Here is a 569,823-nt window from a genome sequence, read left to right as displayed (position 1 = left end):
TTTGGTTTTTTGCTTAGTCAAGACTGGTTATAGGTCTGAATTATTTTGACAGAGTATCTGACTTCCTCCTTTTCCTCATCATCACAACCTGGCATAGGTAGATGGCTTGGTAGGAGGACACTTGCCCTCTTGTATATGCCTTGGCTTTTCCACGGATACACAGTGATGAGATCTTTGTGTACTGAATGTTGACGTCTGCACACGCACCCTCGAGTATAGTGTCTAGCACTTCCCTGTGCCTGCTGTCTGCTAAGCATTGTCCTGAGTGCCTTATCTTTATTGCTTCTAATTTTCATCATTAGAACCCTGCAAAGGAGTGACTGTATTTATTTCCATTTTACAGATGAGAAAATTGAGGCCCAAATCAATCTCCCTGCACATGCCAGGCATAATGCTTGCCTGCAGCAGACTATCAAGCATTTTTTTGCATCTCAAAGTTTGGTTTCACACTTAAAAGTAAGATAGATAAACTGTAGGGAGAGGTTTTCTGCAGCTTTAGTTCTGTTCATTTCTATTTTGCTTCAAGCTTTACTCACTTGACCTTGATGGATGTGAAATTGAAATGTTCTTCTACGAAACAAAACTTTCTGGGGGCCCATTTGCCTTGCCTCTTCCAGCACCGTTGAGCTTTAATTGGGGCCTCTTCTTCAGTTCTGGGGGCATCTCTAGTTCTTTCCCTGTCTTTAATTGGCTCCCAGGGACAGAGTTTGGACAGTGGGGACCAGCTGAAGGCTGCTCTGGGCAGCCAGGCAGGGCTTTCTTTGTGGGGGTCTAGAGGCCGGAGGTGAGGACGAAGTGCCCCTGGAGATCGCCTTGGCTGCAGTCCTGTGGGGCTCGCAGTGTACATCACTTGGTGTGTGTATGTGGGGGGGCTTGGTTGGGTTTGTAGAGATGTAGCTATGCCAGGAGATCCTTGGTTACTGACACCACTGGCGCAATTGTGCATTCTCAGAAATGACCTCACCCCACATCCGTTCCTTCTGCTACCTTTAAACATTAACTGTCGGGAGGGCTTGTTGGGTTGTGTTTGCTGCTGAGCAGAACCTTTCTTCTCTGGCTGGCATTTGGCCTTTATCAGTCTGGCACCAACAGCTGCCTGCTCCCACTCCAAGCCAACAGCTCCAGCTCTCCAGCTCCTCTTCGGGGAGCCTTATGGGTAGGCCCCTTGCTGGGTTGCGTACATCTGCCAGGCTGCTCTGGAGCTGCACTTGCGTCCCCAAGGGCTTCTCCTGCAGCGCTCCTGAGAGAGGAAGCTGGCCTGGCTGGCCTACTCAGTGCTCAGCCTCCCCAAACTCTCAGGGCTGGTTTGTTGCAAGGTCTGGGCGTCAACACAACACTCCTGTTCTCCTTCTCTGAAGGGCCTTTATGCTGGCATGAATTCCTTTTCTCATGGAGATCTGAAAGCTCTTTTGACTAAATGGGTCACCTTTCTGGGTATTTTCTTAAGGCTGGTCAGCTTTTGCCATGCCAGACAACTTCTCTGGAATTTCCGTTTAGATATAACGAGAATACAGTGTGGAATTTTGGCTTTTGAGCTATAGGGAAGTGGGTGGGGATTTGTGGCAGGGATATGTAAATTTGCTGCGGCCCATAAATTCGGGTTTTAAGATTAAAAAAGGCAAGCAGCAGTTGGCTTTCCTTCTGCAAACAAGAATGGTGTTGCTTTCGGCCTCATGCTGCTAGTGACCGAGGCAGAGGCAGGCCTCCCGTGGAGGCTGGGGTCTGAAAAGATTCTCGGTGGCTAAAATCAGATTCCTCCATCTCTCCTGCTGTCCCCAAGAAAATAATCAAGTTCTTATCATGCTGGTACTGCGCTGCTTGTGTGAATCACCCTGATTTTCCCTCTACCTCCCTGAAGTAATTTATCAGATATTCCAGGGAAACAAGAATTATTTGGCATTCTCTAGTCTGTTGGGAGCATGGCTGGGCCTGGGGCTTCTTCTCAAGAACAAAATAATTTGTTCCCTCAGTGGGGTAAAAGCAGGCCAGAGGTGGGGGGCTGAGGCACCGTCTTCCAGGGGACCAAAGGCACTGAGGTCTTCGGGCTCAGGCCTAAAAGGCCTTTGTGACTTGGTGGTTCTATTAATCGAGCAGAGTTCTGGGTTCCATTTTTAAGGTTCCTTGTCAGAAGAGGCAGGAGCTGGAAGACCAAGGGCTTGCTACTGGTGGGACAGGGGGCCTCTCACTGGAGCTTCCAGCCACCCAGGGGCAGAACCCAGAAAGTTCCAAGAGGAGGAGCCTTAGGGATCTTGGCTGGCAAGCACCTGGGCAGTGGCTTGTCACATTCCTTATCTGCACTAAAGGAGGCAAGCTAACACCTGGGGAATGCCTCTCCTGTCTGGGAGTCCCTTACAGGAAATGATCCAGGTGTCACATTACGCTTCCTGTTGGGCATGCATTTCTGACCATAATTATCTCTCCTGTCCCTTTTTCTTGACACTCTTGTTTGACACCCATGGGAAGTCACACCTGAGAATGGAGGGCATGAGGCCCTCTTGGACACCCACGGCTCCCCTCCCATCCCGTGCCGTTTCATTTCACAGCTTCCTGAGCTCTAGCGGTCTCTTGACTTGCCTGTTTTGTTCTCCCACTGGATCACGACTGCTCTCGGGGCAGGTGTTGAATCTCTTGTTCACCTCTGTGGCTCTGAGCTTGGCACCTGGTAGGAATATAATGAAGTATTGAATAAATATACATCCTCTAGCATAAATGGGTTGAATAATGAGTCTGATACATTAATTTGCAATATATCTGCTTTTAGAAAATGCAAAATTAGGGTCCTTTGTAGCTAGTAGAGAAAAAGGGAATTGTGTGTAGTGGACCTCTGGGTCTGGGGTCCCAGTAGGACACCTCATTTTGGGGATAGTGATGCTGAATGTAAAGAATTCAGCACTTCCTTGTCATTCTCTGAATGTCTATGATTTGCTTCAACTGTGAGAAAATAAGGTCTTTTCCAAGTGACCATGTGGGGCTCAGAAAATGAATATAAATGGAAGCTACTGAGAGTCACTATAATCATAGTACTAGTTCCATTAATAATAGTGAATATTATATTGAGCACCTACCAGTACCAGAAATTGGGATAGATGCTTTTCACTAACAGCTAAATGAGGACTAATTGCAACCTTGGGATGTAGTTATTGTTGTAATCCCCATTATACAGGTGAGGAAACTGAGGCACATCTCAGCCACAGAGTATGTGGCCGACTATGAGTCAAACCCTTGTCTGAGAAATTTTAACTGTCAAAGGAAAGCCATCAGCATGGTCTTCAAAATTCATCTCTAAGTATTTTTTGCATATTAAAAATTTGTGTTTGTAATTAATGTAGGACAATTGCCAGAACACAGAGAAATACAAAGAAAAAAACCACATCACCTGGGGAGAATCTTAACAAATCTTTTTCTACTTTTGGGGAGTTCTGTGCAACAGCTGCCTTTTGATCAGAATGGGCAAAGGGGATTGCATTTAGTTAGGAAGAAGAGACTGGACTGGAAAAGTTTTGTGAAATCATTTTGATCCTACTGATGGTTGTAACAAGATGCATCCTTCAGTTACTGCAGAGCAGTGGCCAGCATTAGAATTGGAGGGTCTTGGTTGAGGCTCATGGTTTGCAAGTCTCCCTTGGTCTACAAATATGTTTGGTCAACCACAGAGTGGGGGTGCTCCGGCTACTTTCTGTCTCTTAAAAGTTTTTAGGACCAGCTTTTATTGGGTCTGCCAGGGTCTCTTAATAATAGTTATTATGTTTGGTAACTATTATGCCCTTGTCTCACGGTTAGCCCAGTGTGGAAATTCACTTACTTTTCAGTTGCTCAGCACCATTGGCCATTTAAATGTCTCCAATATGAGCCTAACAGAATGTAGTTGGCAGCTTGGTTCACCCTTGCCCATCTGGGAACTTTTAGAAGTCTGAATATTCTATGCAGCCCTGAGGGCTTCCTGGTATTGGTGTTTTTGTAACATTTTCTCAACAACCCTCAGGACACCAGGTCTATGGAATCATAGGAGGTGGAATGAAACCACTTCCAGATACAGATTGAACTATTGTCCAGAGTGTGCTGGAGAGTATGGGTCAATTAGACCTGGCCACCTACTGGCTGGAAGACCTGAAGCAAGTTGCTTTACCTCTCTGAGGTTCGGTGTCCTAGGCTATCACGGTGCCCCAGCTGTTGCTGTTGTTGATTAAATGACACGGTCCTTGCAAAGCACGTGGCAGATAATGAGCGTCCCATGAGTGGTGGTCTTCCTTCTTCCTCCTCCTCCTTTCTCCTCCTTCCTTGACCTGAGACGGCCTCCTCAGACCGGAGGAAGAAGTGACCTAATTATCTTGGAGGGCAGAGGTGGGTGGAATACTCCCAGAAATCGGTCCAGGGTGCCTCATACCTTGTGAGCTGCTTTTAGAAGAGGTGACCTGGGTTTTTGAGTAGTAGCTGGGCAGGAACCATGGGCCGGAGGCACTTCCTGATCTTCTGGCCAAGCTTCCTTTAAGGAGAGAAAACAGGTGCCAACTATTCTTGACGTCTTCCCCCACTTTCCCTTTTGTCCTGTTTGGCTAGTGGATCTGTTGTTTTAACCAGCTTTTTATTTTTTTTCCCCTTCCTTCCCTTCTTTAATTCTTTTTGTCCCTTCGATTCACTCTCATTTCTTTCCTGGTTTTGCTTTTATGGAAGCAGCTGTTACACCATCCGGGTGATGTACTTGCTGGTGGCTCTGAGCCTTGGCTCTGACCCTTGAGAGCTGGCTGACCCCAGCACGCTGTTTTGCCTCTAGGAGCCTGTCTTCCATATGCAGAATATGATTATAAAATGCTCTGACTTATTGAGCTCTAAGGTATAAAGTGAATGTGTACCTAAAGTCCTTAGTCCCGCCCCTGCTCATGGGCAATGGTCAGTAATTGGCAGCTGCTGCTCATGTGATGCTGGCATCAGATTCTTACTGTAAAGCCCCACTCCTCCCACTCACCCTCTTCAGGGCTCAATCAGGGAGGATGAAGAGGGAGCAGCCATGCTGGAGAGGAGCCTGTGCCCACTGCCTTGTGTACTTTCAATATGGAACAGGGGAGTGGACCAGCTGCCCTCCTTGAGCCAGGCTTGGCTCTGCCTTGGCCCTGGGCACTGTTTTCTCTCCCTTCTAGTCCTGGCCCTTTGATACCTGGGATTATGGTGGGGCTTCCTGCCAAGATTTTTGCTGCCCTGGGTGTGGTCTTAAACCCAGCACTGCCCAAACTCCTGCCACGGAGCTAGTGACAATATTTTTACAGTAGTGCTTGGAAACTGGAATCCTGGGGTCACACCCTGTACAAACAGTGTCAGGGTTGTTGGGTGACTGGAGGAGATTGACAACAGTTTCTGTGGCTTCTAAGTCCAGAAGGATGTGGGAGGTTGTATGTATGTTTGATGGGGTGGGGGGCGGGCATCATTCCCAGTTCTTTTCAGGGGCTCACTAGTCTCAGCCTGGCCAGGCCAGGGAATCTGTGTGTCTTGTGTATCTACCTGCTTCCTTCAGTTCCTTCTTGTTCCCTGGTTGGGCCAGATTTCTACTACTGTGTCCTTTTAGGGGAGTGTCATTTTTAGGTTTGTCTCTTGTAGGGGCAGGGAACACCCAATACCTTTCCCAGAGGTAGAATTTGGGGGGGTTATCTTCAAATGATGACTCATGCAGATCTTTGCATTTTAATGATGGGAAGAAATTAGTCAGCCTGGGCACTGTTTCCCTGTGACAGGGCAAAAATTTAAACACTTGCACAATGGCTTTTGTTTTGCCAGCTATTGAAGTTGACCGTCAGGCGTTATCAATAAGATCAGCAGGTGTTCACCGCTCTGCTTCCCGAGACCAGTTTCTGGTCCTGGGAAAGGCCCAGAGCAAGCTGGATTTGGCGAGCTTGTGGCACCCAGGCAGACCTGGGCCTATTTCCATCATCACTGGGGCTGTGGAGAGGCCCTGCCTCCCTCTCTCAGCGTATTTCCCCATCTGTAAAAGGGGAGAACTGGACCAGGTCTGTGTTTCCTGAACTTCAGGCATTCGTAAAGGGATCACTTTTATTATTTTTGCTGCATTCCCCCAGCTGCCTCTATTTCGTTTTTGCTTAACATTTCTCCCCCGTGTAGTTGACTCAGTTTTAAAACAAATGCCTTTGAGGGACGCGGGGTGGCTCAGTGGTTGAGCACCTTCCCGCTCAGGGCATGAGCCCTAGGTCCTGGGGTAGAATCCTGAGTTGGGCTCCCCATGGGGAGCCTGCTTCTCCCTCTGTATGTGTTTCTGCCTCTCTCTGTGTGTCTCTCATGAATAAAATAAATAAAATCTTAAAAAAAATAAAAATAAGACAAATGCCTTTGAAAAGGAGACTTGTGTCACACTCATAACAAAAAAAGCAAGGTCTATAGGTAAATCAGAGTAATCATAAATAAACCCAAAACAGTGTTATTAAATTCTAGCTAGCACCGTTGCCTGTTCTCAGCAGAAGACCTACTCTTTTGGTTAAAAAGGTAAATTAGGGCAGCCCAGGTGGCTCAACGGTTTAGTGCCACCTTCAGCCCAGGGCGTGATCCTGGAGACTCAGGATCGAGTCCCACGTTGGGCTCCCTGCATGGAATGGAGCCTGCTTCTCCCTCTGTCTGTCTCTCTGCCTCTCTCTCCCTCTCTGTGTCTCTCATGAATAAATAAATAAAACCTTTAAAAAAAAAAAAAGGAAAATTAGCCAGTGATAGGTGCTCAGAGTAATCTAGCACCACACTGAGCCTTTCTCCCTGACCTGCCCAGAAGGACTGAGAAAGAATTGGCAAGAGAGTAATGTCTCAGTGATGCAAAGGCATTGATAGTGTCACCAAAGTTCAGAGTAGTACCGTATAGATGCTTTGTTCTATAAATACTTGTAAAATGTTCATCATGTGCCAGGAGCTGTGCCAGGAGCTGGGTTAGTGGTCAGGAGGACAGAGGGGATTGGGGCTCAGTCACCCGTCTCAGGGAGCTCACAGTCTAATGGGAGTCATAGGAGTAGGTTAACATAAATGAAGAGCAGAGCAAAGCCATAGAAGCTGCGGCAAGAAAATTGCAGAACTAAGTTCTGTCCTGCCTGTAGGGGTCCTTTACAAACAAAAGTTTAGAAAATGATTTTGAAGAAGAAAATGATTCTTTTACTTTGAATTGTTTTGAATGAACAATAAACCTATTTCAGTTCAGAATGATTCTAGAGAAACATATTAAAATTTTACATAGTTGTTCTTATGGTGTTAAAAGAATGATCCATCTTTTTTTTTTTTTTTTAAGCTTTTGTTTATTAGAGAGCAAGAGAAGGGAGTATGAGCATCAAGGCGGGGAGGGGCAGAAGGAGAGGTAGCAGCAAACTCTCTGCTGAGCAGGGAGTCCTATGCGGGGCTCAGGCCCTGGACCCCGGGATCATGACCTGAACTGAAGGCAAATGCTTAACCAACTAAGCTACCCAGGCCCCCCGAAGAGAGTGATCCATCTTAACCCTTTATGTGGTGATATCCAACCTTAGTTCCCTAAAGCCTGATTTGAGATTGAGCTCCTTTTGGTCCATGTCCACTGTAAATAGCTAAAAACAAGATGTCCTGATATGCTCTTGATGGCATGATTTCCTCCCCCTCAGATTAGCATGTCCTGTAGTTTCTGCAAGCAAGATATACCCCAAGATTGAACCTTTGAAATGCCTCCAGCTAGTGTCTAGGAATGAATGGCATTTTTCGAGGTAGTGAAGTTGAGGCTGAGGCTGATTTTTCTGTCCATCTGCCAACCAAGGGCAACATCTGCTTCTCTTGGGTTTCTGGGAGGATGGAAGTTGTGGTTAAAAATGAGGACTGGGGTGTCAGGCAACTTTGGAGTTGAGTCTGGAATTCACTGTGACTAGGATTGAGTTATAGAATTTCTCTGGAGCCTTAGTGTTCAGTGTTCTCACCTGTAAACTGGGGATAATCATAGTTTCTACCTGAAAGAGTGGGTGTCAGGATTTAATGAGCTAAATTTTGTAAAGTACATGCCATACGGGAAGCATTTAGAAAGCACCAACAGGTAATCCCACACTTCTCTGATTCAAGGGCTCAGGTGTTTACAAACTCTAGGCTGGTGGTAAGTGAGGTGAAGGGGGATGTCAGATGTGGGGTTTGGTTAGATCATGCTGATTGGCATTAGGACATTTGGAAGGAATTCAAGGCTTGGGACAAATGATGCCGTGGCCCCAAGACATGGTGTAAGGGTTAAATCAGGATGAAATGGACAAGAAGAGCCTTCCAGGGGGCTGGTGGGGTAATTTAGAATTCTTTCAGCAGCAGGAATGGGACCCAAAACTGGCTCACAGACCAGGAAATTGATTGGCTCCTGTCAGCAAGCAGAGAGTGGGTTATGGGTTCGTGGGACCCAGCGACTCTGTCATCAAGGATCCAGGTTCTTAAAGTCTCTGCTCTCTTGGTTTCAGTAGTCCTGAGGCCAATTCCCCTGTGGTTTCCCATGGCAGAGAGTTTCTGCAACGTTGCAAGAGAGTTCTGCGGGGTTCCCTATGAGCCAAAAACAGCTTTTCCAGAAGCTGGCAAGAGACCTCTTCTTATATCTCATTTGCCAAAATTGGACTACATGGTGATTTCTGAACCAGTACCTGGCAAGGGGGATGGATTACCCTCAGACCAGTGAGGCCTTCACCAAAGCTTCCTTGGAGGCCTAGGAGTCCTGTTGGGAGAGAGGGATCTGGACTCCTATCAGGACTCTTCTAGGAAGGGCAAAAGGGGGCTGGATGCGGTGGTCCTGTTGTAGCAGGTGGTATCAGAAAAGGGGATGGATGTGCCTGGGTGGGGGGCAGTGTATTGGGGAAAGGAAGGTGTGTGTCTTATTCTACTGGCCTCTTTGTCCATCTCTCTACCTCCCTAGCCCCTCTGTTTTATACCCAGGGGCCATGCTCACACCCTCTTCTTGCCCCTGGATCCCTCCTGCCTCTTTCTGCCATGAGACCTCCTCCAGGCTGAGTCATTGTAGGAATCCTACTGATGTCAACGGTGTATCATTTATATAGCCTTTATTGTTTTTTCCTCATTCAGAGTGATTCATGTTTTTGCATTGAAATGGGAAAATTGTATAAAAATAGTAAAAGAGGAAACATTGCTTCTAATCTCACCGTCCAGAGAAAACAAAGGAATTGTTAGTCTCCCCTTTTCAGTTTTCCCTACACGTGTGTATACAACATGTTATAAATAGCTCAGGAGCCAGATTGTATGCCGTTTGGTATTCCATCATTCGATGACAATTTCTGTCATCAAGTGTCACTTAGAAACTTGATTTCTTGTAACATCCATCATAGAGGGGATATTCTTTTAAAATAAATTGTGCCAGTAAAAATGGGATATACAGAGCAATAATAAATAAACTGGAGCTCTGCTTAATTTGGATTCTTTGGATTCTTCTGAGAGTGGGCTGGACACAAGGACCGTCCCCCATGTGGGTTTGCCTTTTTCAGGGGAGGTGATCCCAGGAAGCAGGAAAGAGGAATTAGTGAATGAGACAGGGAAGGGGGAGAAGCCAGCAGCAGGGTGAGTTATCAAGGTCAGTGCAGTGGGGCCTCCTGAGAAATGGACAGAATGCCTCTAGAACCGTCTGCCCAGAGAAGGACAGGAGCTGGAGATCCACTAGCTCCTGCTCCCCAGTGCTGGAAGCATTCATTCTTCAAACTTCCCAGGCAGGATGTGTGCTGGCTTTGCTGGGGCAAAAGGGAAAAGAGAAGGTGTGTGCTGGGTGGTAGGTGGTCCCCAGAGAGTGATTTGAGCTGGCACAGAACTGCTGACCATAACTGAGGCTGGAACCAGAAGTGGGCCTGGAAAGAGGATGGACGTAGCAACAGTGGCATTACCAGATATACCACCCTGCATCAGTTTTGCAAACAATATTGAACAGAGAGCAAATTGCAGAAAGATACCTATGCTGTGTTACTGTTTATATAAAGTTTTACATATGTAATAGAAATACAGATATGTTCATTGGAATGACCGTCACCAAACTTCGGGTAATGGTTGCCTATATGGGGGGAGGGGTGTGTGTGCAGGGGCTCTTAACTCTTTGAAACATTTTATGTCTTTACTTGTGTGGTGCTTATATTGTACTATTCTTTCTGTCTCCCCTTTTTCGTGTGTATTTGTCGGAAATATTTCCCTTACAAAGAGCGTATCATTTGAATGCTGGTACAGTGCATTAATGAGCTTGACCAAAGGAAGGCGAAGAATGTATCTTACTTTTATTATCTTGTATATTTGTTAGAAAGACAAGCTTGGGCCCAGTTTGTAAGAAAGAAAACAGATGGTCCTCAAGATGTCAGGATGATATTAAGACAAAGACATTCACACTTAGCAGGATTTTTCCCTCCTACTCCCCAAGTATGTGTTGAAACTCCTGAGCTAATGACCTTAGAATGTAAGGCCCCTCCCATTGCTTGTGAACATGGCAGGCTTGGGTTTCTCAAAGGCAGAGCTTCAGACATCTGCCTCTGGAAGCTGTAGTCAATGGCTTTTTGTCTAAGTGAAGGAGGTATTTCTCAAGGAGATATTTTGAGGGACTGCTGAAATATTTGCATTGTCCTTAAAAGCAGGTAAAAGTCCCAGATAAGTGATGCTTAGCAGTGGAATGAATGTTAAGGGAGTTGCATTCTAAGAACACCTTTGCATTATGGCCAAAATCAAGTCCGTCTGTATTGTGGTATAGTGGTTCCTATCTCGGTTTCCCCAGTGCTTGAGCATACAAGCTCAGAAGCGCTTAATTAAAAAAAAAAAAAAACAAAAAAAAAAAAACAAAACCTCTATTGGGGTATAATTGACATACAAAAAAGGACACATTTAAAAGTATGCAGTTGAGGGATGCCTGGATGGCTCAGCAGTTGAGTGTCTGCCTTCAGCTCAGGGTGTGATCCGGGATCTGGGATTGAGTCCCACATCGGACTCCTTGCAGGGAGCCTACTCCCTCTGCCTGTATCTCTGCCCCCCCCTTCTCTCTTTCTTTCTTTCTTTCTCTCTCTCTCTCTCTCTCTCTCTCTCTCTGTGTGTTTCTCATGAATAAATAAATCTTAAAAAAAAATCAAAATAATGGATACAGATAATAGATTGATGGTCACCAGAAGTAGGGATTGGGAGATGGGCAAAATGGGAGAAGAGGATCAAAAGGTACAAAATTCCAGGTATAAATAAGTAGTCCTGGGGACTTAATGTATAGCATGGTGACTATCGTTAATGATTCTCTGTTACGTATTTGAAAGTTGCTAAGAGAATAGATCTTAAAAGTTATCAGATGAAAATATTTGTCATCATGTATGGTAACAGATGTTAACTTACTCTGGTGATCATCTCACAATGTATACAAGTATTTGAGAGAAGACAGAAGGGATTCATCTGCTGAACTGAGGGCAGAAGCTCAAGTTCTAAACATCAGTCATATGCCGTGTTTCGTTTTGCTCTGAAGGAAGAGTCTTACTGAGTCTCTATCAGGAATGACTTTTTAAAAAAAGGTGTACAGTTTGGGATACCTGGGTGGCTCAGTTGGTTAAGCGTCTGCCTTTGGGTCAGGTCAGGATCCAGGGTCCTGGGATGGAGCCCTAAATAGGGGCTTTCTGCTCAGTGGGGAGCCTGTTTCTCCTTCTTCTTCTGCCTGCCCCTCCCCCTGCTTATGCTTCCTCTCTCTGTCAAATGAATAAATAAAATAGAAAAGTGTATAGTTTGCTAAGTTTTGAGATATATACACATAAATACCTACATACAAACACACATTGGGAAACCATTATCATAACCAAGAGAGTGAACATATCTGTTCAGCCCCCAAAATTTCCTGGAGCCTCTCTGCGATTCCTCCCTCCCATTCTTTCCTCCCCCCATTCCCATCAGCAAGTAATCACTGATCTGCTTTCTGCCACTGTTGTTCAGTTTGCATGTATTAGAATTTTCTGTAAATGGAATTGTACAGTATATACTCTTCCTTGTCTGTTTCCTTATTTGTTTTGCCTGTCATTCTTGTTGTTGCATGTATCAATAGTTTGTTCCTTCTGATTACTGAGCAGCATTTCATTGTAGGGATATACCATAATTTGTTTATACATTGTACTGTCCATACATTTGGGTTGTTTCTAAGTAAAGCTATTGTGAACATTGTAAAAGTCTGTGTAGACATACATATTTATTCCTGAGTGAATGTCTGGACCATATAGTAGGGATGTATTTAACTTTTCTATTAAATTTTTAAAAGATTTTTAATTTATCTATTTGAGAGAGAGAGTGAGCATGAGCAGGGGGCAGGGGGAAAGCGAGAAGCACACTCTGTGATGAGCAAGGAGTCCGACGTGGGGCTTAATCCCAGGACTCTAAGACCATGACCTGAACCGAAAGCAGATGCTCAATCTATTGAGCCACTCAGGCGCCCCTAACTTTTTTTTAAAGATTTATTTATTTATTTTAGAGGGGGGTGGGTGGGGCAGAGAGAGAGAGAAAGAAACAGACCCCCATTGAGCACAGTGCCCAACATGGGGCTTATCTCATGACCCTGAGATCATAACCTGAGCCGAAATCAAGAATCAGACACTTAGCCAACTGAGTCACCCAGGTGCCCTATATTTAACTTTTTAAGAAACCGCTAAAGTTTTCCATTTTCCATTTCCACCAACAGGGTATTTGAATTCCAATTCTTGCACATCCTATCCGTAAGAAGTGTTGTTTTCTTAAAGATAGAATTCTTTAAGCCAGTTGGTAAAAGCAGCTGTGGCTTTGGTCAGTTTGTATTTCTCTGTCCTCTACCACAAGTTTTATTCTTGCCGTCATCAGATTCTGGAACTAGTTTACTTAGAGAAAAAAGCCCTGTAGAGTCCTAATACCATGGCTAACTAGTAGAGTGGTGGGTGCTTCTTGGAAACAGAGTCTCTTACAATAGGTCATTCAGGGATGGGTGGGTGAGCTGACATCTGCCGTGTGCCCAGTGACTGGGCCACGTTGGTGCTTTACATCAAGTATCTCACTTAATTCTAACAGCCCTATGAAGTAGGTTTTACTTCTGTGTTGCAGATGGGGAGACTGAGGCCCTGAGAAGTTTAGTGACTTGCTGCATAGCCAGGAAGCAGAAGAGACAGATTTGGAAAGTAAACGTATCAGGCTGCGTATAGTTGCATATCATAGGAAACCCAACCAATCCTGGATCCTCCAAAAAATGGAGTTCATTGGCTCCTACGGCTAAAAAGGCCAGGGATAGGGCAGGCTACAGGTACATTTTGACCTAGAGGTTTTGAGGTTGTCAGAGCCCTGGATCTGTTTCTCTCAGATTCTGTTTTCTGTTATCTCTGCTCATGGACAGGCTGGCATAGCGGTTCCAGGCCACACAGCCATGTCCACACCCGCACCCAACCGAGGAAGAAGGTGGGCCCTAAGTTCACTGTGATTGGACTAGCCTGTGTCACCTGCTCTCTTCTCAACCAGTTACTGGTCAGGATGCTTGACTGTTGGGATTGGCTTCACCTTGATCACCTGTCCTATCTCCCTTCTCTCCTCCTCAATCTGGGACATTGAAGAGGATGGAAGAATGGATTCCAAGGAGGCTTCTCACACTGGACCACTGTTGTACTAGGTTGCTATTTGTTTTTTAGAAACCCCCTTCATTTTATGGAAGTCTGGTGTCACTGGCTGTAGTATTACATAGCCTGTGACTTAGATTATCACCTCTTTCCCCACCTTGAAGTGGAATTACCTCTTCCCATGACAGACAGATCAAACAGAAAACAAAACAAAACAAAATCAACTGTAAATTGTAGCATGCTTGAGGGTTCTTAAAAGCTGACTATATAATTAGGAGGTGTGAGCTAAACTTGGTTATAAAATAAAATCTGACTTCAGATTCAAGTGGTGAAATTTCCATGGTAAAATACCAGGTAACTTCACTTGTGATCTCTAGTTTTGCGGACTTGTTGGATCCCCATCTAAAGAGGATGCAAAATGGCAGCTTAGTGAAAGCAACAGGCACCTCTTCCCCCCTTTCTAGGAGGAAGAATTGAAAGAAAGAATGAATGTGTGCAGAATAGGGGGTTTGATTGCCTTCCACGGTCCATGTTAAAGGAGAGGAAAATGTAGCTCAGCCACAGTGACTCTACCCAATTAAAAACTAAAAAAAGATCGTGGTTATGGGGCTTGGACTTCTGACAAACCAGCAGCCTCAGTCATTTTGAGTGTTATTCCAGATTGGAAGATTCTGTTAGGAGGAAAGTGGAAGCTTCAAGAATTCCTCATTGGACGTTGTGGCTCTTCATCACAGCCTCAACTAGAGGAGACCACCCTATTTAGTGGAGAGATGAGTTGACCACGTGTGAAATCTGGCCCAGCACAACATACTCAGCCTGGGGCAGCAACATGGGAAAGATTTTTATTGGGATTAACTTTCTATAAGGATGCATTTTCAAATGAGACCATCCTTTCTCACTGGTGATCTCACCAGCACCCTTACTCCACAAAGCTTAATTGTTTTGGACTCATAAATTTAAGCCTCTTAATGAATTGACTCAAGACTTAGAGCAAACTTGCTTTTCTTTATAATGAATCCATGGCCTTAAATGCTCTGACTCAGGTGAAAGGAGATCATAGAGCACAGAATGGGAAGAATGTGGAGTCCTCCTGCCTGGTTCTTATTCTGACTGTGCTCATCTTAGCTCTGTCTATGGGTCTCATTGTTCTGGTCTATAAACTTGGAGCATTGATCGAGAATCAGGGTCCACAGATAGCTGGCACCCATGCTATACTTTTCTGTCTCCATGGCCAACATCACTGAGGGGTCATGAGGTTTTTTCCCCATTGACCCCAGAATGGACATTGGAATCCTTTTCACTATGGTGCTCCAGGCAGCCACTTGATCCTTGAGATGAAACTCATTTATTGTCATGATGAAACTACATGAACTTGAATTTCCCTTTTATCTATAGTGGGTTCAATCCTGCCCTTCAAAGAGTTTTCACACGAACTGTACTGACCCCCTTGTGTTGACGGTACTGTTCTCCTTTATACCCCTATACCTCGGCCCTTGGTCTTCCTTCTGCTAAACCCCTCTTTTTTTCCTTGCAGTTCAAGAATCAATTCATATGCATCTCCTGTGTAGAAGTCCTTCAAGGGGCACTGGGTGGCTTAGTTGGTTGAGCGGCCGGCTGGCTCTTGATTTCAGCTCAGGAGTGTGGGATCCAGCCCTGAGTCGGGCTCCTTGCCCAGGAGTTTCTGGTTGAGGATCTTCTCTTTCTCCTTCTCCCTTTGCCCCACCACCCACACTTTCTCTCTCTCTCAAACAAATCAAGAAATCTTAAAAAACAGAAAAAAGTCCTCTTCAAATCCCCCATGTAGAATTAGTCATTTCTTCTCGTGTTCCCACAGCAGTGTACATACAAATTATAATCCTTATAAAATGGCTATGATCCTATTTATGACCATTGTGTTCTATCAGACCAGACTCTAAGCTCTTTGGCTTTCTTGCATTACCATCATGAATTTTCTTTTCTTTTCTTTTCTTTTCTTTTCTTTTCTTTTCTTTTCTTTTCTTTTCTTTTCTTTTCTTTTCTTTTCTTCTTTTCTCTTTTCTTCTCTTCTCTTTTCTTTCCTCTTTTCTTTTCTTTTCTTTTCTTTTCTTTTATTTTTTTTCTTTTCTTTCTTCTTTTTTAACCATCATGATTTCTGCCAGACTTATTTTCGGAATATTTTTTCTTTATGCATTTTTTATATTCCTTTATTTCAAAAGGAAACTAGAACACAACTGTCAACAGAAAACCACTATCACTGGTCGTAAGGGATAGGTAACTATTAAAGTAAAATCAATGAAAATAGCAGTTTTACTGAATTCTGGAAAAGCTTGTTTTTTTTTTTTTTTAAGTTTTATTTGCTTATTTGAGAGAGAGAGAAAGAGAGCACAAGCAGGGAGAGCAGGAGAGGGAGAAGTAGGCTCCCTGCTAAGTGACACGGGGCTCGATCCCAGGACCCCAGGATCACGACCTGAGATAGAGGCAGACACTCAACCACTGAGCCACTCAGGCATCCCTGGAAAAGCTTGTTGAAGTTTCTGACCTGGAGGTCTGCTTTGAATCACAAAGTGATTCAGTGTGAACCATGCAGCTCTAGTGGTTACCACCTAACTCATCTGCTTTGTCTGTCTGGCTCCTTCTTGGGAAAGGCTGTGTTGACTCTCAACAGGGGCCCAGTGCCTAGAAGGGACAGCCCTCTGTAGACTGGAATCCCAGCTTGCATGTAGCACCTTTGTGTACTGTCAAAAGTAAGAATTGTGTGAGGATCATCACAACCATTGAGTGGAAAATCAGACACATATGGCTTTGGTTTGTTCCCTGCCTCTGGTAAGAAGGACTCCTTGCTTTGCTGGATTAGTATTTGACAGATAAAAAAGAATCTTGTAGAAAAGTAAGTCCACCCTTGAGCAAATTCTTAGGGAAAATGATGCCTGGGGTGTCTGTTCTTTAGGAACATCTAAGGAAAGCTTGGTGGTGCAGGCATCCCATCTCACAGATGGGAACACTGATGCCCAGAGGTTAACAACTAATCTGGAAGCAAGTCTGACTGGAATGAAACTAGGTTACCTCCCTGTGCCTCATTTTTGCATCTGCTAAACCTTTGTTCTGCTGTAGTTCAGGTTGCCAAGTGACAAAAGAAACACAGTGACCAGACTGAGCAGAACTAACCTTTTCTTGGGCTCTGATAAGAGGAATTTATCGGAGCTTTTTTTCCTAACGAAGGATTCAGAAGTGCTCTGGTTCGTGCTTGGAAGAATGCCAATCACTTGGTTGCCTGTACTTTCTGCCTAGAATGGTACCATGTTTTATTGGTGGGCGGGAAGCTTTAGGATTCACCTGCAATGGTTGAACTCTGGTACTTGCTCCCTGCAGGGAGGTGAGAACCCACACTGTGAAAAGCTGTACAGAAGCAGCCGGGGTGCTGCTCCAGCAACTCCCTGGGCCCTGGGCTGCAGCATCGAATCTCCATAGCTCTCCTGCAGGATTCATGTTTGTTGAATAATAGTACACCCGGACCCAGGGAGCAAAAGCAAATATGCCCGATGCTGAAACCGCAGGGGGAGTGTGAGTAAACAGTCCAGGCGGCCCTGTGGAGCTGGCCTTTGGCCAGCAACCTGATGGCTGTTTACGTTCCACTCTCAGGGAGCCGTTGGCCTTCTCGTTTAGGGGCATAGGCAGTGTCCTGGCCTGTGCTTGCAAGCCCTGATAGGGTGGGTGTGAGATCTGAGGACCTAGTTTCTTTAAATAATATTCCCTTTGCATCCTGTTTTTATGTGGATGTTGAGTGTATCTGATATTTTTGTCTTCTTTTTTCTCTCTACATTTTTGTTGATTTTTAGATCACAAAACAGATATATGCTTGTTAACAAAAAAAGTTTGATCATTACAGAAACTTAATTAAGATATTGCATGCTAACCATAATGATCAAGTTCCTACTATGTACTAGGTGGCTTTATATATTTATTTATTTTTGGCCTCATCTCCATTAATCTTCACACTAGATCTGAGGAATGGTGTTAATCCCCATTATACAGGTGAGGAAACTGAGGCTTTGTTTAAAGTCACCTAGCCGGTAAAGAAAGGATTTCACCTGGACTAGCAGGTCTAGATGACTCTGGAAACCAGAACTCTGAGGGACAGTCTCTCTGGAAAGAAAGATTTAACTTGGTTCAGTATCATTTTACTTGTAAGTAGAATGAGCATGGATTATTTTCAGAAGAAAAGCCATCCAGGTTATTATCATAAGATAAAAAGACATGTGAACAGGGGTCTCGAAAGACGAACTATCAGGTGTGTGCCTCCATCTCAGGCAGCTGAATGCCCCTGCTGTGCTGGGTTAGTCTCTGAGCCAGAGGATATGTTGTCAGGCTAGGGTGCCAGCCCACCTCAGTGCGGGTGGTGGCTTGGCCGGGAGGGCTCCTTGCTTCTCCTGATCAACCCTCCCACCACCCACCCCATGCCTCCAATGGGGCAAGCCTATGAGCTCTATGGCAGCCTTTTCATTCCTAACTTAGTTTCCAAATAATGAGTAACTTACCTACTCCTGTTGCTTTGGTATCTTAGGCAGTCGTTGTCTGATTAATGTGCTTGCCTCGAATCTGTACTTAGAGCCAAAGGGCCTTGGCCTGCGCTGTAGCCGAGGGATCCACAGACCCTTGTTCTAGCAAACTGAGGCTATAGAGCAGTTGTGTGATTGTGCTGGGTCAGCAGGCTGTGTTTTTCAAACCTACCCGTGGATTTTTGCTTGGCTTGCCTCTGCCACCTTCCTTCTGGAGGCCTTACAGCCTATCCTGACTGTGGCCTGTGGGTGGTCCCAGCCACACAGCTCCACTGTCAAGCAGCCCCAGAAGGGGCTCCTCCAGCTGGGTTGCCCTGAGTGCCCTCATGGCTTGCTTTTTAGAGAGCTCTGAGATTCATTAGAGGTGGGAGATTTTTGCATTCTTGACATTCTTTCTGTGGCCAGTTTGGTAAACTGTTTCATCTCTTCGATTTCCCAATTGAGCCCATTCTCCCTCTCGCTCTTTAAGGGACTGTCCTGGGTGCAGGCCCGTGCTGTATTCTCTGCAGAGCCGCTGGTGTTTGGTTTGTGTGGGTTTTCTGCAGCCTGGGTTGAATAAATCTTCTAGACTCCTAAATAGCCCGTGATTCATACCAGCTTGCTTTCCCCACTTGGCTGGGGCTCCTCCTTCATGCTGGGTAAACCTCCGACTTGCATGTGCCCTGCTGATGGGGGGGAGCTCTTTAGATGGTATTTGTTCACCTTTTAGGAACGCTACTGTATGTAGGGTGTTTTTTTTTTTAATTTTATTTATTCATCAGAGAGAGGCAGAAAGGCAGAAGCAAGCGCCGTGCAGGGAGCCCAACGTGGGACTCGATCCCAGGCCTCCAGGATCACACCCTGGGCTGAAAGCAGCACTAAACCACTGAGCCACCTGAGCTGCCCTAGTGTGTGTAGGTTTATCTTCCCTTCTATCTCATGGCACAGAGGAGATCTCAGATTCTCACCCTGCTGGTGATGTGATGCTGAAAATGCTTATGGCGGCTTGCATGGTGCTGGGAGGGAATTGATCCCAGGAGGCCCACCATTGGACTGCGTTGTGCTGTTGACCAAGGTCAGTAGGCTTCTCGTCAGTTCTTCTGATGGGCCAGAAAGGAATTGTGAAATTTCATGGATTTTTCTCTGCAGCATTGGGTAATTTGAGACAATATGCCTTAAACCTCTAGCCATGTAGATTGGATAAATTGTTTTGGTGATTTATGAGGCCTCGTTCTTTCAAGGGCAAGTGAGAGAAACTCGCTTGAGCTAGCTTAAGTGCAAAAAATTGGTTTTTGTTAGGGAGGGTCTGTCAAGATTGATTGATTGATTGATTTAGTGGCAGGTTCTAGAAACCCATTTGAAACTAATTAAAGACAAAAGAAGGGAGCCAGTTGGCCCAGTAACTGAGAAATCTTGCAGTAGAGCAATCTGCAAGAATGGCTGGGTCTTGAGGCTCAAATAGGTCATCAGAGTTTGATCCCTCTCCTCATCTCTAGCAGTGTCTGCTAGGGGTCCCCATCAAGGCAGAATGGCTGTTGCATCTCTGGGCCTTTAGGCCTCCCAGAACTAAGCCTAGCCAGGTGAGAGAGAGAATGAGGTTGGTGAGCACAGACCTGTTTCCTGGAGCTCCCATAAGAGTCCCAGGATTGGCTGATCAGGCCCCTTGAATCATATGCCTAGCTCTGAACTGACTGCTGTGCTTTGTGGGGCGTGTCACATGTACCTGTCCCCATACCTGGCATCAGAAACAACCAGTGATCCCAGTGAACAATTGTGGTTTTGCAGATATAGGGTGGTCTGGCAGGGGGCCTCAGGAGGGCTTGGAGCCAGGAATCAGAAAGCCATGGAGATTGCCTTGTTTCCCTGGTGTCTGTTTTGTTCCCCCTCTCTGTAGATGGGCCCTGTTAGCACCCCATACAGCATGGCTGCCCCACTGTTCCTGGTTGCTTACATTTCACTCAGTCTAGCCATATGCAGAAAGCTCGAGGGAGAATGAGATTCAACTCACATTGGAGGTTCCACCCCAACCCATTTAGCTGTGGAGGCTGAGACTTGGCTGTTTAATTTGGATGGGCGGAGCCTCTTCTTGGAGAAGATGTGGTGCAGGGGCCGATGGTCCAGAAGGGATAGATGAGCGCTTCTCCCTATCTTGTTGAGAAGCCTTCTCTGAGTCCAAGTTGATGGTAAATATCATCAAGAGCCTCTGTCCCAAGCTAGGAGAATGTTGCATAAAGTTCAGCCCAGCGACAGGGACGCCCGCTTCCTGCCTGGAAGAGATGCCCAGGATCAGCACCTTGGGACCTCTCTGAGCTCTGCTTTCTGCTCCAGCATGGGCCCTTCCTTCCTGCAGAGGAGACGGTACTGTCTGAGAGGCATGAATGGGAATTTCCTCCTTCCAGGCCCAAGTCAGCATGACTCGGGATGGCTTTGACTGGAAAATCTGAATCAAAGAGTACACTTAGGCCAAGGATTTCCCCAAACACTAATCAGTCCTGATTACTTCCAGCGTGTTGCCTTTGGCTCTGCAGAGGGTTTTGTCCATTGTGGCTGCAGTGTCTGACTTCTGCTGCCCAGAAGATGAGAAATGAGTTTATTGGGATGAGCCCCAGTGGTGGGCTGAGTCCCTTTGCCATCCTGACCTTTACTAGGTGTGAGAAACCCTAATTACCAGATTCATAGGTCATTGGCTGGCCTTTACTTAGGCATTAGCACTTGGGGGTGGAGTTTTGCTTAAATGAAATCCTGAAAGTGTGTCGAGGAAAAAATTCTATAAAAATCCTTGCTCAGTGGTGAAAATGACTTCTCTCACCCAAGTTTATGTCTTCTGAACACAGTTGAAATGCTAAGTATGAGTACAGATGCCATGTTATTGAACCCCAAGATCATCTAAAGGAAATAACGCAATTCACATCTTGGATGAACTGAATGAAGTTTTATTATTAAGTTCCCGGAAGTTCAATAACTGTGCTGTTTAAAATAGCAGCAGAGGACTTGTATTTGGCTTTCAGAATATCTTGGAGAACCTTAAAATGCTTTCAGGTCCAGCCCTGAATTTGCAGTCTGGAAGTTACCCACTCAGAGAGGGACAGGATGTGCTTAAGGTCACAGAGGGAGTTGTGGTGGCTGGACTAGAACCCCGGTCTCCTGGGTCCCAGGTCGCAGAGATTTGCCTTGTCTTAGTCCTGTAACTGCCTTCTGCTAGAAAGAAGAAGACAGATCTTGTAGCCTGGAGGAATATATAGGATTTGAGGGGAAAAAAAAAAAAAAAACAAAAAACAACCCAGCTCTACTGAGATATATATAATTCACACACCATAAAATTCACCCCTTTGAGCTGTACAGTTTTCAGTATATTCACAGTTGTACAGCCATCACCACTACATCATTTTAGAACATTTTATCCCCTGGCCCCCACAAACCCTATACCCATTAGCACTTACTCCCCGTCCTCCCCTCACCCAGGCCCTGGCAGCCACTGGTTTACTTCTCTATGGATTTGCTGATTCTGAACATTCATATAGTGGGAACCCTGCAACATGTGGTCTTTTGTGACTGGCTTCTTTCACTTAGCAAAATGTTTTCAAGGTTCATCCATGTTGTATTCATACTTCATTCTTTTTTATGGCCAAATGTGGGAATCGAGCCTATACAGGGCTCGAATTTTAAAATAAAGCTGTAAAATTTTCAGGTTTATATTTTCCTTTGCCTGGTAAGCTTTCTCCTGAGGAGTCAGTTTCTACATTTGGAGGTGAAATGAGAGACTCTCTCAGCCTCCCTGTACCTAAGTAGTTACTACTTTCCTTAAATGTTTTGACACCTGGGAGAAAAGTTGGTTTGTAGAAGAATGTATGTGCTTTCTTGTATTGCCAAGAATATTAATACATGCTGATTAATACAGATGCTTAAGAACCAGAGTTGTAATGAATTTTTACCTTATATTTATTTTCCAGGTATTTGACTTGTTTAAAAAAATTTAAATTCTTGCAATAATGTAAATTTCCCTCCCTTCCCCAAATTCATTGGAAGCTTTCAATCCTCCAATATGAAATAACAGTGTAGCAAACTCCCATATAACCTTCCCCTAAAATCTCCAATTGTTTTTGGTTTTTAAAAAAGATTTTATTTATTTATTGAGACGCTTGGGTAGGTCAGCAGTTGAGCCTCTGCCTTCAGCTCAGGGCATGATCGTGGGTCCAGGGATCAAGTCCTGTATTGGGCTCCCCGGGCTGGAGGGGAGCCTGCCTCCCTCTGCCTGTGTCTTTGCCTCTCAATCTGTGTCTCTCATGAATAAATAAGTACAATATTTTTTTTAAGACTTTTAAAAACCTTTTTTTTATTTGAGAGAGAGAGAGAGAGAGAGCATGCATGAGAGAGAGAGAGCACAAGCAGGGGCGAGGGGTAGAGGGAGAAGCAGACTCCCTGCTGAGCCGAGAGCCTGATGCAGGGATTCGGGGGTCCATCCCAGGACCCTGGGATTATGACCTGTGCCAAAGGCAGACATTTAAGACTGAGCCATCAAGATGCCCTAGAATCTCCAGTTGTTAACATCTGGCCACATTCGTTGACTTTGTCACTCTCTAAGGATACACATCACATCTATCTCTTATTGAATCATTTGAAAGTCTCTAGCACATGGCATGACCATTCACCACCACCCAGCCCCCACCCAGTACTTCAGCAGGTTCTCTAAGAAAAAGGACACTTCCATAACCACAGTGTCACTGTATGCCCAAGAGGTTAACACTTTATATCTCATATAAAATTTACCCCAATGCTCTCAAGTGTCTCTTTTATGGTCATTTTTTTAAATCTGGGAAACAATTAAAGATTACTTAATTGAATTTGGTTTCAAAGTTACTTCATCCTAACCTTTAATCTAGAACAGCTTCCCATCTTTAACATTTCTTGGTTTTGGTCACTTCTGACATTGACAGTTTTGAAAAAGCTAAGGCCAGTGCCTTCTCAAATGTTATGTGCACAAGACTTCCAGGGTGAGGAGTGGTGGGGGCATGCAGGATGGTGGGGAGGGTCTTTAATAAAATGTACATTCTGATTTTGGAAGTCACTGTTGGGCCTGAGTCTGCATTTCTAGCAGGCTTCCAGCTGATGTCAATGCTTCTAACCTGCAGGCCACACTTGGAGTAGCAAGGCTGTAGAATATCTATATTTTAGATTTGTTTGTTTCCTCATGATTAAATTCAAGTTAAACATTTTTGACAAGTGCACTTCCAAAGAAAGCCATGAGTGTATTCCGTTGAATCACATCAGGAGGCACATCATGTCAATTTGTTCTGTTATTAGGGATGCTAAGTGCCATCTCTTGATTTGAACAGTGTTTGCCAGCACTTCACTGAGATGGTACCTTTCTCCTTGTAACTTTTTAAAAAAGTTTTATTTTTAAGTGATCTCTACACCTGATGTGGAGCTCTAACTTACAACCATGAGATCAAGATCAGTGCATGCTCTATTGACTGAGCCAGCCGGGTGCCTTTCTCTTACTGTAATTTAAAGTAACCATTGAGATTGTTTTAATATCCTGGATCCCAACAATTTTCGCTCATTAATCAACTTTTTTTTTGGGAAAAGCATTTGAGTTATAATCTCTTGCTGGCAATACATGCCTCTTCTGTAATTTGCGATTGTGTGTAATTTTTATTTTTTAAATGTAGCTAGTGGCAGATTGACTCCCATATGTATTGTAAACATTGCCCTTTACATGTTCCCAAATTTGGAAGCTTTACAATCCTGTTTTGTATGATTTCCATGAGAGGTATTTACATCCCACAGACAGGGGTGGCATGGCGTCTTAAAAAAAAATTAATTAGATTTTTGAGTACCTCCTGAAGCTGCTTACCAAGACCACAATTGGGATTCTTAAGTATCTCACAGATTTCAGAAAATTGCTCTTCTTCTTCTTCTTCTTCTTTTTTTTTTTTTTGAAAATCATTTTTCTAAACTGGGCAGGCAATTCTTACATGTTATAAGCTATTCATTTTGATTCTTAATTTTTTAAAAAGATTTTATTTATTCATTTAATCATGAGACACACACACACACACACACACACACACACACACACACAGAGATAGAGACATAGGCAGAGGGAGAAGCAGACTCCCTGCAGGGAGCCTGATGTGGAACTCGATCCCAAGACCCTGAATCACGACCTAAGCCAAAGGTAGGTCCTCAACCACTGAACCACCCAGGTGTTCCTTGGGCCCACCTTTCACCAGCACTGTGGCCTTGGGCAAGTGTCTGAGCCCTAGTTTCCCTATGAAATGGGAACGATAATAATGGGTCTTGGCCTTGTAGGTTTGTTGGAAGGCTGAAAGGAGATGATCACAGTAGTGCTTAACACAGAGCCTGGTACACACTGAATGCATGACACATGTTGATCGAATCTTTTTTTTTTTTTTTAAAGATTTATTTATTTATTTATGATAGAGAGAGAGAGAGAGAGAGAGAGAGAGAGAGAGGCAGAGACACAGGGGGAGGGAGAAGCAGTCTCCATGCCGGGAGCCCGACATGGGACTCGATCCCAGGACTCCAGGATCGCACCTTGGGCCAAAGGCAGGCACTAAACCGCTGAGCCACCCAGGGATCCCCTGATCGAATCTATTTTAATTTAAAACCTATAACAATGCATTTACTTGTTGATTATTTTTGAAACACCCATGTTCTCATTTTATCACTGTTTATTCAATAAATATTAGCCCATATTATCAGAGATTCTTTGTATAAAGTTTTGGTTTACTGCATTAATTTAAGAAATGACAGCACTAAATTATAGACATTTATTCTGTTCTGTGCTTGATATACATAATCAGACTGGGTGGTAGTGAATGGATTACCACTGGCCACTTTCAGCATCGTCATTATTCTAGAAATGAAGTCCTAACCAGGGAGAGCCATTTCACAAAAGTCACCCAAGTTTCTACTCTGTGCCACGCACTGCTCCTCCAATGCCAGGTATGTCTTTGCCCCGTGGAGCTCAGGTATGGATGGTAGCTGAAGATCATCTATCTTTTCATGTAGGACTAAGGTTTTTTTGTTTTTTTTGTTTTTTCTGGCAGTGCATTGGCTGGAGGTGCATGGATTTTCTTGTATAAACCATGTTCAAAATGCCTCATCTAATTTCTAGCTTTGACATCTTTAAGGTAGAGGAAGGACTCTTGCAGAAGCAGTGTGAGGGGGTTCTGTAGAAACTCTCCTCCCTCATTTCTTTTTCTTTCTTTCTTTTTTTTTTTTTTTAAAGATTTTATTTATTCATTCATGATAGACACACACACACAGAGGCAGAGGAAGAAGCAGGCTCCACGCAGGGAGCCCAATGTGGGACTCGATCCCAGGACTCCAGGACCATGCCTGGACCGAAGGCAGGCGCCCAACTGCTGAGCCACTCAGGGATCCCCCGCTGAGCCACCCAGGGATCCCTCTTTTTTTTTTTTTTTTAAAGGATTTTATTTATTTATTCATGAAAGACACACAGAGAGAGGCAGAGACATAGGCAGAGGGAGAAGCAGGCTCCATGCAGGAGCCTGATGGATGTGGGACTCCAGGATCTCGCCCTGGGTCAAGGGCAGATGCTCAACGGCTGAGCCACCCAGGCGTCCTATCCTCCCTCATTTCTTGAGGTGATTTTTTTCTACATGTATTTCAACAGTCCCCAAAATGAAAGAGTTGCCAATAAGTCACCTGTGGTTGCCAGAGAAAGCAGTTAAATTTGAATTTCAGAGAAACAATGAATTACTCAGTATTCCAAATGTGGCAAGCAATTATCTCCTGTTATATGTCATTGAATGGGATATACACTAAGCAATTATTTACTTATCTAAATTCATATTTAACTCGGTATCCTGTATTTTATTTGCAAAATCTGGCAGTTCGTGATCCCACTGCCTGTTGGGGGTTTTCATGTTTGCTGCAGGGTAGTATTTGCTGTTTCGGGAGTGCCCTAAGAGAGAACCCCAGTGGCATCTCATCATGCTGGGGCTTTGGGCACTAGGGTAGGGGCCAGATTAGTAATTAGCTAAGCATGACCTCACCCGTGAGGAATGTGCTCTTGCTAGGTATTAGCGAGAGGTTTAGGCTCTCGGGAGCCATTGTCAGAATCCTGTCAGTGACATCACCAGCTGGAAAAGCCAGCTTCCAGGCCTCAGGAAAAAGCTCGAAAGACAGGGCTCCAGTTTTGGTAATAAATGGAAATGGATTTTCACAGGTGGGGTGTGGAGGAATTTGTTACAACAGGAAGCCTGATGGAGCCTCCAGCCGTGTGCAGCCCCCAGCCAAGTTTCTGGGTTCTGATGAACAACCAGAAGCTTCTAACGCGGCATGTGATTATACTGTTGGCCCAATGCCCTGGAAAAATTGGCTTGTTCTCGGTGAACACTCCAGGAGCTGTAAAAGGGGGTGTCAGGACTGCTTTGTAGCTCTGAGTGGGACTCTTATGGTGGGGAGGAGGGGAGGCTAATGTAGTAAGTGTTCATTATGCTGCTCAGAGTAGTTCTAGAAAATGTATACTTGGAACCATCTGGTCCCTCCACTTGGGGATGGAGGGCTTTGGGCTAAGGGGTCAAGTTGTCTGGATATAGACACTCAGAAAAACCCTCTTTTACCTTGTTAGCTGGAAGAATTAGAGCAAGCTTTGAAATTTTCTTATTTTTAAAGGCTAATTTATTGTGGATGACCAGGCTGTCAGACTAGAAGGGGACCTGACTTAAATCAAGTGCTGAGTGTGGTAAATAACACCATTTAATTTTACTTGGAATTTCCCATAAAACATTTTGGGAAAAGATGGGTGCCAGGGTGGGGGCTCTGATCTCAAGGTTGGGTTTTGCAGTTCTGGTTTCTCTGGCCTGTTAGAGGCTCCGCTCAAGCAGTTGCCCATGGCAGTTCTGCCCAGCTCAAGTGCTAACGGCAGGCACACTTTACCAGGTGTGAAGACTTCCGCTGAGCAGGTGGGGGGCGCGGAACTCTGCTTCCGAAGGTCTGGCCTCCATCCCATCTGGCTTTATTGTCTAGTTAGAATTCAGAAGCGTTGCCCCTGAGTTTCCAGGTTGGCTCTCATAATAGCAAGGCTGGGACAGATCCTCCTGAGTCTCCTTTTCTTCCACATCTTCCCCTGGGGCTCTACCACCCACTGGTCCAGTGGCCCTGGGCAGACAGCACAGCCTCGTGAAGCCTCTGTTTGGGCAGCTGTAAAGTGGCATGCCATTTGTGCCTGTCGCATGTGAAGTGCTGCAGCCAAGGTGCTCAGGTCCTGAGCTGTTACTCAGGAGGTGGCAGATATTGATTGGGCATTTTATTTTATTTGAAGATTTTATTTATTTATTCATGAGAGACAGAGAGAGAGAGAGAGAGAGAGAGAGAGAAGAGAGAGGGAGGGAGGCAGAGACGTAGGCAGAGGGAGAAGCAGGCTCCATGCAAGGGAGCCCGATGTGGGACCCGATCTCTGGTCTCCAGGATCATGCCCTGGGCTGAAGGCAGGTGCTCAACCGCTGAGCCACCCAGGGATCCCCTTGACTGGGCATTTTAGAGGAAGTCATTAAAAGGGTTGAGCTTGGGGGCACCTGGGTGGCTCAGTCGTTGAGCATCCGCCTTTGGCTCTGGTCATGACCCCAGGATCCTGGGATCAAGCCATGTCGGGGTCCCCATTGAGCAGGGAGTCTGCTTCTCCCTCTCCCTCTGCTGTTCTCTCTGCTTGTGGTCTCTGGCACGCGCCTGTGTGTGCACTCCGTCTCTGTGTTAAATAAATAAAATCTTAAAAAATAAAAAGAGGGTTGAGCGTGAACCACTTTTGGGTATGCCTGGCCATTCATCATTCAGGACCTTCTGCGTCTCTCTAATCCCCCTGTAGAATGGGCATTCCTGGAGTCACTCCAGGAACCAAGGGCAAAATCTCTCCAATGGGCGACTAGATCCTCTTCGTTAGCTTCCATTACTAGTGGATATTCTTTAAAAAAAGGAAAAGTCAAAAATACAGTTCTCAAGAGGACCTTTCTGGTCCTCTGTTCACCATTGCAACCCATTAATTCCAAGGCACTGTCAGAATCCTTGTCTTTGTTAGAATGTGGCTTCATTGCTTTGAGACAAGTGGCTCATGATGTCTGTGAGCAAGACGTCGTTGACGCAATAGCTTTGGGCTTTGAGTTCCTGGCTTCCTGGGTGCACTCACTTTCCTTTCTCCTTCCTGGGTCACCTCTCTTGGGGTCTGTCTGCCTCAGGCCCATTCCCAGTCAAGGAAAAGGTTGGCCTCTTGGGTGAGGGCTTTGGGGTGATGGGATTCAAATGGGGTCTGGTTGTTGATAGTGATTCTGAACCCTTAGAACCAGCTCAGAAGCTTTAAAAATTACTGATACCTGGCCCTACCTGAAGAAATCCTTACTTTGTTTTCTTTTGGGGAGAGCCACTGCTTTTTTTTTTTTTTTTTTTTTTAGCTTTTCAGATGATTCCACTGGGTAGCCAGAGTTGAAGCTCAAGTGGTTGGTTTCTTTCTTTCTTTCTCTCTTTAAGATTTTATTTATTTATTCATGAGAGGCACAGAGAGAGAGGGAGAGGCAGGCCTCCTACAAGGAGCCTAATATGGGACTCGATCCCGGATTCTGGGATCACGCCCTGAGCTGAAGGCAGACTGCTCAACTGCTGAGCCACCCAGGCGTCCCTCAAGTGGTTTCTATAAGCAACAGAGGTGTTGAGGCTTGAGAAGAAAGTTGGATATGCCAAGCGTGGGACCAAGGTCATGACCACCATTAATGGCAGAGCAACCCTCACCTGTCAGTGGGGAGAGATTCAGTTTACATTATATCTGTTTTATGTATAATTTGAATTGATTGTAATGGCATATTTTATAACTCAGGAAAATAGATAATAATCAGGAAAGCACATTCCATATATATCAGTATCAACAGGAGAGGTGACTGAGATGCCCGCAAAGAAGAACTTCTTCCAACAGGGCTGCTGGAGTTCAAAGCCATTTTTTGTAACTAGGTTTAAAACAGCCATAGTCCACTCTTTTGAATTTCCTCAGTCGCTGCTCCCCCTCCTCCTCTCTGAGGGTGGGTTTGATTGCTAACAAAGGCCCAATCATTTGGCACCCAGCCTGGTGAGTAAGGCAGCTGAGTAAGAGGGGGAACAGGGCCTTGGGTCAGAAAAACTAGGATAATGAGTGGCCTGGCTGGATTTTTTATCTGTTCAGAGAAGCCCTAGAAGCTGCAAAAATTACAGCGTTGTGCGTGGAGTGGCTGTGACATTTATGGGGACGGCGGGTTGTTATCTGAGCAGCCAGGGCAGCACACATTTTAGAGCTCTTGGGCTGGCAGATGCCTGAAGTGTGCACTGACCCACCCCAAGTGGTTTCAGTGGTGGTGTGATCTGTGTGCTCAGAGGATGTTAGGGAGCACAGCTGTGGTATAAAAGCCATGTATCCTTCCTGCCCAGAGATAGACCTATACTGGTGTAGGAATCCAAGGGTCATCCTGGTATTTCTGTCCTGCTAAGTCTGATTTGTGTGCCTCCTCCACACCCTGTGTTCAGGAGGAGATTTGTATCCACCCAGAAGCTGCCATTTATGTCTCTTAGTACTGTGCTAAGCATTCTCTATCCCTGCTAGGTGTAGACATTGTCAACCCATTTTACAGATGAGGAAAACTGAGGTTTCAGAAGGGTGAGATCTTGTGGTGGTAGAGTGGGATGTTAACTGAGTGGTCACATCCCTCTGTACTGCAGATTGGAAATCCATCTGGGCCTTTTTACTTTCATCTAGATTCCAGCCCTCAAAAAAATGTGATAAACAGGTTTTAGTTAAATCTATTAATTTTAACAAGAATTTTTTTTTTTTTTTTAGAGATCGTTTGTATTCAGTACTTAGCTATAATTAAAGTGTGTTCATTTCACAGACTTAGGGAATGCTTATCATAGAGGTGTTGTGCTGGGGTGCCTGGGTGGCACAGAGGGTTAAGCATCTGACTCTTGGTTTCAACTCAGGTCATGATCTCAGGGTTGTGAGATCAAGCCCCATATCAGGCTTCGTGCTCAGAGTGGAGTCTGCTTAAGATTCTCTCTCCCTCTCCCTCTGCTCCTCCCGATTGTGCATGCACTCTCTCTCTCTCTCAAATAAATAAATAAATCTTAAAAAATAATAAAGGTACTGTGTGTGGTAGGGACATGGTTTTATCTTCAAATATCTTAAAGTGAAGGTAAAGAAACAGAATTACTGCACAAGTCACCGTGGCATGCTTTGTTAGGAGAAGGTTCTTACAGTGCCTCCCAGAGACACATAAAGAGCAACAGTTTTCACCTGGGGTGTAAGGGAAGGCCTGTGGCAAGGGTGAGGTTGGTGAACAATGGAGTTTAAAGGAGCAGAGTCAGGAGACAGGATGTTTTGGGCTGCAGAACTGCTTGGGCCCAGGAGTGGGAAGTGAATGCAGGGTGAGAGCACTTGATATTACCCACTGTTTGGCCTCAGTGCTTAGTACTTACTGAGGTTGGGACCATCGGTTGTGATGTTGGCCAGAACCTCAGAAGGGATGAAGAAAGGCCTGAGGGGTACCTGGGTGGCTCAGTTTATATCTGCCTTCAGCTCAAGTTGTGATGTCCTGGAATCAAGCCCCATGTTGGGCTCCCTGCTCAGCAAGGAATCTGCTTCTTCCTCTTCCTCTGCCCTTCTCTCCCTGCTCGTTCTCTCTCTCTTCTCTCTCAACTAAATAAAAATCTTAAAAAAAAAAAAAAAAAAAGGCTTGGGTTTGACTGTGTAAACCTATCCTTCAGCAACCTGTGACTGGTTAAATTAGTTAGAAAATTAAATGTACAATTTAGCATCTTAGTCACACTAACCACATTCCAAGTGCTCAGTAGTATGGCTTGTGGTACCAAATTGGACAGTGAAGATCTAAAACATTTCCATCATCATAGATAGTTATGTTAGACAGTGGTGCCTAATCTGACGCTCTGCCTGTTTTTGTAAATAAAGTGTTATTGAGACACAGGCTACACCCACTATTTTATGTATTACCTATAGTCACTTTCTCATTACAACAATAGATTTGAATAGTTGCTACAGGGACTGTATGACCTGTAAACCCAAAAATATTTGCTATATGCTCCTTTACAGAAAATGTTTGCTGGCCCCTGCCATAGACCATAGGGAGCAATGGAAGGTGTTCATGCTGAGAATAACATGATTGTAGTTCTGGCCTGAGAGGATAACTCAGTGATGATAGATAGGCCATATTGGTTGGGAGACCCATTTGCAGTGACCTCCTAGGGTCACTCATGGGAATGAGAGTTGACCAAGGCCATGCCCTGACAGGTGCAGTTTCACTAGGCTATGGCCCATTTCACCAATCTGTTATTGAAGTCCTTTCATTTCTTGGTTCTAAAAATTTATTAATTGGATCCAGGAATTTTTTTATTTAAGATTTTATTTTTTAAGTAATCTCTATACTTAATATGGGGTTCAAACTCACAACCCCGAGATCAAGAGTTACATGCTTTACTGACTGAGCCAGCCAGGCAGCTGGGAGCTAGGATTCTTAACTTAGTGTGTCTTGGACCCCATTGGCTCCCTGAAGACTGTACTCTTAACCTTTATGCATAAAATCATGTACATGGGGTTACAAAGGAAACTAGTTATATTGAAATACATTTATCAGAAATAAATTTTTGGATATAGTAATACATGTACATATGTATTTAGATGTTTAATAAGATCTAGAAATGAGTCTAATAACTGCCATGATTTTGATATAGTGATGAGCATACAGGATTATTTTGAGATATTGCCAACACTATGATGGGAAAAGATCTGATTTTGCAGGTGACAGAAATCACAGGTGCTGCTAATACACCTGTATTTTATGGTGTACGTTCATAATCGAACAATAGGCTACATATTAGTTAGAGGGTACCAAAGGCAAAAATTTCACTGTTTTTCCTATTCAAGCTCATAGACCCTCCCCATGACACACCTTCTGCAAGAGTCCCTGACTTAGTCCCTTATAGGAAGCTGTGACATAATTGAGGATTGTGGCTTGTCTTGCTCATTGTCCCAGACATTTGGCTTCCTAGTAGATTATGTAGGAAGTTCCACTTCTGTCTACTTTGTGAGACATTCTTTAGATATCAGAGAGCATGGGGCAGCCTGGGTGGCTCAGCAGTTTAGCACCGCCTTCAGCTCAGAGTGTGATCCTGGAGACCTGGGATGGAGTCCCACGTTGGGATCCCTGCATGGAGCCTGCTTCTCCCTCTGCCTGTGTCTCTGCCCCTCTCTCTCTCTCTCTCTCTCTCTCTTTCTGTCTCTCATGAGTAAATAAATGGGGTCTTTAAAAAAAAAAAAAAAGATACCAGAAAGCATGATGCCAAGGAGAAAGGAAATGTATCCAAGCAGGCTGAATCTTCTTTTTTCTTTAAGGATTTTATTTATTTATTCATGAAAGACACAGAGAGAGGCAGAGTCAAAGACAGAGGGAGAAGCAGGGTCCTCGCAGGGAGCCTTATGTGGGACTCGATCCAATCCCCGGACAGGATCACGTCCTGAGCCAAAGGCAGACGCTCAATCAATCGCTAGCCACCCAGGCATACCAAGAAGGCTAAATCTTGAAGGGTGGCTAAGAAAACCACTCAGTGAAAGGTGGGAGAGGAGGGCATTCCGAATAGAGGGAGCAGCCCTGGGTTCTACCAACAGTGGGACCACGGACCAGGGCATGTGGGGCCAGCCAGCTGGGGACACCAGCAGAGGCCAGCTGGGGGAGCCTTGGGTCACTGTTAGGGAGTTCAGACTTCATAAGGCGTGCTGGGATGCTTTATGACCTTAGGCCCTGAGCCCATCCTATCAAATACAATAAAACACACCCTCTCTCACACTAAAAAAAAAAAAAAAAGATGCGTTTTGTGCATGTGTTGTAAAATAATAATTTGAAAGATTTAAAAAAAAAAGAACTTTTGTGTTTATTTATTTGTTTGCATTTGCTGTATTATTTAGCCATGACTCACTCCTTTTACAATTGACTGATTTCTTAGCAATTTTAATGTATACTTTGGAATTCTTGGGATGTGAGAAAATGAACCTATAACTCATTTTCAAATGTACTGAAATTTCTGTAGATATCAACCATAGATCACAATTAGTGAGGAAGATAATGCTAATCCAGGCATTTAATAAAACATTTATTAATTTCAGTTTCTTTTATTTTTTTTTTTATGTTTTGGAACCAATTCCTCCCCCCTAACCCTCCAACTTTCAGATTGTTTTGCATGTCACTGAGAAGGAGCTGTGTGTGCCTAAGGGCTGTGAGGCTCCTGCTGGAGCTTGTGGAAAAATTTTGGGAAGAGTTAAGAGTTCCTGATCTGTAGATTGAGACAGGGTGGCTAGTAAAGGGGGGCCTTCCATTAGCTGAGGGCTGCTGTGCTAGGGATCAATTTAGAAGTAGCCAGGGAGACTGAGGGAGGGAAAGGTTTTGGTGGGAGATGGTGGTCAAGGATGAGTCCACTCGGGTTTGGTAGTTGGTTGACTAAGTTGGTGGTGGTCTGGTAGGTCTGTGAACCACTGGTTTCTGATCAGTTTGTCTGGTTGATTGTTGGTTGCTAGGTGCATTGATGAGTGGGTGGTTGTTGATTGGGTAGTAGGTGGCAGTGGTCCCTGCCCCCACCCCCCCACCGCCACCTTTTGCTTTTCTTTCCTATATGATCAGCATCATGCTAGGTACTAGAATCACAATGATGCTAGAGACAGCTTGCTCCCTGTCTGTAGAATGCTTGGATTACAGTTGGCTAAGTCTCAGATTCAGATCCAGCACTTACACAGAAGCTTAGAGAGTGGATTTAATTAGCACACAAGCTGTGTGGCTCGTTGCTATATTGGTATGTTTATGAGTATGTCATCCTTAAGTAGCACTAGGAATGCTACTTGGATGTGTTTCAATTATTATATAAATAATTTTTACTAGCTTTTACTAAATCCCCTGCCCCCATCATCTCCCTCCCTCCCCCCCATTACAGGAAGTTTAGAGCTAAGTGGCCATGGGGTGGGGCTTCTGGAAAGTTTCCCCTGTTCACATAATTTGATACTGCAATTGGTCCCATCAGGGCAACTCCCCTTTTCTGCTGCATTAAGCACTGGTCCAAATTACCAGGTTTCATCTCTGACTCTTCCCACTTGGTGTAATACATTGTCTGCGGATAAAAATTTTGACATTAGAAGCTCTAAAGCAAACCCAGAAAAGAGGAGGCTGCTTTTGGCCTGGATCCCTCTAAATCATTACCTGTGTTTAAGAATTACAGTTTGCACCAGAACAGTAAGATGTTTCTAGTGTAGTTTTTTTTAAAAATATTTTATTTATTTATTCATGAGAGGCACAGACAGAGAGAGAGAGAGAGGCAGAGACACAGGCAGAGGGAGAAGCAGGCTCCATGCAGGGAGCTTGACATGGGACTCGATCCCGGGTCTCCGGGATCACGCCCTGGACCGAAGGCAAGCGCTAAACCGCTGAGCCACCCAGGGATCCCTCTAGTGTAGTTTTTAAGTGAGTTAGGGTATCACCAGAATTTCATAAACATCGTAGTTAAGGGATATACTTCCCTTAACCCCCCCCCTTTAGCCCCCTTTGTTAGGAGCGATGTTTTGAGAACCCAATTCTATTACCCTTTATCTGCAAAATTCATTAGTTACAAGGTTTTATTTATTTATTTATTTATTTTTTTATTTTTAAAGATTTATTTATTTATTTATTCATGATAGACACAGAGATTGAGAGAGAGGCAGAGACACAGGAGGAGGGAGAAGCGGGCTCCATGCTGGGAGCCCAACGTGGGACTCGATCCCGGGACTCCAGGATCGCGCCCTGGGCCAATGGCAGGCGCTAAACTGCTGAGCCACCCAGGGATCCCGCCAAGTTATAAGGTTTTAGATTCATAATCACTACCATCAAAATAGTTGTAGATCAGAGAAAGTCTCAATAACTTATTTCCTGTCATCTTCCTTTTGCACCCCTTGCCTGTCTCCTTCACTCCACATCTACCAGTTTTATAAAACATAATCTCCAGGCCTATGAGTGTTCAGGAAAAGTTTGTAGATGTGAAGGGCAGTTTGAGGCAATATTTCCTGAAGTATCTTCTGGACACTATTAAAGTCCTTTGGGAGTGTATTAAAAACAGTTCCCTAATTCAGAAAGTTGGGAAATGCTGTGTAGCACCCTAGTGCTCTTAGAGATCCTCAGTGTGCATTTGCATTGTATACATAGACCACATCTTCTTTATCCATTCATGTTTCAATGGACACCAAGGCTCCTTCCACAGTTTAGCTATAAAATTTTTCAATTCCATTTATCCCCAGCTTATTTGATCACAGGAGCTGTTGTCTTAGAAAACCAGCTAATGTCTTTTTGAAGATATGTTACACAAGATGACAGTAGGTGTTACACAAACTTCATTTAAAAATTGTAACTGTAAAAAAAATTGTAACTTATGTATTTTCACATGTAGTGTAAAAATAACATGACTAGGGTATGTTTTTTATATATATACACGTATACATGTATATATAAACACATACATATATATGTAAATTTTGTGTGTGTGTGTGTGTGTGTGTACATAAATAAACTCGGCTGAGGGAAAAAAAAATGTGAATTGATTTAAGGGAAACAACTCCTGGTAAATGGTCCAAGTGGTAAAAGGATAGGACCAAATTTATGAGTGTGGCCAGAGGGACAAATCTTCTTCAAGGCCAAGTTTAACAGAGTTGGTGTTTTGCTAAGCCAGGAGGTGGCTTCTAACTCAAGTGCAAGACTTTTTAGATAAAGAACTGGTACTGAGGACCCTTGGCCATGGGGCATCAGGTCTTCAGTAACTGCCAGCTGTGGCGAGGGTGATGCCTTTGATATTCAGTATGTGTCACTCGCTTGCCCTGCACTTGGACAGTATATCTCAGGGATATACATCTCAGGGATGTTGGAACTTGTTCCCATTTTAGCAGAAAAGCTGACCTGCTATGTGCCTGGTCTGTTTATTTTACTGCCATGGCCGTTTATTGTGGGACAGAGTTCAGGGGCACTGTGATAAATCTCTTTCAGGATGATGTAACCCATTTATTTCCTATTCAGCTTTTGCCAGTTTAGAAGGCCTTTGTAATATTATGTCTGTGTAGGAGCCTTTTCCTTTGCAGCCCCATCCTGCCCTCCAGGTGGAATGGTCAGCAGCAGATTCTGGAGCTGGGTGACCTAGATTCAAATCCCATTCCACTACTTATGAGCTGCATAACTCATCTTTATAAGCTTATCATTTTTTAAATCTGGAAAATGGGACTAACAGGGGTACCTCCTAAAGCAGCCACGAGAATTCAGTGGACCAGGCCCTCACATATAACTGAGTGGATGGGCCTCTGCATCATGGGAAGGACATTCTTAGGGAGGGTGCCAAGGAGGGAGTAGGAAGGGATCAGGAAGGTGGATAGTTGATTTGTTTGTTTGTTTGTTTGTTTGGCTTGCTAAGCATGTCCAAAGGCAACCAGGTGACTCCCATCTTCTCATAGGGTAACCATCAACATCTTCCACTCTTCTAGCAAGCTGTTTGGAAATGGCAGAGGCCATCTCCTGAGGCAGGGAGACTGCTTGTCCAGTAGAGTATGTGTGGCTGAGGACCGGGAAGGCATTTGGATGGCCACTGTGTGACAACTGAGCAGAAGTGGTCACCAGAAGGACAGCCACCCGGTCCTGCAAAGCCTCCACGTATTCATTTGTTACTTGTTGATAAGCGACCTCAAACATGGTGAAAATCATACACAGTCTAAAAGGATAAGACTGGCTCCCTCGCACTCCTCCTCACCCCCATTCCCTGTTCCTTCTACCCAGAAGCAAATGCAGTTGGTGAACAGTTTCTTGCCTTTTCAAGAGGTTTTCTGTGCATCTGTGAACCCAATTATGTCATTGCCTGGCCACCCCTTTACTCATAGGCGAACCTACTGTACAGATTGCTTTCATCATTTGATACACCCTGTCAGTTTTCCCACATCAGTGCCTTCTACCCACAAGCAGTTCTGTTAAATGAAGAATTCCTTCATGTGTACATTATGTGTTTCTTTTGGGAGGTGTCACAATTTATTATAAAAGTTACGCATGTAATTTAAACTGGGAAAAGAAACTCAGACAACACAGGAGCGTGTCACAAGAAAAAAGAGAAAGCTCGTCTTTTGCAATCACCCCAAGTCTTCTTCCCAGAGAGAGCTAGTGAACACAGTTGGATGTACATGCTTCCAGATTTTTCTGTTCAGATGCAGAGGCATGCCTTTTCCAAAACAGAATTATACATTCTATGCTTTTCTACAAATGGTCCTGTTCCCTTAATACATCACAAAGGCCTGTCCCTATTGGAACAAACATATCTTTCTCATTCTTTTCACTGCCTCCTGTTACTCTCTTATTTGAATGTTCTGTAAAGTTTATTTGACCATTCATTTGTGGGGAGGCATTTTTATACCTTGTTTTTGGTTTTATTCCCTCATGATATTATGGTAATGAGCTGCTTTCATGGTTAAAGAGCACTTCAGTATCCAAATATCTCCCTCCCCCCCATTAGAGAAAGGAATCCCGTTAGGGAACTTTCTTGAATACTTTGTGCTTCATATTGAATTTATTGACCTTGCATTTAATTTTCTGTCAACAGTGGCCCAGGCAGGCTGGCCCCTGCAGACTGCTCAGGAATCTGCTGGAGGAGTTGGGGTGGCCTGCAGATTTTAGCAAACCGCCAGTTCATTCAGGCAGCTCACTGAGCAGAGAACATCTTGATTCTATCAGCCTTAATCCTGGGTCCCTGATGGGGGCTGGCTCTTGTGGTCGTTAGCAGATGGAATGCTCGTCTGTGTTGGAAGGCATAGTTCTGGGGTATTTGGCTCTGAGCGATCTTGAACCAGAGTTGAATGGCATTGAATCTTAGACGATATTATAAAGGGGCACTGTTAGTCCTCGAACTTATGTGTGTTTATAATGTTACAGTAATAATAACAGTAGCTGTACTAGTCTCTGCTGATACGGTGGGTCCCTCATCGGGCAAAACGTGACCTGATTTACTATATTATCTGACAAGCCCTTGACCTGGTGAGTTCAGGTCTGACTCTCAGCTTACAGGTGACCCACCAGAGTTGGGTGGCCAGTGAGTAGCTGTGCTGGGAGGGAAACCTCAACCCTGCCTGCCCCATCGCCGACGCCCTCAGTGTCCCTGGCCCTTGGGTTACTTGGCTAGCGATTATTTCAACAAGTGAGCTCCCCTCTGTCTGGGTGGGTAAGTCCTGCCCCCACGTCCATGCTTTTCCCCCGGGGATGCTGGTGGCATGGAATTCTGGCCCCAAGGAGGAGCCTGGTGTCTGGGCTGAGCAGGCTCCGTTGTGGTGGGTGGCTTGTGTGTCCGGAGGCCGCCTTGTGTAATTTTGGGTTGGAGATTCAAATTCGGGGGTACAGATCCGACAGTGGGGAGAACTGTCTGAAAAGCATCAATACAGGTAAAGCAGGGAATGTGCCCCTCCCTGGATCTGTCCTTTGAGAATTTCTTTTCTTCAAACTTTATCCTTTTTCTGTTGGTAATGATGGGAGCCAGCAGTTATAAATTATTTGGAATTTCCCTTAGCTTGGTCCCTATTCAAGACTTTAAATTGGGAGTTTTGTTCTTTTTATGACTTCACAATCTTTGGGCAGGCTGCCATTTCTGTAACAGGCTTATATGAGTTGTAACATGAGGTGAGCTACGGGGGTGGGGGGATACAAACTGATTTCTCCCCTTTCAAACCAAGGACACCACCTTGATCTTTTTTGTAACAAGGCTCAACTTTTATGTGTCCACAATGGAAAGATGAATACCTGTCCTAGTCATCAGCATTATCATCTTTTACTTTTTACTCTTAATTATAAAAGGAAAAAAAACAAAAACAAAAACAAAACTAACCTCAGGAAACATAGCTTAGAGCCTGAGAGACAAAAGACAAAAAAGGAAAGTTTTTTTTCTTTTTTCTCTGAAAAGATCTTCAATGTTTTGCCCTGGGGCAGGGTTGCAGGGGTGGGGGGGGTGGTTGCGGGTGGGGTGGCAAATGATTTTCATTATAATTTGTTGTCATCTCTTTGTGGAGTGTTGTAGAGCCAATTTAACTTATTATCTTACATAAAAATATCATTTGCATCCAGCTATGGGCCTGGCATTCAGTAGGCAGGAGGTATTTGTTGAGTACAATAACAGATGAATAGAACAACTTGAGCTTCATGTACGTAAGTGACCCTAATTTCTATTCTCCAGGGAAAATATGGAATAATAGGTTTGGGAAATGAAGGCAGAGCTGTATCATCTGCCATCTTCCCTGACTTCCCATGCTGAGCAGTAGGGCATGCATGACGGACCTCCCAGATGCTGGGACACTCGAATCCCCAGTTCCTAGGGTGTAGTAGAGGCTGAGTCATGACTGAGACACGGGGACTAAAATAATCCATGTCTGACTTCTGCTTGCACCACCCAGGCCTTGTGCTGTCACTTTCTGTGCCTTCTATCCACATTTTTCAGCCAGAAACCTTTTGACTGTGGGAATGATTAGAGTAGTTATAGAGACCCTGCCTGTGTTCCCTTCTGAAGCAGACTACTAACTGGCTCTGGGTCCTGGGGCTGAGACCCTTCCTGGGGCTCAGTCTCCTCATCTGTGAAATGTGTGTTCTCTTGCGCCCACTGAATACAGCTGTCTGGCATAATGTGCATGCCAAGTAGGGAGGCTTGGGCTTAAGACAACAGAGAGAATGGGGTTGAAATCTAGGTTCTCCCCTCTGTTACTTGTGGCAAACGCCTCTGTGGACCTCTGTCTTCTCATCTGTAAAATCAGATTATCAGATTAACCATAAAAACGACTCTTCTAGGGTTGTGGTGAGTGATGTGAGGTGATGCACGTGGCACAGGGCCTGGCCCCGGGGGAGCGGTTGGAGGTCTGGTAGAGAGGGAGCTGTTCTAGTAGGGTTGCTCTTGATGTAAGGAGGGGAGGGGCTTAGGAGTCTTTCCAGTTGGCTCCTCCTGCCCTCACGCTTTTTCTCAGGTGGGTCAACCGATGGGCTTCGCTTGTGTGCACAGGGTGAGCCACGAGCTGTGTTTCAGGTGAGGTGGTCTTGCCACATGACAGATCCCTGAGCTGGAGTACTGTGTTCCAGGTGAGCCTGAGCTGGAGTCAGAAGGTGACCAAGACCTCCGTTCACAGCCAGCGTTTATTATTTCAGCTGGACACGTTCTCAGAGTCATCCTGGCTGGAAGCTTGCAGAGAACTTCTGAGCTCACAGTGGGGTTTCCCAGCGCCTCCCAGTGGCTGGACTCTGGGCTCCTCCACTCCCTGCTGAGGCCCAGGGGTCCCTGGGGCGCTTATCGTACCACTCATTCAGGAGGCCTGTGGCTTTGAGATCAAAAACCTCGTGTAAAATACATTGCTTTGACCGTGTAAAATACATTACATTTTTGGAATGTCTTTCCTTTTTTCCTTCTTTCTTTAATCCTTACAACAAGGCTAGAATCCCTGTTCTAACTTTTTAAGGCTATCCCAGGAATACTAGTTGGAAAGGATTTAGTAAACTCTAGGCTTGTTAATATACCTATCTTATGTAGTCCAGTGTGACTTTGTTGCTGTATATAAAGTAATTCTCAGAAGTGATAAAAACTTTTCAAAAGTGGCATTTGGTTGGAAGTCTACTTGGTGATACAAATGCAGCTTTTTTTTTTTTTTTAAGATTTTATTTATTTATTCATGAGAGGCACAGAGAGAGGCAGAGACATAGGCAGAGGGAGAAGCAGGCTCCATGCAGGGAGCCCCATATGGAACTCGATCCTGGGGCTCCAGAATCATGTCCTGGGCCGAAGGCAGCCGCTCAACTTCTGAGCCACCCAGGTGTCCCGCAAAGGCACCTTTTAAATAAAGGATGCCTCTTAACCAGAAAATCTGGTGCTTGGGATATTTTAGGAAGCAGGGTGCTGACCAGAGTATCTGTGATCTGAATGTTCACCCAAAACTCCGTACCAAAATAAAAATAGGGGCACCTGCGTGACTCAGTGGTTAAGTGTCTGGCTTTGGCTCAGGGCGTGTTCCTGGGGTCCTGGGATTGAGCCTGCTTCTCCCTCTGCCTATGTCTCTGCCTCTCTCTCTGTGTCTCTCATGAATAAATAAATAAAATCTTAAAAATAAAAATAAGGTATTTATGAAATAATTTGTTCCAATTATTCCAGGCAAAAGTTGTCCAACAAGTGAGAGAAAACAGAAGGAATAGTTGGCAAAGTAGGAAATTTGAAGTCTGAGGTTATGCATGAAGAATGTGTTATGGGCCTATAGTAGAAATCTCAAATCAGGGATCTGGCAATGTTTACTCAGTTCTGCTACAGAAGAATCCCAGCCACTGCTCCCCGTGCTGTGCCCAGGGCAGGCACGGCCAATCTGAGTGATTCTACCTCACTGAGTGAGCCTCCATTCCCTGCGCCTGTTCATGGCAGATCTTGATAATAGATTTTCTTGCCTGCTGACCCCAGATAGGGCCTCATAATCTTTCTCAACACACTGAAAGAGTTTTTACCTCACATGCCAATGCCATTTGCCACCCCTGGTCTATTATGCCATCTCTTGAAAAATTACTGATATAAAAAGGCCTTCCACATGGTCTCTTGATTAGCTGAACCTTAACATTGTAAGGTATAAAAGTTGTTAACTTAGGCAGCTCCTTTGTCATCCTTGAGAGTTCCTGAGGATGACAAAGGATCGGAAATCCAGCTGACCTGAGTGCCTCCATCCACCCTTACTTTATTGTGGTCTGTATTTCATCTTACCGATAGAAATAGGCCCATGTGACTCCAGGACTGCAAGGCCCAGAACATGCTCTTGTTATAATTAAACTGCTGTAACAAAGAGTTTTTTTTTTTTTTTTTTTTTAACCCAAATACAGTGACTTTTTTCAGCATTCAGGTTGGCAGGGCACCATATTCTGGGATCCAGGTTCCTTCTGTCACCTTGCCTGGCCTCCCCTAGGGCAGGTCAAAGCTAAGTGACTGTCATGTCAGGGGCTCTGGCTGGCAGTAGCAGGGAGTGCTTGGAGGAGGCGTGTTCCTGCCCAGGGCCCTGAAGTGATGTCACACTTCCTTCTGCTCACTGCCCACTGGCAAAGCAGCCATGCTGCTGAGCTGCAAGGGATGCTAGGAAAGGCCATCCAGCTGAAAGCCATATGCCTGGGAGAAGGGGAGGAAGGGATTTAGTGGCCTTCATGCAGTACCCCTCAATCATCAGCAGTGTGAGTCACCAAGTTGTAAGTCTGGCTTGCCTTTTGATGGTTTCAGGCCCTATAGGAGGCCCTAGCAGGAGAGAAACCAGCCAGGCCCCTTCATCCTGCCCAGACACCTCTGGGCAAATCCAGACACCTCTGGGCAGGTACACTGTCCTGCCAAGGTACATAGTCCATCATCTGTAGTATGAATGGAAGGACTGTTACACCCCCAGAAATGCACCCCAATTCTGGACAGCAGGCTGAGATGGTCCTTCCTCCTCATGGTATCTGAGAAGCTGAAGACAGTGATGAACTGCCTTCTTTTAGGTGAGGGTGCCCTCTTGTTTGGATGACCGAGGCCAGCAGTTCAGCTACAGTCTGTGGAGGCTGGGAAAGAAGGCTGGATGGGGAGAAACCAGATGCCAGTGAGCTCCAGTTCTGCTGCCTGGATCCTGGACCCAGGTGATCTGAGCATTGCAGTGTGGGGTTACCTCAGGGCAGCCCTTCACAGGATGCTGCTGTGGTTGGCTCCCCCAAGCAGTCAAGGCTGACAGGAAACCCCAGTGCCAACATGGAGGTCATCCACCTTTAACTACTAAGCTTTCACTTTTCCCTTCTGCCTTTGTCCTCCTTGTCTCAAGTTTGATAAAAGCATGTTGAAGCCAGTGGTGGTAAAGAATAATAGTAATAATGCTAACATTTAATTATGACTGAGTGTGTGGGGGGGGGTTCTGAGTGCTGGGCATGTGTTACCACGTGCAGGTTTCCCGCAGCTCTGTGCTCCCATTCCAGCATGATCCCCAGTTTCCAGGGAAAGTGACTGAGGCACACTAGGACCGGATCACTTGGCCAGGGTTCTATAGCCGGTGGTGCTGCTGAGCCCACACTCATGGAGCCTTAGTGACCTCTCCAGCCGACATCCTGTGCCATGTGCTCTGTTTCCTGCCGGGGGTGCGAGGTGGCCACAGTCTGGAGCAGGTTAGAATTCTGTCTGAAAGTCTGTGCGTGGATTTTTGCATCTGCTCAGCAAGAGGCAGCTCTGTCTCATAGAGCACCAGAGAAGAGAGGGCAGGGAGCCGTGCATATGGCGGCCGTCCCCCAAACAGCCAAGTGTCCATGCTTAGGGGAGCAAATTGACCTCTTCCTGCCTTTGTGGAGCTGACGCTTTGAGCAGGGGAGGCAGACATGGCAGGTGGTTATTTCAGTACAGCTGTCATTTCACTAGAAGAGAAGGGCACATTTATCCAGGGACCTAGTCTAGTTTTGCAGAGTTGGATATAGACGAGGCATTAACCAGGTCAGAAGAGTTGGGGAGAGAGTTCCAGGCTAAGCCAGCTGAGGCCAGACATCCAGGTTAACCCTGGGCAATGTGAAGTTGAGAAGTCAGGAAGGGGCCAGACTCTTTTGGGCTCCTTTTTGTACCATATTCTCTTTCAGGGACGTCTGGCAAATTATCAGTAGTTGGGTTCCTGGATGGTTCTTGGTGTCTATCTGGGGAATCTCAGGCCATATTGGTCTCCCTAAAGCACTAAGCGCTGAAGTGTCCCCGTGGTACTTACCCCATGTCCTAGGTTTACTGCACTGTGCGGGTCAGCCTCCTCCAACAGGAGAGCAGGGACCTCAGAGACTCACTACCCTTCTAATGAATTGCTTGGCTCAGAGAAGTGACACACTGAACATATCCTCCTCCTCCTAATTCATAAGGTACTATCTTTCCTTTTGTTTCCGTCTTGCCTGCAAACCTGGGATTATAGGGCCTGGGCTTCTGGTTCTGGGGAGGTGTGCTGGGCACATGGCAGGTATTCAGCTGTGAGGTGAATGAGTAAGAAAGCAGAGGGAGGTAATATTAAGCACCTACCCCATACGTGGCATTGTACTCAACTCTTGGCATTCTAGAACCCACCTGCTCCTTCCTAACAGCCCTGCAAAGGTGTTGACTGTGATCATTTCCATTTGGTAAATGAGGAAATGTAAAGCCCAGAAAGGATGGACGGATTGTTCAAAGTGGCATAGCTAGTTGAACCGCGGGTTCCAGAGCCTTGCAACCATTGTTGCCACAACTGCCTCTCAGAGGGTAACAGAGATGAGATGGTGAAGAGCAGAGTATGTGGCCAACTCTTCTTCTCTAGGAGGCCAAATCATGGAGTATGGCCTGGGTGCTTTACCCCAAGCATCCTAGAAGGAGCTTTTCTGAAATGTCTACATCTCCTTGATTCCTGTAGTCCTGTGTTAGCTGTTTCTGACCTAGCAGCAAGCTGCTGCATTGTGGCTAATGGATGACCTGTTGTTCTTAGGAGAGCAGAAATGTGGGATGGTGTTCACTCAGGCCTCTTCCTCCCAGCCTCCCACCATGCTGCTCTCAGTAATGGGAGAGGAGGTGGGCACAGTGAATGTGGCAGGCACACGCCACTGGTTGCATGGATCCTGCCCTCCTGATATGAGAGAGGGAAAGAGCACCATCTCCCTTCCTCAGAGGAACTTGTCTACATAGTAGATGTTTCCATGATGCTTCCAAAGATTACCTAAAAATAGCTGGTTCCCCCCACCACCACCCCGTAAATGTGCCCGTTCCTGACTACTGCTCAGAGAGGACTTGGGAACCGGTGTACAAAAGTGACGTGAAGACATTCCATCCTAGAATTTGCAGTAGCTCAAATTAACTTTCTAGCTATTAAAAAAAAAAAAAAGAAAAAGAAAAAAAGCTGCTGCCCTCACTTAGAAGCAATGCTGGATCATTTTAAGTAGTTCCAGAGGGTGTGTGTGGTTTGAGGGTCAGTGTTGTCCAGAGCCAGGACCAGTTACATGGGAGCTGTGATTGGTTGGATCTGGGGAGGAGAAACCTGTGGCCAGGTTCCAACCCACCGACAATCTAAGCAGATTCTAGGAGGTCCGGCAGGCGTGGCGGGTGTTGGCTTATTTTATTCTAGAAAGAGGCTCTCAATGAGGTGGAATCCTGCCAGAGAGTCTTCCAGTTGACTTGGCCTTTCCTCCTTTTACATTTCTGTTCCGTGTTTATATTCGACATAAACATCACAGAGTACACTCACATTTGAAAATCCTGTAGTCTGCTGCGATGGTCCGACATTGACACTGTAATGCTGTGTAGCATTTCATTTTTAAGGCATTGGGAGTCTCCTGTTTCATGTGGGTGGGAAAGAGGGAGACCTTTTGGGCAAGTTGCCATCTTTTTATTGTTCCAAGAGTTCGGTAAAGCATTTGAACCTTCACCTGTCAAAATCACTTTTGGAACAAGGACTGTTCTTTCTCCAGCTTCTTAGAATAGCAGAACCAAAGTATCATTTATCCCAATGAGACCTTAATGGGGGCTTTCCCGTTTGGACACCCACTTTGAATTCATTGGAAACAGAAGTTCTGGGCATTGTATTTTTCATAAATTTGGCCCAGACTTTTACTGGGTCATATTTCCCCCAAAATCTTTTTCAAAAAAGACTCATGTCTCATTCCTTTAGACCAACATGTGTAAGCTGGGTAAAAATAGAGCAAACTGGTTTCATGTTTTGATTTATGGATAAGATCTGCAAGTTTGCATTTGAAAAGCGTTTAACACATAATTCAGGAAAGTTAAATTTTGCAGTCTGATGCTTGTGGCTGTATGAGACTTTTTGGCTTGTTCAGATCCTGCCTGGTGTAAGACCAGACCCTACCTGGTCCACCATGGGTAACCTAACGTAATCGTTAGGTCACACTCAAACTTTACTCTCCTCGTGTTCCTACCCGCCACCTTCTGAGGACTGCCCTTTTCCCTTTAGTTTGAATAAAGGAAACTGGCATGGAAAATCATATGACCTGGAATTTCTTATGAGTGGTAGGTAGTAATTCCGTAATCAATAGCACTTCAAAGACAACCTTATAACAGGACATCTAATAAAAAAAAATTCTGTCACAGTCAAGGACTGTCACTTGGAGAAACATATGGTCTGGTGGGATGAATTCCTTGACTGTCCAAGTTCTGTGCACGGTCAAGTGTTTTATGCAGATGCTTGCTTTTTTATTGACCATAGGACCTCAGAAGTAGAGGTGGCTTCATGGTCATGCGGTACAGGACCCTTCCCTGAGAAGGGTTCTGTGCTTGAAATGCTGAATACTTTTTTGGACAAGGAGCCTTGTATTTTCATTTGTGGCGGGGCCTCGAGTGTTACATGGACTGTCCTGCTTAAAAGTTATTATTTATACAGTTCACTCCAGAGAAAATCTCTGGGCACCTTAACTTTGAGTGGAGTGCTCGAATATAGATTGTCTTACCAGCTGTTCCTGATAATCTTTACTCTGTACAGTTTGACATGATCAACTTTTTTTATGACTGAATCTGCAACCATAAAACTACCTTTGGTTTTTGTGGGTTTGGGTGTGCCCTTTTAAGAGGATCTTTTCTTGTAAGAGGACTGACAATAAACAGGTTCATTAAAAAAAAAGCCTCCACCCTTTTGATTTTAAGTGGCATGCCCTTTACTCCTTATCAGCATGTGTGTCTATTTCTCATGTGGTTGGAGTTGGGTTTCATTAAGTGCAAGCTGGCGTGTGTTTAACCGACATTCAGGTGGTTTGTGGTGGGTGGGTGGGTGGGACAGGGTAAAAAGAGCTCTGAGATGACAAAGGCTCAGTTACTCCCTAGCAGGTGCTCATAGTCCTGGAATGGGGGCTCAAGAGGCTTGGTTTTTGTCTTGAGGGGGCTGTGGCACAGTCACACATGTGCTGGTGGGAGTGAAGCACCACCAACTGTTGGATCTGGCCCTTGAATGATGAGCTAGGGATTGTCCCACAGGAGGATGGGGTGAAGGGTCTTCCCCCTCAAAAAGAATACAGATCACAGGAAGAGGTCCAAGGGGTTCGAAGCAGGATGTGGTCCAGGAATGAGGGGTCTCTGAGTCTGGAGTGTGAACTATGGTGGGAGGGGGTGACAGGGGTGAAAAAGCAGGTTAAGTTTGGGGGTTCTGAGAGTGCTGTGTGTTTAAGGAGTTTGAATGTGGGGCAGTCCGGACCATTGGTGAATTTGAAAGCACAGAACTACCTGATTAGAAAGATAGTCCTGAGGATATGTGAACATAGTTCAGCTTTATGGCTGTTGAGGACTCTGAGAGAGGGGAGGAGGAGCCACATATTTACTGGGAAGGTGGAGGAAAGGATTTGCCAATAGATGTAGGTAGAAATGTTGCAGAAACGACAACCTTGGGTTGAGGGAGAAATCCCTCAAAGATGGCTCTAACATTTTCAGCTTGGGGTCTAGAATGGGGAGGGGGAGAGGTAGCAGAAAGCACGAGAGGGGGGGAGAGAGGGAGGGAGGGGGAGATGGGGTGTAGATAGGAAGGGAAGTGTGTGGGGAGGGGGAGACAGATGGGGAGATAGTTGAGAGGGGAAGTATGGGCAGGATGCAGAGGGAGAAAGTTAGATATGGGGGAATAGATGGGGAAGTGTGAGGGGGGAGGTAGAGGAGGAGAGAATGAAAGAGAGAGGAGATTTTGTTGATAACATTTGGATTTTGATGACATAGGTAGAGTTTGGAAAGAGGACCCAGGACAGAGGGCCGCAGAGAAGCCAAGAGAGTAGAAGATAAAAACCAGCAGCAGTGAGATTCCTAGAGGATTCCTAGAAGGGGCCTGGGTTTGGCGTGTTCTGTTTAGCTGGGAGTGGACTAGAAAGGAGACATGACCTTGGGCCAGACACTTAGCCTCTTGGCAACAGAGACTTTGCCTGGTTGGATTAGTTTAACTATTAAGGACTTTATCTTATAAATGACTAACTTGTGAGAAGAGCAGAGATGGAAATGGTAACACCCAGTGATGGTGAGATTTGAGGAGAAACTGGCCTCTTAAACCTATAGTTGGGAGTGTCAGCAGAAACAACTTTTTATAGGGAAAAAACCATAACGATTAGTGGAAAAAAAATTTCAAGACACATTGTATAGTATAATACAAATTTAGGGCAGCAAACACGCATATATATATATATATATATACATATATATACACACACACACACACACATATATATACACACACACACATATATATATATACGCACATATAATCTGATAGATCACATTCTTTGAGTTAACAGATGGTTGTCTCTGGAATTCAACCACCGTTTTTTTTATTGTCTGTATTTCTGAAATTATTTCTTTAAAATTGAAAAGCTCTTTTTATTATGGGAAATTTCAAACATATGCAAAAGTAGGGATACTAGTCTTATGCGTTCTCATGTATACCCATGATCGAATGGCACTGGTAAGCATATTGGAACTCTTCCCGTCAAGTATTCTGAAGCATATTCTAATATTGCATACTTTCACTCTGGAGTAGTTCTGTGTGGATCTTTAACAGATGAGGATTTAATTTAGAGCCCAGAGGAATATGCCAACCCAAGCCTGTACCTCTCTCCTCAGATAGCAAAGCCATCGTGGATGGGAACCTGAAGCTCATCTTGGGCCTGGTGTGGACACTGATCCTCCACTACTCGATCTCCATGCCCGTGTGGGAGGATGAAGGGGATGACGATGCCAAGAAGCAGACACCAAAGCAGAGGCTGCTGGGATGGATTCAGAACAAGATCCCCTACTTGCCCATCACCAACTTTAACCAGAACTGGCAAGATGGCAAGGCTCTGGGAGCCTTAGTAGACAGCTGTGCTCCAGGTGAGTGTCTGGGGCTGCCTGAGCCATCTCCTTACGATGGGGTTTTATGAGCCCTAAGCCTCTTGGGCTTTCCACTAGGAAAGCTGGGTTTGCTGGAATTGGTGTCTTCTCCTGGTTTTAGCCCATTGTAAGAACAGAGGGAACTTAGAATAGCTCTGTTTACCTTCTAGGTGTATCCATTGACTTTTCGAGCATTGAACTCAGTTGTTTACCCAAATTCCCAATGAAGCCCATAGCTCTTGGAGCAGGCTTTGGTTTAGCTTTCAGACTCGAAAGTCCTGCTTCTTCCCACAGTTGGTGCCTGGTTTCCCATTGACTTCAGCAGAAACACGTGACCCTGTTCTTTGACTTGGCATGAAAATCTAAAAACTTCCATTGAGCGGAAAGTACCCATTTTTATCAACCACTGGGTAGACTGTATATGGCTTCCTCCACCCTTTTTTTTCCTGCACTGCTATGAAATAGTGTTTGGTCAGGATCCAGTTGGAGGTTTTTCCACCCTTTTGTGAGTGGTTGAGTGTACATCAAGGTAGTAATTATCCTCACTGGAGGGTTTAGATTGATGGGTAGAGTTTGCTGGTACATGCTCAGTAGAAAAACCAGAGCCTGTATTTATATGCACCCCCAAAATAGTTTCTAATAAAAAATTGACTCTAATAATCATATTTTCCATTTATAGATATTCTGTATAGCTGGTCACGTTAGTTTTTAGTAAACTAATGGTTCTCAACATGCTGCAAGCAGAACTGGCTTGTCTGATTGGATAGGAAGGAGGATAGGAGGACTGACTTCAGGCCTCATTCTTCCCTGAGAGCCTATAAGCTGATGTTAGCCAGAACTAACTCAGAGTTCAGCATTAGTTAATTTCCTGACATTTTCTTCCTTGCTTCCACGCACAGACACATTTTAAGATATCTCTTTACCAGTTTAAACTTGTGGATATGTACTTCAGTCTTATACTTCTTCTGCTGATGAAGTTTTATTTATTTATTTGTTTTTAAAGATTTATTTATTTATTCATGAGAGACACAAACTGAGAGAGAGGCAGAGACATAGGCAAAGAGAGAAGCAGGCTCCTTACAGGGAGCCCAATGTGGGACTCGATCCCGGATCTCAGGATCATGATCCCAGGTGCCCAACTGCTATGCCACGCAGGTGTCCCTGCTGATGAAGGTTTTAAAGATGATTCTAGGTTTGGGCTCTGGGGCATGTGGACTTTTTTTTTTTTAAGATTATTTTATTTATTCATGAGAGAGAGGCAGAGACATAGGCAGAGGGAGAAGCAAGCTCCATGCAGGGAACCCAATGTGGGACTTGATCCTGGCAGTCTGGGTCACACCCTGAGCCAAAGGCAGGTGCCCAACCACTGATCCACCCAGGTATCCCCGCACGTGGATTTTTGAATTCTGCAGATGCTAGCATATTCTTTTTAGATGTATCTAGGAGTGAGATTGTGATATTGTGACTTATAAGGAGAAATATATATTTCGGTTTTTGTCCCTTTCCTGGCGCAGAGCTCCAAAAACCCTTGGAATTTTGTGAATGATAAGGGCCATGATAATGATTCCTTTCAACCAGACCTGAGTTTTTGTTAATAAGATAACTTTTGGACCACCCCTCAGCATGGAGGTGGGGCCAGGGGAACCAACCAAGTGCTTAGAGAGTTGGAACCTTTAGCCCCACCTCTTGACCTTCAGGGAGGGGGCAGGGGCTAGAGGTTGAGTTAATCACTCATGGCCAGTGATTTAACCAGTCATGCCTCCCTCACATAACGAAGCCTCTGTAAAATTTCTTGAACTACAAATTTTGGGGAGTTTTTGGATTAGTAAACATGTGGAGGTACAAGGAGGGTAGCACGTCTGGAAAGGGGATAGAGGCTCCATACCCCTTCTCTTATACTTTGCCCTGTGCATCTCTTTCAGCTTGTTGTTCTTGAATTGTATCCTTTTATAATAAATCAGTAATCTAGCAATTAAACTGTTTTCCTGAGTTCTGTGAGCCACTCTAGTAAGTGAATTGAGGAAAAGTTTGGGAACCTCCAACTTATAGCAGTCGGCATCTGAAGTGGAGCAAGGGGGCAGGCAGTCTTACAGGATTTAACCCTTCATCTGTGGGATCTGACACTATCTCCACATAGGTAATGTTAGATTTGAGTTAAATTGTAGGATATGCAGCTGGTGTGGCTCCTATACATTTGGTGACCAAAGCAGAAGTATGAAGGTGGTAGGAGGAAAAAAAATCTGCAAAAAGGCACTAGGCCCAAATAGTTTTACAGGCTTTATTTATTTATACCACACCTTCAAGGAATGGATAATCTCTATGTTAATGCAAGAGAATGACAGCCTGAAGAAGTCTCAGCTTAGTCTCAGAATACTGGCATACTCATATCTGTGTTACTTTTTGCCCTTAAGATATATAATTGACTATGATTTTTGGAAGAAATTGTTTTCTGAATTAAGATACCAAAGGGGTTTAATTTAAGCACATGACTTCCTTTAATCTCTTCAGTCAGCTAATACTTACAGAATCTTTTGTGTTATATTAACAGGTCTGTGCCCAGACTGGGAATCATGGGATCCACGAAAGCCTGTAGGACAATGCACGGGAGGCTATGCAGCAAGCAGATGACTGGCTGGGTGTTCCACAGGTATATATATGAGCAATACAATGAGTCTATTTCCATCTTCCAGCTTGTTCTGGCACCCTGTGGGTACCCTTTGGGTCTGGCAGGCAGTCTGACCTCCTCAGCATCCGCCTTCAAAGAGTATTGCCTCTGGCATGCTCCCATCTTCCTCAGTTTACCCATAATAATAGGTTCTTATTTCTTAGGGGCTTGCAGATCATTCAAAAATCTTCACATCGCTCTTTGTCACATGTGGCAAAATTTTCTATTGTTTTTGCTCCAAAAATTTTAAAGACTATCTTGGGACACCAAACTGCAAATGTAGATCTTAATGACTAGGTTGAACTGTAAGAAATAGCCAATATTTGGCCACTTTTTACATATTTTAAAAGTCTTTTAAAAATCCAATATCTTACGGAAAGTCCCTTAGAACTTCTTAAAAAATTTTAAACCAGGATAACCTACCATTTTGGAAATTGTGGAAGAATTTGTATTGCCCATAATCCTATCACAGGAATATAACAAGGGAACTTGGAAATTGGGTAACCTTTGGATACCATCAGCTGTAGCCACATTGCATAGCTGAGATCCTGTCTTCTAAGGTTTTCCAGGGATGCTAAAGAACTCCCTCAGACCCTGTGCCTGAAGCCCCGGTCAAGAGCAGTTGTAGGTAGCCAGTGCCATGGATGGATGGCCTTACCACAGGTTACATTATGGTCTAAGTTGGTGTTCAGAGCTGAGTTCAGTTTATTTTGTAATAGGATCCCTTGGGAGGTAGAAAAGCTCAACTGTGGGCAGCCTGGGTGGCTCAGTGGTTTAGCGCCGCCTGCAGTCCAGGGTGTGATCCCGGAGACCTGGGATCAAGTCCCACGTTGGGCTCCCTGCATGGAGCTTGCTTTTCCCTTTAAAAAAACAAAAAACAAAACAAAAAAAAAACAAAAAAAAAACTCACCTGTGTTTCTTTGGTTTGGTTTTAACATCATGTCTCTGCTTCATGACCTATTTCTTCGCTCTTCCACCCTCAGTAAGTGGTGTGGTATGTTTTTCTTCTCCTCTTAAACTGAAAACCATCTCCTTTGCATGTTCATGTGATGTTGGCACTGTATAGTTGTTGAAGGAGCTGCCTGGAAGAAATATCAAATCAACTCACATCCTACATTTTATGGAATGAATGAAGGCAACTATTCAAACCCAAGTAGCTATTTTGTTGCTGCAGGCTCATTATCAGAATGTTTTCTGGTGTGTAGGTGTTTGTGTGTGTGTGTGTGTGTGTGTGTGTGTGTGTGTGTGTGTGTGTGTCTAACTGAGGGGTGAGGGAAGCTGGGTATATATGTTGTTCATCTGCATTTGGCTAACCTGGTTCATGAGACCGAGCCTTCTGTTGGGTCTGAGGAGTAGCACCTTAGCAGCTCAGCACCCTTGTTGGGGGCAGAGGGATTTTTTGTACTGTTTAGGACTGGGTCAAGTAGTGGACTGGAGGCTCTGATGACTTCAAGGGGGGCACCTGTCTGGTAGGGGCATAATCTTGCTCCTAGGCTACATATCAGGAGACCTTTATTTCTTCCCTATTTTTTAAACAGTTCATAATATATTAAAACCCATTTTAGTCAGCTTAGGCTACTATATAACAAAGTACCATAGACTGGCTGGTGTAAACAACAGAAGTTATTTCTTTTTTTTTTTTTTTTTTAAGATTTTATTTATTCATTCATGAGAGACACACAGAGAGAGAGAGAGAGAGAGAGAGAGAGAGAGAGAGAGAGGGGCAGAGACACAGGCAGAGGGAGAAGCAGGCTCCATGCAGGGAACCTGACGTGGGACTCGATCCTGGGTCCCCAGGATCATGCCCTGGGCTGAAGGCAGCACTAAACCGCTGAGCCACCCAGGCTGCCCCCCAGAAGTTATTTATTATATCTAGAAGCTGGAAGTCAAAGAGCAAGGTGTCAGTGGATTCAGTGCTTGGCGGGGGCCCTCTCTGTGACTCACAGACAACTGGCTTCTTGCTGTGTCCTCACATGGCAGACAGAGAAGACAGAGAAGTCTCGTCTTTCCTCCCCGTCTTATGAGGGCACTAATCCTATCCTCATACCCTCATCTCAACCTACTTACCTCTCAAAGTCCACACCTGCTAACACCATCACACTGGCTCTTAGGCTTTAGCATATGAATTTTGGGAGGATACAAACATTCATGCTGTATTAAGACCGCATATCTAATATGTCGCTGTGTTGTCTCTTTGTTTTTATTACTATTTTTTATTAGTAGCAGAGTCAATAGAGATGCAGGCAATTTATATGCTTCTTGGTAATATGCTCCAATCCCATGTATACTTATTTTTTCTTCCTCCTCAGTTGATGTAGCTTACCCCTTCTGGAAAGTTTCCCTTGGTGGGGGTGGGCAGGTGGGGTGGTAGGTGGGCCTCTTTTTCAAGAGTGGATATGTACCTCTGGAAATCACATATAGAATTGTCGGGGGTGGGGGTCCTCAGCTTGCAAAAGGAAGAGTGACACCTCTAAAAGATAAAAACACTGATGTTGACATGTTATTTTAATTTAATGTAATGAGTTTGGCTCAATTTCTTTAATTTGTAGTGTTTGGCTTAAGAGACATTTGGAAATCTTTAGCAATTACAAGTGATATGTTCTGGATATTCACCTACCATGCTGTTATTCTAGGTCATCACTCCCGAAGAAATTATTCATCCAGATGTGGACGAGCACTCGGTGATGACTTACCTGTCCCAGTTCCCCAAAGCCAAGCTCAAGCCTGGGGCTCCTCTCAAACCCAAACTCAACCCAAAGAAAGCCAGGGCCTATGGCCGAGGTAAGCACTGGTCTTGCTGTGTCAGGCTTGTTCTCAGTTCTTAGACATGATTATGTGGCTCCACGAAAAAGGTTCTTAGCATCAAGAATTATAGGCTTGATCCTTTCAGGCACTCCAGGCCTCCTTTGTAAGATGTTTTTACCTAAAGGTCCATTTGTTTGTGACCAACATTTCTGCTCCATGAATCTAGGCTGTAGGAGATGCTGCTGCTTTAACGTGATGGAGAACGATGAGTTTGTTGCATTGTGATTTTAGTGCAGTAACCCTGGGATGAAGAGAAGACTATTGTTCCCATTTTTCAGATGAAGAATCAGAAGCCTGATTCACTAGAGGTGGGGGTGTCCACCCCAAATCACCAGTCAGCGATGGGGGTAGAACAGGAGCCTGGGTCATCTGGCTGGTGATTCATTTCTCCTTTGGTCCTGCTCATACTGCTTCAGATTTCCAGATGAGGAGGGAGCTATTGTGACCCCTAGATACTTCCTCACTGAGACATCCTGTTTATGATCACCAAGGCAGCTGCAGGACAGTGTTCTGCTCAGAATGTTATGGTGGGTTGAAGGCATTTTGAGGCATTTGATGTTATGATTGGCACCTAACTTCAAGCACACCAGCTTTTTAAGAACAATTGCATTTCAGCCCAGTGTGGTTTCTGGTAAAGATTAGGACAGTGAGATACAATTTATTCCCTTTTTTATGAAGAAGGGAAAGTGCATTATATTTCTTAATTTTTATAATTACAGTTGGGATAACATTTAGACACAAAATATCTTGTATATCCTCTGTTAGAATCTACAGTTCTAACCATTCTAACATAATAGTTTTTTCTAGCCCTTCTTATGTATTATGTGTATGTGTGTGTGAGGTTGTTGAATTCTTTGAAAATCAACTGCAGGCATTGTGATAGTTCACTCAATACATCAGTAGGCCTCTCTTGAAAACCGCATCATTCTCTTGTATAACAACGATATTCATGATCACACATAAAAAGATTAACAATATCATATCAGCTAGTATTCAGTTTACATGAAAATTTCCCTATTCTAAAAAAAAAAGAAAATTTCCCTATTCTAAAATTATCTTTCATATTTTTTGTTGTTTTATAAACCAAGATCTGACCAAGATTGCCTTACTACAGGGGCACCTGGGTAGCTCAGTTGGTTAAGCATCTGATTCTTGGTTTCAGCCCAGGTCATGATCTTGAAGTTGTGGGATTGAGCCCCACACTGGACTGTGTTCAGTGCGGAGTCTGCATCATATTCTCTCTCCCTTTCACTCTGTCTCTTAAATAAATAAAATCTTAAAAAAAAAAAAAAAGATTCACTTATGGTATTTGGTGTTTCTTTAGACTCTTTTCATCTAGAATAATTTCTGTGAAAAAATTTTTTTTCCTTAAAGATTAATTTATGTATTTTTAGAGGAGGTGGGGAGGGGCAGAAGGAGAGGATGAGAGAGAGTCTGAAGCAGACTCCACATTGAGCATAGAGCCCGATATGGGGCCCAATCCCGTGACCCTGAGATTATGACCTGAGCCGAAACTGAGAGTCGGATCCTTAACCACCTGCACTACCCAGGTGACACCCCCCCCTCCATTTTTTAAAAATAATATTGACTTTCTGAAGAGTTCAGAGCACTTGTCTTGTAACAGGATATCCTATACACTCATTCCCTTTGAAGGTAGCGCTTCCCTACATGGTGTTAGCTTAGTCTTAAGATGACACAGAACTAGAGCAGTGGTGTTGGGTGTGGTTCTCAATCTTAATAGTCAGGTTCTTCTCATCTGTCTTTTCAGCATGATTTAGAACAGCAAAGAGGGCCTGCCTAATAGATCTGGAACAAAGCCACTTGCCATTTGAGGTTCCTTTTGGCATCGAGGTTGGGTCCATGCAATCATTTGTATGTATAGGGACTGGGGACTTTGTTTCAAGCCCTCCCCAGATGTGCACTCACTCATAAGTTGGCATGTCCATGCTTGCTTTGAAGGTGCCTTCTCTACGCTATAAACCAAATTTTAAGCAATGATGGCTAGAATAAGGAATCTTTGGTGTTTCAAGGTTATGCTTCCTTAATGGCAAAAAAGCTTCAAACAGCCAAATAAGTCTCTGGTTGACAAAATTGGTCAAGTGGATTCAATCTAATCAGAGCATAAAATGCTTGTTTGCAGTCACCTTATCACTGGCTGTCCAGCTTCCCCATTGTTAATGTGAAACGGTTTCCTTTCACGCTGCTGTTTTCTAGAAAGTGACTATTTGCTACGGTCAGGAATGTGGCTAGTCATTGCCATTTCCTTCATCTGCTTTTTTTTTTTTTTTTTTTAAGATTTTATTTTTAAGTAATCTCTACACCGCAAAATGGGGCCTGAACTGAAAACCCCGAGATCAAGAGTCACATATCCTGCTGATTGAGCCAGCTAGGTGCCCCTCATCTGCTTTTTATTAAGTGTTGTGTCCTTGTGGAGAAAACACACCTTAAAAATATATATACATGTTATATGTATGTACATATACTTTTTTTTTGTTGTGGTAAAATATGCATAACACAACATTCCCTATTGTAACCATTTTAAAATGGACCATTTAATGGTATTAAGTACATTCACGTGGCATACAGCCATCACCACTGTCCATCTCCAGAACATTTTTATCTTCCCAAACTGAAACTATAATCCCATTAAACTATAGCTCCCCTCCCCACCCCCCAGCCCTTGGCAACCACCTTTCTATTCTCTCTCTATGAATTTGCCTATTCTAGGTACCTCATGTAAGTGGAATCATACAATATTTGTACTTCTGTGTCTGACCAGCTTCACTTAGTATAATGTTTTCAGCATTCATCCATGTTCTGGCATGTGTCAGAATTTTGTTCCTTTTTAAAGCTGAATAATACTTCACCCTATGTATATACTACATTTTGCTCATCCATTCTTCCCATCAATGGGTATTTGAATTGCTTCCATCTTTTAGCTCCTGTGAATAATGCTGCTGTGAACATATGAGTATGCAAGTATCTGAGTTTCTGTTTTGAATATTTTGCTAGAAGTGAAATTGCTGGGTCATACAATAATTCTGTATCTGTTTCTCTCTCTCTCTCTTTGGAGACAGTGAGGTGAGGGGGAATAGTGTGGGGGAAGAAGGGGAACGGCAAAGGGAGAGAGAGAATCTTAAGCAGGCTCCATGTCCAGCTTAGAACCTGATGTGGGGCCTGATCTCACGACCCTAAGATCATCACCTAAGCCAAAATCAAGAGTCGGATGCTTAACTACCTGAACCATCCAGGCACCTCTTTTTTCTTTTTAAGTAGGAGGACCAAGTGTCATTTTAGGCAACAGGGCCACACGTGAGGCCACATGGGTAAAGGGCCTCTTAAGATACTATCTTTGTCCTGTGATGAACCCAAGGGCTGGGGGCAGTTTTCTCTCTCTCTCTTTTGTGGCCACATTGCTTCATTTTTGCCAACTGAACCAAAGGATAGAGAACATCCCATCCTCTAGTTTTACAAGGGTTGAGAGGTTTCTTTAATTTTATCTTTTGGACGTTGGCCAGAATTCAGTTAGCAGCTGGGTGGCACTTGCAGATCCACTCACTGAGACCCATTCACTGAAAGGATAGAGGGCTGGAGTGAGGTAAACTCACAGCTACAAGTAGATCTTTGTGGTGGGCTTGCTTGCAGGGCTGGGTATGTTGAAAGCATGCATCCATGAGCTAAGCAGAAACCTTTCCTAAAACCTATGTTCTGTGTGAAGCATTCACTGCAGAGCAAGCCGTAAGCACCCTTCATTGTGAGGAGTTGTGAGGAATAGGACTTCACAGGGTGGGCTCTGGTCTCTCTCTCTCCCAGCCAACCGTGGTGAGCCCAGGTGGACAAGCCCAGCCCAACCCTGGATAAGCTGCAGAGTCAATTATTTCTCAGGCTGTTGGAGTCAGGTGGAGTGGGTGTTTGTGAATATTTTAAGTGCATGTTTAAATCTATTTGTTACATGACCTGATCATTGCATAAATTTTAAGCAGAAGGAAAATATGATACATAAAAATAGAAAACCCTGTTTTCCAACTGCCAATCCCATTCCCTCTTTCAAAGTCCAAGGTACTTTTTGCCAGCTTTTTTTCTGTGCTGACAGGAGTTCCCAGCTATGTAGTTTTTTCAATTTGCAATTCTTACTTGGCAATGTGTGAATGTTATCTTATTATATAGCAATCTACCACCAATTCTTCTAATGTTAAATTATTTATTAGAAAACAAATACAAATACAGAGTACAGTAACAAGTGACCCAGTGTCTTCAGCAGTCTAATGGCAAGGGAAAAACAAGATAGAGAGAAATCTAGAAATTGAGACTTACAAGACTTAGTAACCAGTTGTAATATGGGAACCTTATTGGATCCTATTAAACTGACTTAAAAAGTATGATGCTCATGAGATAGTTGGAAATTTGAACACTGAATATTTTTTTGATGTGGATATTCTAGAAATATCTCTTAAAGATACATAGTGAATGTTTGTGGATTAAAGATATGAGGTCCAGGAGCACCTGCGTGGCTCAGTTGGTTGACCGACCAACTCTTGGTTATGGCTCAGGTCATGTTCTCAGGGTCATGAGATCAAGCCCTAGGTCAGGCTCCATGCTCAGCAGGGAATCTGCTTGAGATTCTCTCCCTTTTCCCCTGCCCCTCTGTGAGGTCTAGGATTTATATCAAAGTAATATAGGAGGAGGGGAGAGGTAGGAATGAAGATGTAAAACAAAACTGGCTGTGAGTTGTTGCATTGAGGTAATAGGTATCTAGGGATTCAGTAGACAGCTCTCTGTGTCTGTATAAATTTGTAATTCTCCATCATAAACTTTGTATTAAAAAGATTTTATTTATTAGAGAGAGAGAGCAGAAATGAGAGTGAGAGAGAGAGAGAGAGCATCAAGTGAGAAATGATACCTTACCCATAAGGAAGAAATAGGATGGCAGATTTCTCTTCAAAAACCATGGAGGCAGACGTGGCACTTTTTCGAGTGCTGAAAGAAAAGAAAAAAAAAAAAAGAATTGTCAGCTCAGATTCTTGTATCCAGGGATAGTATACTCCCTTTAGGAATGAAGAAAAAAGACATTCTTGGATGAAAAAACTAAAAGAATTTGTGGCCACATTTACCCTAAAAGGATGACTAAAAGAAATTCTCTAGACAGAAGGGGAACAAAGAAAGAAGGAATCTTTCAATTATAGGGAGAAAGAACATGCTATAAAAAAAAAAAATATATATATATATGTGTGTGTGTGTGTGTGTGTGTGTGTGTGTGTGTAACAATAGACTTTTCACAAAAAACACAAACTACCAAAACTCAACTAAGATGAAATAGATAACCCAAGTGGCCCTGTAACCATTAAAGAAATCAGTTATAACTTAAAGCTCTTGGAAAAGAAATCTCCAGGCCCAGATGGTTTTACTGGGGAATTTTACCAAACATTTAGAGAAGAATTATTACCAATTCTACACAGTCTCTTCCAGAAAATATGAAGAAGGAACACTTTCCAATTCATTTTATTTTATTTTTTAAATTTTTTCCAGTTCATTTTATGAAGCTATTGTTGCTCTAATAACAAAATCAGACAAAGATAATACCAAAAAAGAAAGTAAAGATCAATATCCCTCGTGAATATAGATATGAAAGTGTAGGGGCACCTGGCTGGCTCAGTCATTAGAGCATGCTACTCTTGATCTCAGGGTTGTAAGTTTGAGCCCCATGTTGGGTGTAGAGATTATTTTAAAATAAAATCTTTAAGGGGTGCCTGGGTGGCTCAGTTGGTTAAGCATCTGCCGTTGGCTCAGGTCATGCTCTCAGGGTCCTGGAATCAAGCCCTGCACCAGACTTTGCTCAGTGGGAAGCCTGCTTTTCTTCCCTCTGCAGCTCCCCCTTCTTGTTCTCTCTCTCTCTGTCAAATAAATAAATAAAATCTTTTAAAACATTGGTGAAAACAATCTACTGCCTTAACAGGCTAAAGAAGGAAAATCACATAATCACATCCATTGATACAGAAAAGGCATTTGACAAAATTCAACCATATTAAGAACTCAGAAAAAGGGGACTAGAGGAGAACTTCTTCAGTTTGATAAAGGGTACCATCCACAACAAGTTTACCTAACATGATTATTTTTTAAAAATATTTTATTTATTTATTCATGATAGAGAAAGAGAGAGGCAGAGACACAGACAGGGAGAAGCAGGCTCCATGCAGGGAGCCCGATGTGGGACTCGATCCCCGGACTTCAGGATCATATCCTGGGCCGAAGGCAAGTGCTAAACCGCTGAGCCACCCAGGGATTCCCTACCTAACATAATTAATGGTGAAAGACTGGATGTGCCCCCTAAGATTGGGAATAAGACAAGGATATCCACTCTCACTACCATTTCATTCAACATCACGATGCAAGTTTTAACAAGTATGGTGAGGCAAGAGAAGAAAATAAAAGATACATATTGAAAAGTAAGAAATAAATCTGTCCCTCTTTGCAGATGACTTGATTGTCTGTGTAGGAATTCCTGAAAATCTGCAACAAAAGAAAACAAAAAGCCCAAAACTCTTCTTGAATAAGTGAATTCAACAAGGTCTCAGGATATAAGATCAGCATGCCAAAATCAGTTGTACTTATGTTAAAATGTATGTCATCTAGGTTTCATACAATGGACATAAGGACGTTAAAATAAAAAAAAATCATACTGTTTAAATATCATACCATTTATAGTTACTCAAAAATTTGAGAAATAGATGTAAATGTAATAAAACGTGTTAAGATTTTTATGCTGGAAACTACAAAAAAAACACACTAATGAAGAAATCAAAGATCTACATAAATGGAGAGACATACTGTTTTTATGAATTGAAAAAGTCAAAGAGTAAAAATGTCAGTTCTCCCCAAATTGTTATATAGGTTTAACACAATTTCTATCAAAATCCCAGCAAGATTCTTTATAGATACAGAAAAGATTATTATTTTAAGTGTATATGGCAAGGCAAAGGAACTATAGTAGGGAAGTGATTGTGAAAAGGAAGAAAAATGTGGGATGAGTCAATGTACTTGATTTCAGGACTTATGAAGGTATAGAAATGAATATACCACCATGTGATATTGGTGGAAGGAAAGACACATGAATCAATGGAACAGAATCCAGATCCCAGAAAGAGATTTACATAAATATGCAAACTGATTATTGACATAGGTACAAAAGCAATTCAATGGGGGAAAGAGCCTTTTCTACACATGGTTCCAGAGCAATTGGGCATCCATAGGCCAAGAAAAAAAGAACCTCAGCCTGAGTTTCACACCTTATAGAAAAACTAACTCAAAGTGAACCATATCTAACTATGAAACTTCCAGATAATCAACAGCAACATAGAAGAGAATCTTTGGGATCTAGGATGAGGCCAGGAGTTGTTAGATTTGACCCCAAAAGCATGATCTGTGAAAGGAAAAATATAATAAGTTGGACTTCACCAAAATTAAGAACATAAAAAATTTCACGAAACATGGTCTGTGCCTTGGCATGGCACACAAGGATTGGACTGTGCTGTTGAGGGCTTTCTCACAGTGAAGGCACACTCCTGGATCACCCTGCTCTCCTGCAAGACAAGTGCCCTTAACCTCCACCCTGTAAGCCACCTGGATACCATCTCAAACAAAATTCAGAATGCTGCTGAGACAATGGTTGGATTTTACTCTTAAGAACTTTTTAAAGCAATTTAAAACTTTTCTCAGTTAAGAGGATGAAAAGACAAGCTTAAGACTGGGAGAAAATATTTGAGAGCCACATATCCAACAAAGAACTAGTATCTAGAATATATAAGGAACACTCAAAACTCAGTAGGTAAAAAATATCCAATTAGAAAATAGGCAGTAGGGATCCCTGGGTGGCTCAGCAGTTTGGCGCCTGCCTTTGGCCCAGGGTGCGATCCTGGGGTTCCGGAATCAAATTCCGCTTCAGGCTCCTGGCATGGAGCCTGCTTCTCCCTCTGCCTGTGTCTCTGCCTCTCTCTCCCTTTCTCTGTGTCTATCATAAATGAATAAATCTTAAAAAAAAAAAAAAAGAAAATAGGCAATAGATGTGAACAGACATTTCACTGAAGAGGGTATATAAATGGTAAAGAAGCACATGAAAAGATATTCAGTATCTTTGGCCATATGAGAAATGCAAATTAAAATCACTACATATCTATCAGAATGGCTAAAATAGAAAATAGTGGTAATGCCAGATGCTGGCAAAGATGCAGAGAAAGCAGATCCAGATCACTCATCCATTGCTGGTGGGGATGTAAAATGGTACAGCTACTCTAGAACACAGTTGGACAGTTTCTTAAAAAGAACTAAGTGTGCAGCTACCATACAACCCAGCAATTGCACTCCTTGGCATTTATCCCAGAGGAATGAAATCTTACGTTCATACATAACCCTGTACACTAATGTTCATAGCAGCTTTATCAGTAATAGACAACTGGAAACCATCCAGATGTCCTTCAGTGGGTGAATGGTTAAACACGTGGTAGTACATTCATATCCTGGAATATGCAATAAAAGAACAAGTATTGATAGAGTCATCAACCTGGTTGGGTCTATAGAAGATCATGCTTAGCCATGCAACCTCAAAAGATTGTGTAATGTGTGATTTCATTTATAGAACATTCTAGAAATGATAAAATTACAGAGATAGAGAACAGATTAGGGGTTGTTGGGGTAAGAGGAGGGTGGGGCAGGGAGGGAGTGCATATGGTTATAAGAGGGCAGCAGGAGTGATTCCCATGGGGATGGAAATGTCCTGGATCTTGACTGTGTCAAGCCCAGGATCCTTGTGATACTATACTAGGGTTTTGTAAAATGTAACCATTTGGGGACCTGGATAAAGGGTATTATTTCTTTTACCTGCATGTGACTATCTCAAATTAATTTGCTCAGTCATCTCAAAGTAAATAGTTTAATTTAAAAGTATTGATCAAATGCCATTTTTAAACATTTCAAGTAATACAAAATGGCCTTTAATGAAAAATGAGCTGTTTCCCACACCTCATTCCTCCTCCTCCCATGTCCCCTCCCTCAGGGCAAATCCCACTGGTACTTACTAAATCATTTTCCATAGTTGTATAGACTTCTCACTGAACTGCTCTGAATATTTCAGAATCAGGTATCGCTTAAATAACAAGGACAGAAGTACTTGGGTGGCTCAGTCCGTTAAGCGTCTGACTCTTGATCTCAGCTCAGGTCTTGTGAATTGGAGACTTGTATTGAGCTCCATCCTGGCTATGGAGCCTACTTAAAAAAATAAAATAGAATAGAATAGAAAATATAAATAAAATATAAAATAATAAAATATAATATAAAATAAACAAGGACAAATTCAGGGGTTTTGACCTGTTTGATAATCTTTGTCACAGGCATCCCTGTCTCCCACATGGCAGCTGCAGGGCTGAGTCCCATCTCTCAGTTCCCTAAAGGAAAATGGTGGGTGATGGCTTGTGTCAAGGCCCTGCCTTTTGTAATGTGCTTGTGTAAACCTGACAGGAATCGAGCCTACTGGAAACATGGTGAAGCAGCCGGCCAAGTTCACTGTGGACACCATCAGTGCCGGGCAAGGAGATGTGATGGTGTTTGTTGAGGACCCAGAAGGGAACAAAGAAGAGGTAGGTTGGAAGAGTTTGGGGGGCTTGTGACAGGGCTAAGGACTATATTTCCATTTTCCTCATTAAAGCTCACAAGAAGGGGCACCTGGGTGGCTTAGTGGTTGAGCGTCTGCCTTTGGCTTAGTTCATGATCCCGGGTTCCTGGGATCAAGTCCCACATTGGGAGCCTGCTTCTACCTCTGCCTATGACTCTGCTTCTCTGTGTCTCTCATGAATAAATAAATAAAACCTTTAAAATTAAAAAAAAAATCAGCAAATAAAGCTCACAATCCTCCAAAAGGATCCTGATGCTTAGAGCAGTCAAAGTAATTGCCCAAGGGCTGTGCCTTGAAATGTAATAGAAATTGATACCCAAGGACACAATGTTTAATAAAATAAGGAATACTTTATTTAGCAAGGGCCTTGTGACTTGACATTGTAGATGCTGATGGTCAGAATAACAATGACAATACTGATAGAATACAGCAACAGTACTGAAGCTTTCCTCTCTTCCCAGGCGGGCCATTCTTGGTTCCTCCCTCAGGACCTTTGCCCATGCTGTTCCTTCTACTTATCTTCTTAAGACTGTTTTATTTCTAGTGCTCAGCACCATCCAAAATTCTAAGTTTACTGGCATATTGTCTGTTTCTCCCACTGGGGCAAGGATTGTGCCTGACTTGTTTTATTTTTGGCACCTGACACTGGGCCTGGCATTTCATAAACTCTTAATAATTACTGAGCCAATAAAGTTTTAAATTACTGGCTTTGTGGTCCCTCTCATCTACCGAGTTCCAGCCCTGGGAAGGTGGAGTTATGACTTGGTTATACATTTGTGCTATATGACTTTGTTTCTCTGACTTTAGGCTGCTGCTTTTCTTGGGCATCCTTCAGGAGTGGTGGGGCAGGAAATAGCCAGGACAGGTTCCTGACCTGGCAGCTTGCTGCAGAGCCTTGGCTGGCATGGCATGCTTTTACTCAAACCCAGCACCTTCTCTAACTATTGTTCATTTTCTGTCCTAGGCACAAGTGACCCCTGATAGCGACAAGAACAAGACATACTCTGTGGAGTATCTGCCCAAGGTCACCGGGTTGCACAAAGTAAGATGAAGTGTCATGGCTGTTGCTTGAACTGCTCTTCTGGGCTTGCTTTGATATGTGTGTAAGAGGGTATCTTAGGAAGGCTGAATTCTACTAAGTTCTTTGCAATTTAAGATTGTTTTTAACTCTACTTGGGTAACAAATGATTGTAGCTAACATGCCTAGAGCATAGATGCTAAGCTATGGGTTCTTTGTCTTCCATGCTTCCTTAAGTATTCCCCCTTGGGGTGCTCTGGAGGGTCTGTCTGTATTGAAGCATGAGTGTGGAGGGGGCCAGTTGATATAGTTGAGGACAGTGACCCAGTCATGCACCTGTAGAAATGATGGGGGTCTAGTCCCCCCAGGTCCTTTGTCTCAACATCATTTTGAATTCTGTTTGAATGGGTGTCTAGTTGGCCTATATGACAGGGGCCTGAGGAGTCTGAAAGATCCGTAAAAAGTGTGTTTTTCCTTAAAATAGGGCCTTCAACAGCATGTACAGGTCAGTCCCTGTGTACCATGCCAATATTTCGAGACATAGACCATATTTACTACCTTGACCTTTAGTGAATTCACCTGGAATCATGGCTATTGATTTTTCTTATACCGTTAGGACATCCTGAATTTTGGGAAAAAAATCTTGAAGGAAGCATTTATGATGGAATTAATTTATTCTATTCATAGGAAATCCAGCTCTATATTCCTTAAAATTTAAAAGATGAGAACCTACTCAAATTTTAGATGAAAATCAATACTGTATCTCAAATTCATGTATGTGAGAATGATCTTGGTCCTTTGAAAAACATTTTGACTCTAGGTTTGAAATCCTGGAACTGTGCCTTATTTTCTGGGGGTACGGTGGCCCCTTCTACAGATTCAAGTAGAAGCACTGGTTTGCATCCTGTTATAGACGCTACCCATATCTGATCTAAAGCATTTTTAGTTCACTAAAGGCATGATATGTCCCAGGCCCAGTGTGGGATGGAGCCAGGAGGGAGTCCCACTCAGGCACTTAACCAGGGCTTTTGGTTCCAGCCACCTTTGTGTGTATAGTTAGGAGAATGGAAGAGAAGATTGTCATTGCATATGGCTCAATAAAAGGTCTCACTGGTCAGGGAGAAGTGATTATATCACATCTGTTTGTCACTCGTAGGTTACAGTCCTCTTTGCAGGACAGCACATCTCCAAGAGCCCATTTGAAGTGAATGTCGACAAGGCACAGGGAGATGCCAGTAAAGTCACTGCAAAAGGCCCAGGCTTGGAAGCTTCCGGGAACATCGCCAATAAACCCACGTACTTTGACATCTATACAGCAGGTATTGTGGATCAGGCTTTCTTCCAGAGCCTGAGATAATCCTCAGGAGACCCAAGGCTTGGGATGCCTGACGTTTTGTCTTTTATGTCAAACCACCACCAATGCCCTTTTTCAAGTGTGTTGGTTATATTTACAGATTTTTCAAAACTAGCTTTTCTTTAAGATCTTACACTCAAATAATCTTCAATTATTTATAATCATGTATATGATTGAAGCTTGGCTTCAATAGTAAATAATCAATTTCTTTAAGCTTTTCTTTAAGATCTTACACTCAAATAATCCTAAATTATTTATAATCATGTATATGATTGAAGCTTGGCTTCAATTGTAAATAATTTCTGTACACATTTCTACCTTGGTTAAAAATTGTTCCAAAGAAACTAAGTTTTAAGAATCATCTACTAGATCAAATTCTATGCCAGGTGCAGGGGTCGGGGAGGAATGATCAGGCTCAATTTTTAAAAAAAAATGTTTTTTATGATACAACTCTTGAAATATCACCTTTCTATTCCATGTAGAAAATTTTAAAAATAGAGAATGGGAGAAAAAGAAAAGTTTATGACCCTCCTCCCCCAAACAGAAAACGGTTTTAGCATCTTGGTATGGACCTTCTGAGTGCCTGTCTTCTTCCATCTGCATTTGCACCTACACTCATCTGCAGTAAGTGTTCTGAGAAGGTGACCTGGGCTCATTGAGTGCTTGTTGTCTTCTAGGTGCTGGTGTGGGTGACATTGGTGTTGAGGTAGAGGACCCCCAGGGGAAGAACACGGTGGAATTGCTGGTGGAAGACAAAGGAAACCAGGTGTACCGATGTGTGTACAAACCACTGCAGCCTGGACCTCACGTGGTGAAGGTCTCCTTTGCTGGGGACACCATTCCCAAGAGTCCCTTCGTTGTGCAGGTTGGGGAAGGTGAGTGCTGGGATGGCCAAGTAGATCTGCCTCTGATGTTGAGGCTGATGGTGCACACCAGCCAGGAGAATAGTGGGGACCATGCTGGACCCACTCCCGTTCCCTTTCTGCCAGGGTCCCTTTGGTGGGAAGCAGCTTGCTTTGTCCTCAAGAGAGGACTACTGTCTTTCTGTGAGATGTGCAATGACCTCAGTGCTTCACTTGTATGAACTCATTTCATCCTTCCTGGAACACTCATATGGCAGAGTCATTGTACTCCCTGAGGGATGCCAGATGGAGGCTGTTCACACCGTTGATGTCCGAGGCCGAGGTTAGCAGCTATAGTACTGCCGTGGCCTTCACTGCTTGGCCTTTACTGGCTGCCATGCGCACTTCAGCATGAATGCAGCCAATCATCATGCTGGCCAGCATGTTCCAGGTGCTGGCGTTATCCCTAGTTTGCTGGTGGAGACACCAAGGCTTAGACAACATAGTTTATCGGTGAACACAGACTAGTCATCAGTAGAAGGAGAACCCATGTCTCTGTCCACCTGTTAACCATGCTGCTAAACCCCTCCTGCAGCCAGAGCTTGCATTTTCCTCTAATGTTAGACTCCTTTTCCTTCTGACTTGGTGGTTCTTTTTGTTTTGTTCTCCAACTCTGCTGCCTTTTCTAACCAATACTTGCTTTTCCCTGTTCTATCCTCTGCATCTGCATCTGTAGACCTGAGCTTCCTCTTCTGAATCCTGCCTCTGGGTCAGCCTGGACCCCGAAACTGTTGGCTTCCTAACTGAGAGCAGTGGGCCAAAGGCATCTCACTGGGTAAGGGTTGGTTGAATGGAATTTGTGCCAGTTCTCCTTGCTGCCCACACACAGGTCAGCTGAGCCTATGCTGTTTGTGACCTCAGGACATGACAGTAGGGGTTTCACTATTACTTGTCTCACTAGGCCCCAAACCCACTCTCCACTTATGTTGAGACATGTCTAAAACATTTCAAAATGGTGGAGAATCTGGTGGTTTCCTTCAAACTCTTTAGTTCCATTTAGTGTTTATATGAACTGAGCAGTTGCCCTTTTAATGTTGAACTATTACCCATGTTCAGAATTTCCATGAGTGTTTGGTTGGTTTTTTTTTTTTTAAGGCACATTAAAACCCTCTGAGGGAAGTCCTGTCATCCTGTTGTGACTTATTTCTGGTATGACCAACTTTTCTCCTTTTGACAAAGAAAAGAAAATAAAACCAACATATTCATAAACAAAACTCTCTTTGACATAATGCAAGAAAGAATTTCTAACAGCTTTCCTGTTCTAAAACTGTCCTCTGACTTCCTCTCACTCATGAACTATGCTTTTCATCTCTTGTGTATCCATCCATCACTTATACTATTTAGTATGTATTTGATAGAGTTTTTCTTTTGACGTACTAATTCCTCCACTACTTAACTGATTTTATATTAAAAAGAATCTTCATTTCACTTTAACAATGGAAAACCAATGTCACTTGTGACAAAATGTGGCCATAAACATGTTCATCCATGAACCACCTAAAATTAACTCCTCGAGTGTGGGTCTCTCTCTTCCAAAGCAGTTGTTTGCCAAATAGCCAGCTGAGGACACTGCAGTGAGGAGGAACCAGAGGAGGCATTATTTTCTTTCTGTGGAGTAAAGAGTTTTATCCTCTGGAGTCTGTGATCGCACTCCGGCACACAGAGACTTGTTAAATGTGCAATGTTAGATTTGGAAAGGAAAAGCTACTTAATAAACGACATGATATTTTACCCATTGCTCTCTCATTTCTGTACTTAGAAAGGGTTGCCTGTGTTGGCAAAAAATTCCTAGGGTGTGAGAATGCGTGTTTATCAACCGTCTGATGACCCTTATAGAACAGTAGTTTTGTGGACTTCTCATGTAAGAAATTACTAGAAGCTACTTGTATTTAATTTTTAGTCTTCTGACTTTAGGTTTTTAAACTGGATCCAGAAATCAAATGGAGAGGGGTGTTTATTGCTAATTGTTGCATTGATAGCCACCCACATTCTGATTACCTGGTGACAGCACTAAAATGTTTGTCTGCCTTGGCCAAGGTGGGGTTGAGCTGCTTTCTTTCTGAGCTGTCCTCTGGTTTTCATGCGGAAGACGATCACATTTCGACTTTTAGAGATGGCCAATCCAGAGTTTGGAACACAGTCAGATATTTTCAAGTGCTATGTTTTCCAAGTAGACTTGAGAAAGTTCCGTCTTCTCAATTACTGGGCCCTTGAGTGTGGCAATGAGACTTAACTCTCCTTTACCACTGAGAGGATAAATGCCAGGGTTCAGCGGGTTCCAGGAGCACAGCAAATGCAGGCTGTGCTTCTCCTTCTTTCTTTGCCAAAGTAACTCCCCCACCCCCCCACCCCCATCCCAGGCCCTCTGTGGTGTGGCTGGACAAAGTTATGTTGTATCCTTATTTGCTAGCCTGGTGTGCTCCCTGAGCAGGACCCCTGGCCTTGGGCAAGTGCTGCAAACTCTCTGTGCAGAGCAAACATTTTCTTGGCAGGTGGCTCCCAGTTACCTTGGCTTGCTTGACTCTAACGAATGAAAGGTTGAATTGATGTCAAAACTGTGTTTGCAGCCTGTAGTCCAAATGCCTGCCGGGCCAGTGGCCGGGGCCTGCAGCCCAAAGGCGTCCGCATCCGGGAGACTGCAGACTTCAAGGTTGATACCAAAGCTGCTGGAAGCGGGGAGCTCAGTGTCACCGTGAAGGGTCCTAGTAAGTGCTCCTTTGTTTCCTCATCTCAGGGGTGACTTCAGCTGGCTTTGCATCCATGGCATATGGATTTCATCCCACAGCCAGTTTTGATGGATCCCAGAGAGCTGTGTCAAAGAGTCGAGGCTGTCTGGGCTCCATGAGGAAAGAGGCCGTGATCAATTAGTTAACGTCTGCCCTGGGTGCAATGGGAACAGTGGTGGTTTGACAGCCTCCTGTATTAAGGCTTCTGGGAATAGAAGAAGCACTGATGTAATGGAGTTTGGGAAGTGCTATCCTTGGAACGACAACCTGAAGTGACTTATTTTTTATTTGAGGAAACGTAGGCTCTAGAGGAAGGGTCTTGCCCAAGGTCACACAGCTTGTAAGCATCTGAGCTGGAATTCAAGCAGTCTCGAAAGCCAGTAATTTTCCCACTACAGGTTACATTTTATAGACTATGAAATTATGCCAAGTACCTAATTACTATGATCAGTGCTTATAGAAGGAAAATAAAATTCCCTAAGATTACGTTTTCTTTGTAGATAAAAGCTGTTTGTGGAGGGGTGGGTTGTACTCTGTGACTCTTTCTTCCCCTTTTTGGGAAAGGAGACCGCAGACGCAGGGATGAGCGTCTGCTCTGTCCGTGTTCTCCGCTGCCACAGAGAAGCAGCCCTGCATCTCTGGCTGCCGAGGCTTGGTGGGAATGTGTGCTTCCTCTGCCGGGATTGCTCTCACCCTCTGTATTCTCAACAGGTTGGGGCAGGAGTGTTCAGAGCTCCAGAAAGTTAATATTTGATCCCAGAGCACTGAGCTGTGGGGAGGGCTGGGTTTGAAGGGTGGCTGAGGTTCTAGACTGCCCTGACCTGGAGCCAAGCTGCTCTGGGGCTGCCATAACTGCTGGCTTGTTGCTTTAGAAGCCAAGGAGAAGTTTTTTCTGACCTTTGGATTCTCGCTTGACTAAGTGGCTTTCCCAGCCAAACCTCAGGGCTCAACATAAAACAAGTTCCTACCTGATGGCTCAGTTTGGAGTTTGTGGTACAGCATTTAAAACCTGTCTTCTTGTAGATAGTACTCAGGAGTTTTCTCCCTTTGGTTGTCCAGCTTTAAAAGAGATGTGCCAAGACAGTAACCTGAAACGCATGCCAAATACTCATAAGGGTTCAGTCCCTCCTCAGTTTTGTGAGAGGCTAAGACAGCGATCGTTAAGAAAAATTGAGGTATGACTAGATTTGTTTTTACACAGACCCAGGAGGTCAAGGACTCCTCCATCCCCAATAGCTCAGAGAGCCTTCTAAAGCCGGTTTGCTGGAAAGTCTTCATTTCCCCACACTTTGAGGCAGAGATGGGTCTATTTTTAGGCTTGGATGAATCTCAGTTTTTGAGGGTGTCACACTCTGAGGCAGCCCACTTTGGTTCCCTGTGTGGCTTATGTCTTGTGGATATTGCTCTTTCTGTTCTTGTCCTTTGGATTCTTGTTCTCAGCTTGGGATTGCTTTGGAAGGAAGGTGTGCTTTCTTCCCACAGAGGGTCTGGAGGAGCTGGTGAAACAGAAAGGCTTTCTGGATGGAGTCTATGCATTTGAGTATTACCCCAGCACCCCAGGGAAATACAGCATCGCCATCACGTGGGGGGGACACCACATTCCAAAGAGGTGAGTCTCCAGCAAGAGTTGCGTCTTCTCTGGAGGCGTGTTCAGCCTGGGGCAGGCTCACGGTGGTTGCTTCCTGGGCTGTAGGAGGGAAAGAAATCTACTTTGTTGAAAATGTTTTTTTTTTTTTTTTTTTTTTTTTTTTTTTTTCCAGAGCAGCACAGACATTTGGCTTGTTCTCAAAAACAGCAGAAAGTCACTGTGGTTTCAGTTGCCTTGCTTTAAATCAAATGCTGGCGGTTTGGGGCTGACGGGAGGCAGGGAAGCCAGAAGGAGCAGTAATAGAGAGCAAATGGGCTGTGTATCTATACACCCTTATGTAAACTAGGATTCTCTTTCTTTCAATGTGTGCCTCTGTTCAGGAATGCCATGGGGGTAAAATCTGCCATGGTTTACATTAAAATTCTCTACGTGAGCGCAGTCAGGAGCCAAGGGACGCAGTCTACAGCTTTGCCTTGTGGGGATCACAGTTACCCTTCCCTGTTCACATGTTTTCCAGCTCTCCTGGGGGCAACTTTAAATTCTGAATAAATTACATTTACCTTGAGAAATATCTGGGCATTATAGGGTTCTGAGAATCTAAGCAAACTTTTTTTCTTAAATATACTTATTTAAACAATCTGCACACCCAGCATGGGCCTCAAACTCACAGCCCCCAAGATCAAGAGCCACATGCTTTACTGACTGAGCCAGCCAGGTGACCCCTCTAAGCAAATTTTTAAAAATTCTTCTATACTAAAGTTAAAGCGCATTCGTTCATATATGAAATAAAGCCTATTCAACCTAGTTTTCTTCTTATAATATGTTTTTTAAAGATTTTATTTATTTATTTTAGAGAGAGAGAGCACAAGTGGGAAGGGCAGAGGGGAATGGAGAGAGAGTTTCAAGCAGACTCGACACTGAATGTAAAGCCTGATGTGAGGCTCTGTCCTGGGACCCTGAGATCATAACCTGAGATGAAACCAAGAGTTAGATGCCCAACTGACTGTACCACCCAGGTGCCCCTTGTTCATATAATATAAGCAGGATATAGGAAAGAATGCTCTCTCTTACCTTCCAGAGCTCACAGTCTGGTGAGCCCTACACTCAAAAGGTGAATGATCAAAAGGATGAGTTAGTGTGTTTTGTGTGCCAGTGGTTACCTGAGTGTCCCGTGGCAGCCATAGTACATTATATTGTTGACATAACAATGGCTGTGGGGCCACCTGTGTGGAGGAAGGGCTTGGCTGAACATTAGGACGCCAGGTAGAAGGAGTGGAAAAATATGTGTAAACAGCTTATGGCTATAATTAGTCCCTTCTTTGCTTTTCTTTAATGCTTTTTGTTCTTTTTCTCCTAGCCCCTTTGAGGTTCAAGTTGGCCCTGAAGCAGGCATGCAGAAAGTTCGTGCATGGGGCCCTGGCCTTCATGGTGGGATTGTCGGGCGGTCAGCAGACTTCGTGGTAGAGTCCATTGGCTCTGAAGTGGGGTCTCTGGGTAGGTGGAAACAGCTGGCCAACAGCTTCTGGAGGGCTGAGATTATACAAGGCTTGGTCCCAGGGTCAGACTGAGAATTGGGGCTTCCTCCAAACCTCACTACCCTTAGCCTCCTGGCCTCCTGACCACCCAAATCCAACTCTTAATACTGCTATGGGATTGCAATTTTCATTTTCCTCATGCCTTTCAAGGTCCCCTCTGCCTCTTCATTCATTCATCTGCTAAACCTCAAGGGCAGAGGTTTCCTATGGGTGTTGTGCTTGAAATAGTGCTGAGAACATACAAGATGCTCAGCAAATATTGTTGACTGATTATTTATTTATTTAAATATTTTACTTATTTATTCATGAGAGACATACAGAGAGAGGCAGAGACACAGATGGAGGGAGAAGCAGGCTCCCTACTGGGAGCCTGATACAGGACTTGATCCTAGGACTCCAGGATCACGACCTGAGTCAAAGGCAGACACTCAACCATGGAGGCACCCAGGTGCCCCTAATTCTTAGTTTAGATGGATGAATGAATTTTGTTGAAACTAGAAATTTGAAGAATAAATATTCTTTGGAGCCTAACAAGATGTTTTAGGAGCCTAACAGGATATTTTAAGTACACATCTGATGTATATAGGATTCATTTAGAACAATGGTCAGCAAGCCTGCTCTAGAAAAGACAAGAGAGCAAATATTTTAGTATTGTGGGCCATATTTGCCCTGCTGCAACTGTTGTGAGTCTGCCATTGTAGTATGAAAGCAGCCATAGAAAGGACAGAAGTAAAGGAGTGTTGCTGTGTCCCAGCAAAGCCTTATGTACAAAAACAGGTAGCAGATCAGTTTGGCCCACTGGCCATAGTTTGGTGACTACTTGTTTTAGGTAGTGAAAATAAGCAAACTGGGAAAAAGAAGAAATCACCTTTAGTGTTTAAATCAATGTTTTGGGGATCCCTGGGTGGCGCAGCGGTTTGGCGCCTGCCTTTGGCCCAGGGCGCGATCCTGGAGACCCGGGATCGAATCCCACGTCGGGCTCCCTGCATGGAGCCTGCTTCTCCCTCTGCCTGTGTCTCTGCCTCTCTCTCTCTCTGTGACTATCATAAATAAATAAATTTAAAAAAATAAAATAAAATTCTAAAAAATAAATAAATAAATAAATAAATAAATAAATAAATAAATAAATAAATGTTTTGGTATGATATTAAACCTTTGGCATATCCTTCTAGACTTTAAAAAAAAATACATTCATCTGCCACAAAAAAATATCTGGGGGGAATCTATTTTTCTGCCTCAGATAAATAGAGGCTATGTCTTGATTTTCCATGGTTTCTTTGGAATTCCATTGTATGGATGTCTAATGTTAGGCTCTCTAGCTATTTCCACAGTTTTCCTGTAGAAACAGTGCTGAATCCATGTACTTTGTATCTGTTTATGAATATCCTTGATTATTTCCTTCAGACAAAAGCCCAGAAGTGGATTTGATGGGGCAAAGGGTGGGCATCGGTTTAAGATTTTGCTTGACCTTCCTTGTTAGATGAAGTTTAAAAAAACAAAACCAAAAAACATAGTAGAAGATCCAACCCTTCCATGTCTAGTAGAGACTCAAGAGGCTTGGTTTTGTGGGAAGGAGACACAAACAGATTTCAAGCTTCTGGCTGATACTTGGCTTTGAGGGTTTGAGCTGCTGGTAACACAAGATAGGTTCTTTCCACCATGCAAATAGGGGTCCCTCTCACCCTGTCCCCCAGGGTTTGCCATTGAAGGCCCTTCCCAGGCAAAGATTGAGTATGACGACCAGAATGATGGGTCATGTGATGTCAAGTACTGGCCCAGGGAGCCCGGCGAATATGCCGTTCACATCATGTGTGATGATGAAGACATCAAGGAGAGCCCATACATGGCCTTCATCCATCCAGCTGCGGGAGACTACAACCCAGATCTGGTGAGTCTGTTTGTCATATTTCTGTGCTCTCTTGCTGGCTCCTGGCCCTCCCTGTGGTACCCAGAGAGTGACCTTAAACAGCGTGTTGAGGGAGAGCAGCGGGGAGCCATGTGGAGTTTGGTCTGAGTTAGAACCCTGGTAGTACCATGTAGAGCTTCTCTAATGCTGGCCAAGTCACGTACCTCTCTGACTCTTGATTCTTTCTCCATAAAAGGGGAATGATAGGGTCTGCTTCCTAGTGTATCTGGGACGATTTGGGGAGCTAACGTGCACAAAGACAGCCCTTAGCTCAGGGCCTGGCCCATGCAGGGGGCTGCAGAAGCCGCTCTTCATAAATGAAAGATATTTTTTTTCTCCCTAGCTCCCTTCTCTTAAATTGGAGCAGTGTTTCTAAGAGCTTCTGTCACACTCTTAGGAGGCTGATAAGCATCGAGTCTGGGGCAGCCTACCTGCTAGAAGGAAGCCTCCACAACCCCACGTGTGCTGCTGTGGCCCACCTGGGCCGCTGTTTATATAGGCTGATGTCATTCTGGGCTGGTTGGTTTCCCTCTTTGGCCAACTGCTTGTCCTTTGCTCTCTGGAAGCTGCTAACTTTTGGAATGTGTGTGGTAAAGGTTCTGAGCCCCCTTAAAGTGGGAATATTGAAAGGACATGGCTAGAGGTCCCTGCCCTGGTTATTGGAAGTTATCTATATCAACTCAGAATAAGGCAAGGAGCCCCAGGTTGGATTGGAGCTTGGTTTTTGAGAGTTTCCTTCCTCGTGGGAGGTTAATGATCCTGTTTTTATTTTTGAGTTGCAACCTACTTGAGCATGATGTTAGGTACTATAAAGTGAGACCCCAAAACAAGTGGTTTTGTTCTCATCTCATTCTCTGGTTACTTGGTCGTTATGTTGGGGTTTCATTGGGGCCTTGCACAGAAAGAATCATTATTGGCCCTTTGCCCCAGGTTCAAGCATATGGGCCAGGTTTGGAGAAATCTGGGTGCATTGTCAACAACCTGGCTGAGTTCACTGTGGATCCTAAGGATGCTGGAAAAGCTCCCTTGAAGATATTTGCTCAGGTAAGTTTCCAGGGGCTAATGATCAGGGGACACATTTCTGTCATTGCAATGACAAGTTGCTCAGTTCATCTGACCCTCAGTTCATTCATCCACATATTGAGAATAATAAGAATATTTATCTCATGGGGTTATGTGAGGATTAAATGGGATTCTAATGTATAAAGCAGGGTGCTTTTCTCATCTTTATGATTTATATTTTTTGGAAACAGGGTTGATTTCAGATTTCCCTGTCCACATCCTTCAGTGTGGCCAAAGCTACCTAGGTAGCTTGGCAGGAGGTTTGTAAATAAGAATCTATTAAAGATGTTTATCTAATTTAATTGAATTTGGCCCAATGATTTAAGTGCAGGAGTTAAAATTAAGAAGTACTTTTTTAAAGATTTATTTATTTATTTTAGAGAGAGAGAGTGTGTGTGTATGTGTGCATGCACGAGAACCTGAGTGAGGGGAGGGGCAGAGGAAGGACAGCATCTCAAGCAGACTCCTGCTGAGCATGGAGCCTGATGCAGTGCGTGGTCTCTAGACCCTGAGATCATGGCCTGAGCTGAAATCAAGAGTTGGACACTTAACTGACTGAACTACCCAGGTGCTCCCAAATTAAGAAGTACTGAGTAGCCATGGCTTTCTTTTGGGGTTGTATGTCTCTTATTAAAAAGAAGTAAATACAGGCAGTATTTTATCACCTATAATGATGGCATGCATTGTGAGAGTGGGGAATAGCATAGTTCTTCTGTGAAGTTTTGTTGGATGAGTGGTGACTTGATTGTATCGGGAAGCTGTGGTGGCCCTGTTTGATGAAGAATGTGTGAGGGCCAGTTTCTTTTCTTAGCCCCTGTTCTTTTGTAGGATGGGGAAGGCCAGCCCATTGACATCCAGATGAAGAGCCGGATGGATGGGACATATGCCTGCTCGTACACCCCGGTTAAGGCCATCAAGCACACCATTGCTGTGGTCTGGGGAGGTGTGAACATCCCACACAGTCCCTACAGGGTAGGTTGTGAAGCATGATCCTGCTGTTATATGAAAAAACTAAGTCTTGTGGCAAGCCTGTGCTCCATGCCTGATGACCAAGGCAGATCCATCCATCCCTGGTCAGCTATGACAGATGGAGTGGTTTGAAAGACAGAGTGCTCTAGATTGCTCCCCAAAACTATTATTTCTAACAATATTAACTAACAATTTTTCACTGGGTCCAGGTGGAGGAAGAGTTGGTTATAACTTTCTCCTATGTTCTCTTCAGGTCAATATCGGGCAGGGTAGCCATCCCCAGAAGGTCAAGGTATTTGGGCCAGGTGTGGAGCGAAGTGGACTGAAGGCAAATGAGCCTACTCATTTCACAGTGGACTGTACTGAGGCTGGGGAAGGTAAGATGGGGCTTCCCCAGCGTGGTGACTGTTGCTCCTTGAGGAGGAACATTCTTTTCCTAACGTTTGAAGGGCAGTGAACTTTGAGCCAGAAAATAGTGCGCCTGAATAGGTCATTGTTCATCTAATGAGCGTCTGTGTCAATTCCTTGGTGATCTTTGCTAATCCTTCATCCCTTCTCCAAAGCCCTGACTTAGCACCATCCCTTTGTCAGGTTTGTTACTGGAAACTTCCCAATTGCTTTTTTGGGGTGTTAGCTGAGCTGAGCTGGAAGTGATTGCATGGGACGTGCTGTTTCTTGTACACTGGTGCGCTCATAAGCTGGTCTGTTCCAGGTGATGTCAGCGTTGGCATTAAATGTGATGCTCGGGTATTAAGTGAGGATGAGGAAGACGTGGACTTTGACATTATTCACAACGCCAACGACACGTTTACGGTCAAATACGTGCCTCCTGCCGCCGGGCGATACACTATCAAAGTTCTCTTTGCATCTCAGGTGTGTTTTTGGGCCTGGGTTCTTTCTGGCCACCTGTGTGCATATTTCCTTTTTATTTTTGTTTTTGTTTTTAGCAGTAGGGCAGTGTCTTGAGAATTCTGCTCAGCAGTTTTCCTTTCTGGTTTCCGAAAACCATGAAGGAAAAACAAGACAAAACAAAACAAAACACTCAGAACTAAAATTTTACCACTTTCTAGCAAAAGTGAGGCAGACTGTATTCAATGGTTATAGCAGGGCTCTGGAAGGAGACTGGTTTGTTAGAGACACTCATCAAGTTTCTGATTGAAACACAATGAGCTTCTAGATGTGTTCTACTTTGACCACTTTGAAGCAATGGCTTTGGCCTTGACCCTTAAACTTTTATAGTAACAGGCGCTTTGACCTTTCAAATTGAGTTCATATTTATGTGTGATAGGTGAGGATAAGTCGAGTGGTACTTAAAACAGGGAACAGTGGGATCCTGGTGATTCAAATTAATCTCACATAAGGATAGGAGTCTCAGGAGAAAGTTCTGTGCCTGACAGTGTTGGTCTTGAATTGATTTCATCCAGTTAACCTGTTTTGCCTTTATTCCAATAATCTGCAACTTTCTTTATGAAGAATTATAATCATTCTATTTCTGATCAGCTCTGAGCTGTACCTGAGGACATATCCTCCCCCCCCCCCCCCCCCCCAATCCTACATGTTCTTGTCATCTTCGGTTTTATTCTTGCTGGGTTTTTTGCATCCTAAGTACTCAACCTTTGGTGTTAAAGGCTCAGAATTTTCAGATGCATTTGTAGGAGACTTTCCTTTAGCTGTGCAGTGAGCAGGTCAAAGCCTGCGATGTTAGAAGTCCAGGCATTTGTTAGTGACCCCCAATGGCCTCTACCTGAGGCTAAAGTACAAAGGCTTGACGTGTGGTGACGGAAGTTTGCCTGCCACCTGCCAGAGTCACAGAGGTCTCCTCCTTCGTGTCATTAGAAGGCTAAACTCTGGCAGATGCTTCAGGGGCTTTCCTACTGAGACAGTGTCTTCCCTACAGGAAATCCCTGCCAGCCCTTTCAGAGTGAAAGTTGACCCTTCCCATGATGCCAGCAAAGTGAAGGCGGAAGGCCCTGGGCTCAGCAAAGCAGGTAGGATGGCACGCTGGTGAGGCTGTCCTGGGGGACTACTGCAGGCCAGTGGCCATGGACGTGTTTGGTCCAGGGACCTTGAGAGACTTGTCTCTGTCCAAGGCAGGTGGTCTGTGGGGGCCCCGTTCAGCAGGGAGCTGTTGGCAGTGGCTGAGGACCAGCCCCTGTCACTGACTGCCTTGGTAGAGCTGGTGCTGATGAACCCGTCTGACTGGTTGTAAAAGTGAAACCGCTCCAGCTAGGCCTGTCTCCTCACTTCACGGTATATCTTTCCAGGTGTGGAAAATGGGAAACCGACCCACTTCACGGTCTATACCAAAGGAGCCGGAAAAGCCCCACTGAACGTGCAGTTCAGCAGCCCCGTTCCTGGAGACGCCGTGAGGGATTTGGACATTATCGACAATTATGACTACTCCCACACCGTTAAATACACACCCACCCAGCAGGTAGGGTCCTTCCCATTCCCCTGTCCTCTGCCTCCCCGTCACCCAGGCCCCTTCCCCCTCAGTGCCGCGCTGGGCCCTTTGGACATCAAGGCTGTGATCTGCGCTCTGTTGAAGTGCTCCTCTGCAGGTGGCGGCTCTCCATGCCTGTCCTCCTGAGCCTCCCAGGAGGTGGTTGGTCCTGTGAGGAGAGCCTGAAGGTTTCCCTAAGAACAAGCAGGAAGCTACCCCCTCTCTCCGTGTCCCCATCTCCTACCTCCATTTTGGGTTTTAGCAGAAACAGTGAGCTCTTGAAATTCGGGGCCTGGTATCTACCTCTTATTCCACACACAAGCCCTTCCTTGCCATCTGGCCTTTGTTTAGTCTTTGCTGAATTCCTCATGGGGAGGAGCGGCAATACCAACACCTTTATATTCCCCTGCTGGCCCTTTTACAAGGTGGTGTTGTGGGTCTCCCTCAAAGAGCCAGTCAGCCTTTAGTCCCCCTGAAATACTATCTAGGGCCCCAGAATATCCCCTTGTACAAAATTCAGGAACACAGACAGGATCCTATGATCCAGGCCACTTTGCTTTGATTGTTTTAAGCAAGAAGCACCTAAACTGCTGCTCTGTATGAATTCATGTTAATTTGTTCAAAATTGGGTTTTGCTTCATGGCCACACCTTTGGGGTCTGAGGAACAGATAACCCAGAAGAAAAGCCTGGTTTTTACTATTTTTCTGTGTAGTGTTCTACACAGCCATTGCAAACCACTCGGGTTTCTTCTTTCCTGAGGAAAACAGTCTCCCTTGTGTGAGGTACCCTCTGTGGGAGGACAGGGGTGATGTGTTCTGTAGAAACAACACCCGAGAAGCATTGCTCTCTCCTGGCAGTCAGTGAGGAGCTGCCCAGAGTCTAGTGGGAAGGAATGAGAAGTACGGTGAGGATGAGGGGGTGGTGTAGGAGGGGGTGGTGTAGGTATCCCCTCGTTAGGGGGCTACATATCCTCGGAGATGGAATCTTTACTGTGAGAACATCTGTGGCAGTGGGAGGGGTTCTCCAGGGTGAATTCTTGTGTACTGTAGTACAGATGTGGCCTCTTACATCCAGATGTGCTTCTTCCTATGGTTTTGTTCTTTGTTTTTACCTTCATGAGGGGTTCATTGCTAGCAGTGGTAATAATACTTTTGTAGGTAAAATACTCTTCCCATCCAGGCTGCTCAATGCTGAATGGGTAATTCTTTTCCTCCTCATGGTGAGGGCCAGAGGGAGACTCACCACTGGGAGCATGAGCCTGACATCATCCTTGTTGCCTGTTCTCTACATTCCTTAGGAGAAGGTACCAGAAAGCACAGCCATGCACACTGGTCAAGGTCATAAGGTCTTATTAGACTCTACTAAAAACATTTTGAGACTCTTGCTTTATCCTTTATCTATCAGCTTTTTGGGGTTTTGGCTGAGCCATTAGAAAGGAAGTTGCACACATTAAGACAGAGTCAGGTTTTAGCCTGTACTCCCAGAAAGGGCTTCAGAACCTCTTGCCCTGGATGCACCAGCTGCCAGTTGGGGCAGAGGTAGAGGCTAAAGTGGGAGGCTTCTTAGTTCAAAGTCATCCCAAGGTCAAGTTCATCCATTTCTTTGATAATAGCAGGTTTGTTGGCAGGCTCTATGGCTACTTGGGGCTTTGTTCAGATGCTGCCTGTCATATGTCCAAGGAGCCCGGCAGAGTCTCGGTGTTAGTCACTGCCTCCAGTGTGGATGGCTCACATGATGCCTCTCTGATCTTGTTTGGAGTTTAGAGCAAAGTTTATGGTTTCATTTTTGGGGCAACTTGCAGTTCTGTATATTTCTCTATGGCAAATAAAACAAATTGAATTTCTTCTCTTTGATTGTGAGTTCCCTGACAATGGGACATCATGTCCTGTATATATGTCATATATATTTTTCCATCCCCAGTGTTGAGAACAGGGTTCTTTGCTTGAATTGACAGCTTAAAGGGGGAAATACACAAAGTTGAGGCTCTACTCTCAAGCAGAGACCACTCAGGAACTTTGTAGGGAGAGTGGGGCCAACACACTCTTTGATCTGTCTTTTCTGAAGAGCAGCATACAGCTCAGGATTGGTTGAACTAGCTTGTCTTCTGAGCTGTGCCCTTGGATATGGTTAAGAGGTCAGCCCAGAAGGCTGTGCCCAACATGGCTGATGCCCACAGGTGTACCTTCTCATGGTTATTCCCTTTGGGGAATAACAGGCTGGAACTTTCCAGAAATGTAGTTGTTTGGTGTGTGTGTGTGGAGAGACAGCGGTGGGTCTTGGCCCAGGTGAGCATGTCGCCCTCAGAATACAGGCTGTGCTGCGTGAGGATCTGGAGCCCTGCCTAATTGCTGACTCTTCACTCCCTGGCACCTGCCGGGTGCTGCTGTCCCCTGCAGGGTCTCTGAGTGACAGCTTGCAGATGCCCACCTACCTGTAGTGGGCCAGTCGCAGTCTTATTGCAGGACAGTGGTCAGAGTTCTTTTTGCTTTGGTGGCAGTACAGTAGAGTGTCACTTGTTGGGTTGGGGCTTCAGGATCCTACCAGAGGTTGGACAACGGCTTGATTTTTATGGAAGGAAGATCACACAATGCCATATTCTCCCGAGGATTTTGCCTTCTATGCTTTTGGTTGTCTGTGCCCTCAGGGGACTTCCAGTTTCTCAAGCCCATGTTCCTTCATGTAGAGTGAGCTCTTTGAGAAGCTGGTGGCAACAGCTCCATGACCCACCAGGTCAGAAGCCACTGGAAGTTGAAACCCCCACATACTTTCTGGAAGTTCCTTGAGGAGACCCTGTAGCTTCACTGAGCCTCCCTGCCTGTCCTGGAGGTCTCTGAGGAAGGGGCTGTGAGTAGCTCACTTGATCCAGTCCTTACCTGAGCTCTAGGGTCAGAGTCTTACATTCGTGTGCTGCTCAGGGTAGGATTAAGGTCTCAGAGGCACAGAGGGGAAAGAATAAAACTGTTCTGCCGTCAGCAAGGTCTTTGTGAAACGCACCAGTGGTCATTGCTCAGACATTCCTCATGTCACCACCCTCCAGGGAAAAGCACAGTCCGTTCCTTAGCTGGGCTTCAGAGGAGACCTTAAAATGCTACAAGCCATTGCAGGTGTAAGTCTCCTAAGATTTCTTCCTCCCCCCTGTTAGGTTATTTGAGGTAGAGTTAATTTCCTATCTGAGGTTTTTTTTTTTTATGACTGGTAATGAGAACACTTGTTCTTTTATGAGATGCGTAGGCTTAACTGAAGGGATTTTTCCCTCTCCTGTGGCACTCCAGAGATGCAATCAGAAGACTGAGAAGGGCTGGTGGAGAAGCTTTTTCCATGATAGCTGTGAGGCCTATCCCTCAAGGAGTTAGGGGCTTGTGGGCAAATTGAACCTTGGGAAGAGCTAGCATGATGGGAGTGCCATGGCGGCTGAAGTCACAAGTCACCCCCTGACGTCCTTATTACAAAGAGAAGACCATTCCTGTCCCCGGCTGGCTCTCAACTCTGTAGGATCTGACCTGTGTACCTTCTATCATGAAATATTACACCCTTGAGGCAGGGGGCCAGTTGGTTTGTGCTCATTGCCAATAAATCCTGGAGAATCAATCCTCCCTCCTTCATTGATGCAACCAAATTTTTTCTTGGCTTTCTCCCCCTTTTTTATTATTGAAAGCAATGTGAGAAAATATATAAGAGCCAAAAGCTACACCCTTTTAACACTTGATTACTGACAGCTTTCAGCAGAGCCTGAATTCTGGTGAGCCCCCCAGATTCTTGAGGGGGCATAGTCTCTCCCTCCACATCCCCTTACATTATGCCTGGGGTGTTTGAGGTGAGGGAGATCCTAATCTACTGAGACAGGCCTGGGCTTTCATGGAGCCTTGGTTTGGCAGGGGGTGGGGAGGCCAGCAGTGAGTGGGCCAGGACTGGCTGGAGGAGAGCAGCCGTGGCACATACTGCACTCCTGTGCCCCCTAGGTAGCTAACAAGGGATCTGCCAAGCCTGTGGACATGATTCCCTTCACACTTGCAACTTTTCTTTCCTTGACATAGATGTGGGAGTTTAGAGACTGCTCTAGTGTGCAAATCCCTTTCAGTCTAGTGGCCTGAAATTGATTTCCAAGACGTAGAGAAAGCTGGTTTTGTTTAGTTAGAGGCTCCCATACCCAGCAGCTCTACCCATGGCTGGGGTCAGCTGTGGCTGCGTAGGAGGTAGTGGGGCAGAGCAGCTGGGACACCGATCTGGGTGCCATGGGTATGAACTCTCAGACTTACCAGGCATGTGATGTGGGGCAAGTGACTACTTCCCTGAGCTATAGTTTCCTTTACTGGAAAAATGGGGACATCGATAGGAACCACTGTTTGGAGATTGAGTCCAGACAGTGCTTAAAAGCACTGAGTATGTGTGCTTATTGTTATTTGTTGCTCTGATTTTATCTGACTTCTCAGTAGTTTTTGCCATGGGGCCAGAAGCTTAGAGAAATATGTTTGTGGTGTTCTAAATCCGTGGAGGCAAGTGCCCTGTGTCTCTGGAGGAATGAAAGATCTGGAAGGCAGGTTTAAACAACACATTAGATGTTGGTGCCCAAAGGTGCACTCTGTTTCCTCTCGTTCCAGGGCAGCATGCAGGTTCTGGTTACGTATGGTGGCGACCCCATCCCTAAAAGCCCTTTCACTGTGGGCGTGGCTGCTCCGCTGGATCTGAGCAAGATAAAAATTAATGGGCTGGAAAACAGTAAGTGTGTGGATGGAGGGGAGACAGGTCACCGAAGACCACCAACCAGGGCTGCCAGTTAGATTCCCTTCAAAAGACAGTTTGCAGAGAAGCAAATTGTGCCTTAAGAGACTTTGAAGTGGGACAGATGTGGGTGAGAACTGGGGCCATGCACTGGGTAGCTCTGTGACCCTACCTGTGCTTAACCTCACCAAGCCTCGGTCTCCTCATTTTTACTGTGGAGGAGGGGTGGTCAAGAACACTTAACATTCACAGGAATATTTTGAAAGTTAAATGAGCTCATAATTCAGGGGCTGGCACATAGCCCTTGGTAACTGCCGGCATCGCGGTGGGACGTTTTTATTACAAAGAGAAGTTGGGACACATTGCCTTCTGGTGACTTTCTACTGTGTTTAGCTGTCCTTGGCCACGGAATTCATATGCGGGTGGACACTCAAGCATAAAAGCCAACTCTCTGGCACTCAGAAACCACAACCCCCACCCCACCCCAATATTCCTTTGGCTTGGTAGGTATCTTATTAGTATTAGCTCATTTCATTATTTTAAAATGTTTTAATTTGTTTTATTAGGGAAAATTCCAAACATACAAAAGGAAAGACAGTCGTGTAATATGAACACTGAAGTATTTACCACTTGGCTTCAAAAGTTCACCACATGATCATAAAATTCTTTTTTTATGCAAGTAATGCATAAATCCATTTTTCACCCAAAAAAAGTCACAGTTGAGAGTAAACTCTAGTCTAACCATCACCTCTTACTCTTCCTAGGGTTAACCAAAGTGAGCCGTTCAGTTTCTGTTCTTCCAGACCTTCTCTCTACATGTATACGTGCATATATGCCAGCAGAAAACATTTGGCAATGTTCATTTTGCATTAAAGTTATCCTGCTCTATGCATATGTCTTCAGCCTGCCTTTTGACATCAGCAGTGCATCTTGGAGAACATTCACATCTGTGTCCCCTTGTTGGCATGAGCTGCCATGTGGCCGTAGCCTGACCACACCACAATGGCACACATTCACCTGATTGCCTGGTCACGTGGGGCTCAGCGCACCCCCCCCGCCCCCCCGCCCCGGGCAGGCCTATTTGGTCTTGGTGGACCATGGTTGAGCACATTCACTGACCTGTGACTCAAAAGCATGATTTGTGAAGAAGGCCACCTCCGAGCTCTGAGCTCTCTGAAGCAAGAGCCAGATGCCAGCTTTGTCACTGGAGGGCTGAGCATATGAAAGTCATTATTCCAAGCCTTTCATATATCTCTTCATTGCTGCTTTCTATAAGATAGCTAGGGCTTCAATTCCAGACCAGGAAGGTGCCATGCAGATTAGGGCAAGCCTTTGGGCCATGGCGCTCTACGGCCTCCTTGCTTGTGATTAGGCAGTGCATATCTTGGGAGGCCCCCTGCTACCCTAGAGTCAGGATTTCCTTGGCTTGTAGGTGGGGGCCCTATGCTCTCAGTGCTTTCATTTTGGTTCAAAGTCCTTTCCCCCATTCTTTTTTTAAAACTTTATTTATTTATTTGAGAGAGAGCAAGAGCACAAGCAGGAAGAGTGGCAGAGGGAGAGGGAAAAGCAAGTTCCCCATTGAGCAGGAAGCCCCACATGGGGCTCGATCCCAGGACCCCCAGATCACAATCCAAGCCGAAGGCAGCTGCTTAATGGACTGAGCCAGCCAGGTGCCCTAGTCCTTTCCCCCTTTTTGGCAAGTATAACACATGAGTTTTCCATGGCCCTGCTTTGCAGAGACCTTTCAAATACCAGCACAGCCCAGAGAGTCCGTTTTTCAGACTCTCTTTGGTGCCCCTGCATTGGCCAGCTTGGTGACTTTTGCTTTGTTGGCTATGGGATTAAATTTGCTGCCAAGGATTATTAAATAAAACATTGGCTTATGGGGATGTTTTGATACAAAGTCAACACCAAAAGTAAGTAAAAGGAGAGAGAATGGTGTCAGATTATAAGTTGGCAGAGCAGAATGTGGGGTCAAGTAAATTTACGTGTGAGTCCCACCTTTGTGGTCTGCTGCATATGGCACCCTGCACACATTCCTTACCCTCTGAGCCTCAGTTTGTTAAAGCCATTGGTAACTAATAATACCCTAGAGGGTTGTGGTAAAAATGAAAGGAGATGATGTGCTGTCCTGAGCCTGGGGATAAAGTGCAGGCAGTAAGTAACCAATCATTATTGTATCCGTACGTGTCAGCTATCGTTGTCATCTGTATCATTATTAGCGAGTAGCTGTACTGGTCGTTATCCAGGTAAATGCTGATTATCCCAACTTGGTCTTTCTTCTTGTCCTTGGTACCCTTGCTTGTTGGACATGCCAAGATAAGGCCTCATGTCCAGGGAACCATCACTGTTCTGCTTTCAGCCGTTTTTGCTGCTGCAAAGGGTCAGCTCATCACTAGGGTGTATTCCTCTCTTCCAGGAGTTGAAGTAGGGCAGGGGCAGGAGTTTGCCATCGACACCAAGGGGGCAGGCGGCCAGGGAAAGCTGGATGTGACGATCTCGAGCCCCTCAAGGAAGATTGTGCCATGTCTGGTGGCACCCGTGGCAGGCCGGGAGAGCAGCACGGCCAAGTTCATCCCTCGGGAGGAAGGACTATACGCTGTAGATGTCACCTACGACGGACACCCTGTGCCTGGAAGCCCCTACACAGTGGAGGCCTCACTGCCACCGGATCCCACCAAGGTCAGCTTTGGTTTCTGTACCAGGACTTTGTCTCCTGTTGTCCAATATACCACTGTAGTCCTTCACTGATCCTGCGTGACAGTGGTCTTTGGAAAGTTATTTTCCAAGGAAAGTCCATTCTTAACAGCTGCACTTTATCCCCAGCTGACAGTAGTTTTCTGTTCTACATCTCAGCCTGAGGATTCCTTGGGCAGCTGGGTGTACTCCCCACTGCTCCTCCTCTTGCTCGCTGGTGGTGAGGCTTTGGTGAGGTACTCCTCATCCCTAAGTCCTGTTCCTCCCATTTGTTAGCATGATAGCAGCACTTGCTTCACAATGAGCCTGTGAGGGCAAAGTGAGAGCCCAGTGGCCGGCATGACAGGTGAGCTCACCCTGCAGAAATTATTTAACTCAATAGAAAAATAGATTAGGCTCATTATCATTTCTTCCTAGTAGCCCGGAATCCAGGGCTTTAGAGTATTTTCAGTGGTCTCAATAGCATGAGTCCTATAAAACTCTCTTATTTGTTGAATCAGAGATGAAAGCCCTGGCCCCACCCGCTTAGAAAAGTAGTTTAGTCTGTTTGGTTTTAAATTTTTGTATTAGACTATAGTGTTTGGAGTTTTAGGTTTTTAGAAAATTGAGAGGCAGGTACAGAGATTTCCCTCCTACCTGCTGTGCCTGCACGTGCTCAACCTCCCCCAGCAGAGGAGTACATGTATTACTATGGATGAACCTGCCTTGACATCCTGTTCACCCCAGATACAGAGTTTACAGGAGGGTTCACCCTGGGTGCTATGCATCCTGCAGGTTTAGACAAATGTATAATGACACATATCCACCACTCCAGTGTCATGTTTTATTATATGGAATTTGTTGAGAGGTGTAGCTGTCAAAGCAACAGAAAGGTCCATAAAACCATCCTATAAACGTTCAGACCCGCGTGTGTTTGTTAGACCAGACGTTAGGTCTCCACCTGCGGCCCTGTGGTTCAGAAATGCTGGGTGCAGCAGGAGGGGAAGTCATGCCCCGTGCTTCGGAGGGCTACGCCTCTGGGCTGTGGCTTTCAGGCGTTGTCTCCCTCTCATAGCTGTTCACAGCCTGGATGGCACTATGGCTCTCTGTGGTCTGTCTGACTCAGAGACCCCAGGGAGGAGGGCCACTCAACTAAGATGCAGCTCAGTGCTGATTGCAGGCTTAGGGGTTAAGCAGTGCTGGCTAAGCATCAGGCAGACTTTGACTTTTATTCTCTGTTCAAATAGGTGAAGGCCCATGGTCCTGGCCTTGAAGGTGGTCTCGTGGGCAAGCCTGCCGAGTTCACTATCGACACCAAAGGAGCAGGCACTGGAGGTTTGGGCCTCACCGTGGAAGGTCCATGTGAGGCCAAAATTGAATGTTCTGACAATGGTGATGGCACCTGCTCCGTCTCTTACCTGCCCACAAAGCCTGGGGAATACTTCGTCAACATTCTCTTTGAAGAAGTCCACATACCTGGTTCTCCCTTCAAAGCTGACATTGAAATGCCTTTTGACCCCTCTAAAGTCGTGGCTTCAGGACCAGGTCTCCAGCATGGGAAAGTGGGTGAAGCTGGGCTGCTGAGTGTTGACTGTTCAGAAGCAGGGCCCGGGGCCCTGGGCCTGGAAGCCGTCTCAGACTCGGGAACGAAAGCTGAAGTCTGTATTGAAAACAACAAAGACGGTACCTACGCGGTGACCTATGTGCCCCTGACAGCCGGCATGTACACGCTGACCATGAAGTATGGTGGCGAGCTCGTGCCCCACTTCCCTGCCAGGGTCAAGGTGGAGCCCGCCGTGGACACCAGCAGGGTCAAAGTCTTTGGGCCAGGCATAGAAGGAAAAGGTGGGTTTCATAAAAAAAGAGGGAGACTGCAAAATAACTTGGGACTTAGGGGTCACCAGAAATGCAGAGCAGAGCTGCAAACTAATATGCCCACTGGGGCCAGGTGGGGTATAAGAAAACACTCACCTGTGGTTTCTACAGCAGGAAGAGATGGACCACAGCAAAGGGGTGAGCATGTGGCATTTCTGCTGCCCGCCCCTCACTTTGTTTCTCTAGGGGGCATGGGGCTTATCACTGCCAGCAGATTTTCCTATTTCTCTGGCAAAGCCAGAAATCTTGTTTTTTTATGTGGAAATTCAAGATCTTTCATTTTTTGGCACTTAACTGACAAGGTTTAAAATGTGATACTAATACCATACTTGCTATAGAGCAAATCTGTCTTTTCAACTGTCGTAGCACTAACCCCACCTTTGTCCAAAAAGTATGCAAGGAGTTCACCCAAGATACAGAGTTTACAGGAGGGTTCACCCTGGGTGCTATGCATCCTACATCCTACAGGTGGAAAGGGCTGGGAGGAGGAGCTTCGACAGGCTACCTGGGAAGAAGGAGCTTTTACAGGGTGGTGGTGGTGGGTGGGGGGAGGTGGTCATTAATACTCTTGATTTGGAGAGTCAGAGAAAACAGTTGTCTATTGTCATTGAAATTAGACATAATATACCTAAAGTGCCAAGAACCCTAGTTCTTGGATTTGGTCCAAGGTCCTGGGTGTTGGTGATGTTCTTATCTGTGTGATTGCTCTGCAGATGTGTTTCGCGAAGCCACCACCGACTTCACAGTTGATTCACGGCCCCTGACACAAGTTGGGGGTGACCACATCAAGGCCCACATTGCCAACCCCTCAGGGGCCTCTACCGAGTGCTTTGTCACGGACAATGCTGATGGGACCTACCAGGTGGAGTACACACCCTTTGAGAAAGGTGAGATGACTTCTGCTTGGACACGACTGTCATTCAGAGCCATGCTGGGCCATTTCCTTTGGTGACTGGTACTGACTCCTACCCCGTGTTGTCTGGCCTGTCTCAGCAGAGGCATGGACAAAGTGACAGGGACACGTAGAAACCTTCTTCCCCAACAGAGCCAGTGCTTGCTCAGTGCCCGACATGTTGGGCCTGCTGTGTGACAGTTGGGCCAGGTTTAGTCTCAGGCTCCTCGAGCAGCTTGATGTCATGGCATATTGCCCATTTGTATAATTTTTTTTGCATAATCTCTTTCCTGAATATTAGAAATTTTTGAAATGTTTGATAAATCAGGAAAGGATAAAGAAAAAAATGAAAGTACCATATATTCTCATTACCTGAATATATAATTCCTATAAATATTCTGGTATAGATACTTTCAATCTTTTTATGTAGATGCATGTATATTCTATTTCATGGATTTCCCTTTGTCTCTTGGCTAACGACCAGATGGAGTTTTTCCAAATCAGGATAGTACATTTAAGATGACTAACTTGAATACAGACTTAGTGATATTTGCTTAAGGGAGAGGCCTGGTGTGTATGGGTACTGGGGAGGGAGGGTTATGTGGCTGCCAAGTGAACAGGAAGCATAAATAAATAGCTATATTTTTTTAAAAAATCAGATCAAACCGATACCTTTCTCTAACCTGCTTGTTTCAAATAATGTGGGGTAGCAGGTAGATGAGGAATGCTAGATGAAACTCTACAGTAGAGTGTTATTTCCCAGAAATAGATGACTCCTGTGCAATTATGTTTCTGTTTGTCGTTTTGAACAGGTCTCCATGTAGTGGAGGTGACATACGATGATGTGCCCATCCCAAATAGTCCCTTCAAAGTGGCTGTAACCGAAGGCTGCCAGCCATCTCGAGTCCAGGCTCAAGGACCAGGATTGAAAGAGGCCTTTACCAACAAACCCAATGTCTTTACTGTTGTTACCAGGTGAGGAAGGTCCTGGGATCTATGTGTTGACTCTCTAAAAGGAGTAGCCTTAGGTAGTTTAACTGCTCGGAAGGAGTTGTATGGGTATATTCTGCATAGGTGTTATGGTCTCCCAACTTTTGAGAGGCTTTTTTTTTTTTTTTTTTCATGGCATATAAGGCATGTTCTTTTTTTTTTTTTAAGATTTTATTTATTTATTCATGATAGACATAGAGAGAGAAGGGGGACAGAGACACAGGCAGAGGGAGAAGCAAGCTCCATGCCAGGAGCCTGACGCGGGACTTGATCCCGGGACTCCAGGATTACGCCCTGGGCCAAAGACAGGCGCTAAACCGTTGAGCCACCCAGGGATCCCCAGGCATGTTCTTTTGTCAAGCCTTATGCTATACAGAAAGGCCAGTATACCTCAAAAAGTACCAGAAAGCCCTCACTTAAAGTCTTAAAATTGCTGAGTAAACCAGAACTAGATGGAAACTCCTTAACGTGATAATGTAGAAACATATAGCCAATTTCATAGTTAAGTATTAGAAGCATTCCTTCTAAAATTCATCACATGTCACATACCTGATTGTACTGGTAGTCTTAGCCAATACAATTAGATAGGAAAAAAAAAATGAAGGATAAGCATCGGAGGAGGGGTCAGAGCTGCCTTTATATTACACCGTTGAGGAATTTTCTGTGCGGAAGTGTCACAGTAGTTGAGCCAGGTTGGCTAAATGGGATTGCATATGGAGGGATTTTAAAATAATTTTGGCAATAAACAGACCAGCATGAACCACTAGAACTACTTTGCTTTCTTTTCCACACTTTCCAGAGGGGCAGGAATTGGTGGGCTTGGCATAACTGTTGAGGGACCTTCAGAGTCAAAGATCAACTGCAGAGACAACAAAGATGGAAGCTGTAGTGCTGAGTACATCCCCTTTGCTCCAGGGGATTACGATGTTAACATTACATACGGAGGAGCCCACATCCCTGGTAAGCTATCCCTCAGAAAGGTACCCAAAGAATAATTGATGTGGCATGAAAGCAGGTTTTGTTTTGCTTATCTTTGAATGGGAAAAAGAGTCTAATATTTGCAGTAGCTGCAAAGGGAGAATTTTCCTTATGGCTGTGTCTCCATGAATATCCCAACTCCCAATAGGACCAGTAACCTGGCGAAATGTGTTGGCTTGGCATTTTGACTGGAAGTGGTTGTTCACGTGTTGGAGGACCTCATGAGGTGTTGCTATGAAACATTCAACAACCTTCTGGCTTCTTATTTGCTTTCATGGAATTCTTGTTGGTTAAGCATTAGCCCAGTGTTTACTGGCCTGGTATAAACCCCTAGTGGGGTTATTTTTGATGGGATATGCTGTCTTGCCCGCTGTGGCATATTGGATTCCTCTGGTGGGCCAGCTGTGGTTGGTTGGTGGTGGCTTTTGGGTCAACTAGATCACGTGGGATAAGCACATCAGGAAGAAAAGCTGCCGTGATTGGTTTTAGATGTCTGCCTGGGGAATGCTTGGTATCTGCCACCTAAAGTTCTAAAGTTCTCCTATTACTTCTTGGCTGCTCTCATGCTAAGTTCAGACACCTTCCAGGGGAAGCTCTGACTTGGAGATTAGCCTCAGAGGTAGTCTATTGTCATCAGCTGCTGACACTGAAATTCTCAACTGTTTTTCTGTGAAATGAAGGTCCCTTTTATTCCCCTAAACCCCCGCCTGGAAGGTGATGTTTGTCTTTGCCAGGGTCAGCCATTTATTTCAGTTAGCTGAAAAATTTGATGCCATTGAAACCCAGCTATTGTTAAAAAGGCAAGACCTCTACTCTTTTGTGATCTCTTGATCTACCACTCTATTTTACAATAGATTTTGAGGCAGGCCAAGCAGGGACATCTGAGTTTGTGTGGCAGTTACAAGTTATTAATTTTGCCAGCCTTCTTGGAGAGCACAAAGACTCCTCACATAGCAAGAGGCGCATGTCACCCCTTGGTGATGGACTTGGTAGCCTGAGGAGGCATGATGTCAGGGACACTGGGGCTCCTATTTCTGGCTCACCTCTGGGGGGTTCTTACTTGGTCCATGTTGGTGGGGGAATCCCATGAGGATCTCTGGCCCAGCCCTAGTTTTTCTGTTTAGTACTTCTCTTGCAAATCCTGATCACACAACATTTTCTGTTTCCTTGCTCTTTTTTTTTTTTTTTTTAATGATATTTATTTCGGAGAGAGAGAGCAAGAGAGCACACACACAAAGGGAGAAGCAGACTCCCTGCTGAGCAGGGAGTCCAGTGCAGGGCTCAGTCCCAGGACCCCAAGACCATGACCTGAGCCGAAGGCATACACTTAACTGACTGAGCCAGCCAGGCACTCCTGTTTCCTTGGTCTTTAAAACCAATACCTTCAAAGAGTAGGAGGCCCCCAGTGTCCCTTTGGGGTCAGCCGTGCAGGAGGAGGACCACAGCTGACAGGGAGAAAGAGCAAGGCTTCACCCAATGGCCAGGGAACCAAGCAGGCCATTCGTGGCAGGAAGCTGTGGGCTGTGTTGTAAGGCAAGGATTCCAGGAAGCCCTCAGGAGCTGTTTGGGGAGAGGATATAAGATGTGGGCCACAAGGCCCCAGCCACCTCTGCAGCAGTCTGCACTCCTTCCTTCCACCACTCAGCGTCCTCCTTCCACTTCATTGACAGCCTGCCTTCTCCCTCACCTCCAGGGCTCTGCATGTGCCTATCACTGTGCTCAAAACCCCCTCCATCTGTTTCCTGGGTGCTATCTGCTCTCTCTCATCTCAACTTAGATATCACTGGAAAGCTTCCTCTGGCCTCCTGAAGACCAGATTTGTTGCCTCTTAAGTGCTCCACCAATGTTTATACATGCCTCCAACATCTGTTTCGTGTGATGTTCTACTTCTAGTTTTCCTCGCCCTTCTCCCGCATTGTGGGTTCCGGCGGGGGGGGAGGCATTAACCACTCTGGGCCCAGCACATGGCTTGATGCCTGTGGAGGATGCCCATGGGTGCACACAAGGCAGGCCTCCTGGCACTACGTGAGCTGTGCTTAGAACCCTGGGACCTCTTTTCCAGGCAGTCCCTTCAGAGTTCCTGTGAAGGATGTGGTGGACCCTAGCAAGGTCAAGATCGCTGGCCCTGGGCTGGGCTCCGGTGTCCGAGCCCACATCTTACAGTCCTTCACGGTGGACAGCAGCAAGGCTGGCCTGGCCCCACTGGAAGTGAGGGTCCTGGGCCCCCGAGGTGAGTATACATCCTGCCTTCCTGCCAGAAGCTCTGCCCCAGTGGGGGGCAACTGTGACCCAGCGCAGGCACTTTATTTTTGAGTTTGGTCATGAACTGCAAATTTCTTAAGTTACTTTATTGCTCCATATCCTACCTAAACAGGAGAGGCTCCTGCTTTTATTTATTGATTTTTAAAACTTTTACTTCTATATTTTGAGAGAGAGAAAGAGTAGGGGGAGCCGCAGAGGCAGAGGGAGAGACGAATCTTGATCAGTCTGCCTGCTGAGAACGGAACCTGATGCAGGGCTTGATCTCACAACCCTGAGATCATGACCTGAGCCGAAATCAAGAGTTGGATGCTTAACCAACAGAGCTACCTAGGCTTAGCCCCGAAGCTCCTGCTTTTAAAAGCAGGCAGACCTCTTATTTCTCTAGTGGTCTTTCCATTTAATAACATGTCTCTCAATGTCTTTGTAAATTTTCATTTTTCTTAAGCAGTGAGATGAAGCCAGTAGGATTTGGGCTCTCACATGTATGTTTCTGCATTTGTGCAGTGACTGGGTTTGGCCTAGAATTTGGGTGCGCAGTAGGTTCGGAAGTAATGCGAACTTTTTTTTGAGATGCCTTATAGCACCTTGTTCCACATTGGTGCCCATGTGAAACACACCCCAAATTTCTAGAAATGACAGCTACGCAGCCCATGGGACGCATGCCTTTGTCATTGTCCCAACTTCCTTGAGGGAGAGGATCTCTTAGGGAAATGGCCTTTGTTGACAATTTGGCCTGCCTTGTTGGCAGCCTGGAACTGGGGTTTGGTATGACCAGCAGGCCATTTTGGGACAGAGCCCTGAAGTGCATTGAAATTTACCTTATTTGGTAGGCCATCACATTTCCTCTTCCGGTATTTAAAATGTGCCATTCTCTCCCTAATTTCTTAAATTATCTGGATTTTTCCCTAGTGATGTGTTAGCTTTACAGAAGTGGCAAACGAGGGTTTCCTTCTTTGAAGAGGAACTTTCTACTTAATGGGGTTCAGCAGGAGGTTATGCCCTTTGAAGCTCAGGGCAGATGTGGTTTGAGGGAAATGAGGTCATGGGGCTGGAATCTGATTCTGCATAGTTACTGAGCTTTAAGACCTGTGTGTGTGTGTGTGTGTGTGTGTGTGTGTGTGTGTGAGAGAGAGAGTGTGTGTGTGTGTATGAGAGAGGGGGAGGCTTTACTTAGATATCTATCTCTATTATATTATTATGGAAGCCTCAGAAGTAACAGCCTTTTAATTTTAGCTGATGAGATGGATTCCCAGTCATGGCGCAGCCCCTTGAAAGCCATTTCAGAGTTCTTTAAAGGTGACCCGAAGGGTGACTTTACGGAGACAGGTTTGCATATTCCTATTGGCTGCTGCTCTAATATATGTGATCTGAATGCCTCTTGCTAGTCTTACCCCTAAAATTGCCTTATTCTTGCCTCATCTGCTTTGCTTAATGAGTGTGCCATGCTTTGCTTAACCTACCTTGCAATCGACCCATTCTTGATGCTCATGTTCAGAACTGGGATCTGGAATCTACCAACCCAATGCCTGCCTTGATTATGCTTTAACATAGTCTCTAACCATCCCCCGCAGGCATCACTTTGAAGATCCCCTCACCCCATGAGATTGGCATCCTCTCCTGCCCTGCACCTACACCCAGCCTGCTGGCACCATAATGGTCTGTGCTCAAAGGTGACCATAAGTTTGACTGGCCAGCCCATTAGTTAACTTTTGCTGTTCAGAGTTGTGGACTCTTTGGCTGTACCTCAGCTATAGAGTAAAATTGCCACATCCCAAGCATGCCTCACCAGCTTGAAAGGGGATAGCATGCCTACAACACGTGTCTTCGCACAAGCACAGGCAGTCTCCGTAATTATATTCAAGGGCTCAGTGAGTGTACTTTAGCCAACAGAAAGCTAAAGGTGTCTCTTGGGGTCATTTCTGCAACCATGAATTGGGGATCCTGTCTCCTGTGATTTCTTGGGCCTCTGATTATGGCCTGCTTGCCTTTATGTTACTCATAAGTGAAAACCAATAGCTCTTGGGGATGAATGTGATTCTGTTCAAGCTAAGCTGAAGGTGGAGTGAAGGAGAGTCTAAGCAGTTCCTCAAGACCTTTCATTTCTTTTCTCAGGCCTGGTGGAGCCAGTGAACATAGTGGACAATGGGGATGGCACACATACAGTGACCTACACCCCGTCCCAGGAGGGGCCTTACATGGTCTCAGTTAAATATGCTGATGAGGAGATCCCTCGTAGGTAAGCTCCTGACACTTATAGAAGGGGGTCCAAACCAACCTGAAGCCCACCCCTCTGTAAGATTGGCCAGCACTGTCCTGGTGACCACTCATCCATTCATTTATCCATCTGTCCATCTGCCTAACCTAACCATCCACCCATCTATCTACCCATCCATCCACCCATCTGTCATCCACTCACCCACCCACCCATCTGTCTACCCATCCAACCATCTGATCAGCAGGTATCAGCGAGAACCTGCATTCTATGCACAGGTGTTACAACACACTAGCCTTGATATCTGTGGCAAATCCTCTCTTGGTATCCTGTACCCTCCTATTTTGTTCCTTCTGGCCATCTTTAATTTAAAGATGAGCTGAAATTAAGGAGTTGAGAATCTTTGAAGAAACAAGGAATGTGTTAATTCATCAAAGTTCTTTCCAGTGACCTTGCAGGTAGTTCTCTGATTAGAGCAAAGATTTTTTACTTTTTCACTTCTTTACTTGAGGATTTGGTTGACAGTAGTATTCCCAGAGGGTATTGGATAGAAACCTTGTTCCTCATTCAAACGAATATGAAATGTTGCATATGCTCTTCCTCTCTCAGAACAACCTCCAAAGGATTCTTTTTATACCCCTTGGGATGAAAAAATTTTACCCATACCCCCAATATACACATTTTTATATAGAGATACACATATAGCTCTAAGTATGTAGCAGTATGTAATTTATAAATTACATTTATGTATTACTTTGCTAATAGGTAGTTTGCCATCTGAAGCATATTAAAAATAGAAGAAGATGAGATAAAATGATAATTTTATCATTCCAGCATTGTTTCCTAATTCCACTATTCCCTTCCCATTTTGGTGAACATTTTCTTAGCATAACAAAAATGAGTTAACCGTGTCTCCCAAACTGAGTTGGGGATTAGTGTGTATCCCGTGGAATGCACTCACAGAAAGCATATGACGGTCACATGGTTTTAAATTTTTGCTGGATTTAAAGTACATAAGGCACTCGCTGTCTTACCTGCTATAGAAATCCACCCCCCTCAAGCCCAGTCTTTTTGTGTACGGAAGATCAAATGTAGCTGAGATGACGGTGTCCACACTGACTGGGATATGTATGTGTCTTTCAAGTCCCTTTAAGGTCAAGGTTCTTCCCACATATGATGCCAGCAAAGTGACTGCCAGTGGCCCTGGCCTCAGTTCCTATGGTGTGCCTGCCAGCCTGCCTGTGGAATTTGCGATTGATGCCCGAGATGCTGGGGAAGGCCTGCTTGCTGTTCAGATCACGGTAACTTTGAGTTATTTTCTAGAGTCAAACTTGATTAATAAAGACCTTAATTCTGGGCCAAGGATAAAAACAAGATTTTTAATAACCAATTTCTGCCCTGATACAAATGTTTGATGGATTTTGTTCCCATCAGAGAGTCAGTAATTGTGCAAGAACAAATATGCTTGCCTGAGTGAGATGTCTGAAGGTGTGGCTCCAAGGACCATGTTTGAATGAATCTCATGTATTTTGATCTCTAGTATTTGATCTAGTATTCCTCTGCTTTGGTTATAAAATGCTTGAAATGACTCATCAGATTAATTAGGACTAAGGCGCTATGTATATAAGAGTTCCTTCACACAGGGGACAATTCTCTCTTGTTAAAGAAGCTCGGTGGCAAGTCGCTTGGGTGCCATGTGGCTTCTGTCCTGAGGTCTCTTCATGGACCATGAGCTGGTACACATGGCAGGCTGCCAGGAGGAGAAAAGGCAGAAGGGGAAAGGGGGATTTTCAACTCAATCAGCAATCTTGAGCAACTCTGTATGACTTCTGCTTCCCTCTCATTTACTGGAACTTTGTCACAAGTCATATGGCCGTAACCTAGTGGCAGAGTTTGCTAAGAAGTGGAAGCAGTGCACCCAGCCAAGAATTGGCAGCCTTTTTTTTACTATAGAAAAGAGGGACAGTAGATGTGGTGGTGCAAGAGCAGGAATCTCTGCCCACTTGTCTTTCTACCTTTCAGTTGATCCGGAGCTAAATCACTACTTGTTCATGTGACAGTAAAATTCCTAAAAATTGACCATGTCCATATGGTGTTAAAAAGATCCGTGAGCCTCTCCTCTCCCTACACAACCCCCCCAAAAGAAAAGATTGTATTAAACCATTAATTCTATCTCCTCCTGAATAAGACATAAATTAATAAGCAAAATGTGCCTCAGTTTCCCATGAGTGGTTTTTACGTCTTGATGACAACATCCTAAGTAGCATTTCTCTGTGATCCACAGGACCAAGAGGGAAAACCCAAAAGAGCCATTGTCCACGACAATAAAGATGGCACGTATGCCGTCACCTACATCCCTGACAAGACCGGACGCTATATGATTGGGGTCACCTATGGGGGGGACGACATCCCACTGTCTCCCTATCGCATCCGGGCCACACAGACTGGAGATGCTAGCAAGTGCCTGGCCACAGGTGAGTGTGGGTTTTGGAGTCAGAAAGCCAGGGGCTAGCCCTTCTCTGCCACTTAATGGCTGTGTGATTAGGACAAGCTGCTCAACCACTCTGAGCTTCAGTCAGACTTAGATGGAAGATCTTTCTGAGAACTTTTGAATTCAAGAAACTCTTCTCAGGATCAGAGACTGTTTCACAGGGTCATTGCAAAGATTAGATGAGGTCAGGCATAAAAAATGCTTAGCACAGTGCCAGGCACATGGAAGCTATTATTATGTTACTTTTGAAGTGGGTGCGTTTGTTGAGATCTCAGCTGTGGCAGCAGCTCCCATGAGAAGCTGCAAATGTGTGCCTTTCCTTTCATGAGTAAATGGTTTAATTATTCAAGATTTATTCAGGAGCAATTCAGGTCAGCATTAGAGAAACGCATTCAAGGATCTAGGTTTTTCCTTAGCACTCGAGACTATGCCCATGCTCTCAGAATATCTCCAGAAATATTTGAACATCACACTCCTTTTAGCTTCTGAGACACGACTGTCTAAGACAACCACGGACCCTTTTGTTCCTGAGAATAGCTCTTGCTACTCTCATACTATTCCAGCAGATTCCAAAACATGAATCCCCATCTCTGAAATGAAACAGATTTGCATCTCTTTAAATTAAACATAGGTCTACCCTGGATGTGTTCTCTCTCATATCTTATCTTGCTCTAAATGGAGAAAAGCTTTTGGATTTTAGAGTAAGCTATAAACTGCTCAAGATGGTGATTTGGGGCTGAAAAATTGAGAACTTTCGAACCACTGGCCAAACCAATCCACCCTAACCCTAGGTCTATGCTCTGCCAGGAATGATTAGATTGCCTTTACTAGCCTGTAGGAATGATAATATTGGGCAGGGACTTATTCCTTGCACTCTGGACCCTATTCCCTCCCTTGCTGGGGCAGATCCTGAGCAGAATCATCTCTCAGCCAGGGGGCTACTGGAGGCTACGTTTCTCGGTCTGTCATTCAAGGCCTTCCACAGACTGGCCCCAGATTCCCTGCTACTTACCATTCCCAGTAGTGGAATGTGAACAACATGCTCTTAGCATTCCCTGTTGCTTCTACACACTTTCTGCCTTTTTTTTTTTTCTTTTTGCCAATAGGCTTTTAGTTCACTTGTCTGCATTCCCTGCTGTGTGGTTCCCACGTGAAAGGGTGCCACCAGTCAGAGAGAGACTGGTCATGGTTTAGGGACAGGGGTGATAGGTCTCCCCTAGCCAAGAGTACCTGTCCTTCAGAACTCAGTTGCTACCCGTTTTCTCAAAAAGCCCTCTGTCGGTGTGGCAACCGTGGGATACAGACTCCTGGAACTTTATTTATAGAGATGTGCTACAGGACACTCCTGAAGCACGACAGATCATTTTTTCTGTAACTTAGCTCCCCCTCTGTGTGAACACAGCACATCAAGCTGTGTGGTCCTTGGTGCCAGGCCTGCAAAGTCTGTGAGATGAGGAACATCTTGAGAGCAGAGACTGTGTTTGGTTCCCTTTTGTGTGTACCTGGCCCTTAAGAAAATGCCCCGTAGATGTCTGCTTCGGGAAGCTGACTGTCTTCCCCAGACCCCTGAATGCCGGCAAGCCGGGTCCAACGTGTGGTTGACACTCAGAGCTTGTTTAGTGAGTAACGGATGGAACGGTCCCGTGAGCAGCGCCTTCCCCGGGTGATCTGTGGGACAGCCCCTTGTGGCCGCCGTCGAGGGGCGAGCATTGACGACACAGACCACACGAAGGCGTGGTTTGTTCTCGGGCCTCCAGGGCAACTGTCCGCGGCTGGAGCTTCCATTCCCTTCTCCTGAACTTTTCTCCAGGCCCTGGAATCGCTTCCACTGTGAAAACCGGCGAGGAAGTGGGCTTTGTGGTTGATGCCAAGACCGCCGGGAAGGGGAAGGTGACCTGCACGGTTCTGACCCCCGACGGCACCGAGGCCGAGGCCGATGTCATCGAGAATGAGGATGGCACATACGACATCTTCTACACGGCCGCCAAGCCGGGCACCTATGTCATCTACGTGCGCTTTGGCGGAGTTGACATTCCCAATAGCCCCTTCACCGTCATGGTAAGGACGATTCCTTCCCTAGAGCACTCTGGTACGACAGGCAGCGATGATAACAGCTGCCATCTGTTAAATCCTGGCTACAACATCCCCTTCCGCTTTTTTTTTCGTTTTCTTTAAAAAAATTTTTCTTAAGCAGTCATGACCTCGTACAGTCCCAGAGTAAATCTCTTGAAATCCGGAGACCCTTGGCTCTAAGAATTTTTAAGGAATCTTATTAGCCATCGAAGTATCCATCATGTGAAGGATCTTAGGCAAGGTCCTGGCATAAGCCCAGTTCAGAAGGATACACTCTGACCAAAAAAATGTGTATAAGTAAGACACCACAATTTTTCATCCTGCTAGTTCTTCCTCCTTCCTCCTTCCTCATCTCCACGGCCTGGAGGAGAGAGGTTCCTGATGCCGTTATGTCTGGAGACTTGACTCCTACCCCAGGACACAGAGTGCTTCCAGCTCTGTTTTAGAAAAGATTCAGATGTTGTAGAGATGCGGGAAGCAGCATGTCTCTTGAATAGGAACACCTGGAATGAAGGGTTCCAGAGAGGGTGGGACTCCTTCATATTCAACGAGTGACTTTTGGACTCTCCACTGATTATGAAGGTTCTTTAATCAGGAAAAGATTAGAAACCTCATTTGACCCGTAAAACCATTGTCGGCCCTTTTGCAGGTGAGGTATAGGAACAAGGCTCAGAGTCAAGTTCACTGAGCCCAGTGTGCCTGCTCTGGATGGCCACCGACTGCCCCTCACGTGGTGTCCTCTGATGTCACGACAGCTAGCCACGCCTGACCACAAAGTCCTCAGGCCTCAGTGACCTGGCTCCACACACAGCCCACGAAGCCCCTTCTAATGATTTCACTTTATGCAGCAGCAGAGAAGGGACTTGTTCCAAACAGAAGCCCGTGCCTTCCAAACATCTATAATCTGTTGTAGCTTTTTTTCCCCTTTCTGTAGATGTTTGTTTATCTGTAAACATTCTGCCAGAGATCTGGAGCCTTTTTTTTTTTTTTGGTCTCAAGGATGTAAGCACTTGTCAACTTTGACACTGTTCGTGTGGGAGTGTTTTTCTCCTTCAGGGCAGAGAGAAATGCAGCTAGAGAGTTTATATTGTTCTTATTTACAGAGACGGGTCCCAGTTGTAGTTTCAAGAATTTGTTTTAGTCTGTAGTGGGTTTTATCTGGTTGATTAGAATAGCAGCATGGAAGAGCAGCCCCTGGGTAGAGGCCATAGCCTTGCTGGTGCCAAGAGCTAGGGATGGGTTGGGAGGGTCCGAGTGAAAAAGTCAGTGTGAAAAAAATCTTGAGCCATTTTAGCTGCTGCAACAGGGGCTCAAAGTAGGGGCCACCAAACTCATTGGGAATGAATGTCCCCTCAGCTCTGGATTACAAGGATATTTTGTGCAGACACACTGCCCCCTAGCCACTACTGAAGGCAGGAAAGGGGCCTGGGGTGGGGGTAGGTCACCCACAGTACGGGTTTAGGTCTGTATTCTCCCAGAAAGTTCCAGACTTTCTCCAGCCTTACCTAGATGGACTTTCTTTGCATGTGGATTCCCTGCCTCCCTCTATAGACTTGTGGCCAGAAGGACGGGTGCACCCAGTACTGTGTTCAGAGCTCACGTCTCAAGGAGCCCCAGCAGGGCTGGTTCAGTTAAATACATCATGAAGTCACAGGTCTAGCGGCTTATCTGCTCATCAGCATTGAGAAGTCCTAGGTCCCAGTTCATAGTGTGGTCAGTGAAAGATCTTGCTCCCGACCACTTTGTCCGCACATAGCGCCACTGTGGGAGAGCCCCAGGAGGCAGGGATAGGGCTGTTCCCCATGTGGAAGCTTACAAAGCTGCCTTTCTAAGTGAAGTCCCCTTTCTGCAGATGCTAAAATACACAGAAAGGAGTAAAGCAGGGATGTAAGCCTTCCTCCAGGGGGTGGCCTTCCAATTCTTGTTGATGATGGTAGAAGAGGGGGACCCTCTCTTATCAGGTTGATCGGAGCAGGAGCATAACGTCTATGGTTTAAAAAAATGAATTTATAGACTTCTATTTTATTTTTTTAAAAGACTTCTGTTTATTATTTTTTTAAGATTTTATTTATTTATTCATGACAGAGAGAGAGAGAGAGAGAGAGACCCAGGCAGAGGGAGAAGCAGGCTCCATGCAGGGAGACCGACGTGGGACTTGATCCCGGGTCTCCAGGATCACACCCCAGGCTGAAGGCAGTGCTAAACCGCTGGGCCACTGGGGCTACCCGAATTTATAGACTTTTTTTTTTTTTTAATTTATAGACTTTTAAAACATTAATACCACAGACCTTTATCAAACAAGAGGAAACCACTTTCCTAGTTCCATGCTGCAGAAGTGACTAGTCCCTATTTGCACAACACACCCATCAGCTTGGTGCAAGGGATCGTGTCATCCACATACACTTGTTTTCGTCTCATAGGCATAGGCACCCTTCCACATTTCATTCATCAGGCTTGGTTGCTTCTTCTAGTGTACAGGTTTGCATAATTTGCTAAACTGAGTCTCTGGCGGATGGACATTTTAGGTTACATCAAGTTCTCTTGACCACAGACAGCTCTAGTAAAATCCATGGCACATATCAATTACCTATGGACTTTCGGGTTACCATTGTTATAGGCTTGCTTCCTAGAAGTGGCATCTCGGGTTCAAAGGGCTTGGGTGTTTGACATTTGGAGAAAGGGTGCCAACTTGTTCTCCATGAGGGGAGGAAGAATGCAGGATCCTGCCAGAGCGAGTGGCTCCCTGCTGTACCAGAGGGAGCAGAGACAGGGAGGAGGCAGCCCTCAGACCTTAGAACCTACTAAGTAGCAGTGTCCCTTCAATGTGATTCCCAACTAATCTCCATTTGCCACCGACCAGGCCACGGATGGGGAAGTCGAGGCTGTGGAGGAGGCTCCGGTAAATGCATGTTCCCCTGGATTCAGGCCCTGGGTACACTTTTTTTTTTTTTTTTCCTATTTGCGTTTCTGTGTTTACTCAGCCTTCATTTCAGAAAAGCTACAGCCTGCTTCTGGGGATTGCTTAAGCCCTCTGGGTGTCCTGGTCATTGGTTTGTCCCCCACTGATTGGTCCATCACAATGATCCCCGCTTCCTCTGTAATGAGACCCACCTGTGTCATCGTATGCGCTCCACGAATCTCCAGCCGTCATATCTGTGATCACGCTCAGTGTAGTTTGTCACCGCGGTTCAGAGGAACCTGGACTGTCTTCAGCCCTCCTGCTGACTCTCAAGGCCGCCCCTTGCACATTTGGTTTCTGTTCAGGGGGAAAACCACCTGCTGCTACTTTCTGCCACTTAAAACGCACCTTCTTTTCCAGGCCACAAGCAACTAAACCTTTCCAGGTGGAGCCTCTTGGGACTCACAGACATTGCTGTCTCTCACTTTTTCACTTTCCCATGAGCACTGCTGGGAATTTTACAAGCAAAATGCCTAGTGACTTTTTAGCAATTGGTCAGCATGACTTCTCCAATCCTTCAGGCTCTGCTCTGGCCCTGGGGCCAGTTAGACAAAGCCCATCCTCCATGGATGGACAGCCACATTCCCAAATCCTGGCTGCACTGACTTGCAAAATTCCCAGTTGCTCTGCCCTCTGTTGCTTCACTGGCCCACACTGTTGTCCACTTTCCCCAGTGACAACTGCTTCCTGTTTTTAGGTAACCGAAGAGGCTTATGTCCCAGTGAGTGACATGAACGGCCTGGGGTTCAAGCCTTTCGACTTGGTCATTCCGTTTGCGGTCAGGAAAGGAGAAATCACTGGTAAGCACTGTCATGAAAGCCACCTTGTTCTCCCTGGATTGTACCAGCTTTCCAGAACAGTGCCTGGGAGGTGGTTCCACTTGTCCCTAATACTTGGGGTCCTGAACCCAGCATCCCTTGTTCTTGCTGTAGGAGATTGGTCCAAGAGCCCCTGAGATTGCAGAATGTTCTCTGTACATTATGTGGTGTCTCTGAAGGGGGTGATTGATTTATAACTTGTTTACATCCTGGAGAAGGCCGGGGCTTCTCTCCAGGTTAAGAACGGCTGTATTAGATCCCTCTTGACTGTCAGGTTCCTGTCCTGCCTTTCTTCCTGCCTTGTCTTATTCTTGCACCTTTCCAGATGTGACATTGACACTAAAGTCTATATTGTGCAAGACTTTCTTTCTCTCCGAGCCTCCTTTTAATGTCTGTTTCTCTTTGAGTTGACATTCTGCTAATGCTACTGGCCTTGTGGTCTTTTCTAGTCAGTACAAAAGTAGATAACTTTTGACTTGAGTTGCCTGCTGCATTTTGTGGAGGAAAAGGAAACAGAACAAAGGCAAACATGTCTCTTTTCCTGTTGTGGATCGTGGATGCTTTAGGCAGCCATGAGTGCTCTTGCATCTGAAGGCCACCTGCGCCTTGGCACTCAGCTTCTCCAGGGCAAGTCGCTGGGGGGCTCATTGCCCTGTCTCCCTGTGCTCTAACAGGAGAGGTCCATATGCCTTCTGGGAAGACAGCTACACCTGAGATTGTGGACAACAAGGACGGCACGGTCACTGTCAGATACGCCCCCACTGAGGTTGGGCTGCATGAGATGCACATCAGATACATGGGCGGCCACATCCCTGGTGAGTCAGGCTTGGCACCTGGGGCAGTGTGCCCTGCAAGATGACGGGACGTGGGGCCTGAACATCTGGGAGGTTTGCAGAGACGTTCAGCTAGCTGACGTGCAGGAAACAGTTCTTGGTGGCAGGATTGGGAATGCTGTGTGTCCCTCTGAAACCAAAAAGCCTGTGACCCCAGCAGAACCAGCTACTTTCCAGAAGGGATGGTACGGCTGAGCATCCTGGGTCACAGTTCAGCCCTTAGGTCCATGATTATTTATCTTTGTCACTATGCCTAGTGTGGCCAAAGGGTGAACTGGGAGAAAATGTGAGGCACATCGAGGGACTTTCCAGCCTGGCCTGCAGAGCCCTGTGTGGCGTGGGGTTTTGGGGTGGGAGGAGGAAAGGACAAGCTGCCTTATGTTCACACTGCCCTTGACAAGGAAATCCAGCTCAGATTTCATGTCCATCAACCAGCACAGTGTTATACTTGTTCTTAAAAAAAAAAAATGTTCAAATAGTTCTCTGTTTTTTAATTTAATATTTTGAGTGAACAACATACCCACATAGTGTAAAAAATGATATGGGGAAAGGTTTCCTTCCTGTCTATATCACCCACCTGACCTCTCCTTGAACTTGACTGCTGTTAATTTTTTATGTTGGATTTCAGAATATTTTTAAGACCCTACAAACAAAGGGGAAATACAGAGTCTTAAGCCCTTTCCCATTTGTACATTAATAGTAGCATACTCTACACATCATTCTGAGGTTGTCCTTTGCAGTCTAATGGTGTATCCAGGTGGGCTTTGCATGTCCAAATGATAGAGCATGTTTGTGGTGTCCCGCTGTTTGGATGAACTGTGATATATTCCCCCATTTCCCTGATTGGAGGACATTTAGGCTCTCCCCTACCTTTTGCTGCAGTGAACAGCCTTTATATACATCATCTCACACTCATGAAGGTATAGCTGTGAGATTTAGTTCCCAGGGCAGGAATTGTAGGCCACAGGTAGAGACATCTGTCATTCCAATAGGTCTTGCCAAATTGCCTTTCAGTGGGGCACCCCCAGTTCATACAACCACCATCAGGAAAGACAAGCACCCGCTTTTCCACCAGTTTTGGATCTTTGCAAGACTGACATTTCAAAAAAAAAAAAAAAACAAACCAAAACTGTATCTTACTGTGGCTTTGTTTGTATTTCTCTTATGAATGAGATTATGCAACTTTCTATATGTTTAAGTACTATTTGATTTCTGTGAACTGAGCGCTTGTTTCCTTGGCCAGGTTTTTCTATTGGGTTATTACCCTTTGTTCATATCAGTTTCTGAGAGCAAATTAACTATTGGAGAGATTAGCTCTTTGTGATAAAAGTTGCAAATATTTCTCCCAGTTCAGTATTTGCTGTAGTTTATGCACTTCTGCGTGTATAATATTTGTTTAAAGTGAAAATACATTATCTGCTTTTATCTAAATATTGTAAAGATGCAGATACAGAGAAAGTAAAAAATGTCTTTCTCCTCTTTCCCTTTTACTTCCACTCCTTGGGTGTGTGTCTTTCCAGATGTTTCTCTCTGTGCCTGAAAAACATGAATATAATTTTGTTCTGTTTTTTCTTCAAAGAAATGAGATAATGCAATTAATGTTATATAGCAGCTTGTCTTTTTCTGTGGCACATTATGAATAATCTCTGAAGTTAATACAGATCTCCCTCATTGCGTTTTTTTTTTTTTTTTTTTTTTGAGAGAGAGAGAGAGAGAGAGAGAGCACAAGTAAGGGAGGAGGGGCAGAGGGAGAGGGAGAGAGAATCTCAAACAGGCTCCATGCTCAGTGTGGCGCTGGACGCAGGGTTTTGATCTCACCACTCTGGGATCATGACCTGAGCTGAAATCAAAAGTCGGACACTTAACTGAGCCACCCAGGTGCCCCCCCCCATCATTGTTTTTGTTTTTTTGGTTTTTTGGTTTTTTGGGTTTTTTTAAGATTTTACCTATTTATTCATGAGAGACACACAGAGGCAGAGACACAGGCAGAGGGAGGAGCAGGCCCCAGGCAGGGAGCCCAGTGTGGGACTTGATCTCAGATCCTGGGATCAGCCCTGAGCCAAAGGCAGACGCTCAACTGCTGAGCCACTCAGGCATCCCTCCATCATTGTTTTTAATGACCTGCGAGTAGACCATTGTTTACTTAACTGGCTCCCTATTGTTGGACACTGGAGTCTTTTTCTAATTTGGATCTGCATGCTATGGAAATAGAAGACCTTGCACAGGGCTGAGAGCAGGGTGGGGAGAAAGGACCACTGTGGGATAGATTACGAGGGGCCTCATAGAGCCTTACATTTTGAAAGGCACAGCAAATGGCCTTCACAAAAGACCTTTCCAGTTGTGTTCCCTCCAGTAGTGGGTCATGTCTCCACATGGTCAGATGTTTCCTCCTTATTGGTCAAGTGGAGCAGCACTGTCCTACCTGAGCCCCCTTCTATTCTGGAGCAACCCTTGGGATTGTTTTTCTTGTGCAGTACGAGTAGACCCCTTGGATATCGCAGCATGGTGAGCTCTACAGGAGTCTCCTTCTGATTTCTGCCCCTGCATAGGAGACACCACGCCTACCTGCTGTTAGGTGACTATTAAGACACTGGTTGTTCAAGGGATGCATTCCCCCGTCAGTGAGTCCCCCTCGATTTTGTGTTCTTTGCCAACACAGAAAGCCCACTCCAGTTCTACGTGAACTACCCGAACAGTGGGAGCGTTTCTGCATATGGTCCAGGCCTGGTATATGGAGTGGCCAACAAAACTGCCACCTTCACCATCGTCACTGAGGATGCAGGAGAAGGTACCGTGTGTTTTATGTGATTTTATGCTTCTGGCCTTAAGTTTGGAGAGTTAAGTAGATACAGTTCCAGAGCAGCTTTTAAAAATAAGACAGCTGAATGATAGCATTTGTCTTTTCTTTTCTCATAAATCTCTTAGGTAGAGCTGCTCTGTCTTTACCCAAAACAGAATTTTTGAAGTCCTTTGTATTCTGATGAAAATCAGATCAATGCTATGAAATATTTTATGAGACTTGCTTGAAATTCAAACATGTTTTTAGTAGATGATGCTTTTTCTTTTCTTTTTTTGCATATGTACGTATATCTAGAGGACTACATAAGCTACTGCCCATTCCAGATAAAGCTCTATACCTATGCCCATAGTTGTCCTGGAGACTTCTATATTTGTGATTCTTTTTTTTTTTAAGATTTTATTTTTAAGTAATCACACCTAATGCAGGCTCAAACTCACAACCCCAAGATCGATAGTTGCATGCTCCACTGACTAAACCAGCCAGGCACCCCTAAATTTGTGGTTCTTATGGGACTTTCATGATGGCAGTCAGTGCCCCACCAGCAGGGACAGTCTTTATGTGACCCTCCCATATGTGTGATTGATGTGCCATCCCTTTCATGTCCCATGTATCCCGAAGAATAGAGAAAAGTTCAGGGTCACTCCTAGTGAAGAATTCAGATGGTGGAAAGTCTTTCCACTGGGCAGGTTTACCATGTAAATTGCTTTGTTCTGACATGCTCCTTGCCTGAGCTTATGTGGCATGTAATAGTCTATTGTTCCTGGCATTGGGACCGCCCTAGATGAGGTGTTATCCCTGTTGAAACAAGAAAACACTCTCTCACTAAAGGCTCTCCCTTTTCCCTCCCGTCCCCAGGTGGCCTAGACTTGGCTATTGAGGGACCCTCAAAGGCCGAAATCAGCTGCATCGACAACAAAGATGGAACATGCACAGTGACCTATCTCCCCACCCTGCCAGGCGACTACAGCATTCTGGTCAAGTACAATGACAAGCACATCCCCGGCAGCCCCTTCACAGCCAAGATCACAGGTAGGGTTACCTGGCTTGTGGGGGGTGCTTCCTAGGGGAAGGTATGGCTCCCCCAACAGCCCCTCTCCCCATCAGACCAGTGGCAGCAGGCTCTGCATCTAAGTGTAGGTTTCATGCAGACTCCTTGGGGGAGTCTGTGGGGTGCAAAGTCAACTTTGGGCTGGCCTAATTCTTCCCTTAGCTGGTAATCCAAGGAAAAGGAAGCAACAACCATTCAGAGGGTACCTTTTTGTGTGCCAATCTGACTCCAGCAGCCAATAGTAGGCCCTCAGGTAGCGGCATTCAGATACCTTTTACAGGAGTACATGAACTCAAAGATGCCCTTCAGCATCACTACTAGATAGATTTCCTTGCTATTTATGGTTGGAAAACCTGACGGTGGGAGAGGTAGTGGCTTGGCCAAGTTCATGGGTAGGTATTCTGGGACTCCTATCCAGGTTATCTGATTCAAAGCCCACACTCCTAATGTCTCTGGTGCTTGCTGTGTTCATATTACACTGTCAATAGATTATATGGGAATTTGAAAGGCAAGGTTTTTGTCCTGGACTGTGAAGCAGTCAGCAGTCCCATGTGGAGCAGGAGGTGTATGCGCTTGAGGAACACCCCAGGTGATGGCAGGCAGGTGACAGGTGCCTCCCGCTGGCAAAGTCTCCTTTGAAAAGTGATCCGAGAGAAGACCCCAGTCTCCTGCCAGTTCCCAGTCTTCCCTTTAACCAGACAGAAATAGCCAGCACTCATTGTTAGTTAGTCCTGCTCATTGTCCCAGATGGGTTTTTTTTCTCTTAACTTTGAGTCATTCATCCTTATGTGCTCCTCTGTGACTGGCATGTGGTGTGAGGGCTCCTGGGAGCTGAGGAGACCACATGTAATAGGAGCTGCCCGGGGGGGATGTTTCCCAGACGATAGCAGACGGTGCTCTCAGGTCAAGCTAGGCTCTGCCGCCGACTTCCTGCTCGACATCAGCGAGACGGACCTGAGCACCCTGACAGCCAGCATCAAGGCACCATCCGGCCGCGACGAACCCTGTCTCCTCAAGAGGCTGCCCAACAACCACATCGGTGAGCCTGGGCTGCCTTCCTAGCCGGAGCTGGGTGGGAGATGGGCCTTCCTCCTGTCCTGAGGACCTGTAGCACCTCAGAGAGCCCGAGTTTCTCCATTGCAGTGTTGGCCCCCCAGCTTGGACACTCTGGGCTGCTGGAAAGTTTCTGTCCTTGGGTGTGTGTCTCCCTCCTGTTTCCTCTCCTTCATCCTGTCCCCCCTCCCCCCACCCCTCCTTACAAACCCCAATCTGTGCTCTGATGCAGGCATCTCCTTCATCCCCCGGGAGGTGGGTGAACACCTGGTCAGCATCAAGAAGAATGGCAACCACGTGGCCAACAGCCCCGTGTCCATCATGGTGGTCCAGTCTGAGATTGGCGATGCACGCAGAGCCAAAGTCTATGGCCGTGGCCTCTCAGAGGGCAGGACTTTCGAGATGTCTGAGTTCATCGTGGACACCAGGGATGCAGGTCTGTGGGGGAAGGCTCACAGGAATGGTCTTCTTGTTGCTTGGGCTGCTTTGTCTTTTCATCCTACCACCTCCCGTTACTTTCTGAGCATCCTTCAAGCTGTAGGTCCTTGAACCTGCATTAGCATTTAGACCCCATGACCCTTAGTGAAGTAGGTATTATCTGCATTTCAAGATGAAGAAACTGAGGCTTACAGGAGTAAACAGCCTATCTGCTCCTGGCATTTGAATCCAGAGCCAAAACAAATCACAGATCTCTCTGTCATCATGTATGGTACACCACCGTCTGCAGCTTTCCAGGATCTCCTGGGCCTATCCCAAGCATAGGAGGTTGGGCCAGCTGGCCAAGGTCATGTCAGCTGAGTGGTGCTTTTGTGGAAATATGGAATCTCTCCCTGTTTCCTCTTTAAAATGGTTTGAATTGGATTGGGCCTCTTCAAGCTATGCCACATTGTTAGTATCTTCATCTTCTGCCTTCTTGAGTCATGGCCACAGTGGTGGCTTCCAGACAAAGTCTCAGTCCCAGGGCAGAAGGCTAGAAAATTTCTCATCTTGGTGGGCCGATGCTCCCTGTTGATTCTTTAGGTCATTAAACTTTAGAATTTTCTATCTTAATGATTCACTGGCTGGACATCTGAGGCATTTGGGGATAGTTTAAAAGTTCAAGTTCTCAGACCTGTAGCTGGTGATTAATACATGCCGTTCTTGGAGGCGTATGGCCAAGGTGTCTTCCTCAGTGGGTTCTGTAGGAGATAGGTGCTCCATGGGATGTTGATAGATATCTTTGAGAAAAGAATTCTGTGATCAAAGCCATACTTACCAGATTTTTTCACTACGGGATTTCTCAGAGCCTTTTAAACTGTTTCTCTGCCTGGGCCTCTTTAATAGGGGGCTGCCTATCGCTTCTGTCTTTGTGCCATCTGGAAATAGCAGTTTGAATTTCCAGAGCCAAACATCCTTTCTGCATGCATTGAGTTCCCCCTCTCCAGTGAGTTGCGGTCCCATCAGCCCCGGGCTACCATGTTGCAGGTTATGGTGGCATATCCTTGGCAGTGGAAGGCCCCAGCAAAGTGGACATCCAGACAGAGGACTTGGAAGATGGTACCTGCAAGGTCTCCTACTTCCCCACTGTGCCTGGGGTTTACATTGTCTCCACCAAGTTCGCTGATGAGCATGTACCTGGTGCGTCTGATCCCCTCCGCCCTCCCCATTTGATGCTTGGGTTTTCTATAAATGCTGTGCCCCTCAGCCTCTGGGCTGCTTATGAGGGCCTTCTCGGTTCTTGCAGGGAGCCCGTTTACTGTGAAGATCAGCGGGGAGGGAAGAGTCAAGGAGAGCATCACCCGCACCAGCCGGGCCCCATCTGTGGCCACTGTCGGGAGCATCTGTGACCTGAACCTGAAAATCCCAGGTGAGCCTGAGGAGCTTAGGGGTCAGGGCAGTGAGCACCACTGGAAACCAGGTCTGGGCATGACCTAGAACATACTAAGTGCTCTATGGGTAACTATTTTAAAGTAAGTAAGTAATTAATTATTTATTTATATTTTTAGTACTCTTCTCACACAGCCCCATCCCAGAAAAACTACCTGCTACTTTTTTCCTCTTCCAAATGAAAATGGCTTTATTTTGTCACAAGGTGGGGAAGATAAGCTTTTAGATTTGAATTTACTATCTGTCAAATAGAGTCGTGTCAGTGAGAGAATGGCCCTGCTGATGCCTATTTGGAGGTATTTCAGAGATGTCAGCCCGATGGCATTGTTCCTTTTTTTTTATTTTTAAGATTTTATTTATTTATTTGAGAGAGCAACAGAGATAGAGATAGCGAGAGAGAGCACAGGCAGGAGAAGACAGAGCAGCAGGTTCCCCACTGAGCAGGGAGCCCAACCCTGGGATCATGACCTAAGCCAAAATCAAGTCAGATACCTACCTGACTGAGCCCCCCAGGTGCCCCTCCACATCATATCTTTAATGACTACCTGAGATTCTGGTCCATGTCCTGATGCACCGTGCTTCATCGCATAGTCTCCATCCACGTAAGCTCACTTCCATCCCTGGGCTCTGGCAGCCGGTGCTCTGTAACATTCACCGCCGTGTCTGCAGGCTGGCTTCATGTCAGGATGGATGCTGCAGGCTGGGATGGCAGGGCTGACGTGGTTCAAATGCTCCCCCACCTTGGCAGACCACCCTCGTGATAAAGGATCAGTGCCCATTTCTCCATTTCCCCACCAGCACTGGGCACTAGGTTTCGTTCTCACTTTGACCAATATGATGGAAAAATACGGTGTCCCGTTTTCAGGTTTCGTTTCTCAGGTCACTGGTGACAGACTTTTTTCCTTTGCTTTACATTCCTCCTTTTGCGAATTATCTGTTTGTTTCCTGAGGAACTAGCGGGTCAGTTACTCTTCCTCCGAAGTCTCTCTAGCTCTTGGCTCCTCTTTGTTCTGATCAGATCCTTGGTGCCAGCTCACTCTGGGTGAGACTCACTTTTCCCCTCGTTACCTAAATGAGCCTCTGTCGTCAGTTAGAGTGGAGGACAGGCTCATCAGCTTCCGGATGTTCCTTTGGACCCAGGCCGTGTGGGGCGACCCTCTCCTCAACTCCCCTTCCTTTCTCTGTCCTCAGGGCTCAAAGTCACGGCTGCTCAGCCCAGGTCGTGTAGGGCTGGCGAGTGCAGCTTCATGTGGCTCTAGGTGATGGCATTACTTGGTCACCCAGCATGCAGTGTGCCTGTCTCCACCACGTCAGTGTGGGCATGGTCACTGGCATGGCATGAGCACCTCAGGTGCAGCAGACGTGGTCTGCTTCCCGCTGTCGGTGACCTGAGGCATCACTCTTCTGAAAGCATGGCCTCTGGTATTTGACTTGCTCAAAGCTTTGCTCACGCATGGTTTCCCTTTGCAGTTGTGACCAACATGTGTTCACTTTTTTCTCTAAATGCATTTTGTCTTGTTGCCTAAAAGAAATGCCAGGGCTTGTCGAAAGTACAGGGTGACGTTTCTTAAATTCTCTGCCCTTACCTACCTATGGAAAAGAGCTCCTATAAGCATGATAGATGGGCACATGTCACCTTTGGCTTAGAAACATCTGGGCTATTGTAGTTTTTATTTACCTGCTGTCACTCTCAGTGACAGGCTCTGGTTTGAAACTGCTGTGTGGAATTAGCTCCAGCCAGGAAGATGGTAAAAGTACTCGGTGGGGCAGAAAGTGTCACTGTCCCTAGAATGTTCTCTCCACTGGGTGGCTGGAGGGGCCCTGCTGTATCTACGGTGGCCACAGCCACCCAGTGTTTGGGGGAGACAGGAAGGTCTCCCCTGAATGGGAGGAAGCCTGAGCACCCCATACCCGCTGGGCTGCACCTGCCTTACCCTCTGCTGCTTGTCCTGCATGGCCTTCTCTGCCTTGGTCCCTCACCCTAACCCTGCTCTCTTTCCCCCCAAAATCTCCCCCCCCCCCTTTCAGAAATCGACAGCAGTGACATGTCGGCCCATGTCACCAGCCCTTCTGGCCGCGTGACCGAGGCAGAGATCGTGTCCATGGGGAAGAACTCTCACTGTGTCCGGTTTGTGCCCCAGGAGATGGGTGTTCACACGGTCAGCGTCAAGTACCGTGGCCAGCATGTCACCGGCAGCCCCTTCCAGTTCACTGTGGGGCCTCTGGGTGAGGGGGGTGCCCACAAGGTCCGCGCAGGAGGCCCCGGCCTGGAGAGAGGAGAAGCAGGGGTCCCAGGTGAGTGTTCAGGCAGGCGTTTTACTTGAGAAGAACACGAGGAGCCTGGTGGTGTGAGCACCCGGTGTTCTTCACCCTGTTCCAGAAACAGACTCTCTGGGTGGATGGTTCTGATGGTGGTATTAAGGGGCATCCTTTTCTTTTCTTTTCTTTTCTTTTTTCTTTTCTTTTCTTTTCTTTTCTTTTCTTTTCTTTTCTTTTCTTTTCTTTTCTTTTCTTTTCTTTTCTTTTCTTTTCTTTTCTTTTCTTTCTTTTCTTTTCTTTTTTCTTTTCTTTTCTTTTCTTTCTTTTCTTTCTTTCTTTTCTTTCTTTCTATTTAAATTTAATTTAATGTTTTTTATAAATTTATTTTTTATTGGTGTTCAATTTGCCAACATATAGAATAACACCCAGTGCTCAGCCCATCAAGTGCCCCCCTCAGTGCCCATCACCCAGTCACCCCCACCTCCCACCCACCTCCCTTTCCACCACCCCTAGTTCGTTTCCCAGAGTTAGGAGTCTCTCATGTTCTGTCTCCCTTTCTGATATTTCCCACTCATTTTTTCTCCTTTCAAGGGGCATTCTTTAAAACAAGGCTTCTGTGGCTCCACATGTTTGGGAGTTGCTCACTTACCCAAAGCTAAACAAGTTTCTCACTGAGGGGCCCCTTGAAGCCTATAATGACTCTGTGAGCATCTAAGAGGGGAGCAGACTAATAAAGCTCCTCAGAGCATCCTGCAATGCTAACATTCGGTGGAACACACTAGAATTCTACAAAACCAATTGTAGGGTGGTTGCTGGTGGGGACAAAACAAAGCATTCTCATCTTTTTCTGCCTTGGTTGGATATATTCAGAGATGCCCGGTTTTGCATGAATTTCATGTTCTCATGGCTGATGCTTCCAAAACACTGATGATGCCTTCCCCTGGGCCTCTGCTTGGAGTTAAAGAGAGAAAAGGGAGCAACCATAACCCAGCATTGTGGGTGTGAGCAAGAAGAGAGCCTGTCCCAGGCTCAGTCACAAACCAGGTGTTTCTTTGCTTCAGCCGAATTCAGCATCTGGACCCGGGAGGCAGGCGCTGGCGGCTTGTCCATTGCTGTCGAGGGCCCCAGTAAGGCCGAGATTACGTTCGATGACCATAAAAATGGATCATGTGGAGTGTCTTACATTGCCCAGGAGCCTGGTATGTAACCACAGGCCAACTGAGGACATGTTCCTTGTTGGGGGTGCTTAGGTTATAAGGAACAGAACCCTGGCAAGCTAGCTAGCTCTTGTAGAAAAGGAGTTTATCTGTAGGGGTGCATGGGAGTGCCTCCTAGAACTGCCACGGTAGGAAATCCAGTCAGGCCTCCAGGGGGCAGGAAGTCCTATTCTTTGGTCCTTCTCTCTTGGCCTCTCTGCTTCATGCTTTCATTCAGCCATGGTGTTCTTGCCACTAACCAGCCTTTCTGCCCATCCTTGGCCACTGGTTGTTGTGGCTGCTCTAGAAGAGTGGCCTCAGCATCTGTGCTCGCTCAAGCAGCAGCTCCTGACCTTCTGTGAGCCATGGACCCTTTTTGTCAGGATAATGTTTTGAAACATATATAATGCATTGGAGTATAAAGGAAATCAGTTATAATTAAATGTAGTTATCAAAATCTTCAGGGGAATGTGTAGCATAGTAACATATACACGTCTCCCTTAACATAAGAAGTCATAGCATTTGGTGATGGTCTGTTAACTACCTGTATTTCAAAATAGTGGCGAGTGTAAATCATGTGTCAAGGCATATCTAAAACTGTAAAGTGACATGAAAATATCTGTGATCTTTGTTGGTGACAAAGTTACAAGGACTTCTAATGTGTACTTCTAGTGTTTCTTGTTGGCATTTCTAAAGAAAGGAAATGCTAAATTTCAACCTGAGGTTAGTGAAAGTGAGGATGTAATATTTTTTTCCAATTCAGCTTTCCTGGGTCTCCCGAATTCTGTACACAGGCCCTTGGGGAGGCCCTGTGGACCCAGATTAAGAATCTTGGCCTTTGGGCAGCCCGGGTGGCTCATCGGTTTAGCACTGCCTTCAGTCCAGGACATGATCCTGGAGACCCAGAATCGAGTCCCACATCGGGCTCTCTGCATGGAGCCTGCTTCTCCCTCTACCTGTGTCTCTGTCTCTGTCTCTCTCTCTCTCTCTCTCTCTCTCTGTCTCTTGTGAATAAATAAATAAAATCTTAAAAAAAAAAAAAAAGAATCTTGGCCCTTGCCCAACTAAGGGAATCATATTGGCTCAACCTAGACTAAGTGACCTACCCTCAACCAACTGGCCTTTGCCACTGGGGAGGCAGGGTCTCTTGGAAGGCATTTCAGTCCTAGGAAAGAAGCAAGAGGCCGCTCTGGAACCACCTTCCCAGAATATCTGAAATGATGGGACTTTCCTGCCTCCACAGGTAACTACGAGGTGTCTATCAAGTTCAACGATGAGCACATCCCCGAAAGTCCTTACCTGGTACCCGTCATCGCGCCCTCTGACGACGCCCGCCGCCTCACTGTTATGAGCCTTCAGGTGAGACGCAAGGAAACATCCATCTCCTTGGCCACAGGCCAACCAGTGAGACCCTGGACTCTTGAGGCCGCTTCAATCCTCCCTGCAGTGCCAAGGGCCCTATCCCAGTGTGACCACAGATGCTGCTAACTGTAGAGGAGCTTTCCCATGGCAGAGTCAAACACCACCCCCCCACACACACACCCCCGCCCCACGTTTAGGACAGGAGACACTTGAGGCAAGTGAAAACAGAGCCACAGTCAACAAAACACCTTAACGTTTGAGAACAAGGTTGTCTTTTAAATATTTATTCAAAAGGAACAAAGGAGGCCTGTTAATAATTGGTTAAGGGATAAGGAGGGCTTTCAAACAGAATGAACACAAGACCAACAGTCTGGTTACATTTTGCCTGCTATTGCAGGGTTTCTTTTCCTCAAGCTCCTTGACGATTAATTTTGTGATGAGGACTTATTTAATAAGTGTGCAAGGCATTATGTAAGAACTTTATCAGTATTGCCTCATTAAATCCTTGCAAGAGGCTAGTGGGTAGGTTTCTCCTGACTTCATTTTAAAGATGGAAAAGCTGAGATACAGAGAGGTTATGGCTACCAGAAACCAGCTAATATGAGGCAGAGTGAGGGTCTCTATGGCCCCAGAACCCATGGTCTTAACTGTGGCCTCCTTAATCCCCACCCTGGCACTGTGGCAAGTGGTCACATCCCAACCTGTTGGGATGCCAGGAAATGCCACTTTTCTCCTAGCATAAATCAACTTTTGAGTTCAAGGTTACATTAGAGCTTACAGCCGAACTAAGAACCACTAGGGATACCTTTGGATCTCTGCTCAGGACACTGAAAAGTAATTAGGTGTCTGAATCCTTTGCAGCCTAACACCAGAATCCCCAAATCTGATTTCTGATTAATGGAATTTCTCAGTAGCCTTCAGCTGCCCCCCAGTTCTTGAAAATACTGGATATAAACCCAATCCTGTATCTCAGGTTGGTCATCTCCTTGGCTCTAATTCCATGCCCTTGGTTTACACTGGAGATTCTAACCTTGCCTAAGGAGAATTGGTATTGCTGGAATAGTTGGTTGTTCCAGACATTAGGGAACCCAGACAGAACCCAAAGCAGAATCACAGTCAGCAGATTGAAGAGGCCTCATCTGGAGAGTACCAAGGGTGCTAACTGGTCGCTGTGGTGTTGATGTTTTTCTTGTGTTTCATTTAAAGGCTTCTTAACAGAAGTTCCTTTTGTGGCCAACTTAACTAAAACCTATGGAGGGAGATAAACCAGCATTTGTTGAGGGCAAAGAGCTGCCCTCATGCATCTCAAAGATTTCTTTCAGATCTTCTGAGGTGTTTATCTCCCTCTTGAGGATTTAGCGGCAAGCGGATTCAGGTAATGTAAATGGTTTTGTCCCCCAAAAACCTGGTTTGGGGAAATCCTCTCCAGAAGACTTTTCTGTAGAGTCCTCTCATTGCAGTTGGGTTGTAAATATTTGAATAAGCATGCGGCAGGCTGTGTATCTGTCACACTTTTGTAACCCGCTGCCACAGTTGGAGGGACGAGTGTCAGCTTCGTCCTGTTTTTCCCCCGGATCACTTGGTGCTGAGTGATATGTAAATTATTTATCGGAGATTTGCTGGAGGCCTGCACGCCAACATCTGGTGCTGATTAGGAAAAGAGAGGCGTGTATTGTTTTGTCTTGCTTTTAAGACTTTTTAGAAAATTGAAGTCGGCTGGTATTTGGTGGAGGAGGGGATGGTGGGATGGGGGGGGGCCATCTGGTAATCAGAGGTTCCTTAATTTTGTGCATAGTCCTCACCTCCCAGTCTGTAACCTCTAGTGCAGCACAGTGTAATAGGATGTTCTACAACAAGGGAAATGTCTCACATCTCCTCTGTGTGATATGATAGCCCCTGGCCACATGTGGCTATTGAGCACTTGAAATGTTGCTAGTGTAACTGAGGAACCAAAGCTTTAACTTTAATTGATTTAAATATAAAAAAATATATAGTCTCCTATGGCTAGTTACTACCAAATTAGGCAGTGCAGCTTTAGTGCCTTGCTAGGACTAGCAGCCTCGGCATCGCCTGGCAACTTATTAGAATCCTAGAATCCCAGGCTCCTCGCCCCCTGCCGTCAGACCCACTGGATCAGAATCTGCATTTTAACGAGACCCCCCACGTCCTTCAATCGCACATTGAGGTACCATTTGAGGAATGGTCGTCCAATCAAGTTTACCGCAAAACTGCTAACTTGTAAAATTTTGTGGCTCAGGACTGGCCAATTTTAAAATATCTTAAGCATCTAAACCTCTAATCCCCTTCTCCTGGAAGAGGCTGTAGTTTCCAGGGCAGAGCATGGAGGGTGAAACTGATCCAGTGAAGAGTGAAAGCTAATCTTCCTCCTGTTGTGTTCTTTTTGGGGGGAGGGGATGCAGATAACTTCTAAATGTGTGTTAATATTTAATGATAAGCTGGCCTTTGCGAGTCTTTCTGTGTATGGACCAGGCCCTGTGCTCAGTGCTTAGAATGCATCACTCATTTCATCCTCACACAGCAGCTGTCTGGTATAGATTCCATTATTGTGCCCATTTTACAGATGAGGAGACTGGGACTTGAAGGTTGAAACTTATTTGCATAGCTAGGAAATGATAGTCACCCCAAGTCCTGCTGACCCTTAACCATGTATGGTCCTTTATGAGTTTATTAATTGTCTCCATTCCTAGTCTCAAGATAAAAAATAGCAATGATAGAAAACTTTGTTCATGTTGGTGAGTACATGGTTTTGTCGGTCGCCAGGCTCTTCTTAAAAGGGGGCCCTTCCTTTTTTTGGCTGGGAAAACAATGGGTTTCCTGGCTGTCCAGGTCTTGTTTGGGACATGGAAAGTATAGTTCCGTTGACCAGGATGTCTGTAAGTCTCCAAATCCAGTAACCATCTCTTCCAGCCGGAACCAAGTGCTAGACTACGCCGATGTGTGTCTCCACCACCATATATACAAAGCTAGAAGTGTGAAACAAGGCACCTGCTCTTCTGTTGTCAGATGTTATATGGATAAACATTCTGGGCCTTTTTTGCATGAGAACTGTCCCCTGGAGTCCTGGGGTCAGGTCAGTGTGTGCCACTGAGCAGTAATACCATGGGCCGTAACCTGTCCTAATGTATTAAATTCCCAGGAATCGGGATTAAAAGTTAACCAGCCAGCCTCCTTTGCTATAAGGTTGAATGGGGCAAAAGGCAAGATTGATGCAAAGGTGCACAGCCCCTCTGGAGCCGTGGAGGAGTGCCACGTGTCTGAGCTGGAGCCAGGTAAGCCAGAGGCCGGTGTGCAGGCCCCAGCATCTGCACCTCCCCAAGGAGCGTTTCTGCAAACGTGCACCTCCGTGGAGGGCTAGTCAGCCTCATCAAGGCCAGTGAGCCTTCAGATTCCCTTCTGCTGTTGTTGCCAGGCACTGTTTACAAATTAGGGTATAAACATCTGCTGGGGACAAGGAGACACTTTGGGATATAGCCTTCTTTTTTTTTTTTCTTTTTCTTTTTTTTTTTTTTTTAAGTAAATACTGCTTTATTTTCAGATTCCATTCATATTACATTCATTGTGATTTTTTTCTCATAGTTTAACAAAATCTTACAGATTTTTAGTATGTTGTTGACCTTATGGCATGAGTAAGTACTCTTTGACTTCACTTTACTCTGAGGGAAAAGTTAATTGATGATCATTCATAAATTTCAAAGAATCTGGGTCTCCAGGATGCTTAGTAGCCTAAGATTTTCCTGCCTGCTCCCTTGACATAAGGAATCCTCTGACATCTATCAACTTTAAGGAGCCATTTGGCCAGTGAACCTTAAGTGTGAGACACTTGGGAGGACACGATGCCTGCCCTCAGAGAAGCTCAGAGTGGGGTGGGGACCTGGTCAAAAGCCTGCAGTCCCCTGGGGAGGACCCCAGATGGTCACCAAGACCCCAGGGGAACAGAGAACCAAACGATAAAGGAACAGGAGAAAAAAATAGTTTCTGCCTTGATGAGGCCTGGACATTGAACGTGGGCCCCGATGTATGAGGAAGGGTCCTGTGATCACTGCCCTTATCGGGCATTTACTACGTGTCCTGTGATGTGTTCAGTGAAGGTGGACATCTGGAGAGGTACAACAGGCAGTCTGCATCCCAGGTGGGAGGGCTTCAAGGAGGAAGAGATAGTTGGGTGGTACATGACGGATGGCTATGGTTGGCGTCTGTTTCAGTGCACAGATTATCTTGGCACATGCCATGACCCACACACACTGTGAAAAACCTGGCTGTTGCCCTGGGGGGCTGTCACTAGCTTAGAGCTTTATTCAGAACCATTTCTTTTCCCTTCAAGTTGCCAAATAGGGAAACTGTGAGAAGTGAGCTTTTCACAAAGGAAATATTCTCCCGAGGCAGATATCACAGAAGATGAAACCTAGAATTTGAGATTTGGATGCATTTCCCAAAGGGTTGACAAAGGACACACAAATAGGCTCGTCTGGTTTTGAAATCCAACATATTGGGTGCCAGGCATCCAGTAGAGCTGTTGTCTTATTAATGATTTAAAATTCACCATCTCAGGCCGGCCTTCCATCCTTTGTCCTCACCTCACTTGGTGGTGTCCACGTACTCAGCTTTACCCTGTATTTTACTCACTCTCCTAGACAAGTACGCCGTTCGCTTCATCCCCCATGAGAACGGCATCCACACGATCGACGTCAAGTTCAACGGGAGCCACGTGGTTGGAAGCCCCTTCAAAGTGCGCGTCGGGGAGCCAGGACAAGCGGGGAACCCTGCCCTGGTGTCCGCCTATGGTGCCGGGCTTGAGGGGGGCACCACAGGTAACACTCTACCTCTGCCTCTCATCTTTAACTGAGGCGGCTCCAGGGGCAGAGCCAGCTGGAGCTCTTCAGGCTTCAGAAGCTCTTTCCACACTCCCCCAGGGAAGCTGTAATGATGTATACTCTCGAGCTCTTGATCTCCAGAGTTGTTTTGGGACATGTGGTTTGACCCGCGAGCAAGGGCTTGATGACCGTGTTATCACACCTCATTACTGTGTGCTGTGTGTCGCCTGTCTTCCTTGGCCAAGTGCCTTGACACTGATTGTGAGGAAATACAGCGCCCTGTCTTTGCTTTTGAGGGTTTCTTTGCCTGCAGAGGATTCAGTGCGTGTAACGGGCCTCCAGGGGAGTTTCCTTAGTTCCTTCAGCGGTCCCCAGGCTCACAGAAACAGCCTTCAGTCGGCAGTAGGACCCATCACGGCCTGCCTCCTCCTTATAGTTTCTGGTCCTCAGGGAAGAGGAAAAAGGACTGTGGCAAAGAATTCTAGAGCTTTTTGGACTTGTTACAATGTCTTTAGTCTTTGCCATGGATGGGACACATGGGATTGTGAAAGAGGTGGCAGGGATGGATATAAATGAAACTGGCTCCATCTCTTTGCTTCTCCCTCCCTCCATCTAGACCCAGAAGGAAACACCACTGATGGTTCAGGGGAGGACCTTCCAACTGCCTGTGTCTGCATCCTTATGCTTGGTTGCTTAGCTAGTTGCTTTGTTAAAAAGATTGATGTACAGTTTTGCTTTTATTTTACAGAAATAATCTTGGTGCACGTATTGTCGTACAACATTTTTCACTTAACATCTTAAAGAACTTTCTGTGATGGCTGTAGTTAGTATTTGTACCGTGATCCAAAGGTGGGCATCGGGTGGGTCACTGGTACGGAGTGCCAGCTTGTCCACTCATACTTCTCTGCAGGGCATGTCCATAGCCACGGACTCACTGGGATACGGTTTGCACTGGGTGTTACGTTGGGCCTTTGGAAGGCAGCCCGGTCCCGGCTTGAGTCCCTTGCATGTGCACATTCTGCTCTAGTCTCCCCCTGATCCAGTGCGTTGGACAGAGCAGACCCGCCTCGCCACGGGCAAGGAGATGAGTGGTTGCGATTACATGGCATCCAGCCCTAGGGAGCCAGTGTCCTAAGTGGCCAAGGGGCCCTGCCCAGGTGCAGGGGTAGCGGACAGGCTGGCGTGCCACCCCAAGCTCTGGTCAAAGCAGTGGCCTTGGCAGAACCACCCACAGGGGTGGCCTGAGTGCTTCTAGACTCCCAAGGCCCATCCAGTCTTGCTCCACGCTGAACTGTGGGCCTGCAGCTTGCCCTTAGAAGAGGCATGGTAACACTTCACCCTATGCCATTCCATTTTATAGGTGAAGAAAGTGAGGCTCAGAAAGGCTGAGTCCCTCCCTAAGCTTACTGGGCTGGGAGGGGGCAAACCAGGAATCAGCCCAGGTCCGTGACCTCAAAGCCTGTGCCCTTAACCCTGGAGGTTTGCTGCCTTTCTAAGTGGCTGACTCACCCAGAAGTAGTAACTGCACCCCTGGCCCACTTTGTGGGGTGTCCTAAACCAGGACCCCTGTTCTCCCAGCTGCCTGGAATGGTTCCCAGGCAGTAGTACAGGCATGTGGTCCCTGGCAAGCTACCCACCATTAAAGACCATGCGGGGGCCTCCTGGCATTTGGAACCACACACACCTTGGTCCAGGTCCCACAGCAGCCACTGAGGTCTCCTGCAGCTGCCAGCAGCCACCTTACCCTCCTGCTGGGTCACACCTGCTGCCTTCGGGGCCTCTCGTGCTTCCACTTGGCTGTTTGCATGCCTTCTCGGGAGCTTGGGTTTGAAGCTGTGCTTTGCAAGAACTGGATGTCACAGAGAGAAGGAGCCAGTCTTACAGGGCGACTCACAGGCAGGAGGGAGAGGTACAGAGCATGCCTGTTTCAAACCCTGTGTAAATATTGCTCTTGTCAAGGGGAAGGCGTCTTGTTTTTCTAGCCCTCCTGCTCCCAAGTCTTTTCCCAAATATCCATCCCAAGATTACACAGCTGCAGTGTGCATGGAATGAAAAGGTATCTGTGCTTGGCTGCTGGAGGGCCTGGCACCCTGACCTCCAGAATAAAGAAAACTTCCCTGTGTTTTTATGGGTGGGCTTGTTGTATCTCTTGGCTTGAGCTTTAAATAGTCCATTTTGCAGGTTTTGGAGCAGGGGAATGTGGAGAATTTGGGGTGGAACTGTCTGCTGCAGAGGAGTTCAGAGGTCAGGCATTAGACCAGGGAGTTCTAGACGCTCTGGATTGGAAGAGCAGCCTTCCTGATAAAATGCTCCAGGAACCCCAGTGTGCACAGGGTGGAAGAGAAGAGCCTCCTTCCCTCCCCCGCCCCCTCGCCCACCTTCACGATGCAGTAGGGCTGCAGTAAACTTGCATTAACCCCCCAGGGACTCGGCTGTGCGTACACAGAGTTGGGGCGGGGGGCGCGGAGACTGCCAGGCCCAGAGATGTTTGGGGTATCGTATTGGTTCTAGCTGGAAGCAGCGGTCAGAGGGACTCCTGCACGTGGATTTTCTTTCTCCTCACGTCCCTCAGGTAAGTGCCTTAGCTCCAGATTGAGCAGATCTTATGTTTAAATCCCAGTTCTGCCATTGCCTAGCTGTGTGGTCTGGAGCAAAGGATCTGACCTCACCGAGCCTCCACTTCCTTCCTGTAAAATGGGAAGAGTAAGGGAGCCCTCCCGATAGGTTGTTCAAGGTGGCTCTTGCCCTGTAAGTCCTCATTTCCCTTTACCCACCTCATCTCCCCTGCCTCTCCAGGCCCTCACGGCCAGGATTCACGGATCATGATCTTTCTCAAGAAGGGTGCAACTTGTTAAAATGGATTGGGCTTCTTTCCACTACAGCCGGGTCGGTCTTTTCATCTTCACTTTAAAAATATCTTTCCTTATCATCGCCTTGCAGCTACTTCCTGGAAATGCCGTCCCTTGTCGTGCGCCACCCCTCCCTTCCCTGCACAGCCTCGCTCGGCAGCTGCTGCATGAGGGGCTTCTTGGCTGCACGGTTTAGAAACAAGGTTGAGATAGTCGGGTGGGGGCTGGTGCCTGGGACAGGAGCCTCAGGAGCTTCCAGAAGCAGCTGGGTTGTGTTTGAGGGCTGCACGATAGCAGCGCCTTTGTCTTATTGATAGCCAGAACAATAATTCTTTCTCTGGCCTAGGAGCTATAATTAAACCCAAATAGTTCCCAGCTGGGGCGGCATCCAGGGCTCTGAAGGAAGCACTGCCCTGCACAAGGATACTGTGCCAGGGATGGCCCATAGAGGGCAGTTCTCTGAGACCACCTCACCCGCCTCTGGACTGGAAATGGGCCTGAAAGAGTGGAGGCTTTTGCAGGGCATTGAGCTCCGGCAGGAAGGCACCACGGTCATTGGTCATTGGTCAGCCCAGCTTTTCTTTTGTCAGAAGGCAGGATGTCCATGCAGGAGGCCTCCACAGGCCAGGCAGGTGGCTCCAGAACCACACAGACTTGTTCACATCCCAGTTCTAGCAATTTCCTAGTTTGTAACGCTGACTGGCAAGTGCCCGAACCTCCCTGAGCCTCTGTCATTTGTTAAACGGGTAATCACTGGGCACATAGCATGATGCTAACCGTGGGATCTGGAGCCTGAGTGGTGCAAGTATTGCTCAGTTAGCAGGAACTGTTGTTTTGGCCCTGTTCTTATTGCTAGTGTCCATGGCAAAGTGAGGGGTTGGCCCATTGTAGCTGCTGCCCTGGTCTTTAGCATGGTGTCGGGGCCAAAGAGCCTGTGGGGGAAGATGCTGGGCCTGCTCAGCTTCTCCAAGTCCACTCAGAGGAAAAGGGAAAGGTCAGAGGGGCCCACGCACCCCCCACCTCCCGGAGGCAGGGCTGGGCCCTGGCAGCTGAAGCAGCGCTTCAGGCTCACAATGAAGACTTGGGCTTCTTGCTCTCAGCCACTGCTCCTGCCCAGAGAAGAGAACAGAGTGTCCTGGCGGGTTGGTGCTGGTGGGCGAAATGTCAGCCGCACTCCTGCCTCTGTCTTGGAAAGGGAGTTACTGCCCCCAGGGCCTGTGAGGAGCAGGAGCTAGCACCAGTGGGTTTGCCCACTACCAAGGCCACCCCTCTGTGAAGGAACCTGTGTGCACCCCCGTCACTTCAGTGCCCCTGGGAAAGTTCCTTGAGCTGCACCCCCTCATCCCTCCAAACCAATACGACATTGCCTCTTCCTTTCTCCCAGGTATCCAGTCTGAATTTTTCATCAACACCACCCGAGCAGGGCCAGGGACATTATCTGTCACCATTGAAGGCCCGTCCAAGGTTAAAATGGATTGCCAGGAAACCCCAGAAGGGTACAAAGTCATGTACACTCCCATGGCTCCTGGAAACTACCTGATTGGCGTCAAATATGGCGGGCCCAACCACATTGTGGGCAGTCCTTTCAAGGCCAAGGTGACAGGTAACAGCCAAACAGCTTTGATATGACTCTTTTTCTCAGTGGAGCATATCTTGCCAGATTATCAACGGAGTTCCTTGTTACTAGAAACTGGGTAATTTTATCTGTATTGAATTTACTTTGAATCTTGAATATAAAGAAAGGGTATGACATGTCAGGGGAATAAACATCTTTAGAATCCCAAGGATATATGCTAGCATCCTCCCCCTACAGGATAATAAGGAGGAGGGTAGAAATTGAAAAATCATGTTTTCTGTTTTTAACAGAAAAGAAAAAATATTTACATATTTTAAATCTTACATATTTGTTTAGAACAGGACCTGAAAAATCTCATTTCTAACCTTCACTTCTAAAATAATCAAAAGGTTTTATTAAATTTATAAAAATGTGCCTCCTTCAGAACACTAGAAAAAATACCAGTCAAAAGCACCTCACAGCCCCTGGCCCAAGGTTATCACCATACATACTGTGGTAGATCCCTTCTACATGTCCCTACATTGGTCTACACTGTTGGAGGAGTAGTATAGCTTCATTGCAGAAACATTAGAAGATTCAGATAGAAAAATCATCCTTTCACATGCAGAGAACCATTCTTATTATTTTGTTATATGTTCTCCCCAACATGTAACACTACTTTTACACTATTTATACATAGGGTATTTTATATCAGTGAAGATATGAAATGACTTCTACAGAGTGGCATGGTGTTATGTGGGAGGGATTTCCAGGCTTTGTCATTTGCCTCATTGTGTGGGGTGGTACCCCTGGAGTTTGGAAGACATTATGGGGTTAAGATGGGGAAATGGTAATGTTTAGATCCAGGTGCATGGACTGGATCCAATGTTTAGGGTGCATGGACTTTCCTGCGGCTTCTGCCTGGGGCTCTCTCCTTTCTAGCTGAGAGGACCCACTTGCTCTGGCCATTCACTCCTGCCTCCTCTCCCTTCCATGTTCTAGGCCAGCGTCTGGTCAGCCCTGGCTCAGCCAATGAGACCTCATCCATTCTGGTGGAGTCAGTGACCAGGTCATCCATAGAGACCTGTTACAGTGCCATCCCCAAGGCATCCTCAGACGCCAGCAAGGTGACCTCCAAGGGGGCAGGGCTCTCAAAGGCGTTTGTGGGTCAGAAGAGCTCCTTCTTGGTGGACTGCAGCAAAGCTGGTAGGTATCCTGGTCCTGCCCAGGGGTCAGGGTGGAGGCAGGCTAAGCACCCTCTGCTAACTTTCGACTTCCCTGCAGGGCCCACCTACCCATGCAACCCAAACATTTACAAGTAACCTTGTTCATTACCCCATTCCTGCATTTTTTTTTAAAGATTTTATTTATTCATGAGAGATACACAGAGAGAGAAGCAGAGACACAGGCAGAGAGAGAAGCAGGCTCCATGCAGGGAGCCCAATGTGGGAGTCGATCCCAGGGCTCCAGGATCACACTCTGGGCCAAAGGCAGACGCTCAACTGCTGAACCACCCAGGAGTCCCCCATTCCTGCACTTAATATTTTAAAATGATTTTCCTTTCTTTTGCCCCTTGATTCTTTCAAATGCCCTCAAAGTAGACAGGAAAGATGGCATTTATCCCCATTACAGATGGGCAGACTAAGTCAGGAACCTGGCCCCTTCTCTGCCAATAATTGCTTTAATTGCAGTTTAAACTTGGGTATTTATTTGAGTGTCAGTGGTTGGTTGCCTGGGTTCTGGCATCTGGCACATCGGAGCTGGAAACCTGGCTCTCCTTCCCTTCCCTCCCCGCCTTCCTTCCCCAAATTTAGCTGCGTGATCTTGGGAAAGTTACTAAATCTTTTTCTAAAAGTCAGTTTCTTCTTGTCTAAAATGTGAATAATAAAGTCACCTTAAGTTTCTTATGAGAATAAATGAGATCAGAGTAGCCATCACTTACGTAGCCCTTACTACAAGCTAAGGGCTTCACATATAACTTCTGTAAACCTCTGAGCAATCCCATGGAGTAGATCTAGTGTCAACTCCTGTTTACAGATGGGCAAGCTAAGGCAGAGAGAGGCAAAGTCCCACATCCAAGGCCACCCAGCTAGGAAGTGGCAGGCAGGGATTTGAACCCACGCCACTGGGCTCTGAGTCTACATTAGTAATTGCCATGCCGTCCCACCTCTTAGAGGTCCCAGCATCATTATAGAATCTCAACAGATAACAGCTGGTATATTTTCTTTGTCTCCCATATCCCCTCCCTTTCTTCTGCCTTGCATGATGCATCCTGACAGAGTAAACCACCTTTTTTTTTTTTTTTTGCCTCCCAGGTTCCAACATGCTGTTGATTGGTGTCCATGGGCCAACCACCCCCTGCGAAGAGGTCTCCATGAAGCACGTGGGCAACCAACAATACAATGTCACATATGTCGTCAAGGAGAAGGGAGATTACATTCTGGCCGTGAAGTGGGGAGAAGAACACATCCCTGGCAGCCCCTTCCACGTCACGGTGCCTTAAAACGGTTCTCGTCAAACCCTGGGAGGAGTTCTGGTGGTTGCTTTTGTTGCTTGTTTGTAACTTGTTTTATACAAAGTTTTCCTCCAGCCTGTTTGTGGGTCTGAAAACCCATCCCGAAAACATTGCCGTTCTAAAGTGCCTTGAGAAATAAGTCCTAGACTTGGCTCTTTGGGGACGTGTTGGGGACTCTTAAGAAATGCAAACTCATGCCGTGGGCTGAGAAGATTTCCATGCACACTTGGTTCAAATCCGATCTCTTGTTGGCACAGATCACCCCCTGCAGACAGACCAAGTTCACCCACAAGATTGACGTTTTTAAAAAATGATATTGGTAACCCATATCTGAAACAAGACTGGCAGGGAAGGGACAGGGCAAAGAGGCGACCTAGTTTAGGCTATGATTTAGGAAAGAAGATGACTTAAAACCAGCTTCATCTCTCCAGCGCCCTATAACATAAAAGGCTCTGAGGCAGATGCCATTGTTTTGACATTACTCATCTCCACACCCCCACCTGTCTGTGGCCTTGTTACACGTCTCAAAGGGCAGTGGGCACCTGGTGGCAGAGTGACCTCAATGCTCTCTGATGCATCTCCCCTCATTCTGCTATCTCCCTGCAAAGTTGTAACATGTGCCCATTTCGGCAGCCACATTTTTGCTTTTGTCTTTAAAGGCCATTGAAGTCTCTGGGTCTGAGGAAATTCTACTGTGGCAAGCAGCCCCCTCCTGCCAAAGACCTTTTTTTAAACAGCACGAGCCTTTGTTCTTAACACACACTCCAGCCATCTGTCAGACCAATGAGTCTTGCCAACACGTTCGAAGTGACCGCAGGTGGGTCCCTATGTCAGCGTCCCTGTCTGCGGAAGGCCTGTCACGGGACAGAACACTCCAACCCACCTCCAGTCAGCTGTGGGATTGCTTCTTGGAAAAGGATTATAGACAGGAAAGAATGGAAGTCCTGCTGACCTTTGGCCTCAAAGTCAGGACATTTGGGGGGGGGGGGTCTTCTGTCATTGGGCAGAAATAGTGGAAGCCACATAGCTAATGGTGGCTATGTATTCATTTGGCTCTGACCACAGTACCTGAAGCTGTTTGGAAAGCAATGTGCAGGTGCAAAATTCCAAAAACGGAGTATAAGGCATTTTGCATCCCTTTCTGCAGACCTGAGCTGGCTTTGGAATAAAGTTAAAGCATTCGGGGACACTGCCTGACTGTAGGGCCCGGGTGTGTGGCATTGTCTCGGCAGGCAGAGCTTTTTGATTTGCTGCTCCATCTCAAGGAAGTGGCTGCTCTTGTCATGAGCACCTCCGTGGATGGGACAGGGAGGGAGCAAGGTAAGGGACCGTCACCAAGATGTAGCAGCTGGGGGCAGGTGTTGGCAGTAGCCCACCTCTTAGAAACCGGAGCAGCCTGAAGCCTAATGTGAAAGGGCCACAGGTTTTATAAATGGGGACATGGAAGCAGAAACTGGAATCAAATGCCGACTGTAAATTGTATCTTATAACTTATTAAATGTTTGCTCTGTCAAGCTCCCTTGGTGTCCTTAGAAGGTGTTGTTTCTGAATAAACCGTTTGAGTCTCTGACCAGCTCTCCCTACCCCTGGCCGAAAGGACGCAGATTAGCAACTTGTTCTGACAGCGAGCCTTGCCTCTGTTTGCGGGGGCGGGGGGGGGGGGCTGGCTTTCCTGCGAGCCCCCCCACTGCGCGTGTATCATCAGGGGAGTCCAGGCAGTCCAGCAGCTGGGGCCTGGCGGAGAGGGCACTGGGCGAAGGGGCACATGGGCCGCGACACCTAACACCTCCTCTGGGAGAGAAAGCCTTTTTCCCAGTGACATGAGAAATGGTCATTTTAGGGAGTTGACTCAAACAAGAAGCTCTGTCACCTGTCGCCCCCACTGCCATTGGACAACAAAGTGGAAGCTCTGCCTCCCTGGTTATACCTCGATGAGAGCAGGAACACAGAGGGAAGGGCACCGGGAGCCCCCATATAAGCCCCTGGAGGTCCCTCCTGGGCTCCTAGCCCTCCTCCACGGGCGGTGAGGGGTAGAGGGAAAGTCAAGGAAGGAAGACTGGATTCTTTTTGGGTGTTTCTTCCCTGCTCCGATTGTTGATCAGGATGGAGGCTTGTTTACCTCTGAGGTGGTAGGAAAGGAGGTTTTCCCTTGCCCTTCCTTCTGGTGGGAGCACCCTTATTTATGGGTCTGGGCTGAGAATGACTGTCCCTGGACTCCCAAGGGGTCTCTGGACTTGGAGGGAGGGGGGCACAGGCTCTGCCTAGCGATGCTGACCTTGCTCACGGGGGAGCACCGGGCCACAGCCACTGGTTTCAATACCCTGATGTCTGGCTGGCTTTTGTCGGGGAGGCAGCACTTCTGTGTTCACAGCTGGACTTGGGCATCTGGTAGAGTATGGACATTGGCTCTGCCCCTTGGTGGCATATGGCCTTGGGGAGGCTGCTTCACCTCTCAGCCCACGCTCCCCAGTGGTTGTGAGGATCTCATGCAGTCTCACTGGGAGCTGGGAGCCTTGGCTGCTGCTCTCCATGACCAACATCCACCAGAGATGACATTAGCCATCCAGGGCTGCCCCAGAGGGTGGGCCCCTGCCTGTCACATCACAAAAAACCCAGGTGAACCTGGACACCCCTCTGCCGGTCAGTGGCTAGACCGTCTGGGCCGCTCTTACCTGCCCGTTCCTGTGGGCTCCCTGCCGTTGGCACAGGCTGTTGTCTGTGCAAGCACGTCGGTGACTTTAAAACTAGGCACCAGGCCCTTTCTGGCTTTTCCCTGTTGACTTTGCCCCTTTCCTACCAGGAGCTCATGGGGCATCCCTGGTTAGGGGCCAACAGAGGTTCGAGCAGATGGCACAGACCTGCAGGGACCCTCCACCCAGAGAAGGCCTCGTTCCCTTCCAGGCCCCGAGGCCTGCCTCTCCCTCAGCCAGCTTCCCCCCGCCGCCCCGAAGCCCTCCTCCCCGGCAGCGCCGCCAAGAAGGAAACATGTATTACCATGTCTGCTTCCAGTGCACTTAGAGGCATGTGGGCCCTTGACCACACGTCTAGTCTTGAGACTTCAAAGCGGCCTCGAAAGCCACATCTTGATGAGCCTGGTGTAAAATGAGTCAGGCACTAGGGATTTAATTTCCCCTAAAAGTTGCACAGCCTTAAAAATTAGCAGAATAAACGGAAATGGCAAAATGAATGGTTGACTCTTGTTGCCACGCACCCCCTCCCCCAAGTTTGTATGTTAAAATGGGGAACAAGCTCATTCATTAATTTAAGCGCTCTTTGGGCTTAATTCTCCATCTGATGGAAACAAGGTCTAGGAAAGGAATGGAATCTTTTCAAATCCCCACTAACTTGGAAGGGGAAGGGGCTTTGCAATCAGGATATTCCACTAATGAAAACTCTCTCCCAGAAACACATCTTGTTTAGCTAATTTTTTTTCTCCTCACAATGGCAAATCATAAGGGAGTCAAACTGTTCCGTGGCTCAAGGCAAGCCTGAATTCGATTTTTTCCCCCTCTGGCTTTGTCCTAAGGATGCTGACCAAACACACGGTGGGAGGAATCTGTGAAACAAAGGGATCCTTTTTGCTTTGTGATAAGGCTTTTGTCTGGGTCCCTGAGCCCACAGGAGACCAACTCATATGCCAGGAATTTAGGGTGGCCCACCCCACACCCTTTCTCTCCTCAAGAGTTCTCCAAAGCAGGCAGGCAGGAGATGGGGAATGTATGAGCCTGATGGCTTGCATCCAAGGGTGTTTCGTGTTTTGGACTTGCTTATCTCCCCAGGACAAAGTTCAAAGATGAAAGAGTACTGGAGCCTTTTATAGCCACCGTCTTCCCAAAGGCATCAGAATGCCTCTCCCGGGCGTTCTTAGTGCAAAGCTCATGCTGAACCCTGGTGGGTGGGGGGGTCTTCAAGAAAGGAAATCTTGGCAGAGGGCCACGCCCCGGAAATGCCAGCCTCGGGCCCAGCTCCAAGCAGCTGGCAGCGGTAGCAGCCAGAAAAGCCTGATGTATGAGAAACACTCAGAAAGCAGCAGGTCAGGTACTGCGGTTCAAGGCTGGATTCCAATCCCAGCTCTGTGGCTTACCGGCTCAGACACCGGCTGGCCCTTAATCTCCCCACATATCCCAAACTTCTTCATGGCGCTCATTTTACAGGTGGGAAGACTAAGGCACAGAAGGCAGTCTAGACAGCCTTACCCTGTGTTGTCTTACAGACTGGGAGTCCCAGTCTGGAACATTCTTCCTCTACGCTTTGGCCAACTCATGTTCATAGTTCAGGTTTCAAAGGGCACCTCCTCCACGAAGCCATCCCGGAGTCTCAGTGCCCTGATCCATAAAATGAGAAAGTGGGAATCTTCCATTCTAAGATTAGAATGATCCTCCCACACATCCATCCTCCAACTGGCTGGCCAAATCCTTCCCCACCCAGAGCTGCTGGAATAGGGGCTGCCTGAATCTTGGCAAGGAAGGGGCACCCCAGTTAGGGGAAGGGAGCTTGTGGGGCCTCTATTAAGCATGGTGGTTCAAAGCATGGGCCAGAGGGTTCAAATCCTACCCTGCCATGACTTCCAGCAGATCACTTACTCTCACAGAAAACTCACAGCCTCTGTTTCCTCTCCAATGAAATGGGATACTAGACCCTACCCCATACGGTGTTCTGAGGGTTAACTGACAAAATGCATGTAAAGAACATATCACAGGATCTAATACATGATAAGCCTTCAGAGAATTATGATTACTGCTGAAAGGTGCTTAAGAGGATTCTTCTGTACAGAGATCTTAAATCCAGGAAGGGGCTACTTTCAGGGCACAAATAGAAGAGGCACTTACCTGGAGACAGAGCCCAGGATTGAAAACTGGGTTGGGAGTCACAGTGGTAGTGGATGGGGTGGCCAATGGCAGTTCTAGTGGCAGTTCCTTGGTGGCTTGGAGGAGTGGCCAGAAAGGTGGGGGGAGAGCTAGGTGAGTCAGGGGCATGGGGGAGGGCCCCAGCTCACCTACCAGCCTCCCCTGGTGTGCAGGCTTCAATGACAGCTTTCCCTTAGTAGAGATCTAGGCCAGAGACAGGCCTGGGGCTGCCTGCACACCTCCCCAGGGGTTGATCGAGATGAGTGTTAAATCAATAATCTGTAGTAAACAAAATATAAATTATTTAACTTTATAACTAATGTTAGGCACTGGTCTTAGGATTATCCCCATTTTTCACAGGGGCATTTCCCAGGGCTCAAAGAGGTTAAGTGACCTGTGCAACGTCACACAGTAATGGTCAAGGCTCTGTTAAAAGCCAGAAAGCCTGGAGATCCCTGGGTGGCTCAGCGATTGAGCATCTGACTTTGGCCCATGGTGTGATCCTGGAGTCCCGGGATCAAGTCCCACATCAGGCTCCCTGCATGGGACCTGCTTCTCCATCTGTGTCTCTGCCCCTCTGTGTGCGTGTGTGTCTCTCATGAATAAATAAATAAAATCTTTAATTTAAAAAAAAAAAAAAAAAAGCCAGAAAGCCTGAGTATGGGAAGGAGGCCATGAAGCCGAGCCTTGTGCACTTGGAATCTGAAGGCGACTCTCCTTGTGAGCCGACCTCTGTCCCTAGTCCTTTGGATGGCAGTATTTTGGGGGTGCCTTTCTGCACCCTTCCACCCCACACCCCTCTTAGGGGAGCCTGTCCACCCCTCAGCACAGCCCAGGTTCTGGCCAAGCTGAGGAGCCTGCGGCTTGGAGGACCGCCGCTGCGACTGTCGTTACCGTCGTGACCGCCAGGGGTCGCCTTGGGCGCGCGAACTGCTGCGCCGAAGAGAATCCCGCGGTCAGGGAGGCACCCGGCCTCCGAAGCCCTGGAGCAGCGCGCCCACCTCTGCCCTCGCGCCCGGGGCCCCTGCCCCTCCTGCCTGGGGCTGAGGCCGGTCTGGGGCAGGGAGGCTTTCTTGGGTTCTGGGATCGGAGGCCGCCCCACAAGCCCCACCAGCCGCAGCCGCACAGCTCCCCTTTCCTCCCTGCCTCCTTGGCGCACACGCCCCGAGGCAGCAGGGGGCCTGTTGGCCCTTTCCTCGAGCACCACCTGGATGCCAGACAACACCCCCTCTGGACATAGAGATGCTGCGTGAAGAGGACAGGACGCAGGTGCACAAGCTCGGTGAGGGAGGCACCTTATGTCCGTGCTGTTCCCTTGCAGCGCCAGGTGCACAGAAGCCTGGATCACATGGGTGATGGCACAGGTAATGGATGACCATGGTGAGGGCGCCAGGGTCCATATGCCAGGCCCGGGCTGTTTTACTTAACCAGCTGGTTCTGAATCTTCCCAGATGTCCCAAACCTCATAGCCCTCATTTTACAGCTGGGAACACTGAGGCACAGAGGGCAGTCCAGGCAGCCCTGCCCTTTCTTGCCTTGAGAGTCCCAGTCTACAACATTCTTCCCCTACTCTGCTTGGCTAATTCTTGTTCATAGTTCAGGGCTCACTCCAACGGCACCTCCCCCAGGAAGCCTTCCCTGATCATCTCCCTAACTCCCTGCTCCCCATCCACCTGATTATGAGTCTGTCTCCCCTTCTGGAGTATGAAACCCTGAGGGCAGGAAGCATCAGTACCTGGCTCAGTGTCTAGCAACAGGGTCAAGAGCAAATGAGTCTATTTTGAATGACTAAGCGACAGCGCGCTGAGCGGGGACCAGAAAGGTGAGGGGCGCCCCAGCATGATGGGTGACCTCCTTCTCCCCGGGACCCACACTGCTCACCGCTGCAGGGCCCTGGTGGGAGAGCAGAGGGTGTGAGGATCCTGGAGGCTGACTTTGTGGTGCAACTGGGTGACCGGTGCGTCCTCCTCTGCCCCCCCCCCAGCCACTGTGCCTCTCACACGATGCTGTCCCATTCTCCGGGAGAGCTGGGTGTCTGTAACACAGAGGTGCAGGGGTTGACGTCCGCCCCAGGGTGGCCAAATGAACGTTGCTGAGCCTCGGCCTCCTCCTCAAGGAGGGAAGAGAGCCTGTCAGTGAGTCACCCGAGGAGTCCGCTGGGTGGGATGGCTCACAAGGCCTCCCGCCCGGGCCGGGCAGGGGGAGCCCCGCCACACACCAGCGTCCTGCCTGCCTGGGGCCGGCCTGGCCCGGAGTTCCCGCAGGCCTCCCGTCCCCCTTCTGGAAAGGAGGTTAGTGGGAGCCCCAGCAACGGAAGAGGCCGACGGAACCGGGCACGGCAGCAGGCGCCTAGCAGCTGACATCTACGGAGGGCCTCCCCGACGCCAGGCACTGTCCCCGGTGCTCTCTCTATACGGCAAGTCCCTCCGGGCGCTGTCCCCTCTCTGTCACTCTCTCTATACCACAAGTAACTCCCGCGGGCACTCTGATAATCAAGGGATGCCAGGGAGCTGGCAAGGGTCGGAGCCGGGGCTGAGGGGCTGAGTCCAGAGTTTCCCTGGCAACTGCCCCAGCCATGCGTCCAGGGCCTCCTGATGGTGGACACCGGGCCTCCCCTTGGACCCCCTTGGTGCCTGGTGCACAGGAGGTGCCTGTTAGGGTTTGCCCACGCACCGCCCTGGGACCCTCCGGCTGTGAGGGGGAAAGGCTCGGGCCCTGAGTCCCTCTGGGGCAGACTACAGCCTCCTGCCAGGCCCCCTGGGTGGGCTGTGGGCAGCCTCTGCTCCCTTTCCCGGCCTCTGGTCCCAGGGGCTGCAAGCACTTCAGGGTGCCCCGGAGCGCCCCTCCTCCGCAGCTCGGCCTCGGCCTCGGCAACCGTATCCTGGGAGACGGCCCGGGGCTGCGGGCAGAACAGTCCCCGCCAGCGCCATGAGGGACCCGAGCGCCGGTCAGCGCCGCGGCAAACCGCAGAGCCAGGCCTGCTGGCAAGAGCGCGTCCGGAGGGAGACCGCAGCCCGGGTCGCCTGGACCGTCACCCACGGCCACGAGTACCCGAAGGAGGGGCCCGTGCCCAGGAAGCGGCTGCAGCGGGCCCCACTCCGGCCAGCCCCCAGCTCCCCTGAGACCGAGGAAGGCAGAGCCTGGGAGGCCCAAAGAGCCGCGCGGGGCCCGGCGGCCCAGACCAAGCCGGAGGGCCTGGAGATGAGGCGGGCGCCCCCCGGCACCCTGAAGCTGCTTTTCCAGGGCATCTCCCACGACGGCCAAGGCCGGGCCTTGTACCTCCGGGAGCGGCACCGGCAGAAGCCGGAGGAGAAGTTTCTGTACCCAGTCCTGTCATCCTGGGAGTACGGCTGGAACATCGGTAAGGGCCACCACCCTGTGGCCACTCCGGACCCCCGCGGGCAGGCCCGGCCTTCCTCCCCAGCCCTGTCCTGTCACCCGCGGGCACCGGCCCATCCCTCAGGCTCACCTTGCCGCGAGCAGGGGCCACGCACCTTCACACCTTCAGGCCTTTGCCCATTTTCATGTCTCCACCCGTAAGGTACCGCCTGCCTCTTCCTCCGCTGGCTAATACTCACATGTCACCACCTCTGGGAAGTCCTCCGAAAGTCCTCCCGGTGGATGTGAGTCCACCCTTGTGGTTATACAGCTTTTTGAGTCTACAAACGCACTGGCCCCACCATGTCCCCATTCCTTGAGTGTCTGCCTGGCCTAGGGAGCCCTTTGGGCTCCAGAATTTAGTTGATTTTACTAATGCCCTCCCAGCTCCCAGCTTAGGGCTACTACTCAGTGACCATGGAATGAATGAACAAATGAGTGAATGTGGACTAGGGAATGAGGCCTGAGTTTGGAATCAGGAAGTGCAAGTTCAAATCCTGGCTCCTCCACTTGGGAGCTGGGTTCAAGCAAGAACCTTAACTTCTCTTGGCCTCAGTTTCCACATCTGAAAAATGGGATTATAGTAGTACCTGCCTTCTAATGTCACAGAGTTTTGGGGAAATCAAATGGGAAAGTACCCTGAACAGAAATTTTTCTCACAAAGCCCCATGAGGTGGGTAGGACAGATATTCACTCATTCAACATGTGATGCTTTCATTCGGGACAGCCCGGAGAGGGAGATCCAGAGTCCCTGAAGCCCAGCTCTGCCCCAACATGAGTTAGCAAATGAACAAGCATGGAAGAGTGGCTCAGTTTGAAATTAGGGGGCCTGGGTTTGGATTCTTGTCCATTCATTCATTCATTCATTCAAGAAAGGTTAAGTGAGCACCTAATATACGTCAGGCACCTTGTGTCCCTGGGGATATGACAGAGAATGTGAGTGCTGTGATTGTAGAAAGAGATCAGTCAGGAAAAGGAGAGGAAGCCTGAGGGGGCTCTTGTGGTAGACAGGTGGTCAGGGAAGGGAGGAATGGTAGCCCCAGCCCAACCAGGCCTTTGCCCTGTTCCAGGGGACGTCATGAAGGATGCCAGGGCTCCCACGTATGCCAGGTGCCAGCCCATCATGAAGGTCTTTTACATCAAAAGTAGCGTCTTTCACTTTCCACGGCGAACAGACCAGCTAATCTGAGCTCATGGGGGTTCGGGAGCGGCTCCTGCCTTTTCCTACAGCCTGTCAGGACCCTGCTGAGCAGAGATGCCCCCTACTCCAGCCAACCCCTCATCCGTTCTGTCCAGCCCTGTCTCCTCTGCTGAGCAAGGTGGGGATGTGAGTGTTTTTCTGTACCTCTGGGATTCAGGGTGGCCTACCTGCTGCCTCTTGGATGTCCTCAGGGACCTCAGCTCCCTTGCAGAGCTCGGGCCCCACCATCAAGAGGTGGGGTGCTAGGTACTCTCCCGGGGGAAACAGCGGAGTCTCCACGTGCTCCAGCAGCAGAGTTAGGTGGGGAGGGGCTTGCTAGGATCTTCCGGAGCTGCGTACAGGAGGGAATATCTCCATCTTTACTCTCTCTGGCCCCAGTGTATCCCACAGTTTAAGAAAAGTAGTTTCCATGGTTACTTGCTGTTTCTCTCACTGGCCCCCTGCCTGCCTGGGTCAGGCTTGCCTCAGTGTTATAACAAACAGCCGCTGCATCCCACTTGCTTTAACCAATAAAGGTGTATTTCTCACTGCACAGTGCACTCTGATGTTCAGTGGGCCACCTGCCACACGCTGATCTGGGGATCCAGGCCTCTCCCATCTGGTGGCTTTGCCATCTCCTAGGGTCTCAGGGTTCTTTCCCAAGTCCTTCTGAATCCAACTAGGGGCAAGGGAAGAGACAGAGTCGGCTGAGAACACACCCATCCTACCCTGCCTTAGCCTGAAACTGCCAAATGTCACTTCCTGTCACATTCTGCTGGGGAAAACACATCACATGACTTCTGGATATGTGAAGGCTGGGAGAGTTGTGTCGCTCCTGGTCTGCCTCTTAGCCTGCCACTTTGCAGAAGAGCTAGGCCACCTACAACTTTGGGGAAGTTCTTGAGTAGGAAAGAGCAAGAGGCAGAGAGTAAGCGAGGGCCAATGTGTGTGTGTGACTGCTGGAAATTGCACTGTGGCCTTGCACAACAGAGGCCTTGGCAAGGACCTGCTGAATTCACTAATCAAATACCAAATAATGCCCTGGGTTCCTCTAGGGCCATTTGATTGTCTGTAGCAACCGAAGGTCTAACAGTTCCTGTGGGTCAGGCTTGGCCTGGGCGCCTGAGGAATAAGGAGCCACATCTTCTTAGATCTCATAGTACAGATTGAGAAGGGCTGGGATGGGGGAAGATGGGCACTTTGAGAGCACAGAGGAGACACTGAAGCCAGCATGGGGTCTCAGGGCAGCTTCTCTGGGAGGTCACTGCTGTTTCTGTCATTAAATGAAATAACGCTCAGAAAATGCCTAGCGGGTACCTGACTATACATGTGAATTGTATTACTTGTGATGACAGTGATCTCTGTCAGCAGCAAATCTGCAAGCTGCTCAGAAGAGGACAGGTTGCCACCAGGGCAGGCTCTCAGTTGGGATTTTGGAAATTGATCAAGCCCTACCAAAAATGATTTAAGTGACTACTTTCTCAATTCTCTCAAGGATGGCACTATATAGCTAGCATCGTTCTAGAGACCTAGGAAAGAGATTCATTACCAACAGTGGGTGTCCCAGGAGGCTGGGGCTTACTTCTTCTGGGGGGGATTTATTTTTGTATGTATTTAATAAACACCAATGTGATATTTGCTTCGTGCAGATGTTTTTCTAAGGCTGCACTGAGGCATTTGGTAGTCATAAGCCACACATATCCATTGAGCACTTGAAATGTGTTGTACGTATAAAAGACACACGAAATTTTGAAGATTTAACACGATAAAAAATGTAAAATATCTCATTAGTAATTTTTATACTGAGTTACATGTTAAAATCACTAACTTTGCACTTGCTAGGTTAAACCAGGGTTTGACAGACTTTCTCTAAAAGGACTAGTTGTATTTTCCACTTGTGGGCCATCCAGTCTCAACTCCACAGCCATTCAACTCTGCAGCTGGAGTGTAAAAGCAGCCATAAATAATACAGAAACAATGGGCGTGGCCGTGTGCCCATAAAACTTTATTTAAAAAAATAGGCAGTGGGCTAGATTCGACCTACAGGCTGTCATTTGCTGAGCCCTGGGTTAAATAAAATCTATTATTAAAATGAAATTTACTTTTTTTTTTTTGCTTTTTTTATGTAGCTAGTAGAATATTTCAAATTACATTTAGTTCACATGATATTCTTACTGGACAGGGCTCATCTAAGCACTTTATGGATATTAACTCTGAGGAATAACTATTAACCTGAGGGTGGGGAAATGTGTGAATTCTGCTGAAAACCTAAAGAAAGCGCATACATTGATGTTCCTTGGCCTGGCTCCCCCACTGCTGAGTGTGGAGCCCAAGGACCCACTGGCTTGTGGCTGCTTTCAGGGCAGACGCCTGAGTCTGTAACCTCGTGCTAGGCTCCTTCTTTGTTTGTTTTGTTTTTTTTTATAAATTTATTTTTTATTGGTGTTCAATTTGCCAACATATAGAATAACACCCAGTGCTCATCCCATCAAGTGCCCCCCTCAGTGCCCGTCACCCAGTCACCCCCACCCCCCGCCCTCCTCCCCTTCCACCACCCCTAGTTCGTTTCCCAGAGTTAGGAGTCTCTCATGTTCTGTCTCCCTCTCTGACATTTCCCACTCATTTTCTCTCCTTTCCCCTTTATTCCCTTTCACTATTTTTTATATTCCCCAAATGAATGAGACCATATAATGTTTGTCCTTCTCCGATTGACTTATTTCACTCAGCATAATACCCTCCAGTTCCATCCATGTCGAAGCAAATGGTGGGTATTTGTTGCTTCTAATGGCTGAGTAATATTCCATTGTATACATAAACCACATCTTTATCCATTCATCTTTCGATGGACACCGAGGCTCCTTCCACAGTTTGGCTATCGTGGCCATTGCTGCTACAAACATCGGGTGCAGGTGTCCCGGCGTTTCATTGCATCTGTATCTTTGGGGTAAATCCCCAGCAGTGCAATTGCTGGGTCGTAGGACAGATCTATGTTTAACTCTTTGAGGAGCGTCCACACAGTTTTCCAGAGTGGCTGCACTGGTTCACATTCCCACATTCCCAGTGTAAGAGGGTTCCCTTTTCTCCGCATCCTCTCCAACACTTGTGGTTTCCTGCCTTGTTAATTTTCCCCATTCTCACTGGGGTGAGGTGGTATCTCATTGTGGTTTTGATTTGTATTTCCCTGATGGCAAGTGATGCAGAGCATTTTCTCATGTGCATGTTGGCCATGTCTATGTCTTCCTCTGTGAGATTTCTCTTCATGTCTTTTGCCCATTTCATGATTGGATTGTTTGTTTCTTTGCTGTTGAGTTTAGTAAGTTCTTTATAGATCTTGGAAACTTAGGCTCCTCCTTTGACTGCAGGGAAGTCCCCAGCAAGAGCACCAGGTGGTGCTGTGGGACCACAGAGCAGGTGGTTGGCTTGCTGGAAACGTGCGTTCCAGGCTGGGGGCTGCCATTCATTTACTGCCTGGCCTTGGACCTCGATTTCCTCGCCTGTAAATTGGGGTCAGACTGGCCTAGTGAAAACATGAACTTTTAAGACAGACTGACCTGATTTGAGTTTTGACCCCACCAGAGCCACATGATGATTTTCACGGTCCTCAGGCACTTTGCCTTCATGCATCCTTTCTTCCATAAAGAAATAGCAGAAGTTATGTTTTACAACTATGTTGGTATAAATATAAATATATTAATATTACGTATTAAAATTTTTCTTTGACCCAAAATTTAATCTTATTCCTTCTTATTCTGAAAGAAAGTATTTCTGTGGCCTTAAAAGTATCATGAGCCCCGGGCCCTGTGCCAACTGTGCCTCATGAAGAATCATGCTGGGCTCCACTACTCACCAGCTGTGTGACCGTGGGTAAGTTGTTCAACCTCTCTGGGCCTCAGTTTCCTCATTTATAAAATGGAGATGACAACAGACCCCACCTTTTTAGTGACATAGTTGGAATTCAGTGAGAGAGTGTATGCCATGAATCTTTAGAGCAAGCCCTACAAATGGAACTATTATTTCTTTTTATTATTATTATTTATCATCTTTGAGGGTATTTTCAGCTCTAATCTCTCTGAAACTATTAAAATATTTCAAACAAGAATCTCAAAATACATTAAAAAAAAAAAAAAAAAAGAAATGAAACTTCCAGGCTATTTGATGGGGGAAGTAGAAGAGTTTCCCAGAGAAGAGTGTATCAGCAGAAGGAGTTTTTACAGATGACAAATGCAGATTTTCTCCTGCCATTGAGGAGCTCATGAGGAAGGAACATGGGCTTGCACCAGTCAGCTGGAATCTGGACCAGCTGGAGAATATGTGCCAGGTGGGCAGATACTTGGGAAAGGTGTGTGTGTGTGTCTGTTGCATTCATCTTAGAGAAAAGGAGATTTGCATAGAGTTTGAAGGCTATGAAAGCCTCAGGCCTATGGAGACAGGGACATCGTATTTGTAGGGAAGAGGGGCAAAGAGGGGAGGAGCACTTTAAGCTGAGGGAACAGTATATCCAAAAGTCTGGGGCAGGAGGCAAGTTCAAGCTGAGATTTATCTTTTTTTAAAAAAAGATTTTATTTATTCATGAGAGACAGAGAGAGGCAGAGGGAGAAGCAGACTCCCTCTGGGGAGCCCAACGTGGGATTCAGTCCGAGGACCCCAGGATCATGAGCTGAGCCTAAGGCAGACATTCAACCACTGAGCCAGCCAGGCGTCCTGAGGTTTACCTTTTCTTAGCTGAATTGTAGTTCTTGTATCCCTGGGGCATCCCAGGTTATATCTTTTGAATATTCCTTGACGAACTTGAATACCCTAGAAAGCACTGTCCATTTTTTTTTTTTTTAAGTAGGCTCCACACCCAGCTGTGTGGAGCCCAGTGTGGGGCTTGAACTCATGACCCTGAGATCAAGACATGCACGGAAATCAAGAGTCACATGCTTAACTAGCTGAGCCCCCAGGGGGCCCCAGCACTGTTTTGTAATCCCCAATTTGAACCACTCCCTAATTTTGTAAGTTAGGTGTTTCCATTGGGAAGCTTTTCTAAAATAAAAATTACGACAATTCTACTACCCAATGTCTACTACTTTTAGCTCCAAAAAAATTTTTTTTGAGGGGATAACTATGTAAAGACTATTGCCTTCTTCTCCAAGACGGCACAGTAGAGCCCCCTGAGTTTAATTAATTCCACAAAAACTTTGTGAACAGTGACTTAGGAAGACACAGCTTTGTCCTCATAGAGGCTGTAGGTTGGGGGCGGGGGCAGACATTGAACGACTAGCTACACAGGTGATGGAGGTTAGGAAAGAGACATGGAGAGCACCATGGGCAGGTGTGGTGGAGGGTCCTAGAAAAACTGGGGGAACCTAGTAAAAAAAAAGCCTCCCTGATTGAGCAAGATTTCAGCTGAGTTTTGAGGAATAAGAAGTTAGCTAAGTGAATGGGGGGAAAAGAGTGATGGGAGTGGAGGAGACAGCCTGTGCAAAAGCCCAGAAGCTGGGGAGAGCATGAAGAATTGAGGAACTAGACGTGGCAAGAATGTACAGATGGTTGAAAATGGAGAGGTAAGTGAAGGCCAAAATATACAAGGCTTTTTGTAAGATATGATAAGGATTGGGGTCTCTACCCAAAGAGAAATGGGGAGCCACTGAGGATTTTAGTGAGGGGGGCAATAGCATGAGATTTCCATTTTAGGAAGTCTATCCTGGTTATTGGGAGGCGAACAGATCGTAGGGAGGTAGGATTGGAGCTCGGAGCCATGGACAAGTTCACTTAGTGTCTGGTCCACTTTCCCTGCCTCCTCCACTGAGCACAGGGCTCTTGTCCCAGCCATCCTGCTGGCCTTTAGGGCAAAAGGATGATCCTTTCCTCCAGAATAAGCTCATGTGGGAATTGCCTACTTGACCATTTTGGACCTTGGAAACTGGGAGTTTTCCTGGGACAGCGAGCCCTGCTCAGAAGAGGGGAGGTGACAAAGGCTTTATAGCCTCACCACCTCCCCCACCAATTCCAACAAGACCTCTGAGGTTCATTGGATATTTGAAGGAAAATGGTTTTCCCATTTAAGCAGGGCCCTTTTGATTTTATTCCCTTGGTTAGATGCAACCAAATTTCAAAAATCAGCCGTATGCTTGCTTGCTTGCTTGCTTTCCTTCTTTCTTTTTAAAGATTTTATTTATTTATTCATGAGAGACATACAGAGAGAGGCAGAGACATCGGCAGAGGGAGAAGCAGGCTCCCTGTGGGGAGTCCAATACGGGACTCGATCCCAGGACCCTGGGATCTGGACCTGAGCCAAAGGCAGATGCTCCACCACTGAGCCACCCAGGCATCCCTGGTCTCTTTCTTATGTCAAAAGTCACATCATCCCTCATATATTAAGGAAGATAAGAAGTGAGTCTATGGATATAGCGTGCTGAAACTCTCTTTTTCAGGGTTACATATGGTGCATTAAGTGCTCCCATCACTTGGGAGTCTATTTATCATAGACTCTTGGAAGAATGCATAGGCTGGTAAGAGAGGCTGCTTCTGACACAGGAAACTAGGGGGTGGGGTCCCGGAGCAGCTCACTTTTTCACTGCTTAGGCTGGTATTCTTGCATATCTAGCCATGCACGAGTACTATTTAAACAAAAGATATAATCTAAAAGAAGGCAAAGCAAAACAAACAAAAATGACCACCATGGACCCAGGTAAAATGGTGCTCTCTACTCCTCTGCAACTCTTTGGTTGTAGAATGATGATAAAATCCTTGAATCTCTGCCAGCCATTGGCCTCCTCAAAGCCTAGGAGAAGGGAGGCTTAGGGAGTGTTGGGAAGGGACAGTCCTGTGGAGTACAAGGTGGGATAAAAAGGAGGCTAATATGGTGCACCAGAAAATACAGCCCCCTGTGGGCATCCAAAACTTCTGGGCTCTCCCCAGGTGGGTGATGGGAGGCCCTGAAGGATTTAGAAGCAGGGATGGGAATGCAGGTGGGCTGTGGTCAGAATGGGATTTCAAAGGATGGCCCTGGTAGGTACTGGGCTGGCTGAGTTGGAGGACAATTTGAGGCAGGGAGACCAGCGGGGAGAGCCTTTATTCTTCATCCCGGTGAGACATAATTACCACCCTGAGCTCAGACAAGATGGAGTAGATTCCTCAGAGAATTAAGTGCCCAAATCATGGGGTGCAGTTGAGGCCTTGTCCTTTCTGGTCATTTCCTGTGGACTGAGATCCCCTCGAGCTGAAAGCCAACATTCTTCCTCTTCCTGCAGCCTCTTTCATGGCAGGGCTGAGCCCAGGCAGTGACGACTGATGGGGCTCTAGCTTGGGACGTGAAGACTTATCTTTTAGGACTATAAAAGCCCCCAGTTTCCTATTAGGGAATTCAGGGGAGGTACCAGCCCAAGAAGGATAATAGGAGACTCTCCTTCCAATGTGACTCAAGACATTTCTTTTTAAGATTTTATTTATTTATTTATTTATTGGAGAGAAAGAGAGTGAACAAAAGAGGGAGAAGCAGACTCTCCACTGAACAGGAAGCCCAACGACTGACCGCGTGGGGCTTGATCCCAGGACGCTGGGATCATGACCTGAGCTGAAGGCAGACAATTAACTGACTGAGCCACCTAGGTGCTCTGACTCAAGACAGATTACATTCAAGTTGAAAATGAAAGTAGTTGGACCAGTCTTGTTTCCTGAATGCAGGCAGCAGCTCATACCACCTGTTAGAACTGTTTTATTTAGAGGCAAGAAATGGTTATTATAATGGTACCCTTGTATCTAGGGGTGACGGACCTTTTTCTTCTTTGGAGAGATAGATTTTTTGCTATTGGTGAAGGCTCTTGAAGATTGTAGTTTAAATTCAACTGGAAAGTGGTCGCTGACATTCAAGGCCTATGAAGAGAAAAGGGACATAAATTTGGGAATTAGGAGACTGTCATTTTAGTGATGAACAAATTCGAGGCTTGAGGTGGGAAGATAAAACACCTCAAGTCATTGAACAGAACACACACTAGTGAGCATCATCCTTGGACCAGCCCAATCAGAAATTTAGACAGGTCTTCAAGCCCCAGAATCATAGACTTTGAGACCCAAGGTCCAATGGCCCAATGTTGTGTCTCTAGCGGTGGCCTCAAAGGGTAACACCAACCCATCTTCTCAGGACAGTGGCAAAGAAAGACAAAGTGGCAGCTGTACCTCCTCTTCAGTCAACAGAAAAGCTTTCTGGAAGTCAAAGGTGCTGTTTGATCTGGGAACAACAGACCTGATGATCTCTGGTCCTCTAAGCACAATCCTAGAGAAAGGGATGGAAGACAGTCACATTAATCCACCTTGTTGATTTTGAGACAAACCAAGTTTCCTGTTTGACATCTGGAATTGGTTGAGCAGCCTGGACTTTTTGTGTGATATTCAAAGTCCAGGCCTGGTTTTCTGACCCTTTGGACAGTGCCTAAAACTGGGAAATCAGATCATCTCCTGCTTGGGGCCCTGTGGGCAGTAGCCCTGAAGGTGGAAGAAAAGATATTATATGAAACATGGATACCAGGTGGCCCCGGTGGCGCAGCGGCTTAGTGCCGCCTGCAACCTGAGGTGTGATCCTGGAGACCCAGGATCGAGTCTCATGTCGAGCTCCCTGCATGGAGCCTGCTTCTCCCTCTGCCTGTGTCTCTGCCTCTCTTTCTCTCTGTGTCTCTCATGAATAAATAAATAAATAAAATCTTAAAAAAAAAAAAAAAAAGAAACATGAACACCACACCATGGAACAGTGATGTACAGACTGAGAATATTATTCCCTTGACAATTATTTTTCACTTTTCCTGATTCAATTATGGAGAAAGGTACTGGCTTATCTTTTTTTTTTTTTTAAGATTTTATTTATTCATTTGAGAGAGAGGAAGCTAGCACTAGTGAGAGATGGGGGGGCAGAGGGAGAGGGAGAAGCAGACCCCCTTTGAGCTGGGAGCTCAATGTGGACCTTGATCCCAGGACCCGGGATCATGGCCTGAGTTGAAGGCAGATGCTCAACGAACTGAGCCACCCAGGCGCCCCTGGCTGATCTTTAATAACCCCCTAAGCTCCCATTTTGACCAAGATGGAGCAGGCTACAATCACCAAGCACTCTGCAAGCCAGATAATTAAAGCAGAATTTAACATTGCTCAGTTTTCACTGGGCTTACTTTTTTAGTTATTTTTGATTTATGACAAATGCTATTTTCTTACCTTAGTATGAGATCTCCTTTAAAAATTAATTTATTTCATTAGAAATTAATGGATTTAAAGACAAATACAGGGGAAAACCATAGTATAGTTGCTTTGTAGCGATAACAAAAACTGGGAACATGGTAGTTAAATGAGTTTTGGAAACATGGACTCTAATGTATCTCAAGTGGAGTGATGCAGTCAGGGTCTACGTGGCCCCACCCGACCAACGGAAGAAGGACAAGGTGAGTCAAACTTCCAGTTCATGACTATGCATTGAGCTTTCCCTGATTCCGAGTAGCTGATTTGGTTTCCTGCGTTTGCTACCACTGTGGTTAAATTTGAACTCAGTCCACAAGTAAACTCTTCACATTTGGTTGGAGTTTTTTTTTAAAGCCATCCTTCAGACCCAGAGAGTCAAGAGCAACATAATTAAGGCTCCCCCATTTCTGACTTCCAGGTACATGTGTGGGCAGGTCAGCTGCTCATTGAAGGCTTTCCTGAGGTTGCTCTGTGCACAGGCCAGTTCTTGGCATCTTTCATGTCCAACAGAGCATAGCTTGTAGGAGGTGTTCAATAAATACTTGAACACAGAACAAACACTGGAATTGAGACCATTTCATCTTACTCCCCTTACTAGAAAGTTATATCTCTTTAATTTAAAAAAATTTTTAATTTTTAAGTAGGCTCCATGCCCAACATGGGGCTCAAACTCACACCCAGAGATCAAGAGTCACATGTTCTACTGACTGAAACATCCAGGTGCCCCAGAAATTGATATCCCCTTTAAAAAAAGACATAAAAATAAATAAAAATAAAAAAAGACATCAAAGAAATATGCTGGTGTGGAAAACATAGAAACTTTAGAGCAACAAAATGAGAAATTAATCTTTAAAAAAAAAAGTCACATGTAATCCTGCCATCCTTTGGCATATATTGTATAAAACCGAAGTTCTTTCAGTAAACACCTTTTTAACCTGTTCCCCCACCCCACCTAAGCTATTGTGAGCTTCTTTTCCTGTGATTCACTGTTCTGCTTCCTTATTCTTGGTCACCTCCCCTTTGTTGGCCAGGGGAAAAGAATGGGACCGCAGAAGGGACTAGATCTGCTCAAGGCCACACCACACAGCTGGCACGTGTGAGCAGGCAAGTAGGCGAGCAGGCTAGTGGGCGAGTGGCCATCTCCAACGCGCTTTGCTGGCAAGCCCTCAAAGTGAGAGGGAGGCAGCAGGCACTGAGCGCTCGTCTCCTGTAACTTCCTGCCTCAATTCCACTTTCCCCAATGCTAGGGCTGCTTCTACTCTTGAGAACTGGAGCAATGACTTCTGCAAAGGGCACACCAAGCCTGAAAGCTCCAAGAGGAATAAAAGAGGTTGTGGGATGGAAATGAAATTCTGACCTCAAAACTAGAGAAGTGAGAACAATTGTCTCTGGCAGAAGCCACCTCGTGCTTCCTTGGAGGCAGGCTGAGTCTGGAAACCACGGCCACCATAGGTTCTACTATGGATGGGAAGATCAGGAACATTCACAGGCTTCAAGTGCCTCCCCCACCTCCCAGTTTAAGGAGCAAAAATGAAAGCTGACTGAAAATTCCCAGGGAGACTTCACAAATACAATACTAGGGTTTTTTAGGTTTTGTTTTGTAACATAAGCTCTACAGCCCCAACATGGGGCTGGAACTCATCCCATAAGATCCAGAGCTGCACGTTCCACTGACTAAAGCTAGCCAGGTGCTCCAAGAATGCTATTATTTAAAGGTATGTATTTGCATTTGGGAATGTGTAGCAAAAGCTTTAAAAGTGTAAACACCCTTCTAATAACTGGTCTCAGATGGGAGGTCCATTTGGGCAGTGCTTATACTAGCCAACTCTTGGCAATAACCTAAGCTTAATGACAGGGGATTTGAATGACTAAATTCTGGTATGTCTTTGTGATGAAATAATTAACAGCCAGTGAATGTGTGGAACACTTAACCGTATGCCAGGCATTGTGTGAGAAGACCTATACTATTCATTTACTCCTCGTCATGGCCTCATGAATGAGGCATTACTACAGTCTCTGTTTTACAGGCAAGGAAGCAAAGACACACAGTAAGTCCTGAGGTGGTGGTAGAGGCAGGATTTGAACCCAGGCTCATCTGACACAAAAACCTTGAACTAGCCACTGCTAAGCTACAATGCTCAGGGCTCCCAGGTATGGCCATGCAGCATGCACCCTGCACAAGTACCCCATGCATGGGCCTGAAGTCTGATTGACTCAGCTCTGTAAGATGTGTTCTTCCTCCGCCCTGAGGGGGGCGCCTTCTCTGATGCGTATTAAGCACTGCATGAGCCAGCCTGAGTGAGGCAGATGCCTTCTACCTGTCATAGGCACAGTGGGTGCTGTTCTTGACCGTGGTGTCCTCTTGGTCCCCTATCAGCCAGACAAACCCGGGGTCAGTCCTCAAGCGAATGATCTTCCAGGCCTTCTTGGGGACGTAGCTACAGCCGGCGTTGAAGTCACCCATGAAAATGAAATTCTGAAAGACATTGTTTGGAACTGTCACCTTTTGGGTATTATTGCCAAATACTTTTGCTCAGAACCGGTGGCAATGGCTCCACCTCCCAAGCCCAGTAAACAATGGGTTCTGTTATGGGCTAAATTGTGTCCTTCTCCCCTGCCCCTGCCCCCACTCCCACAAATTGATATCCTGAAGTCCCAACACATGGTACTTATGTGACTATGTTTGGAGAGAGGGCCTTTAAGAGGTAACTATGTAAACTGAGTTACCAAATGGATGGCCCCTAATCCAATATATATGCCTGGTGTCCTCAAAGAAAGAGATCAGGACACAGAGAGAAGACCAAGGACAGAGACCTTCAGGAAACCAACCCTGCTGACACCTTGACCTTGGACATCCAGCTTTTAGAGCTGTGAGGAATAGGTTTCTGTTGTTTAAGTGACCCAATCTTTGGCAGCCCTGGCAAACCAATACAGGGTCTTTTTTCTTTTGGTTTTTAAAAGTTAAAAATGAAGCTACAGTTTTGATAAGTATATGACAGGCGAGACTGTACAAGGAAAGGTGTTCTCACTGGAAAGTGGATGTTTGGTGTAGCCCTTCCCTCCTGTTCTTAGTCACCACGTCCCTGTCATTCAGCATGCTGAATTAGGTGGGGATAAAAGAATCCAGCTCATTTATTCCTTCAAATCTTTCTGGCTCAAACTACTGTAGGGTATAAATATTTGAATGAATTGACGCCTTTTGTTTCCAAGCAGGAAAAATGAATTTGGGTGGTTTATTTGACAACCTTGGCATCATGCTTTCTCTTCTATTGTTTGGAAGTCAGGAGCTTATTCCTGTGGAAATTCTGTCTACTGAGGAAGTGGGAAGAGCCTGAAAGGGAGGGGATGATAGAGTGAGTTGTCCACCCCTGCCCCGAGGCCACCAACAGAACCTTCTATTTCAGAAGTGTTTTTCCCCACAGAGCTTTGGAACAAAATTTTAAGATTCCTCAATTCAGAGGAAGTGTCATATTTCCTTGTCGGTGCTATTGTTTGTGGCTGTTGCTGACTTTAGAGTTTTCTTCAAAACATTTTATTTTGACCTCAGAGATCACGGTTTTTCCTGACATTGATGGGTGTGGTTGAGGACAGAATGTCATTCTTAACCCAAGTGACCACCAGTTCCTATTGTTATAGGCACAATTTACTGAACATGCACTGTATGTCAGACCAAGCATGAAATGTTTCATAAAGTTGGGGCGCCTCGGTGGCTCAGTCAGTTAAGCGTCCAATACTTGATTTCAGCTCAGGTCATGATTTCAGGGTCCTGGGATTGAGCCCCACATCTGGTTCTGCATTCAGTGTGGAGTCTCTTTTCCCTCTCCCTCTGCTCCTCCCCCTACTCATGCTCTCTCTCTCTCAAATAAATAAATGAATCCTAAAAAAAAGTTTCATAAAGTTTAAAATATATCTCATGATAAACATTAGGAGGTAGAAGAGATCCTTAATCTTTGTGGAAACAGGATAGAGGAATACAATGACCGGCTCTAGACCACTCAACTCATTGACTCAAGTGGTTACGTCAAGAATTAAATCCTGGTCTGCCATCAATGCCAGCCTAGTGCCTGAGATGTTCAATAAATTCTTGTTGAATGACTGGAAGAATTCAAAATTTTAGGAATGAATGAGCCTTTCTCTTGCCCTGCTTTTTACAAATAAGCAATGAATTACGCACCTTGTGCTCTCCATGTCCTAGCTCCGTGTCCCCACTTTACTTGATTCATGTTGCACTTTGAATGGTGGAGCAGAAGGAGGGGGGTGGTCACAGGAATTATAGCCCAAAAGGAGGGAAGAATGAGGAAAAGCCCCTGGAACACTTCCATATTTGCCAAGAGCTTTCACAGACCCTCACAGCCAGCCACATGAGGTGGCATCCCCATTTTCCAGATGAGGGAATAATTGAGGCCAAGAATGTTGGTGGATGCATTCCCCTATATTCTATGGGATATCACTTCCCTCCTTCACCTCAGTCTGTGAGGTTGGGCTGAAGAACACACATATTTAACCAATCAGAGCTTCTCAAGCCCCCTGATGGACATGTGCCCCAACGAGCGCCCATAATGGGACTTAACCCTGGGGCACTTCTTGCATTGTGGAACAGAACACTCCTCAGTGGTCTGAAAACTGCTGGAGGCCGTGTTGCCATCTCAAAGGTGGAGCCCACCAAGAGGACACAAGGGCAAAGCGATGAAAAGAAAGAGACAAGCCGAGCCCTGATGACCTTGTCTGAGCCCCAGATCCCCCTCTGCCTGAACTACCCCTGAACATCCAGTTACATGAACCAATAAATTGCACCGCCCTTTTCATGCTCCAATTTGAGAGTCTGTCATTTGCAGTAAAGGACTCCCGACCTCCAAGTGTCTCCCTGTTCTCCTTGCAAAGTGAGAATGATAAAAGTGTTTACTTCGTGGGCTTATGGGGAGGATTCAATCAACTTGCCCAAGTCTAGCCTCAGCATAGGGCCTGGCACCAGCTGCTCACTCAGTGACCTGGGGCAGCCATTCTTAGTGGCGCTGTGCATGAACGGCCGAGACCCCCCTGGAGAGTACCCAGCACATCTAGCAAGAAGGATATTTAAGGCTGAAGTAAAGGCTCAAAGGAGGTTCTAACATGGTGGTGGTCTGCACGGGTGGCCCGCCTGGGGAGTGATACATCCCTTCCCAGAACCTGACTCTGCCTTTGCTAGAGGAGAATTCAAGGGACACAGAGGGTCATCACCTCCGCCTTCCAACGGCGCTTCACGTCCAAGTAGACATCAACCAGCTCATCGATCTCTTTCACAGAGGCTTCAGGGGTGGTGTGCAGGGGGACAATCACGAAGTCCTTGACAGCTGAGGAACAGGAAAGATGTGGAGGTCACATACTTCCCCGGACACGGGCAGGTGCCTCGAACACTGCTGAGGGGAAACAGGATGCCCACTGCCCCCTAACCCCCCGCCGCCGGGAGGCCCAGATTATGTGGTCTGGTCTCCTCTTTTTTTTTTTTTTTTAAGATTTTATTTATTCATGAGAGACACAGAAAGAGAGGCAGAGACATAGGCAGAGGGAGAAGCAGGCTCCATGCAGGGAGCCCGACATGGGACTTGATCCCAGGACCCCAGATTACACCTGGGGTGAAGGCAGATGCTCAACCACTGAGCCACCCAGCCATCCCTAGTCCCCTCATTTCTAGAGGGTCCAGCTGGTGGCTGAGATGTGCCTGTTCCTGGGACCACTGGGCCGCTGTCATCAGCGGATGAAAGCTTCCTCTCGCCCACTCACTTGCATGGCTAAGAGAAAGCTGGAAGACAGCACTCCTTGATGACACTGTGGGTGTTTTTCTTTTCTCTTTCTTTAAAAAATTATATTTTCTACTTTTTAAAAAATAAGCCTGCATGGCTTTTGTACTAAAGAAAAAAAATTTTTTCTAATGAAAAAAAATTGAGGCTTGTCAGTTTATGCTTCTTTTATAATTTGGAAAAAAACTACCCTACCCCTCCCATTATTTTTTTGAAAAGCAGCCTTTTGTGAAACATCTGAAAACCTCCCCCGTCCAGGAAGGACTGAGAGAGCCTATCTCAGAGAATGTAGGTGAGCCTGGGAACAATGCCTTGCCCACCTGCCAGTGGCAGCTGACATTTCTGATTGCCTCTTTCCCGGGCTTTCCTCCTCCTCCTGTGCCTGGGCCTCCACTCTTGCTCAGGAGCTGAGGGCTGTTGGGGGTCACTGCTCAAGTGACATAGTGGGGAGTCAGGACTCAGGTCAGGAAGCCTGTCTCCAGAACCCTGCCCTTACCACTCAGCCTTATCTCCCACTCTCCTTCTCATGCCTCCACTCCACTCCCCATCCTCTCTTTAGTCCCCCTAAATACCTCAACCCCTTTCCCACTTCTGATCTTGTGTGTGCACACTGGGACCTCCCCCTGGAATGGCCCTTCCTTCCCCCAGCCCTCTGTGACTGGCTTCTTCAGGTCACAGTCCAATGTCACCCTGAAGAGGCCATCTGTAGTCTGCACCATCTAAGGTGAGCCCTTCACCCCATTATAGAATGAACCCTGCTTTTACTTCCTTCATGCTCTGAAATTCTTAGTTTGGCCCACTGGAACCTGAGCTCTGTCTTGCTCACCCTCTTGGTTCCAGGACCTAGCACAGCACCCGGCACATGAGAGGTACTCAAAAACGTTTGTTGATTGAATATATGAATGAATGAATGAATGAATGAGTAAATGAATAAAGGAAAGAAATGATAGATGAATGGCTAACTCTCTTCAATCTCAAATAGAGAGGACATAAGGATGTTTCCTTGTACAAGAGAGGAAATTCCAAACAGGACATGGCTGTGGTGCCATCCTTGGGGAGGAGGGGTAGAGAAAGGCAAAAAGGTGGAATCTCAAGACAAACAGGTTTGTTTAACAATATTTAGCTACGTGTAGCTGAAGATTCTCTTAGAGAAAAGGGGCAGGGGGCAGGGTGCTCTCCCAACACTGCCTGGTCAGCCAAATGTGAATCATACGCACGACCAAGGCGATTATGACACATACTCTCCCAAGTGCATTTCTGGCCTCAGCAGTCCTCATCTCCTCTTTTTCTACTGGAAATTTCCTCCACCGTTCTTCCATGTTTGTCTTCCTAAAGTACTAATCAACCCAGGGCAGAAATAGTTACTTCCCAGTTTAGGGTGTTTATATGTGTAGTATACATGGGGGTGTGCATACGTACAACTCTGCGCATATTTATTTGGTCATTATCTGTCTTGCCCACTACAACGTAACTTCACTAGGACAGGGACCTTGTCTGTCTTGTTCCGGGCCTGGAACAGAGCCTGGCACGTGTTAAGTACTGAAAAAAATATTTGATTCTGTATAGCTCCAATCTGCAAACCAAACGAACTCTTGACTTTCCATTTAGATCCACACAGTGGTTAAGACTGTGGGCGTCCAGGGATGCCTGGGTGGCTCAGCGGTTGAGCATCTGCCTTTGGCTCAGGGCGTAGTCCCGCAGTCCCGGGATCGAATCCTGCATCAGATTCCCTGCATGGAGCCTGCTTCTCCCTCCGCCTATGTCTGCCTCTCTTTCTGTGTCTCTCACGAATAAATAAAATCTTTAAAAAAAAAAAAAAAAAAAAAAAAAACCGTGAGCGCCCAAGATAGTGGCTTGTGTTACCACCCTGCTCATTCATTTCAAGAGCTGCTGGGTGACCTTGGGCAAGTGATTCCACCTGCTGTTTGAACCTCAGCTTCCACAAATGTAAAGTGCAGATAATCCCAGGTCTTACCCTGCAGAGTGTTGCAAGGATTACAGGAACCTGGCACTAATCAGGGGTCAATAATTATAGTAGCTTGTACATGTGTAGGTGTTGTCAGAGTTCAGGGTGGAATTGATTGGATTTCCTCTCTACACCCAGTCTGTAGAGAGGATTGGAGAGGGAGGGAGAGAGGGAGAGGGAGACTCTAGGTTAGAGGTTCATCTCTGGTAACCATCACTGGGATTTTTATTTTAAATGAAGTTGTATTTGATTGGGACTGAAGAATTGTGGTAAATAATTTCCATCAGCCTAAATCCTCCAAAGAGAGTGGAGTTATCCCAGTTTCAGAAGGTGGGTGGGTTCCAGGTTGAGGAGATCTTGAGTCATGACATTCTGACAGGCCAGGCTACAGCCTTCAAATACTAGGTGTTCTTAATGGCCATCTCAAGTCTAAGGCTTCCCTAATAATGCTGCACAAACCCCAGGACCACGGCTCACACTCGGGGCTACTGTCGGTTCATGGATCACAGGGAGATTATGCACAAGAGGATACTGTGGGTCTCACCGGTGAAGGGTGACTGGAACCAGACCACAAAGGGCTCCCTGGAAAACACATCTGCATCTCCAGCCTGATAGTCATGGTAGAGGTAGTATTTCTTCACAGACACCAGCTTTTCCCTAGAAATAAAAAAAAGAAAGCCCTTCCAGCTGAGTCAGTTGCCTTCCTAATTTATTCAGGAAGCAGAGACACAGGTTCCCATGGCTTTAGTAGCGCCCCCAGGCAGGCTCTTGCCCTGCAAGGGATCTTTCACTCCAGAACAAATTCCATCAACTCTTCTCAATGACCAGGGCCCTTTGAAAGCTGGAGATCTGAGCGGTACCAGTTATCTGGGGCATCCACAGCTACTGTTCAGACTTAGAGCAAATTACTAGTAGGGAGAAGACAAGGCTATGTAGTTTCAGAGTCAGCCATGCTGGGCAGCTTAGGTTTCCATCCCTGGCTAGCACTTAACTAACTCTGAAGGATAAAGAACTCCTGACCCTCCTGACCAGGCAGCCACTGAGTCAACCAACAAATTAGGTGTCAGGAAGCTGCATGTGCTTTTTAATTTGAGGAGGTAATGCTTTGCTTCAGCCTCAATTTGACAGCAATTATTTTGATCAATATTGAGAACTGGTTAGAGACCATTAGATATCAAAATTTGGTTTTGAAGAAAAGATATGCATTTTGATTCAGTTCATGGTCATCATTTGTAAGTGAATCATGTCCCAGGAAGCAGAGACTATACTCACTTGTAGAGAAAGGCATACTGTTCTTTATATGTGTTTCTTCCAAGCCGAGAGCTAATCACATAGTTGTATTTTATGCCTCTTCTCGAATTTCTAGAAAACATAAAGATTTTACATTACATTTTAAAAAAGAAACTACCTCCTACTGCATGCTCCCCCTTTTCAATCTATGTCCATATCACCAATTACATCATGGAGAAAGGCTACCATTTGCTGTAACCTTGGAGTCTAATAAGAAGGGCCACCATTGACTGGGAATGTGACATCTATCTTCCAGGATCTTTACAGCCATTATCTCTTCTTGCCCTTAGAATGTGGATACTATTATTACTCATTTTTTATACTTTGCAGGTGTACAGCTGGGGTTTGAGCTCAGATCCTACCTACTCCAAATCCACATGTTTGGGCCTATACCTGTGGCACATTATTGAGACCATAGACGATTCAGGCCAGAATCAGTCCCAAATCCCATTCTGGCTCATGGCTGGGCTGACCTCATACTTCCTGATGGAGTAAACCTTATCAGGTCATCCTGTCCCTGCACTACTCCTGAACATTTATCATATGCATCATTCCTGGTACCATTTTCATTGGACATTCACTTCTGCTCTGAAAATCCCCAAACATTTTCTCACAAGTCCTAGAACTATGATTTCAAATCAGCTATTGTTTATGTCCTGGGATAGAGATATAGCTGTGTACCAGGGAAATTGACTCTGTGTGTTTGCCAAACCTGCTGATAACTCCACTCTGGACAGAGCCTGATGTGGTTTTACTCCATTTGTCCACAAAAAGATTTAGTACACCTCTAAGCTGCAGCATATTCTCAGGTTCAGTTGGAAAATAGCAAAGGGGGTGTTTAGGAGCCGCCTTAGGCCCTACAAAAATTCCTGGGAATTTAGATACACATTCTAAGGCAGATCCGGCCATTGGGGCCCAAGAAGTATGGACAGTGGATTCTACTGGGCATCCAGCTTGGGAAAGCTGGCCTTGTTCTGAATCAAGCCTGCCAAATTTGGGGTTGGCAAACTGCTTGCAATGACTCAGCTGTAAGGTGAGTAAGGCCCCTCCAGGCTTACTGGGGATAAAGGGACAAAGAGGCCTGCCTCTGCTTGGTGTCCATGGGACACTCTAGGGAGGTTGAGGAGAACTGAGTGGTGGGTAGGAAGACCCTATCCAGGCTGCTTGTGAGGAGGGGCCAGGAGAACCCTGTCCTCTCATACTTCTGAAAATTGATCAGAGACCCTCTGTTGGAAGACTGAGGAGGTTCAGAATAGAGCACCGGTTTTGGAGTCAAGCATGACCCAGGTCCAAAGGTAAGCTCCACCATTTACTGGCTGGGTGACCTTGGGCAGGTCCCTCATCTCTGTGCATCAGTTCCCTTGGTTACAAGGGAAGGAGTAATAGTGCCAACCCCACAAAGGAGTTGTGGAAGTAAATCAAAGAGCACACAGGAATTGATTAACAGAATCCCTGGCATATAGTTAGGGTGTGGATGGTAGCTGTTACATGTGGCCCTCTGGACCACCATCTGCCATCATCATTTTCTTCCTTTTACTAGTAATAGACACTACCACCACTTATGATCACTGCTACGTGCCAGGCACAGTCCAACCACTTAAATGCAGGATTTAATTACTGCCACACCCCAGGAAGATAGGTTCATTATTAGCCTCATTTTATAGATGGGAAAAAAGGTCAAAGAGTTTGAGTAACTTGCCCAAGGTCGTAGTAGAGGCAAGATCCAAACACAAGTGGTCTGAGACCAGTGTAGACACCTAACCCTTGTGTTAAATTCCCTTTTCTATTGTCAAAGATCCGATCTGGGACAGAAAAGAGCCTCTGAGGTTAAAAGGAGAAGTTCAGCTCCAACTCCGTATTTTCAGATGAGAAATTGAGGCCCAGGGTGGGTGGGGCTAGTCCAAGAGGCCTCTGTGTGAATGAGAGTGTCCAAAGCTGTTCCTCCCAGGGCCTAATGAAGCTGGATTGACCATTCATTTATTTTAAAAAACACTATGTGAGTTATCTTAATTATGGAAGTACAATAATGGCCAGATGTACTGATTGTTCAGTCTGGATGGTGGATTACGTGGTTGTTTATTATCATTTTCTCTGTGCTTTTAAGTATATCTAAAATATTTCATAAGAAAAAAGAAAGGAGGGATCCCTGGGTGGCGCAGCGGTTTAGCGCCTGCCTTTGGCCCAGGGCGCGATCCTGGAGACCTGGGATCGAATCCCACGTCAGGTTCCTGGTGCATGGAGCCTGCTTCTCCCTCTGCCTATGTCTCTGCCTCTCTCTCTCTCTGTGACTATCATAAATAAACAAAAATTAAAAAAAAAAAAAAGAAAGGAGGTATAACATTCTCATTGTAGAAAATCTGGAAAATACAAAATATATAGAAAAGACATCACATTTAAATGCCTTGTGATTTTTAAAGCTAAGATAGCCATTGTCAAATGGTCTGGTTCACTGCTTTTGAATCTTTTATATGTTTTTTTGTTTTGTTTTTCTTTTGACATAATTGAATATACTCTGGTTTGTGGTGTAATCTTATCGTGCCTGCACAAAAGAAATATTATACTAGAAGATTATTCTTAGGGATACCACAGACATTCTCATTTAATAGATGGGAGGTTCTCAAAAGTGCCTCTTTAACTCACTTTGGGGTGATTTTCAGGTGGGTGGGTCTGCTGACTATTCTTTGAGAAAGAATATAAATCATAAATATAATCCAATGTAATATAAAATTATTTGAGGACATTATCTTTGGGGGTTTTTTGAAGTTATAAAATCAATTCAGACTTTTGTAAAATATTTAAATCATATAGGAGTATATAAAATAAAAAGTAAATGTTTTCCATTTCTTTACGGACCTTGTCCACAATGGTCCTGCAATCACACTTATCTCCTGGCCTAGAAATAACCGCTGTTAACAGTTTGGGGCACATCCTTCCCATTCTTTCCTCTATGCCCATGTAAACTCAAACACACTCTCATTCATGCATAGTGTAATGTGATTATTAAAATGGGCTACTCTACATACACCCCCTGTTCTTTTCAACATATTGCAGCCGTCTTTCCATATTTAGCTCTAACCTAGTCTGTAGTGAACATGATTTTTTATTGGCTACGTAATATTCTAGCCAGCGGGCATATCATAACTTCATATTTGTACTCAGTCTTAGCTTATAACAGTAGTTCTCAGCTCAGCCTCTGGTCTCTTTCGTTTCTCTGTCCTGGCTCCTCATCTGTTTCCTCTATTTTGCTTTATCATATGAAAACTAGACAATGGAAAGTTCTCAGGACTGCAGCCAGTGGAGTTGGGAGCCTAGGCAGTGTTGACCATGTGACCTGGTGGTCAGGGCCAGTGCTAGCTTTCACCCTAGTTTCAGTTTCTGGGCTTTTCAGGTGCCCTTGCACTTGACCTTGAGCCTGCAGGGGTCCCCAGGGCCCTGTCTTTACCCATTTAGTTTCTCCAACAGCGTGGGACAGATCATGTTGTTGCTGTCCTTGACTTCCATCAGGAGTATGATATCACAGCGTTTGATGACCTGCAGAGACAATTCCCAGATGTTTTAGGCAAATTAAAGATCTATAAATAATAATCTTTTATTAGGCACTTACATTTTAAGTATAGAATTGGTGCTTTGTTAAAGGAGTTAATTTCATTGCTGAAACAAGTGAGGAACTTCCTGAGGTAGTTCCGTTTTATCTTTTTTTTTTTTTAAAGATTTATCTATCTATTTATTTATTTATGATAGACATAGAGAGATAGAGAGAGAGGCAGAGACACAGGAGGAGGGAGAAGCAGGCTCCATGCCGGGAGCCCGACGCAGGACCCGATCCCGGGACTCCAGGATCACACCCCGGGCCAAAGGCAGGCGCTAAACCGCTGAGCCACCCAGGGATCCCTATCTTATTTTTTTAATTAAAGATGAAGTTAAAAAAAATTTAAAAAAATAATAATAAAGATGAAGTTAACTTCTCAGGGTCCTGAGATCGAGTCCCGAGTCAGGCTCCCTGCTCAGCAGGGATCCTGTCTCTGCCCCTCCCCTTCTTTTTTTGCCTCTCCCCCTCTCCCTCTGCCTTTTCCCTGCTCATGCTCTCTCTCTCTTGCTCTCTCTCTCTTTCTCAAATACATAAATAAAGTCCTTAAAAAAAAAAAAAGAATTATCTACTACTTCTCTGCATCTCAGTATCCCCATCTATAAATTGGAATGATGATAGTTATTCCCTCATAGGGTTGCTGGAGGATTAAATGAATACTGAGAGCAGTACCACCCAGATAGAAGGCACACAATAGATTATTATTGCTATTGTTATTACTTGTACAGATCAAAGAGGAAGACGCATTGCAACAACAACAAAAAAATTGGAAATAACCTAACTATCCCCAAACAGGAAAGCATTAAATGAAAGATGTTGCAAACATAGCATAGGGCATTATATGGCATTGAAAGTCATGGCTTAGTGGCGCCTGGGTGGCTCAGCCCTTAAGCAACTGACTCTTAATTTTGGCTCAGGTGATGATCTCAGGGTCGTGAGATTGAGCCCCTTGTCGGGCTCTGCGCTGGTTGTGGAACCTGCTTAAGATTTTCTTTTTCCTTCTGCTCATCCCTCCCTTAAAAAAAGTCATGTTTTAAAAGAATATTAACAACATGTGAAATGCCTCTAATATAAAAGCAGGATACAAAATGGATGGTATAGGGTAGTCTCTAGGCTGAAAAACAGATGCAAATTTATGTATTTTTGCATAGAAAAATGCCCATAATGCCCTAAATGCCAACAGCTCTTATCTTCAAGTAATAGAATAATACTTCTTTACTTGTTTCTATATTTTCAAAATAGTCCCTACTGACTATTTTTAACTTGATACAATTAATTCAGAAATTATAAATGTATAATTTAAAGAGTTATGCCTTTCTAATTTAAAAAATTAATGAGTTATTGAAAAAAGAAAACTGCTTGATGATGAAGGAATGATGGGGGAGGACACGATGGCCAATATTTATTAAGATATGACAGATGCGATTCTAACTATTTAACATTTAAATAAGTTGTCTTACATTAAGTACCTCATACAATGCCTGGCACATAGGGACGGCTTTGTAAGTGTTAGCTCTTATCATTGACTCATTAAATGTTTCTAATAATCCTTATATACAGGTCCTCTTTTTATCCCCATTGTATAGTTGGGGACTCAGGCTAAGTAATCTGAACATCATGTGAATATGAGTTATGGGATCATCCACTACAGAACCTCTCTTGACCACTATACTCAATAGCCAAAGAAATCACCATGGTTCCTGTGATTTCCTCCTCCCTTTTGAATATAATTCATAGGTGCAGGGCAAAAGTGGACCAGGGTTCAGACACCCTTTCCTGAGCAGAAAGGTCGAGCTCTTTAATTCCCTGCTTACAGCACTTTTGCTCACATAACAGACACCCTGGAGCCCCACATCTCCAGCAGTAACACCAGCAGATTTCCACTTCCCTTGGGCAGTTTCCTCTGAACCTCTGGGAATATTTCCATAGACTGGAATCTACACTGCAGTAGAGGAATGGCTCAAGATCTCATCATCAAGGGCGCCTGGGTGGCTCGGGGTTGAGTGTCTGCCTTTGGCTCAGGTCATGATCCTGGCGTCCTGGGATCAAATCCCACATCGGGCTCCCTGTAGGCAGCCTGCTTCTCCCTCTACCTATGTCTCTGCCTCTCTCTGTGTGTCTTTCATGAATAAATAAATAAAATATTTAAAGAAAAAAAATCTCATCATCAGAATTCTCCTGGTGATGAAATCTATAAGTGGCTGGCCCTCATCTAGCCATCCATCCTCCCACCCATCTATCTATTCATTTGTTTATCCATCCAACAAAATGTTATCAGGGGCCTGCTGTGTGCCAGACAACATGCTAGGCCTTGCTTTACTCACAATTGTACAGCATCTCGTATGAGTAAATGAGAGAGGGCAAGGAGTGAAGGAGGGAGAGAGGGAGAGGCGGCCATACTAGAAACAGTCGAGCCAAATTTATCAAGCACAAATACCTCCCTGTATTTAAATCTTCTTTATGGCCATTGTAAGAAAAATGGGACTAAATTTCCTAGCTAGTCCTTTTCTAATTATTTTTCTAATATAAAAATAGGATTTTCTAATTATAAATTAGAAAATGTTTCTAGGGCAGCCTGGATGGCTCAACCGTTTAGCGCCACCTTCAGCCTAGGGCATGATCCTGGAGACCCTGGATCGAGTCCCATGTCCGGTCCCTGCATGGGGCCTGCTTCTCCCTCTGCCTGTGTCTCTGCCTCTCTCTGTGTGTGTCTCTCATTAATAAATAGATAAAATTTTTTTTAAATGTAGAATTTATTTTAAAAAAGAAAAATTTTCTAATTATAAAAATAGTATTGCTTATTGTGGAAAATTTGGAAAATGCAGAAAAGACTAAAAAATCATCTGATGACCTGTAAACCCACCACTCAGACACCCCTCACGTGATTTCTAAACTTATCCATATCGACAAAAATACATCAAAATAACTGGCCTGTCAGTTAAAAATATAGACATTGAATCAAATCGCCTCAGATTCGGATCTTGACTCTATCGCTCACCAGCTGTGTGACCCTAAGCAAGTCACTTAAGCTCCCCAAACCCGCCAGATTCCTTATCTGGAAACTGGGACAATATCCCCCTCATGAGGTTGCCATGTGGGATTAAAGGATATAATGAGATAAAACATTCAGTCCATTCCCTGGTGTGGAAGAGAGCTCCACAAAGAGTGGCAATGTTTATCTCAAAATTGGGGTCTTGTCGGGTTTTTTTTTTTTTTTTTCAGCCTCATGTGATGTCGTGAGCATTTTCCTCACAGTGATTTAACACTCACTTTTCAAATCTATCACTGGTACATGTTTTCCCTGCCCCTGTTTCAGGCCGGGAAAGATATATCTCCCCTGACGCTATCGCCTCCTCAGAACAGAATGGAACAGAATGAGGCTCCAAAGACAAAGGGGGCCCCCCAGAAGGCCCCTTCCAGACCTGAAACTCAGGAATTTCCTGACAGAGGGGAAGGAGTAGGAGCTGAGCATGGCCAATGGTGAGGGGTTCTCAGCAAGCGGTGTTGTCTTGTGAGTGGGCCTGGAGAGACTGGCAGGGACAGTCTAGAGAAGTCTTACGAAGACTTGGGCCACTAGAAGTCTCTGAAGCCCTCTTTTGTGGCTCTAACCTGGGATCAGCACAGCATAGCAGGGGAAAGAGCCCACATAGGGTCAGTTAGGCCTGGGTCCTAGCCCTTGCTCTTCACTTACTGGCCCCATGACCCGGGGCTACTTACTTCTCTCCGAACTCTATTTGCCTGTCAGCAAAAGGCAACCAGAGAGCTGTGAAGCTTGGATTCTGCATATTAAGGGCCCAGCATACAGTAAGCACTCCTGAAATTATAATTACCATGAGCTGTGGGAGACGATGCCTCCCACGTCCACCATCTTATCCCCAATGCCTCAGAGCATCTGGCACATGGCCTACCTTCCGTGAGTATTTGTTGGATGAAAAAACATTGCTCTTTAAGGACACAGAGTGAAGAAGCAGATAGAAGCAGCCTTGCCCAGGCAGAGTTTAGCATCTGGAGAACTGCCCGTTGTGCCAGCCAGCAAACCCGAGATGGAAAAGGCAGGCCTCCCTCACTCTCCAAACTCCCTGATGAAGGTCCTAATGACAACAGCATGATGAAACTGGGCTCGTCTCCTAAGTGATAAATCCAGTATAGAAGGGTAGAAAGGGCATCTCCACTAATAGAGTTGGGTCATATGGCTGGATTCGATCCTGGCTCTTCCACTTACCAGCTAAAGAATCCTGGGTAAATCACTTCACCATTCTGAGTATGTCTCCTTAGTTACAAAGTGGGGACAATGCCACCTATGCCATAATATTAAATAAGAATATAAAAGTCCAGGGTGCCTGGGTGGCTCAGTCAAACATCTATATTCAGCTCAGGTCATGATCCCAGGGTCCTGAGATCTAGCCCTCCATCAGGCTCACTGCTCACCAGGAGGTCTGCTTCTCCCTCTGCCCCTCCCCTCTGCTCATGCTCTCTCTCGATATCTCTCTCTTCCTCTCAAAGAAATAAAATCTTAAAAAAAAAAAAAAAAAAAAGAAAGAAACAAAAGATAGCCTCTTAAGACTATGATGACTTTTCCTGGGTAGAGTAAGTGAGGAAGGTGATGGGAACTTGGGAGCTCGTAGATACCCAGGCTCAGAGGGCCCTTGTGTGAGGAAGCAGGGAAAATAGTTTCCTTGCATGTCAGAGCTCCCTGTTGAGCCAGAGAGTCTCGGCTCCCACAGGTTGGGCATGGCTATTCTGGCTAAACAACCACCTCTGGAAGGTCTTGGATTCCATCCAAAGGGTAGGGCCAACCAAGGAGAGGACCACCTAAGTAAGAACTGAGCATGTGTCCTTGCTCTAATCCATTTTGTGTATTAATAACAACAGTGGCAGCTCTGTGATCACCTGCCCGGTCCCAGCCCTTCCACACCTTGAGTTCTCTCAGTCAACTGGTGCTACAGGTTGTATAAGGCCCACTTTCTGAAAAGCCCAGAGGCTCAGGAGGAGAAGGGAATTCCCGAGCTTGCTCACACAGCTGCTGGGCAGGATCTGAATTCAGGGCTCCTGATGTTCCCACCATACCACGGTGCCTCCAGGGTTTTCTAAGGTGATAACACCCAGAGAGAGTCCTGAGAAAGGTATCAGCTCCAGCATCAGCAAAGATAAATTAATTTGTCAGGTAAAAAATGTCAACTGACTCCAGAGAAATGTGAGCAGAAGCTCTAGACCTTGGTCATATTACCCAAAGGAAGTCTTATCTAAGTACAGAGAAAGATTAGAATTTGTAGTTGGGGGCTCCTGGATGGCTCAGTGGCTGAACATCTGCCTTTGGCTCAGGTCGTGATTCCGGGGTCCTGGGATCGAGTCCCACATCGGGCTTCCCGCAGGGAGCCTGCTTCTCCCTCTGCCTACATCTCTGCCTCTCTCTGTGTCTCTCATGAATAAATAAATAAAATCTTAAAAAAAAATTGTAGTTGGGAAAAGGTTGATGCAGTGGAAGGTGGAGAAGGATGAAGAGAGGGAGAGAGGGAGGGAGAGAAGGAAGAGAGAAAGAAAGAATGAATAAAAGAAAGAAGAAAAAAGAAAGAAAAGAGAGGGAAGGAGGAAGAGGAGAGGAGAGAAAGAAGAGAAGAGAAGAGGAGAGGAGAGGAGAGGAGAGGAGAGGAGAAAGAAGAGGAGAGGAGAGGAGAGGAGAAGAGGAGAAGAGAAAGAAGAGAAGAGAAGAGAAGAGAAGAGAAGAGAAGAGAAGAGAAGAGAAGAGAAGAGAAGAGAAGAGAAGAGAAGAGGGATCCCTGGGTGGTGCAGTGTTTTTTTTTTTTTTAATATTTTATTTATTTATTCATGAGAATAGACAGAGAGGAGAGAGAGAAGCAGAGACATAGGCAGAGGGAGAAGCAGGCTCCATGCAGGGAGCCCGATGCGGGACTCGATCCCGGGTCTCCAGGATCACACCCTGGGCTGCAGGCAGCGCTAAACTGCTGAGCCACCAGGGCTGCCCTGGTGCAGTGGTTTAGCACCTGCCTTTGGCCCAGGGCTCGATCCTGGAGACCCAGGATCGAATCCCACGTCGGGCTCCTGGTGCATGGAGCCTGCTTCTCCCTCTGCCTTTGTCTCTGCCTCTCTCTCTCTCTCTCTCTCTGTGTGTGTGACTATCATAAATTAATTAATTAATTAATTTAAAAAAAAGAGAGAAGAGAAGAGATAAAAGAAAGAAAAGAAAGAGCAGGGATCCCTGGGTGGCGCAGCGGTTTGGCGCCTGCCTTTGGCCCAGGGCTCGATCCTGGAGACCCGGGATCGAATCCCACGTCGGGCTCCCGGTGCATGGAGCCTGCTTCTCCCTCTGCCTGTGTCTCTCTCTCTCTCTCTCTCTCTGTGACTATCATAAATAAATAAAAATTAAAAAAAAAAAGAGCAAAAATTCTGTCCTGTGTTGATGGATCAAAAGACCAGGCTGAAAAAAAAAAAAAAAGACCAGGCTGGGCTGGCATCCCAGCTCCCACTCCACCCACCCACCCACCACCTATATGAGGTCACTACACCTTTAGTTGTTCATCTCTTCATGGGGATAATAGCCTTCTTTCTTAAGGGTGATGACATGAAATCGTGTATCTGTAGTGCCTGACAGGGGCATTCAGTAAACGGTAAGGATCACAATTAGCGTAATAGCCAGCCCTTACCCGGAGCTCGCCTGAGCCAGATACTGTTTTAGGAGCTTTACATTTACGAACTCCCACATGCCCCCCAAAGAATCCTACAGAGAGGAACTCTCAGGCCTCCTGAACACCCATCGCGTTCAAATGATGCCATGAAGCCCAGAGAGGGGATGTGGTTATCGGAATTATTGCTGTCATTATTGTGACAAAATGCCGAGGTAGCTGCTACCTTCCCCCTAGAGACTAACTTTGGTGAAATTTCTCCAAAGTCTCTTAAAGTCGGAAAGCCCAGAGAGCGCGTGAGGGGTGTCCAGCGCTCTTGACAGGAAGGGGTCTCACCTTCACGATGACATCCATGGCATTCTTGTTTTCCCTCTTGGCTCCCCCAAAGGACCTCACGTTAAAGGAGCAGAGCCTCAGGGCCAGGGCACTGCTGATGGAAAGGAGGAGAAACAGCAGGAAGGCTGGGAGCCGAGGCATCTTGGTGCTCCTGGCTTCAGCCACAGGACAGCGGTGTCTAGCGTGTGGGCTCTAGGCCACCTCCTCAAGCCCAGCTGACTTATAAAGCCTGCAGATAACAGGAATTACTGGATTCCATGTTGCTACTTTCACTTCTCTGAGGAACTAAAGATCATGGGTTTCATTCCCCAAGGAATTAAGAAAAGTGGCTAGTCTTTTGAGGAGCCCCTGTTTTCATTGCTCTGGTGAGGAAATCAGCCTGCGTAATTGAGGGACCATCCCTGCAAAGTCACTCACATCCCAACCGGGAGCCAGCTGTGACATCTGGTCACCAACCCTGTGGGGGCATGCCATGTGCCTTTTCCTGAGAATTGATAACTCGGAAGTGGTCCGTCCCAGAGGCAGGCCAGGTGAGGGGGCCCTCTGGGCGGGGGGGGGGGGGGGGGGGGGACACGGTGAGGCAGGGCTCAGTGGGAAATCCTGCCAGGTTTTCTGTCTTAGCTGGGATTTGGCAGCCAGCTGTCCTTGGACACACCCAGGCTCTGACTCTCTAGTCACCCTGATGGGTGTAATTAAGGTCAACTCTGGTTTGACTTACATAATGTTTTAGGCAGTTTTACCACATACAGTTTAACACACCAACTACTAGCTATGTGTTGCCAGGGAGAGCAATCTCTAGTCTGCTGGGTCTGTACAATGTCCTTGGACTCTAAGGACAGAGAACCAGTTAAAGCCCTGGAGAGATCCACGATTGAGCCAGATATTTTTTAATGTGTGTGAGAGATATACACCCCCCAAAAGGAAGGTTTTTCAAGAACTATAGGATTTCAACCCATGTAAAATGAGTTTTAGAGATGTGGGCATGAAGATAGGAAGATCTGAAATGCAAAAGAAATGCAGGGCAGCCCGGGTGGCTCAGCAGTTTAGTGCTGCCTTCAGCCCAGGGTGTGATCCTGGAGACCCTGGATCGAGTCCTGGGTCAGGCTCCCTGCGTGGAGCCTGCTTCTCCCTCTGCCTGTGTCTCTGCCTCTCTCTCTCTCTCTCTCTCTGTGTGTGTGTGTCTCATGAATAAATAAAAAAATCTTAGAAAAGAAAAAGAAACAAAATGTAATCAAGTTATAAGCCCTGGTGAGATTTGCAGTCTTTGGTAAGGAAAACTCTGGGAAGAAGGGATCTCTGGGGTCACCCCCTCGTGAAGAGATGGGCGGGTGGCTGTAGCCACAGGGAAAAGCATGCACATATCACTAACATACAGCCAGGCTCATCCTGGCCAAAATCTCTGGCCAAGCACACTCAGGCATCCCAAGGAGATAACCCCAAATAGCACATGGGAGGAAATAATGGTTTCCTGAGCTCCTGGTGAAATGCAGCTCCCTGGTGTCTGCAACAGGCCTCTTTGAATCTCTGAGGAAAAGGGTGATGATTGTTTTCCTTGGCAAAATTGAATGTGGGGAAACACCTTTTGTGCCTTTAAGAAGGAATTTGTACATATGCGCATTTTATGAACTTGTAACATATGAAAGATTCTGGCCTATTTAACTGACAATCTTGTAACTCCACATCAACTGTGCAGTGAGAGGGACCAATTTAGATTTGTGACTGTCAGTTGTAACCTTTTTAGATTCATGCACAGTTCTGAAACATTTATAAGAATTTGTATTATAAGTTTAATTTATTAACATTACTTAGTATTTAGGGGCACCTAGCTGGCTCAGTTAGTAGACCGTGGGACTCTTGATCTCAAGGTGGTGGGTTCAAGCTCCACGTTGGGTACACAGATTACTTTTAAAAATTGTATTAAAAAAAGATAAAAGAATTACTTAGTATTTTAAAATGTTGCTTTTTGATTAGTTCAGACAACTAAAGTTTACTAGGAAATGGGGTCTATTAAATGTATAAAAGAAATTTAGGGCAGCCTGGGTGGCTCAGTGGTTTAGCAGCCCAGGGCATGATCCTGGAGTCCCGGGATCAGGTCCTGCATCAGGATCCCTGCATGGAGCCTGCCTCTCCCTCTGCCTGTGTCTCTGCCTCTCTCTGTATCTCTCATGAATAAATAAATAAAATCTTAAAAAAACAAAAAGAAGTTTAAAGTGTTTACAAATGGGTCTATAACCCCTTAAAAGTAAATCTTTAAGTTTGCTGAATGTAGGGTTGGCTGGATTTAGCAAATAAAAATACAGAGCACTAGGTAAACTTGACTTTTTTTTTTTTAAGATTTATTTATTTGAGAGAGAAAGAGAGAGCAGAGGGAGGGGGAGGGAGAATCTTAAGCCAACTCTCTGCTGAGGACAGAGCCTGACTCAGGGCTTAATCCCAGGACCCTGAGATCATGACCTGAGCCAAAATCAAGAGGCAGATGCTTAATCAACTGAGCCGCCCAGGCACCCCCAGGTAAATTTGACTTTTAGATAATTCAAATTTCATCGGACATCCTATCCTCTGTTTTATCTGACAATCCCGCCTGGATTAATAAAAAGGATTTTTATAAGCTGAAGTTAAAAGCATGACATTTTCTACAGCAGTTATGATCCTATCCCAGTCCTGGAATAGGGTTTAGTTCCCAGTGTCAAAAATAAGCCAACCTGGGGACGCCTGGCTGGCTTAGTCTGTGATACATGCGACTCTTGATCTGGGAGTTGTGGGTTTGAGTCCCATGTTGGGTATAGAGATTACTTAAAACTAAAATCTTAAAAAAAAAAAAAAAAAAAAAAAGGTTAACCTGTAGGATGAGTTGACTAATCTGTTTTTGAATCTTTAACTTTCATCATCTGAATATTAACTTGAAAAATAAATCTCTGTATGGTAGCTTCTGCGTATAGACAGGGCACCGGGGTGGCTCAGTGGTTGAGCATCTGCCTTCACTTCAGGTCGTAATCCTGGGATCCTGGGATCGAGTTCTACATCAGGCTCCCCGCATGGAGCCTGCTTCTCCCTCCACCTGTGTCTCTGCCTCTCTCTCTCTGTGTCTCTCATGAATAAATAAATAAAATCTTAAAAAAAAAAATGCTAAGCCTCACATTTAACTGAAGTCCACTAGGAGCAGGGGCTTTATTGAGCGCTCTCTGTATTTCCCATCACTCAGTACTCCCCCAGGCCCTCCACTTTATGGATGAGCAAACTGAGGTTTGCTCGCAAGGACGCACAGCTAGCCGTCTCAGCTGCGGCTGAACCCAGGCCCTCCGACTGCAGACCAGCCTTCTCATCTGCCAAACCCAACGTAGCAAACAAATGCTGCAGGCCAGGCAGAGGGAGGAGGCCAAAGGAGACATTGACTTTTTACTGTTATACATTTGGGTATTGCTTGATTTTTTTCGTTTGTTCATTTTTCCAAAAATAGGTAGTTGCTTAGTAATTAAAAAGAAAGATAAAAGTACTGAAAAGCTTTCCATTATTTAAAGCAGATTAAACAATGCCCCTGCCAACATGTTTTCTGTCTTTGTACAGTTGAGCCAAGCGTGGATTTCAACCGGCTCCAGGAGTCACTGATAACACGGAGAGGTCGGAGACACGAGACTGTGTACTGCAGGCTCAAGGAAAGGAGAAACCCCCACTTTTCCATCTTGTGCTGGGAATTGGGGGTTTGACACTATTCCTTCCAGGACCCTGGAGTCCAGAGCTGGGAAGGAAAGGCAGACACTGGCCTGACCCACATTGATCACTTTGAAGTGTCCTTCCTTCTGCCACTTGGCAGCTATAGATGACCTGGGGCATGTACTTCCAGACACTACTCTGTAAAATTCTCCTCAAGAAAAGGATAAATATATATTACTCCCTGGAGCTTTATAAAGCACATTAGCATGTTAGATGTTCTGAAAAGTTCTGCAATAAAGCAAGCAAGCTTCAGTGTGTTGAAACAGGGTATCCGGACTTTATTGTCCATAGAACTGTTTTCTTCGTAAAACTCCATTCAATGTCTGGAGGAATGTCCACCTTGGGAAATCCCATCCCAATCAGACAGGGATGGCCAGGTCCCCTCAAAACCACCTCACAAAGCCCCTACTGATAAGCTCCCTTCATGTCATGTGAATGGGCAGAAATGAGGAGTGGGAGTCCAGACACATGGTCCCAATCGTCCCTGGGAGCCACAGCCATCCACCATGGACCCTGGTGGGATGGGAGTCAAGGGGCGCCAAAGGACACCTCAGATCTGGAGAATTCAGGGGTAGTGAAAGTGCACTGGCTGAGTAGGAATAAGAAAGTAGCAAAAGTAGAAGAAGAAACAAAAGCTTTATGGGAAAATCCCCCCAGTGGCTGGGGGGACAAGCCTCATGACCTGAACAGGTGTCTCCAGTGACTGATGTAATTTTTTGTCTAGTAACAAATGAGCCGTAGCAATAATCTTGTAATGTATGCAAATTGCTCTGGTTATCACGGTTCAGAGCCATTTTCCCTCGCCCCAACCATCAGGGGAGGTGCCTGACTGAAGGTTGCTTAATAGAGACAAACCTCGCCTTTGTGTGGTGGTTTCCAGATGATGAAGCAGGCTCTGGGTTTTGGCCTCACATAGCATCTTCCACACAGGGCTGTGCCTGGACCTCATGCAGGTAGTGTTCTGAAGACGGGCCTCGGGGTATCACTGCTCTGATCAGAACCCTTCAAAAGCCCTTCATTTGACATAACTGGTCGTTATGTCCTTCCCCTGGCCTCTACCGACTCATCTCTTCAAAATAACATTACTCCTTTCCCTTCTTCCTTCTGCACTGGCCTCCCCTGATACTGAGCAGTTTTCAATGCCACCTCAGGGCCTTTGCACAGCCGTTCCCTCCACTTGCAGTGATCTTCCTTTCTTCCACCCCCAGGTCTCAGTTTCCTTTTGAAGATTTTTATTTATTTTATTTATTCATAAGAGACACAGAGAGAGGCAGAGACATAGGCAGAGGGAGAAGCAGGCTCTCTGTGGGGAGCCTGATGCAGGACTCAATCTCAGGACCCTGGGATCATTACCTGAGCCAAAAGCTCAACCACTGAGCCACCCAGGTCTCAGTTTCAATGTCACCTTCTCAGAGAAGCCTTGCTGGAACCCCTAGCCCATCAGCGTCTTCCTTTTTATTCTCTTCCATGGGGCCTATGTCTTTTGCTTCATGGTATGTATCACAGTGTATGATTATGTATGAGCTGTGCGTTGTTGGATGTCTGTCTCTGTTGGGACAGGGACACGTATGTGTGTCTGCAAGGCCTGGGACAAGACCAGCACACAGTGGGTGTTTGATCAATCGTTGTTGAAAGCACGATAGGTGCTCTGACTCCAGAGCCTGTCTTCTCAACCATCGTGTGAGGACACAGAGCCAGGGGAACTCAGGTCCCTGGATAACCAAGCGAATCCAGGCCACTGAGACAAAAGAAATATAGCAACCACCTCCACATAGCATCTGCCTTTCAGGGAGCCCTGAGGGCTAAATTCTCATATAGCTCCCCGAACTCAGGAGTAGAGCAGGGAGCAGGCTTCTCCATCTCAGCACTACTGACATTCTGGTCTAGATAATTCTGTGTTGTGGGGGCTGCCACATGCATTGCATGATGGTTAGCAGCATTCTTGGCCTTCACCCACTGGATGCTAGTAGCACCCTCTTAGTCATGACAACCAAAAATATCTCCAGACATTGCCAAATGTCTCCACTGGGATGGAAATCACTACCAGACCCCCACATCCCCTTATCCCCGTTGGTGTGAAGGTGAAAGCATACGCACTTCTAGTTACTGGCTGTTCTACCTTGGCCAAGTAGCTAAAGCTCTCTGTGTTCATTTCCTCATCCTCAAAGGTGGCGATAATAATAGCTCTTACGTGGTAAAGCTGTGACCATTTTGTGAGTTTGTAAATAAAGGGCAGACTTAGCACAGTGTCTGGCCCTCAGAACATCTCAGTTGGGTGATATACTGCCTTCAGAATGAACTGTGCAAAGAAGGGATTGTAATCCCCATTTTGCAGATGAGAAAATTGAGACTTGGGGATAATGATGTCAGGCCCCAGCCACTTTAATGTCACTTTACATTCATTAAATGTAAATGACTGTAAAGTGACATTAAAGGCAGGAATTCAGGTTTTCAGAATTAATTCTCTTAGCCAGCCCTTTCTTTATGGTACGAGAAGGCCCATTAATTCTAGAATTATTTTTTTTTTTTTTTAATTTTTATTTATTTATGATAGTCACAGAGAGAGAGAGAGAGAGGCAGAGGCAGAGACACAGGCAGAGGGAGAAGCAGGCTCCATGCACCGGGAGCCCGATGTGGGATTCGATCCCGGGTCTCCAGGATCGCGCCCTGGGCCAAAGGCAGGCGCCAAACCGCTGCGCCACCCAGGGATCCCCCAGGCCCATTAATTCTAGACCTCATCTGACCAATTGCAAACTCTGAGCTGGTGGTGTTGCAATGAAGAGGTTCAACCTGCCAGAGTGGGACTAGGAGGAGGCAAATGAGGCACTGGCCTCAGGTGGAACATTTAAGGAGGTGACAAAGAACTCACTAATCAAGATCAATAATATTTTAACGCAATATTTTCAATAATTAATTAATCTTGAGTAATTAATCAAAATTAATGCAAAGCATCCATAATGAACAAAGTATCACATCTTAAACGAAGACAGAAGCCAACCCTCACTTTCACACTCCTGCTTCTTTCACCTGAACCTAATCTGCCCCCTGAGATCTGCAGATCTGTGAGCATGGATGTCCAGGAAGATGCGGGAGAAGAGAGCGCCCTCTTCTGGCTGATAGTGAGCACCACCCCTCTCCTGGGGAGCCAAGTTCCCCTTCTTCCTGGGATAGAGCAGCATCTCAGAGCTAGAACACTCTCTTCTGGCACCACAGGGCTTTTCACCCTGCCCTTCATGAGACACCTAGGTTAAAAGGCTGCAGGCAGGCCAAATGATGCCATTGGACCACCCCTCACCTCACCCCTTCCCCCTGGCCACCGCACTGTGCTGGATCCATTGCCTTTCTCTCCTTACCACATGGGGAAACGAGCCTGGCCCTTGTCCCTGCCTCTGTGGCCGATTCTAAAGCTGCCTGTTAGTATACAGCTGGCCTCTCCAGGCTGACCAGGAGAGGGGACAGTGAGGAAACAGGACCCCGAGGTGGAAGGCTTCTCGCAGCTGCTGACTGGTGGTACTGGAGCAGGGAGCTGACTGCTTGCCTGACTGCACTATTTCTTCTTTTTTTTCCGAGGGTTTGGTAATTTCTTCATTTTATTTAATTATGATTTAATTATTATTTTTACATCATTTCAAATGTGCTTAAAAGTTGCAAAAATTGGGAATCCCTGGGTGGCTCAGTGGTTTAGCGCCTGCCTTTGGCCGGGAAGTTAATACCGGAGTCCCAGGATTGAGTTCCACGTCGGGCTCCCTGCATGGAGCCTGCGTCTCTCTCTGCCTCTCTCTCTCTCTCTCTCTCTGTGTCTCTCATGAATAAATAAATAAAAATATTTTTTAAAAGTTGCAAAAATAGTTCAAAAACTCACATATACCCTTCACCCAGATTCACCCATGAACATTTAGGCACATTTGTTTTTTCATAAGTTTTCATACACACAGATTTTTTTTTTCCTGAATTGCTCAAGAGTAAGTTGGAGGCCTTAGGACCCTTTATCCCTAAATACTTCCTAGTGATTTCCCAAGGACAAATAATTTGCCTATAGAGCCACGGGACAATTATCAAAACCAGAAGGTTTAGCAACAATATAATATTATTACCTAATCTACAGAGTTTATTCAGATTTTACCAATTACTCTCATAATGTCCTTTAAAGCAGTTATCTCTTTCTGGTGCAGGATCCAATCTACGCTTACACATTGTACTTAGCAGTCCTGTGTCCTTGAAGCCCCTCTAATCCGAGTGGTTCCTCAGCCTTTGTCTTTCATATCCTTGACATTTTTGAAGTGTACAGGCTAGTTATTTTGCTTAATCTCCCTCAGTTTGGGTTTGTCTGGGACTTCCTCATGATTAGATTCAGGTGATGCACTTTGAGTGGGAATATTACTTACGTGTTTCACAGAAGTTCTTAAATAAGCCTCTCCTGGTATTCACAGGGAAGCTGAATGACTCAGACACAGGAAGTAGATGATGATTTAAAAGCTCTTAATAAGAGTTGCTGACATTTATTTAGTGCTTGCTGTTTGACACTCCCTTCTGGATTTGTTGATTTGGGCACTGTTCTCTCCTTGCATGGGGTGTTTATGTTGGGTCACAGTCATAAATCAGTAGCAACAGCTATGGGTATCGAGCTGTTGTAGGCCCCATATTACACATCTTCTCTTCAATTACAAAGTCAGAGAGGGTGTCACTTGAACCAAGTCTCACAGCTACCAAGAGGTACATCAGGACTGTTTGACACCAGAGTACAAATACCTGGTTAGTCCCCCCATATCATTTCTTCTCTGGCATGTAGCAGTGACAAGGCCCTGATAGTATTCCAGCTCAGAACACTGAGAACAATCCATGTCGCATCCCCTAGACTCCCAGCAAGCAGGGATGTTTTCTCCCCATATTCTGAGCTCTCCTGCCTACCCCACACATAAGGAGCATGAGAACTTGGGAGATACCCCATGCTGTGAGTAGGAGGCCTCAGTAGGTTGTATGGTGTTCTCCCGGGGCAGATATCCCTCTTGGGTCATCAATCATTGGACAATTAATTACAAATCCATTGATAACTATATCAGTCCCAAAGACAGGGCAAAGAGCGCAGCTGTGAGTGGGTGTCAATCCTTAACGAAACAGTGACTCGTGAATGATTTTTGAAGCAGGAGTCCCACTGTGGGATGAGATTTCTCCTGCATAGGCTGAGCCTGCTCCAAAATCATCCCAGAACCAGATTTAGATGCACGCTGGTGTCATTCATAACATACCACAGTCTTAAGAGATCAGCCCTGGAGATTTGTTGGCACAAGGAGCCCCCTGCCTGGATATGGGGATCATTTTGCATCATGGGTGTTTTAGGGGATTGGTTATGCACTCATTTAACAGATAACCTACTAAATGTGGAGGGAGACACAGAGATCATAAGGCAGCTCCTGCTCTTGGGGACTAAAAAAAAAATTTTTTTTTAAGATTTTTATTTACTCATGAGAGACACAGAGAGGCAGAGACATAGGTGGAGGGAGAAGCAGGCTCCCTGCAGGAAGCCTGATGCAGGAATTGATCCTAGGACCCCAGGATCATGATCTGAGCCAAAGGCAAATGCTCAACCACTGAGCCACCCACTGAGCCACCCAGCCACCGCAGGGACTCAAAATTAGATTGTTATTTGGATTTGCCTTTTATTTCAGTCATTTTCTGTGCCTCTGAGCCTTCATTCCATATCCAGTGGCCAAAAAACTACTATGAATATGAATGACTAGTGTAAATTCTTGGGACTCAAACCTTCTTGAGCCCCATTGGACACTATTTTATGGGGACCATTATGACTTCTTTGACTGGAGAGTCGGGAAGGGTGACCAAGCATCATGGTTTGCCCAAAAGTGAAGAGACACTTTTTATGCAAAGACAAAGTCTTGAGCAAACTGGGATGAATCAGTTACTCTAGTTTACTTGGGAACAGAGGCAGCAGAAAGAAAATGGTAAATGGGAAAGAAATAGTAACAGCCAACACCTAATTTTAAGAATTTAGTGATGATCAAAACAAATTTATGAAGTAAGTACTGTATTACTCCTTATTTTATAGAGGTCTAAACTGGGACCCAGAGAAAGTAAGCCACTTGTCAGAAATGTACACTTGGTAAATGGAAGACTCAGGTCTGCCAGAGAGCAGCAAATCCTGTATTCCCAGGCGTTACTCTGCACTGCCTCAGAGTCTCATGTGTAAAATGTGGTGCAGATAAAGTCTTGAAACTATATTTGAGAAGAATTCTCAGAGATTTAAGCTGACTACTCTGGAAGCAGTAGCCAATGAAAGTTATGTTTCCATGGAGACCCACTCATATCCAGCCAGGCTGTGCTCACATGTAGCCATAACAGTGGAGACCTGCCATCACTCAAATGCAGTGGATTTCTTAAGAAAAAGACCCTCAGTAGCAACTTCCTGAGCTTCTACCAATGCCCATTCTATCATTCAAGACTTTGGTGGAGTCTCCATGGCAGCCTGCAAAATAGAAGTCTTGTACAAGTCTTATATATAGGAGGTATTCATTGAGTACAGTGGCTAAGAGCACAGATTCAGGAAACATGTCTGTCTCTGCTCCATCACTCACTGGCTACATGAGCAAGTTATGTAATCTCGAGCCCAATCTTCTTGTCTGTTAAATGGTGGAAGTCATAACATCCACACTCCACAGCTGTTGTGAAGAGGAAAACAAATGATACAATGCATGAAAATCACAATTCCCGGTACAAAGTAGGCAATGAAGAAATGTACACCACCTACTAATTAACATCTGCTCATCCTATGTCTTGAGAATAATCCACTTGAGAACTGGCAAAAAGGAGCAGGAGTCTATTCCCCACAACTGCCTTCTCCCCCTAGCTTCATCCTTCCCATTGTTCATCCAGCTTCTAGCTTTTTGGTCTGTTCCCAGCAACTTGTGTGCCACTGGGAAGAGATGACTAAACTTGGTATTCTTGCTCCTGGCCCCAGTTCCCCAGGGAACCCAGTACCTCCAGTCCCCAGAACCCCAATTAGGGCATCGGGACCCCTGCTTGAAGGGTGACCAGACTCTAATCCATCCACACAGTTGTACGATCTGGCTCCGCACATGACTTCAGCAGCTCAGAGAAGAGACAAGAACAAGTGAAGAAGTATTATCTTTTTTGATAGATCAGATGGGTAAGGGAGCATTATGATTTAGATGGTATAAGGTGACACACATCTTTGAAAGCTTCATTAAACTGTTCATGTCACAGTGGCTACCCAGTGGGAAGTTTAAAGGCCCAGGAGAGACACTAAGAGGAAGAGGTCTCAGTACAGTGTCATGAGTGATACGGATGTTGAAATGAAGCCTGGGAGGATCTTGGAGAAATGTATGTTTTCTTGGCAAGAACTATGCACTACATTCACACACACATACATGCTGGTAACCTTCACCCATTGATTCCTGGCTCACGCTGGGGTCTTCATAATCTCTCTTCCCTGACCGATCTTTGACTATTCAAAGATGATTTTTAGGCCCCTCTAAGAACAGGGCGAGCCAGTAAATGCTTGGTGTATGAACAGCGATGCTGCTGATAGCTGATATTATGCATACTTCTTTGGTGCCAGGTGCAGGGCTAATCTGTAAACACATTATTCAGCTTGATCTTGTCTGCAGCTCCATGAGGTTGGTCCCATCATCAGTTGCTCATCGTCACCTCCTACTTAAAGATGAAGAAACTCAGGTTTCACAGGCAGATAGCTAGTAAGTGGTAGAGCTGGACCCACCATCTTCATCTGAGAGGTGTTCCGATGACTCAAACACTTAGGGCTGGTGTTTGCTCATCTGTACTGCTTGCTGTGATTTTTGCCAGCCCACCTATTAGTCCCAGTTTGGTACCTGCATCCCCAGTGTCCTTGGGGTGCTAGATCTCCCCTGATCTCAATCAACGTGGTTTAGGTGAGGTAGGAAAGGATTTCTTAAACAGGACATAAAAAACACAGAGCACAGAGGATAATTTGACTAAAATAAAGTTGACAATTTTCCAAAAGCACTAAAAAAAAGTGAAGAGATAAGCCACAAACTAGAAGATCTTTGCACCACATATAACTACAAATAATTAAGACACAGACAATTAGGAATTTGGGAAAGGACATGAACAGGTATCATTTCACAGACACAGAAACACAATGACAAATAACTATATGAAAAATTACTCAAGCCCATTCATGATAGACATGAAGATTAAGATCACAACGAGATACCCTTTATACCTACTAGATTAAAGGCAGCCCCATGGATCCAAATGCTGGCAAGACCCTAGATATATTCCCCTATGTTGTCCTTCTGAAAGTTTAGATTTGCCTCTGATATTAAAGTCTTTAATCTATCCTGAATCAATTTGGAGGGGGGTAGGTTGTTAAATTCCATGTTTTTCTATGTGAATAATCAAGTGTCCTAACACATTTACTGAATTAGCCCTCCTTTCCCCAGTGATCTGAAATGTTACTTCCCTCATAAGCCACGTTTCCCTATGATTTTTATTGTTTCATTAGTGTTTTTATCTGTCCCTAAGTGAATACACACTGTCCTAATAATCATGCTTTTATAACAAATCTTGATATCTACTTTTTCTCCTTTGCTGGAAATATTTTTACTTTTCTTGGACCTTTGCTCTTCCATATAAATCTTTTTTTTTTTTTTAGATTTATTTATGTATTTTACTGAGAGAGAAGCAAGTGGCAGAGAGGGGCAGAGGGAAAGAGACAATCCTGAAGGAGGCTCCCCTCTCAGCAGGGAGCCCAATGCAGGGCTTGAGGATCCTGAGGTCATGACCTGAGCCAAAATCAAGTCAAATGCTCAACCAACTGAGCCACCCAGGCACCCCTTCCACATAAATTTTATAATCAACTCATCGTCTTCCTTGAAAAGCCCTGTTGGGATTTTGATTGGAACCATTTTTTATTTTGAATGACCTTTCTAACCTTTATTATTGAGAATGATATTTGCTTGGGGCTTTTGGTCATTGCCTTCTAACTGATTAAGGAAGTTCTCGTCCTAGTTTTCTGTGAGTTATTGCTATGAGGAACTGTTGAATTTTAAAATTTTGCAACCATTGAGATGATCTTCTAGTTCCTCTTTAATATATTGATGTGGTTAGCTACAAGAACATATTTCCTAATGTTAAACTACCCTGACGTTCCTGGGATAAAACTGTCTTCGGAATGATGCATTATCCTTTTTATATATTGCTGGTCTTAATGTACTAATATTTTATTAAGGGTTTTCACCTCCATGTTTTTGAGCAATTTAGGAGTAATATTGGCCTGATCTTCTTGGTATGGAATTTAGATCGGCAGCATAGAGTTGATGTGCTCTCCCTTATTCTATTTTCCAGAAGGGCTTATGAGAGAGTATTATGATCTATTCCTTGAAAGTTTAGACTTTTAGAACCATCAGGCTTAATGTTTTCCTTTGACTAGATATTTTACCAATTTCTCTAATAATAAGATTTACGTTTTCTATAGTTGACAACTGATATAATTTGCTGGCAAATCAAACTTGTTATCATTATGTAGTGATCCTCTCCATCCTCAATGATTTGTGTTAGTCTGTTATATAATATTAACATAGCTACACCAGTTCCCTTTTGGATACAATTTTTGAGGTATATCATTTTCCATACTTTTACTTCCCAAATTCCTGTTTTAGGAATACCTCCTGAAACAGTACCTCTTATATTCTTTTAACATCCAATTTGACAATTTCTGACTTTTAACTGATGAGTTTAGTTAAATGACTATGATTATTAGTATATCTGGACTTATTTTTTTTACTATCTTTTTTTAGGAAGTCTCACTTTTTCTACATGTCTTTGGGTTTCATAAGCACTTGAGTATTTTATTGGCTTATGTCACTTCCCACCTTCTACTGATTTGAAAGTTATAGATTTTATTTGTATTATTTTAGTGAATACCATTGAGATTGTACCACACCTAATTAACAAAGACCAAAGTTAATATCTTAATTCCCTTCCCACCCCAAATGCAAAGTTATTGGAACACTTTAATTTTGACCACCTTGTTCCTAATTTATTTTTGTCCTGTATTTTTAGTTCTGATCTTGTTTAAACCTATGGTTTATGTACTATTGTTGTAATCATTATTGTCTTGTACTGACAATTTTGTTTAAGTTCACTGTATTTACCAATTTATTCACTCACTATTCCTCTTTTCCCTGAAGTCCTTAATTGGTATTCCCTGATATTCTTTCTGAGGTATATATCTTAGAAGTTCAGTTAGGGGCAGCCTGAGTGGCTCAGCAGTTTAGCGCCGCCTTCGGCCCAGGGCGTGATCCTGGAAACCAGAGATCAAGTCCCACATCAGGCTCCCTGCATGGAACCTGCTTCTCCCTCTACCTGTGTCTGCCTCTCTCTCTTTCTGTGTCTCTCATGAATAAATAAATAAAATCTTAAAAAAAAAAGAAGTTCAGTTGTTCAGTTAGATCGTCCAGTTGTAAATTCACTTTGTCCATCTGTCACTCTCATTCTTGAAAGGCTGAGGATCGGATTCTCGGGTCTTTGGAGATACTATTCAACATCTTTTAGCTTCTTATGTTGCCATTCAGAAGTTTGCTGACAATCTAATTCCTTCCTTTGGGCATAATCTGCACCTTTTTAAAAATCTCTAGCCACAGGAGGCTTGGGTGGCTCAGTGGTTAAGTGCCTGCCTTCAGCTCAGAGTGTGGTCCTGGAGTCCCGGGATCGAGTCCCACATCAGACTCCCTGTATGGAGCCTGCTTCTCCCTCTGCCTGTGTGTGTGTCTCTGCCTTTCTCTCTCTCTCTCTGTGTCTCTCGTGAATAAATAAATAAAATCTTAAAAAAAAAAATCTCTAGCTGCTTTTAAGATTTTTTCACTGTTTTTAGTATTCTGTAGTTTCACTACAATATTTCCTTTTTTTTTTAATAGGGTACAGTCCCTATTTTTAAAAAAATTTTTATTTATCTATTCATGAGAGACACACACAGAGAGGCAGAGACACAGGCAGAGGGAGAAAAGCAGGCTCCCCACGGGGAGCCCAATGTGGAACTCGATGCCAAGACGGGAGATCACACCCTGAGCCAAGGCAGACGCTCAACTGCCGAGCCACCCATGCGTCCCTCACTACAGTATTTCTTGATGTGGGTTTCCTATTATTTATCTTGCTTAGGATATATTAGGATTCCTAAATCTGCAGAAGTATATCTTTTTTCTGCTCCGGAAATTCTCACCCATTACTATCTCAAATATGGCCTGTCCTTTCTTCTCTCTTTCTTTGGTGCTGCTTAAATGTATTTGAGATCTTTTCAGTCTATTCTGCGTAGTTGTAATATCTTTCTTTTCATATTTTTCATGCCATATCACTCTGTGTTATGTTCGGATTAATTTCTTCAGGTAGATCTTCCAAATCACCATGTTTGGTTAATTATGATCTATGAGAATCCTGATTAATTTGCTCTTCGATGAGTACCTTGTCCCTGAAGCTCTGAGAACATTCCATGAAGCATGTCAAAAGCAACTCTTGAAATCTGAATGATGAGGTGGCCAACATCTTAGAGAAAGATGCTCCAGTCCAAGCCAGGGAGATTGTCCTTAACTCTGGATGGATTCCAGCAGCTCTGACAGATGCTGGCTTTACAAGGTGGTCACCAGTAGCCTCAAAAATGTTCCTTTGCCCCATCCCTGTGGCTTCTTGTCCATGACCCAGTCTTAAAACTCAGACCCGCCCTACTCAGCCAGGTTCCACCAGTCCGGAGGGTGTGGCAGGCAGGAAGCTGCCTTTGTGATAGATTTAAATACCCAGTCCTGCTGGGCACTGGTCCCACCTAGGTCCAGAGCAAGAGGCTAACGAGGAAGCCATGGATTCAGAGTACCAGAAAACATCAGCCCCCACACCACATCCAGCATACAGGACTCAGCACACAGTAAGTACTCAGTAAATATTTATTAAATGAATGAACACACACTTTGATGGAAGAAGTCCATAGAGTAGTGTGGGGCTAAAGGGGACTTAAGGAAGATTTCTTGGAGGAAGTGACATTTAAATTGAGGCATGGAAAAGAGGAAGTAGTCAGGCCAAGCAGAAAAGGAAGAGTTCTGGTGGAGGGAACAGTCCATGCAAAGGCTAAAGTGGTAGAATTTAGCCTGAGTGCCCTGAATACTAGATGAGGCTGGAGTGGTAAACTGACGTCAGATGCTCAAAATCCAGGCTTGGGCAGCCCCGGTGGCGCAGCGGTTTAGCGCCGCCTGCAGCCTGGGGTGTGATCCTGGACACCCGGGCTCCCTGCACCCACGTCGGGCTCCCTGCATGGAGCCTGCTTCTCCCTCTGCCTGTGTCTCTGCCTCTCTATGAATAAATAAATGAAATCTTAAAAAAAAAAAAAACTATTAAAAAAATCCAGACTTTGTGGCTGATAAGCTAGTCAGACAACACCACATTTGAATTTAATGGGTTACAATTTTTATGCTCCCCTCTCTCCCCTGATTTTATTTATTTTGGCCTAATGAGGTTTAACTGTCCTTAAAAAGAAGAAATGACCATATTGGGGATTTAACCAGGGGTGGCTGAAAGTCTTTTAAGACTTCCATCCCCCCCCCCCCCCCCCCCCCCGGGAGCTTTGGGGCCAGCCGCTGGGTCTGAATTCACAATTCTGCCCTTTACAGGTCGAAGCCATGCGCAAGCTCCCCATCTTTCTTCTGGGAAAGGAAGCCAGTCACAACCACCCCTTTATAGGATCCAAAGGGCCGACGTGTGTAAGGTGAACCTGTGCCTGACCCTCTGAGCCCGTTGGGGACGGATCCAGCCAGAGTCACTTTGACGGCGCGTGCCCCGCAGCACCAGGCACCTAGTAGGTGCTCAGTAAACAATGAAACCACGCCGGGGCGGGTGTGCTGCGCGGGGGGAGCTGGTGGCTGCTCGGGCCCCCCACCCCTTCCGCTCGCGGGGGAGCTCCGCAGGGGGGCGGGGCAGGGGCGGGGGGCAGGGGCGGGGCTGGGCGCTCGCGGTGCGCGGGAGGCTGGCGGGCGCTCGGGGGTGCTCGGAGCCGGGGAGCTGAGGTCGCGACCCTGACCCGGAGCCGAGGGGCCGAGGGGCCCAGGGGCCCAGGGCTCTCGAGCGGGACCGACGTAGACCGGGCGGGCGGAGCCGGCTTTTCTGTCGGCGGACACGGGCCGGCGCACCGCGCCTTTAAGGCGTCCCGCGGAGCCGGGCGCCGGGAACCGAGCGGCGCGGGCACGAGCGCTGCTGCCGGACGCGAGCGAGCGGGGCTGGGGGCCGAGGACCGGCGTCGGGAGCCCGCGGCGCGACCCAGGCGCCCGAGGTCAGACGGCGGGAGCGCAGGCCGGGCGGGCGGGCGGGGGCTGCGCGCCTGGGAGGGGGGGAGGGAGGGGGGAGGGAGGGGCGCCGCGGCCCCCCCGTGCCCGTGACCCCCCCGTGCCCGTGACCCCCTCCGCCTCTCGAGTCCGGGCTCTGGCCTCGCCGCGAGCCGCACGCGGGGCCGCAGGGGTCGGGGACCTGCACCTCGCTCTCGGCTCGGCTCCTCGCCCTGCAGAGCCCGGACGGGGCCAGGCGCCCTCACTTCCCGGGCTGCCTGCCGCCCTAAGCGGGGGCGAGGGGAGGATGGGTGGCGCACCTGCACCCTCTCTCTGCGCCGCCTCCCCCCGCTGGCTCCGGCTCCGGCCCCAGCCCCTGTGCGCCCCCCCTGGTGCCTGGATGCTTTGGAGGCTCGTGCATCCTCGTTCCAACCACTTCCTGAGGAAAGGCTGCAGCTCGACCTCCCAGCTGATGGCACCTACCCCCGTCCCGCCCCAGATACCTGCGCCCCTCGGGACCTCCCCCCAGCCGGTACCTAACCTACCCCCCAGCAGCCTCTCAGCTCACCCTTCCAGATCCTGCCCCAGTTCCCTCGGCCTCATGCTCTCTCCTCCCTGCAACCCTTGAGTTAGGATGCTGGTCCAACCACCCCGACAGGACAGCTCGGTGCTGCCCCACAACCCCCAGCATCCCCCGCCTACACCTCCGCTGGCTTCCTGGCAGCCTTGGAAATTGGGATTGTGTAACGCTGGCTGCAGGGCAGAGCACATGCAAGGTTTGCACCCTTGTACCTGCATTCGAGTGGAGGAGGCCAAGTCAACAGAGTGAAATCTGGGGGGCGGGTGCCGGAGGGTCCAGAGGCTGTGCAGTCTGGGATATGTACCTTGAGCCCTTCTTATGCCTCAGCGTCTGGTTGATGAAGAAGAGGTCCCACCCTGGACTGGAGGTTCAGCATTTGCCTGACTTCTCACCTGTTGAGAAATCCCTAATGGCTAGGTCTACCTGCCTAGGAGTTAGGAAGAGTTTATTATTAGTAATAGCTGCCATGGAATAAGCAAGTACTGGCTGCCAGATCCTGTCCTAGCATCTTTAGGAGTTAACCTGCCTTACTTATCCCAGTAGCTCCATGAGGTAGGTGCCAATGTTATGCTCCTTTCTCAGAGAAGAATGTGTCCCCTTCCAGGACACACCGGGAATCTGACCTCAAAGCCCCCATTCTGAACCACTAGACTGAATTTTTACCCAATTGTAACTAATAAATTCTTAACAATATTTTTGTTAGAAATAAGAGAAATTAATAACCTGCTTTCTTAACACCAATTTTTCTAAAAGTAGTTTCTCACACCCAAAGGGGGTCCTGGGTGTCCTCCTCAAGGAGACTAATGCACAGAAAGCAGGGACATGCTGGAGGCCACACAGCTAACAAGTATCAGGGCTGGGATGCTGAACATGTCCTGGACGGTCAGTTACTTCCTATGCTCCCAGTTCTGCCCCAGCCCATCAGCCCGGGCCCCTGGAGATTCTGTTCCCATCCTCTACCCCCTTCCTTTGCTATAACCCAGGCAGGTGAGCTGCTGCCTTTGCTTAGGCTGTACTGTCCTTCCGAAATGCCCTCTCTGGAATCTCCAGTGTCTCAGTCTTACCTCCCCTTAGCTCTAGCTCAGTGGTCTCTTTCAGGAACACACCTCTGATTCCTCCCCTGCCCCCAACTGAAAGCGATTTCTTTCTCCCCTGGGATCTTATAATAACTGGGATCTCATTACCTTCCACCCCCGTGATGGTATTTGTAAAGTCCTATCTGCATGTGTCTGCCTATGCTCTGGGGTACAGCTGTGCTGACAGGATCAGAAGCACTCCCCAAGACCCTTCTAGCCATCTGCCAGGTGAAGCCCCAAGACAGAGAGAGAGGGGTCCTGAAGTAAGGATAGGCTCAGAAACCACCCCCCCTCAACACCAGACTCCCTTCATTGAGCTACAGTGTGATCATGGGGAGAATGGCTCAGCATGGTTCCTGCAATTATAATTACATGTTTGTTTTTATTCATAACCCAGAGGATTCCTACCAGATAGTCAGAGTCTTGGGTCCAAATCCCACTGCTACCACTGCTAGCTATGTGGCCATGGGCCTATTACCTAACCTCTCTACGTTTTAACTTCTGGTAATGACACCTGCTTCAGAAGGCAGTGGTAAGATTTAGATAAAATAAAGCACAAAGCCCAGAATGTGGTAAGCACTCAGTAAGCACCAGCTATTATGAAGAGTTAAGTGTCGACCCCCACTTTGAATTACTGGAGATGTATTAAATCATTATTAAATGACTCAAACCGACGCCACTTAGAGGTGGGCCAGAGGAGTCCCAGGCAAGGAGAGGAAAGTATTTTTTTTTTTTTTAAAGAGTTTAAGTAATTTCCACACCCAAAGTGGGGTTTAAACCCACAACTCTGAGATCAAGAGTTGCACACTCCACCAGCTGAGCCAGCTAGGTACCTCGAGGTAAGCATTTTGTGTGTATGCTCAGAAAGGCCTGTGATGCTTTCTTTGACTCTAAACCATCCATTGCCTTGGCAAAAGGAATTACCTTTCTGTTTTTTAGCTTTAAACATCTATGAGCTTTGAGTTCTGTGAGGCTGCACACACCTAGAGTGAACGTGTGAATGAGGTTCATGCAATTGCAAGTAATTGTGAAACTTACTGATAGGAGGGGGGAAAAAAGCTTGTTCTTAGAGGTGACCTTGGTTCAGGCTTATCTTAGGGACAAAGGTTTGAATCAAAGGTTTACTGTGGATTTGGAGGGAAGGAAAGCTGGGGTGAGTGTTTTTTCTTAGTACACTAGTCAGCTGCTCAGAGTAGAAGTTAACTTCCCTATGTCATATTCTCTATCAACTCCTGATTATTTTGGTGATTAGATCAATTTTACAGTGATGAGTGTTCAAAAGTAAAGGGTCAGGAATGTCTCCCTCAAAGCTAAGTGTTTGGAATATGCTGGGAAGCCAGCTCTGCAGGTTGAAAAAAATTATTTAAAAGTTTCTCCTAATTTGATAATTGAGGTTACTTAGGATCCCGTTTGACAGTTTCAAGACTGTTGAGTTTAGTTATTTTAAGGCATACGTTTTTGTAAATTTTCATGGTTCTGAGACATTTAGCAGGCTATGAGACTTTATTTCTGTGACCCTGTAGGGACACAGATACTTTTCGTATTCTCAGAATGGTGGCTAGTAAACTCAAATTAAATTTTAAATTCTCTTCCTAAATCACACTAGCCATATTTCAAGTGGTCGATAGCCATGTGTGGCCAGTGACTACTGTATTAGGTAGAGCACATAAGAGAATATTTCCATCTTCTCAGAAAGTTTTATGGGAAGGCACTGTTGAGATCAGTAAGGCCATGGGCAAACTGCATGATTACAGTGTTAAGTTGCATTCTTCCTAGCAAGTCATCCTCAGGACAAGAAGTGGAGTGTGCCGAGGATGTTTCGTTGTCAAATGAGGATGTTACTTAAATCCCCTTAGCTTCATTTTGGTTTTCTGATTCACTGGCTTTTAACACTGCCAGATTCAAAGGATGGGGGAGAAGGTGGAAGCAAATGGAATGTCTTCCAGCAGCACTTCTCTATCCTGGTTGCATGTTAGAACCGCCCAGGGAATTTTTAAAAAATACCCATATCCAGCTTCCTCCCCAAGCCAAGTGAATCTGAATCTCTGGGAGTAGTGTCCTGGAATCTATATTTTTAAAATGCTCCCTGGAGGATTCTGTGCAGTCAGGATTGAGAACAACTGCCTTCAAGACTGTAAACTTAGGGGAAAAAAAATCCCTGAGGACTGGAAGACATTGTTTTAAGGTAGATATGGTGAGTGGCCAAGAATGTTCCTCATTGATTTACTGCAGCAATAAATCCGAGGTTGGAGTTGAGTGGGCTCACTTCTTCAGAAGGGAGGGCAGCTTTGCCCTCCAGGGTACATTTGGCAACACCAGAATGCTTGTTACCACTTAGAGGTGGCATCAAATGGGTAGAGGCCCCTGGATGCTGCTAAATATCCTACAGTGCATAGGATAGCCTCCCACAACGAAGAACTAACCGGCCCAGAATGTCCATTGTATCATGGTTGAGAAACCCTGATCTAGAAGCAAGTTTTGCAAACCAAAGTCCTCTCTGACCTTGGTGTAGTTGTCTCTTCAAAGGAGATCAAGATGTTCTCTTAAACTGGGCCCTCAGAAACCATCTTGATCATCTTCCAGGCTTTCCAACCCCAGAAGCCACAGAGGAGGTCGCTGCCTGTAGGTTGATGCGTTTGGGGTGGCACCATGGAAACTGCTGATTCAGGGGGACAGGGCAGTCTGCAGGAGGTGCAGGCAGAGGTTCTTACACTGCTGCAGGTTGGGATCCTGTTCTTTTTGTTAAGTAATTATCTAAAGTAACAGCAGCCTTTGCCTTAGGCTGTCTTCCAGAAGCTGTGGCTCTGGCTATTGGCGTTGGGTGTTTGCCTTGTGATATACTCAGAACAAGATTCCAGCCGTGTGTGTGATAAAATTTGGGAACGGAACTAGGGACCAGACTCTGGGAGTATAAAAACAGCAACACAGACATACCCACAGACTTGAGCTTCTGAGAGACCCAGGTCCAGTGACACTGCATGGGGATGGAGGTGTGGCAGGGCTCCCTCCTGGGCCTGCAAGGGCTGGCTACAAGATCTTCCCAGCTGTCCAGAGTGAGCACTTGGTATCTGCCAGTCACTGCTTTGAGCTGTCTCTGTGCACCCTCTCATTTTATCCTTTCACCGAGGCTGTCAGAGGCGAAGTGACTTTGCCAAGGTCACACAGATGGTCAGTAGCAGAGCAGAGATTTGAACCCAGGTTACAGAACTGGGAAACTGAATTCTCAGAGGAGCATTCACAGACTGAAGCTGTGCTTTATAGCTAAGGCTTGTGGAATGAGCCGGAGCTTACCAGGTGGGAGGGAGAAAAGGCATACCAGGGAGAGTCCCATGTGTGCCAGAGTCTTGGAAGGGTGAAAGAGTATGACATATCAGGGATTGTGGCTCATTCAGGGAAAGGGGTGGCGGGGGAGTGATAGAAGAGGATGACACTTGAGTGACCAGCAGGTATTAAATCCTACGTAGCCTTGTAAATCACGCCGAGGGCCACTGTGAGCCACTGGTGGATTAGAGGCAGAGAAGAGCTGTGTGACATTGGACAACTTGCTTAACTTTTCTGGGTCCCAGCTCCGCATCTGGAGAAGGCCTCTAAAATTCAGTGCTCTGATGAGGAATATTTCTTTAGTTGGTGATCATCATGAACAAAGTGAGGGGGTGGCCTGTGGTGACACTAGGGGGCAGAGCTGTTGATTCATGACCTCCTAACTTATCATTTGGTATTTAATAAGCACCTGCCAAGGGCAAGGCATGTGTCCTGAGGTGCTGTGGCAGATGCAGAGATGTAGTAAGACTCATCCTAGAGACCTGCAGCAGGGTACAGCTAGTGTTCTCACAGGTACTGTGATTAAAAGCACAGATCTGCAGTGCCACGAAAGAAGAGCATTCCTACAAAACATCTGAGGCATGGAGGTTACTAATGACTGAGGGGCTGGAGGAAGATCTACTGAAGGAGATAACTCCTAGCTCTGCCAGAGGATTTGTAAAGGAGAAACTAGGGAGAGGTCAGGGGTATCTCCCAGGGAGAGGAAATGGGGGAAGTGGAGAGAAATAAAAAACCAATTCAGGTACAGTCCCTAGAGGGCCAGACTACTGGGATTTCTCTTAGATGATTCCCCATAGTTTCCAGGTTGTAGAGAGGAAGCAGAAGTCATCATAGCAGGAAGATACTCAGTAATGGACTTGCCATTCCTTCATCCCATCCTGGTGCCTAGCCAGGCTCCAGGAGCATCCAGGTCTTGGTCATCTGTCTGTCCCAACTCCATAGGATGTTTTGCAATTAGGTACAGAACAAATGGTGGAAAGTGCAATTATAACTCTTGTGAGAGAGGCAGGATTTCATGAAATCAGAGCAAATGATGTTGCAGAACTGCTTGAATGACATATCAAGGCAGTAACAGATGAGGATCTGGCCATGTGAGGCCTAATGAAGAGAAGGGGAAAATTGAATTCAAAAATCAATTCTTTGAAAAATCAAAGAATGAAGGCCTTGAGAGATCAATAAGGTCGGTTGGCAAAAATGTCCTCTTTGTGGTAGCACTGTGATAACCACATGTTAACCGGAAGGATTTATCATGCTCTAAGACAATCCATGTGAGATTTATTCTTTGTTCTAAGAATTAGCACAGGATTGCAGTTATGACCTAATTTTGTTCAACATTTCCTTTTGCTTTTAAGAATATATTTGATGTTTGGATTTTTGTTTTTTTGTTTTTGTTTTTGTTTTTGTTTTTTTTAGATTAAGTTCTAAACAGAACCATGTTTTTCTCTTCACTGTGAACTTGCCCTATGTGGCTTCACCACGTGTCCCCTTTCCTGATGCTAATTCTCCAGGGTTACAGAGATCTCCTCTGGGAGGAGATTCTGGCTAGAAAGAAGGTGGGGATCAGCTCACAAAGGGGCCTGAATGCTGGACTTCTGCTGGCAGCCAAAAATCTTGTCCTGATTTAAAACAAAACAAAACAAAACAAAACAAAACAAAACAAAACAAAAAAACACCTCCTGGCTCTTGATAACAGGGCTCCTTTTTGTCTAACACCGACTTTGTTCCCATAGCTAGAAAATGCTAGAGACCAACTTCGCCTCCTTTAGAAATGACAAAACCCTCTTTAATCTCCTCGCTTTTCCTTTTATTTCGAAGCACAGATTCAGCAATGGGAGAATGTTTTCTGGGTGCTGAGGTTCTATTTTAGGCCTGCTGGGATTGCACACCCATATAGAGGGCTATTTTAATTCCTTTCAGTCATGTGGAAAATAATCACTTAAGTGATGCTCTTTCTAGCACTTTACCTTTGAGAGGTGACCTCAGCTGATGACAGTGCATGCATCTACACTAATCCGAGGGAGAAGTGCTGGACTAAAAGCTGGTTCTGAGCTTCCCGAGAGCCTGAAGACGTGGGGGTCTTTGGAAGCAAATGGTCAAGTGACTTTGGCTCTTATTTTATCCAGCAGGAGATTGGCCTGGAGGGTTTTCTTGTTTTAAGCCTGATTTCAAGCAGGCAGTTATGCCAGACTAAGATCAGCCTACATCTTGACTTTCAAGGCTGGTATTTCGAAGGTGCTAGGCTGATTAGGTCATACGTTGCATATTCGATTGCCTTATTTCTTGGCCAGTACAATTTTTTAGAAGATATGCTGCCAGATTCATAAGCCACTTACCTTCCAACTGAGCCCCTAGTTCAGCTGCCTCCTTCCCTCTCCCCCCACCCCCTGACTGTGTGTTCTTTCTCCAGAGAATCGGGCAGTAGGATTATCTAATTCCCTGCCCACAGGACCATTCTGGCTACGCTGAGTCTCCTTGCCCACAGAGCTGCCCCTGGTGGTAGAAGCAATGCAGAGGGCCTGTGGGTTTGGCTGGTTCTTAAGCAAGAATCCCCAAGGGGAACCAGTTGCTAGCACTTTGGCACCAAGTGGAACTGAGTGATCATCTTATGGTTACCTCTCCCAGAGTTGCAAAGGAGATAAGCATTTCCAGTTTATGCGCATGTATGGTTCCAGAATGGAAATCCTTATTTTCTTAGAGTGCTGGACTTTGACATTTGAGGACTGACAGTCCTGTCAATCTGACTTAACCTTTGGATAGTCACACAGGGGAGGAGCCCTCCCTGTCTTGGTTATCTTATAGTAGGCAGCCTGGCCTTTTAGCTTGTAGAGAGGGAGAGGAATTTGCAGGCTAACAGCAGACATTTGTAGTTCTTCCCTTATGGGGAACAATTAAGGTTTGGTTGCTCACTCTCATGGGCCATTTTCACTAGCACGGAGCCTGGGACTGGCCAGTAGAACTCTTTGTGATGGTGAAAGTGATCTCTGTTCACTGTCCAGGATGGCTCCTGAGCACTTGAGCTGTGGCTAGTACAGCCAAGGGACTGAATTTTACATTTTATTTAATTGTGATCAATTTAAACAGTTACATGCAGCTAGCAGCTACTGTATTGGACAATGCAGGATAGACCATTCTATTTGAGGACTTATATTTTGTAATTAGAGAAAACCTTATACATTCACATAGTAGCAATTGAAAAGATACAAAAGGGTATCAGTGACAAGTCTCCCTGTCTGTCTCCCCGTGTCCCCCTGTTTCCCTTCCCAGTTGCAGCCACGATAACCAGCTTCCTCTGTATCTATCCAGAAACATTTCACACATATATAAACATAACATCTTTTCTCTTTCCCTCCCTCTCTGCTCTTCCTCTCCTCTCTCCTTTAATGCAAGAGCTGTTATTCTGGTCACTGTCTACAGTTTGAGGTTTTATTTGTTTGCTTGTTTGTTTGTTTTAGAGGAGGGTGGGGTAGAGGGAGAGAGAAAATCTTAAGCAGATTCCACACCCAGCATAGAGCCCACCATGGGGCTCTATCTCATGACCCTGAGATCATAACCTGAGCCAAAATCAAGAGTTGGACGCTCAACCCACTGAGCCACCCAGTTGCCCCTGAGCCTAGGTTTTTTGAGTTAACAATGAACCTTGGAGGCCATTATTTTAATGGTTTACATTTACTTTTATTTGTATTTAATGGCTATACATAACGCTCCTTTCTAAAGCTATATCATCATTTACTTAACAGGCCCCGTTAAAAGTGGACATATGAGTTAATTCCAGTCTCTTGCAGCCATAAATACTACTGTAACAAATAACTTGCACAGGCATGATTTCACATGTTAGGTATAAATACAAATTCATAAAAGTGAGATGATCAGGTCAGAGGTATGTATGGTTTACATTGCCTCAGATGTTTACCGGATTGCCTTCCATAGGGCTTGTTGATGGGAATAGAAGTTGGTGTCTGTGTATGAGATAGTCGGTTCCCCACAGCCTCGGTGACACTCTCTTAGTAAACTTCTTGTTCTTTGCCAGTATGATAAATCAAGATTGCCATTACCTCGTAGATTTAATTGGCAGTTCTCTTATTATAAATGAGATTAAGGGTCTTTTTATATGTTCAAGAGTCATTTATATTTCTTTTCTGGTAAAATAGCTACTCAGCTCATTTGCCCATATTGGATTTCACTGTTGTTTTAATTGATTTGTAAGAACCTCCTATACATTCAGGAAATTAGTGTGTTGCCTCTGGTTTGTATTGACAAATCTTAATCTTGTTCATGGTCTCTTCATGTGGACATTTGAAAACATTTTATGAGGTGAACATGTTAATCTTTTTGTTATGGCCTCTGGTCTTACATCTGACTTAGACTTTCCCTGTGAAGGTATTTTCAAACAATTCTTATGCTTTCTTCTAGAACTTCCATGGTTTTCTTTTTCTTTTTTATGTTAACTGACTCTTCTGAAATAGCTCAGGGGTTTTGTGGATTTACCTTCTCTCGCCTGGCCCCTCATTCTCCTGCTGTGGTGCCTTGTTAGTAGCTCTCTGTCCAGCCCTAGTTTTGAGCTGTGGGGTCCCCTCTCATTAGCCACTCGGGTAGAAACATTATCCTCATTTCCCTGCTGGTTGCCACCTTCTTCTCATTCCTTTCTCTCTCTCTTTTTGTTTTTGTTTTTTAAGTAATCTCTACACCCAACATGAGGCTCGAACTCACAACCTGGAGATCAACTGTTCTACCAACTGAGCCAGCCAGGCGCCCCGTCTCATTCTTTTCTGAGTATAACTTTTACATAAACCCTAATCCTAAATGGAGAAGGCAAGATCCAGTCTTTATTTGGGGGTCTTAGTTACATTTGCTGGTCCCAGGGTCCCTTTTTGCCTCACTGTGCCTGACAACCCCACCCCCTTGTTGTCTTCCTCTTCACTGCAGCCCAGGAATCCCCAGGTCACTCCCTGCTTTGTCTTCTCCCTGCAGATTTCTTCTTTGACCTCCTTTCTGCCTTCCTAAGCCTGGCTCATTATCTGATATGCCCTGCCCTTTGTGCTGGTTGCTTAATCAGGGTAGGTGACTTGAACAAGAGGTGGGCTATAAAGCTACAGGATATTTAGACTTTGCCTGTGCTAAGGAGAACACTTTGCCTCCAGCAAAGCCAGCCATTTTTTTTTTTTTTTAGGATTTATTTATTCATGAAAGACACAGAGGAGAGAGAGAGGCAGAGACACAGGCAGAGGGAGAAGCAGGCTCCATGCAGGGAGCCCGATGTGGGACTCAGTCCTGGGTCTCCAGGATCACGCCGTGGGCCAAAGGCAGGCGCTAAACCACTGAGCCACCCAGGGATTACCAAGCCAGCAATTTTGTGGCTGTTAGCACTTCATTCATATTCTCTAATATGATAATATGATTTAATGCTTTGTCATTTTCTTTCTTGTGATTCCAGAATCTCATTTTCAGCTTCTGCCAGAGCCAGTAGCAGTTGGGAAAGAAGGCTGTGTTCTTTGAAGAGTGAGTATGGATTTTTAGCATTGTTGATTACCAAAAAAAAAAAAAGAAAAAAAAAAAAAGAAAAGCAGCTCTTAATGAGCCTTGGGCTCCTCTGTAAGCTCGCTCAAAACCCTTGTTGTGGCCAATTGTCGTGGGTGATTTCTCTGGCTCAGCAGGTCTGGGGGGAAGGGTTTGGGCACTTGAAGGTCAAATACACACCCGAAAGCCCCCAGTGGATTGGGCCAGGAGCAGGGCTCTGAGCTTGAAGGGAGTTTAGGAGATCCAAGCCTGTAGGAAGGAACCAGGATGCTTTCCTGGGGAGTGTGACACCTGAATTAGCCCCAGAGGCAAAGAGTTCACCCAGCAGCCAGGACATGGAAGTGCTCCACACCAAGGGAAGAACCTGAGCAAAGGTAAAGCATGAGGCTGCACATGGCTGGCGTGGGTCCTGGAGTTGGTCATTCGGGGGTGCAGGCAGAGATGTGGGAGTTGGTCCAGGAAGTCAGATTGGGATTGTTTTTGCGTGGTCTGAGTTCACAGCAGACTAGGGCAGCCTAATGCATGGTGTAAGTTGTGAGGATTTCCCTGGCAACAAGTGTTAAGGGGTGTGACAGGATGGGAGCAAGAAGAAATGAGCACCTAGACCCAGTGTGGTGGCTGAGGGAGCTGTGGTCCCATTTGCCCCTAATGTCTCACACCTGGTGGGACAGGTTTCCTTCCCAACATTCCTAGGATATGTTGAACCAGATCAGCCTAAGGAATTGGTTGCAAGAGGCTTTCAGGGGTATAAACCCCTAATGCTGTGCTAATATAGAAACTCCTCTTCTTGTATGGCTCTAGCATGCGCTTAAAATGTAACAGGTGTGACTGAAGAACTGAACTCCGAATTTTATTTAATTAATTTAAATTTAAATAGTCATGTATTGGGATGCCTGGGTGGCTCAGCGGTTGGGTGTATGCGTTTGGCTCAGGACATGATCCTGGAGACCTGGGATTGAGTCCACATTGGGCTCCCTGCATGGGGCCTGCTTCTCCTTCCACCTGTGTCTCTGCCTCTCTCTCTGTGTGTCTGTCATGAATAATAAATAAAACCTTAAAAAGAATAAATAGTCATGTATCGAATGGCATGGTTTGTCTAAGACTCACACAAGTTGGCTCCAGTGCTGGTGCCTCTCCACCTCTATGTAACGGGGCGGGGGCAGGGGAATGGGAAGACTGAAAGAATCTGGGAAGCTAGCTTGATGGGAGACTGTCCAGAGAAGGGGGAGAGATGTGTCTGGGACATGGTAAGACCATTGAGTCATGTGAGTGGTCAAGCAGGCTTTTAGAAAAGTCAGGAAGGGGGTTCTGGCCAGACATGTTGAGTTTTGAATTTCCTGAAGGAGGGAATGGTGGAAGATACAGGGATGGAGAGCTCTCCAAAGGAAGACAGTGAGGAGAGAGAGGAGAGCATCATGGGAATATCCAATGGAGAGAGTGAGGAGAGCATGATAGGAAGATCTAGTAGGGGAGAGAGGATAGCATCTCAGGATCCAGACCAGATGTGCTTGTTTCAACAGAAGGGTTGTCAGGGGCACCTTGCTGGCTCAATCAATAGAGCATGTAACTCTTGATCTCAGGGTCGTAATTCAAGCCTCACATCGGGCATGGAGCTGACTTTATTTTTTTTTAAGATTTTATTTATTTATTCATGAGAAACGGGGGGGGGGGGCGCAGAGAGGGGCCTGTCTATATTTGACCTGCTCAGGGAAAGTGTGCAGGCTTCTCTGTAATAAGTCCAAGCCTTGCTGAATTGATCAGCCACTACAAAAGCTCTTCATTGAAGGCTTCATTCTGCAATTAAATGGAAAATGGAGCCAGCTAAAACCTTCCCCCCAGCTGACTGGGACATCCGTAGCAGGCGTTGTGATGGTATGATGATCATACTTTCACCTTGGGGCTACCATCTTCAATGTCAGGGTCTGTGATATAACGGCCTTGGGCATAAAATGTTCTAGTTCCTCGTCCAAAAGAACATCATATAATTAACTTCCTGCAGCTCAGGATTCGGAATTCATGGTAACCCTCAGCAGTTTTTTAAGGTCTTTATGTAATGTGGAAAAGTCCTCTTGAAGCTGACAGTTCCTATTTTCTTGACTCTTTTGTGACCCACAGTATTTAAACAGATTTATAACATTCCCTTCACTCCAAAAGTAATTTGCTTACCCCTTGACAATGAGGCCTTTTAGCATCGTAAATTGTACCCAGCCATTAAATAGGTGACTCCTCCAGGGAGTTTTGTAATTACTAAAAGAAAAAAGGTCTCTTACAGCATCATTGGGAATAGTTGGTTGTCCCTAAAACAAACAAGATTGTTTATAACAATCCATTTTATAACTTTGCTTTTCATTAATTCACCTGCACCATATTTGTGTCCTGTGCTATTCTTGGCACTGAAAAAGAACATACACGACTGGCCCTACCCTCAAGGAGCTCTGGTTCTAGAAGGAGAAACAAGACAATGACATAAACTTGCTGAAGGTGTTTATGCTGACTGAGAAATGGAGAGAACAGTTGAATCAGAAGCACACACAGTGCTTCTGCCCTTGAGAAGGCTTTCATCCCTACAGATTCAAGAGTGTACCCAGATAGAGCGTGTGCGTGTGGCTGAAAAGAACCATCTATCCCATCTATATGTGCCCTCTGTCTTCCCCCAGCCATCCGAAGACTGTGAGTGGCTTGTTCACCAACCTCTTTGTACAGAACAAAATATGTAAATGGGAGAAACCAATATTGTACTATATGTTAACTAACAAAATTTAAATTAAAAATTGTAAGAGTGGAGATGTCGTATCTTCATGAAGAAATTAGGAATGACAGCAAGTGTGAGTATTTAATAGCAAAGAGCTTACAAAGCAGAAAAAAGGCCACTTGAAAATAATTTAGAGAAAGTAGAGCTTGGTGCAGAGAGAGTGTGTCCAAGCAGAAACCTGTTTTGTAATCATGACTCTACCAGCTGAGTAACCTTGGGCACGTTACTTAACCTTTCTGTGCCTTAGTTTTCTCAGCCTATGAAATGGCATAAAACACCCACCTTGCCTGTTGGACAGGACTGGTGTTCCATACCAGTGGTTGATCACTTTCAGCTTGCAGGCCAAATTCAGCTTGTAGCTTATTTCTAATAGAGTCTTATTGGAATATGGTCACTCTCATTTATTACATGCTGTGTGTGACTGCTTTCTCGGTACAACGACAGTAGTTGTGACAGAGCCGATGGGGATCTCAATCCCAAAATATTTATCATCTGGCCCCTGTGTTCAGTAAGGTCATACCATACATACCAATACCATCATGAATTCATTATAAAATTGAAATATAGATCAATTGACACAGGTATATGGGAAAGACCTCTTCATTTCACAAGAAATATAAGGGCGGGGTTTGCCAGATATTAATGGTTTTTCTTGAAGAAGTCTCTGTTTTGGGGGCAGCTGGTGGCTCAGTGGTTGAGCATCTGCCTTTGGCTCAGGTCATGATCCCAAGGTCCTAGGATCAAGTCCCATGTCAGGCTCCCTGCAGGGAGCCTGCTTCTCCCTCTGCCTGTGTCTCTGCCTCTCTCTGTGTCTCTCATGAATAAATAAATAAATAATAAAAATCTAAAAAAAAAGTCCCTGTTTTGGTTGGTGAAATGCACTCTTACCATAGGCAGCTGGGCATCTTCAGGTTGCAAAGGCCCACACCTGGCATACAGGTCCATGCATACCTGGAGTAGAGGTCCATACAAGAGTTACTCTCTTGATTAGAATGATGGGTCTTGAAATATTTCTCATTTCATGAGAAAATGAACTGTATTGTGAACTCATAAGACAGGATGGAGAAGGGGCTACTGATTCAGCTGTGGTTTCTAGATCACCTAGAAATACGTTGGGCCATAGTCGAGGTGCTGGGGCTGCACAGTAGTCTGTGGCCTCCTGGTACCCACATACTGGCTTTGAGATGTGCCCAGGAGGTGTTCAAGAAGACCTCAGAAAGTGCACTGAAAACTCTGCTGTTTGGATTTGTTCTCTCTTCACTCTTTTATTGTATATTACTTATTTTTTAGTAGGCTATACATGTGTAAGTGATAAATAACCAAAAGATTTTAGAGGTAGACAGTGAAAAACAAGTCTCCCTTCTATCCCTGACACCCAGTGACTAGTTCCTCACCTTAGATGAACCCAATGATGTCACACATCTTTTCACTGATAGTAGCATTCAGGTACACATGTACATTGCTTCCATTTCTGTCATTTAGGTTTTCTGTCCTTTCTAAATTTTTTGTAAGGAATGATTGAGGACAAGTGTGTGGGAGCGGGGGGAGGGGTAGAGGGAGAGAGAATTTCAAGCACATTCCCTGCTAAACACAGAGCCCTATACAGGGCTGGATCTCATGACTCTGAGATCATGACCTGAACCAAAATCAAGAGTTGGATGCCCAACCAGCTGAGCCACCCAGGTGCCCCAGTCCTCTCTAACTTTCAATTTTAAAAAATTGCAAACTTGGGGTGCCTAGGTGGCTCAGTCGGTTAAGCATCTGATTTTAGCTTGGGTCATGATCGCAGGGTGCTGGGATCAAGCCCCCCATCAGGCTCCCTGCTCTGCAAGGAGCCTGCTTCTCCCTCTCCCTCTGCCTCTTAACCCCTGCTCATGCTCTCCCGTACTCTCAGATAAATAAAATCTTTTTTAAAAATTGCAAACTTACAAAAAAGTTGAAAGAATAATACCATGTAATCTTCACCTGGATTCACCAGTGGTTAGCATTTATTATATTTGCTTTAATGTTCCCTCTCCCCCCCCCCTTTTTTTTCCGCAATTTTTAAGAGTGAGCAGCAGAAACAAACTGAGTAGCAAAAATCACTATTTTTCACCCCTTAATACTTCAACATACATCTCCTAAGAGCAAAGATATCCTCCCACGTACAAACAGAAGCACAATTTCACCCTCAAACTCAACAACTGTATGTCACTGATGCAGTATCATTATCATATCTGGTCCTTAGTTAGATTTTCCCATTTGCTTTCATAATGTCCTTTATAGCTTAAAAAAAAAAAAAATCCAGGATCTTCTCAAGGACTCTTTGTTATATCTGGTTGTTATGCCTGTTCAAATTCTTTAAGCACTTGTCAGCTTTTGTTCCCTTCTGACTTCTACCCTCACTCTGGGTTCTTCTGTCTTCTACTTTGCTTCTTTACCTTTTCTCTTGAGACAGAGTTTCAATACTCGCTTTCTTCAGCCCCACAGGTGTCAGCCAGTCTCACAGAGCAGGATGGATCTTGACGTGGTTAACATGTTTGTGATCGCCGGCGGGACACTGGCCATCCCCATCCTGGCGTTTGTAGCCTCATTTCTCCTATGGCCTTCAGCGCTGATAAAAATCTACTACTGGTAAGTTAATTTTATAATTGAAGTGTTCAAGAGTATCATAATAATAGTGTCATCTTCTCTGCTTGTCCTTTTGGTGGTCTTTTTTTTCAACATTTTATCATGAAATATTTCAAACATACAGAAAAGTTGAAAGACCTATCTGAGTTTAGGGAATGTTCTTGAGGAATTGATGGTATCGCCTCACTAGGTAAATTCTTTTCTGGTTTATGATAGCGTCTTTGCCTGGGAAGCCACCCTCACACCAAAGTCATGGATTCTGTATTCAGGCAAGGATTGTGTATGGTGATGGGAGCTCCTTTGCTATTATCTTGGTTGCTGGATTCTGACCCAGTAGAGTCCTGACAGGGCAGTGATGTGCACTGAAAAATGAATTTAGACCAGGGCCAAAGGAGATGGCATGGGTAGGACAGGATGGGTTTTAGGGGGTGCCTGGGTGGCTCAGTCGGTTAAGTGTCTGCTTTTGGCTCAGGTCATGATCTCAGGGTTCTGGGATCAAGCCCCTGTGTCTGGGGCTCCCTGCTCAGCAGGGAGTCTGCTTTTCCCTCTCCTTCTCTCCCCTGCTCAGGCTCTCTCTCTCTCTCAAGTAAATAAATAAAATAAAAAAGAATGGGTTTTAGATTTGTTCTAAACAGGTTCATTAGTAAAGTGATGGAAAGAAAAAGGAGTTTCCAAAATTTTTATCATTTTCGTATCTTTATGATTCTTGCCCTATCTGTATAACACCTCTGCTTTCCTTTTGTATTTTCTTTAGAGTAAGTCACTCTTTTTACCTTAAGTCAATTTAAGAGTGATGTAAATCTCACTCCCTTAAGCAGAAAATTCCTGTTTGCCATATATACTCTGCCATAAATAGTAAATTTATATTAAAAAGTAAAAAGGAACACAATGCAGTTAAACTATGTTCTTAAATTCTAGCCTACCAAAGACTGTGTGTCTCCTTTCTCTTTGTCACAAAGTCCAGAGAGGTGTGAAAGATGTAACAGCCCTGAACAGAGCCTTCCTCGTTGATGGAATCAGAAGATTAACAGTTGAAAGGAGATTAGCTTTCTCATGGTGTGCTTCAGTGACTTTTCATGCCATGGTCCATTTACCAAATAAAATCACCCCCATGCCTCATGGTGTGTGTCTCTTGGCGAAGGCAATCCCAAAATAGACCTGGTTCCTCTCTGTGTCGTAGGGAAAAGGGAAGCACTTTGAGATTTACTCCAGACCCTGGCTGTTAGAATTGCCTTCTGGGCACAGAGACGAGAATGCAGAGAGGTTGTACTTGTGCCCTTTATCTGCTCTCCTTTCTGGCTCCCTTTTGTTTCATGAGAGTGTAGAATTATCCTCCTGCCAGCCAGCCTCTGATCCTTGAAAAGAAGCTAATTGAACAGAAGGGAGATTTTCATCCTGCACTCTCCCTCGCTCTCTTGGGGGGGATGGTGGTGACCCTTTCCCAGGGTCACCCAGGACCCACTTCTGCATTGACAAAGCTGAGATGCTGGCTGCCTTAGTGCCGTGGCCCTGCAGCATGAGTGGCAGGAGTGCTTTGGGGCCGAGGCCCCTGGACGGCCCCTGACATGGAGAGGCCAGAGTCCCAGGCCCCTTGTGGCCCTCCAGAGGCGCCTTGGACCTCTGCACACAAATGCCATCTTTCTTAAGTCAGATCAAGGCAGAGAACACAGTTCAGTGATGTGGCCTGTAACCATGGATATGGCTGCAGACAGAGGTGTGATTATATAGAGGCTGATTCCACCCACTGCGTGTGGAAACCAGCCTCCATGCTGTGTAGTCCCTCAATCCCCAGCTTCCTCCAGGCCATCAGGAAGAGGCTTTCAGAGTTAGGAGTGTCAGAATAATTTTGACATTCAAGCTTTTATTTTATTATTTTATTTATTTTATTTTTATAAATTTATTTTTTATTTTTATTGGTGTTCAATTTGCAACTTATATAATAACACCCAGTGCTCATCCCGTCAAGTGCCCACCTCAGTGCCCGTCACCCAGTCACCCCCACCCCCCGCCATTCAAGCTTTTAAAAGAAAAATAACCTTGTAGCAAATAATTCACCTTTTATTGAGTTAAAATTCACAAAACATAAAATTCACTATTTTAAAGCATATAATTCAAGTTTTAATATATTCATGGCATTAGAGCATCTGGCTGGCTCTGTCAGAAGAACATGTGACTCTTGACCTTGGGATCGTGAGTTTGAGCTCCATGTTGGGTGTAGAGATTACTAAAGCAAATTAAAATAGGGACGCCTGGGTGGCTCAGCAGTTGGGCGCCTGCCTTTGGCTCAGGTCATGATCCTGGGATCCAGGATCGAGTCCTGCATCAGGCTCCCTGTGAGAAGCCTGCTTCTCCCTCTGCCTATGTCTCTGCCTCTCTCTCTCAGTCTGTGTCTCTCATGAATAAATAAATAAATCTTTAAAAAAAGAAAATAATAAAATAAAATATAAAATAAAATAAAATAAAATAAAATAAAATAAAATAAAATAATAAAATAAGGGATGCCTGGGTGGCTCAGTGATTGAGCATCTGCCTTTGGCTCAGGTCGTGATCCTAGGGTCCTGGGATTGAGTTCCACATCGGGCTCCCCACAGGGAGCCTGCTTCTCCCTCTGCCTATGTCTCTGTCTCTCTCTGTGTCTCTCATGAATAAATAAAATATTTTTAAACAATTAAAAGTCAAAAAAATATATATATATACGTATATATTCACAGTGTTGTGCAACCATTACCACTATCTAATTCCAGAACATTTCCCTCTTCCCAAAAGGAATCCCTGTACCTGTTTGCTGTTATTCACAGTTTCCCTGTCCCTTCATCCCCTGGCAACTATAACTACATCTTCTGTCTCTTTGGATTTACCTGTTTTAGCCATTTCATGTAAATGAGATCATAAAATTTGTGGCATTTAATGTCTAATTTCTGCCACTTAGCATGCTTTCACGGTGCATCCATGTTGCAGCATGTGTTGGTACTTTATGATTATAGCTAAATTCTAGTCCATTGTGTGGTTATACAATATAATATGTATTTAAATGGACATTTTGTATTGTTTCCACTTTTTTGCCTGTTGTGAATAAGCCACATGGCAAATTATTCACTTTTATCAACCAATAATACCACTAAAGCCCTGAGAGAGGGATCCCTGGGTGGCGCAGCGGTTTGGCGCCTGCCTTTGGCCCAGGGCGCGATCCTGGAGACCCGGGATCGAATCCCACGTCGGGCTCCCGGTGCATGGAGCCTGCTTCTCCCTCTGCCTCTCTCTCTCTCTCTCTGTGTGTGTGACTATCATAAATAAATAAATAAAAAATATTTAAAAAAAAAAAAAAAAAAAAAAAAAAAAAAAAAGCCCTGAGAGGCCCCACATAGCAGAGCATTCAGTCCCTTATTAAATGACAGTACAGATGCATGTGATCTTGAAGCCTGCCCATGCCTGTCACTCAGCTCAGAGCTATAGCCAGAGGACAAATACAGTGCTCTTGATTTTATGAACTCAGGCACACAGGCCAAGAATAAACCTAGCTGGTTGGAGAGAATGAAAATCCTAGAAAATCTTTTGGATTGTGCCAGGTTGTATTGTGGCATGAAGGGTTGGGATTATGGTACATGGTGCCATTGTGGAAGGCTGTCGGAAATCCTGTGATTTCCTCCTCCTCCCACCCCCACTGAAATGCACAGCCTGTTTTCTTCATCTTACCTCACTACAAGTGACATTTATACAGTGGGTATCTTGGGATGAACAGCTTTACTATGAGTCACTTACATTCCTTAACCACAGCTACACCTCCAAATGCCTTTGTTTGCTTAGCTGCCCATTATTACCACCAGTGGATTCATTCTGCAGAGCTAGATTGGCCAGGTTAATTTTCAGGATTACTATGTGAACAGGAATAGCAGGCAGCAGAGCTAGCTGGGCGTCCCAAACACCCCGAGCTGCTCTGCCAGACAATGGTGCAGTGTAATCATCACAGCAGGCTCTCTCCTAGACTTCTCTCTGGGATCTTCTGAGCCCCTTTGAAACAAGAACAGGTGTCCCTAGTAGACCATGGCTGGTCTTCGGAGCAGCTCTCTAAGATTCAGTGTCCCTGGAGCATGGCCAGCCTGTCTGCATAGCAGCGTGGACCATGGTTGCCCCTGTAGGAGGCACCAAATGCTTTACTGGGAGTCAACAGAGAACCACAGCTGGAGATGCTGGGGCCACTGTGGGTGACATCAGGGGCAGCTCTGATTTTTCTTGTGCAGAATATTAAGAATATTCACAGGATGAAAAAGATTGGGATTTTTAAAGATTTTTATTTTCCCAAAGAACCTCAGTTGGGACATAAAGGTAAGGAATCATAAGAGAGAAAAATGTACAAGGATTGAAAAAGAAAAAAAGAAAACCAGCATTGTTTGCAGATAACACGAACATGTTCATAGAAAGTCCAAAGGAACTCTATAGATAATTTTTTGGAATTAATAAGTGAGTTTGGCAAGATTGCTAAATACAAGATAAGTAAACAAAAATCAGTTGTATTATTATATGACAGCAACAAAAAAATAGAAAATGGAAAAAAAAATTTAATGATACTATTTACCGGGTTGCTGAGCTACAGCGGTTGAGCTCTGCCTTCGGCTCAGGGCGTGATCCCAGGGTCCAGGATCGAGTCCCACGTTGGGCTTCTTGCAAGAGAGTCTGCTTCTCCCTTTCCCTATGTCTTTGCATCTCCCCACCCCCCATGTCTCTCATGAATAAATAAATTAAATTTTAAAAACCAACAACAACAAAAAAATATTTACTATTGTATCAACAAATACAGAATCAAGAAATACAGAATAAGAATGAGTCTAAAGAATTATGAAGTATTAGAGGAATGTTGAAAGACCTAAAGTAGGGGATCCCTGGGTGGCGCAGCGGTTTGGCGCCTGCCTTTGGCCCAGGGCGCGATCCTGGAGATCCGGGATCGAATCCCACGTCAGGCTCCCGGTGCATGGAGCCTGCTTCTCCCTCTGCCTGTGTCTCTGCCTCTCTCTCTCTCACTGTGTGCCTATCATGAATAAATAAAAAAATTTAAAAAAAAAAAAAAAAAAAAAAAAAAAGAAAGACCTAAAGTAATGGAGGTAGAGACTAGTATTTGTGAGTTGGAAGGCTTTTTATCACTGGCATACCAGACTTCCCTAAAATGCTATATAGATTCACTGTACACCCATTTAAAATCCCAGCAAGTTTTTTTTATGGAATTTAATAAACTGCTTCTTAAACTTGTAAAGAAAAGCAAAGAGCCAATTAAGCAAGATAGTCCCGAAGAAGAACAATGCTAGATGATTTACATGCCCAGCTGTCAAACCTAATTATGAAGCAACAGTAAATCAAGGCAGTGTAAAATTGCACAAAGTAGGGCCAACCAGTGGGGCGGGACAGCCCAGGAACAGATGCATGTAGATACAGTCCCTTGAATTATGATAAACGTGCACTGCTTTGCAGGGGGGAAAGGGGCTGTGTCAACTAGCTATCCATCTGGGAAAAAAAGTTAATCATGACCTCTTTGGTGGGCAGAGTTACTAAAACAGCCCCTTAAATATCTACCTGTTGAATCCCCAGAAACTGTGGATATGATGACAAATCACTCCCATAGTTGTTATGTTATATTACAGTTGACCCAAAGACAGGATTATCTGAGGAGGCCTGATCCAATCCTATTAGCACTTAACAGTGAAGGGATTCAAAGCACGAGAAAGACTCAGTGCTATGGCTGGTTTGCAGTCAGAGAGGGCCCCATGAGAAGGAATGCCAGTGGGTTCTAGGAGCAGACAGCCCCTGGCTGACAACCAGCTAGACAGCAGGGATCTTAGTCCTAGACCACAAGGAACTGAATTCTGCTAATAACCTAAATATAATAAGCTTGGAAGCGGATTCCTTCTCAGAGCTTCCAGATCAGAGCCAGCTGATGCCTTGATTTCAGCTTTGTGGTACGTTCAGAAGAGAACTCGGCTAAGCTCCCTCCTGACCTGCAGAACCGTGAGTTAATAATTGAGTGTTGTTTGAGGCTGCTAAGCTTGGTACTTTGTAATGCAGCTATAAAAAAGAATACGGCCTCATCCACAACCTTGTACCATGCACAAAAATCAAATCTGGGTGGATTATAGATCTAAATGAAACAATAACGCTTTTATAAGGAAACACAGAAAAACCTCACAACAGAGGTTATCCAAATGGCCAGTAAACATATGTAATGATGCTCAACTTCATTGGCCATACAGGAAATTTAATAAAACCACAGTGAGGGACGCCCAGGTGGCTCAGTGGTTGAGCATCTACCTTCAGCTCAGGCCGTGATCCTGGAGTCCCAGGATTGAGTCCCACATTGGGCTCTTCACAGGGAACCTGCTTCTCCCTCTGCCTATGTCTCTCCTCCTCTCTCTATGACTCTCATGAATAAATAAATAAAAATCTTTAAAAAAAAAAAAAAGACAAATCACAATGAGATGCCATTTCACACCCACCAGTATGGCTAAAGTGAAACAGCCTAATAATTCCAAGTCTGGGCAAGGACGTTGTATTCATTTCCTAGAGCTGCTGTGACAAACAACCACAATTTAGGTGACTTAAAACAACAGAAATTTATTCTCTCACAGTTCTGGAGGGTGGAAATACCAAATCAAGGTGTTGGCAAGGTTAGTTACTTCTGGAGGCTCTGAGGGAGAATCTGTTCAGTGCCTCTTCCCTAGTTTCCAGTGACTGTAAGCAATCCTGGGCATTCTTTGACTTATACACATGTGCTTCATGTACAGATGTGTCACTCTACTGTCTGTCTCTGTGTATCACATGGTGTTCTTCCTTCTGTGTGTTTCTGGGTCCAAATTCCCTCTTTTTATAAGGGCACTAGCCATATTGGGTCTGGGGCCAACCCTAGTCCAGTATGACCTCAACTCAACTTGATTATAACTAGGAAGACACTGTTTCCAAATAAGGTCATATCCACAGGTTCCAGGTAGACATAAATTTGGGGGAAATAATATCCAACCCAGTATGAATGTGGAACAACTTGAATAAATAAATAAAATCTTTAAAAAAAAACAAAACATTATGCTGAGCAAAATAAGCCAGACACCAAAAAACCACATACTGAATGACCCCATTTATATTAGATGTCCAGAATAAGCTGATCCGTAAAGTAAACACAAAGAGACATGAAGGAAACTAGACACATGAAGGACCTATAGGGAGAGGGCAATGGAGAGTGAGTGCTAACCAGTGTGGATTTTTTTTTAATTGTGGTAAATTTACCATTCTACTCCTTTTTTTATTTTTATTTTTTATTTATTTATGATAGTCACAGAGAGAGAGAGAGAGGCAGAGACATAAGCAGGCTCCATGCACCAGGAGCCCGACGTGGGACTCGATCCCGGGTCTCCAGGATCGTGCCCTGGGCCAAAGGCAGGCGCCAAACTGCTGCGCCACCCAGGGATCCCCCATTCTACTCCTTTTAAAGTGTACAGTTCAGTCTTGTATCTTTTTGATGAAAGTGTTCCAGAAATAGATAGTGGTAATGGTTGCACTACTTTGTGAATATACTTTAAAAAAAAAAGTCCTCGGAATACCTGGGTGGCTCAGCAGTTGAGCATCTGCCTTCGGCTCAGTTCGTGATCCCGGAGTCCTGGGATTGAGTCCCACGTTGGGCTTCCTGTGTGGAGCCTGCTTCTCCCTCTGCCTATGTCTCTGCCTCTCTCTCTGTGTCTCTCATGAATAAATAAAATATTTTTTTAAAAGGTCCTCAATTGTACCCTTTAAAAGAGTGACTTTTAAGATATATCAATTGTATCTCAATGAAAAGAGATCTATACCCCACATCCTAGTCATTAGGGAAATGCAAATCAGAATCACAGTGAAATGCTACACACCTATCAGAGCAGCTATTATTATATATATTTTTTAGGGTGGCTATTTAAAAAAAAACAAATGGAGAATAAGTGTTAGTGAGGCTATATAGGGAAACCCTTGTATATCACTGGTAGAAATGTGAAATAGTACAGCTGCTGTGGACAAATTTAGTGGTTCCTCAAAAAAATTACACATAGAATTACCTTATGATCCAGCAATTCTACTTCTGGGTATATACCCCAAAAACTTGAAAGCAAAGACTCAAACAGATATTTGTATACTGATGTTCATAGCAGCATTACTCAAAATAGCCAAAAAAATGAAACTGCCCAAAATTCATCAACAGATGAATGATAAACAAAATGTGGTACCTAGGGACACCTGGGTGGCTCAGCGATTGAGCATCTGCCTTCAGCTCAGGTCGTGATCCCAGAGTCCCAGGATCAAGTCCCACATCGGGCTCCCTGAATGGAGTCTGCTTCTCTCTCTGCCTATGTCTCTGCCTCTCTTTCTGTGTCTTTCATAAATAAATAAATAAAATCTTTTTTAAAAAAGTGTGGTACCTATATACAATGGAATAGTATTCAGTTTTAAAAAAGGAATGAAATTCCAATACCTGCTAAAACATGGATGAACCTTGAAATCATCATGCGAAGTGAAATAAGCCAGACACAAAAGAACAGTGTTGTAGAGGAGCCTGCTTCTCCCTCTCCTGCTGCCACTCCCTCTGCCCGTGCTATCTCACTCTCTCTTTCAAATAAATAAACATCTTTTTAATTCTTTATTTGAGAAAGAGAACATGAACAGGGGAGGAGGGAGAGAGGGAAAGGGAGAAGCAGACTTGCCACCGAGCAGGGAACCAGATGTGAGGCTCTATCCCAGGACCCTGAGATCATAACCTGAGCCAAAAGCAGAGATTTAACCAGCTGAGCTACCCAGGTGCCCCCCCCAAAAAAGAATTTCTATTTGGGATGATCAAAAAGTTTCCAAAATTGATATCGTGATGGCTAATATACCACATTGTGAATGTACTTACTGTCACTGAATTGTATGGTTAAAATGGTGAATCTTCTGTTATGCGTATTTTATCACAATTAAAAAATAAACATTGAAGTACTTTTCTTCAGAGGTTCTTGTAATCTAGTAACGCTGAGACTTGTACGATGAAGGGTCTGGATCTTGGAGGAATATATATATATGGACTATCAATCACTCAGCCATAAAAAAGAGCTTATCATTTGTGACAACATGGATGTACCTAGAGGATATTATGCTAAGTGACATACATAAGTCAGAGAAAGAGAAATACTGATGTGAGGAATCTAAAAAACAAGACAAATGAGCAAACAAAAAACAGAAACAGAATCATAAATGCAGAAAACAAACTGGTAGTTGCCAAAGGAGAAGAGGGTGGGGGTAGGGGCAAAATGAGTAGAAGGAATTAAGATGTACATCATTCCAGTTATAAAATAAATGAGTCACAGAGATCAAAAGTACAGCACAGGGAATATAGTCAAGAAGACTGTAAAAACAGTATGCTGTCACATGGGTGTTGTATGGTGACAGATGGCAACTACATTTATTGTGGTGAGCACTGAGTAATGTATAGAATTGTCCAAGCACTATATTGTATACCTGAAACTAATAAAACATTGTATATCAATTATACTGAATTTTTAAGAAACATCATATAGTCAATAAATGAATGAACTTGGATATGAATGAATGAATGAATGAACTCATGTTACGGTGCCATGATTTAGAATTTTGAAATATGCTTGCTTTGTCATAAGAGCTTTTAAGCTAGCCAATGTTATTTTTAATGTTTTGAATAGGCAATGCATTTCATTGAAAAAGGAAAGTGGTAAAAGTCTCTCTCCTACCACTGTTCCTTTCCACCTACTTCTCACTATAACCCCCGCCTCTGCTCCAGATACTCACTGTAATAGTGCCTTGTATATGCTCTCCTGTGTTTTATAAGCAGATGCAAGTAAATATGAATATATATCCTTATCTCCTCCATTTATTTACACTGAGGGTTAACACTGGTCCGTTTAGGCTATATGCTTTTTGCAAGACTTGGCTACCTCTCTGGTGCAAAGTATACCACAAAGTGAATCTCTGATTAAATTAATTATCTTTCATCTTGGAGAGATTCTTCATGCAGAGAGTTCAATTTGTTTGAAGGTAATTCCATGTTGAAGTCGAATTCAGGCCAAACCCCAGCACTGCCAAGTCTTACGTAACCCAACAGAAGCTGAGCTTTCAACCAGCTGCCATATGTTGTGAGGAATAAAGCCAGAGAACTGATGCAGATAGTTCTTAAAAGTCAAGTTTTCGCGTGCCTGGATGGCTCAGTTGGTTAAGCATCTGCCTTTGGCTTGGGTCATGATCCCAGAGCCCTGGGATAACCCCCATGTCAGGCTCCCTGCTTAGCGGGGAGCCTGCTTCTCCCTCTCCCTCTACCCCTCCCCCCAGCTCCTGTTTTCTGTTGCGCGCTCTCTCTCTCTCTTTCTCTCTCTCAAATAAATAAAGTCTTCAAAAAAAGTCAAGTTCTCACTCAAAATCTCTAGGGGTAAGAAACCAGCATATATTAATTATATGTATTACATATACATATAATTAATATATTTTAATACATTTATGTGTATATATGTTTGGGGAGGGGGGATGTGACCCTTATTGAGCTTATCCACCAGAGTGGAAATAGTATCTGTATTAAAACAAATGTTTGTTACTATGACTTCTGCATCACAGTTAAAATCCACTCAATCAAAATCCACTAGTTAAAAATCAATACCTTCTTTGAAGCTACAGCAACACTTAAATAAGGTTAAGACTCAAAAAGCAGGACTTTGTTTGGTTGGAAAGTGAATTACACTTCCCACTTGATAGGGCACCTGGGTGACTCAGTGGTGAAGCATCTGTGTTTGGCTCAGGTCATGATCCTGAGGTCCTGGGATCGAGTCCTGCATCAGGGTCCCTGCAGGGAACCTGCTTCTCCCCCTGCCTGTGTCTCTGCTTCTCTTTCTGTGTCTCTCATGAATAAATAAATAAAATCTTTAAAAACAAAAATACTTCCCACTTGCTCAAATAGACTTACTTTTGTAACAAAATTGTGTTTTTTCACAGAGCTAAGAGTCCCCTGGACTCACCCAGTCAGAACAGCTGTCAGAGGGTTTAATCCTGAGATTGTAAGAAACCCAGGCACGCCTTGTAAGGACAGTCTTCTCTTGGCCTTTCTCCCCAACCAGAGATTTGTGGATGTGTGGAATGATACCACCATCAGCAATCATGGCCTTGATGAGAGAGGCTAGTTCTTCATCTCCACAAATAGCGAGTTGCTTTACCTTCAAGTCTGGGGTGCCTCTCTTGCCCCTCAGAGTCGCTCTGCGGTGAGGTCCTTACTCCAGGTTAGCCGCACTGTCCCCCACGCTACGCGAATAGCACTCATGGCTATTCGTCCTAGATTTCAGGCGTCTGTGAATATGGCCCACCAGGAACTGCACACCAGCTCTCTGCCAGGGGAAGCTGCCTTTGTCTTGGCCGTTCTGGAGTTCTTCCCAGCCTTACTGCCAGCCTCTTCGAATTCAGCTGTAGCTCAGGCAAGCAAGGCAGAGAAAGGCCATTGAGGTAGCTCGGGCAATCCCACCACCTACTCCATCATACCACCATTGAAGCTGCTAAAAATATAGATCTATAGATGAACAAAAGGTTATTATGTGTCATGCTTCTTCAGAAAACACTCTTTTTCCTCCCCCTAGTTAGAAGTATTAGAAGAATACATACCAGGATATTTATTTAAACTGCTTCCTGAAATGGTTCCACTCTGTGCTCCCTGAGGGTGAAGCTCTGTGGGAACCTGTGGGGAGGAGGAAGAGGGAAGCTGAGGGAAGTAGGAGTGTGGAGAGGGTGCATGCCCCTCCCAAAGCCACTTCTCTGGAGCTTGCTAATTTTGTTTCGCCTCTGTTTTTCTTCCCCAGGTACTGGCGGAGAACACTGGGCATGCAGGTCCGCTACGCATACCATGAAGACTATCAGTTCTGCTATTCTTTCCGGGGCAGGCCTGGGCCCAAACCGTCCATCCTCATGCTCCATGGATTCTCTGCACACAAGGATATGTGGCTCAGCGTGGTCAAGGTGCAGTTCTAGGTTCTTCTCTCTCAACAGGGTGTCACTCAGTAAAGAAAAGAGTGTCTACTTACATGTGATGTCATCAGCAATGATGGAGAGCCAAGGGAACCCAGAACTGTGGTTCAAATCATCTTAAAACTAATTCAGGGGGTACCTGCATGGCTCAGTTGGGTAAGCCTCTGACTTCAGCTCAGGTCATGATCCAGGGTCCTGGGATCCAGCCCCATGTTGGGCTCCCTGCTCAGTGGAGAGTCTGCTACTCCCTCTCCCTCTGCCCGTAGCTCCCCCTGCTTGTGCTCTCTCTCTCTCTCTCTCTCAAATAAATAAATTAAAATCTTAAAAAAAAAAAACAAGAAAACCCCCAAAACTAATTCAGTATAGGGGTGCCTGCCTGGCTTAGTCGGTAGAGCATATGACTCGAGATCTCATGGGTTGGGAGTTCAAGCCCCATGTCTTGGGAGGGAAGTTCCCCAGACTCCCACCTCAAGCAGAACCATACCTGAATGATTCCAAGTAGGATCTACAGCAGGGGGAAAGGCTCACACATCCTATAGTTCTCTTCTCATTTCCAAATTCTACTGGAAGGAAAGTCATCCTTATGCCTTAACAAACCTCTTACTTCCTGACCCACCTCAGATGGTTTTGGTATAACTGGTAGTTGTGTATTGCTAACTGATATTTCTCAGCTTCTGGTAAAAAGTGGCATAAATATAAATGGAAGGTGTTTTAGGATAATCATTCCAGGAATTAGACCTCAATGCGAAAAAAAAAAAAAAAAAAAGGTTGAAATCAGAAGCAGTGTGATCAGACATGTTTCTGTGCTTTGCTCCTGTTGGCTCTGGAGCTGCCCAGAGTTCTGGGAGAACAGAGGCTTCTTTCCTAGTTCCAAGTCAGTGGCTACACAACTAGAATAAGTGTGGAAGGGGTGAAAGGGAAGGAGTTAGTACCTATCAACTGGGATCAAGAAAGAGCGAGGGGCATCTGGGTGGCTCAATGAGTTAAGCATCTGCCTTTGGCTCAGGTCATGATCCCAGAGTTCTGGGATCACGTCCCGCATTGGGCTCCCTGCTTGGTGGAGAGCCTACTTCTCCTTGTCCCTCTCCCTCTGCTGCTCCCCCTGCTTGTTTGCTCTCTCGCTCTCTCTCCTGGTCAAATAAGTAAAAATCTTAAAAAAAATAAAGCAAGATCATTTGAGAAAACAGTTCTATTTAAAAAAAAAGAGTGAGAGACTCAAGCAGGCTACCCCAACCTTTGTCCCCCACTTCCCCCCTATTCCAGAGCCTCCTGAGTTCCCTTCCATTTGAGTCTTGGTCTTTGAGGGCCTCTGCTCCCTATGAAACTACTGGCAGTGCTTACTCACATCAGATGTAACTAGGATAAGACACTGGGTAGCTTAGGCCCATACATCCTCAGGGATGGCTGTCTAGGTCACTTGTAAGTGGGGGCAACCTCCCTAGAAGAGTGAGCAGACATGTCCTGCACACCACATACTGACTCTCTGCACCTGTGTGTCCTTAGTTCCTTCCAAAGAATCTGCACTTGGTCTGTGTGGACATGCCAGGACATGAGGGGACCACCCGATCCTCCCTGGATGACCTGTCTATAGATGGGCAAGTAAAGAGAATACACCAGGTAAGAGGAGGCTCCACCCAAAATTGCTCATACTGGGCAGCCTGGGTGGCTCAGCGGTTTAGTGCTGCCTTCAGCCCGGGACGTGATCCTGGAGACCCGGGATTGAATCCCACATCACATGGAGCCTGCTTCTCCCTCTGCTTGTGTCTCTGCCTCTCTGTCTCTCTCTATGTGTGTCTCTCATGAATAAATAAATAAAATCTTAAAAAAAAAATGCTCATATCTTACCCACTTCATATACCCAGGTCCGGAGAGCAGGTAAGAGAGTTCTATGCTGACTTGTAACCAGTCTCCAATGCATTCTGACTACAGATATTTTTAAACAAAATGGCACCCTAATGGTATCATTAGTCAGCTGTGGAGGGCCAGGACCTATTGCAGACTGTTCTCCTTTAAGCCCATTTTAGTTATTTCTCAAGAAATATGATATGGACATTTTTTAGCTCTTTAAAAAAGGATTTTAGAATTCTCAAGACCATTTCCCTGGAGTCTATCTTTTGCTTACTACCTACATGACATAATATAACGATAGCCCTTCTGCCTAGTTGTGGAGGATGGGGCAGGTACTCTTTGCATTTTGTTCTGTTTTAGCATCTAGCTTCAGCCTCTCTCTGGCTGGGCTTTCAAGGTTATGGGACTCATGAGCCACTTCAGAATTTAGTATTCGTAAGTTTCAGATTGACATTATGAATTTTCCTCAGATGAGGTTATTTATTTGATGTCTGTGTCCAACCTAACCCCCTTTAAAGTGTGTATTCTGATGAGGTCAGGAACCTAGTCTTTTGGGGTCTGCTATATCCTTAAGAGCTGACTTTAGTTCCTTGTACATAATAGATATCCAATAAATGGTTTTTTTATGTGGGTGGATGGTTGGATGAATGGTTAGATTGTTGAATAGACAGATAGGTGGATCGTTATATGAAATGGTTGGGTGGATGAGTGGGAAGGGCTTTCAATGTAGGGCAAGAGTCAGCAAACCATGGTTGGCCTGCCACCTATTATTGTAAGCCAAGTTTACTTAGAATATAACCATGCTTATTCTTTGACATATTACCTCTGGCCACTTTGTGCTACAACAGCAGAGTTGAGTAGTTGCAAAAGAAAACATTTGACCCACAAAGCAAAAAATATTTTTCCCTTGGGACCTTTGTTAAAAAAAAGTTTGCTGGCTCGTGAGTTGGGGAATCCTTGTCAGTTTTATACTTATAAATTACCCTTCAGTCACCTGTGCCAGGTAAAGAGGATTAGATGCCACAGGGCTTGTCTGGGTAAGGATCTAGTAGATTGCAGGCCCTTGTTCATTACTTGTCACTTCTTCTGGGAAGTACAGAGGTTTTCTGCTGTATAATCTGTAGTTACCGTCTACAGCTATATAACCAAAGCTCTTTCTCATTTTCCTCCCTAGTTTGTAGAATGCCTCAAGCTGAACAAAAAACCCTTCCATCTGATAGGCACCTCCATGGGTGGCCATGTGGCTGGGGTATATGCCGCTTACTACCCATCAGATGTCTGCAGTCTTTGTCTTGTGTGCCCTGCTGGTGAGTTATAAGGCAATAGCCCTGTGCATGACTTGAGCATGGCACGGTCTGAATCTCTAAAGAACAGTGTCTGCACTGACTGTCTTATAGAACCATTTTTCGGTGTCTACTTGAGAGTTATGCAACGCTTAAGTGATAACTAACCAACAATAGCTGTATAACCATAATCATAACCATACTAACTTTTAAAATCTAGAGCCAGCCTTGTTCCACAAAGGATTCAAGGTAGTTAATTAAAATGTGTCTAGTACTTTGCAGCATATAAATACTTTTAAATATAATGATAATATTAACATCAACCCTTTTTTAAAGATTTTATTTGTTTATTTGAGAGAGAGGGAGAGCGTGAGCAGGGGAAGGGGTCAAGGGAAAAAGACAAGTAAACTCTGCGCTTAGCACAGACCTTGATACGGAGCTCGATCCCATGACTCTGAGATCATGACCTGAGCTGAAACCAACAGTTGGATGCTCAACTGACTAAGCCACCCAGGTGCCCTTAACATCCACCATTTATTGAGCTTTTACGAGCTAAGGTCTTTATATGGATTTAGTTCTTGCCATATTCTTATGAGGTGAAAATGCTTTTTTGAAAATGCTATTTTTATGCCTCTCTCCTTTTTTGTGAAAACTCAGAAACCTCGACACATGACAAGATCTTTTTTAAAAAAATAAAAAAACCCTAGTTTCTGTGTTTTTATGTATATACGTGTCAACTTGAACTGTAATAGGTCCCTAGAAATTACAATTTGAAGTTGGATTTTTTAAAAAGATTTTATTGGAAAAAAAGATTATATTTTTTAAGATTTTTTTATTTATTCATGAGAGACAGAGAGAGGCAGAGACATAGGCAGAGGGAGAAGCAGGCTCCTTCAGGGGAGCCCGATGTGGGACTCAATCCCGGGTCTCCAGAACCACACCCTGAGCCAAAGGCTGATGCTCAACCACTGAGCCACCCAGGTGTCCCAGAAAAGATTATATCTTTTTAAGTAATCTCTGTATCCAGTAGGGATTCAGACTTACAACTCCAAGATCTAGAGTCGCATACTCCATCGACTGAGCCAGCCAGGTGCCCCTGAAGTTGGATTTTTAAAATTCATTTTTCCAAAAAAAAAATTCATTTTTCTTAAATAAGTCTTCAAATTTGGATTTATAATGTGTTAGAAAATCTTAATTTTTTTTCTTTTTCCTTCTCCTGCTCCCTCTCTGATACTTTATTGGAATATGAATTACACATAGTACATCACCCAAATTGTAAGTGTATATCTCAATAACTTTTCACATGGATAATTACTATCCAGGTCAAGATAGTATGCTCATTTTATAGGTGGGAACATTGAGGCACAAAGAAATTATGTTACTGCTAGAGCTGCAATAGGAACAAATCCTAGGCTGTCTGACTCCAAAACCCAAAGTGTGGCTTTTTTGGAAATCCTTTAATGTCCGCTACCTCTTTGATGTCACTCTTACTCACTACCTCCTTTATCTGCTGGAACTTGCCATGAGTCAAACCTTCTACTGAAACCTAACGAAACTGACCTTTAAAATCTTTGTCACCAAAATCATTTTCAGGTCTGTTGAGGACATTGAAATTGAAAGTAAACTCCCAAAGGGTTTTCTTTTCTCTTTTTCCCAAGTACCATGTCTGAAATCATTTGGCCTTGTAGTAATAAGGTTTGAGAATTGGATAAATAGCTCCTTTTGGAAGTTTTTACATTTTTAATCACTTATGGAAGGTCAGATCTAACTGGCTTTTTTGAATGTGTGTTCATTTACTCAGAGAAGAGTTTCACACCTAAGTTTCAATTGGAAATTTAAAATTAAGATATTTGGGTGCACCTGGATGGCTCAGTCAGTTAAGTGTCCGACTCTTGATTTTGGCTCAGGTCATGATTTCAGGGTCTTGAGATCTAGCCCTGCACCTGGCTCTGCACTGACTTATGGAGCCGCTTAAGATTCTCTCTCTCCCCCTCTACCCCTCCCCCTACTTGTGCTCTTTATTAAGATTTTTGTGTGTAGAAATGAAATGATAAGCTTTTTTACTTTGAAATAATTTTAAGGGGTGCCTGGGTGGCTCAGTTGGTTGGGTGTCTGCCTTTGGCTCAGGTCATGGTCCCCAGGATCCTAGGATTGAGCCCTGCTCAGCAGGGGGTCTGCTTCTCCCTCTCCCTCTGCCTGCCATTCCCCCTGTTTGTGTTTTCTCTCTCTCTGTAAAATAAATATATAAAATATTTTTTAAAAAATTTTAGATTTACAGAAATGTTTAAAAAATAGTAGAGTCCCATATATCTTTCACCCAGCTTCCCGCATTGTTAACAGCTCGCCTTACCATGGTAAATTTGTCAGAGCTTAGAAACCAACACTGGTGTGCTACTATTAACTGAACTTTATTGGATTCCATTAATTTTTCCACTCATGTCCTTTTTTTGCCCCAGGATCCAATCCAGGATAGCACATGACATTTAATCTAAGATTATTTTTAAAGTAGAAGGAAGGGTACCTAGGTGGCTCTGATGGTTAAGCGTCTGCCATCAGCTCAGGTCATGATCCCGGGGTCCTGGGATTGAGCCCCGCATCGGGCTTCTGCCCTGTGAAGAGTCTGTTCCTCTCTCTCCCTCTGCCTGCTGCTCCCCTCTGCTTGTGCTCTCTCTAGCTCTGTCAAATAAGTAAATAAAATCTTTTTAAAAGTAAATAAAGTAAAAGAAAGTAGATCTTGTAATCTGCCCCATGGCATCCCGAAAGCCTCACAATGCCCGTGCTAACTTTAAACGAACTGCTGAATATGGGAGATTTGCAAAGTGTGGATCTCAGCAGCACGGTATTGATGTCACCACCTTTCTTTGTGAAATATAGCTCCAGCAGCGAAGTTAAACACTTAGACCTTGGCTCTGCATTGGAAGTGAGAACTAGTTTTGCCCTCCTGTGCGCACATCAGCTCATGTGAATTCTCGTGTTTTGCTTCAGGGAGATAGGAAATGCTGGTCAGTCTCAGTGAGCACCTAATGCTGTCCGGGAGGAAGAGGGGCTATGTAGCAGACACCTCCTGCCCCAACATGGGGGGTGGCTCAGAAGGGGCCTCTCTCTCTCCCTGTGGTAATGTATTGACCTTCAAACAGAGATTACTAAGTGGCTCCAGGCCAAGGGAAGGAGGCGTCAGTCACTCCATTCCTGCCACCATGTATTTTATTAGCTCTCCTCTCAATGATACGATGTGAAGGGGCTCAGGCAAGTTGTCTTCTAGACTAATGCTGCTTAAACTCTATGCTACATGTGCCTCCCTAGCAACTTGATCAAGTGCAGATTTGGATTCAAGAAACTTAAGAGAGGGGCTGAGATTCTGCATTTTCTACAGGCTTCCAGTGCTGCTGGTCCATGGACCACAGTTTGAACAACCGATCCCTGAAACATCCCGAAAGAGTTTTTTTCTGTGTTTCTCGGAGTGTGGTTTAGACTTCAAGCAAGGATGGCAGTAGCAGTGAAAAAGAAATCTGGTGGAAAGGCACCTGAAATATATTAGCTCTAGGCCGATATTGGAGGTTTCCTATATAAAATGGGAGTTGGTAAGAAGTTCGATACATTGCCAAGATGTTTTGGTTTGAATCCCACAGGCCTGCAGTACTCAACTGATAATCAATTTGTACAGCGGCTCAAAGAACTGCAGGACTCAGCCGCCGTCGAGAAGATCCCCTTGATCCCGTCCACCCCAGAAGAGATGAGTGAAATGCTCCAGCTCTGCTCCTATGTCCGCTTCAAGGTGCCCCAGCAGGTACCGTGACCCCAGCTGCGATAGGCCTGCCCTCTGACAAGTGCTTGGGTGGCCCGTGCCAGCTTCCTGCTCGTACCCTTCCCTCTTGTGCTCCTCTCTGTCATCATTCAGCGGGTGTCTGTACTGTGCCTGTGACATGCCAGGCACCGTGTCTGGACAGTGGTGAAGAAAGAAGACAGAGAAGGTACCTGGGCAGACACAGGCCAGTGCAATTAACAAGTAAATACTTACAAATTGTGATAAGTCCTATGGAGGAAGTGAAAATGGTATAGTGATGGAAAGCAGGGCGGCAGAGGAGACTTTGCTAAGCCCCTCTGAGGAAATAGTGGGGACACAGATGGGAAGAACATAGGTAAGTGCAAGACACTGGAAGGGGGCTGCGGGTTGGGGGTGTGACTGGTCCCTAGAGAGGGAGAGTGGCGGAGGGAGGCAAGAGATTGCAGAGACTTTTTTCCTTTTCTCTTTTCTTAATTTTAGGACTGCTTTACACTCTTAAGAATTATTAAGAACCAGGGCACCTGGGTGGCTCAGTCAGTTAAGCATCTGCCTTTGGCTCAGGTCATGATCCCAGTGTCCTGGGATCAAGCCTCATGTTGGGTGTTGGGCTCCTTGCTCAATGGGGAGTCTGCTCCTCTTTCTCCCTCTGTCCCTCTCCCCACTTGTGCTCTCTTTCTCCCTCTCTCAAAAAAATAAAATCTTGGGGGCAACCCTGGTGGTTCAATGGTTTAGTGCCACCTTCAGCCCAGGGCCTGATCCTGAAGACCTGGGATCAAGTCCCACGTTGGGCTCCCTGCATGGAGCCTGCTTTCTCCCTCTGCCTGTGTCTCTGCCTCTCTCTCTTTCTCTCTCTCTCTGTCTCTGTCTCTCATGAATAAATAAATAAAATCTGTAAAAAAAAAAAAAAAAAAAAAAAAAACCTTAAAAAAAAAACCTAACCAAACAATTACTTGATGTTATTTCCAGCCTTGATTGTATCTTAGGCTAAGCAGAGAATATGTCCAGGTGAAGTGGCTATGAGCCCATGTCAGGTGTTTTTACATGCTTTGGCTTCCCAGGATTAGCCAATTTCCTTCCTAATTACAAAGGAAAGAGTATCAGTTGACCCTAACTCCCAATTACAATGCATCCTACATGGTGGGGATTTGGAACACTAGGCCCTAAACCTTGACAATGCCGTAAATTGCTAGACTTACCTCCTTCGCTGTCCCAGAGCCATGGGGCTTGAGGAAACACACCGTGTCTTGCCTTCTAACGGTGGCCCACTTCTCCGCAGATCCTTCAAGGCCTTGTTGACGTCCGCATTCCTCATAACAACTTCTACCGAAAGCGTAAGTAGCCCTGCTGAAGCTTTGCACTTGTGACAAGTGAAGCCTCGTGGGTGGCTGGCTTTTGTATGTTACATTTCTGACACTTTGATAGCTTTCTGGGGCCCCTAAAAGACAGAAAGTGGTGGCCCGGACTCCATGACTGTCCCAGAACTCTATAGCAGTGCCCACGGCACAGCCCAGCATGCACTCACTTTGTTTTCCTTGTCTGCAAAGTGTTTTTGGAAATCGTCAGTGAGAAGTCAAGATACTCCCTCCATCAGAACATGGACAAGATCAAGGTTCCCACACAGATCATTTGGGGGAAGCAAGACCAGGTATGTAGTGTGTCCCTGGGGCCTCCTTTGCCAGTTACAGCAGCTTCTGGGGACAAGCAAGAGGTCTTTTATCAAGTGAGCCTCACTGACTGGTTTCTGATACCAGGAAGAGATAGAATACACCTTGGTGAGGTGCTGATATTTATGGGGAGCATCATTCTCTGTGTTGAGAGCAATTATGTTGATCTTTTAAAATGAAAGGCGATTTTAGGGACGCCTGGGTGGCTCAGCAGTTGAGCATCTACCTTCGGCTCAGGGAGTGATCCCACGGTCCTGGGATCGATCTCGCATCGGGCTCCCTGCATGGAGCCTGCCTCTCTCTCTGTGTCTTTCATGAATAAATAAATAAAATCTTAAAAATAAATAAAATGAAAGGCAATTTTATTTATTTTAAAAAAAAAAAAAAAAGATTTATTTAACACAGAGAGAGTGAGAGAGAGGCAGAGACACAGGCAGAGGGAGAAGCAGGCTGCATGCAGGGAGCCCGACGTGGGACTCGATCCCGGGTCTCCAGGATCACACCCTGAACTGCAGGCAGCGCCAAACCACTGCGCCACCGGAGCTGCCCTTAAAGGCAATTTTAAATCACTTTTATCAAAACCATGTAGTCTCATAGTACAAAAAACTTTAAAGAGTACAAAAAAAGGTTTATAATGAAAATGAGATCTCTTTTCCATCCCAGATCCCAATTCCTATTTCCTTGAGGCAGCTTTTACTGTCTTGTCTACCTTTCTTACATTTTCCGAGGCACGGATTGACATGTTTTCTGTGAAGGCGGCAAATATTTTCGACTTTATGGGCCCTACTATCTCTGTCGCAACTCCTGAGCTCTGTTGCTGTGCAAAAGCAGCCATAGACAATATGCAAACAAGTGGCATGATAGAGTTCCAGTGAACTTTTATTTCTGCAAACAGGCAGTGGGCCATTGTTTGCTTACCACTATTCCAAGCACTGTACAGCCTGCACAGCAGAACCTGGCAGCCCTTCCCAAAAAGAGTTCTGTGCATCAGTTCAAGTATTTCCCCCTCTGTGTTCAGTCCACCAGAGTGGGAGGGCCTTGTAGAGATATACAAGGTCTATTACTGTTTACGTCCCTTTGGCCTGCCAGCACAGTGCCTGGGATGCAGGAGACCCAGAGTATACAGTGATTGAGTGAGCAAGCAAGCAAGAACATAAATAAACACACTAGCAAAGGGACAATCCCACCGCCTGACTACCTATACATTTAAGTCAGCTAACAGATTTATATTGAGCACCTGCTACATGCCTGTCACCATGTTAGGCTCAGGGGATCCAGCAACTTCTAGTCTACCTACCATTAGAATGCATGCAGAGCTCAAACTCTGGGTGAGGTATGTCATGTGAGTGTAAGGTTGGATCCTGTCTTGGTAATTTTTATATTTTGTTCAAGATGGATCTTTTTGCATTAATGCTTATTTTCTAAATACTGCATTAAAATAATCTTCATCTTGATTACTGAGGTCTTTGGAGCCTGCATAAATTTTGTGCCCAAGGCAAGTGCCTCACTGCCCTCACCCTAGTCCTGGCTCTGGCCTGAAATGGGGTGGAGGAAAATTGTTTGACCATCTATGTGAATGTCTTGCCTGAGAAATAGCTGAGGCAGTTCCCATAGACATGCATACCTTCAGAGGGTCCACATAGCTATTTCACATACCTCTGAGTGACCATGGGGAATGCTGGATTGGCCAGCTTAACAGTGTCAAACCTAGAGACTCATGTGGGTTATTTTTGAGCTATGGTTCCTGACCTCTCTGCAAGGTAGATTTTCAGTTGGGAATTACTACTTTTTCATGCTTTGACTGGTTGACTCCACCTGCATTTCCTCTGGGCATTCTACAGAAGCTGGGCTTTATTTCTGCTCAGACCATTACCAGAGCAGCCTTTCCTGTGAGTATGGGGCTGGCAGAGGTGTCTGATTCCTCCATGGGGTGCCCCTTTCACTAAGCTCCCTACTTGCTGCTCCTATTTGTGGCCCAGGGGGGTGCTTTGCCATGCTCTGTGCTCCCTACCGTGGCTGAGGCATGCTGCTCACCCCAGTTCCCAGGTGGAAAATCTTGGTTTTAATAGTCTGAGTTGACAAGGATGGAGCTCAAAAATAGACAGCACTTGAGTTTGTGAGGGGTCTTGCTTTTGCATTGAAGGTAAAAGGAGGGGTCCTCCTGTGTGGGATGAGTTGAAGGTGTAAGTGATGACAAACAGGGAACAAATGCAAATCTGACACTACAGGACAGTGTTGGGGAGAAAACATTGGACAAGTATAAACAGCAAGGTAACCCAGGTGATAGTGAAATTAAGTGCATTGTTCAGGAAGGGTCAGGGGTCAATCCTGGAGAGCCGTGGCATTCGTGTCAGAAGAGCATTCCCCATTCACAAATATCAGGGCCTGTGGTCACACAGCTCTGGGGACCCCCAAAAGACCTTCAAAGGAACATTCTCCTCCTGGCTTGGGATAATTAGCCTTCACCTCCTGTGTCTTCCCTGTTGTGCCCTTCCCAGAGCTGGCCGTCTCTAGTCCAGGACGGTAGGGTGCATTCTCGGGGTCCAGCCTGATTGTGGCCATCTCTAACACAGCCCCATGGCTCCCCACTGCCCTCAGACAGAGGCCCATCTCTCCACCAGGCCTTCCCTGCTCTCACCATGACCTGCCCACCATCTGCAAATCTCTCCCCTCTGTGCACTCTCAGCTCCCAGGATGTCTCCCCCAGGGGAGCCCTCGTCTGCTGACCAGCCTGGCTTCCCTACCAGACCAAGAAACTTCCTCATGGGCAGGGACTATGTGTTTCCCCTTTCATAATGCTGGCAGAACATGAGTCCTGGCACGAGATTGCAGAATAAAACAGGCATGCAGTCGCTTCGGTCAGAGAGCCACGAGCACCAACGCTGAAGTGACTTGGTCCTTTTTTTTTTTTAATATGTATTTATTTGAGAGAGAGTGAGAGAGAGAGCACAAGCAGGGAGGGGGCAGAGGGAGAGAAAGAAGCAGGCCCCCTGACGAGTAGGAAGCCCATTGTGAGGCTGGATCCCAGGACCCTGGGATCATGACCTGAGCTGAAGGCAGGCATTTAACCAGTGGAGCCACCCAGGTGCCCCTGAAGTGATTTGGTCCTAAACATCACCCCTGCCAGGCCCCGCACACACACAGGCTTGTAAGTCTTCTCTATCTAGCGTCCGCTCTCGCCCCACAGGTGCTTGACGTGTCTGGTGCAGACATGTTGGCCAAGTCAATCGCCAACTGCCAGGTGGAACTTCTAGAAAACTGTGGGCATTCCGTGGTAATGGAGAGGCCCAGGAAGACAGCCAAGCTCATCGTTGACTTCTTAGCTTCTGTGCACAGCCCAGGCAACAATAAGAAGCTGGACTGAGACCCCGACCGCAGCCTGCGCTCACACACAGCATCTACCCCCATCTCCAGAAGCGGACGCGGCCACCGTTTCTCAGGGATCCTGCCCCTAACGTGGTCGGAGCGCCAGCGTCCCTGAGGAGGCCAGTCCCCCCCCCCCCCCCCCGCCACCATCCCTGTCCCCGGTCTCGACAGATCCACAGAGCTTCGGGGGCCATGAGGGAATCTCCAAGATATTTTTTCACAATCTAGAAACTCCTGTGGGACAAAGTAAAGAAAACCCAGCCATGAAATCTACCCGGAAGTCTTCAAGTTCATGTTGCAAAGCAGCTGCCTTGGACCGTGATCACCAAGGCCATTTCCTTTAAAACATCCTTCACAGACTGAGAACTCGAGGTTTTCCTGTTGCCTCGACGTTCTCCCCTGCATGGTCAGTGGCTGTTTTAGGAGCATTAGTCTCCATCTGCTGAGCCCTTCTCATTTCTGTCTAGTTTTAAGTTTTGCATAGAGGCCCGTATGTGAATGCACTGTGTCCACTGCAAGACCAGGAGAATGCAAACTGTAAGAAATGTTAGCACATGAGGAGGGGTGCAGGTCCACTTCTGCTAGCCCTCCTAGCTGCCAGAGCAGTGGAGAGCACAGGTGGGTGGTTTGATGGGCTCCCCCGCATGTCAGCCCCTGGCATAAGGGAGCCCAGACCCGTCGAGGTATGAAGAACACCTAGCAGGGTAGGTGTCCTGGGAATAATTTATTATTTTTTAAAATAGGACTAATGAAGCAATAATGTGCTATAATCAGACTCGGGTTCCACCACACAAGCGCCTCGTGGGCCTCTTTTCTATCTTGCTGTGCTATGAAGACTGTTGGGTGTAAAATACTAGTTTGTTAATGAATTCTGTGAATTCCGTGAACAGTAATGTGATTGAAAATAAATCTAAAACAGCTGTAAACGTGACCACAATGACATGAAATAAATTTAATAAATCTAGATCAGCAACATGCAGACAGTTCTGATTCCTAAGCTCTTATTTATTTTTTAATTTTTATTTTTAAGATTTTATTTATTTATTCATGAGAGACAGAGAGAGGCAGAGACACAAGCAGAGGGAGAAGCTCTCCGTAAGGAGAGCCTGTTGTGGGACTCGATCTAAAGACCCCAGGATCACGACCTGAGCCCAAGACAGAGGTTCAACTACTGAGCCACCCAGGCATCCTCCTAAGTTTCTATTTAAGTACAATGCTGGCAGATTTTCTGTTAACTTTAAGAAGTGTCTTTTCAAGTGAGGCTTATTCGAAGGCATTGGAAGACCTTTGTTAGTTTTCTTTTAAGAAGTCATGTTTGTAATTTTTATTCAGCTGAAATTATATATCAGAAACAGAAGGGATCCCTGGGTGGCGCAGCGGTTTGGCGCCTGCCTTTGGCCCAGGGCGCGATCCTGGAGATCTGGGATCGAATCCCACGTCGGGCTCCCGGTGCATGGAGCCTGCTTCTCCCTCTGCCTGTGTCTCTGCCTCTCTCTCTCTCTGTGTGTGACTGTCATAAAAAAAAAAAAAAAAAAAAAAAGAAACAGAAGGCAAGAGTCATCAAACTGTTCCTTTTGACCCTTGTCTGGTGTACAGAAGAGCACTTAAAGTCCCCAGAGCCTTGGGGCGCCTGGGTGACTCAGTTGGGTAAGCATCTGACCCTTCATCTCAGCTCAGGTCTTGATCTCGGGGTCATGAGTTTGAACCCTGCATTGGGCTCCATGGAGCCTACTTAAAAAAAAAAAAAAAAAAGAAAGAAAGAAAGAAAGAAAGAAAGAAAGAAAGAAAGAAAGAAAGAAAGAAAGAAAAAAAAATCTTTGGAGCTTAAGTCTTTCAAATCTTTTTACAGACAGCCTGCAGCCAAGTAGTTCTAGAAATAAAGTGAGATAAACTTTATAGTTTAAAAACTATGGTTTTTAGTTTAAACTTTATATAGTTTAATTTATCAGAGAAGAGTAGAACACAGATCTTTAAAAACAAGATAAAAGAAATGAAAGAAAGAAAGAAAGAAAGAAAGAAAGAAAGAAAGAAAGAAAGAAAGAAAGAAAGAAAGAAAAAGAAAGAAAAGGAAGAAAGAAAGAAAAGAAAGAAAGTGATGTCTCAGATGTTGGGCTGCAGCTACAGCTGTGTTGAGAGGGAATGTTATAGGCCTCAGTAACATATTAGCAGAGAAGAGGGGCACCTGGCTGGCTCAGTTGGTGGAGCCCGCGACTCTTGATCTTGGGGTTGTGAGTTCAAGTTGCACACTGGGTGTAGAGATTACTTAAAAATAAAATATTTTTAATAATGAAAAATCATTAATCAAATACAAACCTAGCAAAAAATAGATGGACATAATACAGGTGAGAGCAAAAAAAGTAGATATTAGACACACTGCTTGTTCCAATCCTTCCTGTTCATCAAGTATTCTGAGCTTAATGCAGTCCTGGGGAAGGGGGTCAGTCTGGGTGGGTTTGGGTGATGAGAGATGGTACCCAGGGTAGCCGAAGAAGCCTCCAGCCTGGGGTAAGTACCACAAATTGGAAACCATACTGCGTGCAGGAATTGTTATGCCCGGGGGTGAACAGCAGCTAAGGATCATATCCTCATTTGCTGCTGTACCGCACCCACTCTGGGCTCAGCCAGGCAAGGTGTGTGCTGCCCATCCCACCAAGAGGACAGTGGACAGGGTCTGCAGCAGCAGGATGCAGGGCTCACCTCCTCTGCTGCTGTCACTGGAAAGCATCAACAGGAAGTCATGAGCAGAGCATATGAAAGAGTCATTTGGACAAACCTACAAAGTGGGTTGTGGTGGTTCTCCCTTGGGCCTGCAGTTTTGACCCCACTGTAAGGAAGACTGGAAAGCAGAAATGCACAGCATCAGGGAACCTGGGTGGCTCAGTCAGTTGAGTGTCTGCCTCTGGCTCCAGTCATAATCTCAGGGACCTGGGATAGCCCCTTGTCGGGCTCTCAGCTCAGCTCGGTGGGGAATCTGCTTCTCCCTCTCACTCTCTCTGTTTCTCTCAAATAAATAAAATCTTTAAAACTGAAAAACGAACTGCATAGCTCCCCCTTTGCACCCTGCTTTCTGCCCTTGTGATGATGAAGAACTTGCTGGTTACCGCCAGCTGGCTGCCCCCCAAGCCACAGCTCAATGGGTCATGTGGCGGGTGTTTTTAATGACAGTCTTGGGAAGAAGAAAAGGGTTCATTCATCACGGCCTTGCCTGAAAGACCGCCAGAAGCTTCTGAAGTGACAGTGGAAAGCCCCAAGGATCACAAGCGGACTCTACACCCATTTCCTGGAGTGGGGCCTTCAGGGCTGCTGAGGATGGACCCTGGGGGCAGGTACTGAGGGAGCTGAGGGACAGGCCATGCTTAGGTCTTAACTGCCCCCGCTCTGGGCTTCTTATCCGGCACAGAGGCAGTACCAGGAGTGACTGATGAGAGAAACACATCAGCATGATTCTGCTGCCCATGTGTGTAAGTCTGCTTTCCATTTGAGGCCCCATGAGTATTCCCCATCCCAGGGAAACTGACTTGTTGCTTTCTCCAAAGGAAGTGCCCAGAAAGTACTGTTGAGATTTTATAAGGTAGGTCAGGCCAGCTGGAGGACTGAACTGTCTAACTGTGCACCAGATGCTCTTCAAGTGTGTTCCATGCATCTCACACATCTCTGGAAGGTACATATAACCTGTGCCCATTTTACTTTTTTTTTTTTTGAGATTTTATTTATTTGAGAGAGAGCACAAGAGTAGGGAGAGGGGCAGAGGAAGAATCAGACTCCCTGCTGAGCAGGGACCCCCCCCCACACACACACACACACACCCCACCCCAATGTGGGGCCTGATCTGGGGACTCAGATCATGACCTGAGCTGAAGGCAGATGTCCAACCTACTGAGCCACCTAGGTGCCCTTTATTTTTACTTTTTAAGCTGTGCCCATTTTATAGCCAAAAAACTAAGGCATGGAGACATGTAGTATCTTGCCCAAGGTTACACAAATAAGTAGAGAGGGGTGCCTGGCTGGCTTATTTGGTGGAGTATGCAACTCTTGATCTCAGGGTTGTGGGTTCAAGGCCCCATGTTGGGTGTAGAGATCACTTAAAAAAATAAGGGGTGCCTGCATGGCTCAGGTCATAATCTCCATGTCCTAGGATGGAACCCCAAGTCAGGCTCCCTGCTCTCTGGGGAGTCTGCTTCTCCTTCTGCCTCCCCCTCATGCTCTCTCTCTCAAGTAAATAAAATCTTAAAAATGGGACACCTGGGTGGCTCAGCGGTTGAGCGTCTGCCTTTGGCTCAGGGAGTGATCCCGGTTTGGGGATCAAGTCCCACATCAGGCTTCCTGCATGGAGCCTGCTTCTCCCTCTGCCTGCGTCTCTGCCTTTCTCTGTGTCTCTCGTGAATAAACAAATAAAATATTTTTTAAAAATAAAAATAAAATCTTAAAAAATAAAAATTAAAAATCTAAAAAAAAGGATTAAAAAAGAGTTTATGATTAAAGGTGACTTATAAAAATAATGCTTTCACTGGTTCAGGCAGGAGCTCTCTGGCCCAACTTCCAGTGAAGCCTGGGGCCTCTTGGCCCACCTGAACCAGGTCCGTGTGTGGCTGTTCTAGCCACAGATCACCAAGGCCGCACCTCAGGCCTCTGCTAAGGAAGGTGACCTGGTTGTTCTACTCAGCAAATAGTTAAGGCCATCCTATTGCCCAGCTTCCTGCTAGGAGGAAACAAGCATATCTACATTCCAGCATTTAAGGGTGCTGCCTGAAGGGACGGTCTGCTCATCTTCCAGCCTTTTATAGCCAGGATGGGTGTCCTGCCCTACCTGGAAGGGCTTATTCTCCTTGTTAATACCTTCATCCCTCTGCCATACTCTGGAAATAATCATCAGTGTTGTTCGCCCAAAGGAGTTTTCTGGAGGGGAGGTCTCCTCTGCTTCTTCCCCATTGGGTCAGGCTTAGAAGGTGGTCAGTTGATTTGGCTCTGCGCCTTGCTGCCATTCCAGAAGTGCCCAGGGCTCTGCCTGGGATCAAGTTTAGGCTCCCTTTGAAGGGTGTCAACTCCCTGGACTTCATACTGGCCAGGGCTTTCCCACGGCCTTCAGAAAAATTTTAGGTTTTTTTTTTTTTTAAGATTTTATTTATTTATTCATGACAGACAGAGAGAGAGAGAGACACAGGCAGAGGGAGAAGCAGGTTCCACACAGATAGCCCGATGCAGGACTCGATCCCAGGACTCCAGGATCACACCCGGGGCCAAAGGCAAGTGCAAAACCGCTGAGCCACCCAGGGATCCTCCCACCCACCTTTTTTAAGATTTGGGGGGGGGGTTGTTGTTGTTTTTTAAAGATTTTATTTATTTATTCATGAGAGACACAGAGAGATCGAGGCGGAGACACAGGCAGAGGGAGAAGCAGGCTCCATGCAGGGAGCCTGACAGAGGACCCAGGTCTCCAGATCAGGCCTTGTGCTGTAGGCGGCGCTAAACCGCTGAGCCACCCAGGCTGCCAAATTTTAGGTTGTAATTAAATATAAATGCTGACTTTAGGTCCCTCGTTTACTTCCCAAGCCCTGAATATCGATCTCAGGACAATCATCAACTGGTAGTTAATTAACGTTGGTCTAAAATGATAGATGCAGATTTTAACATCCACATGTACCAGCCTTCTGCTTTGGGGACTTCCTGTCGTAAATCGAGAAGTCTTTTATTAAAAGTGGCAATTCCCTGGGTCTGTTCCAGAAATGTTTGCTGCAATACTCTTTGGCCAGGTTTGGAGCACTTTCACCCCATCTGTTTCATCACTGTCTGTCTCCTATCCATCTGTCTGTCTCTTTCAACCACGCACACAGGCGCACAGAGACACACTCTCCCCTGACAGTTGGGAGCTCTGCTCTTCTGATCCTTCATCTTGTATGTCTTCCAACACCACTTCTTTAACCATACAGACTGGGCTTTCTCACCATCCGCTTCTCTCTCCTCCTTCCATCCACTCCCCCCGAGCCCCCTGCCTAAGTTGGATGATGCTCATGCAATCTCTCCATCTCTGATAGGAGGCAAAAAAGTAGAAGAGAGGGTGGGAGTGGTCACAGATGGAGCAGTGGATATGTCCTCAAATTACCCACTGAGGTTGGAGCCAGGTGCACAGCTGTCCTGTGCTTGCTGCCCTGGGGCTCTGGACTGGAAGTCACCAAGAAGTGGGCCTGTGTTTGCCTGTCCGTGCCTATGATGGGACAAGGGTCTTGGGTGACCATCATTAACCTAGTCAGGGAGAGAATATCAGATGGCTCCTTCAGTAACCGGAAGGCTCCTCTCCCTTGGCTCCTAGAGGAACCTTTCCTTCGTGGCTTGTTGGATCTTTGGTCTCTATATCCTCCAAGCAATGAGTAGGAAACTTAGGGGACACCTGAGGGGTTTCCAAGGTCCAGCAGGGGATGGGAGGAGAAGGAAGGATTCCTCGGGGCAAGAACGTGGCAACTATTGACATGAGTATAGGTCTACAACCCCTTACCAAACCTCAAAGAGCCAGATGTGATTCTGAATTTAGAAAGTTTCCCATTTTAGAAAGGTATTATGGTGTGTACACCACAGATTATGTAACATCCCCAAGTGGGGTCTGGAGCTGCCTTACATGATCAAATGCATTGACATTTCTGCTGTGCAATGTATGAATATCCACAGTAAATGGGACAAAAGCTATAAAAAGCTTCATCTCTGTTCAGATTAAGTGTTGGTCGCCACATGAAGAAAGATTCGGTTTCCATGTTTTTCTTGGATTTCAGAATTGCAGATAAGGGATGGCAGGCCTCCATTCCCAGTTTCCTCTCTCCTGCCTTGGGGTGGGGGATTGGGGGGCATCTTAAGGAAGAGTCTGTTCTTCCAAGTGGTAAGAGAGGCATATAGATGGGTGTGGTCTATGGCTCTCTCTTGTGACTATTAGGGGCAAGTCCTGATTTTGATTTAATAATTGTTAAATTATAAAAATAATACCTTACCACTTTAAAACAAATCAAACAAGGGCACCTGGGTGGCTCAGCAGTTGAGTGTCTGCCTTCGGCTCAGGGCGTGATCCTGGGGTCCTGGGATTGAGTCCTGCATCAGGCTTCTGCAAGGAGCCTGCTTCTCCCTCTGCTATGTCTCTGCCTCTCTCTGTGTCTCTGATGAGTAAATAAATAAAATATTTAATAAAATAAATACATACATAAATCAAACAAAATAAGTTTTAAAAAATACACTTATATATACATATGTATAAACGGAGAGGCCCCTACATCTGGTTTATTGATGTTTTGTTTGTTTTTACATAAATGGGGTCATGCTGGACATTACTGGTGCCCACCCCGCATCCCCTGCTCACTCTTTTCACTTACCTCTATGTCTTGGGCCTCTTACAGATCAGAAGCCACAGATCCCCCAGGTTCCTATAATGGAGATGCAGAGGCCCCCAGAGAAAGGGGGGGATACAGAGAGGGTGGACTTCTTTGTAGAAGAATCTTTGCTGAATCCCTCAGAAAGGATCTCTGAATTTTAAGAAATTCTTGGGCCCCTCCAGAAACAGGCTACTTAATTACAGGGTGGTTATCTTCTCCCCAAATTCTCCCTTCCTAGAGTCCCTGAGGCTTTTTTTAGGGGAGAAGTTTCTAAGGTCACTTGGAAGAAAAGCTTCCTCCGTCATTTAAATACCTTTCAGAAATGCTGGATGAAACAAAATTAAATAGTCTGGCTTCGGCTCCAGCCCCAACACAAGCAGGCGGCTGACTGGGAAGGAGCAACAACATGCTCAGAAAGCAGCCAGGGATGGGGCCCGGGATTCTGCGACTGCCCTGGATGCTGGGGATGGTGTGCACTTGACAGTCTGGGCAGGAGCTTCTGGTCTTTTTTTTTTTTTTTTTACCATTGACTAGTGAGCTGCCCCCCAGGGTCTTTGCCTGCTGCTAATGTCCTTCCCAGATCCCCTTTACTGACAGCTGCCCACCCTCGCCCCACCTACTGTGAGTACTTGCTGCTGAGGAAACACACCTGCCCTCACAACAGGAGATGCCTGAGAGGTTGCACCCTATCCTCTTGCTCTCACCTCCTGGGGTTGCCAGACAAAATACAGGATGCCTAGCTAAATTTAATTTCAGACAATGAATACTCTCTTAGCAGAAGGATATGCCATTCATCGTTTATCTGAAATTCAAATTTAAGTGGGCAACTGTATCTTTATTTGCTAAACCTGGCAACCCTACAGTTGGCAGTCAATGACTGGGGAGGAGTATGATGAAGGCTTGGCCCCCTTACGTCCACGGCTGGAAGCTTGCTGGTATCGTTTATGCTCCAGGGTTCCGTGTGGGATCAGCCTGAGGCCGGGTGTCAGTTGAACCCCCAACTTTGCTTAGCTTCTTTCCCTGCCTATCCTGCTTTCCTCCTCCTCCATGAGAGCTGTCCCCAATAAATTACTTCCACAAGGATCTCTGTCTCATGCTTGGCCTCTGGGGACTCAAAAAACATGCCTGCTTTTTCAGTTTCCTGTTTGGAGATGATGCTCTGGGTTGCCTCCAAGAGCAACTTCCAGCCTTGTCATCCCATGGGTTCTGGGGCTTCTTCCCACCTTAGACAAATGACTTATCCTCTCTCAACTCTTTTTTTTTTTTTTTCATCTGTGAAAGGCAATAATGTGACATTGCAGGGTAAATGGGATAATGTGAGCAACCTATCTGGCAATTGGCAAGTCTCCCTAAATGGAAACAACAGCTGTCATTCCATAGCTTTTAGCTTCTGGTCATTTTCACTCCCTTTGTCCTACCTTCTCAATCTGCTGACATGAGTGGATAGGATTCCCGTGAGTCTGATGGAGACCTGTGGCTGTAATCCTACTGGGGCCTCTCTCTTGCCTTTTCTTTCAGAAGTTGTAAAAGCACCTTGGTTTTAGCAAAAGCCATTTGGCACCAGTTCACAAGGCAGGGAGGGGGAAAGCTGAGCACAGCAGGGGGAGGAAGCGTGGGCTCAGCTCTTTTCTGGGCTGCCATTTCTTCCAGGAACATAAAATACTCTCAGATCTGCCCCCAACAACTTCATTCAGAAGTGTGAGAAACACAGCGTCGGGAATGGACATCTTGAGCCAAATGACTCCACCAGTGCAATCCCGGGCAACTTTTAAAAAGATAGAGGCGGGTTCGTGTGTTATGATTTGCAGTGATGTTAAGATATATTGTGAAGAAGGGGCAGACACCCGGGTGGCTCAGTGGTTGAGCGACTGCCTCTGGCTCAGGTTGTGATTTAGAGTCCCAGGATTGAGTCCTGCATCAGGCTCCCTGCAGAGAGCCTGCTTCTCCCTCTGCCTGTGTCTCTGCCTCTCTCATGAATAAATAAATAAAATCTTTGGGGGGGGGGGTGAAGAATAAGCGAAAGCATCCCCTACCTTATCTCTGGAAGGACAACTTAACAAAGTTGAATCAGTGGGTACCCCTGGGGAGAAAGGCTGCCTGCATGAGGGGTGGGAGGGAGACTTACTTTTCATTGCTTGTCCATTTATACTATTTGAAATGTATGCCAGATGCCAACAGTCTCCATTAAGAAAATAAATACAAAATTTTTGAAGATTTTATTTATTTATTCATGAGAGACACACAGAGAGAGAAAGAGAGGCAGAGACACAGGCAGAGGGAGCAGCAGGCTCCATGCAGGGAGCCCGACATGGGACTCGATTCCAGGACCCCAGGATCAAGCCCTGGGCCAAAGGCAGGCGCTAAACCGCTGAGCTACCCAGGGATCCCCAGAAAATAAATACAATTTAACCGGAAAACAAAAGAAAAGCAGCTCATGTCTCTTTATCACTCAAAGCTATCTCTTTTATTCTAAACTCCAAATTAATGAGGCAGCACTGAGAAAATTCAGGCAGCTTGGAAGGCACTTCATTTTCAGGGTTTGGTGCAGCAAAGTGAAAAATTATCCAAGTTCTTTGAAGTCTAAAATACATGAGCCGCTCTGGTTTTACTGGGCTGCAGGATGGGTTTGCCAGGTGGCTGGTTTGGGGGGACCCTCTCCCATCTCAGAGTGTTTCCTGAGCCAGAGACTTTACACCAACTATTTTGTCCCCACAACACTGAGGTAGGTCCTACTAATTTCTCATTTGACAGATGAGGAGGATGAATAAGTGGCAGAGGATGTATCTGAAGCGAGCGTTGGCAGTTTCTAATATATGTGCTGCCGAAGCGAGCACCGTTTTGGCAGTTTCTAAAACCCAAACTCTTTTTTTTTTTTTTAACTCAACCTCTTTTAAGAAAAAAAAAGTGCCACTGTCTGTGGGGTCTGTGCTGATTTCCCCTACCTCTCCCCCAATCTGGAACAAGTCCTGTCTCCTCCGATGAGGGAAGGAAGGGAAGCAGAGCCGCAGGACCGCAGAACACGACTATAGCCAAGGGCTGAAGTTGCAGGAAAGTGGAATTTTGAGAAAAGACCCAAGAGAGAAGGTCCCAGCTGACTTGGGCTCATGCTTGCCTGCTCGGGGCAGCGCTCTGCCCCCAACCCAGGCCCAGTCAGCACATGCATCTATGAACTGCTGCATTCCTTAGACATGTGGTGAGTGCCAAGCACTGGAATACAATGGTGAGCCAACAGACAGGGCTCCATCCTCATGGGGCTTCCATGCACTTTTGGCAGCTCCAGCTCCTCTCCCTCACACACCCCTGACTCATGCCATGCAACAGTATGGTGCGGTATGGGGAGCACCGTCTAGAGTCAGACCGCCTGCTCCACCACTGACAACTGGGATCTTGGGCAACTGGGATCTTGTGCCTCAGTCTCCACCTCTGTAAAATGGGCATGATCGTAGTAATAGCCACCTTGGGATTGTGCAGGGTTGCACGAGATGACATATGAAAAGCTTTTTTTAATTTTTTTTCATAGTGCCTGGCCCAAAGAAAGTACTTGATCAGTATTAGCTGTGTTGTGCCCAAGATTGCGAATCCAAGAAACCACCAAGGAGCCAACACCGATGCAAGTGCACGAGGGTTTATTAGCAAGCTCGAGCTTGGGTCCAAGTATACCTGACACAGCAGAGCAGAGACTTGGACCCCGAGGTGGGTTCCAGCTGGGTTTTTATGGGCTGGTCTAGGGGATTTCCAGAAGGGGTGGAGGAATTTCTTAAGCTCTGTTTTCGTTCCAGTATGGGACTTTCTGTCTCTGTCAAGGGTGTTCTGAGCTCTGTTTTCATTCTGATATGGGATTTTCTGTCCAGGGCATTAAGCTCTGCTCTCACTCTGATATGGGGCTCTCTGTCAAGGGTGTTCTGCGGTTTTTTTCCTGTAAAGTCCAGCTCTTAGTCACAGGGGCCTGAGATGGCTGTACTTGTGCTAACGCTAAACTTGAGGTGGAATGGCCTTGATTTTCTCAGCCTCCACAGCTGCTCTTATCATCATCATCATCATCATCATCATCATCATCATCATCATTCTATGCAAATACTATCTTTCACGAATACAGGGCCCTGTCTTCTTGTTCTCCGCTGTGCTCCCAGTACCTAGCACATAATAGGGGCTCAGCATGAATAAATGCATAAAGGAAACCTGGCTTACATTCGAATATATTGACCATCTGGATCTTATGTCAAGCCAGACAGATGACCTACTTTGTGCTGGGAGCCACAGGGGACATTAAGAGTGGTTGCGGTCCTTGGGACGCTTGACAGAAGATGCTCAGCAGAAGAGATGCTACATATAAAGCTGAATGAACGGATGGATGGACGGATGGACGGATGGACGGACGGACGGATGGATGGACGGATGGACGGACGGACGGATGGATGGATGGACGGATGGATGGACGGACGGACGGATGGATGGATGGACGGATGGACGGACGGACGGATGGATGGATGGACGGATGGACGGATGGATGGACGGACGGACGGATGGATGGATGGACGGATGGACGGATGGCTATATGAAGGACCATGAAGCGAGCTCCTGAAGTCCCCAACCCCGCGGTCACATTTGCTCAAGGAGCTATCCCTGGAGTGGACACCAGGGGGCACTGAGCTCGGCCAGTCTCAGCTCGCGATCGGGTTTCACGCCCACGTTCTTAGGAGGACGCCGCGCGGTGACGTCATATCCGCGCCTACCCGTCACGCTTCCGGGAGGGGAGGCCCCCCTCCCCTCCCAAAAAAAAACCCAGACAGGAGCCGAACGTAAACATCCCCGGAGTTTCTTGGGTCTGCGGCCTGGCGTCTGCGGAGGAGCTCCAAGCTTTGGCGGATTGTTGCAGCGAGTAGAAGTCAGGCGGCGCCAGGTTAGTCCGACCGACAAGCGGGGACGCCGAAGCCCATGGCGGGGCGGCTTTTGGTCGGGCGTGAGCTCAGTCGGCCACGCCGGTGAGGTGCGTCCGTGCGCGCCAGGGGCGCATGCGCAAGGTGAGCCTGACGGCGGGCGGCGGGCGGCCAGCGGAGGCACCTGTCCGCCGCCCAGGAGGCCGCGCGGGTCGCTGGCGGGGTCGTGTCCGCGGGCACCTGCCCCACGGGGTCTCGGCAGCAGGAGGGGCTGCGACGGGTGTGCAGAGCGCATGCGCCCGGCGCCAGGTGGGCGACCGTTAGCCGACACAGGTTGAAAACCACTGAAGTGCCCAACAGTAGGGGACTGAGCTTTTTTTTTTTTAATGATGAATTTGGTCCAAAACTTCTATAATATTGAGTGTGTGCCGTGCGGTGCGCTTGTAGGTTCCTGGGAGGCCGTAGCGAGCGAGACCGATCCGCGTGTGCTGCAGGAGCGGACGGGCGGGGGCGGGGCGGGAGTCAGTGAGCCGCGTGCTTGTGCTACAAGCTGGTAAGTGCTGGGGGGAAGGGCTGGACCCGGCACAGGGCCGCCGGACCACGCCGCGGGGAGGAGGCGGGGGGCCCTGTGCACCCCCCCCCCCCCCGAGTGATCCCAGCCAGCGGAGAGCCCGGGAGCAGCGCGGAGGCGGGAGCGGGCGCTCAGCTGTACCGAGAGCCCTGCAGGGCCCGAGGGCCTCGGGGTTTACTCTGAGTTAGAAGGACCGTTGCGAAGTTTTTTTTTTTTTTTTTTTTTAATTCATGAGAGAGAGAGACGGGGGCAGAGACACAGGCAGAGGGAGAAGCAGGCTCCATGCAGGGAGCCCGACGTGGGACTCGACCCCGGGTCTCCAGGGTCACGCCCTGGGCTGCAGGCAGATGCTCAACCGCTGAGCCACCCGGGCTGCCCCCATGAGGAACGGCCCGGGCTTGACTAGGTTGTAACTGGTTACCTCTGGCGGCTGTAGCGACTAGATGGGGGCGGAGGGAGGTTGGTGGGAGGAGGTGGAAGCAGGGACGCGTACCACCAATGGGTCACTTAACGGGCAGGGACGGTGACCGGAGCTGTGGCAGTGCTTTCGCGGCCGTGAGCCTTGGCAGGTTTGCCGGGCTGTGTGCAGAGCCCTCAGCCATCCTCTAACCCCAGGACAGCCTGCAGGCAGCGATACTGTCTCTGCGTCTGGGCCTCCGGAGGACGTGGAGGTGACTGCTCCGTAAACACGTGTTCCTTAAGCCTTTTTTTTTTTTTTTTTGTAAAATATACATAAGGAAAGATTTACCGTTTTAGGGACCCCTGGGTCGCTCAATGATTGAGCGTCTGCCTTTGGCTCAGGTCGTGACCCGGAGGTCGGGGGATCGAGTCCCGCATCCGGCTCCTCGCAGGGAGCCTGCTTCTCCCTCTGCCTGTCTCTCTGTCTCTGTGTCACGAATAGATACATAAAATATTTATTTATTTATTCATTCATTCATTCATTCATTCATGATAGACACAGAGAGAGAGAGAGGGGGGGGGGGGGGCAGAGACACAGGCAGAGGAGAAGCAGGCTCCACGCCAGGAGCCGGCCGCGGGAATCGTTCCCGGGACTCCAGGATCAGGTCCTGGGCCAAAGGCAAGCGCTACACCGCTGAGCCACCTAGGGATCCCTAAATAAAATCTTTGAAAAAAAGACTATTTTTTTTAAGTATACAGTTCTTTGGCATTAAGTACCTTAACGCTGCTGGGCGACCATTGTGACCGTTCATTTCCAGAATACACCACAAGTCTTGATTGTTACTGGCATCCTGAGCCCCAGGCCCAATCTCAGTCTCTTACCTCAGGCAGCCAACTCCACCAAAGCTGACCGTAAATCTTAAAACAAACAAACAAAAAAAAAAAAACAAAAAAAACACACCTATCCTGTGCCAGACAATGGATGAAGTGATGGAGCGTCCTGTTCTCCCCACCCTTCTAGTCAGGAAGGGCTCTAATGATTGGAAAAGAATCATCAGGTGCTTATTTCTGCAGTCTTGAGACCAAAGATACCCTTGAACATATAGGCTTAGTACTTCTCACCATTCAGTAGGTGTCACTGAATGCCTACTCTCTGCCAGATACAGTAACTGTTCATGGTGTGGTTTTGTTTTTGTTTTTGTTTTTTTTTTTTTTTTTTACTGTTCATGTTTTTAAGTGGATGCTTGGATGTAGCTCCTTGACCGTGACTTTTTTTTTAGATATTTTTTATATATTCATGAGCAACATAGAGAGAGGGGCAGAGACACAGGCAGAGGGAGAAGCAGGCTCCATGCAGGGAGCCGAATGTGGGACTCGACCCCGGGACTCAAGGATCGTGCCCTGGGCCGACGGCGGCGCTAAACCACTGGGCCACCAGGGCTGCCCGACTCTGCCTTTTCATTTTCTCTGAGGATATATATCATCTAGGAGTGGTTGGAACTGGGCCTGATGCAGAGGTTTTTTAAATGCTGGTTTACAGCTCTGTGACCTTGGCTAAGTCCCTTTCCCTGGTTGGACCTCAATTTCCTGGTTGCTTTAGTGAGGAACCAGATATAGAACAAATAGACAATATTAAGAGATTGCATAACAAGGGAATCTGACTTAGAACAAGGAGTCAAAAAGAAGGCTTTCTTGAGCAGGTGAAATTCTTAGAAGAGGTGCACTATAAGCTAAAATTCAAAGGATGAGTAGGGTCTCTCCAGAGAGAGAGTGAGGTAGGAGTGGAGCCAATGACGGGGATTCTCCACAGGGGGATCAGCATATTCTGAATTCTTGAAAGATCTAGCTCTACTAGAAATGACATTGAAGGCACCTGGGTGGCTCAGTCCATTAAGTGTCCACCTTGTGCTCAGGTCATGATCCTAGGGTCCTGGGATTGAGCCCCACATCAGGCTCCCTGCTCCGTGGAGGAGCCTGCTTCTCTCTCCCCCTCTGCCCCTGCTTGTGTTCTCTGTCTCTCATGAATAAATAAGATCTGGGAAAGAAAAAAAAAAAAAAAAAAAGGAAATGGCAATGAGCACCCATTCTAGGAATTCCTCTTCTCAAACCCCTTGCTCAGTCTTTTGGGGGGGCTACCAAACAGCTCTATGTAGACCTGGCCTTCAGACAGAGAACAGGCATGAGATGGCATAGCAGAACTACCACCTCTCATTCACTTGTTCATGGTCTGTGTTGACAGAATAAATAAGATCCTGGATTTTATAACTATGCTTTTTTTTTTTTTTTTTTTTTTTTTTTTTTTTGTATTAGGAGGCATCATAGCAGAGTGATTTTGAGGGGGCTTAGGAGTGGCTAGAATCTGTGTGCCCTTGGGCAAGTATTCCTTTGCCATGCCTCACTGCCTTCAAAAAGGAGGCGGGGAGTGGGAATATAGCCTTTATTTCATGGGATCGTTTTGAAGACTTAAGACCCTTTAAGGTATGTGAAGTGTTTATTAGCAAAGAGCCGGGTACTTAGGAAAAATGTTCATTGGGATTGTGTTATTAGAATTTAAGAGTACAACAGTCTGGCATATATAAAATTTAGAAACTTTCATTGTGTCTGTATGGGTAAATTTGATTTGACCAGGGGGATCCCTGGGTGGCTTAGCAGTTGAGCATCTGCCTTTGACTCAGGGAGTGATCTCAGGGTCTGGGATCAAGTCCCACATCAGGCTCCTGCAGAGAGCCTGCTTCTCCCTCTGCCTATGTCTCTGCCTCTCTCTCTCTCTCTCTCTCTCTCTGTCTCTCATGAATGGATAAATAAAATCTTTTAAAAAAAATTGATTTGACCAGAATTAGATGATTTACTATACTAGAAGTTCTTTTAAAAACCAAATGGGGAGGGATCCCTGGGTGGCGCAGCGGTTTAGCGCCTGCCTTTGGCCCAGGGCGCGATCCTGGAGACCGGGGATTGAATCCCACGTCGGGCTTCTGGTGCATGGAGCCTGCTTCTCCCTCTGCCTGTGTCTCTGCCTCTGTCTCTCTCTCTCTCTCTCTCTCTCTCTCTCTGTGACTATCATAAATAAATAAAAATTAAAAAAATACTAAAAAACAAACAAAAAACCAAATGGGGAAAAAATAAATAAAAATAAAAAAATAAAAACCAAATGGGTCAAGGGACACCTGGGTGGCTCGGCAGTTGAGCATCTGCCTTTGGCTCAGGGTGTGATCCAGGGATGGAGTCCCACATCAGGCTCCCTGCAGTGAGCCTGCTTCTCCCTCTGCCTATGTCTCTGCATCTCTTTCTGTGAATGAATATATAAGTAAAAATTTTAAAAAAACAACAACAACCAAATGAGTAAAAAAAAATAAAAACAAACAAGGGGCAACTGACTGATTCAGTCCAAGGAACATGTGACTCTTAATGTCAGAGTCATGAGTTCGAGCCCCATGTTGGGTGCAGAGATTACTTAAATAAATCAACTTAAAAGAAAAAAATCAATTGGGTTGTGTTTCCTGGCTGGCTCAGTTGGTAGAGCATGCAGCATTTGATCTCAGGGTTGTGAGTTGAAGCTGCACACTGGGTGTAGAGCTTACTTTTAAAAAATTCCAAATGGGTCAATTTCTCATTTAAAAAATCAGTAAAAGGGATCCCTGGGTGGCGCAGCAGTTTGGCGCCTGCTTTTGGCCCAGGGTGCGATCCTGGAGACCCAGGATCGAATCCCACGTCGGGCTCCCGGTGCATGGAGCCTGCTTCTCCCTCTGCCTGTGTCTCTGCCTCTCTCTCTCTCTCTCTCTCTCTCTGTGACTATCATAAATAAAAAATAAATAAATAAATAAAAAATAAAAAATCAGTAAAAAATAGGCTGTACTTTGCTAATTTCTAGCCCTCTTGACAATTTCTAGATGTGGTCAGCTTTGGACAAGATGCCAGCTCCAGCCACCACATATGAAAGAATAGTTTACAGAAATCCCTCTGAGCACCACTATATGAAAGTCTGCCTGTAAGTTCAGTCTCCTGAATTCTATTTTCGATTACTTTTTATGAATCTGAATAGTATGAAATTTAATAAATTTTTTTTTCTTTTTAATGTTTTTACAGAGAATTTCAAGATCATGGGGTTGGATTGAATGTTGCACAGTTCAAACAGCTGCTTATTTCAGCCTTAAAGGACCTGTTTGGGGAGGTATGAACCATTGATAGATTGACCACTCCTAAGATCTTTCTAAGAAATACTAAAACAGGGGTGCCTGGGTGGTTCAGTTGGTTGGATGTCTGCTTCAGCTCAGGTTGTTATCCCAGGGTCCTGGGATTCAGCCCCAAGTTGGGCTCCCTGCTCAGTGGAGAACCTTCTTCTCCCTCTGCCTGTCATTCCCCCTGCTGGGCTATCTTTCAAATAAATAAAATCTTTTTTTTTTTTTTTTTAATTTTTATTTATTTATGATAGAGAGAGAGAGAGGCAGAGACACAGGCAGAGGGAGAAGCAGGCTCCATGCACCGGGAGCCCGACATGGGACTCGATCCCGGGTCTCCAGGATCACGCCCTGGGCCAAAGGCAGGCGCTAAACCGCTGCGCCACCCAGGGATCCCTCAAATAAATAAAATCTTAAAAAAAAAAAAAAAAAAAAAAAAAGGAAGTACTAAAACAATGCTTTTCCAAGTAATTGTTTTTTTTTTTTTAATTTTTATTTATTTATGATAGTCACACAGAGAGAGAGAGAGAGAGGCAGAGACACAGGCAGAGAGAGAAGCAGGCTCCATGCACCAGGAGCCTGACGTGGGATTCGATCCCGGGTCTCCAGGATCGCGCCCTGGGCCAAAGGCAGGCGCCAAACCGCTGCGCCACCCAGGGATCCCTAAGTAATTGTTTTAAAACCATATTTGAAATTGCCAAAGCAGACTTTCAGAAATAATGAATTCTGAGTAGATTTGTTCTGATATGCCTTCTATTTGACCAGGAACTTGTTACACAGATGTTTTAGTGTAGTTCTACTCACGGTATGGTCCAGACTAGCAACCTGCAGGCAGTTCTTTGGTCTGGTTTTGTTTTTAAGATTTTATTTATTTATTTAGGGAGAGAGAGTGTATGAGAAGGGGGTGGGTAGCAGGGGCAGGGGGAGAAGGGGAGAGAGAACCCCAAGCAGACCCCATGCTGAGTGTGGAGCCCAGTGTGGGGCTTGATCTCATGACTGCAAGATCACGGCTATAAATTAAGAGTCGGGCACTTAACTGACTGAACTACCCTGGCCCCCTATGCAAACAGTTTGTTGTCTATTGTGAAGATTTGTGACTCACACCAGAATCAGCACACCACTTCCTTTGCTTAGAAATTCTCCTTATGCAAAAATCGAGCTGAATTATCAGAAGAGCATGCAGCTGTTGATGTCAGGGTTGTGAGTTTGAGCCCCACATCGATGTACTAAAAAAAAAATGTAAATAACTTAAAAAAAAAATTAAGCTGGGCAGCCGAGTGGCTCAGCGGTTTAGCGCTGCCTTCAGCCTAGGGTGTGATCCTGGAGACCTGGGATTGAGTCCCACGTGAGGCGCTGCATGGACCTGCTTCTCCCTCTGTCTGTGTCTCTGCCTCTCTCTCTTTCTCTCTGTCTCATGAATAAATAAATAAAATCTTAAAAAAAAAAAACTAAGCTGAACTAAATATGCTTAGTGATATTGTCGATTTACATTGTGATACAGCCTCTTATTTTGTCGCAGATCAGCACATTGAGGAGTCCTGTTTTAGCATTTACTTGAAAATAAGTAGAATTTTAGGAGGGAACAAAGAGATGATTCAGGAAATTATTTCCTGACTGATACGTTTTATCAAATCAGGAAATTATTTCCTGATTCGTATGTTTTATCAAATCAAAATCTGTTAAGCATCGCATTAAACACATACTCCACAACAGGCTCAGTTAAGAGAATGAAAATCCAGATTACAAATGGGAAAACTGGTTGCAAACTACGTATCTAAAATATAAAAAGAATGCTCAGAACTCAATTGTAAAAAAAAAAACAAAACATTCCAGTTAGAAAATGAGTAAAAGGCACAAATAGACATTTCACTAAAAGGATGTTCTGTTGGCAAAGAAGCATGTGAATGAAAAGATATTCAACATTATTGGCCATTAGGGAAATGCACATTAAAAACACAGTGAGGTTCAGACAACAATCACAACAATAGCAAAACACAATGAGATGGCTCCTGGCTGGCTGGTTGGTGTATCATGTGACTCTTGGTCCCTTGATCTCTTGGGTTGTGAGTTTGAGCCCCACGTTGGATGTCAAAATTACTTAAAAATAAAATCTTTAAAAAACGAGTAAATAAAAAATAAAAACACAGTGAACTAGCACTACACACCTAGCAGGACAACTGAAATTAAAAAATAATAATGAGGGATCCCTGGGTGGCACAGCGGTTTGGTGCCTGCCTTTGGCCCAGGGCGCGATCCTGGAGATCCGGGATCGAATCCCACGTCAGGCTCCCGGTGCATGGAGCCTGCTTCTCCCTCTGCCTGTGTCTCTGCTTCTCTCTCTCTCTCTCTCTCTGTGTGTGACTATCATAAATAAAAAAATTAAAATTAAAATTAAAAAAAAATGATAACACTAAATGCTGGCAAGGATGCAAAGAAACTGGATCACTAGTGGAATGTTAAATGGCACAGCCACTTTGGAACACCATTTGACAGTTTCTAAAAACAACTAGACATGCATCTACTGTTACTACCCAGCAGTTACCCACCTGGGCATTTCTCCCAAAGAAGTGGAAACTTAGGTTCAACAAAACTTGTGTATGAGTGTTCATTTGTTCAGCTTTATTTGTTGTTTTGTTTTAAAGATTTATTTATTTATTCATGATACACCTAGAGAGAGAGAGGCAGAGGCACAGGAGGAGAGAGAAGCAGGCTCCATGCCAGGAGCCCGATGCGGGACATGATCCTGGAGTCCCGGGACTCCAGGATCGCACCCTGGGCCAAAGGCAGGTGCTAAACCGCTGAGCCACCCAGGGATCCCCTAGCAGCTTTATTTGTAAGAGCCCAAAAGAAATAATATGTCCTACAGTGAGTAAATAAAGAACATTCATGAACTATTCATACAATAGAATATACTCAATAATAAAAAGGAACAAACTATAGATACAGATAATAACAATCTCTGGAGAATTATGCTAAATGAAAAAGTTAGTCCCCAAAGGTAACATTCTGAAGGATACCATTTGTGTAGTGCACCTGAAATAACATAATTCTATAATCTGGAGAAAGATCCGTGGTTAGAGATTGGGGAGGAGTGGGTGTGACTATAAACACACAGAAGGAGAGAGCCGTGTGGTGATGGTATAATTCTTTATCTTGATTGTGGTGGTGGTTGCATGAAACTCCCTATGTGGTAGAATTGCATAGAACTACGCGTGCACACACACAAATGCACCAACAAATATTGAGTGCATGTATAACTGGTAAAATCTGAATGAACTCTGGTTTATCAATTTTAGGTTTTGGGTTTGATATTATATTACTAGGGGAGGCTTCATGAAGGGTGCGTAGAACCTTCGCATAAATTTCTTTGCAACCTCCTGAGACTCTGATTTTTTAAAATAGAAAGTTTAAGAAAATAGCATGTACCTTCTCTGTGTCAGGTATAAAACTTGCTTCCTGAGGATGTGGCTGTAAACAGGCAGGGGCTCTGCCTCATAGATGAATGGTCTTGATTATTTTAGTAGAATACTATGTTGAGGGGCAGCCTGGGTGGCTCAGCGGTTTAGCACCGCCTTCAGTCCAGGTCATGATCCTGGAGACCCAGGATCGAGTCCCATGTCAGGCTTCCTGCATGAAGCCTGCTTCTCCATCTGCCTGTGTCTCTGCCTCTCTCTCTCTCTCTGTGTGTGTGTCTCATGAATAAATAAATAAAATCTAAAAAAAAAAAAATACCATGTTGAGGACACCTGGATGGCTCAGTCAAGTGTCTGCCTTCAGCTCAGGTCGTGATCTCAAGGTCCTGGGATCAAGTCCCACATTGGGTTCCCTGCTCTGTGGGGAGCCTGCATCTCCCTCTGCCAATCTCTGTCTCTCATAAATAAATAAAATCTTTAAGAAATCTTGTTGAACAATTAATGGCAAGAATGATGAGTATTATAAGAGAGGAAGTATATGGTTCCTGTATGTGAAGGAGCATAGCAAACAATTGAGCTTAATCTTGGGGATCAGGAATGGAACTTTCTACTTTTTAACCCTGAGATCAAAAAGTCTCATGCTCTACAACTGAGCCAGCCAGGTGCCCCCAGGGATGGGACAACTTAAAAAATGACTTAATGGTGAAGAGTCATTAACAATATGAAGAGCTACAGGAAGAACATTCCAGACGGGGAATTGTAAATAAGCAGGCTCAGGACTATAGCACCACTAATAAAATACTGCCTTTTTGGAGGAGAAAAGCAGTTCACAGAATTAGTTATTAGACTTTAAGAATAGTGCTGATAGGCGCCGTGCTGGCTCAGTCAGTACAGCATGTGACTCTTGATCTCAGGATTGTGAGTTTGGGCCCCACACTGGGTCTAGAGATTATTTTTAAAAATAAAGAATAGTGATAATAATGGTCTGCTAATAGTATTATTCCATACTTAGGTTGCTGCAGCCTTACCTTTGGACGTCCTAACCTATGAAGAGAAGACCTTGTCAGCCATCTTGAGGATATGTAGCAGGTATGACAGACACAGGCACATTTGTAGTACAACAGGGCAGAGAGACAATGGAGAAATAAAGCAAAACTGCTCTTCTCTGAGTATGAGAAGAGTTTTGCTCTGAGCAGCTTTTGGAAATTTAAACTGGGAAGGATGAATATTTATCTAGCAGGAACTTAAACTATCCAGAGCAAAACTCTTTGCTTACAACTGTAGGGTTTCCCAATTGCTGGTCATGGGTGCAAACTCAAATGTGTATTTTATTTTATTTTATTTTATTTTATTTTATTTTTTTAATTTTTTTATTTTTTTATTTTATTTTTTTTATTTTATTTATTTTATTTTATTTTATTTTATTTATTTTATTTGTTTTATTTTATTTTATTATTTTAAGATTTTATTTATTCATGAGAGACAGAAAGAGGCAGAGACAGGCAGAGGGAGAAGCAGGCTCCATAAAGTTTTCTCGGGGTACCTGGGTGGCTCAGTGGTTGAGTGTCTGTCTTCGGCTCAGGTCGTGATCTTAGGGTCCTGGGATCGAGTCCCACATTGGGCTCCCTGTGAGGAGCCTGCTTCTCCCTCCGCCTGTGTCTCTGCCTCTCTTTCTGTGTTTCTCATGAACAAATAAAATCTTTAAAAAAAATAAAAGTTTTCTCATTTAGTGCTCACTTTGGCAGTACATATACTCAAGTTTCCTCATTTAGATTAGGTTTTCTGGACCTAATTTAACTATCTGGACTATCACAGAAATACCGGGGAGATGTCACAGACAAATCTTTATGCATTCTTGATCTCTCTACAGTGGTCTTGTCAAATTGTGGAGCTCTTTGACTCTATTGGGATCCTATAAAGGCAAGAAATGTGCTTTCAGAGTGATTCAGGTAAAGACTGTTCCTTCACATATTCCAAACAAGGCTGAGTAGGGATCAAACTGCTTTTTCTGGGATCCCTGGGTGGCTCAGTGGTTTGGCGCCTGCCTTTGGCCCAGGGCGCAATCCTGGAGACCCAGGATCGAATCCCACATCAGCCTGGAGCCTGATTCTGGAGCCTGCTTCTCCCTCTGCCTGTGTCTCTGCCTCTCTCTCTCTGTGACTATCATAAATAATAAATAAAAATTTAAAAAAACCCTGCTTTTTCTTAAGACTTATTTATTTGAGAGAGTTTGCAAGTGCATGTCGCGAGCAGGGGAGAGGGAGAGGGAAAGAATCTCAGGCAGACTCCTCTGAGCATGGAGCCCAAAGCAGGGCTCATGTCCCATTTTTGTGCTTGCAAAAATCTAGTATGGCTAACATCCAACTAGGGGCGGCGGGGAGGAATAAGGACTACGTTCTGGAAAAGTGAGAGAAAGCACTTAGATTTTAGATTGTATGGGACATGTTTGGGGGTGAAACTTGGAACTCTTGTGGAAAGGTCTTAACTTTTCATTTGTTGCTTAATGCCTAGTGCCTTAAATATTAGAACACTATGAACTTATTATGACCACTTGTGTATCTAAGGCTACCTCTAGGGATGCTCTTTAAAATGTCACTGCATCGGCTTTGCTTACCCTTTAAAACTAAGCATGTTTCTCTGCACCCTGTGTTTCAGTGCAGTTTTCTCCCCTTATTTCCCTAACTTTTTTCCTTCTCTTACAGGTTTCTCCATTTCTCCTCGCCTTATCTGGTAATAGTAGGGAACTAGTATTGGATTGAGAAGTCTTCAATTTCAAAAATACACCGCCACTCTCAAAAGCGCTTTTTGGTGACAATATGATGTTTGAAGACTGAAGCAGTCTAAAGCTCCAACTGCTGTAATTTGATGGTGCTGAAGATGTTCCCAGTAATTTCCCGCCATCGTCTGTGGTGGGGTGGGCTTCAGAGGAGCATCTGCCCGAGCCAGCCAGTGCTGAGCAGGCAATGTATCGAGCAGATGCACGTCCGAGTGGGAGACCGCGCTGAACTCAGCAGGGCCTTCACGCAGAGGGACGTGGCTGCCTTCTCAGAATTAACGGGGGATGTCAATCCTTTGCATTTAAACGAAGATTTTGCAAAACACACCAAGTTTGGAAAGAGAATTGTACATGGAGTTTTGGTCAATGGACTTATTTCAGCACTCCTGGGAACTAAAATGCCAGGGCCAGGCTGTGTATTACTTTCACAGGAAATTAGCTTTCCAGCCCCTTTATATGTTGGAGAAGTTGTCTTAGCTTCTGCAGAGGTAAAAAAGCTGAAGAGGTTTGTTGCTGTTATTGCAGTGTCATGTTTTGTAACAGAAAGTAAGAAGACGGTTATGGAAGGCTGGGTTAAAGTTATGGTCCCAGAAACTCCCAAATCCTGAAACGTGGTCAAAGATGCATGTTCAAGTGCCAGTGGTAATGTTGGTGAAGAGCCTCTGGGGAAGTTAGGGATTGCTGCCTTTCACCAGGGGATGCCTTGTAGACCTCAAAGCCCGGTTGGGGGTGGGGGTGGAAGCAAGGAGCTGGGTGTACAAAGGTTCACTGTCTGATTTGGCTTTATGCTTCACACAGACTTGAGTATATTCATCATCTGTCTAGGCTTTTATTTTTTATTTTTATTTTTTTTTAAAGATTTTATTTATTTATTCATAGAGACACAGCTAGAGAGAGGCAGAGACACAGGCAGAGGGAGAAGCAGGCATCATGCAGGGAGCCTGATGTGGGACTCGATCCCGGGTCTCCAGGATCACACCCTGGGCTGCAGGCGGCGCTAAACCGCTGCGCCACCAGGGCTGCCCTGTCTAGGTTTTTAAAATTGAAAAAAATACCAGGAAGGTTATTTAGCTGAAGGTTCTAATTTTCAGATTTCACGTCTAGTTAGATCTGCATTTTGATAATACAAACCTGCTTCTGGGCAGAATAAGTTCATCGCTGAATTTATAACTAGCAGTTAATTATTGAAAGCAACCACAGAAGCCAGGCCATCTTGAGCACCTACCTTTTACCAGGCAGTGTTCTTAGAGCCTGTTGTTCAGCAGTTTCTGGCTCAGAGTTTATTGTAATTTGTTACTGCTCACACCACAAAGGCACCTTGTTGCATCCTCAGTGGCATTTGCCTTTCACATGGTTTTCCATGGAGAAGGGCTATATGCACATTTGGACTCATTCATGTAAACTCAATCTCATGTATGAAACAGGGATAACAACACCTACCACACAGGATTGTTGGAGAGGCTAGGTATTAATAGCTAAGCACAAAGTCCAACCTGTAAAGTAGTTAACTGCTGTCGACCGTTCTCCCATGTGGATGAAGTTACAGTTTTTCCTGAGTTTAAAGCAAACTGGCTCACAATTAAACATAACAGACTAATTTTCATGATGTTGGTCATCTAAGCCTGAAATAGAGTTTGAGTGAGAAGTTTCTATTTTACTAATCCAGATTATTTTCTCTCTCCCTTGAAAACACTGGATTCTCCCCTTTACAAATAATACATATGTCAATTGTAAAGATATTTTAAATAAAAAGTATAAGGAACCCTGTAGAGGCCAAGTTCTTAAGAACCAAGAGGTATCGAAAAATCAATCCGTATCCACAAAAAAAGTTGGGTACTGAAGAGGAAATGCACTTAATGTGTTCATACTGAGTGGTCATCCCCAACATAGCCAACACAAGGTAATCTATAACAGAACATCTGCTCTCTGGCTTTACATGGTGGTTCTGATTACAGCTGGGTGCTTTTATCAGGAAGATAGATCAAGTGTCATTGGTGGGATCAGCCCCCATTTCCTGGGAAAAGGTTTTTCCTCCTGGTGGATCAGTAATTAGATTTATTTTTTTCAACAACAAAGAAATAAATTAAGCAGATTATTAGAAAAAAATCATCCTAGTCACTAGAGGGCAGTGATGTCTATAAATAGTATTTTTAAACTGTTTAACATTGTACCATACTCCAGTTGGTGATGGTGAGAAGAAAATACGAAAATCAATATGAGAAGCAAGAGTGCCATTCTCACAAGTTTCAGAATGGGCAGTTGTGCGGGCTCAGGTGCACCAGAAGACTTATTTATAGGGGGAAGGCTATGGAAGCTAAAATTTTGATACAATATTGAAAAACTGCAGACTCAAAGCCAAGACTGCCTTTTCCTGTAGAACTCCTCTGGAACTAGTAGCACTCTTGAAGTGTGGGTCCATAAATGTGATTATTAATACTAGTAGCTACCATTTTTTCACTGTCTGTGAGCCAATCTCCCCCCCCCCCCCTTTTAAGATATTATTTTAGAGAGTGCGAGTAGGAGGAGGGGCAGAGGGAGAAGGAGAGAGAATCTAACAGACTCAGGACACTTGGGTGGCTCAGCGGTTGAGCACCTGCCTACGTCTCTGCCTCTCTCTGTGTGTGTCTCTCATGAATAAATAAAATCTTAAAAAAAAAAATCTAACAGACTCTGCACTGAGCATGGAGCCCATTGCAGGGCTCAATCTCGTGACCCTGAGATCATGACCTGAGCTGAAGCTGAAACCATAGTTGGACACTTAGCTGACTGAGCCATCCAGGTGCTCCATTTTCTTTTTTTATTTAAAATTTTATTTTTAGGGGATCCCTGGGTGGCTCAGCGGTTTAATGCCTGCCTTCGGCCCAGGGCGTGATCCTGGAGTCCTGGGATCTGGTCCCACATCGGGCTCCCTGCATGGAGCCTGCTTGTGTCTCTGCCTCTCTCTCTCTCTCTCTGTTGTGTCTCTCATGAATAAATCTTAAAAAAAAAAAATTTATTTTGAAGTAGTCTCTACACCAATGTGGAGCTTAAATTTAGAGCCCTGAGATTTGAGAGTCACATGCTCAACCAGCTGAGTCAGCCAGTTGGCCCAATGAGCCAGTTTTCTACATTAACTCTAATCCTTGAAAACTTTGTGAATTAAAGTTAATGTCCCATTTTATAGGCAAGGAAATAGACATGCTGTGTGACTTGCCCAAGGCTGTACAACTAGTATGTGGTAGAGCTGGGATGTAAATGGGGACCCACCTGGCTCCAGAGCATTTCTTTTTTCCATCTCCATGTGGGTCTTATAATGTTCTCATTACTGAAGCACTGTCAGTTTCTGTAATAGTATCTTGTTATGTAGCATTACAGTATTCAGAACCATTCTATAAAATCCTTTTTTTTTTTTTTAAGATTTTGCAAACTGTAGTTTTTATTTATTTTTAAAAGAGTTTATTTATTCATGAGAGACAGAGAGAGGCAGAAACACAGGCAGAAGGCGAAGCAGGCTTCCTGCAGGGGGAGCCTGATGCGGGGCTGGATCCCAGGACTCAGGGATCATGGCCTGAGCCAAAGGCAGATGTTCAACCACTGAGCCACCCACGCACCCCTATAAAAATTTTTTTTTAATTCTTTTTATATTCATATTCAGAATGTGCTAGATCTTACTCCCTGCTACAGTTGTAGCATTTTACTATATATTATTACTTCATGGCTTCCACCCATAACCATCACCTACCCTTTATCTCAGTTGACATTCAGTGATTATTTGTCTTTAGAGCAGAATTACTGAAAGGGTTATTCTAAAAAGTGAGAAGTTACGTGTAGGCCAAGTATGGTGGGGAAAGGTGGAATGTCAGATCTGGCTGGTCACTGACTTAGTGTAATTCAAAAGTAACTTCTCAATATCAGCATTTTCATTTTGTAAAGGGTCCCTGAGTGCCATGGTATTCTTTGATCTCCATAAATCAATAAAAAGAATACAAAATTAGACAAGAAAGGATGCTGCTCTATAAATGAGGACTTCTTATTTGTACTCAGAGATTCTCAAACCACTCATGCTTTAACAGCTGGCTAGAAGAGAAACTGGCTGGTTGTTGTGTTCATGTTGAGCCCTGTAGCAGATGCCAAAAAGAATGCAGTTCTTCTGTTGAAAGCATGGGTGACCCTCAAATTAGGAAATTGTGTCCAGGATAATTGAGAGGGGGCCTTGATTGTACTAGCTTATAGGTGGAAGTGAGTACAAAAGTACTAAAATAGGCCAAACTGTACTAGCACTTTCCACATAGGGGCATTGTAAGACTGCAATTTTTGTAATGTTTGATTGCTACAGAAAGATATACCCATCTTAAGCAATTTCAGCCTAATGTACTGGAAAATTGCTTAACAGATTTTTATATTCTATTAGAAACATTTCCATATTAGTGAGATGCCACTCATTTCTTTCTCTGAGCAGCAAATCTTGAGTAGCAGCAGGAAGAAAGCCTCACCACAGCCACCATTCATCTTGTGGACCTGACTTGCGTATTCATCTAGAAAAGGAAGAAATTGCTAAATGCAGGCTGGTACCCTCTTAGGTAACCACAGGTTTTCATTTGGTGCTGCATTATTAGTCATTTTTCTTTTATGTTCTTAGAGTGTGATTCAGAGACCAATTTACTCCCAAAGAAAATTGCTATTAAATTATAACTATTAAGTTTTTATACTAAAACATACTCTAGCAAGGGTTGACTGTCACTCTGAGCAGCTGTGCCACTCTGAATGCTTCATGTGTTGGCATAATTTATTAACTGGCTCTATCTGAGCAGAGTGAGAGTGCTGGGAAATTACTCTTGGGGTGCACTTCAGTATCTCCCAGGTCCCAGATGTTTCATTCTTTGTTCTTGGCTTGTCTTCATTTGGATTACAAACACAGCAGAGACAAGAATTCTCAAACTCTTCAGAGAAATTTTGGGTTGGGGTAAAATCAAGTACAACAAACCATTCAAGTTCAGAATCCTAAGAGAACCCAAGACTGATGTTGACACTACATGAATAGAACAGGATTAATAGGAGACCCCACAAACAGTCAATTTCTAGGCCACAATCAATTTCTAGGGTGGCTTTTAGCTGTATATGACCTTCTTATAAACACTGGACAAAATTCTTCTGTGATGCAATGGCAAATATCAAAGGGAAAGAAAAATGATCAAATGTGAATTTGATCAAATTTTGTTTTCTGTCCACATCATGAATATTTGAAGAAATAAAATAATTTTCCGTTGGGAGGCAATGTTGCTTAGGAAGCACTGAGTTTTTCACAAGCTTCTATGATTTGGTTTGTAGAGCAGTTGCCAGGTCTAGAAGCATCCTCACTAAAGCATTTTCATTATCTTCAATCTGGCCCAATGTCAAGTTGTTAAACAACCTGTGGGCCATTGAAACATTTGGCAACATATTAGGATATAATTTTTTTTTTTCCTTGTTAGCCTGAGGAGTTGTGTATGTGGCAAAAAACAAAATAAGCATAACTCACTAGCTTCTGCTGGGTCTGAGGCTGGAAGCAGAGCTAATTTGATCTAGATCAGCTCTGGCCTGGGGAGGGTTTCCCCACACATACCGCATAAGCTACTTCAAAAGCTATCACAGGGTTTGGGGCCTGGTCTCCAGAGGATCTACGGATCCAGTTAAATCCAGGATCCTCAGGGGTTCGCTGACAAGGTACTGATTTGGGCAGATGAAAATGAAATTATAAGGTTCGCTGTGGTATTTATTCTGAGGGCCTTACTTCAGGCAAGAATCTCCAGAGAAAGGGACAGTCTAATTGAGAGTTAGTCTTTGGCTTCATTCCATCAAACATCTGATTTCTTGCTTTCAGTTTCCTTTCCCTGGTGAGGAAAACTTAGACAAGATTGTTATTTTACAAACTTTGCAACTTGATTGTATACTATTTTTTCATAATTATACAAGTAAAATATCTTCATTAGAGACATTTTGGAAAATACAGAAAAGCATACAAATGAAAGGCATCATGATCTCATTCCAAGAGACCCTCAATATTTTGATGTTTTCCCTTGTTCTATATAAACATGGGATCATATAAATGCACATATTGCTTTTTTCCCCACTCACTATTATATGAAGTGCATTTCCCAACATCATTAAATATCCTTTGATAATCTGATTTTGAATCACTGCAAAATATTCTTGTGATTGTCCATGATTTTGTCCAATTCCCTATTGTTGGAGGTTTATCCTTGTATGCCATTTATTTGCACTAATCTCTGATTATTTGCTTAGGATACCCTCCTAAAGGTGTAATTACTGGGTGAGAATATTTTCAAACCCCTTGATATGTATTATCAAATCCCAGCTCCTAGCACTAGGTAAGTACCTATTACACAATCAGTATTTTGTAAATTATTGTTGAATGAATAAATGCCTTTCAGAAATACCAGCACTATTTGAGAAGAGCCTTGTCTTGATCAGTCCACATCATGACAGGAATAATGATTAAAGTAGAATTTTGGTTTCTGTGATTCTGGCAATGAAATAATCCATTTGCTTTAAAAAAATAGAAGAAGGGATCCCTGGGTGGCGCAGCGGTTTGGCGCCTGCCTTTGGCCCAGGGCGCGATCCTGGAGACCCGGGATCAAATCCCACATCGGGCTCCCGGTGCATGGAGCCTGCTTCTCCCTCTGCCTCTCTCTCTCTCTCTCTCTGTGACTATCATAAATAAATAAAAATTAAAAAAAAATAAAAAATAAAAAAAAATAAAAAAATAGAAGAAAGTTGAGGGGTGCCTAGGTGGTTCAGTTGGTTGAGCATCTGACTCTTGATATTGTTTTACTTTAAAGGATTTTATCCAACCATTCATGAGAGACATAGGCAAAGGGAGGCAGGCTTCCCTGGGGGAGTGAAGAGCTAGATGTGGGACTTGATCCCAGGACTCTGGGAAGACGACCTGAACCAAAGGTAGACACGCTGAACTACTGAGCCACCCAGACGCCCCCTGATTCTTGATTTTGGCTCAGGTTGTGATCTCAGAATTGTGGAATCAGGCTCTATGGCAGGCTCTGCACTGGGCATGGATCCTGCTTAAGATTCTCTCCTCCTCTCCCTCTGCTCCCACCTCCCCCCCGCAAAAAAAGAAAGTAAAAAATAAAAAAGAAGCAAAAAGTTGAATCATCTCTAAATGATATATGGTTGTGTTTTAATAGACTGCTGCTTTTATTTTATTTTATTTTTAAAAATGTTATTTGTTTACTCATGAGAGACAGAGAGAGGCAGACAGGCAGAGGGAGAAGCAGACTCCCTGTGGGGAGTGTGATGTGGGATTTGATCCCAGAACCCCGGGATCACACCCTGAGCCAAAGGCAGACATTCAAACACTGACCCACCTAGGTGTCTGTAGACTGCTGCTTTTAAACACTCAGAGACCAAAATGGAATGCAGGAAGAATTCTGGTTAGGACAGAATCATGAAGTTCCTTTTTCACATGTCAGTCTGCCATGGCTACTTGCTGAACAATCTCTGTAAGCTCAAGATTTGGAGAGGGTTTTCTTTAGATATTAGGCCTTTGCTGTCATGTCTAATAGTGGTGGTGGTGATTGTGGGAAGGGGTAGGGAGGTGGGGGGAGTTACCAAGAAACTTTATTATCTTGTTTGAAATGTTGAAAATTAGGGGAGACAAATTTAAGAGTTAGAAACTCTTAAATTCTGCGTTCTGTGAAATTCTGCGAAATGTAGGGGAAGGAAGTTAACTAATATTGTGGGGCAAAAATGTGCCAAGCTCCTTCCTGTCCTACTGTATTCCACATCCCAACCTTTCCATATAGGTATTAGTATCTCCATTTTGCTGATAGGGAGCTGGGGCTCAGAGAGTTTGGGTAACTTACTCAAGACCACACAGCTATAAATACCAGAGCCCCAGAGATCCTGGTCATCTGATTCCAAGTCTAACTCCACTGTCCTGGGATGCAGCCATTGGAAAGAGCAGTGTGGGTGGGATTGCCGGGGTGAGGTAGGGGAAGAGGTTGGGGAGGCAAGGGGAGAGCCAGAATTGTGGCCTTGGTTTCAGAAATTCTGTGGGGGCAAACCTGGAGCTGAGAAGTTGATCTCAAAGTTCCCTGGCTCTGTGCTTAAGGTTCCCGGAGCCAGTACAGTGGGGCTGATGATCCCCAAGTCTGCAGCATCTTGGTTGAAGGTTCTCAGGGGTGAAGGCTGTTAAAAATATTCAGCCAAGTAAATCTGAAGATCTAATAGACATTATTTTAAAAAATATTTTATTTGGGCAGCCCCTGTGGCCCAGCAGTTTAGCGCCACCTTCAGCCCAGGGCGTGATCCTGGAGAGACCCTGAATTGAGTCCGATGTCCAGCTCCCTGCATGGAGCCTGCTTCTCCCTCTGCCTGTGTCTCTGCCTCTCTCTCTCTGTCATGAATAAATAAAAATAAAAAATTAAAAAAAAATAAATATATATATATTATTTAAATTCAATTTGCCAACATATAACACCCAGTGCTCATCTCATCTTGTGCCCTTCTTAATGCCTGTCACCCAGTTAGTTACCCCATCCCCCCACCTTCTAATAGGCATTATTAAGTGATTCATGGTTCAGGCAGCATCCGGCCTAGCAAGCAGAAAGGAGCTCTGAGGAGCCTACCAAAAGTAAGGTTTTTATAGGAAGGAGGGTGAGGCAAGGAAGTTATTAGCAAAAGAAAGGATTATTTCAGGCAAAGACATTTTCCCTTAGGGGAAAGAGCAGGGGGTCTAATTATGCAAACTGCCTCATCTTCCTTTTGTGGGGGTGGGGGGTGGATGGATAGAGTCTGTGTGTCAGATAACCTCACTGGTGCTGGTCAGAAAATTCCTGACTGACGGTTAAAACTACATTTTCTTAAAAGATTTTATTTATTTATTCATGAGAAACACAGAGGCAGAGACCTAGGCAGAGGGAGAAGCAGGCTCTTTGCAAGGAGCCTGATGTAGGGCTGGATCCCAGCACCCCAGGATCACGCCCTGGGCCCAAGGCAGATGCTCAACCGCTGAGCCACCCAGGCGTCCCTAAAACTACATTTATGGGGGAGGCTGGAACCATAGTTAGTAAACCCTGGTTTGGTGATGTCGCCTAGCCTAAGTGGCTCCATTTTGGGTTTCTTGGTTTTCTTTTTGACAATGCCTCGTGGCTGGGGCCAAGGGTGGGGGATGGAGTCCCAGCTGGAGGCCCAGTTTTTAGGATCCCCAGTTGGAAGAGCTTGAGTCGGAAGGGCCCGGAGTCCAAAGGACTGTGTGGGGTCCAATTCTGAAGGCCCACCTCTTGAGTTCTTGGGTCTGAAAAGCCAGGATCAAAGGTTCAGTAAAACCTGAATCCTAGAGGCTTGTTGTAGGGAGCTTCTGGGTCTCCAGGGCTCGGACTGAGGGTCTCATCCCGAAGGCCCCTTGCCTGGGTCTGAGGGCCCTTGGGTCAGGAGGCCTGGGGAGGAGGGGTCCAGCTGGAGAGGTCTCGGTCCGGCAGTCCAGCTTCGAGGGCCTAAGGCGAAAAGCCCAACAGCTGCGAGGCTATGTGGCCATCTTGGGGCTTGAGGGTTCCTGGACCGCAGTGCTCAAGATGCCCTGTTTTGGGAAATGAGGACCCCGAGCCTGAGGCTGGGGGTTAGGAGAACCCGGCCTGCCTGCGGGCGGCTGCGAGGAGCTTGGAAACGCGGGTCCAAGGCAGCGGCGACCGCGACGGGGTGGCGCTAGGACCCCGCGGGAGGCGGCGGCGGCGGCGGCGGGAAGGGGCGCCCGTGTTGACAGCGGCGGCGGGGCGGCCGGCGCTAGGACCCGGCGGGCGCGGCGGGTGGCGACAGCGCGTGGGGCGGCGCGTGTTGACAGCGGCGGCGGCGGCGGCGGAGCCGGGCGGGCGGCGGGAGTCGGCGCCCGCGGTTCCTGTCCCTGGAGTCGAGGCGCTGGCGGACGGGCGTCCGGGGATGGCCTTCATGGAGAAGCCGCCGGCCCGCAAGGTGCTGCTGGACGACACGGTGCCGCTGACAGCAGCCATCGAGGCGAGCCAGAGCCTGCAGTCGCACACGGTGCGCGGCCCGCCGGGCGGGCGGAGGGCGGAGGGCGGAGGGGCGGCCCCGGGCCCCGGGCGGGCGGCGGGCGGGCGGCGGGCGGCCCAGCGCGGGCCGGGGGCGCAGGCGGGCGTGGCGGTGGTCCCGGGGCGGGGCCGGATTCCCGGGCCCACCTCGGGCCGGCGGAGTGGGGCAGCCCCGGGCGGCCCGGGGGACGCTGCCCGCCTCTGCCCGCCTCTGCCCGCCTCTGCCCGCCGTCAGCGTCGGCGCCGGGGCCGCGGAGTCTCCCTGCCTCCAGCTGGGGACCCGAGCGGTGGCGATGCGGGCAAGTGCCCGGCCCGATGGAAGTGTGACTTGAGAGCCTTCTCGTTGGGACAGCGGCGTGCAGGCGGCCGGGTCGGCAGCCCCAGGTGCTGGGCAGGTGCTGGGCAGGTGCCGGGCCCGCGCGGGGAGGTGGTGAGGGACGCAGGTGTGCGGGCGCGCGCCTTCCCTCCCGCGACCTGCTGCGGGTGGGCAGGGGTAGCACCCCTCGGGATTTAGGGTCCACCGCAGTAGCGTAAAGGGCTAATAGGTCCTCCTAGTCAACACGGGCAGAGTTCATTTCTGTTGCGTGTACTGTCTTTTAGCGGGTCTTTAAACCCAGGAGTGTTTTCATTTGCCTGAACAACCCCCCTCCCCGTTTTTTTGTTTTGAAAAAACACTGTGCGTTATCATTTACAAACAATAAACCTAGGAACCAGCAAAGAAAAAAAAGAGAGAGAGAGAGAGAAAGAAAAACAAAACAACATCAACTAAAAAAAAAAAAAAAAAGCAAAGAAAAAAAAGAAAGAAAAACAAAAACATCAACTAAAAAAAAAAAAAAAAACCAAAACCCAAAAACAAAAACAAAAAAACAGCAAAACAGAACCCCTAAAGCTGCCATCCAGTGGGACTTTGGGAAATAATGAATGGGGGGAGAGAGAGATTCCTTAAATCGTAATGTTTTGTCAGGTCACAGAATCAGATTCCGGCTCAGAGGCTTGTTTGTTTACCATTGCAGTGTGTTTAGGGTTCATCTTCTGGAGGCGAAAGCCCCACAATAGCCTTCTGTTTCTCCTTTCTGTTCAAGCTGTTCTGGTGACTTCAAAGAGATCTTTTATTCCTGTTGTATTAAAGTGAGACTTTTTTGAACCTCAGTTTCCTCTTCCCACAGCCGTGCTTTGCAGGGTTTGGATTGTTCACAGTGTTCATTTCCAGTTAGGGAAATGATTGTATATTTTTTTAAAGTGCATGGTATTTTATCGTGCATCTCTCTCTCTCTTTTTTTTAAGATTTTATTTATTATTTCATTCATGAGAGACACAGAAAGAGAGGCAGAGACACAGGCAGAGGCAGAAGCAGGCACCATACAGGGAGCCCGACGTGGGACTCGATCCCGGGTCTCCAGGATCACGCCCTGAGCTGAAGGCGGCACTAACCGCTGAGCCACCCGGGCTGCCCATCGTGCATCTCTTTAATCCTTTTTTACAGACTTGTGAAGAGGCGCTGTGTCGGACAGAATTTGTACCCTGTCATTACATTACCATTTGTAATGTATGCCTACAGGAGTATGGGTGAAAGGTGGAAATTTAGGGCAGGTAGTCAAGAATAAATTCTGCTATTATATTCAATATTTGACTTAACTTTTGGCAAGTAATCTTACAAACTTTCACGGAGAGGGGTTGAGTCTTTTAGGTTTATTTTGTGCTGAAAGTAAGAGATGCATATAAACACTCACAGAGAACTTCTTCCAGGAAGCATTCCATGATGGCCAAGCCCTGTGCTCATTTCCACCTTAACCTAGATCAGTTTATTCTTGTAATTCTTTAGTTTTTCCTCTCCACCACGTTTTGAGAGGAGGGCCCCTTGCCTGATTTTGGGTCCCAGTCCCTAGTGTCTGATAGGATTTCATATGTGTTTGTTAAATGAATAAGCAAATGAATTGCAACCTTACTTTGCCTCTTTTTTGTTTGTGTAAAATGGTAGTGGTGAAAACTGGAACAACGTGGCGTCTGAGATGCTAAGTTAAGGGGTCAGCTCTTCAGCAAGATAGTAAAAGATGTAATAGGATTCCATTTTAACTGCAGAACTTTTCTTTAAGAAATAAAATAGAGAATGGGAGTCCCTAGAATGATGACTGATCACAAAAGACAGTGACTCACCGGAGACCCACAGAGGCAGATGTGGAGTAAAAACACTGTAGCATTGTCTTGCGCAATTTTTGACTGTTCCATGTTCTTGTCATTTTAGCCGTAGAATTGGAGACTGGGAAATGTTGCATCAGCCCTGAACTTTATTGAGAAAATCATATGCTGATGCAGACTTTCTGGATTATTAGCCTCTTATGAGTAAGTCCTTTTAAAACAGGAACTGTTGGAAATTATTTCGGAAAAAAGTAGTTGTTAATGGTGGCATATGGAAGAAAAGAGCATTGTTTTCTATTGGTAAAACTGAAGGTGGCTTTCCTACTTGTTAGCTGAAGGGAGTTGGTGTTCCAGAAGTCAGAGGGCTGTCCTCCCTTTGAAATGCTGAAAATTGGGAATTGCTCCTTGGCTGTAGGATAGAAACGTACAGAGAGAGTATACAGTAGACAGCCTTTGAGTTGGAAGAAGCAAGACGTTAACACGGTTTTGGGCAGACACTTGCTAGTCTGAGACATTGGTTGAGCAAGTCACAAAAAAGTGAACTTTTTTTTTTTAAAGTTTCTTTTTTTTAAAATTTTTATTTATTTATGATAGTCACAGAGAGAGAGAGAAAGAGAAGCAGGCTCCATGCACCGGGAGCCCGACGTGGGATTCGACCCCGGGTCTCCAGGATCGCGCCCTGGGCCAAAGGCAGGCGCCAAACCGCTGCACCACCCAGGGATCCCAAAAATGAACTTTTTGATGTTGTAGTTTGATGTTGTAAATAGGGTAGTAAATGCCTGCCTGCCTGCCATCCAAGGTTGTTGCAAAGATCAAATGAAATAGTCTTTATGAAGTATTGGTAAAGAGCATTTCTTCTTCCATCTACTCACTCCCTGGTGAAATGACATTCAAAGGGTTAAAAAAACAACAACAAAGGGTTAAACATGTTCAAGTGTTCTTATGAATAGCTATTTTCTGTCCATAGTTCCTTCCATTTATCAATCAAGGTTGTTTAGCTTTGGGAAATACAATTTACAGCAGGAAATTTCAGGTTACATATGGTTTAAAGTTTATGGACTGGGGAGGGAAAAATTTTGTAAATTGGAAAATACAGAAGCCAGGATGGAGGGAACACAAGGTCACCACCAGAAAGGCATATTTGGTTGGGAAACTGGCAGAAAGGGCACAGACTGCTAGATGATTTGGTTCTTGACTGGGGTTTGAATGATTTTATTTTATTTTATTTTATTTTATTTTATTTTATTTTATTTTATTTTATTTTATTTTATTTTATTTATTTTATTTTATTTATTTTTTATTTTTTTTTATTTTTATTTTTTTTAAATATTTATTTATTTATTTATTTATTTATGATAGTCACACAGAGAGAGAGAGGCAGAGACACAGGCAGAGGGAGAAGCAGGCTCCATGCACCGGGAGCCCGATGTGGGATTCGATCCCGGGTCTCCAGGATCGCGCCCTGGGCCAAAGGCAGGCGCCAAACCGCTGCGCCACCCAGGGATCCCCTTATTTTATTTTTTTGAATGATTTTATTTTCACTTTTATGGAGCACAATGAATTTGGCTTCAGGAAATAGACCAGGCCTCTGCTGCAAGGAAATGAAACTTCCATAAAATCAGAAGGGACCATATTTAGGGAGGAACAGGAAGGACTTTCCAAACAAAAGGAATTTGAATAAAAAGCCATACAGGTGAATTGTGGGAGAGTTTGGGGAAGGACTAAGAGAAGACCAGGGAAATATAGGAATTCTTGGTGACGTGAAAGGGAAAACTTCTAAAAATCAATAGACCGAAAAAATGCTTACCTAGCTGAAATAGAAACCAGAGGAAACCAACAGTTTAGGAGAATGTTGTTATCAAATATGCATATCAGATTTTTTGCTGGTCAGTATGATGTAGTGTGCTAGCCCTCATCTCAGTTTTCTCCTTTTAAAATAGTCTCCTGTGAAGACCCGGGATCGAATCCCACGTCGGGCTCCCGGTGCATGGAGCCTGCTTCTCCCTCTGCCTGTGTCTCTGCCTCTCTCTCTCTCTCTCTCTGTGTGACTATCATAAATAAATAAAGAAAAAAAATATAAAAAAAAAAAAGTCTCCTGTGAGGTTCATCTGAATCAAGGCCCATTTATTCTGGTTTTGGTGCATTTTGTTCCTGAGAAACAAAAGATAATTTTAGTGATATTTGAGGCATGACAACATTTTTTAAATCTGGGAAAGATAATGTTACATGTTGAGATATTTACTGAAAATGAGTCTCTCTTTGAACCCTTGACTTTTGGAAATTGTATTCCTGCACAGTTTGTTTATTCAGCAATACTCATCAATTCAACAAAAATGTGTTGTGTACCTACTTCGTGCCAGGCACATGCTGGAGATCTGCTGATCCACTAGACAAGCTCCTGCTTTCATTGAGCTTTTGTTCTATGGGGTTCTGAGGTCTTCCATTTCCCAAGGGGTAGACAAGTCAGTCAGAGTCTTTACCTGTCATAACACAGATGGTTTTGAAGTTCCTTTTGTGGCTTGGATTATTGAGCCTCAGCTTTTTAATCAGTGGCCTTTTTTTATAGAGTCTTTTATTTTTTTTAAGATTGTATTTATTCATGAGAGACAGAGAGAGAGAGGCAGAGACATAGGCAGAGGGAGAAGCAGGCTCCCTGAGAGGAGCCGGATATGGGAGTTGATCCCAGTACCTGCTGGGTCATACCCTGAGCTGCCGAAAGCAGACACTCAACCACTGAGCCACCCATGTGCCCCTAGAGTCTTTTAAACTCTATTCATACATCATCAGAATACCTATTCGAATGTGAGGCCAAATTAGCAGACCTCATTGCCTTCAGAGCCTGACATTTTAAGGCAACCCAGTGCTCAGTATCAGGATCAATCTGGGCGTCCTTTTGGGGTGCTATTTGGAAGTTTCTTTAGAATTCCAAATTATAGTGGACACTTAAAAAAATTATTCGAAGATATTTGCATAGGCAAATACCCACCATACAATAGTTAACTTACAGCATTTCCTCATTAAAAAGTATATATTTATTTATTCATGAGAGACACAGAGAGAGAGAGAGAAAGAGAGAGAGAGGCAGAGACACAGGCAGAGGGCTTCATGCAGGGAGCCTGATGTGGGACTCGATCCTGGGACTCCAGGATCACGCCCTGGGCCGAAAGGCAGGTGCTAAACTGCTGAGCCACCCAGGTGTCCTGCATTTCCTCATTTTATAATAAGATAATAAATTTTCTTGAAATCTGATCACTTGTCTTCTACTTAGTTATGTATTTTTCCTCATTTGTTTTCGAAACCTGTTTTAGATGCAGTTACAAAAGTCCGAGTTGGAATTAGTAAATTTAGTTAATGGTATTAATTTAGAGATTGTAAGTAAACTATACCTATTGAAGTCAATTTTTTACAGACTTATTTAGGGGCTGGTGATTTGATTTGATTTGATTTGATTTTTTTGAGAGAGAGCGTGAATGTAAAGGGGCAGAGGCAGGAGGGAGAGAGAGAACCTTAGGCAGGCTTCACACCCAGCACAGAGCCTAATCTGACAACTCCTCACAACCCGGAGATCAAGATTGTGAGATCATAATCTGACCGAAATGAAGAGTCACATGCCCACCCAGGCGCCCCTTGGGGCTTGGTGATTCTTTTTTTTGTTGTTGTTTTAATTTTTTTTTAATTTTTTATTTTTGGGAGCTTGGTGATTCCTTTTTTTTTTTTTTTTTTAAAGATTTTATTTATTTATTCATGACAGAGAGAGAGAGAGACAGAGACACAGGCAGAGGGAGGAGCAGGCTCCATGCAGGGAGTCTGACGTGGGACTCCATCCTGGGACTCCAGGATCACACCCTGGGCTGAAGGCAGGCGCTTAAACCGCTGAGCCACCCAGGCTGCCCCAGGCTAGGTGATTCTTAATCTTCATTCATCACCTCTTTTGAGGATTCTCCCACTCTGAAGATTTCTCGTAGTAGGAATACAAATAAGAAGCTGGCTGTAGTTACTCGAAAGAAACAAGATTCTAGGGCTGAAGTTTATTTTAGGAGAAAAGATCTTATTTGTTTTATTCTCTGGGGGAATATTGTAAATATCCGCCCATATGTACATAGTTTCCATATAGATTGTGGTCTTAATAAGATTGTTCAAAATATAGGTTGTTGATTAATGGTCTAAATGGGTTCATTTGAGCCAATTAGAACAAACTTGTTTTCTACGAAGGCAGGTAGTGGTTCCTTTTCAAGCTGCTAGAGGTTTCTGAGTGACTTCACATAAAATGGGGATCCTTTATGTTCCAGCTTTTGGCATCCTGAAAGCAGGAGAGCTGGACCCAAACATTGTTTTAGAATTCAGAAGTGCTTGAGTGCTGGGGGGTATTGTAGGAGGGAGAGTAATAGGTTTTTTCCATTGTTTTCCCCCTGAAACTGGAAATCGTCCTTGTCAGTGACTTCTTTTATGAATAAGATGCACACAGTAGGGAAATTAAGATATGACTTCTTTACAGGAGGTGACAGAGCCCTTCATTTTCAATTTGGATTTAAAAAAAAAAATTTATTCATGAGAGACAGAGAGAGGCAGAGACATAGGCAGAGAAGGCAGGCTCCTTCAGGGGAGCCTGATGTGGGACTCCATCCCGGGACTGCGGGATCACAACCTGAGCTGAAGGCAGATGCTCAACCGCTGAGCCACCCAGGCGTCCCTCAATTTGGAGTTTTTTGAGTAAGGACTAAGGGACACGTGGTTCATCCGGGGTGAAACTTGGACCTCTGGAGGGAAAGAGTGTGCAGATTGACCACTATAGACTCCAGCTGATCTTGCTGACTACCAAATTTGGGGTGAGTCTGGCTATTTCTAGCTGGAGATCAAGCTGTCAAGAGTTTCCTCTTGCTTACTAAAGAGTACATTGTTACTGTTGTCTTCAAATAATTGAGTAGTTATTTTTTGGTGGCTAAAAGGGTATTCCTATTACTATAATATTAGTTTGGGGAACCCATTGCAACAGGAGTCTTCAAGAAATTTTTTTCTTAGTAAGAGCTTTTTTTTTTTAAAGATTTTATTTATCTATTTTACAGAGAGGGAGAAATCGTGAGCACCAGCAAGGAGAGTGGCAGGCAGAAGGAGAGGGAGAAGCAGGTTTCCTGCAGAGTAGGGAGCCCAATGTAGGACTCAGTCCTAGGACCCTGGGGTCATGACCTGAGCCAAAAGCAGATGCTTAACCGGCTAAGCCACCAGTCACCCAGTAACAGCTTTATAGCTATAATCCACATACTGTACAATTTAGTTGTTAACTTACTATACAACTCAACATAAGTATATTCACAGAGTTGTGTATTTATCTCCATAATCAATTTTATTTTTTTTATTTTTATTTTTTTAAATTTTTATTTATTTATGATAGAGAGAGAGAGAGAGGGGCAGAGACACAGGCAGAGGGAGAAGCAGGCTCCATGCACCGGGAGCCCGACGTGGGATTTGATCCCGGGTCTCCAGGATCGCGCCCTGGGCCAAAGGCAGGCGCCAAACCGCTGCGCCACCCAGGGATCCCTCCATAATCAATTTTAAAGATATATTTTTTTATTTTAGAGAGAGAGAGAGCTTGAGAGAGAGAGCAGGAAGGAGTGAGAGAATCCTCAAGTAGACTTCTGTTGAGGGCAGAGCCTGATGCTGGGCTCAATCCCAGGACCCTGAGATCATGACCTGAGCTGAAATCAAGACCCCACTGCTTAGCTGACTGAGCCAGGTGCCCATCCCCCTTAAAAGATTTATTTATTTATTTATCATAATCAACTTTAGAACATTTTCATTACCCTGAAAGGTTTAGCCATCACCCTGGGAAGTTTTCTAACATTACAGGATGTTAAACTCACAGACACGTTCTTAGCACAAGTTCTTTTACCGCTTTGGGTTTAACTCCTTTCACAATCTTATTAGAAGGATATATTCTCCATAAATGCTCATACACATGATGATCTTCTAGAACCTCACTGCCCTGAGCCTGCTCTCAGGCAGCAAATCTTAGGGTAAGAATCAGTGCTGGAGAAAGTTTTTCAGCTATAGGTTTGGAGAAGTAGCATATATCTGGACAGTGCACCTCACTGCCATATGCACTCTGCTTTAAGGAAGTCCTGGATTTGGAACAATAGATGATTATGTCCTGTCGTGAAAGAGTTACTCTGGCTTGTACCTTGCCTCGAGTATTTAGTTGTAGGTGCTGCGATGACTTGTTAGAGTAGTCCAGTGGAAGGGCAGAGGGCTCTGTGTTGGAAAGCAGGCTGTTTGTGCCCTGGCCAGCTCTCTGTTTTATGACATCTAAACAAGGCTGCCCGAATTTCTTTTGGTTATTAAATTTCTGTGGCTCATCAGAAACTGGTCATTTCTCCTCAGTTCAATTGAGGCTGTTTTTGGGGTGGTGGTGGTGGGGAATGGATAGAGTGTTACTATGGGACAATCCTGGACCTAAAATGTCAGAACTACCTGTAGCTGTGAAAAGCAGAAAGCAAGTGTCATTCTGCAGGCCTTCCCTTGAGCCTCCCCTTCCCCCCAGGGGACCGGTGTCTGGTGGGTGGGGACTCAGTGCACTTTAGTCCTGCAGAGAGAAATAGAGCCTGAAACTGTCCTGCTCACACCACACCTCTAGTCAGGCCAAGCGTCTGGCCAGCACGACATTACTCACTGTCCCTCCAGAGCACAGGGAATGGCTGGCTGGCTGACACGTTGCTACACGCTAGGCATCTCTGCATGTGACCATGTATGTAGCTCACCACATTCACTAGTCCCCTTACGCTCTTAACTCCCTGGTACTTCTTGAGCTCTGGCTTCTCAAAAGAGCACTGCACTCTGTGCTTGGGATGCAGTGGTGAGCACACCCTACTACAGGGGCTCTTAGGCTGCTGAGGATCTGTGTAAGGACACACTACTCCCCTTCTCACTCCTTAGATGGTGAGGATCATATGGGCAGCTTGTTTTGCCTCTGTCCATGTCTTTCTCTCTAAGGTTTCTTTTCCTCTTCTAAATCCAGCCTTTCCTGTCTATGTTTTATTACATTGATTCTGTTTCAAACTAGCACATTCCTTAGCATATGGATAGTAAGCATTCAGTAAATGTTTGTTGAGTAAGTGGATTTGTTGTGTGATTGCAGTTATCTGAGCTACAGCTTGGGGAACCCTTCCTGTGGACAACTACCTGCCAAGCTGGATATGCCTTTCCTTCCTCTGAAATTCCCATTCAGCTTTATTGGTTCCAAAAGTGCAAGCATTTTATATAGCCAGCCTGCCTGCCTTCCTTCCTTTAAAGATTTCTCTATTTATTTTAGAGAGAAGGCACATGCACAGGGGGTGGAGGGTGCAGAGAGAGGGGAGAACATTTCAAGCAGACCCCGTGCTGAGCACGGAGCATGACGTGGGGCTCGACTCACGACCCTAAGATCACCTGAGCAGAAACCAAGAGCTGATGCTTAACCAGCTGTACCACCCAGGCGCCTCCATAGGTGTTATTTCTTACTACTCTGTTTTCTATTTATAATCTCCCCCTCCCACACATGTGAAAGTGTAAGCATGAGCAGAGGGACAATATCTTAATGATCTTGGACAAATTGTTTAATCTGTCTGGCCTATTTCTTTGTCAAGTGGGGATAGTAAGAGTACGTTAGTGGTGCTGTGGGTATTAACTGAGCTCCACGCATAAGTGTCTGCTATTTTGATGTAGTGTCTTACCTCTATTTGCCAGAACACTAGTAACTTTTTAGGTAGGTATTAGTACTTGTTAGGGACTCAATTATGTTCAATGGGAAAAGGAGAATTATTTATATAAATGTTTGTCTCACTGTCAACTGTGACTGCTTTGTTAACAAATGGCAAGACAGACCAGTGACATGTCAAAGAGCAACTCCCCTGCCACCTTTTTCTTTTTAACTCTGAAGGAACATGTTTTGATAGCCAGGCTCAGGGGATGCAGCACAGGGGTCCCCTGCCTAGCCGCAGAGCCGGCTCTTGGTGTTCCAAGGCGGTGGCAGGAGAGATGGAAGAGGCAAACAGGCAGGCCATGGGGCTGGGCCTCTGAACGGGCAGATGTGCTCCCAGAGGCTGGGCCCCGGCAAATGCCCATTTAGCTCTTCATATCCAGGCTTTTGTTCATCACCAACATCAGCGTACACACATTTGACCTCTGGCAGTGGGGTGAAAAATAAAATAGAAAGCTGTCTGCTTTGTTCTTTCCTCTGCCACTTCCCCTGCCAAGTGACTGTGCCAGCTGACATTTGTGAGGGGCAGGTTGGGGGGGGGGTGCTTCCTGAGAAATGCACTTATATTCTGTACAGCCCTGCTGCCTTCTCTTCCCCGAAGTGTCACGCTCCAGTAGTCAGGCTGTGGACACATACACCGGGCCAGGGTGCATTTCAGTCTGTGACGCACGTGCTTTCTTCCTTGTCCGAAAGCCTCTAAGGTGTTGGGAACATTAGCCAGCACCTATGAAGAGTCTTCTGTGAGCTGCACACTGGGCCGTGTATTTTTTTTTTTTTAAGATTTTATTTATTCATGAGAGACACAGAGAGAAGAGACAGAGAGAGAGAGAGAGAGAGAGAGAGAGGGGCAGACACAGGCAGAAGGAGAAGCAGGCTCCACGCAGGGAGCCTGATGTGGGACTCGATCCCGGTCTCCAGAATCAAGCCCTGGGCTGAAGGCATTGCTAAACCGCTGAGCCCCCTGGGCTGCCCTGGGCCAAGTATTAAGATAAAAAGATGAACAAAGCAGGGAGCTTATATCCTGGTAGAGGTGGCAGATGTATAAACCAAAGGTGAAGTAAGGTACTGAAAGTGCCAGTCTTCCTGGGAGCAGTGAGGGTGCAGTGGGAGAGGCTCCTTCCACCCAGGTCCTCCTGGGGGTTTGGGCTTAACAGCCTTTCAGAGAATGGGTTCTAAATCAGCACTCCCCAGGGTTTTGAACTTGTAAACTCCCTTCGTGGTAATACTGAATTGTGTAAAAAAAAAAAAAAAAAAAAACCCTTCTGGAAGTGACTTTGAATTAAAAATATGTTTTATTCAGATCAGTACCTTATTGAGAATTTTATTAATGTTTGGGATCTGAATTACACTGTTTTTTGCAATATGAGAGGCAGTGAGAATTGCGATAAGATAAATATAGCTTAAGGTACTGATAATGAGCATCTTCAGACAATTTGCAATTACCAGTTTTATGGTCGTTCTCACTTCTCATGTTTCTCACTAACTTCTCATTTAACTCATATTTTACAATTGGCATTTCTATAGCCTGCCTTTAGTCATGGTCCATTAGTGGGTGTAAATGAAACCATGTATGACTCATAACAAAATCAATTAAAAAGCTATGTAGTAGCCAAAACCATGATAAACCAAATAAACCATGAACACACTCATCTAAGTTCTATGACTGGCCCCATGTTTCCTTTGTGTTCACTCGGAGGCTCTCAGTCTGCTCTGGGTAGAAATGTAGAAAATATTTATTTATTTATTAAATATTTTATTTATTTATTCATGAGACACACACAGAGAGAGGCAGAGACATAGGCAGAGGGAGTAGCAGACTCCCTGTGGGGAACCCAATGTGGGACTGTATCCCAGGACCCTGGGATCATGACTTGAGCCAAAGGCAGATGCTCAACCATGGAGCCACTCAGGTGCCCTGAAAGGAGAAAATATTTAAATAATTGTTTTATTGATTTTTTTTTTTTAAGTAGAAAGAGAAACAGAAGCCTTTATGTAGCCTTTAACACATAAATCCTTCCAGAAACTCTAGTTGTTCATCCTGTTCCAAACCCTTACTAACCCACCATAAGGATCTCAGTTTAAAATACTAGAGAATAGGAGCACCTGATGGCTCAGTGGTTGAGTGTTTCCCTTCCTTCCCTCTGCTCAAGTCGTGATCCTGGAGTCCTTGGATCGAGTCCTGTCTTGGGCTCCTGGCAGGGAGCCTGCTTCTCCCTCTGCCTATGTCTCTGCCTCTCTCTCTGTGCCTCTCATGAATAAATAAATAAAATCTTAAAAAAAAAAATACTAGAAAAAAAATACTAGAGAATGACTAGTTATGTTCTCTGAGGTGAGGTTATGTTTGCAGGCTTCAGTTCATTCAGCAAATACTGCTGTGAGCATGCCGCTTACTCCTGGCCCCATGCTAGGCTCTTGGGGTGCAGATGGGAGCAAGAGAGACGTAGTCCCTGCCTTTGTTCATTCCAAAAGGATCTGTCATGGAGGATTCTGGGGTGGGGTAAAAGATGAGAAAGGGAGACTGGTGCGAGTTGTGGGGCCCCCAGGAGGCCAGACTCAGGGAACTGAATAGCAGTTGGACTGGAGCAGGTATGTAGCTCGTGGAAGTGGTATTTTAGGAGGCTTAATTTGGTAGTGGTGAGTAGGGGTCCGGGAAGAGTGTGAAGGAAGGGGAGAGGAGAGTCCAGGGTAGTAATAAAGCATTGGAGTTAGAAAGGCCACATCAGGTCAGTGGCAGGAGGGAGAGAAGGACCAGAGGGAGGTAGGAACGCAACAGAATTCCGCTAGGTAGAGGCCATGACCGAAACAAAGGCACCAGAAATGATTAGAGAAATAGTCCAAGGTAAGCAAGTGGTCTTCCCAGGAAGATCATGAGTCTGAGTATGGTTCTGGAAAGTTCGGGCAATACTGAAGAAGCAGTGGCACTTGCCATGATAATAGCTAGCATTGTTTAAGCACTTACTGTGGCCGGCTGGGTTGACCACAGCCTTTGGTAAGTTCTTTATGTCACTTATCTCATTTCCTAAGCTGGACAAATGGGTGCCCCCATGTAACCACTGTGTAACATTTTCATCACCCCAGATATTTCCTTGGGGCCTCTTTGCAGTCAGTATCCTTCCTCTGATCTCTGGTAGCTACTGGTCTGCTTTCCATTACTGTCATTTCACCTTTTCTAGAATGTCATATATAAATGGCATCTTATAGGGTATAATGTTTTGCGTCTGGCTTTTTAGCATAAAGCTTTGAGATTCTTTCATGTTGTTGCATGTTTCCTTTTATTGCTCAGTAGCATTTCACTCTTTGTTATGCATTCATTAGCTGGTTGACATTTGGGTTCTTTCCACTTTGGGGCTGTTGTGAATAGAGCTTCTATGAGCACTGGGTATTAGTCTTTGTATGGACATATTTTTATTTCTCCTGGGCAAATATCTAGGAATGGGATTGCTTAGTCATATGGTAAGCATATATTTAAAAAAGAAATGGCCAAACTCTTTTAGATTCTTACCTGATTCTCATGATAACTCTGAATTGAGTTCACTATTATTTCCGTTTTTCAGTTGGAAGAAAATGAGGTGCAGAGAGGGGAAGTAACTTGCTCCAAGTCATAGGGCTGAGGGCGGAAGAATGGTTTGTAGGCCAGTGGACTTTGAGCCATCCTCAGCCTGATTTGTTGTTAGGGCCTGCAGAGCAGTGGATCTGTTTGATGGCTCTGCTAAGCCCAGGCCTAGATGAAGATGAGTTAGCCACCCTCCTAACTGAGCTGCAGAACCAGAGACACTGGTTTGGGTTACCATTTTCCCAATTCTCCCAGCCTGCCTGCAGAGATGTGGAGTTAGTTCATTACATACTTGTGGAGGCTTTAGAGCAATGCTGCCAGTGAAATTAATGCAAACCACATATGTAATTTTAAGTTTTCTAGTAGCCACATTAGAAAAGTAAAAAGGAACAGATGAAATTAATTTAAATAATCTGTTCCTAACCCAATATATCCAGAATATTATTTCAGTAGATAATATAAAAACTATTAATATGTTTTATGTTCTTTATGTCATACAAAGTTTTTTTTTGAAATCTGTTGTGCATTTTACAATTACAACATATCTCAATTGAGAGCAGCCACATTTTAGGTGCTCAATAGCTGCGTACTGCTTGTGGCTAGTGTACTGGACAGCCCAAGATATGGACTTTAAAAATAATATCCAGGGGGCAGCCCGGGTGGCTCAGCAGTTTAGCGCCGGTTCAGCCCAGGGCGTGATCCTGGAGACCTGGGATCGAGTCCCGCATCGGGCTTCCTGCATGGAGCCTGCTTCTCCCTCTTCCTGTGTCTCTGCCTCTCTCTGTGTGTCTCTCATGAATAAATAAATAAAATTAAAAAAAAAAAATCCAGATGCATGGTTACCAACATGGAAAGAGATTCATCTTATATTAAGTTGAGGGGGAAGAGAAAAGTCATAACATACTGTGTTTAGTGTGCTTACATTTCCACAAATATCTGATGTTTATATCTGCAAGCAAATAGTCTATATACTGTCCAGTGGCTACAGTTAGCTACTTAGACTACTTAAATTTTTTAAAATTTTTTTTTAGATTTTATTTATTAATGTGAGACACACACGGAGAGGGGGAGAGAGAGAGAGAGAGAGAGAGAGAGAGAGACAGACAGACAGACACACAGGCAGAGGGAGAAGCAGGCTCCATGCAGGGAGCCTGATGTGGGACTCGATCCCGGGTCTCCAGGACCACGCCCCAGGCAGCAGGCGGCACTAAACTGCTGCGCCACCGGGGCTGCCCAGACTATTTAAATTTAATAAAGTTAAATACTTAAAGTGCAGTCCCTCAGTCAACACTAGCCACAGATGCACAGTGGCTGCTATGTTGGACATCACAGCCTTGGGTCAGTACTCTGTCCAGAGGGCTGAACTGTGAGAAGGGCTGAGCTGGAGGACAGGACCTGCTAGCCCTGCAGCCAGTAGGGCTTTGTGACTATTGAGACCCAGAGTCTTCATGGTTTCTAACAGTAAAGCACAGGAAAGAGGGGCAGCTGTTGTTGGAGTTCAATAGGAGCATAGGGTGGAAACAGAACAGCCCTAGTCAAAGACCCTCTTCTGTTCTAGTACAGCTGAAATTTTTTTTTTTAATTTTTATTTATTTATGATAGTCAGAGAAAGAGAGAGAGAGAGAGGCAGAGACACAGGCAGAGGGAGAAGCAGGCTCCATGCACCGGGAGCCCGACGTGGGATTCGATCCCGGGTCTCCAGGACCGCGCCCTGGGCCAAAGGCAGGCGCCAAACCGCTGCGCCACCCAGGGATCCCTAGTACAGCTGAAATTAACCACCATTCACATTGCTGGAGGCTCCCTCCAGAAGCCTGATGTCCACTTCAGGCAAGTTCATATGAAAATGTTCCTCTCTGCTTCGCTAGAAACTGCCTCATGTTCATGGAGGAGCTTATTTAACATTGGGAAGAGAAAATAATTTTCGTATTTGCACGCAGCTTCTTTTTTTTTTTTTTAAGATTTTATTCATTCATTATAGACATAGAGAGAGAGAGAGAGGCAGAGACACAGGCTGAGGGAGAAGCAGGCTCCATGCCGGGAGCCCGATGTGGGACTCGATCCCAGGACTCCAGGATCGTGCCCTGGGCCAAAGGCAGGCGCTAAACCGCTAAGCCAACCAGGGATCCCCTTGCACGCAGCTTCTATGCAGTGCCCGAGTACATTTGGCCCGCAGTTCGTGACCTTGCAGTTGGAGGCAGCCTGCTGAGTGCAGAAGTCTTCAAGTCAGGAGACTGGGCCAGTGTTGAGAGCCCTGCAGCTCTTTCAACTCCTACTACCCAGGCCTGGGTTCCTGTTGTCCACAATCTGCCCCTCAATCTCTCAGGACTCCTTCCTCACTTGAGGGACTGGTTCTGCCTGTTTAGCTGAACTTGCTCCATCAATATGAGGGATGGAATGATGTCTAAGCATCCTGCCTCCGGCCATAGAGGATAGGAAGTCTGCCCCCCCTGTCTGTGGGGCAGACAGGCCTGGGATGGAGTCCATTCTCCTGACTTCCTAGCTGAGTGTCTGTGTTTAAGGCATCTGCCCTCTCTGAGAAGTGGGGTTCTTGTAAAAGAGAGAAAGTGACACATACCTCCAAGCACTGCCGGGAGATGGGATAAGCTGAAGGACAGTAGAATAAGTGCTCCACAAACATAGCGGTTACTACCCTCAGCTCTGAAGATGCCTATGGCAGCATGACATGTATAGTAGCTTACAGAGTTGGGATTGGAACTCCGTCCCAGAAGGACACAAGATATTTTTAATTTTTATTTTTTTAAAAGGTCTTATTTATTTATTCATGAGAGACACAGAGAGGCAGAGACATAGGTAGAGGGAGAAGCAGGCTCCCTGTGGGGAGCCCGATGCAGGACTCCATCCCAGGACCCCAGGATCATGCCCTGAGCCAAAGGCAGACGCTCAACCACTGACTACCCAGGTGCCCCCCCCCGGGGATGTTTTTAGGTGCGGTAAATTTATGTGCCATCAACCCTCCCTCATCCTTCGTGATGCTGAACAGTGAGTTCTCTTCTGTTGAAACCAGTAGGGACTTCCCTAGTTTGACTTCCCCATACTTTCAAGCTTCTTTCCCACCAAATATCTTACCACCGCTGATATTAATAGAAGAGTTAATTTGTTTGACTTTCATCTTCTGTTTTTCCAATCTCCCCAGCACAATAAAAGTGCTGGTGAGTCATAAAAGGACTAGAAGTTCTCTTACCAAAGGAAAAAAGATGATAGCTTGCATTTATCACTGATAACATCCTGTGCTCTTATCTGAGCTCAGATATCTCAATCCTTATCACTCAGGCAGGATTCTTTGTTTGAAAGTAACATGTTTTTTAAATTACCTGTGTAGTAAACCAAGGAACTTCTGGGAACATTGTTTTTCCTGATCAAGAAAGTAAAATATGCTTGAGGATAACCTAAAAAAATATGAAAAAAATAGCTAAGAGAATTTAAGCCACACCTAATTTCACCCCAGAGATAACTACTGGTAACATTTGTTGTGGGCATCCCCGGTGGCTCAGCGGTTTAGGGCTGCCTTCAGCCCAGGACCTGATCCTGGGGTCCCGAGATTGAGTCCCTCATCGGATTCCCTGCAGGGAGCCTACTTCTTCCTCTGCCTGTGTCTCTGCCTCTCTCTCTCTCTGTGTCTCTCATGAAAAAATAAAATCTTAAAAAACAAACAAACATTTGTTGTAGTTCCTCTTCTTCCTATCAATGTTATCAGTTTTTTATCTTTTCAGAATATTTAAATTACAGCATTCACTTTGTCCTGTGTAATGAAAAATTCTTTTAATATCCTTCTAAAGAGTTGCATATTCTTTCACTATATGATTAAACCATAAACAACAGGGACACCTGGGTAGCTCAATGGTTGGGCGCCTCCCTTCGACCCAGGGCGTAATCCGCCCAAGGCATGATCCTGGAGTCCTGGAATCAGGTCTGCGTTGGGCTCCCTGCATGGAGCCTGCTTCTCCCTCTGCCTGTGTCTCTGCCTCTCTCTGTGTCTCTCATGAATAAATACATAAAATCTTAAAAAGAAAAAAACCATAAACAGCATAACCATTCTCTTATTGTTGAAAACCAGATTCTTTTAGCGGGAGGCTTTTTACTTAGCTTCCTTAAAAGTGAGTATGGGGATCCCTGGGTGGCGCACCGGTTTAGCGCCTGCCTTTGGCCCGGGGCGCGATCCTGGAGACCCGGGATCGAATCCCATGTTGGGCTCCCGGTGCATGGAGCCTGCTTCTGTCTCTGCCTCTCTCTCTCTCTCTCTCTCTCTGTGACTATCATATTAAAAAAAAAAAAAAAAAAAAGTGAGTATGGAGGGGCAGCCCAGGTGGCTCAGCATTTTAGTGCCATCTTCAGCCCAGGGCGTGATCCTGGAGACCTGGGATCGAGTCCCATGTCGGGCTACCTGCATGGAACCTGCTTCTCCCTCTGCCTCTCTCCGTCTCTACTTAATAAATAAAATCTTAAAAAAAAAAAAAAAAAGATTAAAAAAAAGTGAGTATGGAGGGGGTGGATGGCGGGCTCAGTTGGTAGAGCAGGTGGCTCTTGATCTTGGGGTTGTGGGTTCGAGCCTTACATTGGGTATAGAGATTACTTAAAAATAAAATATTAGGGATCCCTGGGTGGCGCAGCGGTTTAGCGCCTGCCTTTGGCCCAGGGCGCGATCCTGGAGACCCGGGATCGAATCCCATGTCGGGCTCCCGGTGCATGGAGCCTGCTTCTCCCTCTGCCTATGTCTCTGCCTCTCTCTCTCTCTCTCTCTCTCTATGTGACTATCATAAATAAATAAAAATTTTAAAAAAATTAAATAAATAGATAATCAAATAAATAAATAAACGTGGGCATAGAAGCTGGGACAAGCAAAGCTGAGTAATAGTGCTTGCTATCAGAAATCAGAGACTGATAAAATTATTCCCTGTGTTAAAAGAGAATAGCTGCTTTTTGTTCCATTGGGGCTCTTGACAGTGCTGTGGCCATCTCCTGTGCTTGCTGTTTAGGGCCATAGTGTATTCACCTGTACACACCATGCATTCTCTATTTCATAACAGAAAAGAAAACAAACTAAATTACAAAATTGGCCTCTGTGCTGGGTGCTGTAAGTATAGAGTCTCATCCAATATTTACTGCCATCCTGTTGGAAAGATATGATTTTTGCAGATAATAAACTGAGATCAGAGGCTCAGCAGAGTTAGGTCACAAAACTAGTAAGTGGCACTGGACTTTGAATTGAGTCTCTGACTGTAAAGCCAGGCCCTTTCCCCCTGGGCACTTGAGGTTTTGGCCTGGGGAAAGAGGGCTGATCAGTACATCCACTTCCAGAAGACTTGGGGCAGTGGACCATGGGGGTGGGCAGAGAAGTGGCCCCACAAGGAGGAACAGTTCATTCCTAGCTGGTACTTGGGTTGTTACCAGCTGAGGGTGTGAGAATTGAGATACCAGAGCCCACATAAAAATCATTATTTCCAACCAGGTTGGAGTTTGTGTGGTTACTGTCTTTTCTGGCCAGCCAGCTAAATAGTAGTTTTCTGAGGTTATATTTACTGCATCTGTTTCTACACTTTTAAAAGGGCGTCGGCCCAAGAAGCTTGAGGATTATTGGAGGTCACATTTCATTTTTAATTACTATTTAAATGAGCCCGAGATATTTGAGCGTTTTTTTCCCTTTGCTTTGACGTAAGATGGCATTCATGGATTCCCATCTTAGCAAATTAAGTAATTTTCTTTGGCGTCATTTAAGGGTCTCGTACTACAGAATGCCACAGGAACTGCTGTTTAAAATGCCATGTTCAGAAAAAAACAATTTTTTTTTAAATGTCATGTTCATTCTCTAGTCATGTCTGAGGCTGAAAGGATTTTTGAGCACTGCTTTGCAGTGTTTCTCCTAGCTGAAACATCGGCTGCCTTTGAAGTTAGGTGTGGAGAGCAGCTCCCCTGGCAGGGCAGGAGACTGTCCCGCAGAGGAGAGCATGGACTTCAAAAGGCCTGGAGAAGGGAGAAGCATGCTCAGTAAGGCAGTGGCATCTCACGGCAGGCATCAAAGCACATTTATGATGTGTTCCTTGCCCTTTCTGGGAACACAGAGTAGAAACTGGAGAACTTACTTTGCATAAATGTGAAGCACACAGTTCTAAGATTCAGTTAGATTTTATTTATTTATTATTTATTATTATTTTTTAAAATAAATTTTTATTTATTTATGATAGTCACATCAGAGAGAGAGAGAGAGGCAGAGACACAGGCAGAGGGAGAAGCAGGCCCCATGCACCGGGAGCCCGACGTGGGATTCGATCCCGGGTCTCCAGGATCGTGCCCTGGGCCAAAAGCAGGCGCCAAACCGCTGCGCCACCCAGGGATCCTCAGTTAGATTTTAAATGAGATTTATTTTACTTGGTTGAAAAGGAGTTACAGTTGGCTTCACTCTTCTGAGCAAATTAGGTTAAGATAGTGGTCATTCTTCCAATGCCGTTTAAAACCCTAGTGATTTCATCGGTTTGGGGGCAGGTTTTGCACATTGCTGGAGGGCTCAGCAATGAAAATAAAACGCAGGTATGTTGTAGCACTGAGAACCTACAAATGCAACAATAAGTAATGAATATTTAGCAGAGTAAGGGGTAATCATTAATTCTAGGTGAACTATTAAGAACTGCAAGCAGCCAGGCAGGTTGCTGGTGAGCTGAGTGGCAGTCCTGCAACTGAGAATTTCCTCGGAGACCTTGTTGTCCTTCGGGGTGTTGCTGCCCACCACCCGTGAGCTGTGGCTCTTGTGCTGTGTGATACCATGGGTTTGAATATTGGGTTTATAAAGGGATGATAAATCGGGTTGGAAGATCCATGGAGACTTACTTTCTTTTTAGAAATTTTTTTTCTTTTTTATTATTTAAGTAGAGTTGACATACAGTGCTATCTTATTTTCAGATGTACAACATAGCGATCTGACAGGTCTGTGTATTACTTAGTGCTTACCACAATAAATGTAGTCACCATACAGTGTTAATATTAATTCTTAATTATTTAATTTTAATAATTAATTCTAATGATTATCAAGTAATTAATGTAATTATAAGAAATCATTAAATATCGTTATTATTGACTATACTCGCTATACTGTACTTTTTTTTTTTTTAAGATTTATTTATTTATTCATGAGAGACATAGAGAGGCAGAAGCAGGCAGGCTCCCTGCAGGAGCCTGATGCAGGACTCCATTCTGGAACTCCAGGATCATGCCCTGATCCGAAGGCAGATGCTCAACCGCTGAGCCACCCAGGCATCCCTATACTGTACTTTGTCTCTGTGACTTATTTATTTTATAACTGGAAGTTTGTACGTCTTAATCCCCTTCACCTGTTTTCACCCATGCCCGGACCCTCATGGAGATTTTCTTGAGGATGCTGTTTGACTTTTCCTAGATGTAAGTGCACATGAAAAAGACCAGCAAGCTTCCTCCTTCCCAAAAGAGCAAGCAGTCAGTTAACAAAATACCCACCAAGGATTATTTGCTGCACTTCTACTACTGGGCTGACCTTGTGCTGGGTGCTGTTTGCAATACAAAGAAATATGTGATCCTAGCCCTAAAAAACTTAATTCAGTTGGAGAGCGCCCCCCTCTCCACAGACATAGGTAGATATAGATAGGACAGAAATAGCAGTAACATGATTAAACAGCTACCCTTGCCAGGTGTTGTCTAGGTAAAACAGAGAGGGCAGTAAGTAAGGGACGTCTGGGAGACACAGAGTCTGGGTAGAGGAGAAGGAACGTGTTAAGACGCTTTGGTTAGGTGATAGCAGAACTTGGAAGCTAGGCTGAGGAGTTGGGTTTTATTCTGTGGCCAGTGGGAGCCCTGGAAGGTTCCTGAGCAAGGAAGTAGGATAATGTTGGATGTCCAGCAAGTTCATGTGTGCTCAGTGTTCTCTGTGGGCCTTCCTATGAGGGGAAAGTGCCAGAAGAAAGTAGGTTTGGGAATGAACCCGAGAGAGTGGTGTGGCTAGTAGGTGCTGGAGACCTGGCCTCCTATCCCAGAGGTGTCAAGGCATACTCACTGTCCCCAGCTGCACAATGAGGGTAATGGTTCTTTCTTACCTCAAAGAACCATCAGCAGATGGTATGAGTTGTACCTGTGAGCCACCACTCCAGGGCCCTGAGTAGGTGGGACCCCTACAGGGCTCAGTTTAGGTACATACTCTACCCTTGAAGAGGCAGGGAGGGATGAGGACGGGGATAGAGGAGGCTGTAAGGTTGGTGGGTGCGTGGTTCATTTGTTTCCTTCCTCTCTTGAGAGGGTTTTTATTTTTACACTGTAAAGCTGCTTCCTTTTTAAGAAGTTTTTTTAAGATGGCTCTTGCGCCTGGCTGCACATTACAGTCACCTGGGGAACTTTTAGGACCTACTAATGCCTATGCTTCAGCCCAGACAAGTTAAATCAGAATCTCTGGGAGGGAGGATGGAACCACTGGTATCTAGTTTTTTGTTTGTTTGTTTGGTTTTTTAACTTCTCTAGGTGATTATAGAATGCAGCAGGGTTGAGACCCTCTGCTTTGGAGATAGTGATGTGGGAACACTGACAAGGTGTAAAATATCTCCAAACAGCTGTCTGCATCTCTCTGTACTTTGAGTCTCTGAGTAAATCTGATATCTGTGCCAAAAGGGGAGGGAGAAGAATTATGCAGGTTATTCTGGCTTGAAGGTTTGCTGAAGTTTTGGCTTTAGCTCCTTGAACACCTTTTTTCCAAAGTGATCTGTGTTTGTAGTCTCCTTAAGGTAATTTGGGGCCAGACAGGTTCAAAATAAGTTTTCCTCCTCAGTTTTTCCTAAAATTTCACCAAACCACGGCATCTTTGAATATCAGCTATTGCGCAGGGAAATCTTAAGTATATATCTTTCCGAAAACTCCAGTAACAAAAGTGAGGATGCTTACTTGGAAAATGGCCTGTGTTGGAAGCATTAATCAACAGTTATGGAAACGACAGCCCCAACCCCGACTTCCCCCTCAGGATTGGAGTCAGTAGATCAGCATCATTAGAGATGAACCACCTGAGTTCCACCAGCTAGTGAGGATCCCCATCTTTCAGGGCTGCAGAAAGAGCTCGGGGCTCCCCGGGTCACCAGTCATGCGTGTCTGGTTGGAAGGTCTTGGGAATCAGGTACTTGGGTTGCACTTCCCACTCAGCTGCTTCCCACTTGTGTGACCTTGGACAGCTCACGCAACTTTGCCCGAGCCGAGCCCAGCCGAGGGGAGCTGAGCTCTACCCTCTAGGCAGCTGTGAGAATTGAATGAGAAGTGTTGGGTTTAGCAAAGCTCCTGACACAAGATCGGTGCTCACTGCTCACTTATATCTCTCTTCTCTAATCTCACTTAGTCAGAAATTACATGGTCCTGGTGCCTTTCCAGTTTGAAGAACTTCTTCAGCAGACCACACAGACTAGTTGAAATACCCACGTGCTAGGGTTTGATGGGATGGCCACCCTGCCCCACTAAGATAAATGGTGTGATGTTGTGAGGAGGAGCAAGAAGAAGGGGCCTTTTGGGGACGTGGCAGCAGATGGCAGGGTTTGGTGGCAGGCGTATATCTACTTGACTCAGGGCTGCACTACAGAGTTAGCTTTCCCTTCGTTGCCTGATTGGCCTTGGTGGTTTATTGTCTCTTTTATACATGCACACTGCAGTTTCCGTTCCACATCAGAGATGGTGGTAAAGATGGGAATGATTCACTGGAGGATTCTGGGGCTGCTGACTCCAGCTTGGGAGGAGGAGACCTGACTTCATTTTTTTTTTTTTAAAGATTTTATTTATTTATTCATAGACACAGAGACAGAGGCAGAGGGGCAGAGACACAGACAGAGGGAGAAGCAGGCTCCACGCAGGGAGCCTGATGTGGGACTCGATCCCGGGTCTCCAGGATCACACCCCAGGCTGCGCCAAACCGCTGCACCACTGGGGCTGCCCTTTTTTTAAATTTTTTTTTTTTTTTTTATGATAGTCACAGAGAGAGAGAGAGAGAGAGGCAGAGACACAGGCAGAGGGAGAAGCAGGCTCCATGCACCGGGAGCCCGACGTGGGATTTGATCCCGGGTCTCCAGGATCACGCCCTGGGCCAAAGGCAGGCGCCAAACCGCTGCGCCACCCAGGGATCCCGAGACCTGACTTCAGATGCTAGGTTTCTCTTATTCCCCTGGGCACTGTCCTCTCTGCTTTAATAAGAGCTACCACCTGGTTGCAAGCAGAGGACAGTTGTGCTGTGTTTAGTTTACAAATTGGGGATGTGAGGTGAAAGTATTTCCTTTTGGTCAAGTGGATGGTGGTATCAAGCAAACTAAAAAAATTCAAATGTTTTATAGTTAGGGACCAACCTGTCTTATTGAAGTGGAATAAAAATATTTCTGAGCAGGGGCACCTGGCTGGGTCAGTTGGTAGAGCAACTCTTGATCTTGGGATTGTGAGTTCTTACCCCATGTTGGGGGTAGAGTTTACTTAAAAAAAAATATTTTCAAGCAAAATCACCTTATGTTCCCCACTGTCTTTCTGTACCTGTTACCACATGGCAGATAGTACTTGGGGACTACAGTGAAGCCTTACTGGGTCTTAATGTGTTTTTATATAATGGGTGGTACTTTTAGGCTGCCAATAACTAAGCAAAGTATAGGTGGACACGAGTGTGTTATAGTGTTGTATATGAGGTACCAGTGGGCCACAGCCAAGGGCAGATGGTGACATAAGTAATCTCTAGCACTACCCTGTATCCCAAGCCTCCAAAGACTGGGATGGCTGGTTTATTGATGCACCTGAACCTGGGTTCTCAACCTTGGCACTAATGACGTTCAATGCCAGATAGTCCTTTGTTGGGGGGTGGGTGTGGGCTGTCTTCTGCATTGTAGGTGTTTAGCAGCATCCTTGAGCTCTATCTACTGGATGCCAGTAGCACTCCCCCAGCCTCTGTGACAACCAAAGATGACCCCAGACATTGTTAAATGTCATTTGGGTCAGAATCAACCTCTTTGGAGATCGCTGACCTAAATTATTTTTTATTGTTGGGTATATTATTATTTTTAATTTAATGCTTTATATTTAAAAAATACAATTAATTAACATATAATATATTATTGGTTTCCGAAGTAGAGGTCAGTGTTTCATCAGCCTTATATAATACCAGTGCTGATTACATCACGTGCCCTCCTTAATGCCCATCTATTACCCAGTTACCCCAACCCTCCACCCCTCCCCGTCCAGTGACCCTCAGTTTGTTTCCTATGATTAAGAGTCTCTTATGGTTTGTCTTCCTCCCTGATTTTATTTTGTTTTATTTTTTCCTCTCTTCCCATGAGATCGTATAACTATCTTTCTCTGATTGACTTATTTCATTTAGCATAATGTTCTCCAGTTCCATCCACGTCATTGCAAATGTCAAGATTTCATTTTTTGATGGCTGAGTAGTGTTCCTCCATTTGTGTGTGTACACATACACCACATCTTTATCCATTCATCTCACTGACCTAAATTTAAAGAATGTTTTGGCACAAACATTAATGAGGATGTCATCTTGGCTATCACACTCTTATGTCATGACCCAGGCATTATCTTGTAGCTACTGCTTCTCTTCTGCCAAGTTGTTATTGTGTGCCATTTTATAGACAAGTTTTTTTTTTTTGAAGGCAATATAGTGATCATAATCACAATAATAGCCAAATGTATAGGGTATCCATGAAGTGGCTTCAGGAATGCCTTAACAAGACTCTTAGCCTGACAGTGCTAGAATCCTGAAGTAGAGACAACTCTAAAGGCTAGAACACATAATTGTTACTGTCTGTTGTGGGGAGAGGAGAGGAATAAAGGACAAAGAGCATATATAAAGGGATACAATGAGAAGATGTTTGCCACTTGACTGAGTAGTGTAGACATAACCTATTCTGGCACAAATATATGTTCAGGAAGTTCTGAATTTTATTTTATTACATAAACTCTATCCTCAGTGTGGGTTTCAAACTCATGACACTGAGATCAAGGGTCACATACTTATAGACAAGTTTTTATTTTTTTAATTTAATTTTTTTATTTTAAAAAAGATTTTATTTATTTGTTTTACAGAGAACCAGAGAGCACAAACCGGGGGAGGGTTAGAGGGAGAAGGAGAAGCAGGCTCCCTGATTTGGGGCTTAATCCCAGGATTCTGGGATCATGACCTGAGCCGAAGGCAGACACTCAACTGACTGAGCCAACCAGACACCCCAGTAGATAAGTTTTTTAAAAATCTAAATTGTGTGTCTGCGGAAGGAAGGAATAGAATCAGACTGTACCTTTCTTTCTTTCTTTCTTTCTTTCTTTCTTTCTTTCTTTCTTTCTTTCTTTCTTTCTTTCTTTCTTTCTTTTTTTTAAGATTTTATTTATTCATGAGAGACACAGAGAGGCAGAGGACAGAAGCAGAGGGAGAAGCAGGCTCCCTGTGGGGAGCCAGATGTGGGACTTAATCCTGGTACCATGGGATCACACCCTGAGCCAAAGGCAGCCGCTAAACCACTGAGCCACACAGGTGTCCCCCTCCTCTACTTTTTCACTTGTTTTTTTAATCATGGCCTTCTCTAGCTGATGATGCATATAATATGGAAACTCTGAACTCCAAAAATCATGGATCTTAGTCCTTTGATTGGTACCACACCTTGGTTTGAATGCCTAAGGTTAAACTTTTTATTTTAGGCAATTGTAGATTTACATGCAGTTGTAAGAAATAATGCAGAGAGATCCCATTTATCCATTGCCCAATTTATTTGAACGGTACTATTTTGTAAAAGTATAGTACAGTATCACGACCAGTACATTAATATATTGAAACAGTCAAGATACAGAACCTTTCCATCAATCCCAGCATCCCTCATGTCTTAGCTGTTTAGGCTGCTATAACAAAATACCGTAAACTGGATGGCTCAAGCACTACAGAAATGTATTTTTCGGTCTGGATGCTGAAAGTCCAAGATCAGAGTGCCATCATGGTTGCCTTCTGGTGAGGGTCCTTCTCCTGGTTCATAGCTGATACCTTCTCAAAATTTACTCATGGTGGAAGGAGCAAGGGATCCTTCTGGAGCTTCCTTTATATGGCACTAATGCTATTCATGAGGGTTTCACTCCCATGACCTAAGAACTTCCTGCAGGTCCTACCTCCTAATATTGTCATCTTCGGGGGTTAGTATTTGACATGAATTCTGGAGGGGGCACAAACATTCAAAGCATAGCACTTCACTTTGCCTTTCTGTAGCCACAGCTGCCTGCTTCCCTAGCTCATACACCCTACTACTCCAGCCTTAACTCTTAGCAACCACTAATTTTTCTCCATATCTATAATTTTGTCATTTAATGAATGTTCTATAAATGGAGTCATATAGTTTACAACCTTTTGGGATTGGCTTTTTCACTCAGCATAACTCTGGAGATACATCGAAATTGTTGTGTGAACTGATAATTTATTCCTTTTTGTTTCTGAGTGTTGTTTCATGATACGGATGTAGCAAAGTTTAACCATTCGCCTGTTAAAGAACTTCTGACTTGTTTCTAATTTTGGACTGTTATTAATAAACCTGCTGTGAACATTCCTGTACAAGTTTTGTATGAACATCAATGCTCAATTGTCTGGGATAAATGCTCAGGATTACAACTGCTGGGTTGTTAAGATAGTTGCAGGGTTAATCTTTTAAGAAACTGTTGAACTATGTTCCAGAGTCACTGTACCATTTTACATTCCCACTGGCAGTGTATGTGTGATCCAGTTTCTCTGTATGCTAGCTAGCATTTGTTTTTTTGTTTGTTTGTTTTAGTCATTGTGGTAGGTATGTGATAATATCTCTTTGTGGTCTTCCTGTGCATTTGCTTGATGACCAGTAATATTGAGCATCTTTTCTTATGCTTATTGCCATCTTCATACCCTCTTGAAAAGAATGTGTATTCTTCTGGTTTTGGATGAAGTGTCCAAAAATGCTCATTAGTCTGTTGGCTGATGGATGAAGTGTCCAAAAATGCTCATTAAATCTGTTGGCTGATGCATTGTTGTAGTATTGTTGGGTTCTTCTGTGTCCTTCCTGGTTTTCTAATTGTTCTATCAATCTCTAAGAGAGTGGAAGCTTCCAGCTGTAATCATGGGTTCCCCAGTTTCTTCGTTCAGGTCCATCAGTTTTTGCTTCCCATATTTTATAGCTCTGGTGTTTGGTACATACACATTTAAGATTGCTATGTCTTGCTGGTAGAGTACTGTTTTATCTTGATGCACTATCTTTCTCTAGTAATTTTCTTTGCTCTGAAGTCTACTTTATCTGATATTTTCACTTAGTTTTGATTCTCTGATTTGGGTGTTTTTTTTTTTTTTTTTTTAAGATTTTATTTATTCATGAGACGCCTGGGTGGCTCAGTGGTTGGGCATCTGCCTTCGGCTCAGGGTGTGATCCTGGAGTCCCTGGATCAAGTCCCATATCGGGCTCCCTGCATGGAGCCTGCTTCTCCCTCTGGGGAGCCCGACGCAGAACTTGATCCCAGGACCTCGAGATCATGACCCAAGCCAAAGGCAGATGCTCAACCACTGAACCACCCAGGTGCCCCCGATGTGGGTGTCTTATAACTGAGGCTCTCTCTTTCCTCTTTTTTAGGAGTATATAATTCGGGTGCAAAGAGGAATTTCTGTAGAAAACAGCTGGCAGGTAAGCTTTTTTTTTTTGTCACTAGAAAAATGTTTAAGCATTTAAACAAAAGCCTGACTTGGGGCGTCCAAAAATGTGGAAAAACCAAAACATGCATAAATATGAATCCTTTTACTTTTAGGTATAAACCTTCAGCTTAAATAAATAAATAAATAAATAAACCTTCAGCTTTACAATGTCTACTAGCAGAGGTTTTTCTGCTCCCATTTATCTGGTTTAATTTGTGTATGATGTTGCCACAGAGAGTATTGAGGAATGTATTCTCTAGTTTGACCCAGACTAGGATAGATAGATAGTAGGCAGATTACTTGTTTTGTTCTTAGTAATTCATACCTCCTCCCCTGCAGCCATGGTGTAGGTGGGGGTGGTTAGAGTTAAGTCCATCAGGTAGAAAGGCGAGATGGTACCCTGGACATCGTACAGCTTGGATGCTCTGCATTTCATGGACTCCTCAGTCCACTCATGGGCAAATGCTAGTAGTGCTAGTTTCCCCCCTGACTGTAGGTGAGGGTCACCTTACAGGCTTAGAGGGGGCCTCAGAGAGAAAAAACTTCCAACTCAGATCCAGAGGTCCTAACTATGTTAGTTGACTTGCAGAGGGTAGCTGACTTCTCTACAGGGGCCATTTCTTTCTTGCCTCTGTAATTACAATCACCTTCCCTTGGTCTTTGCCTGAAATTTCAAACAGCTTTTTGTTTGAATAGTTACACTATTTAATATCTAGTGAGCATTTGTTGTTAGGCACTGGTTCAGGCACATTTAAAAACCATTCTACATGATTATACCTCCTCATTTTACATTCAAGGGGTAAGTAAGTAGGCCATGGTCACACTCCAGTCAGTGACAGACCAGAGTTGGAGTTTGTATATTCTCTATGATTAACCGCTGTGCTGCCTTTTCTCCTTTGCACTTATGAGGGATGGCCTTATTTAACTCTTTGATGTGTAGTTGGCAAGCAGGGCAACAGCCATTGTCCTACCAGAAAAATCAATCCTTGGTGTAGTCTTCCAGATATAATGCATTAGGATCCCTGGGATATTTAACAAAAATGTAGACTCTTAAGCCCCACCGTGGACCTACTGGTAGGAGATTCTCTGAGGGCAGAGTCTGAGATGATTGGTGGGCAATTCTACTCACTAACATTTGAGATTCATCAATAAAGGTTGAAGTCAAACCATTCAAAAGCAAAATAATTTCCTTGCCCAGAGCCTGAAGAGCTAGTGGAATTTGACTCTGGCCTAATCAGTGACATCAACATAACTCAGAAAGAATGTATAGACAATGGAAAGTGGACTGTCTGCCAAGAGGGAAAACACGGGGAATCCAGGAGAGGTATGGCCTCTCTGCCTGCAGTTACAGTCCTGTCTCTTGAATGGTGGGCTCTCAACTGGGAAAAGTTTTATCCAGGGCAAGGATCAAATGGCTTCACAGCTGTCCACTTCCTTTTAATTTGATTTCATGTTCAGTAAAACTTTTTGGAGGTAAATCATTAATTCATCTTTCCAGGTGCCTGGTTAATGAGAAAGGTATTTAAAGGGCTATTCACCCTGAAAACAAATATATCATCTTTCTCTCTTACCTGTTGGCATCTTATGTGTTTGGCTGGCATTAACCAGTTTCCCATGGCCCAGCGAACTCTGGACACTGCTAGGTTTGTTTTCTGGGTCTGTCCAGTTAAGCAAGTTAAGCACCAGGTATACCCACTACCTTTAGTACAAGAAAGAGATGGTCTTTGCCGAATGAAAACACCACTCTCTTGTCTTACAGATTGTTAGGAGATACAGTGACTTTGATTTGTTGAACAACAGCTTGCAGGTAAATATTTGAAAATACCAATGACACACAGTCATTGCTTGGGTGTCTCAGAAACGGGTTGGAAATGGCAGTATCAAGACAAAATATTAGCAAATTTCCCTGGCGGAGGAGATAGACTTATACTTTAAATAGATAATGCATGGCTCTAAGAGTAAACTTTTGAGAACAAACATGTAATTTATAATAGTCACCTTGCAAGTGAGTACCTTTGTGCGAGACTGCATCCTTACCATGGGCATGGGATGCTGTGTATCATCTCCTTGCACAGAGGAATGACTAGCTGGATTGTTGGAGTCATTCACTTAGAGCTGGGACTATCTCAGACTCTCATATGCAGCATTGCAGATCAGTACTCAGCAGTAACTAGAGACAGCCTTTTTCAGTGTAACCTTTTTTCTCTTAAATACATCTAAATCCCTTTGATTTAAATGTTCCTAACTTGGTGGCCATAAAGGAAAGAAGAATGAGCTGTAGAGTCTTTTTCTGGAAACAGCTGTGGTGGTAATGAGTGAAGGGTCCTAGAGGGGCTTTAGCACCACAGTAAGTATTGGCAATAGCACCCACATCTCCATTCCACATGTCAGTCTTCAAGTGCCATGGGTAACTGCAGACCACCGGGCTTGGGTCATATCGCAGATTTTTTTTTAAAGATTTTATTTATTTATTCATGACAGACACAGAGAGAGTGAGCATATCTCAGATTTGATTGGTAACATAAAACCTGAGCCAGAGCACTTGGCTTATGACCAGTTCAGCCAGGAAGTGAAGCACTGCTCCCTCTTCATTGGTGAGCTAGCTATCACTTCTTCTTCTTCTTCTTCTTCTTCTTTTTTTTTTTTTTTTTAAAGATTTTATTTATTTATTCATGAGAGACACAGAGAGAGGCGGCAGAGGGAGAAGCAGGCTCCATGCAGGGAGCCTGATGTGGGACTTGATCCCGGGACTCCAGGATCAGGCCCTGGGCTGAAGGCAGTGCTAAACCGCGGAGCCACCCGGGCTGCCCTAGCTGTCACTTCTTACTTACTCTGAGTGACCTCTGATCCTGTCCACAGAAGTCAGAAGGACTGCTGACTGGGAGGGAGCAAAATGCTTCTTTCCTTCAAAAGGCCATGGTTATTGATCAGACTTTGGAAAATAGCATAGGTAGAGTCCAAACTTTAACATTCTTTACAATCCTGCTAAAAACATGAATGCCTCACTTTCTCTCTAATAGAATTGGCCTGAGTGTCTGCAGACCTTTATGTAATTGACAGATAATCATGCATTTGATAAATACTGTTTTTTTAAATGTTAATTATAGTATGACAAATTTAAATTTCTGGGTAAAATACTGGCAGAGATCAAACTCTCTTCATTGATGGATTTAATTGGTTTCATTTTTGGATTTTTACAGCATATTTTTTCCACTTAGAAGCTGGGTCTGTGATGACATTGTAGATAAGGCACCGATGTGTGGTTTACTCCAGCAGTGGATTTTCTCCACAGATCTCTCTAGATATTCTCATGCAGCATTTCCACAACGGTGTGAGCCTTTGGGAGTTAGCATTGAGCCTAGTATGTGTTTTCACCTTGATGCACAGGTGAACTTTTGCCCAGCAATCTTCATATAGTGTCATTCAGCCAGGACTGAGTAAGACTCATGGGAGGAAGATTTCTGAAATTGAAAATGTCTAGGCCCAGCCCCCAAGAACAGGTGGGGAATGGGGGAGTGGGGGAAGAGGATTTTATCTGCTGTTTGTTCTTGCTTAGGGAATGAAAGTTTGGATTTCTGTGACTATTCATTTACGACCTTTTTAATATAATAGGATTTTATTTTTGCTTCAGTGTAATTTTCCCTTTAAAAATAGGCACTTTCAGTGTGCATTTTATTTCAAATGCAAATATCCATGTGTATTGATGTTGGCATATGCTGGGCAGGATATGGCCAGACATCATTTCAGTGGGAGGTTTTTCTAAATCCAAGTAAACAAACAGAAGAAAGTACATACAGCTTTTTGGCAAGAAAATAATTTCAAAACAACCTCCATAAAACAGACCAAAAAGACTCTAAAAACCACAGAATAAAACTGTGACCATGATTTTTAGTGTCTGATTACCGTTCTGATGGATAAATGAGTTCCTGCTGAAGAAAGAGAAATATAATACACATATGCGAAGTTGTCTGACTCCAATAGGAAAGATGACAAAGTGAAAAAAAAAAAGCAGGATGTAAAATTATACATGCAATATAATATAATATAATTACATGAATTGTTTAGAAAAAAAGATTGGAGGGAAATATGCCAAACTGTTAACAATGGTGATCTCCAGGTGGCAGGATTATGAGTTATGTTTTTTTTTTCTGGTTCTTTATACTGTTTTGTACTTTCCAAGTTCTCTATAAACAAGCACATGTAAGCTATATAAACAAAGAAATAGGAAAAAATGGTGCATTTTCCCAAGTTACTATAGTGAGCATATTTTGTGGTAACAGTAAAGAAGAATCACTACCTTATTTTAAAGCTTTATTTTTTATTTAATTTGCCAAGATTGATTGATTGATTGATTGAAGAGAGAGAAAGAGAGAGTGTGTGAGCATGTGAGCAGGGAAGAGAAGGGGTGGAGAGAGGGGGAGAAGCAGACTACCTGCTGATCTGGGAGCCTGATACAGGGCTTGATCCCATGACCCTGAGATTGTGACCTGAGCTGAAACCAAGAGGCAGCTGCCCAACCGACTGAGCCACCCAGGTGTCCTGAATCCCTACTTTATTTTAAAGGCAACATCAAATTAGTAACCATGTAGGGAGACCACAAACAGCAAAAGAGCAGGAGCTAAAATGATGGGAACTGGGCTGGGAATGCTCGGGTTGGGAAGGATCCCAGACTCTGGCCCTTACAGCAGGGAGTCATTTATTTTCCCTCTCCATCCTCACTTTCCCCATCAAACAAGGGATTGAACCAGATGACTTCTCAGTTCTGTTATAGCATTGGATGCTTTGTGATTTGAATTTTATTGCCCACTGTTGACATAGGAGAGACTCTACTGTACACTGAGGGGTATTGGGACAAATAAAGGGTCTGTTGAGAGCTCAGAACTCCCTAGAATACTTACTGAAATATAGTTGAAGGCAATTTGCAGACCACTGAGATCTGATAATGAAAATGAGAGATTAACAGATTTAGAGTTTGAAGATTCCTCCTCCAAACAGAAGCTAGTTTTCTTGAAGCTGCAGTATAGTTTGTTATGTAATTTGGAGGCTTCTACTAGCGTGGGTCAGATTGTGGGCTCTAGACCTCACTTTGGCAATCATTTCCCCTTCGCTTTGTTACTCTGCAGGTGTTATGGATGGGTCTTTGGGGACTTCTCTACTGGCTTTCTCTTTCCTCATATACAGGGAACTCAAGAAGGGAATCCATAGGGCACATTAAAAAGGAAAGCTATTGAAAATGGGATGGTGAGGTGTCATGGCTTGAAGCCATCAATGTGGAGGTGTTTGAAAATCATTGGCATAGTGACTTGATTGCTCTCTGGGCTAGTATTCTCTTCCCTCCCTTCTAATGAGTCATTGGACTTCTAAATTTTATATTCTATAATTGTCAAACATTTTAGAATTTTTGGGAGAAAGCAGAAAGAGAAAGTGTCTCTTGAATGCTAATCTTTTTTTAAAAGGCAAGATTTTAAAATAACACACACATTATATACTTCTAATACTTGTGGAAATATTTATTGTGAGATCTTAAGGCAGAGCAGGAAAAAACCTCTAATCTGTCTAGCAGACTGGCATAGCAGGGGCACTCTAATTGCAGCTGTTGGCAAAGAACACTTGGTTTCACCTGATGATTTGGAAGAGTTGATGGGATGTCTGGGCAGATCAATGTATTTTCCTAAAGTGAAATGAAGCTTGAACAAATAGATTGATGGAAGCTTGGAGGCCACAAAGTTCAGAATGAATACCTTATTAGTCTCATTTTCATATCCCTACCATGAATTAAAAATAGTTCTCTTGGGGTTTGAATCTGATGATGTCCTGTACAACTCTCCATTCTGAGTCATGTGGGATTCAGCTGGGTCTCCTGTTGGGTAGTGCAGGCAAATGGGCTGATACTGGTTCATGGCAATTATATATATATGTATATGTATATTTTTATATATACATGTATATAGTTTTTATTTTTTATTTTATTTATTTTAGAGAGACAGAGCATTAGGGGGAGGGACAGAGGGAGAGGGAAAGAGAATCTCAAGCAGACTGCACTGAGCACAGAGCCAGATGCGGAGCTCAATCTCAACCTTAAGATCACAACCTGAGCTCCAAGAGTTGGACACTTTTTTTAAAAAGATTTTATTTATTTATTTATTTATTTATTTATTTATTTATTTATTTATTTGAGAGAGAGAGAGAGAGAGAGAGAGAGAGAGTGCGCCCAAGCACATAAGTGGGGAAGGAGGGGCAGAGGGAAAGGGATAAGCAGACTCATTGTTGAGCACAGAGCCTGGTGTGAGGCTGGATCCCAGGACTCTGAGAGTATGACCTGAGCTGAAGTCAGACACTTAACTGACTGAACCACCCAGGCACCCCAAGTTCATGGTAATTTTTAAGACTCCGTGCTGTATATATGTTCAGTTTCATAAGCGAGAGTTGTTTTTTTTTAATTGAAAAAAGTAGTAAATGAGAAATGTAAACATTTCATAGTATAGAAAAAATTTGTTGGCTAACACACTCCCAGTGTTAGCTGTTCTTGAGGAGATAGTTTGAGTCCTTTTAGACTTTTTTTGAGAACATATAATCATATGCATGGGCTTAAACACACACACACATAGATGATATTATATTCTGCAACTTAATAGAAGAATTTTAAAAAGAAATACCAGTTGTGTTTTTAGTAGTACCTTTGATTATTGTATATTACTCAATGCTCTGGAACAAAATAATAATAATAATAATAATAATAATAATAATAATAATAATAAAGTGATTCACTTGGATGTGTACTAGCCGAGTGATCTGCTTTCTTCTTAAGTATGCTTTTTATTTAGTCAATAAAGAAGCTGCTATCCAATTGTATGAATGAGGAAAATGACCTGAAATTTATATGTCTTATCTGGCAGTGAATTATGCCATGATAGAAAATTCATTCTAAGTATGCTCTGATACTTTTTCATAATTATGTTGGAGAAATAGGCAATTTAGGATTGTCAGCCAACCTTTTCATCTTGTCCAATATTGAGTTCAAGGTCTTCACTGTTGTTTGAAAAATACAGAATGAAACAGGCTAAGTTAGGTTTGCCCACATGGGTAGCTTAGATTACATTCTTGTCTGAATTGAAGATGCCTTTCTCTTTAGACCTTCCCCTCAATCAATATGCATGTCACTTGGACTGCTCTAATCCAAGCACACGTGTAGAATACAACTGCTCTTTGGAAGTGATTTTTCTCATTAAGATATGAATCTGATGCTTTGTTTTTTAAATTTTAAAAATAGACTCATAAATTTGTAAGTGATCTAGAAAATGATAGATTGAGCACCTGCATTTACTTTTCCTTCCACTTAAAGCCACTCTAAAACAACAGTAAATTGATACCCACACGCACGCGCACAAACGCACCCTCAAGGACAAGTAGAATAGGAAAGGATAAAATCACAACAAAACCTTTGAAGCTGAAAATCCAGTGGATGAGAGTTAATCTGTTAGGCAGAATTCTGACCTGGGAAGGGGAGAGGATAACCCCATTGGGTCCCAATTTACACCACAGAATCTCCAAAAGGTTTAGCACAGGTGCTGCCTCCCATATGGGGCAAGGCCAAGCTGAAATCAGGAGTTGAGAGTATGTTGAAGAAGTGGTCACGTCCCCAGGTCTTCACCCATCTAGCAAGTTAGTCCTGTACTTCTCCCTCCAGCAGAGAATTGGAAGTTTATTCTCCAGAGAGGGTAGAACAGTCTTTGGATTGGGGAATGCAGGCACAGTTGAAAATAATTACATGATACATCTGTTATGTATTATGTAATACATAACCCCTGACTTTGCTCCCTTCTGCAAACCTCCTTCCTTTTAGCTCCCAGAATATTGATAGTCGGACCTAGACCCTCCAGGCAGGAGACTGGAAGATGTGGGGGGGGGGGGGGGGAGAGGGATCTGAGGAAAGGGCCGAAGACACTGAGGTCACAGGTTTTCCCAAGGAACCAGCTGAGTGTGGTCCTGTGCTAAAATAAAAGCCACAACAGATAAGCCCTAACCACTCATCGAGTGCCCCTCAGCCAGCTTTTGTTGTCCGCTCTCCAATATGAGCAGACAGCCCAGGATCACCAGATTTCTAAGGAGTACTTTTAACATGAGAGATAACAATGAAAACAAACAGGAAAAAAAAAAAAAAAGAACCTTCAGGAAACAATATATACAGGAAGGGGAACATTTCAGGCACTTTAGAAAAATTATCTTTCATAATCTCAGATAAATTGCATTACATTCTGGATGCTTTTGAAGAAAAGAAAAGTACTCAGAAATAAAAAGAAGTTACACCTGGGTGGCTCCGTGATTGAGCATCTGCCTTTGGCTCGGGTGTGATCCTGGGGTCCTGGGATCAAGTCCTGCATCAGGCTCCCTGCCAAGAGCCTGCTTCTCCCTCTACCTATGTCTGCCTGTCTCTCTGTGTCTCTCATGAATAAATAAATAAAATCTTAAAAAAAAAAGATATTAGTGGAAATGAAAACTCTTTAGAAGAGCTGAAAGATAAAGGAAATATCCCAGAAAAAGTTTTCAGTAGGAAAAAAAATTGTTTAACAAAGGTGGAAACTAGGAGAGAAAAGAGAAAATGGAGGACCATTCCAGAAGGCCGACACTGGAATAAGAGTTCTAGAAAAAGAAAGCAAAGGGCATTTCTCATGTAAGAAAGCACCAAAGAACATAAGGATATTGGTTTCCGGATAGAAAGGGCTGAGTACTCAGCACAGAAGGTGAAGGTGAAAATAGACCTGCAAAAAGGCATACGGAATTCACAAACAGGTCAAGAAGACCCAAAAGCTTCCGGGGGCGGGGGGGGGGGGGGGGGGGGGGGGGGGAGGCAAAAACCACAAAACAAAAACGGAAGCAAGAATCTACTGCCAACAGCAGCACTGGAAGCTAGAAGACAATAAAGCAGTTCTTTAAAATTCTGAAGAACAAATATTTCCAATTTAGAATTCCACATCAAGATTCTCTATCACTCAAGTGTGAGGGTAGAATAAAGACATTTACACATGCAACTTTTCGAAAATTGACCTCCTCGGCTCCCTTTTTAGAAAGCTGATGGAGGATAACCCCACCAAAAATCAGGGATTCTTCTACAAAAAAGGGAAGTATGGATATAGAAATGGGGTTCAGCAGAAGAGAAGCAAAAGCATCCCTAGGATGATGTCTCAGGATGCCACCTTCACAGCCGGCATAGGGACTACCAGTCCTGCTTGGAACAGATGCTTCTCAAGAAGATGCAATTGATGCATCTTTGTTCCTGAATATTTTGAGAAAATGCTTAGATGGAGAGTTTGGAGTTGAAGAGAAAGCTAAAACAAACAAACAAGACCAGTAGATATAAAGGAATTGTGCATGGCTTTCTGGCTTAGTGGTTAGTATCACCTAATGTAAATGGGAATATTGCACTAAATAAAATTATAACTATATTGGTGGCATTAGGAATAGGTTGTGTGTGAGGTGAAATCAGGATTGTGGGTGGCTCAGCGGGTGAGCGTCTGCCTTTGGTTCAAGGCATGATCCTGGGATCTGGGATCAAGTTCCTGCATAGAGCCTGCTTCTCCCTCTACCTATGTCTCTGCTTCTCTTTCTCTGTGTCTCTCATGAATAAATAAATAAAATCTTTAAAAAAAAAAAAAAGGATTGTGAAAGAGAACTTAATCCATAATGGGAAATTAATAGATAATACCTAAAAATGCAAATCAATTCAGCCCTCAGCCCAAAAGATTGGCTGAGAGAATTGGATGTGGCTGTGTCTGGGTAGCGGGGAATGGCTAGGTTATCTGTTGGCAGGGTTGCTTGGGGAGGAGTGTCATGGGACTACTAACAAAAAAAAAGACTATTTGACTCTTGAAATTATTTTCACGTATAAGTTTGATAGAAAGAAAAGCGTCTTTTTAAAACATTAAGTTTGAGGCACCTGGGTGGCTCAGTAGTTAAGCATCTGCTTTTGGCCCAGGGCTTGATCCCCGGGTCCTGGGAGTCTGCTTCTCCCTCTGTCTATGTCTCTGCCTTTCTTTATCTCTCATGAATAAATAAATAAAATCTTTAAAACAAAAAAAAATTAACTTTGAAAGTTGCTCTGGTGAATATAGCATTTTATCAGTTCTGAGTTGTAGTTCTTCGCATTTTTTATCATAGCACTGAAATTAGGTTGCATCTTTATGAAACGTGGAGGCTCAGGTCTCATTTGAGGATGACATGAGTGTAATGCTTCTTCTCTTTGAATTAAAGATTGCGGGCCTCAGTCTACCTCTTCCCCCCAAAAAACTGATTGGTAACATGGATCGTGAATTCATAGCTGAGAGGCAGAAAGGTCTTCAGAACTATCTCAACGTCATCACCACAAATCATATCTTGTCTAATTGTGAGCTGGTGAAGAAGTTTTTAGATCCAAACAACTATTCTGCAAACTACACTGGTAAGCAAAGGGATCTCGGGATTATGGTTGTGTGACTAAAAAGGCATTGTTCCTTGCTGGAGACGACGTGCGGGAGAAACTATTTCCAAACAGGGACGTGTGTGTGTTTGTTACAGGGCATTATTCACTTCCTCATACTTAACCTGATTGTAATATACTGGAAGAGTGTGAGAGGAAAATAATTGCTTCTAAAATGTTGGTGATATTTGCACAGGAGAATATGAAAGAGAAGTTACTGGGTCTAGGTACTTAGAGTCTTGTCTTTATTATCTTCCCTGACAGAACAGAAAGTAAATAATCCACAATAATTTATACCATAATCTGATTTGGATTTTTTTTGGCTCTGTTTTGTATTTTCTGGGAATTACTTTGTACCAAGTGGTTAAAAAGGGTCTTTTTTGTGTCTTCCCAGTTGCTACCGGAGACCCACTCAGTGCAAAGCCTAAGGAAGTGCTAGTTCTCTTCCAAACCTTTCCTGGATCAGTCAGGGGACTGAGTTGGGAACAGTGCTGGTTACACACAAAGCTAGCATCAATAAACTAAGCCCATTGTTAGAAGGATGAATGATTAAATATTCAGTATACGCTGGTGTGGCCTTGAAGAGACCACTGAAACTGTTGTAGAACTGAACCAGTAATGAAGAACTGGACTGATTTGTTAAAGCTGAGCCACGCTTAGAGTCTTAGTGGAACTGTGGATATTTTTAATAAGCTGATTTCCTTGCTAAGAGAATAGATTGTTTACATGTTACATTTCAGGTCCTCAAAACACAGCTTTTGAAATAATTAGGGGGAGGCACTTCTATTCCTTTTTCAGAGAGAGGGAAATAAAAGATTGCTTGTCAGGTATCAAATTTTTCGTGTAATAGACTCACCCAGAGAACTTTAAAAAATCCTGATGCTTAGGCTGCACTCATGCCAATTAAATCAAAATCTCTACTGGTGGGGCTCCTAGTTTGTAAAGCTCTCCAAGAGATTCCAATATGCAGCCAAGTTTGAAAACTACAGCCCTTGGGCCTTGGTATTCACAGTGTGGTCCTCTGACCCACAGCATTGGCATCACTAGGAGTTTGTCAGAAGTGCTGAATTCAGGCCCCATCCCAAACCTAGGGATCAGGATCTGAGTTTGTTAACAAAGTCCCCAGGTGCTTGCTGAGAAGCCTTGCTGTAGAATGTACCTCCTGTCTTCTAGTGGAAGTACCTGCAGAGGTGAGAAGAATGCCTTTCTAAAATGCAACCAAGTGAAGGAAAGTTTAATTCAAACGCACAGTTACTCTAAGTGACAAAATTGATCACTAAGTTATTAAAAGGCTTTCATTCTTCACCCCATTGTTTTTTGGTTCATATAGGAGAAAAGGCATCACAAGACTGGGGCTCCCAGGACAGCTTAAATTCTTCCAGAGTAACATCTCTCATGGCTTTCAGTTACTATGCTTCGCTTGATTGTTCCCCAAATTGTCAGATGGTGAGCCATCTGGATTGACTGTTACCAAATATGCCCTAACGTAGCCTCATTTGTTGGTTTGTCTATTTATTTCCTGAGAGTGTCTGCTCACGTGTTCCTGAGGGCAAGCATCGAGGCATAGTGCACACATGATGACACCATTCTCTCTGTAGACCTTCACTCTCTGCTACACCTATTCCATGTGCTGGGTGCACACCTGGGTGTTGGGGGTGCAAGTGCCTGGAGGTTGTGCTCCCTGCTCTTAGGGAGCTTGAACTAGGAGGACACTGAATTACCTGGGGTCGGAGCTAGAAGAGATTTTAGAGCAGGTGTATCAAGGTTAACCCTTTCATTTTATAGATGAGAGCTAGCCTGAGAGTAAAGGCCTTGCCTAGGGTTGTACATTCGTATGACTGTACAAGTGTACAGTATCTGAATGCTTTCCAATTAAAATGCTGCTTTTGCCCCTGGAAGATTATCCAACCCTTATATTTCTTTCTACTGTACCCCCTCATTTGCTGCTATTCTTGATCTTTCTCCCCATCCCCGCCCCCAACCACATGGCAGACAGTCAGGACTCCAAAGCAGATGTGGGCAGATGTGTAAGAATGCTGCCAGAGACTCACTGAGCACAAATGCTCAAGAAGCTGCTACTATTTAGAGGACACAGTCCAGTAATGAAACAATGAAATCAGAGAGATGCTGATTTATTGCCCGGTTGAATGAAATGTCAGAATTGTCTTGCCTTTGGGCTGACTCACTAGCAGCCTCAGGAAAGGGAAGCCCAGGCAGCCTCCTCTGCACCAGCTCCATCCCAGAAAGCCAGGAGGACCTCTCCGGGCTTCCCGAAAACTCATGGCCTGTGGTTCCTAAGGGCACTCTGCATACTTCCAACATGGGACACTTCTTTAAGCAGGGCCACTTCCCCCTTTTACATGGATAATGTCTCCACCTCTTATCTTTTTCCAAGTGGTCTATGGTCACCATCCTACTCTACTTCAGGACTTGAATTTTGTGTCATGTGGCTGACGTCACCAAGGCCACTTTTCCTGCCTCTTGCTCTGAGGTTGATATCTAGTTGGAGGGGGACTGTGATGCCACCCCAGGTCCCAGGGGATGAGTGACTAGGAGCTTCAGGGTATCCATAGCTACTTCCACTCTCTCTGAGTCTCCAGCCTGAGATTTCTGATCTTTTCTTTCTTTTCCTGGTGTTCTCCAGATGACCAAAGAAATAGAGGTCCTTGGTGCCCTGTGGAGGAGTTATGAGGTGTCCATTTGTATTACCAAGTTTAACTGAGGGCCAGCTTTTGTACAGGGAGAACAGGTGTCTCCCAGTCATAGGCACATACCCCACCCCCCTGCATACCTTACTTTATTCATCTTATTAACAAGGTGCTTCGGGCAACCTGGGTGGCTCAGCGGTTTAGCGCCACCCTCAGCCCAGGGCGTGATCCTGGAGACCCAGGAGATCGAGTCCCACGTCGGGCTCCCTGTATGGAGCCTGCTTCTCCCTCTGCCTGTGTCTTTGCCTCCCCCCCCTCTCTCTCTCTCTCTCTGTGTCTCTCATGAATAAATAAATAAATAAATAAATAAATAAATAAATAAATAAATAAAATATTTAAAAAAACAAAAAACAAGGTGCTTCTATCATTTATAAGCCTCAGAAGCCATCTTCCCATTGCAAACCTCAAACCCCCTCAGAATAAGGTGGTTTTTAGTGTCCATGCAGACCAGAAAGGTAAGAAGGCTTGGATCCTGGTCCCAGCAGCATTTCCCTTCTGCGAGCCTCGGTCCTGACCTGTCAAACAAGATCAGGGGGGTGGTGAGTGGACAGGGAGTAGGTGGGCCCTCTTCTAGTCCTGAAACCCCGGAACCCTAAGAGTAGGTCAGGTAGTAGTGGGCTCCAGGATAGAGGAGGGAGGACGGATGGGGTGGGGATTATACTCAGATCAAGGGCAGGGTGCTTTGGAGAGGTGGTAGAGCCAAGTCCACTTTGCAGGCCTCTGCGTAGATAGGGGATCTGGAGCCCAGTTGCTGGGCTGGAGGACTCTGTTCTCTGCAGTTACTGTGGGTCGGGGATCTAGGAGCTCCAAGGCTACACACGGTGGATGCAGCTGGTACATTCTGAGGGGAGAAGTCAGAGCTCCATGGGAAGCACAGGATGGATCTGAAGGCATCGTTTTGCATTTCCTGCCTGGGGCTTGTTTATCAGCATTTCCTGAGTGTGTAGTTTCCCCCCATGTGTCAGCCAATATTGGAAGAAATAGAGAGCAGATGCTTTTCTTTTTGTGGATTTCATGTTCTTATGGGAGAGAGTGTCCATATCCATTGAACATGTATTGAACTCGTAGTCCTTGCTTCATTAAATATTTATTGAGTGCCTGCTCTTTGTCAGGTGCTACAAATCCAGCATTAAGGGAAGCCTGGCCCTTACCCCCACACCAAGGCACTTCTGCAGAGAGATTGACAGGTGAAGGCTGTGGCAGAGTAGCCATCTCCCGGCAACTTGGGGATGAGGGTAGGGGTGCAGATGCTCCAGATCTGAAGGCGGAGGAAGGCTTCCAGAAGAGTTGATGGTTATACGAAGATCTAAGGATAAGTAGAAAAGTTAGCCAGGCCAAGAGGCAAGGGCCAGTGCTCCAGGAGAGAAAAAAATATTTCCATGTGGCTGTGGGCTTTTACCCAGATTGGGACGTACGTAGCCTTCCTTCACAGCCAGAGTTCACAGGCTTGTGGAAGAGAGTAGCCCTAACACAGGATAGATCGTGGGTGAATCCTATAGGAGAAGGACATGTAGCTCTGGGGAGGGTGGGGAGTTATGTTGGAAGTATGGTAGTCACGTGATTTACTTGACAATAAATCATAGTTCAGGAGAAAGAATATGTCCTTTTCTACAGTTTCCTGATTCTCTAAGGTTAAAAAAAAAAAGGGCTACCTCCCAGTCCTCAAATTATCAGTAACAAATCCAGCATGTTCCATTTGTTGACAGCTGTTTCTCCCATTTCTAGAACAAGGTATGATACATAGTAGCATATGATAAATGTTGTTGAATAATGATTTTGTGGAGAATTATGAGTCACTGTTAGTTATGAATCAACTGTCCTTTACAGTCTCTTAGAATGACATTGTACTGCATTTAGAAAACTATTTCTCATAATCCTTCTCAAAGTTGATATGATTTTCACAGAAAATACCTTTTTGAGTTGCTTATGTTTGAGTTATTTTATGATTGTTTCTATTCAAGTTGTTTTGGAAATGCTAAAAACATTTTATATCAACATTAATTATAAGGAAGGTACAGAGTTCCCAGCATGGATTATGACAACTTTATATGCTTCTGCCACAGCTGATCTCTCCAAATGGTTTGTCACTCTTGGGTCGTTAAAACAAATGTAAATGGAGTCAGTTTTGTATATAGTCATCTCATGTTTTCTTCTGTGTGGACAACATCAACAATTTACATATTCAATCAGTAGACCAATAGCTAGTAGATCATTATCTTTCCTGAAACTCTTAACTCACAATGTACTGTAAAATGTAGCAAAATGATGTTGTTTGCCAAATGCTGGGCATGGTAATTCCAGACTAGGTCATTCTGACATATAGAGAGCATTTCTGCCGAATCTCTCATTCTCTCATTCTTCACCGGTTGGCCTGGAATGCCATTCATGCTAGGCGGTGGTGAAATTCCACAGTGAATTTGCAGTATTGCTGTTTGCTTTCAGGGATCTAGAGCAGCTTCATGTTCTCATTGTGTTGAGGGAAAATAGCAAATTACAGATGTTGCTTTTTGCAGGAAATGTAAAAGCACAGTTATTCTGATAATTTCTTAATATAGTGAAGTTTAAAGGACTTCCTCTTCTCATTGTCTTCTTAAAAAGGGGAAATGTTCTTATGATAAACGAACACAAAAAGAGGGATGGATTTTTTCCAGTAAACAGGGATATGGTATTGTCCCACAATAGAACTATGTTGTTGCTGTAACATAGATGTTTTTCTAAAACACTGGCTTTTATTTCCAATATATATTTAAGGCTAATCGCTTCTTTGTTGGTGAAAGCTATAATTCCATGAGGAATGAAGACAGGATAAATATTACTTGGAGCAACATAAATACCGTTCTGAGATGACCTCAGAACATGTTTTGAGTTTTGTGCTTGGGTTGTGGCCTGGTGCATATATTGAATTCTTGGTTTATGCCACCTAGTTTACATATTTTAGATCTTTCAGTTTGAAATATATATATGTATTTTTCCCACATCATTAATAATTATCTTCTTAATAAACTTTTTAATTTGGAATAATTTTTGACTTACAGAAAAACAGTAATGATAGTACAGAGAGTTTCCATATACCACCCCTCACAAAATTTCTCCTAATGTTAACATCTTACATATGTTAAGATGTTGATCAAACATGGCACATTGATCAAAACTAAAGAAATACACATTGGTTCATTACTATTAACGACAGATTTTATTCAGATTTCACTTGTTTTTCCATTAATGTCCTTTTTCTGTTCCAGGGTCCAATCTAGAATCCTACATTGCATTTACTCTGTGGCCTTTTTCTTTTTTCTTTTTGGTAATTTAAGTTTTTTAGAAGGTCGTACACTTAAAAGGATTTCATTTGCAAGATTGATATCTAAAGCATGTGGTACTTTCCTGACATGTTGGACTGATGAGTTTCTAAAATGTCTTTGCAGAGATTGCCTTACAGCAAGTTTCCATGTTCTTCCGATCAGAACCAAAGTGGGAGGTGGTGGAACCTTTGAAAGACATAGGTGAGAAACTGGCACATGATCTATTAAAACAGATCACAGAACTGGACTCTTGTCACGCTTTCCTATCTGTATCCCCAGAAAGCTCTAAAATGCCAGTGATTTCTTTTTTCTCTTTGCCTTCCTGGTGCTTGAAGATGCAGTCCCTAACTTTTACACTTAATGAATCTTGGGTAAAGAGCCACCTGGAGATTAGGAGGGTGGTAATGTGTACTTTCAGAGCCATCCATCATTCTTTGTCTTTCTCACTAAAATTGAAGTTCTGTTTTCCTGTTCCTGTGAATAGTTTCTTTGTCTGCAGTTGTTTTTGGTATTGTTAGTGGGGTTTTTTGGTTTTTGGTTTTGTTTTGTTTTTCCTAAGTACAGGTCTTCCCCATGTCAACATTACCAAATGGTTAACGAGTGCCCATGTTGCTATGGATAATATTACCAAATTTAATTTTTTAAATTACTTAGTTGATGAAACATGTATCTATTGGTATAAAAATTATTTGCTATGAATATATCTCTGCTTTTATGGCAGGTTGGAGGATAAGGAAGAAATATTTCTTGATGAAGATTAAAAATCAGCCTAAAGAACGGCTCGTGTTAAGCTGGGTAAGCTGGTTTTTTGCTTCATTCTCCTTCCGGGGACTTTAGGTGGGTTTATGAAAGCAGATAATGAAAAAAGAGAACTAAAATTGTACTATGCTTCTGAGTGATGTTGTAAAGGCCTCTTCAGTCCCACATCAAGGGAGAATCATTTTCAGTCACTTTGCATACTTATTTGGTTATATCGATGTGATAGTATTTGATCAACTAGTGAACATCTGGAAAGAACAAGAGTTCTGGAACTCTTTAGGATTGGCAGTTTTGCAGTTTGTTTTAAAGAAGAAATACCTAGGCATTACTTTATATTATCTCTCACTTTGGGAGTTCTGGTGGTTCGGCTAATGGAATATTTTTTTTTTTTAAGATTTTATTTATTTATTCATGAGAGATACAGAGAGAGAGAGAGAGAGAAAGAGAGAGAGGGAGAGGCAGAGGGAAGCAGGCTCCATGCAGGGAGCCTGACGTGGGACTCGATCCCGGGTCTCCAGGATCACACCCTGGGCTGAAGGCAGTGCCAATACCGCTGAGCCACCAGGGCTGCCCTTGGCTAATGGAATTTGATAAAAGTGTAGTTTTTAGGTTTTGTTTTGTTTTGTTTTTTAAGGTAGTTAACATACAGTGCAATATTGGTTTCTGGAGTAGCATTCAGTGAGTCATCACTCACATGCAACACCCAATGCTCATGAGAACAAGTGCCCTCCTTAATACCTATCACCAAGAGTATAGTTAAGTCCTAGTATTTAAATATTTGTATTCTGTCTCTCCAGAAGAGCCTTGAGGCTGTAAGACTTAGTGTGGTTTTCATCTTTGATTTACAGTCGTGTATTTGGACAAATGAAAAACAGGGACAGACTTAGAAGGAATTTTTCTTTTGATGACTTAAGGCAGCACCCTGATATTTTCCCTCATGTTTTCAAGGCTGACCTTGGTCCCGACAAGTATCTGTCAGATAAAGATTTTCAGTGTCTAATCAAACTTCTGCCTTCCTGTTTGGTGAGTACAAGCCCTTCTATTCTTTTCCTTTTTTTACTATTTTATTTTAAGTAATTTCTACAGGCATCAGGCTCAAACGTACAACCCCAACATCAAGAGTCACACGCTCTACAGACTGAGCCAGCTGGTGCCCTGAGACCTTCTCTTAATTCTAGGTGCTAATGACAGATTCAGAGTGTTTTCTTGTTGACGACCATGGACAGAAGAGATGGAAATACTTGTAGGCTTAGCAGAACGGACGGAGACAGGTATAGTGGATGTCGGTTGACTGAAATGGCTCAGGCTATTGCCGTAGTTCAGAGGCTGTTTAAATGGCATTCATGACATCTGCACAACCCATGAAACATGATAATTTAAATGCTTATGTGTGTTGTAAGCACATAGCAGAGGAGGGAAGCACCCATTTAATTCTTGGTGAAGATGTTTCTCCCAGTGGAATTGACAGATCTGTTTCTGGCCTGAGAAAACAGAACTAAGATGGATTTAGATAAGCTGGGTGAGGGAAGACACTAGAGCCCTTTAGCTCTCTGAGTCACTCTTTTTTTTTTTAAAGATTTTATTTCTTTATTCATGTGAGAGAGACACACAGAGGCAGAGATACAGGCAAAAGGAGAAGTAGGCTCCATGCAAGGAACCAGATGTGGGACTTGATCCTGGGACTCCAGGATCATGCCCTGGGCCGAAGGCAGGCGCTAAACTGCTGAGCCGCCCAGGGATCCCCAAGTCACTTCTTCTCACAGGCTGACTGTGTGGGCTTTAGGAGTGTCTGGCTTTATTTGTGCTAATATACAATTCTGACCCAAGGCCTTTATTTATTTATTTTTATTTATTTATTTATTTATTTATTTATTTATTTATTTATTTATTTATTTATTTATTTATGATAGTCACAGAGAGAGAGAGGCAGAGACACAGGCAGAGGGAGAAGCAGGCTCCATGCAGGGAGCCCGATGTGGGATTCGATCCCGGGTCTCCAGGATCGCGCCCTGGGCCAAAGGCAGGCGCCAAACCGCTGCGCCACCCAGGGATCCCTGACCCAAGGCCTTTAGTGGAAAGAACCACATTGGTATAGTTCAGAATATATACAGAATGTCAGGAAAAGACTAATCTTATGGCCAGAAAAGTGGGTTAGTATTGATGTTCTTTATCTGTGGTCTGCATGAGGATGTAGGACCCTAGAATGAGTGATTCATGAGCATAATTCTGCTGACCTATCCAGTTGGGTTGGCAGGTTCATTTTTGAGGATAGAGTGTCTTGTCAAGCTAGCAAAACCAAGCTTTTAATGAGGTGTGCAGTGTAGCCAAGAAAAATGCTGTGGTCTTTGTGTGTGACTAGTTGTGTGACACAGGCTCTCAGCATGCAATTCCAGATTTCTTTTAATGGTTGTGCTTAAAATGGTTTTAAAAAAGAAAGTAGTGCAGGTAAGTGGTGCATATTAATTGTAGAAGGGTCAGAAAACACGAATAAGCAAAAATAAGAAAACTCACTTGTGATCCCAACTAGCCAGAAATATGAACCAAAATGTTCAGTTGTTGCTTTTCTAGAACTTTATATGGTTATTTTTGAAAAATTATACACATATTGTTTTAAAGCCTGATTTTTTGGTTAATGGTATGCCATGCACATCTTTTATGTTGAATAAATATAGTAACACATCATTATTACTGGCTGTATAGACTATCATTGGCTTTACTTCAGTTTATTCAACTAATCTTCCACAAGACATTTGGACCACTTCCAGTTTTTGTTCTTATTTAAAGAAAGCCACAGTGAGCAATTCAGGCTAAATATTTGTACCCCAAATTAACAAGAATTAATAAGGGGGATATTTTGAGACTATATAAATATCCTATTCTTATTAAACCCCCGCTAGTTTTAGCTTCATTGAGATTTTCCAACGCCATCATTTCTCTTATGTTCATCAGTTGGCATTTTACTGTAAGGAAGGGCTTCCTGTTCTCCCCTTTGTCTATTTATATCAGTATGGAGTCAAGGATTTTTATTTCATTCATTGGGTTCCTTTTCGGGGTGATGAGAGTGTTCTAAAATTAGATTATGTGGTAGTTTGTACAGCTCTGAATATACTGAAAAACACTGAATTGTACACTATAAATAGGTGAATTATAATGGCATATGAATTATATTTCAATAAAGCTGTTACAATAGCAATAACAGTCATTTTGATGTGATGGTCAGAAAAAACTTCATGATCAAAGACTATATTTTCTTGGGCACATCTTTCCATCCCACAACCCACTCAACCCTGCCCTCCCAAATCTTTGCACAGCTCAGCTCCTATGGGTTTAAATTTTAATGGTGCTCCCTTGAGCTAATGGACATCGTAATACCGGTCTGAAGCCAGTTGGTTCATGTAACCAGAATTCCACGTCATACGGGGACTTTCCTTTCAGTCATTAATTTGTCTTACTCTCCACCCCCACTTGATTGACATCAATGTCCCCATCTCAGGAAGATACTGTGAATCATCATACTGTACACTCCAAAAGAAGAATGGGAAGATTCATGCCAGCTGCCTTGGAAGAAGGCCAAGATGCCAAAAGATGCTGCTTCTGCTTATTTTCTAGCTTTTACACTCCTTGGCTTAACACCAAACAGCAGTGTGAAATGTTAGGCAACACTGTGAATGGAGACACATTTATCCTGGTCTTCACCTGGCTGTTCTAGGATTTGGCTGTATTCTTTTTTTTTTTTTTTGGCTGTATTCTTTACCAATTTACAGAAGCAGAACATTTAAACCACTATCCTCCAAACTCAGACATTCCCTTTTTTAAAAAATTTTATTTTAAAAGATTTATTTATTTATTTATTTATTTATTTATTCATGAGAGACACAGAAGGAGAGAGAGGCAGAGACACAGGCAGAGGGAGAATCAGGCTCCATGCAGGGAGCCTGATGTGGGACTCGATCCCGGGTCTCCAGGATCACGCCCTAGGCTGAAGGTGGCGCTAAACCGCTGAGCCATTGGGGCTCCCCAGACTTTCTCTTTCTTCCACACTTTTGGCTGAGCTATGAAAATGTGCAGACCCAGGCAGATACGTTCATGCCTAGAGCTCACTGGGCCGGTTATGCATGTCCCTTTGTCGGTATAGTTTATGTCCCTTCTCTCGTCTAAAGAACGGGGTGCTAGTTGATCATCTGATAAGAAAATGCCACATGTTCAGGAAACATCCTCACATTTTTGCACAACTACACTACTGAGGTGGTACTTAACTCTATGTTATCAGATTCTTGAGGTCAAAGGACCTGGATGCTGATGCAAATAAATGTGAATTTGTTTTGTTTTGGCAGCACCCTTATATCTATCGAGTTACCTTTGCCACAGCTAACGAATCCTCAGCATTGCTTATTAGGATGTTTAATGAAAAAGGAACTTTGAAGGACCTGATCTACAAGGTACTTGTGGTGCAAGTTCATGGTCATAAAGAAGTTCTTGAGTCCCTTGAGAACTTGTTACAGATACTTGATCCCTAAGGTTTTAGAAGCCCTGAAGGTTTTATTTTAATTTGATTTGAAGTTTATTTTGATTTGACTTGATTTTTTAAAAGATTTTATTTATTCATGAGAGACACAGGCAGAGATATAAGCCAGAGATAAAAGCAAAAGGAGAAGCAAGCTCCCCCAGGGAGCCTAATGCTGGAACTTAATCCCTAGGACCTCGGGATCACAATCTGAGCCAAAGGCAGATGCTTAATCACTGAGCCACCCAGGTGCTCCTTATTTTGATTTTAACAATAAAACTACCCAGTCTGGTTAAAGAGCATTCCTTTCCCCAAATGAAAGAAGGTTGAACAGATAATGATCAGGTCCATTATGTTGTAGGCTGCTCTCTAGGTCAGTTTTAAGGTTTGTGTCTTTCACTTAACAATGTAATACTGACCTATCTCAGTAAAGTTGGAAACAAGACTTTGGGGTCTGCTCAGGCCAAGTCCAGGCCCATCTTCACTAGACCAGAGAAGGGATGGAACTCAAGTCAGCCTCTTTCTATCAACAATATAGACTTATATTTTAAAAACCCACATCCTGCGAGCTGACCTCATCTGGCACCCCCAACTTCTTAGAGTCTTGCTTGTTCCAGGAGGCTACATGCAGAATTCAAACTCTCTGCTGTTCTTATATGCTCTTTGTACTTTTCCAAAGGCAAAACCAAAAGACCCATTCCTCAAGAAGTATGGCAACCCTAAGAAGATTCAGGGCCTTGAACTCCAGCAAATAAAAACATATGGGCGGCAAATATTAGAGGTAAGAGGTGTTTAATATTTGCTTAGGTTGCATTGGAATTTCACCCAGATTACAGTCTTTTGGGAAAGTTCTTAGGTATAAATCCAAAATAGTTTAAGTTGCCAGATCACTTATAAACTGATGGCATTGTCCTATTTTATCCCAAAAATCAAATATGTGAGACTAAGACATCTAATTTAGATCTAGAAAATTCTGAAAGCTTAGCTATTGGAGTTTAGTGTCTGATCTTTAAGAACTTTAGCATGCAAATACCAGCTTGTGTTATGTTTGGTTGATCTTTATCTTTGTGCCAAGATCGTTGGTTTTGTTATATTAATACATAACCATATGGCTTCTTTGCAGAAGTGTAACTAGCATGAAAAGTCTTTCCCATACCACTCTCTAGAGCAGTGTCCTCCAGGCTTCTTGGATTGTGTGATCCTATCAGTGAAAACAATTTAAGCCTCACCCTCCCACCCAATGTTTCATATATATAACTATTATATGCATACACTACTATTAATATCTGTCGTACATTATAAGTTAAGTTAGGAAAGAAGGGGATTTTTTTTTTTTCTTAAAGTAGGCTCCACATCCAATGTGGAGCCCAACAAGGGGCTTCAACTCATGACCCTGAGATCAAGGCCCAAGCTGAGATCAAGAGCCAGATGCTTAACTGACTGAGCCACCCAGGAGCCCTGGAAAGAAGGAGATTAAAAACAAAAAAGAAAGAGAAGTCATATTTTCTTCTAGTCCTTAGTAGTTTGTCCCAGGTACCCCCTTTGACTAGCAGTACTCTAGTTCATGAGGTCATTCTGGGTATATCTTCTTACTGGGTGAACCACTGTTTATTAAATGGCAGCCGAAAAAGTTTGCTTCTTTCTGTGGGAGCCTGTCATGTGTTCCTATTAATAAACAGCCCAACACACTCTGGGAAGAGATTGTCCTAGAGATGTTTTTAGCTCAGTCTCTTTTCCTGAACAATTGGCCAATGCCCTGACATGATAGCTTTACTCATCTGTGCAGGAGGATCAAGACTTTGGCCTGAAAAGAGCTGGCCTGTTGAGATCAGAAAATGCTTAAAGTAGAGCTTTTTGGCATCAAAGCTGTTAACCCCAAGCAGATGTAGGCTGCTCCTCTGTTCTTTGGAAATGAGGGAGCTTGGCGTTGCATCGCACAGCTGGAAAGCATTCAGCATCACCCTCTTTTCCAAAGAAATGGATGGAGGTGGCATTTTTCTTTAGGAATGTCCTCAGTGACCGGTTTGGTTTTGTTTCAAAATACATTGACTTAAAAAACAAAGTTTACCCTGTCTCATAGCTGAATGAGTTGGGGGACAGGGAATGTAACCGAACATATATTTTTTTTAACAGGTATTAAAGTTTCTACATGACAAGGGATTCCCTTATGGGCATCTTCACGCCTCCAATGTGATGCTAGATGGTGACACTTGCCGGCTGCTAGACCTTGAGAATTCCTTATTGGGTCTTCCTTCCTTCTACCGATCCTGTTTTTCACAATTCAGGAAAATCAATGTAAGTTGCTAAAAGTAATGAAACTGCATGTTCATTTTTAATGATAAATTATCCCTGTGATCTGCCCAGGGAAGAAATATGCACTAAGCAGTGAAAGGTACAGGCAGGGTAGGCCATGCCTCTTGGCTCTGCTTTCCCACAGAGCATTACTCCTTTTTTAAAAAATTAATTTAATTTAATTTAATTTAATTTAATTTTATTTTATTTATTTTATTTTATTTTATTATTTGAGAGAGTGTGCAAGAGAGAGCACAAGCAGGGGGAACAGCAGAGGGAGAGGGAGAAGCAGGCTCCCCCATTGAGCAGGCAGCCTGAGGCGGGGCTCGATCCCAGTACCCTGGGATCATGACATGAGTCGAAGGCAGAGATGCCTACCTGGCTGAGCCACCCAGGCGCCTCCCATCACTCTGTCTTTAGGAGCCTTTTTGAAATGGTAGATGGGACACGGAGGGACATAGAATCACTGACTGGAAAACAATGGAGAGTAGGACCAAGACTGGGTCAGAGCAATGCCTTGTGAGCTTTTGCAAAAGGCCTTGGAGTTGTGTTTTCACTACCAGTTACAAAGCCAAACTGAAAGAAAACCATGTTGCTGCTTTCTTGTCTCCACAGACATTGGAAAGCGTGGACGTCCATTGCTTTGGCCACTTACTGTATGAGATGACTTATGGACGGCCGCCAGACTCAGTGCCTGTAGACTCCTTCCCTCCTGCACCGTCTATGGCTGTGGGTCAGTATGGGTTTTGGAGGAGTCTTCTGGGCCCTGGTAGTCTACAGAGCTACTCACCCCCTCCAGAGTCCAGGAAGGACCCAGAGGAAGTTGCCATGCTCCCATAATGAGCCAAATCAATTTAAAAGTAAACCATGTCTGAGCAATTTATTTAAATTCACTTCACTAAAAATTCAGATGGCTTGTCCATTTGTCAGGGTATCTGAAACCTCAGGAGACATTTTGTAACTGCATTCGAATTTCAGAAGGAGGAGGTTATAAAGAGAAGTCTGGCCAGACTGAGTCTGATATAGAAGCAGAAGCCAGGAACAGGCAAATTGCAGCCAGCCTTTCAACTCAGGCAGGTGCCAGGAGCCAGACCAATGCTGGAGTGGGACCTGCAAGGAATAAGAGCCATGGGCCAGTCATCTGGTAGATAAAAGCCTAGTAGGACGAGAGTGAGGAAGGGTAGGCAGGAATCATAGACACCTGGCCAGTGGGATCCAGGAGTTCTTAGGGGACAGAGGAGGGCCAATGGACAGGTGGGAGACACGTTGGGGAGAGACATGTAAGAGCTGATGCAGACTCTTCCAGGAATCCTTCCATTGCCCACCCATACCAGCTCAGAGCTCACTTCTAGGACACCGAGAGGGGAGGGCAGGGTAGATCTTAGACCACCAAGCCTTTGAGGTATGCAAGCTAACTCTCCACCAAGTGCTGGGTTTGTGTCAAATGAGGTGCTTTAAGAGTACAGGCCCTGAGACTACTTTGTGTTAAGTTCGAAGAGCTGAAACTGAGCAGTGACCTGTGCATAGAAAAATCCGGCTGCTTCTGTTTATATTATCCAAGGTGCTGGATGACGTGATATCAACAATTGGCATTTTGTGTACTGGTTTTGATTAAAAGCAAGCAAGCAGCAAAATGTCTTTCAAGTTTGGGATTTTCTGTGCAGTGTTTACTTCTCTTTTAAGAGAGCAAACACTTTTATGAATGATATCTGGAATCCTTCCTCCAATTATCTTTGAAATATATTTAGCTTTCTGTCAGCATGTGGTTTCTGAACCATTTATTTTGAGTCATCGGTAACATGGTATTGCCAACATTCCCCTTCCCCACGTATGCCATCTGTCTGTGCGTGAAGAGTTTTGACACCATCCTGATAAGCCTGCAGACAGTTGTGGCAAAGTGGTGTCAAACTTTTCATCACCAAGTGGATTTGCCAGCATGTTCTGTGGAACTAAAATGTGTATCTGTTCATTTCAAGTGGCCGTGTTGGAGTCTACGCTGTCTTGTGAAGCCTGTAAAAATGGCATGCCTACCGTCTCCCGGCTCTTACAGATGCCGTAAGTCAATCATATGCCTTGGTTGTAATCTTCATAACCATGTAGAACGCCGGACCAGGTGCCTAGTGCCACAGTAAGGACTCAGGTGTGGTCCTTGCAGAGTTGAAGTGACCTGCTTGCTGTTGGTCACTTGCAGCATGATGTCATGACCTCTCCTTGTAACTTCCCTACCATAGTGTGACTGCTCTCCCTCGGTGTTCACATCTTCATGTATGTCTCTCCCTGTCGATGTTAGCATCATGTGTATGTACGCGTGGCCTCCCCACGCCCACCTCTGCTCCCGCTTAAGACATGCTGACGGAGGGCCTGCTCAAGCTTCATGGCCCTGTTTCAGTGCCCCAGATGGCCCTCAGCCATGGCTGATTCTGCCGTCTAGGAGGAGCACAACATGTTTCTGACTCCCCATGCACTCGTTTGTTCCTTTGCTCCCTGGGTAACATTTATTAAACATCTAACATGTACCAGGCATTGTGTGATGGGCTTGGAGCTCAGAAGACATTCTCCCTTCAACTGGGTTATGCCTAGTTCAAGACCATTGAAATAGTGCCACAGGGCCTTGCCTCTGGGTATGTGTCCTTCCCATCCCTGGAGAGGGTAGCAGGGTGGTTAAGAAGGGTGCATCTGAGGTTAGACAGACCTGGGGGTGGATCCAGCCTTACTGCTTCTACCTGGGTGACTTTGGGCAAGGTTCCTGCATTTGGAAGCTGAGGCTTCTTGTCAGTGGAATGGTGATAATAAGAGGCCCCATCTGAGAGGGTTCTTGGGCAGATGGAATAAGAAGATTCTGGTGAAGTGCCAGGTACTTAAGAGCTTACTGAATGTTAGCTGTGATGAAGATGAATTCAGCTTACAGTTTGGGAGCACCACGTGCCATGCAGCGTACCTAGTGCATTGTCTGGACCAACTTGTTGTATAACAGGTGTACTTAGAGGAGACAGTAATGTGGGAAAACAGAGCAGGGCTTAGCTTGAAGTGCATATGGCCAGAGCTCAGAGGACGTCTATGTGTTTAGAGAGGGTCTGCTTGAGCCCGGGCACTGCTCTAGCCCTGAAGAAGCCCTGCCTAGCTCCTCTAGACCCTGCCCTGAGGATGTGGCATTTAAAAATTATACTGACACTGGTACGCCCCTCTCCCCAGCGGCCACCATTAACAACAGTGTGACTATGAAAAGGTAGATCCGGTTAGGGCAATGAAACAATTTTCACACAAGCTTTTAGAAGAAAATGGATTTGTAGTCTGGGAACAGTGCGGATCCACACTGATTTACTCGGGTTTGCATTTGCACCCCCCCCCCCCCAAATTCTTCTCCCAGTCTTTCAGGTCTAAAAGAAAACCACATTGTTTTTTCCTCACCTTAAGTCTTTCTACCCTGTGGCCTTCAGCCTTGAGAAGAACACTTGATGTTCAGTTAAAACATGTTTTCTGGAAGTAAATGGGTCTGTGGCCTTGACAAGGAGAGTTCTGTCACCACCTTGAGAGAACAAGGGAACCCAGGGAATGCTGTGGGGAAGAGTTAACTATGTCATTTCTACTTGTGACGCATTTCCTGTTTTTTAAAAAGGAGGATTCCTCAAGCAAGACTCCCATATAGCCATGTGGGCATGGCCCAAGCAACTATTTATTTATTTATTATTTATTTATTTATTTATTTATTTATTTATTTTCCATCTTTATTTATTTATTTATTTATTTATTTATTTATTTATTTATTTAATTTATTTTTTTTATTGGTGTTCAATTTACCAACATACAGAATAACCCCCGGTGCCCGTCACCCAATCACCCCCACCCCCTGCCCTCCTCCCCTTCCACCACCCCTAGTTCGTTTCCCAGAGTTAGGAGTCTTTACGTTATGTCTCCCTTTCTGATATTTCCCACACATTTCTTCTCCCTTCCCTTATATTCCCTTTCACTATTATTTGTATTCCCCACATGAATGAGAACATATAATGTTTGTCCTTCTCTGACTGACTTACTTCACTCAGCCCAAGCAACCATTTAAATTCTCCAAACTGTCTCAGCCAAAGTAGTTCAGAATTCCTCATGCTGTTGTTCTTAGTAACGTGACTTGTGAAGAGACATTTGATATACTCTAAAAGCTGCTTTTTTTTAAAGAAAAGAATATAAGAAAAACTTCTTAGAAGAAAATTATTTTCTTGTTAGATTCCAATCAGAACAGTTTCTTTCTACTTGCACATTTTATTTTACTGAGTTCTAGAATAAATTTTTAAGATTTATTTCTTTATTTTAGAGAGAGCAGGGGGAGTAGCAGAAGGTGAGAGAGAGACAGAGAGAGACAGAGAATCTTAAGCTGACTGACTCCGAGCTGAGCGTGGAGTCCAATATGGGGCTTAATCTCACAGCCCTGAGATCATGACCGGGGCTGAAACCAAGCAGCGGGCGCTCCACTGACTGAGCCACCCAGGTGCCCCTAGAGTAGATTTTACCCTCTTCTGGGGTTTAAAAAAGGAGAAATTGATTACCCTGTTTAGAAGTATCTACCACATATATTATTTGCAGTATAATAAATATAACAATGTGATAAAATAATAATATAATAATTTGCAAAACTGATTTTTTAAAGTGTTGATTACTTTACTATATAGCAGGAGAGGACTGTTGCCCTGAAGTGTGGGGAAATGACCTTCAGGCCTGGCCCAGTCTCTCCCTGGTAGTGCCTCTGATACTGGAGGTATAGGGAGGAGGGTCATAGGTTTATCCGAGTTCACATAGGGTGGCCTATAAACTTCTGAGTTTGTCGATAAGCCTGAAACTGTGGACTGGGCCAGGGCTGGGGAATGTGAGAGCCTCATGGGGTAAAGATATCTCATTCTGTTTTGATCCTGTTCTGAGAAGACAACTGGCTTAAGAAAGATTTTGTTTCTTTTCTTAACAGATTATTCAGTGATGTTTTACTAACCACTTCTGAAAAGCCACAGTTTAAGGTAAAGCAAATCATATCATTTTTTCGGTTTGTGACATAGATAAGTTGATTTTGAAACTTAGTGCTTAAAAAAAAATTATTGAGGTAGAACTGACATACAGCATTATATCAGTTTCAGGTGTACAACATAATGCTTTCTATATTTGTGTACATTGTGAAATGATCACCGCAATAAGTCTAGTTAATGTCTATCACTATATATAGTTATAATTCTTTTCTTCTTGTGGTGAGAACTTTTAAGATTTAACTTTCTTTGCAACTTTCAAGTATACAATACAGTATATTAATAATAGTCACTATGCTATACAGTATATACCTGTGACTTACTTATTTTGGAACTAGAAGTTTGTACTTTTTGTCGCCTTCATCCATTTCATCTGCCCTCCTCCTCCCCTTCCCCATCCTGGCAACCACCATTCTGTTCTCTGTGAACAATCTGTTTTCTATGAGTTTGGATTTTGTTTTGTTTTGTTTTGTTTTTAGATCCTACATGTAAGTGAGATCATATGGTATTTGTCTTTCTCTGACTTATTTCACTTAGCATAATGCCCCCAAGCTCCATTCATGTTTTTGCAAATGGAAGGATTTCCTTTTTTATGGCTGAGTAGTATACCATCATATATACCCACATTTTCTTTATCCATTCATCCATTGACAGACACTTCAATTGTTTCCATGTCTTGGCTATTCTAAATAATGCTGCAATGAACACAGGAGTGTCTATCTTTTTAGGTTTTGTTGTTGTTGTTGTTGTTGTTTTATTTTTATTTTTTATTTTATTTTATTTTTTTAGTGTATCTTTTTGAATTAGAGTTTTCTTTTTTTTTTTTTTTAAAGATTTTATTTATTTATTCATGAGAGACATAGAGAGAGGGAGAGGCAGAGACACAGGCAGGGGGAGAAGCAGGCTCCATGCAGGGAGCCCAATGTGGGACTCGATCCTGGGACCCCAGCATGCCCTGGACCGAAGGCACATGCTCAACCACTGAGCCACCCAGGGATCCCCTAGAGTTTTCATTTCCATATGGTAGTTCTGTTTTTAATTTGTTGAGGACCCTCCATACTATTTTCCTAATTTACATCTCCATCAGTAGTGTAAAGTTTTCTCTTTTTTTTTCCACATCCTTGCCAACTGTTATTTCTTGTTTTTTTGATACTAGCCATTGTAACAGATGTGAGGTGATACATCTTGTGGTTTTGATTTGAATTTCCCTCATGATTAGTGATGTTGAGCACCTTCTCATTACCTGGCCATCTGTATGTCAAGATGTCAAATTAGTGCTTTTTTTTAATCAAACAAGGGAAGTTATGGTATTTTTTAAAATTTATGTACAGATTCTCCACTGAGCAGAAAGCCCAATGCCAGGCTCAACCTCAGGACCTACCTGAGCCAAAGATAGAGATGCTCAACTGACTGAGCCACCGAGGCACCCCAATTTGATATTTTTTATATATTATGAAGTGACCCCCACGATAAATCTAGTTACCATCACCACCAGTTAAAATATTATTGAGGGCAGCCGGGGTGGCTCCGTGGTTTAGCGCTGCCTTCAGCCCAGGGTGCAATCCTGGAGACCTGGGATCAAGTCCCATGTCAGGCTTCCTGCATGGAGCCTGCTTCTCCCTCTGCCTGTGTCTCTGCCTCTCTCTCTCTCTCTTTGTCTCTCATGAATAAATAAATAAGTAAATCTTTAAAAAAATATTATTGACTGTATTCTCTATGCTGCAATAAACATGGCTTATTCATTTTATAACTGGAAGTTTAGGTACAATATTTGTAATATTGAAAATCTGAATGTTCTGCAATTAGGGAATAGCTTAATAATTCATGTTACATCTGTTTGATAAAATGCTTTTTATCTAATAAAAGTAAAGTTTATAAAGATTTTATAGTAGCATGGAAAATGATTATTTGGGCTAAGGGAGAAAAAGAAACAGGATATAAAATACAATGTGTAAAAAGAATACCTGTGACTAGCAGAAAAGAAAGAAGGACATATCCTGGGAAATAAAAGTGTTGTATGGTATGGAAAGAGCAGGGACTTTGGAACCAAAAAAAAAGAATCCCAGAATGATGCTTTGCTTTTATTAATACCAATTGTATATCTATAAGGCTGGTTTTCTCAGACATGACATTTGACATTTTGGTTTTTTTGTTTGTTTGTTTGTTTAAGATTTTATTTATTTATTCATAAGAGACACAGGCAGAGGGAGAAGCGGGCTCCATGCAGGGAGCCCGATGCAGGAACTCAGTCCCGGGACTGCGGGATCACACCCTGAGCCAAAGGCAGACGTCAGCCACTGAACCACCCAGGCATTCCGACATTTGACATTTTGGATCAGAATGCTGTTTGTTGTGGGGGCTGTCCTGTGCATTTTTTTTTTTTTAAGATTTTATTTATTCATGAGAAACACAGAGAGCGCGAGAGAGGCACAGGCGGAGGGAGAAGCAGGCTCCCTGCAAGGAGCCTGATGTGGGACTCAATCCCGGGGCTCCAGGACCATGGCCTGGGCCGAAGGCAGGCGCTAAACCCACTGAGCCACTCAGGGATCCCCAATGTCCTGTGCATTTTGGAGGTTATGCAACATCCCTGGCCTGTACCCACTAGATGCGAGCAGTACTTCCACCCCACACATTTTGACAGCAAAAAATGTTTCCAAAAATTGCCAAATGTTCCTTAGAGAAAGAAGGGGGCAAAACCACCCCCATTTGAGATCCACCCATTTATGGGCCTAATCTTTGAGTTGATGTTTACTCAGTGTGTACAGTTGGTGAGTAACACCTGTTTATTGTCCTTGGTCAACTGAGATCCTGGTACAGGGCCTGGCTTTCCTCAAGGCTTGAGGTGAATTTTGTTCTGGGTAGTGAATAAAGAGTGATTCTTCCCCAGCTCCATATTCCTAAAAGAACACATAATAGTATTATGATGAAATTCAGTTTAGGAAAAACAAAAACAAGGTAGGGTCAGAAGATTGTACAGAGGAGGAGGACGCTTTCCTCTGTCCTGTTTTGCCAGTCATAGTTCTGACAAAAATAGCTTGTTTGGATCTGAAGTAGGAAAGAAAAACATTTAAATCCATCTCTTCTTCACTGAAACTCCTCAGGAAATATATTCAGCCTAGTAAATAAATATTCTCTCCTCAACCCTGAAAGTCCAGCCCAAGAATTATTATTAGACCTTGTTCTTTCTCCAAATCAGAGAGTTTGTGTAACAATGACAACTTGATTTTAAAAACCAAGGTTAATTTCTTGTGTATGCACCTTTTTCTGGAAAGAGATACAAGAAACTGGTGACAGTGGTTGCTTCCATGAAAGAGAACTAGTTGGCAGACTTTTTACTCTGTATGTACCCTTTCATATCTTTGGGTTTTGAACCATATTACCTACTCAAAAGGTTTTTAGTTTTTTCTTTTTAATATTTTATTTATTTATTCATGAGAGGCAGGGAGAGAGAGAGAGGCAGAGACAGAGGGAGAAGCAGGCTTCCCCATGGCACAGGAGCCCAATGTGGGACTCAATCCCAGGACCCTGGGATCATGACCTGAGCCAAAGGCAGATGCTTAACTGACTGAGCCACCTAGGTGCCCTTAGATGTTTTGTTTTTTTTTTTAAAGATTTTATTTATTTAATAGAGAGAGTGCACAAGCAGGGTAAGGGGCAGAGGGAGAAGCAGGTTCCACACTGAGCAGAGAGCCTGACGTGGAGCTCAACCCCAGGACTCTGAGATCATGACTTAAGCCAAAGGCAGTTGCTTAACTATCTGAGCTATCCAGGCACCTCACCTACTCAAAAGTTTTTAAATTTAGATTTTTTAAAAAATATTTTATTTATTTATTCATGAAAGACACGGAGAGACAGAGAGGCAGAGACACAGGTAGAGGGAGAAGCAGGCTCCATGCAGGGAGCCCAATGTGGGACTTGATCCCAGGGCTCCAGGATCACACCCTGGGCTGAAGGCAGCGCTAAACCGCTGAGCCACCCAGCCTGCCCTAAATTTAAATTTTTAAAAGGATAATAGAGACAGAGACAGAAAGTTCAACATGATCCAGGTATCTCTTTCCCAGGCTTGAGCATCCTGTGGCTTGAGAAACTAATAAATTAAGAAATAACAGACTCAGGGGACGCCTGGGTGGCTCAGCAGTTGAGTGCCTGCCTTCGGCTCAGGGCGTGATCCCAGAGTCCTGGGATCGAGCCCCATATCGGGCTCCCTGCGTGGAGCCTGCTTCTCCCTCTGCCTGTGTCTCTGCCTCCCTCTCTCTCTCTGTGTGTCTCTCATGAATAAATAAATAAAATCTTAAAAAGAAAGAAATGACAGACTCAGAAGCATACCAGATAGGTACTAGGCTATTGTTAAGAGTATCTAATGGCAGGGAGTGCCTCAGTGTCTCAGTTGGTTAAGCATCGGTTTCTTGATTTCATTTCAGGTCATGAACTCAGGGTTGTGAGATTGAGCCCCACGTCTTGGGGCTCATGCTGAGCAAGGAGCCTGCTTAAGATTCTGTCTCTCCCTCTGTTTCCCCACCTCCCTCACACTCTCTCAAAAAAAAGGGGGGATTTTCTGACAGAAAAAACTTTAAGCTTGAAATTTAGAAAGTAAATCTTTCACAGAGAAGATTCCTCTCAAGTTATAAAATACTATGATTACTTGAATTTGTGTGTGTGTTCCAATAAGCTGTATATATTTTTACTTTTAATTATGATAAAAAATAGAAAAGTTAACCTCTTAACCACTTTTAAGTAAGTATACACTTCAGTAGTGTTAACTATATTCACATTCGTTGTGTCACATATCCCTCGAATTTTTTATCTTGCTAACTGAAATTCGAGCCCCATCAAACAACTCCCCATTAACCCATCCCCAGTCCTTGGCAAATACAGTTCTACTTTCTGCTTCCATGACTTTGACTATTTCAGATATCTCATATAAGTGGAAGCATACAGCATTTGTTTTTTTGTGACTGGCTTATTCACTCAGTGTAATGCTGTATCTGTTCATCAGTGTTATAGCATGTGACAGGATTTTTTTTTTTCCTTTTCTTTATTTATTTGATAAAGAGGGAGACAGAGAGATAGAGTGCATCAGTTGGGGGAAGAGGCAGGGGGAGAGGGAGGAGCAGACTCCCTGCAGAGCAGGGAGCCCAATGTGGGACTTGATCCCAGGACCCCAAGATCACAGCCTGAGCCAAAGGCAGATGCTTAACTGACTGAGCTACCCAGCACCCCGGGATTTTCTTTTTTTTTTTAATGGCTAAATACGATTCTTTTTTTTTTTTAAAGATTTTATTTATTTATTCATGAGAGACAGAGAGAGAGGCAGAGACACAGGCAGAGGGAGAAGCAGGCTCCATGCAGGGAGCCCAATGTGGGACTCGAACCCAGGACTCCAGGATCACGCCCTGGGCTGAAGGGAATGATAAACCGCTGAGCCACCCGGGCTGCCCAAGCTGAATACTATTCTAGTATGCATATACCACATTTTCTTTATCCATTTCTCTGTTGGTGGATGTTTGAGCTTTTTTTTTTTTTTTAAACTTATTGACTATTGTGAATAATGCTGCAGTGAACTTGGATGTGCAAGTATCTCTTCAGGACCCTGCTTTCGATTCTTTTGGATACATACACAGAAGTGGGATAGCTGGATCATAGTATTTCTTTTAGTCTTTTGAGGAACTTCCTGTTCTCTTCCATAGCAGCTGTACCATTTTATGTTCCCACCATCAGTGCCTGTAGGTTCCACTTTCTCCACATCCTTGCCAACACTTGTTACTTCCTGCTTTTTCAACAGTGGCCATCCTTTTTTTTTTTTTTTTAAATATTTATTTATTTATTTATTTATTTATTTATTTATTTATTTATTTATTTATTTATTTATGATAGTCACACACAGAGAGAGAGAGAGAGGCAGAGACACAGGCAGAGGGAGAAGCAGGCTCCATGCCGGGAGCCCGACGTGGGATTCGATCCCAGGTCTCCAGGATCGCGCCCTGGGCCAAAGGCAGGCGCCAAACCACTGCGCCACCCAGGGATCCCAACAGTGGCCATCCTAATGCGTGTGAGGTGATATCTCAGCATAGTTTTGGTTGACATTCCTCTAATGATGAGACATATTTTTTTTTAAGATTTTTAATTTTATTTATTCATGAGAGACACAGAGAGAGAGAGAGAGACAAAGAGAGGCAGAGACATAGGCAGAGGGAGAAGCAGGCTCCATTCAGGGAGCTCGATGTGGGACTTGATTCCGGGACTTGATCCCGGGACTCCAGGATCATGACCTGAGCCGAAGTCAGATGCTTAACTGCTGAGCCACCCAAGTGTCCCTAATGATGAGAGATCTTGATTAATCTTTTCATAGACTTTTTGGCCATTTGTAAATCTTTTTTTTTTTTAAGATTTTATTTATTTATTCATGAGAGACACACAGAGAGAGAGAGGAAGAGATGTAGGCAGAAGGAGAAGTAGGCTCCATGCAGGAAGCCCAGTATGGGATTCGATCCCGGGACTCTGGGATCACGCCCTGAGCCAAAGGCAGATGCAACCACTGAGCCACCCAGGCGTACCGCCATTTGTAAATCTTTAGAGAAACATCTCTTCAGGTACTTTGCTCATTTTTTCCCTCTTAGATTGTTTTTTTCAGCTTTATTCTGGTTTAATCTTTTTGTGACAAATTCATTTTTCCATCAGGTTACTTCTCTTTCTGTTGTTGGGTTGTAAGAGTTCTTTATATATTTTAGCTTTTAGCCCCTTATTAAATACATGATTTCTAGTTATTTTCTCCCATTCTGTGGGTTCCTTTTTACTCTGTTGATTATTTCCTTTGATGATATGCAGAAATTTCTAAAATGTTCAATCTGTTTTTGCTTTTCTTGCCTTTGCTTTGGCATCTTATCCAAAATCACTATCAAATCCAATACCATAAAGCTTCTGTTTTGTTCTAGGAGTTTTATAGTTTTAGGTCTTCAGTCCAATTTTTTTAGTTATTTTTGGATATGGTATAAGGTGACGGTCCAGTTTCATTTTTTCACATGTAGATATTCAATTTTCCCAGCACCATCTATTGAAGACACTGCCTTTTTTTCTGCTATGTACTTTTTGACACCCTAGTCAAATATCATTTCACCATATACATGAGAGTTTATTTCTAGGCTCTCTATTCTGTTCTGTTGGTCTGTCTGGCTTTATGCCAGTATAACATTATTTTGGTTATTGTAGTTTTGTAATATATTTTGAAATCAAGAAGTGTGATGCCTCCAAATTTTATTTTCTTTTTCAAGATTGTTTTGGCATTTTGGGATCCCTTGAGTAGAAACATATATCATGTTTATTTATGTGTTTTATATATTCATTACTAAAAAATGATAATGAAGTGACCATGTTGGGGATGCCAGAAGTGTCCAGGATAGTATTCAAGTGGATATCTTATAACTGATTTTATTCCAGATGCTCTCCTTCATAATAACCAACTGCTCTTTATTGAAACCAGGACTTAAGAGAATCTCTGGCCATTTTACTCAGTGGATTATGTATTTTCTCTTCTTTCAGATCCCCACAAAGTTAAAAGAGGCATTGAGAATTGCCAAAGAATGTATAGAAAAAAGACTAATTGAAGAACAGAAACAGGTAAGTTGCTAGTAGCTCCTTGCCTTTTGATCTTTTAGCAGTTGCATCCTTTGCTATGGTATTCATAGTGACTTACTTTTGACTGGTTGTTCATCCCATAAACATTTCTTTCATCCTTGCCCTGAACCAGGCTCCATTCTCAATGCTGCGAGATAGCTGATTACTTCACAGTCCTGTCCTCAGGCACTCAGCCCTGTGGGGGAAACAAACACATGCATAACACGGGGTCATCCTTTATGATGGGGGCAGGTGGGGGCAGTGGTAGGGTACATATGGCCCTTGCTCTAGGTACTGGGAGCCACACTTGTTTTCTCTCAAAGAAAGAAGGGCAGGAAGAAACGGGCCAGGAAGGGGGAAATGAGAAAAGTCTTCATCTTCTGGCATCCTCTTATCCCAGACATCCAGACCCAAGCTCGGAGGCAGACAGGCTGAGCAAGGACAGAATTTTCATCCAGGATAATATGATTTGGCAAAACATGCTAGAGATTTCATTAATGTAGGGATACACTTACGTTTGTGGTGAATTGTGTTCTCTTATAGATTCACCAGCATCGAAGATTAACAAGAGCTCAGTCTCATCATGGATCTGAAGAAGAAAGGAAAAAGAGAAAGATTTTAGCTCGAAAGGTAAGCCTGGTATCTCCAAATTCTCTTTGTGAATTCTTGACTACATATGAAGAAAGTTGTAGGTGAATAGCGCATATCTAGCTAATGACAAGATTTTGTGCTGTATCTCCTTGAAAGTTAAAACAATTTCCAGATGACTTGGTTTGCAGCTTTTAAAAAGAGCCACATAGTATCAGCAGAGAAATGGACCATATAGTTTCCTGGCTTGCTGGGTTGATGACAGCCTGATGTAATTGGGGAGAATGACAGGCCTGAGATAGTAAACTCAGCATTCTTGGTTTTCTTCCCCCCTTTGGTTATGGCTTGTGGCTTCTTAACTGTATGAAGTTATAAGGCCAGATATGACCTCGTACATAGCTAGTTTAACTGTGTGCCTGGAAAATATTTGTATTCTAACTCTCAGCTTTAGTGTGTTTATTCTGTATTGTTCCCCATCTCTCTTTTATTTTTAAAGAAGTCAAAACGATCTGCTGTTGAAAACAGTGAAGAGCATTCAGCAAAATACAGCAACTCCAATAATTCAGGTAACTGATTCTAGATTGTAGTGGGGCCCTGGGCTCAAGGGTCAGGACTAGGGGATCCCTGGGTGGCACAGCGGTTTGGTGCCTGCCTTTGGCCCAGGGCGCGATCCTGGAGACCCGGGATCGAATCCCACGTCGGGCTCCCTGCATGGAGCTTGCTTCTCCCTCTGCCTGTGTCTCTGCCTCTCTCTCTCTCTCTGTGTGTGACTATCATAAATAAATAAAAAATTAAAAAAATAAAATAAAATAAGGGTCAGGACTAGGAGTCAAGAGTTTTTGGCTTCTGGTGGCCAGAGACTGGGCAGTGTGGGAACAAAAGAACCCTCCCCCCTAGTAAAGAATCATGACAACATTCACGGGCTCACAGGACTCTGGCACTGGAAGATCTTCAGAGGGTATGGGGAAACAACCTGTGCACTGATGGTGAGACTTGATCAACTAAAGATGAGCATTAGGCATGGATGAAAAACCAGTCCAACTTACAACATGAGGCCGCCTGTTTGTCAGTAGAACCTACTCGAACAGAAACGACCCTGAATCCTGCACTCTACTCCAGTGCCCATGGGGTAGGAGGAAGTGCCCTCGTGTGTGAGTTAACACAAGCTGTTGGAAGGGGAGCACTCAACAGTGTATGTTGGGGTGGCAGAGAGTGTTATTCCAGAAGGGCTAGGGTGGTACAGAGAGCATCGTTCTGAGTTGGCAGTCCTTGCTGCCATTCCTTGCTGCCCCTCGCCTAGTCCTGCTGGCTTTGGACCTTAATGTGTCCATCTTCAGAAATCAGGGCCAGATGGAATGATCCTTTGGGGACTTCCAGTTCTCCCACCTTATGAATCTGTGAGGTAGAGTTCCACATAAAGAAGAGGAGACTTCACCCGACTCCAGGCAGCTTTGGCTTAGCCTGGAGGGCCAAGGAAAAGGGAGGTTTTTGTTAGGTTGAGGGATAGCTGCATGTACTTTCAGGCAGGAGAAGGGCTGGGCAGAGAGGGAGAAGCTGAAGAGAGTGACCAGGAGGCCAGAAGGACAAGAGATTGGCCTCAGGAGCCCAGGTGTGGGTCTTACCATGGAGGAAGCCCACCCATCCCCTCCTGAAGGCAGGAGCCAGGAGAGCTAGGTAAAGAGGCAGAGGCATTTAGTAGTGGAAGGAGGGGAGGACATTGAGGGTGTTCACAGCTTTGCCCTTCTCAGGTCAGTGAGGAGACGCCTAGCCTGGGCGCACAGGACGCCAAGGCTGGACCAGCCGCAGCCAGAGATCGCTGGCAGTGCAGGTAGGGCTGTTGGAAGAGAGACTGTGAGGGAAGATCATGGACTCCAAGAGGGGAGAATGTGCTGACACCACTGCTTGTAGACTTCATCCACAGAAGTAAAGGGAGGCCGGGAGGCCCCAGACCCTGAAGCCTCCAGTGAGGACCCTGGCCGGCTCCTCAGGGTTAGTGGCTGCTGTGGCCAGCAATAATTCCAGAGTTGGAGGTCTCTTTTCTCCTCAGTTGATGCAATGGACATGGGCCAGTCATTGTCATCATTAGGCTCAGACTCATGTCTCCAACCAGCATGTCTGACAGATACTCTGTCCAGTGGCTGATTCCTTATAAAGCAGAGAAAGCCTAGCAGGATGTTCCTGCCTCCCCAAGGCCCTGCCTGCCTGCAGGGCTCTGGGCCACATGCAGCCATATGAGATTCCAAGGACGCAGAGACCCCGCCACACCCTCAAGGAGCTCAGGAAATCCAAGTAGCAGTTGGTGTAAATGTACAGACCATCTCCAACTCCACTGGGCTCACAAGTTCAGTCTTCTCCACTTTAAAAATCTAGGTTAGCTCTGCATAGTAGTGGGAAGGCAGGCTGGGTTGGGTTTTATCTCAACTTTCAGGAAAACTCCTCTCCTAGGTTAGAGGGAGGTGAAAGACTATTGCAACTTGTGAAAAGCTACCCTGCTTGAGGGAGGTGTGGTTTAATTCGGAAGCTTCTCCTGACGCTCAGTGTCCATGCTGTGTCCAACCTGTCCTGTGGGTGGTGGGTGAGGTGCTGGTTGGAGGCTTCTCGGGGGCATGACAACAGCCCTCCCTGGAGCTCTGTTCAGCCCTTCTTTGGACCTCTGTGGCACAGAGGGACTTTTGATTGCTACAAAAGGGCTTATGTAGGAACCTCTATCTGCTCACTGGGCCACTTTCCTGTCAGGCCAGGAGAGTATTCTCTGGGGACTTCTGAGCAATGGGAGATGCTGAGAACTTGAGAATATGGGAGTATGGACATTGTTTTAAGGACAAGAAGGGTATTTACTGGATTTCATCTAAGAAGAGGCCTGGGAGATCCACAAACTGCACAGGCTGACCCTTATCTCATTGAACGTAGCTGCTGATAAAATGGAACTTTTGCTAAGTGCATTGCTAGGTGGACACTGTGGGGGGAGTTCTCATTTCCTTTGGAGAGGCTTCCACTGGACTGCTCTGACCCTCTCTGTCCTCTGTACGGTGGCCACTGTCATTTGTCATTCATCACTCAGGGACAGAGGCTGGGTCAGGAAGAGGTGCCATAGCCAACTGCAGACACCATCGACAGCTTAGGGTTGGTTTCGAAACAGGGAGGTTGTGGGGAGCAGTGGGTGGCAGGGAGCCCTTAGTGGCCTGCAGAGGAAGCATACCCTGCACTACAGTGGAAGCCTGTGGTCACTGGGCCCAGTCTCTGACTTCTTCATCCCTCCTTACCTTTTACCACAGGGCCCACTCACTCATTCTTAGACAACAGCGGTGGGTCCCTGCTCAGGCCAGATTCCAAATGTCTGTCTTTGGTCCCCAGGAGGGTTTCTCTGTGTTTTCTCTTAGCAGGATCTGGGGCCAGCTCACCTCTCACATCCCCGTCGTCACCGACTCCACCATCTACAGCAGGTGAGTGAGGGAGACAGAGTACCTGCCGCCTTCCTCTCACCCAGAAGGAGGAGGAGTGGGGCCCCTTCTCTTCCTGCCCAGGCCCGAGTATTGCAGGGCTCAGGCACTACTGGCCCTTCTCCAGGTAAACCAGGGTGTGCACGCTGAGAGCGCGGAGGGTCTAGATTAACAAACTCAGACTTTATGGGGAATGGAATAGTTGGTTTCAGAGGCAGGAGCCACCCTCTTCCTCCAGCCTCTTTCTTGCTGAAAAGCCTCACACAGGGCTCCTCAGATCAGCTCCTGCTTTGGTACATGCTGAGCTGAACAACACAGTTGCTCTGCTGCCCAGGCGCCTGTCCTTCCAGAGCTCTCTCCTCAGGGAGCCCAGCCACAATGTCTGTTTTGTCATGGAGCAGAACTGGTGAAATGCCCAGGTGTGGGAGTGACCTAGCCACCGGCTTCTGATTTCCTGATAACTGTGCTCTGTAATGCATTTACTCATCAGAATATTTTTCTGTGGCTTGCCTTGGTTTTGTCTTTATGAGTTAAATCAGATTACTATGAATTCTGTTTGAAAAAAATGTAGAAAGAATTTATCCTAGGGAATGTTTATAAAAATAATCTCTAATTCTTTGGGATAGTCTCATAATGCTCTTTCCCTCTTTCCTTTTTGAACTAGTATCTCTTTTCTGACCATTTTGCAAGCCTCATAAAAACACATGGGGAGACCAGTATTTCTTTTCACTTCTTAAAGAAACCAGATGTTCTGGACGTCAAAAGAGCTGGTTCTGCCTTTCAGAGCTTGTCAACTGTGCTTGGAAGAGTTGCTGCAGCTGTCTGAAGGGAGGGTCATTGCCTGAGGTTGATTTATGAGTTGACAATTCCATATTCATCAAGGCTTAAGGCAATACCCAGGAGCTATCAAGACATTACCCATCTGCTCTCATGTCTTCTAACTGACCTTGCTAAGAAAATGACAAAGTACAAAAGGAATAGTTTGGACAGCTTACTTCTGGCTGGTGCTGTCTCCTCTTGCTGACTGAGAATGGTTACTACCGAGTGTTCTGGGCCAGGACCCATTTTGAGGAGCAAAGTACCGGCTCATGGGAATGATATTCTTTTCTCTGGCTGACTTTGTCAGCAGATTTTACAAGAAAGCCCCCAAATATTGTTCAAGAGAGAATATAATCCTCTCTGTCTTAAAAAAGAAAATCGTCTCTGTCTTATGTAGAGGTGACTTGTATAGGTTGGTCAGAAATTTCTGGAGTTCCACTGCCCAGATGATCATGTTCAGCCATTTTCTGGAAGAAAGGATATTAATTTCACACCACTTTGTTTGAAGGAAATTGAGAGAACAAATTAGTGAGAATCCATAAACCCTTCTTTAATATACAGGGTATCTTTTTAGTCATATGGAGCACCTACGTGTGCATTGGATGTGGTCCTGGGAAGTTAACTGCCAGTTCTCATTTTTAAATGCCTTGGGCAATTCTCAATCTATTTGGATTTGTTCATGAATCCTCTGATTTACTTGTGTTTGAATGGGAGCTATCTCATACTGTAGCAAGTTTGTGTGAGATGAAGTTTTTAGAATGAGAGAAGAGAAAAGGGAATCTTTTGTAATTAGATCAATGTTGCAAAAATGTTGAGGTGAGTGGAGCAGCAGGGAGCATTACTGTGAATTTGATGGTACCTATTCTGAAAGGGAATTGTAAGGATTGAGAGGGAAAACATGTGAGGCCCCAAGCACAAAGCCTGGTAGAGGTGGTAGGTTCCCAGCAAATATTGGCTCCTTTCCCTTATCTCCTCCAAACAATTTCTTGATGAAATTAGTATCTCAGCCCAGACTGTACTCTGACCTCTGCTGGGCACTTAACTGTAATGCATCTCTTAAAAATGACAACTAGCCTTTGCCAGTCAACCCAGCATTTCAGGCCCTAAACAGTAAATTTATTCATTCAGTTACTTAAGATGAGTTTAGTGAGAGCCTGCAATGTGCTGGGCACTGTAGGTGGTCCTGGGTTATAGGGAGGAATAGACAGGCAGGGCCCTAGCTCATGTAGAGTCATTTCCAGTGCCTCTCAAGAGCTCCATAGTGATAGACATAGTAAAGCAAATACTTTCCTTGGGGTAATATCTTCTCTCCTAGCATTTCCCTACCTCCAATAGAGAATCTTTACCTGAAAAACTGGTCCATCAGTTTCTGTTCGTGCAAGGCATGAGGGAGCCATGAATAAGGAGCAGCTTCATGCTACTGGTTGTTGCTTGGTAAATCCTTGTTGCTAGATTGCTTGGGCTTGCTCTGCCTTCAAGACCTCTCCTGGGTGAGAGCAGATTCCTAGCCTCAGGGTGTCATCTTCTGGTGGTCAGCCTCTGGTTAGACTGGCCTCTCCTTCTAGGACAGGAGGACAGGCTTCTCCCTGGGCTCATTTTTCTCACTGCCTCTCTGCACACTCCCCATCTTGTTGCTAGAATCACATCTATTCCAATTTGTCTTTATTTCTAGACCAAGTTTATCATTTAAAAAAAAAAGGCATGCTTATCTGGGAACCAAGAATAAGTGTCTTCTAGCTTTATGATGAAATGCAGTTTTCTCAAGAAGGAAAGAAAAATCTTCACTTTCAAGGACTAGTATTGAAAAAAGAATTCCTGCTCAAGGTAGCATCTCAAACATAACTCAGTCTGGGAGCCCTTGGGAACTATACCTTGGGCTGGGGAACCTAAATTTGAGGATGAACGCTTGCTAGTTCTGGGACCCTGGACAAGATTGTTGGCCCCTGGGGATCCCTGGGTGGCGCAGTGGTTTAGCGCCTGCCTTTGGCCCAGGGCACGATCCTGGAGACCCAGGATCGAATCCCACGTGGGGCTCCCTGCATGGAGCCTGCTTCTCCCTCTCCCTGTGTCTCTGCCTCTCTCTGTGTGTGACTATCATGAATAAATAAAATCTTTAAGAAAAAAAAAAAAAAGGGCTTTCTTGCTTTAAAAAAAAAAAAAAAAGATTGTTGGCCCCCATGTCACTTAGGTTCCCATTTGTCAGTGAGGATAATAATAGTGCCCGCCTAGGGGAGGTATTATGAGGATCCAGCGCATTCCATATATATGGGGTTAGAACAGCACCTGGCATACAGTAAGCCCTCGGTACCCTGTTCCTTATAGGGAGACCGTGGATAAGTCACTCTGCCTGTCTGGGTGTTGGTTACTCCCTCTGTTGTAGAAGGCAAAAAGATCTGGATTAAAGGGAGAGAGACCATCTCACAGTCCCTTCTAATCAAGCATACTGTAAATCCACTGGGAACCCTGTTTGCTCAGCAACAGATCAATTTAGGCAAGTTTAGTTTGGCTGCATTGTCTGCCTTCTCGAAAGTGTCTGCTTTAAGCACATTCGTGATAGCGGACGGTGGTGGTCTTAGGCTCCGTTACTTCTAGTATGGGGCAGAAGTGACAGATGTTTCTAAGCGAAGGGGTCTCACCCTCATAAGCTCTTTTCAGCAATTGTGTAAGGGCTGGGGCCTCTCCCATTTCTTATTGCACCTCCCTGCCGTGGAGCCTCTTCTTGAAATCCTTACCAGATTGACGGGAGAAATATCATTTCCCTAAGTCTGCTGGTGATTCCACTGGGAGAAGTAGAATTCTCTAAAACCCCATTGCTGCAATCCTTATATTTTCAGTGAGAACACTCCTTTCTTTTCTGCTAAAGGTTATGCTTCCTACCTCTGGAAAGTCACTCTTTCAAGAGCTTTAAAATTCTTTATCCTGACTTATTTCATGGTAAATATCACCAACTCATGTTTATAATCTGTATTCCTAGAACTGAGCGGTTTAGAAGGTCCCAATTTACACAAACACAAATATGCTCTTGCACTCCGTTTTGAGAGAGCGGACAATCCTGTTGCCTTGCTATTTTCTGTGTGTGTGTGTGGGGGGGGGTTCTTTTTAAAACAGGTTTGCAAAAGGGTATTTGGGGAAAGCTAAGTAAGAGGAGACCCTGAATTATTGTTGTTTTTAGTAATCATATCTAACATATTTTGGGTACTTATGCCTGGCACTGTTCTATGTGATTTAAAGTCATTTTATTTAATTGTCATAAATACTTTCCCATCCAATGAAAGTAGTTTCTACTATAGCTCTATTTTAAAGACAAAGAAATGGAGGCTCTAGTGAGGTTAAAGGATGCTAGAGCCAGGACTCAGAACTTGGTTCTGTCTTTGCTCATTTACCCCACCAATTTTGATTGAGTGCCTGTTCTTTCGGGGTGCACTGCAGAGTGTAGGCTGTTAAATATTGCTCAGTGGTGTGAAAAGAACTCTGAAAGTAGAATTGGAAAACCCTGGGCATGGGTCCCAGCTCTACCACTTTGTACCTGTGACCTTGGACAAGTAATTTCCATTCTTTGAAGAATTCCTGGTCTTTATTAGGTAATGTGCACAACAAAGCTTTATAAGCAGTAAAGTGCTATCACGTATAAGCTATGAATGCCCTGCAAGAGAATTCTAGCCCTTTTGCTTACAGCTTATAATTTAAAGCAGTAATTTTGGAGAGAGAACTAGCAACTGATAGAAAACTCAATGTGTAAGAATGAGTGGAGAGAGAGGGAAGTTCCATGTCTAGAGAGCTGGAGGAGGGAAAACAGCCTTGTGGGCACAGAGTAACTGAAAACTTGAATAATAGGAAGGATGGTTAAGAATAAATACAGCATGAAAAAGAGAGTGATTTGTTCAGAATGTTTAGAATTTGTCTAGCCAGGTCAAATGTCTGAAACCCATTCTAGGCTCAAAATCTTTGTCTCTGGCCATAAGAATTGCTTCTTTTTCTTAAAACCTACACATACACAAAGTGATTGCCATCTTTGGGATGAACAAGTCTTCCTGCTCTGCTTCTCTGAAGAGTGTGTTGGCTGTGCTCTGCTGCCTTCTTATAGCCTTCCTTCCCCATTTCCAAGCCCAGGGCTGTAAGCTCCTTCCTTGAGCCTTGGGCTCCTGTGGGTGGAGGTGGTACAGCGCAATGTCCACAATATATCCTCCTAGATCTGTCCCAAGTGAGTGGTCAGCCTGCCTGGCCCCTCCTGAGCCTCATTTCTTGGCCCCTCCCCAGATGAAACGGTTTTCCTCTGGGCAGTAGGGCACGTTGGTTCATCAGGAACTCTGGGATACATTGTCCGGAGAAGCGTTATCCTTCACATTTAACTTAGAATCCAGTCAGTTAAAGGGAAGACAAGAAGTGTTTGCCCTGCTTATTTTCTTTTTAATGGTTTTATAGCCATAAATAAGCAATGTCACTCACTCCCCAACTCAGCCTGTAGATCCCAGTGGCCGTCAAAGAGGGGCTGCTTGCCCCTGCCCAGGAGCTACCCCTTAGACCTACCCTGTGCTCTTGCTTTTCCCAACTTTAAAAAGACAGATCTCCATTTTAGACTATAGAAGACTCAATTGGGAAAAAGTGGTGAGTTCTAATTTTTCTCCCTTCTTGACTGTTTTTATTAAGCTATAGAACTAATTATGCTTCTAGTATTCCACTTCTCAGGGGGGCTTTAAAAACTTTCCCAGGTCTTTTGAAGTGAGTGTTGTGCTTATAAACAGATAAAAAAATAGCACCTAAATGGCTCTGAAACAAAACAAAACAGAAAAGTATGAAGAGGAAAGTGACTCCCTGGCAACTCTATCAGCATATTGACTCTTTGGTTCCTGTGTTAGCACATTTGCCGAATTCTAAAAGGGTCACAGATGTGCTGACATAGCAGTGCATTTTGCAGTGAAGTGTATCCTAGTTTGTTAGTGAGAATAATCAGCATGTGATTCAGACTAATATTTTGCTGTCTCTTACTATTTGATTAAATGACACTAAAATCTGAATAATGACTTGTGTCCCCTCTCTCTCTCTTTCTCTCTTTGCTGTTTTCAGTAGAGCATGCACCATTTTGAACGTGAATTTTCGGTAAAGTAAGCTATACTGATTTCTCTAACTTTAAAGATGCTCTGTTTCTGGCTGTGAAATGGGACCCAGTGCATCTAGATCACTGAAGTGATGAACAAATGGGAAAGCAGATTTGGGAGGATTTCCTTATTTGAACATTTAAATGAAATACAGCATCTTTAAAAACACTCAAGTGACTTCATTTACATTCATTTCATTTTCACCGTGACCTTCAAAATCCTCATTTCCACTCTGATTATAGTTTTAAAATACAACTCTAAAACCTGCAAATCAACTGCATGGTATTTTGTTATGTTTTAATTTGGGAAGGTAGGATCTCAGAGTCTTGATGGAGCAAAAATATTGGTTTGCTATTACTCTGATGAAGGGAAAGAGTGTTAGCCGATTGACAACTCAGTTCTTAGTTACAGGAAGACAACTCACTGACATTTTATAACTGACAGCAGGGAAAAACAGCTCTCTTTTAAGCATCCCTAATAACTCTTGAGTTCAGACATGAGGGCAGCCTCCTCATCTATCTGAGGCAAAATACCAAGGCAGTTGCCAAGAGCTGGGAGGGCTGTCTGCTTCCAGGGGTCACTGTACTCTGTTCCCTCTGAGGGTGGCTAGCAGCTCTGGTCTTGGTCTCATGGCCACGTGGTCTCCCTACTTCTATTCGTGGACCACAAAGGAACTCGTGATCTACAGAGACCTATAGATTGCCCACTGCTAAAACTGGCCCCAGAGGGGACCTCCCCCCAGACATCCTTTCCCCGAGGCTGGTGAAGATGTTTCTGGCCAAGTATTCCACCCTAGATCTAACCTATGTTCTTCTGGAACAGTCTGTGGTCTGTTCCAGGGCCTCTACTGTATTGCCAGGTTCTCACTAGTTTGGTGGATGGGATTCTGGGGAGGATAAAAGTAGTTGGCTTTTGGGATTTTTGTCTATAAGAGTAGTTATGATGGAAGAGAACTATTTGGGAGCAGGCCAATATTTTTCAAAGATGGGTGAATTCAGTTGACAACCAAGCTTTTTTTTTCCCCTTCAAATTTTTACTTAAATTCTAGTTAGTTAGCAACTGATGTTACATGGAATCTGCCTGATCTTGTCTGTGGCCTGCGGATAAGGACTATTGGGTACTTGGTGGGGGATGAGTCAGTGGCACTCAGGCATTAGGCAGCTTTTCCCAGGTCCACCTCAGACCAAATAGCCAGCTCTGAATTTGACCCATATCAATATTGCAACTGGTAGAATGTGTTGTAGCTTAAGCCCCAACGAACCTTTAAAGGAATCTTGTGGACTATAGAGGAAGTAAAAAGAAAATGCCAAAAAAACCCTGGTGGGGCCTGTCATCAGAGGCTGAATCCTTGGGTCTGTGTTCTTACTTCCTCCATTACTGACCTTCTAACTCGGGGACCTCCTTCCCTCTTCTAGAGTGTTCTGAGCTGGCAAGATGAGATTTGGCCTTGCCCTGATTATACATCAAGATCTGCCCTAGTTGTCCGCAGGCCCAGTGAGGAAGAGTGGGCCTTGTGGGACAGTTAGGCCCTCTGGGTCTGGTCTGGCCCTCTGAGCAGATGTCAGGGTGACCTTGCTCCTTATCCCTGAATGAGCAGCCTCTCCTTTTGTACAACCTCGACATCTCATTTGCTTTATAAGCACAAGTTACTCTGTGATGCTTGGGACCGTGTGTTTATTTACACTACCTACATATTCAAAGAGATTCATTTAAAGTCCTAACAATCTCATCCTTTACTTGGAAACTCAAGATCCATGTACTGAACACCACCCCCAACTCCAAGCTCTGAGAGAGTCAATTTGCACTTTTAATTTTGAGTGGCTGATAATGAAGCCAAAGTCGAGGGTTGGCTCCTTGCGAAGTCCAAGCAGATTTGTTCTGTGCCAAGAGGCAGCCGAAATCCAGGTCCAGCTGCTGAGACCCACCCCTAGCCTTCCAGAATCCTGGACTGGAAGGGTGACAGGTCTCTGGACAGGTCACTCTCTGCCTTTAGCAGGGTGCAAGTGCTGTCGTAGCCCAGAGCTTGTCTTCTTTCTTGTTACCTGCAGTGACTCTTCTCCACGGTCAAAGCACAAAGCTGACAGGCAGAAATTCTGGAGCCCATTCTGGAACACAGTGGGCCCTGTGTGTCAAGTGCAGATTCTACTGTCCTTTGTTGGCTGTTGGGTGGTGGGGTATCGGAGCCTGCTGGCTCCTCGGGGGCACTCTTGGTGCTACTGCTAGGTCCCAAGAGCCTTCAGAGACACACCCCCACCCCCACTGGGATTTCACTGGCCACTTTCCAAAAACTCCCTCAGAGGAATGCTTCTAGCACACTTATCCTCCCTGCTCTTCTCACCTCAGCAGTTATTATGGGTTTAAAGTCTTTTTTATCTTCGTAACCTTGTAACATGAAGCTGGGAACATTTTTCCAGGAGACATCCTGGCAGAGAACATAACAGAACATCATTCATTTGTTGTTACTGTATAGAACCAGTGAGAATTACATTTTGTTCATTTGTTTGTATTTAACGTTTATTCATATTATATTTTCATTTTTGAGAATTCTAAGATTGCAGAGCATGAATGTGTGTATCTGTGTGATTCTTTAATTTCAGCTGCCTTCGGTTTTAGTAAAAGATGTAACGAAGGTAAGTGGTTTTCTATGAAATACAAGACTTTGAACCATTATGTGGCACACTTGGTAAAAAGGATCTCTTAGCGAAGTATTTTATTGGTGATCCTGAACCACTCGTCCATATAAACTCAAGTGGTAATGGTATGCTTACTTGTTACCATCACAGCTCAGTAGCAGGTTGGAGGGGAAGAACACCTAACAGAGTGTCTCGCTAGGGTAGCCCTGGGATGGACCAAGGGCAAGGCTAGAAACAGGGGAGTCACCAAGTGCTGCAAGGTTCACAGGAAATGGGGCAGCTAACTCTGTGGCACAAGCAAGTTCTTTAAAGCAGGTCTTTTGCTGTACTCAGTTTTTATCTTGTCCTAGGAGAATAATTCATTCATCTATTCAGAACTATAAATGTCAACTGCCAAGTGTTCATGTGCCTGGAAGCTAAGTTTTAGATACGTGTCCAGATTCCTTCTCCTCACCCACCAGGGTAGAGTCTCTCCTGATGGCTTCAGCAAAGACGTAGGGTTATTACCGTTCCATTCTGTTCCTGGTTTAGGCCGCAGTGGAAAGAAGGTGCTGATGAAGACTCATCCCTGAGAATACCATTGCCAGGGAAAAGAGCCTTCTGCCCCTTGCTTTGCACTGTTAACAGTTATTAGCCTATTATATTTCTAATGCAGCCTAATAGAAAATGATGATTGGAGACACAGGCCCTTGGGGAACCCTTAACCCAGCAGGCACTGGTTCCTTGCCGAGAATTCTGAGTGGTTTGTCATTTTCTATTAAATCACGTCCTTCAAATGTTGTGTGTGTTGGAGCAGCTAAAGAAATGTTCATCCTTTATCAGTAATTGATATTCAGGTAGCCCAACTCTGCATACAAATGTCTATTTTTACTTGCTAGCTCAGTAGGTGCCCTGGACCTGCCTAAAACAGCTGATGGAACTTTGGGATCATCGCTAAAATTTGGAAATGGAGTTAGAGCCTCATTTACACGGAGAACGGAGAGAATGTCACTATGTATAGTTTCATGTAATCTTTGATATTCAGTCTTAGTTGACTGTTATCTGGGGAAATTAATTCCTCTTTGATGCTTCTAGTTTTCTTGTTCAGCATTTTAAAAAAACATACAGGACCAGGTTTTCTTGGTCCCTCTGTGGGAAAATATTTGCAGTCTCATCAAAGCGTGTTCCATCCAGGCCTGGGCAGTAACATGTGTGCAGGGTGTTTGGAGAGATGAATCTGACTGTCCCCTTTCTCCCAAACCTAGGGATGTCCGCATTACCTCCACCTCCTCCACCTCCGCCTCCGCCTCCACCACCAGCAGCTCCCTTGCTTCCTGCGAGCACAGAGGCGCCTACACAGCTCCCGCCCCAGGCTGTGAATGGTGTGAGTCGAGGGGCCTTACTCAGCTCCATCCAGAATTTCCAAAAGGGAACTTTGAGGAAAGCCGAAACCTGTGATCATAGTGCTCCTAAGATCGGCTAAAGCTTCGTGTTTACACTTGGAGGGAAAAGTTCGTTGTTTTTTCCTCCCACCTCCAACCCCTAACGTACTCTTTTTTCGGATGAATAATTGCTGAGCCAGTACAGTCACATACTGTTTTCAGATGCTCATATAAGAGGCTTCTCAAGAGGGAAATATTCAAGTAGAATGAAGTCAGGCTGGCATTTCTGCCTTAAGAAATCCTTATTTTGCTCCTTTATTACCATTTTAAAGGAGTCTTATTCATCTTCTAATGGGCATCTTTTGGGGGCAGCAGCATATCTGAGTCAACCTTTTCACCAATTGAAGGAAACGGACAAAAAAACCAATGACAATATTCAGAACAGTGAATGACCTTTGTGTTGCAATCCCTCCTTTTATGTCAGACAGCTCCCAGAAATGTTCCTCTCATTTCTCTATAAAGCATTTTCTGGTTATTTCTTAGGTAACTCCCATTTTTGCTACCTTATTTTGTCTTCGACATTATTAACACTGTAGTCCAAAGCATAGTTATGTCGAGGAGTGAGAGAAGCAACTGAGTTCTTCCTTTTCCATTCAGATAGTCAGGGGCAAGTCAAGCCTGGAACCTCTCTAGGTTCTAACAAGAATACCATTGTGGTTATAGAACTCAGGGCTGCGAAGGCAACCACTCTAGACTCATAGTTCCTTTTAGTTAGAGTGTATTGGACAGGAAATGTTAATATCAGAAAAAGCTCTTGCTGATTAAAGGATCTTCATCCTCAGCAATAAAGTCAAGTTTGTGGTTTATGGGGGGTTATTATTACCACACAAGTAAATTTGGCGTTCATAAAAATCAATTCTGATTTTTTGAAAGGTTTATCCAAATATATCATCTTTTTAATGTTACTCATTTATTAGATCCTTTATCCTATGATTTGCTTAAACCCTTAAATAAATTGCACTTTAAAGGATTATAAATAATCCATTTAAAAATTCAAGTACACACATCAGTGTTGGTTACTATGCAGAGAGAATGTCATTGTGTATAGTTTCATTTAATCTGTGATAAATGTTCAGCTGTATTTTTTATTAAAATAAACCATGTCAAGAAAGTATGTTGTCTGTAGCTTGGTGCTAGGCATTTTAAGTGGGAATTCTTATAAACAAAGAATAGATCCACACAATATTTCTGGTTTCCTTCCCACCTATCCTATGTCTCTTTTGTGTCATATTTTCCCTCTTAATTAACTAAAAGCTAACAATCCTGTCTTGCCATTTAAATTAGACATCCCCTCATATGCTTCTGTAACTAATTTAAATCTATCTTTTCTGTCTCAACTTCTAAAGAGGGCAGCATATGGCAGCATATCTCTTTTTCAGCAGTGGGAAAAATACCTGATACAAATTTTCATTTAATTTTGAGGGAACCCTATTACAATTGGGCATTTGAAGAGTCTGTGGACAAGTTAGTTATAAATGTGATGGCAGTTCAGGTGATTTAGCATCATTAATCTCTTTTTCTTTTTCTTTCTTTCTTTCTTTTTTCTTTCTTCTTTCTTTCTTTCCTTCTTTCTTTTCTTTCTTTCTTTCTTCTTTCTCTTTCTTTTCTTTCTTCTTTCTCTTCTTTCTTTCTTTCTTTCTTTCTTTCTTTCTTTCTTTCTTTCTTTCTTTCTTTCTTTCTTTCTTTCTTTCTTTCTTTCTTTCTTTCTTTCTTTCTTTCTTTCTTTCTTTCTTTCTTTCTTTCTTTCAGATTTATTTATTTATTCATTTAGAGAGAGAGAGAGAGAGACACACAGGCAGAGACACAGGCAGAGGGAGAAGCGGGCTCCATGCAGGAAGCCCGATGTGGGACTCAATCCCGTGTCTCCAGGATCACGCCCCGGGCTGCAGGTGGCGCTAAACGGCTATGCCACCGGGGCTGCCCAGCATCGCTCATTTCTTAATAGAAATTCTTAGCAGAATTTTAAGACCTCCACCCACCCCAGATTTATTACCTCAAGAATATAAAAATACAATTAGTCATACTTAGGAATTCTTTTATTCCTTATCAAAACAATCAAACAGCAAATGTAGATAATAGCTTTTATCTTTACATACAAGTTATCTTTTTGGATATGTCTTTCTGCAGAACTCTGCCATGTTCAGACCTTGTCCTTGTGAAAGGGTAAAATTTTAAGTTAGCCTTATTCAAAGAACATAACTGTAACAGACCAACCCCCCCCCCCCCCCCATGGAGTCTAGGGCAGGAGAGGAGAGTTTTTCCACATACAAGCACATTTAAACTTCTTCCAAGTACAAAAACATCTGTGATGTTGCTTTAGAGATAGCTTTATGAATCATAAGGTCTTACAGTACAATTCAGGTGAACTGTCAGAAAGTATTTTAAGTAAATCCCAATGACTTGAAATTCAAGTCCAAACTAGATATTTAATGTTTTCTTTATTGCAAATATGATGTCTTTAACTTGAGGTACAGAGTTGTCTTCTAGAATCTTTGCATAAGGCATAGGGACATCAGCACCAGTGACACGAACTGCAGGAGCATCCAGGAAATTGAATGCAGGGCCTAGGAGAGAAGGAGGCTCAACTGAGAGAAGCAAAAAAAAAAAGTCACTGAACACCAGCACCTTCCCACAGGAGGTATGGCTCTCCAAGGAGAGAAAACCTGAAGGAATATACTAATTATGGGGATTGTATCTGGCTTTTTTAAAAAAAATTTTACCCAAAGGAAAAAATGCCAAGGTGAAATTGAAAAGTTAAGACTTTTGGCCACCCCTAGCTTTTGCTCTCTATACAGTGTCCCGGTATACACTGTTTATTACAGCTTGAGTATTCTAGAACCAGGTTCTCTGAAATACCTTCCATAATCCTGGCACAAATTTCAGCTCCTACTCCAAACTGTGGCCAGCCTCCTTCCACAGTTATGAGATGATTGGTCTTCATGACACTGGCTTCTATTGTTTCAATGTCCATTGGTCTGATGGTTCGCATATTTATCACCTAAACAGATAATACAGATATGCTTTATAGAGCCACTGCACCACAAGTATAGTCTCATCCCCATAATACCACGCCCTGTTTTGTTTCCTGTTAATCTCAGAGTCTAGGAAAATCAAATCTGCCTATTCAAGAACAAAATGTAAAATGGGAAATGGTAATTAAAACAAAAATCTTTCACAAGTGGTTAAGAATTCACTTAACCTCCTGGGCTTTAACTTCCTTCTCATCAAAACAACTAACAACTGACTGGTCACTGTGTGCCAGGTGCTACACTGAGTGTAACAACCACCCTAATGGGACAGTAAAGGTATTCTCAGTTTCCAGCTGATGCAGCTGAGATTCAGAGGACAGATCTTGCCCAAGTTTAACTAGCAAGTGGTAGGTCCTGGACATGAAAAGGTTAGACACTGATTTCTAAGATTCCCTGTGTCCCAACCTCTAGCTCCAAGGCTGGATCCCAGCTTGAGAAAGTAAGTACTATTCTAAAAATAGGTATTTGAAAAGCAAGAAGGTTCCCAGCTTTAAGCAAAAGTGAGTGACAAAGCAAGATTTTACACTTAGTTATTAACCTGTTACAGAATTCAAACTCCTATTTCTGGGTCTTAAATTTAAAAGGAAACTTTCTGATTCTTTAAGAAGTGAATGTCTACATACCTCACATTCAATACCCTCTTTGGATAACACTGTTGCAGCTTCTAAGCAGTGGCCCACAGGTCTTGAATGAGCAACTACAGTTATGTGTGTACCTGAAACAGAGTGGTCACAGGTCAGAGACCAGGTTGAAACTAAAGCTGTTGTACTGCTCCACAGCCATTGTGGCTCTTGTTCATTTATAAAATTCAACTCTGTTCCAGTGAGGTGAGGAATGTGATAGCCTTCCTAAAAATGAAATACAAATCTACTGGACTGAGAATCAGGAAAGCACAAAAGTTTATGAGGAAAGTGTAACACATTTCTTCATTTCTTTTTTCTCAAGATTTTATTTGAGAGGAGGAGAGAGCACATGTGTGCGAGAGCAGGAGCATGTGAGGAGCACAGGGAGAGAGAGAAAGAGAGAGAGGGAGATCATTTTCAGCACCCTCCATGCTGAGTGCAGAGCCTGACATGGGGCTTGATCCCAGGACCCTGAGATCATGACCTGAGCCAAACCAACAGCTGGACACTTAACTAACTGAGCCACCCAGGTGCCTCAACATGATGGATTTCTTTTCTTTTCTTTTCTTTTTTTTTAAAGATTTATTTATTTATTTATGATAGGCATAGAGAGAGAGAGAGAGAGAGGCAGAGACACAGGAGGAGGGAGAAGCAGGCTCCCTACCGGGAGCCCAACACGGGACTGGATCCCGGGACTCCAGGACCGCGCCCTGGGCCAAAGGCAGGCGCTAAACCACTGAGCCACCCAGGGATCCCCAACATGATGGATTTCTTAACTTGATAATTTCCTAACCAAAGTAAAGGGCAGGAACTTCAAGAATGAATCGTTCGACCAGGGTGCCTGGGTGGCTCACTTAAGTGTCTGACTTTTGATTTCAGCTCGGGTCATGAAGATTGTTAAGACTGAGCCTGGAAAAAAAAAAAAAAAAGACTGAGCCTGGGTTGGGCTCCCTGCTGGGCATGGAGGTTGCTTAAGATTCTCTCTCCCTCTGGCCCTCCCACACTTCTTGGAAAAAAAAAAAAAAAAAGAATTTGACAAACATAAATACAGGAGCTAGATTACAAATACTTTAGCATGTACTAAGTGCTCTTACCTTGCCTTTCTATTTTGGCTTTTCCAATGGGAATCAGAAAATCTTTTGACTGAGCTTCGGAGGGAAATTCAAAAGGAACTCCATACATCAGTTCGTTCTCTAGCACCACCACTACAAAATACAAATGTTTAACAGAACTAACTACATGACCAAATGTATATACATAACTATCATTCATTTTGTGCAAAGTTTCACTGTGCAGATTAGGAAGCCTCCTATCTATTGTGTCCAGTAGCCCTGAGAGGATGGTTTAGGTACTGGCATCTATAGTCTGGTCAGTCCTAATTTTATCTATTGTAGTTAAAATGGTGTTGTAGGTACCTAATAGGCCCCATATAGTCAGAAAAGCAAAAACAACACCTTTTTAATGGTCTTTGCTGTATCTGTAAATCATAACATTTTATATGTCTAAGCCTAACTAGAACCCTTAAACGGCTTCCTTCCAGGCAAAGATTTCAACTTAGTTCCTCAATGTTCAAAAGAGACCCAAGGCTCACTCTACTGACCTGGATTATTATCCCGAATGGCTGATTTAATAAGTCCTTTTGCATCCTCTGAATTCCAGGGGCTGACCACCTTTAAGCCTGGGCAGTGCCCATACCAGGCAGCAAAGCACTGTGAGTGTTGGGCAGCCACACCTGCTGAGGCACCATTGGGCCCCCTGAAGACTATAGGCACAGGCTGAAGGCCCCCCGACATGTAGTAGGTCTTGGCAGCTGAATTTATAACTTGGTCAATGGCTTGCATAGAGAAATTGAAGGTCATAAATTCACAGATGGGCCTCAACCCAGCCTGTCAAATAAAAAACAGAGATCTTAGAAAAACTAAAAAGCAATAAAAAGTGGCAACCACTCCAAACTTCAATGTTTTTAAAAGGTCATGTTAAAAGAAATCTCTTTAGGATTAAAGGGGAAAGGAGAGAAAATGAGTGGGAAGTATCAGAGAGGGTGACAGAACATGAGAGACTCCTAACTCTGGGAAACCAGCAAGGGGTGGTGGAAGGGGAGGTGGGCAGGTGGGTGGGGGGATGGGGTGACTGGGTGATGGGCACTGAGGGGGGCACTTGACGGGATGAGCACTGGGTGTTATACTATATGTTGGCAAATCAAACTCCAATAAAAAATACAAAAAAAATTTTTTTAATTATTAAAAAAAAATCTCTTTAGATGAGATTCATAAAGAGGATTACACACCATAGCTGCACCCACAGCAATTCCAGCAAAGCCCATCTAGAAGTAAAACACAAACACAAGTGAAAATCCATAAAAATCAGAACAGTGTACACTTTAACATGCCCCTGAAAAGTCTGCGTCCTGATGGAAGGCTCACCTCAGATATGGGAGTATCTATGATTCTCTTATCGCCATATTTCTTCCACAGGCCTCGACTAACCTAAAATTACACAATGATCTCATTACTTTTAAGTGTATATGGGGGCAAACAGCCACCTCAATTTATATCGCTTTCACATATCTTGGGTTACCTTATATGCACCATCATACTGGGCAACTTCTTCCCCAAGGAGAAATACCTTCTCATCTCTTTCCAGCTCTTCATCCATACCTTGGTTTATAGCCTCACGAACTGTCACCTGTCACAGGTATGGGGAAAACAGCCAATAAGCTACAGGATTATTTCAGATACTACTGAGATTCTCTCCTTTTATAATTACTAGGCTGCCTACAGCATACGGTATGAAAACTATCGCTAGGACAGGCTTCTCTTTAAAAGTTCAAAGAATCCCCCCCTCAAATAAATAAATAAAATCTTTAAAAAAATGAAAATAAAAGGTGAGGGGAGGGCACCTGGGTGGCTCAGTTGGTTAAGCATCTGCATTCAGCTCAGGACATGATCCCGGGATCCTGGGATTGAGCCCTGCAGTGGGCTCTCTGCTCAGCAGGGTCAGCAGGGAATCGGCTTCTCCCTTTCCCTCTATCTCTGCCCCCTGCTTGTGCCCCTTCTCTCTCTCTCTCAAATAAATCTCTAAAAAAAAAAAAAAAAGTTCAAAGAATTCTAAAAGTAACATTTTCATACACAGTCTTTGGCTGAATTTGTTAATGAAAATACTGAATGCTTTTCTTAATGTGCACCTAAACTTAACAAAAGCTGTTTGCTGGCCAGACCAGCTCAAGTTTCCTGAGTAAAAATTCTATTCAGTTGTTTTATTTCCACAGTCAGTGTAGTATGGGACAGAAAACTGTTAAGAAAGCCTAAATAAAACTATGTTTTGAGCACTCACTAGGTACTGGGAACTTCCAAACACTACCTTCAGAATCTACAAGTTATTTTACTAGACAGATTGAGAGTCCTCTAGTTAAAAAAAAGAAAAAAGAAAAAAAGGAGGGGGTACGGGGTAGGAAATTCCTCAAGTTGAACACAGAACTACTATATGATCCAACAATTCCACTTCTAGAGATGATCAAAAGAAATAAAAGCAGGGACTCAGATACTTGCACACCAGTGTTCTTAGCAGCATTATTCACAAATCCCAAAGGTGAAAACACCCACATGTCCATCAACAGACAGAATGGAGGAACAAGATGTGATATATGCATAAGATGGAATATTATTCAACCTTAAACAAAGAAATGAAATTCTGACACATGCTACAACATGAATGAACCTTGAAAACATATGTTAAGTGAAATAAACCGGATATAAAAGGACAAACACTGCAGGATTCCATTTCCAGGACACACCTAGAATAGATAAATTCAAAGGCACAGAAAGTGCCAAAGAGGTTACCGGGAGCAAGAGGGAAATGGGACGTTCGTGTTTAAGGGGTGGAGAGTTTCTGTGTGTGATGGTGATAAAGTTCTGAAGACCGATGGTGGTCATGGTCTCACAACATAGTAAACGGAAGTACTGCCGCTGAATATACACTTTAAAATGGTAAATCTGGTTATGTATATTCTACTTGAAAAATGTAAATGGGGCGGTTGAGGGAGGAAGCGCGAGGTCTAGTTTCCTCAGATCGCCCACAGATTCCAGTGAGCCTGGCCGGGGCGACTTGCTGGTGTGTCCGGCGCTGGGTCGCAACAGAGGCACTCGGAGTCCCACGCAGGATGTGGGAACCCGTGGACCTCAGGGCCCGTGCCGTCCCTGTCCCCACGGCGCAGGCGCGTCCCTCCCGGGATTCGGGCTAGCGCCCAGGCCACCTACCTGCAGCGCCGCCGGCGCCGTCCGGTGGAAGCGCCTCCTCAGCAACCCCGACACCTGGCGAAAAGAGAGAGAGAGGACGCTGAGAGGGGGCGCAAGGCGGGCAGAGACCACGCGGAGGCACGCATGCCGCTGCCTACCTGTTCCAGGGGTCTCCGCATCAGGCCAGACACCGCCGCCATCTTGACCGTGTCCTCCAGCCGCCGCCGAATGACAACACCGCAGGACCGCAGTCGCCTCAGGCTCCGCCTCCCGCGCCAGCTCAGGCCAATGGCAGCGCGCGGCGCCTGCGTGCCCCGCCCATCCGCTGCCGGGTGAGGGGCCGAGGGGCGGGGCCTAGGTGGCGCGTGGGGCGGTACTACCGCTGTTTCTGGGGCCGGGGCCAATCAACTTCCCGGGAGCGGGCGGCTGCTGCGGTGCGCGCTGCGCGGCGGGACGCGTCTGTAAGCGGTGCTGCCTGAGGCGCGGTGCCCGGAAGGCAGGTTCTGAGGAACGTTAGGTTGAGGCTGCGGGGACCTTCAGAGTTGGGTCAGCCTTTTGCGGGCACTGAAACCCGTAGGGCGCCAAGTGTCGCCTGCGCACGCTCTGAACGAGCCCGGTGGTCCCCGGGCCGGACCGTGCTGTCCGTCTGTTGCTCCCTGGAATGCGAACCGGAGTGTTCATCGAGGCATGAAGCGCCTACTGTGTGCCGGGCATCGTAGTAAGTGCTGTCCAGCTCCTGTAATTCTCACAGGAACCCTCCCGCGTGATGACTGTTACCTCCACTTTTCCTCAAGTCACTTCGGGTTGTCAGTCGTCAGAAAGTCCTTCATCCAGAATTTTCAATCTTTTTTTTTGTTTTTTGGTTGGTCATTTCAAGCGAAATGTGTTAAAGAGAGCTTTTCGCTTCCTCGACCACAGTAAAATGCACATTCCCCCACCACCTCAGAAAGTTCCCTCAACGTTTCCTCCCGATCGTTCCCCACACATCACCCCACAGGCAACCACAGATCTGATCGCCATCACCGTAACTTAATTTGCCTGTTTTAGAACTTGACGTAAAGGGAATTCTATCATTCTTGCGTCTCGCTCAGCAACATGTTTTTGTGATTCATCCATGTCGTTAAGTGTATCAATACTTTATTCCTTTTCTTTTTTTTTTTTTTTTCTTTTATATTCTTTATGCCCAACCTGGGGCTTAAACTCATGACCCTGGGATCAAGAGTCCCATGCTCTTCTGAGCCAGCCAGGCACCCCTCCTTTCTTTCTTTAAGTTTTCTTTTCTTTTCTTTTCTTTTGAAAGAGTTTAAGTGTCACAAGAAATTGTGAAACTGGTGCAAAGAGCATCCATGTGACCTTCAACTATCTTTGCCCAATATCTTGGATGACCATAGTACATTGTCAAATCCCCCAAATTGATAACGGTGCAATGCTCTTAACTCGGGTAGAGACTTTATACAGCATTCATCAGTTTTTTTTTTTAAATTTATTTATGATAGTCACAGAGAGAGAGAGAGAGAGGGGCAGAGACACAGGCAGAGGGAGAAGCAGGCTCCATGCAGGGAGCCCGACGTGGGACTCGATCCCGGGTCTCCAGGATCACGCCCTGGGCCAAAGGCAGGCGCCAAACCGCTGCGCCACCCAGGGATCCCCCATTCATCAGTTTTTATATGCATTCTGGCAGGGGTAGGAGGAGTGTAGTATTATAGAATTGTATTAGACGTACAGATTCACATAACTACTACCACAGCCAGAATACAGAATTGTTCCATCCCCACAAAGCACCTCCCTCCTGTTACCTCATTGTTACCTCCTCCACCCCTAACTCCTGGCAACCACTAATCTGTTCTCAATCACTATAATTTGTTATTTCAAGAATATTTCAACACAGAATCGTACAATATGTAACTCTTGGAGATTAGCTATTTCCACTCAGCCTAATGCTCTTGAAATCCATTCCAGTTGTTGCGTGTATCAACGTTTCTTTATATCTCTAAGTGGTTGCATGTTTATCCATTCACTCCTTGAAGGACATTTGGTTTGTATCCAGTTTTAGCTATTACCAATAAACCTGCAATGAACACTGGCTTTTTAAACATTAGTTTTCATTTCTTCAGGTAAATACCGAGCAGTATGATTATATTGGAGTGTTTTTCCACGGTGGCTATACTATTTTTTTTTTTTAAGATTTTATTTGTTCATGAGAGACACAGAGAGGCAGAGACACAGGCAGAGGGAGAAGCAGGCTCCACGCAGGGAGCCCGACATGGGACTGATCCCGGGTCTCCAGGATCACACCCTGGGCCGAAGGCGGCGCTAAACCACTGAGCCACCCAGGCTGCCCCAGAGTGGCTATACCATTTTACATGACCTCCAGCAAAGTATGAGACATCCAGTTGCACTAAATGCTTGCCAGTGTGTGATATTATCAATATTTTCTATTTTAGCCATTGTAATACATGTGTAGCAGTGTCCCTCATGACTTTAATTTACATTTCTCTAATGGTTAATTATTAAACATCTTTTCATATGCTTTTCTGCCATCCATCCTTGATGAAGTGTCTGTTCTTTTGTTCGTATTCTAATTAGATTGGTTTTTATTGTGGTAAAATATATATCACATAAAATTTACCACTTTAAGCATATAGTTCATTGGCATTTAATATGTGCATATTGTTGTTCAATCACCACCACTATCCATTTCCAGAACTTTCTCTCTTTTCTTTTTACTTTTAAATAATCTCTACACCCAGTGTGGGGCATGAATTTAGGATAAGGATCAGGCATGATCCTGAGATCGTAAGTTGCACGCTCTACAGGTGGCTCTACAGCTAGGTACCCCTCCTGAACCTTTTCATTTTCCCAAAAGGAAACTATTCATTAAACAGTAACTCTCCATTTCCGCCTTCCGCTAAGCCCTGGCAATGACCATTCCATCTGTATAAATTGGACTGCTCTACCTCATGTAAGTGAAATCATACAGTATTTGTGTGTGTGAGTGAGTGTGACTAGCTTGTTTCAGTTATTGTAATGTCTTGGAGGATCATCCATATTGTAGCATGTATCAGAATTTCATTCCTGGGCAGCCCCGGTGGCTCAGCGGTTTAATGCTACCTTCAGCCCAGGGTGTGATCCTGGAGACCCGGGTATTGAGTCCCATATCAGGCTCCCTGCGTGGAGCCTGCTTCTCCCTCTGCCTGTGTCTCTGCCTCTCTCTCTCTCTCTCTCTCTCTCTCTCTCTCTGTGTCTCTCATGAATAAATAAATACAATCTTAAAAAAAAAAAAAGAATTTCATTCCTTTCTAAGGTTAAGTAATAGTCCATTGTATGCATATATCCCATTTTGTTTATCCATTTTTCTGTTGATGGACCTCTTGGTTGTTTTCAATGTTTAGATTTGTGAATAATGCTGCTATGAACATTAGTTCACAAATACCTATTTGAGCCCCTACTTTTAATTCTTTGGGGTATAACCTAGAAGTGGCATTGCTGGATCATGTTAATTCTGGATTAATTTTTTTGAGGAATAACCATTCTCTTTTCCATTGCAGATATACCAGTTTATATTCCCGCCAGTAATGCACAAGGTTTCCACTTTCTCCACATTCTCACCAACATTTACTATTTTCTGCTTAATTGCTAATAGCCATCCTAATATGTGTAAAGTGGTATCTCATCTTTGTTTTTATTTGCATTTCCCTAATGATTAGTGATATTGATCATCTTTTCATGTGCTTTTTGGCCATCTGTATGTTTGGAGAAATGACTGTTCAAGTCTTGCCTATTTCTCAACTGAGTTCTTGTTTTGTTGTTGAATTAACAGGAGTTCTATGTATATCCTGAATATTAATCCCTTATCAAATATATATGTTATGCAAATATTTTCTCCCATTCCTTGGGTTTCCTTTTCACTCTAATAATAGTGTTCTTTGTTACACAAAAGTTTATAATTTTGATAACATCCAGTTTATTTTTTCTCTTTTTTAATTTATTTTTATTTTTATTTATTTTAATTTTTTCTCTTATTGCTTATGCTTTTGGTATATCTGTCAAAGATTCAAAATAGCCCAAGTAAAACCAATGAATCACTGAGGTAGTAATTAGTAAAAACTTATTGTGCACAGACCAAAAAGACAGTTTGTAGGCTAGGAACATTCAAACCAAAGTATGAAGTGAGGTTCAGGAGTATATTGCTAATAGAGCAGTTTATATAGTGAGAAAGCAGTGAGTTTATTCTTCATGGTGATTGGTTATGATATCACATTTTCAGTGATTACTTCATATTAACCTTGGGAAACACTTCAAGTTTTGCTTATCATTTATAGGGGTACAAGTAAGAAATTACCCAGATCAAGTTAGCCTTGCAAGCTAATTTGCTTAAGCTAAATTAAGCTGTGTTTGTATGCTTAAACTGATTTTGTCGGTTCATGGAATTTTCAAGGTTGGTCTCCGTTTGTTTCTGATTTAACATAATTAAGAAATCATTGCTAGGGATGCCTGGGTGGCTCAGCAGTTTGGCGCCTGCCTTCAGCCCAGGGCGTGATCCTGGAGACCTGGGATGGAGTTTTCCTTCAGGCTCCCTTCATGGAGCCTGCTTTTCCCTCTGCCTGTGTCTCTGCCTCTCTCTCTGTCTCTCATGAATAAATAAATAAATAAATCTTTTAAAAAAAATCAGGGATCCCTGGGTGGCGCAGCGGTTTGGCACCTGCCTTTGGCTCAGGGCGCGATCCTGGAGACCCGGGATCGAATCCCATGTCGGGCTCCCGGTGCATGGAGCCTGCTTCTCCTCTGCCTGTGTCTCTGCCTCTCTTTCTCTCTGTGTGACTATCATAAATTAAAAAAAAAAAAAAATCATTGCTAAATTCAATATCATGAAGCATTTCTCCTATATTTTCTTCTAAGAGTTTAATATTAGTAACTCTTATGTTTAGGTCTTTGATCCATTTTGAGTTAATTTTTATAGATGGTGTAAAGTAGGGGTCCAATTTCATTCTTTTGCATGTGGTTATCCAGTTCTTCAAATACCATTTATTGAAAACATTGTCCTTTCCTTGTTGACTGTCATGGCACCTTTGTTGAAAATCATCTGACCCATATATGGGAGAGATTATTTTTGAGTTTTCTAGTCTGTTTCTTAGTCTCTATGTCTCTTTTTATGCCAGTACCACACTGTTTTATCTTTTTTTTTTTTAATTTTTTTTATTTATTTATGATAGTCACAGAGAGAGAGAGAGAGAGGCAGAGACACAGGCAGAGGGAGAAGCAGGCTCCATGCACCGGGAGCCTGATGTGGGATTCGATCCTGGGTCTCCAGGATCGCGCCCTGGGCCAAAGGCAGGCGCCAAACCGCTGCGCCACCCAGGGATCCCCTATCTTAAGACTTTATTTATTTATTATTTATTTGAGAGAGAAAGAGAGAGGGCAGGGGAGGAGCAGAGGGAGAGAGACAGCCAGACTTTCTGCTGAGCAGGCAGCCTGATGCAAGGCTTGATCCCAGGACCCTGAGATCATGACTCCACCCAAAACTAAAAGTCAGACACCTAACTGACTGAGCTACCCAAGCACCCCAGTACCACACTGTTTTGATTAGTATAGTGTGGTAATAAGTTTTGAAATCAGAAGCTGAGTCCTCCAGCTTTTTAATTCTTTTTCAAGATTATTTTGGCCCCTTGTGGTTCCTTGAGTTTCCATGTGAATTTTAGGATAGGTTTTACTATTTCTGCAAACGCTGTCATTGGGATTTTGATAGGGACTGCATTGGATCTGTAGATTGCTTCAGGTGGTATTGACATTAGCAATATTCAGCCGTCTAGTCTATAAACAGAGGATGTCTTTCATTTACTTGTATCTTCTTTAATTTCCTTTAGCAATGCCTTGTAGTTTTCAGTGTTTAGGTCTTTAGCCTCCTTGGTTAAGTTAATTCCTAATTATTCTATTCTTTTTAATAGTATTATAAGTGGAATGGCTTTCTCAATCTCCTTCTCAGATTGTCCATTGTTGGTGTATAGACATACAAATGACTTTTGAGTGATTTCATATCATGCAAATTTGCTGAATTTGTTTATTCTAATAGGTGTGTGTATGTGTGTGTGTGTGTGTGAGAGAGAGAGAGAGAGAGGGAGAAAGAGAGCTTTTTTTTAAAGATTTTATTTATTTATTCATGAGAGACACAGAGAAAGAGGCAGAGACATAGGTTGAGGGAGAAGTGGGCTCCCTGCAGGGAGCCCAAAGTGGAATTCAATCCCAGGACCCCAGGATCATGCCCTGAGCAGGAGGCAGATGCTCAACCAATGAGCCACCCAGGCATCCCTGTTTATGGATTCTATATCCAAGTCTTTTGTCAGATATGTGATATCCAAATATGTTCTTCAGTTTATGAGACATTTTTTCATCCTGTAAGATACTTCACAGAGCAAAAGTTTTTAATTTTGATGAAGTCCAATTTTTCAACTTTTTTCTTTTATGGATTATGCTTTTTGGTATTATATCTGATAAATTTGTACCCAACACCAGCATACAAAGATTTTCTTCTTTTTTATAAAAGTGTTATGGTTTTATGTTTTCCATTTAGATCTGTGATCTATTTTGGTTAATTTTTGTCTAAGATTTAGGTTTAGATTGAGATTTTGTTTTTTTTTTCCTTAAGTATGTCCAATTACCCCAATACCATTTGTTGAGACTACTTTCTCCATTGAATTATTTTTGCATGTTTGTCAAAGATCATTTAGGCAAACTCGTGTGGGTGTTATTTCTGGAGTCTATCCTGTTCCATTGATCTATCTCTGTCCTTCTTCCTCCAATACCATACTGTCTTGATAACTGTAAGTATATTATAATTCTTAAAATAGGGTAGTGGGATTCCTATAACATTATGCTTTTTCAAAATCATTTTGGTTTTCTAGTTCTATTACTTTACTATATAAATTTTAGAATCATGACCCAGTTCACTCCTTTTTGTTGTTTTTTTACCCATTTTGTTGATGGACACCTGGGCTGCTTCTTGTTTGAGGACATTATGGGTAAAGCTGCTGTGAATGTACATATAAAAGTCATTATGTGGCCTGTGTTTCTGTTTCTCCTGGAGTGAAATTCTGGGTCATAGGTAGAGCAGGTATATGTTTAACTTTACAGGAAATACCAAACAATTCTCCAAAGTGGTGTTACCATTTTATATTTGTTTCACCAAGATGAGCAAGTTTCAATTGCTCCAAATCTTTGCCAACATTTGATGATATCAGTTTTTAAGATTGTGCTATCCTGTTTGGTGTATGTTTATATCTCATGTGGTTTTAATTTTTATTTCCTTGGTTACCAACAATGTTGAGCACCTTTCCATATGCTTAGTGTCTATCAACCTCTTCTAAGAAAGTGATCACAACAGAATTCAAACTTCATGTGTAAGGTCTCAGTGAATGAAACTTTCCTTCTGTTACATTCAGGAAGAAGAAGAAAAGACATGCTTTGTTTCCAGGGATAGTTGGCATACTAGTGATTATTATTATTTTATCAACAACAATGCCTCCAGTTTCTATGGTATCTTACTAATACATTTTTATGAAAACAATCTTATCTTTCTTCACAGGTTACAAAAAGTGAGAAACCCTGTACCAAAATATAATACACAGGGGCACCTGGGTGGCTCAGTGGTTGAGCATCTGCCTTTAGCTCAGGTCATGATCCCAGGGTTGTAGGATCAGGTCCTGCATTGGGCTGCCTATGTCTCTAACTCTCTCTCTGTGTCTCTCATAAATAAATAAATAAATAAAATCTTTAAATATATATATGTGTGTGTGTGTGTGTGTGTGTTTGTGTATACACAGTATATATATATGTATGTGTGTATATATATAATATACAAATGAATATTTGATAAATTTTTTGAAAGTAGAAGTAGTGAAAAGCTAGAAGCATTCACATATCCATCAGTTGGGAACTGGTTTAATGAAGCATGTTACATCTCCTCCAAGGAATATCATTCTTCTGTTAAAAGAATAAAAATGTGAGAATGAGGAGGGTCTACATGTACAGATCTATACATATGTACCATATGTACTTATTGGAAACAATCTCTAAGCAAGGTGAGATATGAACTAAAAAATGGAATCCCATTTATGTAAATAAAATGTAGGAATAAATATATATACTCATAAAAATATTTTGAAATAATTCATAAGAAACTGTGAAGAGGGATGCCTGGGTGGCTCAGCAGTTGAGTGCTTGCCTTCGGCCCAGGGTGTGATCCTGGAGTCCTGGATTGAGTCCCACGTCAGGCTCCCTGCATAGAGCCAGCTTCTCTCTCTCCCTATGTCTCTGCCTCTCTCTGTGTGTCTCTCATGAATAAATAAATAAAATCTTGGGAAAAAAAAGAAATTATGAAGAGAGGGTAAATGGTGGAGAGGTGGGATTTGACTAATAGAGGTCAAGGAATGTTTTACTTCTCTGGGGCACTGGGGTGGCTCAGTGGTTGAGCATCAGATCATGATCCCGGGATCCTGGGATCAAGTCCCAACATTGGGCTCCCCTTAGGGAGTCTGCTTCTCCCTCTGCCTGTGTCTCTGCCTCTCTCTCTCTCTGTGTCTCTCATTAATAAATAAATAAAATCTTAAAAAAAAAAAAGGAATGTTTTACTTTTCTTTTTATACCTTTTATGTAGTATGATATTTTTTATAATGAGAATATATTTCCTTAATTGATTATTAATTAACATACACAATTCCTAAAATTACAAGCCAAATAATATACTGGGAAAATTTTTGTCACAGATATGGGAATATATTTATATAAATATTTAATACATAAAGAATTCCTAAAGAGTAAGGAGAAAACAGTATATTCCCAGTGGAAAATGGGCAAAGAGTGTGAAAAGATACTTCACAAAGTAGTAGAAATACTAGCAAACATGAAGTATGTATGACTTCACTCATACCCAAAGGAATAGAAATTGAAGCACCGATGAGACCCCCATTTCTTGGCCCTTCAAATTCCTTAAAGATTTAACAAAGTTTACCCAATACTTGTAAAGGTTCAAGGAAACGGAACTCCTACACAGTATTAATTGTTCCAGTGTTTCTGGAAAGCAGTGTGTTAGTTGATCTCAAGACCTTTCAAAAAAAATATTGATACATGGAAATAAATGTGTTTACATATTATATACATATTCCTTTGGCCTAGTTATTCTACTTGTAAGGATTTATCATCTTAAATCTTGATTGCTTCTGATTAATTTATGTGAAAAGGTCCATATAGTAGGACAGTTTCTCAACTATGTAAGTATCTGGGAAAATGATTAGATAAATTAGGATATATCCAGATATTGAATTATTGCATAAAACTAAAATTCTGTTTTTTCAATTAGCAATAATTACAATAAACCTCATTGCCACTGCACAATGCTTAAAAAATTCTATTTTTATTTTTTTAAAGATTTTATTTATTTATTCATGGTAGACATAGAGAAAGAGAGAGAGAGAGGCAGAGACACAGGCAGAGGGAGAAGCAGGCTCCATGCCGGGAGCCCAATGCAGGACTCGATCCCAGGACTCCAGGATCATGCCCTGGGCCAAAGGCAGGCGCTGAACTACTGAGTCACCCAGGGATACCCCAAAATTCTATTTTTAAAGAATAAAATAATATGCAAAAGTGTTTATGAAGTGGCATCAAGTAAAAAAAAGCAGAATAAAAATAGTTTGAAATATAATCCAAACTTTACCTAATAATATGTATGCATAGAAAAATATTTGGAGGGGCACCTGGGTGGCTCAGTCAGTTGGGTGAGTGCCTTTGGCTCAAGTCATGATCCTGGGACAGCCCTGCATGGTGCTCCCTGCTTGGCGGGGAGCTTGCTTCTCCCTTTCCTCCCTGCTCATGCTCTCTGTTACTATCTCTGTCTTTCTCTCAAATAAATAAATAAAATATAAAAAAAAAGAAAAAGAAAAATGCCTGGAAAGGATAATGTGCAGTAGCTTAACATGAGATAAAAAATAAAAGGAAGTTTTATAATAAATCTCAATTGTGATCAAAATATCATTTTTACATATTTCTTTCCCATATATCCATATGCGTTTATGTTTTATATTTTATTTTGAATCTTAAAAATATTTTTAGTAGGAAACTTATTTCATTGTGGGAAAAAAATTCAAGTACAGAAAGGTATAAATTGCCCTCCCCTCCCCGCACTTTGGTTACCTTGCTTCCTTCCCCTACCTTAGCAGCCACTATGACTCATTCCTTCTGTGTATTTACAGAGAAGGACCATTTGTGTGTAATAGCACTTATGTCTGTATCTCATTTTCTTTACATGAAGGTTAGCTTTTTAAAAATATATTTTTAAGTGAGCATACAGAAACATTGTGTGTGTGTGTGTGTGTGTGTGTGTGTATCCAGCTCTGAGTTTTGAAGCTGACAACCACATTGAGGATACAGAACCATCCTATGACCCCCAAAACTCCCTCCTACTGTCCTCATAAAGCCCACTCCCTCCTCTCATCCCTGATAAACACTAATTTGTGTTTCTGTCGCAATACTCTTAATCTTATCCACAATGTTATATAAATGAATTCATACAGTATATAACTTTTTGAGACTGACTTCTTTCACTCACATAATACATTTGAGATTCATCCAAGTTGTCATATGTATCAATAGTTCACTCTTTGTTCTTGATGAGTAGTACCCTATTGTATGCATGCACTACAGTTGCTTTATCCATTTACTTGTTGAAGGACATTTGAATTGTTCTTAGTTTTTGGCCATGTTGAATAGAGCTAATACAAAAAAAATTTTTTACAAAGTTTTGTGTAAACATATGTTTGTATTTCTCTGTGGTGTGGGTTTGGGATTGCTGGGTCATATGGTATGTCTATTCAACTTTTAAGAAATTTTCAAACTGTCTTCTGGAGTGGCTGTACATTTTGTATTCTCACCAACAGTATATGAGAGTTCCACCTGCTCCATATCCTCACCAACAATTGATATTATCATTTGTTCTTTTTGCTTTTTTGCCTTTCTGTTAGGTGTGTACTGATATTATCATGGTTTTATTTTGCATTTCCCTAATGGCTGATGATGTTGAGCATCTCTTCAATACTTATTGGCCATTTGTGTGTCATTTTTTGGTGAAATGCCTGTTTAAATCCTTTGCCCATTTTTTATTAGGTCATTTGAAATTTTCTTACAGTTGAGATATATATATTACATAATGTGTATATTCTGGATACAAGTTCTGTGTTGTGAATATCTAACTTGCAAATATTTTCTCAACCTCTGTAACATATCCTTTCATTTTCTTAACAATGCCTTTGTAGAGAAAAAGTAAATAAAGAAGTAAATTTCAAAAGTAAATTTTGAAGAAATCAATGTACCAAATTTTTCTTTTATGGGTCACATTTTGGTTTCTTTTTTTTTTTTTAATGTTTTTTGTTTTTGTTTTTGTTTTTAAGATTTTATTTATTTATTCATGAGAGACCCAGAGAGAGAGGCAGGGAGCCCGATGTGGGACTCAATCCCAGGACTCCAGGATCATGCCCTGGGCCAAAGGCAAGACGATAAACCACTGAGCCACCCAGGCATCACCACGTTTTCGTTTCTTATCTAAGAATTCTTTGCCTAACACCAGATTGCAAAGATTTTCTTTGATGTTTCCTTTTAAAGTTTTATAGTTTTACATGTCGATCTATGATCCATTTTGAGTTAATTTTTCTTGAAGGTATGAGGTTTAGGTACTGAGTTTCTTTTTTTGTATATGGTGTCCATTTGCATTTGAGTCATTTGGTAAAAAGACCATCTTTTCTCCATTGAGTTGCTTTTGCACCTTTGTGCATAAATCATTTGGCTCTTTTGAGTGAGTCTATAGCTGGAGACTGTCTATTCTGTTCCATTGCTCTGTATATTTATCCCTCCAGTATTATACTGTCTTAATTACCATACCTGGGTAAGAGTTTTTAAAATCAAATAGTGTAAGTCCTCCAACATTACTCTTCTTTTTCAAAAATGTTTTACAATCAGCTTATGTGCATCTACAAAAAATATCTTGATAGAATTTTGATTGGAATAGTGATAAACCTATAGAACATTTTGGGAAGAACTTATATCCTAACTGTACTGAGTTTTCCAACCATGTTCACAGCGTGTCTCTCCATTTACTTCCATTTGCTTTGATTTCTTTCATTGAACTTTTGTAGTTTTCAGCATTCAGATCTCGCACATATTTTATTGGATTTATTTCTAAGTATTTCTGTCCTTTTTAGGCTATTATAAATGTTATTTAAAAAATTTTTAGTTTCTAATTGTTTACTGCTAGTATGTTGAAATACAATGGCTTTCATTATGTTTTCATTATGTTTCATTATGAATTTAGCAACCTTGCTAAATTCATTTATTATTTCTAGAAACTTTTTTGTAGGTTCCATGGGATAGTCCTCATATATTGTCTGTTAAAGAGATAATTTTTCATGTGGGTCTCTATATAATTCAGGCAAATAAATATAGAGATAAAGCACATATGAGAAATGACAATAGTTGTGGCATCTAAGTGCATGTGGAAATTCACTGCAGCATTCTTGCAACTGTCCTGTATGTTTTAAAGTTTTTCATAATAAATTTGGGAAGAAGGGAAAGTGAGTGTCCCACCCATCCCTGTGTCCTAGTGAGGTTCCCCTCCTTGGAGTCAAGCACCTTTACTGGTTTCCTGCTTCTCCTTTTTTAGAGGTTTTTATTTATTTATTTATTTATTTTAGGATTTTATTTATTTATTCATGAGAGACACAGAGAGAGAGGGGCAGAGACACAGGCGCCATGCAGGAACCCTGGTATGGGACTCGATCCTGGGACACTGGGATCACACCCTGAGTCAAAGGCTGACGCTCAACGGCCAAGCCACCCAGGCATCCTTTAAAAAAAAAAAATCCCTTTCATTCATTCATTCATTCATTCATTCATTCATTCATGACCCAGAGACTTAGGCAGAAGGAGAAGCAGGCTCCCCACGGGGAACCTGATGCGGGACTCGATTCCAGGACCCCGGGATCATGACCTGAGCCAAACAAAGGCAGATGCTCAACGCTGAGCCACCCAGGTGCCCCCTTTATAGAGGTTTTTAAAGGGAATTTTATGAGTGTGTACGCATGCACGCACTCATACTCACACACATCGGTCTGTTGGGTTGTTTCTGGTACCGCATTGATAGAATTTCCTTTTTGGAAGCTTTATAAGCGTAGCTGCGGAGGAAAAGCCATGCAGGTGAATTCCATTCCCTGTCCCAGGTGTCGGGGACTATTGTACTCTCGAGGCCCAGCCCTAGAGGGCGCCCGGTCCACTCGACTGGCGGCTGCGAGGCGTGGAAGGCCCCAAGCCACTGTGTCAGGGCAGCCACGTGACTCATGAAAAGTGGGACCTCCAAAAGTATAAATACGTCTGTTCTCTGGCCTTAGCCACATTTTCTGTGGGTTGTAAAACTCAGACTAAGAGCCCACATTTTGGCTTCGCAGTAGCAAAGGCTGAAAGAGGGAAAGGTTGCCCAGAAACCTTCACCCACACGTTGTACCATGAACTTTTAAAGGATGGATACAACACCCCATTTCCAGGCACTACATAGCATCCCAAACATTTTGATGTTGATTGCTTGACTAGACTAAAAAAAATGTTTCTTGGCTCAAGGAAAGCCATTTTGTTTAATACATTAGAACCTATTTATAATACTGGGTTGGAAGATGTCTCTGAATTAATAACACCAGTCTTATTCTCTGTGTAGTTGTTATATTTAGGTAGACAAGATTTCACATTTTCTCTGGATCTGTGTAGAAAATGAACTGTATTATAATAGTGCATAACTGTAGAAATGTATTTAAATTGGGGCCCCTGACTGGCTCAGTCAGTAGAGCATGAAACTCTTGATCTTGGGGTTGTGGGTTTGAGCCCACATTGGTGTAGAGATTACTTTAAAAGAATATATTTTTTAAAATGTATTTAAGGGACGCCTAGGTGGCTCAGTTAAGCGTTTTTCTTTGGCTCAGGTTGTGATCCTGTCTCTATGGGGAGGGGGGTGGGTTGAGAAGGTGGGGGTCTGCTGGGGGGAGGGCTTCCTCCCTCCTCAGGGAAAGCCTGCTTCACCGTCTCCCTCATCCCTTTCCTCTATTTGTGCTTGCTCTCTTCCTTGCACACACTCTCTCTCTAATAAATAAAATCTTATTAGTTGAGAGGGAGAGCTTGGGCAAGAGATTATGAGCAGGAGAGAGGAGCAGGGGGAGAGGGAGAAGCAGGCTCTCCACTGAGCAGGGAGCCTCATATGGGCTCCATCCCAGGACCTGGGATCATTATCTGAGCTGAAAGGAGCCACTTAATCAACTCAGCCACCCAGGCACCCCTAAATAAATAAAATCTTTTAAAAATTTAAAACTGTATTTAAATCAACACCAATAGGTAAATGACGAGCTTAAGTTAGTGAAATAGAAATGTTTTATTAATGTTGAATATGTACAACTTGAGGTAGACTAAAAACTTTTGCCATTAAGCATGTGTGCATAATAACTATTTTCAGAAATGAAGCTTCTTGAAAAAAATTTATATGCTGCTTAAGATACAGAGTAAATATAGCAATACAGCATAGTTAAGAAAACCAGCTTTACCACTTCAAAGAATTTGTACTGCAAACATAGTCATAAAAGAAATGAGTGAAATTTATGTATAAGGTTATTTGTGGTAGCTATTTATAATAATATTTATAACAACTATTCACAATAGCACATGATGGAAATTCTCAGCGTTTAGATGAAAAAATATACATGGTATAGAAATGAAATGGAATATTACGATGCTTTAAAAGGAATAAAGAAGACTTCTATTATGAGAGGCATATCCATCCTTCCATTTGACTAGAGTTTCTTCACAATGGCATAGAAGGAAAATTTGAGAAGTCTGGTGATGCTTTCAACCACAATTTTATTTTCTTTTTAAAAAGCTTTCTATTTTGAAATAATTATATATTCACAGGAAATTGCAAAATAGTACAGAGAGGTCCTTGAACTTTTCATCTAATTTCTTCCAATGGTTATGGCTCCAGGAACTATAGTATCAAAACCAGGAGACTGACATTGGTACAGTATGTGCATATGCTGTTTTGTCACCTGTGTAGAATTAACCACCAGAACTGTTCTGTCACTACACAGATCTCCCTAGTGCTACCCTGGTATAGTCACGCCCACTCTTCCCAACCCCTGGTAACTACTAATCAGGTCTCCTTTTCTAAAATGTTGTCATTTGGAGAATTTTATGTAAATGGAATCATATAGCAGGAGATTGGAGGGTTTTGGTCTTTTTTTTTTTCCCACTTAGCACAATGCCCTTGAGATCCATCCAAGTTGTTGCCTGTGTCAGTAGCTTGCTCTTTTTACAGTTAAATATTATTCCATACAGTCTGAGTGTACCACAGTTGGTTTAATCATTCACCTGTTGTAGGACATTTTGGCTGTTTCCAGTTTGAGGTTATTACAAATAAAGCTTCTATGTACAATCATGTATAGGTTTTTGTGTGAACATAAGTTTTCATTTCTCTGGGATAAATGCCCAGGACTGCAACTGCTAGGTTGTAGAATAAATGTATGCTTGGTTTTCTTGAAACTGCCAAATTATTTTCCAGAGTGCTGTACCATTTTACATTCCCAACCACAGTTTTCTTGTTATACAAAATGTCATTGACTACTGTTAGCATATGACACTAGGCCAAAGGCACACGAGAATCTGAGACCCTCTTAATTTCTAGAGAAAATAAATTCAATATGTATTAGGTGAAGAAAGAAAAGAGAGGTCAAAACTAATCTCTGCTGGCCCTTAAAGTCCCATGTTTATTGTGTCAGGTTTTCAGAATGATTCTTTCCTTGCCATCAAGCTAACCTTTCATTAGAAAGCTACATTTTGCACAGGCCACCCTGACCTCTGACTCCTGCTTCTATTCTGCCCCAAGGCTCCCCATGAAGCTTGGGCTTGTTCTGGAATGTTCTACCCCCGTTAACAGTCATGTAGAGGCCCCAGAGTGTTGTTTTAGAACCATACCCTTTCAGGGGCCTCTATACCTATACACCCTGGTCCCAGTTCCCCAGCACTAAAGAGCATTAAAAATTTTGAGTCTGTCCACCTTCACCCCACCCCTCAGGCTTTCATTGTTGGAATACACGGATGGGGTCACATTCTTCTGTGTGAAGAGTGCAGGCTCTAGGATCACGCTGCCCTTCCTGATGTCTTTGGACAAATAACAACTCTTGAACCTGAATTTCCTTACCTTTACATTTGAGGTGATAAATAATAAACAGTATCAGCTAACAGGGCCATTGGGTGTCTGCTATAGGCTGGCTGAGGACATGGTAGTGGACAAAGAAGTGCTGCCCTCAGGGAGCACAACTGAAAGAGAAAACATATGTATAGTGTTCAGGTGTCAGGAAGGATGTTGGGTTTGAGGCTGGTGTTGAGAGAATAACCACTGTGACTTCCAGTGTTTTGACAAAACCTCAGGTACGAGACCTTCTGGCCAAGTGTCTGTGATTTCATTTTGTTGGAGCATTCACTGTATCCCTGGGGGCTGCAGCTTTCTACAAGTTTGCTCTGGCTGAACCAAGAAAGAAGGCATATGCAAGGGGATCCCTGGGTGGCTCAGCAGTTTAGCGCCTGCATTTGGCCCAGGGCCCGGTCCTGGAGTCCCGGGATCGAGTCCCACATCGGGCTCTCGGCATGGAGCCTGCTTCTCCCTCTGCCTGTGTCTCTGCCTCTCTCTCTCTCTCTCTCTCTGTCTCTCATGAATAAAAAAATAAAATCTCTTTGAAAAAAAATAAAAGTGTAAAAAAAAGAAAAAGGAAAAAAAGACTCCCATAACAATAAACAATTTTATTGTTTATGAAAGGTGACATTTCATAAATACTTAATCAGAAATAAAAGGTGACACATTTCTTAAAAGTTTAATCAGAAATACAAGATTTACCGACTGGCTGGCTCAGTCAGTAGAGCATGTGACTCTTGATCTTGAGGTCATGAGTTTGAGCCCCATATTGGGTGTAGAACTCACACACACACACACAATACAAAATTTAGCAGGGGAAGAACCCTTAGAGGAAATTAAATTTTGTAATCTGTAAAAATGCCCAAAAAGGTGCAAAAAAAAAAAAAAAAAAAAACCCAAAACATAGCAGCCAGATGAATGCAAAAATATTCAAAAGAGGCTTGACTTTTAGGTAAACTATTCATAATGCAAGCTGGTCAATGAGTGAACTGTTCACCATGTAAATTTATCATTAGGACATATAGCTCTGTTCAGAATAGTCTGTTCCTAGGGCAGAACCAACATGGCGGTCATAGGCAGGTTGGACTTGATAATAGGGCGTCCTACTGGCTGAACTTAGCTTATCTCCCTGCTTTCGGGAAGTGGGAGAGGGATTTTGGAGGCCTCTCTGACTTCCATAGGATAATTTGAAGCTTGTTCTCTGCCGTGACTCACACAACCACAGAGGTCTCCAAATACAGTTGACCCTTGAACAACATGGGCATCTACTGTGTGTGCAGGTTCAGTTTCACTTACATATGGATTTTTTTTCTATAATTACGGTACAATACTGTAAATGTGTTTTCTCAACATTTCTGTAGCTTGCTTTATTGCACGAATATAGTATATATATGTTATATTTATACAACACAATGTATTGATTGACTTTGTTACTACTAAGGCTTCTGTCAACAGTAGGCTATTAGTAGTTAAATTTGGGGGGAGTCAAATTTATACTCAGGTTTACAACTAAGTGGGAGTCAGTACCGCTGACCCATGCATTGTTCAAGGGTCAAATGTAGTAACCAACAGATGTTCATTATAGTGAATGAATAGTCAGGTAACATGAATTCCAGTCACAGTTCATTGACCATCCAGTAATGTGACTTTGCAAAAGTTCTCTAACTGAACCCCTCTACAGCTTGAGTGTACTCATGCATTGAGTGCCAGAGTGGACTTTAGATGGTCACTACAGTCCCTTATAAGCTCTAAGATTTCCTGAGATTTCACTGTCATCAGAGCTCCTCCCCTGTCTTGACCTTTCCAGTCGACTCAAGGCTAGAATGGAGATAAGGAGTACCATTTTTTCTGAGAGGCTCAAAGACAGCCAAGACTTTGCTATGGCAAAGGTTAATGTTCTCTCTCAAAGATCCATTTCCCCAGGCTCTCCGAATGTAAATGTTAAGGTGGTGAAGTCTAGGCTCTGGTTCATTTGAGTCAGAGGCACTCACCCCACACTGTGCAACCCTGGAGCAGAGGCCTCCTCTGTGGCCTGCAGCTTCATAAAGTCGGGTTTAGGCTGTCAGCACTGATTTAAAGAGATTTGGTGGTTCAATTTGCTTCTGGGAAAGAGCTGACATTCACAGTGAGGCTTGGGGGGCTAATAGTGAAACCTGAGCTGCCTTCTCTCCCCTCAACTATTCCTGGGGAGGGACAGAGTGAGTCACCTGTTTGCACAGAAGGCTGTGGTATCAAATTCACAAATTCACAGGCCTTATGCCTTCACCACTTAAAACCAAAAAGGTGTTGCAACATAACAGCTTTAATTGCTAAACCATAACTGCAAACCCAAATCTCTGGATTTAATAAGAACTGGGTGGGAAAGGCTGTGAATGGTGGCAGTTTTCTGCCAGGTGTTTCTATTTCCTTCTCTCCCTCATTTGCTTCCTTGTTTGTGCTCAAACCCAGACCAAAGGCCTCTGGACAGATGCCACCACCGTGCTGGCCAACAGATGATGGGCTTATAGTGGCAATTATAGGTTTACCTTCTTTTCTATTCCTTGCTGGCATCTGTGGACCTTGTGTCCACCCAAATGTCCTGGGCACGAGCCACTCTGAATTCTTGTTGCCGTAGTTCGTATGAATCTCAGTCTACAACTCAGGTGGATGAGTAGAACTCCACACAGTGTAGGCCTTCCCCTTCCTTAGCTGGTGTAAAACCCCTAACTGCAGTCTTTACTGAGCATATACTGCCCATTCCTTAGCAACACATCCAAATTGAATATCACACCCTGCTGAGGGTTTAAGGAAGGTCAAGGTGATGGGCAGGGATGACTCTGGCTCTGGGTCATCAGTCAAATAGTGGGTCCACCTCTTCCCTGTGGCTCCAGGATGCTCTGCTCCCTTCTTGACATTATAGTGCCCCAGGAATCTTTCTGAGATTGTCCCAGTGGCTGGCTGCCCCACCTTCCACAGGCTTCAAGACTCCAGTCAATATTCCTAGAATCAGCTCCTTTCTTTAATAGGAGGAAGGGAGAAAAGAAGATACAGGAAGAACCAACAGTATGGATTAACACCCTCCTGCATAATCCAGGCTGGCAGCCAGCTCTTCCTTCGCTCCAGCTTTGTTTGTAAAATGAGAGATTATAGACATTTATTTTTTCAAAAGGAATAGTAAAATGACAAAAAGTAATAATCTCTATAACCTCTGTTGAGTAAGTTCTGAACCCAGCATTATCTGATTTAATCAGCATACTTGCCTTTGGAATTAAATACTATTTTTAAAATTATTTATTTATTTAGGAGAGAGAGAGAGAGAACACGGGCAGGAGTCGGGCGGGGGGGGGGGCGGTTGGAGAGAGGCAAAGGGAGAGGGTGAAGCAGACTACTTACTGAGCAGGGAGCCTGATGCAGGGCTCCCTCCCCACCCCACCCCACCGCAGGACCCTGAGATCATGACCTGAGCCAAAGGCAGATGCTTAACCAACTGAGCCATCCAGGTGCCCATGAACTAAGTATAAGTACTATTATTATTTCCATTTTAAAGATCAGAAAACTAAGAGTCAGTGAGATAAGAAACTTGCTCAAGGTCACATAGCAGGTAGTAGGAGAACTGGGATTTGAATCTCGGTCTTCTGACATTAGAGTTCAAATCCTTATTTATAAGCAGTGCATCGTAGATGCTTTTGAAAAAATGTCAGACCTGTAAGTCTAGTGTGGCATTTGAAAATTCTATTTGTACAGAATTTTACCATAGTCCAGCCCTTCTCTCAGTGGGATTATAAAACAGCACCTAGCAGTTACTCCAGCTCAATAAACACTTGTTTGAATTGTACATCTCATAAGGAATTTTGCATCTTCAAATACTTTTATGTCTGGTTCAGATGTGGCAGAAAAAGTGAGACATTGCTGGCAGCATTGTCTTATCTAAAAACATAAGAAAAACCTTTCAGGGGCAACTAGCTGGCTCAGTTGGTAGAACATGTTACTCTTGATTTTGGGGTTGTGAGTTCGAGCCCCATGTTGGGGGACAGAGTTTACTTAAAAAAGAAGAAAGAAAAAAAAAAAAAAAAAAACCCTGGGCAGCCCTGGTGGCACAGCAAGCAGTTTGGCGCCGCCTGCAGCCTGGGGTGTGATCCTGGAGACCCGGGATCGAGTCCCACATCGGGCTCCCTACATGGAGCCTGCTTCTCCCTCTGCCTGTGTCTCTGCCTCTCTCTCTCTGTGTCTATGAATAAATAAATAAAATCTTAAAAAATAAAATAAAACCTTAAAAAAAAGAGAAAAAAACCCCCTTCTAATCTTGCTTATACTTGTTTGCCTACTGAGACTCCTTCAACTCTTCCTTTGTTTTGACTTCCTAGTTCTCATCCAAACTCATTCAAGGATGGTATGCCCTGTAGGGTTTTGGCAAGTCAGACATGACTTTTAAATCAAACCTGGCTTTTAAAATCCTGGCTCAGATACTTGCCATTTGTGTGACCTGAGCTGGTTTGCACACTTCTCTGAGTCTCCACAAAATGTCCATAAAAAGGGAGAAATAATAAAAGGTACCTCTGCAATATTGAGAGTGTATGTAATTGTAGGCACTTACTCAACTTCTAGGTCCTATCTCTGTTCATTAAACCAACCACATTAGAGTATTCTATCAATTTAAGCTTAAGATCTTTCTGAAAACTCTTTAAGGATCCCATCCCTTTACTTATTTGTTTGTTTGTTTGTTTGTTTTTAAGTAAGCTTTACACTCAATGTAGGGCTTGAACTCATGATCTGAGATCAAGAGCTAGACCCTGAGATCAAGAGCTAACATGCTCTGTCAACTGAGCCAGTCAGGTGCCCTAATGCTTTTAGATGTATTTAGGAGTTCATATTTACAATGCAGCTTAGTGACAATATATCGATAGGATGTTTTCAGTTGCAAGGAAAATACTGACCCAAATTGGCATAAATAATAAGAAAATATATCCAAAGGTGTGAGGGTTGACTCAGTGGCTCACTGGTGATGGTAAGGATGCAGGTTTTCCAGCTGTTTCTCAGCCTCTGATCTGCTTTTGCTAGAACTGTCCTCCCATCTTCTCTGCCTATCTAAATTACCCCCTCCCTTGGGCCGAATCCCTCATCATCCAAACACACCTTCTCTCCTTTTTCTGAATTCTGGTTCTTGCCAGTCCAGAAGCTTTGGGGCAATTCCTGCATGTGAACACATAACTATACTCTCCTGTGTGTTACTGTGTTTAAATCATCAGATTCCTTTAAAAAATATTTATGATGTAAATACAAAAAGCAGCTTGACTGGAATCTCTAAATGAACATTTATCTAGCATCTAGCCGTAGAAGGCAAAGAATAAAAAATATTGGAATAAGTGTTCCTGGCTGGCTCACCAGGACTTTTGATCTCTGAGTCATGAATTCAAGCCCCATGTTGGGTGTAGAGATTACTTTTTTTAGATAAAGGCAGATGCTCAACCACTGAGCCACCCAGGTGTCCCATAGAGATTACTTTTTTAAAACTTTGGAATGATCAATAAAACACCTGAATGGCTTTACAATTCTGAATAATTTTTTAAAGCTATGTATTTGGTTAATATGCAAAGAATTTCAGGGCTCACAGAAATGATTTATCTTTCTTAATCGAGGTCACTATTTTACTTGCGTCAATCATTTGCATGTACCTTTACAATTTCCGTGTTATCTATTTACTATCTGTGTTCTTACTAATATGGTTCCTTAAACTGAATAGTTTTTACACCTGTTCTAGATCTAGGAATAGTGTCTGTGACATCAGTGGCTTGATGTGCTAGTTATTTTCATATATCTTAGAAAAAATCCACAATTAAGATTTCAGATACTTGTCTATGTACCATCTAAAGTTATTTCATGGGGCACACTTGGGAAACACTAATCTTGCCATAATTATGTCTATATATTTTAGAATTAAAAAACGGTCATAACATAAAAAACTACTCTGGTATGTTTACTGTTGTGTGCTTCTACTTATATGAACATTTAAGGACAGTGGGGACTGTCCTTGAGCAGGAACCAGGTAAGTTTTTAGAATGATGGGAAGGATTCTGAGACTGGCTGGTGGTGATGATTGTACATCTCTATGAATTTAGACAAATTCATCATGCTGTGTATTTCGAATGAATACATCCTATAGTTTGTAAATTATATCTCAAAGAAGGAGGAGGAGGGACTCCTGGGTGGCTCAGTGGTTGAGCATCTGCCTTCAGCTCAGGTTGTGATCCCGCGGTCCTCAGTCCCACCTCAGGTCCTGAGGTCCTGAGTCCCACCTCAGGCTCCCTGCATGGAGCCTACTTCTTCCTCTTGCCTGTGTCTCTGCCTCTCTCTCTGTGTCTCTCATGAATAAATAAATAAAATCTTAAAAAAAAAAAAAAAAGAGGAGGAGAAAAAGAAATGATCAGCCAGGAGGGGCCGGAGGAGGAGGCCTGAGGGGGCTTCTGGAGTCCTGATGATGTTTTGTTTCTTGTTCTGGGTGTTGATCGTAGGGTCCGGTCCATTTACTTTGTGAAGATTCATCAAGCCGTTCATTTATGCCTTGTGCACATTCCTATGTGAACATTATACCCCAGTAACAAATTTTACTAAAAAAGAGAGAGAGAGAGAAAAGAAAAAAAAATCAGCCAAGATGGGGTTTTGGTGGGGGGACACCATAACTTCCGAATAAAGAGGTACTTTCCTGTTTATTATTTTGTGTTATGACATCATCCTGCCAACTTAGTTTTATGATGTGAGGGATTTAGGTTTTATGTGTCTTAGTATAGAAAGGGTTATAAGAAGATATATTTAGCTAATCACCCAAGTGCTATAAGAATGTCAGTGAAAGCCATTGTTTCTTAATTATTCACAGCAATTATCAATGTGGACAATATTCAACTTGGAACCAAAATAAACGGATGTTTGAAGAGGCCTTGGTGGAACAATCAAATCATCAGTCTCAAAATGTCCCCCCTCTGCTGCCTGCCAGAGTCGCAATTCTATATTTATCTTTCCAAATCAGCAGTATAGCAATTAGTTATTATAATAGGAGCTACCAATTTATTGTGTGCCGACTTCATGCCAAGCACTGCATCATCAGAGTTTTTCATTCTCTAATTTCATTGTCTCAACAGCCCTGCCAAGATGTTGTCTTCTACCATTTTGCAGTTGAGGAAACTGAGGCTGGGGGCTCCTGAATGGGTCCAAGCCCACACTGCTGGTAAGTCACAACCAGAGAATAAGCTGGAGTCCCACCCAGTGTGCTTTGCTATGTCTTGGGACTTGACGTCAGTGACAGGAAATAAGTGACATGTGTAACAGAATTCTGAAACCCGAATCATGGCTCTTCACATGGTTACTATAGTTACTTCTCTACATGATGCTCACATTTTTGCTGAGATAACAATGGATCCACTGTTAGCCATTGAGGTGTTGGAACCCCTACCTTCATCATGAAACCGGAGGGACATTTTAATAGGCTTAAAATAGCATTCCTGCCTTTTAATCATACCTTTTATTTCAGAAGCTCCTGGAATGTTAACAGATTAAGGCAGCTTTACTAATATTGTTTTTTGGACCTTGTGTAAAACATAAGAGCTCTCTAAAAGTAAGCAACCATATTTCAGACAGAGACCCAAAAAAGAACTCGTTGACAAAATAGATGCATTTGGATGGATGGTGGGGGTGGGGGTGCATGGATGTCCTCTCACTAGACTGAGTGGGGGGTAGGTATCCAGCAGGAAGATGACCTTGGATATGGCAGGAAAGAGAGGCTGTAGCACCTGGAGGGATCTAGCCTGGGAGGGAGAGCAAAGAGGCAGAAGCTGTGCTTTGCAAGTAGATATGGCCCTTGCTAAACTAACAAACATATGCAGAGGAAGTGGTTTGGATTAGAAATGAGGTGGGAAGACGACCAAGGCCAGAAATGTGTTATTGACAGGCGTTTAGAGCACTGAGCTGTCAGGGAGAATGGGAATTCATAATATGGGGTTGCCTTGCCTCCTGCACTCCAGCTGCCCAGGCTATGGTCAGGCGGCTTTATTCCCTCTGGACTCTCAAGGCCCACGACATTCTCAGATGTGGCACACTGAGACACTCATGGGACCAAAGACAGAAGCCAGAGCTTCTGATTCCTGGTCTAATGTCAGATCCATTCTCTCTAATTACAGAATCATAATGGTGAAGAGGATGGTGATATCCGAGGACAACCGCAGGGCCTCTCTCTCAATGCTGGTGAGAACCAGATTCTTCCCCCTGGTTCTGTAGCTCCCAGCAGAGTTCTGGAAGCTGATTAAAGAGAAGATGAGAAATAATAGGTCATTAGGAACCTTATAAAAAGGAAAAATGCTCTCATCAAACTTACTAAAGCGTCTCTGTGGCTGGAAGTGGGGGAGGCATTGTAAACTACTGGCTACAAGGGTCACTTGTGCCAAGCGGTGGCCTAGAGGCTGGGGCAAGTGTGCAGAGGGATTGGGGCTGGTCCCCAGGGGTGGGGTGGGGAGATGGTTTAGAAATGTATTTCTCAATTGGGTCAGCCAGTGAGTAAAAGTCTAAGGAATGCCTTTTAGCTGCCCCAGGAGAACCTGGCCGGTGAAACCAGTGGTACAAGGACCAAAGGGGACTGAGGGCAAGAAAGGGACAGACACACAGAAGAGATGGATCCCACCTAGCAAGACAGGCAGATGTAGTGGGCTTCTCCATTAGCTGCAGGGTCCTTGGCCCTTCAAAATTTAATAGTTGGAAAGAGCTCAGCAACGTTTTGGGTCCAGATTATCTATAAGAATCTAGGGATTGTCCTCAGTGTGGGAGGAGTGTGGGAGATAATTGGAATGCCACACGTGGGCTGAATGTAGATTTAGCCCCCAGGTGGTCTGGTTGGACTTGAATAGCTCTCTGAGCAGTGGAGCAGCACCCTATAACTTTTGCAGGCACCTCCCTTCTCAGGGGATCCTCCCAGCCTCTTTCTAATTTAAGGCTGAGGCACATGCTACCCCCTACCCCTTTTCCTGTACCCTATAGGCTGCCCATTTGAATGCTCAAGAGACTGTTTTGGAAGAAGCAAACCCTGAAGGGACACAGACTGTTTCTTTCTTTGTTTTTGTTTGTGTGTGTGTGTGTGGGGGGGGGGGGCTTTTTTTAAAGGATTTTATTTATTTGAAAGAGAGAGAGAGCACAGTGTGAAGGAGCAGAGGGAAAGGGAGTAGCAGCCTCCCGGCTGAGCAGGGAGCCTGAAACAGGGCTTGATTCCAGGATACTAGGATCATGACCTGAGCCGAAGGCAGACGCCTAACTGACTGAGCCACCCAGGCACCCCCACAGACTGACTGACTTTCTTTCTTTCTTTCTTTCTTTCTTTCTTTCTTTCTTTCTTTCTTTCTTTCTTTCTTTTTTCTTTCTTTCTTCTTTCTTTTTCTTTCTTTCTTTCTTTCTTTCTTTCTTCTTTCTTTCTTTCTTTCTTTCTTTCTTTCTCTTTTTTCTTGATTTTATTTATTTATTCATGAGAGAGAGAGAGAGAGAGGGCAGAGACATAGCCAAAAACCAGGCTCCCTGTGGGGAGACCCATGCAGGACTCCATCTCAGACCCCAGGATCAAACCTGAGCCAAAGGCAGAGGCTCAACCACTGAGCCACCCAGGTGCCCCCAGACTGTGTTTTTTTGTTTTTGTTTTTTTGTTTTTTTGTTTTTTGCATTTCTGCTCTACCCATTCTAAGGCTCCCTGCGGGTAGGTATATAGGGGCTCTAAGTGACAGAGATGAGGCAGATGTAGCAGTAAGGTGGGAAGAGGAGCTCCCCACTGCAGGCAATCATCCCAGAGATTTGTCCTGTGTTTTGGCCCAAATTTCATATGCTGCTTCCTTTTCCCAGCTTGTTTACTTTTATCTCTTCTGCACTCTTTTATTTGTCCACTCAGTAAACCTTGTTGACCATTTCCTGTGGCCAGGATTTTGTCCCAGATGAAAACTCACTTTGAATGAGGACTGAGACACAATCTTCTCTGTCACGGAGGTCACATTCTAGGTCAGTTTCAAAACAGAATGAGCTTTATGCTCACTGGGGGTAAGCAGGGGTGTGGTTTGGGAGCCCAGGTGTTGGGGGCTGAGTGGACCTAAGAGGGTAGGGTAGAGGTCAGGGAAATCTCCCAAAAGAGGAGGGAAGTGGTGCTAGTTTCTGCTCAGGTTGTCAGATGAAATACAGGACCCTTGTATTTAATGCAGTATTTATGACATAATTTTCTTAAAACAATTGTTACTTATCTGAGATCCAGATTTGACTGGGCATTGTGTTATTTTCATTTGCTGAATCTGTCAACCCTAGTTTCCTGATGAAGATATAGGAGTTAGCTGAGTAAATAGAGGGACAGGAGGGAAGAACATTCCTCTAGAGGGAACAGCATGTGTAAAGTTGGAGGTGGGGGTCCCCATACTTCACCGAAGGAACTGAATATTGTTCCTTGCAGAGGGGGAGGAGTAGAGAGAATGCACCACACTGGCACATCTGTCGAGTATGTACTAAGGTCTAGGCCCATGGTGCTCACACAGGGTGCTCTTCTGAGCCAGATGGAAACAGCTTTGGCTCTCAGAGAGCTCATGGTTCAACTGAGAGGCAGTGAGGTTGGGCAAGAGGACAGGCACTGTGGAAGTTATAGCTGGCAGGCACCAGCTTGGCTGGGAGGTCATTAAAGGCCTCTCTCAGGAGATGACAATATGCTGAAGGATGAGGAGACAGGGATGCTGAGGGCTGGGGAATGAATGTTCTAGACTAAGGAAATAGCATAATGGAGGGCCTAAAGTAAAAAAAAAATAAAATACACAGTGGGTCCTGAATACTGAAATGTGGCCAGAGGGGCCAGGGCCCTGAGGAGAAGCGGGTGCAGAGGAGGAGTTTGGAGAAGTGAGCAAGTGATCACACTGGAAGGAATTTGGGCTGGATCCTGAAAGCAATGGGAGCCATTGAAGGAGTTGAAAGCAGGCAGGGTGGCATACCCAGCTTTGTGTTCTTAAAGGTGATTCATGCTGAAGAGAAGAGGGCGGATGGGTAGTGTGGGGGCAGAGAGAATGAGGGGGATGAGGGAGGGGGCTCCTGCAGACGTCCAGGGCGGACAAGTTGGTGGCTTGGGCCTGCGTGATGGTGGTGGAGATGGAGAGAAGGAGAGATGGATCCAGGCTGTGTTGAGGAGGAAGACTTGGCAGGGCTGGGTTATCCGGCACTGGGAAGTGAGGGGGCGGGAGGAGCAGGCGTGACTCAAAGCTTCTGGTTTGGACAGATGGGAGGACGGTGGCACCACTTGCTGAGCTGAGCTGGGGACTTGAGAGGTTTGGGGGTGGCAAATTGACAGGGTTCAGGTTTGCACATGGAGAAGGTGAAGAAACTGGTGACGGCCATTGGAGGAGGGGAGCCTGGCAGAGCTGTGTTCAAATCTCTCTTCTCCCACTTGGCTGTGTGGCCTTGGTCAATGACTTTCCCCCTCCTTGCCTTACTTTTCTCATCTGTACCCTGGAATGATGTGGGAAGTCTATCCTCAGAGTTCCTGAGGGTGTGGTGAGCAGCCTCCAAGATACCCAGTGATCCCCACCTCCTGGTACTCACGTCCTTGTGTGGTGCCCTCCCACACTGTAAAAGGGTTGGTTTGTGAGACTGAGAGACTACACGTATGTTACTTTGAAGGCTACATTATAAAAGACATCGTGGCTTCAGGCTTTTCTTTCTTAGATCACTCCCGCTGGGGGCTAACCCAGCTGCCATGCTGTTGGGAGAGGCTCAGGTGAAGAGGGGCCACTGCTTCCTGCTAAAAACTACCTGAGTGATCTTGGAAGTGGATTCTCCAGTGCCAGCCAAACCTTCCGCTGACTGCAGCCCCAGCTGACATCTAGACTGTAAGATCTTCTACCTAAACTACTTCTAACTTCTTGACCCATAGAAACTATGAGATAAGAAATGTTTATGTTTTGAGCCCCCTACATTTGGGGCTGATTAATTATGTGGCAATAGAGAACTGATCCAGAAGGCAGAAACACTCAGCACAGTGCCTGGCACATAGTAGGGGCCATAGAATATGCAGCATCTGTAAGTGGAGTTCAGGAGAGAGGCTGGGGCTGGAGGTATTGATCTGGGAATCTTTTGGCTTAGAGATAATAATGGACTCCGTGGAGGTGGCTGAGCCAGTCCACAGAAATGGGTAGACAGGAGAGGATGGCCTTGGCCAGAAACCTGGGCAGAAGGGGCTGGTAGAGCAAGAGGAGGAGCATCTCCATGAATCTGAGAGGAAGGAGGGAAACTGGAACAAGCCATAGGAAGAGGCTATCTCCTAGAGGATGTGGTCACAGTATCACTACAGGGAGGCCTGAGTGAGGGAGAACTGAGGAGGATCTTTCAGATTCAGCAACAGATTCCTGGTGGCCCCACAAGAGCTATTTAGGTGGAGAGATTGAGGCCAGATTGAATATTGTGGGTTGGGGTGTCAGTATAAACACTTTCCACCCCCAACTCCCAAACCAAGATGGTTTACAGGAGAACCCTATAGAAAATCCAAACTACAGAAAATCTCAGTCTTATATAAGCTGTAGAGTGAATAGACAATCTTTTTTTTTAAAAGATTTTATTTATTTATTCATAAGAGACATGGAGAGAGAGGCAGAGACATAGGCAGAGGGAGAAGCAGGCTCCATGCAGGGACCCTGATGTGGGACTCAGTCCTAGGACCCCAGGATTACAACCTGAGCCAAAGGCAGTTGCTCAACCACTGAGCCACCCAGGGGCCCTAATACTCAATCTTTGATTTTTTTGAGCTCCTGTAACTGTGACAGCAAAACCAGACAAGGAGAGAACAGGGGAGGAAATTAGCAGGCATATTTCATTCATAGATATGAATGCAAAAACTCTAAATAAAATATTAGCAATGCAACCTAGCAGTATATTGAAAAAATAACACATCACCAAAGGTGTGTTGATTCCAGGAATGTGTAGACAGTTTAATAAAACAAAATCCACCATTGGATAAGGGGGAAAAATATCATATTTGATAAAGTACAGCACCCATTCCTAATAAAGCAGAATAGTGCTTCCTTACCCTCATAAAAGGTATCTATTAAAAATCTATGACGGGGATCCCTAGTTGGCTCAGCGGTTTAGCGCCTGCCTTTGGCCCAGGGGGTGGTCCTGGAGTCCCTAGATCGAGTCCCTGGATTGAGTGCCATGTCGGGCTCCCGGCATGGAGCCTGCTTCTCCCTCCTCCTGTGTCTCTGCCTCTCTCTCTCTCTGTCTACCATAAATAAATAAATAAATAAATAAATAAATAAATAAATAAATAAATCTTAAAAAAAATAAAAATAAAAAACTATGACAAACACTATCTTTAAGGGTAACATATTAGAAACAGTCAAGAACAAGATAGAAATCCCCACTGTCATTGTTGTTCAACAGCATGCTGAAGATTTTAGTCAGTGCAGTAAAAAACAAGAGACAGGAAATAAAGGCTGGACAGGGAGATGCTAAATGTAATTACTTGCAGACTCTATGATTATTTAACAGAAAATTCAAGAGAGGCTATGAACTTATTAGAATTAAAAAAAGAGTTCAAGTTTGCTGAATATAATATTATTATATAAAAACCAACCACATTTCAGTAATCATCAATATATTAGAAAATATGGATTTGAAAATATAATTTATAATAGCAATAAACACTACAAGAGATACATGGGAATAGTTCTGAGAAAACTGACAAAATTAATTCCTCTATTTTTAATTGAGGAAACAGAAACCCTATAAAGGGAAATAACTCTTCTAAGGACACTGGTATACCAAGAGGCAGTTCTGGATTTTCAGTGGCACCAAATCCTGAAAATCTGAGTGCTGGGTAATTTTGGTATTGTTTTTCTTGTGTAAAAACTATAAACTCATCATATTTTCTGATTATAAATTCAGTTACCTATGCATTCTAGAAAGTACAGAAAATTCAGAAGCACATTAAAATAAACCACTAACATTCCCATCCTAGTACCTGGATAACTATGATCAATGATTTGATCTATTTTCTTCAAAATTTTTGTCTATGTATATTTGTATTTTATTTATTTATTTATTTATTTATTTTTATTCACGAGAGACACACAGAGAGACAAAGACAGAGAAGCAGACTCTCTGCAAGGAGCCCATGTGAGACTCGATCCCAGACCCTGGGATCATGCCCTGAGTGAAAGGCAGACGCTCAATCACTGAGCTACCCAGGCATCCCATATTTGTATTTTTAAATATAAAGTTAGGATTATACCACATATACCACTTTGTGCATGGCTTATTTTCATACATATTTTCCTGTATCCTCATCTGGTCTTTTTGAGTATGATAATATAGCACTAAATCATGTTCATGAAGCATATGCCATTCATTTAATCTATCGATTTGGGTTTTCAGAGAAAAACCAAATTATCAGATGACTGTGATGATCATGCTGATAAAAGTTAAACCCCACAGGTACCTGGGTGGCTCAGTCAGTTAGGCATCTACCTTCCGCTTGGGTCCTGATCCTCAGGTCCTGGGATTGAGCCCAGTACTGGACTCCTTCTTCTGCTGGGGCCCTGCTTCCCCTTCTGCCTGCCGTGCTCTTCAAATAAATAAAATCTTTAAAAAACCCCAACAGTTTAACTCCAGAGCCAACCCAGGCACATGTATACATGAAACACAGGTGAGTTCCTAGAGCCACGGGTTATCCTGGTGGAGAAGGGAAAAGGACAAAACCAACATCATTTACCTGGTCCTACCTGAAAGGGGACAGAGATCTGGTTAGCGGGAATAGAATGGGATTTGGAAGGAGTCTATGCCTGCCCACCAGTTAGCTCTGAGACTTCAGGTAATCTCCTAGCCTCTGCAACCTTGGCTTCTGTAGTGGTGGACTGAGGACAATACTGGCGCCAGCCTCACCAAGGGCCAGCTTCTTCCTGAGGCTTCCAGCCTCAGGGCCTTTGCACCGGTCATTTTCTTTGCTGAAGCCAGCTCCGCCCTACTCCCCGCCTGCCCTTCCCTACCCTGCCCAGCAGGCTAGATGGGCGATATCACAGGGTGGCTTGCCCACCCCCCCAGGTGCTCTGGCCACAGGCTGGGCGTCCAGGTCCTGGCCGCCACCCCGCGCGAGGCAGAGGCCCCTCCTCTCGCTCACCGTCAGCACTTAGAATTACAACTTGTCATTATTTTGTCTCCTGCCTGTTTGCTTGGGTCTTGCCTGTCTTCCCCTCCCTTCCGTCTTGGTGGCCGCTGTACACGGCCGGGGCCCCATACGCGTTGGGGAAACAGCAGGAACAGCGGGGAGGACCCGCGTCGGAGGCCGCAGGGAGAAGTGCGGGGGGTTGGGCTGATTCCAAACTGCGGCGGGGGGCGGGGCGCAGGGGGCGGGCTCGGGGGCGGGGCCTCGGCGCCTCGGGGGCGGGGCCTCCGGGATTGCGGCCGAGCCAGCCTGACCGCTCGGCCCCGGCTGCGCCCGGCTGAGCTCCTCCGGCCTTCTTGGCCCTCCGGCCTCCCGCCCGCGCCGCCGTTAGGGGGCGCCCGCGCTTGCGGCGCCGCGGCTCTGCTGGGAAGGCGCCGCCCGCGCCCGGCGGCAGGAGCCGCAACTCCGGGCGCGGGCTCAGTCGTCCGCTCTGCCGCCGCCGCCGCCGTCGCCGCCGCCGCCGCCGCCGCCGCCGCCGGGCGCAGGCTCGCTCGTCCTCGCGCTCCCGCTCTCCGGCCGCCGCGTCTCCGGGCCGGGCAGCTGCCGCCGCCGCGCAGTGAGTGGGGGCGGGCCCGGGACTCGGGGGCCCGGGGGCTCGGGGGCTCGGGGGCCCGGGGCTCGGGAGGGCCGGCCACAGGAGAAGCCCGCGCGGAGCGGCCGGGATCCGGGCGGTGGCGGGCCGCGCCGAGGGCACCGCGGGGAGCCGGGGCGGCGCGCTCCGGGGCTGGCACGAGCCCGCGGCCGGGGGGCCGGAGGCCGGGGCCGGGCGGCCGGGCTGGGGCGGGGCCGGGCGCTTCGGGGGCCCCGGGCTCGCGTCGCCGGGGCGCGCCCCCCGCCCGGGCCCGGAGAGCATCTCGTGCCCCGCCCGGGCCGGGTGCGGTGGGGGGTGGGGGTCTTGGCTGTGGGGCAGCAGCGAAGCGTGGCCCGGACCGGGACACATCGACTTTTGCCCGAAAAGGATTGTTTTAGGGGGTGGCGCCTATTAGCCACCAATTGCCCTAATTCAAAGGCTATGGCAGGGCTTCTGAACCCAGCTCTAGGGCATTTTCTGCCCCCCCCGCCCCCCGAGACGACCCTGTGAGTGCAGCTGAGTCCCTTACGCTCGGAGGTGTGTGTCTTGGCGTTTCCAGTGGTGGACGTCGGAGGTGATAGATGACCGCGGTGATGGGGAGCCCCGAGGCACCTGCCAGGCTGGCGGCGGTGGAGGCTGTGCCTGAGGGTGTGGGACAGCAGAAACGAAAACAGATCCTCTGGATATTCTGCTGAAGTTGTCACGTTTCTTCTGTTCCAGTATAGTTCTGGACCAAGTTGATAAAAATCCGATTTTAGGACTTTGTGATAGAAGAGGTTTGAGTGACAGGCGGACCCCCCCCCCCCCCCCCCCGCCCCGTGACCTGGCTTGGCCAAGAATGTTTGGGGTGGGCCCAGGTATCTCCTACCCTTTTTCCCCCTCGTCTGGCTTGCTTGCTTATTTATTTATTTATTTATTTAACTTATTTATCTATCTATCTAGTTATTATTTATTTATTTGTTTGTTTGTTTATTTATTTATTTCCCCCTGCCACAGATGCCCAGGTGCGATCTCAGAATAGGAAGAGAGCTAGTAGCACAGCAGTTAGCACAGGCCCGATCCCAAGATTGATGTTTTCAAATGAACAAATATGTAGCTAAGGAAAAGGAAAAATCGTTTTATCTGCAGGGTTGGTAGTTGGGAGAGAACTTGTTCTTTGGTCGAGAACTGCCGGTCCATGCCAGTATTTCATTTTACGTGATGCCGATAGATACGAAGCGTTGAGTTGGTGAGGACTGCCATCGATGCCATTCCCGAGATGTGTGTGATTCACATTTACACAAGTCATGTTTTACTCAAGGCATTAGTACATAAAGGAATCCTAGGGTGAATCCGTCTATGGGTCCCTCAGTATTATCTCGGATTTTGGTATTTAGAGTCTATTTTAAAATGGAATATGCATATTTATCTGGATGGGGCTTTACCTTATAGATAATCCTGAGTCATGCTTTAGAGAAGTCCCTTCTGTGATCGAGAGCTCAGATATCTGGTGGTCTCTATAAAAGCTGGTTGCTCCCCTTTACCTGTAATTAATTCTCCCTTCTGGAGCTCTGGAGAAAGGAGGACCTGGGGAGATTGGAAGCAAACTAAGAGGCCTTTTCTCCCATATATTTTTTTCTGTTTCCATGCCAGGGCTGTAAATTACTCGTGCTCACACTCCTGAAGTTTCTCAATTTACCAACCCAAATTTTGTTTATGCTACCACCACTAGTATCTTCACGTTTGTGTAATACTTGCCAGTTAGCACATGGTTTCCTAGTCATGATCTTGCTTATTTTCTTTTTCTGCAAAGAAGCTGGACTTAAAGAGGGATTTCCTCGGGGGTCTCATGATGAATAAAAGGAGTAGAAGTGGGATGCAGAGGCTCGCTGGTCATCAGTTCTCTTTTCCTCTGCACTGGCTTGCATGTGACTTCAGAACCCTAGTCCTGATCTTTTAGGACTAGGACCCTGTAGGCTGGTTGTTTCCTTTTGTGTTACGCCTGTATGGTATCATTATGATTGGGAAGGTGGTATTATACTATTTTATTTTGTAGAAACTGAGGATAAGAGGTATGTTTTGATTTTGTGGCTATTTGTGACAACTCTTTAGTATTAAGGTCATTTTTTCAACCTAGACCTCGTTTCCTCTAGACTACATGGAGAGAGGAAGGAGAAAAAATAATTAATTTTAGGAAAAAACAATCTATTTTTGTGTTGGTAAGGACACCCTAACACCATAATCACTTTCTCCTTGTGTGCCTGGCTACTTGTGTCAGCCTATATGTGAAATGTTAACCCAGAAGATTCCTTTAGATGTCGCTGAACTCATTCCTATAAAAAGTATTTCATTTTCAAACTCCTATGTTTCAAGAACTGAGGAGTTCCATACAAATGGAATTTTGAGGTATGTATAGATGGAATTTATTGAGTCTTCTTTTCTGAATGCCAGACACAAAGATTTCCGTAGAAAGGCATTTTACAGGGGTTACCTAGAAACTTTGGGAAGGCAGTAATTACAGGTTTTTATTATTTATCCGAGTTTGGAGGTGTGCATTCTGATGGATAAGTTGTTATATAGAAGTAGGAATTTTGCTTGTGAGAATGCTTAGTTTTAGTCTGTAGCAGAAATGATAAACCCAGAATATTTATGTAGAATTAGTTCATCATAACCAAAAGCTTGATTGCTTGCAGTTCTGCAGTGATGAGGAGAATGGTCTAGGTTCTTAGGTAAGTTATTAACTTGTTGGATTGTGGATTTTTCAGATTTGCTAGTTTAGAAAATTGTTAGCAGTTTCTTTTAAGGCTTTTATAAATTCTTTAGTGTGTGTTTTCCTTCGCTTAATTATCTGCTAACATTATTCTGTCAGAATTTACACATTAGTCATAATTAACCTTTGAAGCTTAAGTGTGGGTGAATTTTCAGTACTGTTTTATATTCTTTGGGAATGGTCAGCCAGTTGTTTCCACAAGAATTTTATTTGCACTGTAGGTGAGATACTTTCAGGTAGGACTGATTTTCAAGGGTCAGAAGCCTTTCTTTGAACTTTATAATTGTGCTTGGTTGCATTTACAGTTGTTTAAAATGATCTTTAGTAAGGATAGTCACTTTATTTATTTATTTATTTTTAAAAATTTATTTATTTATGATAGTCACACAGAGAGAGAGAGAGAGGCAGAGACATAGGCAGAGGGCGAAGCAGGCTCCATGCACCAGGAGCCCGACGTGGGATTCGATCCCGGGTCTCCAGGATCGCGCCCTGGGCCAAAGGCAGGCGCTAAACTGCTGTGCCACCCAGGGATCCCTAGGATAGTCACTTTAAAGAAATAAGTTTTTCATTGTTACCCTCATAATCCCTATTCCTGGCAGATTTTCTGGAATATTAGATTTTTCTTTGTCTTCATCAAGTAAAACAGGCCCATTTGATACCCATTTCAAGATCTTCCTTCTGCTGCCTGTCTTGTGGTCATTTAACTTCTCATTAAACCCTCTATTGGAGACTGTGCCAGAAGAGAGAGAAGATGAAAAGCAAATGAATCATTTTCTAAATGTTAGCAGCTCTGAAAAATGATTTAGTAGAAGAGATTGACGCTATCCCAGAAATTCTTTCAGATTATGTTTTATTTCATTCATCTGTATTGTCTCTGAGATGTTCCTAATAGTCATCAGTTTATTTTATTTTATTTTTTTTTAATTTTTTTTTATTTATTATGATAGTCACAGAGAGAGAGAGAGAGAGAGGCAGAGACACAGGCAGAGGGAGAAGCAGGCTCCATGCATCGGAAGCCTGATATGGGATTCGATCCCGGGTCTCCAGGATCGCGCCCTGGGCCAAAGGCAGGCGCCAAACCGCTGCGCCACCCAGGGATCCCTAGTCATCAGTTTAGAGGCTGATTATTCAGCTATTGGATGACCAGGAATCTAACTGCTTTTTTTTTGGTTTGTTTCTTGCAGTATCTAAGCATTAAGCATCCCCACAGAGGATGTTTAGAAGTAAGGAGTAGGGATAAAATTTAAACTGATCAATACTGTTTTTTCCCCTTAGGGCTCTTTAGTGAACAGTTTGGTTTTTTAAGACAGTTTAGTCATTGTTATTGGAAATGACTAATAGTAACTTTATTTTATTTTGAGTATTTGTATCTTATACACAAATGTAGGGAGGTTTTGGGGTGTTTTTAAAGAAACACGAACTTATATAGATTCCCATAATTGATTTCTTGAATTATTAAGCTTGGGTTTCATTACATCTTTGAATCGGAGCAGAACCTGGGCTTTTGCTGTGGAACAGACTCCAAGTCATCTAATTTTCTTTTTATGATTGTTTAAGAAGTTATCTTATTTTGGTTTAGCAGTAGAAAAGGGGGGAGAAAAGGATTAATAGTGGACAGACCTTGCATAACACCTGTAACATTGATGATGTCTGTTTTTTTCCTTTGTCTTTGGTCTCCCAGTTCTCATTTAACCATTTGGATATTCATGGATTGGAGTTCTTTACTTGAGACAGTGGTGCTTGTGAGTAGGTGCTTGCTTTTTTGCCTCAGGGGAATTTTTACAAGCCCATTGTGACTGCTCACTTAGACTTAGTTACTATTAAATTTATTTATAAATAAAATCCACCTGCTAGGGAGTCTATAGTTAATCCTTTCAGTTTCTTGTTTCCTGGATTCTGTTCTTTCAATTTCCACCCAAAGAGGGGATTTATAGAAGGATCTATACTAGTTGTCAGAAAATCCAAGATCTTTTTTTTTTTTTTTGGTTAAAGATTTATTTATTTATTCATGAGAGACACAGAGAAGGAGAGGCAGACACACAGGCAAAAGGAGTAGCAGGCTCCATGCAAGAAGCCTGATGCGGACCCTATCCCCGATCCCTGGACCCCAGGATCACGCCCTGAGCCAAAGGCAGATGCCCAACCACTGAGCCAGCCACCCAGGCATCCCAGAAAATCCAAGTTCTTAATCCGTTACTTTCCAAACTGTGGGAAAACTTGAGCAAGTCATTTAATCTGCTTTTTTTCTATTTTGCATCTCTGAAATGGGGATGGTAATTCATGCACTGATTATTGTATCAGGAATGTTGTGGGAGAAAATTTATTTACATTTTAGAATATCTTTTTATTTAAATTTTGGAATCCCTTCTCTCAGGTTGTCCAGATATTCCTTCAGAGTTCTCCTGAGTGAGCTCTTCCTGAAGTCGCCCACTTGGAAGTGTTCTTGTTTTATCTTCCTGAAGGCCTCTGCTAGTCCATCCATTATGTAGCACTTTTCTGTACAGTTGTTGCATGTTGTTTTTCTTCACAGATAGAAAGCTCCATGAAGGCAAAGATTGTTTCTTTCTTATTTTTGTGTCTCTACATTGCACATCGTCCACCCACCCCGTTGACCTTTAATAAATGTTGGTTGAATTATTTTTGAGGCTGTCAGGAATGAATACTTTGGGTGATGGGAAGATACCAAAGATGAGTCTATTTCGGATGACTGGCCTTTTGAATTGCTCAGTTACTGATCTTTCTGTTGTATCGTAACTGAATCAGATGTTCATAATATAAATTGGTAAAGCCTGTTTTCTTGATTCTGTTTACTTCAAATACTATGAAGCAAGTCAGAGGAATGAAAGGTTGTCACAACCCCCCTGAATTTGACATTTGTTCTATTTCTCACCCTGTAGCATGTGGAGGTCTATCTATATCCAGCTGCTGAGTATGGAGAATTAAACCTGACGGCACGTTGTCTGGTCCACATTTTAGCTTGTTTTCTTTGAAGAATGTGCAAGGTGGAAAAATAGATGCTTCAGGCTCTGATTTCAGCCCATGCTGTGCTATGCAAATGTTCTCTACATGCCTGAGTGACCTTTTTGAGAAAGAGCCTTTGTGATCTTCTGTAGCCAGGGCCTGTTCTGGGAATAGTGTGCCAGATTTCTCTAAAAGTGGGAAAAGTGAATTTGTTCAAAGACCATATAAAAAGCCAGTGCTTTTCCTGGATAAATACCGATAAGTTCACGTTTCTTACTGTCTCTTGCCAGAGCTTTTGAAATTTGCTCTGCAGTTTGCTTTGCTGGTTGATTTGGAGAATGAAGTGTGTGAGAGGGGACTGACTAAAGCAATTCTGTAGCTGGGAAAGTGTTTAAGTGCTTTTGAATTGTAGATAAAAATAAATTCAAACTGGCATCATTAGTATCTGGGTGTTTATCAATGTCTTCAGGCTGGCTCTCCATAAATGCCGGCTGAATGACTGGCAACCAGATTTCAAAGGTTCTTTTTGTCCCAAATTGTGCTCTAATGATTTGGCATTTAAATTGTTTTCTATTTGTTTTGATTATTGTACAAAATGAAATCTATCGTTATTAAAAGCATAATTAGTGTTTTTTAATGTTATAAAAGAAATACCATTCTGATGTATTTCTCTTGGAAAGTGTACTGGTGTCTTGGGAGGTTTATGACTTTTAATGCTTTTACTGAGATGTTTGGTTGTGTAGCTGAAATGGATGAAAAAGAGTTCTCTTTCTCCGTTTCCTTAAATCACCTTTTTGATAAGGATCATTGTAGGTTTGCACCAGGATAAGCTTGTACAGTTAACCGTAATGTTCTCCTGTAGAAATTCTAAAAATTGAATTCCCAGAGAGGGTAGGTAGAATTTTTTTTTTTTTTTTTTTACAGATTTATTTATTTGTTCATGAGAGAGAGAGAGGCAGAGACACAGGCAGAGGGAGAAAGGATAGGTAGAAATTGAATGACTGGTGTACTTACTGGGCTCCTTCTCCTTCCCTAAGCATGGGATAATTTTTTTCTCTAAAGATCGTCAATCTCTCAGGCATGCGTAGACAGTCTTAAGAGGAACGCTATCCTCTCCAGGTCTTTGCCCTGTAGCCAGTTTTGGTTGAGTGAAGATGAGTAGTTACCCGATGCTTGGCCTGCTCTTTTGGGTGGAAGAATCATTCTGTTTTCGTAGTTACATGCTCTGTCATATGTCTTTTTCTCCCCCCAAGTTTCCCTGGAACCTGGGCTCCCCAAGACGCAGCGCTGGAGCAGATGGATAATGGAGACTGGGGCTATATGGTGAGATGCTTTTACAGATGCATTTTGAAGGCTGGCCAATAATTTTTGTGTCTTTCCCCCTTCTTCTGTATTCTTAGGTATAATGCATCTTCAAAGAATGAAAGTTATAAATTAGTATAACACCCTCTCCCCTCTTAATGAGTTTATTTTTGGGGTGTTTTTGTTTAGTTTGGTCTTTTTATGTAAGCAAAGTCAATATGAGCTCTCTAAGTGACTTTTTATAATCACTTACTTGAGAGAGATCATAATAATTTAAAGGTCTTCAAAGTATATCACTCTTAAAACCCTACATAGAGTAGTAACTGTTAAAATGGTCTAGTAGGTAATGGTACAGAGGATTTTTCTTGTGTTAGGAAAGTTGAAGTTTGAGAAGTTGCCACTTCTCCCACTTGTACTTTTTTTTTTTCCACTTGTACTTTTTTTTGAATGTGCTGGTCTTCCTATTTTACTTATCCTTTTTTTTTTCTTTTTTTTTTTACTTATCCTTTAATCAAAGAAATATTTCACTTGTCTAGTACCTGGAGTCCATCTGTCTTTATTTTTATTTTTTTCTTAAATATAATTTCTAAAAGGGAAGGTATGTATTATGTAGAGAAGCTAGCTTTTCAAAATTAAAAGCCAGATTGCAACATTAATGTTACAAAAGTGAATACAGTATCAGATTATAAAATTTGAAAGCTGCTGTTAGCCTTTGGGTATATAAGATTGTGTTGACTAGTATATTGTTATGTTAGTATTTGGCACTGTATTTTCCATGGAGAAATTATAAAGAGTAGGTCTGCACTAATTTTTATTTTTAAAATAAATTTTATGATTTGTTCCCCTTTTTTGAGTGGGAAAAATGAAAGAAGTATGTGTTAAATTGAATTAAGAAAAAGGAAATTCTCTTTTTTTTTTAATCAGAAAAAAACTTATATGGGTATATTTTAGCTTGGCTTTTCTCTTCCCATAGTATACTCTGACCTAAAAACTTCTCTATAGGTATTGGACCTGAAATTAAATGGCTTTGGAAGTCATGCTCTTCTTTTTTTAGTGTAAGGTTTTAATGAATTAGATTTACCCTTTTCCTATTGAAAGAAAGTATTAGATCCCTTTATCTGGGTAGGTTTATCATTGATAGTAAAGCTATTTTGTATTATAGGACTGCTAAATACATTATAGCCTGAAGGAATCTTTTGCTTGTTACTATTAATTTTTTTAGTTTGTCAAAGTTAGGATTTAAGAGATTTCAGATGACTGATCATTTTTTAAAAATTTCAGATGACTGACCCAGTCACGTTAAATGTAGGTGGACACTTGTATACAACGTCTCTGACCACACTGACGCGTTACCCGGATTCCATGCTTGGAGCTATGTTTGGGGGGGACTTCCCCACAGCTCGAGACCCTCAAGGCAATTACTTCATTGATCGAGATGGACCTCTTTTCCGATATGTTCTCAACTTCTTAAGAACTTCAGAATTGACCTTACCTTTGGATTTTAAGGAATTTGATCTGCTTCGGAAAGAAGCAGATTTTTATCAGATTGAGCCCTTGATTCAGTGTCTCAATGACCCTAAGCCTTTGTATCCTATGGATACTTTTGAAGAGGTTGTGGAATTATCTAGCACTCGGAAGCTTTCTAAGTACTCCAATCCAGTAGCTGTCATCATAACCCAATTAACCATCACCACTAAGGTCCATTCCTTACTAGAAGGTATCTCAAACTATTTCACGAAGTGGAATAAGCATATGATGGACACCAGAGATTGCCAGGTTTCCTTTACTTTTGGACCCTGTGATTATCACCAGGAAGTTTCTCTCCGGGTCCACCTGATGGAATACATTACGAAACAAGGTTTCACGATCCGCAACACTCGAGTGCATCACATGAGTGAGCGGGCCAACGAGAACACAGTGGAGCACAACTGGACTTTCTGTAGGCTGGCCCGGAAGACCGATGACTGATCTATAAGCCTGGGAGAAGTTCCTGGAAACTCACTCTCCAGGACATGGAAGAGACTTTTTTTTTTTTTTTAAATCACAGTGTGGGATTTTTTTTTTTTTTTTAATATTTGTATTTATTTGAAGGCATTGAGGACCAGAAGGAAGTTTTGTGCGTTAGCAGACTCCTCTATGTTTTGTTCCTTTTACCTTGAGTATGCATGTGCCTGTTTGGAGCCTCCAGATACCTTTTTTATAAAAAGAAGTATGAAAATCATTATGGTATATAATCTACTCTTAACAGAGCTTTTTTTATTACAGTGCTATAATGATTTCTGATTAAATGGTCCCTAACTCAACTAGAAGGCTAAAAATGCAGGAATGAAAGAATAAACAGAGTATTCATGATGCCTTTGAGAAAAATCAAAACATCATGTAGGGTGACCTAGTTTCCAAACCAATAAGAAGTATTGTAATATTAAAGGAAAACTGTTCCAATCATTTAAAAGTACTTGTTAAGTACTGCTTTTTACAGTTATGACAACTGTTTCTTTCTATGCATATAAATCAAGCAACCAAATATCTGTAGCCATGGAAATGTCTGACTAGAAATATTTATATTGGATTCTGAATACAAAATGTCCCTGTGGTAGAACTCTTACTTCTTATGCCTGGTGCAGTATAATTCCCAAGTGTACTGTCTACCAGAAGAAGAAAAAAAAACTAATAAAAAATGAAATATGAAAATTAGGTTTGTATTTGTTGATTATTATTACTTATGGGGGGGGACATCATATTTCTTGCCTAAAGTATGTATTGTTTGGTTTATGTCCCAGTATATCCTGCTTATAACACCTTTGTATTTGACTCCAGAGGACTCAGTAGAACCTGAGGAGGCAGTTTATAGAATCTACTGTGTTACTGGAGCAGGAATGGATGGAATTAATCATCTTGTCTAAAAGAGTGCATATTCAAACAGGGAATCAAACAATTTGATAAATTTTTTTTCAAATAGGACTTATGTTGAAGATTTTTCTTCAGGAAGCCACTAATTGTCAGCACTGAATATGACCCTTTTGCTAGCTTTGCACTGAGCACAGGGACAAACTGGCTCTTTACTTTTTTCTCACAATATTATGGTGGCCCACAAATATATTTTATTATTATAGTTAAGTCTGTTTCTGAGGAGAAAAACTAAACTGCAGTGAGTGAAGGCTCTGGAACAGTTGGAGATACATATGTACTTTATTTTACTGTGGTCTTTATTTTGAATAGTTGCTTTGATTCTCTTTCTTGGAAGTTATAGGAAGGATTATGTTAGCTATAGTGAGACTTGCTAGTTGCTGGAACACTTTATAAAGTAAGTCATGTAATTTCTTCCCTGTTTTCTAAGGGAAGAGTGGAGTTTTGAGGCTGTGTGCCCTTTCCTTTTCTCTTCTACATGAGAGAATTCTGAAATTCTGTCTCTGAAAGGAGGATGAGAACACTTACCTATATCCATTTTTGCCCATGTCTCTCTGAAAATTTAAGATTTGACAAATGACCAATATCTAGAAACCTGTAATTACCCTGTTTTTACCATCTTCAACTAAACCATCTTCAGCCGTCTTCAAACTAAAATCCTATCATACTATTGGCAGGTTGCTGTGGTTTCATTAAATGGTGTGAAGTTATCTTTTTAGAAAATTGTCTGATACTTCAAATTGATTAGAGATTACCCCCCTCCTCCAAAAAAACATCCAGCCACTTATGTGTTGTTGAATTGGCAGAGATAGAAGCAAGACAGGATGATTTGGAAATGAAAATAATATTAGTTCTAAGGTTTTAAAAATTAAAATCTTATGGGGTCTCTTCCTTGCCCAGTTTACTGGAGAAAAGTTTGTTTTGGTCAATTTTCTTAGGTTTATTAATTGTTAACTAAGGGGCTCCTGGGTGGCTCAGTCAGTTGTTAGGCATCCAGTTTTTAATCTCAGGTCTTAATCTCAGGGTCGAGGGTTGCAACCCTACATTGGGCTCCATGCTGGGTGAGGAGCTTACTTAAAAAAAAGAAGGAGAAGAAAAAAAGAAAAAATTAACTAAATGATTATTTTTATAAGTAAATTAGGAAAAGTAGCCAGCTGAGGTTTTTTTGCAACTTAATCTGGTGGCATTTAGTTTTGAGTGTTTACTTGTGCAATATGAAAAATGTAGTTTGATTATATTTGGGTAATTTGAGACAATTATGTCTTTTTAAGAAAATTTTAAATCATTTTCCCTGCAAAATAGTTGATTTTCAAAAATTGATACTTAGTGGTATTCTCAGAGCTCTACATTTTATTTAGATTACTCCAAGAACAGGCACTTTTGGAGGAGGATTGTGTGTGCACATGTGTATATCCCTTTAAACCTTGGATAAATGTGTGCTAAATTAGACATAAATGATAACTAATGAATCTATTGACTTTTAGATCTAAAGCAAAACTGTGGTATTTAACAAAATAGATGCTACAAATGGATAGCACTACTTTATTTATTATGGGAAATTTTAAACATAATCAGAAGTAGAATAGTGCAAATACCCACGAACCCCTTGAATGACCCCATCTTCAGCTATTCACTCTCCCTTTTTCCTTCCATAGATTTTCATGAAGTAAATCACAGATGTTTCATCCATCCATTCAGATAATGACCCTCTTTAAAAAATATATACTTTAGGGGGTGCCTGGTTGGCTGAATTGGTAGAGCATGTGATTCTTGATCTTGGAGTTGTGAGTTCAAGTCCTACATTGGGTATAAAACTTACTTTATTATTTTTTTTAAGATAATAGGGCTATTATTATCCCCTGCTGAGTCAGGAGCCCGCCATGGAGCTTGATCCCAGGATCCAGAGCCAAAGGCAAACCCTTAACCATCTGAGCCACCCAGGCCGCCCTCAGAGCAAGTGAGCTTGCTTGCTTGCTTGCTTGCTTCCTTCCTTCCTTCCTTTCAATTTTATTTATTTATTTGAGAGACAGTGAGATAGCATAGAAAGCATGAACAGGGGAGGGGTATAGGGAAGAGGGAGAAACAGGTTCTCCACTGAGCAGGGAGCCTCCTGATGCAAGGCTCCATTCCAGGACCCCAGATTAGGACCTCTGAACCAAAAACAAAAGCAGATGCTTAATTGACCGAGTCACCCAGGCGCCCCTAGAGCTTACTTTAAAAACAACAACTATGTATATGTGTGTGTGTGTATATATATATATATATTTTTTTGAAATATATAAAGTATATATGAAGTATACTTTAAAGTTGAATGCTATATATGCCATAGTTCATAGTCCCATGGTGGCGCCTCTTGAATGCTCTTCATTATTTCACAGCTTGGATCTCCAACTTTGTAATAGTGGTTTTATGTATTTCTCATAGGCAGGGTTCCCCTGTTTGTAGAAAAAAAAGTACATTGTTAAGACAATATTTCTGCCAGGATTAATGACTTTTACCTCCACATTAAGTTTTTAGTTTCAAAAAAGTAACATTACATAAGATTCTTAATTTTAAAAATTAGTTTTTTTAAATCTGTTTTGTGTGAACATATGGAGAAATATTTTTTCCAAAGGGCATCCTTCCTTTTCTCATGCAGATTTTAAATTGTGGATGCAGGTGGCCAATTAAGAAACAGCTTATCATTTGCTTTTGGAATTTAATACAAATAAAATGCTTGACTTTTTGAAGTTCTTTGAAGTTGAACATTAACCGCAAAGCAAGGACTCAGAAGATGAATTGGATAATTAAGGTTCTATGTAAGAGTAGGTTATTTCCCCTTGTTCACTAATATATGTCTTAATTCTTTGCTTCACAGTTCTAGCCTCATCTTTTATATTTACTTGTTTGCCTGTCTAGGCTAAAACTTTGAGCTCCTCATTAAAGACAGGGTCTATGACTTCTGTTCTCCCTTATAGCCTTAGTACTTAGAACAGTTTCTGGTGTAGAGCATATGCTCAATAAATATTCATTGAGTGAATGAATGGATGAATGAATCAGTAGGTGTGTTTCATGTATCTAGCAACTACTTGGACAAATTTTTACAGTAGAATAATTGGGGGAAATAGGATTCTTGTTTTGAAATTGTCCCCAGTGGTTCCTGCACTGCTTGCATCTATAGGGAATCACTTAAATATGAATTCATGTGGGGAGCAGGAACAGCCTTTTGCAATTTACTTTGGAGAATCTGGCTGGAAATAGCATCCAGCTCAGGAAAAAAGCCAAAAAACAAACACACCATGGCTAGAGTAAACTATGAAAGAGCGCATCATCCTGTCTAGGGATAAAGCTCAACACTCAGCCTGCCCCAGACAGAAGAGAGACTGTCTTAGGATTCTAAGATGTTTAACTTAGCATAGCACTTTTCTTTTGGTAGAAAATGTCAGTGAAATATATTCCCCTTTGTAATTTTGTGTCTCCAAGGTATGTTTTAACATAGCTATTGTTTTAATTTATTTGAAATACCTTCATTGTGCCTTTTTCTACTGGTGCCAATGAGGAAAAATGTCTTTTACTTCAAAAGACATTTGAAGTAAAATGTCTTTAGCTTCAAAATTATCTAGAGATTAGAAATATATACCTTAAAAGTGCTATTTTGGTAGACTCTCAAGGAGCCAGTAGTGTAAGATTATGTGGCTATATTTTAATAGTCAACCGACTGTCATTTTAACTAACTGGCGACAGTTCTCTAAGGCCATTGATAATCTCACATTCCCAAATTGCTGTGCATGGAACAGTCACATTACTCTACTTGTCACCTTTTTAGCAAGGTAATGTAAGCCAAGATGGTCAGAGTCTGCAGCACTGTGTATGCAGGAGGTTCTTCATTTCACTGTGGGTCATAAAACTATGTTCATTTATTCCATAAATGCAAAGTGTCTACTCCGAGACAGATCCTAGAGTTAGGAAGAGAAAGACTCTATCCTTGTTCACAGTCAGGTAGCTGGAGATAGGGAAAAACAGAAAAGTGAATGGGAAAAAAAAGAAACAAAAAAAGGAAGGAAGGAAGGAAGGAAGGAAGGAAGGAGAGAAAGAAAGAGAAAGAAAGAAAAAGAAAGAAAGAAAGAAAGAAAGAAAGAAAGAAAGAAAGAAAGAAAGAAAGAAAGAAAGAAAGAGAAAAGAGAAAGAAAGAAAGAAAGAAAGAAAAGCGAATGAGATGATGAGCATCAACATTTTACCAAATCTGTTGATGCTCTGGACCAGTCATGCTCCTCATTTACATAAGCTTGCCCTCATATAGTATGCAGATTAAATGCTTTTAAAATAAAGATTAGAAACAAAGTAAAAAAAAATGCACTATGTTCTTTAGTGATGATGAGGAATCAGAACTGGCATGTTTCCTTGTATTGCTAGTTGAGCAGGTTTGAGCTAGATATTTAGCATTTGCTGGCAGGGTCGGTTTTTCTCATGAGCAGCAAAGGGCATAGATTTATCCTTAGACCATAGGAGCTAATCTGGAGTAGGAGGACTGCTGTCGTTTCATGCCAGGATTTAAATATTAGAAAGTAGGGGGAATCTAATAGAAAAAGTAACACACCAGAAGTAGCTTAACTGTATTAAGCAGTAAATGTATCATACTTTCTTCAGGTAATTCTTTATATTTTCTTATCAAGTTAAAAGGATGCCTTCCTGGAGACGGGAAATGACCAAAATGGATTGGCCTTCTATCTGACAAGCATCTTGGAGGTGACCAGTTATAATTTTAGATAATCGTGTTAAATTACGCTGTGAGGTGTGACAGGATGCAAAATGTGAAGAGCAAGTCTAACACCATGCTAAGTGTGAATGAAAGCCTAAGAGTTGCCAATTTTATGAGGTGTTAAGACACTTTTCTGAAATTTGACCTAAGGGGTAAAAAAGTAAGCTTCGTTACCTGAATAACATTTGCACTACAGAGCTTAAAATAATCTGTTGCATATCTATAGATTATCTTTGTTTTGATCATCTGTATCAAATTTGCTATTAAATATTGGTTACCCAATTCTAAATATAGGGTTTATTTCTTTATTCCAGTTATTGTAGTCATTGACATTCATAACTTTTCCCGTTGAGGCTTATGGCAGAGTCTGGGACGCTGACCCTAAATCATTAGGATTTTATGAGTCCTCCCTTCTGTCAATGACGTAGAGTTCTGGTATTCTCTCTTAGGGACAGCTGGGGATCTTTTTGCCATAACCCTTGTAATAGACATTTATATGGCTTTCTTGGGCTGCTGATGGTCCTGCAACAGCCTTCTTTGTTCCTGGGATTGTGTTCCTTAGAGTGAAGAGGAAGGAGGCATCTCCAGCACAGAGAGTCTGATCTGATCCCCCACCCGAAGCTTCCTATCACCTCTGAATACCCATTTTTATCAACACAAAACTGAGAGGTAAAAGGCTGAAAACATGATGGTTCAATCACTGCAATGATTTATCTTCTTTGTTACTTAAAAGCTCGTTTGGCACTATGTGTGTATGCCCTTGGGTATGTCAAGCCATGATTTAGAGCTTGGACCTTCCTCTTAATTCCCTTTACCAAATTCTGAGCCGTGTCTTTTGCTGATTACAGTCTATACTCAGAGTTCCAATCCAGGCCACTCCTGGATTTTTTCATGTATTCTCAAAATCTTTTTAACAGACATGCTATGCCAAGTAATTTCCAACCTAATGGGGAATCAATTAAAATGAGAAAACATGGAGGTTGTATTCATGCTTGTTCTCTGCTCTCTTACATAATTCATAATGAGTTCTACTCAACTACCTGAGTATTGGTCGGTGACCTCTGAGCCCAGTGGAACAGACGTTCATAGACATTTCCATCATAACAGCCAAGTGCTGAATTTAAACAGTGATCCATGAAGTCAAAAGCATCAGTTAACAAGATGGCATCCTTCCTGCGAGAGAAAACAAGAGTTTGTGAGTATTTTAGATTGCTTTTATGAATCTGTTTAATCAGGGATGGTGAATAACAACACCTAATTAAGAGGTCACAACAACTCAGCTCGGTTGTTTTGAACAACTCAGCTTTAATTTTCTAAAAGTTTTAATTTTTGATCTGTTAGATATACAAGTAGAAGGAGTCCAGTAATCTTCAAGGCTTATTATTTAAAATCAGCACATCCTTGTCTCATCTGTGCTTCCCCCACCTCGGGCAATCAGTTTCAGTATTTCAGCTCGTATTTTGGTATTTACCTGAATGCCTCTAAATATCTTGTGTGGATTGCTACTTATTGGTTGTTCAGTTTTAGGTATTATCTGTCAACTCTCCATTACAAAAAGATAAGGATGTGTTTTTAGTTCCCTCTTGTCACCCTTGTATCATCCTGCCTCACCTCTGCTGCTTCTTGGTGTTCCTGCTCCCAGTATAGTTATAATTCTGGTCAGACTTATATTTGGTGCTTGCATTATTATGACTATATGTGTGTCTATAACTGTGACTTCGCATATCTTGCTCGTGGTTGAGCAGTGTCCCTACCACGTCTCTCCCATTAGAGTGATCTACCTCCTGGTCTGCTGTTTCTCACTGTAACTTTTGTCATCATCCGTAGCAATTTCAATACCTACATGAATGTTCCTCTAAAATGCGGCTTCTTGGTTCTTGGATCTTCTCTACTGACCTTGTTCTAGGGCTCCCTCTGTCACTTTCCACCAAGATGCCATCCCAGGACTCAGTTCTCCATATCTGCACCTTCTCCATGATGTGGGGCGTGTTCCTTTCACTGGCTCCTGCCCTTTTGGCTTACCCCCTCTAGAGTTCTGACTCCGATAATCTTTTTCTTTTCTTTTTCAAGCAACAAAATGTGTTTTCTTTTAGCCTATTGAATGAAATATTTAAAAAAAATTGTTCACAGGATGCCTGAGTGGCTTAGTGGTTGAGAGTCTGCTTTTGACTCAGGTCGTGATCCTGGGGTCCTGGGATCCAGTCCCATATCAGGCTCTCCTCCCTCTGCCTATGTCTCTGCCTCTCTTTCTGTGTCTCTCATGAATAAATAAATAAAATCTTAAATAACATAAAAATTGTTCACATGTTTCTTTAACTTTTTTTAGCAAGGGTATAAAACATAACATTGCAATTTTTTTTTATACTCTTCCCTAGTCCTCCTTTTACAAAGCAGTTGAGGTGACTGGGATACTGTAGCTTCCTATTTTAATCTTTTCTGGGTGACCCTTCATCATCACTGTGAGAGGATTTCCATTTAGGGCTGGTTATACTTCTTTGACCCTACCAGTACCTACCACTTAACTTAATGTCCCTCATCCTCCTGGTGGCCTCCCTTCCTTCCTTATTCAGCTGAAATTCTATGGTCTGTTATATTCACTCCCTCAGAAATATATTCAGCAGTTTTTCATCAACTCTGTGTCACCACCTTTGTAGCCATATGTGGCTGGGAAGTCAGTACTGACTGGTGTAATGGGAGTTCAGGTGGGCCCTTATCTGCTGGCTAGCAGTCATAAGACATTGCTCTCATTCCTTTACTCTTTCATTGCCTTAGATGATTATCTCACATCTCTCTTACTTACATGACTTTTTGTCCAATTTCACTGGTAAAATAGAAGGGGTAAGAGCACACCCACAAGTTCCCACCACTTTATTTATACATGCTTTCTCTGTTTTTGGTATAGGTACACTGTCCAGGCTCCCAGCTCATGCCAGCCCCTCCTCATCCCTTAGATGCCTTCTCCTCTTCCCTATTAGAGAACAACATACTAGAAATTTTCTTGCCTTTTCATTACAATATCAAAATCCCCTTCTCTACTGGATCATTTTCATATACAAACATGCTATCCTACCTCCCGTCCTTAAAACAAGATTTTGAGTCTGTTTTCCTCTCCATCATCTACTCCATATCTTGGCCCCCCTTTATGATAAAGCTCCTTAAAAGTGTTGTGCTTGTTTATGCTTTGATATTTCTTCTTTCCACCTGTTCTGCTGAACTAGATCCATTCAGGTTTTCACTTCCACTCCACTGAAATAGCTCTTGTCAAGGCTACTTCCTCTCATCAACCTTGGAGGGTCCCAAGACACAGTACTCAGGCCTCTTCTCTTCATATAGTCACTCCATGTGATATCCTTCTCATGGCTTTAAATACCAGTCATATGCTAATGACTTCCAAATTTATCTCTCCAGTCTCACTTACCTGCTTATTAACATCTTACTTGATTACTAATAGGCTCTTCAAACTTAATATGTTCAAAGCCAAACTCCACATCTTCTGCACCTTCTCCTGTGCATCCTGCCCAAACCTGGCATATATATAGGAAATGGCAACTCTGTCCTGGCCAAAAACTCGAGCTCCTCTCTGTCACTTACACCCCACACCTGTGATCTGTCAGCAAATCCTGTTCTACCTTCAAAATATATCCATACTTCAGCTACTTCCCATCACCTCCAGTATTCTCATCCAGTCTAACCTGATATCATCTTTCACTTGGATTATTGAGGTAGCCTCCTAGTTGGGCTCCCTGCTTTTTATTCATCTCCTTCCCCAGTCAGTTCTTAATATGGCAGCTGGAGTGATCCTTTAGAAAAATATATCAGATGAGTGAAATGGTGAAAACCTTCCCACTCTCACACAAACTAAAAGCCAAATTTTTAAGTCTTTCCAATGATCTCTACCTGTCTTCACCCCTGGCCCCAGCACACCCTTAACTCTCTGACCACTGCTCTCATTCACCTCAGTCATGCCACTCCAGCCTCTGTGGCCTCTTCTCTTTTCTCTGGGGGAGACGTGCCAAGCAAGCTCTGGCCTCCAACATTTGTACTTCTCTGCCTGGAATGTTCCTTTCCCAGCCAACCCCATGGCTCCTCTCATGTCCCCACCCCTTGAGATCTTTCCTCAGATACCACCCTCCCTGGGAGGCCTTCTCTGACTTATTTAAAACTACAGTCAGTGGAGGGTACAACTCTTGATCTTGGGCTTGTGAGTTTGGGCCCTGCATTCAGTGTAGAGATTACTTAAAAGTAAAATCTTTAAAAAATCAAAATGAAGGGATGCCTGGGTGGCTCAGTGGTTGAGCATCTGCCTTTGACTGAGGGTATGATCCCAGGGTCCGGAATCAAGTCCTGCATTGGGTTCCCTGTGAGGAGCCTGCTTCTCCCTCTGCCCATCTCTCTACCTATGTCTGTATGTCTCTCATGAATAAATAAAATCTTAAAAAAAAAATCAAATGAAATAAAACTACAGCCTGTCTCCCCACCCCACCCCCCGGATCCCCGCATTCCTAATCCTCTTCCCTGCTTTCCTTTTCTTCGTAGCATGTATTTACCATGTCGCACACTGTATGTTTGACTTTTCTGTGTGTGTTTGTCTCCTCTAGTCTTTAAGTATTTGTGGCCTTTTCGGTCTGAAACTCGTGTTCTTCATTAGCCTCCTGCTTCTTGAATTATTTTATCAATGGTTTGTTCCTTTCTATTTTTTCTATCTGCTCTTTCTAGACCTGTTTTTCAGATGATGGGCAGTTAGAATCAGTTTTCTTGCTATTTTTATCTTTTCTGCTAATTTTTATCTTTATGCTTTCTTTTCTGTGAGATTTTATGCAACTTTCTTTTCCAGTCCTTCCACCGAGCTTTTCATTTCCACTATCATTTTTGTTTCATAGGGCTCTCTCTCTCTTTTTTTTTTTTTTCTGAATATTACTTTTTAAGAAATGACATTCTTGTTTTGTGGTTTTGTGTATCTCCTCTTAACTCTTTGAGGGCATTACTGGTCTTTTTAAAAAGATTCCTTCTCCTGGAAGATTCTCTTGTGCCCTCAAAGTTGTTTCCTTCTTGCTTATTTGGTCTCTGTTTTAAGTCGGGGGCTTCCCTTGGGTGTCTAGTGATCCCCGAGTCTCTGATCATAGCTAAGAGTGGGGCATTACTTAGCTGATTAGAAGTCCAAGTGTGCTTGTCAATATGTGGGATTCACTATGGGGTGGGTGAGTTAGAGGGCTATGGTGTCAGTATCTTCAGTTTTGTCTCCTTTGGGCTGGTCACGTTCTTCAGAGAAGGAGCATACTATCATCTTTCTGTAGCATACTAGCCTGGCTGCCAGTTTTCTGGGAGCCAGGGAAAAGAGGGCTGAGGGAGGGGGCTTAGGTTAGCACCTGGCCTATAAACATTTATTCAGACCCCTGGTTTCTGTAGGGTAGCCTCACTGTCAACTATGCCTGATATTCCCTGGCCCACAGACCCTCTGTATACTCTTCTGCCAGGGTGGAGTCAAGGAGAATCTCAAAATTACTTTCAGAGGAGGAGGGGACCTGGGGGTTCAGCTCCTTCTGTTTCAGATGGAGCTGAACCCCCGTGGGTCTCAACTTTATCCCTATTGTCAGAGGTGCACAGTGCTGCTACTTTTTGGGGTTCTTTGGTATAACTTGTTTCTCACTTCTGGTTTATGATCCAGTTTTCTCTGGTCTACTACTGTTCATCTGCTTTCATATTTTCATGTTTCCTCCCCTGTTCTTTTTCTTTTTGTGGGTGTGTAGCTTTTTAAAAATTGTAATCCATGCTGTTTCAGGAGGGAACAAAAGTAAATACATATGTTCAATCTGTCATCTATACCTGTATGTCCTTCACTTGAGATTTTATGACCCCTTAAACAACTATAAACTGGGTCAGTTAGTTAACATTACACAGAAAGCTGGTTCTTAGTGTCACAGGGAATAGTGTGCCATCCTTCATTTGTTATCTCAGAAATTAGAGGGTGATACTAAGTAACCAAGGCAAGGAATTCTGACACAGAACTGTTACAAACATGGAGTCTGTTACATACCTAACTACCTCCCGTAATAAGGTTACTTAGGAAACATAAGGTGAGTAAATCAGTTTGTGGGTTAGATGGATACCTAAAACCTCACATAACAAATTTAATATTCCAGCTAATTTAATAAAACAATTACAGCAATGCATAAGTTGCCTGTTTGTGCCAGTGCTCTTGGTCTTGTCTTAACTTGTAAGTCTCTGGTGCCAAGGCAAGTGCTTAGAAATGCTGTTGCAGATGTTAAAAAATCATGCTTATGAGATGTTAGGGGTTATCTTTTGTGTTTAATCATCTCTGTCAGTCAGGCTAGAACCTTATTGTTTTCATGTGCTTTATTATTTTTTTTAAAGATTTTATTTATTTATTCATGAGAGACACAGAGAGAGAGGCAGAGACATAGGTAGGGGTAGAAGTAGGCTCCCTGCAAGGAGCCCAGTGCGGGACTTGATCCAAAACCCTGGGATCACACACTGAGCTGAAGGCAGACACTCAACCACTAAATCACCCGGGCATCCCTGTTTTCATGTACTTTAAAATGCAGAGCATTTCAGGGGTGCCTGGTGGTTCCATTGGTTAAATGCTCAACTCTTGATTTTGGCTCAGGTCATGATCTCAGGGTCCTGGGATGGAGCCCTGCATTGGCCTCCGTGCTCAGTGGGGAGTCTGCTTGAGATTCTCTCTCTCCCTCTTCCTCAGTTCCTCCTCCTGCTCATGAGCTCTCTCTCTCCCCCAAGTAAATAAATAAATGTTTAAAATGCCAAGCACTTCAGAATTAGACTTGGGTTTGAACTGTGCAATACTCAGCTCTGCTATTAATGGTTCCCACCACTGTATTCTCTATATAAGGGAAAGTTTAATACCTGAGGCATACTTGCATGAAATGTATTTTTGACAGTTTTTGATGATTTAATTAAACGTTTGCTGATTGCCAAATATCTGTTAGGTGCTGATAAGGAGTCATAAGTGGTAATGTTGCATATTGTTAGAAATAAACATAATTTTTTTTTAGAAATAAACATAATTTGATCTAGTTTTTTAAAAACTTTGTCACAAGTAGCTAATTTTTAAAATTTCAAATCTTTTGCCTTTTTTATTATCTTAGTGTTCTAGATAATGTGAACTATTAGAGGTTCTAGCGGAAAAGTCACACACACACACACACACACACACACAAACACAGACACAGTGTCACACCACCCCATATGAAGGAGTCATCCTGTTTTCTCAGAAAAGGTTAATCCTTAAGGTAGCCCATTGTATCTTATGGACAATGGTGACTGACCTGTTTTGTTTTAAGTTGTTTCTTCTAGTACGCTGTTCAGGCTGGGGCTTTGGTTTCGATGTTTTTAAAGTGATCATTTAGATTATATATATAACGTAACAGAATGAAAGCATTGCATTAGTATGTCATGACCCTAAACTGTACTGCATTATGTTGCATTTAAGAACTATTTGTATTATTGCTTTATGAATAAATGTGTGAATTACTGAGTTTAAAAGAAAATTTCATCTTGAAGCTGAGAAACTAAGTTTAGTCAATTTAGTAAGAGTTTGCCTAAGCACATTCAACAAAGACAAGGATACATTTGAAATAAACAATCCCCTCACCTTAACTTTAATACAGTGTAGAAGCATATGCTCTGGGGTCCAATAGGTCCCAGATTGCACCCAGCTCCTCCCCTGGCTAACTGAGAGACCTGAGCAAGTTCCTTACTCCCTTTAGCCTGAATTTCCTCCCCAGTAAAATGGGGCAATTAATAGTACTCATTTCAAAAAGCTAGAAGGATTAAATGAGATGATGTATGTGAAAGCTTTTGGCACAATGCCTGGCACACATAAGTGTTCCTTAAATAATTAGTTATGATTGAGACTCATTATTAGTACATATTATGAATACAGTAGTATGCTTCATTTAGATACTATTCCTATTTCCTTTACAATGTTGAAGAGTATTCAATTGAGATAATTTGTTTTTAGGTATTTTTATTTCTAATTGTTTTTTTATTTTATTTTTTCTTTCATGAATCCATAATACTTTATGTTGATGTAATCATGCTAGAGTATAAACCTCTCCAGGGTGGTTGCTACTTTTGCCAGACCTCATGTAGCAAGATTATGGAGCTGCAGTTTCAGAGTTTGAAGTAAACAAAGGACCTAGGGCTAGTCTCTGAAGATTACCATGCTTTGAGGGCCAGCCACTTACCGGATGAGGAGGAGCAGGTTCAGGTAGGCTGTTCTCACCGCATCTACTTGGGTCCCAGATAGGAAGCCATCGTGGAGAAAGTCACCCGAGTTTGTCAGGATACTGTGTAAAGCATAGAGATCACAGAGGCGTTTGAGCACCTGCTGAATTGCTGGTTCGTTTTCTAGTTTGTCCAGAGTTTCTGTAAAATTCTTCACACTGATATAGTAGCAATGTGCCTGAAAGACACAAAGATATGTTAGTTTCTGATTTCTGACTCCAGAAGTCCTCCTGGAAGCAGGGTAGGACTGCTGGAATAAGCTCACTGCGGCCAGGAGTGATCAGGAGGATCCTTTCCCAGGAGGCTGATCAGTGCCACCTTTTCTCTCAGCTCCCTGTGGGTCTGACTGAGCCTTTTTGACAGCATACCTGTGTGCGTATGTGTGTGTGTGCATGTGTGTGTGTGTGTGTGTCTGCATGCACGCATGTATACACATGCTCTTGATGGGGGCTTGTGGGCTCTGGGACTTGGCCCTGAGCTTCCTCATTTTGTTGGGGGGAAATTTCAAGGAGGTTTGAAAGTAGAAAGAATACAGGGGTATTGGAGGCTGGCATGGAGATGGTGGAGGACAGCACCACTTAAGAAAACAGCTATTTATTGTTTGCCATGCTCAGTGCCATGGTGTGTGCTTGTGTGTGTCTTGGGGTGAGAAATTAGAGGTTCAGTATGGACACAGAATTTTTCCCAGCTACTGAGGGTAAACTCTGCAAGGTAAGCAGGGCAGTTATTTGGCACATATCCAACAATCTGGCTTTGTCACTGGTTAAAACAAAACTTTCGGGCACCTAGCTGGCTCAGTCAGTGGAGCAAAGGACTGTCAATCTCGAGGTTATGAATTCAAGTCCCACAGTGGGCAAAGAGCTTACTTAAAATAAAATTATAAAACTTTTGGTACCACCTGGTAAGTGACCACTGCCCTCAACCCGGTAAGACCCCCCTGTCAGCCAGGATCCTTTCCTGGGACCCCCCCCCCACCCCTTACAGCTCTGCAAATAAAGGATGAATGCCTGACCCAGCAGGAGGCTTTCAGGCCTCTGCCTCCATTAGGCCTGAAGTCCTTTCTGTTTGGCCTGTGCCCCTGCCCTACTGGTTGTTGAATATTTTGAATATTCCCTTCTCCCCAAGACAAATGCACATATTGTTATCAGGTAAGGTATATGAATTCCATGGGAGGAGGGAGGAAAGAAGAGCACATAAAAACTCTTCTCAAAGGTTTATGTGCGTAAAGATTAGCTGGGCATCTTGTGAAAATGCAGATTTCCAGATAGCTTCCGAGTAATGTCTTAAGTAGCAAGGCTTAGACTGTCTTGAGGGTTCAGAGAAGTTTCAGCAGGGGGTTATTGCATGTACACGGGGCTGTACTTGCGGGAGGCTGCATCACTGGGGCAGAATGAGGTGATGACAGAACTGTGTAAGTTAGGGTGGGTGGGCACCGCGACCTAGGCCCCTGAAGGGCTGTGATTGACATGGTTGGTGAGGTGGGGAATAAAGGCAAAAGAAATGTAGATAAAATGAACTTTCTTTATAACTTACAACTCACTGACAAGTACTTGAGACTGAATATGACATTCCTCCTGGAACTCCTGTCTTAATATTAACGCCTTGCTAGAGGAAAAAACAGCCTTAGCTTGACAGTTAGCCGGGCCTCCAGGATCCTGTAAATATTCCTTCCTTAACATGTGAAAATCCTTTTGGAAACTTCATTGGCCTCTACCCCTCCCAATTTCAGTGTATGTGATCAATTGCTCCTGACAATCCCAGGGCTGCTCTTTCTATCCACTGGTCCTGTCCCCATGCTTTAATAAAACCACCTTCTTTTGCACAGAAAATGGCTCAATTTTTTCTTGACTGTTTGTTCCCGAAGCTCACATCAGTTGGGATTTCATTCTCTGGGGGTCCAAAGGCCACCAGAGTCTTTAACAGGGAATTGACCCCATCAGGTTTCTCACTTGGAAAGGATCTGCCTTTCCCATGGAGGCCTCACATGGGTGCTAACAACACTGCTTTGCCACCTGGACCTAGTGCGCTCACAGCCACACTCGGTTTGCAACATTTGGATATAGAAGAGGAACGAACAGATGTGCCCTGTTGCCTCCGCTGAGTCAGACAGCCCTTGGTGCTCAAACTGGACAGACCCTGCTTCCCTTTTCTAATCTGAGGGCCACATCCTTAAATTCTCAGGGCCTTGGGGTTGTGGAGTGGGGTGATAAAGAGCTGCCTGAGGGCCCCGGCCTCTGTGGCCTCTGGTGACAGTGAGTCAAACTTTGGCACCATGCTTTGAACACAATGCACTTTACTTCCTTTGTGTGTGTGTTGGTTTAAATATTGCCTTCTGCCTAATTTGGGTATAAGGGGTGGGATGTGTAGCATTTATATGCTAGGTGCATCTGTAAGTTTTACATGTATTAACTCATTTAATCTTCATAATAATCTAGAAGGTAGGTACTATTATTTGCTCCATTTTGCAGATGAGGAGACCGAGGCATTGACAGATTAAATTCCTTGCCCAAGGTCACATGGCTAGTAGGTGGTAGCAACGAAAAATTGTCCATATCCTTGTTAAGTGTCTGTCTTCACCACTGCCTTGCCTTGCCAAAGCCACCAGAGACTGAGGCTGGATTATAATGGGTACCAGCATTTCCTCTAGTGGTCCTAGGAACCAACCTCTCCTGGGCAGGGCCTCAGGTTACACAACCAGAGCTTATCAGAGCCTAAAGGTCCTTTTCATGCCCCTTTGTTATATGGACCAGAAAGTTACAGCCCAGGGAAGGAAGGACACTGGATGTCACATAGAGAGGCAGGTCATGCAGAGAGCAGGAAACATAACTTGGGCCACCACTCTGCACTGTTCTCCACTCCCCTTGTGTTGTTGTCACTCTCTACTTGCATATTTATGGTTTCTAGATGGGACATGGTGAGTGGTTAAGGTTTCTGTAGAGTATATGTTTTTTCCAAAGCATGAAGCTCAGAAACTGCAGATTTCTCTGCCCATTATGACTTTGGAGAGTCAGCTTGGGCACCATCTCTCCAGGAAGCCACTCTTCTTCAGCTTACAATGCCTGGGGAAGAAGGGACTTGCTCTTCTCCTCTAGGCTGGCTGAACTACCCACCCTCGATGCCCCTAGGACTTGGAGAATCACCTCTCTCCCTCATACACAGTGGCTGAGGTCATAGCTTGCATCTGTGAGGGAAAGGAAAGCAAAGCATCTTAACCATTTTCTACCTCTGGGACTTAATTCCTTTGAGTTCTATTTCCTCATCCGTAAAATGGAGGTTATGCTACTTTCCACCTCCAGGGTGGTATATATTAACTGAGGTAACCCTGGCATGCAGTGCCTGGTCCATTGGAAGGCAGGGCAGAGGTTTGGAAAATGGATGCCTAATGGGCAGCTGTGGTTCCTTTTGTTGTAGTCTGGTGAGAACACAGCCTTGGCTCACCCTCCTCTGGGTTGATAGGACATTTATTACAGCAGGGAGTCCCCCTGCGATGGACACAGCCCCGTGGATGGTGGCAGAGTTAAGACCAGTACCAGCTGATGTGTGGTAGAGACGGCGGGTCACCAGGTGGCGCTCATGCCCAGCCTGCACCGCGAGGGCTGCTACACTCCTTCAGGCTTTCCTACCATTTCCTGGGCCTGATGCCTGAGGGTCAAAGTGTTCACCTTGGTTTACAGTTCCAGCTGTAGGTAGGGCCAGAGCCCCAGCTCCCTAAGTGAGAGCTCAGGAGTTAACCTCTTTCCCACCCCATTACTCTTTAAAAGCAGTCGCTTTCTTCTACCCCCTTAATATGTCTGTGTCCACCCACGTTTCTCCCTGCCGTCTGCCAAGTTCTTGGACCACCCTCACTCAGCCCTTCTTGCCCAGACAGCTGCTGCCTGTTCCTAGTTGGCCTCCAGCCTCCAGTCCATTGCTCCCCAGGCAGCCTGTATGGTTCTTCTACAGTGAAACTCTGATCACCTCATTCCCCAGGTACAAAGTTTGCAAAGGCTTCCCATTGCAGTGAAAACAAACCAAACAGTCCACAGCGATGCAGAAGGTCCCAGGCCTTGCCCATCTTTCCCCCTCCCTTACCTGCCTTCCTTTTCTGGGTTCAGTCTTCCTCCTTTAACTCCTCCTTGGGAGGATTTGCATTTTCTCAAGCACCATGTCTTTGCTTGCCTCGCTTCCTTTTTCACCTGCTGTTCCCTTTGCCAGGAAACCTCCATTTCCCAAACCACAGCTTCTACCTGTTGCCTGGCTAATTTCAGCTCACTCTTGACGTCTTGGCTTGGATGCCACTTCTGGGAAGCCTTTCTGATCCTCATGCCAGGTAGCGATGTACCTCCCTGGGATCCTGTAGCCTGTTTCCCCATCCCAGTGCTGCCTTGATTGTACTGCCTATGGGCACCATCGAGCCCCCAGTACCCGGCCCAATGCTTGGTGTTGAGTGGGTGCTCAAATATTTGCTGACTGAATGTGAATTATGCAGAAACGCAAAACATAGTAGAAATTGAATCAGACATCTAAGGATTGCCTGTGGGGCTAAAGGGAGACTTGACCTGCTTTTCTATCTGGGAGGAAATATTTGAACAACCTCAAGCAAATCCAATAACACTGCCTCATTACATTTTTCCCTAAGAGCTGTCAGCAAGATTGCTTTGGAGTTAAGTCCTTTAATTAAAATACCCTGGACGAAAGCCTTGGAAGTGAAATGAGGGCAGCCACTGAGCAGGGCTGGGAATAATGGCAGAGCTCAGATTTTCTCAGCATGGTGGCCTGTGGGGGAAACAAAACAGGTCCCTTCCAGCTGGAGCTTTAGCTGGCGGGCAGCTCACCTTAGCAGCCTGGAGGTGTAGGACAGTGCTCTGGTTCCAGGCCTCATCCCAGTCAGCTCCGGATTGCATCAGAGTCTGTAAGTGATGCGCTGAGTCCTTTATGAGCCTGAAGGCCAAAGAAAAAGAAAGGTTCAACTTCCTGACTGAGTGGGAAAGAGACTGATGGAGTCTGGTCTCAGGCTGCCTGGGGAGCCTCACAAGTAGAAATACAGTAACTCCCGTTTATTGACAGTTTGTTTGTGTTGCAAAGCTAAATGTTTGCTCTACATTATCTCTTTAACCCTTCTAAGGGTAGGCATTCCCAATTTACAGAGGGGAAAACAGTCCCAGATTGGTTCACTAGCTGGTCCAGGGTCACACCACTAGTAAGGGTAAAGCCGTATTAACCTCTGAGCTGTAAAGCCTGAGGGCTCTAGGCCAGGCACTGAACCCCTTCCTAATGCAGACACCATCCTGATGCCAGTGTTTTCAGGCCACTCTGTTGACCGACTTCTGTGGCTGAGCAAGGACAATGGTTTTCCTGTAAAGGCTAGTGAAGCCAGTCAGTCACCCAGCCTGTAGGTTCTACCTAAGGGACCTTAAAAGGCTAGAAAAGAAAAGAAAACCAAACAAACTCTTGTCCTCCAAACCACTAAATTGGTCATTTGCCATTTACTTAACCTGTATTCTCTTACTTTTTTACTCCTGCCCATCCATCCACTCATAACCCATGAAATTGCTATGCAAAACAAACTGTTTATTAAGCAATATTTATTTTTTTCTTATCAGGGAGTTAGATAAGCAGATGTTATATTGAAATACAAGCAAAAATCAATATAATGGCATTTTACTTACCCTGAGCAGCCTTATTTGGCACGCCCCACCTCCCTCCAACTAAAATGTTAGTTCCAGGGACGCCTGAGTGGCTCAGTGGTTGAGCATCTGCCTTCGGCTCAGAGCATGATCCTGGAGTCCCAGGATCGAGTCCCACATCAGGCTCCCTGCATGGAGCCTGCGTCTCCCTCTGCCTGTGTCTCTGCCTCTCTCTATGTATCTCTGTGTGTGTCTCTCACGAATAAATAAATAAAATATTTTTTAAAAAACAAAATGTTCCATGAGGCTTGGGCTTTTTATGACTTGTTTACCGATAGATCCACTGTGCCTAGAACAGTGCCTGGTGCACTGTGGACACTTAGTACTTGTGAAATAAATACATGAATGTCCAAAGTTGGTTGTGATCTTGAAATAATTATTAACCAGTCCTTAGACCACAGGTTGGGCTATAAGACCTCTTATTATATACTGAAAATATTTCTTCTGGGCTGTTTTGGTGCTTTAGTTGAGGGTGGGGGTGGTTTCAGAAAGTTTATTTCTTAGGTCCTTCAATCTCTCTTTCCTGTGATGGTGTCTCTGTTTGGTCAGGACTTCTTTTTATTTGCAGCCCCTTGGCACATTTGAACATGTCTGACACCTCCTGCCGGTATTTGTTGAATGACAGAGTGAATGAGTCCTTGGTCTTGTCTGTGTTCCCTGGAGCCCACTAGACCCTGGAAATAAACTAATCCTACCCCTGGATGTAGTCATCTTTTTAAAAATTATTTTTAGTTTGTGGGATATTTTAAATACAGTATTGGTATTTACATTATTTATTTTTCGATATTTACATAGATACATTTATACAAGTGGGCATATTCTTTGGATTGCAAATTACAGTAGGAACCTAAAGATGTAAAAAAGTTCCTTGTACTGGCCAGAGTGGTGATGTCCTTCTACTAGTTTGACCAGGATGGGGAAGTGATGGGGGCTGATGGATGTGACTTCCCCTTCTCTGCCCATGGTGGCAGGAACTGAGAGCACTGAGGTTGGGGAAGAGGGTGCCTTTTAGAGGAGTACTCACAAATGCTCACCCAGCCCATCCCAAAGGCCCCAGCATGGGAAGTAGCCTGCCCCCAGGTGGAATGGCCAGTTTCTTGCTCACCTGGCTGCTACGTGTGCCCAGGCCGCGGTATAGAGTTTTGCATGGAGGAAGTCAGCTGCTTTCTGGGCTGGGCACCTGGCCTGGTAAGGTGTAGTCAGGTATGCAGTGGACTTGGGGAGAAACATCTGCGATGTGGAGCCTAGGGACCCATGAACTTGCAAGTAGTGTTTCACCAGAAACCTGGGGGTGGGGATAGAAGCAGGTAAGCAGTGGGGAGCCCTGTGGGATAGCCCAACACCCCTATTGCCCAGAAACATGCACTCTCATGCTCCCTACGGGAGAACCAGGGCCATGCAGGCTCTTGCCTGGTCCTGCCTGATGGTTATCGTCACTCCTGAGCACCCCCAGAGCCCTCCTGCTGTGAGCCCCTCAGGAAAGTGCACCCAGAGGCTGTTGATTCTTCCTCAGGGAAAGGAGGCCAGAGCCACAGAGCTGGACAGACACTCAGATCCTGAACATCAACCCTTTCGGTATCTGAACAAACAGAGTCTTTTCTTCTGCTTAGGATCCTGTGATTTGGGGATTCATGCTGAATTGTACAGTGACAGCAGAAATTAAATTTTCTTACTTGAGGAAGGATAGGTGTAAGAATGCTAACAGGAGTGGAGAGTGACAGGTGACCCTTGACTTCTTTCCTGCGATGACCCAGTGGTTATAGGCTGTGGTCTCAGCCAAGTCTGGATTCCCAAGCAGTTCTGCTGGGACCTCTGTGACACTTGTACGCATTATTTCACCTCCCTTGACCTCAGTTTCTCCATCTCTAGATGGGGATAACAATACTCACCTGATTGAAAACTGAGACAATATTTGTACTCTGTGGGGCACAGAGTATCTAATACACAGTACTGTATCCCTCTTCTCATTTGAAAAAGCCTATAACCCTTTATGAATGTGAAAGGCCTTGTCAGGCGGAGCCCCCACAGACAGAAAAGAATGAACAGAAGCTGCCAGTTGTGGGGAAGTCAACCCCAAGACCCTTCCTGCCCCTCAGGAGCCTCCATGGGCAGGCCCTGTGCTAAGCCCAGGGACAGGCGGTGAGCAAGGCCCTCGGGAACTCTGGCTCACGAAGAGACACCCGGATTGTACTGGGTAGAAGGGCCGCTGCAACTCCAGATGGCATGTTCAGGGCTGGCATCTAAGCAGCGACCCGAGGGACTAGAGGAGCCAGAGCCGCTGACAGCAGGCCCAGCAGGCTGGGGCAGGGTTTTCAGGGAGGGGTCCTGGAGGGAAGCGAGCGTGAAGCCCGTGATGGGAAAGAGGAACTGAGTCCAGCTGGGGGAAGGGAGAGCATGATGGGAAGGGAGGTGGGGTAGGGGGCAGGCCAGGTGCAGTGTAGCCTTTTCCCACGGGCTGTGGGGAGCCACTGAAGGAGAGAAGCGGCTGGAGCAAGGGAGAGCCACACTCTTGTTCGGCCTGCGAGAGGCTCTGGGTGGCCTAGAGACACACCATGTGTGTTGGGCCATGTCTACAGGGTGCTGCCCAGGGCCTGCTCCTGCCGTGGGCATCGGGCGTCGCTTCAACCCATGCAGGGGCCTTACCTGGCCGTCTGGAGGTAGAGCACAGTGTTCTCACCCTCGTAGGTGCAGGAGGCTGTCACTCTGCTGACCAGGGAGGGCAGGCCGCTCAGCTTCGAGTAGCCATGGCCACCGCAGGCTCGACGGCACAACTCAGTCCCCTGGAGGCACAGGTCTGACACCATGGCCTTGATTCCTGCGCTCAGTGCGTGAAGCTGCAAGAACAGGGGGCAGGGCGAGTAAGAGGTCCTTCCAGTAACAACCACACTTCTTGCTCATTGAGCACAACCCTGTTGAGGGAAGAATTATTTTCTCAGCTTGAGCCTTTATGAATGAGAAGGCTGAGACTCAGAGATGTGATGTGACTTGCCCAAGGTCATACGATGAGGCAATGTAGCTAGCTGTAAGGGCAGTGAAAACAAAGAACTGTCCAGGCCAGTGTCTCCAGGTGCTTCCTGGGTTGGGCTCACCATCATTTAGGGTTTTGCTGGCAAGTGGAGTTTTTGGAGGGCCGGCCTGTCCATCATCAATCCACTGGCCCGGGTTGTAGGAGAGGCTGCCAGCAGACCCGATTTGAGTTCTTGGTTCTTGAAAGCCCTAATCTATCTTTCAGACTTTTAAAGTCCTTGGGAAGGGATCCCTGGGTGGCGCAGTGGTTTGGCGCCTGCCTTTGGCCCAGGGCACGATCCTGGAGACCCAGGATCAAATCCCACATCGGGCTCCCGGTGCATGGAGCCTGCTTCTCCCTCTGCCTGTGTCTCTGCCTCTCTTTCTCTCTGTAACTATCATAAATAAATAAAAATTAAAAAAAAAAAAAGTCCTTGGGAAGAAGGTCATGTTCTCTAATCTCTGTGTGCTTCACTTTCCTAATCTGTAAAATGGGAAGGGTTAATGAAGCAAGGCTTATAAAGCATAGGGTCTGATGGATTAATCTTAGTGTGTACCTAAGTCTATAGTCTTTCATCTGAGACCCTTGGGGTCGGATGTGTCTTGGAATCAATAGTTTTTGAATTTTAGAAAGCTAAAGCAGGGCATTTATGGTAGATTATATATAACACCCAGAAGAGTCTGGGGCAACTTTAGTGATCAAACTCATTAGTATTTCTGCTGTAAAATGGATACACATCCAGCGGGATAAATCATATCAATTCAGGTCATACTGTGTGACCAATCGTGTTCTCAGCAACTACAATTTTTTAGGGCTTTTTAGGTTTCAAATACACACCTGGGATTGTGCTCCCATGTTCTGTGTATTATGTGTGATTATTCCCTCTAACATTTTGGGGGCTTTCTGGAGGCCAGATGTGGGTGGACGGGGTCGGGTTGCAGTTCCCTGTGGGTGCCCTGGGATATTGGGAGGCTGGGGGGAGGGAGTATAAGGAGCCCATGGAAACAGGGCTGAGGCTACTTCCCCATGGGCAGAACAATCTCAGCCATTGTCCCAGCCTCTGCCTCCCAGCAGACAGCGGTTACCTCAGGCAGGTGGCTGAAGTCTCTGTTCAGAATGGCACTGTAGGAACTGTGGAAGAATTTCAAGAGGTTGCTTGCCAGGAAGTGGAACGCGTAGACTGTGGCCAACTGAGGAAGGAGTTTGTGCTGTTGTGTCTGATAGTCCAGGATTTTTACCTCTGGGCCGCTGAGGGGAAGAAAAGCAGAAGGTTTAGAAGACGGCTACATGCCACCTCCACCTTCCCGTATCCTCAGTGCCGTAAAAGACTTAAAAACTGATGGCTTTTTACAACTCACTGAAAAACCTGACCCGAGCTGACATGAGGTTAGTAATACTTTTACAATTCCATCTAACATGAATACCCACACATTTCTCTGTAGAAATATTGACACGTTTGCTTACGGGTGCTGTTCCTTATGGGGGAAGTTTAGAAAATTATAGCGTAGGTACCATTATTAACCTGCCCAAACCTGGAAAGTACTGAATTCCAACACATATGGTCCCAAGGATTTCAAGTGAGGGGTTGTGGTTTGTACCCGGGATGATTTGAAATGTGACCTTTACTGTCCAGATGCACATAGTATATGCTGGGAGGTACATCGATTCTAATCTCAGTAACTCTGAGATGTAAATTTGGGGGAAATCGCAAGGCCGGGACTGCATCTGCCTTGTCTGTTGCTGTGTCTGCAGTGCCTAAGACTGTGTCCAGCATGAAGGAGACCAGAGTAACTATTTGTGGATTAAAACAAAGCATGAATGGGGCACCTGGGTGGCTCATTCGGTTAAATGTCTACCTTCAGCTTGAGTGGTGATCTCAGTGTCCTGGGATCGAGCCCCATGTCAGGCTCCCTGCTCAGTGAGGAGTCTGCTCCTTCCTCTCCCTCTGCCCCTTTCCCTCCTCCTGCTCTCGCTCAAATAAATAAATAAAATCTTAAAAAGAAAAAAGCATGAATGTGAGAAGTCTCGTATGGCTGTTGGAGGATTCTTAGGTCAGCAGCCCCTCATTTGGACACTTAAAAAACATTATTTATTTATTTATTTATTAGGGAGAGTGGGGAGGGCAGAGGGAGAGAGAGAGAGAGAGAGAGAGAGAGACTCTCAAGCAGACCCACTGAGTGTGGAGCCAGACATGGGGCTCAGTCCCACGACCCTGAGATCATGACCCGAGCCAAGACTGAGAGTTGGATGCTTAACTACCCAGGTGCCTCAGACACGGACTATTAGAACCATCCTGAGGACACTTTAAGTCAGAAAACTAGACTCTGGATGGGACTTCAGTGGCAGCACCTTTTTCCTCGCACTCTTGTCCTCCAGAGAAGACTCCCTCAGTCTGGGAATGCAAAGCCCAGGCCAGTCACAGGTGCCCTGGGCTTGCCAGAAGAAAGGGCCCTGGGCTACAGGCCTGGTACGCTTTGTTGCATTTCACTCTCCACGCTGTCCTGAAAGAGTGCTCCTCTCACACCTATGTTGTAGGTGAGGACGCTGAGGGACAAGGAGGTGGGCGTGACTCACCTAAGGTCACGGCTTAGGCAAGTGGCCCAGCCGTGTATCACCCAGGTCTGTCTGACATCTGACCCTAGTCCATTCTGCATTAGAATGGATCCTTGATCCTGGATCCTGGATCCTTGAGCCCATGGCATGAAACATCACCAGATTCTTAGACCAGAAGTTCTCTCACTCTTCACATTACAGGTGAGGAAAATGAGGCCCAGAGCAGGCAAAGGACTTGCCCAGGGTCACTTAGCAGAGTTGGGATAAGAACTGCCAGGTTGAGGGCACTTGGGTGTCTCAGTGGTTGAGTGTCTGCCTTTGGCTCAGTTGGTGATCATGAGGTCCTGAGATCAAGTCCCACATCAGGCTCCCTGTGGGGAGCCTGCTTTTTCCTCTATATCTCTGCCTCTCTCTCTGGTCTCTCATGAATATATAAATAAAATCTTAAAAAAAAAAAAAAAAAAAAAAGAACTTCCAGGCTGAAGCCCATCCCTCAACAATACAAGTTCAGTCAACTATGACTGTACCCTCTCTTTCCATGCTGCCAGTATATCACCATTTGCTCAGCCCCACGCTGCCACATCCAGAGTCCCCATTTGGGACATATTCTAAAAAATTATTTGCTGTTTACCTAAAATTAAAATTTAACTGGCAGCCGTGTGTGTCTTTACACAGGCATGCACATGCATGGGGACACATAACACATATTTAAAAACAGAGTCCAGGAGCACCTGGCTGGTTCAATTGGAGGAACATGCAGAACTTGGTCTCAGGGTTATGAGTTCAAGTCCCACATTGGGTCTTAAACTTGGGTTAAATAAATATTTAAACAATTACCACAGAGTGTACAGTCAGCTTGTCAGTCCCGCAGGACAGAGGGAGCATTAGCTGGGCACAGTCACATACAACGAAACAGATCCAGACTTGGACATACCACAGGTGGATGGTGACAGCACAGCCAGATAGGACCAGCTTCAGTCATATACCATCTGATGTGACAGCTGGGCTCTCTCAGACACGATTACTCACACTCTGACAGAACAAGCTCAGAAGCTACTAAGTCACCCACAGCCTGTCAACCAGATGACAACCCAGACACAAGCCAGTCACAGCCGTCCAGAGCCTAGTGAGACTTGGACAGACTGAGTCATATCTGATGCTACAAGGTCAAAGACATATGATCACACAGAAACCCAATAGGGACAGACCCCTACCAACACAGGCTGGGCAGCCGATCAGCTGGGGTTAGAGGGAGCTGGATAGAGACCCTGCAGACAAGGCCAGACGGACGGGGTCTGGGCAAAAATTGTGCATATGTCATGAGGGTAATGTGAACTCTGGCAGAGGGGTGGATCGGGGGGCAGGCACCATGGGATGGAAAGGTAGCCCTGTCTGTGGTCAGCCTGTGGGTGTCCCTTGCCTGGGCCGGAGGCTGGACTGGTGGCGGATGACCGAGTAGCGGATGGCGATGACACAGGCCTTCTGCAGCATGGGTATGATCTCACCCAAAAGCAGGTCCACTCGCATCACCACCATCGATAAGTAGTTGATCTGCAATGATCCGACCTTGAGGTAGGTGCCGTCTGGCAAGACCTGGTGGACCAAACACAGGCTGGGTCTGAGCCAAGGCACCCAAGCCTGTCCTACACCCACAGTGTGGACTCCCATACGCTACAGGCACAGTCCTCAGATCGCTCACCTGGAGCAGAGAGCGGACCGCCAGCCAGAGACGCTGCTTGTGAAACACACCTGTGCTTTGTGCTAAATAGTCACTGCCTCAAGTGCCTTGCTTCGCAGCTCCTCTCCTGGGACACCTAAGACCTCCCCCAAATCCACAGGTAAAGGCAGTGCCTTGCTTCGCAGCTCCTCTCCTGGGACACCTAAGACCTCCCCCAAATCCACAGGTAAAGGCAATGCCTGGCATGATGGGGACCTCCAGAACTTCCTCCAGCACTCGACTAGTGTCTGCTCAGTGATTGGTTGTCTAAGCCTCACTGTAGGTAAAAATGCATGTCACTCTCAGCCCTTCCTTCTTTCTCACGTTGCTTTGTCACCTACTCCATGACAGCTCTACTACCCCGTGAAGCTCTGAGCATTTACTCGGGAGAACTCTGAGGCTCAGAGCGGTCAAGTGACTTGCCCAAGATCACACAGCTCCTAAACCGGGGCTTTACCCAGATCTGTGGGATACCAGAGCCTCTCTGCGGTTGGGGTGGGGTGCCCCAAACTCTGCTCTACAAAGGAGGACCCAGAGCCAGCTGCAGTCTGCACAGGGCCACTGTCCCCTCTCCAGGCAGTGGAGGCTTGCAGCCGCCCCAGGACTCCTACCTGTGCAAAGCGACTCAGCATGTTCTCTCTAGGGATCCGCACATGGTCCAGTCGCAGGAAGCCATGGTCTATGTGGTGAAAGCCCATCTTGGGCCCGATGTCTCCAACAGTGACTCCTAGAAGGAGATGGAGATGGAAACATCTGTCCACCAAGTACTTTCTATACCATTCACACATGTCCCGGCTCCCCTGAGCCTCACAGCAGCCAGTCACGTGGGGTTAATCACACCTGTTTTGCAATTGACTGAGCTGAGGTTGAATGTTGCTCAAGTTCACCCAGCCAGTTAGCACAGGTCTGTCCAACTGGACTCCTCCCTACCCAAGGGCGACATGTCCCTGCTTCTCCTATCACCTCAGCGGCCTCAGGATAGGGAGGCCTGGTAGTGTCTCTTCCTGGCAGTGGGCCTGGGAGCCACATGGGCTTACCTGGCAGTGGGGTGTGGTCCTGGAGGCTCCGGATGGGCACAATAAAGGCGTGCATGCCCTGTCGGGCTCCTGAGCAGATCAGCTGGGCCTGGACCAAGGCATGGGTGGCGGACCGTCCCACTGAAGGCAGAGAGATGAGAGGCTCAGCATGATCTCTGGTGTAGGAGGCCCTGGTGTATGGAGCAGACAGGCTAACTCTCCCCATCAGGAACCTGGATGTGGGTCCAGTCTGTAATGGGTTAGGAGGACCAGTGTGGTGGCACGGGGAAGGGCACGGCACCCTGTGAAGCCAGGATGGAGTTTATTTGATTTGCCTCAAGTGGTGCAAGCCAGAGGAGGATGCATGCGAGCCTGAAAGGTACGGGCTTATTTTCCAGGGGGAGCTTGCACAGGGCAGAGAGGGCAAGCCAGAGGGAGCACTGTGGGCTTGAGGGCTGGGTTGGCTTGGTGGAGCCAGGCAGAGGAAAGAGGTAGCATCCAGGGCAACAAAGTGATGCTTTTTCAGCATACCCCTTGATTCACACGGCCTTGACTCATCCTTGGAAATGACTGCAACAGCCCTGAGAGCTTTAATATGAGTGTCTGGCTCTAGAATGCACTGGGGCGGAGGGCTTTATGGACAGCCATTTGGTGGCTGGAGGTGCAGGGGGTTCTGTCTAAATGTCAGATGTGTGGAGCAAATGCCCCAAGATACACAGGCATGAGGTAGGGAGGCTCAAGGAGGCTGCTGGAGATCCATGGTGAGGAAACTGGCCCCTGATGATGGGAAAAGGTGTGCACTGCTGCCTCCCATCCCAGGGGCCTCAAAGAGTCACTGATCCCAGGGAGGGCGAACTGCTCCCAAAGAGCCAAACAAGCAGTGTTGTGCAAAAGGCACTGTGAAATGAGCAAGTCTTTTTTTTTCCCCCCCCGTTCTCAAAAACATAAATGAATCACTCTACCATCCACCTAATAATAACAAATACAGATAATTACCATTTATCTAAACCCAGGTGGCGACGGTCCCTGTGCTGATGCTTCCCAGTTCTTGCAGGGCGGGTATGATGAGCCCCATTTTCCAGATCAGGAAACGGAGGTTCAGAGAGGCAAGTGAGGCACTCAAGGTCACCAGCCCGGAGGGGACGGAGCTGGCATTTCAAGCGGCCCGATTGGAAAGGCTGGTTTCTTTTTTCATCCATTCCCTCCCTCTCCTCTCTCACTGCTCTCTTGCCCCTCCATTATTTCTCTGACTTCTCTCTCTTTCTCTTGCTGCTTAGTTGTGCTCCTCGCATTCATTGGACTTTCTCCCCCATGGAAGCATTCATCAAATGGGTCCTGAAGCACCACAGACGTGCCCTCAGAGGTGTGTTGTCACAACCCCAGGAAGAGGAGCTCAGCAGGATGCCCCCCACCCCCCCAAAATCAGGCAAATATCACTGAGCCTGGGGGAAGCCTGGTGTGGTCGCCACCTGGTGGCTACAGGGGCATTGTGGCGCCTGTGGCCAGCTTGGGCGGAGCCTTCCTGGATGTCCGGAGCAAGGGCTGTGTGTGATCTGGGCACTGCGTGACCCATTGGCAAGTTGAATCATTAACTCGGGAGGTGAGAGTGCCTGGGACTGGACTGTGTGTATGTGGTGTGTGTGTGCACGCGCATGTCTGTGCGGGGGAAGGTTGGGTCAGCTTCCTCAGCGACTTCAAAGTTGGGGCTCTGAGCCACTCACTGATGAAATTTTTCACATCCCCCCTGTTGACAGAGTGATTCACTCAAGGTCACCAGCCTAGAACGGGGAATCAATCTGAGATCCGTTGGACCTCGGAGCCAGTGCTACTCTGCTGTCCAACTTTGTTCTCCTTGGGGACCGGGTGGGGCTAGGAGAACGGATGGATACTCACGGTCCCCAGGCCACCATTTGGTGGCCGTCATCGTGGGGCTGTGCACCACAAACTCCTGGGTGGCTGCATCATAGGTGGCTTCAGTCTCCAGGCCCTGAAGATATGTCCCTGGGAATCAAGGAGAGGAGTTAGTTAGACAGGGGGTCAGGACAGGGATCTCACCTGGGGAGCAGCGTCCTGGTGGGCCGGGAACTGCCAGGTACCAGCCCAGTCTGGAGTCGGAGCTCGCAGCTATACTCACAGGCATTTCCAGGATTTCACCCGTGGGCTGTGCCCACATGGCCAGCCCGTGACAAGGGATGCCTGCTGTCATTTCCAGAAGGGACAACTTGCCCCACACGCTGGCTCATAGCTGGCTCATACGGGCGGTGTTTGTATCAATTAGAAAAAGGAACCCCCGCCTTCGAGACCCTTCACTGCCACCTGCTGGAACATTTGCATTGAAATACACAGTCTCTGACGCTCCGGAACTGTGCACCACCTGAACTCTGCAGGCAGAAGCCCTGGCTCACCGTGGCCCAGTTCTGTCTGGGCATATGTTGCGATGATCTGGAAATCGTTGCAGAGTGGGGCCCATTTGGCAATCTGCTCCTCTGAGCCCAGGCTCTTGAGGGATTTCAGGAACACCATGTGTATACTGAAGGCCAGGTCTCCAGAAAGGGTTCTGTGGGGGAGAGACCCGGTGGTTGAGTAGCCCACCGAGACAGGGACCCCGGTACTGCCAGCCTGGCGGGGTGCAGGAGGGAAGGGGCATCCGTCATACTGGCTTCCCAATGACCACTGCCCTTAAAATTGGGGAAAATCCCTCTCATGGGGTTCGGGCTTTCCAGGTGATCCCAGGTGAACTCCCCTCTGGGGGGCTGGCCTGGAAGTGAGTACCTGTAACTGTAATATAATTCAGGACTGCCTTCCGACCAGCCCTGGCGCTTTGCTATTGTCTGCAGGTGGAATTTCCTCTTAACGGCGGCTTCATAACGTTCATTCTGGGTCATGAAATAATTATCCTTCAGGCTAAACTCTGGGTCACTGTGGATGATACTTTCTTCAGAGACAGAGAACAGAGGACTTAGAGACCTGAGTGAGGTTCCTGGCACCTTCAGATCTTCCCGCCCTCTTGCCTTGTGGATGTGGAAAGGGAGTCAGACGTTATTGTCACTTTACAGATGTAATGACTGAGCACCCGAGATGGGAAGGTGACTTGTCCAAGGTTACAGAGCTATGCAGTGGGAGAATAAGGACCAGAGTCCAGGTCTTCTGCTGCCTGGGACTCTTCTATCCTTCAGATGGGCCCAGGGAATATGGACTGGTTAAAGATGTCTAACAGTCCAAAGGAATGAATTTCTAACAGTGGAATTTTGAAAGCAAAATTTGTTATTTGAAAGACTCTTCTTCCAAGAGAAGCATATGGGCACAAAGCAGATGATTCACTCCCCAGCTTCCTCTTACCAACTTTCCTCCGGAGCGCAGTGTTCTGGGCACCTCCATCAAGGATGTTGATGAGCCGTTCCACGTTGAAGGACTGTATGTACCTCTCACTCTCTATGTCAGGGTGCACTTGCGTGCTCCAGGTATCCCCCAGGGACACTCGGTGCACTGGGCTGCCCATCCTAGCCTGGATCTCCTTGGTGCCTGAGGAGAGATACTTCTGGCCTAGCTGCTCTGAGCCTTGGGTGGTGCTAAGAGCCTTTGTGCAGGAGGGAGTGCCCAGAGCTGAGCATCAGCCAGGGGCTGATTGGTGTAGGAAAGCAACTCCCCTTGGATATTTGAGGGCCACTGCACCCCTAACCCCCTTCTCTGTGGGCACTTGGCTGGCAATGCGTGCAGTAATTGCTCGGTAAATGGTAGTACATACAGTACCTGTTTGTTGAGCTTTGGACGGGATCCAATCACCGGGCTCGTGCTCCGTCCGCTGTAGCGAGTATTATAAGGGTTGCCTGAAAAAAAAAAAAAAAAAAATAAGGGTTGCCTGGGGGAGTTCCCACAGAAAGTCAGTTAAAAGTCACACATGAAAAAAATATTTGGTGGGGTTGAGCACATGTGGCCTGTAGCCACACAGCTGGCGGTGGCCAGGAGTTGGACGGGATCTGACCACAAAGCACATGCTCTGTCCCCACTACAGCCCTGCCAGGGGGCCTCAACGAAGGGACCTGTTGTCCCATTCACCTGATCCCCTAAGTCCTGGGCTCGTTCCACCCATTTCTGTGAGCCTTGGGGGGTACGTCGGAGCTGGAGGGGAGGGGTGTGTTTACCCTGGGACCCCTGTGTGTCCCCCATAGCCAGGGAGGACCCCTGTCCTTCAGGGAACCCTCAGGCTCTCAGAAGCCCCTGCTCCCCCACAGCAAAGCAACCACCATGTATGGTCCATTCTACTTCTTGAGTATCTCAAATCCATTTGTTCCATCCCAGGGTGTCCCCTGGCCACCGCCATTTCTCACCTGGCCTCAGACTCGCTTGTCTGTTCTCCAGGCTGCCAGGTTGAGCTCTTAAACTGCAGTCACATTGTTTTCCTCCTCTGCTTGGAATTTGCTCCTTGCCCACTATTTGTGGGAGAGACTCCACGCTTCCAGCCCATCAACCATTCGGCCCCACCCACCTGCCCTTTGCCCTGGATCAGCCTATCAACAACCCCCCTCTCGCCCTGCCCCCAGGGTGCCACCCTCCCCTCCTTCTCCTCTTACCCTTCACCTCTGCTGCTCCCCCTCTAACCCCACCCCTGTGTTCCTACTGAGACCCAGCCTTTCGGGGACCCCTCCTCTAAGAAGCCTTCCTGACACCAACAGCCCACTGGAAACACGGAGTGCCCCCAGCTGTCAGGAGGCAGGTGGTCAGTCTTTCCCACCGGCAGCCACCACAACCCTACAAGTGCACTCCTGTTACTGTTACCCTTTTAAGAGAGGTCAGGAGGGAAGGAAGGAGACTGTAAGGTCATGTAGCCACAAGCGGCAAGTGAGATGTGCATGCAGGCTTCCAAACCGATACCTCCTGAGGGGGTGGCAGGGCCATGGGGCTGCTGACAAGGGGCCTGGCACGTTCAAGGAGCCCCTCTCATCTGCCCCCTGGACCCCTGCAAGGCTGCCTAGCTGGCTTCCCATCTTCCTGTTCTACACCCTGACTGCTGCTGCCCCCTTGCTGTGCCTGGACACCCCAGGCCTCCCCCAACCCCCACATTTGCCAGGTTGTAGTCCCTGCCTCAAACATTCTTCTTCTGAAATACTCTTTCCCCGGGTGTCCTCTCGGCTCCCTCATTACCTCCTTCAAGTCTTTGCTTAATATCACCTTCTCAGTGAGGCCCACCTCACTGCCCTCTTTAAAATCTCACCTGAGGCAGCCTGGGTGGCTCAGCGGTTTGGCGCCTGCCTTCGGCCCAGGGTGTAATCCTGGAAACCCAGGATCGAGTCCCACGTCGGGTTCCCTGCGTGGAGCCTGCTTCTCCCTCTGCCTGTGTCTCTGCCTCTCTCTCTCTCTCTCTCTCTGTGTCTCTCTCAAGAATAAATAAAGAAAATCTTAAAAAAAAAAAATAAAATCTCACTTGGGATTGAGGACTTGGGTGGCTCAGTGGTTGAGCATCTGTTCAGGTCTTGATTCCAGGGTCCTGGGATCGAGTTCCGCATCAGGCTCCCTGCAGGGAACCTGCTTCTCCCTCTGCCTAGGTCTCTACCTCTCTGTGTGTCTCTCATGAATAAATAAATGAAATCTTAAAAAAGAAAAATCGCAAGCCCCTTCCCCCAGCATTCCCAATTCCCCTCACTCTGCTCTGCTTTCTCTCCAATGTACAAAATCATTTACTCACTCATGTTCTTGTTTATTGCTGTATCCCCTACTACTGCGTAAACTCCAAGAGGGCAGAGGCCTATGTCAAGTTACGCTAACACTTAGCACAGGGCCTGGCCCCACTGGCAGGGCCTAATGGATAGGGGTTGAAATGAAATGAAAGCAAGCAGTGCTCAGAGTCATTAGGAGCTCAAGGAGGGTCATTACTCAGGAGGTCCAGTCCTCAGGGGCCTCCCACCCCCACCCCTGTCCCTGGGCCCAGCTCACCTGCTCACCTGTGTCCTGTGTCTGGCCTGCAGGCCTGGCCTCTCTAGCTGCAGGCCTAGGTTTCTTATGGGTAGCCCAGCCCACTTTCTCCTCCCCTAGAATGGGGCGCAACCTGGAAAACTGAAAGCTGTGCTTGGCAGGCTTTCAGCTCTCCGGTGCCCCTGGCTGAGCTCAGGGCTTTTCTGTCCTGCCCCCATGCCTCCCTCAGATGGCTGTGAGTGCCCTTTGCCAGGGCCCGGGCTGCCCGGAAGGGTGGTGGGGGAGGGGGGACTGCTCTGGTGTCAGCTGCTGAGCCTTATCCTGCCCTTCCTCTCTCTGCCCATCTGGGCCTGCGTTCCAGAGCCTGTTCCCGGAACATGCGTACCCTGAATACCCTGCATCCCTCTGCGCAAGGGAACGCCACAGCACCCCCCGGCGTCCGCGTCCGGAGACTTAGCCTCAAATCCTCAGATGTGACTGAATTACTTCACCTCTGAGCTTCCCTTCCCTGGTCTCTTATCATTCACAGGCTATGAAGAAGAGCTCTTGGTGGACTCTGAAGCACTGAGTATTTGTAATTTGGGATTATTACTGTTTTCATGGTTCCACATGACAGAGCTTCTTAATTCCCAGGAGTGACGTTTAATGGTGGAATTTCCATTCTCTGGCAGCCTGTAGGTGAGGTATTTATGGGCAGGTGTGTGAGGGTTTAGGTTTTACAGGAAGCATTGATTTGCTTTATTATCAATACATAGTTTGAAGTCCCCACCATGATCTAAGCAGTGTGGGACAGGAGGAAGCAAAAACAAAAGAAACACCTGTACCAGTCCTCTGACCTCGGGAAGCATCCAGGCTGGGGTTGGGGGGCTGCTGGGGAGACAATAATCACAGGAGGAAGCAGAAGGAAAACCTAGAAGGGATATGCAGGATCACATCTAATGAGTTTATAACTTTGTTGAACTTAAAACTTTCTTGCCCTCTCTTCCTGCTCCTGCTGTTCCCAGGCCTCTCTGGCTCTACTGGTCCAGCTCCTTTCTTTTTCTTTTTCTTTTTCTTTCTTTTTCTTTTATTATTTGTTTGTTTGTTTATTTATTTATTTATTTATTTATTTATTTATTTATTTATTATTTTTCCAGCTCCTTTTTCATCTTTTCATCTCACCACACTGTTTTGGGAAGTCATTGCAGTCTGGAGTAGAAGTCCCAGGACCTGCTTCCTTAGGTCCAAGTTTTTGCCCCTTGTGGTATAATAAAAAAATGTATATATTTGGTCTCTGTCCTCAGTCCCTGGCACAGAACCCCTAAAAACCCTTGCCATCTCCTGAGTGATAAGACTCTATCCTTTTTATTTATGGCCAGAGGCCCCTAGATAGCTTTAGGATGGGGCCTGGTTGCTGGAAAGACCAAGCCTTTACTAGAGCAGTTGCATTCTTAGTTGTCCCCGGCATACCCTCCAGCTCCTCACCAGTGGCCAATGATTTAACCTCTTATACCTATGTAGTAAAACCTTGTTAAAAATCCCTAAATAACGTGCTTTGGGGAGAGTTGGCGAACTTGAAGTTACAGGGAAGGAGGCATGGGAAGCTCCCTGCTGCATCCATCCCTTCCCCCCCAAGATCTTGTCCTCTGCATTCCTTCTAATTGGCTGTTCCCAAGTTGTATCATTTATAATCAACCAAAGTTGTAAGTAAAGTGTTTTCCTGAGTTCTGTGAGTCATTCTAACAAATTATTGAACCTGGGGTGGGGAGTTATGGACACCCTTGAATTTATGGCCAGTAGTTTGGAAGTACAGGTGGCCCCTGGGATCTGCAGTTGTTGTTTGAAGTGGGGGCAGCCTTGTGGGACTGATCCTTAAACCTGTGAGATCTCCACTAGTCCCAAGATTTGGTGTCAGAATTGAACTGAGTTGGGGGCCCCTGGGTGGCTCAGTCTGCCTTCAGCTCAGGTCATGATCTTGGAGTCCTGGAATCTTGCCTAGCATCTGGCTTCCAGCGCAGTGGGGAGTCTGCTTCTCCTTCTCCCTCTGCCCCTCCCTACTGCTCTTGTTCTCTCTCTCAAGTAAATAAATAAGATCTTAAAAAAAAAAAAAAAAAAAAAGAATTGAACTGAACTGTTGAACACCCAGTTGGTATTGGAGAATTGCTAGTTGGTGTGGAAAAAACACACATTGGTGTTAGAAAAAGATACCACACTCTTTTTTTTTTTTTTTTTTTTAAGCTTTTATTTATTCATTCATGAGAGACACAGAAAGAGAGGCAGAGACTCAAGCAGAGAGAGGAGAAGCAGGCTCCATACAGGGAGCCCAACGTGGGACTTGATCCTGGGACTCCAGGATCATGCCCTGAGCCAAAGGCAAACGGCCAACTGCTGAGTCACCCAGGTGTCCCAAGACACCACATTCTTGGTACACCCACTACAGTGATGCATATTTTTTTCTTTCCCTATTGGCTTTTGTGGAAATCACCAATGAAAGCAAAGACTGTGTGGCTCTTGGTCACCAATACAGTCCTGTTCCCAAACCAGGGCCTGGCTCAGGGTAGGTGTTCAACAACTATTTGGTGGATGAATGAATAAACAAAGGTTAGCAGTGAAGGACTTTAAAGTTTCAGCATTGTTTTAAAAGGTAGGAGTGGGTATGTATTTGTGTCCACTCTATTTGTACACACTGGTATACCTCGACATGAGACTCAGGCCTCCAATCTCAAAGCTGGGGATTCCTTTGGGACTACTTGTACCAAAAAGCTGTGTACCCAGCTCGATTTCCAAAGTGACCTTGGTCTTTCTGCAGCCTTTCTTGGATGAAGAGGGTTCCTCATCCTGTGCCCTTGAGGAACTCAAATTGTTAATATCCAAGGAGCTTAAAAGTCTTCCCATAGGTGGTTTTTCTATGAAAGGGTGAATGACTTTTCTCTTATGTTCCTGTGCTAAAATTTGGCTTGTCTTGGGACACCTGGGTGGCTCAGCAGTTGAGTGTCTGCCTTTGGCCCAGGGCGTGATCCTGGAGTCCCAGGATCAAGTCCCATGTCAGGCTCCTTGCATGGAGCCTGCTTCTCCCTCTGCCTGTGTCTCTGCTTCTCTCTCTCTCTCTCTCTCTCTCTCTCTCTGTATCTCTCATGAATAAATAAAATCTTAAAAAAAATTGGCTTGTCTTATGCTTAGCATTAGTATTCATATGCCTCTAACCTTAATTCCCTGAATAAATATTTTGGACTACCTATAGTACATTGAGCACTGCTTGGGGTGAGACCCAGAGCGGAACCAGGTCTCTGTGAGTGGGATGGGATGTTTATAGGTTACCGCAACCTCCACTGCATAACAACCGTGGAAAGTAGGATACCTCTCTTCATTTTGCAGAAGAGGAAACAAGCCCAGAGAGATGTTGTCATTTGACGAGGTTTGCACAATAAGTATGATACAGAGGTGGAATTTGAACCTGGTTTTCTAACTCTTTACCTATTTGTACAAGATTGGGAAAGAAGTCAAGAGAGCCAGAGTACCTGTTTTGGCAGTACTTCTGAGATGTGGTGATTCTGGGCAGGTGCTCTCTTCTCCTAGATCTTGGCCTTCCCATCTGTGATGATGGTTATCTGCTCAGTAAGGGGCCTCTCACCTTCCCACTGTGTCCCTGAGGTAGTGTCAAGCTTGTGTCTTGAGGAGGAGGCAGGATGCATGCTTTGGAATGTTACCCAGAAGATCTTGCTGGGACTGGGGGGCTGGCCCTGGATCCCCTATTGCTTTTAACAATGGCCTGACACAGGTGATGGCTGCAGGGAGATGGCCTTGATCCTACTTTTCAGACAGGCAAGTTCTGTGTCCCAAACTGGTCTTTGCCAAGGACTTGTGCTGTGTCTTATGATATTTAATATTTAAATACCTCTCGGCCATAGTTTTCTTTCTTCTTCTTTTTTTTTTTTCATTAAACTTTTGTTTTAATGGGTCTCAAAATTCTGTGACATATTGTTGGTCAAGTTGTTTCCATTAAAAAGTACTGATTTTAAAAACTAATAATTTAAAACTGCCACACACACACACACACACACACACACACACACACACAAACCCCCACAAATAGTCCACAAAACATTCTTCTTTCCTTCTGAAGGTTTTATGATGCATTGTTATCATTAACCAGTCTTTTACTATTAAACTTAAATGGCCAATTGACGCAAACAGTTCTGAGACCATTCTTCCACCACTGATTAAGACTGGGGTGCCAGGTTTGGGGATGATACTCATTTAGCCTTCTGAGCTTTCTGGGCAGACTTGGTGACTTTGCCATCTCCAGCTTCGGCCATAGTTTTCACATCTTGATTGTTTTTAGACTAAGCTTTGACATTCTTTTAATAGTTGATAAATTCCATGTTTATTTATTTTTTTAAGATTTTTTTTTAGAGGTTTTTAAAATTTATTCATGAGAGACACACACAGAGAGGCAGAGACATAGGCTTCCTGTGGGGAGCCTGATGCAGGACTTGATCCCAGGACCTCAGGATCACAACCCGAGCCAAAGACAGGTGCACAAACACTGAGCCACCCAGGTTCTCCAAATTCCATGTTTAAATAATTTCTTCATCAACTTTGGAGTTGACCCTCTCTATATGTTTTGTATGTGATTATTTTAAATTGTCACTCCAAACTATTCAATTCTCTAGCTTAAGTTGTTTTTGTTTTTGTTTTACTTTGAAAAAACTCAAATCCATACAAAAATGGAGAGAACAGGGTGCCTGGGTGGCTCAGTCGATTGAGCATCTGTCTTCAGCTCAGGTCATGATCTTGGGCTCCTGGGATCCCACCCGCTCAGCAAGGAGTCTGCTTCTCCCTCTCCCTCTGCTCTTTCCTAACCCCCACCTGTGCTCTCTTTCTCTCAAATAAATAAAATCTTTTAAAAAAAGTGGAGAGAACAATATAATGAATCCACGTGTATCTAACACCCAGCTTTAACAATGATCATCTCATCTTTCTCTATTCTTTGTGTTTTAACCTTTTATTTTATTTATTTGTTTATTCATTTTAAAAAATATTTTATTTATTTATTCATGAGAGACACAGAGAGAGAGGCAGAGACACAGGCAGAGGGAGAAGCAGGCTCCACACAGGGAGCCTGATGCAGGACTCGATCCTGAGACCACGGAATCATGACCTGAGCTGAAGGCAGACGCTCAACTACTGAGCTACCCAGGCTTCCCTTAACTTTTTATTTTGAAATAACTTTAGACTTTCAGAAAGTTGTTAAATATAGTAAATAGTTTCTGGATCACTTCCCCACGGCCTCCTCCAGGGTTAAAGCTTACATAACCATAGTGTGGTTATTGAACCCAATACTATTAACTTATCTTCAAAACTTACTTGAGTGTGTTGGAAGGTCACCAAGACCAATTTCAGGTTCAATGCTTTGCAAGAAAGACTCACAGAACTCACAAAAGCTGTTATACTTATGGTTTTGGTTTAGTACAGCAAAATGATATAGATTAAAATCAGCAAAGGAAAAAGGCATATAGGATAGAGTCCAGGAAAGACCAGGCATGAGCTCCCAGTTGTCCCTTCCCAGTGGTACTCTAAGGATGGCCTTTAATTCTCCCTGCATGACAACACACATAAAATGCTGATAACCATAGAAGCTCATCTCAGACTTTGTGTCCAGGGTTCTTGGGTATCTGTCACAGAGGAATGGGCTGCTGATTACTCAGTCATTTAACTACTTAGTACCTAGCCCTCCAGAGGCCAAACTGATACAGCAGGGCCCTTGGAGCTACATAAAACACATTGGTAGTGCAAACTGCCTGTAGTGACCCAGGGCCCCAGGTATACAGAGACACTCTTTTTAGGCAGGATATTCCAAGAACTTAGAGCTTATCTTCTAGGAGCTTCAAGGGCCTGTCCTGTCTCTGGAATGTTCAGAGTTTGAAATCCTGCTGAGTTAGTGACTTATTTTGCACATAGTGTTTGGCCAGTTTTCCTATGAATGCCCCTTTTTTGGTTCGAGATCCAGTTCGGGATCCTTCATTGTCTTTAGTTTTCCTGTCTTCTCCAACTGGTATAGCTCCTCAATCTTGGTCTTTTATGACCTTGACATATGGTGAGTACCATCAGGCATTATTTTATTTTTAATTAATTAATTAATTAATTTATTTATTTTTCAAGATTTTATTTATTTATTCATGAAAGACACAGAGAGAGAGAGGCAGAGACATGGCAGAGGGAGAAGCAGGCTCCATACAGGGAGCGCAATGTGGGACTCCATCCTGGAACTCCGGGATCACGCCCTGAGCTGAAGGCAGATGCTCAACCGCTGAGCCACCCAGGCGTCCCTATTTTTATTTATTCTTTAAGGTTTTGTTTATTTATCTGAGAGAGAGAGAGGGAGAGAGTGTGCCTACAAGTGAGAGCAGGAACAGAAGGGGAGGGAGAGGGAAAAGCACATGCTGTGTTGAGTGCAGAGCCTGACACAGGGCTGGATCCTAGAACCAGGAGATCATGACCTGAGCCAAAACAGAGAGTCAGATGCCCAACCACCTGAGCCACCCAGGTGTCCCCGTCAGGTATTTTTTTAGAAAGTCCCTCAATTTGGATTGGAGTCTAAAAAGGTATGGGTTGACACCTCTCCCAAAATGGGTGACTGGGAGAAGGGCAAGGGCTCTTGGGGTGGCCAGCCACAGGGAGGGATGGATGCCAGACAAGCTTAGGGGCCAAGAGAAATAAACGAGTGGAAATATGACTTGAAGGTCAATGACAGATATGACCAGGGAAACTAGCAGGGACATGGAATATGAAAACAAACTATTATTGAGTGCTGGCACTTGGCTGTATTTGCCAAACACTTTACAAAAATTGATTAATTATTGGGGAGTCTAGGTGGCTCAGTCATTTGAGTGTCTAACTCTTGATTTTGGCTCGGGTCGTGATCTCAGGGTGGTGGGATCCAGCCCCTAGTTTTGTTCCACGCTTGGCTTAGAGTTTGCTTGTCCTTCTCCCTTCCTCTCTACTCCTTCTGCCTCTAAAAATGAATAAATACAATCTTTAAAAAAAAGTTAATTATTTGGGACACCTGGGTGGCTCAGCGGTTGAGCATCTGCCTTTGGCTCAGTGTGTGATCCTGGTCCTGGGATTGAGTCCCACATGGGGCTCCCTGAGAGGAGACTGCCTCTCCCTCCGTCTATGTCTCTGTGTCTCTCATGAATAAATAAATAAAATCTTAAAAAAAAGAAAGTTAGGGGATCCCTGGGTGGCTCACCAGTTTGGCACCTGCCTTCGGCCCAGGGCACGATCCTGGAGTCCCAGGATCGAGTCCCACGTCAGGCTCCCTGCATGGAGCCTGCTTCTCCCTCTGCCTCTCTCTCTCTCTCTCTCTCTGTCTCTCATGAATAAATAAATAAAATCTTTAAAAAAGAAAATTAAAAAAAAGTTAATTATTTAAGTAATCCCTGCACCCAACGTGGGGTTCAAATTCATGGCCCCAAGATCAAGAGTCCCATGCTCTTCTGACTGAGCCAGGCAGGTGCCCCACCAGACATTTTATATCTGCTAACTCAGTCCTCTCAGCTACCCATGAGGCTGGCACTATGGGAACCCTCACTTAACAGACAACTCAGAGAGAGATGTTAAATAACTCGTCTGAGGTCACCCACTGGAGAGTGCGCAGAGCGGGCTCCCTCCCCAATCTGCAGTCTGACTTTGTAGCCTGAACTCCTAACAGTCATGTTGCACCACCCGTCATTGTATCTTTAAGAGGGAGAGTGGGAGAGAGGGAGAAGGCTCTTCCATCCCTTGAAACGGGCCAGGCCCCCGGCTAGGCATTTTCTATCTGGTGTCTCACATTTTAGGACCTGCAAGGTATACAGTGGATGCTCAATGCAGATTTCTCTCCTTTCTGCTCCTTCACGAAACTTCCTGGGCCAAGGGCAGGCATATGAACCCCTGTCTCCCACTGACCACTGTCTTTTCTTAAAGCTGTGACTGGGATGGGCCTGGATTCTTGTCCCTGGGGCCCAGTCTGCCAGATAGGGTGCCGGCAGGACTACCTGCTGGCAGGGAAGGAGGAAGCAGGAAGGCCACTGGGCCTCAGTGTTCTTGCGGGGTGTTTCTTGGCAACAGATGGGAACGCTTGAATGTGGGTGCTTTGCAAAACATCCTCTGCAGCCTCCACCAGCAAGTGCTGCCAGGATAAATTCTCTGGCTGCAGTCAGGCAGACGTGGGTTCACATCTCGCTTCCACCACCTGCTGAGCGTGTGCCTTTGGGACGTGGCTTTGCCTCCCTACACTTTGGATTCTTCACCTGGAAAATGGATGTAATGACAGTCCTGGGGGATTAATCGAAAGAATTCATATAAAGTACAAATAGCCCAGTCCCTGGCACAGATACTAAATGTTCAATTATCATTACCTGTGTCACAGATGTGGTAAATGTGGTCCATCAAGTTTTTGAGCCTTGTGGCAAGTAGTGATTAGGATTGAACTGGGGCTTGAATACAGGTCTGGGCACAGGATTTATCTTCTGTAGAGGGCAGCCTTGCAGTGGGGGATGAGTATTTTAGGTCAGGCCCCCAAAAGGGTGAGCATAAGTGCCCTAGACCCATGTGAAGCCCTTCCTTGGAGGGGGGAGCCCCACTCACTTAGCTAGTGCCAGGAAGCCCAGAGGAGTTGTTATCAGGGTGCTTTACTGGGAAATCTTGGTCATCTCTCTCTGACTTCTTTCTGAGAAGTAGATGAGTACTCAGTGTCCTCTCAAGGTGAGTGCCTGCCAATCAACTCAGATAATAGTTTGATGGCTGGGATGAGGGCAGGCAGCCAGAGGGAGGCTCGGGCTTTGTTCTTGTGAGGCCCTACAGAAGGGGCACCGTGAGGCAGGGCCCTGGTGGGAGCAGGGTGGCTGGGGGTTGATGGGTCTGGGAATAGGGCCCTGAAACACCAAGTTATTTAGGTTACTGTTCAACCAAAGGTCCAGTCCAGCAAGGGGGCAGGAATCCCACTTCGATGGTATATACTAACCTGTTGGTTGGTCCCCAAGATTGTGGCTTTGGAGGTGGGGGTGTAATATCCATTTATGTTGGCCTGAATCTATTTTTTATGGCTGAAGGCCATATCCCTCAAGTTCAAACAGACAAAGAGAGGGTGAAATAGGTCATCAAATCTCATGACAAAACGTCATATTGGCACAGGGCCCTCCTCTGAGCCCTTCCAAAGAGAAAGGTCTAGCTATAGTGGAGAAAATGTGGACTCTGCAGACAGATGGCTCTGTGTGAATCTTGTCTTTCCCCAGGCAATGTTTTGTCAGGCAGGTCTTTTAATTTACCTAAATGTTGTTTAGTTAGTCTGAGTGAGAATGGCACCGAATCGTCATGACCGGTGACATTGCTGGCCTTCCATATATCATAATTGACACCCATTCACAACTTTTTGAACTTTTTTTTTCTGGGTTGGTATGGGCAACGGTAAGCAGAGTCAGACAGGGTGCCTTCCCTCTTGGGGCTTGGAATTTGTACCATCTCAAGTGTAGGGAGGCTGCCCAGCAAAAGCTGGGTTTTGAGGAATCCCCTGGAGTACATACTGCAGAATCAGGGAGGGAGAGTCCCTTCGCCTCCGAAGGCCTCCTGTCTATCTCCCATGTGCTGTATTTTGTGCTGGTCTGCCACTGAAGAAGGTTCTCCCCAAACCCAGACTGGGACCTGTGGTCTGGCAGGTGTGAGGTGGGGGGGTGGGGTGGTGCTCAGTTAGAAGAGGCTTGCTGCTCTTCATTCTGCTTTAGGGTAGAGTCTGATGTCAGAGCTCCTGCAGCAACCCTTTCCTTCTCTAGGGCCCACAGGACTTGGTGATGACCCGACCTCTGCTTTCAGGGGTACTTTAACTCCCTGGATGCCCACATGGCACCAACGTTGGTCTTGTAGGTGCAAATGCCAGAAGGGCCCAGGTGTCCTGACCAAAGCCCAAGAGGCCAAAGGAAAGCTTCTAGTTCAAACTGATATCTCTGGGCCAGGGTCAAATTGAAGGAGGCAAGAAGATGATGGCAGCGGGAAGGCCAAAGCTGGGAGGAGGCTAGAGGTCTTGCAGCAGGAGAAGTGCTTTCTCACTTATTCGCTTATCCCACAAACATGAGTTGAGCACCTGTGCCCTTAGCCCCATGCCCTATTTGGCCACTGCCTTTTCTCAAAGTCGTGAGTGGGATGGGGCTGGATTCTTGTCCCTGGAGCCCCATCTGCCCGATTGGCACAAGCTGGGCCACCAGCTGATGGGGAAGGAGGAGGGAAGACGGCCATCTGGGACTCAGCCATAAACAAGACAGACAAACAGCTCTGCCCTCATGGAGCTGACATTATCACTAGGGGAAACATGCAAGATAAACATGTAAAATAATATGTGTCTGATGGTGGCAAATGGTGAGGAGGAAAAACAAGACAGGGAAGGAAGGGATAGGAAGTTTGTAGGAGATGCTGTGATTCAGATGGGTTGACCACGGAGGACCTCATTTAGTAAGAGCATAATAAAAAGCCCTGAAGAAAGTGGAGGAGAGGACTGTAACAACGCTCCTGGCTGATGGACAACTGGTGAAAAGGCCATGCGTGGAACTTAGATGGTGGTGGCGTGAGGTGGCCGGACTGGCCAGAGCTGTGCGAGTGGAGGAGAAGGCAGAGGGGAGGAGGGGGGAGGATAAGAGGGAGCTGGACAGGCAGGGCCTTCCAGGTGGCAGGAGGGATGCTCCCGGAGGCCAAGGGAGGGCTCTGTGCAGAGGAGTAGCAAGACCAGCCTTAGATTTTAACAGGCTCATTTTGGCCGCACTCTTGAGAGTAGGCTGTAGGCGCCAGGGCAGAAGCCGGGAGCCCAGTTAGGAGGAGGCCACTGCAGTAATCCAAACACGTCCTGCTTCCCACTGTGCCTCCAGCACACAGCATGCTTCCTGCACAGGGTGGGCACTCGGCGAATCCCTACTGAATGATGTGTGAATTAAAGATGCCCGAATACCAGTTCTCAGGCCGGTGCGTGGGCTATGTGGAGAAGATACAGAAAAACAGATCTCAGGCATCGCTGCCAGGGATCCTAGTCCAAAGGGTTTCTTTTTTCAAAAAATAATTAACTATTTTAAAGATTTGTTTATTTATTTGAGAGAGAGACAGAGGATGTGCATGCGTGTGTGAGTACACTCCATCCCACAACCCTGAGATCATGACCTGAGCTGAAATCAAGAGTTGGATGCTTAACCAACTAAGCCACCCAGGAGCCCCTCCATTTGATCTCTAATGGGAAGGAAGAATCTGGATTTTCAGTATAGTCTGCTGGTCATTCTAGGCATGGGGGCTGGTATTCAGAAATACTCTGGGTGCAAGTAACAGAGACTGACCAACAATGGCTTTAAACAAAGGGGATTTTCACTTTATTTACAAGAATTCTGAAGGAGTATGGCTGCCGGCATCAGCTTGGTCAAATGATGGTAGGGTAGGTCAGTGTCTGTGAGATTCTCTTGGCCTTTTTCTCATTGTAGCAAGGTGGCTGTTGGGGCTCCAGGCATCACATCCTCAATCAAGGCAGGAAGAATGGAGGGGCAGAGAGGTGTTACCCATGTCTGCCTCTTTTATCAGAAAAGCATAAACTTTCCCAGAAGCCCCTGTAAGACTGCCTCTTAAATTGCACTGGCCATACCTGGTCACTTGTCACCCCAAGCTGCAAAGGAAGCTGGAACAGTGGGAATTGGGATTTACAACCTCTACAGTGGGAGGCAACTGGAATGAAGGGGCTGGGACCGACCATGGGGAATGTACATGGGTGGCTGCCATGGTTCCACTAGACCATGTGGGGTTTCATCCCCATGGCTTGCCTTCTCCATGGAGCACCTCTGGGGGCCACTGAGTGAAGTCTCAAGCATTCTCTCTGAGGGGCCTACTCCGTCCTAGATGCTGTCTTGCTTCTCTTCATATGTCTGAACACCACACAGACTGCTGGGGAGACTTCTTTGGGGAAATGGTGGTCTTTATTTGGGGATTGTGCTTTAGCATTGCTCTCACCTGGCAGACATCTAAAATAGCATCACCACGTTCTCATTAAGACACGTTCAAGGGCCTTTTAGAGCCTCACTTACATTTATACACACACACACACAAGCACACAGCATGTCTATTTACACAATGGCTGGCACCCACGCATGAAAAGAGCAACATCTTTGGTCATCCTCAAACCACTCAGTTAGGAGTGAAGACCAGGATGACCCCTTTCCTCCTGAACGTCCCACTTTTGGTCCAAGAATAAAATAGCATTCCAGTGGCAGCTTTGTCCCCCCGCAGTTTTGAGGGGTGAAAGGAAATGCTTTTCTAGTACTGTCCTATCACCTTAAATGATAGGTTTGCAAAGTCAGAGGTGGGGATTTTATTCTTCATGGGGAGTGGGGAGGGCGGACACAACCAGCCTGGTTTATTCTCTGAATCTTTAACAATGGGATAGAAGCAAAATGTTGCAACACTTGGTCTCCTGTGGGGAGGGATTTTTGAGGAAGAGTAAGTGAATTCACTGGAGCTGGCTCAGGTAGTAGAAACCGAGTAGGGAGTTGGAGCAGGGGATGGAATTGCGGACTCAGAGGAGCCAGTCTGTAAGGGTAGCAGTGGGGTCTTCAGACCAGTGTTCATATTTCCAGAAACCCACTGGAAATCACTCTATATTTGTTCTCCGTAGGCTTTAGGAAAAGGTAAAACAAAACAAAACAAAAATTCCTTTTGGCTAGAGTTACATCAGAACAGTGTGGTAAGAAAATGCAGATTGGCAATGATATACCTCTCCAGTGTCAATGACAATTATGCAACCGATATATAATTTGCTCGGCAACTCTCTTCCAAGGTCTGGGGCCCTGGAAGGGGGTGGATTATGGAGAGCCCCTGGGGCTGCAGAGGCAGGGCACCCCCAGGGCAGAGATTCATGGCAGTTAGTTAGGGGGCAGAGGTGGCTTCAGGGATCATGTTTCCACTATTTACCATGTGTGGCTGCTTACAGTGTGGGCCTCAGACCAGCAGCCCAGGAGCTGGTTAGGAATGCGAACTCTCAGCCCCCACCCCAGATCGACTGAATCAGAAGCTGTACTGTAACAAGATCCCCAGTGATTCGCAGGCACAATAAAGTTTGAGAAGCACTGTTCTAGACTTCTGGGAGCAGGAAGGCTGCAGCCCTGGTTAGATGCCCTTACAAGGCCCAGACAGGGAGGTTTTGGAGAGGAGAGAGCGAAAGCATGGTGTAGGGGAAGCTGTCCTCGGTGGTGGTCTTGCAATCTGGCAGGAGGGAGCCCCAAGGCTGCCCGGTGGGCCGCCCCGCCCTTCCTCACCAGGGCAGCTGCACTTGAACCAGATTGCCCTCAGCTGGCTTTCAAGCTGACCTGCAGCACTTAGCTGCCCCACACCTGGCTGCAGGTAAACCACAGTCAGGGAAGTTTTCTGAGAGCAGGGCCCATGAGGCACGGGCAAAACGGAGGGCTAGTTGGGCCAAAGAGGTGCCTTTCTTTCCTTCCCAATTCTGCCAGAAAAATCTCAGCGGAGCTCAGAAGCCCCTTCAGGGAGAGGTGCCTTGGGAATGTTTTCTGAGCAGCAGCTTCCTTTTGGAGAAGCGGTGAATGCTCAGAAGGAAGAAGCTGGGAGCTTTGGGGCCCCCAGCTTCTTGGTGGGTGGGAAGGGGGGTCCAAGCCTGCTGGGGCATTTCACAAGAGTAAGCATGAACATCACAGATGGCCCGAGACTGGGGACCCAGGGCTGCTGGATACAGAAGGGCTGGAGGAGGGTGTGATGGCCTGGGAGGGGGGCGGTTTCGTGGACCAGAGCTTCCCCCACCTGGCCCTACAGGGCTCTCTCTTCACTGGTTATCGTGGTGATTCTCCGCAGGTTTTCCCTAACTTTGATAAATTCGGGGGCATGGTCCTCTTCCTTTTCTGGTGGATTTTCCAGCTAAAGGAGAGAAGAAGTAGAGGTGTAAAGTGGGTGTGGCTCGGGGGAATTCCTATTCCCCAAACCACTGTGTTTGGACCAAGGATCCTCTCTGGGGAAACAGAACCAGGGATCAGCTTTGCCACCAGCCTTGGTAGCTGGGGTGACCAGGCAGGAGACTAAGTTTTTGCTGTGAAGCCTGGTGCAAATCACTTGCCTCACCTGGGCCTCCGGTTCTTCATCTCTAAAATGGGAACGCTGCCTGGCTCGCAGACACATAGTGAGAATGAGATCAGGATCAGCGTGCAATCGACTGGGCTGATAAGGGAACCCAGGGTCAGGGAGGGAAAGCCACTGGTTCAGTCACACGGAGTGAGTGGCAGAGTGAGGACCTGAGCCCGTGGTGGACTGCTGGTTTAGGCCTCATTTTGCTTCATCTCCTCCCTCTTGCCAGCTGCGACCACAGGCAGGGCTCCTCCCTGGGCCAGGCTCCGCACCCACCTGGTTCAGCCTCTGCTGCCGTCTCAGCAGCTCCTGCTCAAAGGGGCACTGCAGCCTCTTGGCTTCTAGCTCTTCCTTCTTCTTCTTGATGAGCTGGTTCCGCCTGCGGTGCTCCAGGACACGCTGCAGCTCCGGCTTGCTGTCCACGCCCAGGCCCCTGGGTGGAGGGAGCCGTCAGGTGACCCCAACTCTCCCCTTGCCCCGCCCAGTCTCAGGGCTGCACCCTGTAGTGACACCTACCTATACCATCCTGTCAGTACAACCCTCCTGGCAGCCCCGGGAGGTAGTCCCATTCCTGTCCTGTTATCCGGAGATGGGAAATGAGGCTCCTAGGACTTAAGACACCAGTCCAGGTCACAGCTATGAAGGGGCTCAGCGAGCATGAGCACCCAGGCCCGTCTGACTGCAGAGGCCAGGTTCTGTGTTATTTCTGGTTACGTTCCCTGGATAAGTTTCTAAAGGTGGAATTGCTTTGTCAGGCTCTTTTTAAGGGTTTGGATATATATTTCCATCTGCCCCCTAGGAAAGGTTACCTAATTTATACTCTGTCATCAGTGTACAAGAGCATCTACTCCTCCCCACCATCACCATGCAGTCTTTTTATATTTTAGGATCTGGTAGGCAAGAAATAATACCTGGCTTTCATTTCTGTTTCTCTGATTATTAGTTACATGAACAACAGCCTTTGAGATGTGTACCAGACATTTGCATTTCTTTTGTAAACTGACTATACCCGCCTTTGTTCATTTTCTTCCTTATGGATTTATAAGTGATATGTATATATTTTTTGGTCTGTTTTGTATTGTAAATATAAATATAAATATAAATATAAATATAAATATGATTTGTCTTTTAGGCTTTTTTTTTCTATCGTGGGAGTATTTTTTTTACATTAAAAGGGATGACTCTAAAAAACATTCGGAGAAAATACACATGATATATATATACTAAGCAAGGAAAAAAGAACCCACTGTGCATACAAAATGACACCTGCTGGAAGGTCTTGCACAGAGCTGAAAATACGAGAATCCTAGCCTACGCCAACTCCAGAATGTGCCAGTAGAGGGAGCTGCGGAGGCGCCACGGCCTTCGGCCTGGTGCCAGCCAGCTGGGAGGTATTTCCCAGGCCTCCCCCACCTTCCTTCATTTGCTGAATTCCAGCCCTGCCATCTCAAGCCTGCTCTTTCACTGCACCCCTGCTCCACTCATGCCCCCTCTGTGATTCCTGCTTGAGACCCTTCCCTGGCCAGCACATCTCCTCTGGCCAACCTCAAAATCCATGCTGCAAACACCCTGAGCTACTTGTGTTTCCAGCCTATTTGCATATGCTCTTCCCTTTGCTGGGAACATACTTGCTTCCCCCCGCCGATGCCCACCTCCTAGTCTGGCTGACTCTTGCCCATCCTTCAGGTGTTAGCTGTTAGGGATCCTCTCCTCCGTGAAGTCACCTTGGACTACTCCTAGGTGCCTCCTCTGAGGTTCCAGGCCCATTTATGCCCTCATCATACTGCATGGTTATGCATCCATCCCCACTCTCAGGGCTGGAACTGGGTCCTGTTCCTTCTTGTATGCCAGGTCTGGATGCAGTGCCTGGCACATAGTAGGTGCTTAGTAAATGTTTGTGGAGGACAGGCATGAGTGGGTAGCTGGGAAGGAGGGCAGGGCTTTTGGGGGACCACTGGGGACTAGACTTTCACAGTTTCTGTGGGTGACTATGTGGGGTACACTCAGCCCTCTTCAGCCTCCAGGAGACCCAGCATGACCATCAGGCCTGCCTTCCACAAGAGGCACCTCCGCAAGCCGCAGCAGGCCTGAGGAGATGGTTGCCGGGCTGAGGCAACTGAGCTCTGTTCCTACCTTCTGTGGTTCATGAGTAGCTCTCTGTGGAGCTCCTGGTGACTCCGGGAGGCCTTCACAGGGTTCAGCAGCTTCTTGGGCTTGATGAGCTCTGGGTTCCACTCTCTATACTCGGGCCGGGCCATCAGGCTCCCGATGTCCGCTCGCTCTCTCTGGATCTCAGAGTACATCGAGGCTGTAGAGGCAGGAGGCAGGGGAGGGGTTGGTCAGAGCAGGATCTACAGTCTAACCCCTCCTAGGGGAGCCCCACAGCTGAAGGGTTTCTTTCTTTGTTTCTTTGTTTCTTTGTTTCTTTGTTTCTGTCTTTCTCTCTCTCTCTCTCTCTTTCTTTCTTTTTGTTTGAGAGATTTTGTTTGAGAGAGGAGACAGAGACAGAGCATGAGTAGGGGCAGAGGCAGAGGGAGAAGCAGACTCCTCGCTGAGCAAGGAGCCCGATGTGGGGCTCAATCCCATGAGTCAGATCATGACCTGAACCAAAGGCAGACACTTAACCGACTGAGCCCCAGCTGAAGGGTTTCGATGTTAGATGGACTCTGGTCATCTGCCACTGTACAGCCCTGGGCAGACTCCCTCACCTTCTGAGCCTTGATCTCCTCATTTGTGAGATGGAAATAATCAGACCTGGGTACAGGATTGTTGTAAGGATTGGAAGTGCTGTTTATAAAGTGGGGTGTGAAGGTGAAATGATACTGGGTTACAAAGTATGGGTTGACATGTGCCTATGTTTTTGGCCTGACTTTGGAGAAAACAATATCCCATAAAAAGAATCATGTTTGAGTTTCTGTTTTTCAGTGAGCTTTAATCAGAAAAAGATTTTTTAAAAAGAGCAGTATGCATTTGTTAAATTTGGATGAGTGTAGTGATCAAAAGGAAGTATCACCCCGTATTGTCCAGTTTCCCTCTCCATAATTCCAAATTCTCTGTGGAAGCGTCAAGTTTTTCAGTTTCTCCAGATCAAAGAGGAGAGTATGAAATCCCAGGATGGCTATGTCTCTAATTACAAAGGGATGGTTGTCATCTTTAATGTGGATATCTGGCTTCTTGATGGTCTTACTTTCACCACAGAAGCTTGAAATTTGTCAGTTTACTTGAAATTCAGGCAGAAGGGCTCCCTCCTCTGCAAGCTGGCTCTGTATCCTTGCAATGCCCCGAAGTAAGTGTCTGTATGTGTGCATGCAGACGTGTGTGTGCGTGTGTGTGAGTGAGACAGACAGAAAGGAAGACTTCTTAAGAAAAAGTCTCCAGGGGATGACACAGCCTGCCCATCAGCTTCTTACAGTAATTAAAGTGAAAATTAAGGCATTGGGTCTGCTCCTTCATGAATCCTGCTTTTCTAAGGTTGAGCATCTACCATATGCCAAGTACTGACATAAACAGGGGTTCTCCAAGTAAACTGGATAGGGATGGTGGTCTGTGCAAAAACCTGGAGGTAGGTAATAGCTCAGTGGGGTTGGAAAATACAGGAGGAGGGGGGTTGGTAGAGTGTAAATTGCAAGGTGACCTGTCAGGGAGTGTAGGCATTGAAGGGGAGATTATGTTTTACAAATTGTGGCTCACCACACACGTTTGGCATTTCTATTGCAGGGTGCTGTTTGGAGGATTAAGTGAGATCACATATGTAAAGGTGCTGTGTAAACTGGAAAAAAGTGTTAATTATTACAAGATATTTTGGAAGTAGCCAGATGAAGTGTCAGAGCATAAAAACATATCTGCTAATTTTTTCCTCTTGAATTCACATTCTCAGAACTGTTTCTAAAATGAGAATTCTAATTTCCTTTCTTCTCTTTCTTCATAAGGCTGTTTTCAGGTTCTATCCTTCCCAACTCTTGGCCTGGTTTTTAAAGATTGTGGTAGTATTTGATAGTTAAAAATGGGCACTTAACAAAATAAACAGTTGGCTATATCGGCTCCTTCATCTTTTAAAGATGTGGATATTTCCTTTTTTTTTTTTTTTTTAAGTAAATTCTACACCCAGTGTGGGCTTGAGCTCACAACCCCCAAGATCAAGAGTTGCTTGCCCTACCGACTGACCAGCCAGGGGCCCCTGAAAAATGTGGATATTTTCTTAGTCTGTGGGCTTGTCTGGGAGCCAATGCACTAGAATACCCTGATTCAGACTGGAGCTTGAAGAATTTTTTTCCCCTTTTGATGTCCATTCCCATGATCATGTCCCACCAATCCTTTATCTGAGCGGCTTTTGGCTGTTCTCTTTCCTTCCTGTGTCCTCAGCTCTCATCCTATCCAGCCCATTATCACACCACACTTAAGTAACTATTGTAGCTCGTTGGCTATTCATCCTGCTTGAAGTTCCTTTGTGTCCCAAACCTTCCAGAACTTCATAATTTTCATCAGTTACATTGTCTTTGAAATAGCTAACTGTATTGGATGTTACCAAAGCCATAAGGCAGGAAACCACAAGTTGTATAACTTTAGGAAAGGCGAAGACAGAATTAATTTGCTTAAGATATCACTATATACCCAGAATTCCCAAGTGGTTTAACAGAAAAACATTTGGAACTAGCGAGAGAATTCAATAATGTGGCCAGATACTAAGTAAGCACACAAAACGAAGAGCTCCTGTGTAACAGGAATAACCATTGGGAAAGTACACAATACAATCATTCATTCATTCTACAATATGTTTTGAGTTCCTGCAATTTGCCAGGTTTTGTGGTAGATGCTGGACACAGAGGGTGAATGAAGCAAACAAGGTTCCTGCTCTTGCATTGCTGACAAATGATTGCAAATTGCCCAGAACCCACTGAAGGAACCAGGGGGCTGGGATAGAGACTAACAGGAGGACCCACTTTCCCGCCAGGTGCACTTTGCGGGGGGGGTGGGGGGGGGTGGGGTGTCTCTCGGAGGAGGTGACATTTCAGATCTGGGGATTGAGGAGAAGGAGGGAGCCTGGAGCAGAGGCAAGGAACAGCATGTTGTGACTCATGTACCTTGAACAAGCTTGGTCTGTTCAAGGAACAAAAAAGCATAGTGTGTCTGGAGTGGTGTGCGTGAGTGACAGGGAGAGTGTTTGGTGTGAGGGTGGACGGGTGGGTTCAAGCCGGGGAAAGATCGCGTCCCATTCGATTTTTAAAAAGGTCATTCTCCCTGGTGTGTGTGTGGGGAAAAAACTGTCAGCAGGTTTTGGGAAATTTTTATCTGACTTTGGTTTCTTTTACTTCCACTGGGCACTCTCACTGGCTCTCCCTCCTGTTAAATTCCAGAGGAAAATCATCTGATTGGCCAGGCTGAGAATCTTCACCCCACTGGTCACCAGCTAATTCCTGGGCCGGCTGCCCCCCAGGGGCCAGACCCCACCACCGCAGCAGCAGGACCCTTCCGGCTGAGTCCTGCTCGGAAGAGGGGCCCTGTATGTTGTAGTCAGTCCTGCACCCAGGTCCAACCGGTGACCAGCTCCGGTTGCAGGCCTTTAATTTATTTTGTAAATGAAATCAGCATTTAGTCATGGGCGATGTTGTCTTCCTGAGGCTAGGGTGGTGTGGTGGTTCAGGCAGGGATTCTGAAGGATGGGGCTGGTTCTTCAGACCAAAACTGCAGCCTGGGAAAACCGCTGCCTTGGCCAGTTAGTGTGCCCAGCTCCAGGACTGACACTTGTGAGATCTGTGGGCACACGGGTGGGGGCCCTCCAGGGCTTAGAGAGCCCCTGAGCCAGACTCCCTGCCCTTTACTTTAATTAAGAGAGGCCCCTCCACGTAGAAGAGCCTCACATAGGTGCTGAAACAACGGAGACTGCTCAACAAAGCCCAGATGCTGGGCTGAGAAAATCCAGGCTGCCCTGGGGGTCGGGTGGGCCTCCTGAGCCGAGGTGGGATCTGACCCCAGGGCTGCTCTGGCCAGGTCTCCCAGGCAGCTGGGGCATCCTGAGAGATCAGAGACTGTCAGGGAAGTGGCCGTGATGGGGCAAAGTGTTAGGTCGCCTCCGAAAAGACAAAGGTCAATGCCCAAAGGAAGAGCTGGCAGAGAAGAGGAACAGGCTGGTGGAGGAGAAAGCTAAAAGGCTAGAGGATATGCTTCACTGGTTGCCAGAGAAATGCAGAACAGAGCTTAGGTGTGTAGACGCTGGAGTCTTGAGGACCTGGATGGGAATGTTGACTCTGCCCCCTCCTAGCCTCGGGCAAGTTTACCTCTCCCCTGCAGCGGGAGTCCACAAACTAAGCCTTTGGACCAAATTCCACTGCTTTGGAACACGGCCATGCCCACGCATTACTCACTGTCTATATGGTTGCTTTCCACTAGAACAGCAGAGGGGAGAAGGTGCGACAGCTGCTCTTGTTCAGCACCCTTCTTCATGAGGTTGTTGCAAGATAAATGAGGGGATACCTGCTTGGTGCTTGGTAAGTGCCTAGCACAGAGTTGAGGACTCAATAAATGCTACCCATCTGGGCAGCCAAATACAGCAAGGCAGGCTGTGCACTGCACAACTCTAGGGCCTCACTCCTGTAAATTAAACTGAGTGGAGCCCCTAGAATTGCAGTGTGGCCACCCCATTAGCTGCTATTAACAATTAGTACCAATAAATCCCAGTCTTAGTCTTGGATGGAGCATTCTTATCCTCTTTAAAAACTGCACTGATTTAATCAGTGGCTCTTAGTCCTGGCTGTGTATTGCCATCACCAGAGGAAGTTTTAAAAAAATACCAATGCCTGAGTGGCACCCCAGGAATTCTGATGTGACTGGCCTGGGGAGGCAGCCTGGCCTTTGGGATTTTAAAAAGCTCCCCAAGTGATTCCAATAGTCAGGCAGCTTTGTAAACCATGGAGTTAAAAAGAAAAAAAAAAATCTTCTTTGCTTTGGCCTGAGTGATTTCAGCTGACTGATTGGCCTGGTAGGTGGACAGGTTGGGTTAAGGTCATAGTTTTTAGCCACTGTGTGACCTTGGTTGGGTCTTCATCTCTAGGACCCTCCTCTGTAAAATCATGATGCTGTGAGGACAGGATGAGCTGGGCAGGGGAAGGTGCAGCCAGTAGGTGACAGCTAAATGGAGTGTCTTGCATGACTGGACAAGTAATTCTTGCTTATCTGCAGACTGTGGGACTGACTTCATCTTTGGGGGCAGAGTAGGATGGGTAGTAATAGGTCAGGGGAGAGACTGGGAGCTTCTCCCTTGGTTCTTCCCTGTTTCTGCTGAGAACCCTAAAGGTCCCACAGCTCCTCCCCAGGGGCTCTGCAGACTGCAGCCCCAGGCTAGGCAAGGCTTAGCTGGGCTCACTGACTGCTCCCAGGGTGAGCTCACCAGCCGCTGGGGTGAGTGTGGCTAATGATAGGGTGGTAGCTTTGAAATAAACAATGGTACCCACCCTGGCCGCAGGAGAGCAGTGAGGAGAGACTGAAGGGAAGTGGCGGTGGTGGGGACCCAGGTCTCAGTTTACCCTAAGAAGAGCTGTAGGATCCCAGATGTCTAAGGCCTTAATGTCCCCTTCATCTGCCTCTCTGCCCTGGAGGTTCTGGTTCTGTCTTTGATGGCATCAGTTACAACAAATGACACATGAGCCAGTAAAGCAGCATGGTTAAGGCAAATGGAGGAGACAGACTGGGTTTGAATCATGGTGGGTTACTCCTTACCAGCTGTGTGACCTTGGGCAAATAGCTTAACCTCTCTGAGCCTCTGTTCAATGCGGACAGTGGCCGAGGCAATGCCTACTCATGGGACTGTTTCGAGGGTGAAATGATGTAATGTGCAGGACGTGGTTAGTCCAGCCTAGCAGAGTGATGCTCACAAAAGGCAGATTTTCCTCCTTTCCTAAGGGGACCCTCAGCCCTTGGTGAAGGCTCACTCACCTGCATCTGGATCTCACAATTGCCCAGGGAGGCTGTCGGGGTATTGTTTTATTATGCCTCATTGTAGATGAGAAAACTGAGGCTTTTGGCTTGGCCCGTGGAGAACTCCTAGCCCAAATGAAATCCAGGCTCACCGGGGGAGGCCCAGCCCAATCAGACCAGCCCTAGCCGCTTTGGGCTTGAGCCAGAATCTATAGGCCTGTCTGCCCAGGGGCTGGTCTTTGCTTAGGAGGAGACCAGCTGGTGGCCTTCCCTCTGTGCTCTCCTTCCCTGCACCCTTGTTCCTCATTACCATTCAAGCTGTGGGTTCTGAGCACAAGTGGGACCTTCTTGGTTCAACATTTCAAGAGGTGGAAAGGTAGTGGACAAGAGAGGCTTTTAAAATAACTACTGGCAAAGGAGAGAGAGGCATTCGATGAAAATGATGAGTGTGACCACTGGATTTTCCAGCCCCTCTGGCTTTTTCCCACCCAGTGGGGAAAGTGCCCTTTTCTGTTTCCCTGACCAGAGACCAAAGAACAGTATTTATGGTGGCCGCTGCCTAGAATCAGAGCTCCTTGTGCATTTGGATGCAATCTCCCCGACCCATGAGAAAATGGTTCAAAAGTCCTAAACATTTTGCCTTGGGTCCACTGTGACCTCCTAATTTGTGATGAGAAGGTCTGGGTGGGCATTCAGGGTTTTGAATCAATTCCATAGCGGAGTCCAGAGCTGGACACCGAAAGTCCTTGGCAAGGCTGGTGCAGAGTGTGGTGCAAGGGACAAGTGTCAGCAGACCAGATATTCCCACTAGCCCACCAGGGTGTGATGCCAGCCATTCCACTTGGAATATGCCTCCAGGGGAACAATCCCAGCAGGTACTTATCACCCGCTGAGTTAAGAACCACTCGGGATCCAAGCCCCTGGAGACACAGCTATTGGGGCAGCTCACAGCCGGGGAAACCAGCCAGCTTTGGCAGCAGTTGCAGGAAACGACATACCAAACACCCTGGTTTCTAGCTCCATCTCAGACTTGCCTCTGCTGCAAGGTGCTAGAGCCAAATTCTCCAGGCAGTTACCATGTTCACACGCACGTGTGCCACACACTGTGCTGAGCCCCTCAGAGCTGTAGCTTGGAAAACTCTCACCACGGATGGAGGAGGTGGGTAGAGAGGCTCTGAGAGGTCATCTGATTTCCCCAGATCACACAGCCAGTAAGGGAAGGCGCCAGAATCCAAGCTGGGAGCTATGTCTGATGCCAAGACCCCTGTTCTGTCCCTTGCGCCCTGCAGCCCTCCGCCTGTCACCTGTCTGATACCGAGGAGGATGAACCCCTGTTCTGGGTGATGATGGGCTTGGGGGTGGGGGACGGAGCCAGGGCCCCGGGCTCTAACAGCTCGGCTCCCCAGCCAGCCAGCCTGCCTGCCCCGGGCTGGCCCCGGGCCCTCCTTCCCGCACCTCCTCCCGCACAGCACCTGGCCCCGCCGCCAGGGAAACGGAAGAGAAATGGTCTTACTTCTTGGATGCGTCTTCGGGAAGGGAACTCGGGGAGCAGCGGTGGCAGGTCCCTCGCTCCGCTGGGAAGTCCCAGACTAGCGGGAAGGGCCGCCTCTGCAGGGCGGGTCCTAAACCCCCGGGGCCGCAGGCGGGTGCCAGCCACCGGGGCGGCTCTGCATTCCTGTTTATTCTGGTATCAATAAAAAGGAACTGTTGCCATAGTAACAGATATTTCACTTGGTGCGCGGCCACTTCCACAATGCGGAACACCGCGTCCAAGCCACACGCTCGAGCGGCACAAATAAATACCTATTTCGTCAGCCTGGGGAGGAGTGAGCGCCGGGCTCCGGCATTTCCCGCGCTTCCGACCGGCGGGTCAGGGTCAGCGGAGAGCGGGGAGCCCCACCTGCCCCCCACCTGCCCGCCCACCTGCCCGCCCAGGGAGCCTGGCCGCCAGCGGGAGGGGCCCGAGCCACACGGCCAGGCCCCCCAGACACCCTGTCATTCTGTACCCTCAACCTTGAATGAGTGGCATCATTGAGAGGGTGAGGAAGCGGGAAGCTGACGGGCTCCGGGCCCTTTGGGTCCCCGAGTCAGCCCAGCCGGGCTCCCCGCCAGCCCGGGCAGCAGCCCAGCGCCCCTGCGCCTTCATCCCCGGGTTTGTCAGGTGGTCGCGGGATAAGAGAGTGACACAGGGTTAGTGAAGGCAGGGGGCCGCGCTCAGCAGCCAGGACGTTTCCTTCGGGGACAAGCGAACCGGCTGGGACAGGGCCCAGCGAGGACGCGGCGCCTGGCGCTCCACAGACCCCGGCTCAGCGTGTGACCGAGGGTCCTGGCGTCTGGGACACCTGTGGACGCCGAAGACCGCCTGGTGCCTGGTGCTCCCCGGTGCTGGGAGCGTTCTCCGCAGTTCAGAACCGGTGTTCACGCGAACGTTTGGGCAGGTTTTCTGGTTTGATCATCCTCCTTAATCCTCTAGCCAGGAAGCTGGCACCTGCCGCTTAAACGGGTTTCTCTTCCCACCGACCCGGTGAAGGGTGTGGCTGCCTCGAAGGCCATGAAGCCCAGGACGTGTATCAACCCTGAACAGGGGCATTAAAAGGGCAACGTGCGCCCTCTTCGGCCCGTGTTATTTTACGTGACATTTGTTGAGTACCTACTGCGTTCCTGGCACTGTTCCAAGAGCTGGAGCTATGGTGTAAACGATAGGTTTGGGCTCGGGTAACTGACATTCCCGGGGGTGGGCGTGGGGTAGTCAGACAAAAAATAAGGAGACAAACCAGAGACTTGGACCTCTGATGAATGCAGGACTAAAGTAAGAACAGGGGAGGAGAAGGGAGGGGCCGACTCAGGAAGGGTGGATGCCCGGGTGGTGACCTTTGAGGGAGGCCTGGGTGGTAAGAAGGAATCAGCAACATGTTCCCATATGAGAGCATTCCAGGGAGTGGGAAGAGCCAGTGGAAAGGCCCCAGGGTCGGAGTGAGTTTGATACGGTGGAAGAAGGCCAGCGGGGCCGGAGTGCTGGCATGAGGGGGAGGTGGGGCGTGGGACCTGATCAGGGAGGCAAGGGACAAGTTGTGCATGGCCTTGGAGCCTTGACCAAGCTGGCCATTCTGGAACCACTTAAACTTAGGGGGTCATAAGTTCTTGGGTATCAAACAATTTTCTAGAAACAACAGGTGTTCCTTTTCATTCCTTCTTCCTAAATTCTGCTTCTCTTGAAGTCCTTTGAATAGTATCCTCCCCAGGCTTCCTGTCCTGCTGTGGCTTAATTTCACTAAATTCTAGTGGTGGAAGACTGCCACTAAATTCCCGTCAAGCTTCTCTTTGTTGCCGTATATTGTCTTGCTGTGCAAATGGCTCTTCTGGGCATTTCCCAGGGCGCACAGTGGCTTATCTGAACCAGTCCGGGTGCCCTGTGGCAGTGGGGGAATAGGAGGGATCCTGGGGAACTGACAGCTTCTGTATGCCACCTGCAGAAGACAGAACCCCCTAATCCCGCTTACTCCAGAGGAGCAGACTCAGTCCCCATGCCAGTAATGACCTTCATTTCCACTTTGTATTTTCTTTATTGGAGGACTCTGATAGCAGCCCAGAGCAACGGAGAGCCTAAGAGAGTTGGGCAGGCATCCACCCAAGGTTGGGCGCCATGTTCCCCAGGCAGTTGGGAATCCTTATACCTCTTCCATTAAAGCTCTTCTCACAGCCCAACCTGTGTACACACTCATCAAGCTCACCCACCAGGCTGTCAGGCTGAGGGCTGGGGCCTCACTTTATCTCAGTATCCTGTCCCAGTACCAAGGTGCTCAATATGATTGTTGACTTGTAGATACCAAAGACATTGACACGCCTGTGCTTGTTATAGTACCATCTTGCTGTGTGTGTGACTGTTTATGAGATCAATAGTTAACATCTTCCAAGCCATACCTCATCAGTAAGAAATAAAACTATACCCCATAATGGGATCCAGGTCGATAGTGTGTCTATTTATTCACCTAAAAAGATGTCTGGTCTGGTACATGTCTGGTGAAAAATCAAACTGCAAAATCACATATAATGTGATTCCTCCCCTCCCTTTTTTTTCAAGATACAAAAGTTAGTACTTACAGTTGATAGAGGACCAATCTGGAGGTCTATACACTGGACTGTTAAAAGTGGTCAGTTTTAGATCAATGTATCTTAAATGTCATTACTAGCCATCATTTGTTAAATAAGTGTTAAGATGGAATTACAATGGGCCGTGCTCTGGATTACTGTATTAGAATTTATGAGGGGGAGGGGCCCACAAATCTGGATTTTTAGCACAGCCCCCTGGAGATTTGTTTGTATCTGGGATTTTGAGAACCACTATTTTACAGCATAAAATTACAGGCCTTTCTCCTTAGTCACAATATTTCTGTAATGTTTGTGGTTTAAAAGCAAAACAAAACCAGGCATACATCGTTTTTTGCTCTTGGAAAACAATAAAGATTAAAAATATGAGAAATAGCAACCTTTTCTAACCGATGATAGTTATGATTCACATCTGGTTCAGTCATGTCCATTTTGCATATTGGAAAAAAGAGGCCTTCTGGGCAAAATGAGCCTTTCAGGAGTTTACTCCAGGTTATGGCCAAATTCAAACCTAGTTGCTGCCTCCTGCCTTGGGCAGTGGAGCTTTCCCAGGAGGCCTTCCCATTCCCTAAAGGAAGGACTCTGGAATGCCAGGGGTGGGAGATCAGATTTTTTGCTCAGCCCCAGAAGAACTATGGGGGAACCCAGAGGTAGAGCACACCCCTCCCACACTTCCTTCTCGTCACTTTGAAGTCTGTTTTTCCTGGGAATTTAGAGGAGCCCAAAGGAGGGGGGGTTAGTGAAGACCCGGAGAGGCAGTCAGGAGTGGGAGCTGGGGGATTTTCCTGCATCTGTAGTGGGCTGGGGCTGCAGTTTGCATTAAAAACAAAACAAAACAACCTCCAAAAATATCTTTCCTTTCATTTTTGCTACCCTTTCTCCAAGCTCACAGGCGCCTAGAGCAGCTTATCTGGGTGCACAAACATCAGACAAGAAGTTCCCATGGCAACTCAAAACTTCCTCCTCGGCCCTGTACTCAGTCTAAATCTCCAGGGTCCTTTTTCAAGGCCTCAATGAGGTTTCTGAGAAGCCACCCACAAAACAACCTCAGGATCCAACCTCCTCCCCACCCCCAACATGCTCAGTTGAAAGGACATGGGTGGGGGGAGAAACTGTATTGGCAGAAAAACTTGTCATGGGATCTGTGGAGAGATTATAAAAGGAATGAGAGTTGCCTTTACAACAAATTTGAACCGGGAAGAATTTGCCCGGTGGAGGGATTTCAAGTGTGCAAACAGGAAAGTACCAGTGGGGAGTGGGGAAGAACTAAGTTTTGTTTCAGAAAGCTGGCTCTCCACTCAGCTGCGGTTGGGCATGGTGAATTTCGTCTCTTAGTTGCAGAGGGGCCCTGGGCTGCCCCCCATCCCCAGCACATTTTAACTCACTCGTAGCCAGTAGCCAGGTGAAAGAGGGACAGTGGAGCTAGGGATAGGGAGGGGAGTGTGTGTGTGTGTGTGTGTGTGTGTGTGTGTGTGTGTAGGGAAAGAGAATGAGGAACCTGGGCAGACCAGAGCTTGTCAAGCGAATCAAACTGCCATGATTGCTGGCAATGGGATTGGCAGATGTAGCAAATAAAAATGTACAGGCTGAGTTTAATTTGAATTTCAGATAAGCAACAATGAGTTTTTAGTATAAGCATATCCATACAGTAGTTGGGCTATACTTACACTAAAATATTTTGTGGGTGTATTTGAGGTTCAAGTTTAACTGGGTGTCCTTCAAATTTTATCTGGCAACTGTGCCTGGCAGGCAGGGACGGAGGTGATGGCTGTCCCTCTGGCTACAGGGGAGAAGCACAGTTACTGATGTCTACAGGCACCTGGAGTGCTGTTCCTCTGTCCCTGCTGCCGAGAGATGCCTCCCTCCCTGCCGAACCGACCTGAGCTCCAGGTAGGATGAGGGTGCGAACCTCAGGTGGGCCTTTACAACAGCGCTGCGTAGCTTACCAGGTATGGCCAAGTGTGAGTTATTCCCAAAGGTGACCCACCCTTCCAGCTCAGTGGTTAAGAGCGTGGACTGTGGTGTCAATGGAGATACCATTCCTCGCTCTACTGGTGGACGGCTAGGTGACCTTCAAGTCCTCATTTCCTCATTCTGATATGGGGCAGACATTCTTTTGAGGAAGAAAAGAGACACAGCACAAAGGGATGCCTTTCACATTACCTGTCACAGAGTGTGGGCTCCAGAGTGGTAGATGTTATTTTGATAACCCATTTCAAAGCAATATAAATTTTCCTCCACGTGAAAAAAGTGCGATTAAAGATTAGAGTTGATACAGCCTCAGTGATGTAAAACAAACACAATCACACATACAAGCTCTGAACAGCAAAGACTATGGATAGGAGACACCCCCAATGTTACCAGCAGTTGCTTATGGTTAGTGGGATTGTGGGTAAGGCTTCCCCTTCTTTATTCTCGATTTCCCAAAATATTCACGGTGAACATACAATACTTTAATATTAAAAAGATATTTAAAAATAATTTTTGATGAAAAATTTTCTAGAAGTATTGTCTTACTTTGTACATGACTTGAGAATACTGTAAATGAAGATGGATGGCTACCATCTTGGGTTTGACTCCATAACCCCATCCTTGGAAGCTTCTAAAGGAGGAGGGCTCTTGCCTCTTCACTAAATGGACCAGTTGGATCCCTGACTCTTCTTGCTTTCCATGTGTGAGACAAGCAGACTAGTGCTTCTAGAGGCCCTGGATTTAAAACTCAGCTCTACCCCTGATGGGATGTGTGACTTTAGACAAGTCATGTTATCTTCCCAGCCTAAATATTCTCATGTGTAAAATAAGGGTTAATACTACTTCCCTCCTTGAGAGGGGACATATCTGTTATGAGTACATCCACATGCCTCGCATGGGGTAGTGCATAATAGTGATTAATAAATACTAGTTGAAGGAATAAATGAATTACATTGATGAGATGACAGATGTACAGCATTTGGCAAAGTGAGTGGCAATAAGTGATCAATATTATTTGCCATTATTATTACTAGCTTCAGGAGATGTGCAGACTTTGGCATAGATGGGCCTTAGTCTGCATGTGTTTTCTACCTCATTGTGGGATAGAAGCATTGTCTTAGCAGGAGCCTGGGCAAGCAAGCTCAGCAGTGACCTTGTAGGGTTCTTGAGACTGAATGAGCAAGCAGTGCCTAGCACAAAGTAAATGTTCCCAGAGGGGACATTTGGGGGCCCCAAACTCCTTGCTCCCTCCCTGGCTTGTAGCTCTTAGTGGTACAGCATGTGGCCCCTGGAAAGACTCTGATCTGTCTGCTATTCTGAATAGGTTGCCAGTGAAAAATAAAAAATGTTGCCTTTTGAATGAGGCTCATGGCTGCAGCTCCAGGTTAGAGGGAACACAGGGTCTTCAGATTAGATACCACCCCCCCCCCACCTTTGTGAGAAGATAGGAACTGGGTGGGAACACTTAGGAGGATTGCCTTGTGGGAAATCACTGGAGCTGGGATTTGAAATCGGATTCATCTAATTATGGAGCTGCTCCCTTTCTGCCTGCCCCAGCGCAGCCAGATTCAAGACCCTCCCCCAGGAAGGCGCCGGCAATCCTCAAGTCTTGGCCAGTTCTCGCTTTTGGACTTAAGAGAACAGTTGTTTCAATGTTCCAAAGCAGTAGCCCTGCATGGGGATCTCCCCAGGGCAGAGCCAGACTAAGTCCAGAGGTAGTCTCAGAACTGAGGTCCTGAGGTCGTGCTGGTGGAGGTGGGGAGTGGCTGGGGGTCGGGGGGAGGGTTGGCAGGGCAGGCACCCCTGGGGCAGATGTGCAGACAGTGACTCCCCTCTGCAGGCTGGACCACTGGGTCAGGTGGGCTCCTTGCCCGCGGCAGGCTGGCAGGCTGGCAGATAATGAGCCCAGGTGAGCCCGAGTCCCCTGTGACACTTTCTAATCCCGTAGCACCCCGACTGGCAGGGTCCACGCTGGCCAGAGGCAGAGTTTCACCTTCCCCAAACTTCTCTTTCCAAGCATAAAGTCTGGAGGGGAAACTCCCCAAATGCTTACTGCGGGCATTCCTTTTCTTCTTTCTACATCTCTGGTATTCCAAATTATTTTTACACCGACTAAAGACCATGTTTGTCTCGTTTTCCAAGTTAAAAAAAAAAAATCTCATTGTCCAGAGCAGAAAAGTGGTAAGAGCTTACCGCAAATAAGTAAACAAAAAGACAGAGAAGGGAGAAAAAAAACAAAAAAAAAAAAACAGTGTTATCCAACTCTCACCCTTGAAAATTAAGCATTGTGTGTTTCCTTCTAAATCTTTTTCTCTTTACCTGCGCATGGATAGCTCTCTCCCTGCAGCTCGCTCTCCCGCCTCCCGGCTGCTGATGCAACCCCAGGCGGGCCATCCCCCCCTGCCCCACTGCGCTCCGGCCCCGCAGGGTTACCCGTTTCCCACCCTCCTTACAAGCGCCTTCGTGGGCTTCAGACCCCGCCAGGGGATGGAACCTACAGGGCTTTCATAGTTAGGACACCGAGTGGGTGCCTATGTGTGTGTGTTGGGGGGGGGGGGCGCGCACTTGCACCCTGGAATAAAGCAATATAAGGGTGGGTCCCCCCCAAAAAGAATGTAGGAGGGAAAGAAGGAATGAAAGGAAAAGGTAGTTTAAAAGAATGAAGGAAGGGAGGAAAGCAGAGCAATGAAGGAGGACCGAGGTGCCCGGCGGGCTGGGCGCAGGGCACAGGGAGCCCGCGCTGCCCTCTCCACGCTCTCCACGGGGTGCGGGCCGGGACTTGGCCTCACTTACCGGACCGGAGCAGCACGGCCCGGTAGAGACCCGAGGCCTCGGCGGGGCCCCGAGTCCGCTCGCCCAGCCTCTGCGCCATGCGCCCGCGCGCCCGCCTGCGGAGCCCGCACTGCGGCCGGAGGAGAGTCCTGCGGGGCCGGCGCCTCCGCGGGGTGACGCCAATCGAGGCCCGAACCCAGCTGCGGATCGAGTTACCACCGCGCTGGAGCTGAGCTGGAGCTGAGCTGGAGCTGAGCTGGGCCGGGAGGGGGGACCGCGGGCAGGGCGCGGGCAGGGGTGCTCTGCGCGCAGCCGGGAGGGCGCAGGCAGGGGCAGGGGCAGGGGCAGGGGCAGGGGCAGGGGCAGGACTCCTCCGGGGCCCAGGGAGAGCCCGATGTCCTGGTTTTTAGCCTTGGTCTCCCACCCACCACTCCCCACTCTTCTCCATTTCCCTGGCCACTGGCTTCCTTGAATGCTACGAGCAGGTGTGGGATTCTGGAGCGGCATCCCTGGCATCGCGCCCCAGGGCCACCAGTTAATAGGGATGTGACCCCGCGATTTAATTACCTAACCTCACAGAGCCACAGTCTTTTCATCTGTAAAATGGGAATTACCACAGTACTTATCTCACAGGGTTATGAGGGCAACTGATTTTATATATGTGTGTGTACATATTTATATTTATGAATATATATATACACATTTTACATATACTTTTTAAACATTTTATTTATGATAGTCACACAGAGAGAGAGAGAGAGAGAGAGAGAGAGAGGCAGAGACACAGGCAGAGGGAGAAGCAGGCTTCATGCACCGGGAGCCCCAAGTGGGATTCGATCCCGAGTCTCCAGGATCGCGCCCCGGGCCAAAGGCAGGCGCCAAACCGCTGCGCCACCCAGGGATCCCCATACACTTTTTTTTAAAAGTATATATATATTTTTATTCATGAAAGACACACAGAGAGGCAGAGACATGGGCAGAGGGAGAAGCAGGCTCCATGTGGGGAGACCCAAGCAGGACTTGATCCTAGAACCTGGGGACCATGACCTGAGCCAAAGGCAGATGCTCAACCACTGAGCCACCCTATATGTTCATTATATTTTTATTTATATATATGTATATATATAATGATTATATGATTTTACATATATATGATTATATGTATTATATATAATCTTAGAACAGCGGCTAGCACAGAACAAACACTATATATTGTTATTTAAAAAAGTGTCCTGGGGAGTGGCACTGTAGGGAGGTGTTACTGTAGGAGGACAGTTGTGGTGAGACTCCACAAGATTGATGTCTCCCCAGCAGCCCAGGTGGCTCAGAGGTTTAGCACTGCCTGTAGCCCAGGGATCCTGGAGACCCAGGATCGAGTCCCATGTCGGGCTTCCGGCATGGAGCCTGCTTCTCCCTCTGCTTGTGTCTCTGCCTCTCTCTCTCTCTCTGTGTCTCTCATGAATAAATAAATAAAATCTTAAAAAAAGAAAAAGCTACAGATTTAAAACTATTAAAAAAAAAAAAAGATTGATGTCTCCCAATTTGTACAATCCCTTTAATAGCCAGATGAGAGGACCAGCCAAAAGAGTCTAAGGATGGAGGAGCAAAGTCAATCCGGCAGATTTGCGAGATATAAGAAACTGATAATTTTGATTAACTACTCTGCTGTCTGATGCCATGCTAAGTTTCTTCTAATATAAAAACTAATGTCCTCTTTCATCTTCAGGACCCTATGAATTAGTGTCTATTAGTCTTCCAATTTTGCAGATGAGGAAACTGAGGCTCTGAGAGGTTCAGCAGTTTATCTGGGATCACACAGTGTGGCGTGGGGACACAAACTCAGGTTCTGACTTCAGACATGGACCACTCTACTGTCCCTCTGTTATCTCACTTACTCTTCACAAAAGCGCTGAAGGGGAAGTATTATCTCCAGTTGAGAGATGAAGTCATTGAGACTCAGGGAGGTGAGGTGGCTTGCTCATGCTCACACAGGTAGTTGGAGGAACCAAAACTCAATCCAGTCTCTACCCACAAAACTAGTGTCCCTGAAATCTATAGACCCCCAGAGCTGTCCAGGGTACTGGATGGCCTCTGTTCAAGGCTGAGCCTGTGTGGGCCAGGGAATCTTGAGCTGGCTGTTGGAGCCTCAGCCACACAGTACTGTCTCCCTGCACCTCTGCGTCCTCTCCAGCCTTGGTGCCCCCAGGCCAAATGCCAGCCAAATCCTCTCTAGCTTTCCTTTGCCACTTCCCAGGCCCAGCTTCTGCTTCCTGTACTTCTCTGCTCTTCAGTCACCACCCAGGGTCCCAAGGACCCAAGTGACACACTTTGATCTTTGGGGACATCACTGATTGGTCAGACTGACATATATCTCATCAACAGCCAACCACCATGAGTGCCAGGCACGATTACAGACATTTGGCATTGACTATTTTAGATCCATTCTTTAGAGGATGAAATTATATACAATTTATTATTCATCTCACTTAATCTACTCTTTGATCAAGTATGGTTATGCCCCTTTTATTTTTTATTTAACTTTTAAAAAAGATTTTATTTATTCATGAGAGACATAGAGAGGCAGGGACATAGGCAGAGGGAGAAGCAGGCTCCCTATGGGGAGCCCGATGTGGGACTTGATCCCAGGACCCTGGGATCACAACCTGAATCAAAGGCAGATGCTCAACCACTGAGCCACCCAGATGCCCCTGGTTATAACCCCTTTTAGAGATAAGTTTCAAGTAACTTGCCCACAGTCACATAACTAGTTAGTAATGGAGCTGAAATTGGAACTCAGATGATGCCAAAGCTTTTTTGCAGGGGCGAAACAAAGCTAGCTATTGAACAAGGTGGGGGGGTTCAGGAAAATTGTGACTAAGAAATATGCTTTTACAGAGCATTCAAAAAGGATTAACTCTGGTCACACCCCTGAGGAATTCTAGGTGAGTCTGACTTACCTGAGCCATTTAGTCTCTGCTTCTCATTTTCATTATGAAATATAGCCTGAGGAGAGTATTCTTTCTGTGAACAGAAAGAAAGTAGGTGGAGGTGAGGATCCTTTGTTCGTTGGCAAGAGAGGAGCGAAGAAATATTCATAGTGTCTCCAAGTTCCCACAGGAGGGACTGATCCAGGTCAAAGTCCTCTCCAGAGAAACAAATTACTATAGTCCTTGGAATGTGCAAGTTGGGGGGCCATTCATGAGACATGCTTTTTTAAAAAAATAAACCTTTTTTAGAACAGTTTTAGATTTAGAGAAAAATTGAGAAGATAGTACAGAGAGTTCCTTATACTCTTTATCCAGGTTTTCTGTTAGTATCTTATATGTGTGTAGATGTACAGGTATGGCACATATGTTATAATTAAAGAGCTAATATTGACACGTTATTACTAACCAAAGACCATACCTTATTCATATTTCCTTAGTTTTTACCTAATGTCCATTTCCTATTCCAGGATCCCATCCAAGATACCAGGTTACATTTAGTTGTTAGGTCTCCTTGGGCTCCTCTGGACTGTAATAGTTTTTCAGATTTTCTTTGTTTTTGATGACCTTGACAGTTTTTTTTTTTTAATTGTATTTATTTATTCATGAGAGACACACAGAGAGAGAGGGAGAGAGGCAGAGGGAGAAGCAGACTCCATGCAGGGAGCCCGATATGGGACTCGATCCTGGGATTCCAGGATCATGCCCTGGGCCAAAGGCAGACGCTCAACCGCTGAGCCACCCAGGCGTCCCAACCTTGACAGTTTCAAAGAATACTGAGATCCACATTCTTTTATGCTGAGGTCTTATCCGTGCTTCTACCCAGAGTACCTTCACCTTACCTTCCTGGCAAACTCCTCATCCTTCAAGGGCCAACTCAGAAGGTTCCTGGGTTTGGTCTTCAAGGTCAGGTCTTAGACATCTTCTCTTCTCTCTCTACACTCTCATGACTTTAAAAACAACTCTAAGCCAATGATCCCCAAATGCCTATTTCCAATCTAGACTTTCGCTCCAAGCCTAAACTTTAGCCAACAGGCTACTTGACGTGTCCACTTGAAAGTCTAAACAGCCCTACTCACCATGGCCCAAACAGAACTATTGATCACTCCAGCCCCTAACCTGTTCCTCCACTGTCCCCCCATCTTGTCAAGTGACTCCATTCTGGCCCTGTGGCTCAGACAGGAGCCTGGAGGTCTGCTTTGCCTTGTCTTCCCACAGGCCCACAGTCCTCAGTCACCAAGGCATGATGAGTCCACTTCCTGGCATCTTCTCCATCCATCCAGTCATTTCTTCCAATGCCCCAACCCTAGCCCAGGCACCACTCTCCTATGCCTGGATGTCTCCAAGAGCAAGCTTTTAAAATGTAACTCAGACTCTGCTGCTGCTCAACTGAAAACCCTTTGGTGCCTTTCCTTTGTACTTGGAGTCAAACTCACATGTCTTCCCCTGGCCTTTAAGGACTCCACCATCCAAACCTTGCCTGCCACTCTCTTAAATACCATCTGTTTCCTCCTTCAAATGTTCAAGGGCTTGTGATGCCTTAGTGAAGAAAACAGACAAAGGTCCCTGACCTTACAGATCTGGCACACTAGTGGGGGGAGCTAGACAATAAGCATAATGAATAAATAAACTAGATAGTATGTCAAAACGATGACAGGTACTATGGAAAAGAGGGAAATTAGAGGTATAGGGGAGTAAGTGGGAGCAGTATGTGGTAATTAGTGGCTCCCCAGAGGATCTCATCGAGAAGGTGAGATGTGAACACAAACTTGTAGGGAGTGGGGGAGCTAGCCAGACAGATGTTTTGGGCAAGAGTGTTGCAAACAGAGGGAATAGAGCAAAGGTCCTGAGGCTGAGTGTACCAGAAGGTTCAGGGAAGTGCAAGGCTGCCAGGGTGGCTGGAGTGGAAGGGACGCAGGGAAGGTCAGCAGGAAACAGGGCTACCTTCCTTCACGCCTCACACTCCAGCCACTAAGAGTTCTGCTTGGGTTCCTGAAAGCTGTGCTGTTTCTCACCTCCTGCTTTTCACAAGCTGTTCCCTGGACCCATGCATATTCCCCAGCTCTGCCTGGCTTCTCCTGCTTATCAGTTAAGTCCCAGGTAAAATGCCACTTCCCCAAAGAGGTCTCCCTCAATCGTGTGCTCCTGCACCGCAGATTTCCCTTATATGACTCTTCACCACTGAGTTATAATTATTTGAGTCCCATTTCCTCCGTCAGACTGTATGAGTCTTGCGTGGGGAGGACTGGGTTCACAGCTGTCTCCCCAGGGCCTCCTCCAGAATTGGGCATGGCTCGGATCTCCCGTAATGATTTGTTGAAAGAAGGAATGTAGTGAATTAGGGAACGAGTGCTTGCACCCACACAGGGAGCTCTGAGCTATATGGGGAAGGCAGGCAGTTCCAGAGAGAGTAAGCCATGGCCAGAATGGAAGGAGGATCCGTGCTGTCTGCCCAGGGATTATTCAGGTACATAGAAGGGCCTGGGGTGCTGACATTTCCCTAGGGTGCTCCCATTTTGAACTTTGTCACTCAGAGAGGATGTAGAAAGGGCGGGTGTTTGGGATTTGGCCAAGCCTCTTTTGTGGTTTTTGACAAAGGGATTAAGAAGACAAGTAACTTCATCCCTGTAAGAAAATTTCCGGGCATAGAAAAAGGACCTGCTCCAGAGGGCTTGAAGGGGATCTGAGCTTCTTCTCACGTCTCCCTACAGACTTGGGAAGTGGGGCTGGGGCAAGATTAGCATTACAAAGCCAGAATTTCATAAGGAGCTGCTCCCAGAGCCAGAGTTCAAAGAATTGTTCCTTGCACACTCACCAACCCCCTTTGCAAGAAAGACTTGGAAAAATCAGGCCATCCTGTGTCCAGGAAGACCTCACTGATTGAGGCAGATTCCTCTCTCTCTTCAATGACTGGAGTTTGGTGAACAAAACAACACTGCACGTGCACACAACCCCTTGCAAAGGCAAAGCTGAATTGAATTTGCTGACGCATTACTGGTATTTGATAGTCTTTTCCAAAGACTTTGCTCGCAAATACGTCAGTTATCATTTGCTCACGCACTTTTGGGATCGGAAGATGCTGGCTTAGTTATAATTTTGGTTAGTGAAAGTTAACACACACAATTTCCAGAGGAAATACTATTGTGTATGGTACAACATACCCAACTGGGGCTGAGCACAACCCAGTGTGTTTGCATTTGCATTTCTCCTGACCTTACTGTGGCCACCACCTGCCTCTTTTTCATGCCCCGATTATTGAGAAAGTTTTTGGGGGTTGGTCCTTGGTGACCTTCAATGAGCCTATCCCACAATGAGCCTATCCCACAAAGATTCTTCTCCACTTTACTCTGCTGCTTCCCCTGGAGGCTGATGCCTGTATTTGAGAAGTGTCAAGGCTATGGACCGACCCATCACATATCCATTTTAGTCTTCTTCACAGGATGCATGAACCAAGCTACACTGAAGGGATTTTGCTTTGTTTGCTTGCAAACATTAAAAAAATTGAAGTATAGCACTCATACATAAAATGCACTGATTTCAAGTATGTGGCTCAGCAACGTTTTACCTATGTGCTTCTCCATACAACAACCTCCAAGGTCAAGATATAAAATATCCCCTGCACCCCAGAAGGTTCCCTTGTACTCCTTCTCAGTCAATGGCCACTGCTTCCCAGAGTAAGCATGAATTCTAACCAGTAGCACCATAGATTTGTTTCTCTTGTTCTAGAACTTCATATGAATGGAAGCATAAAATTTACTCATTGGGGCCTGACTTCTTTTACTCAATGGTATGTTTGAGATTCGTTGATGCTCTTGCCTGTATGAGCAGTTGATGTGTGGATGGACATTTGTGTGGTTTCCAGTGTACGCTATGGCTAATAAAGATGCTGTGAACAACTTTCTGTGAACTTTTGGGTAAACACAGTGCTTGTTTCTGTTGGAAACAGTGGAATTGTGGGTCATAAGATATCCAGTAGATACTGTCAACAGTGATTGTATCAGTTTATGTGCTGTGCTTTTGATATCTTCGCAATATAGATTAAAAAAAACACGTTGAGGTCACTTTTGTGTGCAATCCTTTGGATTGGTGGGGGAGAGGAAGGAGGTATTAGCAAAATTATGTCTTAGATGAATATAGATGGGCCTGAATTCTGACCTTGGAAGAGATGAGGATAGGACCTGAGAGCATTTGTCCTTGTAGCCTGGAGGGCATCAGAGGGAGGCGTGTCTCTAGGTGTCCTCATTTATCCCCCCACCCCACATCATTACACTGTAAACACCCTGAGCTCGGGCCCCGTGACTTATTCAGGCCTCTGTGTTCAATGCCTAGCTTGGTTCCTGGCACCTAGATAGGTGCGTAGTACAGAAAAACCAGTTTAATCATTGTTGCAAATATGTACTGAGCACGTCCTAGAGCTGAAGGCTGTGGTAAGACCTTCCCAATATGGTTGCACTTAAGCTGCATGGTAAGTCCTCTGAACTCAGGGGAGAACAGGGCTGTTGTTTTATCAATGAGAAAGGAAGCTGTGGCCCTGAGCAGGTTAGGATACACAGCTGCGAGCAGCAGCTCTGCGGTTGGACTGGAGGCAGTCTGACTCGGGAGTCTGTGGTCTTTGCCACAGTCACAGATCAAGTGTGTGCGTGCGTGTGTGTGTGTGTGTGTGTGTGTGTGTGGTGGCAAGAGCCTGCACCCCATTTTACAGAGGAGGAAGCTGAGGCTCAGAAACATTAAGGAGCCCTTCTCTATGGAGTCAGCTGGGCCAGCCTCCCTGCAAAGCTAAATTTTTTAAAAAAAATTTTGAGAAAGAGAGTGAGCGAGGCAGAGAGAGAGCAGGAGCAGGGGCAAGGGCAGAGGGTGGGAGACGCAGACTCTCTGCTGAGCAGGGAGCCTAAAGCAGCAGCAAGGTGGGGCTCGATCCCAGGACTCCAGGACCCCAGCCTGAGCTGAAGGCAGACGCTTAGCCCACTGAGCCACCCCCGGGGGCCCCTGCAAAGCTAATTCTTGAAGGTGGAGTATTTTTAATGTGGACCCTTGGCTGCTGCCCCTTACGTCCTGTTCCCCACTCCTGAGCACATGGCCACCGGGTTCACAGGACTGACTGAGAGTGTCTGTCTTAGCGTCTCACTCTCACAGAGCCACTGTTGTGGCGGTGACACCTGCCGCCTCCCTGTCCTCCATCCCCAGGGACGGAGAGAACCAAACCCGGCCATCCTTCATTTTTTAAATTATTTTTTAATATAAAGTCTTTTATTTATTTTTTTAAAAGATTTTATTTATTTATTCATGGGGTGGGGAGAGGGGCAGAGACCCAGGCAGAGGGAGAAGCAGGCTCCATGCCGGGAGCCCGACGTGGGACTCGAACCCGGGACTCCAGGATCAGGCCCTGGGCTGAAGGCAGCACTAAACCGCTGGGCCACCCGGGCAGCCCCATCCTTCTCTTAAAGTGCTGGGCGCTGTTGGGAGGGCGCCGACCCCCAAGACTGGCTCCTTCGCAGCGGTCCACTTACATCCCCTGGCGTTGGGCTCGCGGCGAGCGCGGTGGCCCGGGCACCACCTGCCCCCGAGGAAGGCCCGCGCTCCGCTCTCAGGGGCCCTGGCTGCTCCGTTCATTTCAGCCCCTCAGGCCTCAGACCGGGAACTCTGCCCTCCCGCAACCCAAGCTGGGCCCGGGGCCAGGAGCCAGAGGGGCAGCCTTCCTTTCCTTGCCTGGACTCGGTGGCTGGGCTGTTTAATTATCCTGGAAAGCTCGTAAAGTATTTCACACAAGTAACACACATATATGTAAGTCCGCTGCTTTAAACGTTTGGAACAACCTAAGTGCATATAAACTTAAGAGTCACATTTCTCCTTACTGTCCCCTCGCAACCCCGTCTCACCCCTTCCCCAGAGTTATCACTGTTGTGGATGCTGTGTGTGTATGTTTGGGTCATTCTTCTGCAGTTTGCTTTTTAAAATTCTATAATATGTCTTCTAGAAATTTCTATGCGATACATGTAGATCCTCTTCACTATTTTGATCTATTGCAGTGTAAAATATAGTGTGATGCCCATCATTTTTCCCCCCAACCAATCCCTTTTAGTGGGACATGGAGGTTGTTTCCAATATGCCGCTATTAACAAACAATCCTGCTGCAAGCATCCATGTGCTTGCCTCTCTGTGCAGGGATGTGGGCGTTTCTCAGGGCAGACACTGTGAAGTGGAAATGCCGGGCCAATGCTACATTTTAGCAGATGCTACCAGATTACCCTCCAGAATGGCTGTACCATTTCACACACCCACCATCAGTGTCTCAGATTACTGGATTGTCTACACCCTTTCTAACTCTGGGTGTTAAGAATCTTTGGGTTTGTCTACTGAAAATGAGTCTATGGTATTACAAGTCAGGATAGTGGTTACTTTTGTGAAGGGTGATAGTGGATGGGAAGGGACATGAGGGGGCTTTTGGGAAGCTATTGATGTTCTGGTTTTCGATCTCACTAGTGGCTACACAAATATTTCAGTTTCTCAAAATTCATTGAGTGGCATGCTTGTGACAGGTGCATTTTTCTGTATGTATGTTATTCTTCAATAAAATGTCAAACCATTTGGGACGCCTGGGTGGCTCAGTGGCTTAGCACCTCCCTTCAGCCCAGGGTGTGATCCTAGAGTCCTGGGATCTAGTCCCACATCGGGCTCCCTGCATGGAGCCTGCTTCTCTCTCTGCATCTCTCACGAGTAAATAAATAAAATCTTAAAAAAAAAAAGTTAAACCATTTCTTCCTTCCCCCAATATGATGGGTGACAAACAGCATCCCATGATCATTTTATTTTGGAGGTTGAGCCCTCTCTTGTTGGTACATTGGCCTTCTGGGTTTTATCAGAATGGTTTCTGACAGGGAAAACCCCCTTTCAGAAAGAGGAAAAGATACTTGACCCTCCCTGAGCACCAAACATATGCTCTCATGCTCACAGCACTCTTTCAGGGTAGATGCCATTCACCTCATGAGGCTGGGGCCCGGAGCAGTGAGGTGACATGCCTCAGGCCACAAAACTGTCTGACTGCAGAGTCCTACCCTTTGAGCTGCTCATGTGACAGGCGTTGGGCTAACCATGTAATAGGCATGATTGCAAGTAATCCCTGCAACAGCCCAGTGAGGTAGTTACATTTTACAGATGAGAATGCTGAGGCTCGGAGAGGTTCAATAACTAGCTCAGCTTACCCATTAGTAAGTAGAAGAGCAGGGTGAGCCCAAGTCTGTCTGGCTTTAATGCTATGATAAAGCAGTTGTATGCAACAGAATGTTCTGCAATGATGGAAATGTTTCATATCTGTGCTGACAATACGGTAGCCGCTAGTTACATGTGGCTATTCAGCCCTTGAAATGCAGCTAGTGCTTCTGTGGAACTGGAATCTTAGTCATTTAATTTTAATTAATTTAAGTAGCCTGTATTGGACAGCGCCAACTTTAAAGCATCAGGTCACGAGGAGAGAAACTGCAGGGTACAGGTGCAGGTGACAGAGCAGCCACCCCAGTAGGAAACCAGCCAGCCCATCAGGAGGGACTCACTCATAGCAGGCCTGACAAAGCCCAGACATAGAACCACACTTTGCAGCAAGAGCCAGGGCTTTGTAATCAGATGTGGCCTAACAAACCTCTTAACTGAAGACTCAGTTTCCTCATGCATAAACTGGGTATCAGATTAGGGCTTGTTTTAAGACTAAATGAGAGAGGAACACCTGGGTGGCTCAGTGGTTGGGCATCTGCCTTCGGCTTGGGTTGTGGTCCTGGGATTGAGTCCTGCATCGCATCGGGGTCCCCACAGGGAGCGTGCTTCGCCTGTGTCTCTGCCTCTCTGTGTCTCTCATGAATAAATAAATCTTAAAAAAAAAAAAAAGATTAAATGAGAGAATGCAGACTGCCTGGCACATATTTGACAGTAAGCTTGTCAATAGACTATTGTCACAATGATTGGTCATAGGCTCACTTTTAAACTTTAAAGGTTTTTCATTATATAATGGTAAAGCATATTCATGCTAATAATTTAAATAAGGCAGGTGGGTATAAAATGGGACCTAAAAATCTCCCAACACTTTAACTCCCCAGCCCCCTCCTAGATGAAACTGTTGTGAGCAGTTTCTTATGTGACCACCCAGGAATTGGTTCCACTCTCATAAACATCTGGAACAATTCTAATCTATCCCTTTGAAAAGTGCAAAAGGGATCACACTAAATGTACTCTTCTATAACTCGCTTTTGTCACTTTATGATACCTCAAGGGCGTCTTTCCACGCGTGCAATTATTTTACTGTCTGCATGATATTTCCTGGTAAATGTCATTGGTAAGTTATTTTGCAGGTCCTTACTGATGGACATTTAGGTCGTTAGCATGTATTTTGCTATTGTGAGCGATGTTTCCATGAGCACTTTATTTTTTTATTTTTTATTTTTTAAATATTTTATTTATTTATTCATAGACACAGAGAGAGAGGGGCAGAGACACAGGCAGAGGGAGAAGCAGGCTCCATGCAGGGAGCCCGATGTGGGACTCGATCCCGGGTCTCCAGGATCACACCCCAGGCTGCAGGCGGCACCAAACCGCTGCGCCACCAGGGCTGCCCTCCATGAGCACTTTACGTGTGCCTTTTGTACATGGGTAAGTGGGTCTGCTGGAGGGAAAATTCTTACCTGTGGTGTCGCTGGGGCAATGGTTGGGGTATTCGTAACTGTGATAGATCTTGTCATATATAAAATCTCATTTCAAACCTCTTGAGAGCGCTGGACTTTAAAGGAATGTTCTAGTAGGTTCTTCTGACAAGACTCCCCAAACCATGCTAATAATCGCCCCTGGAATGTATTTGCTGGGTAAGTTTGGAATTTTGGAGAAATTTTTCCTTTAAGCAGATCTGGCTTCTAAGGTCTCCATTGTGTAGGGACATGGATAAGGGCGGGAGAGGGGGCTTGGTGAGAGGGCACCCTGGAGTCAGAGGACTGAACCCCTCCTAATCCCAGCTCTGGCTGGCTGTTGGAGCCTGAGGGCAAAAACTCTGCCTTCCCAGTGTACCAATCCTGTAGGAAACAGGGCTTTGCTGCTTATGAACTGAACCTGTGGATCTGGGTGGGGAAGGGAGAGGAGAAAAGACACCCAGCAGGGCCTTGCCAAGGACTGGACAATAGCAATTCTCAGCAGGCGAAATCCAAACAGCCCACAAGTGTAAGAAAAGATGCTTGGCCTCCCCAGCAGCCAAAGAAATGCACACTGAAGCAACAACGCAGTATTATTTTTCACCTATCAGATTGGCAAAAATTAAAACAAAAATGATATCTAGTATTGGAGACTGCTGGATACTTTGTGTGGGGAAATGTACACTCCAGTACTCCTGGAGGGAGTGAGGATAGTCCAGTCATCCTGCAGGGAAATGTGTGCGTTCCGATATCCATACTCTTCTATTTCTAGGAATTTGTTTTCAGGAAACAACTGAACATATGCACGAAGATACACACTCAAGGATTTGCATTAACCAGCCTTGTTTATAATAGTAAAAAAAAGTGACAATAAGTAAGTGTCTAGAGGTAGAGGATTGATTAAATAAGCTGTGTTATTGCCATAAAAGGTAACAATCTTTGGCTAAAACTGATGCTGTAGACTCGTGTTTTTTAACATGGGAGATGCCCACTATCTGCATATGAAAATCAAGTGGAAAAAAACCAGGTTACAAAATAGTATTTGTGATTCCATTTTTATCAGTAACAAAATTAGTTATATGTATATTATTATGCATATAGTATTATCCTCTAGAAATAGCATATTATATATACATATGTTACATATATTAATTATATATGTTTGCATGTATATATGTGTATATGTGTGTCCACATATGTATATTATTTGAATTTATGTGGGAAATGTTTGGAAGGGTGTGAGGGAAAATGTCTCCAGTGATTATACCCAAGTGGTGGGAAATTTTATTCATTCATTCATTCATTCATTCATTTTTGTCATTCTCTGCATTGCTGAGGGGTTTATTTATTCATTTTTTGCCAATGAGCTCGTACTGTTTTTATAATAGGAAAAATAACGTTAATATTAATTAGGAAGCAAAGAAAGCTGATAACTCTGTCTCACCTATGTTAGCCAGTCTAAGTGCAACTATCCCCTCACACCAAGACTGCCCCCAACTCTTGTCCACTTTGGAAGCCCTCTCTGATCTCAGGACTGTCTGTAATTACAGTAATAATGAGGAGGAGGAAGAGGATAATGATGTTGGTTTATTGAGCACACCCTGCGCGCCTGGTACTTCATGCACATTCTCTCATCAGATCCTCACTGTGGCCTGAGACATAGATACTCTCGTGTCTTTGGATTTCCTAGGACAGCCTGAAATGGGGACTTTGTGCTAGTGACTTATTGAGGGGGGCATTCATAGGAAGTCTGTGAAGGAGTAAGGGAGGGAAGTAGGATGTGGTAGTAGAAGTTCAGCAAGGATGGGGGTTTAGCTGGAGTCTGGTCATGACTATACATGGCACCACGTTGTCCTGCTTTGAGGCAAGAGGACTGGTCTTTTATCCCTCTACATTAGTTGGTCGTTGGCTGTAGGACACGAGAAGGGATAACCAGATGGTGTCAACCTCCCATCTACCTCTGGTGAGTCACCTCCCATCAGCTAATAGTTCTAAGAATGTAGCTGTTAGCGGCAAACGCTTACAGCACCTGGTGGCTGCGTGTGCTGGACGAGTGCCGGGAACCTGGGTGGAGAACTATCCTCCTACATGTCATTAGCCTCATTTTACAGATGGGGAAACTGGCTCAGAGAGGTTAAATGACTTGCCCAAGGTTACTCAGCTGGTAGGAGATGGAGCCTGGTTTTGAACAAGTCTGAAGCTCTTGCTCTGAGCCCGGAAACCAGACTGCTGGTAATTTCACAGAGTGGAAGGAGATCGAAGCTGTGGGTGGATGCCCATCCAACATCCCCTGCCCACCATGGGCCCCCTCCACCTGCTTCACATTAGCGTCTTGATTGATAAGCACTTCCAACGTGAGCTTTTGAAGAAGAGAGTCACAAAAAGCCTTTATGTTTCTGCAGAGGTCCCTGAAGGTTGTATATTGGTGGAGCTGGTTGCTAGGAGACATTTCTCAAGAAAGTTTCCTTTGGGAAATGAGCCCCGGCTCTGCTCATAGCCTCACATTATGATACCTGGGAGAAAGCCATCCCAGCCTGTGTTTCCCCCAAGGTATTAGATGTGGATCCAATTCCTTCTACTGGTTCGTCCAGGTCCCAGCTCAGAGTGTATCCTGGCTGAAAACAACTCCTGGGCCAGACAAACTCAGAATCATGGAAAGAAAGAGCCCTTTGAGATGACCTGCCTGCCCTCCCTATTATGTAAATGGGGAAACTGAGGCACAGGGAGTTGAGGTACTCACACAATGAGCTAGTGGCACGGTCATCACTTGTGTTTCATTATTGCACAAGGCAGCCCCCCATTCTCTGAATCGTGTACGGGGAAGACAGCAACACTCAGTATATGAGGACTGGGTCCTTCCCCTTTATTAATCCTCGGGTTTCAAAGCCTTTTGGGGGACAAATGATTACTTTGCTCGAATGGAGATGAGCAGTTAGCATTAATTGGTGGGCATCTACTATGTGCCAAAACCCGGAATAGGTGCTTTAGGGTCTTCACCTGCTAAATCTGACCTCTGAACCATCTTGGGGTCTGGTTCCATGGGCTGTTTTTTCTTGACTAAAGATCACATTTTCCCGTTTCTTCACATGTCTAGAAAATCTTGATCATATACTGGATGTTGTGTGTGTGATGTGTTATAGAATCTGGATTCTGTTTTCTTCTGAAGAGTGTTAAGTTTTATTTTAGCAGACAGCACAATCACTGGCTGATCCTTTCGAAATCCCATGCGCTTCGTTTTACACTTTGTTGGGGAGAATTCACGCAAAGCCCGAGCTGTTTCCCAAGCCTCCAGAACCTGGCAGAGCTTGCCTTTCAACTCTGAGGAAATCAAAGGACTTGGCTTCAGGCTTTGTTGGGGCAGGTCTACAGCCGCACTTGCACTAGGGCACGGTCCTCACTCCTAGGGCTCAGCCTCTCTGGTGTCTCAGCTGGAGGGCTCAGGAAGGTCTCTCCAACCTCTCCCAGCCTGCTGGTAAACCTTGGATAGTTTCATCCTGTGCTTGCACAGACCAGCCTTTGGGCAAGGACTTGTGGGTCCCGGAGTCCCCTCCACAGACTTCTTGGGACACCCCCACCCCCCTGGCTATGCAGCTCCCTCCTCTCCAGTGTCCCGTCCTGCAGATTCCTTCTGTTTTTGTCGTCCCAGAGGCCCAAACTCTGATCCCTGCCTCCTGAGCTCAGAGGGACCGTGGTGCTCTGTGTGAGCTCCTCTGAGAGCCCGGTGGGGAGGGGCTCATGGGCGGGGTGGGGGTGGGGGGAGTCCCTCTGACCTGCTCTCTGAAGACTGGCTGCCTCTGATTTTGTCAAGTGTTAGGCTATTTTTGTTGGGAGGGCTGGTGTGGTACCAAGTCCTTTGTTATGGCCGGAAGGGGAAGTCCAGCTCATAGCTGGGCACTCTCTCTACATTCATCTTGGAATGTTTACAAGGACCCTGAGAAAAAGGGCTTAATATCCTCCTGTAATAAGCAAGGAAACAGGGGGTGACTGGATGGCTCCCGGGTTGAGTGTCTGCCTTTGGCTCAGGGCATGATCCTGGAGACCTGGGTCGAGTCCCATGTCGGGCTCCCTGCATGGAGCCTGCTTCTCCCTCTGCCTGTGTCTCTGCCTCTCTCTCTGTCTCTCATGAATAAATAAGTAAAATCTTAAAAAAAAAAAAAAAAAAAAGCGAGGGAACAGGTTCAGAGGGGTGCAGTAACTTGCCCTAGTAGCAAAATGGGGCAAGTTACTGAAGAATTTGCTGGACTGCAGAGCCCATGTTTTGTCTCTGTATTGCTTTCAGTGGAGAAGCTAAGATCAAAACTATATTTCGCTGTTACCATCACCAAAACTGCAACGTTTTCTGAGCTGATACACATATTTTCCTACATCCCATCTCTCGCTGTGTACCCTTATTCCTGTTTCTGCCATGGAACTCCGTTCTGGCAGTTATCACCCTTCACGTGGACAATTACAGTTGTCGCCTATGGGGCTTCCACTGTCCTCTCCCCAGAACACTTGCTGTCTTATTATCTTGCTCCTATGACCCATAGTGGCCCTTCCCAAAGAATTGAGAACTTAAGGAATGCTATAGCCCATAGCTCTCCTCTTGGAGAATCACAGCTGGAAGAGTGACCATGTAGAGGCTCTGTAGCAAAGAAACCTGTTTAATTGGGCTTCGCCCAGGGACGCCTGGGTGGCTCAGTGGTTGAGTGTCTGCCTTCAGCTGGGGTGTGGTCCCTGGGTCCCAGGATCGAGTCCTGCATCGGGCTCCTTGCATGGAGCCTGCTTCTCCTCCCTCTGCCTATGTCTCTGCCTCTCTTTCTCTGTGTCTCTCATGAATAAATAAGTAGAATCTTTAAAAACATTGGGCTTCACCCAGTCTTTTGGCCCTGAAACCCTTGGCTCATCCAATGCCTATTAAAATCTTGTGGAACATACCGGAAAATGGACTACAGAGGAGTAAGCCGCAGAGTAAAGGCTAGTCTTTTTCCTTTCCTTTCCTTTCCTTTCCTTTCCTTTCCTTTCCTTTCCTTTCCTTTCCTTTCCTTTCCTTTCCTTTCCTTTCCTTTCCTTCCTTTTTTCCTTTCCTTTTTCCTTTCCTTTCCTGGCTAGTATTTTCTGTCTGCATTCCAGTCCAACATTTCAACCTATTCTTTCACTTGTCATAAGTCACCCTTCCCCCCATACTTATTTCCCCCTCCAGCCTTCATACCCTTCTAGCTGTAAGAATGATATAAGCCTGTACCTGCTGGGAATTTCCATGAAGGGGGACTGGCCCAGGAATGAGGTCAACCAGAGTAAAGTGGAGCCATGAGGAAGAGAAGGACCAGATCTTGAAGACTTCACTCAAGACCCTTGATCCAGCCTTGCCTGAAGCCATTACTCCCAGACTTTCAGACAAGAACTGATAAATGATCTTTTCTTCCCCCTTAACTCAGAGCTCCTGGAACCAAAAGATCAAACAACAGCCTGAGAATCCTATTTGGGGCTCTTTCCAGAGCAGCTCCTCTCTCATACCTTAAATAATAATTCCCCTGTATCAAACCTGCAAAGTGATATAAGTATCCCCATTTTACAGATGAAGAAACTGGGGCTCAGAGAGGTTGAATCACTTGCCCAAAGTCCCACAGATGGCAGGTGGCAGAGCTGAGATTGCCTCCTATACCTTGAAGGAACCACTGAATCCACAGCATCTGGATCGGGCCTGGAGTCTCCCTTCCCATACTCCCATGGATGTGGTGTGGGGGACACCTGGGTTTTCTGGAGCGGGGCAAAGCAAGGAAATCAGCAGTGAGGCCTGGCCCCAGATCCCATTACGCCGGGGGAGATCACGTTTCCCCCGTTCTGGCGCCACGAGCAGGGCAGAGAAGCGGGCAGGCAGCCACTTCCCTGGTTATTCAAGTAGAAAATTGCAGGTGCCCAAAATAGCCTGGGCATTCTTTTATTTATGAATCAGCAGCAAGTCCGTGAAGCTGGAATGGGGGCTTATATGTATTTCTTTCCATTGATCACTTTACTAACATCTGCAGACATCCCTCCTTCTCTCAGGGGACTCTCGCAGGAGTTGGGGGAGCTGGCAAGATTGGGTTGGGGGTGTTTTCAGGGTACGGTGGTGAAAAAAAGAGAAACGAGGCCTCACCATGCAGGAGCTGGAGATGCCCCCCCCTGTCCTAAGGCTTGAGTTCCCAGAGGGTGCAGGGGATGGGCTAGCAGACCTGGGTCTGTCCCAGCCCTACCTGCCTTGCTGTGTGGCCTCGGGCAAACGGCTTAACCTCTCTGGACTTCAATTTCTTCTGTAAAATTTTTTTTTGTGCTGTAAAATTGAATGAGTCCTAAGCTCACACAAAAGTTTATTTTCTTCTGAACATAAAATTAATACTTGTTCATTATAGACAATGTAGCAAGTGCAAAAGGGAAAAAAACCTGCAAAAAAATGACCATGAGATCCTCCCATTATTCTTCCCCATTAAGATCATCAGGATTCACTTTTAGTATATATCCTTCCAGGTTTCTTTCCATGCATGCATTTAAAAAAAAAGTGGCTAGTAGAGCCCAATACCTGAGCCACTGTGCCCGAAAATAGAGCCCCCACTTATATCATAATCAGCAATTATTAGTCAACGAACATTATTGAGCACTGCTCTAGGCCCTGGGTGACCCGGAGGCAGCCCTCCCCCGGCAGCCCCCACATCCTCCTTCTGTTTCTCCAGCCCTCTGGCAACACACTCAACCCCGGGTCCTCACTCAGAACCACCTGAGGGGTTGGTGAGGTCGAAGGGCATTTTGCAGGTCTCACACATGTACCTGGGGCCATCGTTGGGGCCTAGAGGCTGCTGGTGGGGACCCATGTGACCAGCAGGCCCACGCACAGGTGGGCTGGCCTGGCGTGGCTTGTGGACCTCTGGCTCTCCTCCCTGCTGCCCTCTCCGGGGCTTCCTGCTGACTAGTTAATACGTAAAGCGATTAGGACCGGTGCCTGGCACACAGTGTACAGGCGATACATCTTAGCTGCTGCTATGATTCCTAGGGGGGCTCGGCAGCCCTAGGGGGGCTCGGCAGCCTGAGGCTAGTCCCTCTCGGCGCCTCTGATTGGCATCGGACAGGAGGAGAGAGCTGAGTCGCTTGCAGGATGGAAACAACAGCATCAATGACGACCACTTCCACCCACGGGGCAGCCCTGCGCCAACTCCTTCCTTTTGCTGCTTACGGCCACCAAAGGAACTGAGTGTCCTTAGTTCCCACTGACAGGTGAAGAAACTGAGGCTCGGCCATTCCGGGTAACTCTCCCAGGGCCACAGAGCGGGCAGGTGGCGAGCGGGGGCTTTCTCCCAGGTCCGCCCGTGGAGGAGCCTCCCGCGGAGCTGCAGCCAGTCTGGGGGCGGAAGGCCTGATCCCCGCCCGCCCGTGGGGAGCTCCCCCTCTGGGATTGAGAGCTTCCCCCACGTTCCCGGGTGTGCCGAGGCCTAGAGGGAGAAGGCTGCAAGCTCGGGGGTCGGACTGCCTTGGTGTAGATTCCTGCTCCGACACCTCCTGGCTCTGTCACCTGCCTCACTTCTCCGGGCCTCAGTTTGTCACTTGGAAAGTGGGGATGATCGAAGTGTTGGCGAGAGGACGGAACTGGATGACCTAGAGCTCTCAGCATAGGCGTGGGGCATAGTAAGTGCTCAGTAAATCCCGCTGTTAATAACTTTATCGCTGACGTTATTCCCGGAGCACTTACTGAAGGTCCAAAGGCCACGTTCCTTCCACCTGAGGGGTGGGCAGGGCTGTGGCCGGTTTAGTCCAAGGAAACCCCTGCCTTCCCCCAGCACGTGGGGGTTGGTTCCGTCGTGCCAGATAATGTCACCTTTGGTCTGGGCTGCGGCGGACATGAGCTCCAGTGTGAAAGGAGGTGGCAGGAAAGAGGGGGTCCTGCCCAAAGGCCCCCAACATCCCCTTCATCCATTCTACTTCCTTCTCCCAGTCTGAGATCAGCAGAATTGTGACCTCCACGCTCGTCCTCCTGACACGGTGCTGTTCTGAGCTGGTGGAAGTGTCGCTAGTGGAGCTCAGCAGGCCCAGCCAGCAGCTTGACCTTTGCTCACCCTGGACGGCTCCTTCCATCAGCACGTACTCTTGATTTATTACTCTGCCTATTTATAGGCAGGACTCTGATGGAAACTCAGCCCAAAGAGACTTGTCAACTTGCCTGAGAGAAGCAAGGCCGCTGCTGCTTCAGGGCTTGCTTCCTGGGCTCTGGGAAGCCCACCCACAGCACTGGGCGGTGATGCTTGGGTGGGTGCGTGCTCAGGGAGGTAGCTCTGAGGTAGCTGCCTGCGTCTGATTCCTGGGTTCACCACTGACCTGCTGTGTGACCTTAGACAAGGCACCTGACGTCTCTGAGCTCAGCGTCCCATCCGTAGAGTGGGGATAACAGCAGTACCAACTTCATGGAGTTGTTTTGGGAAGGTGTGTGTAAAGGAATAATGACTAACTAAATGGCAAATTATTTCCTTGAAATAAAGTTATTTGAAACCCCATCGTCCAAGTTGTCAAACTGCTCTGTATGAGGATGAAGAAAGCGGGGAGACAAGTCACACTGCAGGTTGTGTTTTCCGCAGCAGAGGTTCTTTTTCTTTCTTTCTTTTTTTTTTTTTAAAGATTTTATTTATTTACTCATGAGAGACACACAGAGAGAGGCAGAGACACAGGCAGAGGGAGAAGCAGGCTCCCTGCAGGGAGCCTGATACAGGACTCGATCCCAGGACCCTGGTATCATGACCTGAGCTGAAGGCAGATGCTCAACCACTGAGCCACCCAGGTGTCCCTGCAGCAGAGGTTCTTGATGCTGGAAACAAGCTCCCTTAAGGGTCTAATCTTCATGTACACACAGCACTTTGCATCTAACTTCATAGAAACCCACCCATGAGCCTAAAAGTAGAATTTATCCCAAGGAAGGCATAAAGGATATGCACCCAGATATATCTACCAGGATGCACAGGAATAAAAAAACCCTCTCAAATCAAGGATTGTTCAAGCAAATCATGGCATGTCTATATTAGGGGAATACCATGTGCCCACAGAGAAGGGATTGACATGAAAGCATGCCCCCCTCCCTCGGGTTGGGTACCCCATGGCCATTACCTCCCTCCTCCCTGTGAGGGGTGAGCTTGGAAGAGGCCCTGATCTCTGAAGAAGTCTACTCTACCCAGCCCTGTCAAGGAGCTCAGCCTCCCGGACTGTCAGATCCTCGCTCTGGGATGGTGGGAATTTTGCCAGGCAGGAGGCAAAGATAGGAAACTTTAGCGCTTATGGCCTGTCTGAGGTCTACAAGTCCCATCTGCCGCAGACAGCCTCTGGCTGCGCTCCTGCTGGCACCGTGACCCCCTGCAGCCTGTGGCTCCCAGGGAGGCAGGTCAGGGTCTGCTGCCTGGTGGCTCCCAGCTGCAGGCAGAGCAGGCCAGGGGCAGGGGGGTGCCTGCAGATCACAGTGCCAGTGGCAGGACTGGAGCAGTGAAGTCACCCCAGGATGTCTCTCCCTCTCTCCAATGTTAGTTAACCTGCCTGAGCCTGGATGAGACATCCCTGGAAAAACTGCCACTGGAACTTTCCATTTACTCTGGCCTGGCTCTAGAATAGCAGGATTCAGAGGAGAGAGAGCCCGTGGCCATTTCAGGCTTGAACTTCTTGGCTGTCTGTGAGTCAGACTAGAATCACAGAGAGGAGGTGTGTGTAGTCCATGGGCTAAATGTAATGCCTGTGCCACCAGGGCCTGGCTGTGGGATCTGGGAGTCCTGCTTCGAGTTTTTTTGCACCAATATTCATGAGTGGATTGGACTGTGATTTACTTTTCTTTCACTGTCGTTGTTTAATTTTGATATCAAAATTGTTACTTAAGTAGGTTCCATACCCAGCGTGGGGCTTGAACTCATGACCTTGAGATTAAGACCTGAGCTGAAATCAAGTCAGAAGCTTAACTGACTGAGCCAACCAGGTGCCCCAATATCAAAATTATTTTATCATAAAGTGAAGTGGAAAATGTTCTCTCATTTTCTGTTGTTCAGAAGTCAGAGTATAAAACCAAATGGATAAAATGCCTTTAAAGTTGAATAGAACTCCCCTATAATATATTTTTTAATTTTTATTTATTTATGATAGTCACACAGAGAGAGAGAGAGAGGCAGAGACACAGGCAGAGGGAGAAGCAGGCTCCATGCACTGGGAGCCTGATGTGGGATTCGATCCCGGGTCTCCAGGATCGCGCCCTGGGCCAAAGGCAGGCGCCAAACTGCTGCGCCACCCAGGGATCCCCTAGAACTCCCCTATAAAGCTGATGGTCTGATGGTTTCTCTGTGGGCAGATTAACCCATAGTTCAATTTCTTAAAGTGTTTACTAGCTCTTCAGGTTGCTTATTCCTCCTCGAGCCAGTTGTTCAACAATATTCTCTAGATGTTTCTAGAGAGTTTAAAATTTTACAGGCGTAAAGTCAGCCATATCATAGCCATATCTGCTATCTTTAAAAAAAAAAACTAACTTTGCGCCATATTGATCTTTGTTATCACACTTTTGTTTCTGCTCTTATTTTTATTTTCTCATTATTTCTACACTTTTTTTGGGGGGGGTTGGTTCTGCTGTTCTTTTACCAATTTTTTACCTTTGACATTTGGTTCATTAAATCCCAGCCTTCTTTTCTATCTGCTTATAAGGCTATAAGCCTCTCCTAGACGCAGGGCTAGCTGTGTTTTGACGTACATCTTCATCACCATTCAGGTCTGAGGATGTATGTCCCAATATCTTTGATCCATTTAGAAGTGCTTCCTATCTTCCAAATATATTTTAGTTTTCTTTGTAACTTGTTTGTTATTGCCTTTTAGTTACGTGGTAGACCTACGCTATAATGTGTAGGGTATCCGGATTTGTTTTGTAACTTACCATGTGGTCAACACTTGTGAATACTCTGCTAGAGCTTGCAAACATTTTTATCTGTGTCTAAATATACCTTTTAGGGGTACCTGGGTGGCTCAGTCGGTAAGCGTCTGCATTCGGCTCAGGTCATGGTCCTGAGGTCCTGGGATGGAGCCTCATGTGTGGCTCCCATTCAGCCAGGCGTGAGCTCTCCTCTCTCTCTCTCTCTCAAATAAATAAATACAATCTTAAAAAAACATATACTTTTAAAATCAAGACTGCTGTCAGTTTCACAAAAATTAAAAAGCTTGAAGAGTAGGGATCCCTGGGTGGCTCAGCGGTTTGGCACCTGCCTTTGGCCCAGGGTATGATCCTGGAGTCCCGGGATTGAGTCTCACGTCGGGTTCCCTGCGTGGAGCCTGCTTCTCCCTCTGCCTGTGTCTCTGCCTCTCTCTCTCTCTGTGTGTCTATTATGAATAAATCAATAAATAATCTAATTCTTTTTTTTTTTTAAAAAAAGCTTGAAGAGTAAAAATGTCAGGGTGCAGGGCAACCAAACACTTACACCTTGGCCATGGGCATGGAATTTGCTCTAACCCAGTCTGGCTTTATCCAGTAAAGGTGCAGAGGGCGGCATATAGGCCACCGCCAAACATGCCACTTTGCCTAAGGATTATTTTGAGCTAAAGACGCTTGGAAAACGGCAGGTGTAAGAAGGGTGCCCTGACCTTTCTTTGTCTCCCCAAAAGCAGGAGATAAAAATCCCACGTGAAAGATGCCCTCCCTACCCAGGGGAAAAGAAACATTCTTATCACCAGAGACGGGGAAGTGAGCCGAGAAAAATCTATAGGAACAGATCTTGTAAGAATGCACCTTGCCTTCCTTTCATCTCTCCATATGTTTCAGCTACTTTCCCACCATCGCTATTCTTTGCTGAACCTGGTGGGGAAGTCTTGGGCCTCCCCGCTTTGGTTGGGGCTGTTTTCCTGTGGGGTCTCTAATGTACCTGTGCAAACCCCCAAGGTTTTCTCCTATTCACCTGTCTTAGGTTGGTTGGATTCTCAGGCCCAGCCAGAGACCCTAAGAGAGTAGAGCTAGAATTTGCCTCCCCTGTGGAGGAGCATGCATGTGCCCTCGGACTCCGTGATTGCATTCTGGGTCCACACGTGAGAGACACGTGGAAGCTCTGAGACAAAGTTCACAGCAGCATTTGCATAATGACAAAGTTCTTGATTGCTATGTGGAATTTCAGTGCCAGTTTGAGTCCTGAACCTGCTGGTTGGCAGAAACTCCATCTCTATAGTTTCCGAGATCTTGTGTTTTCTTCCTCTGCTCCAGAGCCATAGGGGGTAGCGGGCTTCTGCGGAGTGGGGGGTTGGACGTCAGGAAGGGGGCAGCTGGTCCTTGGGGACATCCCTGTGCTGGCATCTCAGCGTCGTTGTCATTTATAGATAGTGTAATTTGAATTTCTGCTTTTCTGACAGCTGCTGCTGAAGGCCTGTGAAGAAGGATGGTGTTCCTGTCGGTCGGTCACTGTGGCCTGTACTGTCTCCCTGAGTGGACTGTGACTGACTCAGGCCTGATGCAGCACGTGGCTCCTCACGGATGCTCAGGAGATGTTTATGCATCAGAGAGAGTGAGTTCCCTCCATGCTAGCCATGCATTCATGCATTTGCTCATGCCTTGTAGGTCAGACCTGCACCAGGCCCTGAGCATCCACGGTGAGCGCAGAGACCAGGCCCTGCCCTGGGAGGGCAGGCGTGCTGGTTGGGAAAGCCCAGTCGGAAACAGCTCAAGTCCTACCCAAAGAAGCTAATTTCGGATGGCGGTAAGTTCTGTGAGCAACCACAAGACTGGGGACCAACATGGGGATGCTTGAGCTGCCAGGGGCGGGGAAGGCCTCTCTCTGAGCTGAGCCTTGTGTGGGAAGAGAGCACCAGGCAGGGGGAACAGCAGAGGCAAAGGCTCTGAGGCAGAGAAACAGAGTGAAAGCCAGCCTCCTTAGGAGGCTGGGCCAGATGGGAGTCACTGGGGTCACGGGGGCCCTGGGGGCTGTGGATTTCCACGTGGATTTCCACGTATCTGTTCTCCAAGGGTTTTACCCAGGAGAATAGGGGATTTGATTCTGAATCAAAATTGCTTGCTCTGGCCGTGCCGTGTAGAAAGTCGCTGCAGCAAACAGGAGCTAAAGTGAACTCCAGGCCCCAGGAGGGCAGCCAGCAGAGGATGGATGGGTTCCCGCTACACTAACATGTACCTTTAGGTGCCTAAGAAGCATAGAGGTCTGTGGGGCGCCTGGGTGGCTCGGAGGGTCATAGTTAACGGATTGAATTATGCCCCCCCCCCCCGCAAGAGATATGTTGAAATCCTAGCCCCCATGCCTGTGGATGTCACCTTATTTAGAAGTAGGTTCTTTGAAGTTGTAATCAAGTTAAAACGAGGTGGTTAGGGTGGGCGCTAAGCTAGTACGACCCCGGTGTCCTGATAAGTAGAGGAGACAAGACACAGACAGGAGAGCGCCACGTGACAGTGGCGGCGGCATTTGTCATCCACGGGAGGAGGATGGCTGGTGACACCAGAGGCTAAAGGAAAGGCAGAGAAAGATTCCTCCCCTAGAGGCCTCGCAGGAGCGCAGCCCTGCCAACACCTTGATTTTGGAACCGGGAGAGAATAGACCTCCGCTGTTTTCAGCCACCCGGTGGGCGGTAGGTGGCTTGGCAGCCCTGGGGAGCCAGCGCGTCCCTCCGCGCTGCCCAGCTGTGGTCACAGTCACCGCGGGCCCTTCGCAAACTGGCCGCTGTGGGGCCTGCAGGTCCTGATGGCAGGACTCTCCGTGAAATCTGCCACAACATCTACCCCAAGATGACCCCAAAGTACTCCCAAGAGCTCCGGTGCATGAGGAAAAGCTCTTGGGTGGTCCCCTAAATCAGCATCACTGCCCAGTTTCTGAGTTCTGCAGGTTCTGGGGGTGCCATCCCTTGGGGGACACCCCGTGCCCTCCCCTGAATGTCCATGGGAGCAAGGTGTCGCCAAGACCCAGCCAGGCTACCCCAGCTTCCCCAGGGTGCCTTACTGTTTTCCTTGGCCTCCTCCTAGATTTTAGAAGACAAAAGGAAAGTTCCAGCTCCTTGCCCTTTCCCTACCCCAGGCCCTGAGATCTGATCTCTCACTTAAACAAAGCCCCTCCTTCATGTCAGTTTGGGAGACACTGTGTTCTGAAAGTAGATCCCTGGCCCCCCACCCCCCACCCCCAGGGAGCTGCATTTCTGGATTCTTGCCTTTTTCAAAGCCAGCCTTTCATCTGGCCCCTCCTGCCCCACCTCCGAGCCCTTTCATGAAGGAAATTAAATTCTTCTGAACTTTGAGGTCCCTCTACAGCTCTGCTCCCTGTGGGACTGGAGCCACCACCAGCTAAGTAACCCTACCCAGCAAGGTGAAGATTTACGCTGGCTTGAGAGGCACGGTTTCATCGAGACACTTGAAAAATAAGCCAGTGAGCTGGGGAGCCAGAGCTGGGAGCTGTTCCCAGCTGGGAACCCGGGTATCTGGGTTCAAGTCTCGGTTCTGGCAGTTGCTGGCTGTGTGCTCTTGAGCGGTGAACTCAACCTCTCGGAGTCTGGATTTTTGTCTTGGTGAAGTGGGGACATGGAGATGTTTGTGACTAAGTTTGTGGTGAGGATTCCATGGGAGGTTAGTAATTGGAAAGCATTTGTATTTTTACCTTCCAGAAGCGCTCATTTTATAGATGAGAAGGAAGGAGGCCTCTCAGGCCTGTGACCCCTTAGGCTGTGGAACCCCTGCAGGTGGGTTCGGTTGGCTTACGGGTGTAGGCGAGGGTCAGGCTGCAAGGTTCCTGCAAGCTCTTGGCTCCTGGCATGTGTGAGAGGAGTCTGAAGGCCACCTCGCATCCACTCAGTGATTTAATCCCACCCCTTCGTGGCCGTGCAATGGGGGAGACAACACTGGCCAAGCAGCAGAGAGGGGCAACTGCCATTGTGTGCATGGGGCCTGGCACTGCACCCTTTGGGGGATGATTGTTCCCACCTCCCCTCTTTTCCCTGCCTCATTTTGCCCCTAGACCTGTGAGTAGCACGGCTACCAACTCTGCATTGACAGGGGAAGAAACTGGAACCCAGGAGGTAAACCATCTTGCCCAGGGTCACTCAGGGCCTCTGAGGTGAAGACTTTTTCTTGTTAGCAGAGGGGGAAGATTGGACTAAGATGTAAGGAAGGAATGAAAATAATGTCCTCCATCTACTGTCCAGGAAAGATTTGTTTCTTGTGGCCCGAGCATGAGGTAAAGCCTGCCATCTTGGCTCCCCCTCCCCTTTTCTGGTCAGGAGGCAGCAGAGGGGTGGAGGTCAGGGAGGACAGGCTTGGGGTCTCCTCATTCTGCTCTCAGGGGACTTTCTTTTGGTGGCTTTTGTGTCTTCTGTCTGTATCCTCGCCTCTTTCTCCCTCTCCATCTCTTTCTCTTGCTTTCTTCTCTGCTGTTTTGAATACTTGAGCAAAAGAAAGTAGAGGGGGAAAAAAAAAGAATATGTTCTCCTTGATCAAAGAGTCTGAGACAGATACATAGTTGGCTTTTGGGGGGAGAGTGTTGTGGCAAGGTGAGTAGTGGGGTAGCTGGGGGAGTGGGGAGTTAGGGCCCCACTTGAACCAGCCCCATGGCAGGTCCCAACCCTAGAACCAGGAATCAGAAGGCACTACAGGCTCAGGAAGAGTGTTGCAAACCAAGAGATTCTTTCCATTCTGGGGACATGTCAGGCCCCCCATACCTCTGGGCCCTGGCAGGTCCTGTTGTGTTCCCTGGAAGCCTCTCCCAGCTCCTTGTCCTGAGTAACTCTTCTTCATTCTTCAGAACACAGCTTGGGCATCTGGAAGCTTCCCTCACTGCTCTTCTTGCTTTGTCAGAGCACCCAGTACCTGTCCTGTCATCACCAGAGACTTATTTCTCTCTTGCTGGGCTGTGTACCCCGAGGTCAGGGCCTGAGTCCAGTGCACTGTACTGTCTCCCATGCCTGAGCCCCTGAGTGGGGCTCAGTCAACGCTTGTTGAATGAATGATGAAAAATCAACCCATGAGGGTTTTTTTGCACCGTGTGCACCAAAGGTTGTTGGCTCCAGACCGCACCCCACCAGGCTCACCTATATTCCCAAACCACATCATTTCCATGAGCTTGGCCTTTATCCACAGAGATCCAGACGCTCGCTGTCTCTCTCTCCTTTTCTTCCTCAATTTATTGGGGACTGATCATATTGATGCGAGGTGCTGGGGACACAATGGTGAGCCACAAGTCAAACACAGTGTCTCTTCCTTCTTGGATAAATCACAGAGCTAAAGATGAAATTACAACCACGATCAGTGTGGTGGGGAGAGTGCTGAGAGACATAATGGGATTTGTCCCAGTCTGGGAACTCAGGGCGAGTGGTGGTGCCCTGGGCACCTTCTAATCTCTCTGGCCTCTTCTCAGCTATCCCTGGTGATCCTCCGGGCTTAGGAAAACCTGCAGCCTATTCACAAAAATACAACTCTGAGACAAGCTTGCTCTCTCTCACCCCCCACCTTAGCCTCTTGCCCTAAGTTGACATTTGAGACCCACTCAGGCAAGACTTCCTGGAAGAAGTGCCAGTTGAGCTGGCATCTTTCTTCTTTTATTTCTCCTTCAGTTTCTTTCCCACCTAAGTGGGGCTTCCAGCTGTAAGGATGGACAGGAGAAATTTTATCTTGGAAGGGGTATTGTAGGGCTGTAAAGTGATGGCACTGTGAAATCACAGAGCAGCATTCTTTCCTCTGGGCAGACCTAGCCAATACCTGGGTACCAAGCTCCTCTGGTAGAGAGTGGACTGCTAACCCATCCACTCATTGCCTTTGTGCAGTGCCCAGCCTGTGCATCTGTTCAAGGCAGCCCAGGGCATTCAGCTTCCGAACCCAGCTTGGGGAAGCCAAGGGCAGAAGAGAAGGAAAGCCCCATTGGGAGGCTTCTGGGAACTGGAAAAGTGCATTTCCCTGCTTCCAAAGGCCTCTCTGCCTGCTTTCAATACCCCTTTCAGTTGCTGCCAGTACATAGCCCTACAGCTCCCAGTCCTCACCCTCTGTCCCTGGGCTTTCCCAGGGAAGAAATTTCAGCTCCAACTTTTTCAAGGGTTGCAAGCCAGGCTATTCTGAGGGTGGTAAAGCAGGTGGAGAGGGAGCTCACAGTGAAGGGGAGAACAGCATGTTTATCAGTTTGCTCAGGCCGGGGAGGAAAATATTCAGGGGCTTTCAGATCCATGGCGTGAACAGATGGAATTAAAAGGAGAGTCTGGACCTGAATGACAAAGTCCAGGGTTTGGCAAGCTGTGCTCACAATCGTAGCATGTGTGCTCATGCCTCATCCCAGAGCCCCCAGGAGCATGCCCTGCGTGCACAGATGAGGGTAGGAGTGGGGGAGCTTGGCTCCAGTTCCCCTCAGGGAAGCAGTCGGAGGCGGTGGGCAGAGTGGGGGCCACGGCATGGCAGGGGCAGCGAGAGCCTCCTAACGAGGCCCTCACGCCCCGCTGAGCAGGTGCCGGTGAGCAGGAACCATCCATCATCGGTGGGGATAATTGTTCAGGGAGCCAGGGGGGCCCAGCCAGATGTGCGCCTTTTGGACTCCATAAGAACGAACACTCCCTTTCAGGCCATTTATCAAATTTAGCTGGATCTCTCATCTTTTTTTCCGTTTGTTTCCGTCAAGGAGACTTTCTTCTAATGAAGACGAATGCAGAGCGATGAGTGACTTGGCAAAAGCCAACGCAGTCAGAATACAGGCTTCATTCAGGGAAGTGAAAAACCCAGGTGGTGCTGAGTTTGGAGAAATGTCTGAGAGCATGCTGAGTGCCCAAGCCTTGAAGGGGTTCTACTGTGGATCTGGGGGTACAGCCGGCCCCTCTCTGATGAAGCTCCACCTTCAGCTTCCAGAGCAGAGGTAAGAGCTTGACCCACCATTCCCTGACACCAACTCTGTGCCAGGTGCCTCAGCTCCTCCTGACGTGCAAGGGGACATCATGATCCCATTTAGCAGATGATGAGACCGAGGCTCAGAGAGGATAAGCAGGTGGATTTGGACACCGTGCTTCCGGTTCAAGAGCCCACCTCACACACGCCAGCAGTGTGGTTCGTGAGCCAAGGGGTCAAGGCTCTTTAGACCGCCTGGTTCGATTCTCCACCCCACTGCTTACTAGCCGGGTGGCCTTGTGCTCTCGAATCTCGTTCAGTGTCTCTGTGCCTCTGGTTGTTTGGGTCATGAAAGTGCCCACCGCAGAGGATGCTCTGGGAATACTGAATGAGTCTTTGCCGAAGCTGCAGTGCATGGTAAGCCGTGGCGAGCAACCTTTTCTGTTTAGTATCAGGATATCGTTTAGTCTCTGTTTTTAGTGTTGGTGGCTTTAGGGGTAGAATTAGGATCATGCCTGGGGCGCTGGACTTGTGTAGGAATTGCCCATGACAGCCTGTGGGCCTGCCCCCTTCCTGGGGGAGGGACCTCGGCTGCTGACTGGGGCCCAAGGACCGAGTGCCTGACCCCCGGTGTCCATGGATTATCACCTGGTGTCTGAGGTGGGTGGGAGTTGGTGTGAGGGCAGGGATGCCTTTCCCTCCTTGGCCCAGCTCCCAGCAGAGGTACCTACCTGGTTAAGGTTTGTTATCGGGCGGCTGGGGTGGGGGCAGATGAAGATGGGGCAGACAGTTGTGTACACGTGGGCAGGAGTCCTCTATGCCCGCCCTTCACGGTGCAGGGGAAGGAGACCGACTGCCTTCCCGTGTGCTTCCAGAGTTTGGCCTGGAGCTGCTGGGCCTTGTGGAAATGGTCTGACCCTGGCTGCGTGGCCCTGGCAAGTCTTTCCGCCCTTGGGCCTCGGTCTTCCCAGCTGTACAATGGGGAAGGGATTGGACCACTTTGCCAGGGGTTTTCCAGAACTGATTTTATAGCTATGGTTAAGCCATGAGTGTGGGAAGGGGGTCCGAGAAGCCCCCCAGGACAGCTCCGTGACCTTTATAGCACAGGCCAGTGGGTGCTAGACCTCAAACGGCCCAGGCGTGTCACAGACATCCTGCAGAGGCCAGCTGGGTTACTGCCTCCAGAAACAGAGCAGGAGGCATGTGTGGGGGAGGGCTGGGGGGTGGTCCACAGACGGGGGAGCCCCACAGCAGGCCTGGCCTGGGCCGGCTCATAGCCTCTGCTCCAGGCTGGCTCAGCCACTGGCTGGCTGTGGGAAGTCACATTGGCTCATGACTCAGCTTCTTCATCTGCCATGGGTGTGATGTTAATGCCCCTGGTGGATCAAAGGGAGGGTGTGAAGAGCTGACAAGGACGCAGGTAGGAGAGGATCAAACCCAGAGGGAGACGAACGTTGACTAAGGATCTACTTCATCCCCAGGCATGGTGTCATTTAGATTTTACAACAGTGTGAGAAGGATTATTATCTTTAGTCTATGGGGTTGGAACCTGAGGTCCTGTCTTGTCCACGGTCCCCGGGTATTTGGAAGAACTGACTCAGGTGTGTCTGACCTCAGAGCCCGTGTTCCCATTCACCCTCTGCGGCCTCTCCCTGGGGGGCAGCCTCTCCCTGGGGGCAGGAGGAGGGCCTGGGCCCAGCACATGCCTGCTTTTCAGTCTGGGGGCTAGTTCTGATCGGGATGCTGTGCTGAGGAAGATTCTGAGGTCATCTGGACTTCGTGGGAAAGGGTGTAGGGACCGATTCGTGAAGTTTGTCACCGGTGAGAGGAGAGAGAGAGGCAGTCTGTGAGCTGTAATTGCTGTTCCTAGGCTAGACCTTGTCGGGGTCTTTTCCAGGCCTGGGAAGAAGCCGTTCTCCAAGGTGACTGCACCTGCACAGGTAGGATCTAGAGGCTGAGCTCATTCTCCCTTGGGAGAGGGGAGAAGCTGGAAGAATGTTCCTGAAGGGGGCTGGGTGGGGCCAGGGTGCAAAGCTCTGCTGGGAAGGCAGCTCTGGGCTGTATCAGAGAAGACACAAGAACAGCAGGTGACCCACAACAGCAACTGGGGGCTCCCATGAGCATGGCGGGATGGAGAAGGGACAGCCCCAGGACAACAACCTTCTAGGATACTGCTGCTGGGGGTGCTGAGGGGAGGCAGGAGTTTCCAGGCCTGACTTGCACCCGAAACAAAGGAGGTTGGGAGCAGAGGCTGGTGCAAGGCGGCCCCAGGGGTTATCTAACCCAATGCTCATTTTCCAGATGAGGAAACTGAGGCCCAGAAAGCTTGTTCCATGGGGACTGCCAATGATGTGTTTTACTTTAAATTTGAAAAATGTGGGTTGGGCTCGGTTGGCAGAAAATTTAGAGTCATGCAGAACCATAGTTGTTTGAGGGTTAGAGCCCCCGTTTATTAGGGTTGTCTGGGTGACAGGCTGCATGCTACATACTTTATAGCATCCTCTCGTGGCCCCTCCCAAGGGGTGAGGACCAGCCCTACTTTACAGGTGAGGAGCTGAGATCCAGAGATCCAGGGGGGTTCAGTTCCTTATAAGGCAGGTGGAGGAGCTAGGGCCCAGGCAGCCTGACCTTACCGCTGGGGTCACAGTCCTGGTGATGTGGACTGAGTGCGTGTATAAGAATCCCTGGGGAGCCCTGCCTCCCCTTCCCCTGATCCAGGAAGTGTGGGTGAGCCCTAAGAAGGAGACTGTGGAGCAAGCCCCCTCCCATGCCCCATCTCTAATGCAGACACAGGGTCTCTATAGACCACATTTTCAGAAACACTGCATAGGCTCTGTCTACAAATCTCCAACTGAGAGCCCAGACATAGAAGGTGATGCATAAAAATGTGAAGAGAACTCTAATAACAGAACATAGCTTATATATAGCTCACTATGTGCCAGGCACTGTTTGAAACACTTTACATATATTTTTGTTCAGTTAATTCTCACTATAAGCCTCTGAGGTAGTGACTATTGTCCCCATTTTACAGATGGGGAAATGACTTACAGGAAGCGTCAGTAACTTGCCCACCGGTGCTCCCTGGCACACGGGGAAGGTGCGGCCACGGAGCCTGTATGCAGGGAAGTAGAGAGGTGTGTGTCTAAGACCAGAGAGCCTGTGAGGTTGGGCAGTCCAGGTCTGTTCCAGGGGTGGAGAGATCCGAAGGCTTTGTCCTAAGCCCCAGCTAGGTTTCTAGATGCAAATCTTGGCTGTGAGCTCAGGGAGGGAGGCTGGTGGGCAGTGCCTGGCTCAGGCCCATGGAGCTGGCAGGTAGGTAGATGGGGGCTCCCACCCGGTAGGTGCAGTCTCCCTCCCCATGTTCAGGGACCCAGCAGGACCCTCGGGGGCTCTTACCTTCTTCCCATGGACTGCTCCCATGGCACAAAGCGGGCACCAGGCCTGGGTGGGCCTTGGGGGGCCCGGCTGGGGTCCTCCCTGCCGATGCTGATCTCAGGAGCTGGGGCCCAAGGGGTTCCCTGGGCCAGGGTCCCCCGTCCTCTCGTGGCTCATTCTTCTCAGGCACAAAGGAGGCTTTCACAGCTGCTCCTAAGCCCAGAGCTCCTCAGACAGGCTTAGGGTGATTGATCCTGTCAGAGGGGTATGGTGTCCCCAGAGGGCCCACACGTCCTGTGGTCCCTGTAGCTCCTCACTTCCTGCACCCCTGCCTCTCTCAGGAGGGGAGACTGAGGCATCCGTGGGGAGGTGAGAAGCAAAGCCGTCCTCTCACCATGCGGCCGGCAGCTTGAGTACAGCGGGTGACCTCTGGCTGGCCCAGCAGGCAGGACTTGGCCTTCTTGCCAGGCTGGGCACCGATCAGCAGACAGGCCCCAGACAGTGGAGGCTGTGTGGACTAGCTGGGGTATGGGGCTCAGGGCAGGCTTGGCTTGTGTGGGGATGTAAACCTCGGGCTGGGCAGCAGCCCCATTAATAGTAGATCTTTGAAGACACTTGGGGGCAAGGGCTCTCGTGGAGCGGAGACACTGAGAGCAGAGTACTTCATTCAACAGGACAGTAGCCCAGCTGGGGAGGGCTGGTCTGGGCTTAGGCCAGGAGACTATCTGGAGGCTGGATTCCGGGCCCTGGGCCAAGTTCTCAAAGTTCCCCCAGCAGTTACCCTCCTCCTTACTTGCTACCCTCCTTCATTATTATCAACAGCATGGAGCGAGGAGGTTAAGGCCCGAACCAGCCTGGGCTTGAAACCCAACTCTTTCCTCACTGTTGTATGACCCAGGGGGTGGGGGTGGGGGTGGGGGGCATGATTTGACCTCTGGGAGCCTCCGTTTCTTCGTGTGTGTGCTCCTATAATCACACAGCACAGGGTTGCTCTGATGGCTGAAAGAAGTCGGTGTGCACAGCCAGAGCCATTGTTCTCTTAAAGCATAAATCAGATGATGTTATTCTCTGTTTTACACTCTCCCCCTTGACGGAAGAGGGGTAACGATGGCCCCTGACCCCATGGGGCCCTGAGGATGAAATGAGGTGACTTGTGTAAAGCTCTGGGCAGAGGATTTGGAGAATAGGAATTTTCCAGAGAAGTTAGGTGCTGCTTGTTATAATGCTGTTAATGCCACTCGTGATAAAACCACTGCCCATTGGCAAGTCCCAGGTAACCAGTTTGATTAAGCAGAACAGCCTTTCTTAAGAGATGGCTGGGCCAGGGAAAACTTGCAGCCCTGTCTTTCCTCTGTCTAGCACAATGCCTGGCTCCGGGGTGGTGAGGACTTATTGTACAAAGGATTATGAAATGGCAGTTGGTAGTGAAGGGTCAGGATCAAGTATTCTAGATCCACCTTTGCCCATAGAATCAAATTCCCCATGGTCCAACACAGTTCTGTTCCATGAAGTCTTGCTGGCCTCTCAGACCTCATTTCCCATTCCCCTCTCTGCCTGACAATTCCTGGATCATACCACCCTCCTCCTCACCCCAGCACCTTTGCACATGCTGTTCTCTCTGCTGGGAAGGTTTTCCATCTCTCTCCCTTGACTACATTTTTAAATCTCGTGCAATTCTTTCCTTTTTATCCATTAGGCTCAAGGATCACCTCCTCAAAGAAGCCTGCCCTGACCCTCTATGCAAAGTAGCCTCCGAGGCTCTCTGTTCATTTTTTTCTTCATAACATTTATCAGCAACTGGAATGATTTTATTTCTGCGTTTATGGTTCAGCTCCTGCACCTGAATGGCAGCTCCACAAGGGCTGGGACCCAGTCTGTCTCATTCATCAGTTTACCCTCTGGTTCTAAAATAGAGCTTGGCACACTGCAGTCACTCAACAAATATTGGTGGAGTGGGTAAGTGCACGATGAGGGATGAAATGAAATAGTCTAAGTATATAGAGCGCCTGACACAGTCCGAGCTCATTGCAGGAGCTCCCTGCATGGCAAATATTAGTACTGTCCCCACCAGGCAAGCACAAACGTGGCTTCTTCCTTTGCTCCTTCTCCCGGGTCCAGCCCTTGCCTCAGCCTCCCCCCATTTCTCCCTGTTTCAGCCAGGGCTGGGGTACAGCTTCTAATTCCTGCAGTAAGGAGACCATCCACAAAATTGTAAAGGGCAGTGACTAAGTTGGCTGTCACTTTAGCCAGAGTGGTAAAAATGCCATAAGTCAACCCTGAAGATCAAACTCCTTTGGCAGCCATCCCATAATTATCCACCAGCTTGGATCCTGGTGGGATGGGAGGAGAGAAAAGGAATTTTACCCATTTATTAATTTTTCCCCATCTGCTTGGAGTCTTGCTGAAATATGACTTATGAGCTGCACTGAAAGGCTGGTTAAATGGAGGCCTTGATTGGCTGAGGGTCCGAAGCCCGGCTCCTGGCAGGATGTGGGTCTGAAATGCAACAATCAGACCCCATGCCCCGGGTAGGAAGGGGGGTGGTGGCCCCAGAGCCTAGCCCAGGGCCAGGCACCAAGGAGGTGCTCGGGAGGCGGGCACAGGTGATTTATGAAAAGGCAGTTGGTGGTGCGGGGTCAGGATCCAGCGTTGCCTTGTCTCACTGTGTGGCCGGGGCACAGCCTGTAGTCTTTCTCCACCTGTGAAATGGACATAAACACCTGCTGCTTTTTGACCTACGGTCTTGGAGAGGGAAGCAAGGCTTACAAAACAGGGGAAAGTTTTGAGACTGTTGACTCAGAGGTTCTGAGTAATTTTCAAATGTCTTCAGAGGCATTCAGGAAGAGGAGGAGGAGGAGGAGGAGGAGGAGGAAGAAAAGGAAGGAGGGGAGAGCTTGTTCGCCTCTGAGTAGTTTCAGGGCAAGTATTTCCGAAGGGCTTGTTTTCTGTCTTGAGGTAGACAGGCTGGGATTCCAACCCTTAATCTGAAGCTCCTTAGCTGTGTGTCTTTGGGCAAGTCCCTTGCCCTCTCTGAGCCTCACTGTCCTCACGTGTAAAAGGAGGTAACAATGAGCCCCACCACATGGGGCTGTGAGGATGGAATTCGTGTAACCCCCTGCACAGAGTGTACAGCAGCAACTCCCTAGGAGTTAGGTGCTGCAGTTACGATGCCCTTTTTTTTTTTTTTTTTTTTTTTTTTTTTTTTATGATAGAGATTGAGAGAGAGAGAGGCAGAGACACAGGCAGAGGGAGAAGCAGACTCCATGCACCGGGAGCCCGACGTGGGATTCGATCCCGGGTCTCCAGGATCGCGCCCTGGGCCAAAGGCAGGCGCCAAACCGCTGCGCCACCCAGGGATCCCTACGATGCTCTTAATAACGTGATAGTAAACCCACTGCCCATTGGTAAGTCCAAGCATCTCGTCCATTAAGCACAGCACCTTTCGCCAAACCGGGGGGGGGGGGGGGGGGGGGGCCGGGGTAACCCTGCTACCTTTCCCTTTCTATCTTGGGCTGTCACCTACTGGTGAAGACCAGAATTACAGCTGCTGGGAAGCCCTGCAGTGGCTGAGGGAAGGACCCTGGGCCCTCTCGGTCTTCAGTCCCAGGAGAGAGGAGCAGTGTGCTGGCGGGAAGAGGATAGGGAAATAGGAGCCCCCCATTTTGAAGCCCATGAGTAGCTTGCAGAGAGTCTGGAAGGCCTGTCCACCCTGATGAGAAAAACCCGTTTTCGAGTCTTGTCCGTTTTACTTCCTGAATATCCTTGGGACTGGTCCTCTTTGCTCCGTCCGGTCCAGGCCACCACTCTGGCTGATGCAGCAGCCTGCTCACTAGCCTCCCTTTCTCCACACAGCAGCCAAGAGGAATTTCCAAAAACTGCTCATCTTATCATGTCTTTCCCCAACTTCAATCTCTCAATGTCTCCTCACAGCCCCTGGACAAAGTTCAAACCTCTTCACCCGGCCCACAGGGCCCTTATGGCTGTCACCCCTGCCCACTCAGCCCTGGTGACCCACCTCTGCCCCTTCCAGGCCTTGTTCATGCTGCTCCCTGGCCTGGGCTCCCTTCCCTCTTTGCCTGGTGAGCTCCCGTGCATTCCTAAGGCTCAGTGTGGATGCTGCTTCCGCCAGGATGCCTTCCCAGATCTGCAGTTTTCCCCCCAACATAGCCCTTATCAAGTCACGTGTCTCTTGATCTGGGCCGCCCCTGGACTGTGAGCAGGGACTGTGTCTGGTGTCCTTCCCCGTGGCATCCTCACTGCCTACCCAGTTCTCAATGCACAGCGGGTGAGTAATGACAGAGTCAGACAGTCTCATGCAGGGGCTGCAGACCCAACTCTCTACAGCCATTTTCTTGGACTCTGTCTTGCCCAATCCTGAGCCAACTGGGGTCTCTACAGTGGCCACAGTGCCCTGACAATCGTGTTGAGAGAACCTGACAGGTATATGCCACTTTGTGATGCCCACCCAGGGAGGGGGACCTAGAAAGGGCTGGCTCGAGAAGGCTATCTCCTTGGTGGGTTTTGGTGGTATAGCAGGATGGTCATTTGGGCTCCTTTCCACCATCTGGAGGATGTGCCAACTGAGACCTGCCCCTGGTTGAGGAGGGGAGGTGGGAGTCAGCAAGACTTGGAGCCTTTCCTCACGGGGATCAGACTCTTCACGACAATTCGTGCCCACCAGGTGGTCTTGTCTCCTAGCCCAGACTCAGAAAGTGACTATGGCCAGCTGAGTGGAACTCTTTTATGATGGGTTCCCCCCCCCCTCCCCCGCCAAGCCGAATTTGGGGTATTCTCATGCAAGTGATTTCTTAAGGACACAGGTAGGGGAGCAGGATAGGGAAGGGGAAAAAACCAAGCTAAGTGACCTGTTCAGGTGAACTCCCAGCTGGACTCCATGGAAGAGTCCTGGGGAATGTCAATCGCACCATCCTTGTCCTGCCCCAAGACAGGGGGCCCCTGGTCTTCATGTTCCCAGCCAGGCAGCCATGAGCTAGGGCCCACCTTGCCCCAGTGGAAACTCCTGGCTCTTCCTGGCCTCTCTTTTTGCTTCTGGGAGCTAAAAATGAGTAGCCTGAGGGCAGTTCTCCAAAGAGAAAACTGGGAGAGAGGACGCGGGTGGGCACGAGCCGTTCCTCCATGGTACCTTTCCAAGCTCCCCCATCCCAGGGGACCCTTTCCCCAGTTCTCTGATCCAGACGGGTGACATTGCCTCAATCGTCTTTAAAGTGCTACGCAAGACAGCTTCTGGAAAAGTACCACGAGTCTTCTCTTATAACCAGCTGGTCACCGCATGTCCTTTTAAAATCGTGGCCGCTGCCAAGAGCTCTGCTTAGCCCCACTCTGGCCATGAGCTCACTTCAGAAGTCCTTATTGGTTCTTCTAATTTTATAAGGTATTCTTGCTTGTTGTAAAAATATGAAGGTGTTTATGGGTCGTAATGGAAATTTCCCGCCACCTTCATTCCCAGAGTGGGTCTCTGGCCAGACATTTTCCCAAACATTATATAATTTCTCCCCCTCTTCTTTGACAACTTTTGGTGATGGGGATATTTTATCATATTTAATGCCCACGAACCCCTGAGAGACTGATTTAATCCCTCATTTCTCAACAGGAACTATGGCTCAGTGAGGTGACATCTGCTCACCCAGCGAGCAAGTGGAGAACCAGTGCTCAGACCCAGGCCGGGCTTTGCATCTGGCCACACTGCCTGTAGTAGGTTAGGACGGGAGGGGAGTCAGCTAAGAGAAAGGAGTGGCACCCCCAGGCTCTCCGGCCTGCAGAAACCCTCCATTCACTCCAGGCTCGTGGGAAGGAAGGGTGACCGGGTTCAGTGGCAGCCCTTTCTAGCACTGAGTGTCAGATGTGAACAGGAGACCCTGCCGCTTGGAACAAAATGGCAGGAATGGAACAAATTCGTTTGCTTACGTAGCTCCAGGCATTCTACACACACACACACACACACACACACACACACACACACACACACCTGAGCGTCTGTATAAGAGTTAGTGGGGGCTGCCAGCAAACTCCCTCTTTAGTCCTTGATCGTGATCTGCACTGGGAAAATGGGGTAATGGAGTTGGGGGTGCAGTGGCTGGCTGGGTGCCCTCCCTCTGCCCAACCTGCTCAAAGTTGTCCCATCAGGCTTTGAACACTGATCTCAACCCCACAGCAACCGTAGCCCGAGTCCCAGCCCACACGGCCCCTGGCCGAAGGGTCCCACACGCTTGTCCTCCTCTGTACCCCAGGCCCGCTTGGCACATTCGAAGCCCTGCCTGGCCCCAGCGCCCCACACCGCTGGTGTGCCCGGGACTTGGGCGTCTGCCCATCCACTGCTCAGGACGTGAGTTCTGCAGTCGCCCTGGTCCACACTCTGGGAGCCCGGGTACCGGTACTTTTGGCTCCCATGTCCCCCTCCCAGGACTTGGTCTAGGCACCCCACCCTTGGCCCTTCTCAGAGACCTCCGGCAGGGTGTTTGTACCGTATCCCTCGGGCCTTACCACCTCCGTGGGCCAAGGACTCACCGTGAAGCCATGGGGCGGGGGGGCACCCTTTCCTCTGTGGGGCAGACCAGAGTGCTCAGGAGTTCACGTCAGGCCCCCGCTAGCGGCCCCCCGCCCCGAGCCATGGCCCTGGCTGAGAGCCCTTCTGCTCTGAGTCCCGGGGCTCCTCGAACGAAGCTCCACTCCCCAGGGCCCCAGGCGAGCCGACGACACTCCCCTACTGCCTGCCTTCCCACTCCCACTGGCGTTTGCCAGCATCGCTTCCTGATTAAATCTCAGGGGCCGCTCCTGGGGTCCTCCCTGAAGCCGGCCTGTTCCTCCCAGCCTGCCTCGGCCGGGCCCCCACTCTGGAATCCTCCAGCGCTCCCCGCCACCGCTCCTGGCCCCTGGCTTTCTCTGCTCCCCGGGGTCTCGCACCTTCGGCCCGGAGCAAAGGGTTCCCTCGCCCTCCAGCACAATCCCTGTGAGTTCAGCCTCTCCCCCAGCCTCTGACCTGGTGCCCAGAGCTGTCACCGACCCGCCCACCTTGCAGGCCGGAGGCAAACCCGGCCCGGGCCAGTTCGATCCCAGGGAGAAACGCTGCAGGTCAGAAAGTTCCTTCAAAATCAGCAAAAATAAAATTTAATTGTGCGCCGCAGGTGTGGGCAGTCCGTCCTTCCTTGGGAAGGGCCGCCAGCCGTCTTGAGGGAGAGCACCCCTGTTCTTCCTGCAGACGGGCGCCTCCAGGACCCGGATGGCTGGCCCTGGGGTGGGCCGCCTCAGCCCCCGGGAGGGGGTGCATTCGAAGATGCGCAGTGGGGGCCCCGGCACTTTCCGTAGGCCCTTGGCTCCCTCCTCGCCGCGGCGGGCTCCAACCCTAGGCCAGCCAGGAGCTTCTTGGGTCCCGGCCCAGAAGAGCCACGGCGCCCTAAAAGACCTTCCGGGGAACACAGCCCTCCAGCTCCAGCAGCTCCGGCCAGCCGTCGTATTTGTTGGTGCCTGGGTTGTTCTTTAAGAACTAGAGAGAGAGGAGACAGAGAATGACGCAGACCATGGGGGAGGCTGTTCAGGATTCACACCTGAGTTTTCACTGTGCTTTTAAAACCTCACGCTTTGGGGATCCCTGGGTGGCTCAGTGGTTTACAGCCTGCCTTTGGCCCAGGGCGCGATCCTGGAGTCCCGGGATCGAGTCCCACATTGGGCTCCCGGCATGGAGCCTGCTTCTCTCTCTCTGCCTGTGTCTCTGCCTCTCTCTCTCTCTGTCTTTCATGAATAAATAAATAAAATCTTAAAAAAAAAACAAACAACTCACGCCTTTACTCATATCACCCTGGTTTTGGCCCCATGGGGAGGTGGTGGTGTTGGACAGGACCAGCGCGTTTCACGGGTGGGGGAACGAGGCACAGAGGAACAGCAACTGCCCAAGGTTTTACAGAGGAGATCAGGGCTCAGTCCTTGCCTGTCATGCCCCGGGGGTGGGGTACCAAGTGTGTGTGTGTGTGTGGGGGGGTGCAGGCTTGCAGAGTGTTAGCTCCTCTGTCAAATTCTGCACCAGCCTCTTTAGGACACCCCCAAACACCACCCACAACAATGAAGAGGAGCATGCTAGCAATTCATGAACACTCGCTCTATGCCAGGTGCAAAGTGCCTTGGGCATTTTCCCCTTACAGCAGCCCGAGGAAGGGCATACCATCATCACCCCATTCTACAGATGGGAAACCTGAGGCCTAGAGGGCCAAAGTAACCCTAGTGGCAGAACCACTGTGTAAGGTTAATAATACAGAGAATAAAATCAGTTAAGATTGTGTTTCCAATGCCTAGGTTTCATTTATGGAGGAAAAAAAAAGTATAAACAGCAAAATCTACCAGGGGAATAATTGTGGCTAACCCTCAGGAAAAAAAAAGGAATTCTCAATGCACCTTCTCCAAATCCTCGAGCCCCATGTGTGGGAACCAAAAGACCCAATGGTTTCCGTCACATCATGGTCTCCAGTTCATTCTGGGTGATAGGTCTGCGCCCCGCCGCCCGTGTTCATTCCCCAGGGGCTATAAACACTGATTTCTAACGCCCTGAATTCATTCTCTCAGAAACGCACACGTGCAAACCAGACCAGCGTTTTCCAGATGAGGCCGCCTTTGCAGCCCGCTGCGGTCCCCTCACCTGGAGTCCAGTGTCTGACGCTGTGCCTATGGCCTGGGCCCCTCCCTGCTTAGCCGGGGAGGCTGTGCTGCGGGCGTCAGGACGGGCATCTCTGGAGGCAGGCTCGCGGCCCAGAGCTACGTGCGCATCGGACCCACGCCGCTGGCCAACACCTCTCTAGAGCTGTGGAGGATGACCCTACCTACCTCACTGCGGAATCAACCTGCGCGGAGCAAGTGCTTGCTGAACGCTTGTGTTTCCTACATGATCAATGCGCCCTCGTGGCTTTCCCGCCTAAGCCCTCCACGGCTCCCCATTGCCTTCAGGATGGAGCGGACTCTCCCCGTAGTCCTTTACGTTTGAGTCGACTCTTAGCTGCCTGCCTTGGCATCTGGGCAGCGCTGAACAGTCTCACCACCAGACAACGGACTAGCTCATGCCCTGCAGGACCTGGCTAGTTCTCCCACATTTGGGAGTTGCTCCAGCTGTGGATCAGCAGATGAGGGACAGGAAAAAAAGTGCAGAATTTCCCCGGAGGCTCCCAACCCTTCACGGACTCCCCTTTCCTCCTCTGAGACTCCACTGCGGGCTGCCTCCCAGACTCTGCTTGGGGCCACCCCTGGGTTGTGAGTGTGGAGCTGCATGTCATGGGCCACTCCTGACTCCTTCCACATACTCAGGTGCACTCTCCTGTCTTCCTCTTGATGCAAATTTATCCTCTCCACTGGGAGCTTAGAAGGGGACAGCACCCTTGGTCCAAACCTCTCCCCCCTGGAGGGGAGCTTGAGGCCAGGGAAGGGGGTGGGGAGAAGGGGCTTGGCTTAGGTTTCCACTGGGACTAGAAGCCAGACAACCCCCTCCCCCAACCCCTGCTCTGGGCGCCCCTCTCTGCCCCTCATGCAGGCTTCATCTCTACATTCCTTTCTCATTTCCCCCATTCCTCACTTCCCTCATCTTTCTTTTCTCCTTTTCCTTCTCCTTTCTGTTACTCATCCATTTATATATGACCCAGCTCCTTGCAAAATGGTGAAGGCTACTTCTGCTAGGGGATTAGCCAATCAGGCCAGCATGACCTCTGGGGTCCCCACACTCTCCCTCCCAAGCCACCATTCCTGGCACCTTACCTCCACCTGCTTCCCTGGGACAGGGAGGCCGCCAGGGACCTACCTGCTCAAAGGGGCTTTTATCCTTGAGGTTTTTGGCTCCTAAGAAGACCCAGCTATCTCTGAAGCCCAGCTGCTTTGCATAGGAACTGCCCAAGCTGGAGAGGAGCTTCCTGGTCTCATCGTTCATTCTGCAAAGGACCAGAGAGGACCATGAGGTGGGGGGTGGGGGGGTAGGAAGGTGGGGTTCTCAAGTACCTGGCCTCCCCTCTGCCCTACGATCTGCTGTGTGCAGCAGCTGTGCTGTGCATAATTGTGTCCAGGAGGAAAGGGCCGAGTGGTTTTGCTTCTGTTTACAAATACACGTTTCTTTGGAAAATATGGAACATCACAGAGAAACTGAAAATTACAGTCTCACTCACTTGACATAATCGTAAAATTTTACTGTGTTTCCTTAGGGTCTTTTCCCCCCATGCACTGGGGGATCCTCCCAATGCTTTGATAATCTGTGTCATTTTTCACTTAATACTAAAGGGTGGGCATTCTTTCATTCCTTAAACCATTTTCTGAATCATTTTTGATGCAGCATATCCTCTTTTATGTATATATATGTCCTATCAACATGTGTCAATTTCTGAAACTAGTTGGCCTTTATTGGACAGGGACAGAGTGTCCAGTTTTCCAATGTTGTAATCAAGGCTGTGATGAGGCTCTAGAACCCGTCTTTGTTTACTTGTCTGGTTATTTCCCTAGGAGAAGCTGCTGGAAGATCAAGCCAGCAGGAGAGCGGGGAAAGGCACTGATAGGGCTTGGAAGCATTTGGTTCGCTTCAACCCATGGCCCGGCAGGTGGAGGTTCCCACTTACTTGGTTCCTGGGTCATCATAGGAGGCCACAAGCACCAGCGCACCCTCTGGAATTTCTTGAAGGAATTTCTCCAGGAGCTTAATATCTGAGGGAGGAAGGAAAGCTGTCATTTAAGGGAAATGACAGCTGGTCATTCTCATTCTCTGCTGCCCTGATGATCCAGGAGTGGCTGGGGTCAGCAGGAAGGGACATCCTGGGTGGAGCTCCCTGCAGCCTTTGTCCAGGGGAGAGCAAAGTGCACAGAGCAAGTGGACCCTCATTCGGATGGTCAAGGGTGGACACTGGAATTCAAAAGTTCCACAGGCAGTTCTGATGTGCAGCCAGGAGTGAGAGACATTGTTCTAAGGGCCCTTGGGGACCCAAGGTATGGAGCACAGGCATCTCTCAGGAACTCTGGGCTCTTTGCACACCCCTTCCAACCCCCTGCTACACTAGTTAAGAACCTAACTTGTCTATAGGATATACTCACTGGACCACAAGCGACTCAGGTCACTGAGAGAGAACAACAGTGTCCTACAATTCTCCAGTTTATGCCAAGGAACAAGCCTCCCTTTGCATCTTTAATATCTCCCTGCACCTGCAAAATCTCTGCATTTAACAGAGAGCAGGCCTAGGTGCAGCACCTGGGGCGGGGGGCATCGGCACCCAGCTCACTTCAAGGGTATGGATTTGTTTCCATTGTGCTTATTTTTATGGTCACCTTTCTTGCACAAAAACTCGTAACTTAGGGCAGTGATATAATTTCCTTTTAACATATATTTAGATTAAAAAAAAGGGAGCCAATTCAAAGGAAAATACTAATAATTCAGATGATACTCTGGATGTGGTGTAGCTGGTACAGGAGGCTCTTGAATAATTGAGGAAGTATGGGCAAGATTGGCCTAGTGGGAAAAGTAGGGGTGACATCTGTCAAATGAGGATGATTTGTAGCCCTGCCCACAGCATTTTTGTAAAGAGTAAATTGTGACAATGACTCTGGGCATATGGAAAGTACACTATAATGGAATTGCAATTATTAGCAGGATTGGCGACATAAATTTTAGGGTCCATTGCAAAATAAAAATTTGGAGTCTTTCGTTAAAAAATTAAGCATTTCAAGACTGTGAAGGCAGAGCATCGGACCAAACCTGAGTTTGCACTAAGTGCAGGGTCCTGTATGGCACACACCCATGAAGAAGAGCCAGTTTTTAGTAGTCCCCAGGGATCCCTGAGACCTAGGGGAAGAATCAAATCCTGACAGCAAGGCCAGCTGCCAACCAGCTCAGTAACACAGAGGCCTGCAGTCAATGACCACAGTGGCTCTGTTAGTGCAATGGCCCTTGATCTCCTTTTTAAAAAGATTTTATTTATTTGAGAAAGAGTGTGAGAGAGGAGAGTAAGCACAAGTTGGGAGGGGAGGGGCGGAGGGAGAAGCAGACTCCCTGCTGCTCAGGGAACCCATGTGGGGCTCAATCCCAGGACCCTGGGATCATGACCTGAGCCGAAGGCAGATGCTTAACCTGCTGAGCCACCCAGGTGCCTTTGAACCCTTGAACTCTTGAGACAAATAGGGAACTCTGAAAATTGGTTGAAGCCATTAGCTCTAGATACCAAGATCTGTTCTGGTCTGGGATGGACAGTAATGTTTAGAAAAAAATGAAGTGTGCCTTCTGTTAATTATCGTCCCACTTTAAGAAGTCATAGTCTCCCTTTGTCTCTTGTGGGAAGGGGCTACTTGTCCTCAACTGCTTCTGTTTCTGGGTCCCCATCAGCCACGGTTACATCCATGTTCATAATAGAGTAATATAAAATTTAGTTTCCTTTAAATTATTTTTTACCCTTTTTGACAACCTACAGAATGGGAGAAGCTATTTGCAAATATCTTATCAGATAAAAGCTAGTAGCCAACGTCTATAAAGAACTCATCAGACTCAACACTCAAAGAATAAATGATACAGTCAAGAAATGGACAGGAGACATAAATAGGCATTTTCCCAAAGAAGACATACAAATGGCCAACAGACACATGAAAAAGTGCGCAACATCACTCAGCATCAGGGAAGCACAAATCAAAACCGCAGTGAGATACCACCTCACACCAGTCAGAATGGCTAAAATGAACAAGTCAGGAAAGGACAAATGTTAGTGAGGATGCTCAGAAAGAAGAACCCTCTTACATGGTTGGTGGGAATGGAAGCTGGTGCAGCCATGCTGGAAAACACGGTGGTTCCTCAAAAGGTTGAAAATAGAGCTAGCTACTCTATGACCCAGCAGTTGCACTTCTAGGTGTTTACCAAAAGGATACAAACATAGTGATCCGAAGGGGCACACCCCCCCAATGTTTATGGCAGCAATGTCCATAACAGCCAAACTATGGAAAGAGCCCAGACGTCCATTGACAGATAAAGATGTGGTGTATCTATATACACAATCGGATATTACTCAGCCATCAAAGAGAATGAAGTCTTGCCATTTGCAATGATGTGGATGGAACTAGAGGATATCCTGCTAAGCAAAAGAAGTCCATGTGAGAAAGACAATTATATGATTTCAGTCGTATGTGGAATTTTAGAAAGAAAACGGAGGATCACAGGGGGAGGGAAAAATGAAACAAGATGAAATCAGAAAGGGAGACAAACCACAGAGACTCTTAATCCTAGGAAACAAACAGGGTTGCTGGAAGGGAGGGGGGGTGGGTGGATGGCATAACTGGGAGATGGGCACTGTATGTAATGAGCACTGAATGGACCCCTGGGTCCCTCCCCAGGCCAGGCGGGGCCCCTCCCACTGGGTGCCAGTTCCCACTCAATCCCCTACATCAGTCTCATGAAGTAGACACTGTGGTTTACCTCTATTTTACAGACGGCAAAACTGAAACTCAAAAGGTGTCACCTGCTTCAGCCTGAAGTTCCTTTGTCCATAAACCTGGCCCTGGGCCACCCCAAACCCATTCAAGGTCCTGGACAGAGCCCTCGGCCCCTAGCCTGCCCCACCTTCTCCTCACCAGGAGGGGCCTCGCATGACTGCATGTAGACACCCCCAGTCTGCCCGTCCAAGCTCCGTCTTCACCTCCCTCCCCTCCAGCCACTGCCCTGCCCTGGCCACCCCTCAGTCCTAGGGGTGTGTGTCTGCAGCTCCTGTCCTAGCGGGGCACACCTGCATGAAGTCTGCGTGATACAGGCTTCTGGTGGGCACATTATCTAGCCCTGCAGACCCTCAGACCCACCGTGGGAGGTGAGACTCAGCTGGATGATGGCCACCAGGGGACCCACGAGACCATCTGAAGCCCTGGGCCCGGGCCCGGGCGCCTGTCTCTGAGGGTGCTGCTGCAGATCACCTTCGGCACGTCCCCAGCTGTGGCTGCTGGGCACGGGAGGCAAAGTGAGCTGAGCTGGGATCTGGGAAGCGGGCTCATCTGACCTGATGGAAACCAGTCCTTGCAGGACCACAACTTCTGTAGGTCTGTGAGGGGCTGCCCAGATGCTTTTTCGCTCCTTGCTGAGGTTCCTGGGTCAGCGGGAAGGAGGAGGGTTGCCAGCTGGGCTTGGGACTGATTCTAGCACGTTTTGGAAGATGTCAGGGTGAGAGTCCCACCCCCATCATGGCTTTGCCAGGCAGCCTGTGGGTGAGGAAGTTGCTGGCAGGAGCTTCCAGCCCCGGCAGGTCAGCGTCCTGTCCCCAGGTTAAGGGCAGGGAGGACAGTGGGATGGCTACCTGCACAGAGGAGCTCAGAAAGTGTGTCTATGCCGCGAGAGAAGAAAAGAAGTCTGCAGAAAGACACAGAGAGCTGGGAGCCTCAGAGCTATCCTTCCTGGGCCTTGGGAGGCCTTGTCCTTTGGCCCGATAGAGACCTCCGTGGCCTTAGAATAAAATACCTTGGGGAGGCCTGGGTGGCTCAGGGGTTGAGCGTCTGCCTTCGGCTCAGGGTGTGATCCTGGGGTCCTGTGACCTCAGTGCCAACAGAGGTGCTTACCTCCAGAGTACATGTCGAAATACTTCTGTGTCAGCACCATTCCTGTGGTTCCTGGGGATAAGAGAGCAAAAACCATGATTTCCTGAAACAGGTCATCCTATCATTTTACAGAAAATAGCTAGTCTTTAGTCTAAGACTTAAAAATAGAATAATAATGGGAGTAAAATCAGGTCCTATAGAAAGCATGCAGGACTAAGTTGGGGCCCAATAAGTTTTGGGCTGATCTGAGAGGTATGAGAACACAATAGTGGAGGATCTCTGGAATCGAATGGTATCCAACCAGTCTGGGTCTGTCTTCCGCCTTGCCACTTCCTAACGCACCACTTGGTATTTTGACCTCAATTTTTGGCATCCGAACAATGGGCTATGGGAACTAAGGGAGATGGGTTTTAAAATAGGTAGTCAACATACAAGATAAATTTTAGCTGGAGAAGAGTGGTAAAAATAACTGCAATCATTATCATCATTCCTCCCTGAACAGGAAATCTATAATTTGAGTCCTCCGACTCTTGGAGGCAAAGGGGTTTGCAGTGGGCTAAATGTATGCAAAGCTCTGAGCTCAGGGATCTGAATTGCATTTGTAGGTTTTTGCAAAGGGTTCTAAGTCCTATGGGGAACCAGGTGTTTGGGGGGGGGTCGCAGTTCCCCGTCTGTGCCACTAGATGGGGGTGTTGCAGAGGGGATGGCAGCTCTACGTTTTCACCACTGGTCCCATCCCCCCACCAGTTTGTGGATCCCTGAAGAGTGGGGACAGGTGCTGGGTAGTGGAGGCTCCCCTGCTGGGTGGAAGAGTGGGGGCTTTACACTGCAGCCCTTCCTGGATTCTCGGAGCCACCAGTGCAGGGGCCTTGGAAGCAGGGGGCCAGGGTGTGTGTCTGTATGCACACGAAACCATGATCATGTTCATTTGTGGATTTTTCTGGAATTAGAGGGAGAATGTGTAGTTCGAACAGTTTCTTAAAGGAATCTCTGCCCCTAAAAGATTGAGAACCACTAATCTTTAGCAATTCTTGCTGGCTCATTATACAGATGAAGCCCTGGGAGTGATTGGTTGGACTTCCCCACAGCCGCATGCAGTAGATGCTTCCAGGGGTTTTTAGCTTAGGGAGGTTCAGTTCAGCTGAGGGATTGAGACCTGGAGTCAGTCAGATCCAGGTTCAAATCTAGCTGATTCTGTTGGCTGTGTGACCTTGGGCAAGTTGCCTAACCTCTCTGAGCCTCCATTTTCTTACCGGGAACATGGGGATACTGTGCACATGCCACCGTAGTTTCGGGGTGAGGTTGAATGAAATAGCGAGCACACAGTGAGTGCTCAGTAAACCTTAGCTCTTAGGGCTTGTTTTTGTCTTTGTGCTTTGTGAGGCAGCGGGGAAGGCCACCCCAGTCTGAGCCAGTTCCTGGGAGACTTCTTCTGCAGTGGCCCATTTCAGGGAAGAGAGAGCCAGCAGGTTTCCACCAGATGGGCTGCAGTCACGGCCAGTAACTGCCCTCCTCACTGGGGAGGGGGTGTGGGGGGGGAGTGGAGATTGGGTAGAAGAGTCACTGTAGACGGAGACTCCACCGTCTTCTGCTGGCCCGGCCTCCCTGTAGGTTGGAGCCCCCAATGGAGTGAACCAGGCCTGGCTCTCCTTCTCAAGACTTGGGAGGGGCCATGCCCTGCTCGGCCCCACTTTCCCAGGCTCCCAGGAAGTTGGCCAGGGCTACCTTCTGACCTCCTGCTCTGGGTGAGGCTCCATTTTTGTTTCAGGCTTTGACCTTTCCCCTGACTCAGCGGTTCTTGACAGAAGGGAGAGGGCTCCCCTGGAACAACAGGCCAGGCTTCCAATCCTACCCTGGCCCTTCCTAGGTGTGTTCACGCGGCCATGCCATACACAAGCTTCACCTTTTCCTCCTGGAGTGTCTGCTGTGCCCTTTCTCTACTTGCCCTAGTCTTTGTCCCAGGAAGTGGCTCTTAAATTCAGGGAAATGGTCTTTGTTCTCCATCTAAGAGCTGAAAGCAGAGGGGAGGGTCTTGGCTAGGGCAGACACCTGCTCCTTATTCCGTCCCTATAAACCCATCCCCTCCTGAAATGTGTCCCTGTTTCAGGCTTGGCCTGCAGCTGTTCCCTGCTAGAGATGCAAAGTAGTGAGGCTGTGGGCCTCCCCCCACATCTCCCTGCCTCCAGCCTCCCTACTCCAAGCTGGAAGGAAGTTTCTGGAATGCAGGGCTGGGCCCTCATGTCCTGATAAAGCCTTTCGCAGGCTCCCTATTGTCCTTAGCTTCAAGCCCGTATTTCATAGCAGGATGGTACCCCTCACCCTGTCACCCCTGCCTGCCTCCCCAGCTGTACTGGTCACCCCTGCTTCTCTAGGGCAGCCAGAAAGACCCTCTGTGGCCCCCAATGTCTCTTCCCACTCCCTTCTCTGCTCCCTCCACACTGTTGTCCCTGCCTCAAAGGAGCCTCTCCTACTTTCTTCCTGGCCAACCCCTCCTATCTTTCAGGCCTCGGCTGACCAGCACCTCTCTCTGGAAGCCTCCCCTGACTACTGCCGCTCCCAGCTCTGTGTCCCAGGTTTCAGGGCTGTGCTTCCTTCTCCTTCATAGATGCTTACCACGTTGGATTGGTTGTCAACTTCCTGGACACCTTAGGGAGTATGAGACCGGGGCCTGCCCTTCTAGTTCATGGCTGACCACCCAGTGCTCTGTACAGGGCCTGGCCCACAGTAGCTGCTGTTAATCTTTGTTGAGTGAATGAATGAAGGTGTGTGATCAGCTCACGATCTTACGTTGTTGGTAGTTGTCCCCCATGGTTTCATGTGTGTTGGTTTAGGCTGTGTGACCTTGAAGACGGGGTCATGGTTCACAGGAGGAGCATACCCTCTTGGGATAGTTGCACATGGCAGAGGCCTGATCAGGACTCTGGTGGGTAGGACCAGGTCTCTTAGACCTTCTGTCTCCACAGGCTTCTCCTCCTGCACACTACAGGACGGCCCCAGGCACTTGATGGGGGCTGAGCCAGTGTTGGTTGAATAAATGTGTAACTACCTCCCCGTGCCACTGCCCCTCCCAGTACGAAGAGTATGTAGGGGCTTTCTGGGGTCGGGGGTGGTGGTATGTGGATCAGCAGCTCACCATTCACCAGGGCAATGTTCAGGCCTCTGCCCACATTGTTTTTCACGGGACTCATGATCCTAAAGAAGAAGAAAAACAAAATACAACAGTTGGTCCCAAGTGTGGAACGAACACTCTGCTTTTGTGACTCTGTGGCTCTGAGAGGGCCCACATGGTGCTATGCAGAAGCATTAGGAAGCACACGGAATAATTTGGGCCATCTGTTTTCTCCTGGAAACGAGCGGTGGGCTGGATTCTCTGAAGAATACTCCTGGCATGTTTGGATGGGAACAATCTGCTCAGAAAAGAGGGAAGGTCCCTGCCTGGGGATCTGAGGTGTTGGAGGTGGGACCGGCCTACCTCCCCCAAGCAGTGAGGCCTGGCTGCCAGGAAGAAGGCTGAACCCAGAACATTGCTGCCACCCTGCAGAGTCTGGGATTGCTGTGTGGAGTCCAGCTGCCTGTGCAGCATCCACATGCCAGTCTTCCAGTGTTTCTTGGGAAAACTGTCCTTCTCTACTTTCAGACCAGGTAGTTCTTGGTATTGATCTCCGTCTTCCAGGCCTGGAAAAGTAGTAGAGCATCCTGTGTCCCTGACCACCATGATTGAGCCAGGTATGTATGGTCATGTAACCCAGGCCAGCCAATGAAACTCAGTCTTGGGACTTCTACAGGGATGATTTGGATGGGAAAGTTTTCTTCCCAGTGGGGTGCCACCCGGGGCTAATATATCAACCAGCTAGTGGCTTCCCTCCTTCACTGTTGAGAAAACTGAATCTAACAGGAGAACAAGGCTAGAGATGGTGTGAGAGGGATCCCTGATGATATGGTTTGAACCCCTGGATCCAGTTGGTCCTAAAGCCTGATATCTCTGGATTTTTTATATGTAAATCACTAAGTTTCTTCTTTTGCTTAAGTGAGTTGGAGTTAGGTTCAGAATCCCTACTAAAACACCTGTCTCAAAAATAAAATAAAATAAAATAAAACACCTGTCTCAAGAGAAAATCCTGAAAGCAGCTCAGGACAAGAGGTCCTTACTCTACAAGGGTAGAAACATAAGGCTGGCAGCAGACCTGTCCATAGAGGCCTGGCAGGCCAGAAAGGACTGGCATGATATATTCAGGGTGCTAAATGAGAAAAATATGCATCCAAGAATACTTTACCTAGAAGGCTGTCATTTAGAAGGAGAGATAAAGAGCTTTCAGGACCAACAGAAACTAAAAGAATTTGTGATTAGTAAACCACCCTACAGGAAATATTAAAGGAGATTCTTTAAGCAAAGAGAGAGCCCCAAAGTAATGCAGACCAGAAAGGAACAGAGGCAATATACAGAAACAGTGATTCTAAAGGTAATACAATGGCACTAAATTCATATCTTTCAATAGTTACTCTGAATGTAAATAGGCCAAAAGACACAGGGCATTAGATTGGATAAAAAAAAGACCTGTTGATGGTATCTAAGAGATTCATTTTAGACCCAAAGACACCCCCAGATTGAAAATGAAGTGAGGGGTACCTGGGTGGCTCAGCGGTTGAGTGTCTACCTTTGGCTCAGGTCATGATCCCGGAGTCCTGGGATCGAGTCCTGCATCAGGCTCCCTGCTGAGAGCCTTCCTCTCCCTCTGCCTTTGTCTCTGCCTCTATGTCTCTCATGGATAAATAAATAAATAAAATCTTTTAAAAAAAGAAAGTGGGTGGTGGCGGTGGAGAACCATTTATCATGCTAATGGACATCAAAAGAAAGCTGGGTTAGCAATCCTTATATCAGAAATTAGATTGTAAACCAAAGACTGTAATAAGAAATGGAGAAGGACACCGTATCACAATTGAAGGGTCTATCCAACAAGAGGATCTAACAATTGTAAATATTTACGCCCCTAACATGGAAGCAGCCAATTATATAAATCAAGTAATAACAGAATTAAGGAAACATACTAATAATAATATAATAATAGTAGGGGACTTTAACACCCCACTCACTGCAATGGACAGATAATCTTAGCAGAAGATCAACAAGGAAACAAGAGCTTTATTTTTATTTAATTTTGAAACAACCTACTAGCCCAACTTTTAATTTATTTTTTTGTATATTTTTTGTATATTTTTTTATTGGAGTTTGATTTGCCAACATAGAGCATAACACCCAGTGCTCATCCCATCAAGTGCCCCCTCAGTGCCCATCACCCAATCATCCCATCCCCCTGCCCACCTCCCCTTCCACTACCCCTTGTTCATTTCCCAGAGTTAGGAGTCTCTCACGTTCGAAACAAGGGCTTTAAATGACACACTGGATCAGATGGACTTCACAGACACATACAGAGCATTCCATCTGAAAGCAACAGAATATACGTTCTTCTCGAGTACACATGGAACGTTTTCCAGAATAGATCACATACTGGGTCACAAATCAGGTCTCAACTGGTACCAAAAGATTGGTATCATTCCCTGCATATTTTTAGACTACAGTGCTTTAAAACTGGAACTCAATCACAAGAGGAAATTTGGACAGAACACAAATACATGGAAATTAAAGAGCAGCCTACTAAAGAAAAATTGGGCCAACCAGAAGTTAAAGAATTAAAAAAATTCATGGAAACAAATGAAAATGAAAACACAACTGTTCAAAACCTTGGGGATGCAACAAAGGCAGTCCTAAGAGGGAAGTGTACGGCAATACAAGCCTTTTTCAAGAAACAAAGTCTCAAGTACACAACCTAACCGTACACCTAAAGGAGCAGGAGAAAGAACAGCAAATAAAGCCTAAAGTAAGCAAAAGAGAATTAATAAAGATTAGAACAGAAATCAATGAAAGAGAAACCAAAAGAACAGTAGAACAGATCAACGAAACTGAGACCTGGTTCTTTGAAAGAATAAGATTGATAAACCCTGGCCAGACTTATAAAAAAGAAAATATAAATAAAGGACCCAAATAAATACAATCATGAATGAAAGAGAGATCATGACCAACACAGAAGAAATACAAACAATTATAAGGATATATTATGAGCAACTCTATGCCAATGAATTAGGCAATCTGTAAGAAATGGATACATTCCTAGAAACATATAAACTACCAAAACTGAAATAGGAAAAAATAGAAAACCTGAACAGACGCATAATGAGCAAAGAAATTGAATCAGTAATCAAAAACCTCCCTGCAACTAAGAGTCCAGGGCTGGATGGCTTCCCAGGGGAATTCTACCAAATATTTAAAGGAGAATTGATGCTGTTTTAAAAAATAGAAATGGGGATCCCTGGGTGGCGCAGTGGTTTGGCGCCTGCCTTTGGCTCAGGGCGTGATCCTGGAGACCCGGGATCGAATCCCACGTCGGGCTCCCAGTGCATGGAGCCTGCTTCTCCCTCTGCCTGTGTCTCTGCCTCTCTCTCTCTCTCTCTGTGTGACTATCATAAATAAAGAAAAAAATATTAAAAAAAATAAAAATAAAAAAATAAAATAGAAATGGAAGGAAAACTTCCAAACTCTTTATATGAGGCCAGCATTACCCTGTTCCCCAAACCAGGCAAAGACCCCACTGAAAAGGAGAATTATAGACCAATATCCCCGATGAACATGGATGCAAAAATTCCCACCAAGATATTAACCAATAGGATCGAACAGTACATTAAAAGGATTAAATCACCATGACCAAGTGGGCTTTATTCCTGGGTTGCCAGGGTGGTTCAACATCTATAAATCAATCGATGTCATAGGTCACATTAATATGAGGACAAGAACCATATGATCCTCTCAATAGATTCAGAAAAAGCATTTGACAAAGTACAGCATCCTTTCTTGATTAAAACTCTCCACAGTGTAGGGATAGAGGGAACATATCTCAGTATCATAAAAGCCATATGTGAAAAGCCCACAGTAAATAGCATTCTCAATGGGGGAAAAACTGAGAGCTTTCCCCCTAAGGTCAGGAACATAACAGGGATGTCCACTCTCACCACTGTTGTTCAATATGGTACTGGAAGTCCTAGCCTCAACAATGAGACAACAAAAAGAAATAAAAGGCATCTGAACTGGCAAAGAAGTAGTCAAACTCGTTCTTCACAAACGGAAAACCCAAAAGACAACCCCAAAATTGCTAGAACTGATATAGGAATTCAGCAAAATGGCAGGATATAAAATCAAGGCTCAGAAATCAGTTGCATTTCTACCCACTAGTAATAAGATGAAAGAAAAAAAAAAAAATCAAGGAGTCGATCTCATTTACAATTACACCAAAAACCATAAGATACCTAGGAATAAACCTAACCAAAAAGGCAAAGGATCTGTACTCTGAAAACTATAGAGCACTCATGAAAGACATTGAGGAAGATACAAAGAAATGGAAAAATATTCCATGCTCATGGATTGCAAGAACAAATATTGTTAAAATGACAGTGTTATCCAAAGCAACCTACGCATTCAATACAATCCCTATTAAAATACCATCAATATTTTTTCAGAGCTGGAACAAATAATCCTAAAATTTGTATGGAATCAGAAAAGACCCCAAATAGCCAAAGGAATATTGAAAAAGACAACCAAAGCTAGTGACATCACAATTCTAGACTTCAAGTTATATTACAAAGCTGTAATCATCAAGATGGTATGATACTGGCACAAAAACAGACCAAAGATCAATAGAACAGAATAGACAAGCCAGAAATGGCCGCTCAGTCTATGATCAACTAATCTTCAACAAAGTAGGGAAGAATATCTAGTGGAAAAAAGTCTCTACCACAAATGGTGTTGGGAAAATTGGACAGCCACAAGCCGAAGAATAACACTGGATCATTTTCTTATACCACACACAAAGATAGACTCAAAATGGATGAAAGACCTAAACATAAGACAGGAGCCCATCAAATTCCTAGAGAAGAACACGGGCAGCAACCACTGTGACCTCGAATGCAGCAACTTCTTGCTAGACAGGTCTCCAAAGGCAAGGAAAATAAAGGCAAAAGTGAACTGTTGAGACTTGATCAAGATAAAAAGCTTTTGCACAGCAAAGGAAACAGTTGATAAAACCAAAAGACAATCTACAGAACAGAAGAAGATCTCTGCAAATGTCTCATCAGATTTTAGCATCCAAAACCTATAAAGAACTTAACACCCAAAGAACAAAAAAAAAATCCAGTCAAGAAATGGGCAGAAGACATGAACAGCCATTTCTCCAAAGAAGACATACAAATGGCCAACAGACACGTGAAAAGATGCTCAACATCACTCGGCATCAGGGAAGCACAAATCAAAATCTCATTGATATACCACCTCACACCAGTCAGAATGGCTAAAATGAACAAGTCTGGAAATGACAGATGTTGGTGAGGATGCGAAGAAATCTCTAAATTCTACCTCTGAAACTAATACTACAGTATATGTTAATTATTATTATTATTATTTTTTAAAGATTTATTTATTCATGATAGAGAGAGAGAGAGAGAGGCAGAGACGCAGGCAGAGGGAGAAGCAGGCTCCATGCCAGGAGCCCGACGCGGGACTTGATCCCGGGACTCCAGGATCACGCCCTGGGCCAAAGGCAGGCGCCAAACCACTGAGCCACCCAGGGATCCCCCAGTATATATTAATTAAATTGAATTTAAAGAAAGAAGTAAAAATAAATAAACAAAACACCTGTCTCTGGCTTCTTTTGTAGGATCAACTTACTGTCCCAGGGCCTTTACTACCTGGTTTGGATAATGGTGCTTTCTCTTGCACCTGGGTGGAGGCCCTGGCACCTGCTGCATCTGAACTTTGACGCCTGGATCTTGATTTTGAACCGTCCCCAAAGGCATTCCTCCTTATAGGAAGCCCAGCAGCCTGGCTGTCCGACAGACCGGAGCTGAAATCCTGACTCTCCATCAGTCAGCTGGGTAATGCTGAGCCTCAACTTCCTCATCTTTACAGAGGGGATCATTGCGGCCCCACCTCTGGGAGGGCTGGGGGAATGAATGAGAGGAAGCTTCTAGAGCGTTTAGCAGGAGCTGTGAGATGCGGAAGCTCTTAGGATTATTGTTATCTGTGGGGATCCCTCGGTGGCTCAGTGGTTGACCGTCTGCCTTTGGCCCAGGGCGTGATCCTGGAGACCCAGGATCGAGTCCCACATCGGGCTCCCTGCATGGAGCCTGCTTCTCCCTCTGCCTGTGTCTCTGCCTCTGTCTCAGGAATAAATTAGTAAAATCTTAAAAAAAAAAAAAGGATTATTGTTATCTGTGATTCATCCCCCCAGAGTAAAAGGAAGCGAGTGGAGGTGTGGGCTGGTTCCAGGGCCCGCCCTTGCAGCCTCGGACTCTGCCAATGAACCAACGAGGAGAAATGAGACGCAAGAAACTTACACAAGATTTTCGAAGCACACGGTGGGGCCCACCACGTTAGCGGCTCCGCTGCTGATTTTAAAGGCGAAGAAGTCGTTTGGGCAGGGCTTGCTGAGGCCGCACTTGGTCTTCACGACCCCTGTGGGGGGGACAGCCAACCTCAGGGGCGCAGCTGGGGAACAGGCCCCGGAGGAGGGAGGGAGGGAAGGGGTGGCGAGCGGCGCAGAGGCCTCGTCCAGGGCGCCTGGGCCCACCGCGGGGTCCAGCGACCTGCCCTCTGAGCTCGCAGGGTGCCTCCGGCCATCCCCCCAGAGACGTCTTTTCAGGGTTTCCCGATGCCTCTAGCCCCAGCTCAGGGCCTGGCTCTCTGTGCCTCTGATTAAGACCCGTGTCCTCTCCACGTGGTACTTGCTGGGCAAAGTGGGGAGGCCTGTGAAAGGTGGGAGAGGTATATAGGATCCCCCCTGCCACGTCCCCAGCTGCCCAGCTACTCAGCCCTCAACGGATGCTGAGCTGGGATATCTGTCACCTGTGCTTTCAGCCTGGCAGGTTCTAATTTACATTAATGCCTTTTTTTTTTTTTTTTTTTTTTTTTACTACCACCTGATTGGAAACTACCAGTCGGGAGGATTGGGTAAACATGGACTTAGGACTTCGAGAAAGTTCACCTGCAAAGGGAAAGCTGGGCCGGCAGCCTCTCTCCTCCACCCCGAGCCACGCACATGGCTGAGCTACTGCAGTGCGTTTCTGGGAGCAAACCCACAGGCTGCCTACGGGGCGCTGGCACACGCCCAGGGCTTGCTGTGTGCTAGGCACTGTGGCAAGCACTTTGCATTTATTATCTTATTAAATCGTGCCGGTAACTGCTGTGCCTGGCACATAGTGGGCACTCAGTAAATATTCACTGATGAACACACGGAGCTTTGGGCATGGATGAGCTCCAACCTGGGAGAAACAACGTGGTCAGGGTGATTAGGATCTTCAGGGTCCTTGCCAGCCTCTAGGGAGTGCATTAAGGAAAAGTGCCCTGGGGGAGGGGGAGAGACAACCCACTGGAGCAACACTTGGCAAGCCCATGGCACCTCTGAGTAGGTAAAGGTGCTCCTTCCTAGGAGTGGACGCCGCTCACATCAGGGTACCCTTGCCAACTGGGCAGCCCTGGAGGTCTGAGTGGAATGCTTATCCTAGGCACTCTGCCCCTGTGTCACCCCGAGTTTCAATACACCCACCTGACGGGTATAACCAGAGCTCAGACCATGACATTGTCACCAGAGCGAGGGCCAGGAGCAGAGACACCCACAAGGGGCTGTTGAGGAGAGAGTGGATGTCTAGGCCTGTGGCTCCCTTTCCCTAACTTCTGGAGAGGACATTTCTCAGGAGGCCCAGCACCTGCCCGAAGACCAGGCTGAGGATGAGGCTGAGGAAGGGTCCTCCTCTCCTGTGAGCCTTGGGCCCTAACCTCTGGTCCCCTGACCCCTCACAGGGAGGCCAGTCTGCTCTTGAGACCAGAGGTTCCCACCTATGCTGGAAGGATTGCTGTGGCCCTGACACTACCCTAGAGTTTGCCCAGAGCCTAATCAACTGCAGCTAAGTCTGATAAACCTGGTGTCAACAGACTGGCTTAAGCAGGCTTTTCCAGAATTGATTTTCTGACCATCCAGCCTTCACGGTTGAGCTACTGGATGAAGGGGATGATGTCCAGGGGTCTCAGCCACTAAGAGGCAGGGGAGTTGCTCTCTGGGCTCGGGCTTGGGGGTTGCCCCCACCAACTGCCTCAAACCCTGAGGCCCAAGCCACCTGGGAACTCCTAGTGCTGCTGCTGAGGGTGTGAAGCCGAACACTGGAGGGGGAGCAGTCAGGAAATATGGGCTGCTCTTCAGTGATCTGCGGTGTGCTGTGCCAGAAATCTCTCTCCCTTTACCTTTGCCAGCTGTAAAATGAGGGAGTTGGTTTAGATTAGAGACGTCAAACAGCTTGTCTCTGAACTGTCAGCACATCTGCTATTAGACTCTTAATGATAAAGCCGTAGTGGTTACCTCCGGGCCTGGAGGGAAAGTGCTGGGATTGGCTGGCCATGTCCACCAGGGGAGCAGCCAAGGCAGGTGGTGGCACAGGGGCCTGGAGTTGCCATCCCCCAGCAGGTGACATCAGAGTGTTTGTTTGGTACCAAGATGCTGTGACACTCTGCGTCTACTTCAGAATACAACTCAGGAGGCTTCAGGTCAATGGAGTTGAGGGTGTGGGGCCAATGGTTGGTGTTGATGCATATGGCCTTTGCTCTGCACTGGGGGTCCCGTGCCAAAATTCTTTTCCTGGAACCACCATGTCCCTCTCAGTCACTACTATGCTGGGGTGGGAGAAGGGGGGACTTGGAGATGTTGCCTCTTGCAAGGAGGTGTTGAGACGGTGGGCTCTGGGCTCGACTGGATGTTAACTCCTGTTCCACCAGGTACAGTGGTGCTGCCTTGGCCAAGAGATTTCACTTCTCTGAGCTTCAGTTTGCTCATCTATAAAATGGGGATAATTCTGGCATCCACACAAGGTTGTGGTGAGGATTGCATGAGATGCCTGTAAAGCTCTGAACACAGTGTCTGGCACATAGTAGGTCCTCCATTATTCTACTGTTGCAGTCATCATAACAGTCCCTCCCTCCCACCGTCTCCAGACTTTGGGTGCTGGGGTCTTTGCTGAAGCCCTGCTCAGAAGGCTGCAGTGTCCGGCATTCCCACTTCTCCATGAATGAGTCTCCAGCCACCATCTCCCCTGCACCCCCACACATTCCTGCCTCTAGACCTTTGCCAGTCCTTCCCAGATGCCTTCTCTCATCTCATCCCATTGGAAGGGGTAGCCCTCTGAGTCCGAACACTATGCCCCATCTCTCTTGGCACATCTGGCACTTCTACCCCAACAGACAATCAGCACCCCCTTCTGTATTCCTCTGGGGGCACACCTAGTGCCCCACATGGCTCCTGGGACTTTGGCACAGGTACTGTGAATGAAGCCTGGGGTCACTGCATGATGATCATAAGCACAGCGCCCATCTTCAGGGCTCAGACTCAGTGGGGGTCAGAGTGGGGAGGCGGCTGTGCAGGGCCAGGTGCTGTGACTAGGGAGGCAATCCAGACTGCAGAGTGGGGGTGCTGAGGAATGGACAGTTGAGCCATCCCTATCAGTCTGAATGGCTGAGAGGAGGCCCCTACTGCTACAGGGCCCGGGGGCTTCAGAAGGCCCCATTGGGCCATGGGAGGGGAGAGTGGAGCAGATTCTGGACACTAGGATTTTTCTAGGGCCTGCAGGGCCAGGAGGAGCAACCCTGGGAAATCTCACCCTGAGGCAAAGACAGGGCTGGGGTGATACTCACGGATCTTCTTGGCGCTGCTGAAACCTGCTGGAGAGAGGACAGACTCTGGTTAGAGGGAAAATGCTTTGGGCCCCCCTGCTGGAGGCTGGAGCCTGGGGCGTGGCATTGGCCTGGCCAAGCATTCTCCTCCTGTGGGGGTCGCTGCAGTGAGCTCTAAAGGTCCCACCCTGTCAGGGAGCCCTCCCTCACTTGCTGCTGCCACCCCTTCACACACACACACACACACACACACACAGCACTTTCTACTCTAACAGAGCATGTTATTAAATGCATAAAATAAAATAGATTAGAATGGAAACCAACTATATATCAATATAATAATAAAATATTAAAACATAAATTTGTGCTACAGTAATATATGTTTCTATATTAATGCATTAAATAACAAGGTGGGGGGTATGTGCAGCCAGGCTAGGAACCTCTGAAGAAAATGAATATTACCCCTTTCAGTGGCTGAACATTCATGGCTTTCGATGGCCACTTTCCCACTTTCCCATGTCCTGTCACCGTAAGCATTTCTCAAGACTGGATCATCACTTTCGTTTTTGTTTATTCTGTAATTAAGTCTGTTTGTCTCCCCGACTCAGACCATGAGCAGGGACCACATGTTTCTCATTTTGGGGTCCCTGGGACCTAACACAGAAAAGTGGCTCCATGACTATTGGTTGGAGGCGTTGATTCATCAAACTTCAGATAGCTGAGTTCTGGGAGGTACTTTCAAACTCTTCTCTTTCTCATTTCAGGCTGGGGCTTTCTCTTCTAGAGGATACCCCTGAGCTCCACTTCTCTGAGCCTCCTACACTGACATGGGCCCAGTTCTTCCCAGGCTGTCAGCGCAGCCAAGTCCGTCTCTATAAAATTAGTGCCCTGGGGCTGGGGTCATGGTGGCTACCATGCATCTATATAATTCATCCTGACGTGGCTGTGAGCCATACTTGACAAGAATGACAAGGATGAGGTGAGGGATCTCAGGGACCCCTCTGTGGGGTGACTGGCTTCTTGCTGCTGTGAAGCTGTGAGCCAGCCTGGGCCACTGGAGGTTACTTAGTTTGACTATGTCAGTGAGGGTCATTCTCTGATCCAAGGAGGACAAATGAAGAAGCATAAATCCCTTCCCTTTCTTTCCTTCCTTTGAAAGGATTTAGAACTGGGAGACTTGGGTTCCCATGCCTGCTGACATCTATAAGGGAAATTTGGGCAACTTTCTTCATCCCTCTGAAGCTCCCTGAGCTTCTCTTTTTTTAGCCTACACATAAAACCACACCCTAAGGTCACATATGAGTCCATTCCACAACCACACCATGGGGCCATTTGTGCAGATTATATGAGATTATTCATGTAAGTAACTGGTATCTATTACTCAACCATCATCCACTCATATATCATTCATTTACCCATCTATCACCCACCCATCCATCCATCTATCCACCTATCCATCATTCATCCATTGTCCACTCATCCATCTACCCATCCATCCATCTGTGCATCCATCCACCCACTCATCATTCATCCTTCATCTACCCATCCATCAATCCATCATCCACTCATCTATCCATCTACCACCCATCCATCATTCATCCATCACCCACCCCTCCACACATCCATCCATCCATTTACATGTCCATCCATCCATCATCATTCATCCACCATTCACCCATCTGTCAGCCACTCATCCATCCATCTACCCATCCATCCATCCATCATCCACCAATCCACCCATCCATCCATCATCAATCTATCCACCCACCTATACATCCATCCATCCATCCATCCATTTACCCACCCATCATCCATCCATCCATTTTTCTTTCATTCATCAAATTTTTACTGAGCATCTGCTCTGCACCAGGTGCTAGAGAAATGGATGTACACAAGATAAAATCTTTGCCTTCAAGAAGCTTACATTCTAGGAGATGGTGATCAGCAACAACTAGGTAGACAAATAAACATCCTGATGACAGATGACAGTGAAGCTCTGAAGGAAATAGGCTAACATGAGGGTCTCAAGTAGGAGGAGGGGGCATGGCTGCAGCTGGGGTTGTTGAGGAAGGCCTCTCTGAGGAGGTCACATTTGAGCAGAGACCTGAAGTTGGAGAAGAACTGGCTACAGGGACATCTGTGTGAAGAGTGTTTCAGGAAGAGGTAATAGCAGCTTCAATTGGATGCCCCTCAATGCTGAGTTTTGTTTCTCTTGGCCCCCTTCTTTCCCTCCTCCCTTCCTTCCTTCTTTTCTTCCTCCCTCCGTCCTTCCTTTTTTTGGAATCACATTTCCAAAATGGCCCTTGATACAGGCACATGTTTTGGCTAGGGCCTTGGAACACTTCTCTGTTCCCCCATGGGCTCCAGCCTTCCTGGCAGCCTCCACCCCCATGTCCCAAAGGCAGCCCACACCCTACCATGTCTGGCCATCTCATGGGTCACCCACAGATGGAGGGAGGACTATATCCTTGGCTCCATCCTGGTCTACAGTCCCTACCCTCAGCAGTGAGCCCCACTTACCCAGCCAGCGGGGCAGACGGATAGTTTTCATGTCTAAGCTGACATAGCTGCGAATAAAGATCCATGTGGTGACCAGGGCAAAGATGAGGGCCAGGAGGCGAAGCACACCTGAAGAGCAAGGAGACAGAGTCATGAAGCCATGTCACAAGGCCACATAGCAAGGCTATTTGTGAGTCCTTACCAAATCCCCACAATAAGATCATGTCATGAGATCCCACCAGGAGACCCCATATTGTAGCCCCAGACTAAGGCCCACACCTTGGACCAATTCAGGGGACCACCGGACACCATGTGTGAATCCATGCAATGATCAAATGGTGAGATCATGCTGCAAGATTACATGGCAACGTTTCCCAAAGTGGGTCCACTGGGACAAAAAGTTAGAAATTTCTTTCCCGGGCTCAACTTAGGCGTCCAGAGACAGATTCTTTAGGGGTAAGGCCTGGGAATCTACACTTTTATCCAGCACCCTGAGGTGGAGCCTGAGAGGTGTGGCAGGAAAGCAAGAGGCAGACTCTGCTGTAGACAGTCCTAGGGGGTGAGCCCCACTATTGGAGTCTAGAAGGCTGCGGCCAGTGCTCTGGGCAGCCAGCGCCGCTGTGTGACCTTGGGCAAAATCTCAGTCTCTCTGGGCAGGGATGTCTTGGTCACAGAGTAGACATGATTCAACATCCTTGCTTCTAGCCCACAGCTTGTTGGGAGGGATGTGATAGTCGTCACTAGTGGGCAGCCTCCAGGGTGGCTTGGGGCTGGGGCTGTAACCACACAGTCCTGTCCACAGGAACACTCGCTGGCCTTGCTCATGTGGCTTCCCTGGCCTCCCAGCGTGACTGCTTCTGCATCTGTGGGGAGCCCCCCCCCCCAACCAGGACAGATCCTCAGAGCTCCCTGTCTCACTCCCTTTCCTCGAAGGCCAGAGGGGGATTCACTACACCTCCCAGCTCAGGGATGCTTGTGGCCCAGCAGCCATCAGAACACGTTCTCTAGCTCTGCTCCTGACCTCCTTGTGGCCCTGAATTCAGCTCTGACGTCTTGTGTTGGTCTCTGACTACTGGGAGTGGAGAAGGCCCCCTGGATCCTGTGGTGGCAGGGCTCAGGTCTGTGGGGGTCCCTCATCTTCTGGGACACAGTGTGGCTGTTGGCACCCGGAGTTCACAGCCATTTTGTTCGAGGCACCAGGTGAACATCTTTCACATACAGCATCTCAGTCCATCCTCGCAGTAAACGTCTGTGTTGGATGCTGCTGATTATTACCAGTTTGTGGATGAGGAAACAGGCTCAGGGAGGTGGTCACTTGGTGGTAAGTGACACAGGCACCCAGGAAAGTGTGCTAACTCTGAAACTTGTGCTCTTAACTTCCTCACAGCTATTTGGAAATGTAAGTGAATTATGTCCATTTCTTCCTGGGTGCCTCAGTTTCCCTTTCTGTACAAACAGGGTACAGCATGAGAGCCTGGATGAGAAGGCAAAGGCACCCTGCTCCTTGTGCCCAGCTCTGTGGCATGAGGATCCTGGAATAGCCCTCCTTGAGACAAATATTTTGTCCCTCACTTCCTTCCAGCGTCAGGTTTTTCCAAAACAGGGTCAGTCCCTGTGAGCCCAGCCAGGTGGGGCCATGATGCCAAAGCTTCTCCAGCCCTTCAGCTGTGGGGCAGCAAGTTGTCTTTCTCCCCGCTCTTGCAGGCTCTCCCTGGACAGGTTTCCTCCTGGAGTTATTCTGGTCTGACGATTTGAGAGCACATATAGCCGAACAACCTCTGAGTCCTGGGACTGGCTGCATTGCAGATAGAAAAATGATTCCTAAACCAATATCAGACCTCATCTTTGAGACCTTGAATCCTCAGAATCTGGTCCTACCTGACACTCTCATCTTGTCCAGGTGAGGAGCAGCTTGGGGTCAGTGTTAGCCTGTGGAGAGAAAGGAATCAAATTGGAAACTTGGCACCTGGGGTCTACAAATGAATTAGACTGACGATTAGGGATGGATCTTCTCACTGGGGAGATCACAGACCTGTCAGTTCGGTTCCTCACCATCTGCCAGCTGTTCACCCTCTGCCTCCACCTCTCCCTCACTTTTGTCTCTAGAATTTTATATTCACTTCAACATGTCTTTTTTGAATGCAGAGGTTGGCAGGTAGAGGAAGATGTAGTTTTCCAGCCACTGTCCCTGGAATTGATCTATTGGCTCATCCATCCATCCATCTCCATCCATCCTACCATCCATCCATCCTTCCATCCATCCATCCTTCTACCCTTCACCTTTCCATCCCTCCAGCCAGCTGAGAGACATTGAGCTAGGTAGCTCTAGTAAAACCACCAGGAAACAAGCTCAAGTGATTTCTGCTGAAGTGCCAACATGAAGACTAATGAGAAAGCTCACATTACAGATTAGTTTGTAGCAGGTGCTAGATATGCAATTATCTCCTTTCATCTTCACACTCCCTCATTTTAGGGGTAGGTAAGCCAAGTCTCACCATGGTTAAGCCCAGGGTTATTCAGCTTGTAAGGATCAAAGTCAGAATTTGGATGCCGGTCTCCACTGCCCAATCCCCACAGCCTCCCACTGCCAGTGCCTTTTGTCTTAGAGGAGAGTTGAAATTGGAGTTTCCTCCCTTCTTGAACCCTGGGCAGGGGTAGGGTTACCCTCGGCCCCACCTGTCCCCTATGCCACCCCCAGGTACTGGGCAGTTACCAGTGATTTGACAGCTTCACCCCCCAGGAGGTCTCTAGAAACCTAGGGGAGGGGAGGGGAGGGCAGGGCTGGTGGTAACTGTTCCAAGTCTCTGAACCCCTGCAGCCAGCTGGAAGGGCTCTGACTGCAGGGACTTGCTCCCACTACTCTTCCTGCCCCCCTCCCCACCTCAGAATCTTCTTTATCCTAAGAATCCATTTCAACAGACATGGTCTCCAAAGTCCAACCGCCAAGGACCCAGATAAGAGACAGGAGGCTTAATGGCTGCCTTAGAAGCAGTTGGGGCTGGATCAGCCCTTGATATCTAAACAATAGCAAGTATAAATTTACATTTCCTTTTGATAAGTATGAAAATGTTCCCACCCACTCTGGCCTGATTCTTTAGGTCCTTCCAGGTGAGAAAGGTGAGCTGGTGCCTGACACCTGTACCCCTCCCCGTCCCTGCAGAGATTTTGTAGAACTTAACTTCCTGAAATTCAAATTATCATTCATCCACCACCCCCACCCTCACCCCCGCCCTTTTTCAGATACAAGAGTATATTATGCTTTTGAATGTTCATGGGATCTGACCTACAGTCCGGGAGCCCAGGCCCCTGCATGATGTTGGAAGGAGGAACCGTGGATCCCCACGTGTGGAGGACCCGGGAGAGCTGGGGGGCCAGACCAGATGGAAGGATGGGAACAGGGTCAGGTAGCTGACGAGGCACAGATGAAGGGACAGATGCTCTCTTCACAGAGAGCCTGCCAGAGACAGAACTCGGAGAGACAAAGGACAAAGGGGAGAGAGGTCGGCAGAGATCCAGAGAGGGACACAAAGAGAAAAACGGGCCAGGGACAGAGGACGAAAACAGATAAAGGGGCAGAGGTAAAGAGCAAATCCTCAGGACAGGTATCCACGGAGACCCAGAGGGAGACGACCGACCGTGCCATTCAGAGAGATGAGGGAACAGGACAGAGGTAGAGGCGGGGCACGTACCTGGGCAGGGGGCTAGCTTCTCGCTGTCCTGCCCATGCCAAGCAGGGATTCTTTCCGGCTTCAGGACAGGGGGCTGGGGAGGGGCATGGGCCGTGAGGCCTCTTCCAGCCTGATGTCCCTCCTGGCTGAGTCCCCGACTGTCCGCTCAGCACCTGCAGGGCCCTCCAGGCTCCTGAGTCCCCAGCCGGCTCAACCTGGCAGCCTGGGTGCTCTGGAGGCTCCAGCTCCAGGGTCCTTGGGCTCCAGGACTGGTCTGCTAGGGGTGGGGAGGGAGGGAGAAAGGCGCCTGGTACACAGGGCGGGGCAGGAATTCCCTCCAGAGCCACCCAAACCCAAAAGTTTCTTTCTTATTTGTTCCTTCGAGAATGTCTGTCGCAACCTGTTATTCAGGTTACGGAGCTGTGGGCCAAAGGCACAGGAAGAAAGGTCCCACTGCCTTTGCACGCTGGCTCCACCCGCCCAGGTACACGTATGGTGGCCCCAGGGCAGTATGTGGTCACAAGGCTGGAGGGGCAGGAGGGTGGAGGGTGGGAAGGAGGGGATGGAGTGGAGGGGTGGGCAGGGGGAAGGCGGAGCCCATTGTCCACCCTCACTGTCTTGAGCCTCTGCCTTTGTCCTGCCTGTCTTTTTGGACCACCCTTTGGATTTCTGGCTGTGGGTCTGGCCAGGTGCATAAGTCCCAGACATGCTTTTCTTTCCCGTGGCAGGCCTTGTCTCCTGCAGGCCCTGTACAGTGCTGAGCACAGAGGGGGTGCTCGATGAGTATTTGGGGACTGAATGAACTGGGTTCTTGCTTAGTCCTGAAGGGTTAGGATAATGAAACCACTGTGTAGAGAGGGAAGCGGAAGTTCAGAGAGGGCAAGTGACTTGTCTAAGGCCACACAGCCACTTGTGGGTTTCATTTCTGAAGGATTATCTCAACACTCAGGGAAGGCAGTCTGTGCATGAGGCAGGGGGTAGGGCTATGACAAGGCATGCTCTGGAACATCCCCGAGCCTTTCTGCTGCTAGTCCCTCTCTGTCTTCTGTCCCTCTTTCTGCCTGGAACACTCCTACTTATACTTCAGGTCTTAGTATAGAAGTCACTTCCTCTGAGAGGCCTTTCCTGGCCCTTCAAATCATGGTTAAATGCCCTCCTGTGGTCCTGGATGAGGGGACACCCATCATGGCACCCAGTCTTGTCAAGAGGAGTTGGCCTGTCAGAACACAGCGATTTCCTTGTGGTTGGTTCAGAATGACCCAATCAAGGCCAGCTGGAGATTTTCCTGGGATAGATTTTGGAAACTGAGGAGAGAGAAGCTATTTTGTCCCCGATGGCTCTAAGCTGGGCATCTGTGAGTCTGGGGCTGCTGGAGCCCCTTTCTCAGCTACTCTAACACATCACCCCCTGCTGTGGGCAAGTCCTGCCAGAAGATGCAAATACCAGGGCTGAACCTGAGGCTGTGCTTGGGGCCTTGGTCTTGAGAGAATCAGAGAGGAAAAAGCCTGTGATATCAGGAAAGAGGATGGACTTTGGGTCCGTCAGACAGACCTGGGTTAGTCACTCAGTACCTGTGTGTTTTGGGGCACACCTCTCTGGGCCCTGGCTTCCTCTTATGTAAATGAGGGTGATGCCACCTACCTGTCGTGAAAGGGTGTCAGGAAGGGAGGCAGCCTATCTACGAGGGCTTTGCTGGCCTGATAATATGCACCCCACCTCTCCTCCCTGTTGGCATGCCCCACTCACCCTGCTGCTTCCTGTTAACACACTCCTTGGCAGGATTCCTATCCGGATGTTTGCTCTTCTTACAGAACCAAAATGCCATCACAGTCTGCTTGTTCATGACTTTTCTTAATGGTCCTATAGGAGCTGGGACGTTGGTTTCTTCCTGTTTCCTGGAGTCCTCTATACTCACATGCCTTTGGACTCAACCATGACTTGTCCCAGAACCAAGACAGCTGGAGAGAGGATTACTCCCTGTCCAGGCGAGGAGGGTATAGGAAAGCATCTTGATGGAACAGGTATTTCTCCTGCTAAAGTCTGGTCTCTGGTCCCTAAAGCCCTAGGGGATAAAGGCCAAAGTATTTCATGTGACTTACAAGGCCTTGCATGATTTAAACCCTCGCCGGGATTGACCTTGCCAACCTCATCATCTGCGGTCCCCACTTCACTTTCTGCCCTAGATGCTCAGAGTTGCCCCGAATGAGGCTCTCTCCCTCGCCAGCTTCACACATGCTGTTCCCTATGTGGACTGCCCTTCCCTGACTCATCCACGTGGGCAACTCTTCCTTGGCCTCAGGTCCTTACTCAAGCAGTCCTTTGTTGTTGAAAAGATAGAACTCAGAAGGTGTTTCCTAGCACATCTTAAGGAACCAGGCTCAGCCAACACTCAGTTCTGAATTAGCCCTAAGCCACAGGTAAAATGGAAAGAGCTCCATGAGCATGCTCTGCATTTTCCGATATGGGCATTAGCCACAGATTCAACTTTGTTCTCTGTGTATCAGGTCGTTTCTAAGGAGGCATAAACTTGAAGCCTGATATGGAGCTTGGAGAAATCAGGTTGCAATGAACAACAACTGTAGCTTTATGGCTGCACTCCTATTAGCTTTAGCCCTTCAGTTTTCCAGGCACCTGCTGGCAATCAGGTTTCCTATTCTCTGCCCAGAACCATACCTCAAATTACTGCCCAAGTCCTAGAGCTTTAGCTCATAATAAAAATAATAAATTATCAATAAAATAAGAAAACTAGCTACCATTTATTGAGTGCTTACCATGCGGCTGGAATTAGGCTGAGAATTTTACATGTATATCTTGCCAAATCCCCATGGCAACCCCGTGAGTTGGATATTACTGTCTCTTCTTCTTCCAGGAGGAAGCTGAAGCCTGGAGGGGGTGAGTCTCACAGCTGTGGTAGCAGAGCCGAGAGTCACACCTCAGCTGCAGACAGCAGACGGATGACAACTGTGGCAGCTGGTGGGCCTGAGGCTGACCCACGCTCACCAGATTCCAACAGGGAAGGGCCTAGGTCCAAGTGAGTTCTGTGTGCCTAGAAGTAAGGCTGAACTCTTGAAAAACTAGGAACAAAAGGATAATTCTTCACCGAGGAAGGGTCCTATCCCCAGGCCACTGAGGGCTCACATTTTCCTTCATTCGAGCATTGAGCTTTGGGCCAGGGATGTGCAGCCACTCCGTGACCCCCATCCATGGCCTCAGGAAGTCAGCACGGTGCTTCTTCTGGCCAAGAACAGAAGAGGGCTCAGACTCTTTCCCACCAGTCTCTTGGGGCTGGCCCATGAGCTCTGTCATCCCTAGAGTGGGGCCTTCTCTGTGTGGGGCAAGGGGCTGGGTGGACTTGGAGCTGGGGCCTCTTCATGGCATTAGCTTTTTTGGGACCAGAGGAAACATGGCAGAGGAAAGAGCATGTACAGAGGCTCAGAGGAGAGGCAGAATGGGAAACTCTGAAGGTAGAGACCAAAGTGAAGGAGGGAAGGGGGACTGTTCATTAGGGCCCTAAGGACTGGGTTAATGTAATGACCGTGGGCTTTGTTCTGAGGTGATGGGGGAGCTACAGGGAGAATTAAACGGGGCCAGTGATAAAACCTCAGCTCAGCGTGGAGACAGTGGTACCTCCTCCAAGAAGCCTTCCCCGGCCTCTGGCTCCTCCATTACGGAATCCCTCCATTAAGGAATCACCTTGTCATGCCTCATGCTCAGCCTAATGTGGGGGCCTGAGAGCCTTCTTCACGCACGGCCCAGACGCTAGCACCATGGTACATAGTAGGTGTGCAGAAACCAAACAGGTTTCTTTCTGTTTGGGAAAGAAACTAAGGGAGAAAAGGCCCCAGACACACCATGGATGCTCCTTCCATCCGAGGGGTGTCTTCCCTGCGCCCCACGGTCTTCTCCAAAGTGAACTCCCTCTAGAGAGGACAGGTTCAGACTCTAGCCTCTTCTGGCTAAATGCAAGCTCAGGCCATTTTCCTCGTCAGCCCTGGAAGTCCTGCGGACTTAAAGACATCTCCACAAAAAAAAAAAAAAAAAAAAAAAAGACATCTCCACAGGCGGCACGGGGGAGGAGGGGGCATTTACTCTTCCATGGGCTTCTTTCTGCCCCCCCCCCCCCCCCCCCCCCCCGTGCAGGCGGGATGCCCAGCGCAGGAGGCAGAAGCTGCAGAGGGGCCACAGGGTGCAGGGACGCTCTGTGCACCAGGGACACTAAGGCAGAGGGACACAACAGAATGGAAAAGCAGCAGAAACACTAGGAGACAGTGACAGACACACTGACAGATGCACACGTGCGCTGGCACGTGACCCCGCTTGTGTGCACGCATGTGCATGCACACACACATGGGAGTCAGGTGCTGAGTGGGACCAGGGGACACGTGTGGCCCTGCCCAGACCCAGTTGCCACCTGCCTTGAGCTTCCAGTCGACCCTCAAGGCCATCCTGCATCCTGACCACAAGGCCCAGGCCCAGAATCAGAGGAACCAGAGGCTGCCTTTCATTCTCTAAACGGTCCTTCTGGTCAACCCCTGGTATTTAGGGGCAATTAATTGATCATGTCACCAGTACAGAGGGACAGAAACTGCAAATGAATCTGTAAACAATAAGGCTGGTGGCCCGAACAATTTGTTTCAGTGACATTTATTTTAGAAGGAAAAAAAGCCCGTGATTCCCATTTTGCCCTGTTTTGATTTTATTTATTGGTTTGAATGGTTTTCTCCAGCTCTGGCCAGTTGTAGAATTACTGGGCCATGCAGAGCCACCCAACAGGAGATTCAAGAAGCCGTGAGAGGCACAGGATTCTGAGGCTTTTTACTCCTCAAGTGCCTGGGATGTTTCCCAGAACAAGACAAAAAAAAAAAAAAAACAAAAAAAAAAAAACAAAACAACCAAACAAACAAACAAAAAAAACACATGTACCAGCTGCTGCCTTGAGGCTTCCTTATTTTAACTAATTTAATCATCAGCAGCTTAATGAAGAGTTTGGGGAAACTAAGGCACAGAGTGAGAGGGCATAGCTGGTGAAAGGCAGAGGAAGAAAAGGATCCCAGAGAGGAGCCCAGGAGTCTGCAGTCTTAACCACGGTGTCCAACTCCTCTAGACTAGGGCTGGGCAGTTTTCTGCAAAGGACCAGAAGAAATATTTTGGGTTTTCTGGGCCGTATGTTCTCAGTCACAGCTACTCAGCTCTGCCATCGTAGTGGGAAAGGAGCAGAAGTAGGAGTATGTAAATGAATGAATGTGGCTAAGTTCTAATAAAACTTATTTATAAAAACAGGTGCTGCTGAATTTAGCCATGGGCCTTAGTTTGTCCAACCTGATTTGGGTGTTGCCCCTTTTAGTCCAAAGTGAGCATGAGGTTGGGTGCTCCCTTTCCTGAGCTTCAGCCTGCCTGGGTTTGGCTCGACCGTTGGTAGTGGAGAAGGAAGGCTTCCGTAGGATAAGAGAGAGTTCCTATCATTCTGTCCTCCGTTTCCACCCAGCAGCCAGTGTGCTCCTCAGGGGCAGATCCACCAACTCCCTGCTTGTTTAGCAGGGCCCAGCAACCCGGCCCTGGACTTTCCTCCACATTTACCTGACTAGATTATTATCTGAAGTTGCCTTGCTCAGTGCCTGGCACTCAGGAAGCAACCGGTAAATGGCAGCTCTAGCCATATTTGCACCTTCGGGTTTGCAGAGGCCTCATCTGGCCTGGGGATTTCAAGTTTACATAATACGGTGGTTGAGTGGGGGGTTTGAAGCCCCATCTGGATTCTGTGGACACAGCCCTTTCAGCTTTGGTTTCCTTATGTGATTATCACAATCCCTAATTTAGTAAAAATTAAATTTGAGAATAGACCCCACTCACAGTACCTGTTATGGAGGAAATGCTCTATAAGGACAGTTGTTAAGCAAGTAGGCCCCTTTGTGCTCTGCTTGGGGATGCCCCTGTGCCCTCCTCCCTACCTCCCAAGTTGGCAGAAATCCCTCCAGAATGAGAGAAAAGTATGCTATGGATCTGGAATGGGTTCCTCCAGGCCCTAATGGAGCAACAGGAGGAAGGAGGAGGTATCTGGCCAAACATGCAGCCTCCTTCTCCTCCCCTAGGCATCTTTGGGTGCATTAGTCTGAGAGGCCAGTTAGTGCCATCAGAATTTCTCTTTGCTGAGTCTGGCTCTGTGTCACCAGAGAGGACTACTGTATCAGGAGGGGACTGCCTGGAGCGTCTGGGTTCATCCCCTGAGCCATGGCCTGCTGTTGGCCTGTCTCAATCACTTCAGCAGGTCAAGCATGACGAAATTCACCTCAGACCCAGTGGGCAATTCTATTCCTTTCCATCAGAGAGAGCTGGGTCTTGGCCTCTGTGATTAACAAGATGGCGGCCTTCACAATGACGTCAATGGGGTTTTGGGAAGGCTTTAGGAGATAAATCTTCCCCAGAGCCATGTGGGATCTACACATCTCTGAAAGAGAAATAATCTTAATAATAATCATAGTGATGAGTCTAATAAGTACTAACACTGTTAGTTGGCCGGATTTGAGCCCCGTGTCCTTTCACTTAATCTTCCCAAGAGTATTGTGAGGCAGATTCTTTTATGGACTTCATGTTACTGGTGAGGGGCTTAAAGAGATTAAGTGGTTTGCCCAAGGTCACACAAGTGGAGTGGTTGATGCAATATTGTAACTGTGATTAGGGATGGTTGGAGCCGGACTGTGGTGGACACCTGCTGCTTGGGTCATCTTTCCAGCACCCATTCCCGCTTTATCTGGTGCTCACCCAGATTTTCCTTTGGGAATCAAACTCCCTTCCTGTGTTCCCTGCTGTGCAGTTGGCTAGGGATGGCCCCAATCCTGGTTCTAAGCGTGGCCATGGGACCCAGGCCTAACTCGATTTCTTGGTCACAGAGATGGGCAGGCAACCCATGCTGAGAAGATCACAACCCTCCCAGGGGTCTTGATGGACTTGGCAGGGAGGAAGATCTGCCTTTCTGCTGAGGTTGCTGACTAGAAATGACTTAAAACTTGATGGGTATCTGCCACTGTGTGGGGAGACTTTGCCAGAATAAAGCAACGTAGAGGAAAGGATCCCAGAGATGGAGTCAGAGTCCTGAGATGTCATCGAGCCCCTAAATCCAGCTCTGTCTGTCAGAGGATCACTGGACCTTTCCAGTAAGTGAGCCAATATAGGTCCTTTATTTGTCGGCTGGTTTGAATTTTTTTTTTTTTTTTGTTACTTGCACCCAGAAGAGTAACCCCTGATACACAAAGATTTTCCCATTTTCAACCATAGTTGCATCCACAGACAGGTGAGTAAGCTGCCCAAGGTAACACAGCAAGAAAAAGGCAGAGCTAGGATTCCAACTCCAAAGGTGGTGCCCTCTCCACGACCTCTAGGCCTTGGGGAGCAGACCCTGGCATTCCCACCTCTGTTTCCCAGGGCCTCCCAGAGCAAGCGATGGGTACCGACCATCAGAAGTGTCTGCCCTCTCCAGGAGGCCTATGCTGCGTGCTGGGGGGGCCAGGCTAGTGGGGGCCTGCCACCCCCACACAGGCTGGCTGCTGCCCACCAGCAGCTGCTCCCGGTCTGCCCAGCAATATTAGACACGCTTGTCTCATCCGAGGAGGAATTGCCCAGCCTGAGCAGGTGTTGGCAAACCATGGCTTCCAGCATCCCTGACCCCAGGAAATAACCTCTGCTCGGCAGGCTTCCAAATTCCTATTGGAATGCAGCTTCGGGCCGTGTATAGGTGGAGGTGAGCTCAGAGGGAGGGGTGTAGATGATGGCCAGAAGACGGAACCCCAGTGGCAGCTGCCCCTCCTCCCAGATCAGCCCGTCTACTGGTCCTGGCTTCAGGCAGGCAGTGGCCAGCCGGAAGGGGGAGCCGGGAGGTGCCCAAGAGCAGACAGACAGACTGGAGCAAACCCTGGGGAGAGCCGGACTCCATCCCCGCAGCCTGCTGGGCCCGGGTAGGCGTGAGCACCTTGCTGTCCTCAGCTCCCCTTGCCGGCTCCGGCCCTCTCCCTGTGGGACTATTCCCCCCTCTTCCCTGCCCCTTCTCCCATTTCTCTTAGATTCTGCAGGGTGCCAAAGCTTACCCCCCCCCCCCCCAGCATTCCTCAGCAAATTTAATCTCCGAGAAGTCTGTCCTGACGCCTACCTCCTTTATGGTACGTGTCCGAAGTGTTCTTGAAATGACTATTTGTGCAAATTGTTTTTCACTTGATGGCTAGAGCCATACTTTTTTTTTTTTTTTTTTTTTTTAGATTTTATTTATGACAGAGAGAAAGAGAGACCAAGCATGGTGGAAGGAGGGGCAAAGAGCTAGGGAGAAGCAGGCTCCATGCTGAGGGCAAAGCCTGACACAGGGCTCAATTTCATGACCCTGAGATCACGACCTGAGCCGAAACCAAGAGTTAGATACTTAACTGACTGAGCCACCCAGGCACCCGATACCTGTTTTTTTTTTTTAATCCTGTCTTAATCATTGTATTCTTATTTAATTGACATTCAGGAAGTGCTCAGTTAATGCTTTCTGAATGAATCATCTGGAAGGGTTCTCTCGCACCAGCTCTCTTCCAGCCACAGACTTTGGATCAACCGCACGAGAGAGGCAGTGCTGCCTAATGCTGGGAGCATACATTTTGCAGTCACATTGCTCAGGCAAGCTATTTAGTCTCTCCATGCCTTAGCGCCCCATCCAAAAAATGGGAGTGATATGATGCCTATCGCTTAGACGTGATACGAAGATTAAATGTGTTATTATATAGAGAGCACTTAGCCCAGAGCCTGGCACATGACAAACGCTGTTTTATGTGTTTTTGTGATTGCTATTTTAGATGCCTAGACAGGGAACTGCAAGGATGGATGGGGGATAGCCAGACTTGCACTCCCATTTTACAGATCAGAAAACTGAAGTTTAGTGAAGCGTAGGGACTGGCCCAAAATCACACAGCTAGAAGATCTCTCAAGACCACGTGCCTTTGTTGTAACTTTTCAGATCATTATTTTCAGAGAAAAAGGAGATTTGGGGCCTCTCTCGTTTATTCTTTTTTTTTTTTTAAGATTTTATTTATTTATTCATGAGACACAGAGAGGCAGAGACATAGGCAGAAGGAAAAGCAGGCTTCTCAAGGGGAGCCTCATGTGGGACTTGATCCCAGGACCTCTGGATCATGTGGGACTTGATCCCAGGACCTCTGGATCACGACCTGAGCTGAAGGCAGGCACTAAACCGCTGAGCCACCCAGGCGTCCCTGTTTATTCCTTAAATATTGGTGTGGCTCATGGTTGATTTTTCAAATGTGTTTTTTGAATGAAGAGATGAATGAATGAACAAAAGCTGAGGGGCCCCTGTGGTGTAGAGAAAAAGCCTGCAATGTGGGTGATCAAATCCCTGGCTTGCATGCCCTGCACCTTTGCTCCTTAATCTTCCACCCACCCCACATCTATTTTCCTTTCTCTAAATAACGTGGACCCAGATGGATAGCTCTTTCCATGCTAGTAGAAACATACCTGAGGGCTCAAGTCTCCCGCTTCCCTGCTTCGATGGAGAAGATGAGATGTTCCAGCTGGTGCCTTGGGGTCCCTGACCCAGCCAGCCAGCCCCCTGGACCAGCTGTTGTGAGGGGCCAGCCTGCTGGTTCTCTGAGGGGCTGGGGCCTCCCAGGTGGGCTCTGTAGATGCAGCAGGCCCAGAGGCAGGGACAGAGTGGCTCATGGGCACCTCATGGGCAGGGACAGGCTAGCTCCTCCTGGTTCTGCCCTGGCTCTGCCCTCCTGCAGAGGAGCCTGCCATAAACTCTCCCTGCCCTGTTAAACAATCTTCCCAGGAAGGAGGAAATTAATCCAGAGGAGGAAATGAGTCCAAAGTCTTGCCTGGCTGAAGAGCCACTTAGAGCCCTGGCTTAGGGGGGCTGTGAGCATCTCTTCCCCACAGAGCTCTCTGGCCTTGGCAGGGGAAGTTCGGGTGGGGATTTGAACAATTTAATGAGGAATGAAATACCACAATTGTTGCTTGAGAAAGGGAAACAAGACACAATATGACACTCCCCCACCACCCCCCAAACAAACCAACTCCCTGCTGGTGCCCTTTCCAGGCCCTGGGCGTGAAGAGGGAGCAGTCCAGTGAGTGAGTGAAGCCACCTGCTTTGAGGTTCTAGGCCAGGGTGGCTGCACTGGAGGAAGTAGGCAGGAGGTGAGCCTGGGGAGGAGACACACGCTGTGGGTGGGGGAGGTAAAGGCAGCTAAAGACAGTGAGCCTGGAAGATGGACAAGGGGCCCTCTTGACCAGGCACAGGAAGTGGTCTGGGGAGAAAATTCTGGATTTGGTCTGGGGGACGAGTTAGAAGTTGAAGCTGGAGAGAGGAGGGCAGGAGGGAAGGGAACAGAGAAGCGCCAATAGGTGGTAAAATTCTCGCACAACAGCAAATGTAGTATTGATTGCTGTTCTCTCTCCCTGGGACTCAGTGTCCCCCACTCCCATCAAACAGCCCCAGCTTTGCTACTACTCATGATTCTCATTTCCAAGAACTTTTCCCCTTAGGGTGAGTTCTTTCCCAGTAGGCACTGCATTCCACATGGGCTCGTTGTGGGGTTGGGGGGTTGGTGTCTTCCTCTTTGCTGGCAGAGGGTGTTGCTGTAGTTGGTGATTTCTACCCCGACTGCTTCCAGAAAGGATGTGCTGCCCCCTGGGATGACTATCCAAGGACATGAGGTCAGAGAGCTGGTCAGAAGATAAAGAAGATAAAGGCCTGCTGTTCTGGCGCCCACCAAAGTGGGGGTGCACTTTCCTGCATCCTGGCTGGTTTTAGGCCTGGCCTCCCATCTGGCCCTGTCTTCGTTTTACTCCTCTCCCCTGCCTGGACGGATATGCCCATGGCTGGTGTCTTTTCCTCCTTCAGGCCCGACCTTCCACGTCAAGGTCCTCTCCCTTCCTTCCCAAAGTAAACAAATGAGTTATTGAATTAAAATTGTGGTGAGTTCTGGGAAGGAACCTGTAGCAGCGAATAGCAGAAAGCAGGAGAACGTCCTCCAGCAGCTGATCAGCTGAGGCCTCTCCGATGCTGTCTTGTTTCCGGGCTGCTGTAACAAACCACCAGAACCTGAGTGGCTCGATGCAACATGCATGTGCTGTCTCACGGTTCTGTGGGCCACACGTCTGACGGGCCTCACTGGGGTAAAATCCCGGTGTAGGTAGGACTGTGCTCCTTTTTGGAGGCCCCAGGGAGAATTCATTTCCTTGCTTTTTCCAGGTTCTGGAGGCTGCCTGCTGTCCTTGGCTCATGACCCCTTCTTCCATCTTCCAAGCCAACAGTGTCATATCAATGATCCTCCTTGGGTCACCTCTTTTCCTCTCCTTTCTGCTGCCCTCTTCTGCTCTTAAAGGCCCCTGGAGACATTGGGCCCACCCAGATACTCCAGGATACTCTTCCTGTCTCAGGGGTTCCTCATTACCAACCTTCATTCCATCTGCAACTTTAATTCCTTAGTTATGTAACTAATGGCACATGTTTGCAGGGCCCTGGGTTTGAGGAGGTTGGTGTCCTCGAAGGCCATTATTCTGCTAACATCAAGTGCAATCCTGTTTCAGTTTCTCTGTAGCACTTATGACGGCCTGAAAAGATATTTCTTGAATATTTGTTCACTTGTCATCTGTCCTGCTTTACTGGAAAGTGAATCCCATGCAGGCAGTGTTCTGCTCACTAGAACAATGCTTGGTGCCCAGCACGTGCTCAGTAAAGGTTTACTGAATGAATGAATGAATGAGTGAGTGAGTGAGTGAGTGAGTGCCAGCTCATCTCTGCATTGGTATCAATACGGACAGCACCAGTCTGGAGGCCATAAGCCATGACCCCTACTCTACTCAGAGCAGTTGTGTGACCCCTGGGCCTTCCCTCCCCCCACTCTGGGTCTCAGGAATCCTTGCAATAGCTCTGAGAGGAGGAGAAGGCCCAGGAAAGTCTGTCTCCTCAAGGGCTTCAGGCCTTGGAGAAATTACTAGCCATCAGGAAATCACTGCTTCATTTTCCTTCAATGGCAAAGCCCTTAATGAAGCATCAGCCTGAGCAAGCCTCCCAGGGAACTTCTTTCCAGTGTTCGCTCAGAGAGGAGTCCACTGGGTCTCAGCACTGGGGCCCAGTCTGCAGTGCAGGTGGAGAGCATGGGCCCTGGCTTATTCAGGCCTGACTCTGCTACTGACCTGCTGGACGCCCTTGGCCAGTGCCTTCTCATTTTCAAGCCTTGATTTTCTCTTCTATGAAGCGGGGTAATCCTCATGTCACAGGATAGTTATGAGAATCTGTTTGAAGAACCTGGCCCATAGTAGATGCTCAGTAAACTCTGTGATTATAATTACTTCTTATTAGTATAAAAAAGTCTTCTGTGACTTTGACTTTTCAGGTGAAAGGTCCAGGATGCCTTCTCTCTCTCTCAGATGACAATACTGCAGGAGTGGGGGTCACTGTCAAGCCTGGATTCAGGGTTTGGTAAGAGGTCTTCAAAGTAAAATTATTGGTGTGTGACAGTTGATGACAGTTGATTCATTTCCTTGGGAGTGTTGGTATCGAAGGAGGGGATGGTCACCAACCCTCCCATTGCTGAATGGTTCAGGGCACTGTCTCTATTGCCAGCCAGCTGCATGTCCTCAGGAAAGCAACTGTAACTCGATAGCTTATTAAAATTTTTATTTATTTATTTATTCATAAGAGACACAGAGAGAGATGCAGAGACACAGGCAGAGGGGGAAGTAGGCTCCCCGCGGGGAGCCCGATGTGGGACTCCATCCCAGGACCTGAGCCACAGGCAGACGCCCAACTGCTGAGCCACCCAGGTGCCCTGTGTTTTTAAAATTTTATTATAAAAATAATACAATTCCATCCTGGAGATTTTGGAAAACACCGAACAGTATAAAGGAAAAAATATCCGGCAAGTATAACCTCTCTTGGGAATGACGTTAATATTTTGGCCTATTTCCTCCCCCTGATTGTTGAATGGAGCTCCTCATGTGTATCCGGTTTTGTAACCCTTCTCTTCACTCAGCATTAGAGCTCAGGCATTTCCCACGTTACTGGAAACTCGTGGACTGATTTCTTAATGATTACACACTCTTGCATGTTACAAAGCACCACCTTCATTTGCCCTCCTCGACTGCTGGGTGTTTGATGATTTCTGTGTGTGTGGGTTATACATACACTGTGATGAATTTTTACAGGTACGTCTTGTGACCTTCTCCTCCTCCCAGAGCTATTGCAAGGATTCCTGAGACCCAGAGGGTGCACCTTTTAAAAAATAGAACCAATAATTTCAGCCTTCCTGCCCCACAAGGTTTTATGAAACAAAAAGAACATGAATCTCAAGGGGCTTTCAAAACCATGGGGGAAAAGAGCTGTCCACAAATAGAAAGCCGTGTTCTGAGCAATGCCTTTTTAAGGGATGTGTATGTGTATGTGTGTGTTCCTAAAAAGTAGGGGGCATTAGGGGCGCCAGGGTGGATCAGAATAATTCCTAGCACAACCCTCCAAGGGAAGTATTATTTTTACCTACAACTTACACTTGAGGAAACTGAGGCATAGAGCGTATAAGTAATTTGCCCCTGATGACATAGCTAGCAAGTGGGAAATTGGGAAGGGACACACGCCACCCACCCATCTGCACCTCTGAGAGCTGTGGGGTCAGCAGCTGGGACCTTCTCAGGGGCTCCAGAACACCCTAGGTCCCCCCAGCACTTCCTGAAATACAGCACTTTTTAAAAATCGAACATGGCCCTGTGTTCCTGGCAGGCAGAGAAACTAATCTGAAGATTATTTCCCCAGAGCTAGGGTAGCTTCTGAATTAGAATGCTTCGCTCAGAGAGGAAAGCCCAGAGGAGCAGAACCTACCCCCGGCATGTCTGAGATAAAATGCAGAGCTGTGTCACCGTGTGTGTGTATGTGTGTGTGTATGTGTGTGTCTAAGTGTGGGTGCCCAAAAGCGTGTGTGTGTCTGTTTCTTGGGTACCCATGAGCATGTGTGCGTGTGTGCACAGGGGTATACAGGTGTGTGTGTTTGGTTCACTGTATTTCGTACTCAGTATTTAACCGTCTGGGTGCCCAAAGATAAAAGAAGTGGTTTGCTAATGTGATCAATGTCCACCACACCATCTTTCTGGTTCTAATCTTCGAGAAGAAACTGGACCAGGACCTAGGCAGGGATTCCTGTGTATTCCCCTCAGCACCAGATCGCCAGCGGTTTTTCACAGCTGCCACGGGCCTTGGTAACAAAAGGAAGTCAGGTGTGTGTCGAAGCCAAGGGGGAAAGGCACGAACATTACTATGCCAAGTGGTGGCACTGGAAACTACGAATAACTTAACACTTTTCCTTGCCCCTTGTTAATCGACCAAATCCAGTGTGGCCACGTGTGCCTGGTGCCTCGATCTGCTGTGTAATAGAATCCGCGCCTTGGCGTGACAGGCACAGCTAAGCTTAGAATACTAATAGAGTTAGAGATTCTGTTTGCAAGCAGTAATAATTAATTCCTCCATTCATTTAGTGCTGCTGCCGTTTCTTTAAACAATAGCAACAACAAAACGTGGGAATGGAAGTCTTGCCGACCATGCTGGGACCAGTGTGGGTAGCTGGTGCAGAAGCTCTTGGCCTTGGAGGCCTGGCCCATGGGCAGTCTGGCCAAATTGTGCACAAGTGGATCACTTTGTGGGTGGGAGGGGGAGGGCCATGGGATCAGGTTCGAAGTCTGATATGGCTCTCACAGAGCTAAAATCAGCGTGTCCCAGAGCTGCATCCCTTTCTGGAGGCTCCAGGGGGAAATCTGCTTTTTTCCACTTTTCAGAGGCTACTTTCTTGGCTTGCAGCCCCTTCCTCTATCTTTGCATATCTTTCTCTTTTTAAAAGACTTTATTGGTTTACGAGAGAGAGAGAGAGAGAGAGAGAGAGAGAGAGAGAGAGAGAGACAGGCAGAGGGAGGAGCAGGCTCCATGCAGGGAGCCCGACATGTGACTCGATCCCGAGACCCCAGGATCACGCCCTGGGCTGAAGGCGGTGCTAAATCGCTGAGCCACCTGGGCTGCCCTCTCTGACTCTTTTCTTTGCTCCTCCTCGCCCACTTTTAAGGACCCTTGTGATTACAACTGGGTCAACCTGGATAATCCAGGATAATTTCCCTATTTTAAAGTCAGCTGATTAGCAACCTTAATACCATCTGCAGCCTTCATTCCTAATGTATTCATAATACCTAATGTGGGAAAAATAACTTTGAATGTTTTAGGAATTAAAAGGTAATGCTTACTTCATAGTCAAATATTCAAAGTGGTGCAGAGGTAATAAAATAACCATTTAAAGGCCCACTTTCACCTACTCTCCAAGATGGATCTACTGTTCAAAGTTTCTAAGTATCCTTCTAGAATATTCTCTGCACATACAAGCATATATATGTGTGTCTCTTTTGTTCTCTCTTTTTCTTTCCATTTCTCTATTACTCCTCATTTTTACCTGCTGTCCAGGCAGCCATCCCTCAATCCACTCATCCATTCAGCTGGCATAAAGTTTACTCCACACCACAGGTATAAGAAATGTCATATTTCTTTATTTTTCTAAATCAAGTTAAATCTTACTCCAAACCACTTGTCAGGTGGCGAGAACTTCAGTATTAACCATAATTCAACTTCAGTACCAGCCATAATTCTGGAGTTCCCTTCATCTTTCCTGGTTGCCTAAAAAAAATGGAGGTGGGGTGGGGCTTAGTGATGTTGTGGAAACAGGATCTGGCCTCTCCTTTTCTTTTCACATGGTCACAGATTTCTAAACAGTATTCTGCAAAGGATTTCAATTACACACTGTGAAGACAAGGACACATATAGATGAAAGGCTGCAAGAAATGCAGCAAAGTACAAACAATGCTGTCTCTCAGAAGTGGGATTATGGTGATTTTAATTTTCCCCTTGACACAACTCTTCCCCCCACCCCTTACATTTTCTACACCTAGTAGATTGCTTTATAATCAACATAATAAAATTTATTGTCGATACTCTGTGTTTCTCTCCCCTAGCCTTTCCTTTCAGTGGGTGCCCCACTCCCCAAGACCATGGAATCCTCCTTGGGTAGTTCCTCCGTGGGTGGGGTCTTCCTTGGGTGGAATCTTCGTTAGGTGGGGACACATGTTTTAAAAGTAGATAAACAAATTGCAATGCAAATTGAGGCTGCCCTGCTTTTTGATGCTGTGGGGAGGACTCAGATGGAGCAGGGAATCTGATGGTCTGGAGAGGAAGCAGCTGTCCTTTATGGCCACCTTATCACTTTTCTATTGGAGCTCACAGCTATTGTCCTTTCATTCCAGAGGAGAGGGCTCACCCTTCTCAGATTCCAGGTAACCATGCTGGCTCCTACCTGCCCTTCTGCTATGGGGTCTGTCTTCTACAGTGACTGTGGGGGAAGTAGAGGAATCAGAAGTGCAGGAGCCAACTGCATGGGTGACCAGGAGCTTCCCACCCAGGGGCTGGGCTCTGAGTGGGTGGGCCAGTCAGGAGGTGGCTGGTGGGTCTTCTCTTAGGGCCAGCCTGGAGGAAAGCAGACACTGAGCACATTTGGGAGTTTTTTCATTCTGATTATCTTCAGGCACCTTTGGAATGGGACAGGTAAAGTGGTATGATTATCCCTTGTGGTATTCACCCATTCAGCTGTTCACCCATAAACACTCAATGAGTACCTTCTCTGGGCTAGACACCAAGCTGGGGAAGATCAGTCTGCTTCCTGACATAGTCTGGGGTGGATGCCAAAAGAAGAGCTCCACCATTTGTTTCTTACTGTCTTTCTTGTTCTTTGCCATAACTCCCACCCCTAGAATTATAGTAGCAACTCAATAAAAATTTGTGAAAACAATGAAAAATTTGTTTCTTGTAAGTTGGAGGAAACAACCTAACAGCAAAAAAAATCTGAAAGCCAAATTAAATGGAAGAATTTCCTCCCACCCCCAGTTCTTACAGATGCTTCTTCATCATTATCATGATGGACATGGATGAGGCCTTATGTTTCCCATGCTTTCCTGTCCTGCTCACATATTGTCTTCACTAAGATGGCTGGGCAAGATCCAGCTTCCCCCATCACTGTAATGTGCACGTGGTCCATTTTCCTGGGTTCAAATCCTGACTCCAGCACTGACTGGTAGTGTGAGAATGCTTGGATATGTCACTTCCTCTCTCTGAGCCCCAGTCTCCTCCTCTGTAAAATGAAGTTGATAAGATAGATGTCCTCACTGGGTTGTCATGAGGATGAAATGAGATGATGCAGGTAAAACTGCCACGGAGCCTAGCAAGCAGGATGCTTCTTCCCTGTCAGCTGCTATCTTTCTTTGTGACTCCATTGTCCTTTTTCTTTGCAGAAGATCCTGATGGTTGCTGAGACCTTGCTTTGTGACCCCATCTCCCAGGCCACAATGAGGTCTAGAATTGGGACTCAGACAGGAGCAATAAAGAGAACTCCCTGGTTGACAGCTTTCTAAATGCCTTTTTCCTTATTAAGTTGGAAGGAGACACAATGTTGGGCCAGCCTGTGCCCAGGCTGGGGCAAGGGTGATGTGGGGAGTTAGTGTCTCACCTTAGTCTTTGAATCACATCCTCCCCAACCTAGTTAAGAGTAGTGACCTGGGTAAGAAAATCGCCCCTCATATCTTTTCAGTTAGAGAGATGTCACTCCCTGCTACTGCCTCGCATCTTCATTCATACTTTGATGATTACTTTGAATTCACTGATAGACATCTGTGTCTGTCTCCGCCAGGTGATGTGTAAATGGAAGTTCGCAACCAGCTCTTCAGAAAAAATATGTAGGCACATATATACATTACTAGATTTATTTTATTTTATTATTTTTTAATATTTTATTTAAATTCAATTTGCCAACATATAGTATAATACCCAGTGCTCATCTCATCACGTGCCCTCCTTAGTGCCCATCACCCTGTTACCTCATCACCCCCACCTTCCCTTCTGCAACCCTTTGTTTGTTTCCCAGAGTTAGGAGTCTCTCATGGTTTGTCTTCCTCTCTACAGTTTCCCCACTCAGTTTCCCTCCTTTCCCTTATAGGCCCTTTCACTATTTTTATATTCCACATATGAGTGAAACCATATGATAATTGTCTTTCTCCAATTGACTTATTTCACTCAGCATGATACCCTCCAGTTTCATCCACGTCCAGGTAAATGGTGGGTATTCATCCTTTCTGATGGCTGAGTAATATTCCATTGTATATATATACCACATCTTCTTTACATAAGTAGATTTATTATATTGTACTGGTATAAAGGATATGTGTCAAAAACACACTTATTATTACATAAGAATAACACAATACTCTTTTTTAAAAAAATACTTCATTTATTTATTCATGAGAGACACATAGAGAGAGGCAGAGACACAGGCAGAGAGAGAAGCAGGCTCCGTGCAGGGAGCCTGATGTGGGACTCGATCCCAGGACTCCAGGATCATGTCCTGGGCCAAAGGCAGGTGCTAAACTGCGAGCCACCCAGAGATCCCCAATACTCTTTCTTATAAATTTCATATGGTCATTGACTCACAGAATGCTTTCATTCTGACTCTTATCTTAGCCAATTTTTGGTTGCAATTCAACCACGATTTGACACCATTAGACTATGAATATATATTTGATCACTTTCTGATTCAGTAAAGAGGTCTTTCATGATGAGCAAGTGTAGTTCTGTGATGAACTTTGGTTGATATTTTCATTTACATTAATAAATAAAATGAAAGTGAGTTTTAAGATGTGTGTCAAAACTTCACTTGATTGTCAATGACATGAATGACTCCTTTGCTGAATTACACAACAGTTTTTGGATACTGGAAGAATGTTTCCTTGATTTTTTTGTTCATCTTAAATGTAATGGCTATAGCACATGACACACTTAATGTTTGCTGCATTGTTAACATTTCTCCATCACTTTCTTAAGGCCTAGGGCTTAGAGTATCAACAAGGCAGTAAATCAAGCTCAAATCTGTAATGTTTGCCAATTTCTGTGGCATAAATACACACACTATGGCTGTGTGTATTTGCAGCTGCCATTGCAAAAATCACTAAATGTGGAGTTTGGAAGACACACATACTAGCACACCACTATATAGCATTTCCACCCCACATATATAATAGTTGCCTGCAACTTCAAGAGCATAGATAGAAGTAAAATGTAGAAAAACAATTAGGATATGATGAGTTTTGGGTATTTATTACCTTTAAAAAATATAATTTATTTAATTTGTAAGTTTAAATAATTTAACTTCTAATTATGACTGTGTTAAACAATTGGGTCATGGAAATTTTAACAATTGACTCTTGTCAGCCATTAGAAGCTGCCTCCAGTTCCTTATAATCTGGATGACACTTCAAGTTGAGCGGACCCTTTTCCTTCTCTGGCCACAGTACTTAGCACAATGCCTGCCACACTGTCATCCCTCTGTAAACATGTGCTGATCAAGCAGTGACTTACATTATCTCTCCACCTGGTCTGTAAGCTCCTTGAAAGAAAGATAATATCATAGTCTCTTTGAATCCTCAGTCCCTAACAGTGCCTGGTACATAGGGGGTGCTCAAGTGAATGACCAAGTTTACATCCTAGGGAACACCTGAAATGCTTTGTCTGGGATCAGAAATGACCCACAGCAGGACTAACAAGCAGGACATTACAGACGGTGGGTATTAATGAATCTCTAGTTACTATTTCATGGGATTAGCTCTTGTCACTGCCTGTGTGAATTGTCTATTGTTGCATAACAAATTACCACATACTTAATGGGTTAAAACAACAAATAGTATCTCAAAGTTTCTGTGCATTGGATCTGGGCACATTTTAACTGGGTCTTCCACTCAGTGTCTTACAAGATTGTAATCAAGTGGGTATTTTTTTTTTTTTTTTGGTTGCATTCTCATCTGGAGCCTCAGTTGGGGAAGAACCCGCTTCCAAGCTCATTCGTGTGCTGTGGCTGAAGTTGTCGCCTATTTCCTTGAGGTTATGTGACTAAAGGCCCCAGGTGTTTGCTGGCTGTGGCCTGGAGGCTGTTCTCAGGTCCTAGGGAATGTTCACAGTTCCTTACTATATGGGCTTCTTCACCATAGTACTTCATCAAGCCAGTGTGGAGAATCTCTTGCCTTGAGGGGGGTGAAGTCTCTGTTTTTAGGCCATTTGTGCAGTTAAAGTAGACCCACTGAGGATAATACATCCTTTGATGAACTCAAATTGATTTAGGATCTCAAATCAGCAAATTCCCTTCATATCTTCCATATTCTTTTGGTTAGAAACAAGTCACGGTTTCCATCCACATTGGGAGAGAACTATACAAGATATGAATACCAGGAGGTGGAGGTCATTGGAGGTCACCATAGGCTCTGTTGGCTACACTGCTTTGTATCCCTGTCCCCAACCCCACCGTGAGATATGGCTTTAGTTCTTGAGAAGAGTCAGTCAGTAATCCCTGCATTCTCCTGTTTTATTTTAATTAATTAATTAATTAATTAATTAAAGATAGAAACATAATTTTTATTGACAAGTTAGGGCCACAACAGACAGCTTCCACAACAGAAATAAGACAGTCCCAAGACAACAGAGTTTAAAATCATAGACAGGTTAATACTCTTTACCCTCATCCTCTCCCTCAGCACTATCTGATCCAAACTCTTCATAATCCTTCTCTAAGGCAGCTGTGTCCTCACAGGCCTCAGAAAACTCTCCTTCCTCCATGCTGTTATCCACATACTAGTGAACAAAGGCATGCTCGGCACACATTAGGTCAAACTTGTGGTCCAGGCAATCCCAGGCCTCAGCAATGGCTGTGGTGTTGCTCAGCATGCACACAACTCTCTGTACTTTGGCCAGGTCTTCACCAGGTACCACAGTGGAAGACTGGCAATTAATGCCCACTTTTAAGCCAGTGGGACACCAGTCCACAAACTGGATGGTACACTTGGTCTTGATGGTGACAATGGCAGCATCGACATCTTTGGGAACCATGTTGCCATGGTACAACAGGCAGCAGGCCATATATTTACCATGACAAGGGTCACACTTCACCATCTGGTTGGCTGGTTCAAAGCACGCATTGGTGATCTCTGCTACAGTAAGCTGTTCATGGTAGGCTTTCTCAGCAGAGATGACAGGGGCATATGTGGCCAGAGGAAAGTGGATGCAGGGATAGGGCACCAGTTTCATGTGGAATTCCATCAGAGCAATATTCAGGGCTCCGTCAAATCTGAGGGAAGCAGTGATGGAAAACACAGTCTGGCTAATAAGGTAGTTAAGGTTGGTGCAGGTTGGGTGTTCAATAGTGACGTTTCTATGACAGATGTCATGGATAGCCTTGTTGTCTATTGTGAAGGCACAGTCAGAGTGCTCCAGGGTGTGTGGGTAGTGAGGATGGAGTTGTAGGGCTCGAATCCAGCTATAGAAATCTGGGGGCCTGGCTAAATGGAGAACTCCAGCTTGGACTTCTTGCCATGTTTGACAGAGAGATGTTCCATCAGCAGGGTGTTAAGCCTGGGACCAGTTCCCACTCCAAAAGCTGTGGAAAACCAAAAAGCCTTGAAGAACCAAGTGCTGGTCAACCAAGCTTCCTAATTTGGCCCAAGACAAGATCAATGATCTTGTCAATGGTGTAATGCCCTTGGGCATAGTTATTGGCAGTATCTTCCTTGCTTGTGATGAGCTACTCAGGGTGGAAGAGCCTGAGTAGGTGCCAGTGCAAACTTCATCAATGACCGTGGGTTCCAGGTCTACAAACCCTTCCCTGGGCACATGCTTGCCAGCCCCTGTATCACTGAAGAAGGTGTTGAAGGAGTCATCTCCTCCCCCAATGGTTTTGTCACTTGGCATCTGGCCATTGGGCTGAATGCCATGTTCTAGGCAACAGAGCTCCCAGCAGGCATTGCTGATCTAGACACCAACCTGTCTAATGTGGATGGAGATACACTCATGTATGACTGAGACTTATAGGGCTCCTTGGGAGTGGAGTAGGCGAAGGGACGGCAACAAGGTTCTCCCACTTGACAGACTACCAAGGAGTCTGGGGAAGAGGGCCATTCTCCTGTTTTAGAACATTTCCCTGTTGAGGTGGTTGATGTATGTGATTTTGGTATTTATTTATGCTGATGCGGAACACATAGGAGGAGCCAAATGGTTTCCTTGGTGCCAAGTCTAGTAAACTCCAATCCTTCTAAACCTCCAAGGAAGGTCCTGAGTGTTCTATGATGTCAGGAGGGCTCAGGGAAAGAAGAGACTGTCAAAAGCGATCATTTCAGGCTTAGAAGTGAAGGTCACAGTGACAGGAAAACTCTTCCCTTTGATTTTACTTTGGACTGTCATGGTGAAGAGAGAAACTTGTGAAATAATGCAATGGAAGAGGTGGGCCCATAAACTCCATTGAAATGCCCTCCCATATCAGCTGGGGGAGGAAACATCATCACCTTACTTCCATCTGGCCACTGGAGATGGCTTACAGCATCAGCGAGATCATCCGTCTTGTGAATTCCATTGGTTTGAATTTTTAAAAAAATATTTGATTTATTTATTTGACAGAGAGAATGAATAGGATGGAGAGCAAGGTGGAGAGGGAGAAGCAGGCTCCCCGCTGAGCAGTGAGCCCCAATGTGGGACTGATCCCAGGACCCTAGGGTCTTGACCTAAGCTGAAGGCAGTTCCTTAACTGACTGAGCCACCCACCAGTCGCCCTGGTTTGAATTTTTAATAGCAACACCCTCCAGCCTTAAGAAGGACCAGACCTTGAAAAAGGGGGTGTTGGTATGACTCACAACTACAGAATTTGGGGGGTTTGCCACTTTATCCAATGTTTCTGCAGTAAATACTTATTGGTCTCCAATTCTGTGCCTCCATGGGAGGCATGAGTAATAGGATAGAAACCAAGCTTGCCCTCCTGGAGTTTCCCACTTGCTAGAAAGTCAACGAAAGAGTCATACAACAAGATAAAGTGTAAAAAGTGCTATGAAAGAGACAAAGTGAAAAAAAGAAAAATACTATAGAGAATGCTGTTTTATTTTTTATTTTTTAAAAATATTTTATTCATTTGAGAGAGGGAGGTTGAGCACGAAGTGGTGGGGAGAGGCAGAGGGAGAGGGAGAAGCAGACTTCCCACTGAACAGGGAACCAGATTTGGGACTTGATCTCAGGACCCTGAGATCATGACCTACTCTGAAGGCAGACGCTTAACCATCTGAGTCACCCAGACACCCCAGAGGGGTTGTTTTAGGAGGTGTGGTCTTCAGGAGAAGCAACTTTACAGTTGAGATCTGAAGATAAGATGATCCCAGTCACTCCATTTTTTTTTTTTTTTTTTTATTCATGAGAGACGCACAGAGAGAGGCAGAGACACAGGCAGAGGGAGAAGCAGGCTCCATGCAGGGAGCCCGACGTGGGACTCGATCCCGGGTCTCCAGGATCACGCCCTGAGCTGAAGGTAGATGCTCAACCACTGAGCCACCCAGACGTCCCGACCCCAATCACTCCTAACGGGGGGAAGAACATTCTAGGAGTACCCCAGAGTATGCAAAGGTCCAGACTGGAAATGTTCTAAACATAGTGAGAAGGAGAGGAGTGCTAGGTGAGAGGGCAGGTGCCAGATAACGAAGATGTCTCTGGGAGACGGGATTGAGAGTATTTGGTCGATTGGAACTGGAGCATGAGGGAAAGGTAGCCATCAAGAACGGCTCTTGGCTATTCCCCCAAGAAGTGGGTGGCGCCAGATACTGAGATGGCTTTCCAACCCCTACATTCCCATTCCTGCAACCTTCCTTCGGTATAAACCAGTGATGTGCTGGTTAACAGGCTCCCTGCTCCTTTCGTGAAGAGCCCTGACTTGTAGCATTTGTGGATTTCTGTGCTGACTCTCGCCATGGCCAACCTTGAGCTACCAGCCAGCTTGCAAGAATCCTAAATATTTAATTTCTGAGCTGGTAGGAGCCCGTTCCAGCACACAGAGCCACCACCGGGTCACAGCACATTCTTCTCTAGGGAGCAATTCACCAGGTGGTAGCTTTGAGCCTCCTTCCCTTCTCCGACACCTCTATACCTGTTTCTTTATATTTTCCCACCGCCACCTGAGGTGGCAGCCACAAAGGAAAACATACCCCTTCACTGCTGACTGCTCCCAGGGAGCTGTTCCATAGGTTTAACGACAGTTGTCTAATTATGTCTTAGATGCTCATTCCAGAAAAAGCTGATAGATAAATTAGTGCAATTAATTGGTCTTTACAGAGCATTTAGGAAAACTCAGGCTGTCATAGAAGTCTTAATGTAGAGAGCACATCTAGCTGAACCTGTTGCGAATAGAGAGAAGCAGGAAGGAATCGTAGCCCAGGAGGAAGCAGAGGCTAGCTCCCGAATCTGAATCTGCCCTGCCAGGCCCTGCTCCTTGAATTCCCTGGGACGATGATCCTTTAACCTCAGTGTCAACATGTGCAGGTCAGACCCCTTCTGCTGAGGACACCACCATCGTCCTGGTATCTCAAGATCTTGGAGGGAAGTTTGACCCACCTCAAATACCATGTGGTGGTATTTCTCATGTCTGTTTCTTTATAGTCACACTCAATGCCACTCTCAGAACTTGAAGTCTCCAGCATCGGTCAGCTGGTCTCACTCCACTTTTAATCCATTCTCTGAACCATAGCCGCCCAGACTTCCTTCACGGCCTGCAGCACCCTGGGAGGCAGTCCTATCTCTCTAGCTTCCTCTCATGCCACCAGCTCCCCTGTGCTCCTGTTGCAGTCGGAGGAAGTCCTCAGCTCCTCCAAGTTCCCACGCTCTTGCCTTTTCACATTCTGTTTTCCCTGCATGGAACATTTCCTCCTATTGAATGAATCAGAATCAGTTACGTTATGTGGTGATAGTGAATTAAACCCTAAATTTCAGTCACTGAACTCATTTAAAGTTTATGTCTCATTCCTGTGAGGTGCAGTATGGATCGGGTGGTCCTTTCCCTCTGGAGAAGTGGCCTCTAAGTCACTGGTGCAAAGGAAAAGGAGGAGTCCCCGTCTTTTAACGGACTCAGCCTGGAAGTGCCACGGGTCACCTTCTCTTACCTTCTATTGGCAGAATTGGTCAGATGGCTCCAACCTAGCTGCAAGGGAGGCTGGGAAATTGTAGGAGAGCGCATGGGGTACTTGGTGCCACACCTTTCTCCTTTTCTGATCCATTATTCAGATCACCATGTCACTTTCTCTGGGAAGCCCTCCCTGACCTCCCAACACTGGGTCAAATTTCCCTTCCAGGTGTACCCTCTGCAAACCTTCAGCCTGGCACCTGTCCCCCTGAATGGTCCATCAGATGCCGATCCTTTGCTCAGCCATGAGCTCTGCAAGGCACGGGTCTGGTCTGTTTCTTACTTGGGGCTGCCCCCCCGCCCCCCCCCCCCCAGTGCCTAACAGGTCCTTGCCATACAGCGAGGCTCAGTGTATGACCCTGGAGCAGAGGGCCAGTCCTAACCCCAGCATTCAGGGCTCTCTACATTCTGCATGTACTTCTCTGTCTCTCTCACTCAGGTGCTCGGGGTTTTAGGTCTTTCATGCATACTATGGCACATAGGCCCTTGGGATTTCTGTCAGGTGGCTCTGAATCTGCTTGCCAGCTCTAGTTATGGGACCCTAAACAAATTACTTCACTACTCTGTGCCTCAGTGTCCTCATCCGTTGAATGGATTTTATTGTACCTATTTTTGCAGGGGCTTAATGAAAAAATGCTTTTATTTATTTATTTATTTTTTTAATTTATTTTTTATTGGTGTTCAATTTACTAACATACAGAATAACCCCCAGTGCCCGTCACCCATTCACTCCCACCCCCCGCCCTCCTCCCCTTCTACCACCCCTAGTTCGTTTCCCAGAGTTAGCAGTCTTTACGTTCTGTCTCCCTTTCTGATATTTCCAAAAAATGCTTTTAAAATGCATCCTCATTAGTATAGAGTATGGCAAATACAATACTTCACTGATTCGCAGATGCTCATTTTTTTCACCTTTTAAAACATATCTGAAATAGGATGCATCTTAACAATTGCTGTTATGAGGGGATCCCTGGGTGGCGCAGCGGTTTAGCGCCTGCCTTTGGCCCAGGGCGCGATCCTGGAGACCCGGGATCGAATCCCATGTCAGGCTCCCGGTGCATGGAGCCTGCTTCTCTCTCTGCCTATGTCTCTGCCTCTCTCTCTCTCTCTCTGTGACTATCATAAATAAATGAAAAAAAATTAAAAAAAATAAAAATAAAAATAAAAATTAAAAAAAAAACAATTGCTGTTATGAAAACACTGTCTCATTATTCAGTTCACAGCTGTTACTCCTTCTTGGTGGTGCATAAAATATCCATGTGTCTTAGATCCCGTGATATACGAGAGTTAATAATCGATCTTTATTAACTATTATTTTGCCTCTTAAAATGACCTCCACTTTTGGTAAATTTTTTTTTCTAAACCTGCGGCCATTTCTGTCATTCTTCCAATGCTTTAGATTAAAATGAGTGTGAAAATTCGAGAATACACCTTATCAGGACCTTGTAGTGGAGCAGGTGTTATAAATTTTGCAGTTGAGGCATCTCCTCATCAGGGCAGCTTCTCTGCTTCTCTCATGTGCAACTGTCTCTCTTCCTTCTGTATTTCTCACAGTGTAGCACTAACTACAGGCACTAACTAGAGTCTGCCTTGGACTTTATTAAAAATTAATTTACTAAGTCACATCTCGTTTTTAAGCACTGACAATGTGCTATGCTCCGTAAGTGTACTTTGTTACTGAATCCCTACAAACTATGAAACAGAAATTATTTCTAAGATGAGAAAATTGAAGCACAGAGACGTTTGGTAACGTGCAGGAAGACACACAGCCAGGGAATGGAGGGGCATGCTTACCTGGGCTCTAGCTGATGGGGGACTCCCCTAAACAGCTTCTCATATATGCCTGCTCGTCTCTGGGTGATCCCCGGTATTCGCACATAGCACAAGGACCACCACACAGCAGGTACTCGAATCATCTTGCTTGCTAGGGAGCCGCAGAGGTCATCTGGCATCGGCACCTTAGTACACTTAGCAAGGTAAGACCTCAGTTCTTCTTGTGTCAAAAACTGTATTAATTCCTTTAACCTTTGACCAAAAGTGAAATGTTCTATTTATTTGCAGCCGTTGCCCTGCCCAGAGCCATCGCATCAAGTGTTTGCGCTGTTCCTTCTGTGTAACCACCGCCCTATCTAGAGTGCAATCACATCACGTCTCCCCACTCCCATTCCGGGTGGCGGGCGGCCGCGCCAGAAGCTTCTCCCTGACAGCAGCTGGTGCTGCTGGCTGGCTGCCCAGGGGCACGGTACAGGAGGAGCGCGCTTACGGCCTCCGAGATGCTCAAACCACCATCCACTCCCCGGCCCAGCATATGCCAGTTGCTGGGCCTGAGAGCCAGATCGCTGTGGCCCCTGGCGCCGCTGGAGAGGCCCAAGAAAAACCTGTGACCCCTTGCCCTGCCCTCGTGAGCATGGAAATCCAGCCTGCCGGCGAGCAGCAGGTGCTCACGGAACCCGGAGACGGTGCCAGATTCTCTCCTCGGGGAGCAGGGGACAATATAGTGGCGTTGGCGCACTTGTTAAAACACAGCCTTCAGAAAAAACAAAACAAAACAAAAAACAAAAACAAAAAAACACAGCCTTCAGTGCGAGTCTAGCAGGGACTCGGGCACACGGCAGGTGACACCCACTTCCCGGCCTGGGACTCTGTACACAGGGATGGGGGCTCGGGGAGGAGGGGAAATCAGGAGAATGAGCATTCGCAAGTACCTTTGCCTTTGACGGTGACAGCAAGGTGCTGAGGGACGAGAGGCCTCGGCCTCGGCCTCAGGACACGGGCAGGAGCCCGGGATGATCCGCTGCCCAAAAGGCTGCAGAGGTGAGCCTGCGCTCAGGGCCCGGGCCCAGGCCCCCGCATAGGCAGCCCTGTACCTCCTTTCTCTGCTTCGTCCTTTCTTTCCCTGACTTGCTTCTTGGTTTTCCTTTGCCATTTCTTCAGCGATTTCCTGAAGAAGAGAGGTAGCTCCGTGGCAGGTTGGGTCCATTTGGAGCAGTTTCTGGGGTTAGCTTTGCCAGAGGCTTCCCATTCCAGACTGAGCCTCGTGAGAGCTTCACCGTGTGAGGGCTCATGAGGGGATGGACCTGTTCCAGGCTCTGCTCCTCTCTGGATGTGGCTGGTTCCCAGAAGTGTTCCCGTGGCAGCTGGATAAACCCTGGACAGTACAGAGAAAACTCCTGGTGCTGGTAGATTGGGAAAGAATGAGGTGTGTTCTGGGTCCTTCCAGACTCTGACGTTCTAGGTATCCACTTGTTTATCAACCCGCAGGATGGTGTTTCCTAAAACTATAGTGGAGGTGAGGGTTTTCTGCTATGTCTTTTGTCTTCTGCTAAATTTACCTCCAGCCACCCTGATTTGCCTTCTTTACTTTTGACACCTTCTCCCTTCCCATCCAGGATGGGTTCAGTGGTTGCCATCCCTGTTCTCAGAGCTGATGTTGTATTTAATCTCAAGAAAATGTAGGGAGAGATTGTCAGAGAAGAAGGGGAGAAGGACTTAGCTGGAGATGCTGAATTGCAACATGGTATAAAGGGCTGGGGAGGGACACCTGGGTGGCTCAGTGGTTGAGCATCTGTCTTTGGCTCAGGTCATGGTCCTGGGGTCCTGGGATTGAGTCCCACAGTGGGCTCCCTGCATGGAGCCTGCTTCTCCCTCTGCCTATGTCTCTGCCTTTCTCTGTGTGTGTCTCTCATGAATAGATAAATAAAAAATCTTAAAAAAATAAAGGGCTGGGGGATGAAGGTTAAGGAGGGATACAGGAAAAATGTCCAAGAGGTTGGGGCGTGGGGAGATGTCATCTGGAGAGGTTGCTGGGTGTGAGAAACTGGAGAGAAGAGGCATGAGTACTTGAGGATGACTAACTGGAGCCCCTATCAGGTTTCCTGAGAAACATAAATTAAAAAGATTTCTTCAAAAATCTTCATTTAGAAGCTGGACCGTACTTATTTGGATATGACTCCGCAGCTTGGCTAGAGGACACTCATGAATATAGGAAGGTTACAGAAACATTTCATCACCTCTACTGTGTCAGAGTCTGTGCTATGTGCTGAGGAAGCAAATATAAGACATGACCCATGCCCTGGAGGAATTTTGAAATTCATTGATTCTTAGAGGCTATGATTCCAAGATTCTAAAATTTCAGAATTACATTTTGTGGAAAATCTCTGAGATACCCCCAACTGGGCTGGACGTACCTTTCTAGCACTTGAGTCAGGGGGCAGAATTTCTGGGAGAAAGCACTCAGCATTCCCTCTTGTTTCTCTTAGGAAGAATCTGGGCTCTGCAGAGGTGTTTTTTTTTTTTTTTTTAAGATTTTTATTTATTTATTCATGAGAGACACAAAGAGAGGCAGAGACATAGGGAGAAGCAGGTTCCATGCATGGAGCCTGATGTGGGACTAGATCCCAGGACCCTGGAATCATGCCCTGAGCCGAAGGCAGACGCTTGACCACTGAGCCACCCAGGCGTCCCTTTTTGCAGAAGTTCTGATACCAAAGTTCAGTTGCCTTCCGGAGGATCCCTGTCACTGACTAAGAGGATACATTTTTCCAGAAGAGAACACACTGTGGTCGACTCATTGCTCTGGCTCCATTTCTGATGATTGTCTCGGCCCTGTCTTCACTCTGGGCTGCTTCTCCGTGAGCCCTTGGCCACCAGCACAATGCTAAAATCCACTGCCCAGGCCAACTTTGACCTCAATCCATAGAGAGCTAAGTAAACTCCTCACCTCGAGTCCTGTTCAGAGTCTCTGTTGAAGGATAATAGCTTTTAGTTGAACTAAGCCCCAGTATCTTGATGAGAAATGTTGTTCAGAGAAAATATTGACTGAGGTTTTGTCCCTATTAGAAGGCTTATGTGTATATAATTGGCCAATGCTCACTCGTGAGTCTTAATCTTTTAGGGCTCAGCAAAAGCGTGGATCTCAGGAGACGGGCAGACAAGACCTAAACGGGTGGGTGTGCCAATTGTCTCTATGGACTCCCCATAGCCTCTTTCCATTTCTCTGAAGCTTTCACTCATCTGTCAATATCTTGGTTCATATTACAAACTTTTATATCCAACACTGGTCTGCTTTGGACTGTCATTTGCTAGAAGCAATGACCTTAGCCTCTGTAATTCTGTTGGTTATTAAAAATGGCAATAACAACAGCCAGCTCTGATACCTGATTATCATTTTATGGTTGGCATTTGCATTAACTCAACTTGATCCCTTTGAGGCAGGAGACAGTGTCGCCCGTTAGTTAGGAGCATAAATTTTGGGGTCAGAGAGACCTGAGACCGAATTCCAGCTTGACTATTGGCTGGCAGTAGGATCCTGAGCAAGTTGTTTAATGTCCTCACCAGCTTTTAGGGCTTAGGGGATGAGATAAACTGTATTTAGTCTGCTGCCTGGTGCACAGTTGATGCTCAATACATAGGAACTACTTATTGTCTTATTTAACAGGTGGGAGAGGAAAAGTTAAAGGACTTGCCCAAAGTCACATACTCCCGAGTTCGGGGTTCTTTCCTCCCCACAAGGCTACCTGATATTCTTCTCCCTGGACACAGGAGAAAATGTAGGAGCCTGTGTATCCTTATGCCTGAAATCCTGCTCAAGGAGATGTAGGAACAAGTTAGGGCAGATGGGGCTAGGCAGGGCAAGGTAAGGGAAAGGCCCGAGTCAGGCTCCTACCCATCCCAAGGAAACAGAGATAAGACTGTAAAAATAGGAAAATAAACCTGGCTCCCTAGCTCCAAATTGTTAGGGAGTATCCCCCTTTAATGGCTACTAGACTCACAGAAACCCCAGATGTAGAGAAATATTATGGAGGGGGTATTAACCAGAGAGAAGGGAACACCTTGTTTGTGCTCATGAAGAAGCATCTTGTTTGTTACGAGTCCACCATGTTTGTTCTAACTATAGACATGAAATTTATAAATCCACTCTGATATTGATAAGAAATTTGCCAAGTTTCCTGGTCAGTTGCCTGTAAAAGAGCAAAAAAAAAAAAAAAAAAAAAAGCCCTCAATGGCAACCCTGTTGGGACCCCTCTCACTTTTGAGAGCTTTGTCTGTATCTTCGCTTGATAAATTTCTATCACTTTGCTCCCTCTCTGTCTGCCACAAGATTCATTCTTTGACTGGTGAGACAAGAACCAAACTCTTCCATATCAAAGGGATGAGATCAACCCCCACCCTTTGGGGGGTTATCTTTACACGTTCTGCAATGGGAAGAAACATAGCAGGTGATGCATAGATTTTGCCTTTCCCAGGCCCTGGCCCATGGTTTACCCCATCTCCTGCCCGCTGACCAAGACCAGCCAGTGCTTAGTGGGGAGCCCATCCCTCATGCCATGACTAGAATCAAGTTCTCTTGCTTCCTGTTCTGCTCCTTCTAGCTTGGCCCACACCTACAGAGTGTAAACATTAAGAGCAAATGTTTGTGAGATGCTTATTCACAGACCTGGCTGGTTTCAGGTGTCAGGGAGGAAACATTACCAAATACATTTCTGTCATAATTTTCTTATGTCAAACACATGTTTTATTGCTGGGTTTATTTTCTTTACACATAGCCTATGTTGATCAGAACTAGTGGCTTGTCCAGCCTTTCACAAGGGCTTAGCTTTCTGCCCTGGCTGCCAATGTGCACTTTTGTTCACGGAACCAAAGCAGGATGAGGCAGGAGGAAATCAGTGATGTTTGGACAAGGGGAGGTTTTCATGTAGCTCTTCTTTTTTTTTTTTTTTTTTTTTTTTTAACAGGCTGGACTCTTCTTGGGCAATGGGAGGCCTGAAAGGCCAGGTGTTCTAGCCGAGAGCAGGTTGGGAAACTTCCAGGCAAATCTTCTGGTTTGCCACCGGTCAAGAAAGTGCTGGGCAAGTGCCCATTCAACCCTACATGTGGTGATGCCTGCCAATCAAGCTTCCATCTTACCCAAAACACAGCTCGAACCAGGCGGCTCTTCATATGTCCAGTATGTTTTATACTGTGCAAATGGGCTGCTGGAAAATATTTTCCTTAATCCTGAGCTATTTGTTTATTTTTTAAGAGAGAGCAAGAGAGAATCGTAAGAAGATTCCATGCCCATTGTGACGCCCTATGCAGGGCTCAATTCCACAACCTGAGATCACGATCTAAGCCAAAATTAAGAGTTGAGCGCTTAACTGTCTGAGCCACCCAGGTGCCCCAGTCCTGAAATATTTTTTTAAAGATTTTATTTATTTATTCATGAGAGACACAGAGAGGCAGAGACATAGTCAGAGGGAGAAGCAGGTCCCTGGCAGGGAGCCTGATGCGGGACTCGATCCCAGGACCCAGGGATCATGACCTGAGCCAAAGGCAGACAGACATTCAACCACCAGTGTCCTCTGAACTATTTTTTAAAGAAAAAAAAATTTACTGCATTGTTTTCCCCTTCATAAAACAAGACATACTTATTGTAGAAACTTGGAATGTAAACACATAGGAGAGAATTAAAAGGTACATGGCCCTGGCCTCCAGAAAGAAACCACTGTAAGCACACCCAACCTGTGTCTCCTCGTCTGGGCAGTTTTCACATATACCCGCTGAAACAAAAACAGGCAAAGTTGAGAATTTTAACAAGCACAATGCTCAGCCACATTGATTTGTATGTGTGTCTATGGGCTGATGCACACCTTGAATGTCATCTTTTGGTATGAGGGATGGGCATCGTTTCTTTTAAAGCACTGTTAGCATGTGCTCAGTTAAATAAATTGGATCTCCTGCTTGACCTTGGCAAGGGCAGGGTCACGGCCCATGGGAAAGAGTAAGATTAAAGAGCTGGGATGAAGGAGAGTTAGGAGAGGCCCTTCCCGACTCAGTGAAGAAGCACCTGTCCCTCCTCAGCTACTGGAAGAAGCCCGACTTAGTACACTTTAGCAGCAGTGCTCAGGTGAGCCTGGAGAGGCTCGAGCATTGGCTTCCACCTGCCTGGAATCTCCAGTGCATGGAGGACCTGTAAGCGCTCTGATAGCTGGAATACCTGGACCAAGGTGACTAGGAACAGTTCATTTCATTAATGACCATCGAACAGGGTTTTATACTGCCCTGGGGTGGCCCATGCTAGTATAGCAGCCCTCTCACCCAGTATAATTGAGACCGGTAGTTGGAGGTTAATCAGAACATCAGTTCAAGTGGGGAATTGGCTGGAGGGGTCAGATAGCACTCTGAGTGCTGCTGAGAATGCTCGGGATGCCATGGGCATTCACTGGGTGCCTGAGGGTGTGAGTTAATTGAGTGGGCTGGGTGAGGTGGGTCAGTGACTGGAGTTTTCATAGTATTACTATCCTCATTTGACAGATGAGGAGACTGATGTTCAGAAAATGTAAATGGACACTTAAGCTCAAACACACCTTTCCATTTTATTAAAAAACTTTTTAATATTATTTTTTTTCCAGAATGACTTTCCACTTTAATTTAGCTTTTTTTAAAAAAATATTTAATTTATTAATTCATGAAAGACACAAAGAGAGAAGTAGAGACATAGGCAGAGGGAGAAGCGGCTCCATGTGGGAAGCCCCATGTGGAACTCAATCCCATGGCCCCGGGATCACACCCTGAGCTGAAGGCAGACGCTCAACCGCTGAGCCACCCAGGCCTCCCTTTAATTTAGTTCTTATTCTCAGAGTGATCTCTTCTATGATTTCTTCCTTCCTTCCTTCCTTCCTTCCTCCTTCCCTTCCTTCCTTCCCTCTCCCTTTCTCCCTTACTCCATCCCTCCCTCCCTCCCTCTCCCCCTCTCTTGTTCTCCTTCCTTCCTTCCTTCCTTCCTTCCTTCCTTCCTTCCTTCCTTCCTTCCTTCCTTCCTTCCTTCCTTCCTTCCTTCCTTCTTCCTGAAATAGGGGAAGGAAGAGACCTGTCATATAGAAGTGCCTACAGTGTGCCTGGTAATTTGGACATTACATTTCCAATTCTCAAATCAGTACGAAATTTGGACCATTATTATCTCCCATTACTGGTGAAGAAACAGAGAGACATTCTGTGAATGACTATAAAAGGAGACCATAAAAGACTTTCTTTATGGGGACAAAACAGTTCTGAATCCTGATTGTAGTGGTGGTTGCACAAACATATACATGTGATAAAATGTCATGAATCTATATGCCAAAAAAAAGTATATGTAAAAACTGGTGGAATCTGAGTAATTGCTTAGTTATTAATGCATCAATGTCAGTTTTTTGATGATGTGGTTAGATATTATCATTAAGTTATGTAAAGTATACATGGGAGCTCCGTACTCTTTATAATTTCTTGTGAATATTAAGGTTTTTTTTTCCAAAAAAGTAAGCAAATAAATAAAACTCTAAAATAAAATACCCTGGGTTTTCTTACTTCACTCCTGTAGTCCATCTACCTGGCAGTGATGCTCCTCATCCAATGCTTCATTATTTGCCTTTGTCATGAAACCTGAACTGAAAAAGAGAATAAAAATTTTGGCTAAAACATTATTTTCCCAAAAGATTCTGCTAAACACTAATTCCACAACTTTCATGTTAGGCAAGAATAAATATTCTGTGTCCAGACACATTTGGGAATTGCTGGGTTAACTAGGTTTTGTATTGAAACACTGCTTTGCAGGACATGAACACATGTTGCGGATCTCCACAAGGGGGCTACAGAATACAGCAATTCTCTAACTTCTTGTCCACAGAAGATACATATTTTTTTCTCCCCTGGGAATCCCAAGAGCCTAGGGATCCATGTGTTTGAGAAATACTGAGCTAGAGCATTTGTTAGAGAAGAGGAAAGCAGGCAGTATTATTTTACTGTTTGGCTTCAGGCACTGGATCCTCTCAAGCCTTTTGCCATGTAGTGAGTTTAGTAACTTACAGGAGACATGTTGGGAAGAAAGAGGGTCAATCTTCGTTGTGTGAAAGGTCTGAGTTTTATTTTTTGATTCCCCACTTTGAGTAGACACTTTGGAGAGAACACTTCCTCCCCTTCTCCAGTCTTAGGGCTGGAGGGCCCATTCGCCATCTGACAGTGGAACCGGATGGATAAAAATGGCTGACAATTCACCGTGGGAAGCCAAACATGAGGAGATGGGCCTTTGGGGAAGTGGGATAGAAAGACATAAAGAAGAAGATCTGGCAGGGGATGGGGGGGGGGGGGCATTTTCTCATGATTACAGAGTTGGCCATGTGGTAAAATTCTAAATATCTAAAGACACCTACTCATGAGGAATGAAACTTGGGATGGAAGAGACACTTTGAGTAGCTAAAGAAGTCATGCCATATCTCTATCTTTCTGTGCACTCTTTTATGTGGATTATAGCATACCAAGTACATTAGTTATCTTTCACGGCGGAACACATTAGCCTCAAACTTAGCAGTTGAAATAGCAATAAAATGACCACACTTACTGTGAAAATTGAGTAATGTATGGATTTGTGGAATCACTCTGTTGTATACCTGAAACTAATATAACATTGTATGTCAACTATACTCAATAATAATTTTTTTAAATTGGTAAACAAAAAAAGCAATAGTAAAATTTATTACTTCACAGAGTCTATTGGTAAAAAACTTAGGAGCGATCTAAGTGGTCCTGGTCATGGTCTGTCATGATGCCATAGTCTTCTGAAGTTTTGTTTGGGGCTGGAGAATATGATTCCAAGATGGCTCACTTTTTTTTTTAACTTTATATGATTTTTATTTTCTTCTTGGAAACAGCTCTATTCTCTATTTTATGTATATATACATACACACGTATATACGTATATATGTGTACACACGTAGACACACACACACACACACACACACACACAATGACCTTTATGACTTCTAAAAACCAAAGTAAAGTAATTCTGGGAAAAACATGTGAATCACAAAACCAATCCGAAAAACTGGAAGGAACTTGGGGAAGCAGACTTGTGGTGGCAGCGGGACAGAGGGGGTATAGTGAACGTCAGCGCCAGTGCCCGACAAGGCAGCGTGCAGCCCAAAGTGAAGCGAGCTATGCTGGCTTCTCTAGGCCAAACCCTCGGCCACAACCGCAGGAGCATGGCATGAGGACAACACACAAAAGGAGGCACACCGGGAGCGGAGGGTGTCACATGCCATCATTTCTGCATTATCCAATTGATTATACACATCAGCTCTATTCAGCTCTATTCAATGTGGGAGAGGACTAGACAGCATGAATTCCATCATGAAAGAATCATTAGGGGCCATCTTGAAGATTGGCTACAAAAACCTATAAAAGAAAGAAACTATTGAATGAAAATCCTTAAATGGGTGGTAGGTGTTCTTGAACGGCTAGGAGCATGACCATTTTCTAGAGGCTGTACCTCTCATCCTTTCCAAAGAAGAGGCATAATTCTGGGGTCAAATTTGCCTATTTTTTCAACAGATATTTATTGAACACCTATTTTGCGCCATCAGTTTGCTTAGGACCTTTGCAGGGGAGCCCTGCTAGAGAAGCATATCCTAGGAGAATAGTCAGCACTTGTCAGACGTTCAAGCTCAGGCGGAAGTACTGTGTTGATTCATGACCAGACCTGTATATTTGCCATTCATTCTAATCATTCTTATAAGTAGGGGCCTCAAAGAATTGTACCAGCCTTAATAGCACTTCTACCCTTTGTTTGTTTGTTGGATAATGACTTCATTTCACGTGCTCTGCTTAAACGGATTGACTCTCTTCTCCCTCCTCTCTCTCTTGTCATAATTCTTTCTGTTCCCATTTCAGTTGGAGACAGGTGCCCTCCAAACCACACTCCCCACATTTATCAAAGCTAAATAGCTTCCTGCTGCCTTCTCCCATATTTTAAAAAGCAAGCTCCTCTTACCTTATTCAGAGTGCCTAACCTGAACAAGAAACTTGATTAATGCATACTTTATCTCTTCCTTCAGGTTATTTATATCTCAGTCAAAATTCTTGGTTGCCAGCAAGAAGCGGACTCTGGCCATCTTCAGCATAAAGGAATTTATTGGAATGACATTAGAGTTCTCAGAATTGATGGGTGGCTTGAAAACCAAGCTTAGGAAATGAATGAGAATCAAGGGCTTTCTGTAGGGCCAGACAGCAGGAGCGATGTGGGGAGTGCCACTGTGGCCACTGTGATAATGCACTTCATTTGCTCCTTCTGCCCTTGCTTCACAGGCATGAGGCTTAAAATCCTGGGAAATAATATTCATTTGGCTTGGCCAAGGTCAATCCTGGCCCCAGGCTCTGTGAATGGGAAGAAGCAAGAGTTGATCCATATTGTTCAAAAAAAGGGGTGGGGGCATATATTTCTACACATTCCTAATTCTCTAAATAGCTCTGGTTGATTTGTCACCATGCCATTCAAACTGAAGCTCTCCATTGCTCAATGAGGAGTCAATTACTTTACAGTTCTTAGGATCCACCCAAGCCTTGTATTTTCCATAAATGAGCCCTCCAAATTGGCAAACACTCTCGGGAAGTGTTTCAACTGGATATTCTGTTAATTTACCAGTAATTATCTCCTAATGTCATTTATTACAGAAAATTAGATGAATGTAGCACGAGCAGAAAAATATTGATTGCTGCCCTCTGAATTTTTAATATGAATATTTAATTTATAAATTAATTCTTCATTTCATTAATTAGAGTAGTGAGGCCGTCTCCCAACACAAGCTAAGGTGCTGGGGATTGTTGTGACTTTCTCATAAGCAGTTTTAGGCAATGATTCATTAAAATGAATTTCTTTCCTGGTCCAGGTTTTGTGTCCTGCTCCAGCAAGGAGCCTCATGCTTGCTTGGGCGTGTGGCTGCCTTTCTGTGGTCCTTCCCTGGTCCTTTGCTCTCAATCTACTTGTCCATTTTGGCCAACTTTTTTTCTGAGCATCTTTCTCAGGAGGTTGGCCTAGTTGACCTCTACTTTGCCTCAGGATCCTATAACCTCATTTAAAAAAGCATTTGGTTCTAGTCAGCTCAAAAGGCCTCTGATTGTCCAAATGTCTGTCCCCAAAACCTAGCCACAGCTAGGTATGTAGCAGGGGCACCATTAATTACTTATAGAATGACTGAAAGAATGAGTAAGTGAACAAATGCTTTCTGTTTTTTAAGGATCTTCCACAGTGAGTATCCTGTTCCATGTTTTAAAACAACCACAGAAGTGGAGAAAATATAGCCTGGTTGATTAAAAGCTCAGGTCCTAGAGTCAGATGGAAACTTTTCTTTGCTGAAAAATTTCAGATCTCCGATCCCTTGTTTATCAATAAAATTGGAATAATCAGATTCTTTACCTCATTGGGTTTACTTTGTTGTTTCCTTGTGCAGAGGGCAGGACCAACCTCTCAAAACCCAAAATTGATTCAGATGTTGAGATTGATGATGTCACAGATGCACCAAAAGGATATGAAAATATTTATTGCATCATGAGACATCTGAGGGAGGGCAGAACAGGCTCCTAAATTGGTCTAAAAATGGCTGGAAGGGGCAGTACCTCTCCTGGCTCTTTCTGTGGTCAGGGGCTGGGGCTGGGGTGGGAGTTTCTATAAATGGGCAGGAGTTTGCAGGATTCGAATTTCCCCATTGAACCAAGGGAGGGAGTGTCTGAACTTTTACTGGCTTGTTCAGGTATGGGGCAAAGGGAAATGGTATGATGGGGCCTAAAAGCTGTCAGTGGACATACATAAAAAATGGAGTCTGACTCTATTACAGAGTTGTGAGAAAATATCTGCTTAAAGCACTTAGCACAGTGTAGGGCTAAGTAAGTATTTAATAAATGGATTACGAATGCAATGATTGGTTTAATCCTTTTAGAAGCTTTGGCATCTATTATTTCTTTTCCTCTTTATATTAAAAATTTCCTAAGAAATTGAGAGATCCCATCAAAAGTAGATCTGGTACAAGGTTCAACAAACAGTAGCTGCTTACTTCACTTTTGCCATTCCCATGATCTTTGCCTGTCTTGCCACCATGGCCATCACCATTACCATCATCACCGTTGCCATCACCATCATTACCATTACTATTGCCATGACCATTATCACCATCACCACCACCATCACCATCATCACCACCACCGTTGCCATCGCCATCACCATCATTACCATCACCATGACCATTATTGCCATCACCATCATTACCATCACCATCACCGTCACTACCATTGCCACTGCCACAATCATCAACAGCTTCATAGCCATCATCACAATTGTCATCACTATTGTCACAGGATTTCTCTTAGACTATCCATGTTCTTTGGTTGGAGAACTCTATTTTCTGCCTTGTTGCAGACCAAGTGACATTAGCTATGAGTAAGAAAAGCCATAGGCTCACCTGGCTTAAAAAGGAATTTCAACTCTCAAGGAACAAGAAGTCCAAGAAGGGTGGTGTTCTCAGGGAGTCGAAGACATCTTTAAAAACCCTGGTTCTTTTTTCTTTTTTGCTCTGCCATCCTCATTGTACTTACCTGGTCCTCAGCTGGTTCATTAAATGAAGGAAAGCAGCACCAGCATTCACATACAGAAATGTGTGTTTGGTAGGAATGGAGAATGTTTCTTTCGTAAATCTTGTATTTTTAATCAGCTAGTAAAATCTTTTGCTCCTTTACTGGTATCTAGGGGTTAGAGGTCAGGTATGCGGCTAGCTAAACATCCTACAATGCACAGGACAGCCCCACAGCCATCTCCAACGAAGAATTATCACTAGTGTCAAGATGGAGAAATTCTGATCTCAATAATTAACTAACAAATAAAACCAGGCTTGCCTTTCAACCCCCACCTCACAGGAGATGTTTACTCTCCCTGTTTCTGTTTCTGTCTCTGTCTCTGCCTCTCTGTCTCTGTCTCTGTCTTTCTTTTTTCTTTTTTTAAGATTTATTTATTTGAGAGAGAGAGAGAGAGAGCATGAACAAGAGGAGAAGGAGAGGGAGAGAATCTCAAGCAGACTCCCAGAGCCTGACACAGGGCTCCATCTCACTACCCTGAGATCATGACCTGAGCCCAAACCAAGAGTGCGATGCTCAGCCAACTGAGCCACCCAGGTGCCCCCTACACAGCCTTTTTTTTCTGTTGTCACTTTATAAGTGGAGAGAATTATGACAGAGACTGAAGAGCCTACATTTTATTTCACTGTATCTCTGTCCTCTAACACCTCATTGCTCGCAGCCTAGGGCCTCTGGTGCCCCAGCATAAAATCTGTGAGATTTAAACATATACTGTGAGATGCCTTATAAAACATACAAAATATGATCTGACAAGGTCCTTTCCCCATTCTGTACAAAATTTCCAGACAGTAATTCAATTTCAGGGCTTTTCTCCTATTAAAATAGGTGCGTGACGCCACCCAGCCCTTAGACCAAAGTGCAATCTCGTAGTTGGCACTGGGCGTTTCCTTCTCTGGGTAATGGATTTTATTTCACCAAAAATGAGCATTAAAGAGCTTTGAGAGAGACACTTTGTTTTTAGATGGCTTTGTTTGTCTTGAAAAATGCAAGACGTCACTGCATAATGATAATAACCATTCACTTTGGGTTTGTTCTAGGGTTAATGGATTATTATAATGCTGTGGAAAATTATTTTCCGATACATGCTATTTTTTTTTCTGAGTCTCTCTCTTTGCCTTGTGTTCAATGTTTTCTTCTTCTGTGTTAAATATATGGAAAGCCCAGAAAAATGGCCTGACAAAACCTGCGGTGTTTTATCATTTCTGACCCTTAAAAAAAATTCCACATTAATTATTAGTTTGCCTTGGGGAAAAGAAATGGCATTAAGTATCTTTCCTTAATAGAAGAAGCTTCATGAGCTTTATGGACATTTATTTCTGTGGGGTCACATGCATCAAATATTGGCTGTTTCCACAAAGTTCGCAAATTCAACCTGGTGGATTATGATGGCTTCAGTCACCAGTGTAATCCTTTTAAACTCATCCTTTATTTATTGTAGTGGTGGAGAATAAATCTTCTGGGCTGACGGAACTGCCTCAGAAGGGTGTTCAGCACCAAGTCTCTGTATCACATTGGCAGCAGTTTGGGGGTGGTGGCTTAAAGTTCTCAGAATGGGTTTGAGGAAATACACAGCTTTCCACATGACTTCTTCCCCTTATCCGATTCCTCCTCCTGCTCTCTGAGGTGTAATCACTGACTGCTTCTGTTGAACAGCCAGGAGCCCAAGAGTCAATTCTTAGGATGAAACAACTGGCATTCATTCAGCGAACATTGATGGAGTACCTACTGTGATCAGGACCGGTGAGCAACACAGAGACACAATGAGGGTCCTGACCCAAGAAGGTCACCGTCCACACTCTCCCGGAGACTCTACAGCTCAAAGGCTCTTTAGCCCCAGAGGGCTGAGATAACACAAAGACTGGAATTCTAGTCAGACTTGCGAGAATCAGAGATCTAACCTAGTATCCAACTTAACTGACAATTTAAGGACACAAGTTATTCCCAGGCACAGGTGAAGCAGGGAGAGGCCAGTGGAGTCCCCAGACCCTCTCTTGCTACATAAGAATGCTCCCTCCTCCAGATTTAACAAGTGAAGTCCCTCAGCAATGCCTGTGAGGGCAACATGTATGTGAAAGAGCTATTTTGATCATGAAACATTTCCATTTTACACTCCGGTGAATACAAAGGTTACATGACATCTTCTGGGGGAGGTACACCCCATAAGTCCAGGGATTTCAAATTTGTTTGCCATAAGCAACCCAGACACTTCAGGTGCATCCTGCTGAAAGCACTCCATGGGGGAGGATTCTCTCCTAGTAAATGCATCAACTGTGTTTTCCAGAAGGTCAGTCACCAGCATGTTTATGAGAGGATTTGACTGGGTCACTTTCCTTGCTTTCCCAAGGTATCCCTCGAAGAGGGGGAGAACGGGTTGCAGGCGTTGCTGATGTGTCCTCCCAGGTGCCACGACTGGCTAGAAGGGTCTGCCACAGGTGCAAGTGGAGGGGAGTGAGGGGAAGGACAGCAAGTGTGTGGCTCTGAGCCCTTCTGAGCAAGCCTGTTTTGCTCACGTGAGACTTTGAGAGAGCAGGCAATTGCTGAAAGTCCTAACTTGGTGTGGCAGGGAAAAGAGACTCAAACCAGCTTCTGGGGTTCCAGGGCTTTCCACTGGGGCTCTTATGTATCTCAGTGGTTAGAAGTTCAGAATCTGGAGTGGAAGTACCACACATCCTCTACTCCTCAGCAGTTACCATCTTGCTCACGCTCTGAGCCTTTAGAAATCCAGAAAGGGAAAGGACACTGCCAGTTTTTTTCCCCCCAGGGCTTATTGTGGGCTAGATGCTGGGCTCTGTGCTTTATATCTGTGACCTAACTGAATTCTCCCCGTCCTATCATTATTCTCATTTTGCAGACAGGAAACTGAGGTCCAGAAAGGTTAAGTGACTTAGACATAGCCACATATCTTAAGTGCAAAGAGGAGGTAGTCAAAGTAAGACATAGTCTTGACCGGGGCACTTCAATTACTCACTGGATTTGATTAGAGGGGCTGTCTTTGCAAAAGTGAGTTTATCAGGGTGCCAGTTGTCACCTCCAGCCCTTCTACCTCCCTACGTTAAACAGTATGAGTTTTCAAGTGGCTCTTCATTTCCTGTCCTGTGGAGCATGAACGGTTGTTATAACTGTAAAGCAAGGGTTTTCAAACAAGTTGAAGGAAAAAGAATGAATTTCTAAGCAAAGAGTTGAGAATGGATTTTATATGCCAAGACACTGGGTTGTGGCAACATTTATATGGGCTTGCTGGCAAAGATCCACGTTTGCTGGGCGGCCATCAAAATGCATGGCATCACTCCTTGGTTGGCTCACGTAGCAAAAACAGTAGCGTTGGGAAAATATAACAAGCCCTGGACACCAAACCTGTCAGGTCACCTGTAACCCTTGTCTATTGTCTTTACCTGTCTCTCTTTCCTCCCCAGGGCTCCTTTTCTCTACCTGTTGGATGAGATAGCCTTTGTGGAGGTCAGCTCAATCCTGCCAACTCTGACGTGCTATTTGGTTAGCCACTTCCTCTATCAGACTTCTGATAGAGTCTGAGCATTTTGCAAACACAGATGTCTCACCAAGATTATGGACAGCGATGTTTTATCTTTTTTGGATTCTTGATTCCATTTGGGAACCTAATATAATCTACATATATATTTATCTTCTTTCAGCAAAATCTACACATATCCAACATTTGGCCCACAATTTCAGGAGATCCTAGAACCTTCCCCCAATGCCCATGAATCTTAGGTTCAAAATCCCTGGTGTTTGACAGGAGTGAAGGGATATCCCTTTGGATATCAAGTTATAAAAAGGCTGTGGCTTCCCCCTTGCTCATCCTCTCTCACTTACTCTCTCTAATAGACACTGGCTGGTGTGCTGTGAGCTGCCCTATGGAGACACCCATGGGGCCATGAACCAGCCAATAGTCTGAAGAACTGAGGTCCTCCTCCAGTGGCTCATGAGGAGCTAAAGTCTGGCAACAATCACATGAATAAGCTTGGAACCAGGTCCTCCTGGTCCCGTCCAGCTGTAAGATGAGGTAGTTCCACCTGATACCTTGGTGGCAGCCTTGTAGGAACCTTGAGGCATGGGCCCTTAGGTAAGCCATGCCTGGATTCCCAACCACAGGAATACTTATGTTTGTAAGCAATCAAGTTTTGGGGTAATTTGTTACACAGGAACAGATAATGAGTACACTCACAGTCTAACTCTAAGTGCAAAATACAACACAAAATCCAGGAAGCCTCTGAGAGGGACACTCAGTGGACTCAGTGTCCTTAAGAAACATGAAAGCAGGGGCGCCTGGGTGGCTCAGTGGTTGAGCGTCTGCCTTTGGCTCAGGTCATGATCCTGGGGTCCTGGGATTGAGTCCTGCATTGGGGTCTCTGCAGGGAGCCTGCTTCTCTCTCTGCCTATGTCTCTGCCTCTCTCTCTGTGTCTTTCATGAATAAATAAATAAGAAATCTTAAAAAAAAAAGTGTGAAAGCAGTATCTACCATTGGATCACAGGCTGGGGGTCACAGATGACTTAACTCTACAGGCATCTGATGCCGTCCAACCACTTCCAATGCTAGGCTTTTCCTGCTGAGGCCTACTGGCTTTTCCATCTTGGGCTCTGGCTCTCTTTTATGGCCAAACACAACAAGAAAAGAAAGTTGATTGGCTCTCATCATTATGAATGATGAAGTGGTCATCAATTCATCTCTCTGGAGCAAATGTTCTGTTGTCGCAGAGAAGGGGTGACCTTTGCTCAACTCGTAGAGAAGGCATTAATTTTTTTGGTTCCCAAGTCAGCCCATGGGAGTCATGTCACAAGGAGCCAACAGACTGTAGTCTGAACAAATGGGTCTGGGCACACTGGCGGCTATGATGAAGGGCAGGTCATCCTGAGGTTGGGCATGCCAAGCTAGATAACCATCAGAGTACAAATCATGCCAGCAGAAAGACATAACGTCAGCCACCATAAAGCATGGAAACTACTAGTCAGGCTCGCACAGGGTAGAGGTGGCCTGGAAAAGGGAAGGCTTGCCCAAGGATGGTAACACAGGTAGGCTAATGTCTCCACTAATTTTTAAAACTTTCTGGCCCTGGGGGATCACACACTGATGGGGAAGGAAGTCATTTTCCATTTCACCAGCTGGATGTTGTCCTGTGAGTAGTAAGAAGGCCTAGCTGAGGGAGACTAGTGAAGGAGGCAGAGACACTGGGTACCTTCCTCTCATATCATCCAGGTAGCTGCATTTCAACAGGGGACTTTTAGGGAAAAAATTAAGATTGAAGGGAAATGAGCTGTACAAGTTGTTCTCTAGTCATGTGTCCTTACTCTTGGTTCTAGAAATTACCATCCCTCAGAGTTGCCCAGGCATCAGCTAGGAGAAATGGGAGGGTCAGTTAGGAATTCTATTGTGCCTCATGCACAGAAACCTGATCACATTGCTTAACTCAATGGAATTGAGGTGCTGAACCATTTCTTGAGCCATGACCTTCTTTGGCAGTCAGGGGAGTCCTGTTACATAGGAACAGATAATGAGTACATAAAGTAAAATAAAATAAAGTAAAAGTAAGCCAATTATATTGAAATAGTTATCAAAATAATTTTCAAAATCCAAATTTGGGATATAGTGCTATGTGTATTTTTTTTTAAGATTTTATTTATTTATTCATGATAGACACAGAGAGAGAAAGAGAGGCAGAGACACAGGCAGAGGGAGAATCAGGCTCCATGCCGGGAGCCCGATATAGGACTCAATCCCGGGACTCCAGGATCACGCCCTGGGCCAAAGGCAGGCGCTAAACCGCTGAGCCACCCAGGGATCCCCACTATGTGTATTTTTAATTAATTAATTAATTAATTTTTAAAGATTTTATTTATTTATTCATGAGAGAGAGAGAGAGAGAAGGCACAGACACAGGCAGAGGGAGAAGCAGACTCCGTGCAGGGAGCCCGACATGGGACTTGATCCCGGGTGTCCAGGATCAGGCCCTGGACCCAAGGTGGCGCTAAACCGCTGAGCCACCTGGGCTGCCCAATTAATTAATTTTTATGATTTTATTTCTTTGAGAGAGAAAGTGCACAAATAGGGGGGAAGGCAGAGAGAGAGGGAGAAGCAGACTTCTCGCTGAGCAGAGAGCCTGATGCAGGGCTTGATCCCAGTATCCAAGAGCATGACCTGAGCCGAAGGCAGATGTTTAACCATCTGAGCCACACAGGCGCCCCATTTATTGATTTATTTTTAAAGATTTATGTATTTATTTTAGAGAGAGAGAGAGTGCACATGAGTGAGGGGAGGGGCAGAGGGAGAGAATCTTCAAGCAGACTCCCTGCTGAGCGGGGAGCACCACGCAGGGCTCCATCTCTGACCCATGAGATTACAGTCTGAGCTGAAGCCAAGAGTCAGACATTCAACAAAGAGCCATCCAGGTGCCCCTCTATACTTTTAAATTATGCATTAAATAACTTAAGTAAACCACCAGGATTTCAAAATAGGGGTAAATGATAAACCAAAATAAAGGCAACAATTGTAATGTTAAATGAAAATGGCTCTGATTTCTATTTAGAAAGTCACAAGCATTGCTGAGGCTCTGGTCTGTTGCCCCCATTGATAATGAGAGGGAATGCAAAATGTCAGAGCTTTATAGAAAAGATGCAACCTTTTCCCCCACAAGTTAACGAAACTCTAAATTCTTTCTCAGTATGATTTGGGATCTGTGGATCCAGAAAAAAAAGGCTTATTCTTCGCATGGAGAAGGTGTTCTGGAGGTTGCAGTCCAGGGCTGGTGCAGCTACTCAAGGAAGAATCAAGGGTTCAGACTTCTGGTTTCTTGTTTTGATATCCTTAGCATGTGACTTTTGTCCTCATGGTTACAAAACGGCAGTGGCATCTCCAAGCATTGCTTATGCATTTCAGTTACGAAGAAGAGGGAAGAGGAAGAGGAAAAGGTACATGCCAGCTGAATCTGTCTCCATTGTTATCAGAAAAACAATAATTTTCCTGGAAGCCCCATTCTGTTTACTTCAGTTGACACCTCGTTAGCCAGAACTGGTCACTTGGCCATCTCCAGCAACATGGGAATCTGAGGAGGAGGTATTCTAACGGGGCAACCTGTGGCCCAAACTAGGGTCATGTTAGCAAGATGAAGTGGAGGAGATATTGGGTAACTCAGCCAATGCTGGCTATGACTGTTGTCTGACTTCTTGACAAGTTCTCTCATAAACTCCTGATTTTCACCACTGCCATTTGGGTTAGTTACAAGGGATTAAAGTTGGCCTCATTCATTCATTTATTTATTCATACATTCATTCACTGCTTATTGAAGGTCTGGTAAGGCACTGGGTCAACTATGTTTAAAAAAAGAGCCATGATCTGGAGTTGTCTATGAGAGATAATGGAAAATGTATTGGGATTACAAATTCGCAAATGCCACACCCAGATGGTGAAGAAACACATCTTCTTTATTTCCCATAACCCATTCAATCTCCCTCATAACCTCTTCTTGCTGGGAAAGGACCAAGCTTAAAGGAGCAAATTAATAATATCTCAGGTTCTTATGGTTTCAACTGGTTCTTTTCAGCTTAAATATCCAGTTTGTTCGAAGTTCACCTGCCTCTGCCAAGACCTCCAGTTGGTGCCACCCCAGACCATGTGGAAACAGTAGGGCCTGCCCCAAGCCCCTGAAAATAGTGGGAGGCTGGGGGAGCCAGACTCCTGCTCCTCTCGGCCTTCCAGTGTGCACCGTGCATCCACTCTGCTGCATTGAGTGCCTGTGGTTTGGGGCCAATGAGCCTGGGAGTCGATCCCACCCAGAGTGATGAACATGAAGTGGACAAGGCGTCTGCCATCACCTGCCGAACACACCTCCTCATTCTGGGGCCTCAGCTCAGAGGCTGAAGCCCCACTTGTGTCTTTGTTCCCTCTGTCACTCCTCTGTTGCCTGCCTCTGGAGGTATGAGCACTCTACTGCTTCTCTCCTGCATCTCCTTTCTCCCTAGGCTGGCAATATGGGAATATTCTGGTCCCATCTACTTGCCTGCTCTTGGTATGTTAAGGAAGATCATATTAGTTAGAAATAGCAGCCTTTTCTATCTGCAGAGCCGAGCCAGCAGCCTCAGATCAGTTTTTGCATTCTCCGTGAGATGAAGATACCGAAAGCTAGGATCTAGGGAGCAAGATTTAGATGTGTGTGTATGTGTGCGTGTGCATTGGCAGGAGGAGGTGGGGATGGGGATTAAAAAACATTCCTTTGCTATTTGCCATCTATCATCCCTATTACTCAAAGAATTAGTGCTTAGAAACTGAAAATTTTTATGGGTGTGTTGGATACCGCACAATTGCTTCTAATAAAAATTCAATCAATCTATAAACAAGGAGGCAGGGCAATGTTTTGATTAATTCTCTGGTTAGGCAAGGATTAACTTGAATTCCTGCTTTGTTTCAGAATTGCAGTGCAAAATCCTTATCAAGTGTTTGAGTGCCCTCTCTTTCTTTCTTCCCTTGTTGGCAATTGCTAGTGGGGACTCTGAAGTCAACGTCCTGGAGGTGGACAGATAAAGTTGGAAGTGCCTCACGGCTGCTGCTCCTAGCATGTCTGGGAAAAGCTGCTTTTTTGACTCCTTCCTGGATTCAAACTTATTTTGCCATGTGCCTCTCTATCCTGAGTTAGGGACAAAAGTAGGTTCCGGGTGAATAGAGTTCTAGTGCGTCTGGGTCTTAGGAGGCTGTCAACAATGTGAGGAGGGAGGCGGTGTCAATTTTGTGTGCCAGCTTCAGTACCTGCCTGGCACACAACAGATGCTTTATAATATCATTTAAATGAATGGATGACTTTTGTTAGCACTTCGTTCATCCTGCAGGCATGGAAGATCTTGTGCTCCACCCAGATTTTTTGCTGTGATCCTTCAGGCATTCCTCTGTGAAATAGCTCTGTCTGATAAAATGGAATTTCACTTGGTTGGGCCTGGGCCGAAGAACCCGTTTCCACCCAGTCCTCTTCCCTCCATGACATTCCTGGGAAGCTTGCGCCTTCCCAGAAGAGCTGAAACTCACTCCTTGGCTTCTCTTTCCCCAAAGAATCAGCTCAGGATCCCGTGTTGTGTCTTCTGTGTATGAGGATGTGAACCACAGTGGTTAGGACTATGGGCTCTGGAACCAGATCAGAACTGCCTGACGTCCATTTCCCAGTAGAGAGACCGCCTGGAACGCTCTCTATCACTACGTGCAAGCCACCCTGGCCTCCCTGCGCTTGAGCATGCCAAGTACAGCCCTGTCTCCAGACCTTGGCACTAGCTGTTCCTTCTACCCAGAAACCACTTTCCAGAGGGACCTACTCCTCAGCAAATCTCTGGTCACATATCTCCTTGGAGGGGGTTTCTCACCAACGGCCTCTTAAGAAAGGCCGCCTTCCCTAGGGGTTAACCTGTTCCCTGCTTTACTCTCTTCCAGTACATTCCGCCCTGTGCTGTTCAGTCCATGTGTTTAGGTGGATCCCCACCAGAATGCCAGTGTCATGAGGACAGGGGCATTGACGGTCTTGTTCCCGGCTGCTTGTTCCTCAGCGCTCAGAACAGGGACTGATGCAAAGCAGACATCTGAAACCTATTTGTTGCAAGGAACGGAGGAATGAACCAGGTTGTTTAAGTTGCCCAGACTCGGTTTCCTCCTCTATCAACTGCCTGTAAGAATAGCTTAGAGGTTGTCATGAAGATGAGTCGAGATCACGTGTGGAAGTGATGGCTTTCCTATGAGCTCTTGATAAAGACGGTGAATTTGAGGACTTCCTTAGTCACCGAATATGTTGTGTGCTCCAAGGATCCGTAAGGTAACCCCAGACCTTATTAACTGCTCTGACTTTTAACTCTGCTCTGTGGACAGGTAGAAGAAATACCCTTGCAAACAATGAAATTACTTAAAGGACAGCGCTGCCACTTGCACATTATTGTTATTTCAAAGCTGGTGCTCTGAGGCATTTGGGAACAATTTCCTTGAAGGCATTCCTCCAGCTAGGCATTACAGCTCAGACTATAATTTCACTGTAAATGTGTCTTTCCTCTTTAAGCAGAGGGTCATTAAGTTTAATAGTGTCAAAGGGCTCTCTGTGTTACATGCAACTTAATTAGCGCACTCGGTAATATTAAACAACCCATTCACACCGAGAAATATATTTATACTTCTTTTTCCTTGGCTTACACTGACTTATCCTGCAGCACACCGTAAATGTAAATTACAAAGGAGTAATTTTTTGCTTCCAAAATAAAGAAAGACATTGAGATGTGAATGGCCACATGCTTGGCTGGCATAGAAGACTCAGAAGGTATGGGATGGGGAGGAAAGCTTGGTAGAAATTTCATTTCCTCAGCTCCAAGGCTGGATTAAGTCTCCCAGTTTTCTCTTCCAGAACCCTTCTTCCTTTAAGACACGCATCCCATAGGTTTCTCTGTTCATCGTCTGTCTCCTGCTCTAAATGTGAGTTCCAAGATGGTGGAAGTTGGGCAGCCCAGGTGGCTCAGCGGTTTAGCACCGCCTTCCGCCCAGGGTGTGATCCTGGAGACTCGGGATCGAGTCCCACGTCGGGCTCCCTGCATGGAGCCTGCTTCTCCCTCTGCCTGTGTCCCTGCCTCTCTCTCTCTTTCTGTGTGTTTCTCATGAATAAATTAAAAAACAAAAAAAAAACAAAAAACCAACAACAAGGTGGTGGAAGCATGATTGTCTCAGCCACTGCTCTATTCCCATCCCTAACATGGTGTCTGATAGATATAAGGTGTCCAGTAACTATGGAAATCTATTTCAGTGGACGTTTATTCAGTACCTTCTCTGGGCCAAGGATTTTTAATTGTGTGTATGTGGGTTGGGGAGATGGTTACAATGGTCATCAAAACAGAATTGCTGACTTTATGGAGTTTATAGTCAATATGAGAAGAGAGATGTTAAATATTAAAAAATCATAACCGTGATAAGGTATTTACTGCTATGAGTGTCTGTTTTGGGAGTTCGACCTAGCCAGGGAGCTCAGGGGAGTTTTTCATAAAGAAGCAGTGTTGAAGCTGAGGTCTGAAGGATGTGTGGGCATTAACAAGTTGAGGAGGGAAGGGAAGCAAAGGCCCTGGGGCAGAGGAACCCAGGAAGAAGCAAGAGAAACCTAAAGCAGGTCAGTGTGGCTGGAGAGAGGTGTCAGCGGTTCAGATGAGTCTGGAGGGCTACATGACACAGGACTTTGATGCTGCCTCTTGTGGAACATTTGCTGTCTCAATGTTGCCTCTTGGGAAGGCCCAAGCCCTGTGGTGAGGGTTCCAGTCAATGGTCCAGTTAAAGCCCAGTCAATAGCCCAGTTAACGTCTAGTTGAAGCTTATACTTCACATCACCCCAGTCCAAGCACCAGACCTATGCCTGAAGCTACCAGATGATTCCAGTCACCAGAGGTCTAGTCGCTTCTGTTCATTTTGGCCTTTCCAGCTGAGGCTCTAGATGTCGTGAGGCTGAGATAAGCTATCTGGTGGATCCCTCTCTGAGTTTCTGCCCCCATAATTCATGAGCATGACATCATGGTGGTGGTTTCATACCACGTAGGCTTGGGTGGTGTGTTATGCAGTAGGTAACCAGAACACATGTGAAAGGGGACAGACTAGGCGATGTTGCCAAGGGCAGTAGGTAGCAGCGACAGTAACCTGGACCCCTAATGTCAGACTGGAACTCAGAGGCTCTGCTTCTAGGACCTCATTCTGCAGGTGACAGGGTAGCAGGCCTGAGACATGCCATCTTCAGCTCAACAGCTTGCCTCTCCCCTCGCAGGCAGGGGCGAGGCAGGAGAGGGAATCAAGTGGACAGGCCACTGTCTCAGAGTTCTTTATTTTTTTTACCGTTTTACCAGGTGTGAAAGTCACACACCGGCTGTGATTATCTGCCCAAGTCCTTATTTAATTGTTATTTTGGGATCAGTTGTTTTTGAAAGATCCCCCAGCTGATACACATTGCTGGTGTTTTGCCAAGAGAGATAAACAGTCTCAGCTTGTACTGCAATTGGATTCAGTGTGAGCAAAATACAGCATCTGCCTCCCAGCAGAGCCGTCTGTCCTAGAAATACCTGGGCGGCCTGATTCAAATTCACCTTTCAAATCTTCACCGTGTCAATTTTGGTAATATGCAGCTGCTACGTTTGTTCGTGACCACCTAACCACTTTTCTAAAATCTCAAACTGTTGCCATCCCTGAAAAGTGTGCTGGTGAGCGACTTACCTCCATCACCCCAAACTAGTGATTATTCTATTCAGTCCAAATGGGGAAACAAAACCCAGTGCTGAGCAAATGTTCACTTCTGTGGTCTTTAAAAAATGTTATGAATTAAATTGAAAATCAAAATTACTCAGCACAATAATAAATGCTTACTGAGTGTTGTTATTTTGCACATCAGGTGGTAAAACTGTAACTGTGAATAAATTGCTTATAGTAGGATTTTTTTTCCCTCTTTAATGCAGTAGTGGCAGATGGGCTAATAAATATGCAACGCTTTGTACCGACATTTGCAATTTCAGAGGGGTAAAGGCTTTCCCCCCTCCTCCACACAAACAAAATGCACAATCATCCAATATTGTACTTTTTAATGGAAAAACTCAACTCATGTAATGTAAATAGCATTCCACTTTCAACAATTTTACTAGTTTAGCAACAGTTATGATGTGAACGAACACATAAGCTGGTATTTATGTTCTTTCTTTGCAAGACTATTTTCTTTCTATATGGGAGAGTTTCTGACTTTAAATTTAGGGAGCATTCTGGTACCCTCATTGTCAACTAAGGGGGGGGTCATTGATAAATAAGCATTTATGATATGGTCCTGTTTGCCTCTAGTTGATACGAGGCAGTGTGGGTGATGGTTGGGGGCAGACTGTGGTGACAGGTGGGTCTCTGGCCCTCCTTAGCGGCATGAGGATCCCATGGGTGGATCCCATTCACCCTCTGGTCCTCAGCCTTTGCATTTGCTTTTTGGGCTGTAAGTTCACATAGCTCCTTAGGGCTAGCTAGTGGGAGGCTTAAATATTGCAGGTGGTGCCTGGCCCATGTTCGCGCTCAATGCTGGTTCACTTTCATTACGATGGAGGCAGCTGAGCGATGTAGAGTTTAATAAAAACCTTTGTTCTGAGGAAGGACAGCTACAGTTAAAAATATACCAATAAGTTTTAACAAGAGAGGCAGGCTGCTCAGGCAGTTTTCTATTGTGTCCATCACAGATAGAGGGCAGATATTTGTTCGTTGGGCTTGGGGAAGTTTTGTTTTCTTTTCTTTTTTTTTTTTTTTTTTAAGATTTTATTTATTTATTCATGAGAGACACAGAGACAGAAGCAGAGACACAGGCAGAGGGAGAAGCAGGCTCCATGCAGGGAGCCCGATGTGGGACTCGATCCTGGGACTCCAGGATCATGCCCTGAGCCTGAGGCAGGCGCTCAACTGCTGAGTCACCCAGGTATCCCTTGTTTTTCTTTTTAAAATATTTTATTTATTTGAGAGGAGAGAGACTGAGAAAAAGAGAGAGAGGGAGAACATGAGTGGGGGGCTGGGTGGGGGAGCAGGGAGGGGGCAGAGGGAGAAGCAGACACCCTGCCAGCAGGGAGCCCCAAGCCAGGCTCCTCCTGGGACCCCAGGATCAGCCGCTCCACCGGCTGCCCCCCCGCCGGGACCCCCCGGGTTCAGGGAGTTAGCCCAGTCCCAGCAGGTGCGTGCGGAGATGCAGCGGCTCTGGGAGAGGAGGGCTGCAGGGTGGAGGCCCCAGGCAGCCTCCTGAGCTGATGTGGGGGGGTGTCCGCTCCCCGGGGAGTCCCAGAAAGGGCGAAGCCACATTGTGCTGGGGTGGGGGTGGGAGGAGCAGAGCATCTGCCATTGGTACCCCGGAGGGAGCCCCGGAAGCAGTAGCACGCGGGTTATGTGAACATGAGTGACGATTGATGGCAACTGTGGCCCGGGAGGCACAGCGTCTTACAAGTCCAGAGAGCTGCTCTCAAGCAGCATCGCCTTCAGGTGAAAACGGAGCCGTCTAGATTTTTATCATAGACACAAGGGGAGACTCTTCTTTCTAAAATGCTCTTAACTTCTTTTCCTCATAAGGGGGGCAGAGAAATCAAAGAGCCCTAGCTGTTCCGGGGGGCCAGGCAGAGAGCCACCGTCTAGGGGCTCGTGTGGCACCTGCCGATCTCCACCCTGGGCCCCTGGATTCCCTGAGTAAGACACATGAAGTCCTCAGGGCAATAATTGTATAGGGCAAATCCTTGGGGGTTTCCAGAGATGAGATGCTTGGCTCCAGCAGTGTATCTGCGAGAACCAGGTTATGCTGCGGAAACACACGACCCTCCACTCCAAGTGCAAGACAATGGTGACTTATTCCTCGCCCACGCTGCATGTTCTTGCAGGTGGCAGTGGGTCCCGCTAATCGCGGCGTCTCTTGCATGGACCCAGGCTGACAGGATGATGCAGGCCTCCATGCTAGAAGAAAAAGAGATGTCTGGAGGGCCTTTCTTTGGAAAGT

At 45.7% G+C, this 569,823-nt stretch overlaps 12 protein-coding genes, 4 long non-coding RNA genes and 1 pseudogene across 69 annotated transcripts in view; 9 read left to right on the top strand and 8 right to left on the bottom strand.

The window, feature by feature from the left end:
- FLNB (filamin B) overlaps nt 1–130,207 on the top strand; it is a 138,270-nt gene extending 8,063 nt beyond the window's left edge. Inside the window, 47 exon segments of the mRNA XM_038566049.1 lie at nt 48,692–48,940; nt 51,489–51,532; nt 51,534–51,587; nt 54,239–54,386; nt 63,918–64,036; nt 65,036–65,113; nt 66,246–66,408; nt 67,121–67,318; nt 69,913–70,050; nt 71,554–71,680; nt 73,017–73,153; nt 74,889–75,082; nt 76,031–76,144; nt 76,991–77,134; nt 77,385–77,508; nt 77,844–78,004; nt 79,029–79,119; nt 79,396–79,565; nt 84,174–84,291; nt 86,714–86,976; nt 88,218–88,815; nt 89,559–89,732; nt 90,550–90,712; nt 91,527–91,687; nt 93,768–93,935; nt 95,201–95,293; nt 96,080–96,203; nt 97,324–97,480; nt 98,464–98,653; nt 100,481–100,728; nt 103,604–103,675; nt 104,400–104,502; nt 105,195–105,335; nt 108,013–108,141; nt 109,009–109,182; nt 110,082–110,240; nt 110,487–110,690; nt 111,719–111,871; nt 111,978–112,100; nt 114,149–114,415; nt 115,441–115,578; nt 116,819–116,934; nt 120,095–120,227; nt 121,590–121,766; nt 126,003–126,221; nt 127,176–127,379; nt 128,489–130,207. Coding sequence (XP_038421977.1) covers nt 48,692–48,940; nt 51,489–51,532; nt 51,534–51,587; nt 54,239–54,386; nt 63,918–64,036; nt 65,036–65,113; nt 66,246–66,408; nt 67,121–67,318; nt 69,913–70,050; nt 71,554–71,680; nt 73,017–73,153; nt 74,889–75,082; nt 76,031–76,144; nt 76,991–77,134; nt 77,385–77,508; nt 77,844–78,004; nt 79,029–79,119; nt 79,396–79,565; nt 84,174–84,291; nt 86,714–86,976; nt 88,218–88,815; nt 89,559–89,732; nt 90,550–90,712; nt 91,527–91,687; nt 93,768–93,935; nt 95,201–95,293; nt 96,080–96,203; nt 97,324–97,480; nt 98,464–98,653; nt 100,481–100,728; nt 103,604–103,675; nt 104,400–104,502; nt 105,195–105,335; nt 108,013–108,141; nt 109,009–109,182; nt 110,082–110,240; nt 110,487–110,690; nt 111,719–111,871; nt 111,978–112,100; nt 114,149–114,415; nt 115,441–115,578; nt 116,819–116,934; nt 120,095–120,227; nt 121,590–121,766; nt 126,003–126,221; nt 127,176–127,379; nt 128,489–128,676 — 7,610 coding nt within the window. The 3' untranslated portion in view covers nt 128,677–130,207.
- LOC111091304 lies at nt 51,345–72,831 on the bottom strand. Of its 3 annotated transcripts, none has more exons than XR_005374872.1 (6): nt 72,731–72,831; nt 71,040–71,758; nt 63,479–63,668; nt 59,316–59,387; nt 52,516–52,687; nt 51,345–51,876 (listed from the first exon to the last, which is right to left on the bottom strand). It is a non-coding gene; the product is annotated as an uncharacterized LOC111091304 (long non-coding RNA). The 3 variants fall into 3 exon arrangements; XR_005374873.1 differs by having other exon boundaries at nt 52,516–52,683; nt 63,479–63,665; XR_005374871.1 differs by having other exon boundaries at nt 51,346–51,876; nt 63,479–63,665.
- Nucleotides 130,208–131,691: 1,484 nt separating the features above from the next.
- LOC111091441 lies at nt 131,692–136,377 on the bottom strand. Its single transcript, XR_005374868.1, has 5 exons — nt 136,209–136,377; nt 135,417–135,570; nt 133,518–133,612; nt 132,885–133,013; nt 131,692–132,244 (listed from the first exon to the last, which is right to left on the bottom strand). It is a non-coding gene; the product is annotated as an uncharacterized LOC111091441 (long non-coding RNA).
- Nucleotides 136,378–136,448: 71 nt separating this feature from the next.
- On the top strand, nt 136,449–140,254 carry LOC106560122 (protein ATP6V1FNB). The gene is made up of 2 exons (XM_038566048.1): nt 136,449–136,896; nt 137,984–140,254. The coding sequence occupies exons 1-2, from the start codon at nt 136,464–136,466 to the stop codon at nt 138,100–138,102; spliced, it is 552 nt and encodes a 183-aa protein (XP_038421976.1). The 5' UTR covers nt 136,449–136,463; the 3' UTR covers nt 138,103–140,254.
- A 5,493-nt stretch (nt 140,255–145,747) lies between these two features.
- Nucleotides 145,748–175,390, bottom strand: DNASE1L3 (deoxyribonuclease 1 like 3). Its single transcript, XM_038566047.1, has 9 exons — nt 174,990–175,390; nt 166,894–167,122; nt 159,773–159,861; nt 156,313–156,402; nt 155,585–155,697; nt 152,515–152,627; nt 149,616–149,773; nt 146,254–146,350; nt 145,748–145,950 (listed from the first exon to the last, which is right to left on the bottom strand). The coding sequence occupies exons 2-9, from the start codon at nt 167,032–167,034 to the stop codon at nt 145,837–145,839; spliced, it is 915 nt and encodes a 304-aa protein (XP_038421975.1). The 5' UTR covers nt 167,035–167,122; nt 174,990–175,390; the 3' UTR covers nt 145,748–145,836.
- An 8,001-nt stretch (nt 175,391–183,391) lies between these two features.
- ABHD6 (abhydrolase domain containing 6, acylglycerol lipase) lies at nt 183,392–224,704 on the top strand. Of its 4 annotated transcripts, none has more exons than XM_038566044.1 (10): nt 183,392–183,454; nt 194,326–194,390; nt 199,622–199,773; nt 211,611–211,767; nt 213,280–213,393; nt 214,799–214,931; nt 218,537–218,694; nt 219,968–220,022; nt 220,236–220,336; nt 223,543–224,704. In XM_038566044.1, the coding sequence occupies exons 3-10, from the start codon at nt 199,655–199,657 to the stop codon at nt 223,717–223,719; spliced, it is 1,014 nt and encodes a 337-aa protein (XP_038421972.1). In that variant the 5' UTR covers nt 183,392–183,454; nt 194,326–194,390; nt 199,622–199,654; the 3' UTR covers nt 223,720–224,704. The 4 variants fall into 4 exon arrangements, with proteins under 4 accessions (XP_038421972.1, XP_038421973.1, XP_038421974.1 ...); XM_038566045.1 differs by lacking the exon at nt 183,392–183,454 and adding an exon at nt 183,733–183,925 and having other exon boundaries at nt 199,630–199,773; XM_038566043.1 differs by lacking the exon at nt 183,392–183,454 and adding an exon at nt 183,736–183,925.
- Nucleotides 224,705–235,836: 11,132 nt separating this feature from the next.
- On the top strand, nt 235,837–247,638 carry RPP14 (ribonuclease P/MRP subunit p14). 5 transcript variants are annotated; one of them, XM_038566040.1, is made up of 6 exons: nt 235,837–235,970; nt 240,805–240,902; nt 241,001–241,085; nt 245,518–245,594; nt 246,376–246,454; nt 247,208–247,638. In XM_038566040.1, the coding sequence occupies exons 2-6, from the start codon at nt 240,805–240,807 to the stop codon at nt 247,262–247,264; spliced, it is 396 nt and encodes a 131-aa protein (XP_038421968.1). In that variant the 5' UTR covers nt 235,837–235,970; the 3' UTR covers nt 247,265–247,638. The 5 variants fall into 5 exon arrangements, with proteins under 5 accessions (XP_038421968.1, XP_038421966.1, XP_038421967.1 ...); XM_038566038.1 differs by having other exon boundaries at nt 235,941–236,091; XM_038566039.1 differs by lacking the exon at nt 235,837–235,970 and adding an exon at nt 236,123–236,256.
- On the top strand, nt 241,020–249,048 carry HTD2 (hydroxyacyl-thioester dehydratase type 2). The gene is made up of 4 exons (XM_038566037.1): nt 241,020–241,085; nt 245,518–245,594; nt 246,376–246,454; nt 247,208–249,048. Exon 4 carries the CDS (start codon nt 247,371–247,373, stop codon nt 247,887–247,889), a length of 519 nt encoding a protein of 172 aa, XP_038421965.1. The 5' UTR covers nt 241,020–241,085; nt 245,518–245,594; nt 246,376–246,454; nt 247,208–247,370; the 3' UTR covers nt 247,890–249,048.
- An 8,056-nt stretch (nt 249,049–257,104) lies between these two features.
- On the top strand, nt 257,105–368,524 carry PXK (PX domain containing serine/threonine kinase like). Of its 23 annotated transcripts, none has more exons than XM_038566030.1 (19): nt 257,105–257,313; nt 285,355–285,405; nt 287,173–287,220; nt 295,662–295,848; nt 301,997–302,074; nt 302,595–302,668; nt 303,581–303,655; nt 306,967–307,071; nt 307,816–307,917; nt 309,270–309,431; nt 310,044–310,161; nt 311,405–311,483; nt 314,380–314,428; nt 321,968–322,045; nt 322,586–322,672; nt 323,127–323,196; nt 326,014–326,073; nt 334,583–334,619; nt 335,863–336,055. In XM_038566030.1, exons 1-19 carry the CDS (start codon nt 257,212–257,214, stop codon nt 336,053–336,055), a joined length of 1,755 nt encoding a protein of 584 aa, XP_038421958.1. In that variant the 5' UTR covers nt 257,105–257,211. The 23 variants fall into 23 exon arrangements, with proteins under 23 accessions (XP_038421958.1, XP_038421957.1, XP_038421955.1 ...); XM_038566029.1 differs by having other exon boundaries at nt 257,106–257,313; nt 326,011–326,073; XM_038566027.1 differs by lacking the exon at nt 287,173–287,220 and adding an exon at nt 331,954–331,986 and having other exon boundaries at nt 257,106–257,313; nt 334,583–334,615; nt 335,863–335,883.
- PDHB (pyruvate dehydrogenase E1 subunit beta) lies at nt 338,058–344,189 on the bottom strand. Its single transcript, XM_038566031.1, has 10 exons — nt 344,085–344,189; nt 343,948–344,001; nt 342,269–342,376; nt 342,115–342,177; nt 341,979–342,014; nt 341,292–341,577; nt 340,786–340,896; nt 339,692–339,783; nt 338,896–339,037; nt 338,058–338,603 (listed from the first exon to the last, which is right to left on the bottom strand). The coding sequence occupies exons 1-10, from the start codon at nt 344,124–344,126 to the stop codon at nt 338,458–338,460; spliced, it is 1,080 nt and encodes a 359-aa protein (XP_038421959.1). The 5' UTR covers nt 344,127–344,189; the 3' UTR covers nt 338,058–338,457.
- KCTD6 (potassium channel tetramerization domain containing 6) lies at nt 344,595–385,639 on the top strand. Of its 5 annotated transcripts, XM_038566033.1 has the most exons (4): nt 344,595–344,644; nt 367,297–367,382; nt 382,897–382,966; nt 384,227–385,639. In XM_038566033.1, the coding sequence occupies exons 2-4, from the start codon at nt 367,360–367,362 to the stop codon at nt 384,911–384,913; spliced, it is 780 nt and encodes a 259-aa protein (XP_038421961.1). In that variant the 5' UTR covers nt 344,595–344,644; nt 367,297–367,359; the 3' UTR covers nt 384,914–385,639. The 5 variants fall into 5 exon arrangements, with proteins under 5 accessions (XP_038421961.1, XP_038421963.1, XP_038421962.1 ...); XM_038566035.1 differs by lacking the exons at nt 344,595–344,644; nt 367,297–367,382 and adding an exon at nt 371,901–372,036; XM_038566034.1 differs by lacking the exons at nt 344,595–344,644; nt 367,297–367,382 and adding an exon at nt 375,843–375,918.
- Nucleotides 385,640–386,115: 476 nt separating this feature from the next.
- ACOX2 (acyl-CoA oxidase 2) lies at nt 386,116–419,070 on the bottom strand. 6 transcript variants are annotated; one of them, XM_038566002.1, is made up of 17 exons: nt 418,027–418,045; nt 417,143–417,244; nt 416,565–416,641; nt 416,154–416,336; nt 415,587–415,749; nt 415,220–415,371; nt 414,708–414,815; nt 412,836–412,955; nt 412,410–412,525; nt 411,502–411,674; nt 408,614–408,776; nt 407,165–407,355; nt 405,627–405,806; nt 403,670–403,775; nt 398,816–399,033; nt 391,631–391,763; nt 386,116–388,287 (listed from the first exon to the last, which is right to left on the bottom strand). In XM_038566002.1, the coding sequence occupies exons 4-17, from the start codon at nt 416,311–416,313 to the stop codon at nt 388,225–388,227; spliced, it is 2,046 nt and encodes a 681-aa protein (XP_038421930.1). In that variant the 5' UTR covers nt 416,314–416,336; nt 416,565–416,641; nt 417,143–417,244; nt 418,027–418,045; the 3' UTR covers nt 386,116–388,224. The 6 variants fall into 6 exon arrangements, with proteins under 6 accessions (XP_038421930.1, XP_038421931.1, XP_038421933.1 ...); XM_038566003.1 differs by lacking the exons at nt 417,143–417,244; nt 418,027–418,045 and adding an exon at nt 418,746–419,070; XM_038566005.1 differs by lacking the exons at nt 417,143–417,244; nt 418,027–418,045 and adding an exon at nt 418,754–419,070.
- Nucleotides 419,071–430,060: 10,990 nt separating this feature from the next.
- Nucleotides 430,061–482,780, bottom strand: FAM107A (family with sequence similarity 107 member A). Of its 3 annotated transcripts, XM_038565999.1 has the most exons (5): nt 482,420–482,780; nt 452,552–452,615; nt 434,967–435,141; nt 433,110–433,266; nt 430,061–432,629 (listed from the first exon to the last, which is right to left on the bottom strand). In XM_038565999.1, exons 1-5 carry the CDS (start codon nt 482,441–482,443, stop codon nt 432,522–432,524), a joined length of 528 nt encoding a protein of 175 aa, XP_038421927.1. In that variant the 5' UTR covers nt 482,444–482,780; the 3' UTR covers nt 430,061–432,521. The 3 variants fall into 3 exon arrangements, with proteins under 3 accessions (XP_038421927.1, XP_038421928.1, XP_038421929.1); XM_038566000.1 differs by lacking the exons at nt 452,552–452,615; nt 482,420–482,780 and adding an exon at nt 449,616–449,772; XM_038566001.1 differs by lacking the exons at nt 452,552–452,615; nt 482,420–482,780 and adding an exon at nt 442,258–442,455.
- LOC102153010 lies at nt 473,375–492,818 on the top strand. 4 transcript variants are annotated; one of them, XR_005374865.1, is made up of 5 exons: nt 473,375–473,933; nt 478,824–479,054; nt 484,095–484,354; nt 485,611–485,802; nt 490,970–492,818. It is a non-coding gene; the product is annotated as an uncharacterized LOC102153010 (long non-coding RNA). The 4 variants fall into 4 exon arrangements; XR_005374867.1 differs by lacking the exon at nt 490,970–492,818 and adding an exon at nt 488,010–490,092 and having other exon boundaries at nt 484,230–484,354; XR_005374864.1 differs by lacking the exon at nt 490,970–492,818 and adding an exon at nt 488,010–490,092.
- On the bottom strand, nt 489,497–525,578 carry FAM3D (FAM3 metabolism regulating signaling molecule D). 5 transcript variants are annotated; one of them, XM_038565994.1, is made up of 10 exons: nt 515,867–515,988; nt 514,056–514,106; nt 512,199–512,306; nt 509,700–509,726; nt 506,360–506,477; nt 500,055–500,113; nt 496,943–496,993; nt 492,991–493,075; nt 492,189–492,315; nt 489,497–489,899 (listed from the first exon to the last, which is right to left on the bottom strand). In XM_038565994.1, exons 2-10 carry the CDS (start codon nt 514,066–514,068, stop codon nt 489,810–489,812), a joined length of 678 nt encoding a protein of 225 aa, XP_038421922.1. In that variant the 5' UTR covers nt 514,069–514,106; nt 515,867–515,988; the 3' UTR covers nt 489,497–489,809. The 5 variants fall into 5 exon arrangements, with proteins under 5 accessions (XP_038421922.1, XP_038421926.1, XP_038421923.1 ...); XM_038565998.1 differs by having other exon boundaries at nt 489,544–489,899; nt 509,700–509,723; nt 515,867–516,119; XM_038565995.1 differs by lacking the exon at nt 515,867–515,988 and adding an exon at nt 525,341–525,578 and having other exon boundaries at nt 489,610–489,899.
- LOC102152795 lies at nt 515,094–533,306 on the top strand. Of its 5 annotated transcripts, XR_005374860.1 has the most exons (6): nt 515,094–515,294; nt 516,231–516,329; nt 517,712–517,866; nt 518,715–518,876; nt 528,226–528,311; nt 533,195–533,305. It is a non-coding gene; the product is annotated as an uncharacterized LOC102152795 (long non-coding RNA). The 5 variants fall into 5 exon arrangements; XR_005374861.1 differs by lacking the exon at nt 528,226–528,311 and having other exon boundaries at nt 533,195–533,306; XR_005374862.1 differs by lacking the exons at nt 528,226–528,311; nt 533,195–533,305 and adding an exon at nt 522,733–523,025.
- A 3,138-nt stretch (nt 533,307–536,444) lies between these two features.
- On the bottom strand, nt 536,445–539,720 carry LOC111091413 (annotated as a pseudogene).
- Between the last annotated feature and the right edge of the window lie 30,103 nt (nt 539,721–569,823).

Source organism: Canis lupus, chromosome 20 (genome assembly GCF_011100685.1).
Source record: "Canis lupus familiaris isolate Mischka breed German Shepherd chromosome 20, alternate assembly UU_Cfam_GSD_1.0, whole genome shotgun sequence".
NCBI lineage: Eukaryota > Metazoa > Chordata > Mammalia > Carnivora > Canidae > Canis > Canis lupus.
The sequence above is the reverse complement of the archived record's forward strand: the minus strand, read 5'-3'. Positions and strand labels throughout refer to the sequence as shown.

Coding starts and splice junctions, on each gene's coding strand:
- ACOX2 (XM_038566003.1), bottom strand. CDS start 416,313: ATGGGCAGCCCAGTGCACCGAGTGTCCCTGGGGGATACCTGGAGCACG. Junction 391,764..398,815: donor AACCTGCTCCTCCTCATCCG/GTAAGTGGCTGG, acceptor TTTCTCTCGCAG/GAAGGATGCCATCTTGTTAA. Junction 388,288..391,630: donor GGTCACCGACCAATACTCAG/GTAGTTGAGTAG, acceptor TTCTACAAACAG/GGGAACCCTGCCTATGAGAA.
- FAM107A (XM_038565999.1), bottom strand. CDS start 482,443: ATGGGAGCAGTCCATGGGAAGAAG. Junction 435,142..452,551: donor GCAGAGACTAAATGGCTCAG/GTAAGTCAGACT, acceptor CTGCCTCTACAG/CCTCGATGTACTCTGAGATC. Junction 433,267..434,966: donor CTACTCATGAACCACAGAAG/GTAGGAACAGAG, acceptor CCCTCCACCCAG/GGGCCTGGGCGTGGACAGCA.
- LOC106560122 (XM_038566048.1), top strand. CDS start 136,464: ATGAGGGACCCGAGCGCCGGTCAGCGCCGCGGCAAACCGCAGAGCCAG. Junction 136,897..137,983: donor GGAGTACGGCTGGAACATCG/GTAAGGGCCACC, acceptor GCCCTGTTCCAG/GGGACGTCATGAAGGATGCC.
- FAM3D (XM_038565995.1), bottom strand. Junction 492,316..492,990: donor TATGATGACCCAGGAACCAA/GTAAGTGGGAAC, acceptor GGTCCTTTGCAG/AATGAACGATGAGACCAGGA. Junction 489,900..492,188: donor ATAAAAGCCCCTTTGAGCAG/GTAGGTCCCTGG, acceptor CTCTCTCTCTAG/TTCTTAAAGAACAACCCAGG.
- KCTD6 (XM_038566033.1), top strand. CDS start 367,360: ATGGGTCCAAGCCCACACTGCTG. Junction 367,383..382,896: donor GGTCCAAGCCCACACTGCTG/GTAAGTCACAAC, acceptor TCTCCCCCCAAG/TTTCCCTGGAACCTGGGCTC. Junction 382,967..384,226: donor ATGGAGACTGGGGCTATATG/GTGAGATGCTTT, acceptor TAAAAATTTCAG/ATGACTGACCCAGTCACGTT.
- DNASE1L3 (XM_038566047.1), bottom strand. CDS start 167,034: ATGCCTCGGCTCCCAGCCTTCCTGCTGTTTCTCCTCCTTTCCATCAGC. Junction 159,862..166,893: donor CCATGGATGTCATCGTGAAG/GTGAGACCCCTT, acceptor TTGTCTCTGCAG/GTCATCAAACGCTGTGATAT. Junction 156,403..159,772: donor CTGTTGGAGAAACTAAATGG/GTAAAGACAGGG, acceptor TATGTTTTCTAG/AAATTCGAGAAGAGGCATAA.
- HTD2 (XM_038566037.1), top strand. CDS start 247,371: ATGGTGCTGAAGATGTTCCCAGTAATTTCCCGCCATCGTCTGTGGTGG.
- PDHB (XM_038566031.1), bottom strand. CDS start 344,126: ATGGCGGCGGTGTCTGGCCTGATGCGGAGACCCCTGGAACAG. Junction 342,377..343,947: donor CGGCGCCGGCGGCGCTGCAG/GTAGGTGGCCTG, acceptor TACCTGTGACAG/GTGACAGTTCGTGAGGCTAT. Junction 339,784..340,785: donor AGCCAAAATAGAAAGGCAAG/GTAAGAGCACTT, acceptor ACTCTGTTTCAG/GTACACACATAACTGTAGTT.
- ABHD6 (XM_038566044.1), top strand. CDS start 199,655: ATGGATCTTGACGTGGTTAACATGTTTGTGATCGCCGGCGGGACACTG. Junction 199,774..211,610: donor CTGATAAAAATCTACTACTG/GTAAGTTAATTT, acceptor TTTCTTCCCCAG/GTACTGGCGGAGAACACTGG. Junction 220,337..223,542: donor TTTGGGGGAAGCAAGACCAG/GTATGTAGTGTG, acceptor CTCGCCCCACAG/GTGCTTGACGTGTCTGGTGC.
- RPP14 (XM_038566038.1), top strand. Junction 240,903..241,000: donor CACTATATGAAAGTCTGCCT/GTAAGTTCAGTC, acceptor ATGTTTTTACAG/AGAATTTCAAGATCATGGGG. Junction 246,455..247,207: donor GTGCTTTCAGAGTGATTCAG/GTAAAGACTGTT, acceptor CTTCTCTTACAG/GTTTCTCCATTTCTCCTCGC.
- PXK (XM_038566008.1), top strand. CDS start 257,212: ATGGCCTTCATGGAGAAGCCGCCGGCCCGCAAGGTGCTGCTGGACGAC. Junction 314,429..321,967: donor CTGAAAAGCCACAGTTTAAG/GTAAAGCAAATC, acceptor CTCTTCTTTCAG/ATCCCCACAAAGTTAAAAGA. Junction 322,673..323,126: donor GAAAGATTTTAGCTCGAAAG/GTAAGCCTGGTA, acceptor TTATTTTTAAAG/AAGTCAAAACGATCTGCTGT.